Source organism: Bos indicus, chromosome 6 (genome assembly GCF_029378745.1).
Source record: "Bos indicus isolate NIAB-ARS_2022 breed Sahiwal x Tharparkar chromosome 6, NIAB-ARS_B.indTharparkar_mat_pri_1.0, whole genome shotgun sequence".
NCBI lineage: Eukaryota > Metazoa > Chordata > Mammalia > Artiodactyla > Bovidae > Bos > Bos indicus.
Window position 1 is genome coordinate 40,480,921 of NC_091765.1, and position 467,724 is coordinate 40,948,644.

The 467,724-nt window shown below is 37.9% G+C and overlaps 1 protein-coding gene and 1 pseudogene across 2 annotated transcripts; one reads left to right on the plus strand and one right to left on the minus strand.

Annotated features, from left to right (window-relative positions):
* Window positions 1-24,642: 24,642 nt before the first annotated feature.
* On the plus strand, window positions 24,643-432,013 carry SLIT2 (slit guidance ligand 2). Of its 2 annotated transcripts, XM_070791218.1 has the most exons (37): window positions 24,643-26,704; window positions 29,379-29,450; window positions 30,583-30,654; window positions 42,743-42,814; window positions 277,056-277,127; window positions 290,356-290,427; window positions 296,608-296,679; window positions 299,246-299,409; window positions 301,921-302,059; window positions 320,790-320,861; window positions 321,359-321,430; window positions 326,079-326,150; window positions 330,139-330,282; window positions 330,395-330,558; window positions 331,522-331,545; window positions 335,333-335,483; window positions 339,116-339,190; window positions 340,761-340,904; window positions 346,445-346,588; window positions 348,080-348,246; window positions 349,120-349,252; window positions 353,629-353,697; window positions 356,776-356,847; window positions 357,695-357,766; window positions 359,488-359,559; window positions 362,687-362,850; window positions 372,771-372,895; window positions 373,035-373,132; window positions 377,956-378,095; window positions 397,430-397,523; window positions 403,865-404,002; window positions 404,108-404,348; window positions 406,600-406,730; window positions 419,893-420,047; window positions 427,995-428,286; window positions 428,500-428,711; window positions 430,239-432,013. In XM_070791218.1, exons 1-37 carry the CDS (start codon window positions 26,526-26,528, stop codon window positions 430,478-430,480), a joined length of 4,593 nt encoding a protein of 1,530 aa, XP_070647319.1. In that variant the 5' UTR covers window positions 24,643-26,525; the 3' UTR covers window positions 430,481-432,013. The 2 variants fall into 2 exon arrangements, with proteins under 2 accessions (XP_070647319.1, XP_070647320.1); XM_070791219.1 differs by lacking the exon at window positions 331,522-331,545.
* LOC109560360 (nucleophosmin pseudogene) lies at window positions 164,317-165,147 on the minus strand (annotated as a pseudogene).
* Window positions 432,014-467,724: the final 35,711 nt, after the last annotated feature.

Genomic DNA, 467,724 nt, shown 5'->3' on the forward strand with positions numbered 1-467,724 from the left:
TTGTTGGTGTTTCTCCCATCTATCTTGATTCCAGCTTGTAATTCATCCAGCCCTGCATTTCTCACGATGAGCTCCGTGTATAGATTAAACAAACAGGTGACAGCAGACAACCCTGTCGTACTCTTCTTTTGAATTTGCTTAGCAAGTAGGACACAATCAGAAAATTGTGAATGATGAAAATGATGGTCTTGAACTCAGTGTAGGTAATGAGGAAGATGATGGCATGAGGAAAGTGAAAAACAGTGAACAGCTCGTAGAACCAATGGAGAATGCATCGGAGGTTCCAGTTTCATCAACACGCTGCTGAAATCTCCCTTTCCCTTCCTTTTGCCTTGCCTCCTATTTACTGATTTTCTTATATATTTTTTGCTTTCTTTTTTATTTCAATTCTAAATGGCCTTAAACAAATTACTTAATTTCTCTATGCCTCAGTCTTCTCTTTTAAATAGAACCCACATCATTATATTGTAAAGATAAACTTTTAATTTTTGATTTGTAAGATACATGTTAACTATACCCGAAAGAGTGCTTGGCATCCAGTATTAATACAAATTCTACAAATGTTGGCTATTTATGCTATTATAATCATTTCTAAATATCTTTTTCTTTAAATGTTAATACACTTTGACAATGTTCCAGCGTATTATGAGAGATGCCGGGTTACAAAGATGGATAGCACAGGTTCCACACTTCAAATGAGCTCTTAATGTTACCAATAATAAGAGAATAACTGAATAGGGTGCTCTGAGACCATATGGAAATACACATCTAGGAACCTAACAATGGCCGAGGCTGATTTCTTATGGATGAAAAGGAATTAGCCAAAAGGGAAAAGTTTGATGGGAACAGGAAGGCAATTCCAGAGAGGAGGGGCATATCTAAAGAAAGTATTTTAAAAACAAACAATGACATTGGAAGGCACAAGAATCCTCACAATGGACTGAGACTGATTCAAAAAAGTTAAAAAAAAAAAATCTGGAATTTCAGTGTTTGAATGAAATATATTTCAGAACTGTCTTGATTTACATACAACTAAGGGCTACTTCGGAGAAGGCAATGGCACCCCACTCCAGTACTCTTGCCTGGAGAATCCCATGGACAGAGGAGCCTGGTAGGCTGCAGTCCAGGGGGTCGCTAAGAGTAGGACATGACTGAATGACTTCACTTTCACTTTTCACTTTCATGCATTGGAGAAGGAAATGGCAACCCACTCCCATGTTCTTGCCTGGAGAATCCCAGGGATTGGGGAGCCTGGTGGGCTGCCATCTATGGGGTCGCACAGAGTCGGACACAACTGAAGTGACTTAGCAGCAAGGGCTACTTACTAGTAACCTACTAAGTGAGTTATTAAATATCAATGTATTTTTGAATTTTATATTAGAATTAGCTCATTTCAAAGAGTTTTCTGAAATGCTCTATTTTAGTATTTTACTGAGAAATCTAAATTTCAGGAAATGCTTAGCAAAGTACTGAACTGCTACTGCATGTTCACAGAGATAGAATATTTCTAAAAAATTCAAAAAAGGTGCTTTGCTATCAGTGCATCACAGTGTTATGGGATTTGGTGGTGGTTTTCCTCTGCTGTTCTTGCAAAAAATGTATGTTGATTTGTCTTTATCAGTATCAGTTTTGTTGCAAATGTTCAACCAATTTGATAGTTTATTGCCACCCATATTTATGTTTGGGGATTATATTTTTCCAATAAATAAACCTTCAGATTTGCATGCACTGAAATTTAAATACAAATCATTCATTTTTTTTTACTAATATAGGTATACAATTAACTTCCCACAAATTTCTTGTAACTGGATTTTCTTGGTGACATGCTACCTCACACTGAATACTACTCAAAAAATCTTGCATCATATTATCAAGATAAGTTGTAATTAAATCAGTGGGTAATTTTTAAATTTAGAGCATATTTTTAATAATGTTAGAATGATGTATACAATCTCAATTATTTTTTATAAAGTAAATAGCAAGCTGTTTATATGTGTTGCTAGCAGCAAGGTTTCTGCTAAGAATTATTTCCTCTCCAGTTTTTTTTTTTTCTCAGTTAGCAGTTGGAATAAAGTGGGATTTTATGATCCTCAGAGTTTCTGTCATTATGGTAGAGAGAATAATGTTCTGCCTGAGGCTTCCCTGGTGGCTCAGATGGTAAAGAATCTGCTTGCAATGCAGGAGACCGGGGTTTGATCCCTGGGTTTGGGAAGGTCGCCTGGAGACGAAATGGCAACTCACTCCATCTGGAAAATTCTATGGACAGAGGAGCCTGGTAGACTACAGTCCTGGGGGTCACAAATTGTTGAACACGACTGAGCAAGTAACACTTCACCTTTTTCAAAGATGTCCACTTCCTAACTGGGTCCATTCCTAAGTGTGACTGTGTTATCTCACACATTAAAGAGGACTTTGCAATGAGATTAAGTTAAGGGTCTTGCTATGGAGCCATTATCTTGGGTTATCTGGATATTCCCAGTGTAGCCACAAAAGCATTGTAAGTGGAGAGATGAAGGAGAATTAGAGTTACAGAAGGAGATGTGACAATGGGAAAGGAAATCAGAGAGAAGGATTTGAAGTTGCTACACCCCTTGCTTGGAAGACAGAAGAAATCACAAGCCAAGGAATACAAGTGGCCTCAAGAAACCAGAGAAGTCAAGGAAATATTTTCCTAGAGCCTCCAGAAGGGATGCAGCCCTAGGTATAATTTGATTTTAGGGTTTCTGAACTCAAGAACTATAAGATAATAAATTGTTGTTTTGGTGATTTATTCCAGCAGCAACAGAAAGGTAATACAGTCCAACTGAATGTACCACAACCATTTAAAAATTGAGAACAGTCATGACAAGCATATCTGAATATAGCCTAGACTTGAGCTTCCCAGGTGGCGATAGTGGTAAAGAACCCATCTATCAAAGTAGGAGACATAAGAGACGTGGGTTCGATCCCTGGGTGGGGAAGATCCCCTGGAGGAGGAAATGGCAGACCACTCCAGTATTCCTGCCTGGAGAATCCCATGGACAAAGGAGCCTGGTGGGCTACAGTCCATAGAGGTACAAAGAGTCAGACACAACTGAAGTGACTTACCACTGAGAATCTCTTTGGACTTACTAGACACAAAAAATCACTTGAAGGCTACTCTAAATCCACCTCTGAGTTCAGAAATGATCTGCTTTGCATGGGAAGCTCTGGGAGAGAATATCAGAGAAATATGGCATTGTGTGTTAATCAACATTTATTGAATCATCCCTGGTTACTCAGAACCATATCAGCCTCACTGTGCTGCCTTCAATCTACATGAACTGAAACAGCAGAGTTAGAGAGCCCATGTTCAAATCCATTCCCAAACATGTTTGTCTAACCACATGTTTGTCTAACCACTGTAAAGCCAAACAGAAAAAATTATTTTTTAATTATTTATTTTTAAAATTATTTTAAATTAATTTAAATTATTTAAAATTTAATTATTTTAAAATTATTAAAAAAAATTTTTTAATTATCCCTTTTAGTCTTTCCTTAAACGGAATAGTAGTTTTTACATTTCCCATATAGTTAAAAAGCAAGAAGTGCAAGTGGAATATTATTAAGTAAAATATTCCAGTAGAAGTTCATAAAATGCTATACTCTGTCTAAAGTTATACGACATACCCTTGGTAACAGTGATGGAGTAAATATCAGGTGTAGGAATGAATTTCCTCTAGAGTAGCCCTAAAAATGTGCTAATCTATGGAACTCTATAGATATCTTTAACAAATTGCCAACCTTCATTCCTTAAATAAGGACTATTGCTTTGGTTTGGAATTTCAATAGTTTAGAGGTTGAGAAATATCTAAACATTGCAAATCGCTTAACCATCAGTCCACTAAGCATGTAGTAATAAACACAATGTCTGATTACCTGTTTCAAATGCTTCCATAAACAAGTTTTAAAAACATTTCTAAAGTTTTTTTCTAGTTGCTTTTCCTAAGTTGAATATTTTAAAGATAGACTAGACTAACATGTTCTACTTAAAGAGAGGGGTCTAAATGTGCTTTTAGTGAAGAACTAAAAGTGGCATCACTCTTACATTCCTGTTACAGTTTTCATTTTATAGTAACAACGCTTCTTGAGAGATGTGCTATTGAATGAAGCTATTGAATGATGTGCTATTGCTCAAAAAGAAGTACTGGATAACTGATTCACTGAGTTTTGGCTAGTGTCATGGTCACACAGAAAGTATGATTTGGATATAGGCTCGTCTCACAGCAGAGCTGGAGCTGACTCTGCCAGTGAGACTTCTGGCTTTATTCTTTCCTTCGTCCGTCTGCAATGTTGGTTTTGCAGAGAAAGTGATATCAGATATTTGCAAGTAATAACAGTCATATATTACTGCAGTAATAAATTTTATCAAATCATCCCCACACTGACGGATCAAAACAACAGTTATTCATCCATGCTCACACATCTATAGATCAACTGAGGATTGATTGACCTATACTGGCCTTGACTGGATTAGTTTCATTGGCCAAAGCAAACCACACAACAAAGTTCAATATCAATAAAATGAGGAAATGGCTAAGTGGGAGGAAAAAGAAAGAGAATATTTGATAAATAATACTCTAAATTGTTAAAGACTCTAACTTAAGCCAAAAATCAATTTATTGCAAAGATACAGCATAGCTCAAAGGAGCAAAGGAAGAGCTGAAGAATCAGGTTAGGCTTATAAAGGAAAGAGAATGGATCCAGTTGTCTATGTAGCAGGAACCAAAAGATATTCTCTGTGGGCACTGTTCCCTGGTGAATGAGCACCACAATTTTTATCCCTTTGTGTTACTCCAATCAAGTTTGAAATTCCAAGGAGAGCACATCTGCTGGCCCTTGATTGGTTCATGTACCTGTTCCTTGGGTTGGCTATCAGGTAGTGGTGATACAAAAACCAACTCATTTTTATTTTCTTTCCCACCTGCCATCTAAGATGAAGTGTCAGCTTCACTTTAAGGAGGGTGCCCCTGGAGTTGGTAGGACTGACAGCCAACTTTGTTAGGAGTTACATAGATAATAAGATCTTGGCCGTTTATAGCTAGTAGGAGAGAGGAGCTTCTGTCCTACTGTTCTAAGCATGAGACTGAAATTAATTGTGAATGGTTGTGAGACCATGGAATTAGAAAATGATGATTTGTATGACTGTGCTTATTGCTGGAGATAATGGTCATCTTTTCTCTACTCCTGTACAATGCATAGGGGAAGAAAATACCCAAATGATTATGAGTACCTTTAACAAGAGTGCAAGGAAGAATAAATGCAAAGAAGCAGTAAACTCATGTCACTATACATAGCAAACAGTACCATAAGTTTGGAATTTACTGAAATCTTCCCTGTCATTAAGAGATTTATGCAACACATACTATGAAAAATATTACAAAAAATACAAAAACATATAATTCTATATATCTACAGAGGGAATAAAGGGTAACACCTAATAAACCATGAATAAGTATACATGGGTGCTGAGTTCCTCATAGTGTAACAACACTTTCTGATATTAAAAAAATACTTTTATTAATTTAAAAATATAGATTGAATATATATAGACAGATGTATTATGTATGTAGATTTGGGTACCATATACACAAGCATACATACCTAATATGTAAAACATGATGTGGATATTTTTATTCTGGTCACTAGATGGGCATTGATACTAGAATTACATTTAATTTTGTTTTAAATTTTTATTTTAAAGTATATCGTATTTGTAGCAAAATACCGCATTTTTCTTCTTAATTTAATATATAATTTTGAATGTTTTAGAAAAATAACTTCCTAAAAATATAATAGGAATTATCAATGTTTTTCATTTTCTTTTAGTTATACTTTTGGATGAACTGTAACATTTTGTGCATTTTGAATAATAAATGATCTTTTTATTTGTTCTTTCAAATGTACAAATTGAGATTGTGATAGGAATAGATAAAAGAAAATGGAAAATCTTGAAAGGAACTATCTGCTTAAAATTTTAAAAATCTAGAAGCAATGGAAGTGAGCAAAAGTGCATAAAATTGACAAATAAGGCCTATATTTTCTTTCTATAATGATGATTTACCAATTGTAATAATAAAAATGAACAAGAGGTCAGATGAAATCCCAACAACCTTATTTTCTTAATAACTGAATATGTAAATATCAGCTCAAAACAATGAGCATGAAAAGAGAATTATCCACAATAAATTCACAATTCAGAAAAAACAAATACACCCTTTAATGATCTCCTTATTAAAGAATGATGAAAAGCACATTTATAAAATAGGCAAGTTGAAAGAAAACCTCAAAAATTACTGTGTGGTTCAGATTATGATCTTGGAAAATGGCTGTCACTTCCTTCTGACAGCATGAGAGTGTTTCTGTGAAACACAATCTGACTCAAGTTAATGATTATAAAGTTTTATTGGATATACATGGCAGAAAATTTAGTATTAAATTTTACATTGAAATTATTTAAAAGGAAGAAAAATTGTGCACATTTAGTATTTTTATTCTAAATCGATGGTTAAGAATTGCTACTACATTTATTTATATGTTTCCCAATTAATCTTGACTCGACTAATGAAGATATCCATAACTGGATATATAAGTTTGTGACTGAAGAAACACTTTGCAATAGAAAAAAATTAAAATAATTAAAAAATGCAGTTACTAGTACTCAAAAGTCTAAGTAAATATCTATAAATAACATTCAACAAAGAAAAGTAAATGCCAAAATATCATTGCCAAAATAGAAAATAATATCACACACTTAATACTAACTGTGCTTAAAAATGCTTTTTATGACACAACATGATCAATATTTATAGAAAGGAAAGTAAAAAGTTCAGTTTATTAGACTTCATTTCCAAATTTGTTGGAAATATAACTGATCATGTAAAATAGAGTTAAAATAAAAAAATTATGAGTTTTACTATATGGGATGGAAAAATAATATTAGATTACTAGTTTAATGAGTAATAAAATAAGAAATTATAAATAAATAAAAAGTAAATACTATTCAATATGATTATGGCAAGGATAAAAGTTACGTTGAACAACTAGTATTCACTATAATTGTTGAACTCCCAAAGGCAAATAATAGAACTGAATTCATTGGTTTTACACTGAATGGATCAAGTATGCATTTTGACTTAAGTACTAAGAAACAGTTTTCAATCTTTAGCAATGATTTAAAAGATTTTCTATTGCTATGATAATGATGTTAACATAATTGATAATTTTAAATGTATACAAAGTAGAATCTAGGCCTAAAACCTAGGAACATGTATAGTATATAGCTAGATTTTGTTGCTAGGAGACATGACCATGACTTACAAACGGCAATGACATTCCTTAGAAAAATTTAGAGATTACCATACAGTTCTTTTTTTTATCTGCCCAAACATGGAACAAATAACTTGATAAAATAAATTTAAAATATTGACCTTATAAACATACTTAGACACATGATAATAATGCCAACTAAATAATATTAAAGCAATTGGATTTAATTAAGCAAGATATGAGATATTTTAGAAGAATAGAGGGAAATTAACAGAAGACCCACGAAGAGTGAGACTTGATCTTGGGTGAAGAATTAAATTAGTAGTGAATCTGAGCTATTAAGTTAATTATCATGAACTATTGCTTGTTAGCAAAAAGGTTAACAGAAACTTACCAAAAAAATCTAAATTTAGCTGTTATACCTTTTAAAATTCACAAAATACAAATTAAAAGCTGTCTATAAAGAAGAAACAAAACTATATGTGTTTTTAAGTCAATAGAAAGAATACATGAAATATGCAGCAAAAATTACATGCAAAAAAATATAAGACTTCAGAATAAAGAAAACAAAATGTTTTCAGGCCTATAAAATAGAAAGAATAATACAAATAATCACCAATTTCTAAAGAAAGTGTTTCTTGGTCTTTTTTTTTTCCTCCCATGGAGTTTTGAGATAATTTCACATCTAAAGTGTTCAGTTCAATGATTTTTAGTATATTCACAGAGTTGTGCAACCATCACCATAATCTAATTTTGTCATGTTTTTAAATAACAGCTTTATTAAGATATAACTCACATATCATAAAATTCACCTTTTAACAGCAGTTCAGTACCTTTTTGTATATTCAGTGTTGTGCAACCATGACCACTATCTGAATCCAGAACATTTCCTCATTCTGAACAGTAACCCCTTACCAATCCAATTACTAGTCTCCAGTGACTAGTGGTTCCCTTCTCCCCTGTCCAACAACAACTTTCCCCATACCTGAAAAGCAGTAATCTACTTTCTGCCTCTGTGTATTTATCTTTTTTGGACATCCACATACCTTTTATGGGCTTCCCAGGTGGCACTAATGGTAAAGAATCTGCTTGCCAAAGCAGGAGATGTAAGAGACACGGGTTTGATCCCTGGGTCGGGAAAATCCCCTGAAAGAGGAAATGGTACCATCTTCCAGTATTCTTGTCTGGAAAATTCCACAGTCAGAGGAGCCTGGCAGGCTGTAGTCCATGGGGGTCACAAAGAGCTGGACACTACTGAACACACACACATGGCCTTTCATGTCTGTCTTCTTTCACTAAACATAATGCTTTCAAGTTACATCCACATTGTAGCACGTATCAGAACCTCACTCTTTTTACAATCCAATAATATTCACTCATATGGATGCACCACACTGTATTTATCCATTCATCAGTTGATTGACATTTGGGTTGTTTCCACTCTTTGAGTATTATAAACAATGCTATCATGAACATGTGTGTACATGTTTTTCTGTGGACATTTGTTTTCAGTTGTCTTGTATATATACTTAGGAGTGGATCAGTGGATCACTGATCCATATGATAACTCCATTTTAACCTTCTGGGGTACTGCCAAACTAGTTTTTAAACCAGTGACACCATTTTACATCCCCACAAGCAATGTATGAGGATTCTAATTTCTCCATATCCTTGCTAATACTTGCTATTATCTGCCTCTTTTATTGTAGCCACCTCCGTGTGGGCCTGGTGGTATGGCATTGTGGTTTGGATTTGCATTTCTCTAATGACTAGTGATGCTGACCATCTTTTCATGTGCTTATTGGCAGTGAGCAGAGCTTCTTAGCTTATTTATTCAAACCCCATGTCTCTTCATAATTAGACTTGTAAAAACCTTTTATTGTTAACTTGTATTTCTTGTCATTTTAAGATTAAAATATAGTCATATTTTTATTGCATAAATTTGACTTATAAGCTATGTTAATTTAAGGTGTATAATGTGTTACTTTGAAATGTTTACATATTGTAATATGACTGCAGTTGTAGCCATACCTATCTCACTATATAATTATAGTACTATTATCTATATTCATTATACTATGCATTAGATCTTTATGATGTATTTATTACTCACTGAAAGTTTGTATTCTTCAGTTCAGTTCAGTTCAGTCACTCAGTCATTTCCAACTCTTTGCGACCCCATGAATCGCAGCACGCCAGGCCTCCCTGTCCATCACCAACTCCCGGAGTTCACTCAGACTCACATCCATTGAGTCAGTGATGCCATCCAGCCATCTCATCCTCTGTCGTCCCCTTCTCCTCCCGCCCCCAATCCCTCCCAGCATCACAGTCTTTTCCAATGAGTCAACTCTTCTCATGAGGTGGCCAAAGTACTGGAATTTCAGCTTTAGCATCATTCCTTCCAAAGAAATCCTAGGGCTGATCTCCTTTAGAATGGACTGATTGGATCTCCTTGCGGTCCAAGGGACTCTCAAGAGTCTTCTCCAACACCACAGTTCAAAAGCATCAATTCTAAGGAAAAATTGGAAATAGAACTGCCTTATGACCCAGCAATCCCACTGCTGGGCGTACACACAGAGGAAACCAGAATTGAAAGAGACACATGTACCCCAATGTTCATCGCAGCACTGTTTATGATAGCCAGGACATGGAAGCAACCTAGAAGTCCATCAGCAGATGAATGGATAAGAAAGCTGTGGTACATATACACAATGGAGTATTACTCAGCCATTAAAAAGAATACATTTGAATCAGTTCTAATGAGGTGGATGAAACTGGAGCCTATCATACAGAGTGAAGTAAGCCAGAAAGAAAAACACCAATACAGTATACTAACGCATATATATGGAATTTAGAAAGATGGTAACAAAAAAAAAAAAAAAAAGAAAGATGGTAACAATAACCCTGTATACGAGACAGCAAAAGAGACACAGATGTATAGAACCGTCTTTTGGACTCTGTGGGAGAGGGAGAGGGTGGGGTGATTTGAGAGAATGGCATTGAAACATGTATAATATCATATATGAAACAAGTTGCCAGTCCAGGTTCGATGCACAATACTGGATGCTTGGGGCTGGTGCACTGGGACAACCCAGAGGGATGGTATGGGAGGGAGGAGGGAGGAGGGTTCAGGATGGGGAACACATGTGTACCTGTGGCAGATTCATTTTGATATATGGCAAAACCAATACAATATTGTAAAGTTAAATAAAATAAAATTAAAAAAACAAAACAAAACAAAAGCATCAATTCTTCGGTGCTCAGCCTTCTTCACAGTCATAACATCAATTAAATTTTACTCCTGATAGAATACAATTTGACAAAATTGAAAAATTACTGCTCTTTTTGGTTTGCCTTATAGCATGGAACTTCAAAAAATTTGAAAGGACAAAATATGTAACACAGATGGATCTAAATATCAATTTTAAAAGATGATGGAATAATAATAGATATAACAGTTCAATACATAAAATCCAATAAATATTTGATTTTATGTATTGAACTGTTAAGAAAAATATTTTTTCTATGATTTGATACTTATGGACCCCTGAATATTATTTGGACATAATATACTAAAAATTAATAGCTTGTTTCTGAATTTAAATATTTCTTGACAAAATTTGTTGGCAATTTCAGTTACTACTGCCTCAGCAGAGCAAAATTTTTTCAAAAAATTACCTCCAATCTAAAAAGTATATTTGGAAAAGAAATGTGGGCGCCTATCACCATATATTGCCAACTAAGACGTCTGCCTACAATGCGGGAGACTGGGGTTCAATCCCTGGGTCAGGAAGATCCTTTGGAGAAGGAAATGGCAACCCACTCCAGTACTCTTGCCTGGAAAATCCCATGGACGGAGGAGCCCAGTAGGTTAAAGTCCATGGGGTCGCAGAGTCGGACACGACTGAGCGACTTCACTTCACTTCACTTCAAACCAAACAGATTAAAAATATAAACCCAAATTATAAATGTCTGAGACTGTAAAAAACTTAAAATGATCCTTGATTCCATTCCTTTGGTAGCTATGAGGCAGAGGGAGAAAGCCACTCAGCACATAAGGAAGACATACTCCTAACTAATGCCCACTGCAGATGGGCCAAACGGGATAGAGTCAAAGATCAGGGAGAAAAGTAGTTAACTTGAGGCTTCTCTGGCAGGAAGCAAAACCAGAGTCCAATCTGGGAACATTTCTATCCCATTCTCACTTTCTAAAGCAGTAGATCCTCACCACTTCTGCTTGGTAGGATTTCAGAATTGTTGTGGATCAGATTACTACTCCCTGCCATGTATCTTCTGTTCTTCCTCTTTCTAAATGGAAGTGGTTAATACAGTTACTCCAACCCTGTTCTACTATTGTATATTTGGAAGGCATGGAAAATAAATTATCTTTTTATTCAAGAGAATCCAGAGCAAGAGACATCATACTCAGATTGGATGTGGAGTCTATTGCATCATTCCCAAACAGCCTAGGCTTTGAACTAGTATCATGGCAAAATGGAACTTTTGGGTTGACTATTTTGGGGAATGTTCTAGTATATTTTGCATGTGAAAAGTTGACTGAGTTGAATACGTGGTGACCTGAAGGGCAGAAAGTGATAGTCCTTAATGCTTTTCACCAGATATGTCTAGCTTTCAGTCTCCTGGGCATGCAGAAGATTACATATCCTATTCCATTTGCTGTTGAGTGGATCATGTCTCCAGATCAGGCCAGTGGGTTACCCTGTGAGAAGCAGAGTGAGTTGAATACCATACAGAGATGGGAAGTGTTTATTACATAATAATGTAGATTTTCCAATGACTATAGTGACACTAACCACATGGGCTTCTAAATAAAAAGAAGCATTCTCCAAATTAAACAAACATTTAATGGTAAAACTGGTGGGAAAACATGATGAATTGCGAATATTATCTCAGACCCAGAAAGGTATGCTACTTTTCCCTGTGAAAAGCAGGCAAAGTTCTGAACCTGTGGTCTTTCTTTCCACTTACAGGATTTATAGTTACCGCTGGTAATGCAATGACTTTAGAATAACAGAAGCTAATGCGGCTCTTCATTCCCAGTTTCTCTCCAGGATACTTGGCAGTTTCTCTCAATCTTCTGGTTGCTTTTTCAAAACAGCTGGAACTTAATTCTGCAAATACAGAGAGACAACATTGTCCTACAGCTTTTAATTGCCAATTAAGCAGGTTTCAATTTATGAATCCATCTCGTATGTGATTAAAGTGGAGAGGTTCTTTTGTAAGGTTTTTAAATGCTGTGAGTATTTTTTTTCACATTCCTTATCTGAGTAGAGAGGGTTAATAAGTTTTAACGAATAACCATAAATAAAGATAAGAATTGAAGAAAAATAAAATATCTATACTGGCATATTATGTATCTGTGTAAAATTTAATATTAGATATGACAAATTATCACTATAAATTAATAAAAAGATATGAGATAAAACGCACAAATATAATAATATATGCATATATCACAAATATGTCCATGTAAGAAATATATATATATGTTTATGTATCAGATAGACCTATCAAGTAGATCTCTGAAATCCTCAAGTGGAAATTTTCTTAAAGTAAAGGACACTATATACATGTTGGAAAACAAAATAATGTTATAAGAATTTGTCTAAATAACCCTAGACTCCTATTATGATTTCACTGCCAGTCTTAAGTAAATTAAATTATTTCACTATTTTTCTATTATGTTTTCAAACTATAGTGCTGGAGAAGTCTCTTGAGAGTTCCTTGGCCTGCAAGGAGACCCAACCACTCAATCCTAAAGGAAATCAACTCTGAATATTCACTAGAAAGACTGATGCTAAAGTTGAAGCCCCAATACTTTGGCCACTTGATGCAAAGAGCTGACTCTTTGGAAAAGACCCTAATGCTGGGAAAGATTGAAGGCAAAAGGAGAGAAAAGTGGCAGAGGATGAGATGGTTGGATAGCATCATCATCAATGGACATGAACTTCAGCAAACTCCAGGAGATAGTGAAGGACTGGGAAGCCGCGTGTGCTGCAGTCCTTGGTGTCACAAAGAGTTGGACATGACTTAGCAAATGAACAACAACAAATTTTTCTGTGAGAGGTGGGGTCGGTAGTAGGGTTTACTCATTTAATTGGCTTTGGAATAAATATTTCCCACTTGGTTCTTGCTGTACTTACAAAGTTAAATCATGTAGTATACTAAAAGAAAACAATATCTGGGGACAGTACTACTGAGGATGGCTCCTTTTGTTATTAATGGCATGTCAGTTTGTGGGTTTTCCTCACTCCCACGACCAGTTTCTTTATCTCTCCATGAATCAAAATTGGAGAAAGAAATATAATTTGTCTCCCTATATTTAATATCAAAACTAGCAAATACTGATACTAAAATGGTCAGGAATCTGGGCAATGAAAGTAACAGTTTACTTAAAGCAGAAAATCCTAGTATCAGTCTCACCTTGCCCCAGTCTCAGATAAGGGACAACACCCTCTTGTATAGTGGTTCTTAATTCTGGCTGGCTGCACGTTAGACCATGTGGGAGCTTTAAAGAATTCTGATGCCCAAGACCAACCTGAATTCATCAAGTGCAAGCACTTTGGAAACTGTGATAATTAATTTTATGTATCAACTTAACTGGGACAGGAGGTGCCCAGGTATCTGATCCAATATTATTCTGGGTATTTCTGTGAGGGTGTTTTTGAGTGAGTTTAGCATTTAAATTGATCCACTGAGTAAAATAGGCTGTCCTCCCAGGTGTGAACAGGCTTCATCCAATCAGCTGAAGGCCTGAATAGAATAAAAAAGACTTACCCTCCCCTGAGCAAGAGGAATTCCTCCTGCCTGACTGCTTTGAGCTGGAACATTGTTTGTTTGTTTTTTCCTGCCTTCAGACTTGAACTGAAACATTTGCTCACCCTGGATTTTGAATCTTCTAGCCTTCAGATTGGAATTTATACCATCAGCTCTCCTGTGTATTCAGCTTGCTGACTGCAGATCTTGGAATGTGCCAGCTTCCATAACTGTATAAGCCAATTCCTTCCAGTAAATTTTTAAAAGCCAATTTTACTTGTGTATATAAACAGATTCTTCAAAACGTCTATATTTTGGGTCGGCCAAAAAGTTCATTCAGATCTTTTTCATAAGCTGTTTCGAACAAACTTTTTGGACAACGTAATATATACATATGTACATATATTATGTGAGTATTATGTACATATACATATATAAAGACAGTTAAGTGACTTTACATGGCTAACAAAATGTGAGAAGTCATGAGTACCACATGTAAGTCATGTTCAAGAGTCAAAAGATGAATCTTCTCCTTCTATTTCCTCCTTGAATGTTTTAGGAATAATATTCTCAGTGAGTATGGTTCTTGAAATGGAGATGATGTGGAAAAACAGTGAAGATGACATGAAGCACAACAGACCCATGTATGGACATGAAGCATAGGTGAGCATAATAATAAACATTATTATTATAGGTTTTCTATGAGTTTTTCAGGCTTGTGTTAACATACATACACTACCCAATCTACCAACTCTGGGGCAATTCTGACTCTGGGTTTACTGTAATGTGAGATAGTATATTTCCTTAGGGACTAAAGCATTGGATCATGGCTTTATATTGTTCACATCTCTAATTATTCAAATAGTGCACCAAGAAAACGCCTTTTAGTCTTTCAAACCCTAGATATTGTTTTGTCTTCCTTGGGTCTTTCCTGGTATCACAGAACAGCATCAACCTTCTAGTTTTTGTCACACTACTATATATATATATATATATGTATGTATTTCTCATCATATGAATCAGAGCAGTTGCTAAGCCTATTTTTACATTGTCTACCCAGTAACTAACACGTTCTGCAACAGAAAGATTTATGTCTTTCCTATCTCTATTTCTCTGGCATCTAGAACAGTATTAAGCAGTTAATAGGGCCCAATATACATTTTTTCTAAGCTAAATCAAATAATCCTTTGATGTGAAAATGATAATCAACTCATTTATTGATACAATTATCTTCAATGTTTACATGCCTTGAGAATCACATAACGGTGTTGTGATTTTGGTTCTACTATTAAACAGGATTTAGAGAGCACAAGAGAAGGAAATTATATTGTCTTTACTCATATTTTTACTTCCTTTTTAATTTTTTTCCTTTCTGATGTTTCTAGTTCCCTTCCTCCATCCCTTTTGTCTTAGAGAACTTCCTATAGCTATTCTGTCAGGGTAGATTGGCTGTCAAGACAAATTCTGTTAGTATTGTTTCATCTGAACTGTCTGATGTTCCCCCCTCTGCCCACCATCTAATTGGTGTCACTTGATTGCCTTTTCTCCTTCAAATTGTGGTTTTCTTGGGTTTGGGTGTGATGGGTGATTTTCTTATTGTATTGTGTATGTTGTGTTAGGAAACTCTTGATGCTATTTAAGTCTCTTAGCTCGTAGTCAGCCTGTTTATATTTAGCATATAGTTTCTGGCCTACTTCTAAGAGCTTTAGTTCTAATGACACTTTACTTTTCATAGGCTTTGCAATGTGGTTCTGGCCTGTTTTGCTATCCTGATGCTGCTGGGTCTCCTGTTCGATTCCTGCTACTGAAGTAGTATCTTGGATCATCTTCTGCCATAGTGTGGGGGAGAGGCAGAAAATGTCGGGCCTGAGTCTCCTATGCCACAGAATAGGAGACAGGAATAGCTGGGCTCCAAGGATGCTGCCCCGTTGCTGGGTCAGCTTACCTGCTAGTGTGCCTTCGACAGTACAGCAGGGGTGGGTTGGCCTTTGGGGTCTCTGAAGCTGCTGCTTTGGGTAGATTTCAGCCAGCTGGTGCCCTATATATGGAGCAGGGCTTCCCATTAAGTCTTTCTTGGATTTGTCCTTTCTTGGCACTATGTGAGACAAAAGGAAACAGGAAACTCACAGTGTTGTCATTCCTCAGGTCCTGACCTCCTTGTCAGTCCACATTTTTTTCCCCTAGTTCTCTAATCCTTTTATCATTTTCTCTTGAATCCTTTCCAAGGCTTTAGTTGTACTTAGAGGAAAGATGGGGGATACGTGAGCCTGTAGCACCTTGTTCCAGAACAGAAAGTCCCCAGGTGCTTTTATGGATTAATTTATTTAATTCTCATAACTTCTTTGAGATAGGGTAATATATAATCTCTTATTTTCCACGTATGATAGGTTAAGGAAGAAAAATGAAATTGAATAAGATCCTGGCAAAGACACCAAAGAAGAATATATAAGTGGAACACATACACACAGAGTGTTGACTCAGATCTCAAACAGATCTACAGCTATACTGCCTACTTTAATCAAAAAATAAAGCAATTTGGAATGCACGAACAAGCTTTTAGAAGTTACTTTATTTTTATATACTTTTTCAAACAGTGTTATAATAATTCATATTTTATTTTTCATAATTTTTTCATTACACTGCTTGGGAAACCGTATATGGTTATATTTTTCTGTTGTGTTATCTCCTAATCACAATGAACAGTACACAGTTTTATGAATTGATATTTCTTACACAACAAGGAAAGACTAGTAAGAAAGATCTAAAGTAATACTTCTGGATTTTCAGATGTGACATCTTATTTATTGAACAGCTGAACTTCTTTGTTTATACTTAGAGATTCTTCCGTATATAATGGTTTTTCCTAAGTTTACACAGACTTGTCTATCATCCATGTCTCATCTGTTGTAGAATTTCCATGTTGTTTCAGTGGGGAAAATGTTCTTTTTGTCTTATGTAATTAAGGGGAGTGTATCCCAAGGAAAGAAAGAGAAATGAAATAATTCTGTTAATACAAAAAGGAGATAAAAAGAGAATTGGTTCATCAAATTATATTCACTCCACTGATTGCTAAATATTTGTATGTTGTTTTGCATTCACCATCTTCAATTAAAAGTAATTATCATAATGCAAATAATAATAATACATTATTTTACAATGTATGTAGTTCTTTCAGATACATAGTTTGCATTTCATTATCATGAATTTCCTATGATTCATAAATTAGTGAGATGCCTAATGCTTTGGACAGTGGCTGCTGAGGTTAAAATTCTAGCTCCACCCTTTTCTGGCTGAGTGACCTTGGGCAGGTTATTTAACCTTCCTTGGCTTCATTTTCCTCATCCCTAAAGTAATATGAGCAAGTCACTCAACCTTCTTTTCCCTTAACTACGTCTCTATAAGGTTAAATATAGTTTTCCAGGAGGAGTAAATGAGGAAATAAAGTAAAACACTTGGAATAATGCCTACACATTGTAAATACTTAATAAATGTTATTTTTGTTATCTCCATTTTCTACATGAAGACCATCTGGTTCAACAGATAAGCACATGCAAGAAATGGATATGCAGCATATCTTGTACTAATTTATTTTATATTAAAATGAAATGAATTTAAATTTTCTTTAAATGCTTTTGCAGAATTGCATTTCAGAGTTCAAGAAATAGAGCAGTAGATAATACTGAAAAAGACATTTATTGCTTGTCAAAACGCAGCCACTTTAGAGCTCAGAGCTCTTATCTTTACCACATCCCTTCAAATTTTAACATAACCCTTTAGGAATCTATGACCTCGACCATTGAACAACCACCTCTTTGGACTAAGGTCAAAGTGTATTTGCCACACCTTTTGATATCTGTATATGCTCAGTCACTCAGACATGTCCAACTCTCTGCGACACTGTGGACTGTAGCCTGCCAGACTCCTCTGCTCATGGAATTTTCCAGGCAAGAATTCTGGAATGGGGTGCCATTTCCTACTCCAGGGGATCTTTCTGATGCAGGGATTGAACCTGTATCTCGTGTCTCCTGCATTGGTGGTGCTCTTTATCACTAGCACCTCTTTTGACATCACCAGTGAGCTAGAAATGATTTTTAGCTATTACATTAGTAATTGATTTAATGATAGAAAATACCTACTTTGGATCCCAATTAAAAGAATATTATCCCCTAGCAAAGAATTCTATAATTCTTATGATTAGATCTATATTACAAAAAAATTAGGATCAAAGCTATATTTTTAATTACATCAGCAAAATGGTTGTATAAATTTGTTTTCTTTATTATGTTGTGTCTTCATAACATCCCTAATTTTGTCTTTTGGTCTACAAAGCCTAAAATACTATCAGATACCTAACAGAAAAACTTTGCTAACTCTTGGTCTAAGACATTATTGTGACTCTTTATTTTGTATGAGAAAATGGCTTTTTGACCATTAAGAAGGTATACATTTTGAACTATATTTTTCTAATAGTGGTTATGAATTGCCTCTGTTAATCAGATTTGATTTTTATTTAAAATACATACTATTTAGCCTTGGGATTTGAAAATATTTGTTTGGAGTTTATGTTAAGCCAGCCACCCTGGTGGCTCAGACGGTAAAGAATCTGCCTGCAATGCAGAACTGAGTTCGATCCCTGGGTCGGGAAGATCCCCTGGAGAAGGGTATGGCAACCCACTCTAGTATCCTTGCCTGGAGAATTCCATGGACAGAGGAAACTGGCAGGCTACAGTCCAAGGATCACAAAGAGTCAGGCACAACTGAGCAAGTATCACCACCACAGCAAATATCTTTGTAATATTAGCCTGATACTGTGACCTTGTCAACCTTTCTGAATTAGTAGAAGGAGCCTGCAGAAGTTATAAGGGGTTCCTGCCCCCTCTTTCCCAAATAACACAGAAATATGTTTTCTTCTGTGAAAATCAGGAGGCATTTTTAGATTTAGTAAGTCAAAATATTAGGCAATTTAAAAGTGTTTTTGCAACTGAATTTCCTTTTTCTCAATGGTTAATTTCCTGTAAATTTATTTTAACCCTGTAAAACTATTAAAATTTTTGTTATTTTCCCTCCGGCTTTTAAATGTTAATGTGTTTTTTTAACCTGCCTCATTGAGTATTAACTATTTCTTTAACCTTGTATTTTGTGGTTGTTCTTGCCTGAATATCTTACACATTAAATGTTCAAATGTTTCTTTACTCCATCTTCGCCTTCCCAGATACACTTTTGTCTTAATTTTATACAGAAAGAGTCTTTGCACAAAGCATTCAAATCACAGAATTTGAGAAACAGTTTATTTGATGTTTATAAAATGGAATTTGGTGTCAGAGTGGAATACTGATTGCTACTTTGCCAGTTACTAGCTGTATGAACAAGACCAACTGAACCAATATCTGTGAGCCCCAGTTTTTGTAATTATCTATGAGAGAGAAAAATAGCTTCTAACTCAGAAGACTGTCCTGAGAAGTAAAGAAACCGAGATATATAAGGTGATGAGCCCAGTGTTTAGAACCAGATACTAGTTAATAATACTTTCCCTTATAGCTCAGCCGGTAAACAATCTGCCTGTAATGCAAGAGAACCAGGTATGATGGATTGCTGGGTCGCAAAGATCCCCTGGAGAAGGAAATGACAACCCACTCCAGTATTCTTGCCTGCCATATCTCATGGACAGAGGAGCCTGGCACGCTACAGTCCATGGGGTCACAAGAGTCGGACACGGCCTAGTGACTAAACCACCATTACTTAATGAATATAGCTACATTACTACTGAGAACTGGGAATGATTTGTTGTTCAACTTGTCTAATCTCAATCTTTTAAAATTGAGAAAAACTAAGGCCAGAAAATCTCAGTGACATATCCAAATTACAACATAATTTGTAACAAATTATTACAGTGGAAAACCAGCTTCACCTCTTCAAAAGAAGTATTATGGGGCATAATTATCATGAAGCTAACGGTACCATCTTCTCTCTTTTGTCCTCGATCTTTTCTCTACTCTTATAATACACCTTTCCCAGGGTTTCCCAGAGCTCAGCACTAGGAGTTATTTGATCATTATAATAGTTAGTAGAAATATCAAAGCTATTCTAACAATACAAAATATTTTAGAAATGTTCACTGCTGAGTAGTGGTAGTAATGATGAAAATCATTATACTGCCCTTTATTTAATAAGCACCTAGCTCAATGCTGGGTATTATGCTGTTAGTTTGACTGATACCATCTTATCTTCATAGTAATCATGAAAAGTAGGCATTCTTATTCCCATACATATATGCAATATTAAACTGGGGGAAAAAAAAACCCTTATGAAATGAATTTTGTACCTGGCTGAGACATAACAATTAGAGCAGCCTGCTGAGATGCAAGCTCTTTCCATTTCTCAAGGCCATTTATTTGGAAAATGAGCCTAAATTCTTGTTACCTCTGTGGGGCTGTCCAAGAAAACATTTTGGTGCCCCCTAGAGGTGATCAGGAATGTACACTTGTCAAATGCCAAGGAATGAGACACTGAAGCCAAATCAGCAGGTGCTACCTATCATTCATTGCTGCCTGCTTTTCCAAACTTTGGTGGCCCAGATGCAGCCATGGAGAAGTTCTAGAGACTAGTGATTCTCCAGCTTCAGTGAGTATCAAAACCACTTGAAGGCTTGTTAGAACTCAGGTTTATGGTATCTACCCCCAGAGTTTCTGACTCTACCCTGAGGTGGGGCCTAAAACTGTGTATTTCTAACTATTAATATAATCCTTGGTGTTTCTGATGCTGTTGGTCCAGAGACCACACTCTGAAAACCACTGCCCTAGATAATCATCTCAGAGTTTAAACTAGCTCCAAAAGCTGGTCCAGTTTTAGTAACTAGGCACTGATAACTATGGATCCTAGTTCTCCCCTCCAAACAGATGATGCAAACAGATTTAGCAGAGATGTGAACATCTCCTGGATGAGGGTGACAGCTTCTGATGAACTATAGATTCCTTGATCCCTGGAAATTCTAGAACTCTTTAGGTTGGGTATAGGAGAACCAGTTGAGATATGAGTTCAGGGAACTCAGTTCTCGTTTCATCTGCGCCAGGTAATCAGACCTGGCTGAAGACCAACGTCCTGAACACAAATAAAATAGCAACCATTTAGAATTATACTGTGGTTTTTAACTCTTATCAAATAGCTTGGAACATAGGAGGCATGAAACAAATTTTAATTCTTAATTTCCATGCTGTTAAATTTAAATATTTACATTTCTAATACAAAAATATTATGAGAAAAAATATGTAATTTACCTGAACACAATATGCAAAAATGGAAAACAGTACCACTAAAGTAGTTAAATCCACAGAATTATTTTGTGTCATGAATTAAATCAATGCTATTGCTGTTATCTAACTCTGTTTTTACTCATGTTTACCTATTTTGCATCAATTCTGCTTTATTACTCCTTTCCCCCATATATCCCAATTTCACAGAATTTTTTTCCATAGAAAATGTAAATTGAGAGAATGTTTTCTTATTTTTGTTTTTGTTTCTTGTCTTTTTTTTTTTTTTACTGTATGAGTGTTTAAGTGTATAAATTGTTTTTTAAATCATACTAGCAACTGGGTTTGTTTTTTTTTTTTTTTCAAGGTAATAGGGGACTTGAATGTTGACTTTAGTGGATTGCTGTTGTTCAGTCACTGAGCCATGTCTGACTCTTTGTGACCCCATTGACTGAAGCACACCAGGCTTCTCTGTCCTTCAGTATCTCCTGAAGTTTGCTTAAACTCATGTCCACTGAGTCGGGAATGCGATCTAACCATCTCATCCTCTGCCACCCTGTCTCCTTTTGCCTTCAATCTTTCCAATGAGTTTCTTGTTGTGCCAGGTGGTCAAAGTATTGGAACTTCCGCTTCAGCATTAGTCCTTCCAATGAATATTCACGGTTGATTTCCTTTAGGATTGACTGATCTGATCTCTTTGCAGTCCAAGGGACTTTCAAGAGTCTTCTCCAGCACCACGATTTGAAAGCATCAGTTCTTCAGCACTCAGCCTTCTTTATGGTCCAACTTTCATATCTGTACATGACTACTGGAAAAACCACAGCTTTGACTATATGCACTTTTGTTGGCAAAATGGTCTTTGCTTTTTGATATGCTGCCTAGGTTTGTCATAACTTTCCTTCCAAGGAGCCAGTGTCTTTTACTTTCATGGCTGCAGTCACTAACTGCAGTGATTTTGGAGCCCAAGAAAAGAAAATCTGTCACTGCTTCTGTTTAAACAAGGTCAGGCTTTATGGCGACCTCATATGATAACAAGAGGCACCACAGAAGGCTTTCTTCAAGATAGGTGTAACAGAGTCAAAGAGAAGTTCAGAATTCAATTGGGAGCAATGTAGTCTAGAAAGAATGAAGACCTAGAGTTAACAATACTAAAGCAAGTGAGGCCTCCAAAAATGTCCTGAAATAATACTAATATTTTTTTGAATGATAAATCTGGTTACTCATGTATAAGTTGCCCTTTTCCCTGAAAAAGTTGACAACACAAAGAAATTAATGTGCCGTATCTCTCAGGAATTCCTTGTAGTCTTTTTTTCCTTGATGAAATCCACTGGATGTATCTTTTTATTCAAATTTGCATCAAATTAAAAAATATATTTCTGTAAGTATGTTGCTGTAAGTGGTATTTTTGGTTCTTTTCTTGGTTTTACACAGAATGGAAAGTGAGCCAGGGAAAGAATCAAACTTGAACTCGTATCTATGACTTGTATTGTGCAATGATATAAATAACATTACTTGTGAATATTTGGAATGCAAGATACATTTTTGCGATTAAAATACAGAGCCATGATTCTGTGTGGCGGATGAAAGTGAACATAAATACTCATATCTTGTTGCTGACAGGGTATTAAAGTTGTGGAATTAAGTAAACTAGTGTGGTAGTAAACATATTTCAACCATATAATTTACTAGTACAGACTAAAGAAAATTCCCTGGGGGTCTTGTGGGGGGAGGCACAGAACAGTCCTTCATCAATGATACATACTTATTCTTTATCTCATTTTCCTTGCAGAAAATAATATGACCATGGTTTCTACTTCTTCCTTCTTAAGGAAGTTACATAACAGACCTTTATGCTAAAATCTAGAAGGACAAATGAGTTAATGAATGTTAAATGCTTTTGAAGTACTTAAATGAACAGATGAATATAAATTTGTGGCATTAAAATGAGCAATCCAGGGTTCCAATTCAGTTATCTAATGGGTCCCCTGTCTTTGGACATGCCTCAAAATGGCTTCAAGTTTTTCAGGGCAAGCAAAATGACACAGGTAGAGGTAGCTATTTTGCAAAGATATTTTGGAAAACCTAAGTAGGAGAAAAGCTACTGTGTATACTGGAGGAATTTCAAGTTAAGGATACTCTTGTGTTAAAGAAATTGATGAATTTTCAGGGGACCTCCTGTGTGTCGTGTATACTGTTAGATGAAGGAAATAGAAAAATGAATTGGATGGGTCCTCTCGCATTCAAGGGTGTGAGATTGGCATTAGACAGGGGGCTTGCACAAATTCCTGTGTAAGCGGTCTAGGGTGGACTGGGACCAGGAAGAAGGAGGTGAGTTATTTTAAATTCAAGCGAAATTGTCGACTCATTCAGATGTCATTTCAAACCAATGGTGACAGTTTTTGCTTAGGGCGGCGGAGGGGAGGAGTGGGAAGCGGGAGAGTGGTAGCAGTTGCCAGACACACATCACACTAAAAAGACAAGACGAAACAAGGAAATTCTCTTCCAAAACAGTGGGGAAAAAATATCCAGAACTCCCTGAAATAAAGAAAGCCTTCTGGTTACAACGTGCGTTGCTAGGGATTTATTTTTCCCCCTCCTTTCCTAAGAGAGTAAAATCGCACAGATATATTGAAGCTCTTGGAGTTTTGTGAGCGAAGTGTGTACTCAAGACGTCAACTGAGCACGGTGTTAAGTGCGTGACTACAAAGAAAGGGTTAAACGGAAGGGGGTGGGTCGGAGATGGGGAAGGCTGGCGAAAAGGTTCACAAGCACCATTTTCCAACTTACAAAAACTTTGAACTTTTAAGCACCCAAAAATAAACATGTGTGTGTCTGTGAGCTCAGGCAGATTTATTTCGGTATTTTTTTTTTTTTTTAAATCATAATGTCTCTGTTTCTCTCTCAGTGCTTTAAACACTGAGCAGTCCCCCCTAGGATCGCGTGGCAAAAGCTGCAGCAAGGAATCGGCTGCGCTGTTTACGAGCAGCGTTCAAAGCAGCTCTCTTGTCCTCCACCCACTACCAACGACCGTCTTCGAGCCTGGGTTACCTCTGGGGCCCTAGAGCTCGGATCGGGGGAAACCTCCTTCCACCGCCAAACTTTGCTGGGGCGTGAGAGCGAGGGCGCGAGCCGGAGTGCGCGGGAACGCGCCGCCCGCCGCCGCCTCCGCCCGGCGCTGGCAACCCTGGCCTCACCTCTGCCCGGCGAGGTGCAGGAGACCCGGGCTCAGCCAGTGGGCGGCGCCGGACCGCGCGGGGCGGGGCCGAGGGGGGGGGGTGGGTGGGGGCTCCGCCGGATATATAAAGCCGGCCCCGGTTTAACTTCTGGCTTGGGGTTATTTATTTGGGGAGTACGCGGACGGCGGAGGCTGGTGGCGGCGGCGGCTGCTGCTGCTGCCGCAGACGGTGGTTAAAAAAGGCGGCAGGGAGCGGCGGCGAGTGATGGGAGCGCCGTGGCTCCCGGGCGCAGGCGGGATCTGCCGAGCTTTCCGGGCAAGGCGGGAGCGCTGAGGAGAAAGGGGAGCGTCCGGGGGCCCGCGGCCAGCTCCAGAAGCGCGGGCCGGGTTTTTGTTCGGCTGCACTGAGCGCCAGGCAGCCCGAGCCAACAACTCCAGTTACAACAACAATCCACCTTCCCGCAGCCGAGCTAGACAAGGGCTGCTGCGTCCGTCCTATTGTTTAGACACTTGCCAGGAGCTCGGGAGTCAACAGAGCCACCGAGTCCCCGCTCCCTACCGCCGCCTTCCCTCTTCCCCACTTTCCTGCCCCAAGAAAGGGGCGCGAAAAGCCACCTGGAGAAGGGAAGGTGCTGGAAGCAGACGGGCTGCTCTGGACTGCGGCCGCCAAGTCAGGTGCAGCGCCCGGATTCGGGCGGCGTCGCGACGTCGGCGGGAGGACTCCCACCGTAGCTGTGGGGACTGGATTCAAAACCTGGGAAAAGTTCCTGCACTTTGAGAAGAAGGGCCCACTTGTGGGCGGCTGTCGGGGGGAGACCGAGGGGCTGCGCCCCGCCCCCGCTCCAGGAGGCTGCTCTTGTTTCTTCCACCTTTGCCATCAGGTGTCTGCTGCGGAGCCGCGGCGTATCCGGGAGACGCGAGGGGCTGACACACGCACGCACACAGGACTGCAGTTCAGCTGCCTCTTGGGGTCTTCTCGGATTAGCAGATCCCACCGACCCAACTGCCATCTCTCTGCCTTCCGGAACACCCCGGGAGGACCTGGGAGGCGGACACCTCCAGCTTGGCCTTTCCACACTCTTTCTGGCCGGCTTGCCAGCCATTCCCTACTCAGTCTTAGCAGGAGCTCTCATCCTCAACTTGGCCTTTTGGATTTCCTCTGCCGTGGTTGTGACTAGTGGATGTTCTTGCCTGCTGTGGCGATTGCCCTTTTGTCTTTTCTGCTTGACCTCGGGGAAGGCCCTCGTGCGGAGCGTCTCCAAGGACGCCGGGCGGGAGGCGGAATTGCCCATACATCCTTTAGCGAAGTGCATGTGACGGGGACCGGCTGGGGCTGCGGAGGAGCTGCAGGCCAGGGGGGGAGGCCGCGTGAGTGAGTCACGCCAGGAGCCCCGCAGCGCGGTTCCGCGCCCCCCCCCCCCGCCCCGTCTGCGCGCCAGCCCTGTGCGCCCCCGCGCGCCATGTCCAGTCGTCCAGTGTGCTTCGCTCCCGGCCCGCGGGGCTCCTGCGCCTTGTAGTTTCGGAGAGCCCACTTTGATCGAGGCCACCGTTCCTACTGAGCCTCCTCCTTCTGTCTTATACAGTCCCCACTGGAATTGGATTTGCAGAGGGGATCGGTGGAATCGGATCACCTCAGTTCCACGCACAACTGGCCCCTGCATCTTCACGATCTTCATCAGCCGTTGCAAGCTTCAGGTCTCTTACAGCCAAGTTGATATTTGCCAGACAGCCGACGCGCGATCCGCTCCCCGCTGCTCTGTAGCCTTGGCCAGGCCAATTGATCTTCTGGACCTAAAGTTGCCCAAGGAGCGTCTGCCCTGCAGGAGAAGGGCGAGGGGAGCTGAGAGGCGTGTACCTGTGTCAGCTCTACTGCCTTGAATATTACTGTTACTTCTGTATTATTTTGTGCACGTTATCTGGACACTCTGGGTGGCTAGCCTCGAGCTAGGCACTGGGCCTCAGGCACCGCGCGGTTGGAGCAGAGGAACGAGCTAAAGAGAAACCCCTGGGGCCGGCGAGCTAGGAGGCGGCGGGGGAAGATGCACGGCGTCGGCTGGCAGACGCTGTCCCTGTCTCTGGGGTTAGTGCTGGCGATCCTGAACGAGGTGGCGCCGCAAGCGTGTCCGGCGCAGTGCTCCTGCTCCGGGAGCACAGTGGACTGTCACGGGCTGGCGTTGCGCAGTGTGCCCAGGAATATCCCCCGCAACACCGAGAGATTGTGAGTATGGGCTCATTCTCCCCCTTGGCCCTCCCTCCCATCGGGGTCGCGCAGCCCCTGTATCTAGACTGGAGGGACCCCGAGGCACAGGGACTTGTGCCTGGGGCAGCCCCCACTAGCTTTCCTCAACGCGCATCCTAGGCTTGAACTCTCTGGGAGGGCGCTGCCCAAGGAGGGGCGGGCCCGCTGACTACTGCGCTTGGTCCCTTCCTGCCGCTCTCGTCCCGCCACTCGCTGCCCTTTGCGGGCTGGTTCTCTGAGGCTGGGGAGGCGGGGAGATGAAGGAAGAGGACTAGAGTATGCCCGGGGCAAGGGAGACGCGACTTTGTTCCTTGGACTCCGTAAACTGAGTCACCTTGCGGTTGGAAACTCTCGCGGGTCGGTTCTGGGCTCAGTTCCGGCTCTTGTCACCGCGGGGTGGCGCGAGGAGAGGGGTTGAGGGGAAGGGGGTACTCAAATGAGAGAAACCTCTGCTCCCGGGCTTTGTGTCTCCCTCCTGGGGATGGAGGGAGAGGAGATGGGGTGTGGGGAGGCTGATCCCGCCCGGGGGCACTTCCACAGGCCACGGAAGGAAGGATGCCCCAGGATAGCGGCCCCGTGCAGCCCCCAGCTACTCTTCCCCCGCCTGCCACTTCCCGGGGGAGGAGGCGGCGGCGGAGAGCCCCAAGGGACGTGTCGGAGCAGGGAGACTTCCAGAGGCAAGACCGCGCGTCCCATCGACTAAGCGAAGTTGGGGCTGGCTGTCCAAACGAGGACTGGTCAAGGCGGGTCTGTCCGCTTTGGTAACCCCGCGGCCCTCGGCTGCCCCCTCCGGCCCTTCCTGCTGAGCCCCAGTGCCCCCTTTCCACCTTTCTGGCAGTTTCTGCGTCTCTGCGCGTGTCAGCAGCTCCCTTTCCTTCCTCTCCTTTCTTCGCGCTCTGCTGCCCGCAGACATCCCCGCCTCCCTGTCTCTGCGATCCCCTAATGAAGAAATAATAGCAGAGCGGGTGATGACGGCCCACGCGCTGCTTGTGGGGCGCTTTCCGAGTTCAGGGAAGTGAAGCGTGGAGGCCTTTCTCTTTGTGAACGTCGAGGCAGCTGCCCCGGCGTCCGGGGCGCGCTTCCCTCGCTGTTGCGCGTGGGCCGGGCGGGGCAAGGAGGACCTGGGCGACGCTCCCAGGCTGCGCTCCCCGGGCCTCTGCGCCCGAGGCTGTGAGGGTGGAGGGCCGCGGAGGGGACCCGCTTGGACTCGCACGCCTCCACCCGCGCGGCTCCCAGCGCTTCGAGTCGATTTTATCCAACCCATTTCCCTCTCTCTCAGTTTAAAGTCGAGCCACTTCTTTCCCTTGCAAATGGCTCCCCCATCCCGAGCCTCACTGAGTCGACCCCTACTCGGTTTCTTCCCTCCTTCCCAGGCCCGCAGCGCTGGGCACGTTGCGGCCCTAGCGAAGGTGTCTTGTCAAAAATGTGATTTACCAAGTTTGCGTGGGATGGGGGCTTTAGGACTCAGGTTATGTCAGGTAGTTCGAAAAGGGAACAAACAATTCGATGGTGCTTTACTCAGCACGGAAAATGGTTTGGGGAGAAGGCAATGCAAAACTTTCGTCTTAGAGCTTGTCATTTCATGCTATTCAGAATGGTTTAAAGTTTAACCACTGATACGTCTTATTCAACAAAAGGGGAATGCATTTGGGGAAAAAATAAATATAGCAACTGAGTTTTAGGTACTTGAAAAAAATTTAGCCTTATGAAGGATTTATAAAGAATTTTCCGAAAATAGTTTACTCAGTGGCGGCTTATAAAATTATATTATTGACAACATAAGCACATTAAATACAGACCCCCAAACATGCTGTTTTAAAGTCAAGGTAAGGTTTACTTCCCTGAAGGGGAGAACGTTCAAACCGCAGCAAAGCCTGGTTTTACTTGAAATGATTGAAACCAGGGCAAGTTTAGATCTTGACCTAAGATGCCAGAAAAGGGGGTTGTGACTCTCAAGGAAACTGTGGTGCTGAAATCTGGACCAAAATGTCAGGGTCTGAATACTATTTCCATTATTGCCCTTGCTGGTAGTTTTCACTTTACAGTTCGCAGCGGGGGTTCCTGAACTGCAAATGAAGAGTTTAGTTTTCATACAAACATAGAATTGTTGGAAGGTAAATGCCTATAAATGCCAGTCTTTGAAGTGCAGTTCTTTTGATGACATTTTAACTTTATTCTTTGCCTTAGGAAGGTTAGCCACGGTGCCACCTAAGGATAGGGGTCTGAATTTTTTAAATTTCTCCCTGAATAATATTAGAAAATTGTTCATTTAACTTCCTGAAGGAAACTTTTTGGGAGTGTTCATAACAATTATAGTAAAAAGCAGAGTATCTGTGAAATGAATATACACCTCCTTATAAAAACAAAAATGAAAAGCACTCCCATACAGACACAAAAGAGAACTCTTGATAACAGAATCACTTCATTTTCTTGTCATATGCCGGTAAGCATAGACTGTGTAAACTTGTTAAGAATCATTTAAAAAATTTTCTTTCACAGATGACTTCCTTCTCCTTCCCTCTCTTTTACTTTGCAAACTAATAATTGGAACTGATCTTTTATCTCACAGTTCTTATTCAGTGTATATTTTTCTTTAACTAGATAGTGATAGAAATTAAATGGAATTTTCATTTTCTTACTTGTTTTCTCTTAGGGATTTGAATGGAAATAACATCACAAGGATTACCAAGACAGATTTTGCTGGTCTTCGACACCTAAGAGTTCTGTAAGTATGTTCGTCTGTGTTTTGGAGAATTATCATGTTTTTTAAGGTTGTGGATTTTGAATCATTACTGATCTCAGGTTTAAAATCTGTCTCAATGACAGAAACATAAAATTTTACCAGGCCTTGGTTTCCTTTCTGTTTATCAGTATACTACAATTTTTAATAAAAATGTAGACTTGTATTAAAGTTTAGGTGCAGGCCATAAAATAGTATTATGGAAATGACCTCAAATATTTGCTGTAACAACCCTAAGTGCTTATGCATATAAAAATGTAGCATAATTGCTTTCACAATATGAGTAATGTGAGACATTTGATATACTTTTAGGATTTGAGATTAACTAGAAAGAATTTAAGTGGGTCTGCATTTTATTATTGTTAATATAAAAATGTTCAGACTTTTCTAGCAATCAACACATATAAATATTTTCTAACATTAAAATAAAACAATCCAGGTTTTTGCAGAGTTCTTCCCACTAAAATATTTTGAATTGGTAATATTTTGAATTGTCTCTTGTATCTAATAACTTTGCAGCTTTTATAAAATTGTTGCAATGTGATTACTTCTTTGGGTGTTGTGAGTGAACCATCATTTGAGATTCAGTGTAATGTAAAACTTTTTTCTTACAAATTTTTAATTAAATTTAAATTTAATATTTATATTGCAGTGAACATATTCTTTTGATCATTGTGTGTTCTCTGTTTATTTTTAAAAGAAACATTTTGCCCTTGATGAATTCTTCCCATTTCTGACATATATCCATCAGTGAATTGAAGTCTATATATGATAAATTGTTGTATGTTGATTCTTTCAGTTAAGAACTCACTTGAAAACTAGCCATGAAAATTGTAGTATCAGGGGTTACTCCTCAAGATATACTATAGTTTAAGGTTCAGGATTCTGACTAAATTTTGTGAGAAACTGAATTAGTATTTTTTATGAAAGTTTTGTGATGAGGATACTATTATCCCTCCCTGACTCTTTTCATATATATCATTGTTAGATTTTGTATTGAATCTCAAACCAGAGCAGTATTTAATTTTGTAAATGGACAAGTTTTCAGTTGCTGAATTGAAACTTTTTCAGATAATGAGTGCTAACATTAAGACCCCTGTTATACTTTGCATTTCAGTCAGCTTATGGAGAATAAGATTACCACCATTGAAAGAGGAGCATTCCAGGATCTTAAAGAACTGGAGAGACTGTGAGTATTTTCAATTCCAAATTTATGACGACGTAACTATATTTTTAATAATACTTGCATTTCCAGGACCATGTCTTTAATTTCATGTCTTAGTCTGTAAATTTACAAAAACAAGAGGTTGAATTAGTGATTTTTAAACTAATTTAAAATTAGAAATTATAAATAGTACTAATTTGTGATAAAGTTCAAAAACAGACTTACTTTCCTGACACATTTACTTCCTTGGTAACCATTGCTTTGGTACTTAGAGATGTACGTTTTTTCTTATTGTTGATCTAGTTTGTTTTATTTGCTTATGGGAGGAAAGGTGGTGGTTTTATTTGCATTAATGGGGCATTATAAAACAAAGTTTTGCTGATAATTATTTTAGTTCCCATGATGTTGCTATGTGTGTCATTAATGGCATTGGAAGAAATATTTAAAGTTCTTAATGTTATAAAGATTTGCTTTCTGATATTTAACACTTGTGGTGAATATTTATTTCATTATTTTATATTAGCTTTCTAAATATTCTTTTTGCTGGAAAAAGCATTTAAGGATAAATGGAAGTAAGAATTACTTTATCACAGCATGTCATATAACATTAATTGTTGTTTTTCCAAGAAGATCAAATGTGGACTTCAGAATTTAAAATGTATTTTTTTTTAAATTTCAGACACAAAGTCTTATGGATTGATATATATTACTTGAGAATCATTATTATTTTAGGCCTATGTGTATATGTACAAAAGACAGAAGCCTCTGTCTGAAATAATTAAGATAAAATACACAATTTGTTACTTGAAATATGAATTATATATCTCCATATGTCTTGATAATTCAAGTTTAGTAGCTTTGCATTTCTAAGGCCAAATAATGGCTCTATTAAAAGTACCAACAATTATTTTAATAAGTTCTCTTGTCTGTTTTAAGAGGCACTGTAGGTAAAAATAAAAATTTTATTTAAAATAGTGAGAGATGAAGTTCATTTTGGGTATAGCACATACTGATTCACTGGGCCCTAGTACAAAAGTTAATTCAGTATAATTGTAAGTAAAAAAATGACTTGTCAACTTCTAAGTTATTTGTAAATAGAAGCTACACTTATAACTTAAAGTTAAATACAGATATATCTAATTTATTTATAAAAATTTTCTCCATGAACAATATTACAATAAAGGGATATATTTGTGGAACTCAAAATAAATGTAAAGTCACTACTTAAAGCTAGTTTTGGGAAGGAAATAAAGATAAGGTAAACATTTGGTTACTTTTATAACAAAGTTCATAAGTTCATAATCTATCTCAGTATATACAAATACTCTGAAAATATTTATTCTTTGATCTCTTTTGTGACTACCTCACTACTAGTGAGTACTTGACAAATTTATTTTTAATTCATCCATTGAAACTAAGCATTAATATAATTTAAATGTTTGTTAAGATGAAGAGATAATTTAAAATTATCATTTAAACATTAATAGTTTTTTCATCAATAACATATTTATTCATGTATATGTGTGTGTGTTTAGGATTTATATATACATGTGAGATATATATGTCTGTATATTTATGTTTTTTTTTCTTGAACAACTTTGACCTTGAAGGATTCTCAGTGGCTTTTCATGAAGTCTCTATTTGGTTTATTTTGTAATTTTAAGTGTTTTCAGAAACACTGAAACAAAACAAACTTTTTCATTATTTTTCAAGCCACTTTGGAGTATCGTTTGAACTTTCATTTTGAAAAAGTTAACTTTTCCTAAAATTTATTAACCAGATACCTTATGATCTGAAATTCAATTAAAGTTGTAAGTATGTGCTATTTTTTGACTTTGACTTCCCCTGGGAGTGTCACTTCATCTTACAACAATTTTCTGTTCTATGAAGATGCAGCAAGATGTTTCAGAGTGGGAGGAGGGTTTGTAATTTTGAATGAAAACTAATATATATGCAGGACTTCTTTAAATCACCCCAGCTGTTGGCTGAGAGCAAATATTTCATATTTGTGAGGAAAAGCTGAGAAAATTCCTTTTGTTTACAAGTGCCAAGTCCATCTGATGGAAACACATTGTTATCTGACAGCCAATTCATCTCCTTGGGACTCTGGAATTTAAAACCATTTCTTAGGAACACTTTTCAAATATTTATTTTTTTTTTAAATACATTAAATGGCAAACAGTTTTGCTAAAGAATGCATTCACGTTATTGTGAAGTAAACTTTTATATTTTGTTCAGTATATTAATTAAAAAATAAAATTTTAAAAAGCTACCCAAAGAGTTCTATAATCAAATTACTATGGCATTATAATGATATAATTATGGCATACATTTTTATTGTAGTAGGTGATGTCATTAACATTGCACAGATTGCTTCCCCTCCCAATAGTTGCAAGAGACAATGTAATAAATGGGAAGTAACCAGTGAATTAACTTTTAAATAATTATATCTCATGTGAATTTATATGTTTTTGGCACCTTGAATCTGAAGTTTAAATTCAAATTCCAAATTATGAAAAGGTCTATAAATGCAAGTTTATGTTGTAAATGCCATTTACACTACATATGTATATATAGCAACTTAACTTTCATTCTTTGTGTAAAGAACAAAAATAAAAACATTAACATTATTTGTGTGCAATTTATGGTTTTAAGTTTGTTTTTCCATTTTAAAATGATAAAATCAAAACAATTCCAAATGATATTTTGTGAATATTTCAAAATTCTAAGTTTTTTCTTTTTATTTTTTGTTGATAGAGTTTTAACTTGATCTAGAGAAAGAAGACATCTGAGAACAGAAGATAAGAGCAGTTCCTTTTAGAAATCCGACTTTTAATCTCTAAGAAACAGGGTCATTTTATCAGATTGAGTTTAATTTTAGTATAGGATAAAAAAATCATTATTGTTAAAACATTATAGGTACAAAATAAACACTTTTTTTTCCATTTCAAAGAATTGATGGAACTCAAGGTTATCAGTCAAAATACCAAGAACTAGATGGGAATTAAAATCATCTGTCTTTTCCTCTTTCCTTTTTTCCTTTCCTCTCTCACTGCCTCACTGCCTCTCACTCACTTCTTTGTATTGTATAGAAAACAACATCAGATGATACGATGATCAGACTGTGGTTATGAATCATCATAAAAAGAATAAGTTTTAATCACACCTACACACTATGAGCACACAGTACATCCACTTGTGACAGTTTCCTACGATGCCCCTTGACCTAACATGTGCCTGGCAGATTCCCGTGGGTGCTCTGTGTTGCCAGTAGTACTTGCTTATCTGGGATGAGAATGAAGCCGTGAGAATGTGCCTGATGTTGATTGCATTAACAGGTCTCATACTGCATTACAGGTCTCATATTGTTTAATCAAACGTTCAAATGAAAGCTGATATAGTTAAGTGACTAGATATTCAATGGAAGTTAATTTAGGGAAAACAGATAAGCTATAGTGAAGAATTGGAGCATTTAAGAATTAAACTTCATTATACTTAATAGATGGAGAAGGCAATGGCACCCCACTCCAGTACTCTTGCCTGGAAAATCCCATGGACAGAGGAGCCTGGTAGGCCGCAGTCCATGGGGTCGATAAGAGTGGGACAAGGCTCAGCGACTTCACTTTCACTTTTCACTTTCCTGCATTGGAGAAGGAAATGGCAACCCACTCCAGTGTTCTTGCCTGGAGAAGCCCAGGGACGGGGGAGCCTGGTGGGCTGCCATCTATGGGGTCGGTGGGCTGCCATCTATGGGGTCGCACAAGAGTCAGACACGATTGAAGCGACTTAGCATTAGCAGCAGCAGCATACTTAATAGAAGATACATGTGTATATCTGCAATAAAGTCTCCATACAAAATTGTTAATTCAAACTACTTCTTGGCTAGTGGGTAATGTGTTAGAAGGCTGAAAAAAATCACACTGGGACCCATGACTTTTCTCTGCAGGTGTAAAGTTCCATTATTCACTTATGTCTTACAGGATTATGCTGAAGTAATTAAAGTTCTATTTTATGGCATTTTAGAGAGACCCAGGCCATTTTGGGGCTTCCCAAGTGGCGCTAGTGGTAAAGAACCCATCTGTCAGTGCAGGAGACATGAGAGATTCAGATTTGATCCCTGAGTCGGAAAGATACCTGAAGGAGGGCGTGGCAAACCATTCCAGTATTCTTGCCTGGAGAAGCCCATGGACAGAGGAGCTTGGCAGACTATAGTCCATAGTGTTGCAAAGAGTCAGACATGACTGAAACGACTTAGCAGGCATGCATGCAGGCCACTCAGTATTTCACTACTGTGAAACATCTGCTTTTATACGTTCCTTGACAACACAAATGGAAGAGTATGAGAAAGGTTTTGAAATTTTTTAAGTTTGTCCAAAAAAATGGTAGGGCATTTTGCCCTAAATGCAATAAACACTTATAATACAAAATAAAATTCATATATGCTTACATTACATTAGTGAGAACCAGTAGCATACCATCGAAAACCTTGGATATTAGGTCTTTCATTAACTTAATAATATCTTACACGCTTACAATAACGAAATTGCACAAGTGATAAAGCCAAAGGCTTGGGTTGTACTTTTGTTCCTATCAGTAAAGTGTAATGGCGTTCTTAAGACAATATTTCTTTAAACATTCTAAATTTTTGTATCTTTGGATTTCAGATTACCTTTTTTTTTTTTTTACTAGCTGTGTCATTTGATACTCATTTTTGCTTGAATAAAAGAGTCCTAAAAACATTATTATAATGAAGCCATTGCAAAACCTGTTCACTTGTCTATTTTAGTTTCTACCAAGTAGATACAAAAAAAAAAATAACTCAGTTTAGAAAAGTCTTTACAATAGAGCCTAAGTTTGACTACACACTTTACTCTCCCTAAAGGATATCTCAAAGGCACATGTATTTTTTGAAGGTGGCGTTGAGTTATTTCTCCCTGGGTGTGCACACCATTTATAGGCATGTGACAGCTAGTGTGAAACTAAGGAACTCCAACACTCTAGAATTTTGGTTGTAGGTCGCTACCCATTAGTTCAAGCAGAGAATGTGTTGTGGAACAGATCCGAGGGAAGTCTCCCCTGAACCCTTGCTCATTAGGGATGTGGAGAATCCCTCTTCTAACTCATCCTGCAAGTTTGTAGGCAACACATAACACATTCTTTTCCTTGAAGTAACGGTACACTAACAGTGCTAATCTACTTGGAAAAGAATGCAAGCTCATCATAGTTTCTGGCACCTTTATACTCAAGTTTAAAGTGACTGCAGTTATTTTCTTGGGAAAGTCTCTATAAAGAACATCTCAAACTCGGTAAAGAAGCTTGGTATGTACATTGTAGGAGATAAATCATGCACCTCGATGCTCAATGTGAATTGCTTTATCTGTGATAGCCATTAAATGTCCAATTATTCTTGCCTGTTTATAAGTGATAGTGAACTATTTTAAATTGCATTTACATCTTAGAAGGCTTTAATGCAAGTGCACTGTTGAAGTTTAGCAGAACACTGAATCTGTCTGAGAGGGTTTCTCATACAACTTTTTTTAATGGGCCTTGAAGTTGAACGGTGGTGAGAAGTTCTGTTTGCTCTTTGTGGAGCGTTTTATAAATTCTGCAGTGGCAATGCTGTTTATTTTTCCCACATCTGTTTTGGGCTCATCCTTTGTAACAGTGTTTGCTGGATGCTGTGGCCTTTATATCTCCCTTGAAATGAGTAGTTTAGTTTGCACTGTTACAATGTATTTGTGGAAGCAACCAATGTCAAATATTTTACGTTGAACTCCTGTCTTTCATTCCTGTTGGATACCCTTCTGCTTGAATTATGCCTTCTAAACTGAATTTTACAACTTAACATGGGATGAGAGACTTTTCTACATGAACTTTACATATATTGCTCTTACCTGTTTCAGAGCAATTTATATCTGCTGGACTGGAAGGAATGTTGGTGAAAACATTTTCAGAGTGAGATTTTAGTAACAGTTTGGATTTGGTTTTAATGCAGTTGGAATTTTTGCTTTAAGATAACATCAACAGAAAATTACTTGTTTTCTTGGCAGTGTCCATCTCCTCTGAATGCAGGTGGGACTCCATCTCTTAGCTGTCGTTCTCCTCATTGTAGATAATCTAGCCTCCCCTCGGTAAAAACACCTTGTAATTTTATATGCTATTGCCTGGTGTCCTATGGAACGTTGGCAAATACTCACCGGTTTTACTGTTGATTGTGCTTTTTAAATAGATACTATCTCTTCTCCTTACCTTTAAAACATTACATGAGAGTAAATACTTGATTTCTGTTCCATTGTGAGATCTTGATCAAATTGTCTTATCTTTGAAAACTGCATTTTTGGTCATCATTAAAGGAGACAGTTATTATATCTCATAGCAACGGTATGTAGTTTCAGTAAGATAATGCATGTATTTTCACAAAATACTTGATGCAGAGTTGGAACTTTTTATTATTACAAATTTCAACATCTCCTTTCCTGTTTTTCAGAAACTGAGTTTTGGAAATACTTTATCTTTTTGAGCTAATAAAATGTGTCTATAATAAATCTGACTTTTAAATATTCATATTTACTATCATTTTCCTTCTGATTTTCTTCTTATAGCATATAGTCAATAGAAGAGATGTGAAGAAAGTGCAAAGCCTTCTCCAGATTTTTTTTCAGAGTATTTATCAGAATCGCTCTGAACATATAGAGACTATCAAGAAGTAAGGGGAGTGAAGAGGAAGCAACTTTTTATTAATAAATTTTTATCTCTTACCATGGAGCATAAAGGGTGAAAATACTGATACTGCCAAAAATATAGTTTATCTAATACTTGCTAAATGTTAAAAATCTTTGCTTTAAAAATGTTAGCATAAAAGACAAATGGAAATTTACCTGAGAAGAAGACATTTATGTATGAGAAACGGGAGACTGTAAATGATAGACTTTTAAAGGCAGTGTTCGTCAAATACTTGTTTCAAATCAGGTGCATTGTAAATGTATCACATTTACAGTGATAGGTAAATATGGGACTTTCTTACTAGCTTAGGTAAAATCGTTTTCATTTTACATTTTGGATTGGGGTGAAGGTTGCAAATGTTAATTGGATTGAGGAGGAAGTTGAAAGAAGATCTCCAACCTATAATGATGGATAAGTAACAGGAGTGGGTGGCAGATAATAATCTGAAACAAAGCTTTTCAATAATGCCCTTCAAGTTGAGCTGTTAAGAATCTGCATTTCAGAGGCCTGTGGTTTTTAGTGTGGTACAGAAAGATCATTCATCTCACTGAAGGCCACCCAGAGGAAATGGTTACTGGGATCTCTCATCTTTTCCCTAAAGGAATGTGTCTCAGAGACTCATTACACACCTTTCTGAAACCATGACTTTCCAACCAGAGAATTTTTAGTCCTGAGATCCTGTAGGCAGATTCCATCTAGTTAGTGATGACATAGGAGCTGAATATCATTGAATCTCTGTTATGTGTCCTTGGACACAATTGAATATCCTTGCTGGAACAGTTAGAAATTGACCCACCTGATCAGCTTAATGCTGCTAATTTTTGTTGGCTTCATAAATCCTCCTCTGAGATGCCCTTAATTCACTACATGCTGTTTATCTGTTCTTGGACTATCAGATTTTAACTTCTTTAACACATTTGCATTAGAGTTATTATTATGATGCTCTTCAAGCTACTAAGAAGTAGTTTGTAGTATTGGAAGAGGCCAGGCTACTTTTTCTCCAGCTCTGTTTAGAAATTATTATGCACCTTGATAGTCTTTTTTTTTTAATTTAAATTTATTTTAATTGGAGGCTAATTACTTTACAATATTGTATTGGTTTTGCCATCCATCAACATGAATCTGCCATGGGTGTACACGTGCTCCCCATCCTGAACACCCTCTCCCACCTCCCTCCCCGTATCATCCCTCTGGGTCATCCCAGTGCACCAGCCCCAAGCATCCTGTATCCTGCATTGAACCTGGACTGGCGATTCGTTTCATATATGATATTATACGTGTTTCAATGCCATTCTCCCAAACCATCCCACCCTCGCCCTCTCCCACAGAGTCCAAAATACCGTTCTATACATCTTTGTCTCTTTTGCTGTCTCACATACAGGGTTATCGTTACCATCTTTCTAAATTCCATATATATGCGTTAGTATACTGTATTGGTGTTTTTCTTTTTGGCTTACTTCACTCTGTATCTTTAACATAATTTCGTATTTTAAAAAATACTCTTTAGTTTAAAGATTTAATTCCTGGTCATTGTAGAAAGGAACTCTGCTTTAATTTTTTTCCTTTATTGAATATTTTGGGAGAGTTTCACTTTGTATTGTAATGTTTGCATTTCCATTTATTCTTGGTACTGATGGAAGAGGAAATAGAAGACTAGGAACCAAAAATGTATTGGTATTCTTTTTAAAAAAGTGCAACAATACTGTTTTTCTATTCATGTTATCACTTCACCTGTTACCTACCTTTTTTCATATGACATTACCTTGCTTGATACACATGGTTGGTTTAGACACATGAAAATCATTTATAATAATTTTCATTATATAGTGATAAATTACTTGAATTTTAAGAAAAATATTTTATACACATTTTCATTTTTATTTCAACTTTAGGTATTTTAAATAGATATTTAAAATAGTGCACTGACTAGAAAGCTAGTTTCTTTTTAAATAAAGCTTGATGTTTTATTTCCAGGTGATCCATTCATAGATATTTAAGAAGTGGGCTATGTAAAACTATGTTTTGCCCCAACCCACCCCCCACCCCCCAAAAAAAAAGAAAGATTGCTGAAAGGGAAAGTTGAGGACTACATTATTTTGAATTATTGTTTAGGGATGTTTAGACTGTGTCTCTTTGAAAGGAGTGATTCAGGGGGTATGTTCTGGAGTCAGCCCACCTGAATTTAGATTCTAGCTCTACTTTCTATGAGCTCTGTGCCTCCCTCCGAAATAGCAGTGGCACCTACTTATGGGGTAGAATGAATGTGATAATTCATGCGAACTTCTCAGAACAGTGACTGTCACCTGGTAAGTTTAGTATGTATTAGCTGTTATTTGGAGAAGGAATTAGGAACCTCTTAAGCATATGAAAAGAAATGAGAAAAGACACTGCTTGCCCTCTTATCTGAATTGCTTTCTTTCTTACAATATCTGAAATTGTGTGGACCCATTAACACGTAATCTAGTGGCAGCTCTCAGTCACTTGGATATCTGAATTTGTTTCAACATATAGAATTCCTTCCAGTTTCTAGATTATGTTGAGAAAGGCATGACGGGGAAGTTAAAGGAAAGGAGGCAGTTGCTCTATAGGGCTCATGAAAGCAGGTTTGGTCGTGGGACTTTGATTATCTGGAGAGGGGCATAAAACCTAAGGCATGTACCTTAGAAAACATGTCTGGAGAAAGCTGGCTGAACATAAAATGTACATGCTAGGGTTTTGCCAAACTATATCAAAATGCAAAGAGCAGTTTGTTTTTATTCAGCATTTCCTAAGAACCTAGTAAGTGCCAAGGAAGAGGGAAGGAAATATGAAAACATAGATACAGTGTTTACAGGGTTTCCCCATTGGGTGGCTCAGCAGTAATGAACCACCTGCAATTCAGGAGCTGCGGGTTTGATCCCTGGGTCCAGTATTCTTGCCTGGAGAATCCCATGGACAGGCTACAGTCCATGGGGTCGCAAAGAGATGGACATGACTGAAGCGACTTAGCACACAGCACGTAGTCTTTACGCTTGAAGAGCTTACAGTGTAGTGGGACTCAGACATTTATGTGAATTAATGTTTTGAGTAATATAGTGTTAGGGACTCTTGCTTATCAAATACTAGAGGCAAATGCAGACACAGACAAGGGAGGAACCAACTTTACGTAGGAGAATCAGGGGAATTACACAGAGGATGTTAGAAAGGATCCTTTGGAGAAAAGGGAAAACTCCATACAGAGATTTGCCTCTGTGAGGGCTGGGGACCTGAAGAAACGTCCTTCTTTTGGTTGGAGACTCATGGACAATGTTTGTTCTCCAGTGGTTTGGATCAGATTATGAAAGCACATCTCTGTAATTTTAAAAATTGGGATTGCCTCTCTGGAAAATGGGGAGTCTTTCCTAGAAAAATTCTTATTACCACTGTTGTGAATATTTGTAATTATTTTTTCAGACATAAATATAACAAGATCATAATTAAATTATAGTTCATTGAAAGTGTATAATAGACTCTGGGAGTCCTCGTACCTTAGAATTATGCCTGGCAAAGAAAAAAATAAAAGCTTTTGATTTAACTTTACATTAATCTTGTTGTGTGCTTTATTCATCAAAAAAATAAAATTAGTGTAAGTGAAAAGTTTACCTTTTCACTACAAATTTTATGATTTTACCTCTGATTGTCTCAACATACATTTTTGTGAGCTATATACATTTTATTAAGTTCTGAGCATTTATCTATAGATGACTAACCTCTTAATAATATGAGTTATATAACAAAAGATGGTAAGCATAATCATCATTGCCTCATGGCATTTTAGACTTGGAAGAAGTTCTGAGGTTCACTTGATCCAACTTTTAACCTAATGCAGAATTTTTATTACATTGTTGCAGGGAAAAAATGCATAGCCTCTGCTTGAATAATGTGGATAATAATAATAATAATAAAATAAGAGTTGAAAGCTTCCTAAGGCTGTTCATTTCTTAATATCTTTTGTACTTACAAAGATCTTCCTTATAATCATCTATCAATGCTTTGTTAAAAGTTAAAATTACTAGCACCATTTCTACACTCTAGACACTAAATGAGTGTAATTCTATTCCCATCTGATGACCGTTTGAATACATTATCGTTTAAAAGAGGGTAAGATTGATATGCCCTCTTTTCCTGTCCCCTTAACATTTATTTTTAAGACAAGAAACACCTCAAGTATCTTCAGTGTGACTTTACTTTCTGGATATTTTTGCTCTCCTCTAGAACTATTGTGTCAGTCACTCAGTTATGTTCGACTCTTTGAGATTCTGTTGACTGTAGCCTTGTCAGGCTCCTCTGTCCAAGGGATTCTCCAGGCAAGAATATGGAGTGCGTTGCCATTCCCTTCTCCAGGGTCTTCTTGAACCTGGGTCTTCTTCATTGCAGGCAGATTCTTTACTGGCTGAACCACCAGGGAAGCCCAGCAACTTATAAATCATTAAAGTGTGCATTTTACATCATCTTATCATCATTTTATTTAAATTTGGAAAAAGGATAGAATTTATTTTGACTGAAATGTTAAGTTGTACACTTAAAATGAATGGGATTGGGAAATTCGTACATTGGGGCTAGAATTTGCCATTCTTCTCTAAGTGTTTATAATCCGAAAGAACTTAGTTATATAGTGCACGCGTACTGAGTTGCTTCAGTCATGTCTGACTGTGCAACCCCATGAACTATAGCTCGCCAAGCTCCTGGGCTTAAATTGAGTTAGGGTTGCAATCAAATTCTTTTCTAAAACATTTAAAACATCCCAATATCAGTTAAACATTTTTAGGAAAAACATTACTTAAACATTTTTGCCCTCACTGTTAATTGTAACTCAGCCTTATTCAGTTGAGAGTAAAGAACTGTGGATTGCAGTTTTCTTCTGATTTTGCCTAGAGGGATAAATCATGCTGACACTTTCTCATACGTTTTTGTGAAACTAAATGGAAAGGTTAAAAAAAATAGAAATTTCTGTCTCCCTTCAGTGACTTGGCTGAAGATTTAGGTCATTTGGGACAGAATATGAATTATTTTAGGGCACCGTTTAATACGATATTTCTGCTATATGTTGAGCTCGCTAAATATACATACTCACTAAACGAGTCCAGAAAGCCTTTTTCATTGTGTCTGTGCTGGTTGACTGATGTTGCAAGGGTTGTGGATATAGAGTTTAGGCCCCAGTAACCATCATCTGAGTAAGCACAATGGAAAATTGCTTTAAAGAATCTTGTAACAAAAGGTGTAACCAACTTTTGATTTGTAATGCTTGAATTCTCTTGAATGTTATTTCATTCTTTCTGAAATACAGGATGAGGCATGACACTACCCAATCACAGTCTCATTGTTGGGTACTTTCTATGTAACATATGCTTTGTTTTGTTTTTCTCAAAAGGCGTTTAAACAGAAATCACCTTCAGCTGTTTCCTGAGTTGCTGTTTCTTGGGACTTCGAAGCTATACAGGCTGTAAGTAGACAGAAATAGTTATTGTTGCTATGTGTAGTACCTTGCGTTTTATTAAATGTATTTTGGATCTGTTTCCTTGTGCTTTCCTGGAATCTATTCACCAGTAGATTAATGGATTAAAAGTTTGTCTTTCTTTTCTTCTTTTTTTGAAACTTATGATTGGTTTTCCAGTGGGTCCAGTTCTTGTATTTGGTTAGCATTTACTGGTTCGTGTATGTGTTATTGCAGTTGTATTATTCTTTTTTGGTTTTGATGGGGGGATTTACCTAACTTCTTTATGGAAACTTTTGATTAAGTTCTGAAGGGAAAGATTGCCACTGTGCTTCCTTTTCAGAGGAAGTTGGCAGTGTATTCTTGTAAAGTTGGGATTCTTAATGTCTGCCTTTTTGATATTTGCTTCTATACTCGAATAGTCTTTATTAGTCTGGAAATACTATTATAAGGTATTTATAGAGGACTGTAAATTTCCTCTTAAATTTTCCTTTTAAAGCCAGAATTCCAAACTCCACGATATGAATGACTGTAGAGGGTTTCATATCAAATACGTCATCGACTGTTAATGGAAGTATTTCTTTGGAAGGAGTGTTAATGTGGGTTTTAGGCAGAATCAGTTTTTTCCTCCCTGGAATCCTTGTTCAGTGACCGAATGTGCAATAGTGAAAACACACTTTTGACAGCTCTTACAAGTAGGTTTTTAGCCATATGAATGATTTTGTGCAGATGGGAGATAAGCTGCAAAGTGTTGGGGAAATTAATAGCAATGGTTATCAGTGTTCTTGGATGTTGTGAAAAATCATTGGGATATACAGAATAAATTGCTCAGCTTGGTTTCCACCTGGATGGTTGCAAAGTCCCATATGTGGAGCCTGTGGGGAAAGTGAGGAGACTGCTTTTCCGACCTTGACTTTGTAGCCAAGCTTTGTAACCTACTAGTTCAGTATTGTTATCAATTCCAGAAGTAGGAAGGGTCTTTTCCCACAGCCCTCCCCCACATCGTATCTCTGTTAGGATCTCTGTTAGGGCCTCCTGACACCTTGGCTCACTGTGGAGAGAATTTTCCCAGCAGGCAGAGGTAGAGCCAGTTACACACCAGGTCTTGTCTCTAGAGTCTGACTTTCCTGATTCTATTCTTGTAAGGATAGCCAAAGCCGCCTAGCAGTATTTCTCTTCTGCTTTGTGTTCCCTGCTGATTAATTGGCTCAATTTAGGTAAATTTAAAAGAATCAAATAAAGAAACCTAGAGACTGCCTTTTTAACAAGAATTCTCTAAAGACTATTTTTACCAAAGACACTGGATGTAGGCTGTTATGAAGATTATGTGTATGAATATAAATTAATATTTATATTTAATTATTTGTACTTAGTTTCCAAGAATGGCTACAGAAGTGGTTTTAATAGTATTCTACTTTCTTCCTTAACTTTTTTTTGATTGTGGGGATGCTGAAGAATTGATTTCAAAGCTAGTATATAATGAGTGCTATTAAATTAATTTACTGCTATGCTAACGATGTGCATCTAAACAATCCACATTGTCTAGAAAATTGTCTGTTGTCTATGTGGCCGTGAAAAAAATTTTTAATGGAATGATTGTTACGGCTAGAATTAAAATTATTAAGCTGAAGGGGGGAAATGTAGGAAATCACTTTAACACTGTCCCTGAGAAACTAGAATGTTTGATTTTTAGTTGGAGAGTATTTGATTAATTTTCTTTGGGTGGTATAATCTAGTGCAGAATCCCCTATCAGCAGATTATGTTCTGTTTAGCATTTGCCTCCTTTGACAATACCATGTAGTAGGCCAAGGGATTTTCACTTAGGTTATATTATGATTTTATAACCTTATGAAGTTACTTTTTGGAAGAAGACAACTTGATATCCTTAAGTAAATGAAAGAAACAGAACCCATGAAACTCTAAGGCAACATCTAGTGAGTAAAAAGCATGTTAAAAAATGGGGAAAACGGGCAGCTAGAAAATGAGTTATAATGTGCCTGTTTGGCTCAAAGGATTTCCCCTGGGAAGTAATGGAAGATAAAATTTTGTTTCTGATGTGGATCTGTAAGGACTCTGATGCTTTGATTTTCCTGAAGTTAAAGCTTGATGGCTTTATGTTCAATATTGCCTGGGATTTGACACCTGACATGGGCACTGGATACCCATGAAAACTTAGAGGTGTACATTTTTTCTGCCTCAGCAAATAGGAATCTATCTTCTTTTGAGTTGAGACACTGTTGTCTCACCCAAGTTAAATGCAGTGGATGGTTAACCATGATCTTTCTCTTGAGAGGAAAGTTATCAGCTACCTGTGACCAGTTTTTTATGATGATGATCACTAATTGAATTAAACAACCACCAGTAAGAGTATGTAATAAATAAAGGAACAAAAGCTTGTGAAGTTAACTGCCTGGCTAGTTTAATTTCTAAGAAGATGGGTTCAAGTTCAAGTATTCATCATATGATACAGGTGCCTAGTAGCTAACCCGAAACAAATGTTCTAACAGATGGAAAAATCGCACAAATCTACATGCAAAAATTGTCCTTTAAAATCTTCATTTTAAAATGAACTTTTATTTCACAAGAAGGATAAGTGACAGGACAAAGGATACAGATTTTGGACAAGCAGTATGTTCGGAGAGGGAAAATTTGACTGGTGGCTAATTTGCATATTAAGTGATCCACTGTTGCCCACCATATAATGGCAACCCACTCCAGTATCCTTGCCTGGAAAATTCTGTGAACAGAGAAGCCTGGTGGGTCACAGTCTATGGCATCACAAAGAGGCAGACACGACTGAGTGAGTACACACACACACACGCAATTGCCCTACCATATAATTTAGTGGAGCCATTCTCATCTAGAATTCATGAAAGAAACAAATTTAGAATTTATTATCTCTAGTTCTTTTCCTAACTTATTTTATATTTTACCGTTCCTTAATACTGTTGTTTCTAGATGCATAATCGATGAAAAACTTATTTTTATAGTTCACACACTGATGTTTGATTTTTATCATTGTTTGCTTAGATTAAATCTAGTCTGTTCCACTGGACATTATACAGATTTTCTTTTTACTTCTGTAAGGAATAATCACCATTTGACTCTTGGCTGGAAATGAGATGCCAGGTGAAGAAGCACACATGCTTTTTTAAAAAATTCTAAATGCAGTATAAAAGAAAAGGAGGGTACACTGTAAATGAATTATGATTCGACACGGTTAGTTGCTGCTAGCGGCCAAATATGCTTTTCCTTTGCTGTCTGCTCCGATTTCTCTTTGGACGGGTTGAGAGAGCACTCCGTGTTCAGGTCAAGATGTTTGCTCAGAAATAGTAGTACAGTTGCAGCTGTGTTTGCTGGAGCAGGAGACTAGTTTAAATAGCATTACCATTTATCCAGTCCATTAACAGAACTCTGTAAAATAATACCAACTCTGCATAAACTACAGGACAGTGTAATAAAATTACAAGCACTTGTTGACAGATGGAAAGTGTAAGTAAAGAAGAAAGAAAAGTGAAGGGCCATAGGTTGGAGGTTAAAAGAGACAGTACATAGTTTTCTTACTTAAGGAGATTCTCCATCCTCTCACTTGGCTCCTCCTCCAAAACCAGGATTGCATTTTTGTTATTAGTTTATTAAGAGTGGAGAACATGATTTTCTGAGCAATTCAGAGTGGGTTAACTGACAGAAGTACAGTGACTTTTGAAATGGTTGATTATGATGGAAATTTATGAGTAGCATATACAAATCTTCCTGAAAAGTATAACCTTAAAGGTGACTTGCCAGTGAGTGATTCACACTTTACAGCCTGAGTTTGCAGCTACTCATCTAGGCTCATTAGAGAGGCATTTCATTGGTAGTTCTGTGGTTAAGCATTTGGTTATAAATATTTGTTTTGTGGTTTTCCGTTTATTTCCTTGAGTATTATTATATTTACCCAGACTTCTAACATAAGCTTAAGTAGCCAAACCACGTTGCAGAAACTCATTTTTTTATTTGTATCTCTTGAGACAAAACAAAGCTAACAAATGAAAATAAATACATAGGTTCCAGTGATTCATTTTCTTTGCTTCTTTAAATGAAAACTCTTTATTTCTGGTTAACAAGTGGTGTTTCCCTAGTGAGCTTTGGAGCCATTAAATTATCTAACATTATAAATAGTATTTTTAAAGCCAAGAACTCTTTTTATGGCCTAGTGACTCCTTACCTGAGATAAACAGATTTTGAGCAATAAATTCAATTGGTCAGGTCACAATTCATTTGCTGTCAGATAGGATCTCAGATTCTCCAAATTGTTTTTTTGATAATAATTATTACAATTCTTTAAGAGGAAAACTTAATTTCTATTAAAATAAAAATTAGTTTGGGAAAGATAACAAATATATGATGAAGCTGCCCTTACTTTCCTTTCCTTTCTTATAAAAGGAGCCTTGGCTTTTGATTTTGGTTTTGAGGAGTTACAAGAGTAAGTATGCTTAATGTTATAAAGGTCTAGATAATTCAGAAAAATAGAAAAGTGGGAGTATAAATTATTCATGATGTCCCCACTCAGATATAACCACTAGTATACTTGTCAATTGTTAGTAGATTAGTTTTCTTTTTCTGTAATTATGCATATAAATACTGCAGTACCTGCATTACAAATACGTTTTTTAAATATCCCCAGGGTTTAGTATAAAGCTTGACCTTTAGAAAGCTCTCAGTAAGTGTTTGATGTATTGAATTAAATCTCTGTTGGGTTCAGGGTTTGTAACTTGAATGAGCAAATAGTAACACTGGGAAGACATTATGAATAATGGGGAACCAAATTAAATTTAAAGGATACCTTGGTTCATTAATGTTTATCCCCTTAGGTTTTCTAAACATTGAAGCGTCTATTGGTATGCACTGAAAAATCAAAATAATGTTTTCCACCTAAGCAAAAATATCTTAATTTACTATAATACTATACTTGTATAAAACTACCACCATACTCCCTCCCCTCCGCCGCCGTTCTCTGATGCCAGTTAAGTCTCAGGATTCTTGGATTCGAGGATAAAAGTAGAAGACAAGCATGGTGCCTGTGTCAGAATTCCTCCTGAGTTAATTTCTGCCAGCTCTGATTAAAGTGTGGGCTCCTAGAGTGTCAGGTGTGTAGTCTCCTGCTTCATTTTACTCTTGGCCTGTTTGGCCCCTGCCACAGTAAATCCAACAGTGGTAATGCAGGAATTGCGGGTTACAGTTGCCACGGTTACCGTTGTCCCGCCAGATCGACATCATTACTCATCTAGGGAGCTGTCATCGTAGCTGCCTCCCATCTCTGGTGCCGAGACTGCCAGAAAGCTTCAGATGCAGAGAATAAAAGTTCTTCAAGATGGTGTGTCTGTGTCATCATTTGAAGGATACACTGTATCGTTAATACTGATACCTATCTAAGGGGAACAGATTGATTATGTTTGAAAACAAAGAACCTGTATGAGAGATAACATTTAGGAAAGTGTTAACTGTCAGTGATTAAAAACCCCAAGTCCCTTATTATTTATTAAGTAACTTATTAATTATTATTATTAGGTCCAAGGGACTCTCTTCTTGCTACTTAAAAAACAGAGATATATAAGTAATATTTAAAAATATTACTGTTATATAGCAAAAGGTTCGTTTTTAAGAGGTAGACCAAACTCTTCATAGACTGACCTGGACACACTTCAGAGTAGCCCCTATCTCTTGCCGTGAAAAAAGGCAAGCAGTTGAATAGGGCTTACTTGTGTTTTTGTTTTTAAATCAACGTGCAGTAGTATGATTTAGACGTTATAAAAACAATGAAGATTAAGATTGTTTTTGATATTTTTGCCAGGCCTCCCGTGGGAAGTTTTTACTTTAAAGGGATCTAATAGAAGACTTTTGCTGGAGAACGTCAGAAATTGGCAGGCTTCTGCTGTTGCCAGAGTAGATTTTTTGGTGTGAAATCCACAGCATAGTTCCTGGCATAGGAAAGTCAAGTGCAGGAAGGTCTTTCCCACTCAAGTGCACTTGTTTAAATAGTTTCTTCCCCAAATGTAAATGTTTCTGTTTCCACCAGCAAATACTCATGGCTTGCCAGTGAGTGTAAATACTATGAACACTGTGATCCATGCCATGGTGTGTGGCCCACAGAATATGTGGCATTTGTGGACTTTAGCCATTGCCAACTTCTGACCTGTAATATGTACATTAAAGCCTTCAGAGTTCATGGAGACTGAGTGTGCTTTTTTGAAAGATGAATTTAAGTATATGGTTTTCATGTCAAAAAGGTTTTGAACACATATCAGGAAGAAATATTTTAAAATTTGATTGTAAGTCATAAAATTGCTGCTGCAATCTCAAGATTATAATTTAGTGATTGAAGTTTATATAAGTATTAATTCTAGGAATAAGTGACCATAAGGTATTAGTTCTATTGAGCTAATTTTAATGTATGTACATTACATTTTAAGAAATCTATTTTGTGAGAAATATATTTTACTAATATTGTAAAATATTAGTGTTTAAATGCCTACTCAGATGTTAGTGCTTTGCTATCTTTGTAAATCAATGGATACTTCTGGAGCAAAGGTTTCTTTTCTATAAAATAGGGGTGACATTTATCTCCTGGGAATATAGCAAGTCACAATATAGATTCTGTATTCAAAAGAACATTGTCAACTTTCTGGTATAATATGATAGAAATGATATGGTATGATAGAAATGATGCCTGTGGAGTTCTCGTCCTCTCAGTGTAAAATAGGACGAAGTAATAGTCACACAGATGTCCCAGCAAGTTGCCCACAGTCAGAAAAGCTCCTGGTTCTCTTTCATGTTTCTTCTTGCATTTATTCTCAGTGTGATAACATATACATAAGTATAACCACATTAACTTTTTAACACTGCAGATTAGCATAAAATGTGCATTTGCACCATTCCATTTCTCCTTACTTGGCAACACAAGGTATATTAAGGCCAGAATGTTCTTAATGAGGTCTCTCATCTGCTTCCAGTTGATGATTCATATAATTTAAAAATTCTTATATAAAATAAATCAAGGATAGAAAAAGAGGCTGTGACTCAGGAACTATTTATGTTAGTTCACATATTAAATTGTTGTTTTAATGATGTGTTGTCCTGAATAACAAAATGAAGGAAAAATACAAACCAGTTAGAAAACGCTGAGTGAACTCCTTAAGGTATAGATAAACTCTTTTGGACGTTATTCAGAAGATGTATTGCATTGCTAAAGTACATTTTTATCACTAACTAAAATTTCAGTTTAAAAACAATGTAAGAGAAGCATCCCAATGAGCATATTCAAAATATGATTTGACCTGTGAAACATTCTGCCACCTTTACATAAGCTGCATTGTGATATTCAATGGATTTTTAGACTAAGCATTTTGTCAAAATGCAGTTCAAATTGCAAGCTGTTCAGCGCTTTGAATTTAAACGATGATTGATAGAGAAATAAGTTTGAGTCAGAAGTTATTTTTGTTTTGGTTGTATTGTAACTCCAATTCTTTTTATATGTACATAAGCTTTGCCCTTAGACGAGAGTGGTGTATGTCCTCTTCATTACACACAACCAAGTTAATTGCTATCAAGAAATTATTTAGAGAGAATTATCCTTAAAACACTTGATAAATTATGATATGAGAAACTTGGGGCAAGAGTTTAAGCTTAAACCCTAGAGAGGGAAGGACTGAAGAGTAAAAAGGCCAGTCTTCGGTGGGACCTGTGGTCTAGGGAATAGCATAGTGGAGTGAAATGCTGTTAAGAGAACATCTGTGCCTCTTGAAATGTCCCCGAATGAATGTGAGCAGCTAAGTATGGCAACTTGATTTAAGTGTTTTTTTTTTTTTTTTTTTTTTAAAGAAAAGAGAAATAAATAAGTCTGGAAACAGAATGGGAAGATAGCTTTGCCCCGTCATGATAGGTTTCTTCTACTAGTGAAAGATTAAAGCTTGAAGTATGTGAATAGCTGAGAACAGCACAGAGAAAGGTTGATTGCTTCCCCTCCAACAGTTCCAATTGATTGAAAAAAGCCTAATTTAAAGTTCTGTTTGTTCTATGTCTTAAACCATCAGAATTCTCTTTTAGGACCAGAGGAATGCTCTGGAGGAAAAGAATCCAAGGATAAAAAGTCATTGCAGGCCAACAATTGTTCCTAATCCTCACAAAATGCTGGAGAAATTAAATTTATTCTTTATTGCTCAAAGTGTTACCTAGGTCACTGGGCGATGGGAAAATTGCACTGGAAGTAGAGTAGGAGCAAGCTTTGTTTTGTGTCTAGATGCTTAACCTTAGACACGACAAGGCATCTTAGAATGTGGTGGGAACTTGGTTCAGAGCATTAACACCAAGACTTTTATTACCCCGGATTTATAATAGGCTGTGCTGTCAGGAGATGAAAATGTTGTGTTTACATTGCAGTGTTAAATGATCATTTAATTAACACCTAAGGAAAAAAAGTTGTGAAATTCTTAGCAGCTTTTATTGTTGGTTTCCTGGGAGGTTTTAATATCCGAGTTTCATTGAGATTTCTTTTTTGTTAGTAGAGACACAAAAGACATTATACACTTTTTAAGGAAGACAAACAGTTTAACCTTGACCCTTTCTCCCCTAAAATATTAATTTAAATTACATTTTAAATCTGGTGTGCTTATTTAAAACGTTTCTAGATTCAGATCTTAAAAATATGTCTTAAACACTTTATTTCTATGTAAACATCTGTCATTTAAATATTAGTTAATTTACATTCTAAACTTTCTGCTGTAGAACATTTGAAACTGCCAATTAGTTTATATGAAGTGTAATACATTTATAATACTAACTATATGCATTATACATCTTTCAAGCTACACTGTAGTTACATTATCTTAAGAATCAGTGTCAAAATAGGTAATCATTTTCAAGCAAATTTTATGACAAAAAAGGTACACTGTTGTTATATTAACATCATTATTTAGTTAGAGATCATTACTATCATATGATGCAAGAGGTTTATATATAGACAGTAGAAAGAGTAAGAGCATTAGTATGAAAATTCAAATAAACTTCATTAATTGCTAAAAGATTGATATTATCAAATGCCTTCATTTATTCTTGATCTTTTATAAATACAGTTACCTAAAAAAAGAGTGGTCTTGAGACAAATTGATAACACTTGGAAAATATAGGGCAGTTGTCAAGGGCAGCTGAATGCTCAATACACTTTTTCTAGAACTATTATTAAAATTTATATCTGTTACTCCTCTCATTTTATCCAGATATGCAACTTCATATTCGAATATGTGAAGTACTTTAAAATATTTATTAAGTTACTTGCTATTAAAGTGAAATCTTTCTTAACTTTTCCAGAAATGATTATACCATTATAGTATAGTTTTTTTAAGTACACTGCTTTTATTCATACTGAAACTAAAAATGTTTATTCCCATTTTTTAAAGTTTAAATTCAAGTGCCTCAGGATAAAACCTGCTTTCTGTATTATTCATGGTAAGAGTGCAAGGAGTATTGAATGTTATTAAAATCTCTTAATAGAAAGCCCTGCTTTGAACTGAGAATTATATTCTCATTCACAAAATACTACCGAGCATTACGTAGGCACTTTGTACAATGTTATATGCTTTCCCTACTTCTATCAAGTTTCAGCATTTCTCTAAAACTTTTTTTTTTTTAACTCACACTGAGTTGTTTTTTTTTTTTCCCATTCCCAAAGCTGTTTCTCCATTCAGAGTCTAGTAACAAAACCCCTTAAGTAGGAATATTACTTTAAATGTTATCTCCTTTATATATACCTACCTTTTGACTTGAGGTAGTTATAAAACACAAAATGTTCAGAAGTTAAAAAGTATGAAAGAGAAAGAGAAGAGTGACAGTATCTGGTTACTTAACATACTAGATGATTAGTATGTTCTATATGATATAGTTCATTATACCAGTTGAAATTCCAAGCCAAATAGGTACTGTGTGCAGATGTGTGTGTCTATGTGTGTGTGTATGTATGTAGTTGGAAATGGGGATACTGAGAGCTAGGGAACAGCTATTTTGTGAATGCTCAGAAATGTTTGAAGAGTAAATATGTAGAGAAATCATAGGAAATTTCATTTAACAGATAAATATATTGCTTTTACATTAAAAAAGCAATGATATGCTCTTATATTGAAGAAAAGTCAGTGTTAAAATTTTATGCATTAGTTATTTAGAATCTCTAACTTGAAACCAATGAAAAAGATTTCAGGATTTATTTTAGATAAAGTTTCCAAGTTTGCTTCTTAAAAAATAGGAGTAACTTATTTAAATGCAAACAATTTACTGTATGTAACAAATATGTTTGGTAGTTATTCCATTGAAACCATTGTATGCAAGAGATTGGAAGATATATCTAGAAATACTCTAGTCCACTCTGTGGGGATTAGGTAGTTAAAATTTTAACTTCCCTTTTGCATAAAACTCTTTTGCCTGACTTTCAATACCCAGGACTATCCAGTTCTGCATTATCACTTTAGCAACATATATGTTATGTCCCAGGCAAGCAGATTTTCATATTAATGATTGGACATTCCCAGTGCGTTTTTGGACTCCTTGCTTGCTTCCAGTGTAGAGTAGCATAGACTACCATCCTCTTGTTAGCCTCACCTCCTCTATCAAACCTTTCTCAACTGCTTTAGTTACCTCTATGATCATTAATTATATTGTAGTGGTTCTGAGTACAGACTGTTGACTCAGACTGCCAGAGTTTGAATCACTTAATGGGTAAACTTGGGAATGTCACTCAATTTCCTGCCCTGTGCCCTGGTTCTCCTTGTAAAATGAGGATGATGGTTAGAACTTACCTCGTGGGAATGTTGTAAGGAATAAATTATTCACTAAATGAACAAAGCTTAATATGATGTATGATAATAGTAAGTGCTCAGTATTGTTTTTATTTTTTGATTTTTATTATTTCAGCTACCATGTTTATTACCTGCCTCATATGATGTTCTCTTGGGTATTATATTAATAATGTGTGTTAACTTTGCTGAGACTCCTGTCTTATATTTGTCTTTGTTTTATATATAGCATTTAGCCTAGTGCAGCTTAATTAAGAAACACTTTCCAAGTGAATCCTTGATGGAACTTAGCCTGAAAAAGACACTAACAATAGTTTGAATTTGGAATGAAATATAAACGATGTGAATCATAAGTCCAAAAATGTACTAGTTATATTCCTGAATCTGCTATTCACTAGCTGCAGATGCTAAGCAAAGGTACTTGATTTGAGGACCAGTTTTTTGGGATTCCCTGATGGCCCAGATGGTAAAGAATCCTCCTGAAATGCAGGACACCTGGATTCGATCCGTGCATGGGCAGATCCCCTGGAAAGGGGAATAGCTACCCACTCCAGTATTCGTGTGTGGAAAATTCCATGGACAGAGGAGCCTGGTGGGCCACAAATCCATGGGCACACAAAGAGTTGGACATGACTCAGTGACTTTTTCTTGGCTTGTAAAAGTATTTGGTAGTTCAGATAAAAAAGGGACAAGAATATAGCATAAGGCCTCCTGGTGGCTAAGCTGGTAACGAATCCACCTACAATGCCAGAGACCTGGGTTCTATCCTTGGGTTGGGAGGATCCCCTGGAGAAGGAAAAGGCTACCTGCTTCAGTATTCTGGCCTGGAGAATTCCATGGACTATAGCCCATGGGGTTGCAAAGAGTCGGACACGACTGAGCGAGTTTCACACTCACATTCTCCTGGTCTCTAGGATATGTGCAGGTGTAATTGAAGGAAGAAGAGGAAATAAAACTATATAAAAAGTTTGCTCTAGCTCTTTTTTCCAAAATGTGTGGAGAACTCTTCAGACTACTTCTAAGAATTGTAATAGTAGAGTTATTCATGTAATAAACCAGGAATTAGATGAGGAAATTGTGGATGAATGATATTGAGGTTGTTCTCTTTACTATTAGCAATTTAAAAAAAAGTAAAAGCAGTTTCTGTGTTAAATGAATATAACCTGCTTACATTTTGCATGACTTTGCTATTAAATGTAAACTGTTTGAAGACTTATGTTAAAAAATAATGAAGGAGATTTGATAGTTATGCAGTATTAAGTGACTATCCTGATACATGATAATCCCTCAATAGGAGGTAAGTGGTATATAACTGAAGTAATTTCAATATTCACCTGTCCCTCAAACATCACAACTAATAGCATGAGGAAATGAATTAAAAATAAGGCAAATCAAGGAAGAATAATGGTGGACATAGGTTTTTATGTTCGCATTTGTGTTATAATCTTTTGATTTTAACAGGTTTGTGAGCTGGTACCTTCCTTTTCTGTGATTCACCCTACTAAATGCATTGTGCACCCTGGACAATTAATTTTCCTTTTATTTTGAGAAGACTAGAATGTATAGAGCCTGAATATCCTGAAGGCTACTGAAGTCTGGAGTCTGTTTCTGAAAGACAGGTTCCCTCTCAGGGTTGGTGTGGTTTTTCTTTCCTTCTCTTTAAGGAGAATGAATTCCACACCTAATGAATAGTTTCAAGAAAAGTTGTTAATCAGGTACTCCAAGTGACCACCCTGGATTCTTCTTTTATTACAGAGAGGAACATGATGGAATGAGAAAGCAACATAGTTATATTTGATAAAAGGAAATACCTTTTTTCCTTTCCCCACCCACCATGTAATCCTCTGGAATTTAGTTGACACTGGGAAGTTACTGCAGCAAATGGTGTGTTTGAAAAAAACCAAGTTGGAGGAACAAGACTAATACTTGTAGCTACAATACTTACATTAAAAATCACAAAATGTATCACTCAGCTTATTTCAGGGTGAGGTTTTCACATGATACTGTCTTGGAAGAATTTTTCTTTTATTCTGGTCAATTTTACAATGAAGTATTACACAATGGGCAGTGCCATTGTTATCAACATTACTTTTTGTTCTTTTCTGGGTTGTTGGATATCACTCTGTTGCCTGAGATGGGATACTAGATCAAAATTAGATGAAGGACTTAACTTAAATATGACAGAGGGGCAAAAGAGGAACTATACGTATAATGGAATGTTATTAAAATGGACAGATGTTATTCTTCAGCTCTTTCCCATTCAAAAACCATACATTAAAGAGAGAATAATGATATAAATCAGTAATAATACAGTCAAGATATTGCTTTATTTTCTAAATTAAATGATCAAGTTGAATAACTCTATTAAACTATAAGTAAACATGTTTTGCTAGAGGTTTAGTTATTTCTAAATAAATGTTATATCCATATCATCAGTGTGATATCTGTTGCAAGGTACTTGCTGTCATTGTATTTTTATAAGATAATTCAGATTTAGATCTTTTTTAACTAGAGCTCTTCTCCCCAGTCTCAAGCATATATTATTTTAGTGCCTTGTATTTATGGCTCTGCTGATTATTTTGTACGTATTGTTTTTCAAAGCAGTGATTCGTAAAGTGTGCTCTGCAGTGATGTAAGAGCAAAGTTTTGTCATCAGATGTGTCAGGAAATAATGAAAGACATCCCCTGCAGTGACTGCAGTGCACGTTTGTGTGTTAATCTCCAAGGCGTCTTGTGATGAAGAAATTCACTTAACTTAAAAAATTTGTTTCTCAGTGTTATGTGGTTATACGGTCCTCCTTTTTCTCGGCTTCCCCCACTAATACCAATTAATCCAAATAGCAAGAGCAGCTTCCAAAAGCTAACTGCTTTTTGTCAATTCTGTTTGAGATTTCTTTAAAAAAATAAAAACTATTTTAGTTATGGGTGGCTGAAATTTAATGTTATTTTTCTGGTGCCAACATAGTGATCTGAACTTTTTTTTTAAATGCATTGGCTTGACAAATCTGTTCTTTTCAGTTCACCTTTGAAAGTAAACTTGATATTCTTTTGTTAACTCTAGAGATAGAGAAACTTAGATCTTTGCGTAACATTTTGATATCTTAATGCTGATATTTGCTTACATGTATGTGTGTTGTATATAAAATCATTTGCTATATGTGCACATATATACACACACAGATAGGCACACAAGCAGATACCAGTGCTAAGGTATCAAATTCTTACAAAGGGATCTAAATTTCTCTATCACACATGTGCTGTGCTGTGCTGAGTCTCTTGAGTCGTGTCCAACTCTTTGTGACCGCATGGACTGTAGACCTCCAGGCTCCTCTGTCCGTGGGATTTCCCAGGCAAGAATGCTGGAGTTGTTTGCCATTTCCTTCTCAGGGGGGATCTTCGGGACCCAGGAATCAAACCTGGGTCTCCTGCATTGCAGGCAGATTCTTCACCAACTGAGCTACCAGGGATGCCCATCACACACATGGCGCCACTCAACTCTGTTTTAATGACTGAAAACATGTTCATCAGCTGACTCTTTCTCCCTTCCCTGATTCTGTCATTGTGACACCTGGAGCCTGCTGTGCACAGCATTCTTCAGCAACACAGGAAGTTTGCATCCTCTCAGCTGGGCATGAACTTGCAGGAGTCTTTCTCACTCCACAGAGATTGTTGAAGCTGAAAGTATTTTATATGCAGTTTGTATTTGGTTAACGGACTTTGAAATCAGCATAGAGTTTCATATGTTCAGTATTTTTGACCGAAACCCATGTCTCTAAGGACTAAAAGACAAAACAGATTAGGTTTGAAAAAAATTTAATAGTATTGGAAGCTTCTAAGACAGTTTTTACATATACCACATTGGTGCTTCTCAACAGGATACTTATACTAATCATTACTGAAATTGTGGTGCTTTCCCTTTCTGTTAGTTCCCCCTGGCATGTTGCTTTGACTGCCAATCCTTGTTTATATTAAATATCGAGGGGAAAGATATCAAAGAAAACACCACATTATAGCTAAAACAAACCTACTTCAAAGCTTGATGAAATGGGCTTAATAGAAATAATCACTGCAAATTATCCAGTATTTACAAACACATTCTCAATGTTATGTGGCTTTAGATTTAATAAAAGCATAAAAAGAATCCATTGTGTTGTAGTTGGGTTTCCCTTTGTGTAAAGAATCTGAGTATCCAGTCCTCTCTTCCCATGTCCCTGTTTTTCTCCATCACCATCTATCATACTGTGTATTTTAATTATTTGGTTGTTTTTCCCTGTCAATTAAAATGCAAGTTTCATGAAGGCAGAGCATAGTGGTAGGTGTGCAAGAAATATTGGTTGAATGAATGAATATAGGTTTTGCAACAGACTATCAGGATTTGAAACTGTGTGACTTGGAGCACATTACTTAACCTCTCCACCTCAATATCTTTTTCCTTAAGGTGGAGATAATTAGAGCATCAGTGTCACTGAGAGGATTAAATGAGGATGTAACGCATCTGCCACAGAGTTCAATTGATGGTAATTATTTTTCATAAAAACAACTCCTAAATAGGTTGAGGAAAAATAAACAAACATTAACCATCATCTATTAAAATGATTTGTTACTGCTTTTTGGCTGAGTCTGTGTTCCCCCGCCCCCTACTCCCGGCTGTACTATAATAGTATGGGAAACCTAACTGTTCTGTGACACCTCAACATGCTGCTTGTTCTTTCCTTCTTTTTTCCTACTTATTTCATGAGTTCTCCATTTTCATGGCATTCTCGGTCTTCACATTCCTGCTTCTGGGATGTTGAAATGCCACCAGGCTTTGCTACTAACCAGGCACTGCTTTACTTCCTGTCTACGGAGATTGCTGCCTTTCAGAAGTTGCCACCACCCACCTGGGTAGAGGGCTCCTTCCCTGTGTGGCTGTGCAATACCAGACAGTAGATACCTGCCAACACGCGGGTGTTTTCACTTAACTTTTTAACATGATTAATCCATATGCCTGTAGCCAAGGGAGTTCAAGAAATTTGACTGTCTAGTATATTGTAGAAATATCAATAGTTTTATATATATTATGTTTATTAGGTTTTTTTTTTTTTTTTTTTTTAACAAAATCCACTCCCTGGGTTGTATACCCCTCTAGAGCTTGGGCACTTTCATCTCTGTTCACCATAGAGCAGTTTTCACATATAGTGGGCATGCAAATATTTGTAAGCTGAAAGAGAAGTGCAGACGGTACAAAGGATCCACAGGCATCTTTCATACCACACGAGCTACAAAAAGCACTTGAAGCTTTAACTTTTTAATGTTTTTGCATTTGTTCTCCCTTGATAGTGTTTAAGTTTAAAGAGAAGAGCAATTAGTAAACTTGTTCAATCAGCATGTCATATGTCAATGTAAGATACACACTTACACGTAGTTGGCTTTTTGTACCAGTTTCCTCACTGTGAATATTGAGAGTCTAGAAAAGTCTATTCTACAATATCTTTGATAGTATTTATAAATTCTTTATGACTATTTTACACATTTGTGTGTGTGATTTTATTTAATTTGCAAATAAGGCAATAGTGCTACAGAATTACTACAAAATTGAAATTGCTAAAATAATAGGAAGCGATTGAGGCAGCTAGTTTCATCTCATCATTTTGTATCCTTATTTGGGTTGCCAAGGCACAGCTTACACACTTAGTGTGCTTCCACAATTCTTTGCCATTCTAGAGCATGTACTTCTGACATTTTTATTAGGCTTTTGTGTTTGGTCACTGTATTAAATCCAGCAATTTATTCCTTTCCACTTAAATTGTCTTCCCTGTACAAGGGGTGGAGAGGAATTCACAGTGCCTGCACATAAAAGGCCATTATCTTATCTTAGCAAATCCGGCTCTACAGAGACAGTGAATCATGACAGCTCAGCTGGGAAGCTGGGAAGGGAAGTGTATCAAGGAGGGAGAGATAGTGAGTTGAGTCAGTGATGTAGCCTGTGCCTGGGGTGGTACTGAGTTCATCAGCAGCAAAGGTTAGCATTCCTCTGCAGATCCTGGCCTGATAGACCATTTAGCAGACAGACTGATGTTTGCACCCAGGGAGTATCTTCTGCCTCTAAACTTGATTTAGTTGTAGCTTGTACAAACAATTCAGGAGACCCTATTACCCTGTTATTTTCTTGACCCAAATTAAAGCACCTTTTTTTCCTTTTTTTTTTTTTTCCCATAGGATAAACATGCTGACATTTTGTGTGTATAGCTGGACATAGGCTGAACAACTCTGTAGCAACTTTGGAGCTTTACTTTAACATAGCCTTCATTCTACGAAGAGAAATATTTCCTGATTGGAGAAAGTGGTGGTGATGAGGGTGGAAAGGTTGAGGTCAGCCATGTCACACTCATGAATTCAGTGCATGATCCAGAAGCTCTTCTAAGTGGTTCATTTGTATCAATATTTATTGGATCTTCAACGATATGTTGTTGTTCAGTTGCTCATATGTGTCTGACTCCTTGTGACACCATGGACTGCAGCATGCCAGGCTTCCCTGTTCTTCACCATCTCCTGGAGTTTGCTCAAACTCATGTCCATTGAATCGATGATGCCATCCAACCATCTCCTCCTCTGTTGTCCACTTCTCCTCTTATCCTCAATCTTTTCCAGCATTAGGGCCTTTTCCAATGAGTCAGCTCTTCGCATCAGGTGGTCAAAGTATTGGAGCTTCAGCTTCACCATCAGTCCTTCCAATGAATATTCAGGGTTGATTTTCATTAATATAAAAGAGAGCCAAATCAGATGGGAAAACTGAGACCCAAAGAGATGAAGTAATTTGCCCCACTGGCAGGCTGGCATTTGACTACAGTGTAATGCTCATTACCATGTGTTTTAACTGGACTAAAGAGTTTCTTTTAACTAGGTAAAAATGTCACAGAAGGCATGATCCATATAATCTATTTAAATCCTTACCATGTTTGATGCATTGTAACAGTGCACAGGTACTTAGAGAGACCTTGTCCCCCTCTGTCTTCCATTTGTCCATCACTTATTAAGACCTGGAGCTTAGTGTCCCCTTGACTCATTTCCTCTTCCTTTACCCCTACTCTGAAGTTCTGCTGAGTCTACCTTCTGATAGCTGCACCCATCAATCCTCTCCTTTTCCCTGTCTTTAGTTTAATTCCTAACTAGGGTCCTCTGCTCCAAAATTTCTTCATCCAGAGGTGTCTTCTTAAAGAACAGCTTGGTTTAGGTTCTTCCCCCAGTCAAAACTCATTTGGTCTACGAGCATGGCAGTTTAGATTTAGCAAAACATTTTCCCATTACTTTCAAAGGAACTCTTAGAAATACATATCACTGCCTCAATTGTATTAATGAAATAACTAGCCTACAGTGGTTAGCTGAATTACTAGCCAACTGCAATAAGACTGATAAATAGTAGAACTATTACTTTTCTCTAAACTTTTATAATCACCAGGATCTGTAGTCTAAACTCTAACTTGGCCTTTAAGTTTCCTCAGTGGTCTCAATTTATCGTTCTTACTCCCTGATCTTATACTTGAAGAGTTACACACCTGAAGTCAGCTACTCTTGAGCCTGTGGAGTTCTGCGTCTATTTCCTCTGTCCTTTGCATCAGGCAAACGTCCCTTCACTCTTCGCAAGCCAGATCACGCCTCCTCCACCTTGAAGGCCTCATTGATTTCACCTAGGAACACGCGACCTCGTTACTTCAGCGCCTCCGGCAAACAGTGCTCTCCATTTAAAGGTCACAGCAGCCTCACACAGATTATGCCTCTTCCTTCTCTACTGCCTGCCAGAATACTTCTCATCCCCCTCTTTGGTGATAATATGCCTTATGTCTCAAGAAGCTTTCATAGCAGAGGTCATATTTTATTCATCTCACCATCACCTTAGGTCCTGGCCCAAAGTTGGGACTGCTTTGTTGACTAAGTGAGCTTACATGAAGACTTTCATAATGCATTCAAATGAATTCTTCGCTGAGCTTTTTTGGGAGAGTTTAATCTGAGCCCGCTCCCTTTTTGCAGCCCTACCACATAGTTTTTCTTAGGCCTCTCTTAGTTTTATGTAACAGTTGCCTTTTAGAAGAGTGATTTTTCTCTCTCCTAAAAATCCAAGCTTCTGGTGGCAGGTTCTAAGTCTTTTTCATTTATATGCCTCCCAAGGTAGATGCTGTATTACTAAGCATGTAACAGGAGCTTGATAAATGTTTATTACATACATTTAATAAGGATTTTACATTCTTTTCCTCCAAGTCACATTTCTATCATCACAACAGAAAACTTCTGTCTTAAAAAATATTTTTAAAAAATCAGTAATAGTGTCTCTGATTTTTAAACAGTTAATATTTGACAGAACTAGAGCATATTTATACAGATTGGTAAACCAGTGTCCAGACAAACAGCCTTGCAGTTGTTTTCTATCGTATTTATTATGGGAATGTTGTTATGTTAATTTATTTTAGAATTTAAATAAATGACACGTGAATCAGTATGCTGTCGTGGAGAGAGCCAGGATTTTGTGGGATAGGATTCAAACTCTAGTTTCAGCAATGTGCTGGGTGGGAAACACTCTCCTCTAACCTGGTTTCCTTGCCTGTTAGGGGATGATAATACACTACGTATGTTATTGGGTTGCTGTAAAGATTGAGTTTGTGGTGTCAGCAAAGTCCTTACATTTAGTAAACTCTCAATAAATATCACTAGTTATTAGAACGGAGAAAGCAATGGCACCCCACTCCAGTACTCTTGCCTGGAAAACCCCATGGATGGAGGAGCCTGGTAGGCTGCAGTCCATGGGGTCGCTTGACTTCACTCTCGCTTTTCACTTTCATGCATTGGAGAAGGAAATGGCAACCCACTCCAGTGTTCTTGCCTGGAGAATCCCAGGGACAGGGGAGCCTGGTGGGCTGCCGTCTATGGGGTTGCACAGAGTCGGACACGACTGAAGCGACTTAGCAGCAGCAGCAGTTATTAGAAACACTGACACTTCCCTGAATTCATGTGTTCTACACATGTGCTTGAGAATTAGAATATTTCACTTTATTTCTGAAATGCTCTCTATCCAGGATAACATTTCACGTCAGCCAGCTTATTGTGGATGCTTATGGAAGAGCTCTTCAGTGTTAAATATGTTCAATGCTGAATGTCTCAAGACGAGGTAAACTGTTTAAATACAGAAAATAAGTGCTTGTGGTTTGTGGATTAGTTATATGGTTTCGGTTGCAAGTAACTGACACCTGTCTGAATCTGGTTTTAATAATAAGCAAAATTATGAGCTCACAGAGCAAGTTCAGAGATAGCTTTTCATTTTTTTCTCTCCACTTTTCCATCCTCAAGGGCAGATTATATTAAGGCTTTGCTCCTATTCTCAAAATGGCTGTCGTTTAGGGCTTCATGTTGAAATTCTTCTGGTTCATATGCAGTAGAAAAGGGAAAGAGAGAAAGAAGAAAATAAAAATCAGAGAGAAGGGAGGCAATATTTCCCCCCTGCCCAGTAGATTCTGTATCCCTTATTCCAGTCCATTGAAGCAACTTAGGTAAAGTTAGATCTAAAGTCTATAACTATAGACCAAGAGTTGCCAAAGAAATGGCATATGGTGATTGATTTAAAGTACTTAAAATATTTCTCTGGTCTTTCAGATGGATAGGTAAGTGAATCAGATTAGGATTCTGTCAGGATTGAGGAAGGGGCACCGATTGATGTGAGGAAATAACCAACAGTGTCCGCTACAGTTAGGAACTTAAATTTTAATTGTTCATTTAATTTTCCTGTAGAAATTTAGAAAAGTTGCTGATATAGTAAGTTTTAGTTTAGGTCCATAAAACTGGAACATCTTAGGTTTGCTGATTGCTTTATGCTCCATCTTCACGTGTAGAGATAATAAAACCTACCTTTCAGGTTTTTGAGATAATTAAAAATAAAATCTATGTAAAGCTTGCTTTGAGTAGTTGTATTTTCTTGGTCAAAATTTGTATAGTCATCTTTGACTCTTTTATATTACTGTTTTCCACTTCTAAATACTTACATTATGAATCTACGTAGGTGCCTGATTATCACATATAAGTTCATACACCCAAGAAAAGATTCAAAAGTTTTTTTATAAACTAAAGTCTACATTTTATAAAATCTATATTCATGCAGTTTTCTATGTTCCTCACAGGAGCTTTGTGAGGTAGATATCATTTATGACATTCTCCAGATCTCATTACCTGCCTCCTCCTCGAAAATGTGACTTTCATGAGGACAGAGAGTCAGTCTGTTTTCTTCACTGCTGTGCCTTCAGCATCCAAAATAGTACATCACAGAGGCAGACTGATAAATGCTCAGTCAGTGTTTGTTGAAGGAAAGGAGAAAGGGAGGGAGGAGTTTGCCTACAGAGGGTAAAGGACTCTCTTAGTTCATGACTTAACAGTAAAGATATGAACCCCCTTGTTTTGTGGGCCTGAGACCTGTATCCACCTTGAACTCTTTAGCTACATTAGGTCAGTTTTCTCTCCCTCGGTTCTTAGTTTGCTGCAGCAGGGAATTGAAACAATAGACCAAGATAGCTCAAGCAGGCAAGGTTTATTGAGCAAGCGATAAGTAGTACAGTCTTGAGACATGAGAGTGGACCAACCTCTGCAGGAGTGTTCCTCGCCAGTTTTGATTTCCCTTTTTATATTGCTTGTTTCCTCCCCTGGGCAGTCCCTGAGGCCTGATTGGTTATACCCTATGCAAATGAGGCATAAACTCGAAACCAATCAGGAAATGGGGTGTGTTGGGCAGGTTTTCCCTCCAGAAGTCTTCAGTCAGGTCTGTTGTTCTCCTTTCCTGCATCCTGTGGCCTCCTAACTGCCACTTCCATCTGACCACTATTTTGGACCCTATTCTGACTTGAACAGCCTAATAGCTTCATTCTACTTTCTTCACCCTCCTTTCCTCTCTTTGCTCAGCTGAATGAGCACATGAAGTTCCCAAGATAATCCTTGCTTTTCACTTTCACAGGGCCATTATATATACAGATTTTCAAGCCAGTGGTTCTACTTGCTCAGCCCTCTCCTGCCTTCCTGTACCCTGTCATTGTCTCATAGTATCCCTGGTTGACTCTGTTGTTGTTCAGTCGCTAAGTCATGTCTGACTCTGCGACCCCATGGACTGCAGCACATGTTCTCTGTCCTCCACTATCTCCTGAAATTTGCTCAGATTCATGTCTGTTGACTTGATGACGCTGTCTAACCATCTCTGTATATAGAGCCTTTGTATTCCAGTTCAAACATGACTTCCTCTGGTAAGCCTTTCATGATCCTCCAGATTAAATCACCTTCTCTTTACACATCCACCTACTACAGGATATAGTTTTTAAAGGCATGTGTGTTTGTATGATTATTTTATGGTTTCTCTTTCTTCACAATAGATCTTAAAAACAGGATATGGATCTTGACTTATTATTGGTTCCCTAAAGTCTGAGCAGTATCTGGCATATTCTAGGTGCTCAGTGAATATAACATGTTGACTGAATGTCACCATTGTCTTCTCAGTCTATTTTCATGTGTTTCTCATCAGTTATACTTACAGTTTGCAGAAGAAAGGTTAGTGTTTTGTATAAAGTCCCTTATTTCCCCCCACATATCTTTTCTCACAATAACCTATATACTCCTGCTGCTGCTGCTAAGTCTCTTCAGTTGTGTCCGACTCTGTGCGACCCCATAGACGGCAGCCCACCAGGCTCCTCAGTCCATGGGATTTTCCAGGCAAGAGTACTGGAGTGGGGTGCCATTGCCTTCTCCAGACCTATATACTGGAAAATTGTAAAGTCTTCAGGACCAGCCACTGCTTACCTGCTTCAAGTCTGTATCCTCATTTCCTTCTCTTATTTTAGGTCTCAGCTTTAAATTTACCTTCACTGCACTTCACTTCATTCAAGGATAGATGATGGTTCCCTTATCTGAGTGACCTCAGCACTGCTCCCCCACCATTAATGTAGTTAGCATATCTGTTCCTCTCATTTGTCTGTCTATTGAGCTGAAAAGTAGACTGAATCTAGTCTAAGATATTTGCCCCGAGCTTAGCGTGGTACCTGAGATGGTACACACCAGAGATATTTTTCCCAGTGACTGAATGCATGTCTTATATGATATTCCCCAGATATTGAAATCATTCTTGGAAAATGCGTTCAGTAAACAGTTGAAATTGAATTCAGTGTCTTCAGTGCAGCATATGCATCCTTCAAAGATGGCTTAACATAATCTACTTTTTAGTGATCTTAAAAACTGAAGAGCATATCGGGTGCTGCAGACAAGTACCCAGCTGGGGAGGAGAATGGGAGATGAAATCCAGCATGTCTTTTGTTCATTAGGCCATATCTACCCCTGAGAGGCTATCTTTAAAAATTTTTCACAGAGATACTGTGTGTGATAATATGACCCTAGATAGAGGAAGAAAATGTTAGAAATTTCTATTTAAATTTTTCTCTCAACTTTGAGAACTCTCTATGTTTCTCTGAATTTTAAAATACTCATAGTGGTACTGTAATACTAAATTCATATCAATATATGAATAAATTATAAATGGTGGGGTTGCTTGCTAACTGTACTGATAATGATACGTGATGAAAGCAGTTATGGAGAACTGTGATTGAACTTAACGAGCCCAATGTCAGTGTAGTTTCCGAGTTGACTTATGGCTTCTTCTTGACGAAGTTTTCAGCTGCCCTAAGAAAGGCACGCTCAGGTAATGACATCGTGGACATCCTGTGCACCATGGCACTTGTGCATGTGTGAATCGTGTGTTTGTCCCTTGTTCCTGTGCTTGTGATGAAGAAGAGAATGATTGGACTGTGCCTTTTGTCTGCAGGCTTTGTTCAAATTCATCCAAATGCCTCCCTTTTTGGCAAAGCGTCTACCTTAATTTCCAGATTCTCAAGTCCGTTCTCCTTGCATATGGGTATAATGCATATGATGAGTCTTCTTTTCCCAATTATTGGCATACTCTTTGGATAAAAAAGTAAGTGTTTCATTTCTCCTCTGCCTTTGGGATATGATACTAATGAGTGAATAGTTGGTTTCTGATCACAAAATAGACAAACATGCTTGGATTCAGAATATCTTAACTAGAATCATGGCCCAGCCACTTTCCAAATGTGTGATTTGAACAAAATAATTAACCACTCTGAGCTTGTTTCTTTTTCTGTAAGATGAAAATAATAATTAATTCACAGATTTGTTAAAAGAAATAAGCATATGTGAAGTGGTTGGCATAGTATGAAATAGACATTCTATAGAATTTTGACTTTTGAGCATGCTAACTGCAGAATACTTTTTCATATTTATTAGCAATACTAAAATCACAGCTGCTTGTTTGTGAGGTCTGATGTGATGGTTGCTTTAACATAAAAGTTTGTTCCTTCACTGTATTAAACTAGTTAAAATGTAACTGCATGCGTGCTAAGTCACTTGAGGTGTGTCCAGCTCTGAGTGACTCTATGGACTGTAGCCTGCCAGGCTCTTCCGTCCATGGGATTCTCCAGGCAAGAATACTGGAGTGGTTGCCAGGCCCTCTTTCAGGGGATCTTCTGGGCCCAGGGATTGAACCTGCATTTCTTACGTCTACCTGCATTGGCAGGCGAGTTCTTTACCACTAATGCCACCTGGGAAGCTCACATTTGTTTGGTTAGATGATTGGCTAATGGATTAATCATTTTCTGAGGAAATGACAACCTCCAAACCTTTTTTATTTTTCATCTTAAGCTGCCATACAAGAGTTGAGTAATGATACAGTGGTGGAGCGTCCATCAGTGTCCTGAATATTGTTGAGTCATGTGGATGCTACGGGCTTTGGAGGAGTAAAACCACTTCTGACTGCAGTATCTAAGAGGGCAACACAGAGATTCTAAGTGGATTTCTGTAGTTTCCAAAAGCATAAGATGAAGAAAAACATCCATACAGAGAGAATAACATTATTTGAAATGGTTAAAAGGTATGTTTTTTGACTAAGAAAAATTTCATATGCTTGTGGTATTGGATTAAGGAGAAAAATAGTCAAGAAATGTAAATTGAGACCATTTTTAAAGGCTCTGAAATGCTTGGCTAAGGACTTCAAATTTTATTTGGAAGGCAGGGGTCATCTGATCAAGATAATTCTCTGGGAAGATTTTGACTGTACATTGAAGTACAGAAAGACTTAAAGCCTAGAGATAGTCACAGAAATAATACCACGGTCCAGAGTTCTAAATTCAGGGTGATACTATTAGGAGAAGAGAAGGCAATGGCACCCCACTCCAGTACTCTTGCCTGGAAAATCCCATGGATGGAGGAGCCTGGTAGGCTACTAGGGTCGCTAAAAGTTGGACACGGCTGAGCGACTTCACTTTCACTTTTCACTTTCATGCATGGGAGAAGGAAATGGCAACCCACTCTAGTTTTCTTGCCTGGAGAATCCCAAGGACGACAGAGCCTGGTGGGCTGCCGTCTATGGGGTCACGAAGAGTTGGACACGACTGAAGCGACTTAGCAGCAGCAGGACATATAAAGAGATATTTGCAGTTAAATTGCAATGAGTATTGTGTTGCATGATGGTTTTATGTAGAGAACAGGATTTTAAAATTTTAAGTAAAGCTTATGTAAACAACAAAGAAAGCCTATTTCCAGGGCACTTTAATTAATTATGGAACTGCTGATAACAAATGAAGTTCTAAAAGTATAATAGTGTGAAATAGAGTCTTGCATGGAAGAGCACTACTTTTGTTTCAGGGTTTGGAGTCGCTTCTTACCTTTTTTCCTGACATATATGCCCTGGTTCCGTTATTCTGTTGCTTGAAGTAGTGGAGGCATAGATCTATTAATGTAACCTTCACTTTTTAATTAGAATAAAAGAGTGTAAAGTCTCATGCTAGAAAGGATCTTAGAAACTTAGTGAAGAAACAAGTGCCAGAGATGTTATGTAATCTGCCCAAGGTTGCCCAGCCTGTGGAGGAGCCTTCACTATGGCTCATAGGTCCAGGCTCCCATGTACAGGTCCTCCTAAGACTCTTTGCTGCCTGGTCTACACCTGCTCCAGGAACCCAGATCCTTTTTCCTTCTTTTTCTTACCATTTCACACTGTTTGCATTTGTTGTTATTTAAAGGCACTACCCTTAAATTCACAGACTATACAATGATGCTCATTTTTATTATCATTACTGTCTTTAGAAAGTAAACATGTATTAAGGGTGCTATGCCAGCCTCTGTATAAAGCCAGATAAATCTACAAAGGCCTTAGCCCACACTGTGTCTCATATTTTATAAACTGGGGTTTATATCCTCAGGCCACTGAATTAAACATTTATATGTTAGTTTTCTCCCTCATTCTACATTCTTGCTTAGATGGTTTTTTTGCTTTATTTTGTCTTTAATTCTGGCTAATACTTTTGGTTCTAAGGAAGAGGAAAAGGAAATTCACATGTTGTTTTTCTTTTCCCAGAAGCTATAGGTATATTTTTAATATGTTCTTTCTAGAAGGGCTATTAATTTATATACCTTACCTTAGTTTACAGATAAAAAAGCTAAAAACTGACTAGCCTCGCTGATGAAATGTAAAGGCATGAATGAAATTCAAATTTTCTTGGATCCATAAAATAGAACATGTATTGAGAAGTGACATCCTAATATTGACATTGACAAACTGAGAAACACTCAGAGAAAAACACTGAGGATGTAAAAAGTCCTGAATGGAGTATCATATGAGAATCAGTTGAAAAAACTTGAAAGGTCTAGAAGAGTTAATCTAGGTGCTACTTAATCAGATTTTCTAAAACATTGAGGTATTATCCTCTCAGTGAAGTTTTTAAATGCTAGCTAACTCAGAAGGTCCAGAGTAATTTGGTAATGGAACTGTGTACCTCAAAGTCTTTACAGAGCGCTTGGTGCCAGGTATCCAATACTAGGCCACTGTTGAAAGATTGTACATGAGTGTGTCTTAAGTGTTTCTAATTTTTATGTCACTGAATTGCATTTAAAAGTGAATCTGATACTAAATGACATTATATAACAGAGATTAACCGTAATTTCTCTGAATCAAGGATGATAACGTGTTCCCTACTCGGGTAGGCTCCCTGAGGGTACTCTCTGAAACATCTGAAACACTTTGTATGCAAAAATCTTAATTTGAAAATCCCTGGGGTAAATAATTTCCAATTTTCATTTCAATGGAAAGATATTAATTTAACTTCAGTTTAGAGCAAGATCAATTTGTGTGCCTGGCTCCTGATGTGTTCAGGAGTTTTGAGGGAAATTCTCACACTGGTTTGTACTGGAGCAGAAGACATACCAGTATCTTAAAAGCCAGTTAATGCAACTTTATTTATTTCCAATTAAATCCAGTCCTCACTGTACCCCTCTTGAAAGGTATTTGAGCTGCCTGAGAAGTTATTTAACCCAATATAATGAAATAGAACAAAACAAAATCTTATATTATTTTCAGGATTCTAAGGAAGTACCTTCAAACATTTTTTTTCTGCACAGTGATCTTTTTTCTTCTAAAAGTCTTAGATCTATGCTCAGTTGAGAAAGCATAATTGTAAGTAAATCTACTTGAATTTATAGGCTTGATTTTTCTTAACAGACCACTTTTGAAAAGAAAGGATGGAGAATAAAGGACAGATATTATTAAATAAAGTATTGGCAGAGTTACATACTCAGATTATCAGGTTCTTTGATACAGAATGCTGTAGCATAAACTACATTTTCACTTTATTTATATTAGGGTCTGTGTTGTACTTGAAGTCTCTTCCACCCAAGAAAATCTCTAGGAAATAGTAGCATGTTCAAACAAGTTTTCTACTGATTGTTGTCCACTGACTTTTAACATATTGTAGACATTCTAGAAATAACTAGCAAATCAAACAACTGTCCATAACTACCTCTTGTTACGCTTATGAGAGCAGGGTGGTAAAACAGTTTATATTCTCTCATTCTGAATACAGAAATATTGGTTAACTTATTGCTTATTTTATCTCCCCATACTCATACTAATGTCAAATGTTAAAAAAAGATATGGAGAGTGGAATTTTGCATTAAACCAAGAGAATAAAACCAAAAATGAAAAAGTGACCCGAGCTAGAAACAAGTTAAAAATGCAATTTTTCAGCTTCACAAAAGTTACCATGGCATTACCTTTCCTTTTGTGCTGGTGATTTAATTTAGTAGTTTAAGAAAAAAAGTGTCTATTGCTGTGTTTAAAAATTCTAATTACAGGGATTGATAAAGAAATTTCCAAGTACAAGGGGTATTTGTAGAGAACTGGTGAAACTGACAAGTGATTGACATGTAAACAACCCCACTGTGCCCTTATATTCCATTCTGTGATGCTGGACCACAGATGCTAAGTAAGCCCCAGGAAGTTACCCCCATCTAGTTTTTATTAAATGCTTGGCTTCATTGATGTAAACAATATTGTGTATTAGCTGCCTAAATAAACTGCTTTCTTTGGTGCTGCTGTGCTATCCTTCCTCGGTGTGGTGGGATAGCTGTGAAATGAATGAATGGGAACTTTCCTTTAGTATGTTTAACTGAATTTAAACTCTGAAGAGGAAAGCAAAGTGCAGAGTTCATCAAATAGATTGAAACCGTCTAAACATGAATGAAAGGGATAGCATTTCCAACTTGCAATTTTCTGTTTATGACTTACCAGAGTCTGAGTGAAATTGCCCTTTCTTCTCTGCTAATGTAAAGGTGACAGCTCAGCATGTACACGCAGTGTTATGTTATGTGCAGTCAGAAGCTCTTGTAATTGTCCTTGAAAGCAGTTTACTGTTAATATATCTTGATTTTCAGAGTGTCATTGTTTTTTTCTCTTGGATCAAATTTTGGTTTTCCTGCTTCTTTACAAGTAGCTTTCTTAATTCATATGCATTTTTTACTGTACTTTTTAGTTCTCATTTCATTCTAAAAAATCTTTACTACAGCGTGCTTTGATAAACTATTTTGAAAAAGGAGAAATAGATGCATGCTATTGTAAGTTATGATTCTTTTAAGATGGTTTACATATTTTTGTAATGCATTCAAAAGCAGAGAATTGATCTGAAGTAAGACTTTATGTTTTCCTGATTTTTAAAGTTTGAAAGACATTCTTCTGTTTTTTACCATTTTACATTTCTAAAATGTTCAAATGACTGCCTCAGAGTTTGGAGACAAAATATTCTTAATTTTTTTCCTCTTAAACTTGAATGCTAAGAACTTGGACGTTTTAAATGAGCTATTTGCCAGCAGATGACAATTCATTCCAGATTAAAGAGTAACCAAGTACAGTAAGATCTGTGTTTGCTAACCAGCAGAATCTGGAAAATTGCATTTTTGACATTCCCCAGGCAAAATTGTCAATCTAATAAATGTCAGTAAGACTAACTGAAATAGGGTAGGGTGAAATATGTTGGAATTAGATTAAGGTTGCTAGAGATTTAATGTGTATTCTTGTTAATTTAAAAAATCTCATAGGGTTTTCACAAACAAAAATTATATACCTGTGTAAATCATGACATTTCATTCCTTTGCCAGCCTATGAAGGAAAAGTGGGAGGTTAAAAAAAAAAAAAAGGGAGGTCAATATGAATTTACTCCAAGTCAACTGTAATCTATATCCTGTCTTCCTAATACATCTCATAACAAAAGCTTGTTGTATCAGTATATTCCAAACGTTTGTAAGTTATTTAGAACTTGGAACATGTTTTCCCATAGAAACAATGTTGTAAATATTGGTTCAGTTCCCAGGCCAGTGCATCCAGCCTATTTAATCCATATGTATCTAAGATACAGTACCAGTGTTTGCTTGAGTCCTGATCCTGAAGGCATATGTGCAGCAAAGAATGCAGTGATGGGTATTTTCTCACAATTTTCTGAAAAGAAAATAGTCCCATAGGAATTTTCCAAATAAACTATTTTTGATATTTGTCCCTTTCTTTCTGCATTTTCAGTGTCTCAGAGCCCTCCTGTGAACTTACAGTCAAGGCAGGTACAACAAGTTATCTCATCTGACCTTGGAAAGGAAAGCAGTGCACTTTATTTACAGATTCACTGTGGGGAATGGCATTTTGACTCTTTTATTATTATCGACTTTTTGATAAGGTTCGTTAACCTCAACTTTCTAAATGACCAAGTTTTAAGAAAGATAAGACATAAACTATGAATATGATAAAAGACAATTAGTGTTTGACAGAAGCATCTTGATATGTTGCTGATATGTAAGGTCTTAGAGCTTAGAGGTGATTTTTAATAGATTTCCATTTTGTCACCCTTCAAATGCTTCATTTCTATTAAAATGCGTTTTTTTACAGTAACTCTCAGAGCCTTTGTTGAGGTGAGGCAGTGTCATGGGGAGGTTGATAATAAATTCTTAGTGTTCAAATAGGGGACTATAATTTATTGCGTTGTTTTTCAATTATGTAAAATTGCTTTTATTCATAATTGCAATTTTACATTTATTTTAGTGGCTGTGTAGACTGTATTTTCCCCTACTATCCTAATTTTGGAGTAGGAATTTTATTATTTTTTTGTTTTCTTTGCTTTGTACTAATTCCCACTCTTGTCACTCCCTTTGTTCTCAGACCTACTGGGAAGCAGGTTAAAGACAACCCCCCCCAACAGCTGAATCATAACAGCCATTTTTCAAAAGATATAGGTGTTTCTTAAGAAATGTAAAACCTCTGTTTTGCCCTGAGAAATAGGAACATGCACACTTTTTAAAAATGTCCTTGCTAATGTATATATATCAACAAGGGTAAAAACAAATTTTATTACCAGAACATTATTTCAAATGATATTTTTAGTGAGAAGTAACTTTTATTTTCTCGAGTTTATTTCAAAGGGTGACATGTTTTTTCGTTGACAAAAGAAGACAATAGCGTTTATGAGATTATATATTTTTCACTAAATTGAGAAGTAATTCCAATTTTCCTCAGTAACTATATGCTGATTTTCAGGATTTTTTTTAATCCAGAAAAAAATTAAAATATGAAAATAAAATAGTATGTATAAAAAAATCAGATTTCCAGTCTAGTTTTCTAGGTCTTATTTTGTTTATGTTGTTTAATTATTTTTTTTTAAAGATCTGTTACATGATTCTTAAAAATGTGAACTTTCCAGGTCCAACAGGGGGAGCCAATTCCATATTCTGCTCAGGTTGCTTGGCATTTTGTTGTTACCCATTTATCAAAGCCAAAAAATAATTTCTTTGCCCCTCTTGGCCATTTACAGGGTCCCATAACAGATAATGATTAAAATGATGCAGTGTTTTATACTAATTATCTCTTAGTCTATAATACTAAATGTATTAAGCTGTTATGGTTATGCCTAGAAAAGTCTGAAATAAAGGTCATTATTTTCGAGTGTATGATATTTTTATTCAAGGTAATGTTAATCGCATAATCTTTTCACAATAAAAATCAATATGGAAAATAGACCATTTTAATGCTCACAAAAATTATTTAGATATAGAAAGTTCTGAGTAGGTTAATAAAAATGGGAAATATATTCTCTGCTTTTTAAACGCATCAAGTGTATAAAATATTAATAATTAAAATCATATGACTGTTATATGAATGTTTTAAAAACCACATACCTTGCTTTCTTTAAAATAAAGATTTTTGACTAAGTTCAAGGTCTACCACAATGAATCATTTAGGGTGGTATTGAATTTCCATAATTGTTTGGTTTTGTATTCTGTTCTCAAGGAAGAAAGTGGAATGGTTTTACTTATTTATATTGCTATAGGCTATATTTTGATTTTGTCGTAAGACATTCTCAGAAATTAGGAAACTTTTCTTTCTGATATTTACATTTACCTGGACAAAAGACAGAATTATTTTGTGCAAGGACATTGTTTTCACAGTTTAGAATACATATTATTTCATAATTTTGAGTGCAGTAATTTTATTTTGAAATCTTTCATTAGCTAGCTACAAGTGTGTATATATATCTCCTCGGTTATAATAATTGATAAATTTATTTGGGTTGTCTCACATTTAGGCACCTACAGCATACACACACACAAATACACATCCCTTGTGTTCTCAATTATAACAGAACTTTGGTCTTTATTTTTCTGTGTATTCAGACTAACAGTGATGAGTGTACTAAATACCTATTTAAGGATTAATTGCTTATTTTAAATTTCAAGAGAGATAATTCTACAACTTATTGATTGATTTTAGCAAAAGAGAAGGTTTGCATGCATTTTTTTCTCTATGAAACTCTTTTTATTTTTTCTTTGAACTTAGCTCCTGTGATGCCTAGAGCTGTATTGGAATATCAGTATGCTCCTAGGAGCCTAAATACAATAACACTTAGTGAATTTTCAGTTTAACAAAAATTTGATCTGCTATATGATTTTCTAATTAAAAGATTAATCTCATTAATTTTTGTATTCCCTCAACATATAGCAGTACAGTGTTTGCCACATAGTAGATACTTTGTAAAAATGTGGGTAAGTGAATGAATGAATGAAGGGTGAATTCTTACTGGCTATATGACCTTGAAGAGTATATATATCTGCTTTTCTCATATATAAAACTACATGCTCACTGCCCAGTTTGTTCACAAGGTTGTTGAGAGAGTCAGCTGAGATATAGAAGAACTTCAAAAATTATAAATATTTTATGAAGAACTTATGAATAATGATTAACAGTACACTTTTATAATTTAGAATATTGCCTGTTTTGGATGTATCTTTGTTATAATCTTAAGAAAGTTTCAATATTAGAATGTCTCTTATTTTGCAGTGTTGCAGTGAATCATGCTCATAGGAATGGCCATGTAGATTCATGTTTGTTAAAATGAGATCCCTTTTATATCCAATTACCCTTTTGTTCTTCATGCCTCAGAATGTCATTTTGCCCCAATAGCCAGACATTAATTGGACATGCCAACTCTAGTGTGCTTGCTACTTATGTAACATTAGTTCCAGACTCCCTGCTTTTAATTGAAGTGCTACATTGTTAAATTCTCATGTCATGAATTGTAATTCCCTGGCCCAGCTAAGGAAGAGGACTCTATTGAAATATTTCCCAAATAACATTTCTTTTAAATTGATGAGTGTAGTTTGATTAATGAGATATTAGTAGGCGTGATGTATTTTCAATTGTAAATAAGTGCTGAGATTTTAAAAATTGTTAAAGAAGGCTATTTTAGAATAATCCTTTCCCTCATGAGAAAAGTTGTCTTGACAACAGCACCATTTATAATTAGAAGCGATGAATATTTTATTTCTCAAAGGAAAATTCTCCCTCAGTATGCATGACAGTGATTGGGCTAAAATGTTCATCAGTCTCAATGATTTCTAATGCAAAAAAATACACTGGATATCAACTTTTGGGCTCAATAATACTAAGGCTTTACAGTTTAGCTTTAGGAGAGGTTTTTCATATGGATATTTATATTAGTTAGGTAAGAAAAGGAGATATTACTGACCTTTATTTACAGAGAGATTTCATGTCTAATAAGTGGCACACTTGAACTAGAGAAACGTGGAATAGATTTTTTGTCTTTATCATTTTGCCAAAGGGTGCAGAAGCATATGATACATTTCAGAATTGTGCTTTTACTCATGTTATAATCTATTTTTTATATCTTAGAATGTGTATCTTTTCAATTTGTAGCATTTTACAAATTTGAAGTAAATGAATAGAGACTTAGCTCAGATTAAAATATTCAATATAAATGTCAATCCTTTTTTTTGAGTGTTCACAATTTAAATAAATGACTATTTGCATTAAAGGACACAATTCAGGTTTCATTTTGTGCAGTCATCTTTTGTTTCAGTCATTTGACATTTATCCGGTGCCTACTACATGCCAGACAATTTGAAGGTTCAAGTTAAATGGAACACAGTCCCTCTTGGGGGGATGAAACGGCACACCGATACAGTTATTGCTGTTGTTCAGTTGCCATGTCAAGTCCAACTCTTTGCTCCCCATGAACTGCAGCACCCCCAGGCTTCCCTGTCCTTCCCTATCTCCTGGAGTGTCCTTCCCTATCTCCTGGAGTTTGCCCAAACTCACTTCCGTTGAGTTGGTGATGCCATCCAACCATCTCATCCTCTGTCTCCCCCTTTTCCTCCTACCCTCAATCTTTCCCAGCATGAGGGTCTTTTCCAATGAGGTGGCTCTTCTCATTAGGTGGCCAAAATATTGGAGCTTTAGCTTCAGCATCAGTCCTTCCAGTGAATATTCAGGCTTGATTTCCTTTAAGAATCACTGGTTTGATCTTCTTACTGTTCAAGGAACTCTTGAGAGTCTTTTACCACTGTTTGAAAGCATCAGTTCTTTGGTGCTCAGCCTTTTTTATGGTCCAGCTCTCATATCTGTAGACCAAACTTCAGATAATTGAAATTGCTGCAAGGTGTCAAGGATATTCTGTTCATTTCCAGAAGGGTCCCATTTTAAGTTGGGAGTGTAACAACCACTAGAGAAAATGTCATATAATCCAGTGGGGTGAGCGAGCAAGGGAGAAGAGTTAAGTGATGGAGGTATAGGGGAGAATGTTAAATGGGGGCTTAATCCAGAAGGTCTTATGATTTAAAGCAAACATTTAAGTCCTTCACTGTGAATTCAGTGGCTTATTGTATCACACTGTTGTTTGTATCTGATTATGTATGATTTGGATTTTGTATGATATGAGTTTATGTTCTGTCATCATCTATGCTGCATGCTAAGTTGCTTCAGTTGTGTCCAACTCTTTGTGATCTGCTGAACTGTAGTCCGTCAGACTGCTCTGTCCATGGGATTCTCCAGGCAAGAGTACTGGAGTGGGTTGCCATACCCTCCTCCAGGGGATTTTCCTGACCCAGGGATCAAACCTGGATCTTTCATGTCTCCTGCATTGGCAGGCAAGGTTTTTACCATTAGCACCACCTGGGAAGCCATCTTCATTTATATGACCATGTTAAAAATTCATACACTTCTTGAAGTCTTATAACTATATTACAATTAAAGTTTAACATGAGGCTTTTTAAAATCATTAATTCAAATATTGTACTTTCAAAAAATTCAAAGGGTATATCCTCATGATGAATTTTAATTGGAAGTAATGTTATATGGAATACTTTAATTTTATGTTTTGTGAGCTTTAGCTTTACTTTTACTAGAGTTTCACTCTTTGGGTTGCATTCATAAGAATGCAACATTTCATTCGAACACATTCAGTGGCCTGATTTAGAGGATATAACGTTATCTTATCAGCAGTCTTGGAAGGCAGATATTTTGCTTATTCCAAGGCACTGAAAAAAGGATTGAATCAAAGTGTCCTGGCTCTTTAGATTTACATTTCATTCATCTATTTTTTTTTTTTTTAACGAAGGAGAAATTCCTTTATTAACCCTAATTTCTCATTAGAGCAGTTGCTGCTACTGCTAAGTCACTTCAGTAGTGTCCGAGTCTGTGCAACCCCATAGATGGCAGCCCACCAGGCTCCCCCATCCATGGGATTCTTCAGGCAAGAACATTGGAGTGGGTTGCCATTTTCTGACATCTTAAATTCAATATGTAATTACAATTGTGATGATATTTTTATTTCAAAGATAGTGCACATTTCATAGAAAGGAAACAACTTATGTGAGATGCCTTCTTCTCTATTTCCTCCTATGTACCAAGCTGTATTTGATGCAGAAAATGCCAAGTTGCATGACCATGAACATGGTGCCCAAAGGGAGCCTTCCATCCATTGAAAGGACAAAAAGGCGAACAGCAGTGGAACATCAATACTGAGTTAGAAGGATGATTGTCAGCTCTGGTGGGGCATATGTGTATTATTTGTTCTTTCTGGGTTTGTGGAGGTCTTGTAGAAGAGTAGTTGAGTGTGGCTTTCAAAAGAAGATTGCATGTTCCTAGAGCTGAGGACTGGGAAAGAGCATTCCAGCTGGATGGAGTGGCAGGAATAAAGACATAGATCTGTGAAAGAATAAGAGCTAAGCTGAAGGGAAGCAGGAGGAGATGAATCTGGAAAGGCTAGTTTGAATTATCTTAAATAAAGTGCTACAGAGTTTGGATCTCATGTAGTTATCAAGGACAAACACTGGAAATGTCTAAGTAGAGTTGTGATACATTGAAATCTGTGCATTAGAATAATAATTAAGAGGGTGGACTGGAAGCATAATTTTGTTTATTTTCTCCTGAAGAGTTTTATCTATGAGGGTAGAGGAAGTATCTTGTTCAGTCATGTGTCACACACAGTTCTAACTGCAGTGTATTCCTCAGAACTACTTCAGTTCAGTTCAGTTCAGTCACTCAGTCGTGTCCGACTCTTTGCGACCCCATGAATCGCAGCACGCCAGGCCTCCCTGTCCATCACCAACTCCCGGAGTTCACTGAGACTCATGTCCATCGAGTCAGTGATGCCATCCAGCCATCTCATCCTCTGTCATCCCCTTCTCCTCCTGCCCCCAATCCCTCCCAGCATCAGAGTCTTTTCCAATAGAATGTTACTGTTCTTCCCCCTACCCTTAGTTAAAAAGCCCAGCTAGATACTACCCCAAAAAAAGAAAGTGAAAGCGAACTAAAGATTGAACTAAGGCAATGAAAATGGATAATATAAATGTATTTGGGAACTATTTCAAGGTGGCAGACTATTACACTGGCCCCACTGAAACTCACCTCCTAGTACTCACGGCCTTCTGTAGTCCCTTTGGTTGAGCCTGGGTTTGGCCCAGTGACTGGCATTGATTAATGAGAAATTAGTAAGAGAGATGTAGGCAGAAGTTTCATAAATGTCGGCATATTGGGGATTGTCCTCTTGGCATGCTTGCAGTTAGAATGCACCTTCTTGGAACAGCTACCATGTGGAACCCCGAGAAGTGACATAGAGGGGGCCACGTGGAGTGAAATGGAAACCTGAAACAACAGTCCCATCTTTGCTCCCAGCCGATCCCAACTGTGGGGACATTTGCAACTTCTAGCCCTCTGAGCACCCCAGCTTTTATTTACCATATAAGGGAAAATTTCCCTGCTCAAACAACAGAATTTTGAGATAATGATTGCCATCTTAAGTCACTGAGTTTGAGGATGCTTTGTTATATAGCAGTGTATAATCTTTGTAAGAATCAAAAATAGCTTTCATGTATCTAGGTTGAATTAATTGGTGGATTGTGATACTTTCATTTAGCAAAGATTAGAAATGCAACAGGAATAGCCCTTTGTTAGCACACTAGACTGAACTTCTGAAAAGAGGAATAAATATTCTTTACTGCATTTTAGCTTATGAAAGGTACTCAAAACTGTTTCTGAATGCAGTATTGAAAGAAAACCATATTTATGATAATGATGTGACATTTAATTACTGTTAGATGGAGAACTTTCCAAACAGCTTTCTTTTTATTTTAGTTTTTGGTTATCATGAAACTCTGTGACCTAACATGCTGAATAGTAATTTGGAGGTGTAAACACAAGTACACACACATAAGTTCACACACACATATATCAAAAAAAGGGGGCAATATTTGTTCAACTGAAACTGCTTGGGTTAAAACACAGAAAAAAATTAGTCTACGCCATATGCTGCTGCTGTTGCTAAGTCGCTTCAGTCATGTCTGACTCTGTGTGACCCCATAGATGGCTGCCCACTAGGCTCCTCTGTCCCTGGGATTCTCCAGGCAAGAATGCCATATGCTAAACAAACTCAAGTTAATGAACAAATTTCAGTAACACAGGCTAAGCCAGGCTTATCCATTGTATTACATTTAATCTAACAAATACAGAATACCATGCATGGGAAACCTCTGATTATACACACAGCTTGCATACTTGAGTTAGAAAGTTTGGGGTTCCATCTGAATGAGAGGCAAATGATGTCTTTAGGGAGTAATTACTACTTTTTGATGAAAATGTACAGTTTAGGAGTCCTAAATAAGCTATAGTCTCCAATGGGATTGCTTGAGTGTGTAGATTTTCAAAGCTGTGACTTCCTACTACAGAATTTTGCATAATTATTATACCTTCATTGCTATCAAAATTTCACTTGGCCAAGAAATAAGCCCTCGAACCTTGGAAACTTGGTCATCCAGGAAGAAAAGAAAAATGGTGGAATCAGTGAAATTAGTGAAAAACTGTGACTGGATTTTTTTTTTTTAACTTAGGACTTACTATTATTTTTTTTTTTCCACTTCTGAAACTTAAAGCAGCAGGGGGCAGTAGAACATTTGAATATGGAACAGAGAAAGGAGGACTGGTCAGTGGAGAGGGACATTGGCATCTCTCAGGAAGTGCTGCTTTTTATTTTTTTTAAATTTTATGCACAAAACTTTTTTTTTTAAATCATTACTCATATTTCCTATTCTCACCATCCTGCAAGCTGGGGATGAATAGTCAAACATAGTCCAACATTAATTGTAAATGAGATAACTGCTTAAAAAAAATAACTTTTGCTCTTTCTCAACTAAATCAGTCAATATAATTTGCTTCTATGCACAATATGTTAGTTACCATGTTGTGGTAAAACAAATGCTAACAATATGTTTTAAGTCCCTTTTCCTCTTGTGTGTAACTTTCAAAGTCTTAATAAATAGGGTAATTGGTCTTAAATTAGGATGCAGGAGAATTATGAACTAGACGATAAATTGTGCTTTTCAATAGATATATGGGGTTCTTTTCCCTGGAGTTTATGGTCTTTATCCCACTATACTTTCTTGTGCTTCTTGTACTCTAGCAAGTCAAATCATACCACCATTATTCCTAGAGAAATTCTTGGCTCTACCTATGTCTCTTTGCTCATACTGAAATTTTAACCTAGTTTTCTTGTATATTCATGACTCCACCTTATATTCAATCTTCAAAACTTAATTTAAATTCCAGATTATTGGTGACCACTTCTGGTATTTCTCCAACCAAAACAGCTGTACTCTCCATTGCATTCTCCCTAGTGGTATCCATGCACTCAGTTGAGAGTATGCAGTTTCTACGTTGATTTAAAAAATAATTATTTGCGTACAATTTGTATTTTTCTCATAAGAATCTCAACTCTTTGAGTGTAGAAATTCATTACTTTTTCCATGGGATTTCCCAGGCAAGAATACTAGAGTGGGTTGCCATTTCCTTGGGGATCTTTCCCGGGGATCTTTCCCAGGGATCAAACCTGTGTCTCCTGCATTGGCAGGCAGATTCTTTACCATGGGGCCATCAAGGAAGCCCAACAGATACATAAAACCTGCAATAGTTTCTTATTCTTGTTACACATTTGAGAAATATTTGTTCAAACAAAAAAATGCACTTATACTTCACCTTACCTCTACTGCATTCAGGCATTCAAAAAGGTAGGAGTGAAAAGACAAGAAACTAACATTTACCACATATTTAAATGTGTGCTGGGCTTCCCTGGTGGCTTAGACGGTTAAGAATCTGCCTGCAATGCAGGAGATGTGAGTTTGATCACTGGGTTGGGAAGATCCCCTGGAGAAGGAAATGGCTACCCACTCCAGTGTTCTTGCCTGGGAAATACCATGGAGAGAGGAGCCTGGCGGGCTACAGTGCCTGGGGTCTCAAAGAGCTGGACATGACTGAGGGACTAACATACTAAATGTGTGCCAGGGACGCACAAAAAATTATTGTGTCAGTTTTCTTGAAATCTTTATAGCAACTCTTTAAGATGGGAAGTAAGTCCATGCAGGTGAAAACACGGAGCTCATAGGCTGTGACTTGCCCAAGCTCACACAGATGGTGTGAGACAAAACTGGGGTTTGAGAGCTCCCCCTACAACCTTCAAAGTCCAATATGTTTTTACGACACAGCAAATAGTTATTTGTTATCTACTATCTGCCACATACTGCTTTATGGACTATTGATTCTACATTGAATAAAATAGTATCCTTGCCTTTGAAAAGCTCACATTCCAGCAGGAGAGAGATTAAAGTAATTAATGTTATTCTGAGTGATAAGTGCTTGAAATGTGCCCTGTAGGCTATGAGGAGGGGACTGTTGGCTGCATGGAGAGCCATGCACCTCGTGGAAAGCTGTAGATCAGATTTGAGAGGTGATGGATCCTTGGGGGATTAGTGGATAAGGTAGGCTCCTTGGGCAGAGGAAGAAATGTGAGGTCAACAAACAGAAAGGCAGAGTCCAGAAAGGCAGACTGTATTCGTTGGGTGGGAGTGGAGTTTGAAGTTTGTGTAAGTGGCCAGAAGAGAGTGGAGGATGCTGTTGTCACATTGTAGGGTCTCTGGAGCTCTTCATGGTCTCAATAGGTAACCTGATGCATTAAATCATGGGAATGCAGAGGTCTGTAGATGAGCTATGAGTGGATAGAAGTTTATGGATTAGATATGAAAGCAGTACTTCATACTGAATCTCTAAGGTCAGAAGGAAATGTATGAGAAGCAGCAGCATGGTAAAGGAAGCATGGACTTTGAAGTCAACTAGAAGCGACTTAGCAGCAGCAGCAGCAGAACCTTGGAATACCAGCTCTGACAGTTTTTAGCTATGTGTTATTGACCTGACTTTTTTGAGCTGTAATAATTGCCTCTGTAAACTGTGGATATTAACTTCCTCAAAGACTAGAGGTGGGGATTAGAGAACGGATACAGCGCCTAATAGATGGTGTGGTATTATTTAGTAAACACAAGTTTGTCAATAGGCTTCACTTCTCTGCATGTGAATCTACTTATAAAAATGTTGGGAAGGCACTGTTTCTAAGACTGTATATTTTTATATATTATAATGAAGTAGATTTAAGATTCTAATTATATACATAAAGTTGTACATTTGTAAGTATGTAAATACGAACATGTATATTTATCTTTATGACATCTTGATGCTGTGAGTGCATACTTTCCATTTTCTTGCATTTACTAACATTGAAGTAAAAATGCTTTTGTCATTCCTCATTGAGCCCTATTATGGGGACTTTTGAGTGAAAAATGAAAGTGAAAGTCTCTCAGTTGTGTCCAACTCTTTGTGACCCCATGGACTGTAGTCCATGGAATTCTCCAGGCCAAAATACTGGAGTGGGTAGCCTTTCCCTTCTCCAGGGGATCTTACCAATCCAGGGATCGAACCCAGGTCTCCCACATTGCAGGCCAATTCTTTACCAGCTGAGCCACAAGGGAAGCCCAAGAATACTGGAGTGGGTAGCCTATCCCTTCTCCAGTGGATCTTCCCGACCCAGGAATCGAACTGGGGTTTCCTGCGTTGCAGGTGGATTATTTACCAACTGAGCTATGAGGGAAGCCCAAAAAGTCTAATTTTGTGCCATTCCTATGATATTTTAGGTCCTAACATCATTATTAATTCAGAATTATAAATGATATGTTTCTTCTGGTTTATACCAGCTCCCTTGTTTTTCAGGTATGGATAATTAAGAATAGTGCGATACCTGTAACTAAAATAATATTTGCCAGAAGTCCTATTTGAGGTGTTTTTTAGTTAAAACAGTAAATATTCTGTTTGTGATAGTTACTCTCAAGTATTTCAGAAACAACAATGAAAAAAGTTTTTAGTAAGAACACGAATGTATGAAGGATCTCAAATTAGAATTCCCTGAGTTAGAAACTTCCTGATACGCTCATATCCTTACTTTCAACCTTTAAATAAGGCAGTAAACCCTATTCTAGTTTATAACTAATGTTTTAATTTTTTCTTGATTCCCTCTGTTTACTTTTCACCAATTATTTCCATTTCTCCTATATTTTTAGCTTGTTGCTTTTTTGTTATCTCTTTGCCTTTAAGTATGGTCAAGATTCCACTGTCAAAAAAAAAAAAAAAAAAAAAAGAAGGAACAAATGAATTCTCCTCTTGGTCAATGTTTTTCTGTTTATTAAAATCCTGTAAGCATCTTGGTATAATTATCTATTTGCTACCTAATCTGTCATTAATTCCTCAATTCACTATGATAACCTCTACTCTCTGCCACCCCTAAATAGCTGATTTTAACTAAAATTATTGATAATCCTCTGAATCTCCTTTTACCAAATCCAGTTATCTGGTCTTAGTCTTCATCTGCGACATTGGACAGAAGAATTTAGCACCATCACACAAATCTCTCCTCACATTTCTTTCTCATTCCTTTTTGTTTTTATTCTACACATGTTTTCTGGGCAAGCTCACCAATTTCCAGTTTTAAACGGCACCACCAACTAACACCCCTAAAATCTAGATCTTCATCCCAGAAATTCAGATTCATACAGGCAAATATTTGCTGCCCGTATAAACTTGGATGAAAAACTAGCAATTCAAACTTGAACTGAGCACAAAAATGTGTCTCTCTCACTCTATGCTGATCTCCTCCTCCTTCACCCTGGACAAGAAAGTGTTCCATTCCCTCTGTTTTCTTCTACAGCCCCCAGCACTGTCATACCCTGAGTCACCTAGGGCCCAAACCTTGTGTCAGACTCAGACGTTCCTCTCATCCTCACATACGGGAAACCTCAATCATTGACAATTTTGACTCCTAAGCATTTCTTGAATCTTTCCCTTCCTTTCCTATCCTGTTTACCATTGCCCTAGATTATTACATTAGTCTAAAATGGTCTTGCTGGCTAGAGAACTGCTTCCTTCCCATCAATGAATTTGCCCCAATTACTGCAAAGTACTCTGTCCCAAACCTAAGTCTCCCCAAGTAATTATACTGAAAGCTCCTTAATGCTACTCGGACCCATTCTCTAACTTAATTTCATGTTAGCTTTCATTTATAAGTCCTCAAAAAAAGGGAATGTGTTTATTATTATCTGTATTCTCAAGAACCTATCACAAGATAGGTAGTCCATAAATGCCTGTGCACTGAACTCAGTATTTTATGCTAAAATAATTTTAATTAGAAATAAACATATAGGAAATTTGGGAAATTAGAAAATGGTTTTGAAGTTTAAACTCTACATCCTGGTTTAACAACGTGTTGTTATGACAAGATTATCCCTCAGATATTTATTTTCAGGTAAACATAACATTAACTTTTAAAAAATGTGATGAAATGTGAGTATGTTATGATGGCAGTGTTATAAAATAAAAATAAAATAGGACTTGGTGCATTGTAGATGGTTATTCTGATTGTATTTTAAATACAAGTTAGTATGAATGCCAATTGGTAAAATTAAAGCATTTACTAAATTTTTTTCAAACATATTACACACTGCTACTGGCAGTAAATAGTACTAGTTTAATTGGAAGGTTTTCTTTGTTGTGTTTTACCATTGTAATTGAAATGGACTATTCTTTGTGGAATGTTTAGTAAATTACACAGAATATTGAGGCTTGATTGCTTCCAAAATTAATGTAATTTTGTTTGAAATATATTTTATTAAGCCACTATAAATGTGTATCCAATAAGTTATTTGATGAATTAGTATTCAGATGAAAACATATTGAGTTTCTCAAGGCTTTTAATATCAGTTCTATTTCTGTACACATTTTAGCTTTCCAATACAAGGAATACAATTTGAATTGCTTACTGCTGTAAGCCACTGGTTATTTTCAGGCATAATGGAATAATGGTGTTTAGCTGCAATGTGGTATTTTCTAAAAGCACATGAAATATTTCATGAATAAGATTAGCTAAAGAATTTTAGTCTCATTTTATGACCATGACAGTTTAGGTGTGCAACATGAGAAGTTTGTATTTTCAGAACAGTTTCTCAGAGTGTTATTTTTAAGAAAATGAAACTCTTTCTTATAGGATCAGATATTGGGTTTCCACTAACTGTGTTAAATAACTGGTTTTAAGTTACGGTATGGAAAATTTAGGTTATTCACTTATTGAGGCATTTTAATGTAAACCAAGAAGAGTTTAATAATTATAATTGAAAACTGTCACACATATAGGATGGTGTGAGGGTAAATTTATTCTTTAGCAAAATACTATGAACTTTATTATTTCATCTTCATTGGAATGTCCCGGAGGCTTTTGTTTCTTGCCATCCTCATCCTTGTCCCGTCTGGCCCCACCACACACAGATTGCAGTGTGGGCAGCGGTGTCAGAAGTTTGGGAGAGGGATGGCGGGGGAGCGGGGCTGGTCTAGGGCGGCTGGACCAGAGGCCAGACTGGAACATTCTCTTCTCCTCTGAAGCAACAGGATTTCAGCAGCAAAAAGAAAACTAAGGCCCAGAGGAGCAAAGTTTGATGTTTCCTATGGTGATTGGATTTTAGAAATGGCATCTTAGGCTCCATTTAAATTCTTGAGGTCTGTAAAATTAATGTCTTTGTTGTTGTGAAGATCTTTTAAGAATACAAAGAAAGAAACAAAAACCTGTATACAAAAAATAAAAATAAAAAAATTATTAAACTAGAAACATCTCTTGGGAAAGAATGTTTAAGTTCTAAGTCATTTCAGTGGTTTATTGAATTGATACTATTTCATGAAAATTAAATGAATGTCATTGTGGTAAAAGATTAGAATGAATTTATAAGGGTTTCTTTATTTTATAATACCAGCTAAGCATTTCTTTTCATGACTAAATCATATTATGAGTTCCTCATTCAACAAAAGGGCAATTGCCTTTTCCTTGTCTCATATAGACTTTATAACTTTACATTGAAAAGTTATAAAAATTTTGGGGCTATGTGTTATATCTTCTGAAAATAGAAATATGTCTGTCTCAGAGAAGTACAAATTGTTTTATATAATCAGTTTAAATTGACATTCTCCAAACATTTTTATGAGTGATTACTATTTATGGAAAGTTAAAGAAAGTATGTGCTATAGTTTTAGATAAAATTAAAATGCATATTAAAGGGAAAAAGTTCCAAAATTTTATTTAGAGTAGTAATTATAATTAATATTTTATCACTCTTCAGTGACAAATTTACCACAGATTTTCTTTTTTAAAAAAAATCTTTATTGGAGTATAATTGATTTGCAAGATTTTCTTTAATAATTAATTATTCTTCTGATAATTTTCATGGGGCTCTGTAAGAAATTGATTATAATATTTGATATTTAATTTTCAATAGAAAGATTGTTATTATTTAGTTATTTAAAATGTATTGGGTCAACATTAACCTTTAAGCTTTCTTGTCATCTAAGAATGTTCTCTCACATAGAAGATTGGCAGAAAAGAAGGGAACTCTAACCCTAAACAAAGAATAATAACAAAAGTTTTGGACTGCCATAACAAACTATGTGGCTTTTGGGTAGAAGGGTTTTCATTCAATAGTCTTAGCCATGTTACTCCACAGCAGTGTTGCCTTGTGGCACTGATTATGTACCTATCAGCGCCCAGACGTGATAATCGTTGGTATTTTAGCTAATAATTCACTATTTGTTTGCTTATGCTGTGCTGTGCTTAGTCACTCAGTCGTGTCCAACTCTTTGTACCCCGTGGACTGTAGCCCACCAGGGTCCTCTGTCCATGGGGATTCTCCAGGCAGGAATACTGGAGTGGATTGCCATGCCCTTCTCCAGGGGATCTTCCCAACCCAGGAATCGAACCCAGGTCTTCCACATTGCAGGCTGATTCTTTACCATCTGAGCCAGCAGGGAAGCCTATTTATGTGTTTACTCACCTTTATCAAATTCTTAGCTGAGAGATTTCTGTTTTCATCTAATTTATAGTGAAAACAGACTGTGCTGAATCTGAATGTAAAATAATAAAATCCAGCATTTTTGACTGAGGGAATTTTTTTTATCATATCTACTAACTACAAACACCTAGGTGAAGTTTTGATGACCAATCACAAGTAATCCCTGGCAGTTGTTACAAGAAATAGCATTTGAAAAATGAAAGAAGAAAAAAGTGTAATAATTCCACTACATGACTTAAGAACATTCTGGAGTTACAGAAAATTGTTCAATCAGTGATAATTATATATTATTCAGTAGAAGTTACTAAATTATGTTATTTAGTAGTAGATACACACATACATTGGAGAAGGCAATGGCAACTCACTCCGGAGGGTACTCTTGCCTGGAAAATCCCATGGACGGAGAAGCATGGTAGGCTGCAGTACATATTCATATTTATTTTTTACAATTGTTTCTTGAAAGAGCTGAGATTTAACTTACATACTCATGCTGTGTACGAGCACAGGCACACAAAATTGGTTAATAAAGTTCACATCTTTCTTACTTCAGGTTACAATTAAATTTATTTTGTAGCCTGAAATACTTTTATGCTTTTATTGGTAAACATATGTTTTTGACAATCTCTTTGTGATTGTGTTAGAATTTGACATGATTAAGAGAGTCTCCAATTTTGTGATCGGACCCTGATGCTGAGAGGCAAAGGGGATGACAGAGGATGAGATGGTTGGATGGCATCACCTACTCAATGGACATGAGTTTGATCAAATCCCAGGAGATAGTGATGGACAGGGAAGCCTGGTGTGCTGCCATTCATGGGATTGCAACGTTAGACATGACTTTGCGACTGAACAACATTAGGTACTTCTAGACCTAGTTGTAAGATATTATACTTAGCCTGCGTTGTTTCAGTTAATCACATTCTCTTGTAGCTTCTTGGCACAGTATTTGGCTTTCTGTAGGAAGTAGCCTTCTTGTTGCTTTCTGTTTCCTGTTTTTTTTTTTTTCCTTTTAAAATTTATCCACATTACTGCTTAAGAGTCTTAGAGCCCATGTTTTTACAGCTAAGTTTGGGGTCACAAAAATTAAATGTTTATGTATTATGACCGCAAGTAGAATGTTGTTGGTTTGTAGATCTTAGATTGTTTCTCAGTCCTGGGGCAGTTAAAGTTGAAAATTAGATGAAAAGCATATTTCTGCCAACCGCAAGTTATGTATACATTTTGATGGGCAGGATGACATAGTTGAGAGTATCCACGTCTGGTGTCAGTAAAACATGGATTTGTATTCCAGCTGTCTATTTATTGGCCTGGTTATCTTGGACAGCGTTCTCAGTATTTCATCATTAATGGAGAAATAACACTAACTGCTTCTGAGGATTGAATTAATGTTAAGATATGCTAAGGATTAGAAAACCACATAATGACAATGTGCAAACAGTCTTGGGGCTTCCTACGTGGCTCAGTGGTAAAGAATACCCCTGCCAGTACAGGAGCCATAGATTTGATCCCTAGATTGGAGAGATCCCCTGGAGAAGGAAATGGCAACCTACTCCAGTGTTCTTGCCTGGGAAATCCCATGACAGAGGAGCCTGGTGAGCTACAGTCCATGGGGTCGCAAAGAGTTGGACACGACTGAGGGACTGATCATGCAGGCACAAGCAACCTTTCCCACTTGGAAAACAAGTATTTTGCAATTTTAGAGGTTAATATATATACATGCACATTGATTTTAAAATACATGTACACATAGATATTTATTTAGTTTATACTTTTTGCCAGGCTCTGTTCTAGATTCTTAAGATACATGATTTAACAAAGACACCAGTCCTTGTGCTGCTTAATAATTTAGAAAATGACTATTGAAGACTTTTTGTCAATGTCACTAATGTTCATTTTAAACCAATCCAGCAATCTGGGCTGTTTTCTTGGCTCACATTATATTCATATTCCCATGAAATAATGGAAAGAAGAAAAATGTAGAACAGGTTAAGAGTTATTTATTTGTCACGTAAAAAGAGGTTTTTTGAATTGATTCAAAAAGACAAAGGATATAAAGGAAAGTGAGTAAATGATATTAACAGGTAATTCATAAAAGAAGAACTGCGGGTAGCTATTAAATTCATGGAAAGCTACTAAAACTTCCCACCTTGTAGCACAAGAAATGCAAAAAAGAAGGGTATCTGGTATCTTCATAAGACTGGCAAAATGGAGAAGTATTGATATTATCCAGTGTTGCTGAAGGTATGGGGAAAAACAGGCAAATTTCTACATAGGGATATGAATTGTAATTTTTTTAGAAAGTGGTCTGTATTACCTAATAAAATAAGAATATAAATGTGGACATACCCCGGATTCAACTTAACTTTTGTAATCTGTTGTAGAGAAACAAATGTACAAATACGTAAAACAATGTACAAATATGTAAAACTATGTTTTCTACACTCTGTTACATTATGATACGTAATAACAAAAGCTAAGATAAAAATCACGTCTTCTTAATAAAGGCACATTTCAACACAAATGCGCTAATTTTGGAAATATGTTTTCAAAGCTATTCTTCAGCAGCGTTTGTGAAAACAAAAGCTGGGAAAATCATAAATTTTCATTAATAATGAGTAGTTCAGTGAAGTGTGGTGAACCCAAAATATGTAGCATTATGTAGGTAATTCAGCATGATGAATTAGATATATCCACATTGACCTCGGTGTATGTCTGTGATATATTATTAAGTGAGAAAACCAACAGGCTTGTGATAAACTTATGATCATATCTTTGTCTTAATGCTTTTCTATACATGGTTATTTCAAATATGAAGAGTTTTTAACAAACAGAGAGAGAGAAAGGGAAGAATGTATATGAAACTGTTTCCTCAGTGTGGGGGTTGTTCCTACGAGATGGGAACTCACAGCACTTGACTTTTCTGATGTTTGAGTTGTCACAATGATCATGTATAATGCTGTGATGAAGAAACACAAAATAGAAACAAAAGAAAATTTCAAGCTATTAAAAATGGTCTATTTCGGGTTTAATTAATCCTTCACCAGTGGAGTCAGTTGTAGAATCTACTGTAATGATTTGCACTTAGTGTTTAGTAGATATTTCAATCATTAATTAATTGAAATGTACTGAGGACTCTATATTCAAGAGCTTTAAACACCTATATATATATTAGTTCAGTTCAGTTCAGTCGCTCAGTCATGTCCGACTCTTTGCAACCCCAGGAACCTCAGCACACCAGGTCTTTCTGTCCATCACCAACTCACAGAGTTTACCCAAACTCATGTCCATTGAGTCGGTGATGCCATTCAACCATCTCATCCTCTGTTGTCCCCTTCTCCTCCTGCCCTCAATCTTTCCCAGCATCAGGGTCTTTTCACATGAGTCAGCTCTTGCCATCAGGTGGCCAAGTATTGAAATTTCAGCTTCAACATCAGTCCTTCCAATGAACACCCAGGATTGATCTCCTTTAGGATGGACTGGTTGGATCTCCTTGCAGTCCAAGGGACTCTCAAGAGTCTTCTCCAACACCACAGTTCAAAAGCATCAATTCTTTGGTGCTCAGCTTTCTTTACAGTCCAACTCTCACATCCATACATGACTACTGGAAAAACCATAGCCTTGACTAGATGGAACTTTGTTGACAAAGTAATGTCTCTGCTTTTGAATATGCTATCTAGGTTGGTCATAACTTTCCTTCCAAGGAGTAAGCGTCTTTTAATTTCATGGCTGCAGTCATCATCTGCAGTGATTTTGGAGCCCCCCAAAATAAAGTTTCTCACTGTTTCTATTATTTCCCCTTCTTTTTGCCATGAAGTGATGGGACCGGATGCCATGATCTTAGTTTTCTGCATGTTGGGTTTTAAGCCATCCTTTTCACTCTCTTTCACTTTCATCAAGAGGCTCTTTAGGTCTTCGCTTTCTGCCATAGGGGTGGTGTCATCTGCCTGTCTGAGGTTATTAATATTTCTCCTGGCAACCTTGATTCCACCTTGTGCTTCATCCAGTCCTGCATTTCTCATAATGTACACTGCATATAAGTTAAATAAGCGGGATTACAATATACAACCTTGACGTACTCCTCTCCTATTTGGAACCAGTCTGTTGTTCCATGTCCAATTCTAACTGTTGCTTCTTGACCTGCATACAGATTTCTGAGGAAGCAGGTCAGATGGTCTGTATTCCCATCTCTTGAAGAATTTTCCAGTTTGTTGTGATCCACACAGTCAAAGGCTTTGGTGTAGTCATAAAGCAGAAGTAGATGTTTTTCTGGAACTCTCTTGCTTTTTCAATGATCCGACAGATGTTGGCAATTTCATCTCTGGTTCCTCTGCCTTTGATAAATCCAGCTTGAATATCTGGGAGTTCACGGTTCACATAGTATTGAAACCTGACTTGGAGAATTCTGAGCATTACTTTGCTAGCGTGTGAGATGAGTGCAGTTGTGCAGTAGTTTGAACATTCTTTGGCATTGCCTTTCTTTGGGATTGGAATGAAAACTGGCCTTTTCCAGTCCTGTGGCCACTGCTGAGTTTTCCAAATTTCCAAATTTGCTTTCTCTACATATATGTGTGTGTATATATACATATAAAATTATTTATGATACATTTATATATATGAATATTTGAGAGCTATTGCATGCATGATACTTTCTGTCTAGAAATGGCTTTCCTGCTTAGCATGAACTTCTGTGTTTTTTTTTTTTTCCCTTTGGAGTTGTAGTGAGCCAAGCATGGATAGTAACAGAGCCCAAAATAAACTCATCTTCCTCCAGCTTCCGCCCAGTCTCCAAAAATGTGATCTGGGAAAGGCGTAATGACTTTATGCCTTCTTTCACTCAGTTATTCCAAGGCTTATTGCTTGCTAAGTCTTATGGGGAAACAAAGATATATTCATGGGTCTTTTGCCTACAAGGAGTTTACAGTTCTGCAGGTTAAAAACATGTCATCAATTCCATGTCACTTTATTCTTTTTTTTTTCTGCATAGATTATGGTTTTATTACATACCTTATTATCAACTTTTACCCCCAAATAAAAAACCCCTCCATTTTAACACTTAAATATATACTTAGTATAAGGAAGTGAAGCAAGGGTGTGATTTTACTGAGGGGCCAGTGAAGATGTTTTTTACATATTTATTTATGATGTTTCTTATACATAAAAAGTAGTAAGATAGAGAGGACAGTTTCCTGCTTGGTCGCTCATTTGTGTCTGACTCTTTATGACCCCATGGACTGTAGCAGGCCAAGCTCTTCTGTCCTGGCATTCTCCAGGCACAAATACTGGAGCAAGTTGCTATTCCCTTCTCCAAGAGGATAGTTTAGACATATTAAAGAAAAATGAATACCATAGGCATTATACTTGTTGGACTAAAGATTGTAGTTTATCAGGCATCAGTTATACTTACCCACTTAAAAAAAACTTCCATTTAATAAAACTTCAATCTTTAAGCCCAGAATTCTAAGCAGAAGAAAGACCTCTAGCAGGTATTTGTTCCTGGTATTCTAGTTGTGAAATTTTTGGCTTTTATTCTACTCATGCTTTTATATAGTTATCTTTAGTATAGAGTCATAGTATTATTTAATACATAATATATCTTTAATAACCAAAAATAAAAGTACATATTTTATGTAGCATATTTATTTAATATAATAATAAAATGTATTATTTTTATATGTTTGTATGTGTATCTTATTATATATTCTATTGTAAATCTGCCAGAACTACTGTTATGCATATATTTTACCTATTGGTAATCCATTAGTATACTATGCATTTTTGATTCTTGTGAATATTTTGGGTAGCATTGTTTCACTTGGAGCCTCAGTTTCTACATCTGTAAGATGGGATTTCAATAATGTACTTTCAAATTTGTTGTGCAAAATAATACTTACCAAGTACACATAGCCTCCAACCAGGCCCTGTTCCTATTAATAACTGGTGTTTTAGCATTCACTTACCACATTCCAATATTGTTTGTAATGAATTACCACAGCAAAGAGTAAACTATGACACTGGCAGTGGTAATGTATTTTTCAGAATCATTCTTTTTCTTCTCATTAGAAGATAAAAGAACAAATGGTGAAACAGTCCTAAAAAAAAAATGTACTTCTCCATGTGGTGACTGATTCTCAACAAAAAGAAAAAGACATTTACATAAAGGATTTCTGTTGGATTTCTAAGTATAGAGAAGAAGCATTTTCTAAACTGCTGATATGTTATATTTAATGATTCGTTCTTTGGGGAGATGGTCCATTTTTTGCACATTCATCATGACTCTAAAACTGAGTAAGGATGAAAAGCATGTAGTTCCTGCCTTGTTCTTACATCAGAAGAATTTTTTCTTTTGTCCATTTTATGCTTGTTTCCAAAGGCTTAAAATGAAAGCTTTGTTTCTGCAATAATGGCTTAGTGTAGGCTTACATTGTTGATCCCCTCAGTAGATGCAATGTAATCCACTTTGGTAATGTGAATTTTTAAACAATCATCGGCCTTTGCCATTAACCCTTCTCTACTAATGATAATACTCTACAAAAACTACAAAGGAACCGGGGCCCAGCTTAACATTAGACTTGGAGCGCACTTAGCTGAATTTGCATTTCTTATTTTAGTAGCAGTGAATTGCTGAGCATATGTTGAACTTCATCAATACCAAATGTAGAATAGGTGATTGTGAAACTAATGTTCAAGTGCAAGCATTCAAATACAAACACGGGAACCTAGAAGAAAATAATGATGAAATGAAGCAAAAGGGCTTTCCAGTCCAAAATTCTCCTTCAAGGGGCTTCGGCTGCAGTTGCTTTTTGCAATATTTTTTAACTTGACCTGTTGCTTTGCTTAGTTCATTGTAGTGCAAATGTCTCAAATAAAGCTGTACATGAGTCATTTTTTTTTTCCTCCTCAGTTCAGACCACTTGGATAATAGCGCATTTTGAACACAAGCATGGGAACCTATTGAATGTTTCCTGCATAAAGCCTTAGAGCTTGGCTCAGCAGCTTGACATGTTTCTTTAGGAGAGAGAAATGGTAAATTAGCTAAGAGTAATTTTATTCCATGACATATTTCCAAACTAACTTTGAGAAAACATTTCCACTTAGTGTTTGGATTCCACTTTGGGGACTTTGAAAAGGTTTCCTGCTTTTGGTTAAGTAATATAGTTGGTAGACGGCTAAATTAAGATAGTCTTCAGGGATTTATTTATTTAGTTTTACCTAAAGGAGAGAGGACTTTACTGCCGTTCGTATTGAAGCTGCAGTACTGTATGCCTTCAGGGCCATGGATTTAATAAACAAAAGATCTGTCACTGAGCTTGGTGCACGGTAGGGGGTAGATGTAATTATATACTCTAAAGGGGAAAAGACTGTTGTTATTATTTTACGTTTATTGAGTGCCAACATTTTGCAATGTGCTGTACCTAATATAGAATTAGACACAGTCCTTGCCCAGTGGACTATCTATTTAAATTAGACACAATCTAAATATTTCTCTTAAGTAGTTCCTGTGTTTTCAAATTTGTTACACAGTCCATTGTACCGATACAGAGATATTATTGTACTCGCAAAGACAGGTGGTAGAATAAGATGTGATTCTTAGACTATAAAATTGCTCACGTTTTTCAGATTTAGGGAAGCAGGAGAGGTATTACACTTAGAAAAGGATGGATGTATCCTTTTGATTTTTACTTTGGAAAAACAAATTGCTCTTTAACAGTAATAATGCCACCGATTTACTTAAGTAGATTTGGAGTTGCATTTGTGTGTGTGTGTTTTTAAATTCTATTTATTTATTTTTGCATGTGATTTGTAGCTAATGGCAACCAGAAATTCCATGAGGGCCAGCATCACATTGTCTAGCCCAGGGCTTTGTAAGTATTAGTCACTCACTAAAAGTTGTTGAAGGGATAAATAAAATGGGCTTGCAAATGGATTTGCATGTAAGCCATAATTTTCTCATAGCTCTCTTTTCTGATTTTAGAGACGGAGGAATCCGTGCTGTCCTGACTTTGGGCCAGACAATAAAAACAAACAAACAGCAGCAACAGCAAAACTCTGAAAAATCTTCCTGAGAATACCTTCCTGGTTTGGAATGTCTTCCTCTGATGAAGATGTCCCTCATCTCTCAGCAGGGCTGAGGCATGACGGTCCAGCAGATAGTCCAGGGCTCTGAGAGTTCCCAGGGCTGTTGTGATCCCCACCAGTGATCAAAGGGCCTTTTCACATCGAATGTCTGGTTTCTAGGGAGGTAGTCACCATATACAGCAGTCAGCTTATTGATCTGGTGTGTGGACACACACTGTTCCTCTTTTTGTTATTAGTCAGGCTGGTATTAGGGGAAATGTGCAGATAAACATAGAGAATATATAAGTTGACCTGTTTATCTATTTGTTCCATATACTGTGACAGTTTCACACCAGCTACTGCATCCTCAGCTCAGTACCTTCATTCACCTCCCTCCTGAGTTCGCACGGTGCACATCAATTCTCAGTTGAGAGATGTAGCTATTCTCTCTGAGCAGAAATGAGAGTCCTTGATATCACAGCAGGATCATCCAGCCCTGAGTTTGCATCTCTGGCCTGCCATTTACTATCTGTATAATCTAAATCAAGTTAACTTTTCTAAGCTGTGGGCTCTTTTAGATGTAAAAAGAGGATACTAATGGTACTTAGCTCTTAGAATTTGTGAAAATTAATCTATGTACTCTGAGCATACTACTCTGTCTTATTTTAGTACCATTAACATTATTATAGATAATAATATATTTATAGTGTCTTTGTCAAGTACACATATCAAAAAGTCAGTTACATGTATACTCATTATTTTAATTTAAAATATTGATACTGCAAAGCAGTTTTATAAGCAGTTACATTCTGATCTGCCAGTAGTATAAATGTAAAGCTAAAGAAATAGGGAAATGGGCCAGGTTTGATTACCACATCCACCCCGTCCGCTTCCTTATGTGCACTCACCTGTTCCTACACTCATTATAACCCTGTCTCTTTTACCTCTTCTTCCTGTTCCAGTTCCTTCCTGCCTTAAGTTGCCTTCTGACTCAGCTGAACTCTAATTCTTTTCCACATAAGCCTCTACTTCTTATTCTCAGCAATGGCCTCACTTTCTACTGTGATAAGCATATGACCTGGGACTTCCCCAGTGGCTCAGCGGTAAAGAATTCACCTGCAGTGCAAGAGCTTCAGGAGATGCGGGTTTCGATGCCTGGGTCGGGAAGACCCCCTGGAGATGGGAATGGCAACCCACTCCAGTATTCTTGCCCCGAGAATCCCGTGGACAGAGGAGCCTGGCAAGCTACAGTCCATGGAGTCACAAAGACTTGGACATGACTGAAGTGACTTATCACAAGCATCTGAGCTAATTTCCTGAAATGTTTTTTATTTTCCTCAAAATTTCTTCTGTTTTCCTCTCCACCTGTCTCTCCCCCTTCTGTTTCAGAACACAAAAGTTTTCTATAACATTTCAGATCAGTGATTGTACCGTATTCTCCATATTCTGTCAGTTGGTCCTCCAATCTTTGCAGAATCTCCATCTTTTCCCCCCCTTACACTTGTTTTCTCCCTTTTGCCCTCTAGATTTCCTTGATCTACTTCCAGCCACTCCACACATACTCACTCTTCTCCCTACCTCCTGGCTAAAACTGTGTTCTGAAAATTCATATCATGTGTTCTTATCACTAACTCTGATGGTCTCTGTAATCACTTACTTTTCTTCCCCTACCCTGCAGCCTTTTCCTCATCCCTATTTTTGAAAGCTAATGAAAGCATCTTCTCCTTCTGTTGGAGCTTACTATCAGCTCCCCACTTTCCTTCACTAACATGTAAGCCTTAGGTCAGGTGTTACATTCTGTATATGATGTATAGATCTGTATACCCCACTTCAGCCTGAACCTCACGTTCCAGGCTTTTTATTTCTGATCCCTTCCTAAACTTGTCCATCTGTCTGTTTTCAAGGCAACTACAGTCAACCAGCTAAAAGCCCAACTTACCACCTTTCCTCTAAACAAGCTTTCCTCATGTTTTTCCTCATTCTATTAATGATCTACCAATTCTCCTTAGTTACTCAAGCTACAAATCACTGAGACATTTGATAGCCAATCAATTGCCAAAATTCTACGGATTTTCCTCCATCTCAGTCATTTGTGTCTGCCACTTCCCTTGCTTTCTCTGTTCCTGAGGCTTTCACTACCTCTTGCCTCTTCTAGTAGGGGAAATTCTTCCCTGGCCACACAATTTTTAGTCTTTGCAGAAAATGAGAAGTCACAAATGCCTTCCCCAGCCATTCAGGCTGTTAGCTCGCAATGACTAGCTTTTGATCCAGTGACCAAGACATCATAACTTGTAGAGATTTCCCCCTGACTCTAGCCCATTGAGGCTGCAGAGATGGTATACTTTGCTGAGAGAATCCATGGGAAATACTTTGTAACACTCGTTGTCCATTCGCTGGGTTGTAATCATGAGGGAAGAACCACAAAGCATGTACCAGGAGAATCCTTCTCTGTACAGGCCAGTCAGATTCCAATTGTACATTTCCTGCTTTCCTATCTCCCCAGACCTCTCCTTCACAGCTTCACCCTTTAGGATTGCAGGATCCTCTGTGCCTCTCGTATTGGTCATCATTTTTTTCTCTTTGTTTAATCCAACCATTTCCTCCCAGTCTATGTTTATATTTCACTTCTATGAAATTCTGAAATGAAATCTTCAAGTGTTTATTTCAGTAGCAGTGTTTTTTTTTTTTTTGAGTGATCATGCATTATTCTCTTTAATCATTATATTCTATGCCTTATGCCCCAAAATAAGCACTAGGAAGAGAAAGTCAATGTCCACGACCCATTTTAATTCCCTGTAGTGTCTGGTACAGGGCTTCTTTGTAGTCTTTGATGATGAATTTTCAGGACTACACACACTAATGGTATTGAACACTCTGAGCCCTTTATTACCCCTTGTCAATATGACGTCACCTTCTAACCCCTGCTCTTAGGGATACTATGTTTATTAGAGACATCTTCTGCATCAGTGGATTAGGTAAAGAAGTACCATTTTAAAGATGTTTCAGAGTTTGCAGAGTACTTTCATAGAAACATGTCACTAAATCCTCATAAAAATTCTGTGATATAAGTACTTTTTTATTTCCATTTTGCAGATAAAAGGACTAAATATTATCATGTTTGAGAGTAGTACTCTCCATGTGAGAGACTATGGAGATTAGAGCAGGAATCTCCCACATACACAGTGATACTAACAATTTTTCTCTGTAGAAGATTTCAGCTGAAAATACATCATGACCTTGGATTTTCCAGAGCATTTACCCATGTCAAGATTCTGATATCTTGCTTTCCAGGAAAGAGTAACCTCACCTTTTCAGTCATATGTAGTTAAAGAAGGTAACATAGATGGAGAAGAAAATGGATTCTGTCTTTGAATGAAGACATTAACATTTAAAGGATTGGACCATATAAGCAAAATTAATGCTTATATGTACACTCATTCATATTTGATATGGCACCCCACTCCAGTACTCTTGCCTGGAAAATCCCATGGATGGAGGAGCCTGGAAGGCTGCAGTCCATGGGGTCGCTGAGGGTTGGACACGACTGAGCGACTTCACTTTCACTTTTCACTTTCATGCATTAGAGAAGGAAATGGCAACCCACTCCAGTGTTCTTGCCTGGAGAATCCCAGGGACAGGGGAGCCTGGTGGGCTGCCGTCTATGGGGTCGCACAGAGTCGGACACGACTGAAGCGACTTAGCAGCAGCAGCAGCAGCTGTATAAATTGAATAATTAAGATTAAAATTTTTTTATACATTATGGCAAATTCACAATAGATGTAAATCTAAATCTTAGTTTTTATTCTGAGTTTTTCTTCAGCATAAGCAAAAGAGGGAAATAATGCAGTGTATGTAGATACCAGAGTTCAGCCAAAATGGAAGTTGCCCTTAATATTCTATGGAAAAGGAATACTCCATATATGGAAAAGAAATATTACAATTTAGTTAGCCGTACAACCCTACTGGTTATAGAAAAATTGTCTCTGGGCAGAGCTCAAACTACCGCACAATTGCACTCATCTCACATGCTAGTAAAGTAATGCTCAAAATTCTCCAAGCCAGGCTTCAGCAATACGTGAATCATGAACTTCCTGATGTTCAAGCTGGTTTTAGAAAAGGCAGAGGAACCAGAGATCAAATTGCCAACATCCGCTGGATCGTAGCAAAGAGAGTTCCAGAAAAACATCTATTTCTGCTTTATTGACTATGCAAAAGCCTTTGACTGTGTGGATCCCAATAAACTGTGGAAAATTCTGAAAGCGATGGGAATACCAGACCACCTGACCTGCCTCTTGAGAAACCTGTTTGCAGGTCAGGAAGCAACAGTTAGAACTGGACATGGAACAACAGACTGGTTCCAAATAGGAAAAGGAGTATGTCAAGGCTGTATATTGTCACACTGCTTATTTAACTTCTATGCAGAGTACATCATGAGAAACACTGGGCTGGAAGAAGCACAAGCTGGAATCAAGATTGCTGGGAGAAATATCAATAACCTCAGATATGCAGATGACACCACCCTTATGGCAGAAAGTGAAGAGGAACTCAAAAGCCTCTTGATGAAAGTGAAATTGGAGAGTGAAAATGTTGGCTTAAAGCACAACATTCTGAAAACGAAGATCATGGCATCTAGTCCCATCACTTCATGGGAAATAGATGGGGAAACAGTGGAAACAGTGTCAGACTTTATTTTTTTGGGCTCCAAAATCACTGCAGATGGTGATTGCAGCCATGAAATTAAAAGACACTTACTCCTTGGAAGGAAAGTTATGACCAACCTAGATAGCATATTCAAAAGCAGAGACATTACTTTGCCAACAAAGGTCCGTCTAGTCAAGGCTATGGTTTTTCAGTGGTCATGTATGGATGTGAGAGTTGGACTGTGAAGAAAGCTGAGTGCTGAAAAATTGATGCTTTTGAACTGTGGTGTTGGGGAAGACTCTTGAGAGTCCCTTGGACTGCAAGGATATCCAACCAGTCCATTCTGAAGGAGATCAGCCCTGGGATTTCTTTGGAAGGAATGATGCTAAAGCTGAAACTCCAGTACTTTGGCCACCTCATGTGAAGAGTTGACTCATTGGAAAAGACTGTGATTCTGGGAGGGGTTGGGGGCAGGAGGAGAAAGGGACTACAGAGGATGAGATGGCTGGATGGCATCACTGACTCGATGGATGTGAGTCTGAGTGAACCCCGGGAGTTGGTGATGGACAGGGAGGCCTGGCGTGCTGCGATTCATGGGGTCGCAAAGAGTTGGACATGAATGAACGACTGACCTGACCTGAAATGAACTGAGAGAGAAGATTATCTTGGGAAAAGTAGGTAGACATAAACTGTTATAAGTTAAATTCAGTTACTGTGTCATTTCAAGGTTTGCCACAATATAGTGTGTTGTTGATGTTTCCTCTTGAATTCTTCCCATGTGTCTTGCACAGTGTATATGTGTGTTCAATTTGTATTTACTGAATCATTTACTTTAAACCTAAAACACTTCTTAGAATGTTTGGTTAATGATAACTAAATTTTTTAAGAGGGGAAAAAATAATAAGATGTGAGCAGTCATGAGAAAAAAAAAGTGAAGCAAGTCAGAAGCACAAGGGTAGTGAAATAGTACTTGCTCAAAATACATAAGGCTGGCCAGTCATCACGGCACAAGCAAACCAGTCTGAGGCCTAATCATGTGACATTTGAGGCCCCTGGAGTAGAAGACTGGGTCACTATCTAGGCATAACAGCACTGCTTTTGCTATTTCCATGTTCCCAGTACATTACAGCAATTTGGATGAACTAAAATGTTGTATCAGTGAAACGTTGCTTACCCTGACCACACATTCCTTGCTCTTCTTCCACCTGTGTTAAAGCAGAAGTAGTGATTTATAGGATTATTTGTTGTTGTTGTTGGGGTTTTCTTTTTTTTTTTGTCTTGTAAGAACTTTTATATTTAGAATTAGCCAGGTGAACTCAGTGGCCAATTTTGTTGGTAACATTCCAAAGCATCATAGTCAAACATATGCCTTCTCTCCATTAGGCCTGATCAGGGTGATGACGTTAGCTATGTCAGTGTCACAGAGCTTCTTCATAGCATGTTTAATTTGGTGCTTGTTGGCCTTGACATCCACAGGAAACAGCAGTGTGGTGTTGTCTTCTATTTTCCTCATGGTTGACTCAGTGATGAGGGGGAACTTGATGATGGCAGAGTGGTCAAGCTTATTTCTCCTAGGGGTGCTCTTCTGAGGATATTTGGGCTGCCTCCTGAGCTGTCTGAAAGTGAGTGAGGTCCAGATCTTTGTTTGTGTCCATGGATGCTTTTCAACACTGCCTCCTTGGCCTTCAAAGGCATTGCTTTGGTCTTGGCTTTGAAAGGGGCAGGGGCTTCCTTTGTTTTTTTTTTAGCTTTTATTGGAGTATGGTTGACTTACAGTGTTGTGTTACTTTCTACTGTACAGCAAAGTGACTCAATTATACATATACATATATCCACTCTTTTTTAGATTCTTTTCCCATTTGATCATTACAGAGTATTGAGTACAGTTCACTGTGCTGTACAGTAGGTCCTTATTAGTTTTCAATGTTATCTTCATGAAAAGCTGGGGATATGCCTTTAAAAAAGAGAGAGATGTACAAAGAGTAGAAAACACCCCTGCAAGTCCTCAGTAAACCCTGAAGATAGAATCAAGAATTGAAAACTCATTGAAGGAAAACTGAAGGAATTGACAGGCCATCTCTCTCTCTTTCTCTAGTTCCTCTTCCTTCTCTCTCCTCTTTTTCTTCTCTTCCCTCTCTCCTCTTCCTAAGTTATTTTCCCCTCCTACTTCCCTCACTTCTGTGCCCCTTTCCTTCTTTTCTTCCCTTCTTCCTCTATCTAATCTTTCATTAAATATAAAGAGAAGCAGTGGTAGAAGATGGCTTTTAACTGGTTTCTGGTTTCTCTCTCTTCCAATAGAGGAATAGCCTAAACTCAGGGAGAGTATGTCCGAACAATGTTGTGGTAAAAAAAGCATCTTACAGGACCCCTTTAGTCTGCTGTCCAACTCTGATCCAGTTAACTGTGGTCAATGACCCAGGGTCATGAAATACCCACCCCTATGTATTGGAGAAGGTAGGGTAAAGGGAGACAGATTTTTTTTTTTATTTTTTTAAAGAAGGGGAATGAGAAGATGGAGAAAAATAAGAAGAGAAAAAGAAAATGTCAATTTTGACTCAGCAAATATCCTGAAAAATGTTTGCTACACCAGTCATTCTTCCAAATTAGTACATCAGATTGCCAAGATGGGCTTCCCTGGTGGCTCAGACGGTAAAGAATGCACCTGTAATGCAGGAGACCTGAGTTTGATCCCTGGATTTGGAAGATCCCCTGGAGGAGGGCATGACAACCCACTCTAGTATTCTTGCCTGGAGAATCTTCTTGGTCAGAGGAGCCTGGCAGGCTACAGTCCATGGGGTCACAAAGAGTTAGACATGACTGAGTGACTAAGCATAGCGCTGCATTGTCAAAATGGAGCTTACTTAATTATTTGCCTTTATATATGTATAACCAAATATTTTGTCCTCAGTTTGACTGGGGTTGTTATTATCCTTAAGTAGAACATTTATCTTTGTAATTTTGCTAGAAAGGATACCATTGACTCTTCCTAATTCATGTATCAGGCTATTAAACAATGCAGATATAGCCCATTTTATAAGCATTGCCTTTGTATAATATTTACAGCTATTTTGCCCTGATTTCATCAGCCTTTGTTTTAAGGAATAACCCTACCTAGAACATTTGCAGTTTTTGTAATTTTGACAAAAGGGACACATTCCTTCCTCATGCTAATTGGTATCTCTCATTTAAATAACAAAACAAAAAATTCCTTTCTGAATTCAAAACTAGGAAAAAATTAACTCCTAGTTGAATGAACTATTATTTTTTATATTTGACCACAATTTTATACATGTTGTATTATCGTATTTGCTTCATGATGAAATAAAGGACTGAGAGAATTCATCTTACTTAGCATGTGCTTTGGCTACCAGAAATTCAGGGCTTTTGTGTTTAATGGCACTAACTTTTCTTAGTTAAATGTTCCTGCTATATGCTTGCTCACCCTCATTTACTATTTTAATGTTCTTTTATGATTTTACTCTATCTGTGCCCTTCAGAAATCTGTTTGGGAAGTAGCTGGCGTATAAATAGCATAAAAAATAAACTAGCATAAAAAAAAGCATATCCTGACATTTACAGTTGTAGGATAATTCCATGTTAAGGATGATTCAGTCTGCAAGTAAAGTCATTGGATATATGTCTAAATATATTTTAGAATCATTTTGATCATCACATAGCTTTTCTAAGATGCTAGTGTTTCTGGTTTTGTTGCTTTCGTCCCATCAAAACATCCCTCTCTACTCCAAAATGCATAATTACTCAGTTTGGCTAATTTTATCGAACTGATGTTTTTGAAGGGCATTTGACTCTCTTGAATCCTCTCACAGGCTCTACGTTTTCTTAAATGTACTAATCCTACTGTGGATTTCTCTATCCCCAGAAAGCATAAGTACCCATCTTGCTCATTTACATTTGTAAGGTTTTGTTCTTTCTGGATATCTTTGTATTTGCATGCTTTTTCTTTCTCCTTCTCTCTTTTCGACCACTGCACTTGTCTTTAAAAACTGGTTTAGGTATAACCTCTTTCTGGTATGACTTAGTGAACTCCAAGTGACTCGTATCCATGTCTTTTTGGAGTTACTTACTCAGTTTTTATTTTATCTATTTGCCCTTACATATATGACATTTTGAAAGCATTCTAAAGCCTTTTTTAAAGTACAAGAAGAAGTTCCGACTCTCCACTTAGAAAATTTGCTAATTGTTTCTCAGATGGTGTCTTCTTTCCCTTTTTACATTATCCCTGAAGCACATAATTCAATGAGGAAATGTTTGTTAAATGGTGTTTGTTCTTAGCTGCTCAGGTTAAAAGATAGAATATTGATGATGTTTTTCTTAGCAAACATTTTATCAAGAATTAAAATGAAAATTTTTTCCAGGAAATCTAAAATTAAACTTAGAGAAATGCGGCACAGTTTTTGCCATAGTTATATATTCAACCATTTCAAACAGGTTTCTAAGCTAGTTTCTTTGTTTCTCCTCCTATTATTCATATTCTTTCCAGATTGATGAAGGCATATGGCTTTAATTATCAAGTATATGCTGAGGACATGCAGAGCTACAGCTTTTTCCTGACTTTTCTGATGAAGCTAGTTCCTAACAGCAACATTTGCCAGATTATTTTATTGTATTATGACATTAAACATGGACCAGCAGAACTCTAGCTAATTGGGAATGATACCTTTTCCCCTAATTGCTTATTTATTTTCCAGGAAACTAATTTAGTTTGGTTATAAAATGAAACCTCAGAACTCAGTATAAATAAGTATGGTCATATAATATCAATAGTTAGACTGAGCAAAATCCTGTAAATAAATAAACAAAACTACTGACAAAATTTATTTAAAAATGAATAATGCAGCTTTATTGCTATTATTCACAACCTTTAAGATTGGAAGGAACATTGAACACTTGTTTTTCTTCTGTCTTTAAATAAATTAGCCAGCATTATTTGTAATTAGTGAGTTAATTGTTTATAGTCAAAGACTATTGTGAAAGTGCTTTAAAATTAAAAGCAGTTTATTTCATTTCACTGGAAAATAGGCAAAACTCACTCTTTATGCTTAAGTGATATAATTTAAAAAGTATTTTGTCTCTCATATTTAAATAATACATGTTCTAAATATAATTTAGTTATTGTATATATATTAAAACTTTAAAATTATATGAAATAGTACAGCATTTGTCATCAACAGCTAATCCCCCTAATACACATCATTTATCTTATTTGAATTGTAGCAGTCTTATTTCTGTCAAAGAAGAGTCTATATCACTTGTTTCATATATGTTGAAATTTTTAAATGAGTGATACTAGCCTGAGAGACATTTACAAGTTTGGAACTTCAGTTTTGATCTTGTTCTTGTTTAGTCACTAAGTCGTGTCCAGCTTTTTGTGACCCCTTGTATTACAACACACCAGGCTTCACTATCCTTCACTATCTCCCTGAGTTTGCTCAAATCCATGTCCATTGAGTCAATAATGTCATCTCACCCTCTGTTGCTCCTTTCTCCTTCTACTCTCAATCTTTTCCATCATCATGGTCTTTTCCAATGAGTTGACTCTTCACATCAGGTGGCCAAAGTGGTGGAGCTTCAGCTTCAGCATCAGTCCTTCCAATTATTATTCAGGTTTGATCTCCTTGCAGTCCAAGGACTTTCAAAATCCTTTTCCATCACCACAGTTTGAAAGCATCAATTCTTCGGTGCTCAACCTTCTTTGTGGTTATATGTTAATTTTAAAAACAGTCTTGACGATGGTATGGAACACGATGCATTTGGGTTTTAGAGCATATTCTACATTAGAGTTGTAGAATGGGAATCACCAAGATTCTAATGAGTGCAGTAGTTATCAAAGTGTGTTCCAGGGATCTTAAAAGGTTTCTTGAAAGTACCCGAGGAATTTCCAGGAAGAGAAAAAAGGGGCTTGCGGCCAAGTGGAATGTATACATCACTTCTTTGAATGGCCTTAATAAAGATATAGAATTCAACTTGTAAATTTTGAAAAACTGTGAGACCAATAACTCCTTTTATAGCTCAGAAACTATCCAGACAAATGAAGTAATTTGATAAATGGCAAATACAATATATTTGCTAATGCTTGAATTTGAACTCAGTACTATGAACCCTTAGGGCTTCCCTGGTGGATCAGATGGTAAAGAATCCGCCTGTAGTATGGGAGACCTGGGTTTGATCCCTGGATTAGGAAGATCCCCTGGAGGAGGGCATGGCAACCCACTCCAGGATTCTTGCCTGGAGGATCCCCATGGACAAAGGACCCTGGTAGGCTATAGTCCATGGCGTCACAAAGAGCTGGACACCACTGAGTGACTAAGCACATGAACTCTTAGTGGTTCTTCTTGCACTGCAAGTCGGATTGTTGTTGTTGTTCAGTCACTCAGTTGTGTCTGACTCTTTGAGACTTTATGGACTACAGCACTCCAGGCTTCCCTGTCCTTCGTTATCTCCTGGAGTTTGCTCAAACTCATGTCCATTGAGTTGATGATGCCATCCAGCCATCTCAAACTGTCACCCTCTTCTCCTGCCTTCAGTCTTTCTCAGCATCATGGTCTTTTCCAGTGAGTTAGCTCTTCACATCAGGTGACCGAGATATTGGAGCTTCAGCTTTAGCATCAGCCCTTGCAATGAATGTTCAGGTTTGATTTTCTGTTGGATTGACGAGTTTGATCTCCTCTCTATCCAGGGGACTTTCAAGAGTCTTCTCCAGCACCACAGTTGGAACGTATCAATTCTTCAGTGCTCAGCCTTCTTTATAGTCCAGTCTCACATCTGTACATGACTATCGGAAAAACCATAGCTTTGACTATATGGACTTTTGTCAGCAAAGTGATGTCTCTGCTTTTTAATACTCTGTCTAGGTTTGTCATAGCGTTCCTTCCAAGAAACAAATGTCTTTTAATTTCATGGCTGTAGTCGCAGTCCACAGTGATTTTGGAGCTCAAGAAAATAAAATATGTCAGTCTTCTCATTGTTTCCCCATCTATTTGCCATGAAGTGATGTAACCAGATGCCATGATCTTAGTTTTTTAATGTTGAGCTTTAAGCGAGCTTTTTCACTCTCTCTCTTTTTTCACCTTTTTTAAGAGGCTCTTTAGCTCCTCTCCGCTTTTTGCCATTAGGGTAGTGTCATCTGTATATCTGAGGTTATTGTTGTTTCTCCCAGCACTCTTGAATCCAGTCTGAGCTTTATCCATCCTGGCATTTTACATGATGTGCTCTGCATATAACTTAAATAAGCAAGGTGACAATATGCTTCCTTGATGTACTCCTTTCTCAATTTTAAATCATGCCATTGTTCCATGTCCTGTTCTAACTAACTGTTGCTTCTTAACCTGAATAGAAGTTTATCAGGAGGCAGGTAAGGTAGTCTGGTATTCCCACCTCTTTAAGAATTTTCCACTGTTTGTTTTGGTACACACAGTCAAAGGCTCTATCGTGGTCAATGAAGCAGAAGTAGATGTTTTTCTGGAATTTCCTTGCTTTTTCTGTGATCCAAGGGATGTTGGCAATTTGATCTCTAGTTCTTCTGCCTTTTCTAAATCTAGCTTGAACATCTGGAATTCCTCAGTTCAGGTACTGTTGAAGCCTAGCTTGAAGGATTTTGAGCTTGCTAACATGTGAAAGGAGTGCAGTTGTACAGTATTTTAAACAGTCTTTGGAATGGTCCTTCTTTGCGATTGGAATGAAAACTGACCTTTTCCAGTCCTGTTGCCACTACTGAATTTTCCAAATTTGGTGGCATATTGAGTGCAGCGCTTTCACAGCATCATCTTTTAGGATTTGAGATAGCTCAGCTGGAATTCTGTCACCTCCACAAGCTTTGTTCATACTAATGCTTCATAAGGCCCACTTAACTTGACACTCCAGGATGTCTGGCTATAGGTGAGTGATCACACCATCATGGTTATCTGGGTCATTAAGACCTTTTTTGTATAGTTCTTTGGTGTATTCTTGCCACCTCTTTTTAATATCTTCTTCTACTGTTAGTGCCATACTGTTTCTGTCCTTTATTGTGCCCATTTTTACATGAAATGTTCCCTTGGTATCTTTAATTCTCTTTTAAAGATATCTAGTCTTTCCCATTAAACTCTGTAAGTAAAAGAGGAAGAATCTATTTTTAATGTTAAACAATATTTGAAATTAAAACATGGAAAAATATCAAACTTCTAAAATCTGCTGTAAGATTCAAAAACATTAATTATAAAATTGCATTTTATATTTGCAGCTTTATCTACTTTTTATCTTCATCTATTTCTAGACAGTTTTGCCATAATATAAATAGGATGGACTGAAAGGTTTACAAGTGACATTTGAAAAGTTGAGTTTGGATATGTAGAATTTTAAGGAAAAGAATGCTGAAAAGTGGTTATTAGGTTTCAGTCATCTTCTCAGCACTGCACTAGAAAGTATGAATTCAAAGACAAAAGGCAAAAAATGCAGTCTAGAATGAAGAGAGTCACAACAGAAAAGATAAACTAAAAATGGACTGTGTTAAGGCTGATGGCGGTATTTTAGTAAATAAATGACTTTGAGCTAGGCCTTGAACTGCAAATAAGAGTGTTCCTGGAGAAGAGTGTACATGGGGAGGGAGGAGGGGAGAAGAGAAAGACAGACAGAAGGTAGAGAGCTAGAGACACAGAGAGATACCTGCTGGTTGATTCATGATGGTATTGCTAAACCAAGTTATGGAAGTTGGAGAACAGGGCAGAATATGCAGAAGAGATACACCCAGTCCCACATATCTCATATACCTGGACATTTCCAGTAGAAAGATGATAGCTCAACATTCAGACAGGAGATTAATGCTGGAGACTTCACTCACTCATTCATTCAGTAAATATTATTGGCTGTTTACTGTGCCTCAGGCATCATATTGATAATAAGCACTGTGTTAGAGAAGGAGATGTAAAAGTGAAAAGACATGGACTATTTTATTCAAAAAATATCCAGTCTGTCAAGGGGACTGACATTAAATAAGCATTATAATGTAATTATTAAGAGAACTTTAATAAACTATTTTATGAAGTTGATATAATTAAAATCTATAATGTCAAATCATAAAATAATTATTATGCATAATGACGTTAATTGCATGTAACAAACTTTTATTGCATTATAATTTAAGACGTGTGTCTATTGCATAGGAGAATGAGCCGCTTATACTGTCTGTAAGCTTTACAGTAAAGGTAGCATTTGTTAAAAGGATTGATGGATGATATCAGAAGTCACTTCTAGCATAAAAGTAAAATAGTAAGAGAAGATTCAATCTAAATATACCAAGTAAGCTTATATTAGGACTTAAAAATGGGTTTTGCTTATACCTTTCAAAGTTGGATTTTGAATCCTTCAGAGGAAATGTCTCTATGGTTCCAGTAATATTCTGAGCTGACTTAGTAGTATGTGGACAGAACAATGCTTCTTGTTTTCATTTGTGGTGAAAATAATCAGATAGACACTAATTATTTGCCTGTGAATAATGTGCTTTGGGTCACAACTAATTCCACTAGTTGACATTTTTCATTGCTTCCCATCCGTCCTGAGAAATGATATGGATTGCCTTGCAGATGAACAGACTTTTCTTGGCTTATCCAACCTTTAAAGTTGTATTCAAGTTCTGTGGCTACTCTAATTTTGTCACTTTTAAGTTTGCATCTTTCTTTTCCTTTTTCCCACTTAGGTTTGTTTGTTTTTTGTTTTTTTTTTTCCGTTTAAACCTTATACCATTAGCATTGCTCGGTAAACTTTCTTATTTTACACCTCTGTGACCACAACTTCAGCAATATTGGCTCTGCAAATCTCACTGAATGGTCAGTTTACTTTTTGGGTTTTTTTCACCACACCAACTGTTTGGCATATAGATTTTTCTTTTCAGCTAGTTTAGAGTAAATCAATATTCCAGGAAACAGCACAGCTCAATTCAGATGGGTCTGTCATACTCCTCTGCTTGTAGAACATGATGTTGTTTCGAGGTCTCCAAATCCTACTGAAATCTTAAATGCAATTGTGCAAAGCATGAATAAAAATAAGCTATTTGGTGATAATGATGTGCCTGGTGTTAGGTTAGCACTATTGTGAATTATTCCTCATTTATAACACTAAATCAGTTTGGTTTTTGAGAAATAGCTTATTCTTTTTATTTGTGTTTTTGTCTGAGCAGATAGAAAGAATGACAACTTGCTGATTTCATGTTTGAAAGGAAACAATAACTTCAAAGTACTTAGAATATTCACATAATAATTATATAATCCCCCAAGATCCTTATTAATGTTTGTTAGTGTATACTCCTTGTCTTTTCTCGCACTCAATTTTGGAACTTTTTTGAGTTGAGAAGTGTATTTTGTTTCTTTCTCTAAAAATAATGATGATGTGGGAGAAATATGTATAGTATTGAGGATTAATTTGTTCTGAATGAAAAAAAAATTTGTTGTGAATGATAATCATTCAGAAGTTAAAGTGTCAAATCATGACCTTATGGAGTTAAAAGACTCTTTTCAGATTATATAGTCCAATTTTTTTATTGGAAACAGAAGTTGTAAATTACAGGTAAATTTATAAGGTAGCAGAACCAAGACTGGTTCCCATGCTTACATTAAAATTTGTTTTCCAGTTGCAGCTGTCGTTTGTTAGCCTATGAGAAAATCAGCAAAAAAACAAACAAACAAAAAAGCTAGCAAACTCGATGTAGACAAACTTCTCTATGTAAGAAAATGGGTTTCCCAGATGGCACTAATGGTAAAGAACCTGCCTGCAGGAGACGTAAGAGACATGAGTTTGGGAAGATCCCCTGGAGGAGGGCATGGCAGCCCACTCCAGGATTCTTGCCTGGAGAAATCCCAAGGACAGAGGAGCCTGGTGGGCCACAGTCCATAAGGTCCCAAAGAGTCAGACTGAAGCTACTTAGCTTCACACATGTAAGAAAATCCAGCTTTTTACTGAGGGATAGACATATGACGGAGAAGGCAATGGCATCCCACTCTAGTACTCTTGCCTGGAAAATCCCATGGAGGGAGGAGCCTGTGTTCTTGCCTGGAGAATCCCAGGGACGGGGGAGCCTGGTGGGCTGCTGTCTATGGGGTCACACAGAGTCGGACACGACTGAAGTGACTTAGCAGCAGCAGACATATGACACAGTATTGTAAACTGGCTCTGCATTTTTACAGAAGCACTGTTAGAGTTCATGGTTGTTTTGTTGTTACTCAGTGTCTTTTTGACACCAGACATGTTTTTTAATATATAATTTCAGCAAAATTCAGTATGGGTTTTTGTACATTCACATAAGAAATGACATTATAGAGAAAGGAAATTATGATGACACAGGAAAAATCCTACTTGAAGACAAAGAATTGTATCAGAAGAAAGCAATCTCTGGATAATGAAATAAATTTTACAGCTTTTGCTATCAAATGATATTTATTTACAAAAGCAATATTATGAATTGTAAGAGTAAATTAGTCAAGCATTAGGTAAAAACATTGCATTCATCTTGAAAAATTAAAAGTTCTATATTAAGTTATTCTAATTTAAAAATCAATCTTGATAAATATCTTTGTTTTCAAATAATAATTACAGCTGATTATAGCTAACATAGTATTGCTTGAATACCATGATGCTTGTCTGTCTACTAAGAACTTTTTTATGTTTGCTCATTAATTTTTTTCTTATAATCTTTAGTGCTAGATTTTTTAATAAGAGTTTGGTTGAGGTATAATTCACATGGGCTTCCCTGGTGGCTCAGATGGTAAAGAATCTGCCTGTTATGTAGAAGACCAGGGTTCAATCCCTGGGTCGGGAAGATCATTCACATAATATACAATTTAATTTTTAAAGTGTGTAATTCAGTTGTTTTAACATATTTGCAGAATTGTTCAGTCATCACCACTAATTTTAGAACATTATCATCATACCTTCAAAATAAAGCCATTATCAATCAGCAGTCTCCTCCCCCGGTCCGTGTCTCCATGCTCCTGGCAGTCATTCTCTGTCTCCATGTATTTGTTGATTCTGGACATTTCCTATCACATGGAATCATGTAACTTGTAACCTTTTGTGACTCCCTTCTTTCACTTAGCATAGTTTTTCAAAGCTCTTCCATAATATAGCAAGCATATATAAGTTATTACTTTTTACTTCAAAATAATATTCCATTGTATGGCTGCACCACATTTTGTTTATCTGTTCATCACCTAATGGGCTTTTGGTTTTTGTCCACTTTTTGGTTTACATGAATAATGCTGCAGGGCACATTCATTTACAAGTTTTGTGTGGATCGTTGTTTTCATTTCTCTAATGTGTATACTTATGAATACAATTGCTGACTCATAGGCTAACTCCATGTTTAACATTTTGAGAAACTGGCAAACTATTTTCCAAACTGATTGCATCATTTTACCATCCAGCCAACAATGTATGAGGCTTCCAATTTATCCATATTCATGCCAACCCTTATCATCTCTTTTTGATTTCAGTCATGTTACCCAGTGTGAAGTGGTATGGCACTGTGGTTTTTGACTTGCATTTTCCTAATGACTAGTGATACTGAGCATCTTCCATGTAATTATTGGTTATTTGCATATCTAAACTTTAGAGAAATGTCTGTGCTAATATGTTTTTCCATTTTCAGTTGGGTTATTTGCCTTTTTATTATTGAGTTATAAGAATTTTTCACATTATGGATACAAGTTCCTTATCAGATAAATAATTTACAAAGAGTTTCTCCTATTTTGTGTGTTGTCCCTTCATTTTAAGGGATAATATATTTTGTAGAAAAAATGTTATCAATTTAGATAAAATCCAATTTATAAGTTCTTTTGGTGTTGCTTATATTTATATTGTTATGTCTAAGAAACCATTACCTAGTCCAAGGTCAAAAGAATTACTTCCATCTGCTAAAATTTATTTCTCTGTTTGTGGATGGCAAGTTATCCTAATACCGTTTATTGAAGAAGTTATATTTCACAAGTTAATTGTCTCGTACCCTTGTTGAAATCAATTGCTCACAAGCGTAAGGGATTATTTCTGGACTTTCAGTTCTGTGCAGTTGATATATATGTCTATCCTTATGCCAGTATCACATTCATCTTGATTCTATGGCTTTATAGTCAACATAAAATCAGGAAGTATAAGTCCTCCAACTTTGTTCTTCCTTTTCAGTATTTTTTTTAAATATTCTTGGGCTCTTGTATATCCACATGAATTTTAGGATGACTTTGTCACTTTCTCTGAAAAAGGAAGCTGAAATTTTATCATGATTTTATGTAATCTATAGGTCAATTTGGGGAATGTTTTTGACTTAATAATAAATCTTCTGATCCCCATTTATGGGGTATCTCTCCATTTATGCACATTTATTTAGTTTTCTGCAATGAATGTTTTTGTTATTTTCAGTGCACAAACTTTTGTACTTCTCTTGTTAAATTTATCCCTAAGCATTTTATTTTTGTAATGCTCCTGCAGATTGTTTTCTTAATTTAACTTCAGATTTTTATTGCTAGTGTATAGGGATATAATTGATTTTCATGTTTTGATTTATATCCTTCAACCTTACTGAATTAATTTATTAGTTCTAATTGTATGTGTGTGTTTTCTGTAGGATTTTCTATATTCAGGGTATTTCCATCTGATAATAGAAGTGGCTTTAATTCTTTCCTTTTAACCTAGATTTCATTTATCTTTTTTCTTGCCTAAATTGCCCTGGCAAACACTTCCTGTACAGTGTTCAAAAGAAGTGGTGAGAACCAATATCTTTGTCTTGTTCCTGGTCTCTGAGGGCTGCTGTTTTTCTCAACTACCATGAATGTGAGGCTGCTAGGTTTCAAGCTTACTAAGGAACTGGGGAGGGGGGATTATAATTGATTGACTGAAAGGCTACAAATATTATTGCTTGTATTAAAGTTTAGAGTTTTTTTTTTTTTAAATAAGTCATCTTATTTCAAGGTTGTTTCAAGCCTTTGGTTAATTTTTAGAATTTTTAAAAAGTTGGTCCTAAAAAAAAAAAAAGTTGGTCTTTTTGCCTTTACTTTTCTTGCTTTTTTGAGTAATGAATTTCTTAAGGTTCTGACTCTGCTATTTTAGAAGTGGTACTAGGTTTTAGTGGGGCATATTTAGGGGCAATAAAGGGGAAATTTAATATAAGACAAGATCTAACATAAGTATTTTTTCCTATTTTTAAAAGAAAAGAAATAGTATTTTTGCCCAGAAATATTTCTTAAGATGTAGTAGGTGCTAATTTTTTGAAAATGTCAATTTATTTGGGTATCTATCAGTTTCCAGTTACAAAATGATTTAATAACTTTTTAGAAATTATCATTGTATTTGAAACAAAAAATATTTAGTGTAGAATGTGCTTACTCATATTAATTTACAGTAAAAGCTGTTAAACTTTATAGTGTGCTCTTAAATTCTTCTGGGAAAAATGGAACTTTTGATGTATTGATAATTGACTGAGATATCTTTTATGTTTTATTTTGTAATCTGAGAACTTGAATGTGTGCTAACTTTCTGGTTGTCAGCACACTGTATTTTTAAGCAATTGATTTTCTTTGTGTGAAGTGTATGTGAAGATAAAATGCATTTCCTAATTGTTAACATAGAATATGCTCCTGAATCAATTCTTAAGCAATTGTTCTTAGGTCATTTATAATTACATGCTTTTCACCTTCCTTTCTTTTCTCCTCTCTTCATGGAGAACAGATTAACTTTGGAACACACTACAGTTTGCTTTGCCAGTTACATTCTAGCAACTGAGAAACTTACTTTGTTCTGAGTGTATCTGAACTAAGATGTAGCCTATTCTCAAAATGTGTTCAGGGACAGATGTTTTCTTTAGTCCTCTGTTACTGCATAGGACAAAGAGAAAAGATGCTTTGGCCAATTGAAGCTGCCAGAAAATTGGTTGTCTAATATTTGTGTCAAGCCTTGAGCCACAGAGGATCTGTTTTGTTAGTTTGTTTTAAAAAATAACATGTGTCCATTATATAGTGATGTCGGAGAAGGCAATGGCACCCCACTCCAGTACTCTTGCCTGGAAAATCCCATGGATGGAGAAGTCTGGTGGGCTGCAGTCCATGGGGTTGCTAAGAGTTGGACACGACTGAGTGACTTCCCTTTCACATTTCACTTTCATGCATTGGAGAAGGAAATGGCAACCCACTCCAGTGTTCTTGCCTGGAGAATCCCAGGGACAGCAGAACCTGGTGGGCTGACGTCTGTGGGGTCGCACAGAGTCGGACACGACTGAAGCGATTTATCAGCAGTGAGCATGTAGAAGAAAACATTATGAAGAATGAATTCAGAAAAGAACTTGATGATGAACAAGTCAAAATATTTTGTCTGTTGTATTTCCTTTGGAATGTTGCTTAAAAGATAATAGAAACTGGTTCACCTGGTTCACAGATTGGTACCACTTGACCTCATTAATTATAATTTTTGAAATATTATTGTTAGTTTTTCTAAGTTCATTATGATTGGCTTGATAAAATAGAGAACTCAGAAATTTTTATAGTGTATGTATGTTTTCCATACATCTGTATTTTCAACCATTTTTCCATTATCACCTCTGCCCTGGAAGAAGAATTATATTAAATATAATTCTATTTTACCAGAGAAATTACATACTAATGTAAGATATTTTGTTGCATTCCACTGAACTTTGGAGAGGCACAAACCTTTGTAAGTATCCGAGACTTCTGCAGCCCCCTAAACCCAGTTATTGCCCCTTTGTGGGTGACATTACCCCCGTAGACTGTGCATGCCCTTTATTATCTTTATATAACACCATCTATAGGAAGTTTTTTTTTTAATTTAACTTAATCTAACTTAACCTAAATACTAAAGTTTGTTTATATGATGTCATGTCTGTCTGTGCTGCTACTGCTAAGTCTCTTCAGTCCTGTCCAACTCTGTGCAACCCCATAGATGGCAGCCCACCAGGCTCCCTCGTCCCTGGGATTCTCCAGGCAAGAACACTGGAGTGGGTTGCCATTGCCTTCTCCAATGCATGAAAGTGAAAAGTGAAAGTGAAGTCGCTCAGTTGTGTCCCAACTCTTAGCGACCCCATGGACTGCAGCCTACCAGGCTCCTCTGTCCATGGGATTTTCCAGGCAAGAGTACTGGAGTGGGGTGCCATTGCCTTCTCCCACATCCGCTAGCAGTTTTTTAAAATTCACAAATATTCTAGAATTAGAGTAGAGGTAATATCATTTGTGTGTGTGTACATTCATATATTGGAGAAGGTAATGGCACCCCACTCTCCTACTCTTGCCTGGAAAATCCCATGGACGGAGGAGCCTGGTAGGCTGCAGTCCATGGGATCGCTAAGAGTTGGACACGACTGAGCGACTTCACTTTCACTTTTCACTTTCATGTATTGGAGAGGGAAATGGCAACCCACTCCAGTGTTCTTGCCTGGAGAATCCCAGGGATGGGGGAGCCTGCTGGGCTGCCGTCTATGGGGTCGCACAGAGTTGGACATGACTGAAGTGACTTAGCAGCACATTTATATATATATTTGGAAGCTCTCTTTAACCCAGAGTTGTGAATTTGATTAAAGATATATTTTTTGCATAATTGTATAATGGTTATTGCAAATTAATCTTAAGAAACGAATTCTATTTCTGATTTTATCTCTTCTCAGTTATATTCATTTATTTTATTTTATAGTGCTACCAAAATATTGGTACCTTAAAAATATTGTTTGAAAAATGTGTTAGGTTTTTAATTTTTTTCAATTATTTTTTGACAGTGGTGGTGGTTTAGTTGCTAAGTCATGTCCATCTCTTGCAATCCCATGGACTGTAGCCTGCCAAGCTCCTCTATACATGGGATTCTCCAGGCAAGAATACTGTAGTGGGTTGGCATCCTTCTCCAGGGGATCTTACCAACTCAGGAATCAAACCCAGGTCTCCTGCACTGCAGGCAGATTCTTTACTGACTGAGCTATGAAGGAAGCCCTAAGCAAAGAATGACTCCTTAGCTTTTACATAAAATACAGTAGGATTGGAAATGATTAGGAAATTTTATACAAAAGATAGACAATCTGAATTCTCAGAATCTGAGCATCTATTGGACATTTTCACTTTTAAAGAAAAAGCAACTGTGTGTTCAACCAGTATGACATGGTCTTCTCTAGGTCAGATGCAGGATGTTGCCAGGGAGGATGGTTGTATGTAGCACATCCCTGTCACACAGCAACCCTGGATAACCACTGCTGATATATTCATATCTTGTATCTACTTACATTTATAAGTACATAATAATCTACAAGCAAAATCAGCAGCCATTTTAATATAACCTTTAGTTTATCAAAAGCTTATCTGTGTTAGATGTTTTCTAACCATGAGATAAAATGTGAGTAAAACATAGCCCTATCCCTCAAAAACTTACCTGTTACAGTCCAGCTGACACACACAGTCACTAGCGTGAAGCTCATTTCGAGACAATCAGATTAAAAAAAAAAACAACAAGCTTTTCAAAAATGATTATTTTATAATAACTTTGCAAGAAAGATCAAGAGTTTACAGGTGAAAAGCCATAGCATGTATCTTGGCTGAAAGTTGCTAAGTTAGCATTTAATTTGTATAACTGATGAGGCCATCACATCAGATGGTTCTGAATTTATTTGTTCATTTCCTAAAAGACACTCACTAATTTGTTTTAAAAAGTGTGTTGCCTCAGTATTCTGCATTCTGTACCAATACATAACATATATTACTTCATTTAAGCCTCCCCACTGCTCTGTAAGGTTTTATTATCCTAATTTTACACATGAGGAAGCTGAAGCTCCTGGAAATTTACCTGACTCACCGCATTTTCCAGAATTCAAACCCAGGCAGTCTTATTCACTGGATATAACTCGTACACAGAACCAGAGTGCACAGGAGTACACAGGTGAATTCAACATGGACCTTTCCCTCAAGGAGTTTCAATGAATTCAAAGAAGATGACATTTGGTGGACAAAGAGAAGTGATTTAGTGCAAAAGAAAGGATTATGTGCTTTCTCAACTCAAGAGTTTGTAGCAGATAGAACAGGGACAGCTAAGTTAAGGTCAGATATCTCTCCTAAATAATTTTAATTTAGGTTTATTTTATACTTCATTATCGTCCTTCCAAATTATCTTTTCGATAGAAGGGTGAGAAGAAAGAATTAAGCCGTGAAATATCAAAAGTGGTTTATGTTCTCTTTTTCTTGGCAATATCCAGACAATGCAGCCTCTCTTCTCCTAAGATTAATCACTGTGGCAAATGGAAGAAAAAAAAGAGCCAATTTGGAAGAGCCTGGGAGACTGCTCTCTGCCTGATCTTAGAGGGATTAATATGACCAGTTAGAATGAGCACACTAACCTCACAGGATCCTGGGATTCCTTTCTCTCCAGGTGTTGTTAGAAATTAGAAAGTTTGAATTGGTAGTTTTACCTTCATCAAATAGAGCTGCAAAATATGTAGGTGTTATAAAACAGCTCATACATGGGGGAAAAAAGTACAGTTTGAACAACAAAGTTTCACTTATAAGTGCATTTTTCAATAGCAGATACTACAGTACTACAAGATCACAGTTAGTTGGTTGAATCTGCTTATATGGAAGAACTGTGAATACAGTGGGCCAACTGTAAGTTACACTTGGATTTTCAACTGTGCAAAAGATCAGGGCCCCTAATTCTTCTGTGGTTCAGGGGTCAACTGTATATGGAAGGTAGGGAATTTAGCCATTATGGTAGATGATTAGAAAATGTAATTTTGATTTTATTTCCTATATGTTTTGAAAGATGCAAATGAAATCTGTTAAAATGATATCCACTCTTTGGAAAATAGAATCTAGGAGATTTTCATATTGCTATGTAGATAGATAGGAGTTTATCCAGAGAGATTTAAATAAGGAGCATAGAACTTGAGAAGGATTGTGGATGAAGGGAAGAATTAATAAAGAAGGTGGCTTTTGAGATGACTCTTTAAGATGGGTAGAATTTAGATATGTGGAGATGCATGACTGGGTGTGTATGGTAGGGCTTCAAGCAGAAGTTAAAGATGAAACAAAGGCATAGAGTTAGGAGAAGAATGAATGTGCATGAAGTACTGGTTCATGCTGACTTGACTGGTTCATGTTGACCTAGAATCATATATAAATCACTGGCATTAAGAATGGGCCATTTCCTTGAGATAATTTAATTAAATTCCTTGAATATCAAATCAAAGGGTTTATACATTATTATATGGTGAATGGGACCCACTAAAGGCTTTTGACTGAGAAAGTAATATGTTTAGCTAGTTATTCAGGAAGATATACTTGGTAGTAATATGTGAAATAGATTGAAAAGGTAAAATCTGGGAAAACAAATTTAGGTTATAATAATTCAGGTGAGAGTCCTAGTTTAGGCCACTGGCAGTGAAAACAGAGGACAGGAAATAGAATCAGAGAGTGAAATGGAAAAAGGCCCATGGAGTTGGCTGCTAATTGTGTATGGGGAAAGGGAGAGAGAGTTTAGTCACTGGTGATGACCGTGAGGTTTTTAATTCCTAGTATCCAGGAAGATTCAGCTTCCATTAATGGAAATTAAAAAATCATATTTGGTATGGGAAATGTTCACTTTTAAATCTGAACCCATTAAAAAATGCTTAGGCATTCATTTCTAGGTATCGAAGAGTTGATTTGAAATGAAAAAAGAGAAAAAGTTGTGCTGAAAATGCAGAGAGAGGGCAAGGCTTAAGATACACACACAGAGGATGTTATTCATATAGAGGATATTACTATCAAGCCATTAATTTGCATGAAAGTTACAGTTGAATGAATAATGAGAACAAGCTTAAGGCTCTGTTTCAGGGACTACCTACATTTGAAAAAAAAAAAACAGAAAGGGAAATCCATAGCATGAAGAAAAAAAGAGGATCCAGGGACGGCATGTTCCAGAAAACAGAGTTAGGGAGGGTAAACACTGGAAGAATAACGTTGGATTGGGTGACAACACTCATCAAATTAAACACAGTGTTTTGCTTTTAGCAATTAGAGATGATAGGATGCCTCTAAAAGCATTTTTAGGAGTTTGAGAGTCAAAGAAATAAAAATCAGGGACTATGGAATAATCAAAATATTTATTGAAAATCTATTATGTGCCAGTTTGAACATGAGAATAGGTGATTGAACCTTAAGTATATTTGAAATACATGTTCTTTATAATATATAGAATGACATTGTATTAATCAAGGTCCCAGCAATCATTAGATGGAAGATTTAATTGGGCAGGGATAAGTAATAACAAGGAACAGTGACACATTTAGGGACTTTAGCAAGAGCCAAAAGCCAGAGGACTAGAGGACTAGGTCCAAAGGATTGAGAGAGAACAGTGTTACCAAAACCCAGGGAGAACTGGTGCTGTAGAAGAGGGGGCACCGCTGTCAGAACGGAACCGAGGCAAAGACGTGGCTGAGGCCTAGCTGTACCTCCTGTTGGATGGAGCAGACTGGAAAAGAAATTTTTTGGGAGCTTGAGTGATTCTTTTCAAGAGTCCGATGCAGGGTGCGTGAATCAGGACAGTGTATCTGAGGGAAGAAGGCAGAAAGCATCACCAGTGTACATGGTGCCAAGACTCCATACTTTTAGTAATAGAAGTTGAATCAATATAAAGTAACAATGAAATGGCAGGGTTTATTATTTAATGAACGTATGAACTGTGAAAATGCTGTATAATGGATAACTTTTTCATGCCATGTGTAAAGGGTAATAGGGCTTCCCTGATAGCTCAGTTGGTAAAGAATCTGCCTGCAATGCAGGAGAACCTGGTTCTATTCCTGGGTTGGGAAGATCCGCTGGAGAAGGGATAGGCTACCCACTTCAATATTCTTGGGCTTCCCTTGTGGCTCAGCTGGTAAAGAATCCGCCTTCAATGCGGGGAACCTGGGTTCAATCCCTGGGTTGAGAGGATCCCTTGGAGAAGGGAAAGGCTACCCACTCCACTGTTCTGGCCTAGATAATTCCTTGGGATCACAAAGAATTGGACACTTTCACTCACATAAAGGGTTAATATAGTGGTTATTCCAGTAGTCATGTATGGATGTGAGAGTTGGACCATAAAGAAAGCTGAACACCAAAGAATTGATGCTTTCAAACTGTGGTGTTGAAGACTCTTGAGAGTCCCTTGGACTGCAAGGAGATAAAACCAGTCTATTCTAAAGGAAATCAATCCTGAATATTCATTGGAAGAACTGATGATGAAGCTGAAGTTCTAATACTTTGGCCACCTGCTGTGAAGAGCTGATTCACTGAAAAAGACCCTAATGCTGGGAAAGATTGAACATAGGAGGAGAAGGGGACGACAGAGGATGAGCTGGTTGGATGGCATCACTGACTCAATGGACATGAGTTTGAGCAAGCTCTGGGAGATGGTGAAGGACAGGGAAGCCTGGCATGCTGCAGTACATGGGGTCGCAAAAAGTTGGACACAACTGAGCGACTGAACAGTAACAGCAACAGCATAGTGGTTATTGAGCTTTTCTTATGAAACAGAGTGAATAAAGAAATAAATGTGAGTTGAAATATTAGTGCATTTGCTATTCCCCACACCACCAAAATATTCTTAAGTTGGAACAGGGAAGAAGGACTGCTAGTCAAAACAAAAATCAAGAGTCCAGGAATCAGCATTGGCTCACCAAATTTAAGGCGAGAAAAATAGTACTGATTATTTGTGGTTAAATATAACAGAGAGGGACATCAAAACTGCTTAAAGATTTCTAGCCTCAAGGCAAACTGATTGGGACATGTAAACTGAGATGAATCTGCAGATGGGAAAATCAAAAACGTATTATTACCTCATGACTAGCACTCGGTAGTAGTAGTAGTAGTAGTAGTAATAGTAGTAGTAGTGTTCTCCAGGCCAGAATACTAGAGTGAGTAGCCTTTCCCTTCTCCAGGGGATCTTTCCAACCCAGGGATCCAACCCAGGTATCCCACGTTGCAGGCAGATTCTTTACCATCTGACCACAAGGAAAGCCCAAGAACACTGAAGTGGGTAGCCTATCCCTTCTCCAGCGGATCTTCCTGACTAGGAATTGAACCGGGGTTTCCTGCATCGCAAGCGGATTCTTTATCAACTGAGCTACCAGGGGAGTCCAGTATTAGTGTAGTAATAAAGTTAATAATTACTATTTATGGATGGCTCACTACCTGCCAAGCATGATTCTAGTTACTATATAATTTAAGTCTGTAATTTTCTATCCAGTTGCTCATCCAATCTGGAAAAGAAATTATATTATTTCCTCCATTTCATAGATTAGGAATCTGAGACTCTGAGTAGTTAAGTAACTTCTCCACAACCATACAGTGGTTAATAAATGGATAAGTCTGTCATATATCGTCTTTGGATTCTGTGTTCTCCTACGTTCTCCTGGATGTGCTGTACCTCCTTCCACGTCTTGCAGTCCAGTGAGCTATTAGCTTCCTCTTCTCCTAGTTGGCTTATTTCACTTTTAGTGTCAAATCCTATGTGTCCACTTAACACCTCTGTAGTCGCTGATCCATTGTAGATGGTCATGCCATAACTGATATGGTAGATGTGCATAGAGCCTTGAGAAACTGTTGCCTGTGATTAGAATGTAGGCATTCATTCATTAATCCCAATATTGATTAATTCCCTATTAAGTGTTAATGACTGAAGTACTGGGCACATTAGGTAGTGAATATACCAAGCAGAAAATTTCTTGATGTTATGTAGAGGGGTCAGACAGTAATAAGTAAACAAATATCAAACAATGTCAGGGGGTGGTATATGCTGTTAAGAAAAAGAAAACAGGGAAGAAGACAAAGACTCATTGCAGATGTTTGAGATAGATGGATGATATTCCAGGCAGGCAATCACCTTTTCAAGAAGTAATATTTGAGAAGAGAAAGTGAATATCAGGGGAAAGACCATTTGAGTGACAGCGAATGAAAAATGCAAAGACATTACTTACTGTAGAATTTGCTTACTTTCTCTGCTCATCCTTCAAGGTAGGACCAGCACTATTCTGCTACATGGATACTGTGCCCCTCATAACTGACAGGTGGAGAAAGAGATAGAAGACTGAGGTTAGCTAACCACAGGTCCTTTGTGATATATCTAGGATGGAGATTATCATGTCAAAAGTCCATCCAGTTATATTCCAGATGCATAGATTGATAGCGTATAACTTCTCATTCCATAGTGACGTTTAGACATATCAAAGTCTGCGTGTATAGCTCAAGCACATTCACCGGCATAATGCAGTTTTTTGTTATCTCTTGAGCCTCCACTTCCAGTGCCACTAAGCTGAAATTTGTTTCTTCTTTAAAATGTGAAGATGTGGACTTATCTAGAGCAATTATTAGCACAGTTGCGAAACAGTTTTCACAGAGTTGGAAAAGGGCTGCCCGCCCTCTTTAACCTTTCAACTACTCACTGCCCCTCCCCACTCATTACTGTGTTTATTTAATTAACATCCCATGTGCGTGCACGTTCAGTCGCTTCACGCTTGTCCGACTCTTTGCAACCCCATGGACTGTAGTCTGACAGGCTCCTCTGTCCATGGGATTCTCCAGGCAAGAATACTGGAGTGCGTTGCGATGCCCTCTTCTGGGGATCTTCCTGACCCAGGAATCAAACCTGAGCCTCCTGCATCTCCTGCATTGCAGACAGTTTCTTTGCCATTGAGCCACCTGGGGAACCACCCACATCTTTATTTCAGGAGTTTTGCTACCATACAGGACTTCTACACTATTTCTTCTTAAAAATTTTAGTGCTTTATAAATATTTGTTTGTGATTGACTACTAAAGCAGTTAAGAGTTGCGTGCAATTTATTTTCAGGGGTCTAATTGCTTCCTTATTTCTCACTTAAGAATTTTCAAGGTGTTTTATTAGAATTCTTTCAATAAGCTGCTATAATAGGATGTATAGGTATTATTATTGCTTTTAAACAAAGGGCAGGTTAACTAACAAACTTTTAAGTGGCAGCCACTAGATCAACTGATTAGTTAGTTATAGAGTCATGACTGAAACTTAACTTGATTTTATTTCAGTTGTTTCTTTAGAGCTCGATGTTAAAAGGTAATAATGATACCTTCACTCAAACAAGCCAGAATTAGATTGTTACAGGGAAGAACCGACTCCATGTTGGATCTCTTTCTTTTACTTTAACCTTGCTTCCCGTTGTTATTGTTCACTAAAAAGATGCTGTTTATACACAATGGCCGGCCTCAGGAAGCCCTACCCCTTTAAGTAAATATTAAACCAAAATGCCTTTGTTCCGGACCCTGTGGCTGGCTACAGGAAGGAAGAAATTAATACATCTCCCCCCTGATACTTGCCATTGTAGGAGATATTTACAAGGTTAATGACTATTTTACTTTATTTCTTCACTTGCCCCTATCTCTGTTCTATAAAAGAACCAGACCCTGATAAGATGATTATTTTAAGACATTAGTCTGCCATCTTCTAGGTCAGATGACTTTCTGAATTAAGTTGTATTCCTTGCCTCAACACCTTGTCTCCTGGGTTCATTGTTATCTATTGACCTGTGGTGCTGTGAGCACAACGAGCTTGGACTAGGTAACAGGACTACTGTACAAGTGTTTTTAGGCTAGTCGTTACCTGAGTGCAAGCTCCGGGAGATGGTGAAGGACAGGGGAGCCTGGTGTGGTACAGCCCATGCGATCGCAAAGACACGACTGAGTGACTGAACAACAACAACAGCAGCAGCAATACCTGAGTGGGTAAGAAGCAAAGAGGTTGATCTCAGGCAGCAAATAGCCTCTATATTCTTTTCTCAACTGATTGAATGTTGATCTTTTCCTCTTTGCTTCTCCTGGATTAAAAAGAACTAAAAACTCCAAAGATACCAGTCAATTAAATTTCAAAAGAAAACAAAATGATGCCAGTACCAATGCCACCTTTTTCAGTGGATCAAAAAAATCTAAGTTCAGGGTAATTGCTTGAAAGCTGCTTAATAAATTAGTTGTTAATCCAAGGAAATGCCAGAAAACCTTCCAAATGCCACTCATTTGAAAAAGAATGCTCACTTTGGATGAATTCTTAGGTAATTTTTCAAGGATATCACTCACAGGAAAGGAGTTTTTTTGTATCTAAATGATTCATTTTTTGTCTTTTATACATTAAAAATTTTCTCTCATTCACATTGTCATAGCTTGACAGAGTTGTGCATAAGGATTTTTATTCCTTTGTGTTAAAATTACAGAAGATGAAAGTATTTTTAAATATCTGTTGTTCAAGAGGGGCAGGTGCTATCCAGCCTACAATGGTCCATTTTACTTCATCAATACACTGTTGGTCGCAGTGACTTCCTTTCTGATGGCAAAAATTACTTCCATATTATCAGAGTGAATTAAGCTTGTGCTACGATCTGTCCTAAAAGATTCAGAACATGATCCTTTGATGTCAGCTTTGGGGCAGGATATTCCCAGCATCACATTTAGTCAGAAATATGGAGGGTATATGTTAACATGAGTTACATATCTCACTCCTGTGGAGTCTTGTGGTAAATAATAGAAATGAGCAAGGAGCCCTGCTTCAAGGCAAATTCACATTATTTCCTGACACACACAGTGAAGCTTATTTTGGGATAATGGCTACATATGTTCAGGAAAATTGGACTCATGAGCCTACTGTCTGAACATTTTCCAGAAAAAAAAAGAATGTATTATTAGAAAATGTCAGGGAGGGGTCCCTCTGTTATTTTTTTATAATCCTTTTCTGTGAAAAGAAATACCAACAGTCTTTGGTTTCCTTGTTCAATAAATGAACTGTTGTGGTTAATTGAATAATTTGACAAAATGGCATATGTTATATATTTCATATAGAGTGCAAATGTTTATAATATTGAAAAAATAATAACCAACTCCTTCACATGATAATGCAACTGAACCTGATTTACTTTTTTATTTGGTGGAAGAAAGTGGGGTTTCTGAAAAGGCAGTTTAGGATTTTACAGTTTCTCAGAAGTCTACTTGCTTACTTATTCAAAAAATATTTGTTTAACACCATTGTATGCTAGAAAGAATCTTAGTACCAGGTTTGTAGACAATAATTGAACACATTCCCTACTTTCTAGTGGCTCAGAATTTAATATTAAAACAGGCACATAAACAAGGATTTCCGGAGGAAAAGAGAGCTGTTCTTAGTTGTTCAGTCACTGAGTCATGTCTGACTCTTTGTGACCCCATGAACTGTAGCATGTCAGGCTTCCCTGTCCACTGTCTGGAGTTTGCTCTAACTCATGTCCATGGAGTCACTGATGTCATCCAACCATCTCATCCTCAGTTGCCCCCTTCTCCTCTTGCCCTCAGTCTTTCCCAGCATCAGTGAGTCCGCTCTTCACATCAGAGCTCTTCCTAGTAATCCTTGGGTTATTTGAAAAATTCTTCAAAGAAAATATTGTTTAAAAGGAGTCTTACCAAATGAATTCGTATGTAGTTTTTGTGTGGACTCTGGGGCAAAGGCCTTTTTAAGAAGGAGCCACCAAAGTACGTAATTAAAGAGGCATGAAATGTCATTATCCCTTTTAGGTACCATAAGGGATTGGGTGTGGCTGGAGCATAGATTGTTTCAAAGACAGTGAGTCACCTGAAACTCTAGTCTAATGACAGCCCAGGACACTATCCTAAAATGGCTTGTGTGCTGTGCCAGGGTCTTGGGTTTTTAATCCTGAAGGGTCCTAAGTCATTGGAAAACTTAGCAGTCAGTGTAAAAAATACCTAACTGAGGTTCAGAAATATCACTCTTGTTCTTACCACAATGTATATCATCATTGTATGTTTTTCTAAGGTCCCAATATATTTCTAGGATGCAATTATATATCTTTCTAGGTACCATGTGGTTGCTAACACATTGTCAAATGAATCTAAGATTATTATAATTATATCTATTTTCTGAATAACTTGCCCACCAATCTTGCCTTCTCTGAAAACTTTTCTCCATTATCCTCTCTCTTTCTTAATCTGTTTGTCCCTTTCTTGCTAATTTCTCTCTTTCATATTCCTCCAATCCTGAGAGAATGGGAGGAAAGAACAACCACAAACCCCCAAATCCCTTGACACATTCAGTTATGTGTTATACTTATTCATTCATCTATTATCATCTCTCTTAAGCCAAGGGAGAATCTGTATTTTGTTCATTAATTATTTATTAAAAAATTTCCAGTGCTGCTTCTCTTCTGGTGCTGAGGGTATAATAATGAACAGAATAACAACAACAAAAAAAGCCCAGACTCATGGAACTTACTTTCTGGCCAGACAAGATAGAAAATAAGAAATATATAATTAATAAGCAAGTTGTATAATATATTAGAACATAAGTTTTATGGGAAAAAAGAAAGAGTGAGGGGGATTGGGATGGTTTGTTTGAATTTCAAATTGAGTGGCTGATTGGCCCCACTTAGGTGAGATAAGGACAGACACTTCAAAGTGGAGAAGAAGGTTACTATATAGATAAGTGAGGTGGACAAATAAGAAAGCCCATGCAGAGGCCTTAAAGAGGGGTCAATCCATAGGACCCTGGGTGGTGAAGGTCTTGCACCCTAAAGATGTGTTCACAAAGTCCTTTGTAATAAAGAGCCAGGATGGTATTGCCCTTCTTCCCAAAAGCATAGAGTTTAGCAAAGGGAAAGGAAAGGAATTGCTTTCCCCTTGGGACGCCCATAGAGAATGTCCTCTATTGGGTACACATGAATTGGATAAGATGTTATATTAAGTCTGTGTTTGAACCTCAGCAGATTCCTTTCCCTTAAGCTGACAGTCAACTAGCTGCTAGAGCTGTTGCACAGTCCACCTCTTGTTTTGTTTATTGGAATGTTTGGTGTTTCTTAAATGTATTTTCATGTGCATTTTAATTGACTTGTTTTTCAAATAGAGGGAAAGAAAATTTCCTTGAGGCATTTGTCATTCCTTATTCAATGGGAACCTGGAGCAGCCTGGCACAGGAGTGAGTGGATAAATCCATCTACAAGTTAATGTAGTGGAACACCACTGAACGTGCTCATTCGACAAAAGTAATTAGAATAAGGGGCGTATTCAGGCCTTTCCTTTACTGTCATCTCCCTGCCCTTTTAAAATAGTGTGATTTGGAAAAATAACATCAATAAAAAATTCACTTCAATCAGTAATTAGCTCTTTAATGACAGAAATTTTCTAGAAATTAATTACTATTCAGTAATTACAGTGCATGTCCACACTAAAGATTTGAAAGAGTTGTAGCTTCTTTTGATGTAAGGTAGATTCTCCAATGTGTGCTTTTACTCCAGATTTTAAAATTATTTTGGAATGTACTGATTTTTAGATTCTGTTAATACTTGTGAGATAGGCTGTTGCACTTTTTTTTTTAAATAAAATTCCATTTTTGTTCAAATGGTTTATTTTATTGTTTCCCAGAACTTGTTTCTGGGAGTCATAATCAAAGATAAATTTATTAATAATATTAGGTAATAATATTAGAAAGGCCATAGAACATAGGCAGTAAGTGAATAAAGTTGCTAGATTTCTTTGTATAAATGGACAGATTGGATCATGATTTTTAGAAATATGTGTGATTTGTGATTACTAATGATTAATCACATTCCTAGGAAATTAGTGTTTTCCCTTAAGTGTTCATCCTACTATGCTTTTAAATTATATGAACATCTGCTTAACACTGTGTGCCAAAATCTATGGTTAATAACGTAGATTGCATAAGCACCTTTTTCTAATTAGTAGAAATGTATTAAAGATAATGGAAAGTGAGGTAAATTTTACAGTATTTCATAATCAACTCATGTTAACAAGATAGAATGAAGAATTACAATGCTATCGATTTTAGTGTTGGTATCAATAATAATAAAGACCCATCACACGTATTAACAGGGTTGTCCCACGTCATCTTCCGTTCAGAGATTTTCTGTATATCCTTAGAATTAGGGAGATGTGGGTATGGAGTTTGACCTATGCTCTATCCAAATCTGAGCCATATCTCATAATGATGTTTTACCAAGGCTAGAACACTTAGCAGAAACTTAGCAATCTTAGGACCAAAATCTAAGTTTAAATATGCTGCTTTAAAATGAAGCAGTTGATTTTTATTTATCTATTTGTTCACTTTTGAAGTATTATTGAGTACTAGTCACTGTTCCAGGTGCTGAATAATAGCCCCTTCAAAGGCATGGCTGTCTCGCTGTGGAAAGACTGATTAATGACTAGACGCCTAAATGTTTATGTTAGGAGACCAATCATTTCTCTGTTTCTGATAGTGTTTTTTTACCTTCAGAACCATAAAGCTTTTTCTACAATTTTTCATGGTCATTTATTCTGTAATCTTCTTTCATTTGTATAGAACCTAGTCTATGCAAAGAATCTTTTAATTACAGTCAGAACCACAAAGATAGAAACATCCGGTCTTTTTGCCATCATAGCTCACAGTCTAGCAGGCAGAGTTGACAGACACTTGGGTACACCCCTCTGATCGAGGCGGCAGTGGTAGAAGAGAAAGTGAACAACCTGGTGTGGAATTGAAAAAAAAAACAGAGAATTACTTCTCATTGGGATGATCTGGGAAGAATTCTTAGAGAAGTGTTCTTAAATATTATCCACTTTTTCATTGTCTTCAGTATTTTGATAATATTCTTTCCACACTCTTACATTGCAGTATTACTAGCAATGTATCTTGGTGTAGGAGAGTCTCTTGGACTGCAAGGAGATCCAACCAGTTCATCCTAAAGGAGATCGGTCCTGGGTGTTCATTGGAAGGACTGATGTTGAAGCTGAAACTCCAATACTTTGGCCACCTGATGCGAAGAGCTGACTCATTTGAAAAGACCCTGATCCTGGGAAAGATTGAGGGCAGGAGGAGAAGGGGATGACAGAGGATGAGATGGTTGGATGGCATCACTGACTCAATGGATGTGGATTTGGGTGGACTCTGGGAGTTGGTGATGGACAGGGAGGCCTGGCGTGCTGCGGTTCATGGGGTCGCAAAGAGTTGGACGCGACTGAGCAACTGAACTGAACTGAACTGATGAGGGTTTAAATGAATAGAATAGCCATGTGTTTCAAGGAGAATGGATCTATAGTCAACATTTCCTCTTTCTTTTCCTTTTCCTACCAAACTCCCCACACACAGTTTGCATCCTTCTCTTGTCTCCCTCCTTGGCATCCTGGGGATTTTAATTCCATTCACCCTGAAAGTGAAAGTCACTCAGTAGTGTTTGACTCTGTGATCCTGTGGACTATACAGTCCATGGAATTCTCCAGGCCAGAAAACTAGAGTGGATAGACTTTCCCTTCTCCAGGGGATCTTCCCAACCTGGGATTCAAACCCAGGTCTCCTACATCGCAGGCGGATTCTTTACCAGCCTAGCCACAAGGGAAGCCCATTCACCCTAGTGAGCCATTTTCTGAATACTTGTTCTTGACCACCATCTAACCAAATAGAACCTTTAATCTTACTAATCCTGCTTAACTTGTGGGTTAGGAAACACTACTGATAACCCCTAGCTTTCTAAAATCCTGTTCTCTCTTAGGACAGTATCTTTCATATATTTTTTTCTTTTCTTTTGTTTAAACAGGAGAGCGATTTTTCTTCTCTGATATAGTGTATTTTGGGAAGACAAGGGAACCATGGTTAATTTTATTTTCTGTAATGCCTGCCTTGCCAAGAACATAATAGATGCTTTATAAATACATGCAGATTCCTTTTGAGAGGATTTATATCAGTGGCACCCACCAGTAGTTACAGCTCGTGGAATGCGTGAGGGATGTGGCTAGTGTTTCACTAATTTTTGTAAGAAATAACACTTTCTATCTTTTAAATCAAATTAAATTTGATTTTAAACTCACATTTCCCCAGTCAGGTGGGAACTTAAATCTCAGTCATGATAGCATCCTCCAGGATCCTATAAGAACTGAGGGATATATAAAGGGATCCTATGAGAACTGATAGTTTTAGATACTATCCAGAAAATAGTGGAGGGACCTCTCTCTTTAGTTCATCTTTGCCAGTGCTGATGTATTTTCTTCCAAAATTGCCATGGGTCTTTGAAAACCTGTGGCTCTTTGGCTCTTTGCCTTAATTAGGTTGGGTACAGGAATTTTTGCCAAACCTGAGGTCTTGAGTGTCATGGACAAGCATCCTTTTGCATACTTGGATCTTTTCACTGCAGAGGTCCCGCTGCTCCCTATGGATGCTTTGAGGACCTTTGGCCCTTTCCTCATGTGAAATAAATTCTCCTTCCTATGTGGCTGCTCTCGATCCTGTTTCTCCTAGCTTGATGGAGCCAGCTTCCTAGAAAAAGACAAACCTAGTAGCAGGAAGTCTGCACATTCTGCATTTGTTGCTGTAACTGAAGGTCTCTCAATCTCAGCACTCTTGGTGTTTTTGACTGTATAGTTCTTTGCTGTGACTGACCGTCCTATTTATTGTAGGAAGTTTAGCAATGTTGCTGACCTCTACCAAATAGATGCCAGAGCATCCCCCACTTGTGACAATCCAAAATGTCTCCAGACACTGCCAAATATCCCCTCAGGAGATAAAATCACCTTATATTATGAGTCATTGTTTTAATTCAAATATACTGAGATATGAAAAGCTCTATATAAGCTATACTATAGCAAATATATAGGCAGGAGATATTAATTCTTTTTTAGAAAAAGAGTGAGAAAAAACTAGTTGGATTAGTAGCCAAGTAGAGGATGGTGGTAATGAAAAGGAAAGGAGCTGGCACTTACGTGTCAGCAAGATATTACTCATATTTTACTGAACATTAAAGAACTGTATAATGGGACTTCCCTGGTGGTCCAGTGGTTGAGTCCAGTTGCTAGTGCAGGGTACACGGATGGCTTCGATCCCTGGCCCGCCTGCCAGGGGTGACTAAGCCCATGTGCCACTGCTGAGCCCACGTGCTACAACTACAGAAGCTCTTATGCCCTAGAGCCTGTGCTCCACAAGAAAAGCTACCGAAGTGAGACTCCTCACACCACACTGAAGAGTGGTCGCTGCTGACCACAGCTACAGAAAGCCCGCAGGCAGCAACGAAGACTCAGCACAGCCAAAAATAAATAGATAAATAAAAAGAAACTCTATCTTAAGACTGCTTATTTATTAGGCCGAACATGTGAGTTTTAAGCCCACATCCATCCAACTTCAGATTTCAAGTACTTTTCATGATACCGTATACTATTCTAGCTATGCGGTTTACTTTGCCAAATATTTTAATGCATATTTATGAAGAGTGAACTCTTTGCCTTGTTTTGTAATGTGGTATTTTGTTTTGGACACTAGGTTACAGGTATGAACATTTCTCCAAAAACCAGTCAAAATGTGAAATGCCCGTCAGTTTTCATTCAAATTTGAGTAGTAGATGTATCTAGAGTTCTTAAAGATTATGACCTTATAGACTGTCTGCATAAAAAACATCAGGGTTAACTCAAAGCACATGCTGTTTACTATTTTGCTAAACTCTGTTTTTTTTTTTAAGGACAAGTAAGGCAACTAAGTAGAACATCAGAGAATTAAGTGAGCAAAGGTGGGAGTAGAGGACTTCTCAAGAGACAGATGAGCAGAGTGTGTCACTGCAAGCTTATATAAGGCAGATGCCACAAAGGCAGAGGATGAATGAAGAGAAATGAATCTGTAGATAGTTGGATATTTGTAGTGGGGTTTTCTTATACTGTTTTACTTGATTCTCTAAGCCATTGGAGAGCCATTGATGGATTTCAAGCAGTAGCATTTCATGAACAGATTTGTGTTTTAGTATTCTGTTTTAATATGGACAGTGGATTTGAGTGAGCATAGGTCTCTGAAAGAAAAGAGTTAAGATGTTGTTGGTGTAATCCAATCAGGAAAATTGAGGTCTTGCACTAAAATCATGAGTGTTGGTTTTTATTTATTCATTTACATTAAAAATTTTTTTCCCTAATTCACAAGGTCTTAAACTTAAATATGCATCAAATCACCTGTTAAAATTCAGATTGAGACCCAAGGTTCTGCATTTCTTAGAAGCTTCCAGATGGTGTCAGTGCTTCTAGTTCATAGACAGTATTGTGGGTAGCGAGGTTCTAAATGGCATCTACTGTGCTGGATACTGGAAGGATAAGGTGGTGGCACATAGTGCTCAACATGTGGTCCCAGGTGACTGCAATATAGATGTTCTGATTCTGTCAGTATGAGACAGTTTGTCTGCTTCTTCATCTTCAACTGTCTCCATGTTGGTTTTACTTTCTGGCTTCACAGAGCTTCCTCATGCAGCTCTGGGAGCTTCCTCATGCAGCTCTGGGAGCTCATCCTCTTTGGTTCAAGTTTGGTAGAAATGAATAACTTGCCTGTTTTCCAGCAGTCTCAGTGGAAAGTCTCATGGTGTTGCACTGGCTCCAGTTAAGTCATACCTCTGCTTCTAAACTCATCAGTGAGTCAGGAGGATTCTGATGTTCCAGTTAGCCTGGCTGGAGTTTTTCCATTCCTGAAATCAATAGTAGAGTCAATTCTATGTGAAGTGCTTGGACTGATAATGGGAAAAATGTGTCATTCCCAAGGAAAGATCAGGATATGTAAGTGAAGTGAAAGTCACTCAGTCGTGTCCTCATGGACTGTACCTGCCAGGCTCCTTTCTCCATGTAATTCTCTGGGCCAGAATACTGGAGTGGGTAGCTGTTCCCTTCTCCAGGGGATCTTCCCAACCCAGAAATCGAACCAGTGTCTCCTGCATTGCAGGCAGATTCTTTACCAGCTGAGCAACCAGGGAAACTGAAACAGCAGTTAGATTTCTCCTGTATTTGGTGAGTGAATGTCTACCAGAGGTTTCCAAATGTTCTTGATTTCTTAGGAATTTATTCCTGGAGCTCGAGTTCAAAAGAAATACCTAACAGTTCATTTATTTGGTAGTTAGATCCTAATAACAATAAAGATTTATGTTCTAACAACTTACTAGAGTTTTGTTGATTAAGTAGTTAAGTCTAAACAACTTAATAAGATTTGTGTCCTAACCATTAAGTAGCTGTTTGATAAGATAGTGTGTATATATATATATATATATATATATATATTTAAATGACAATTTGTTCCATTCTTTACTAACCACAGTACCCTTCTAAGGGGACATGTGTACCTGTTGGGCTCCATACAGTTTCTTGACCTCAGATTCAGATTGGATACTGCCACCCTCACTTCCTATTGTACATTGATTTTTGTGCAGTAATTGCTTTTTTTCTAAAAAAAGTGAAAGTTTTAGTTGCTCAGTCGTGTCCATCTCTTTGCGACCCCATGGACTGTAGCCTGCCAGGCTCCTCTGTACATGGAATTCTCTAGGCAGTGGGTGGAGTGGATTGCCATTTCATTCCCCAGGGGATCTTCCTGACCCAGGGATTGAACCCTGGTCTTATGTACTGCAGGCAGATTCTTTACCAAAATAGCAACTTCTAAATCCCAGCTTTATAAAAATATGATGTCATCAAAAGGAATGTATCAAGAGTATGAACACATACTTCTTGCACTGTGAACTACTATAAGCTAATAATTCTTGATGTAGTCTCCAGAGATGTTAAGTATTACAGTGTTGCTCTAGAAATAAAATATCATGACAGCAGCTACAAATTCCCTAAGTTGCCTTGGTGCACAGTTTGGGAACCATGGCCTTAGAAATTTCACCTTTGAAAGGAAATTAGACATCTTTGAAAGGAAATTAGACATCTGTGTAGAAATGGAGAATCAAATGTTGACTGTTTGGGCTGAGTTTAGATAAGAGTTCTGGACTGGTGGACAGTCTCAGCATAGACATCCGATTCCTTCTGCATTTTGAACTGAGTAGCTCCGAGATGGTGGGACACACGTCTCCCATCTCTTCAAGTGTAAAATAATGTATGCCTCCTCAGCTACCACACAGCTTCACTCTAAACTGTGTTATTTTTGATCTAATGAGAGTCCTGAATCTAATTGATGTCCTCCACAGAGTAGATCATTGCCGTATTTGCATTTTATCTTGCTATCGTATTTAAACTGCACCAATAGTGGTGCTTATTTTTCTAAGTTTAGAATTGTTTGGATATTGGCTTAAATGACTGGGAGGTGGGCATCATGTATTTTTCATTCAGATTGCGAACACTCTGAAGTTTTAGACTTTGTTCCTTTCAGCTTAACCATGTCTGTAACATGGATTAATTATAAGGAATGAGTAGGACTGCTTCTGATCTTGACTATTTTTTAAAGTAGTTGATAGAGTATTTTCTCATTGATTATGCTTTTCTCCTAGATCGTTTGTTGTTTTAACAGGGTAGGTCAGTATCTTCCAAACTGATTTTTTAAATAACTTAAAATGTAATCTGGAATCATCAGATTTCACAAAGCATGTGCAAGTTTCATTTTGCTGGAATTGGTAACCTTTATTTATTTTTATTTATTTGTTTAACTTTGTATTTTATGTTGGAGTATAACTGATTAACAGTGTTGTAATAGTTTCAAGTGGACAGCAAAGGGCTAGAGTCAGTAATCTTTATATGTCCCTAGAAGGCAATGACACCCCACTCCAGTACTTTTGCCTGGAAAATCCCAGGGACGGAGGAGCCTGGTAGGCTGCAGTCCATGGGGTCGCTAATAGTCGGACACGACTGAGTGACTTCACTTTCACTTTTCACTTTCATGCATTAGAGAAGGAAATGGCAACCCACTCCAGTGTTCTTGCCTGGAGAATCCCAGGGACGGGGAAGCCTGGTGGGCTACTGTCTATAGGGTCGCACAGAGTCGGACATGACTGAAGTGACTTAGCAGCAGCAGCAGCAGCAGCAGTTCATGTATGAGATATAATGGATCATCATTCTATCATCATTACATCACTGGAGCTCACCTTGTAATGTTGCTCCTCATCTCATGAAACTGTCACTTCTACTGATTGTGCAGAATACTGTTTCAATTTCTCCCCATAGTCCAGAAAGTAAAGTATATTGAAAATATTAGATACATCACTGTTAAGTGAATATTTGATTTTTTAATTAAAAAGCAAATGCTACTAATAGATATTATTTCTACAGAAATACTGCATTTTCTCCTTGAATATACAAATAACTTCAACTTTTATTTGTAAAAACAACATAATGTTAGACTGCTTATTTTTTCTTTCCTTTTACATTTTGAATCGAAGTATAGTTTAGTGTTGAATAGGATCTACTCTTAATATCTTTTAATAATGCAAATGAAATATTTAAATAGTAGCACGACATTGTAACTTTTTATAGCAATAGACTTTGAAACTCAACATTCTTGTACATGTTCATGTTTTGAGGTTTGATGTAGTTTGTTTCTCAAATGGCATAAACGTGGCTTTGCTATGAATCCCCAATGGCTCAGCCAGGTAAAGAACCCACCTGCAATGCAGGAGACGTAGGAGACGCAGGTTTGATCCCTGGGTGGGAAAGATCCCTTGGAGGAGGGCGTAGCAACCCATTCCAGTATTCTTGCTTGGGAAATGCTATGGAAGAAGATCCTGGTGGGCTGCAGTCCAAAGAACTACAGGGTCGGACAGGACCAAGTGACTAAGCAGACACACATGACATGCTTTTTTTTTACTCTATAATATTTTAGAAAATATGTTAGTAATGAGCGTCTGCATGTCCTTATCACGTCATATAAACAGTCATGCTTGAATGAGGTGTTGAACAATACTTCTTCCCAGGCAGCAGAGTTTGTTTGTGATCCCAAGTATCAACAGAGTTCCCTGAATTATAATACAGTTTGTGCTGTGATGATGTCTTCCCAGTAGGGACTTTTAATAACTTCTCTTAGCTCTTGTCTCAGCATTTATTTATTCATGATTGGCATGTGACAGTTACATTCTTGGGTTTCATTTGTGTCTTTTTATCATGCAGATATTCGAATGTCGTTTATAGATCGAGAATGACAGTGCATCTGTTGCTTGTTGAATAGACTCTTGCTCTAGGCTGGCAAAGTGTCATTGCTGTATGCCTCTGTGTATGTGATTTTTCTTTTGTACAGCCATTTTTCTCTTAGCATTCCAGTGACTGAGCGAACGACTGTGTGATAGCAATACTTAACGTGTCACTCACTGAACTTCAAATCATCACCATCGCTCAGTGCATAACTCCACTCATGGTTGGCTGATCCTGTCACTCTTGCGCCTTGTGCGGAGTAGAAGCTATTTCTCACCTCTTATTCCTTCTTATATTTTATGTCCGTGTTTTAACTGGCATGTTGTATATATCTGGTATTTATTATTAGGAGTTAAGATTTTTGTTTCATCCAGATTAATACAAGCTAAAAAACAGAACACTTTGTTAATGCATATTAAATATTAATCACCGAGGCTAGAGATTTTGGACTTATATCAGATTGTGTAAATACTACTATCTTGACTGCTGGAAAGGAAAAGTTAATTTGGATCTTCAAATTTGCTAATTCTCGAAGCATATTAATTTCATAGTAGACTATCAGCCTTTCAAGAAATATTTGATTCAATAAATAAATTTACAGTGATATAAAAAAGTATGTTGTAAATACCTTTATGAAAACTGATGTTGTGTAATTAGGAGATATCTTTTGAATGTAGAAGTGGACCAGGGAGTCGCATCAGATGAGTTCTCAGAGTATATCTCATCTTGCCTTTGTTCTAAATTAGAGCCTATTTTTGGCTAGCGGTGTTGTAGTAGGAAAACTAGACTTCTCTTGGTGCAGATTTGAGGTGTGCTTGTAGCAGGTGTAAAATTATATGCCTTCTGACAGAGAATTAACCCCTGGCAAAGGTAAAACTTTAGGCTTTTGTGAAAATTAAGGTTTTAACTTTATATATAAAAAAGCAAACCTAAAAAAAAAAAAAAAGCAAACCTTTAAAGCATGATGAAATTTTAGAATTAATGTGTAACTTGAATATTTTATTTTGAACTTAAAGACGATACTTTCAATAGACATTAAAAAATAAAAGCAAGTATAATGACAAAATTAAGCTTGTGATAATTGTTAGTCACTCAATCATGTCAGACTGTTTGGGACCCTATGGAATATAGCCCACCAGGGTCCTCAGTCCAAGGAATTCTCCAGGCAAAAATACTGGAGTGGGTTGCTGTTGCCTTTTCTAGGGTATCTTCCCAACCCAGGGATTGAACCTGTGTCTCCTGCATTGCAGGCAGATTCTTTACTGGCTGAGCCACCAAATGAGGGTCTCTAAGCTTAATAAGACTTTCAACTGTATCCAGGTATACTGTAATTTTTTTTTTTTTTTTACAAATTGTGTAACTACAAAGGGAGGACCCCATGCAAATAATGCACAACATTCAATAATAACAAAAAGCATTTTTATTGAGAGCAGGCACTTGCATCATTTACTACATTGTGTACAAAATATCTGACAAACCTTTATTATTGACTTTTTTCCCTTGCATTGGGAGAGCAGCTCAGGTAAGCCCATCAGAACCTTATGGCCTGAATGCAGCTGCAAATAGCGTCCCTTACAAGAGAGTGCAGCTGGTTTCCCAGCCTTTCTTGTGCCAGACAAGGAAGTAACTTTCCTTAAAGAAGAGGATTACAGTCATATCCTCCAATGAGGAAACTAAAACCAGATTTCTTTTTAGAGTTTGCAGTGGGGATTCTGAAGGAACGTTGCACTGAACTTTAGTTTATTCTAAACTCAAGTTACTAAAATTTTGGTAACTTTGCACATTCAACTTCGGAAGTGGATGGGACCACAGAATAATGTGTACTTTGGGTAACTTAACAGTGATCCTGTTCCTTGCATAGGATTAAATGGTTAGTTCTTCTAAAACTAGCAGAAACTGCAAAGAAAAGTGAGCACTACATTAGCAGCTACTCAAATATCCTCTGAAATGTTTCCTTAATTTTGTAATGAACTTTTGCATTTGTCTTCAAATGAAATACCAGGCAAGCATTATTTTCTCATTTTTGTATGTTGTGTAAAAGCATTTAATGCTAAATTAAGATGAAAAGGTAGTGTTTTACCTTCCCTTTCTGGAAAAAAAAATCAAATATTTATTAACTGCTTTCTATTGTTGTCTTTCTCTTTAGAAAGTAATTTGTGGTCAGTGGAGCCCAGTGGGGAAGCTCCTTTTCCTCCAGATGGCTGTGACATTTGAGAAAACCTTGGAGGATTAAAGGCACTCCAGTGAGTGCTCAAAGTCCTGACACAACTTGACAATCCTAATGCGGGTCCTGAACTGATTGGATGACCAAGGGCACCAAATTCTCATCCAACTGTGCAATCACCATGCACACTTTTAAGGGCATGAAACTTATTCCAAAGTTTTGGTTTGGTGACTGTTTTAAACAAAAGCAAATAAACCTTTTCTTTCTGGCATGTACTTGGAAGGGCTCATGGAGGTACCTTGAATGGCTTAAAAAAATGGGGATACTTTTGCATGAATGAGCACAGCATGCTATAAATGTCTTTACTCTTTATTAAGTAGGGTTTGCAAACAATCTAAATGGTTAAATGGTAGAGGAAACTATAGAAGTTGATCTTGGTGAGCAAAGCCTACCAAATCTAATTATATATTGTCACCATCTGCTGAAATATGATAATAGACTTAAGACAATTGCTGTCAGGATTTCAAAAGAAAAAACTTTGAAAAAAATTGTATGTGTAGTGTGTATTTGTGTGTGTGTGTGAAAGAGGAGAGAATCACAAGAGCAAGAAAGAATAGCATCTTATGTGTCCTTTCTTTTCCTCATTTGTCAGTTATTGTTTAAAATGATAGGAAGGACATTTTCCTAATTTTTGAGTTGATTAAAGTTATCAAATTTTGGTAAGGTGATTTTATTGGTTTGGAATTTTAATTATATCCATGGCAGCTTCCAAAATTACCATGGCAACAGGTGTGTAATTATCAGCATTGCACATAGCTTCAATGTGTAACACATTTCTTCCGGCTGAATGAATATTAAATCATACTGGCTAACACCTCTGCTAGTAAAGAGATAAAGCTTTGGCTATGGCCTGTAAATTGATCCTGCTTCTATAGATTTCTTTTACTATGAAGCTATTGAATGGGGTAATTTGTGCCTTTGAGGGTTTTCTGAATTTGTTAGATCTTGACAGAAAGCAAGTTTTATTTCATTTAAGTGACATGTTTAATTACTACTCTCATTTCCTTTTGTAGAATTCTCTCCAAAAATTGCTGCTGTTGTTTTTGGCTGCATGGTGTGTGTTCATGACAGATGACATTTTTTTTAAAGGCATTTTCTTAACATACCTTGTGTTCTAATTGCTGCTGCGTCTAACAAATTCAGGTGGTCTTTGTATGAAGCACATTTGGAGTGAAATCTTTGAATTAAAACATAAATACAGTCTAATAATACACATTAGCTCTAAGAAGATAGTATAATCCATGATACTTAGTGAAGTCTGAACCTCAGATTGTTTCTAATATTCCAGGTGATCCTTTCAGACTCACTCCACCTGTAAATACGCAAAGGAGTGAATGATCATCTATATTAGATATTATCTTTTATATATCTCTGATTGTTTTAAAACTCAGAATCTCCCTTAAATATCTAATGAAAGAAATAACAATTTACTTTTATTATTACTATTATTGTGACTTATTTGACTGATAGAAGTGAGGCTTTTAGGGACTAGCATTTTTGAGAAGTCTATTTATGTTTAAAATACACAGACTAGATCATGTTATAAATGATATTGTTAAATAGGAATCCAGCCTAATGATTACAAAATTTTATGAATCTTTTCACTATTCATTCTTTGTGTTAATGGACATTTTATTCTGGAATGACATTCAGTAACTCGAGATCATTAAATGAAACAGACAGGAGTTAATCTGTGTTAGAACAGAAGCTAGCATAAGAAGATATATTCAAAACTTCTAGACGCTTGGATTTCTGAGATAGGTGATTCTCCTAAAGATTAGAGAAAGGCTCTATATGTCTGCTCTACCACGCCCTCTCCATCCCAGCCAAATATCCCATGATATGGTATCATGTAAGCATCATCAAGTTTAATTTGTGTGTTTCCATTTCAAGCTAAAGTTGAGGTTACCACTGGTGCCAGATTGGATCGCCTACTTGTATATTGGTCCGTCATAAAACGTAGTGTAACAGGCTGTATTCATAGTATGAATGGACACTAAGAAAGAGGTGAATCCTTTACTCATGCAGATAGGTTAACATTCCTGAAGTAGTGTCCATGACATTGAAAACCATTCAAAGAACATGGACAATATACTGGTTTTTCCTAAATTGGTTTCTCCAATATTTCTGTCTTTATTATTTACTCTAGCTCATATTTAAGCTGTATGATTTCCTTAAAGAAAGAATAAATACTACCCCCACCACACACACAACACTCAGGGTATTTCTGTGGACTCCCCTTTAATGGAGCCCTGCCAGCATTAGCTATTATTTCAGTTGCTGGTGGCTGTTCAACTGTGCAAGGTTGCCTGGAAACGCTCCTTCTTCAAGGCAAAGCTCTCCAGCCACTTTCCATACCTCCCAGTCCAGGGCTTAAAGACTCAGGAAATGCAGCCACTAGTGTTTCTTTTTGAAATCTCCTTAGTAAAATAATCATCTCATACATGTAGGAAATAGGAAAACAGCTTCACAGTCTATGGGGCATGCATGTTTAAAACAAAACAACTTTCAAAAAATTTTAAAAGTGTTACAAGTTAAATTGAAAATTTTAAGTGAGCTCGATATAAAATTTTATTAAATGAGTATTTTGTAATGTGTAATGTTATTTGGAAATATTTAAAATTAACATCTACCTTAGTCTCAGTCTGGAAATTTGGTTCTTCTTCCATCAAGGTTGCATTGTATTCCCATGGCCCCTTTAAAATGGAAAAGTTTGAAAGTCAGATACCTTGATTTTGAACTCTATGCTCTTATTGCATTTTAAAATAAGTAACATTATTAGATAACAAGTTGTGATCATTATTTGGTTTTTTTTCTTTGATTTAACCTTGACTTAGAAATCTGCAATGACTTAGAAGTCTAGTGTTCTCATTGTTATCAGGGTGGGAATCTGATTTTCATGTGAATTTGAATTGGTAAGGCAAATGGAATATCAAAATAAGCTTATCGTGGTGATTTTGAAATAATTATCAAGGCAAAGATGAGAGAAAGAGTTCAAGTATTTGCTCTGAATGAGACAATCTGTCTCCAAAGTGCTTTACATATTTTACCTCCCCTAGTTCTAGGAAAGGCCCTGTGACCTGGGTAGTTTTGTCCCTGTTTTACAAGTTGAGAAACTCAAGCTTTTGGAGGTTAATTAAAATCAGATTTCTCTCAGTCGTTTTTAATTCCAGAGGATATACGTTCCTAATACACCTCTAACTTCCTCACTAACATGGCAAGAGATGATATCTCTGATAGCATATAAAGTAATCACCTTGAGGATCAGTCAGTTCAGTTCAGTCACTCCGTCATGTCTGACTCTTTGCGACTCCATGGACTGAAGCACACCAGGCTTCCCTGTCCTTACCAACTCCTAGAACTTACTCAAACTCATGTCCATCGAGTCAGTGATGCCATCCATCCAACCATCTCATCCTCTGTTGTCCGTCCCCTTCTCCTTCCACCTTCAATCTTGCCCATCATCAGGGTCTTTTCCAATGAGTCAGTTCTTCATATCAGGTGGCCAAAGTACTGGAGCTTCAGCTTCAGCATCAGTCCTTCCAGTGAATATTCAGGACTGATCTCCTTTAGGATGGACTGGTTGGATCTCCTTAAGGATAGATAAGCATAACTGCCAAGGATTTGGATTGTTCACATCAATAATGTACTAAAGAATAATATATACACAATGTGATAAACTACCACCAACACAATTAGAGTACTGTTAAAGTTTCTGCAAAATTGGGTCCTGCCTTTTGAACTCTTAACAGAAATAGGTAAGGATTAATAGGTATTCTGATAATTCCATAGAAACCAGGAAAAGTACTCTGGACCTTTGAGGACCATTATGTGCCAAGGCCCTAATAAGAGATGTGAAAATAAGTTAAAATGTTGACTCTGCCCCCATGGAACTCCTACCTGTGAAAATCACGACTATACAAAGTCATTTTATCCACTGTGGTGATTGTGAAGGCAGAGTAGAATGTGCTGTGGGTGCGTGGCACTGAGGAGCACTTTTAGAGTCTGGAAGGATGTGTTCACCCAGGAGGGAAGAAGGAAGGGCGTTTCAGGCTGATGCAGAGGTGAAGATGGGTTGGTGAGCAGCTCCACGTGGCCCACAAAAAATATGTTTTGGTGAGTCAGGAGAGGGTTCTAGTTAATTCCATAGAGTCAATATCACAAAGTCCCTTACTTGACATCCATAGACATTCGCATGCCACCTTACTGGGTAAAGAGGGTATCTATAGATTATTTATCAATTATTGGCAAAACATGAAGATTCACACTTTGGAAAGATCGTATTTGTGATGCTCAAGAGAATATGGTAAAGGAAGAGAGATTGGAACGGTAATATTGGTAAGGATATTACTTTCATCTAAAGACCGTAAGCTCTAGGCAACCAGTGCTCAGGGCTTGAACAAAGCATATGAATAAGACCAAAGAAGAGAGACTCAGAAAATCTGGAATCAGTGTCATTCATGTATTTTTTTTCTTTTCTTTTTTTACATCTGCACATCTTACTTTTAACTCTTTTGGATATATACTTAGGAATGGAATTGCTGGATCATACTGTCACTTCTATGTTTAACATTTTGACAAAACTCCAAACTCATTGGCTTTTGTAATTAGGAAATGAGAGAGGACTTTCTAGCACTAATAAAATACACACATTTTTCTCTAAAGCAAACAAACAAAAATCTTCAGAACCCAATGTTTACTACAGAAAGCATTCAGCTTTTATTTATTCATTTTTTAAAAATAAACGTGAATGCACTGGTGGCAGCAGTAAGAAGTCAGCTGTGACATGCCTGGCAGTTAGCTATCCTCATGTGTAACAGACCTACAGAGACTTCAAGCAGGAAGCGGATTGAACATGGTAGGATGGAAATGACTTGATGGAAGGGTTAGTGAAATAGGATGGCTCTTCCTAAGAGTGGAACTGCACTTCAGAGAGGCTGTGAAGATGAGGTAAGCTCTGAGAGAAAAGAGTATTCCATGAGCAGCACAGTGAAGGAAAACTGTAATACTTGGGTGCGAAAAGGAATGAAAGAGTCTTCATTTTCTCCTCTAGCTCTGGTTCTCTGACAGTATTCTGCTCATTCCCTGTCTTCACTTAAGTCAAACTCCACTGAAAGAAAAATTGCATTAACACTTTGCTTTCTCTCTGCATTAAGTTCTTTTACTAAAAAAAACAACTATGAGTTAAATGGAGAAGGCAATGGCAACCCACTCCAGTACTCTTGCCTGGAAAATCCCATGGATGGAGGAGCCTGGTAGGCTGCAGTCCATGGAGTCGCTAAGAGTCGGACACGGCTGAGTGACTTCACTTTCACTTTTCACTTTCATGCATTAGAGAAGGAAATGGCAACCCACTCCAGTGTTCTTGCCTGGAGAATCCCAGGGATGGCAGAGCCTGGTGGCTGCCGTCTATGGGGTCACACAGAGTCGGACACGACTGAAGCAACTTAGCAGCAGCAGCAGCAGCAGCAGCAGCATGAGTTGAATACCTATGAGTTTTATTCCTCCTCCATTGAGATGAATAGCTCACACATTAGTGAGAGTATCAGATGTGTCTGAAAGTGGGAGGAAAAGTCTCACCTTTGGGCTCTGTCTTCCTCCTTAGAACTTCTAATGGTTTCATCATTTCATTTCATCCCAGACAAACCAGGAGGGCTTTTATATGAGGAGAGACTCAGGATGCCAAATTATGAATATAACCCTACCTTTTGACAAGTTATTTTTTTTTAAAGGAAAGAGAGAGGAAAGAAGGGAGAGAAAGAAAGAAGAGAACAAAAAAGTAATATTTGAACGGCATAACATTTTTTTAAAATTAATGTACCATCAATGAAAATAAATCCTCAAATTTTGAATGTTCTGTAATCTTCAGTAGCTTGTCTAAACTCTCGGTACCTCAGGACCCTTTTTTATAACATAGGGATACTGCTTTTATTCCTATTTTGTGAAATAAACTATTCCTACTCAGTTTGAAGTTCTCAGTGTGAAAATACTTTATAAATTTTAATTTTCTTAGCAAATAAGTTTTCTTTATACAGTGAATCCTTAAGGATAATAACTTATACTTTGGCATCTACTTTACAGGAAACATAGTGTCTCAAAGTACTAGGAGAAGTCAACAGAATTGTTGTAAAAAATTGTGTAAATTGTGATAAGTTAAAACCAAGGTTTATAGAATAGAAATTTCAATAAATTTGTTGATACAGTTTACTAAGAACTGTGCATGGTACATACTATGCCCTTGGAAGCAATCATAGTTGTAAGGGTTGATTTTTTTTTTTTCTAATAGATACTATCTATTGAGTGCTTAATAGGAGCTAGTCACTGTTGAAAACACATTGCATGTATGAACTCTAATTTTTACAGTCAGCCATGGGCTATTATTCCCATTTTATAAACAAAATATTGAGAGGTAGTTTAAGAAATTTTTCCAACATTCAACAGCTATTACTTACTATGTAAAAATGAATCTATATTCTCATTTTGTATCAACTAAAGATCTCAATAATTACTAACCAGAATTGATTAACAAATGATAATCACGTGTTCAATATTTGACTTTTTATTTACTTTAGGAGGCTATTCTTATTTTTTACAGATTATTATTTATTTTACCTGCAGTATTCATTACTTTAAAGGCTTCCTAAGTGAGTAGTTTTCAAACTGTGCTTCAAAGATTTCCAATAATTTAATGAAGACTATCACATCCTTTTAATTCATATTCATCTAGGTGGATCTATTTTATATATTAATATTACATTCATTATTAGAGTCTCCCTTCCTTCCGTCTTCTTTCCTTCCTTTCTGTCTCCCTCCATTTTCCCTCACCCTCCTTCTTTCTATCCATCCATCCATTCATGCATCCATGAATCCCTATTTATCTATCTATATAAATACTCAGTCAACCAACCAACCAACCAATCAACTATCAAATATGTATTGGACTCTCAATATATATAAAACACTGTGTTACTAACAGTTACATTCTTAGAAAAAAAGATCATAAAAGTTTTTTTCTAATTTTCAGAAACCACAGACAGTGAATTTAAAACACAATTTTGTTTAATTTCACATATGAAGTATTTTGAAAAATATTATTTATATATTACATGTTATCCTTTTTATTAGAATCAAAGATGTTCTCTTAAGAGGGAGGCATGTAAGTTGTGTCCAGCTTTGAGGAGTTACATAGACCTTGGCTGTGGGAATGCAGATGTACTTTCCTGTATATAAAATGTTTACTTTTCCTTTTTAATTTTTTATGAACTTCAAGCCGAGAGGGGTGAAGTTTTTACAAACATGAGGCCTTGATCGACATGATCTTGGCTCACAACTAATCAATCTGAATTGATATGTGGTAGTAAGGTCATTGTACAGAATGGAAAAACAGAGATTGTTTCTGAAAAGGGAAAAAAATCAATGAACTTTATTTTTACCCTTAAATATCTAAAGTGCTTAGTATTAGAAACAATAAATCCCCAATTGGAGAATAAGACATTTAAAATTTTAGATTACAGAATCTTTCTGGAGCTCATGCAAATCACTTCATTAATGTCAACTGTATTATTAAATCCAAATTTATAAAGCAAACATGTTAGCTACAAAGTACCAGTGGATTAAAAACTTTGGTCTTTCCTGATTGCATGCATAGCACATTAAAATGCAGGACTTAATTTTAATACATCTATGTACCTTTAAAGATTTTACAATAGAAAAACATTTTTTGAGTATGAAAGTTAGATATCTCTAAATCTATTTTTCTTAATGTATATTTAGAAACCTTAAAGTGATTTTCAGTCTTGACTCAAAATATAGCATTCATGATATTTTTTTGTTTTCTTTCTTGTCTCTTTTTCCTTTCCATTGCTGCTGTACTGCATTAAGAAAGAAATATTGAGTAAGACTGGTTTTTCCTGATTAAAAATGGTTTCCAAGGTGAAGCCTAATTAGAGTATGCTTCTCCCCTTACTGCAGACTCCTCTCCACTCTAGAAGACAACTTCCCTGAGGTAGGGAGAGGGCCTGAATGTATACTCAGTGAGATTATAAAGCAAGATCAAAGAATATACTGATTTCTCTTCAAGATTTAAGGGCATGTGTGCTCAGTCATGTCCAACTCATTGCGACCCCATGGACTGTAGCTGGCCAGGCTTCTCTGTCCATGGAATTTCCTAGGAAAGAATAGTAGAGTGGGTTGCCATTTCCTACTCCAGAATATCTTCCCTAAACTGTCTTGTTAAAGATGGTTCTGTTCACCTGACTTAAAACTTGCGGTGGGGCCTGGAGTCCAGGATTGGTGGGTGGTTGAAGGCAGAGAGGAGAGGAACAAAAGATTACAAAATCTCAAGGGAATGAAATAAGGGTATTGGATGCTTGAACAGTGGTGGGCTGTGATAGAATACCTTTCCTGGATCCTGAGGATTGAGGGTAAAAAGAGGAATAGCTTGTTTTGCACAATTTAATATTCTCATCAGATTTACAGCTTACCCTAATTTTGATGTGAGCTATATGCATTTCAGTTAAATTAATTTTTATATTCTGAGATGTTATGGTTTATTTCTTAGTATTTTGTTTTTGTAAAATTTTGTGTATTTTTAAATCCCCATCAATACATACATTCTCTTAAAAACAGATACTTTTATATCTAAAGCTATATGTAGAATACATATGCACAAATATATTTTTCCTGCAACATAATCCTGAAGATTTGGTTTATCTGTTTAATTTTTATAAATTTATTTATTTAACCACACACTTCTGTTATGGAACTCAAATATTGACAGTGTTCTTTCTTAATATTAAAATGTTTCCTCTAAAAATTTGTTTTCTAAGAGGAATATTTTATTTAAAAGGGAAGTTTAATGTTTAGAAATTGCCTTGGGACTTGGTCTGTAGGTTAAGTACACCTTCAAATACTGAAAAAATAACAGCATTTATGGTAAATCAAACCTTGATAACAAAATCAATAAAATAAAAATAAACCCTAGAACTAGGTTCAGCTTCAGATGTCTAAATAAAAATATGTTATTTAGTGGGTAATTTACTGCTGCTGCTGCTGCTAAGTCGCTTCAGTCGTGTCCGACTCTGTGCGACCCCAGAGACGGCAGCCCAGCAAGCTCCCTCGTTCCTGGGATTCTCCAGGCAAGAACACTGGAGTGGGTTGCCATTTCCTTCTCTAATGCATGAAAGTGAAAAGTGAAAGTGAAGTCGCTCAGTCGTGTCTGACTATTAGCGACCCCATGGACTGCAGCCTTCCAGGCTCCTCCGTCCATGGGATTTTCCAGGCAAGAGTACTGGAGTGGGTGCCATTGCCTTCTCCTGGGTAACTTACAGTGAATCTCAAAATAATATAGAGTGAATAATCATGATATTAAAATAAGAGAATACAGATATTTGAGATTTATGTCATTTTCTTAATTTGAAACATGTGTATAATCTTTAACATATGCAGTAAAAAAAATAAAATTATGATTAAGCCATTTTGAAAACAGAAGAAAACAAAAATTTATCACTGATAACTTATTAATAAATGATAGTATTGTGTCTTCCTTACCATAATTATTTCTGCAGACAAGAAGAATCACTTGAAGAGAATTTTTGTGTTTCCTTTTGCTTGTTTCTGTCCTTGGGTTTCCTTTCTGTCCCATGGTGATATGTAAAAGTAGGACACCTGTTTTCCACTGGGTTTTCAGTTTGGGTAGATTCTTACAGCACAGCAATATATTCTTAATTAGAGTTCTTTTGGAAATCTGTGGTAAGTTAATGATAGCAATAATAATATTATAAAGCTGCAGTCAATAAAATGAAACGTCTTCCACAAAGACTGTGTCCCTCAGTCTTTGTGAAAAAAAGAAAGAAATCTATGAAGAGACACACAAACTTCCTGTGCTGTCTTAAAGCTTTATGAATAAGGAAATCAGCTCACTTCCATAAGGATCCAGAAAGGGAATATTTCAACATAAATCCTGGTTAATAAAATCTAGGTAGCATGTACTTTCCAACAACAACAAATTATAAGAGAACAGATCATTGTAGAGTGATGTTTTTAATGAGCCAGAATATTTCTGTCTTTGAAAAGATTGCTGATTGAATTGGAAAAGGCAGAGGAAAAACTGTATTTGCTTGAATATTAGCAAAAGTATTTTCAGTTAGTATTTCCCTCTTTCTATTTTAAATTAGCAATAAGGAAAGTTATTGTATATATGTCAGAAAAATCAGATCAGAAAAGCCATCTTCCATTGATTTTTCAACTTGTAAGGAATGAGGAAGGGAAAGTTGATCTTTGCTCTCACTCATCAGGGTGTTATGCTGGTCAGCTTGTACACAAATGATGTATTCTGAAAGCAGACTTTACACTTAGAGAAATCCCAGGATGGAGCATTAGTGCCCCATGGAGTGTTTGCAGATGCAATGATGCAGCAGGGAAGCCAGCTTCCTGTATCCTGCCCGCCTGCACTTAAGCTTGTTATCAGTGTTCATTTTCAATAATGATTCAAATAATTGAAACATAAAGGATCTGCATTTCAGGATAGCTGGAATATTCACTCTACTAACTCTCCACTGCAAAGAGGAAAAGAAAGCTTAAGTGTCCAGTTTATGATGTTAGCAGATAATTAGGAATAAGAAAATCTAAAGAATTCTTAAATCAAACCAAGTTGTATAACCTAAAATTCAGACAGTATCCATCTTATTAAAATTTGCCTTCTAGTTTCCAGTTTTCTTTAATTTTATGCTTAATATCATAACTGCCATTTTGTGTGATTACATTTAAAATTGTTTCATGTAAGGCATTTTTCTATTCCAAAGGCTATTTTGAAAAAAACTTGAACTTTGTTTTATCTCACTCACATATGTAAATTAGCCAATGCAAGCAAATAACTTCTGTGAGGAGCCAGGTGTTTTCAATGATTTAATAACTGATTCCAGACTATGACTTTTATAGCCCAAATACTCTAAAGTTTTAAAATAAACTTTCAGGCAGTGAATTGAGGTACTGGGAGGTCACAAAATCAAACTGTTAATTGTGATGTTCCTTCTGGTTTACATCCTAACTATAGACAATTTCTAAGAGTTGTTCTCAATATTGCACTTACTTTACTCTTTATATAGCATGTTTCATTTACATATGTATGTAATTGTATATTTTCTTTTCTAAATGAAATTGTCCTCGTTAAAGTTATATTTCACATTCTCCACAATCTATTCCAGGTGAAGTGCTAGTCCTACTGAAGTTTCTAAATTTAATTCTCGCTGCTTCATACCCCTCAGTTAACTAAATTTTGTTCTTCTGAGTGGTGATTCTCAAATTATTTAACAACAGGTTTATCATGATATATCAACTATTCAGAACATATATTTGTATATCCTATGAGTGTTTTGTTTAGCTGCTGGATATCAGTTCTAATTTTTTCTCATGTATGTTCTGTTATTTTGAACATCCCTATATTAGTTAGGAATGATTCATGTAACACAGCAAATGATTGCTGAGTCTTAACTGTTTGTATTTGTATAAGAAAAGTCAAGAGGTAGGTAGACAGTTAAGGGCTATTGTAACTCCTCTGCACTGACTCAAGAGACCCAGGCCCTTTCTGCCTCACTGCTGCACCAACTTTAGTATGTTGACTTTGCACCTTATATTCACAATGTGGCTGCCATATCTCTAACTTTTCTTCCATATTCCAGGCAATGAATATTGTTAAGTGGAAAGGAGCAATATTAAAGAATTGTGTCAGCTTCTGTTTTTTTGTTTTGTTCCAATAAAATAGAAACCCAGCCCAGCAATCTTTGGCTCACATTTCATCCACCAACACTGTGTCAAGGGTGCCCCTACCTGGTAAATAGCTAAGGAGGAGAAAATGCAAGTGAGCACTGGGTCATTGAAAGAACACTCTGCCCCACTGCCTTTCACTCACATTTATCTCCCCACTTGGAATGCTCTTTCTGTCCTCTCTCCTGTGCCTTTCTTCCATATCTTTTGTCCCATTTCTGACGGAGGTTCTTTATATTTTCCTATGGAATATCACATTTTAACCTTCATAATACAAGGCAGAATATCTGTAACTAGCTGTGTGCAGCTGTGTCTTAATCTTGAGGTTGAAAACTATATGACTCAGTTGCAAGTTTCACAAATTTTTTTCAGCTAACTTGTTCCATAATTCACTGATTCATTTAACATGCAAGTCCAGGATTTGCTGGTTTATCTGGATCCAAAGGCTGAAATGATGTGCATCTTATTATCGTCTGTGTCTATTCTTGTTCTCAAACTTATCTATCCTCCTTCCCACCCCTCTTTGCTTCCCTATTCTCCTTCTCTCTCCTCCTCTCTCTCTCATTCTTTATTCTACTTTCCTCTGTTTTCCTTCATTTGTAAATAGGTTTTCAACACATTGTGTAAGAGATAGCAATCTGTGGCTCTTAATGTACCTGGTTTTTAATCAGTCCTGAATATTCATTGGAAGGACTAATGCTGAAGCTGAAGCTCCCATACTTTGGCCACCTGATGCGAAGAACTGATTCATTGGAAAAGACCCTAATGCTGGAAAAGATTGAAGATAGAAGGCGAAGGGGTGACAGAGGATGAGATGGTTGGATGGTATCACTGACTTGATGGACATGAGTTTGAGCAAGCTCTGGGAGTTGGTGATGGATAGGGAAGCCTGGCATGCTTCAGTCCACGGGGTCTCAAAGAGTTGGACGACTGAGTGACTGAACTAAACTGTTTTCGTTGTAACAGAGTCAGGGAGCCCCTCTTGCTCCCAAATGCATTTATCAAATGTTTCTGGAAGAAATATGATTAGCCTTGATTGACCACATTTCTACCCTTTAACTAAACCAGGCAGAGAATAGAATGTTAAGATTGGCTAAGCCTAGGTCATATGACCATTCTGGTGACCCATGGGTAGAGAGGACTATAATTGGTTGTCCCACCACAATCATAGGTGATGTTGGGGAGAAATCTTGTGCAGGCAAAATAATAGCTGCTATTTTTCCTTTTTTTTTTTTTTATTCCAAGTGTACGCCTCTGACAAAGTAAGTAGGCGCTCAGTAAGTATTTGAAGAAATGAGAGGAAAATTAGGATAAGAACTGAGCTGACCTGAGAAGAGAGGAGAAAGCCAGGTAGTGTTTCAGTGTCTCAAAAGCTGTATTTAGATCATACAATGCCCTTCTATATTTTGAAACCATTTGAATTCCCAGTAGATAAGTCGTTCAATTTTTTTAAAAAACAAGGAATTTCAACCCAGAATCACACCCCAAAATATGCTGTCTCACCAATTGCCCTTTCAGCAAATATATATTGAGTGCCTCCTCTATGCTAAGGCACAAAGTGGAAGGTAAATGCACTTTTAGTGAAGGTAATTGAAATGTTTTTCCTCTATACTTAAAGAAAATGTTAATCTGATAGAGAAAATAACAAGTGATGACATAGCAAGTAGAATGTATTCAGGGAACCAACCATTTGCTTCCTTAAAGCTTCTTAGAAAAGTGCATACTGGTGTATTCAACTCTATGGAAATAAGAAATTTAAGGAAATGAATGGAACTGGAGGAATCAACCTGCCTGACTTAGGCTCTACTACAAAGTCACAGTCATCAAGACAGTATGGTACTGGCACAAAGACAGAAATATAAATCAATGGAACAAAATAGAAAGCCCAGAGATAAATCCATGCACCTGTGGACACCTTATCTTTGACAAAGGAGGCAAGAATATACAATGGAGAAAAGACAATCTCTTTAACAAGTGGTGCTGGGAAAACTGGTCAACCACTTATAAAAGAATGAAACTAGAACACTTTCTAACACCATACACAAAAATAAACTCAAAATGGATTAAAGATCTAAACGTAAGACCAGAAACTATTCAGCCCTATTTATTTTACACCTCATGTGAAGAGTTGACTCATTGGAAAAGACTCTGATGCTGGGAGGGATTGGGGGCAGGAGGAGAAGGGGACGACAGAGGATGAGATGGCTGGATGGCATCACTGACTCGATGGACGTGAATCTGAGTGAACTGTAGGAGTTGGTGATGGACAGGGAGGCCTGGCGTGCTGCGATTCATGGGGTCGCAAAGAGTCGGACACGACTGAGCGACTGATCTGATCTGATCTGATTTTAAACCAAATAAGGAGGCATTTGATACATCTTTAGGCCTCTCAGAAAACATCCTAAACAAAAGTATGTAATTCCAAATAAAACAAGTTTATTTACACATTTTATTTCTGTTACCCTGTTGATTGATTCAGAAGAGTTGTGGGGTGAAAGATTGTACCATTTATTTCTCCTGATTTTTTTCCATTTGCCTGGAATAACTCAGTTTATTAAAGATTTCTGAGAAGTTTACCGTCACTGCCCTCCTGTCTTTTGCTTTCAGTGTTTGGGGTAAGGAAAGGATGAACTTGAAGCGTGGTTGCTGCTTTGCCACTGCTGCACCGAGTCATTACGTCTCCAGAAAGCACGCTGAACCTGTCAGGCAAAGCTTTCTAAAGCTGGGTCCTTTCAGTCCATTCTTACGGGGGTAATAAGGCTTGGAACTGATTTCAGGGGGTCTGCCCTGTAGAAGCATTCCTCTTGGTTTTCTTTTGAAGATTGATTGGTTTGCAAAGGAAGGCCAACAGTACTGCTCTTTTCTTCTTACTTTCTCTCTTCTTTCCATTCTTGAAAACTTGATAGTTGTATTCAATAAGAAGTCTTACTTGACAGATTCTGTGTCCATGCTTTATGTAGTTCTTTAAACCTGATTCCTGAAGCTGAGCAACTTTTAATGGGACTCTTTAGTGAAGCCAAAACCACTTATATAATCTAGCTCTGTAGTGTAGTGTTTTTCTGATTTTTTTAAATGGTGCGATGAGATAGAAAAAGATGAGTAGGCAAGGGGTGGGATGGAAGGAGAGATGCAAGAGAATTTCTAAAACTAGAAATTTAACAGACTGACTCAGATTAAGGTTCACAGTAGCCTGCTGGAAAGAAATGTCTGAACACAATTTCTGACTTTTTTTAAGGTAATTGACAATAATTATAAGTGTTTGTGGTAAACCACAACAATCTCTATAATGTTGTGCTCAGAATATGCCACTAGACCAAGTTAATGAGGATGTTTCACAGCAATACGTTTAATTCTAGTCAAGTAAAATCAATTTAAATAAATGCAACATAAAATTCAAATACCTGCTCTGTGCCCCGAGTCTTATTTGGGGATCTAGAAAACTCCTTTTAAGTAGTTCTTACAATTGAGGCATTTGATCCAGTGGCAGAAATATGAAAAGGTAAAAAGAATGCTCATGATAAAATTTGATAGGTGCTCTGAGAGTAGTAAATATGAGGACTTAAGGGAACCTTTACATTTGACATCGTTTGTTCTGAGGACGTGTTTTATATCCTGACTCCCAATTTTAGGAGGTCCCCTGTGAACCTATAGGATACCATAAGTGATTTTTTTTCTTCTGTAATGTGGTGGGGATTTATACGTGACACTCAGTTATACAAAAACAGTATTCTACTTGTCAATAACTATATTCTGTCTGCACTGATGGAGAAAGTAACTTTGCTGAACAAATTTATTTCAGCCACCTTTGGTGTATATTGGTCTCTTTCAGATGAATTCAATTGCAGTTGACTAAGTCCTTAGTCAATTTGAAGTTCCTATTCCATGTCAAGAAGGTGTCTTCTCTCAAAGAATCTGCACTCCTGTTTTTTTCCCAAATTGGGAAGTGAAGTGAAAGTTGATCAGTCATGTCCGACTCTGTACGATCCCATGGACTGTAGCCCACCAGGCTCCTCTGTCCATGGAATTCTCCAGGCAAGAATACTGGAGTGGGTTGCCATTCCCTTCTCCAGGGGATCTTCCCAACCCAGGGATTGAACCCAGGTTTTTACCTTCTGATTCTTTACCTTCTGAGCTGAGAGAAGGGCTAAATCCCCATGTCCTATAATAAGAGCAAGATGCTTCTATTCTTTGTGTTGTGTTTGTCCTCTTGGATTTCTCTGGGGTCAGAGGTATTGTCTAATATTGTCTTGAGAGGACGCCTTGTATTGCCCCCAAATATCTTATGTTCTTTTCCACCAAGGTTTGGCCATTTGAGGATGGTAAAGCTTATATAGGCTTGAAAAGAGGTTCCTTTGCTACTGAATTTTGAGATCCCCATCGTGTATAGCAGGGGTTGGCAAACTACAGCATGCAAACAAAATCCAGCTGCTGTGGGCAAAATCCAGCCACACCAATCCATGTGTGCATTATTTATGTCTGTTTTAGTTCTACAGCAACATAGGGTAGTAGTTTCTACAAAGATTGCACGGCACCTCAAACATTTACCTCCTGGCCCTTTTCAGAAAACGTTTGCCTCGAGGAAGGTCAGCATCATGGCAGTAGGAGATGCTATGCTCTCTTTGTCTCTTCCTCTCAGTCTGCCCGTAGTAAAACACACATATCTCAACAAAGGCTTCTCTATTCCTCACACCAGGATGCTGGGGAGATCTGCATATTTGTGTATCTGAAGCTGCTGGACTGAACACCAAGAGGAGGCAGAGCTGAGAGAACAGCTAAAGTGATGCCTGCAGTTTTGGCCCCCTAGCTCTCGCTGTGCCTGCAGCCCCAGAGAATCCAGTAGTAGCAGAGGCAGCAGGGCACATGATTCCAGCTTCCCAGCCTCAACAGCCTCAGGGATCTCAAGGAACCAGGCATCAGTGATGGCAGGACTTTTGACCCCTCCTGCTCCCCCCTCCCCATTCCTCCAGTTGCAGCGACACACATAGTTCTGGGCCCCCGGCCTGAGGCAGTGGTACCCAGAAACCCAGCAACCCTGAAAGAAAAAGAAAGTGGAGGTGTTTGTCACTTATCACTCAGTCCTGTCTGACTCTGTGCGACCCCATGTACTGCAGCCACCAGGCTCCTCTGTCCGTGGGATTCTCTAGGCCAGGACACTGGAGTGGGTTGCCATGCCCTCTTCCAGGGTGTCTTCCCAACCCAGGTATGGAACCTGGGTCTCCTATACTGCAGGCAGACTCTTCATCATCTGAGCCAGCACCTGCAATTCTGGCTCCTCCCATCCTCCGCCACCCCCTGTTGTGGTGCAAGCACAATAAACCCAGCAGCAATGCCAGAGGCAACGACACTGGCAGTAGGCAACAGCGAGGCATCAGTGACCCTGAAGGCATGAGCAGCAGCACGGAGGGCACTGGCAACATGTCTGGAAGAGGCGTTAGAGGGTGTAAAGTGCTGGTTCTCAAATCTATGAGAGGCTGCTCAGATAGGAGAAATCAAAAAACTTGTGCTATAGCACCACCTACTGAAAGATAAAAGAAAACTTATAATACCCAACCTATCGGATTGTTAGAATCAGAGTAAAAAATGGGAAGGAAATCCAAAAAAGAAGGGATATATGTATACCTATGAGTTTGCAGGTAGCTCACTGGTAAAGAATCCACCTGCCAATGCAGGAGATGGAGGTTCAATCTTTCAGTAGGGAAGCCCTATTAGAGGAGGAAATGGCAACCCACCCTAGTATTCTTGTCTGGAAAATTCCATGGACAAGTGGGCCTGGTGGGCAACAGTCCATAGGGTCCTAAGAGTCGGACATGATTCAGCGACTGAGTAGGATCATGATGTATAAGTATAGCTTTTTTTAAAAAAAGCTGAATAAGAAAGATGTTTGCTACTTCAAGTATGCTGGCAGAGGAACAGCTATTCAAGCATCATGAAAAACTACAGTAACACAGTATTACAAAGTGATAATCAAAGTTCTCCAACAACCAAACTTAAAAGTCATGTTATGTTGCTGTCTAACTGATAGACAGTTCAAAATAGTTGTTATGAAGAAACTTTACAAGCTACAAGAAAACTCAAAAAGGAAGTTCAGTGAGTGCAAGAATAAAGTCGGTGAGCAGAAGGGATATTCTGCCAAGAAGATTGAAAATCTAAAAAAGAACAAAACAGAAATTTGGAGCTGAAGAATTCAATAAGTGAGATGAAGAATGCCCTAGAAAACACTGTAAATAGAGCAGATATGGCAGAGAGCATTAGTGAACTCGAAGATACAAATATGACAATGATTTAGGTAGAAGAGGAGAGCTAACTGAGCTCCTTTTAAATGAGGAAATTTTATGAGAACTGTTTGACTCCATTAGGAAAGGCAGCATAAAGATAATGGAGAGGGAGAAGGGTGCAGAGAGTTTATTTAAAGAAATTACTGAGAACTTCTCAGACCTGGGGTAGGAACTGGATTATACGAGTTCATGAAGCTAAGAGGACCCTTAGTTACCTCCGTGCAAAAAAATCTCTAAGACATATCAAAATTTTCAAAAGTCAGGGACAGAGGAAGAATATTAAAGGCAAACAGGAAAGAAAGACAGTAACCTATAAAGGGGCCCCCATTAAGCTATGAGCATATTTTTCAGCAGAAACTCAACATGCCAACAGTGAATGGGATGACATAATCAAAATATTGAATGATAAAAAACATCAGCCAAGAAAGTACTACCCAGTAAAGATATCTTTTAGATCTTAAGAAAAAAATAAAGCCTTTCCAAGGAAGGCAAGATGAAAAGATAATCTACCAAATGGGAGAAGATACTTGCAACTCATATCCAAAAAGTGGTTAATATACAAAAAATATAAAGAACTTGCACAACTCAACTATGACAAAACAAACAACTTAATTGAAAAATTGGCTTGAGACCTAAATAGACATTTTTCCCAAAAGGATATACAGATGGCCAGTGTAGCACGTGGGAAGATGTTCAGTATCACAGATTATTACAGAAGTGAAAATCAAAACCACAATAAGATATCACTTCATGAACTTTATAATGATGGTTGTCCAAAAGATAAGAACAAGTGTTAGAGATGTGGAGAAAAGAAAATCCTTATACACTGCTGCTGGTTATATCCTTTGGTGCAGCCATTATGGACAATAGTATTGCAGTTCTTAAAAAAAATTAAAAATAGAAATACCATATAATCCAGATATTCCACTTCTGGGCATTTCTTTGAAAAATACAAAAACATTAATTCAAAAAAATGTAGGCACCTGTGTGTCTATGTTCATTCCATCATTATTTACGATAGCCAAGATATGGAAACCACCTGAATGTCCATCGACATATGAAACAAAGAAGCTGTGTTATATGTATAGATACATATACACACAATGGCATACTACTTAGCCATAAAAAAGACGAAATTCTGCCATTTGTGACAACATAGATGGAGCTTGTGGATATTATTTTAAGTGAAATGACTCAGATGAGAAAGACAAATGCTGTGTGATTTTACTCATGTGTGAAATACAACAGAAAACACAAAGCAAAAGCAAACACCCAGATACAGAGAACAAATTAAGGGTTACTAAAGGGGAAAGAGGTTACCAAAGGGGAAAGAGGATTGGGGGAAGGTGATATGGGTAAAGGAGGTCATCTATATGATGACTGATGGAAACTAAACCTTTGGTGGTGAACACACTATGGGGGAATTTTTGTTGTTGTTCAGCCACAAAGTTGTATCCAGCTCTTCTCAACCCCATGAACTGGAGCATGCTAGGCTTCCCTGTCCTTGGTGGTGAGCACACTATGAATATAGAAGTTGAAAATATAATGTACACCTGAAATATTTAATGTTATAAACCAGTGTTCAGTTCAGTTCAGTCACTCGGTTGTGTCCAACTCTTTGCGACCCCATGAACCGCAGCACGCCAGGCCTCCCTGTCCATCACCAACTCCTGGAGTCCACCCAGACTCAGATCCATCCAGTCAGTGATGCCATCCAACCATCCCATCCTCTGTCGTCCCTTCCTCCTCCTGCCCTCAATCTTTCCCAGCATCAGGGTCTTTTCCAATGGATCAGCTCTTCGCATCAGGGGGCCAAAGTATGGGAGTTTCAGCTTCAACATCAGTCCTTCCAATGAACACCCAGGACTGATCTCCTTTAGGATGGACTGGTTGGATCTCCTCGCAGTCCAAGGGATTCTCAGGAGTCTTCTCCAACACAACAGTTCAAAAGCATCAATTCTTCAGCGCTCAGCTTCTTTATAATCCAATTCTCACATACATACATGACCACTGGGAAAACCATAGCCTTGACTAGACGGACCTTTGTTGACAAAGTAATGTCTCTGCTTTTGAATATGCTGCCTAGGTTGGTCATAACTTTCCTTCCAAAGAGTAAGCGTCTTTTAATTTCATGGCTGCAATCACCATCTGCAGTGATTTTGGATCCCAGAAAAATAAAGTCAGCCACTGTTTCCACTGTTTCCCCATCTATTTCCCATGAAGTGATGGGACTAGATGCCATGATCTTCGTTTTCCGAATGTTGAGCTTTAAGCCAACTTTTTCACTCTCCTCTTTCACTTTCATCAAGAAGCTCTTTAGTTCTTCTTCACTTTCTGCCATAAGAGTGGTGTCATCTGCATATCTGAGGTTATTGATATTTCTCCCGGCCATCATGATTCCAGCTTGTGCTTCCTTCAGCCCAGCATTTCTCATGATGTACTCTGCATATAAGTTAAATAAACAGGGTGACAATATACAGCCTTGACATACTCCTTTCCTGTTGGAACCAGTCTGTTGTTCCATGTCCAGTTCTAACTGTTGCTTCCTGACTTGCATACAGATTTCTCAAGAGGCAGGTCAGGTGTTCTGGTATTCCCATCTCTTTCAGAATTTTCCACAGTTTATTGTGATCCACACAGTCAAAGGCTTTGGCATAGTCACTAAAACAGAAATAGATATTTTTCTGGAACTCTCTTGCTTTTTCTATGATCCAGCGGATGTTGGCAATTTGATCTCTGGTTCCTCTGCCTTTTCTAAAACCAGCTTGAACTCTGAAAGTTCACGGTTCACGTACTGCTGAAGCCTGTGTCAACTCAATTTTATTTTATCATTTATTTGTTGAATTTTGGTGGGATGGAATCCATACTCCTTGCATTGGCAGCATGGAGTCTTAACCACTGGACTGCCAGGGAAGTCTCACTGTTATTTTTAAGAAAGTGTTTGCTAACCCCCAGTCTCTAGAATCTTTGGATTGACCGCTCTTTGCCTGCCCTTCTTCTTGACGTGTTTCATCTTTTTCAGGCACACAGGATTGATTGGGTTTCATGCACAGCAATCCCAGATCAGATAGCTATGTCAGGTGTGTCTGTGCACAGTCCTCCCTGTCCCTCTCCCTCTCCTGCTTCACTGCTTTTGCATCACACTGGATATTAAAAGAAGTAAAGCACCAGGCCAGTCTCAGCTTGCCCCTGTCACTCATACCTGGGACAGTGCAAGTGACTATATGTTAAGCTTCTGCTTTCCTGACTGAAGAACTTTGGTATCTTCTTTTATGATACTTGTGTATCGTTTTCAGCCTACTTATGTCCCTTCTGGTAAAGAATCTGCCTGCAGCTCAGGAGACTCGGGTTCCATCCCTGAGTCAGGAAGATCTCCTGGAGAAGGGAATAGCTACCCACTCCAGCATTCTTGCCTGGAGAACCTCATGGATAGAGGACCCTGGCAGCCTCTAGTCCATGGGATCACAAAGAGTTGGACATGACTGAGCAAGTAACACTTTCACTTTTATATCCCTTCGAGATCTCTGTTCTTCTTCTTTCCTTGAAAGGTTTTCTATTTTATATAGGCAGGGGCCAGGAACAAGAAGACTTGTCTTATGTGAATGATTCTGAGTACTCTGTACTAGCAATACCACATCATAAGAGAAATTGCTAGGAATGAAAATTCTCCAGTCCTAACCCCAATCACTGAATCAGAACATCTAGGGGAGGGGCCTGGAAGCAGGGTTTCAGCATGCCCTCCCGGTGATTGTGATGTCTGCCAAAGTTTGAGAACCACTGCCTCACATCATACCTGCAACTAAAACTAGATGATCTCTATTGACCAAGTTTCATTCTTGATCTGTGACAGAGAGCTTTCTAAATGTAGAAAACTCCTTTGTCTTTCCACAAAGATTGGCTGGAGTAAACTCAAAAATTCTGTTTTGAAAATTAAAACGTTCTTTTTTGTTCTTGCATTTCTGGCCTAATAATTCTCGTCCTTTCTGAATCCCTCAATGCGTCTGGTTAAATGAGGTAAAATACACAGGAAGAATGAGCATCTTATGAGGGTACAGCTTTCCTAAATAATACTCCTCTGTGCATTCATGATACAAGTTTTTTAGATGGTGGAGTATGGGCCTGGGACCAGCAATATGATTTGCTGAGTCAGGAGTTTTAATTCTAGACTTTAAGTGGTTCCAAGATTGAAATCCTCAGCTTTCTTGGACAATTTCATTTAGACCTGCAGGGGGATCCCAAATTTAGCAGGAGTAAAAGATAATTCCTTTTCTTTCCCCTCAAACTACCCTATATTTCCTGAATTCACAACCTCAATGAATAGCTCTGACAGACTACAAGCATCTGTTTTGGAACTGGACTGAGCTAGATTCAAATACCAGTGTCATCATTTATTCGTGTTCTAGTCTTGAGCAAGTGAACTTTCTACATTTCTTGTAACATGGAGGCTCCCATGTTACAGGCTCCCATGTTCCAATCCCATGGGTAAATTTTGGAGATTTGGAGAAAGCACATGATTGATAAATGGTATTTATTTATTTATTTACTATCCTAAACTTGATGCCACCTCAGCATCCTCTTAATGATCAAGTCGCTAGGCATCACTTTCATAAATACCTTTCAAATATTACTTTTCTTTCAACAAATCTCCACCTCTAGCAAAGACCGTCTCAGTTCTTTTGGGATGACATAGTTTCTAGTTTGTTCTTCCTAACCTCTTGTTGGCTCACCTCTTTCTTGGAGCTGCCATTTACAGTTTTGCGGGCTCTAGAGAATCCCAGGGACGGGGGAGCCTGATGGGCTGCCGTCTATGGGGTCGCACAGAGTCAGACACGACTGAAGTGACTTAGCAGCAGCAGCAGAATGCACAAGGCACCCATCTAAGGGGCACCATTCAGAGGTCAGAGAAACCTCCCATTCATGCACAAACACGTACCCACTCTCACACAGCCATGCACACCCCACAGTCAGTGACATAAACATTCAAATGCACACACGTACACATTTCCACAAACTCAGAGATCACCTGCCACACACACGCACTCACATCCATTAACATTCACACACACATTTGTGTATGAAAAAGAGCAAAGCATATTTTTCAACAGAATATACGTTTATGTGACTGTATTGAGAAAGGAACACTTTTTTTCATCCACATGGGGGTGTCATAAGGTTTGCTCTGCTGTCCTCTCTCATCTTTTCTTCAAGAGCTGCCAGAGCGACTCTGTAAGATGCCCCCACCCTTTCCCTGGACCATCTCCCAGGGCACTTTATGCCCTCTCAGACACACATCATTGTTTGTTGCCCTAATGCTTACCCAAGGTTCAAAAACCCCAGGAGATTTTCACTGGTACCCAGCCTTGTATCTTACCAAAAGGAGATGGGTAACAAATTATTTTTCATTCACTGAATAGGCAATGAATGTTGTTTGGGGGCCGCTTTCTGTATATATGGATTCACAAAAATACTGTGTCTTAACTTGCCTGGCGATGGTATATTTACTTATTTAAATTAAAAGAAGAACTCAGAAAAACATACCTAGCCACTTAGGTTTCATTAATAAATATTCTGTGTCATACATTTTTAGCAAAAGGAGAAATTGCAGTCCTCCATCACTGTAATCATCGCTCTGTTCCTCTGAGTGGGCTAAAAGAGTTCCAGCTATCTTATTCTTAAGCCATACTTTTACAGTCTTTTAATGTCTAATATTTAACGGGAATTCTTTATTTGTACCACCACTATGCCAGACACTTGGAAGCCTAATTTCATTTAGTCTTCAAACCAGTTCTGGGGATGGGTTGATTTTTATTCCCATTATCCACATGGGGGAATATATATTTATATATATATATATATATAAGAGGAATTTGCTTGATGTCAAATGGTGCATAAAGGGCAGAACTTGGCTTCAGAACTGGGTTTATCTGCTTTCAGAGTTTGTGGTTTTAGAATGATTACTGGGCATTCTTTTAGGCCTCATTAAATTCATAAAAATTAGAGTGGAAAAGGAACCCAAAGAGTAAAGGATGAAATACAGTTTAATACAACCATTCTTTAGATTCTCTAACTTCCAAAGTTAACATTGTTCTATTTGTAAGTGTGAATGATCTTAGCAATTTTTGAAAAAATAACTGAGTTTATTTCACATATATATTTTTGTCTCCCCTTCATTTCCTTTTGTCTGACCACCACTACTACTATGTCTTATTGTAACATTCCATACATACTTAGAAAACCAAGCAAAGGGTGAGTTCCATCTTCAAAAACTAAACAAACAAACAAACAAACAAAACATTTTGGACAACACATTCTTAGCAATGGAACCTGAACATCATTTATCAGACATGGTAGGGAAAGTTCTCACTCTGCATTGTAAAATTGGCAGCCAGATAGCACCTGTTACAGGAATGAAATAAGATGGAAGATTTTAACAAAGAGTTTAAACTATTTTCTTAAATAGACTTCCTGCACTGCCGTAGATCTAAATAGCCTCTTGATAAGTCACCCGGATACAATTGTTCACATAACTGATGAACTTGGCCTCCACTTTGAGAAGGATACCCTCTTTTTCTACACTTGCTTGCATTTTTACTTTAATGTCTTCTACAAAGCTAGGTCCTTCCCATGTTTTAGGAGTCTTTTCCTGTTTTGTTTTTTTTTTAATGAGTCTTGACCTTTTGATCTTGGTACTGATGATTTTGAGTCTTTTCCATTCTGGTTTGATTCTTTTGCACTTCTGGCCAGAGTATCTCAAGTAGATTTCTTTACTGGAACTTTCCCTTCAGCTGACTCATCACCAGGACCATCATCACCTTCATCATCATCACCATCTTCATCTTCAGCAGCAAGTTTTGCTTATTTTGTGAAATGATTTCCAGATTCACATCCTCCTCCTCTTCGTCTCTTGACTCTGCATCTTCCTTCACAGCTACTAAGTGCTGTCCACGGATACACAGAGGCCCTGACCCGTACTTCAACCACAGGCCCACGGGTGGTGTTACTTCAGAGCCCCTAAGGGACACTGTTGGCTATATAGGTGTTTTCAGAGTTGCTTGTGCCGCTTTAATTGGACTGCCTCTGTGATTCATTGCCTTTGCTTCAACAGCATGTACTTGGTCTGTTGAAGCAGCTCCAAACTGATCATTCTTAAAGATGACTGACGCTCATTTTCACCATTATCCACCTTAAAGGGATAATCTTTGTCAGCCTTTAGTTCACAACCAAAAAAGATAGTTGTGGGGCCTTGGGGGCTCGCTCATGTCCATGTCTATCCAATCTTCCATGGGCAGGTGGTGTGCAATTATGTGGAAGAGAAAGCACGCAGAGATAAGCAGCTACTGTTCAGAGAACAGCTGTGTAGAATGGAGTCATACCAGGGTAGTCTTTGCTAATTTTTATATTTTTCTCTGAACTATAGCATGGTGTTGTTTGGTCGCTAAGTCATGTCTGACTCTTTGCGACTGCATGGACTGTGGTACAACAGGCTCCTCTGTCCTCCCCTATCTCCCTGAGTTTGCTCAGATTCATATCCACCTGAATCACTGACTAAACCATCTCATCATCTGTCATCCCCTTCTCTCTCTGCCTTCAGTCTTTCCCAGCATCAGGGTCTTGTCCAATAACTTGACTCTTCACATCAGATGGACAAAGTATTGGAGCTTCAGCATTAGTCCTTCCAATGAGTATTCAGGGTTGATTTCTTTTAGGATTGACTGATTTGATCTCTTTGAAGTCCAGTGGCCTTTCAAAAGTCTTCTCCAGCACCACAATTTGAAAGCATCAATTGTTTGTTGCTCTGCCTTCTTTATGATCCAACTCTCACATCTGTACATGACTGCTGGATGGATCCTGCTAAATTTTGACTTTTAAACTAGAGAAAAATATTTATTTTCGATTTTTATGATCCTTGCTGGTATGTCTACTCTCCCAGTTTTACACATCTACAAATACTGGGTAAGATAAAACAAAGCATAGAAAAGGAGATGCTTAAGGCCATTCACAACTTCAAGCATCTTAATACTGAACTTGGAAGCAAGCGTATTGATGTTGAGTAGTATTTCTCTATATAAAGTTTGAAAAGATCTCTTAACTTATATATCTTTTATTCTGAAATGCCATTTTTCAAAATGTGTCTACAATGGGATAAACATATTATTTTATAAACCTTACAAGTTGCCTTTAAAAAAAACCACCAGATATGGATTTATTGTGGGAGCATGTTTACATATACAAATATTATTTTCCCATTTTCAGTTCCTTGTAAATAATAGGTGCGGGATGCTAAATGTCATTATATTTATATGCAAAGCAGCATTTCTAATCCTGAGTCACTTCTTTCAACTAACACATCTGTCTTTGACCTCTCTTCCCATGGCATTTTAGAATTGCTAGGGAATTTATAATCAAAATTAGTTTGGCAGCTTTCTGAAAGATAGAACCAAATGTTCATTGCTGGAAGAAAAACATCAACTAATCCTGCTTTTATTATCACACTCAAGAAAACCACTTTTTGCCACTGATTTTAAGTCTGTTGTTGATTTCTCTTGGATCAGCTCTCCTGGATTTCAGTTTATAATTATATGTAATGTGAACCCCAATTTTGAAATGCCTAACTTTCTATTGTATGCAGTGTTTTATAAATAGTCTATTCCATTTCTCTGAAAGAAAGTTTTCAAGGAAGTCAAGTGTTTTCTGTTTCAAATCTAAGTTTAATAATAACCAGTATTAATGGTTATTAATGTGTCATTGGTGTCATTCATTCTAAAATCTTGTCTGTCTTTTCATATAGCTAATATGTGTTAGTCACTTAGTTGTATCTGACTCTTTTGCAACCCTGGTGATGCTCCTCCATCCATGGGATTTTCCAGGCAGCAATACTGGAGTTTCATTTCCTTCTTGTCATTTACTTCTCCAGGGGATCTTCCCAACCCAGGGATCGAACCTGGGTCTCCCTCATTGCAGGCAGACTCTTTACTGTCTGAGCCACTGGGAAAGGCCCATTGCTTTTATGTGTGTATGTAATATACGTGGGTATATGTATGTGTGTATAGCTCCTCAAGTCAACTCCAACAGAATTCCTTAGAACTTCCTTTAGCAGTTATCTACTCATTTGACAAATATGTATTGAATTCTTTTGATGTGCTAGGTTTACTCCTAAGATTTAAAAGTAAACCAATATATAAAATGACATTTTTTATACAGATATATAAATGACCATGAATGACCCTATTCAGTTGCTCCAAGGACTCCAAATCTACTGGGAGAAACAAGCAATGAATAGCAGTTATAATGCCATATAGTAAGTGCTTCTCTGGAGTACACATAGGAGATGCACAGCCCATTCCAGGAACGGTAATGAGATATGGAGTGGTTGGCTGGAGCCATCTGAGGCAGGAAGGTTTTCAGCAGGGTGAACAGTGAGCAGCATCTAGAAGAAGTATTAGCAAAACCTAGCAGAGTTTGTCTCTTAGGGGTTGTTCTCTATGAGAGGCTGTAGGTATGGTGACTAAGCTCACGGACTCTGAGGTAAACTGACTGTGTTGGGATCCTGGCTCTGACACTTATGGAACATGAAATTTAGCATCACTTTTGTGTGTCTCAGCTTCCCCATTTGTGTAAAAGTGGGCTTTAGACTAATACCTACCTTATGAAGGTACAGTGAGATTATATGTATTGATATAGGCAGGATGCTTAGAGGAAAGTACTTTGAGAGTACTTCTATTGGTTTGTTAGGGGTGAGTGTCAGAATAACACAAACTGGGTGGATTAAACAATGGGATTTATTACTTCACAGCTCTGGAGAACAGAAGTCCGAAAGAAATGTGCCTGCAAGGTTGGTTCTTCCTGGGGACTGTGAGAGAAGGATCTGTTCCTGGCCTCTCTCCTTGCCTTATAGATGGTCACTCTTCTCCCTGAATCTCTTGGTGTATTATCTTCCCTAGATGCATGTCTCTGTGTCTAAATTTCCCCGTTTTACAAGGATGCTAATCATATTGGATTAGTGAAGTAAAAATCGCTTAGTTGTGTCCGATTCTTTGCAACCCTGTGGACTATACAGTCCATGGGATTCTCCAGGCTAGAATACAGGAGTGGGTAGCCATTCCCTTCTCCATGGAATCTTCCCAACCCAGGAACTGAATCCAGGCCTCCCGCCTAGCAGGTGGATTCTTTACCGGCTGAGCCACCAAGGAGACCCAAGAATACTGGAGTGGGTTCTCTAGCGGATCTTCCTGACCCAAGAATCCAACTGGGTCTGCTGCATTGCAGGTGGATTCTTTACCAGCTGAGCTACCAGGGAAGCTGGATTAGGGCCCAACCTAGTGACCTCATCTTAACTAGTTACATCTATGGCAACCTTATTTCCCAATAAAGTCATACTCTGAAGTACCGAGGATAAGACTTCAACAAATGAATTGGAGTGGAGCATAATTGAATGCACGTGTGTGCGTGCTCAGTCACTTCCGACTGTTTGCAACCCCATGGACTATAACCCACCAGGCTCCTCTGCCCATGGGTTTTCCGGGCAAGAAGTCCTTCTCCAAATGAATGCATAACAGTGCTCAATTTTTTTAAAAAGATGCTCATTTTCTGTTGTATAAAAGTTAAATGTTTAGACAAGATAGGTGAGAATAAGGAGGAAATTTGAATGGAAGTAGCTGTCCCTTTGACAGGTAGCAGTCGTTGCCCAGAACTGCAAAGGTCTGTTGTGGTATATTTTTGATACTTAGGAGAAAAATGCCAAAGCCCATTTTTTCGATCATGTGCTTATCTTTTCACTTCTTAAATTGAAGATACATTTCTACTTTTAGTTGCCTCTTACTAAAAATCATAGTTATATTTTTCCGGGCTATGATAGAACTTAGAGATCAACAGTTCCAACAATCTCACTTGGAGAGGAGGAGAGGAGAGGGACAGGCTAAGGAGGCCTTTGTTACCACCTTTGTAACCTCAGTGGTACCCTTCTGGCCCCCAAGCCTCTTGGGGGTAAGAGAATGTCAGTGGCACATACTTCACTTATGTCTCACAGGTACTCAGTTGCCTTCAGCAACATTTACTTTCCCAACTCACTTATTATTTGTGGGAAGAGAAAGATTGCTTACAGAAGAAATGGATAAAATGATGCTTTAATCTATTGCTTTCAATTTCACCCCAACTACTTTTTGTATTTGGACTTTTGATTTAGGTTGCCATTTCTCTGTTCTTCAGCACTGAAATAGCCTCTTCCTAAGCATGTCAATCCTGTTTATTACCTAAGAGTCATTTCCTGCTGCCCCTCCAGGTGGTAAATGGCATCTTTTGCTAACTGAGATCTCCTTTCCCATTCCTGTGGTTCCTTTCCTGTCCTCCCTTTCACTGTTTCATTCTTCACTTTCCTTCCTCCTGTCTCCTCTCTCCCCTTTCTTTCCCTTTCTCCCCCTTACCCTATCCTTTGCAGCTTCATTCCTTATTTTCCTGTTTCTTCTAGAGACAGTAAACAGGAAACATAGCTTCAATTGTTACTGAATTTTTGTACATTAATACCTTGGAAAGATTTATGGTTTCTTAGCTGTGACAGTATAAACTCGGGGTTTATGTTCACTCAGTACATCAATCACTTTTCTGCCAAATCTAAAAATTCTGTGTCAATAAGCCACAGAACTGAAATCTGTTAACATTTCCAACATCAATATGGTGTTGTCAAATTTGAGATTTAGTCTTTTTTTATTGCTTTTTTCCCTGCTTACATCATCACTGATGGTCTGATTAGAAAAAATGGAGTGATAAAACATGGTGAAACAGTTGTTACAGGGCTACTGTGTATGTATATAAGTGGTATTAAACAATTAGTTGTAATTTCTAAGCATTTTAGCTTGAGGAGCTAGCACTTTTTTGTTGCTCATCATGTTTTTCCCATTCAGATTTTAGGTAGATTAATAGTAGAACACACATGCATTGTATAATTCTTAGAGCAAAAGTGGCATCAGAGTTGTGTTCTTCAAGTTCTTCAGTCTCTCCCTGCAAGTGAGAGACTGTCCAAAAGACTAGTGAACAACTCAAAATGCAGATTCAGTGACGGTGAACACATACAGCTTTGTTGATTTCCTTTTTCCTGGCATATAAATAGAGGCCTGAAAAATATTTATATTTTAAGAATATTTTACTATGATTATTCAGTTTATTTTTCATCTTTTTAATGACCTAGTCATTACAGTTACATCTGCATATTAACCCTGAAAAGGGTCTAATTTTAGAGTTGTATTTTAGACTTTGTACATTTCTGAGGAAGAAATATGACAGTGGCAAGGATTAAAAGGTCAGATGTTTCATTTTTCATATTCTATCCCACTATTTCCAACTTTAAGATCTCAGGATCCCTATAAACTCTTTGAGCTAAGTATGTGTGTGCTAGTTGCTCAGATGTGCCCGACTCTTTGTGACCCCATGGACTGTAGCCTGCCAGGTTCCTCTGTCCATGGGATTCTCCAGGCAAAAATACTGGAATGGGTTGCCATTTCTTTCTCCAGGGGATCTTCCCAACCCAGGGATTGAACTCTGGCATCCCGCATTGCAGGCAGATCCTTTACATCGGAGCCACCAGTGAAGCCCAGAGCTTATTGAGGACCACAAATAAAGAACTCTGACGCTATTTGAGATCAGATTACCTGGATTTTGGTGTTGATTGCACGTAACTGTCTAATCAACTCCTTCAGCCTCTGTGAACTTATATATCCTCCCACAAATGAATGGTTTAAGAGTAGGAATGCTTTAAATGTAATAACTACTTGTGAGGTTGTGAGTCCCTCACTCCTGAGGGTTTCACGTCCAAGAAGGCACCAGATTTCCAGCATGTTGTTGACAGGACGTAGGGGTGCATGTAAGCTTGATTGCTTCAATGTCCATAGATACCATTTCTCCCCTTTGAGGACAGTAGTCATATATCCACATTCTACATCAGGGAATAAATGAATTGGGAGCTGAAACCGATCCATGGCTGCTAAGGCCCTTGAGGTGAACCTCAGATTGAGAGCAAAGGGAAACAATGTGTCAGACAAATGAAATCAGTATGTGATTGTCAATATTTTTAAAGTTTTATAGAATGAGGTAACACTGAAGGCTGTGCTTGTATGTGTGAGGCAAGGAGGATGTGGGAAATCTCTGTAGTTTTCTGTCCAGTTTTGCTGTGAACTGAGACCTGTTCTAAAAATTAACATCTATTTAAAAAAGAAATGCTCTCCACCAAACAAAAAACAAACAAAATCTCCAAAGCCAGATGTCTTCACTGGCAAATTCTACCAACCTTTATCGAAGAAATAATGTCAGGTCTACATAGACCTTTTCAGAAAATGGAGAAAGACAGACTACTTCCCAAAACATGGGATAATAAAATCAGACAGCTCCATTAAAAAAAACGGTAATCCAGTATCCCTCATGAACATATATGCAATATCCCTTTTCAAAAATTGTAATCACCATAGCAATAAGTAAAAAACGTAATACATCATGACCAACTCAGTTTTATCCCAGGAATGCAAGGTTGCTTTAAATTTCGAAAAATCAATCATTGCAGTTTGACATATTAGCAGATTTTTTAAAAAGGGAAAATATTTAACATTTAGAACTCACTCATGGTAGAAACTCTTGGCAAGCTACAAATAGAGGGGAACTTCTGCAAACTTATAAAAGGCATCCTTGAAAAACCTTACAGTTATCATTCTCCAATATAGTAAACTGCTCTTCCTCTAAGTTCAAGAGCAAACCAAGTATGTCCACTCTGACCACTCCTATTTGACGTTGTATAGAATATCCTAGCCAAACCGGTAAGTCTAAGGAAAAATTATACATCTTCGTAAGGAAGAAGCGAACTCTCTAACATTATTGTTTTTCTTTTTTTGGTAGAAAATCTTGAGGAATCATCAAAAAATGCATTCAGACTAATAATTGGACTTGTCAAGGTTGCAATATGCAAATTGCTTACTCCTCTCATGTTTTTTCCCAAGAGAAATGGAATTTTTGTCCACACACAAATTTATATGCAAATATTCAGTGTAGCTGTTAAAATAATAGTCAAACAGTAGAAAAGAACTCATTGTTTATCAGCTATTACTGTGATTTAACAAATGTAGTGGTATCTATAGACAATGGAATTCTACTTCTCAGCAATAAAAAGTACTGAGCTATTGGTACTTATAACAGCTCTCAGAAACCTCATGCCAAGTGAGAGCAGCTAGACATAAAGGACTCCACGCTGCAATATTCTTTATATGATATTCTAGGAGAAGCAAAATTAAAGTAAATATATCAGTAGTTGCCAGTGGTCAAGACCCAGAGAGAAATTGACAGCCAGGGTCATGAGGGAACTTTTGGGGACAGTGGAATAATTCTGCATTATGATAGGTATATTGGCAACAGGATGACAACATTTGTTAAAACTCTTTGAATTGTATATTTAAAATAAATTTTATTTCTCATAAATTATACTAATACAAAGCTGACTAAAAGTAAGATATAAGACTCTAACCAATACAATATTGTAAAGTAAATAAATAAAGGGGGAAAAAAGACTATCTTTAGATAACTCTTAACAATTATACTGACAAAAAGTGTCACCAAGGATTTCAGTAATTGATTCAGAGTTGTGGGCTGATAAATGGATGAAAATAACCCCCAAAAGCTCAATATTATTAATAGAAAGCAACCACTGAAACATAATGCTGCAACATAGCCACATAAGGAGATCAGTAAATCCTAGCCAAAAGTTTAAATCTTCCATTATTTAATGAACTTGACCCAAACTGTGGCACTTGTTAGTAATTTTAATGGTGGTAACAAATTTCATATGTATATGCTTTACAGTTTTAAAGAAGTTAGAATCTTGTACTGTGTTTCCTGAAAGATCTTAAGGTCTGAGATATATTCTGACCATGAAAGCAAGAAAAGTCATGGGTATAAATAGACATCATCAAAAATTGGAATGTTCTCTAGAATGCCGTGTAATTTCCCAAGTCTTTACACCCATTCTGCTAGCCTGTCTGCTTCTGTTGCTTCTACTTTCTGAGAATCTCATTTTGGGTATCCCACATTCCAACTTGCTGAGATAGGAATGACTCACTCACTTGATTTGACTGATGAGTCATTCTCCAAGATGATGGGTACCCACTGAGAAGATTTGTTGTATCAGATTAGTTCACTGCCCAGGATAAGGAGCTGTTTTGAGGACAACAGTAAGCTCTGGCTTGGATGGGTATGATGAAAATCATATGGTACCAGGACAATGATGGCAATATATCCATGGCAGTTTTTATCAGAAGTAGCTGTGGCCTGACTAGCATTTTAGACTATAAAACCTCTTTAGTATATAATTTCATCTGACCCCTATGACATTTTTAACTTTTCTTTTTATAAACGAGTCTTTGTAGTTCTTTGTCTGGTGAATGGCTCTCAATAGGTGCTCAGTAAGTATTTATTGAAAGAATTTGTGAAGAAATTAATAAATGGATTAATGGAGAGATGAATAAATCAGTGAGGTTTGCAGAAGTTATGTAACTTGGCCAAGGTCATAGGACCTGAAAACATTAAAGGAAAGCAGTGGAGTAAAATGAGCAATTAGTTATGCAGCCTTTGCACTCAGATCTGGACCTTAACTTGCTTAGCCTCAAGTTATTCCTATGTGAAATCAAGATAATGGCTGCATTTACCTATCAGGGTCTTGAAGTAAAGTGAAGTCGCTCAGTCGTGTCCGACTCTTTGTGACCCCGTGGACTGTAGCCTATCAGGCTGCTCTGTCCATGGGATTCTCCAGGCAAGAATACTGGAGTGGGTTGCCATTTCCTTCTCCAGGGGAACTTCCCAACCCAGGGATCGAACCTGGGTCTCCCACACTGCAGGCAGATGCCTTACCCTCTGAGCCACCAGGGAAGCCAATCAGGGTCTTAAGAGGCATTAAATGGAAAAATGTTTGCAGGCCCAACAGCACATGCCAGGCACTTGCTATTGTTGTTTAGTTGCTAAGTCGTGTCTGACTCTGTGACCCCATGGACTGCAGCACGCCAGGCTTTCCAGTCCTTAACTATCTCCCAGAGTTTGCTCAGACTCATGTCTATTGAGTTGGTGATGCTAGCTATCTCATCATCTGTCGCTTCCTTCTCTTTTTGCCTTCAATCTTTCCCAGCATCAGGATCTTTTGTAATGGGTTGGCTCTTTGCATCAGGTGGCCCAAGTATTGGAGCTTCAGCATCAAGCCTTCCAGTGAATATTCAGGATTTATTTCCTTTAGGATTGAATAGTTTGAACTCCTTGCAGTCCAAGGGACTATCAAGAGTCTTCTCCAGCACCATGTTTGTCAGCAAAGTGATATCTCTGCTTTTTAATATGCTATCTAGGTTTGTCATAGCTTTTCTTCCAAGGAGTGGGTGTCTTTTAATTTCACGGCTGCAGTCACCACCTGCAGTGACTTTTGGAGCCCAAGAAAAGAAAATCTGACACTGCTTCAACTTTTCCCCTTCTATTAATATTTTCTATGAAGTGATGGGACCCATGCCATGATCTTAGTCTTTTTAATGTTGAGTTTTAATCCAGGCACTTAGGAACTACCAATTAAAATTTAGAATTTCTGATTTTCATTTCTGTAACTCATGTCATCCCATCATGCTTGTGAAATAATTGTTCTTTTTGTAGAATAAAGGAGCAAAATGAACACAGTTTTCATTTTAGCAGAGATAAAACCATGCAGTTTCTTTGTCTTCCTTCTTCAAGTTCTACTTACACTATATATCTATTTGCGTGTCCTTTTTGGTTTCTTTGGTCACAATTGGATAATGTATCTTCTCAAATTTAGTAAAAATCTTATTTATTTAGAAACTATGCTTCATTTAATTTCAGTTCTGGCCAAAGCCCAGGAAAAAAAAAAAAAGAATTAATCAGAGAGTCCTTTGACCTCCCTCCAAATAAATACCATAATATATACGATGCATGTGTAAATGTATAAAAACTCACACAGTTGATTCACAGGAGAATAATTTGGCAATAATTTACTGAAAGCTTATTGACCGTTTTTTAATATAATTATGGTAAGCTGAGTTTTCTGGTTTTCCCATACAGAGTCAATTGAAATTAGCCAAATAAAAGAAGACAAGAAAACTGACAACAGTTGGAATTAGTTTTTCACAGGCTTTACTCTTTACTAAACTCAGTCATATAAGGTCTATAGCTTCCTCTGAGATGTAAATATCATTTATACTAAACCTGTTTCTTTGATAAAAGTTTATGTTGGTGTTAAAAAAATGCGTATCTTTACAAAAGATTCCAAACGAAAATTACTCAGAAAGTATTTCTTCACTAAGCAACGTTTTAGGTTTTACAAACTGAATTAAACTTACTGAAATAGGGATAATGATGAGCCTGCAATAGAAGAAATTAAAGGTATGATATGTGAACCTCATTTATCCATTTTTAAACAAAATAAAAAATCTGCTCTTGGGTTCTCTGACACGAATTATTGAGAACTATTTCTGTGTATCATACAATCATATCTCTCCTTAACAAATATTGGGATAGAATGATACCAGGCATAATCTGAAAATGTCAATATATAAATTTTTAAGAGAATAATCTGAGATTTATCACCAGCAGGGCCAAAATAACAGAGAGATATCAGACTGTGGATGATACATCATGACCTCTCTTGTATGCAGACAGTTTTAAGTATTGGTTCTAATTGGAGGTATTGAAAGTTAGCATGTTCCACATATTGAAGCCCATGTAGGTGAACACACAAAGTACGTGGTGGGCTTTTGTTATAGTTTTGGTTCTTGCTCTCATTTTTCTATAATTCTTTATTGGAGTGTAGTTGATTTACAGTGCTGTGTTAGTTTTGTTTTGTACTAACAAGTACAAAATGAAGCCAGTCAAAGGCTAACAGAGTTTTGCCAAGAGAATGCACTGGTCATAGCAAACACCCTCTTCCTACAACACAAGAGAATACTACACATGGACATCACCAGATGGTCAACACCAAAATCCGATTGATTATAATCTTTGCAGCCCAAGATGGAGAAGCTCTATACAGTCAGCAAAAACAAGACTGGGAGCTGACTGTGGCTCAGATCATGAACTCCTTATTGTCAAATTCAGACTTAAATTGGAGAAAGTAGGGAAAACCACTAGACCATTCAAGTATGACCTAAATCAAATCCCTTATGATTATACAGTAGAAGTGACAAATAGATGCAAGAGATTAGATCTGATAGACAGAGTGCCTGAAGAACTATGGATAGAGGTTCCTGATATTGTATAGGAGGCAATGATGACCATCCCCAAGAAAAAGAAATGCAAAAAGCAATATGACTGTCTGAGGAGGTGCCTTAGACAAAAGACACTAGCAAAATAATGTTCAAAATTCTCCAAGCCAGGATTCAGCAATATGTGAACTGTGAACTTCCAGATGTTCAAGCTGGATTTAGAAAAGGCAGAGGAACCAGAGATTAAATTGCCAGCATTCACTGGATCATTGAAAAAGCAAGAGAGTTTCAGAAAAACATTTATTTCTGCTTTATTGACTATGCCAAAGCCTTTGACTGTGTGGATCACAATAAACTGTGCAAAATTTTTCAAGAGATGGGAATACTAGACGACCTGACTTGCCTCTTGAGAAATCGGTATGCGGGTCAGGAAGCAACAGTTAGAACTGGACATGGAACAACAGACTGGTTCCAAATAGGGAAAGGAGGATGTCAAAGCTGTATATTGTCACCCTGCTTATTTAATTTATATGCCGAGTACCTCATGAGAAACGCTGGGCTGGATGAAGCACAAGCTGGAATCAAGATTGCCAGGAGAAATATCAATAACCTCAGATATGCAGATGACACTACCCTTATGGCAGAAAGTGAAGAACTAAAGAGCCTCTTGATGAAAATGAAAGAGGAGAGTGAAAAAGTAGGCTTAAAGCTCAACATTCAGAAAACTAAGGTCATGGCATCCGGTCCCATCACTTCATGCAAATAGATGGGGAAACAGTGGAAACAGTGGCTGACTATTTTTCTGGGCTCCAAAATCACAGCAGATGGTGACTGCTGCCATGAAATTAGAAGATGCTTACTCCTTGAAAGGAAAGTTATGACCAACCTAGATAGCATATTAAATAGCCGAGACATTACTTTGCCAACAAAGGTCCATCTAGTCAAGGCTATGGTTTTTCCAGTGGTCATGTATGCATGTGAGTGTTGAACTGTAAAGAAAGCTGAGTGCCAAAGAATTGATCCTTTTGAACTGTGGTGTTGGAGAAGACTCTTGAGAGTCTCTTAGACTGCAAGGAGATCCAACCAGTCCATCCTAAAGGAGATCAATCCTGGGTGTTCACTGAAAGGACTGATGTTGAAGCGAAAGTCCAATCCTTTGGCCACCTGATGCAAAGAGCTGAGTCATGTGAAAAGACCCTGATGCTGGGAAAGATTGAGGGCAGAAGGAGAAGGGGATGACAGAGGATGAGATGGTTGGATGGCATCACCGACTGAATGGACATGAGTTTGGGTAGGCAATAGGAGTTAATGATGGACAGGGAAGCCTGGTGTGCTGCAGTCCATGGGGTCGCAAAGAGTGAGACACGACTGAGTGACTGAACTGAACTGAACTGAGGAGGCCTTACAAATAGCTGAGAAAAGAGAGGACGTGAAAGGCAAAGGAGAAAAGGAAAGATATACCCATTTGAATGCAAGTTCCAAAGAATACCAAGGAGAGATAAGAAAGCCTTCCTCAGTGATCAGTGCAAAGAAATAGAGGAAAACAACAGAATGGGAAAGACTAGAGATCTCTTCAAGAAAACTAGAGATACCAAGGGAACATTTCATGCAAAGATGGGCACAATAAAGGACAGAAATGGTATGGACTTAACAGAAGCAGAAGATATTAAGAAGAGATGGCAAGAATACACAGAAGAACTATACAGAAAAGATCTTAATGATCCAGATAACCATGACGGTGTGAGCACTCACCTAGAGCCAAACATCTTGGAATTCAAAGTCAAGTGGGCCTTAGGAAGCATCACTATGAACAAAGCTAGTGGAAGTGATGGAATTCCAGTTGAGCTATTTCAAATCCTGAAGATGATGCTGTGAAATTGCTGCACTCAATATGCCAGCAAATTTGGAAGACTCAGCAGCGGCCATAGGACTGGAAAAGGTTGGGTTCCATTCCAACCCCAAAGAAAGGCAATGCTAAAGAATGTTCAAACTACCAACACAATGCACTCATCTCACATGCTAGCAAAGTAATGCTCAAAATTCTCCAAGCCTGGCTTCAGCTCTATGTGAACTGTGAAATTCCAGGTGTTCAAGCTGGATTTTGAAAAGGCAAGGGAACCAGAGATCAAATTGCCAACTTCCATTGGATCATGGAAAAAGCAAAAAAGTTCCAGTAAAACATCTACTTCTGCTTTATTTTCTACACCAAAGCCTTTGGCTGTGTGGATAACAACAAACTGGGAAATTCTTCAAGAGATGGAATACCAGACCACCTGATCTGTTTGACCTGAGAAATCTGTATGCAGGTCAAGAAGCAACATTTAGAACTGGACATGGAACAACAGACTGGTTCCAAATTGGTAAATGAGTATGTCAAGGCTGTATATTGTCACCCTGCTTATTTAATTTATATGCCGAGTACCTCATGAGAAATGCTGGGCTGGATGAAGCACAAGCTGGAATCAAGATTGCCGGGAGAAATATCAATAACCTCAGATATGCAGATGACACTACCCTTATGGCAGAAAGTGAAGAACTAAAGAGCCTCTTGATGAAAATGAAAGAGGAGAGTGAAAAAGTAGGCTTAAAGCTCAACATTCAGAAAACTAAGGTCATGGCATCCGGTCCCATCACTTCATGCAAATAGATGGGGAAACAGTGGAAACAGTGGCTGACTTTATTTTTCTGGGCTCCAAAATCACTGCAGATGGTGACTGCTGCCATGAAATTAGAAGATGCTTACTCCTTGGAAGGAAAGTTATGACCAACCTAGATAGCATATTAAATAGCAGAGACATTACTTTGCCAACAAAGGTCCATCTAGTCAAGGCTATGGTTTTTCCAGTGGTCATGTATGCATGTGAGTGTTGAACTGTAAAGAAAGCTGAGTGCCAAAGAATTGATCCTTTTGAACTTTGGTGTTGGAGAAGACTCTTGAGAGTCTCTTAGACTGCAAGGAGATCCAACCAGTCCATCCTAAAGGAGATCAATCCTGGGTGTTCACTGAAAGGACTGATGTTGAAGCGAAAGTCCAATCCTTTGGCCACCTGATGCAAAGAGCTGAGTCATGTGAAAAGACCCTGATGCTGGGAAAGATTGAGGGCAGAAGGAGAAGGGGATGACAGAGGATGAGATGGTTGGATGGCATCACCGACTGAATGGACATGAGTTTGGGTAGGCAATAGGAGTTAATGATGGACAGGGAAGCCTGGTGTGCTGCAGTCCATGGGGTCGCAAAGAGTGAGACACGACTGAGTGACTGAACTGAACTGAACTGAGGAGGCCTTACAAATAGCTGAGAAAAGAGAGGACGTGAAAGGCAAAGGAGAAAAGGAAAGATATACCCATTTGAATGCAAGTTCCAAAGAATACCAAGGAGAGATAAGAAAGCCTTCCTCAGTGATCAGTGCAAAGAAATAGAGGAAAACAACAGAATGGGAAAGACTAGAGATCTCTTCAAGAAAACTAGAGATACCAAGGGAACATTTCATGCAAAGATGGGCACAATAAAGGACAGAAATGGTATGGACTTAACAGAAGCAGAAGATATTAAGAAGAGATGGCAAGAATACACAGAAGAACTATACAGAAAAGATCTTAATGATCCAGATAACCATGACGGTGTGAGCACTCACCTAGAGCCAAACATCTTGGAATTCAAAGTCAAGTGGGCCTTAGGAAGCATCACTATGAACAAAGCTAGTGGAAGTGATGGAATTCCAGTTGAGCTATTTCAAATCCTGAAGATGATGCTGTGAAATTGCTGCACTCAATATGCCAGCAAATTTGGAAGACTCAGCAGCGGCCATAGGACTGGAAAAGGTTGGGTTCCATTCCAACCCCAAAGAAAGGCAATGCTAAAGAATGTTCAAACTACCAACACAATGCACTCATCTCACATGCTAGCAAAGTAATGCTCAAAATTCTCCAAGCCTGGCTTCAGCTCTATGTGAACTGTGAAATTCCAGGTGTTCAAGCTGGATTTTGAAAAGGCAAGGGAACCAGAGATCAAATTGCCAACTTCCATTGGATCATGGAAAAAGCAAAAAAGTTCCAGTAAAACATCTACTTCTGCTTTATTTTCTACACCAAAGCCTTTGGCTGTGTGGATAACAACAAACTGGGAAATTCTTCAAGAGATGGAATACCAGACCACCTGATCTGTTTGACCTGAGAAATCTGTATGCAGGTCAAGAAGCAACATTTAGAACTGGACATGGAACAACAGACTGGTTCCAAATTGGTAAATGAGTATGTCAAGGCTGTATATTGTCACTCAGCTTATTTAACTTATATGCAGAGTACATCATGAGAAACTCTGGGCTGGATGAAGTACAAGCTAGAATCAAGATTGCTGCGAGAAATATCAATAACCTCAGATATACAGATGACACCACACTTACAGCAGAAAGCAAAGAAGAACTGAAGAACCTCTTGATGAAAGTGAAAGAGGAGAGTTAAAAAGCTGGCTTAAAACTCAACACTCAGAAAACTATGATCATGGCCTCTGGTCCCATCATTTTGTGACAAATAAATGGGGAAACAATGCAAACAGTGACAGACTTTATTTTTTGGGCTCCAAAATCACTGCAGATGGTGACTGTAGCCATGAAATTAAAAGATGCACCTTGGAAGAAAAGTTATGACCAACCTAGAGAGCATATTAAATAGCAGAGACATTACTTTGCCAGCAAAGGTCTGTCTATTCAAAGCTATGTTTTTTCCAGTAGTCATGTATGGATATGAAAGTTGGACTATAAAGAAAACTGAGCACCAAAGAATTGATGCTTTTGAACTGTGGTGTTGGAGAAGACTCTTGAGAGTCCCTTGGACTGCAAGGAGATCCAGCCAGTCCATCCTAAAGGAAATCAGCCCTGAATATTCGTTGGAGGGACTGATTTTGAAGCTGAAAGTCCAGTACTTTGGCCATCTGATGTGAAGAACTGATTCACTGGAAAAGACTCTGATACTGGGAAAGATTGAAGGCAGGGGGAGAAGGGGATGACAGAGGATGAGACGGTTGGATGGTATCACTGACTCGATGGACATGAGTTTGAGTAAGCTCCAGGAGTTGGTGATGGACAGGGAGGCCTGGTGTGCTTCAGTCCATGCGGTCGCAAAGAGTTGGACACACCTGAGCGACTGAACTGAACTAAACCGAACTGCTGTGCTAGTTTCTGCTGTAAAACAAAGTGAATCATTTTTACATGTACATATATCCACTCTTTTTTTAGATTCTGTTCTCAGATAGATCATTATAGAATATTGAGTAGAGTTCTATACAGTAGGTTTTTGTTAGTTATCTAGATTATATATAGTAATATGTAATATATATAAATGTCTATCCCAATTTCCCAATTTATCCCTTCCCCCTTTCTTCCTTTATAACCATGTTTGTTTTCTGCATCTGTGACTCTATTTCTGTTTTGTAAATAGGTTCACCCCAGTCTCTTGTATACTTTTCTTTTGGGGGAAACAAGTGACTCTTGGTGAAGGCAGGGTTTGCCTTTTGTGGCAGAGTCATTAATGTTTTCTTATTATTTCCAGTTCTCTGCCCTACAAGATAGAATTTTTTGACTGCCTTCCAGTAGGATGGGTCCATTACTACTTCTGGCCAGTCAGGTGTGAGCAGCGATGAGGGCATTTTCTCAGTCGGATCATTTCATTGCTGTTGTGAGACTCACTAGAGCTGTTCTTAAACTTTAATATTTTTTGTCACAAGACCCCTTTACAGTCATAAATTTTTGAAGTTTGTAAAAAGATTTGGTTTATGTTTAGCTATAGCTATACATTGTCTATATGTTATATTTATATTTACTGCATTAAAACTTGAAACAGAAAATTTTTAAATGTGTAAAAATCATTTAAAATAGCAAAACAAACACATTACATATTTTCTTAGTATTATATATTATATGTATAGGTGGTATGGGCTTCCCCAGTGGCTCAGATAGTAAAAAATCCTCATGCAGTACAGGAGACCCAGGTTCCATCCCTAGGTCAGGAAGATCCCCTGGAGAGGGAATGGCAATTCCCTCCAGTATTGTGGCCTGGAGAATTTCATAGACAGAGGAGCCTGTTGGGCTACAGTCCATGGGGTTGCAAAAAAGTTAGACATGACTAAGTAACTTTCACACACGCACAAAATATATATATCAGATCAGATCAGATCAGTCACTCAGTCATGTCCGACTCTTTGCGACCCCATGAATCGCAGCATGCCAGGCCTCCCTGTCCATCACCAACTCCCGGAGTTCACTCAGACTCACGTCCATTGAGTCAGTGATGCCATCCAGCCATCTCATCCTCTGTCATCCCCTTCTCCTCCTGCCCCCAATCCCTCCCAGCATCAGAGTCTTTTCCAATGAGTCAACTCTTCGCATGAGGTGGCCAAAGTACTGGAGTTTCAGCTTCAGCGTCATTCCTTCCAAAGAAATCCCAGGGGTGATCTCCTTCAGAATGGACTGGTTGGATCTCCTTGCAGTCCAAGGGATTCTCAAGAGTCTTCTCCAACACCACAGTTCAAAAGCATATATATATGTTTACATATGTAGTACATATGGTATATATAAATATACACACATACACTAAAAAAGTGAAAAGAGTAGCATTGTTTTACATTTTTTCAAACTTATTTTTGTTTTAAAAGAGATAAGTTAGAGGCTCGTATCAGCTTCTGTATTCAGTCTGTTGAAATTTTGCAGTGTCATGTGACCTCTGGAAAATTCCACCGTGTATTAATTAGGAAGAAAATAAAAATGCAAAAGGAAGAGGCAAAGGAAATATGGCAGCTTGAGTAGGAATCCATGTGCCCTTGCTGGTTCCAAAATGTGGGGCCCCATCTGAAAGGTCCAGAGTGTGGCCTCCAGAAGCCACAGGAGGTCCCAGCTGACACAACAAGGAAAAACTCCAGTCCGAGAACCACACATTTAAGTGAATTCTGCCAGCAACCTGAATAAGCCTGGAAGTTCATTCTCCCCTAGTGCCAGAGTGGAATTCAGCTCTGCTGACACCATGATTTTGACCCCGAGAGACGTCACTGCACTTTAAAGTTTGTGTTATTTTAAGTTACCACCCTCTGAATCAATGTAATTCATCATCAGTTCAGTTCAGTCACTCAGTCATGTCCGACTCTTTACAACCCCATGAACCACAGCATGCCAGGCCTCCCTGTCCATCACCAACTCCCAGAGTCCACCCAAACCCATGTCCATTGAGTTGGTGATGCCATCCAACCATCATATCCTCCGTTATCCCCTTCTCCTCCTGCCCTCAATCTTTCCCAGCATCAGGGTCCTTTCAAATGAGTCAGCTCTTCGCATCAGGTGGCCAAAGTATTGGAGTTTCAGCTTCAACATCAGTCCTTTCAGTGAACACCCAGGACTGGTCTCCTTTAGGATGGACTGGTTGGATCTCCTTGCAGTCCAAGGGACTCTCAAGAGTCTTCTCCAACACCACAGTTCAAAAACATCAATTCTTCTGCACTCAGCTTTCTTTATAGTCCAACTCTCACATCCATACACGACCACTGGAAAAACCATAGCCTTAATTCATCATAGTAACAAGCTAAAAAAGAAAGACCATATATTCATCTCTACACTGATAGAAAAAGAACTTGACAAAATCTAACATCCTTTCCTGATAAAAATCTTCATGAAACTAAGAAGTAAAGGACATTTCTCAAGATGGTACATGAAACCTATTTAAAAAATCCACATAGAACATCATACTTTCTGCCCAAAGACGTAATGCAAAGATTTCTTAAGTATGATACCAAAAGCATAGTTTCAAAAGAGCAATTGGAACCCTTGACTTTATTAAAATTTAAAACTTCTAGTCTTTGAATGGCACTGTTAAAGAATGAAAAGAGAAGCCACAAACTAGAAGAACATATTTGCAAATCTTATATTTAATAGTGAACTTGTATCTAGGATGAAGAATTCACAAAACTCAAAAATAAGAAAAAAAATTACCCAATGAAAGATAATTAAAAATACATTTAGGTCATTAACAGAAAAATCAGATTGAAAAAAGAGAAGTGAAATCCCAGTCAGTGTGTGTGTGCATGCTTGGTTGTGTCTGACTCTTTGTGACTCCATGGACTGTATTCTGCCAGGAGCAGGATTAAAAATATTGTGGAGATATGAACAAAATGGATGTTTTAAAAATGTAGTTAGTTCATTATTATCATTAGTAGTTAATTCATTAATGTAAGGCTTCCTTGGTGGCTCAAGACAGTAAGGAATCTGCCTGTAATGCAGGAGAGCCGGCTTAGGTCCCTGGGTCAGAAACATCTCCTGGAGAAAGGAATGGCGACCCACTCCAGTAATTCTTGCCTGGAGAATCCCATTTACCAGGGAGCCTGGTGGGCTTCAGTCCATGCAGTTGCACAGAGTCAGACATGACTGAGCAACTAACACTTTAGTTCATTATAGCTTGAACTTTAAAATGCCTATTTTCAGTCTCCTTACCTTTTAAAAAATTTATTTATTTTTAATTGGTCTCCTTATCGTTAAAGTTTATGTGTGTGTATGTTTGTGTGTATGTGGTGGGTAGCTATTAATACTTACCTTTCAAGAATAAGATAATCAAATGAGATCATTTCTGTGCCTATAATTTATAACTGTAAATTGCTGTAAGAGGTGTTATTACCATCATTAATATATTTTAATTATTATTATGGGATACCATCAATATATTATTGTGATTATTATTATCAAAGATGAGTTACTGTATCATCAAACAGAAACAAAAAATAGCCAAATAACAGTTTAGTATTATTACAAAAATAGTTTTGAACTTGCAAAACCCCAGGATTCCTTGGACTCCACTTGATAAGCATCATTCTATGGCTGCTTTTCTCTGACATGGCAACTAGATCACGTGGCCATCTTCGTTTGGGTGAATACAGCATGGAGCAGTGTCCTCAGCTGATGAACAATGGGGATTGTACAGAGAATGAGAAGTAAAGTTTGTTTGTTTTTTAGTCACTGAGATTTTGTGAATGTTTTGTTCTTACAGCATAATCTAGCTCATCCGAATTATCCTACTTTCCCAAACAAAAGTGGAAAGGTCCAGACGCTCACTCTGTTGAAGTTTTAATAACCAGAGGGATGAGCACAGGTCTTATTTGAAGCCTTAGATATTCCTATCTGGTACTTGGAATCTATTAATAAATGAGATGTTAAAGAGGAGGTACAGATAAGAGAGTTTATGCCAGTGAGAAGCTGGCAGAAACCCTTGGCAGCAAAGCCGCTGGTGCCTGTAGCCTTATTCACTCCTCTTTGTTCCCCAATGGACAGATACTTATGGATGTCTGACTTCTTTAGACAAAACTGAGTATCTTCTTCCCTGCTTTTGAGCCTGGTTCTTCAGTCTTCTTGTACATTTCCTCCCTGCTTAAATTACCTAGAATTCTACTCTTTCCATATGAGAACACCAGCTAGCTTTGCACAGTCAAATGAATGAGGTTTTGCTCTGTCAGAAGTTAGAATTCAAAACTCTCCAGGGGTTTCCAGACTTCTTTGATCATATTCTACTTCAGGAAAAAAAAGAAGGTTAGCATATAACCCTAATATATCTCTCCCTGCCAGAAACTTAGATCACTTTTATAGACTAGACAATTTTGCTTGATCAGAATTCATTATTCCAAAATTTAACCTCACTATTCTAATTAAATACAAAGTCAGCTGTCTTATTGAAATGCAGAATTTCAATTTTCTAGGTAAGTAATATTCGAGGAGGATAGCTGTGATGCAGTGAATAATTGATCCTATTGATCTTCACCAATAAGCATCTTTAAACATAAAATAATAACATGGTTGTGGTGAATACTATCACATTATTTTCCAGGCTAATGCTTTGCTGTGGACTATAGGAAAAATGATACAGAGATAGTACTAGGGTGCAAGTTATATAGGCTTTGATATCTTCTGACAGAGGGGTTCCAGGACCTGAATTGAGTTTCTAAAATCACCCAGCAGGTTGACTTGAAAAGCCTTTTGAAAAATATATCACAAAGTTACTATGGCACTGTAGGCTTACTTCTGCATTGAAGAATGAACTAGTTTAAGGTCTTGTCCTAGGCTCCATCTAAATGTTAGGTCTCTTTAATTGACATTTTAAAATTAAAATGTATTAAAATGAAACATAATTAAAACAACTTTGAAAATATCAGCTCAATTTTTTCAGACTCATAACTGTTGAACATTTTGAAAAAGGTCTTTTATGTTTTTAGAAGATACTGTTAATTACACCAATCCTAAAATTAAAAAAAAAACTGCTTTTGTTTTTGTTATTTTGTTGAAAATTACTGAAACTTATCACTTAAATATATGCTAAGAAATTCTTAGAACAATACCTGATTGCTTTCAAGCTAATTTTCAAGTGAATTGAAACATAAACCCCACATTCCCAGAATACATAATCTTCCATAATTTTGTTTCCAGGATTGTAATTTTATAATACTCATAAATAATCCATTTAAGGATGGAAAATACACTGTGCCTCAGGGAGTATCCAGACAAGTTGCTTTTATCACAGATATCTGTTTGTTTCTAAAGGCCAAAAAGCCTTTTTATAAAAACTATTAGTTTGAGTTGTTGGTATAACTCTTTTTCTATATAAATTAAACCACAGAACTCATTATAAAAGCATGCGTGTGATACTCTAGGCTTCTCTTGTTGGTGATAATCTGGTAATTTTCTAAAGTACATCAACCAGAATGCACATAACCCATTTCAGAAACATCATAGTATTCCTGATGCGTGAAATGACTCTTTTGAACAATAGTCAAAGTGTGTCAGATGGAGATGTAACAGGCAGGGAAATGCACATGATCAGAGACCACCAAGAGAACTGCTAGTAATTTCATTGCACCAAGTGTTTATTTAACTGTGGAAAACATCTTATTTGGCATAGAAAGTACATTCTTTGGAGAAGCTGACTGCATTGTTCAGCAGATAAATTGCTTTCATGGCTGATGTATTCGACTGAAGGTGGAATTTTCATGAAACAATTCATTTGTTGAAACTATATTGTTGAAAAATCTCAATACTTTAAAATATGTGGTTAATAGTATGTTTCGATGTGGTATCTGATTTATTAACTGTATAGTACTGATGATCAAATATTTGAATCAATGATGGTTATCTTTCTGAATTGTAGGTGCTGATAATTCCTAAACTGACTCATATTGTCAGAGAGGTTTCTGGATGTGCTTCTTTTACAGGGCAGACTCAGTAAAGATTTCTTGGCATCTTTGTACATGTTTTCTGTCCATTATTTGTTTTGAGATAACTTAATTCTTATAAAAATATGTTCTAAAAAGGATCATTGATGTTAGTGTGCTGACCCCTTTATAGGAAGAAACAGGATACTGAAATGAGAGCTAGGAAGGAAATATTATAAGGGATATCAGCTATCACTCATTAGTCCACTGGAGACTATAAACCTGTGTTCTTTGGTGAAATTGACAGAATAATAGTTTTCAGTATAAGAGATGTTTATAGCTAATAATTAAGAAACACATATAAGTGTTTCCTTGCTCATACTATTTGAATTTCTTCAGGTTTCTTCCATTTTGAGAGTCTGCTGAGGAAATTGAAGCTTGATTAGATTTCTTGCCTTTTGATCCCTTCAGTATCCTGACCCTTGGGGGTGAGTTCTTGGGCCAAAGGGAAACATTAACCAGATGTAAAGGTGCAGTTATCTTCTGGCAAGCAAAGTATTGACATTATTATCTGCAGTTAGTAAGTTTTCCCATAGGTGCTTTTTGCTCTTGAATCTTGAAAATCTTTAAAACCTTGACCACTTGATTTTCTTTATTACATCTGTACCTTCTTGGTTGATTGAGAGTAGCTACCCTGGCTTATTTGGGGGCCCTCTGACTCTATTTCAGGTAACTGGCCCATGTGCAAGTATCCCCAGGAAGCTAATATAAACGACTGAACCACTTGAGTTATGCGGTTTTCAGACACTACAGTTTAGGCTTGCGTGCTTTAGTCATGCTGTACCTCCTTTCATACTTTTCTTTCTGCAAAAGCTTTCTGTACAAGAGGATGAAGCCATTATCATTTTTTATACTTTGAAAGTTTTGCTCATTACAGACGATTCGTGACTTGTCAAGCTGAACCAGTATTAGTGGTTTTGCCTTGCAAGCCCCATGCGTTAACATTGGCTGTATTGCTGATCACAGGGTCTGAGGGCAGCACTCTTTCTTGGGACAGCCAACAGGGCCGAATCAATCACATCCCATTGTGCTTGCATCTGTATGCAGATTGCCTTTGTATAGCGTGACTTAATAAAGAATAGTTGGTTATGGTGGTATTATTTTATTATAATTATGATGATGTTTTTCTTGGTTGCATTAGCAACAGCCTCAAAAACACAATAAAATGATTCTTTGCAACTCATGCAAAGTGTGAGGCCTGCCTTCGTTTGACTACTTCTGATGGTGTATTAACAACCCTTTGTTTAAAGTCAGGCAGGTATAGAGTTTTCAATGAGAAAAGCGATGAAAATAAATTTGAAAATACATAACTACTGAGAAAAATAAAACTGACTGTTTTTACAGGATACACCCTATTTTAAGAAAGTGTCTTATTTTTTTAAATGTTTCAGTCTTTACTTAAAAATTTCTATGAAAAAAAATGGAAATTCTATAAAATCCCTGTTTTAGAGTCTGTTGGGTTACTATTTCAAAATAACAAGGTTTTTACCCCCATGGGTATGTCTGTAGTGTTACACCTCTCCAAGCAACCTACTAATCTTGTCTATTAAATGGGAATTTTTTAAAGAACTCTGATCCCTTATAAACAGAAAACTACTCTCCACATATCCTGCTATTCTTCAAATCATAGGACCACATGGAGCGAGAGATCCAAATCCTACTAAGGTACTTTAGTTTCCATCTTTTTCATGCTTCTAGAAATGGAATCCATTAGAAGCCAACAAAGCCCATGTGCGTTCTTGTCCCTCCTGTCAGCACACTGCATTTTGATAATTCAGCCAGAAGGCATTATTATAGAAACAGCCTTCAAGATCTGTTCTTGAAAAGACATTTGTATACTTATTATGCAATTCTATCATTTGTCAATAGGTAGTTCTGTAAATAAAGCACTGAGGTCTAGACTGTAGTAGCTGATGGCAGTAATCTTGGACAGAGCAATTTCTTTTTCTTTATATATCTTAATAGTTCACAGGCAGTCTTGAAATAATGATCTTAAGGTTTTGTTACTGTTGGTAGTGGCTGGATATTTGAATAGTAAAACCATAATGGCTCAGAGACTCTCTGGTAAAAATTTTGTTGTTTTTTTAATTTGCACAACCACTTGTCCAACTGTCCTGAATATTTTTTACTCTATGATAAACAATATGGGAATCTTTTTACCTTAAATTTGTAACCATGCTGTCATTTACATTACATGATTACAATTTGCCTATATCCTGTAAACATGAAACATCTTTGGGTGGGTATTTTGCTTAGTAACATAATTAGAATATAATTCCTGAGCTGAGAGGGATACGAATAGAAATTTGTTGGCCCATCCCCATGTAAGGAGACACACACAGACACGCATGCATGCACATACACCTACAGATTTGGAGGATGAGCAGAACATGGGGAAATGCAATATGCTTCAGATGGCTATTTTGGCTGGGGCCTGTAGTGGGCACCGTTTCCGAAGCAAAAATGTATTAATAGGGACCTCACAAAGTGCTTGGACCAAAAATTTTATTTTGCAGGGATTAGGGGCTTTTGAGGAATTTTTTTTCAGGAGATAAGTGGTGTGATCCAAATTTGCCTGTTAGAGCATTACAGCAACAGTACGAGGGTAAGCCATTATTTTATTCTGTTGCGTGGCTGATTTAAATAATCATAGTGTCATTGGTCAGATTGCAAGTAAAAATGCATATGCTCCCTTTGTAAATACCTGCATGCTAGCTCTTGGCATAGAGTATTACATTTTAAAAATTATAACCAGTTAACTGCTCTCATACACACCAAACTTTTGCTGTTGAAAATATGTTAAACTCTGATCTTATACCTTCACTAAAACCCAGTTATAGAAACCTGTTAAAAGAAAGCTGACCACAACAAAACGCCATACTTTATCTGTTAGAGTAACTTTATTTTGTTGTTTTGTTTTTAAAATTTATTTATTTTTAATTGGTGGGTAATTGCTTTTCAATGCTGTGTTGGTTTCTCTCATAGATCAACATGAATCAACTATAGGTATATATATGTTCCCTCCCTTTTGAACCTCCCTCCCACCTCTCACCCCATCCCAGCCCTCTAGGTTGTCACAGAGCACCAGAGCACTGGGTTAAGCAACTTCGCACTGGCTATCTATTTTATGTATGGCACTGTATATGTTTCAGGGCTGCTCTCTCAATTAGTCCCACCCTCTCCTTGCCCTGCAGTGTCCACAAGTTTGTTCTCTATGTCTGTGTCTCTATTAATGCCCTACAAATAGGTTCATCAGTATGGAGTGAAAGTGAAAATTCTTCCCTGGTGACTCAGATGGTAAAGAATCTGCCTGCCATGCAGGAGACTCGGATTCCATCCCTGGGTTGGGAAGATCCCCTGGAGAAGGGAATGGCAACCCACTCCAGTATTCTTGCCTGGAGAATTCCATGGACAGAACAGGAGAATTCCATGGAGAGAACAGCCTGGCAGGCTGTAGCCCATGAGGCCACAAAGAGTTGGACACAACTGAATGACTAACACTTTCACTTTTCACCATTTTTCTAGATTGCATCTGTATGCATTAGTATAAGGTATTTGTTTTTCTCTTTCTGATTTACTTCACTCTGTATAACAGGCCCCAGGTTCATCTACCTCACTAGAACTGACTCTGATTAATTCCTTTTAATGGCTGAGTAATATTCCATCGTATACATGTACCACTACTTCCTTATCCATTCATCTGTTAATGGACAACTAGGTTGCTTCTATGTCCTGGCTGTTGTAAATAGTGCTGCAGTGAACACTGGGGTACATATATTTTTTAGAATTATGAAAATCACATACTTTTTAAGGCAATTTTTAAAAATTATGCTGAAATTTTCAAAACAGCCTAGATGAGAATTGTTCTGATGTTTTTAATATGAAAAATCATGATATAATTAACTAATATAAGTAAAATAATATTTTTGAAAGGTGAATCATAACCATGAACTATGCATGGTAAATTTTTAAAAGTACTCCCAAATTGCATTTTATTATTCTTCTATCCATATGCACATCTTTTAAATGACCTAAAACATATAATAATAAAAGCAAAAGCACATCATGACTTGGTTCTATCTTTAGACCCCTGACCTTGAACATAGTAAATATTTAATGTTTATTGTACTGTATAGATTTAACAAATACTGTGTGTGTCTAATTATGTTCACATTACTGGTCCCAGCACTTTTTAAATTATTAACTAATTTATTTAAAAATAAATGTGAGTGACTAAGAATGACATTAATGCTCAAATATTTTTCCCAATTTTTGAGAGATTGATCACTCTGATGGCATGCTATATATGGAAACCTGTCTAGTTATCAGAGTGGGCAAAATGACTAAATTTGGTTCCTTTCACATGCATCTCATGTGCTCTTCATAGCAATCCTGGGCCTGATATTGCTACCAGAGAGGTTGATACAAAACAAATAAAAATGAGAGAAGGAACTTTTTCTTCTGAATCCTCATGGTTTTGTCTTTTGTGTTACAAAATTTTACTGTGGTAAGAACACAGACTGAAGTCTACTCTCTTCATAAATTTTTAATTGAAAGTGAAAGTTGCTCAGTCGTGTCTGACTCTTTGCGACTCCATGGACTATACAGTCCATGGAATTCTCTAGGCCAGAATACTGGAGTGGGTAGCCCTTCCCTTCTCCAGGGGATCTTCCTAACCCAGGGATCGAACCTAGGTCTCCTGCATTGCAGATGATTCTTTATCAGCTGAGCTACAAGGGAAGCTCATAAATCGCTTCATAAATTTTTAATTATCCAATACTATATTGTTAATAATAGGTACAGGATTGTATAGCAGATCTCTAGAACTTACTCATCTTGCTGAACTGAAACTATACGCTTGTTGATTAGTAAGTCCACATGTCTTCCTCCTCCTAGCCCCTTTCAAACACCATTCCATTCTTTGATTCTATGAATCTATTTTAGATATGTCATAGAAGTGGAATCATGTAGTATTTGTCTTTATGTGACTGACTTATTTCACTTAGTATGATGTGTTTAAGGTTCATCCATGTGGCTACAAATGTCAGGGTTTCCTTCCTTTATGAGGCTAAATAATATTCTGGTATATATGTGTGTGTATTTTTTGCTGTTGTTTAGTCGCTAAGTTGTATCTGATTCTTTTGCAACCCCTTGGACTGTAGCCTGCCAGACTTCTCTGTCCATGGGATTTCCCAGGCAAGAATACAGGAGTGGGTTGACATTTTCTTCTCCAGTGGATCTTTCTGACTTGCGTCTCCTGAATTGCAGGCAGAGTCTTTACTGCTGAGCCACCAGGGAACCAATATATATACATCAGATCAGATTAGATCAGATCAGTTGCTCAGTCGTGTCCAACTCTTTGCCACCCCATGAATCGCAGCACGCCAGGCCTCCCTGTCCATCACCAGACTCACGTCCATCGAGTCAGTGATGCTGTCCAGCCATCTCATCCTCTGTCATCCCCTTCTCCTCCTGTCCCCAATCCCTCCCAGCATCAGAGTCTTTTCCAATGAGTCAACTCTTCGCATGAGGTGGCCAAAGTACTGGAGTTTCAGCTTTAGCATCATTCCTTCCAAAGAAATCCCAGGGGTGATCTTCAGAATGGACTGGTTGGATCTCCTTGCAGTCCAAGGGACTCTCAAGATATATGTGTGTGTGTGTGTGTGTGTGTGTGTGTATGTATATATATATATATATATATACACTGTCCTTATCCATTCATCTGTCCATTGACATTCAGTTTGTTTCTATATCTTGGCTATTATGAAAAATACTGAAGTGAACTTGGGTTTGCTAATACCCCTTTAAGTTCTTGATTCAGTTCTTTTGAATTAACCCCAGAGCTACATTGCTGTATCATAAGGTAGTTTTATTTTCTTAATTTTTTTGAGGAACATCCCTACTGTTTCCCATAGCATGCGTACCATTTTGCACTGTCAGCAATAATGTACAAGGTTTCCAGTTTCTCCACATCCTCCCCAAAACTAACTTTGTTTGTTGATAATAACTATCATGACAAGTATAAGATGATATGTCATTGTGATTTTGATTTGCATTTACCTGCTGATTAGTGATGATGATCACCTTTCCATATACTTGTTGGCCACTTGTGTTTCTTTTTTTTTTTGAGAAATATCTGTTCAGTTCCTTAGCCCATTGGGTATTAGTTATTTTAATCAGGCTTTTAGTGTTTTTGCTATTGATTTGTAGGAGTTCCTTATATATTTTGGAAATTAACCTTTCTTCAAACATATAGTTTTCAGATGTTTTCTCCCATTCCATATGTTGTCGTTTCATTCTATTGATTGTTTCCTTTACTGAGTAGAAGCATTTTAGTTTGATGTAGTCCTACTATAGTTATTGTTGTTCTTGTTGTCTGTGTTTTTGGAGTTGCATTCATGAAATTATTGCCAAGACGAATGTCATGAAGCCTTTTTCCTGTGTTTGCTTCTGGGACGTTTATGGTTTCAGGTCTTAATGTTCAAAAATCCATCTTGAATTAATTATATATATGATGTATGGTAGAAGTTCAATTTTATTCTTTTGCTTGTGGATATCCAGTTTCCCCAACACCATTTGTTGAAGAGACTATCCTTTCTTGATTGTGTACTCTTAGCACAATTGACCATACACATATGTCTTTATTTCTGTGCTCTCTGTGCAGTTGGTATATATGCCTTGCTTTTTGCCCGTAAAATACTGTTTCAATTATTGTGGCTTTGTAATATAGTTTGAAATCAAGAGTTGTAATATCTCTTGCTTTGTTCTTTCTCAAGTTTATTTGGCTATTCATGATCTTTTGTGGTTCCAAATGAACTGTTGAATTATTTGTTTTATTTCTATAAAAAGTGCTATTAGGACTTTGATAAGGATTGAATTGAACTTGTAGATTTCTTTGGGTATGAATATTTCAACAATATTAAAGCTGCTTATGAATTATCATCCCATTTGTTTGTGTCTTCTTTATTCTTTTTACATTTCTTATATCCAGGAGAAAGGCAGTGCCAGAAAAAGACTAGTTTAGGGCTCTCTAAAAGTGCCCCTTATCAGACTACTTCCAAAATAGATTTTCCCTTTTCTCCTTTCTGTATTCTACATATCCTAAAAGGCAGGTTTTAATATCATGTATCTGGCCTTGTTACCTTGTAACAAACCATCCCTTGTTATCTCTTTCTTCTAAACCCATCATATTTATTTATGTTGTTTGTTTTCCTTATTATTAGTTACTTAACCATACCTCACTCTTTCTTAAGACTTAATAGGCCTAGAATTAAACTTTGGGTTGATTTATACATTAAGTGATCAGTTCATTTCTCTTTTCAAATCATATTTTCTGAATATATTTTATATGCTGGGGAATGACCCCAGGAATAGAGAATCTATTAGGTAAAATTCCACTGTGTAGCAGCAATTATTTAAGTGCTGTATGCAAGGAACTATTTGACTAACTTTGGTCAAATCACACCAATAATCTGAAGCTCTTTGTCTTCATTTTCTGTTGATAAAATGAGGATGATATCTGTTCTCCTACCTAGAAACAGAGGTAGGAGAATTGATGCTTTTGAACTGTGGTGTTGGAGAAGACTCTTGAGAGTCCCTTGGACTGCAAGGAGATCCAACCAGTTCATTCTGAAGGAGATCAGTCCTGGGATTTCTATGGAGGGAATGATGCTAAAGCTGAAACTCCAGTATTTTGGCTACCTCATGCAGAGTTGACTCGTTGGAAAAGACTCTGATGCTGGGAGGGACTGGGGGCAGGAGGAGAAGAGGACGACAGAGGATGAGATGGCTGGATGGCATCACTGACTCGATGGACGTGAGTCTGAGTGAACTCTGGGAGTTGGTGATGGACAGGGAGGCCTGGCGTGCTGCGATTCATGGGGTCGCGAAGAGCTGGACACGACTGAGCAACTGAACTGAACGGAACTGAAGAGATAATAGAAAGCACTTCCTAAACCCAAAAGCACGGTGTTGAACAGATGATTTAGTAGTTCACTGCTCCTCAAAGTTTTGTGTTTACAAATAGTTTGTTCTTTTATAAGAGCCTGAAAGCTGCTTCTCCATAGTTTCTCCTAGCAAATACTGCTTTGTTTTCATGGAGACACTGAACACATCTTCCTTTTCCCCCTAAAATTTTGTAAGATAGCTATAATGGGTTCTTAATTTTCTTTGTTAAGATAAATATTTCAAGTGTTCTTATCTTTTTAAAATTTTTACATAGAATAGTTTTAAATCTCTTTTTGTTGACACTCTCTTCTTTTTTTTTTTTAATTTTATTTTATTTTTAAACTTTACAATATTGTATTAGTTTTGCCAAATATCGAAATGAATCCGCCACAGGTATACCTGTGTTCCCCATCCTGAACCCTCCTCCTTCCTCCCTCCCCATACCCTCCCTCTGGGTCGTCCCAGTGCACCAGCCCCAAGCATCCAGTATCATGAATCGAACCTGGACTGGTGACTCGTTTCATACATGATATTTTACATGTTTCAATGCCATTCTCCCAAATCTCCCCACCCACTCTCTTCTATATACCCCTAAGTGCTTTTTTTAAATTAATATATTTTAACTTTCTCAGAGTAATTTTAGATGTTTAAGACATTGAGCAGAAAATTCAGAGAATTGCTATATAGCTACTCTCCTTCTGCACACAGTTTCAAGTTTAATTTTTCTATCACATTTGGTTGTTAAAGTTGGACACATTATCCCCAATTGTGATCAAGAACTTCAGTTTCAATGGAGACTGAGAAGGGAGAGGACTCAAATCTGGCACCCAATTTCTGACTTGTATAACAGAATGGATGGGACAGTCATTTATTCATGTAGATCTCTGGTTTAAAAAAGAGGAGAGGTGAGATAGTAGAGGATGATTTCCATTTTTAATGTATTATATTTGAGACACCTTTGAAACCCATGGAGACATGTCCATGAGATCCTTGGGTTGCGATGATGGAGCTCTGGGGAAAAACTCTTGTGAAAAGAGGTAGCGTGAAGGTAGACCCCTGAAAGAATGTGGCAACAGGGGAGAACAAAGAAGAACTAATAGAGCACCTCCAAAAGGCTGCAAAGAACAACTGAGGAAGTGAATGTTTAAGAAAAGCCAGACTTTTGTTGTGTTTGTTATGTTTTCTTGCAGAAAGGTCAGAGGAGTTAAAGGTTTTTTATGTTTGGCTTGCCTGTCTTGGCTTCAGCAGACTCAGCTGAGCTTTGGAGCTCAGTCTGAAGTGGGTTCAAGAGTTATGAAATGTAAAAAAGTAGAGGCAGATGGTACAAAAGGATTCAGAATTTGGAATTTGAAAAGGAGAACAGAGGATTAAACATTTGAAAATATCATGGAAAATCAAGAAGGTAGAAGTAATATTATGGCCAGAATTTTGGGAGATGCTTTGTGTACTTTTATCATTGATCTTTTATCATCTAGACTTCTGCAGAAGACATTATTATCTAGCTGCCATACAGTATTTTCTGAATTTTTTACCAAATGTGTATTGTTTCTTTGTTTCTCAGTTCCTAATACAAGTAACATGCTATTCATTTAATAATATATTGATTATAGGTTTCAGTTTTGCTGTTTATACATATATTCCATTCTGCTAGTCTGCGGGTTCTTGTGTTAATTATCAATTATAATTTCTAGAAATCTTGAAACCAAGTATATTTCATTATATTATGTGTAACATCTGGGATGTATTTCAGTTCTATTTATGTTTAGCTCAATCAGTAATATCCATTTCTTGGCTAATGCAAAATCCTAATGTTATTATGAATTCAGTTATATTTTAAATTAATTGAAAATTTTATCCATGGTAAACATAATATTATCATTGGATCAGAATATATAATATTAAATAAAAGATTAATTTTTGGATAATATTTACAAATCTTCTTTGTGGCATATGTACAACCTTGTAAAAAATGATAAGCAGCTTAATGTTAAGCTGACTAGTATGGAAAATATTCAACATGGTAAAAACTTAAAAGACATGTGTTCTCTATATCCAGTGTTTTATTAATGGGCAGGTTAAACTTTATTCCTTTCATACTGTAGCTGAATTATAAAAATGTAGAAGTCAGTATTAGAATATTAGTTTGTCAATACTATGCTGTTTGGTTTAAGAAAAATATTCTCTTCAAATAAGATAATATTAATTGTGACAATATTATGATGAGAGTGCCCATACCATAGTCTTCAGATTATGTCCTGAAGCCACATAGGACAGTCTGGGTTTAAATCCTGGCTTTGCCATTTATGAGCTGAGTAACCTTAGGCAAATTATTCAACTGTCTGACCATTGATTTTTGTATCTATAAAAGGGGTTAGTCATATCATGTCATGTCATATCATGGGTAGTTGTGAGTTTTGATTAGATTAATACATGTAAAATAATCATAACAGTAATTGAACATATTGAGTGTCCTGTGATTGTTTACTAGCATAAGAATTCATTTGCATCTATACTCAGCTCTCTTCAGTGTGCATGACATTAGGTGAATATCAGTGGGGATGACATTTTATCCTTACATAGTGCTATTCTCATGATAAGTAGCTCAAACTTAGGTTTAGATGATAGAACTATTCTACCAACTAATATAGTTAAATTGATGATAGGATTAACAGTAAATTAGATCCTATTTAAAACCTATGGGTCTCACATAGTATGTTGACAATTACCATTACTTTAATCTTTTCCCTACTCTTCTTTCTTGGGACCCAGTCAATCAACATTCCTTGAGTATTTAATATGTATCAAATGTTACCCTATGATTTTAATGCTTAAAACAGGTACAGTTATTGCCTTGAGACAGCTTATACACTGGAGGGCAAGAGTTATATTAAACCAGTAAGTACTGCAAAGAAAAAGTTACAGTAATATCAGACTATAAAATAGAATATACTTCCTGGTACTGAGTGGCAAAAACCACCCTAACTGAAGGGCTATAATAATCTGAGATCAAAGAATGAAAACTTTTCCTACCAAAGAGGAAAAGTACCTGGTAAAACCTGATGTATGGGACTTTACATGACATGTGTACTAACTGCAGAGAAATACAGGTGTGAAGTCAGGCCAGGCACTGAGAGCCAAGCCAGAACTCCTAGAACTCAGAGTTCGTGTTAAGGATCTTGACTTCATGTACCCTAAATCTTTTCATTTGTGTTTTTGTTCCCTTGCTAGCGTGGAAATGACATTACTAAGGTTGTATTTTTAATGAAGGGGTTCAGTTTAAAATGTTAAACTGTATACCTCTATACCTTTGAACTTTATGAATTCAATTTAATCAGCATACTTATAAATCCTATAAATTTTATTTTAATGATTACTCTGGCTACTTGGGGAAGATTAATTGAATGGGAAATGTGGATATGGAGAAAGCAGATAGGAGGCAATTTAGTAATGTGGGAGAGAGATTATTTAATCTTGGCCTAGAAGGATGACTCTCAGAATGAAGAAAAGTAGACAATTCTAGAATCTTTAGAAGAGACCATTTGTAAAACTTGGCAATTGATTGATAGAAAAAGAAATGAGTATACTATGGTTCTTGTATATGGTTTGAGCACATGAAGTGTGAAATATAGGAAGAGGTATAGGTTTGGATATGGGGAAGGTTATAAGTTTAGCATTAAAGTTGTGTTATTTTTTTTTTTCTTCGAATTAGGTCTGGTCTACTGTGGAGCAAGTGAAATACTGAGATGAGTATATGGTTCTGGAGTGCAGAAGAAAACTCAATTGCAATATAAGTCTCGAAGTCATAGACATTAAGCTGGGAGTTGAAGCTATAGAAGTAGGTCAGGGTACTTCTCTGGAGGTCTAGTGGTTGTGACTCTGCCTTTCAATGCAGGGGATGCAGGTTTGATCCTTCTTTGGGGAACCAAGACCCCACATGTCACAGGACAACTCAGCCCACCCACCACAACTAGAGGGGCCCACACACAGCAACCAAAACCCAGCATACACACACACACACAGTTTAAAAAAAAAAAAAGAGGAAGAAGTAGGTTTGCTTATGATGGAGGAAAGAATATGGAATAACAATGAAGAGTATGTAGGAGCACCTGGTGCTTAAAAAGGAAAAAAAAAAAAAAAAGAAGCCAGCATTTAACAGTCAAGTAAAGGAGAAGGATTTAGTAAAAAAAGCTAAGCGTGTTTCATTTTATTTAGTAAAATGGATATCAAGGCCAAACTAACCTTAGTTAGTTAACCCAATGTGTTAGGTTCAGTGGTCAGAGTAGAAGAAATGTTAGGATAAGCAGGAAGTGAGCAAATAAAGAGTAAACAACTCTTGTTGGATATTTGACTTTGGAGGAAATGAGCAAATGTTCAGAATTTGGAGAGCAATTATTTATTTTTGTTTTTGTTGTAAGATGAGAGGCAAGATTTGCCCACTTATGGAAGGAGTCAGTATGCAGAGAGTGACTAACGGTTGGGGAGAAAGTTTGTAATAGAGATCTCCAGGGTCCTGTGAAGGTAAGAGAGATACAGAATGCAGAAGGAAAGGTAAAGGAGCTATACAGAAGCAGGTTGGTTCATAGATATGGATGTTGAACAGTAAGGGAGTTACTATTTAACGCCTTTTCATTTCATTGGTGAGTAGAAGGCAGTAACTTCTCTAGGGTAGGAGAAAGGCCAGTGGAGTGAGGACCAGGAGTGGAAAACAGTTGAAATTTTCAGAGCAGGAGAACCAGAGAATGAGAACTGACCAGACAAACATATGGATTGCCACAAACTGGTAAATCATGCTCAGAGGGGGTGACCATACATTTTATATGCATGCTAGCTGGCTCTGAAATTGTTCCATGAGCACTCAGCAACTAAGATGCTTGTATAGAGAAGATGGGCAGGTGAATTCTGTCAGGTTTGGGGATTTTAGGATATGTGCAATAAAAGCCCCAAAGTGTGAGTGAGTTTGGGTTATTGATGAGGGAGCATGTGGTTGTAAGGATGAAACACTGAATCCAAACTGGGTGGACTTAGTCATCATTATCTTCCTCCATTTTCATCTTCTGAATAAGTATGAAATTGAACTCAGAAGTGCTTGGAAGAAAGGAAGAAAGTAGACACAGTGACTGATAAAGGGTGACGGCTTCTCTCATCTCATCATCCGTCTGTCACCACAAAGACACTTTGTTGAAAGAACATTGTCTCTCCATCCAATTCGTGGGAAGAACCCTAGTTAATCATGTTGGTCAGAGCTAGACATTTATTGAAATAAGTTTTGCTAACAAGTAGAATTTTGTACCTCAAAATCCAGAGCCAGTCTGGCTGATTCCTTTGTGACTGCCTGCCTTCTGGCTTTCTCCTCCATTGGCTTGACCTCCTGTTTGGTGAATGCTGTCACGTGTCATGTTTCTGGGTGAGCGGCAGAGCTGGAAGGGAATGCTCTTGAGCTGAGAAGGTCTTCTTTCTGCATGCTGACTCCAACCAGCTCCATCCAGGAAACCTGCGCCCTCATTTGTGCAGCTGGGGTGTGGGTTCCCTTCACAGACCAACTCTGTGATTTCTCTGCAGACATACCTATGGGAGCAGTTCCAAGATCTAGATTGAGAGTGGAAGTTAAAAGATTCCTTTTAGCCACAAGACTAAACTGTGCTCTCCCACCTGATATAATGCGGAGGTTTTGAATGGATTTGTTGTCTGCATTTGATCTCTAACTGTGGATCTTTGGCCAGGTTACTTAAGCTCTAGATTTTTCATCTAAAAGTGGAACACTAATCACACCCATCTCACAGGTTGATAGTGAAGACTGAACAAGTTAAAAGCATGTAAAACATTTATCCAGAGCCTAAAACACCATATTTAATAAGTAATTAGTTTTAAAAATGAATTATTATTTTATCAGTGGGTCTTAATGTTTTTCTAGAACATGCTTAGATTTATTTTGAATTTAAACATTTTTTTTATTTTAAAATGCTTGTTTTACTCTTTTCTCATTTGATTGGTTATCTTAGAATGTGTGGTCGCTTCAGTCATATCTGACTCTTTGCTACCCTATGGACCATAGCCCACCAGGCTCCTTTGTCTATGGGATTCTCCAGGCAAGAATACTGGAGTGGCTTGCCATGACCTTCTCCAGATCTTAGAATATGTACCTCTTTTTTACTTTGTAGGGAAAGAGGGAGAAGTGGGAAGCTGGGGACACTCAGTCTTGAAGAACAGAGAAACAAAAAAACTCCTGGAGGTAACCGAGAGGATAGAAGAGAGAAACAGGAAGGTGGGCCTTGAAGGATGGGAACCATAAATAAATACAATGCTTAGACTCACATAACTAGGAGGATGTGGAATCTATAATTTGAGTCAGAGACTCATAAGGCTCTGAAGGCTTAAGTCTGCCCCCAACACTACCATCACTGCACCTGAGAAAGCTGAGTAACAATTATTGTCAGAAGTAAAAAACTGGAGTTATCTGTGTAAAACTTGAGGTTATGTGCTAAGTTGCTTCAGTTATTTCCAACTCTTTGTGACCCTATGAGCTACCGCCCACCAGGCTCCTCTGTTCATGGGATTCTCTAGGCAGGAATACTGGAGTGGGTTGTCATGCCCTCCTCTAGGGGATCTTCCCGACCAAGGGACCCAGCCGACATCTCATGTCTCCAGCATAGGCAGGCAGATTCTTTACTGTGAGTGCCACCTGGGAAGCTCTGTATATCACAGTATAACTAGCTGTATTTGTTAGTTGGAATAAGAGAAGATATATAAAAGCAATACTAATTCTGTTTCTCATTTAAAAACTAGTATTGAACTTTTTCATATTTATTAATTGGTTGTAAAGAACATACTGAAGTAAAATCCACCTTATGACCCAATATTAAAAAACAGAAATTTTCCATGGAGAAAATCACACCCCAGGCTGAGGAGGATAGGCCAGTTTATCCTGAGTCCTTGCTTGTCTGTGTCTGTTTTCCAGCCCCAGGCCCCACTTGCCAGCAAAAGAAGCTGTCTCATGGACTGCACATCCCATCGCTCTGTATCTGACTGGTTATGAATGACTTTAATTCAAACTTAAAATATGTAGTGGTGATTGGAGAAGGATGAGGATGAGAGCTTGACCGTGACATTATCTTATGAAGGCTCTTCTCCCTGCCTCCCTCCTCTCTCTCCATTGCTGTTCTTGTGGTGACCCTCGTTTCCCAGATGTGAGTTTGCAGAAGGCCACCCCTAGCAGGGATTGTTACCTCCCAGGCACTCTCCTTCAGGAGAGTTCACCCTCCTCTAGGAACTTTACAGAAAATGCTTTTTTATTGTTGCTATGTAATACATTTTTAGCTAGCTGTATTCGTTTTCTACACTGAGTATGTACTACCTAATTAAACAAAAGTAATTTAACACTATCGTTATACTGAAGAAAAAAATACCTATTTTCAATGAATAATGTGGGATCTTAGTTTTAGCAAATTCATTGCCCACTTGGTTACCCTCACCCCGTACTTCCATACTTTCTAACTTACACTTCTTGAGCATTCATGCAGCACATACTGCTTATCCATCGCTGGGTTAATATTCCTCAAAAATGCAAGTAGGATTCTGGAACTGAGAGTTCGAAGATTTAGTCAGTCTTTGCCAATCATTGGGAAATACCATTTTTCATCACAGCTCCTCAGTTCTTTTCGGTAAAATGAGGATAATAGCACTGATCTGTTTCCACAATTTTGATTTAAAAAAAAAAGTTAAACACCTACATGAAAAGATGTTAGTGTTTTTTTTTTTTTTTTTTGAACTTTTAAATAAAGATTTAAATGTGGAAAAGTTATAAGAGAACATACTATTGAAGTTAAAACCTGGTGAAGGATTTGACTTAGAAATACTTTTCTAGTTTTAAAACAACAAAATATTGAGACTGAAAAAAGTATTACAAGTAGAACCACTTTGTAAGATCTAAATAGTCTATAAATGTCAGATGATATTGATCTTACAAAATATTCATTCATACAGAATTCTCAGATTTCTTAGATGTATCTACATTATTTTAATTATAATAATGTATTTTGTAACTGTTCACACTAAATTCCATTTAAGTCTAAAACATGTTGTATTGTACACACATAGATTTTTTAAACGGTTTAACTTATTAAATTGAATACTATCTATATTGAATACTATCTATATTTTATCTTTGAGAGTTAAACAGTATATAACTGGAAAACTGGAGAAACCATAGTAACTTAAAATAGTGCTGTTCTGTACCATTTTTGCTGTAGTGGACTCAGGAAATACAAATAAGTGCCACTTAATGAAAAATATGTATAAATAGTTAAGTATGTTAATGTAGATATGTACTGATGCAATTTTGACTTAGTATAGATCTTTGCTTTGTATCATTTATTAGGATACCATTGGCAAACCACTTAGCAGTTTCCAGGAGTTTCCACTGAAGACAATGTTCCAAGAGGCATTGAGCTTAACTTTTTTGAACCTTTGTTGTCGGCACTGGTTTCTGGATCGCTATTCTGTTAACATGATGAGCTAATTGACTAGCAGGACTCCCTACAGAATAGCTGCTTCTGCTTAGCTCATCAGGAGTACAATTTGTTGTTTCATTTCCTCTTCTAGTCCCGTTGGGGAAATTGAATTGTGAAAATACCACCTACTGGGAACATTCAGTGTTCATGACTGAATAAGGAACTTTATCTATCTGCTTATTTTTTTGGTACTATCTTAATTAGCAATGAAAGAAGGGCTTTATTATAGATGAACAAGTGCTGTGGTTTTGTTACAGATAGATGCTGTTAGCAAACCATTTGATTCACAGAACCTTCTCAAAGTCAGAGCCTTTTGCAGGTACAAAGCTTATTTGAAATTTTAATTTGCAATGTTAGAACTGTTTGCCATTTTAGTGATTGTTAGTCTTCTGATGCAGAAGTTGAAGACAAGTCAATGGTGGTGTTAAAAAAAAAAAAGCACAGTTGCGAAGCTTAGAATATTTATTATTTGGACCACACGAACTTTTGTGTTTTAATTTTTCTCTAACAAAGATTGTTGCTCTATAACAGTGTGGACTTGAACAATGTATCCTTAAGGTTTAAAATCTTCACAGTTTTACAGTTTCGCCATTTTTTATTAATGTATGCACTCAGGCAAAAACAGAGTTTATGAGACCTAAATATTGTGATAAACAAAGTTAGATAATATATTTTACATCTTTTTCTTTTAGAATTTAGTGCTAGTTTTTACTTTATGTTATCAAACTCTTAAGTGTAATAAGGAAATTTTCTAAGATTTGCTGTGCTTTGTCACTCAGTCGTGTCTAACTCTATGCAACCTCATGGACAGGCTCCTCTGCCCATGGGGATTCTCCAGGCAAGAATACTGGAGTAGGTTGCCATGCCCTCCTCCAGGGGATCTTCTCAACCCAGGGATCAAACCCAGGTCTCCCACATTGCAGGTGGATTCTTTACCTACTTTATCTTATCAAACTCTTAAGTGTAATAAGGAAATTTTCTAAGATTCATATAGCTTCTAAATTAAAACTTCAATTGTTTTCCATATGGATAGATACCAAGGAGGGAAAGATGGGGCACATAAATTGTCATTGCGATTGACGTTGTTGTTCAGTTGCTAAATTGGGTCTGACTCTTTGCATCCTGGTGGACTGCAGCATGATAGGCTTCCCTGTCCTTCACTATCTCCTGGAGTTTGCTCACATTCGTGTCAATTGAGTCAGTGATGCCATCCAACCATCTTATCCTCTGCTGCCCCCTTCTGTGCCTGCCGTCAGTTTTTTCCAGCATCGAGGTCTTTTGCAATGAGTCAGCCAAAATATTGGAGCTTCAGCTTCAGCATCAGTCTTTCCAGTGAATATTCAGGGTTGATTTATTTTAAGATTGACTGGTTTGATCTCCTTGCTGTCCAAGGAACTCTCAAGAATCTTCTCTAGCACCACAGTTCAAAAGCATCAATTCTTCAGCACTCAGCCTTCTTTAAGGTCCAACTCACATCCATACATGACTTGTAAACACCGTGGCTTTGACTAGATGGACTTTTGTTGGCAAAGTGATGTCTCTGCTTTTTTAATACATTGTCTAGGTTTGTCATAACTTTTCTTCCAAGGAGCAAGCATCTTTTAATTTCAGGGCTACAGTCACTGTCTGTGGTGATTTTGCAGCCCAAGAAAATAAAATCTGTCACTGTTTCCACTTTTCCTCATCTATTTGCCATAAAGTGATGGGACCTGATGCCATTATGTTAGTTTTTTGAATGTTGAATTTTAAGCCAGCTTTTTCACTGTTGCCTTTCACTTTCATCAATAGGCTCTTTAGTTCCTCTATATAGTTTATATAGTTCTGCTATTAGAGTGGTATCATATGCATATGTAAAGTTGTTATGTCTCCTGGCAATCTAGATTCCAGCTTGCGATTCATCCAGCCTGGTATTTTGCATGATGTACTCTACATATGATTCAAATAAGCAAGGTGACAATATACAGCCTTGACATGCTCCTTTCCTGATTTTATATGCTATCAATACTGTGTATAAAATAGATTACTAATGAGAACCTCTTGTACAGCACAAGGAAGGCTACTCAGTGCTCTGTGGTGACTTAAATGGAAATACAAAAAAGAGGGAATATATGTATATGTTTGATTGATTCACTTTTCTATACAGCAGAAACTAATGACATTGTAAAGCAAATATACTCCAATAAAAGTTAACTAAGAAAAAACTCAGATATTTTCTAGCACACCAGTTTAACAAGCTCCTTATCCTTAGAGTAAAGGCAGAATAGTGTAGTGATTAGAAACTGTGGCTGTGGAATAAGACAGCCTTGGTTCCAGTCTCTTGCTCTGTCCCTAGCTAGCTTTGTGACCCTGGGCAAACATCTTAATTCTCTGAATTGTATAAGGTTAACTTAATAGGGCTAATGAGAGTTAATACAAGAGAAGCTCTTGGAAGAGGGTTTGGCAGAGTGCCTAGCACATAAGAATTGCTCAATGGGTATTAGCAGTTGTTATATATACTTCTTGATAATCTAGCACAAAACCTGAGGTAAATCATTTGCTCAATAAGGAATTCATAAATGCATTCTTTAATGAGTGAATGAAAAAGATGAAATGTCCATAAAACTTAGAATCACTATAAATCTATCTCTGCCCTGTACCTTTAGATAAAACAACACGTATCTCTATAGTTATGAACTTATAGCCAAATATGGGAATGGTTTTGAAGAACTTAAAATCTGTATTTCAATAATAGGTTCTTAATATCCCCACATTATTATTATAGTCTCTAAAAAAATGGAACACTTGCAACATTCTGTGAGTCTGGATGATTAGAAACAGAATATGAAGAATTCATCTTAATAAAATACTGTGAAAATCTTGCAAAGGTTTTTCACAAATATGCACCCTATCCCTTATAAAGAAGAACTTGCTTGTATACAGTTCTCTGATGTCTGAATTGAATGAATAAGGGGAGGGGACCGAGGGGGACACTTCATGGACTAACTTCCTTATGTTCTTCAGCAGATACTGTGAGTATTCAAAAGCAAAATAAAACCTAATGCATGGTCCCTGCTCCCAAGGAAGATGTAACCAATCGACTTGTGTAGATGGTTGTAACACATGATAAATCCAGTTATATGTGTTTATATATACTGTTATTGTATGTACACATGATCAATGTAATAGGTAGTGCTACTCAAAGTCTATGTCCTAGGAGTCTAAGAAAATTAGGAAATTTCCTTTCACTACTTAGAATGTTCCGCTTCTCTTTGAAATAGATTTATGTGGAACTGCTGAAGTCAGGGAATTGCCTTAAACCATTTTTTGAGACCTCTCAGAAAGTTCTGAAGTCTAGGAAACCTCAAGGTGAAAATATAAAATTTCCATGATGAGAGTTGCTTATTTTGTATTATACTAAGAAATATAGATAAGATAGAGACATCATTGCTAAAGATACATGTACTTTTCTTTTGCAATCACAATAATTTATGGTAGTGTTGGAGGTTTGTTTTTTTTTTCCTAGTGATTATTCCCACATGTGGGAATACAAAGCAGTGAGCCTGGCATACTGTTTTCTTCATACTTGTCTATCTGTCTGTTGGTCTTTATTCACTCTTTTTTTTTTAATTAATCTGTGATTATCAACAGGAAACCCCTGAGACCACTATTATTAACTTGAACACAAATGGAAGATGGTATTGATGTACTAAGTGGTACATAGTGGCCGTAATCAGACTTTCCATATGATTTCTACTTGGAAAGCAACAATTTAGCAAGTTTTTCCTGCTTTTAGCTAATTTTTAAATATCACTCTCCAATTGGGTCTTTTCTTATACAGGAATATGTTATTGTTTACTCCCTCCAATGCATGAATAGTAAAATAATCCAGAAAGTATATTTTCATATGATATAAGCATGATACTTATCTTGGTCATTTTATAGCAATAGTAATATTCACAGATATGTCATTGGCTTTTCCTGGTGCATTGCAGCTAGTTGGGCCATGTGACTTGATCTGGAAAATAGCATGTGATGTGTGTCACTTCTGGGTTGACTCAGCCCTTGTTTGATAGTGTAGTCTTTCTTCACTTGCCCTAAAGAAATTATAGTCTTTTCAATAAATAGTCCTAGGTTTATTAGATTTACAAAGGAAATCAATTGTGTTTTACTCCTTATCTCAGACCCAAAATAATTTCAAGTAGATTGAAGATTGAAATATGAAATGCCCAGCAATAAAATATCTTGGAAATGTCATATTTTCCAAATCTTTGGTTAGGCACATTTTTCACAAAGTGAGACACATAAAATCACAAACCTTAAATGAAAAGAATGAGAATTTGAACTCTATTAAAACTTTTAAAACTTATCCTTATCAGAGACCCATTTCATAAATAAGAATGAGAGAAATATTTGTAATACATATGATCACTGGAGGATTTTTTTATAAATTACATAGTTTTTTTTTAAAAAAACTTCTCTAAATTAGTAAGAAAGAACAGATAACCCAATAAAACAGCAGAGAGGAAAGACAAACGTCTTAACAGGCACTTCAAAGTGAGAATATACAAATGGCCAATATACCCATTAAAGAATGTTCAACGTCATTATTCATCAAGAAAATAATAATTAAAGCCACAGTAGGATGCCAATGCTAACCCTTTAATATGGCCATTGAAAACAAAAACCAAAAACCTAATAGTACCAAATGCTTAACAAGGACTGTAGACCTAAATCTATTGAAACTCTCAAAAAATTGGCATTTGGGACATACACTGGCACAGTCAGTTTAGAAAACTGTTTTGTAATATACACTAAAACTAAACTTATTCCTTATGGTCCAACAATTTCACTTCTAGGTAGATGTTCAACAGAAATATGTAGGTTCGTATTTTAAAAGATGTATTTCAGGGGGCTTCCTTGGTGGCTCAGTGGTCAAGAGTCTGCCTGCCAATGCAGGAGACACAGGTTCTATCCCTGGTCCTAGAAGATCCCACATGCTGTGGTGCACCTAAGCCCTTGTGCCACAACTATTGAGCCTGTGCTCTAGAGCCCGGGAGCTGCAGCTACTGAAACGTGTGAGCTCCGGAATCACCGCTCAGCAACAGGAGAACCAATTAGAAGCCCAGGCACTGCAACTAGAGAGCAGCCCCTGTTCACAACTAGAGAAAAGCACATTCAGCAAGGAAGACCCAGGACTGCCAATAAATAAACAAAAGTATTTCAAAAAGACGTGTTCCACACAGACATTTCTCCAGAGAGGACATACAGATGACTGACAAACGCATGAAAAGATGCTCAGCATCACTCATTATTAGAGAAATGCAAATCAAAACTACAATGAGATATCACCTTACACCCATCAGAATGGCCATCGTCAAAAAGTCTACAAACAATAAATGCTGGAGAGGGTGTGGAGAAAAGGGAACCCTCTTGCACTGTTGGTGGGAGTGTAAATTGATATAGCCACTATAGAAGACAGTATGGAGATTCTTTTAGAAACTAGGAATAAAACCACCATATGACCCAGCAATCCCACTCCTAGGCATATATCCCGAGGAAACCAAAACTGGAAAGAAAAAAAAAAAAAACCCACACGTATCCCATTGTTCATTGCAGCACTATTTACTGTAGCTAGAACACGGAAACAACCTAGATGTCCATCGACAGAAAAATGGATAAAGCAGCTGTGGTACATATACACAATGGAATATTACTCAGCCATAAAAAGGAACATGTTTGTTTCAGTTCAAATGAGGTGGATGAACCTAGAGCCTATTACACAGAGTGAAGTAAGTTAGAAAGAGAAAGATAAATATTGCATACTAATACATATGTCTGGAATCTAGAAAGATGGTACTAAAGAATTTATTTGCAGGGCAGCAGCGGAAAAACAGACAGAGAACAGACTTATGGACATAGGTAGAGGGGAGGAGAGGGTGAGATGTATGGAGAGAGTAACCTGGAAACTTATATTACCGTCTGTAAAATAGATAGCCAATGGGAATGGCTCAGGGAACTCAAACAGGGGCTCTGTATCAACCTAGAAGGCTGGGATGGGGAGGGAAATGGGAGGGAGGTTCAAAAGGGAAAGGATATATGTATACCTATGGCTGATTCATGTAGAGGTTTGACAGAAAACTATAAAATTCTGTAAAGCAATTATCCTTCAATTAAAAAAGAAATAAATAATTTTAAAAGGTGTGTTCCAGAATATTCCTAACAGCAGTGTTTTTAAACCCTTCAGTGAAACAACCTAAGTTTTTATCAACAATGGGACACAAGAGTAAATTGGAGAATATTCAATCCATAGATATGAATACAGCATGTGATGAAAATAAACAAACCATGGCTATCTACAACATAGACTCTTACAAAGATAATGTTGAGCAAAAAATGTCAGGCATATAAGGCACAAACTGCATGGTTTATTTTCTATGAAGTCTAAAAATGGACAAAACTAATCTGCTATAGTAAGAATTAAAATTGTGTGTTCCTTTGGAGAAATAAATGACTGAGAGGAGCCACGTGGAAGGGAGTTCCTGGGAGTGATTTGTTTTGTTTATCTTGGTGGGTTTATTTTGTCAAACGACTTGTGCACTTTTAGTTAAATATGTTATATTGCTGAAAAATTCAGCACAATCTATAAACAACTTATTTTTAAAACGTCTACTTTGATAATTACACAGGAAATATTCTTCACCTTTCTAATCAGCCAAATCTTATTACTTTTAAAGTTAGATTTGGTGTGGTCTAACTTTGTTCGTTTTGCTCTCTGCACATTAGAATCACCTGAGGTGTTTTTATTTTTTATTAATGTTTCTTGGTGTATAGATGCTTTACAATATTGCATTAGTTGCTGCTATATACAGTTGAGCTATACAGTCAATCAGCTATATGTATACATATATCCCTCTTTTTAGATTTCCTTTCGTTTGGGTAACCACAGAGCAGTGAGTAGAGTTCCCTGTTGTATACAGTTGGTTCTCATAAGTTTTCTATTTTATACATAGTAGTGTATATGTGTCAATCCACTCTCCCAGTTCATCCCATTCCTCCCCTTCCCAGCCTCCGTCCTCTGCTACCCATACATCCTTTCTCTACGTTTGCATCTCCATTTCTGCTCTTTGGCTAACTTTGGTTCACATGCACACTGCTCATATTCCGAGGATGCCACTATGTCTAAACATACAGGATTGCTTCCAGAGAGTTTCAAAGGGATGCAGTGTATTACCTGAATGCTAGTAGCTTGTTTTGTGATGAGAAAGGTTTTTTAATGCACAAACTATTAGACTGTCTCCAGATATTGAAATTTAATTCCCCAGTGCCTGCTCTTCTCTTTTAATAGTTCTTTTAGGTAAGAGTTTTGTCTTTAGAGAAAACAAATGAAGGGACCAGTATGGAAGAAAATCAGTGGACATACGTACTTATACGTATGGTAATAGAATCACCAGTAGTGTGATCTGGGTCAAAATATGTTTTTCAGGTTGTGAAGAACAAAACTGGACCAAAAGCATTCTATAAATGTCTGCCTCTTGTTATTTCTTTTTGGTTTTAGCCAAATAATGTCTACCCTTTCGTTGATCCTGCCATCTCCTCAGCTGTTCTAATTCAGCATTCCTAGTTGGCAGGCAGTAATGGAGAACTTGACTTCAGAATCTCAACAACCTGGTCCCAAACAACCCAGGGAAACATCAAGACCCTCAGTTGGCAGGAGCATGAAAGTATTTTCAGAAGGCCAATGAGGTCATGTGAAATCTCTGTTTGTCCACCTTATTTGAATAAAGCTCAGTGGGCATGATTTCAGCAGAATATGAGGTGCCCCTTATTCTCAAGCTTTTGACTGAGTTTCATAAGTGGATGTAGCTGGGGAAAGCTAAAAATTTCTTTGCAGAGTTCAAGTTCCTACATATCCAATTAAAAATTAGCATAGTGGAGAAGAGCCAAACACCAAAGATTGTATCTGCTGCACTGTAAAAGGCCTGTTCTGTGATCATAAGTGAAAGCAAAACAAAACACTTTGATTGGCAGTGCTTATTTCGGACAAGTCTTTTCAGGCTGATGCTGAGATGGGGCTACAGATAAAGAAAAGCAGAGGAAATCTGAGAACAGTGGTGATCAGCAATTGTTCCTTATCATCACCTGCATCAAAATAGTCTGTGATGTTAGTATTTTTTTTTAACTCGTTTTTTCAACAGAGCCTTGTTAAACAGCTTTTCAGCCTCAGTGATTAGCTTGGGATGTGTTATCCATATGACATGGCACCTAACTCAAGGTGCTCAAAGTGAAATTATAGGAGAAATAACTTGGATAGAAAGAAGTTTTTACACTATAATGTAATAAAAAGAAATATACAAAAATGGAGTAAATCTTCCAGGAAAATGTAATCCCTAATTCCAGACTCATGACAAAAACCCCTTTCAGGCCTCACTTTTTGTATTACTTCAGTTTGAACTTCAGGACTTCTGTACATCCAGTGTTTTATTCAAGGGGGGAAATGTGTGAAACCTTAGCTTCCTTCTCTACTAGTTGTGATCAGGTCATAGCCTAAGCATCGCTTTGCCCCAAAACCGACTCTAATTTCCCTCTCTCCTATAGGATAAAATTTCAGTTTACTGACCCTCTGTGCTCAGCCAACTTCCCTTTTGTTCATGATATTACACTTGACTTTTACTGTCCTTCTAGCCCTGTGAGATCATAAATTCCTTTAGGGGCAAGGCCATTCCTATTTCATTCAGCATGGAAACCCATCTTCTGACTCTGGAACTTAATTTATACTCATTGAGTCAGTAGTGAGTGAACCTCTCTAAGAAGCCTCGGGGACATGATGACTCAGTCTGCTTGGTAGAACCATGAAAAAATTGGGAGTAAACAGAGTTTGCATCACTGTAGCTCATGGCATTGCTCTAAATGACAGTTTTCTTATACAGGCTTTTTGTCCTGTATTCATAATGGAGAAAGAAAAAATATTATCCATTATTAAACTATGAACTCCTGGGGGCTTTTAAATTTGGTCTATATCCCATTAGAAAAATCATATAAAATCCATTGACCTTCTTCCATTACCACCTTTCAAATATACTTGTGCTCATGCGTGTTTGTGTATAATTTCTAGGATTCCATAGACCTTTGGAAGCCCATTGAGACTTCAGTTCAAAACCTGATATTTTGGAGTATCATCTTTTTCATTTCTGTGTGGCTGAACACAGCTTGTGGAGTCAGTGGACTCAGCTTCCTACATGCACGTGTGTAAGCTAAGTCACTTTAGTTGTGTCCAGTTCTTTGCAAGTTTATGGACCATAGTGATCCGGCTGTTCTGTCCATGGGATTATCTAGGCAAGAACATAGAATGGGTTGCCATGCCCTCCTCCAGGGGATCTTTCTGACCCAGGGATTGAATCTACATCTCTTATGTTTCCTGCACTGGCAGGCAGGTTCTTTACCACTAGTACCACCTGGGAAGCCTCAGCTTCCCTACACCCATTATTAATTAGCAGTATTAGAAGGCAACACTTATTATGCCCCCAGCATATTGTTTCATTTAATCATAATAACCCACTTGTAAAATAGGCCAGCTTACCTTCCTCAGTTTGCAGATTGGGACACTGCATTGGAGAGGTTCCATAACTTGGTAAAAGTGTCACAATTTTTAAGGGGTAGAGCTGAAATTCCAAGCCAGGCAGTCTGGCTCCTGGGTCTGCTCACATCCAGCATTCCATACTGGTTCGCTGGCATCTTGATTCATTACATCTTCTCAGTGTCTAACCAGCAATTAAGAAAGCCTGTATCCACTGTATAGTCCAAGAAACTTAAGTGCAGCAAGATAAAGGGTGACTAAAAAGTTCATTCGTGTTTTTCCATTAAAATCTTATAGAAAAACTCAAATGAACTTTTTGGGTCACCTAATAGAATGAATTATTTTAAGTCATTTACAGTACTTGTTTGTGGTAGAACTTGAATATGAACCCAGATGGATCTTACTCCAAAACCCATGGCATTTATACTATATCCAACTTTTAAGCATCTGGCACATGGTAGGCGTCCCCTCTGAAAGGACAAAGATGGGAAAATGTGAATGTAGGGTTGTTTGTGGAGAAGGGAATGGTAACCCACTACATATTCTACATATTCTTGCCTGGAGAATTCCATGGGCAAAGGAGCATGGCGAACTGTAGTCCATCGTTTCACAAAGAATCGGATATGACTGAGCAACTAGCACACACGGGATTGTTTGAGCCATTGGGTTTTAAGCTGTTTGTTTTTTGTATATCATATTGAGACAGAGAACTAGAAAATTCTTTAGTATGTAGGCTTCTAAATCTGTGCAGAAAAGTAGGGAGGGGAGAGCAGAGCCAAAGGGGAGAGCATCAAAGTGCAGAGTTCCCCTACTTCAAAGTGAGAGTTGTGAAAAGCCATCATTAACGATCTATCATTTTATAGTATTTTGGATGTGAACTGGGGAAGATAAGATTTTCAGAATTATGTTGCCTCATATTCAGTTAGTTTTCTCATGAAATATATGTATACACAAATGTATATATTTATATATATATTCAGTTATATTTAGCTCTTCAAAGGTGGTGGTTTTCAAGTGAGATTTCTTGGTTAATAAAACTTAGATGCATATTTTATGTTTTTAAAAGATTTATGCATAGCAAATTTACTCACTTTGAGTCTTCTATTATGTATTAGATTTTCCTGTGGCTGAATAAAACACAATAAATATGTGATTAATTTATGCTATTATTTTAGATATAATTTAATATAAATTAATCATTTTATATAGAGAAAAAATTTTAACAGTATTTCCCTGCATTGTTATTATTAGCCTCAACTTGTAATCAGAACTGTTGATTTCATATGGAAGAAAATCCAGATCAATTTTTTCCTATGCTGTGATAGTATCTTTTACATTTATGATGTAACTTAACAGAGTAAATAAATACTTTTTGGCTTGCAAATATTTTTTTTATTTCAGAGACTTGGAATAAGTTGATTTATTACCGATGCTGTTTTTAAAAGGAAGCTTTTTTGAAGAAAATTTACATAACATAAAATGCATGCTTTTAACTCATGCAAGTCAGTATTTTTTTTTTTTTAAGTTTATTCTTAGAGCTGTGCAGTCATCATCACTATCTAATTTTAGAGCAATTTTATAACCCCAAAAGAAATCTTGAGCCCATCAGCACTTACTCCCCATTCTTGCTTCCCTCCCGTTAGCTGTATTTGCCCCTACCAACTGCTAATCTTCTTTCTGCATATGAGTCTGCCTGTTCTGTACATTTCCTATAAATGGAATCATTCAAAGTCTGGCCTTTTGTGTCTGGCTTCTTTCACCAAGAATAATGTTTTCAGTGTTTAGACATATTGTAGCATGTATCAGTATTTATTCCTTTTTGTGTCCAAATAATATTCCATTATATGGATTTACCATATTTTATTTATTCATTCTTTAGTTAATGGACATTTGAATTATTTCCAGTTTTTACCTATTTTTAATAACCTTGCTTTGAAATTTTATGTACAGATTTTCTGTGGAGACATGTTTTCCATTCTCCTGGATATGAACTTAGCAGTGGAATTGTTGGGTCATATGGTCACTCCTGTGTTTAACAGTTAAATTGGGTTATTTTTTGATTGTTGAGCTGTAAGAGTCCTCTATATATTCCTGCTGCTGCTGCTGCTAAGTCGCTTCAGTCGTGTCCGACTCTGTGCGACCCCATAGACGGCAGCCCACCAGGCTCCTCCGTCCCTGGGATTCTCCAGGCAAGAACACTGGAGTGGGTTGCCATTTCCTTCTCCAATGCATGAAAGTGAAAAGTGAAAGTGAAGTCGCTCAGTCATGTCCGACTCTTAGCGACCCCATGGACTGCGGCCCACCAGGGTCCTCCGTCCATGGGATTTTCCAGGCAAGAGTACTGGAGTGGGGTGCCATTGCCTTCTACGATATATTCCTGCTACAAGCTCCTTATTAGATATTTTATGAGCAAATGTGTCCCCCCATTCTGTAAGTTTCTTTGCACTTTTTTTGAAGGTGCCTTATGAAGCATGACACTGTTTTTATTTAATACTTACATAATCCAGTTTGCTTAGCGCTTATCAACTGTGTTTTTGATATCATATCAAAAACCCCGGTGGCTCAGAGGGTAAAGTGTCTCCTGCAATGCAGGAGACCTGGGTTCAATCCCTGGGTCAGGAAGATCCCCTGGAGAAGGAAATGGCAACACTACTGCCTAATTCAAGGTCACGAAGATTTACTCCTATAGGATTAAGACCCCACCCTTATGACTTCATTTAACTTTAATTACCTCCTTAAAGACCTTCTCACTAGTCACATTGCAAGTTAGAGCCTGAGTGTGTGAATTGGGGAGGAGCACAGATCAGTGTATAATGCTTTCTCTTATATAATGATTCTGAGATACTGAGCAAAAAAAATTTAAATATCTGTGAATGAAGGAAAAAAATCATATCACCTCCCCCAATTTAACTTTTAAATTTAAAATTGACATTAAAGTATAATTTGTTTTAATAATACTTATGCTGGCTTGTATAAGTATTTTATAAATACTTATATAAATCCCATTAGTCAAGTTGAACACAAGCTTTAAAACAAGAAATTTCAGAATGAGCAAAATTTATCTGGTAGCAATTAGAAAAATATGACTTCTATTCAGTACATCTTCTATTCAGTTCTTCATTCAGTTCACATAAGACTTGTTTGGAAAGTTTCCTTGTTCAGTTCCAGTTGTCTGATCTTAAATGTTTGTGACTCACCTTCCATGTTCTTGCAGCCACAGGAAATTCCTCCTGCCAGTCATTAAACTTTTGTAGAACCTTTTCTTAACTCAAGTGTGACAAATTTGAATATGGCTACATGAGCAAGTGCAAACAGAATGGAGCCTTGGGTTCACATCTGGGCTTTCCTTTCTACTAATCAGTGAGACATTGAGCCAGTTAGTTCATCCTGTCCTTTATTACCTTGTCTTTGGAATCAGAATAGTAATATCCACCACATATCGTGAACGTGGAGAGTAGAAGAAAGATGACAAATCTGAGAGCCTGTCACATTGTTGGACTCACCCTATGTCATGCTTACTATGTTCTTGTTTGCTGGTCTGTTTTTATCTTCATCCTCATGCTCTGGAGATAGGGCTCCCCCTTCCTCTTCTAACTTATTTCCTACCAGTCTCATTCTCTGTTAATAACATGAGAGGTGTCTTCTTTCCAGCCCAACTAACTCCCATTTCAAGACTTTTTATGTATTTTACCTTCTATCTTGACTTTTTTGGCTCCAGATTTTTGCAGAGCCTTCTTATCCCTTTGGCCTGCACAAAAAGTACCTCTTCTAGTGACCTCAAATCCACTTATTCCAAGAAGACATGCCTTCCATTCACCCTCAACCCTAGACACAGTACCTCTTTATCCTTCACCTTATTAAATTTCTAGCACTTTTCACTATGTCTTTGTTAGGTCTCTTCTACACTAGAATGTATTACTGGGACAGAGACATTGTCTTCATTCAATATTCTGAACGTATGAGGGTTTGACAGTAAATATGTATGAATTATATATGAATGGAAGAATCTACGTATGTAAAACCAAGTAAATAACAATTTAAATGTCTTCTTTCTGACTTTGTGTGTTTTATCCCTTGGGCTGTTATTAGATGTAATTTTCTAAAGTCACACAAGGTAGATGACGTGGTCCAGAAAAGTTCCATGTGAAACTGAGACAAAGAATCAAAATGTACTGCAGCAAATTTACAATGTAAGTAAAACACATGATAAACTAAGACTTGTTATCTGACACTTCATGGATATATCCATGCAACAACATATTTTTATCTGTTATGAAAGAAAAGTGCAAGTGTTTGTAGCTCAGTCCTGTTTGACTCTGCATCCCCATGGACTGTGGCCCACCCGGCTCCTCCCTCCATGGAATTTTTCTGGCAAGAATACTGGAGTGGATTGCCTTTCCCTTTTTCAGGGAATCTTACTGACTTAGGGTTCAGACCTGGGCCTCCCACATTGCAGGCATATTCTTTACCAAGGAGGACCCATATATATAAATATCTGTTTATATATCAGGGAAGCCCCAGATATATAAATATCTGTTCTATTTTCCGGAAAATCTGATAATACAGCATATTGCTCTCACTCTCATTCCAAAAATCTTGTTATAGGTTGAGGGTAACAATTAAGTCTACCATGGGATATATTGAATAGTTTCCTTTTGATTTAAAATGTCAGCTAATCCTTTGACAAACAGTAGTGAAAGCTCGGGGGTGATTTCACTGACTCAAACCTGATATTATGTATTGCAAAAACTAAGACATCAAGGGCTTTTTAAATGCCGGTGAAATTCCTAGGAGAAGTAACTGCATAATAGCTTTACGAACAGCTCCTCTAACTTGTCATATACTGACATTGTGTTTAATTATTAATTTCAATGATTAAGTATTAATTTAAAAAATTGCTTTTTTAGAAGTAATTTAAGAAATACTTTCTCTTATTTCTGGCTCAAGTGAAAAGGAAAGTAACACACACACACACAGAATAACATCAAATTAAAAGAGAGAAAAAAAAGTATGAGAAAACTGTAATGGGAACTTGGCTTCTCAAGACACTATACTCATTAACTCCCCGCTCAATAAGAAAAATCACTAATTAATGGCATTTCTTCAAGTAAAGAGTATCAGAGTATATTGCTTCCTGTTTTGGCTAAAGGCGTATGATGGTACCATGTCTAAGTTCAATAGTTTCCCAGTAGATGGCACCATTGTGACTCAGTGTTGCTCCATCTTGATAAGGAAGTGTCAAGAAACACTTTTAATTTCAAAGCATCTCTAAATAATGAGATATACTAACACTTGCTGTGTTGCCTTAGAAAGCAAATACTCCTACAGTATCTAGAAAATAAGTCAACTGCTGAAAAACTAATAAAAATCACAGGAATTTCCACTGCATGCATGTAACTTTTCATATCTAATGATTTTTATAATTTTAAATTACTGATGTTATTTTTATAAAGAATGTGAACACAAACACAGACACATGTGCATATTTAATCTCCTTCCTTATAAATTCTGAAACCTTTCACAAGGTTTTTTGTTAACTCCTTATATTTGTGCCCACATTCCACATACACTATAGCCATGGGAAGGGCAAGAGTCAGAGAAACACTAAAGGTAACACTTTATATCTAGACAGCTGAACTTCTACCTTTGTGCATTACCTAGACTCATGGAGGCTTCTAGACTTACAAATCTGAGTCTCTGACAGTTATCAGACATGATATTTGATTTTCTGTGCTCTCAATTCCCACAGTAATATCCTGTTGAACTTTGCTAGTAACTAAAAAGCAGTTCCCATGTTTTGTGTCTTAAAGATTTATGTGCAAGTTTTCTGTGTCAAATTGGGAACCTGATTTTCTCTAAGAACAGTATCTTAATGATTGTTAGCTTGCCTGGGTAATCCATGATGCCATTTTAAACTGTGATTTGATAACTCCTCTGTGACTTTGAGATAATAAGGTATAGTGGTTAAAGAAGAAGGGCTAGAGTAGAATAAACATCAGTGGATTCCAGTACCTGCCCAGTTAGTTAGTAGTTCACTATACTGTTTACTTACTAGTACTCATAATTATTACTGCTGCTACTAAGTCGCTTCAGTTGTGTCTGACTCTGTGCAACCCCATAGACGGCAGCCCACCAGGCTCCCCTGTCCCTGGGATTCTCTAGGCAAGAACGCTGGAGTGGGTTGCCATTTCCTTCTCCAATGCATGAAAGTGAAAAGTGAAAGTGAAGTCGCTTAGTCGTGTCCAGCTCCTAGCGACCCCATGGACTGCAGCCTACCAGGCTCCTCCATCCATGGGATTTTCCAGGCAAGAGTACTGCAGTGGGGTGCCATTGCCTTCTCCTATAATTATTACTATCTCAATGAATTTTGGCAAATCACTCAAAGAAACTGAAAATTCCCATTGGCTTCAGAGAGTATTTGGCCCCAGTTGTTTCTATGAGAAAAGGTTGTAGGATAGTGAACCCAGGTCCAGACATCACTGTCACCAACCCCAGCTCTTCTCCTCGCTCCCTGCCTAACCTAAAAAAGCTGATACAACCTCTCAGAGACTCAGTTTTCCCATCTTCAAAATGGGAAAGATGGCCCTACCTGACAGTATTACTGTAAGGATAAGGATTAAACAACATTGGTTTGTGTGTGTTTATGTAAGCATGTATAAATATAAGTATACACGCACATATATATGAATATATAGCACCAATGTATACACACAGCTGCATTACTGTACTACTTATATTGAAGTTAGGTGTTAAAACAGGAGGTTGACTATGTTTTATTACTTCACATAGTTTTCTCCATCGTAAAATAACTGCAAGCTTTCAGGGATTTCCTCTGGGCTCTGCCTCTGCTTTTTAAAAATTTTAGTCCTAGGAAGCTCCACAAGCTTAAAGTAACTCAATACAACACATAAACATGGCTCATGAAGGTTCTGTTAAGGGTCTGTATGGATTCCTTGAATAAAATAGAGCCAGCCCAAACACTTTGAGCAAATAATTCCAACAGTAAGCAATATTCACTGCCTCTAATATCCCAAGCCATTCCTGCTCATCATTTTCCACCAAGGTCATGATTCATCACACCATCTTCCTAAATAACTACCCAAGACAAAACCCCATTCCTCCCACTCCTATTCACGCATGTTTAGCTTTGGTGAGAGGCTCTCTAGCTATGTGCTGCAACAACCATGAGCAGATGACTGGCCCAAATTCTGACTTGACCCTGTGGTATTAAGGCAGATCTGTAGTTCTAAGGGGCCTTTGGAAACCACACTATGATAGTCTTTCATTAATAAATTCATTCATTCAACAAATATTGAGGGAATACTTTGTATGCCAGTTCATGCATCAGACACTGTGTTTGCCCTTGTGGTCCTTCAGTTTGTCTAAAAATATTATCCATCGATTATTGAACACATACTGGGTGTCAGGTGTTTTGCAAACGTTGCCTAATTTCATCCTTGTAGAACTCTATGAACTAAGATTTATAAATTACAGAAGTGGAAGCTAAGATGCAGAGGATAAGAAAGTTACCCCTCAAAAAATGAAGGAAGGAAGGAGAAAGGAAAAAAAAGGAAGGAGAGAGGGAAGGGGAAAACGGAAGTAAAATACAAGAGTGATACAATGGTAGCAGAGCTCCCATTTCAATGGCTACCTCTGAAAGCTATGTCTGACTTGAAAACAGCCTGCCCTGCATGCTTGGGTGCACCACCAGATGCTGGCAAGAGAGGCCTTCTAATGCTGGATAGAAAGGATAAATGCATATTAATTAATGATTCAGTGTGGTACCCTGTGTGATACACTGTGTACATATATACACATTGTGTGTATAATATGTATATATGTACATAGTCACATGTACATTGACCTAATTGAGTCAAATTTATTAAACATATAGGTTTGCATGTGGTTGGGGAACTTATAAGAGCTCTTGAAAATCGTTTTTTCTCCCCTTGCTCTTAGGATGAAATAGTAAATAGGGATCAATGAGCAAATATATTGGAGAAGGCAATGGCACCCCACTCCAGTACTCTTGCCTGAAAAAATCCCATGGACAGAAGAGCCTGGTAGGCTGCAGTCCATGGGATCGCTAAGAGCTGGACGTGACTGAGCGACTTCACTTTCACTTTTCACTTTCATGCATTGGAGAAGGAAATGGCAACCCACTCCAGTGTTCTTGCCTGGAGAATCCCAGGGATGGGGGAGCCTGGTGGGCTGCGATCTATGGGGTCGCACAGAGTTGAACCCGACTGAAGTGACTTAGCAGTAGCAGAGCAAATATATAAATACAGAAAAACAGGAAGCAAAGAAGAAAGAAGAGAAAGCCAAATTATTTTATTTGGCCTTAGGGGTTTATTGTCTTTTTATTTATTTTCCAAATTATTTTAAAGTTACATTTTTAAACTGCTATTGAAAGTTGTTAACCGAATGACAATATCTCATTTTTTATCAGCCAAAATAATTCCCAACATTTCAAGTTAAGTTGTTTTTTTGGCTTGAACATGAGATAGCATTAAGTAAGATTTGGAAAAGTCACCAAATTGCTCAAGTTAACTCTATGAATTGTCAGCATTTTTTTTAATTTTTTTGTTCTTTTTGCATAGCTGACATCCTTGTATTAGATAACTACTCTCATAAAAATGTTGAGTCTTCTCGCTGTTCTGATGAATCTGAATTTCATAAAGAAAGAAATTTTTGAGTACCTTTTTAGGAAAGAAACAAAAACTTTGTAACTGGAGATAGTTGCCATTTTTAATATGTTTATTCATGAGTTTCAGTAGAGCGTTTTTGGAAAGTTATGAAATGATGGTCAAGAAAACTGTTGTGAAAGACAATTATTGAGAAACTTTCTTGACTTAGTGTCCTCCTTTGGCACTTAGCCGATCTCTCCAGCACATTCTAAACCTGAATTCTGGCTCGGTCCTCTTACTACACTGCATGGCTTCCATCTAGTGGCTACTGCATGAGACTTACCAGGCAATCCTAAATCATAAAATGAGTAAATATTTAGCACTGACAAAATATGACCCTATAAAGATATGAAGGCCATTTACTGCCTAATCCCTTACTAGATGATATATCACATTGCATATTTAACTTTATTTATTTGACTTCGAACAAAATGTTAAACTCCCAGGGCCTCAGCTTTCTCATCTATAGATTGGGGTAAATAAGCACTTCACTTAGAATGTTTTGAGGTTTACATAGAATAATCCAGGTACTGCTGCTGTAACTTAGTGCCTGGATCATGATAATCGCCTTAAAGAGCTTCATTCTTGTTCGTGGTGCTTTTGTTGGTGTTAGTTAGAAAGTGAATGCCTTAGTCACGTTATTTCCATGCTCTGGACTACTTGCAAATCTGAGTTCTTAGAACCTAATCATATCAATAGGTCTATTTGAATTAACACTCAAGTAAAATTTTAAGAGCAGTGAAAATAGTTATTATATCTTGAACAGGCATTAAAAATCATAAATCTAAAAAAGATCCTTTTTCCCTCTTCATCTTGAGTTGAAATTTTTGTGTGAGTTGTTTTTTTCTTTGCTTCTTGGCAGAGAGAGAGTCTCTTTAGCAGAGTGGTTTACAGAATAGAGTCTAAATGCCAGACTCCCTGTGTGTGGAACCCAGCTATGCATTTGCTAGCCATGTGACCTTGGGCAAGTTACTGAAAGGAACTGAAAGAAGTTCCTCAGTTTCCCAGTCTGAAAAATAAGCAGTTTAATAGGACAACCTCTGAGGGTTGTGATGAGCAAAAAGTAATATAACACATGGTTAGTATTATAAGAAGGTTAACCATTATTATTTTTTATCTTCTAACAGAGGTTTATTTTATTGCTTCTTTTAAAAAAAATCTTGCTGGAACACAGTAAAAATCGTTGCTATTCATAAATGTATTCAGTCATTTCAAAGTATTGTTTATCGTACATTACTACTATTATGTAATACTATTATAAAATTCCCTGTAAGTCTGTGCAAGCCAGATTTAAAAAAAAACAAAAACAAAACACTTGACCGATAGGCACCAAGGTGAATGAGATTCCAGGCTAGAATAGCATTAGCATAATAGCTCAGATGGTAAAGCGTCTGCCTACAATGCAGGAAACCTGGGTTGGATCCCTGGGTCGAGAAGATCCCCTGCAGAAGGAAATGGCAACGCACTCCAGTATTCTTGCCTGGAGAATTCCATGGACCGAAGAGCCTGGTAGGCTACAGTCTTGGGGTCGCAAAGAGTTGGACACGACTGAGCAACTTCACTTTCACTTTAAAGATACTATTTAGCCCTAAGGAGGAGAAAGATGACTACTCTCTGAACAGAGACAAAAGGAAATAACACTGCATTGTTTGAGGATACAGTCAATCAAAACAGAGAGCTGCTGAACAGGTGGCCATTTGTTGCTGAGTCACTGTTTCAAAGCATCACCGTTTGCTGTTAGGAAGAATGGAAAGATGCCAGGACTATAGCTTAGAGATTGTGTGTTGAGATATGAAGGTCAAGGTGGTGTTTTAGATGGAGTTTATCAGAGGCAACTTCTGACACAAAGATTTATATGAAATAATTCGTAGGAAGTGTTTCTAAGAAGACAGGAGGACCTGGGAACAGAAAGGATGAGATGTCAAGCAAAGTTTAACTGAGGATCACGTTAGTTCAATCCCAAATATGAGCAAGTGCTGGGGATGTCATAGGTCTAACCAAGACATGTTCTGATCAGGAACTAGGGAGCTGAAGCTCTGAATCAGTTGCTGACTAAAGACCAGCTCTTGGATACTTTCTTTTCACTGTATGCACAGGGAAAACATGTTCTAGCGTTCTTGAGAGCAAGGAGATCCAAACAGTAAATCCTAGAGGAAATCAGTCCTGAGTATTCATTGGAAGGACTGATGCTGAAGCTGAAGTTCCAATACTTTGGCTACCTGATGTGAAGAACTGACTCATTTGAAAAGACCCTGATGCTGGGTAAGATTGAAGGCAGGAGGAGAAGGGGACAACAGAGGAGGAGATGGCATCACCAACTTGATAGACATGAGTTTGAGCAAACTCGGAGAGATAATGAACGACAGGGAAGCCTGGCATGCTGCAGTCCATGGGGTCACAAAAACTTGGATATGACTAAGCAACTGAACTGAACTGACTGATAAAACTCTTTAGATACCAGGCAAATTTTGTTTTCCTTGTAAGTTCAAACCTGCTAGATAAATCTATGTATTTTGATTGTGGGTGAAAATGAGAATGTTAAACTAAGAGTTTTTATCTTCAACTCGGTGGTCCACCCCTATTAGGCAATTCACAAAAGACATGATTCAACTAGAAACCAATCATTCAGTAGCAATGACAACACTTAGATTTAGTAGTAACTTCTCTCATGCAACCAAGAGCAAACTTAAGATGTGTTTTCCATAAATTTTGCTGTATTTTGTTTTTTACTGTCCTTTTCTCACCTTTATGTTTCCTAAAGTTCATGAGTTTCGTAGTCTCATTCAGTCTATTTGCTATGAACAGAATTGTTCTCCCTCCCAGATGTGTGTATTGAAGCCCCATTCAGAGATGGGGCCTCCAGTGATTAAGTTTAGTAGAGATCTTAAGGATGAGACTCTTGTGATGGTATTAGAAGGCATGCCAGAAAGTTAGCTTTCCCTGTATCTCTGGCATATGAAGGTACAGTGAGAAGGGGGTCTCTGCAAGTCAGAAATAGAGGTCTCACCCAAAAACAACCATGCTGACACCTTGATCATGGATTTCTCAGCTTTAGAAGTAAAAGAGAAAATTTTCCTGTTCTTTAAGCTGCCTGTTCTATGGTATTGATTATGGCAGGCCAAGTAGACGAGGACACTATTTTTTGCTCTTCTGGGACTAGTTTCTGAATCTAGAATAGAGGAACTTAAAAGAAAAGTTAATCAACATTGCCAGTCTTTAGCTTAGATATTAAAATGGAGATAGCCTTAAGTTCCCTAAGTTTGATAAAGAATCTGATGAATGCCATTTTATAGAAATATTTGCCTTTTACAGGAAGTCAGGCACAACTTTTAAATCCAGAGTATGTTTTGAAATTGGCTGAAGTCTGATCATTACATGCCACTTAGAATTCTCAGTCTTGCTGGTAGAACATTTTGTAGTAACATTTAAAAATATAAACATTTTATTTTTCTCCTTCAGTGAAGGAAAGTGATTCATAATGAGTTCCTCTGTCCCTCTCTTCACCATATGTCTCCTGCTTAGTGTTGATTTCCTGCTGACATTAAAAGGAGCAACATGTATTGGAGTTAGAATGAAAGCTTAAAATTTAATGGTGAACTTTTTGAACAGCATAAATCACATTTTCTTATAAATCCACTTAAAATGCATTGTGAACCATTTCGCTATTTTGCAGAAGATTATTGTATTGGAAGCATCAATGTTGCCTTTTTCCCAAAAGGCTAAGAAAAATATTGTAAATAGATTTATTTCTGCAGTGTAATGAGAGGAGGAGCTTCCTGTGAGAAGCTGATAAGAGTCTTAGGATTCAATAATACACAGCCTATGAAATCCAGCTTGATGTTGAGAGACTCTAAGCATTTTATAATTCCTGATGGACGGTTTCCTTTGCCTTCCTCTTTCCATGTTCTCCATTTGACAGCACTTATGCATGCCCATGCAAGATTATTATTTAGCACATCTCTGCTTTGGTTTCATGTTCATTTTTGTTAGATTGTTCAGCCTACATTTATCAGAGATCTACAGAAATTGTTTCAGAGTGGTACTAATGAATACATGGATGGAATAACATTGCATTATGTTTCTCCTGTCCCTATGCTTCGTCATGAGGAAATAATCATATTTCAAAGGTCATTTCTTGGCTTATGTTTTTATCTTCCTTGTCCTACTTCATATCCTCTAGTACATTTTGAACTGTCATTTTAGTGTGATGGCTATATTTATGTATCCATTTATCTGTATCACACAAAGATCTCACATATTGGATGCTTTTTTTTTTTTCTTCCTATTGTGAGTTACAGATAATCAGCTGTAAAAAACTTAAGTTTTCTAGTTTTCTAGTTTCTCTAAATTTTAGTCAGGACATCAGTATGAGACCAGAAATTAGTCCAGGAGTGAGTTAACATGGTTTGAATACTCAACAGGAGCATAGCATCTCATTTGTCTTTGCCTATTTTGGGAAAAAGAATACATGTTAAAGTGAAAATTAGTGGAGAAATGTCTTACCAGGGATACATTTTTACTGTGCTGTATACCTGAGAATGTCAGTTTTAACTATAGGAAATTGCATTTGATCATTTTGACCTAACAAAAAATCGGTCAGTTTCATATAGTTTGATCTAAAAATATGATACCAGTTTAAGTGTAATTGTGTTCACTTCATCAGGCTAATTTAATTTTGATATACAACACTTTTTTATACATGACCCTCCTATTCAAAGTTTTGGTGTCTAAAAAATCTCCAGTCATAGGAGAAGGGATAATTAAAGGTCCCTTAGACTATATGGAAGAAATCTGGGAAGGAAGATTGCTGTTGACAGAGAGCCAATGAAAGATCTATTTAACAAATAACACAAAGGATAATGTAAATATGGGTAAGATTTTTGCATCTTAAATTAGAAATAATGAGTTTGAGTCCTAACCATCGATTTTTATGTATTATTCTTGTGGCTAAAGGAATTTTGGAGATTCTTCCATTTTATTTAATTCCCTCTCCATACAGATGTAAAAGCATTCATTTTGTCTTACAGCAAATAATAAACATAACGTCAGCATTTTTCTGGGTTTAGTTTTTCACTCCTTCATGCTTCTTGTGTGCTAGGCATTCTTCTGTCTAAGCACCAGGATTACTGGTGTGGATAGGTCAGGCAGTGTCTCTACTCCCAGGAAGCTTACACTCTCGTAGAAACATCATATATATGTATGGTGGCTTCAGTATAATGAAAGATGGTGACTAGAAGTGGGCATTCTTTCAGATGGGCTGGTCGGGACAGACCTCTCGGAGGAGGAGACAGTGACCTGAATGAGATAGAGTTAGATTGCCACAGAGGTTATTTCATCCCTAAGGGATCTGAGACAGCAACAAGACAGAATTTGGGGAAAACAGAAAAAGTTAGTGTCCGTGAAGCAAGAGAAAAGCTGAGAAATGAGGATTAGGAGGTTGGAGTGAAGTGGGTGTCCATATACTCAATGTCTTTCTATTTTTATCATTTGAAACTATTAACCCCAGAAATTTCTGTTTAGAATTATTTGGAGGCTTTAGGTAACATGTATATAACCTGCTCACCTTGCTTTTGTTTCTTTTCCCTTAAGATTTGCTATACTCTCTTTTTTTAAAATTTTATTTTTAAACTTTACATTATTGTATTGGTTTTGCCAAATATCAAAATGAATCCACCACAGGTATACACGTGTTCCCCATGCTGAACCCTCCTCCCTCTTCCCTCCCCATACCATCGCTCTGGGTCATCCCAGTGCACCAGCCCCAAGCATCCAGTATGGTGCATCGAACCTGGACTGGCGATTCGTTTCATATATGATATTATACATGTTTCAATGCCATTCTCCAAAATCATCCCACCCTCTCCCTCTCCCACAGAGTCCAAAAGACTGTTCTATATATCAGTGTCTCTTTTGCTGTCTTGTATACCATCTTGTTATTGTTACCATCTTTCTAAATTCCATATATATGCGTTAGTATACTGTATTGGTGTTTTTCTTTCTGGCTTTCTTCACTCTGTATAATAGACTCCAGCTTCATCCACCTCATTAGAACTGATTCAAATGTATTCTTTTTAATGGCTGAGTAATACTCCATTGTGTATATGTACCACAGCTTTCTTATCCATTCATCTGCTGATGGACATCTAGGTTGCTTCCATGTCCTGGCTATTATAAATAGTGCTGCAATGAACATTGGGGTACACGTGTCTCTTTCCCTTCTGGTTTCCTCAGTGTGTATGCCCAGCAGTGGGATAAGATATTATTAGCCGTTCTCTGAATTGATGCTTTTGAACTGTGGTGTTGGAGAAGACTCTTGAGAGTCCCTTGGACTGCAAGGAGATCCAACCAGTCCATTCTGAAGGAGATCAGCCCTGGGATTTCTTTGGAAGGAATGATGCTAAAGCTGAAACTCCAGTACTTTGGCCACCTCATGAGAAGAGTTGACTCATTGGAAAAGACTCTGATGCTGGGAGGGATTGGGGGCAGGAGGAGAAGGGGACGACAGAGGATGAGATGGCTGGATGGCATCACTGACTCGATGGACGTGAGTCTGAGTGAACTCCGGGAGTTGGTGATGGACAGGGAGGCCTGGAGTGCTGCGATTCATGGGGTTGCAAAGAGTCGGACACGACTGAGCGACTGATCTGATCTGATTATTGCTCAGCCAGTTAGCTTACCCTGTATTCCTTTTGTGTTTCCCCTGCCCCATCATAGGAGTGACTCACAATTTTCATATAATACAACCAATTTTTTACTTTTTAAACTTAAAAAAATATTTTTTATTGGAGCATCGGTGATTTACAGCATTGTTTTAGTTTCTGCTGTGCAGCAAAGTGAATCAGTTATAGATATACATATATCCACTCTGTTTTAGATTCTTTTCCCATATAGGTACAACCAAATTATACCCAAAGTGCATTCACATGTGCACATAACAGAGATTGTACACAGCAACAGTAGACATGTACACAACACCGAGACTGGTGGAATCTTTATTTTGTTAAATTTTGCCCAAAACCAACTTAATTGGAATGGAGAGGGGAATATTTAAAAACCAAGAAAAAAGACTTGAATTAATGGAAAGATTGTAAATAAATCCCTTTCATGAACACATCACAAGTGCTCATTCTTTGTATTTTTTGCGATATTCTTAACTATTTGCCAAAATGAAAAACCTATAAGTAGTGAATTTCTACAGTTACTTTAATGTGACTAAATCATAATTTGCTATATACAATGTTAAACATGTTTATATAGATTTAGAATTTAAATTGTATTTCAAGGTAAAAAGAGAGAGCATTTTTCTGATTATAAATGTTTAATTGTGGAAATCTCACTTGCTCAGGAGTCTGTATTTCATTCTTACTGCTTGCAATTTCAGAGAGGACCTCTACTTTAAGCCTTTAGTACTGTTGTTGCAATTTAACATACATACAGTAAACATGTGTTTGCTAAATAAAGGAATGAAATAGAGAAGATATACAGTATAAACATAATGCAAAATAAATATTTAGTCATCATACTATGTGTTTCATAAGTAAGGAAACTTGTAAGCCTGATATGTATTTATTTTGATGTTGTTGTTTAGTTGCTAAGTTGTATCCCACTCTTTTACTGTAGTAAATCTGTCCATGGGATTTCCCAGGCAAGAATATTGGAGTGGGTTGCCATTTCCTTCTCCAGGGGATCTTTCTGACCCAGGGATTGAACCTGTGTCTCCTGCATTTCCTGCATTGGCAGGTGGATTCTTTACCACTGAGCCACCAGGAAAGCCCTATGTATTTATTTATACCACTAACAAATAATGATTATGAATTCATTTAAATATTTGAGCTTTAAGTATATTTCCATTAAATATCTTTTCTTAAAGGAATTTAATCTTGGCTCATGTGATCATTTTATTATACCTCTTATATGGAGAAGGCAATGGCACCCTACTCCAGTACTCTTGCCTGGAAAATCTCCCATGGATGTAGGAGCCTGGTGGGCTGCAGTCCATGGGGTCGCTAAGAGTCAGACACGACTGAGCGACTTCACTTTTCACTTTTCACTTTCATGCATTGGAGAAGGAAATGGCAACCCACTGCAGTGTTTTTGCCTGGAGAATCCCAGGGACAGTGGAGCCTGGTGGGCTGCTGTCTATGGGGTCACACAGAGTCAGACATGACTGAAGCGACTTAGCAGCAGTAGCAGTATATGGTTAAAGGATCTCTCTTTTTATTGATTACCTTTTTAGATTGCTTTATCAAGCAAAGGTAATATTTTGCATTGCTTCATAGAATTTGTAAATTAAATGTACAAATGAAACAGTTTGCTAATTGTCAAGTTGCCCATAGTTTACATAGAAGTTAAGATGCATGGGACTAATGTTTTTATTGGCACTTTTTCCATTGACTGCTGACACTTTCCAGGAATGTCAAATTGAATCAAGAAAGTACAAACTAGCCATAAAACATTTTTATCTGCTTATTAATTTCAGAGCACCTTAGCTTCATATAAATGACAGTGTTTATTGTTCTCTGACAGTTCTTGATTTTGAATTAGGTCACTTACCCATCATAATATTTATGGAATTCCAGAATAAAATTCTAGTAGAGAAAAAAATGTCAAAAAAAAATTTGAGAAAGTCATGAAGTCAAAAAATTCGGAAGACCCATGAACTTTATCATAGCTTTAAAAATACCAACCACATTATAGCATCTTGTGTAACAAAATTTCATATATATGGTTTTTTCAAATATTGCAGTGACCATTTATTCACAAATAAAGCTTAAAAAGTTAGCTACTATCCACATGTATATTATGGTATTTTAAAATTATCAGTAGTATGCTCTGTTCTATTTGAAAATTTTTACAGTTAATTTTTACATTTTCAGAGAGAGGGTTTCAATACTTAAAATATTCAAATAATCGAATTAACAATGTTTGATATTTTATAATAGTTTCCTATTTCAAATTTCATTTCACATTATTGGTTAAATTTTTTAAAATAATTAGGATTAACAACAAAACCCAGTAGTGCAGCATGTTTCTGTAGAATTAAGATTCCACGTTGACCTGCTTTTAGTGCAGTATTTGTCACTAAGAAACATTTAAAGTTGGTATACACAAATGCTTTCTGAGCGTTCTTTATGTTTATAGATAATCATAGAAACATTGACTAGCATGCTATGGGATGCTGTCCTGCTTTCAGAGATTTACCAAGTGGGCATTGCCCTTTGTTTCCCATCTCCAGGTAGCCCTTAGTTATTAGTTTCAGATCTACCACTTGTTTGCCCCAGTTCCACAGTAACTCTGATTTTAAAGTAACAGTGAGTGAGACTTCACTAACGTCAGATTTGTAAATCCAAATAAATTAGGTCTGTGCATTTCCTTTGCATACTTCTTTGTTCTTGCTGAATACTTTAGTTAATCAATAATGAGTGATTTGACTTAGGAAATCCTTTGTCCATTTCCCAGGAAAATGTGTTTGCTTATTTTCCCTAAATTTTATTTTCATTTTAAAATACTGTTTGAAGTTCATTGTAAGTGTTCCATGAAGTTTGTTTTAGCTCTTGTTATTTCTAGATTGTTTTGACCTTCAGACTTTATGGCTTGGGAAAACTCTGTTCTTTTAATAGATGGCTTTTCTTTTTATAGAAAAGAACTTTTTATTTTGTCACAAAGTTTTATGCTTTGTTCAATTTATTGTATTTTGAAGGTTTTTTGTTATTACTTTGAGGTTTCTTTACTGTCATTTTTTAAAAACTCGTGGCCCATTTTTTTCCTGAACTTTTAACAAGTTTTTTGTTTTTGTTTTAACAAATATTGCCAAAGCTTCTGATGGCTTTTATTTGTAAAAATGAAATAGTCTCAGGGGGAAAAAACGGTCCATAAATATGTGTGTATGTGTGTGTGGTGTGTATCTATTATAGAGAGCAAATTTCCATTTAAAAATCTAACATATTGATTGACTACAATAAAAACTTATCAAAAGTTGTTTTGTTTTCTAAAGGCAGGTTTCCTCCATCTTCCTGTACATAAATTAGTTTGATAGAAAAAAAAGCTACTTTCAACCAATGGAAATTTTTTTAGTAAGTTCAATTTTATGTTCCTAGGAAATGCTTAAAGCCTTTTAAAAAATCAGAAAAGAAAGAAATTTTATATGGATATTTCATGTTGCAAAGTAGCTTTTTAGCTAAAAGTTTAAAGTTGTACGTGGAGAAAACTCAAATTTGGGTTGATTTCAGATGCTTTAAGTTACTGCATTCCCAAGCTGGCTTGCGTACTTTTTAACACATAGCTTCCTTTGCCTGCTGGTCCCCTACATCCCAAATTTTCACGACCATGAGTTTTTCAGAACTCTTCTGTAATAGCGTTAATTTCTCAGTTGGGTTTTGATGTCACCTTTGTCGCTTGTCTAGAAACCTGCGATTCTTCCCTGTCACACTAATGTGCGAATGATTGTTCTTGGTCCGTGTTCCTTGGTTAAGCTCAGACCGTGAGCTTCTTGAGAGCAGGAATGCTAATGCTGCCTGCTTCGTCATTGCATTCTCAGTGCTTAGTGTGGTACCTAACTCATGCCAGATGACTGTTATCACCCAACATCTTCACTGGATGAAGCATCTCTGAGCCTGGCATGCCTAGGTGGTAGGGAAGAAAGGGTATCACCAGGACTGTAGACTAATGAGCACAGCAACAGCTAAAACGTTCAATGTGTAGGAAGCTGAATGGACGGGGCAGATTTGTAGAAGGCTGTATAGGAACACTAAAGCTAGGAAAAGAATGAACACGGAGTCTGGGAATCAAATTCTTGAGAGAATGAGGAGTTTAGCAGAAGGATGTGTGACAGCAGAAAAATAGTTTTCTACAATAATCATATTTCACTTGACTTGGTAGTGGATTATCTGATCAGAGATGACCTGGAGAAAATTCACGGGGTACTATTATATTAATGGGAAAGCCTCCAAAGTTTGACAGGTAAGGTTGTTTGTATGTTGGTGATAACTAAAATTGTAAGGAACAGGTAAAATTGTAGCTTTCATTTCTGTAAACTTGTTGAAGAGGAAAAGGAAAAGAGGGAAAGGCCTAAATGATAAGAAAGGAGAGCTGAGCTTAGAAAGCAGGACATGAGACTTGGCTGAAAAGCACTGATACAGAATAAAAACATTATCTGGTGTGTGTATGTATGTATATATAAATGATGATAAATAGTATAGAGCTGGTATCAGGGATAAGGCTTATATTATTTCATCTAATCCTCAAAACAACTGTCTGAGGAAGATTTCAGTGTTACTCCCAAAGAAGTCAGTAGTGAGTGAGAGGCAGCTAACTTGCCCAGGGTCCCCAAACTAGTACATTTTAGAGTTGGAGAAGGAGCTCATTTAGAGGGTTTTACTTTATACCCTCCAGTCTAGGTTTTAACCAAACTCTATGCAATAGTTGTGGTATAGCTGCCCAGGGCTTAGTAATTATTTTTATTTCATCTCATTTGATCCTTGGAAAATTTCCAAGATAAGCAGGAAAGGTGTCAGTGTCCTCAACTGAAAGGCAAAGAAACAGACTTCAAGGGAGAGAGATGCCCAGGTATGTACAGCCTGTGAATAGTAGTGGTCCAGCTGGAACCAATAGCTTTTAGTTCTAATAACAACACTATTTCCACTAAACTGGGTGGACTTCCCTGGTGGCTCAGATGGTAAAGAATCTCTGCAATGCAGGAGATCCAAGTTTGATCCCTGGGTCAGGAAGATCCCCTGGAGGAGGGCATGGCAACCCACTCTTGTATTCTGGCCTGGAGAATCCCATGGACAGAGGAGTGTGGTGGGCTACAGTCCACAAGGTCACAAAGAGTCGGACATGACTGAGCGACTGACAGTTCACTTTCACATCACTTCTTCCACTATATTATGCTTCCTTCACAGAGGGTGCTTCATTAGAAAACCAGGCTTCAAGTTCATATTTTGATTATAATACAGTCAGTAAGTGTCTTTTTTCTGTACCTGCATAGGTACTTATGCTGGAACCTGTTGGGTAACATTTTGTCAAAGCCAGAGGTCATAGGAAAGTTGTGTTCTTATAGAATGGGTCTGTAGGCCTAGAGAAGCAAAAGGTATTTTATGAACATTGAATCATTGTGGGTTCTAAAGGTTGAAAGTGTTTGGCTACATTTTTAAAACTTTGTCTACATTAGGTATTTGTGAGTATGGTATTTGTGTCCTGAGTTAGTTAATAACAGCTTCATGCCAGAGTTCTTGTAGGAACTGCTGGTGTGTTTCAAAACCAGCAGTGTCTTTGAATAAGTGAAGCGAAGCTATGAGGGAAACCTGTCAGTTTACATTCTTCTTTTACAACAGTGTCAGATAGTAACAATAGTCTCTCAAAATTTACCAATAATGATTAGATAGGATCAGCAGATTATTATTGCTTTTTCTCTCCCCTTCTTCCCCACTCCCCAACCACATGTAGCATGTTATCTAAAATCAGTTCCCTTAAGTGTGTGTTCTTTATCATTTTTTACCATGTTTCCATTTATTTCTAAGGCTTCTGACTTCAATAGCTAACTTGGCAGAGTTAAAGAAGGCAATGGAGGAGGGAGGGAGAATGAAAGAAAACTCATTTCAAGGCCATTCCATGATCCATTCTGTGCTATTTGCCTTCATGCACATCTGATCCACACCATGGCCCCAAAAACTCAGTACTTTCATATACACTTTGCCAAAAAGAAAAATAAAGCTAGAAAAATGAACTCACTTGTGCAGAGTCTCCTAGGGAGTAAGGGACGGAGATTGAAACCCATGTTTAACTCCTAAGGCCGTGCTTCTTTGTGTTTAAAGACTCTTGCATTAAATTCACTTATAGTATGTATGTGTGAAGTTATAAGTGACTGTGATAAAAAGTAATGTCTTGTGACAGACAATCATACAAAAATGTACAGAAAACTTTAGAGCAAGTGCCTAAACACCTGCTGAGCTCCCCAGGAGGCTCAGTGGGTAAAGAATCTGCTTGCAATGCAGAAGCTGAGGGAGACGTGAGTTCCATCCCTGGGTTGGGAAGATCCCCTGGAGAAGGGAATGACAACCCATTCCAGTATTCTTGCCTCAAAAATTCCATGAACAGAGGAGTCTGGTGGGCTGCAGTCCACAGGGTCACACGGAAACAAATGAGCATAGATAGCATTCACACTTGCCACTCAGAGCAGCGATGGGACCTTGCCATCACACCACATGTGTTCCCTTCTTTTCCTCTCATGTGAACCTGCTCTTGCCCACCTAGAGAAAATACTGTCCTAATTCATGGTAATCACTTCCTTGCCTTTCTTTTCCTTGTAACCTGTCCTGAAGGTTGTTTTTGGTTTTTGTTGTTGTTGTTGTTATCGTTGCCTAAGAAAGCACAGCTGTATCCAGATGAGGAGTATGGCTGTTCAGTAGGAAGCTAGGCAGAACATGCCTCTGTTACATTCTTTGCTGTTCTCACATTGAAGATCAGGAGTCTTGAAATCTGGGTTCTGGTGGCCATCTCTCAGGCTTTGAGTGCCCCTAAGTGGCCAGAACAGAAAATACAGCATTTGACAACTCAGGGACTATCCTTCCAGTTAACAGCTCGACTTTCCTTTGAGTTCCTGGCCTCACTTCTGTGTTCTTCATCTTAGTTGTTGTTGTTGTTAAACAAGGGCTCCAAGTACTTTCATTTGATACTGCTTACAGAAGGGCGTTTGTGCAGCATTAAGTGGGAAATTGCTGACAGCTGAAGTGGCTGTCTGTCCTGTTCCCCTTTTAGGACACTCCTCATGAGCCCTCGTCACTGCAGTTCTATCAAGTTGGGACTGGGTGGGGGCGGTGGCCCCAGACATGCTGATCCTTGGATATGCCTTGATTTTCCTTCCTGTTCACAGAGTTTGTGGCTTAGAAACAAGTCCATTTTCTGTGGTTTTGTTAGGAGCTGTCAGGTTGTTTAATAGAATGATGAACTTTGATTTTTACTCTCTTTGAAGTACCTTCAAAAGAGAGTAAACATTTCTAGTAGTCACGTATGGGTGTGAGAATTGGACTATAAACAAAGCTGAGTGCCGAAGAATTGCTAATTTTGATCTGTGGTGTTGGAGAAGACTCTTGAGAGTCCCTTGGACTGCAAGGAGATCAAACCAGTCAATCCTGAAGGAAATCAACCTTGAATATTCATTGGAAGGACTGATGTTGAAGCTGAAACTCCAATACTTTGGCCACCTGATGGGAAGTACTGACTCATTGGAAAAGACCCTAATGCTGGGAAAGATTGAAGGCAGAAGGAGAAGGGGATGACAGAGGATGAGATGGTTGGATGGCATCACAGACTTGGTGGACATGAGTTTGAGTAAGCTCCAGGAGTTGGTGATGGACAGGGAAGCCTGGCGTGCTGCGATCCATGGGGTCATAAAGAGTCGGACATGACTGAGTGACTGAACTGAACCGAACTGAACTGAAGGTACTTCATGGGAAACAGTCTGCCTCTGAACACATAAGTCTGTGGGCATTTACTGGGAATGGGATGATACTTTTAGTAAAGGAAAGACAGCAACCTAAGAATACTTTTAAGACTTATCCTTAGTGGGAGTTTATTGGTTCCTCTGTTTTCATTATCAAGGCAAAAATTCTTTTTTCATGCTTCTTCATGAAGTCCTATCTACAACCCTAATTTCTTTAAAGGTTGAAAAAATGGAATTGAATTTAAATTGCCACCCTGTATTTTGAAAGACACAGTGTTTGCTAGTGTAAGATTTGGTTTACTCACCTACTCAGCCAATATTTATGGAGGAACCAAAATTATTGCTATAAATAAGGTGAAAAGATTCCTGTTTTTATGACCGATAGTCTATGGCAGAGAACTAGAAGTAATGATTAAATAAGTGAATACATTTAAAAAATAAATGAGATAATTTCAGTTGACAGTCTAAGAAACATGAAGAAAAGAGGATCTTTAGTTAGAGAATGCTTGGATGAGAGAAGAGCTGTTTTAGATGAAAGAGTCAGGGGAAGCTTCTCCAAGACCAGGACCTTTGAGCTTAGTTGTCAGTACAGAGAGTAAATCAAGAACTGGACAGCATTTGAGACAGAGAGAGCAGAAAATGCAGAATCCCAGTGGCATAAATGTATTTTGATGCATCTGCAAAACAGAAAGGTGTTGAGGAGAGTAGTAAGAATGAAGTAAAACAATGAAGAGGGGCTGGGTTTGGCCCTTTTGATCATGTGTGAATTTTATTCTGTAGGTAGTGGCCATCACTAGAAATGGTGATAACACTTGCATGTTATCTGAGGATTACATTTGCATGTAGATTTTTTTAACAAAAACTGAAATCAAATTAATGGGATGTTTATGAGTTTTAATTACTTGATCAGACATAGGATGTTGGTTATATCATAATGAAGCAGGCACAAATGAAGCAGTTAAGAAAGTACAACATAAGAATTATTGTTTTCAGATTCGTTTGCAGTTTTTCAAAGTCCGTGTTTTTCTTTTTTTTTTTTTCATGTTTCTTGCACATTTTCCTAACCAACGCATACTCAGTTTTTTGAGATATAGGCAGTATCTCACAAGCTAAGCTGCTTCAAAGTCACATGCTTTTGCTCAGTTGTATTTGGTCCCAGCAGAAGTACTTGCTAGTATGCCCTTGACATGCCCTTGACTTTCTGGAGGGATATTTTGAGAATCAGCTGCTACACTTATTCTTGTTTTTATGTAGAGATGTTTTTAAGGATATTGTGTGCCATATCATCATATGACCTCTCAGGTAAATGTGTTCCTGGCTTCAGCACCAGGGAAAATATGTGTATTTTTCCTGGATAGCTGGAATGCTTTTGAGCTCCAAGACAGCGTGTCTTTCAGCACAGAAAGAAGTCTGCTTCTTACTCTGGACAAGGGTTTCCATGAATGAACACCTCTGAACTTACCCTGCATCACAAGTTACTTATCTATTTCTGCATCCTCTTGTATCAAACACAGTCCTGTTAACTGCCTAGAATCCTTTCTGTACCAGGTAATAGAGTATTTCTCTCAGTCGTGTCTGACTCTTTGTGACCCCATGGACTGTAGTCTGCCAGGCTTCTTGGTCCATGGGATTTTCCAGGCAAGAGTACTGGAGTGGGTTGCCATTTCCTTCTCCAGGAGATCTTCCTGACCTAGGGATCGAACCCAGATCTCCCATGTTGTAGGCAGACGCTTTACCGTCTGAGCTACCAGGGAAGCCCAATAGAGTATATAGATACCATAAAATTGCTCACCACCCCCCAGCACCCCCAAGCCTGTATTCTCGTTGTTTTCAGACTGCTGCTAACAAATACTTAGCACTTTCATTAGGCCTTGAATTTCTGTAGAGCAATAGGCCATGGCTCGAAGTGTGTACACCCTCCCCTTTCCTCACAGCCTTCACCTTCGTCTCTATATACTGACATCCACATGCGCCTTACCATGGACACACACGCACAGGCCAACTCTTTCTCATATGCCAAGAGAGTGTCCAGTAGAAACTCAACCTCTTAACAGACTCTGTTGGCTGCTAAAGAATATGATAAGTACAAGTGCTTAGTCCTTGAAATTTTTTAGGTTGGCAGTTTTGTATCCTTACCTGAGGAATCTGCACTTTTCTCTTGTCTGTTATAATTTTTCTCAGACTCCAGAAAGATGTTAAAGAGGAGACTCTCCTCTAACACATATCATAACGTCTTCAAGATCATTTCTTAAACCTTGTCTGTGGTACCAAGAAACAATAATGCAAGGGGAAAGACACTATTTTACTAATGTAAAAAGTTGACTTTCTATGCTACAGATATGGATATTCTACGTAGGTAAGAGATAGCATGGGAAGATCGGATCCTCATCGTGCATCTATGTTTAAAACAAATATTTGTTTTTTTCTAAGACAGAGCAGCCAACCCAAAGCAGCCTGCCTGGCAAAAGCAGAATGGGAAGGGTAGAATTCATCTTTTGTGGAAGTCAGATAAATTTCATGCTCCTTAACGTTGCCTCTGACCGCAGGCTTTTCACCACAGTCTGGCTCCTTCCCCAGTGGGAACAAAAAAGGAAAAGCGATTAAAGTTTCCTCAGTAATAGACAGCAGGGGGCAATGGTCTTGGCGTCTTCTACAGAGGCAGAGAGAGTCCTTTAACAAGACTTGTGAGAGTGCTTTGAAGAAAAGAAGTTAAGACTCACAGAGCTGGTAGAGGTCTGTTGGAACAGTTGTTCATTTCCTCTGCTTCGTAAGGCTTTGACTTCCTGTAACAGCGTCACCCTCTTCATTAAAACGTTCCAGATAAAAGAAGGAAAGAGAAGTTGAGCTCCTAGCTGGGGCCAGGGTTCACTGTGCTCCGCTGGGTGAGTAAGAGTGTTCAGAACTTGACTTTTATAAGGCGATCAAAGAGACATGGATGATTACTAAATCCAGTGTGTGTGTGTGTGTGTGTGTGTGTGTGTGTGTGTGTATGTGAAAGACAGAGAGAGAATCGGAATGAATGAATAATAGAGTATTTTTTCTGTATGTATAGGCAGCCTGGGAGTTTGGATGGCCGGAACTGTCTTTGCCTTGGTCCAGTGGACTGGCTGGACTACCCCTCTCGAGGACCAAACCTCTGGACCTTTCTCTCTAAAAAGAAAGGGGGGAGAAAAGGTTTGCAATCAGTATTCAGACATTCTTATAACTAATAGGATTAGGGGCGTTACAGAGGGATTTGAACAAGATAATTAGTTTACTGCTTAGTCGACAGTGGAGCAAGCAAAATCCTTCTGAAAAAAGGCAGACAAAATAGGTCAGAAAATGTGTGGGAAATGAAGTAAGACCTCTCCACGAGGACCCTGAGCAACTTGAATATTATGAAAGGATTCCAGAGCCTTCATTCACTGCTGTGGACTGTTTGCCTTTTCTTTTTCTTTTCTCAACTTGGGCCACCAGAGGTGTGAAGAAAAGTGACTTACTCAATGTTAGAGTTAATGGCTGTTGTTCCTGGACCCAGAATATTCTAAGTCCGTAAATGCCGCCTTCAGAAGGTTTCTCACAATGTTATATAAAGGGAATGTTTTAGAAAATCTGAAGAGTTCTTATCAGGCATTTTACAAGCTAGAAAAATAGTATACAATTAGAAGGACTTTAAAAAAAATCTCTGATGTTCTTGAATAGATTGTTTAATTGCAAAAAATAATTGCAAACAAAAATGTGAGGGCCGTGTTCTAGACTTAATTGAATTGCTTACTTAAGTATTTGTGTTTTAATATGGACAGTATTCACTGTGGTAAAATATACCTAAGAAGAGAACCATTTGAACTTTTAAAAAAATTACAAAAAGTAAATGTTTATCTTTTTAAAACACGTATTCTCTCATCTCCTCCCCATCATCTTAAAAATCTGTGAATCAACTGTACTATTACTGTCCATAAATTAAAGAATACTTCCAAAATCATGGTAGGAAAAAACTCTTCAGAGTATCTATGTATGTGGACACCATATACTTTATTAAGTTAACTTCTGAATCTTATAGCAACAACCAGTCAGATCAGAATCATCACTAGTTGTTAGAAACCCTTTTGGCCTGGCTTTGGCAGAGCCTTGACCTAAGACCAGAGGAGGAAACAGCAGGCATTCCTGTTTAATGAACTGTCCAGTGGCTCCACAGAAGTGGAACTTTCATTATTTATTAAAAGGTGAAAGAAGACTAATTGACAAAGGAACTCATTGGACAAGGAAAGCAATTAATCCTCCTCCCCCACATCACCTTGTTAAAATATGACACAATAATTAATTTAAATATAGAAGCTCAAATGTGTGTTTTTATATTCCCAGAGATTGTTTATATTCCTTTCCCCTGTTCAGATAAGGTACATTCTGTATTCCTTTCATGTCACAGTAAAACAGGCATGATTTCCCACTCCTCAGTACATGAAGCTGTTTTTTGCCATTGTATCCTTAGTACTTGGTTTAGTTTTAGAATGCAACATGAAATTCATCTTCTCAAAAAAGAGAGGAGCAAGGGCAGGCCCATTTTGTATGGTAGGGCGGTTCTCTCTGAACAAGGATATCCAACTGGCTGGTGTGTTTTCAACTCCAGCTCTTCTGGCAGAAGGCATGCCTTCACTGTAGTTTATCTATCGTTTATTTGTGTCTTCTAATTTATTCAAAGATTATTTGTATACTATGTTGGATTTTAAATGATTAGTACACATCTTTAATTACTATAAGTGATACATATGTCTGGAGGGTAAAGTTCCTTGGATAACTAACTAATTCTGACCAAAAATCATTTTATTAATAGATAGTTTCAGATAAAAGTTCTCTTAAACTTCACTTAGTAAGGATATAAAATACCCATCTAAAATTTAAATTGAATTAAAAGAGTTATAGACTCTCTAGGCTATACTACTTTGTGTTTTGGACTTGGAGAAATACCAGTATGAAAAATAACAGTGTTCCTGAACTCCAGACGATGGCCATCTGGAAAAGGCAGATTGTTGTTTCCTCACAAAGTCGTGTCCGACTCTTTGTGACCCCATGGATTGCAGCACGCCAGGCTCCCCTGTCCTCCACTGTCCTGGAGTTTGCTCAAACTCATGTCCACTGAGTTGGTGATGCCAGCCAGCCATCTCATTCTCTGTTGCCCCCTTCTCCTCCTGCCTTCAATCTTTCCCAGCGTCAGGGTCTTTTCCAGTGAGTCGACTCTTCACATTAGGTAGTACAGGTATCGTAGCTTCAACTTCAGCATCAGTCCTTCCAAAGAATATTCAGGATTTATTTCCTTTAGCATTGACTGGTTTGATCTTACTGTTCAAAGGACACTCAACAGTCCTCTCCAACACCGCAATTCAAAAGCATCAACTCTTCAGTGCTCAGTCTTCTTTATGGTCCAACTCTCACATCCATACATGATGACTAGAAAAAACATAGCTTTGAGTGTAACAACCTTTAATACTGACTCTGAAAAGAATGGCACATAGGAGACTGAGATGCAGGCAGAGACACGGGAGGAAGTGGAGTGGGAAAATGGGGGAAGGGATGGTTCTTGTAGGTGGTGGGATTTCAGGTCAGTAGATTCACCACCAAAATAATAAAAGAGACTTGCAGGTAGGGGTGCATGTTGAGGGGTGGGGAAGGGCAAAGCATGCTCAGTAAATGGTTGGAATTGATCATGGATGTGTGGAATCCGTTGGGGGGATATAAGTGAAAAGGTAGTATGAAATAATTAAACTAGGAACTTTATCATCAGGGTGTTACTCTATCTGTATTAGAAAACCACTTAACAGATTCAGAGAAAGAAATGATTATATGAGGTCCACATTAAAAAAAAAAATGATGGCACATCTATTCAATGCTTCGATTGGGAGGCTGAGGCGTAGAGATTTAAAGGAATAAATTGCTGCTTGAAAACCTGTTTAGAAGGCTAATATTATAGGTTAGGTGAAAAGTGATAAGGCTTGACCAAGAGTAGTGATGGTAGAAATGGAAGATTACAGATGCAAGGAACATTTTGAAGTTACCTGAATTATAAAAATTAATAACTTACCACATACAGAATTTTGTCTCCCAGCTATTCACTTAACATGGCAAAATGAACATACCCTTATGTTATTAATTATTTTTGGAATTGTTAACTATAATTACTGTCTGATAGTATGAACTATAATTTATATATCCTGCCATATATTTCATTTCATATTAAGCATTCAAATCATAAAAGCCTTTCTGAAGTTGTAAGACTTCAGAACAATCATATTGCAGAGTAAAGAATTAAGTACTAAAATAAACAAAATGATCTCCTCTCATGAAATGTTCAGTAGTTCTCTAAAGTCATGCCACCTCTTCAACAAGCTAAGTAACAACTGTGTGGATTGCTAAGGCAATCAGTACTTCAGTACATATACCCGTCCTTCTTCTTGCCATCATATTTCCATCCCTAGAATCCTTCTTATGGAAAACCTGGGGTCCTCTCAGATGAAGCTCACCAAGTCACATTTTTAAGGAAACTTTCTAGATTCTGGGATACTCTGAATCTCAAGAGCACTATAATGTGAAATTTGAAAACCTCTAAATCAATATTGAGAGTAGCTTGTCACTGGGAAATTTTTTTATTCCTTTTCTAATTATTTGTTTTCTGATTTTATCAACATGAAACATCAAATTAATTCAGATCATCTGTTTAGATGAGGGATCTGCAAACTGCTGAGGACAGACAAATCTTGCTCTTTGCCAGGTTTTATAAATAAAGTTTCATTGTCCCACAGCCATGCCCACTGTGTTATGTATGGTCTGTGGCTGCTTTCTCACTGTAACCATAGAATTGTAAGGGAGACTATATGGCTTGCACAGCCTAAAATATTTACTATCTGGGCCTTTACTGAAGAAGTTTGTTGACCCTTGCTTTAGATGCTAAATGAGTGTGTTGTACTCTGTTGCTATGATCAGCAAGACTTAAAACGATGAAAAACAGCTTCCTTTGTAAAAGTGAGCAAAGTCGAAAAATTGGAATGCAAAATGAAAGCTATTGAATCACCTTAGGATTACCTACAAGAATTAATGAGATAACCTATGTAAAACATATAGAAAATTGTCTGGAATGCAATAAGCACTTAATAAGTTCAGCATTTTTTTGGTCAAATCCATTTAGCGATCTCATGCAGTTTCTTAAATTGAAATCCTCTAAGGGCTCTCAGATTTATATCTCTAGTTAGTCTCTGATCAAAATTCAGATCCGTGTCCTACTGCCTACCCTCCATCTCCATTTGGATGTCTGATGGGAAGAATCTACATCTTCTAATTTTCTAAATAGAGTTCCTGGTCCTGCAACCCAAACCAGTCTCTCCTGCTTACTTTGTCTCCTCATTTAATGGCATCTTCGCCTTGCTCAAATCAAACAACCAAGATCATGCTTGACTTCCTCTTGAGTACATCTTCCATATTCAGTGCTACAGCAAATCCTGTTAGCTCTACATTCAAAATATATCCACCATCTTACTGCTGCCCATCATCTCTGCTGCTTAGTCCAGGCTGCCTACAATACCCTCTCAGGTATCAGAATAACCTCTTAACTGGTTTTACAGTTTCTGCTTTAACACCTTTCCTCTGATTCTCCAAATAGCAGCCTGAGGGATCCTGTTAAAACAGAAGTTAGACCATGTCATCTCCCCTGTAATGGCCAGTGCTAAAGTGGCTTCCAAAAAGCCTAGTGGCTTCATCCTAGGTCTGCTCGTTCCAACATTATTTTGACTCACATACTCTCTCTAAGACATCACCTCCTACAGCTCTCACCCTGCTTGCTCTGCTCTGCTCAGCAACACTTGCCACCTTGCTGTTAACACAGTATGTCATTAACACAGTATGTCAAGAATATTTCCATCTCAGGGCCTTTGCACTTGCTGTTTTCTCTGCTTGGTGTATTCTTCCCCAGTTAGCCACATAGCATGTTACCTCATTCATATCCTTTATAAATCTTTTTTTTTTCATATTTTATCAATACAGGCAAGACTATATAAATTTTTTTCCTTTAGCATTTGCTTCTTATTCTCCTTCCTTGCTCTATTTTTCCTCTAGAAGTTTTATCATCTCACATACTGTATTGTTTGGTGGTTTAGTTGCTAAGCCATGTCCGACTCTTGTGACCCTATGGACTGTAGCCTGCCAGGCTCCTTTGTCCATGGGGTTCTCCAGGCAAGAATACCTGAGTGGCTTGCCATGCCCTTTCCAGGGAATCTTCCCAGCCCTGGGATTGTACCCACATGTCCTGCATCTCCTAAGTTGCAGGCGGATTCTTTACCTGCTGAGCTGCCTGGGAAGCCCATTAACAGCTCTTACCCAGAAGGTAAATCAGGGCTCTGCACATAAAACATGTTTCCCATGAGTTGGATGGATGGTTATTTTCCTCGTCATTTTCAAGGCTAACAGTTACTGTGTTCTCATCATGTGTTAGGTGCTGAGACATTATTTCTGTCTAATGGATAATGCTCGCAGAGGCTAAAATGACTTGTTTGAGGCTGGTGTATTAGTTTGCTAGAGCTGCTATAACAGAGGATAACGAACTAGATGACTTAAGCTCAGAAATGTGCTGTCTCCCAATTCTGGAGACCTAAAGTCAAGGCTTCAGCAGGGCTGGTTCCTTGTGAGAGCACAAGGAGGGCCTCTCACCCTAGTTTCTGGTGCTCGCAATCCTTAATGTTCCCTGGCTTCTGGAATAATCATCCCATTTCTGTCCTCTCCATGTGACATTCTCCCTTCATTTGCATCTGTCTTGATATCCAAATTTACCATTTTTATAAAGACTTCAGCCATATTGGATTAAGACTCATTGTAATGACCTCATTTTATGTTAATCACCTCTACAAAAAAAAAAACCTGTCTCCAAATAAGGTTACATTCTGAGGTCCTGGGGGTTAGAATTTGAATAAGAATTTGAGGGGAACACAGTTCAACCCACAGCAGACATTAATTTCATTAGTAGAGGGACTTTGATTCAAACTTGTATTATAGAACTCACAGTGTACTAATATCTGCACAGTGTACTAATATCTGCACATAAATATAATATTTATGTGAATTTAGTAATATTCATTAATGCATTGTACTGTGGACTCTGGTAGGAAACTCTAAGTGGAGTTCAGCCCCTGCCCATGAGGAACTAACTATAAAACAGGAAAGAAAGACATACAGTTAAGCCCTATGACTTAAAAGCACCCAGAAAGTAACTCACCTCCCGTTTTTAATTATATAGAGCTTTCCATCTATGAGGTTTATTTTGCCAAAGCCTTCTAATGAAATAGTTCCACTATTTAATTTAATTTTCAGAGAGGTTGCCAGAAGTGCAATTAACTGATAAAAGTTCCAACTATGAAATTTCGTTTTGGAAAGCAGTCTGCCATATCTTTATATACCATTAAATTCAATCATATGCTTGTCATCCTGGCAGAACATCTTGATATACTTGAAGAAACATAGTAGGGGAAATAAAAAAAATATTGTCAGTTCTCCACGGTAGGGGTTCCAAGTACAAATGTTAGCATGATTGGGTTATACTGATCCATCATTAGGTTGCATCTCCCTGGAGTTGAAACTACATCTGGGCTTGGCAAGGATGCAGTATCACCAGTCAGAGTGTGAACCGTGTGTCAGTGTCCCAAAGAAGATATATATTCTTGTGTACTATTAGGATTGGATATGTTTACGTTGTAGACTCTAAATCAATTTCTGAGGCCTTTCTACAGTTGTTGACAGCTGCAGGTTTGTAGATAGCATAGTATATTGTGAACTTCAGTTGATATGTACAGCCTAAGAAAGCACTGAAATATGGGGCAATAGAAAAGAGCACAAAGACTAAAACAGGGACTGCATAGAATTCACTGAAATGATGTCTCTCATCGGTTTAATGACACCCTTTAAATAATATTATCACAGAAAGTGAAGTTATAATTTACTCAGACTGATGCAAAATATTTGTGACTTTTAAATTTAGAAGGTTTTATGGCCCTTATAATTTGAAATAGATTGAATTTATTTGTAAAATAATGTATTTTATTTAGATATCTTTTGTTTCTTCAAAGTCCAACTAAAATGCATTTAGTTATACTCTAATGTTTGGGAAGGTGGGTAGGCATAATTTTTAGCAAATTCACTAGTGAAGGAGCGAGGATGACCAGACAAAGCTAGTCCCTTACAATGCATTTTAGCCTGTCTGCACTTCTGGGTACTGATTTTTTTCCCCTGTAATTAAAATCATACTCCATTGTTGACTAGAATATCTCACTTTGGGTTAACAAGACTTTTTTATCCAGGCCACAACAGAATTAACTGGAAATAGTAAAGCTTCCATATGAGGAAAAAAAAAAAAATCCCTTCTTAAACAGCAAATGTTTAGTCAAGGTAGTTTTACACTTGATCTTAGCCAAAAGGTCGAGAAGCAATAGTCAAAGTAATTTTAACATGGACTTTAAATCCTCTCTCCAGGAGGATCTGGTGAAAACTTGTGGTGGTCAGTGTAGCAGAGGAGGGCATCTGTATCCTGTTCTAGTTAGACCCTCTTCTTTCACAACCTGGAGTTCACATCATTCCCTGATGCCCTTTGCAGGGATACGTTGTGTATCCCATGCACAGCCAATCATCTCTTTACATCAGGTCTTTATACCTCTCGCAAGAATTTTTCAATTTTTCATTTAAATTTGTTCAAATGCAGCTTTAATGCATGTCTAGGTTGGTTTTCTTGCTTCCTACATGCATTTGCTACAAAATAATAGTGGTACTAGTAACGTATTCATTTATTCATACATTCATTCTGTCTCTCTTCCCCTTTCTCTCCCTCTCCATACACAAACTGGGCAGTCACACAAATATACAGTAGGTACACAAATACCCATAATCAGCGTCCTTTGTGTCTGAGTTAGACATGTTACAGCCCCTGAGCGTTGTTTAGAAGCAAGTATCTTCCAAGGTGCAACAAAAGATTCTTAAAAGTATGTCCTCCCTCTCCAAGAGTCAGTGTGTAATTCCTTTGTAGATTCGCAAACATCCCCACCTAAAAACATTCCACCTACTGCACCTCAGCCCAGAACTCTGCTTGTTAACCAAAGTTTGTTTCCGCTCTATAAGGACCTTAAAGTACTTTATTGGGAAAAACATTTTCTATGTAATTATGATGTCTTAGTCATAATTTAGCCTAGTCAGAGAACCCAATTTGTATTTTAAGATGATTTTAATAAAACAAAAATATATCAATAATACTATTACAACCAAGCAAATGATTCCATCGAGGTGTGCATAAATCCCTATGTGAAAACATAGGAAAATACAGAGGTGATAGTTTTGAGTGGGGAGGAGAATGGTTGGGGAAAGGCGAACTGGATTAAATGGGCGTCATAGTGAGCTCCTGGTTCCTCCTGAGTGGAGAAAGGAGGTGTACGCAGGGTGAGGGGCCAGCAGACAGGATGATCAGTACAAAGCACCCAGCCGAGAAGGGGAGGCGATGTGTGTTAGGAAAGGGAACCAGTTTCATGAAGGGTGCAGAAAATGGATGAGGCTGTGAGGTAAAACTGGAAAAGTAGCAAAATCACACCTTGCAAACTTTGAAGGCATGGCAGGGTAGGAAGAGGTGACTGTGTTTGTATTTTAAAAGTTCCTCAATTAAAGCTCTGGAGGATAAATTGGAGAGGCTATAGGCCGGAAGCAGGGTCTTCACATTTGCTGTGAGATTTATCCTGAGGGTGCAGAAGGAATATTAGAAGGCATTGCTATTTTGTCGGAAATTGCATGGAATTTTCCATGCAATTGAAATGACGGCTAGAGTTTCTTGTCTATTTAATATTTTTCTAGGGAATGCTTAGACAGGTTACAGATGGAGACTTTTTCAGATGTGAGACAAAGCTGAGGAAAATAAATAAAAATGAAAATTTTGCTAATCATGTATTGAAATAGAAAAAGGCTACTTTTCCTTGCTCCAGTAGTTTAGAAGTGACTAGAATAAGTCACATGAATAGGAGTCTTGAATTGAATAGGATTCTATTTCTCATAGGTCAAATCATGCCTGGGAGATCTCCAGGTTCTTTATAGCAATATATCAGGGAATGCACTGACATTTTCCCTGAATGCTGTTCACATTATTTGTACATGCACACACAGCTTTGGTGATTAGAAAGTCTTTTATTAAAAGATGAAGAATCGAGTAGGGTATAGAGGATTCACTTTGGTCTTTTTAAAAGAGCTACTAAAATTTTGACTTACATTTTACTGTGTGCAGACACAAACAGGATTTAATTTCTTCCCACCTGAGTCATAGCTGCCTTCCCAGAAAAGGCCTAAAATATTTCTCAAGGACAGAACCCAGAAAACTGAAAGTTCCAGAGATCAGTGCTTTAGGGGACAAGGCATGGAAATGATACATCTTCTCATAAAGTTTAAATGCATTTTGGTTCAAGTAGATAACTTTTAGCTCAAGGCGCTTGCATGATTCACTCATTCATTCCTCACAAGTTGATTGAACCATAGCTAAAATATCAGCTATTGAAGTAGAATAGAAGAAAACCTTGAAAAGAAGCTAAAAACGTATTTTGGAACTAGACTATGAATGGCTTTATAACCGTGATGATCAAGTATTTGTTGAACACTTGTTATCTACTAGGCAGACCTGGTGGTGGAAGTATTGTATTCTAGAAGGCATCCTGGAATATTTAAGGATAACTGATAACCTGCCTTTTGAAGGCAGATGATTAATAACCCCTACAGAGCATCATTATAAAATGGCTTTCTGGAGAAAAGGAATAACGCGTGAAAGTGAGATAGGGCCTCGGTGTGGCAAGAAGAGAACAAGAAGACAAAGAAAGCCACAGAATTCAAAAGTGGCAGATGGTGGGCAGAAGCCTCTATTGGATTGGCAGTGACCACATGATTTACCTCAAGGATAAAAGGAATACTAGTTTAACACATGCTGGAAGAGGTGTGTGTGGTTGTGAGACACAGTACATTGGCCTTGGAGATGAGGAGACACTGGCCGTGGGTCACTGTGGGTATAGGTACCTGGGTCAGTGTAGGAGGGGAAGGAAAGGAACATTCTCCATTTTCTCGGTGCATTAGAAGACAGACTTGCTTTCCTAGATTCAGAAGGTTAAGCCCAGGATGGGAAACTTGAGGAGAGTGGTCAAGTTACCCACTCCCACCAACTGCCATTGTGGCAAATGACAAAGGATGAATTGAGCTCAAGTCAGGAGGGGGCCCAATGAAAGCAAAAACCATAAATGTGCAATAATGTTATTATTTTGTTTTATTTGTATTTTCCCTAAAAGTTGCCTCCAGAAAAAAAAAATCAACTCAGTTGATACTTAAATGTAACTGTCATGTTGGTTTGACTGCAATTGTGATAGCTTTTCTCATGGGGGCATTTCTTATCTCAAGGTGCTGGATCAGACACACGTATGTTAGAATCCTGGCATAGCTTGGAAACCTCCATCAGCTATAAATGGAGAGCACTTTTATCATATCACTGTTTTTTTATGTATATCACAATCTTTTGATAACATGGAACTTGCTTTTAAATTTCATTTTTAAGAGAAAACTTCTTTAAAGTCTCTTAGCCTGACAAGTCCTCAGTTCTGTGTCTCTGCTGTCTACTGCATTCAACACTTTTATTTTTCAGTGTATTTTTTTAATCACAGGATAATTGCTTTATGTTGCTGTATTAGTTTCTGCTGTGCAACAATGAAAATCAGCTTTCTGTATAGATATATCAGAGAAGGCAATGGCACTCCACTCCAGTACTCTTGCCTGGAAAATCCCATGGACAGAGGAGCCTGGTAGGCTGCAGTTCTTGGGGTGGTTAAGAGTCAGACACGACTGAGCAGCTTCACTTTCCCTTTTCACTTTCATGCATTACAGAAGGAAATGGCAACCCACTCCAGTGTTCTTGCCTGGAGAATCTCAGGGACGGGGGAGCCTGGTGGGCTGCTGTCTGTAGGGTCACACAGAGTTGGACATGACTGAAGTGACTTAGAAGCAGCAGCAGCAGCATACATATATCCCCTCCCCCTGAGCCTTCCACCCACCACCCCAACATCTTTTTCATTGTCAAGTCCACCTGTTCCATGAAGCTTTACTCTCATACTGTGGGGCCACACATCTCTACACTTGTTTCCCATTGCCTACATCTCCATGCGTGTGTTAGTCACACAGTCGTATCTGACTCTCTGGGACCCCATGGACTGTAGCTCACCAGGCTCTGTCCACAGAATTCTCCAGGCAAGAATATTGGAGTGGGTTGGCATTCTCTTCTCCAGGGGATCTTCCTCATCCAGGGATAGAACCTGGGTCTTCTGCATTGCTGGTAGACTCTTTACCATCTGAGCCTCCGTAAGGAAAGATTTTGCTGCATTCTGTCCAGATATCTTACGCATACCCTATCCTAACCCATACTTTGCTTTTGCAGTAATGTCAGCCCTGTTACTTGGGCACCAAATAAGTGCCCTGTCTGCATCCAGGGCATGGAAGGAAGCTGTGGAGGGGTGATTCAGTGATGCACTGGCAACACTGATGAGCCCCAGCCCACTAAGAACCATGTCAGTTTCCTCCATCCTCTTTGCTCCTCTCCTGGCCATTAATGCAGAGAGCTCTGCGCCCAACCCTGTTATTAAATTATCTGCTATTAAAATGATAAATTGGTTTCTGCTTCAGTAATTCAATGTGCTTGAAGACTACTCTTTATGGAATCTTGCTTTTATATTAATGTGTTACTTTAAAAGGCGATATTTCTTACCTGAACATCATATTTTCCAGAATTTACTGTTTATTTCTGTTATTAATTTGGATCCTTTAAAAATATCTTAGAGAGTGTTTTTAAGTTAAGTGTATTTTCCATAAGTAAGAGTTGTAGGAATGTTTATTGAATGTCATTGAGTGTTAAAAAGGATTTACATAGAATCAGAAGACTGAAAGGGGCTTATGCCATCACCTCTCTCTTTTATATTACCATTTCTTCTCCAGGTTGCTGTTTGCATTCTGTAACCAGGTCCAGTTTTTGCTGTTTTTCTGTTAGCACACTTTATCACAAAGGACTTATTAGATCTGTACCTCGTGCACCAACAGCAAACATGTATGACCTTGGGCATGTGGCTATGTATAGTTTTCCAGGGTCAGATCCACAAATTTAGTGAGAGTTTCCAAGGTTTCTAAGTTCCCTTTTCCCTTGTAAAATATAAGAATCACTGCCATAGTGGAAAGGACTCCTCACTTCTATAACATTAGTTTCAAACACAAATTCTACCACTTGCTTGTTCTGCAACCTCAAAGGAGAAAAGCTACTCTCTAACCTTGGTTTCCTTTAACAGTCCCTTGAAACTGTCACATGGACTAAATGAAATAAAATATACAAAGCCCCGGCCCATAATGGTTGCTTCCTAAATGCGAGGGAGACTTTGTCCTTGTCTAAAAGCCATCATTCCCACTGTGGCATTGTTCTGATTCATTTATCATCAGAGATAGAAACCAGCTGCTCCAGTCTCTTGTGCATGACAACTGTCTGTGTGCTTAAAGTACTTAAGCAAACCCTTGCCTCCTTAACCACAGGTTAATTCCTTTGACCCTTCGTAGCCAGTTGTCAGATGGGAATTTTCTCAGTGGTTTGCCCACTTAAGGCGGTATGTCTCTAGAGGCCAGTGGTTGAAGGGGGAAGCTGGTGTTATTAACAGCAGAGCTGAGTACCCGCTTGGATTCTTGTTTTTCTGCCCCGATTGTCTCTGCTTTGCCATAAAGGAGGGATCAACCCAGTAGGATGATTCCCAGCAGCCCCAGACACCACTTCTGCCTACAAACTGGGAGTGAGTATGAGGAAGTGCTACTTTTTAAAGGATGAATAATGAAGAAGAAAGATTGAAGCAGGAATAATGGGAGAAGTCTGAGGAGAAGTCTGGGAAAAGTGTTTGAAATTGTATACAGGATTTCCAGCCAGTCTGGAGCCAAGAAAAGCCAAAAGTCAGTATGCAAAACAAACTGTTCAAATATCTCTTTTCTTATGGTCAGAAATGAATCAGGCAGCTTTTAAAAGCAAGGACTTAACAATTTCAAATTGCAAATTAAGAACAGATAAAAGAAAAATATGCATTATTTAAATGAATTGCTGCCTCTAAAAGGCCCCTTGGCATGTTTATCTGTTTGAATAGCTAACTAAATTCTAGATGCATAATATTACAATCCTGAATTTAAGACTAGCTATTCATTTTATTAAAACTGTATGTACAGAGAGTGAATGGGTAACTCCATCAAATAAATGATCTTCAGAAAATCCACTATACACCCAGTACCTCTTTGTTGTGTGGAATGAGAAAGATGAAAATACCTTATACACTTTTAGTTTTTGGTCTGATGTGTTGTTAATATTTTTCCCTGAACAAAGGCAGGAGAAAAGTTAGATGTGGAATTCAGGACCCCAAGATATATGGGGATTATAAGCAGGACAGAAACAGAGGTGGCCCTGATGAATACTTGCTCTAAGGAGTGGCTTTGCAGAAGGAAATGGTATTCTTCGAAAAGCCATTCTTTGGACATATAATATCAACCCTCTTTCCCTGTTAGTCACGCATTAGCCACAAGATTCTGACTTCTTACCACTATTAATAAAAACTTCTAAGTTTCTTGGCAACAACTTTTAAACCCAGCAGTTTGCCTTGTCATTTGGGAAGGCAGCACATTCTCTGAGGAGCTGGAGCCTACAGTGAGAGATCTGCACACCTGGTGAGCAAAGGAGAAGGGGCCGGGCAGATGCAACTGTCCAAGAAAGAGCCAGAGGTTCTCGCTGCATGCTGTGGTGACTGGTCGTCAGGTGCACCATGCATAACATGAGTTAGAGCAGCTGAGATAAATTTAATTCAAAAGTTTCCATTTTTGAAGTCTGTTCAAGGTTATCCATATTATAGCATGGCTTTCATTTGAATCCCAACATCCTTTCTTGATTTGAGGAGAAAAGATGGAGCTAATCGGTAAGACATTCATGTGGGAGGGTGCCGTATCCTGCATTTCATGGAAAGATGTGAGTTGTAAACTGCTGACGAAAGCCAGCAGGTATGTGCCCTCGGGGATGCAGAAGAAGGATGAGCATCTTTGTTTGCCAAGACGTGGTTAGTTGGAAAGAAACAGTTCTTCAGAAAAAAAAAACAAAACTAAAAAATACCTCTCTCTTTCTCTCTCTTTGACACACACACTCTCACACTCATGGTAAATACAGCAGAAAATTAATTCAGAAGCAATTATTTCACAATAGCAGTGAAGTGAAAATCATTGCATTTTTGGCCACTTGACTCACTAAATAAAAGAAGGGAATAGAAAATAGTATTAGAGGAATCTACAGAACTTTCTCAATGAAAAGATGTTCAGGATTATTCTGAAGAAAGAGAAACAACTGGTCAAAAGGAAATGGAAATTTTATAGACTGGGATTTTACCAAGCCTATAAACCCTTCTCATCACCCTGAGTGGCTGTCTGCATCCGGACTCCCTGGAGAGCTGATTCACTTGTCTACTGAGGGAGGTGGTAGGTGGATGTGCCACGGGGCACTCGGAGGGACCCCGGCTCTTGGGAAGGTGGCTCTGGGAGCCCAGGTATATGGCTCAAGGCCAGGAATCCTTGAACGAAGGCCTGCTTGGTCAGGATGCATGTCCTCTCCCCAGAAGACCCCCTCCTGCAGTGTTCTCCAGGTCTACCCATGAGACCTGGTCCCACAGAGCAGGTATCAAGCGCCCACACGTGTGGCCTTGCAGCCATGTGCAGAGCTGGCGTGCCTGGGTCTGTGTCTACTTCTTCTGCCAAGAGTGTCCTGAGCCAGGAGCCTGCTTTTGTAGACAGCTCTGTGGTTTCAGAGGGCTTCCCAGGTTGCACTGGTGGCAAAGAGCCTGCCTGCCAGTGCCAGAGATATAAGAGATGCAGGTTTGATCCCTAGGTCGGGAAGACCCCCTAGAGGAGAGCATGGCACCCCGCTCCAGTATTCTTGCCTGGAGAATCCCATGGACAGAGGAGCCTGGTGGGCTACAGTCCATGGGGTCACACAGAGTTAGACATGACTGAAGAGACTTAACACTAACACACACATTCTCCAGTCAGTCACATTTGGAGCCTAGAAAATAACATGAGTAAATCTGTCTACCTACCTAACTTGCTATCTGTTATCTTTCTGAGAGACTGAAGAAATCTATGTATTTCCTAATCTTTCAAAAATATGCACTGTTATTATTGTGCTAATAATGTACTAGTCGAACGGTACTAAGTATCCTGATTATGTATTTAATAGTCTGCATTATTATATGATGCAGTGGCTGTAGTTATTTAAGCAACCCAGAGTATGATATTTAAGAATTACTTTTGCTTTGAGAGGAACAGGGAAAGAATATTCCTGTCATCCCTAAAAGGACTTTCAGTTTTGTGTTTGAATTGTGAAGATTCATCACTTTTCTGAAGATTACTTCAGTTGCATTTAATTGTTATCATTAGTCACTATGAAAATAGTGATAGTCTATTTGTTCAGGAAGTGAAAAAAATCTGGGTAGGAGCCTCTGGAAATTCAGTTTAATTCAATTTAATTTTTTGCTTATTCGTATGATTTTTTATTTATTGGGAAGCTTTGGGAAGCTTTGTCCATGAGGAATTGTTAAATATTTTCATTCAGATTACTTGAAAAGTAGAGACAATGTACAAGTTTCATTTTATTGCACTGTTTTCTAATTTACGGAGAGAAAACCTATTTTTTTATTTTGATTTGCTTAAGAAGAAGAAAATAGAACATCAGTAATACAAGTATTAGTGAGACTACTAAGGAGTTCAAAATAACTGATAATTACAAGCTAGAAATTTTATAAGGAAAAACAGAAGAGATATAACAGCATTTCTATTTCTGTATCTACAGCTCAGTGTTTTTGTCTAAATTCCTATAAATATAATTTGAAATGGCTAACCTGTCAAGAGTATAGTCAGTAGCTGAGAACCTGTTTAATTTTTTTTTCAGCATCATCAACTTTAGTTTCTTTGTTTGAGGAAAAGTACCTTTGATAAATTCTGAACTTGATCAGCTGAGTTGGGCAACTGAATCTCTGTCATGTATTGATGCTACTTCTTTTCCCTCTAGCAGACCATTAGAGACCCATGCCACTTCATTCTCTCCATACATAAAGTGAAAGCAGAATTACTTTCCTTCTCTAAATGATGCTATAAGGAAGAATATGAAATCTTGTTAAACTGACTGAGCCATGTGGATACACTATAGAGTTGGGCTACATCTCATTCAATGAGGTATTGAAAACGACATCACAGATTAATTTTATATTTTGCATTTTAAGCTGCATTTTAGATATTTACAGTTCTATTCCATTTTTTCCAATGTGAATTTCTTTTGGCCCATCACTATCATTAACAAATGTTAAAACAAATGACACCCGTTATAACAGAAGGCATCTGGAAGTGTCACTTCATCCCATCCCCTCAGCTACTGTCAGAGAACATGTAAATCACCCCAGAGAGGGAGAGACTATATCCTATTTTCAAAGATCTGCTCTACAGAAAAACATATACCTATATTATTGATGAGAGAAAACCTTGATCCAGCTAGGTTTGATGATTTTATTAATTTTTCAAATAATAAACATGAATTTGTTTTTACTGTCCCGATTTTAGCAAACTTCTCTGCTAAGTTAAAATGTTATGAAGAATTACACTTAGATATTTGCTTATTAAATGTATTCAGAAAAGTCATATTCTAAATCTAATATGTGATTTGGAATTATACATGTTCCTATAATACAGTGAAAGTTATGCTGTGCATTTCACAATTGATAACCTTAGTCAATTACAGCACCTGCATCCATACTTGGGATAAAGTAACTTGATTAACCAAAGAGAAAGAGAGACCCCATTATGTTTCTCAGAATAATCTATTCTTATAGCAAAGTAAAATATTCACCTCGGCCATAACCAAAGAGTAAGAATATTAGGATATTACCCAACCATAAAAAATGAAATTCTGCCATTCACAGCAACATGAATGGACCTTGAAATTATTATTCTTAGTGAAGTAAGTCAGGCAGACAGAGAAAAAAAATACTGTACGATATCACTTATATGTGGAATCTAAAAATAATATAAATAAATGTATATGCAAAACAGAAACAGACTCACAGCAAAAACAAACTAATGGTCACCAAAGGGGAGAGGGAAACATTAGGGCTAGGAGATTAAGAGACGCAAGCTACTGTGTATAAAATAGAGTAGCAACAAGGATATGTTGTGCAACACAGGGAATTATAGCCATTATCTCGTAATAACTTTTAATGCAGTATAATCTGAAATGGGCTTCCCTGGTGGCTCAGTTGGTAAAGAATCTGCCTATAATTTGGGAGACCTGGATTTGATCCCTGGGTTGGGAGAGTCCACTGGAGGAAGGCATAGCGATCCACTCTAGTATTCTTGCTTGGAGAATCCCCATGGACAGAGGAGCCTGGCGGGCTACAGTCCAAGGGGTCACATAGAGTCGGACACAGCTGAACAACTAAGCACACACAATCTGTAATAATATTGAATAGTTATGCTGTATACCTGCAACTAATATAGTGTAAATAAAGTATATTTCAAAAAAAGAATATTAAAATAACACATTTGTGGTATGTTTATAAATACACATATTTTTTAAACCTCCACAAAGCTTTTTTCTTCAATGTTAAGTCACCTAGCAACCTTACCCTGGACGTAGGTCACTAGTGTGACATAGGTAACCATCCCAGCTCTGCTGGACTGTCGTGGAGGTACTGAATCTCCACTCAGTCCTGAAGTTCAGTCCACTGTAGGGAACAGTCACTCAGTCCCACTTTCATATGACTTTCTCTGTGGGGGATCAAACATTCCCCCTCAATGTTAAGGTTTTTGAAATTAATCCATGCTTCTTTTGCAAATGGTCTATTTGTTCCCTAAACAGCTAAAATAAATATTGCCATTAGCTAAGAATATATTGAATTTTGTTGAGATGAATAAAATTTCCAAGATCTTGTAAATAGAAAGCTGTCCATACTTGGTAGGTTAATTTCCTACTAACACACACACACACACAAATGGCGTGTGTGTGTTGAAATTATTTTATTGTGACTATGCCTCACAAAGATACACTGAGACTGAGAACTGCACTCAGATTGAGCCCTGAATCTCCTGCAGCTAATTTTCTATGTATAATAACTAAGTCAAGTTCGCCCATATATCATTTTATGCAGTACTTTTGTAGCAAATTGATTTAAGTGGCTTTTTGGAACAGTTGTTGGGCAGAATTGATTCTGTGGCCAATAGATTAACTTACACAGCACAATTGTGTCTGGGTTGATTTTGGCGTCTAAATAGAGTTTTAAGCAAATGGAACGGTTGGTAGTGGCTGGAGCGAGTTCTCCATCAACTTAGTGAAATGTTGTGACGTATATTATTAAGAGATTCAGTAAAGTATGGTGGATTACAGTACCTATTGACAGCTGGCAAAGACAAAACAAAGTATTTGAGTTGCATTAGAAATTTTAAAGTGTATTTGTCCCATTGAAAATGTATAATCTGACATGGTCAAAGGTCAATTGATAAAATGTTCTAATTAGCAAAACCCTGGCATCACCAGATAAAGAAACAAGTGAATAGAAGTGGGTGGATGCCTTGTATTCTCCATTCACATCTTTCCAAACCCAGAACAAATTCAGCCTGGATCATTTTAGGTTTAGCTTCCTGAGGGCAGGAACTTTCTGTTCACTTCTGAATCCCCAGCACTCCTTAAATGCTGAGGGTAGTAAGTTCCTTTCACTTCTAAGGCTCCATGTCCTTGTCTGCATATGAGTGATAACAATACCTGCCTCTTAGGTTTATGAATATTAAATGTGATAACAATACCTGCCTCTTATGTTTATGATTATTAAATGTGATATATGTTTAAAACTGGCTGCCCTGGTGCCTCAGATGGTAAAGAATCCGCCTGCAATGTGAAAGACCTGGATTCGATCCTAGGGTTGGGAAGACCCTCTGGAGGAGGAGTGGCAACCCACTCCAGTATTCTTGCCTGGAGAATCCCATGGACAGAGGAGTGTGGTGGGCTGCAGTCCATGGGGCCTCAAAGAAATCAGACATGACTGAATGACTTAGCACACAACACATGTTTAAAACAATGGAATGATGCATTCCTCCAAAGTATATAAAAGAAATAAACTGTGCAGTTTAAAAACCATTTAGCCCTGATTCTTCTTTTGCACAAGCTGCTGTTGTTGTCTTTTTGTTTTGTCTTATACCATTTGTCATTTTTCCCTCTTAATCTCATTCTCTCTTCTTTCGCCTGCCTCTGTCGCCCCTTCTCTCTGTTTGCCCTGTTCTTTTCTCTCCCCTTCATTTTTTTTTAAATTTTTTTTATTGAAGGATAATTGCTTTACAGAATTTTGTTGTTTTCTGTCAAACCTCAACATGAATCAGCCATAGAAATACATTTCTCTCCCTTTCTTACTTCAGCACAGCTCTGAGTTGTCTGAGTTTTCTTTGTCTTGTTTAGTCCTCTCTGCGGTGTGGCAGCTTCCTCTCCATCAGCACTGCAAGCTTGGGAGGAGGCAACCGGCAGTGAGAAGCTCCTGCCATACTGCTCCTGAATTGAGGCTTGTGTCCTGGCAGAGGGGGTGACAGGGTTGATGGAAACACTCACCCCCATTTCTTCCATCCGTGAGGCTCCACCCAGGGTAGCTCACCAAATTCAGAACCTTCTTTTTTAGATACAGTTCAGAAATCACAGCATCATGAAAATGTGGTTTGGGATCTCCTGAAAATGTGTGCTAGCTGCATAATCAAGGGTGGACTGTGCATTAAATGGTAACATTAGTTTAAGATTGCCTTTCAGAAATTAGACAATGGCTTTTTTACATTCAGAACATTGTGGCATACCCGGATATGGGTTATGAACCTCTTATCCTTCTTTGTAATTCAGAAACTGTATATGATGAATTTAAATTCCTGGAATTTAAAATGTATCTTAAAATAGCTCAGAGCTTACTGGGATTGTTTTAAGTATTTATTGATAATGACAGCAATATACTTCACAGATACTGTGTTTAACTGTGCAAAAAGGCTTTTCTGTTTTCTGGTAAATTGTACTTTTGTAGATACGATTAGTATACTAAAATTTTACCTAGATTATAGGCCATCTTCCAAAATCCTGTTTGTTGGTGTATATTTCCACATAATAAAATGATAATATGTAGCATTTACTGACTATCATTAATACTTGTGAGGTCCTTTGTTAAATATTTCATATAATATTCCCAACAGCCCTATGAAATGGGTTCTAAATATTAGTCTTTATATAAAAATTAGGAAATGAAAGCTTAGAGAAGTTGAAAAAAAAAACTAGCGCATGGTCATAGAGCTAATGAAGGCGCATCCAGGATAAAACTCTTAGATGGTTAAAGCAGAGACCAAGCCCTCAAGTTCACCCTGAAGTGGAGGGAATAGAGAGAAACATGTATCTGGCTGTGGCACCGCTAGCATGATCTGGTGCTTGCTTTGTGCCTAGCACCCCGCCAAGCATTGCATAGGCTTTAATTTATTCCAGCTCTTCCAAGTGATAACTTTATGAAGTGGGTGATATTATTGTCCCCACTTTACAGATGAAGGAGTAAGGAATTAAAGAAGCAGAGTGGCTTGCCCATGTGATAAAGTCAGTAAGTGGCAGAGCCATGTGAGTCTAAACCCTCTAGTTTGAGTGACCTGGCTGTATTCCTCGCTCTGTTCACAGGAAGACAGGATTATTCACACTTGGTGTGTGTCACATTTAATTAAGATTGAAATGTTCTAGCTTTCACCCATCACAACCATGTTTCCTTTCTGTTTCCTTTAGAATAGCTACCCTTTGGGGAATTCTGAGGAAGGAGAGAATCCTTGATGGGGAACACTTCTCCCATGCCCCTCAGCCTCTCCCCAAATTGCATGAGTTCCCTGGAATGTGACCCCTGAAATAGTCTAACGATACTAGACAATTCTGTGAATATGTAGTATGAGACTTTACTACCTATAAACTAGTCTTTCTCTTGGACTAATGCAAACATCTGTTTCTTACTTGAAACATTTTTTTTTTTCTTATACACCCATAGCTATTTGGATCTTTAAATACTTAAGGGCTTACCTTTGTAGCTCAGTGGGTAAAGAATCTGCCTGCAATGTAGGAGACCTGGGTTCAATTCCTGGGTCGGGAAGGCCCCCTGGAGAAGGAAACAGCAACCCACTCCAGTATTCTTGCCTGGAGAAGCCCATGGACAGAGGAGCCTGGTAGGTTCCCAGTCCATGGGGTCGCAAGAGTCGGACACATCTTAGCGACTAAACCACCACCAACAGATGCTTAAAAATAGTTATCTTCCATGAAATGTATTGTTTGGTTATATAAGTAAAAAGCTTCACTAAAAAATATATACTTTTTAACAAATTAGGAATTTAGGCTATGATGATTTCTACAGGTTGACATACTTATTTCTGCCAACTTATATTTATCTGCTTTTCTAAGTTAAAATCTGAGCAAATACCAATTTATCATTACTCAGTAGTTTTCAAAGTAATCCATGGAAGTACAGATTTATGATATTCCCGGTCAGACTCTAAGAGAGGTTAAACTGTGGAGGAAAATAAAATTACCAGTAATTAAATTTACAGGCAGGTTTGCCATCTAAAGCAAATTTATGGCTTCATAGTGAAAGATAGTTTAGACACTTTCACGTAGAACGAATCCATTTTTACGTGATATAAGTATTATACATTGCTGTTTCAATTTATATAATTAAAATGATATCATTGCATTCTGAGGTTAATGGGATACTCAACTGGAAACCATACGTCGTGAGCAGTAAAATAGCAGCATTGCAGTATTAGCTCTTTTGTTAAAAGCTGATGCAGTATTTCAGCGCCATTAGAGTACATTCCACCTTTTAAAAATCTTTAGAACGAGTAAGAGAGATGTGCTGATTAAAAAGAACGTTTTCTTGAAAGTTGCCTTGATTTTTTAGAAATGGAAGGATTAAGTGAGGATCTGTAAAGAGTGCTTAGATGAATGCATTTGTCAATTATTTTCATTGTACCTCCTATTTAAAATAAATTTTCTAGAGACTATTCCAGACTTCACGTGAGGTTTCTAAAATTATCATCAGGAGTTATATAGGATTGTTTTAAGTTGAAAATCATTGAGAGCTGTTTAAATCTGAGAAGAAAGACTTTCTTAGACCATAATATTTTACATTTGTCTACCTAAATTACAAGTAGTAATCTGTAATTAAGATATCTACACATCAAATATATAATACATATATATACATGTGTGTGTATATATATACACACACACATGCACACATGCCCGTGCTTTCAGGCAGTGAGTTTTTAATCTCTGTATCTTTCTCTCTTTTTTCTCTATTTCTTCTCTCTCTGTCTTTGTCTGTCTCAATGTACATACATTTAGAAAAAAATAATGCTTTTTCAAATCAGCATCAGTATGGCTATGCATATATGGATAAAAACAGTGGTAAGAAAATAATATGTCTATTCCCATTATTTTTTTACATCGTAACATTTACAGATTATTACTTTTTATTTTTTAATAAGAACATTTAACATGAGATCAACCCTGTTAACAAAATTTTAAGTGTACAATACAGTATATTAACTGTAGGTGCAACACTGTGCAGCATCTCTCTTAGAACTCATCTTGCATAACTGAGAGTTCCTGCTCATTGGTTAGTAACTTCCCATTTCCCCTCCCCACAGCCTCTGGCAACCACCATTCTGTTCTCTGCTTCTTTAAGTTTTTTTAAATAATTTATTTTAATTAAGAAAATAATTACTTTACAATATTGTGATGATTTTTGCCATATATCAACATGAATCAGCCACAGGTATACATGTGTCCCCCCCATCCTGAACGCCTTCCCAGCTCCCTTCCCACAAAGTTTTGTCCCAAGTTCAAAACAGAAGAAATCAAGAGATGTTTTTATAGCCTATACCAATTCTGTGAGCATGATCAAAAGAGTATGTCACGTATTGTAGAGCTGTTGTGGGTTTATGGAGGTAAAATTAGGGGAAGAACACTATAACTCAATGTAAACAGTTGAACCAAAGCCAACAAGTCTTCTAAGAGAGGATGATATGTGAAAGGGTGCAAGATGATTTATAGTAACCACTCCTTGATGGCCATGGGCCAATAATTGGGATTCTGTTATATTGAACAAATGATATATTAAATCAAAAACAAAACTATCACAAAGAAATCAAAGAGCATATTAAATATACTTGTCCCCAGCACAAGCAGTTGTTAATTTTTAAATTGCCTTACAAAGCCTGTCGCATGTATCAACTGAAGAGTAAACAAGTGTGCTGTATCCATACAATGGAATATTGTTTGACAATAGAAAATGAACTGTGGATACATGCTACAAGATGGGAGAGGAAGAGGGGAGTGAATGCTTATAAGTCTAAAGTTTCTTTTAGGAGTAATGAAAATGTTCTAAATTTAAAATATGATGATTGATAAACAACTCTAAATGATCTAAAACCATTGAATTGTGTAGTCTAAACTGATTGACTTTTGGGTACATAAATTTTATTTCAGTAAAACTCTTAAAGTCTATTTGTAAAAGTTTTCTCTTGGTGGGGATCATAATTTGTTGAGATTTGAGTTTGCCAATTTTATTTATTAATCAGTAATTTGTAGCTTTCCAGTTGAAATTTGCCTTCAATGGAAAATATTTTCATAGCCATTAAGAATCACTTTTTAATTGGAATATGTAAATTCTGGAAGGCAAGGCTGATGGTTGGCTATCTTTATAGAGCAGTTTTTATGAAGTCAGAATTGAGTATATATATTCAGTATATACATATAAGTATATATATATATATAAGACCCTTCATTGTAAGTATATCTTTAAGAACAATTGGGGAGGAAAAACAATAAAACTTTATGTTCTGAAGTAGATTGTTAGATATTGCTTTCCAGTCATTCTTGCACAGAGATTTCTGAAGCTTTGCTTTGTTTTATTACTCGCACACCTTGTTCTGAAGTAAGTTAGCAGCGGCGGCAGCACCTTGTGCCTTACTGCTAATAAGATCAGCTGAAAGTCCATAGTCATCTTATTTGAATGTTCTGGGATCCCAACACAAACTCTCTTTCCTTCTGATTAATAGTTAAGTGCAGCAAAATTTTGTTTTCTTCCCATTCAGTGCCAAAAATGTCACCCTTAATATATCCGTATGTCTCTGGTCTTCTTATGCTGGTCTCTTTTGAAACAGCTTCCCATTTCTTCTTAACAGTTCATCTGCACTACTTTCCCTAAGACCCAGATGCTTTCCCCTTGCTAAAGCATTTCCTGATCTATATGTCATATCATTCTTATTATCACTCATTATTTCATTTCCTCATGCTTGTTACCATGAATATGTGTTTGCTCTTTATTCGTATATATATGTATGCTGGTCTTACTGACTATATTGAGATTTTTTAATGAAAAAATAGTATCACATCTTTGATATGTCTCAGTATATGAATACTGCGATTCCAGATACAAATACATGGAGTTGTATTCAGGAAACTGTTATTTCTTTATTTGCATCCATGTTTTATGGACTAAATTATGAGAATCACACATATCCTTGGGCCCAATATTGAGAAAATTACAGAGATTTTATGTCCATCAGCTGAAACTGAGACTATTGTGTAGGCTTAATAAAGATTTTCAGTGACTGTGTTCCACTTGAAATATGTAATATTTATACTAACACCATGATTCTAACTTTGCTATTATGTTTATCTTACTGATCTCAGTAAAGATATTTGGATATTTAAAAATAATATTTTTAAAATATTATTTTAATAATAATATTTTTAACCATATCGATGGGAAGAAAATAATATCATGGTCTTAATATACCAGAGTAAACCATGACATTTTCATGTAATATGTCCTAAAGGAGACACAGAGTACCTATTACATAAATAATCTGTTTGGAAATCTAAATGTCAATAAGTATAATCCTAATTCCCTAATCAGTTGTGGACATTTTTATTTATGCTTTATAGAGTCTCAAAGAGTCAAACATGACTGAAACGAGTTAGCATGACCACAGCAAGGCACTATATTAAGGCTTGGCAATGCAATGGTGAATTATTCGGTATCTGTTCTCAGAAAATGTTGGCTCTTGTGGATGTCAACAAGTATACTAGCTATATGACCACAGCTAAATTGCATAACCTCTGAAAACTTCAGTTCCTTGCCTCCAAATGGTAATACAAGAGTACTTCTGATATGATTATAGAAACAAATCAAAGTGTATCACCTGGCAGTTAATACTTTCCCAATGCAATTTATCTTTGAGTATTATCTTATCCATCAATTCTAAATTGAACACATTTAGGTATCTATGGAGTCTTGCAACTGTCATCTGTAAGTTATGTAAAAACCTGTTGACACTTTTTCTTATGTGGAAGAAAGCACTATTTTCAAAGCATATTGGAAATCAGAAGAAAAGTGTTGTTTAGTTGCCAGGTTACGTCCAACTCTTTTGCAGTCCCATGGACTTTAACCCACTGGGCTCCTCTATCCATGGTATTTCCCAGGCAAAAGTACTGGGATGCGTTGCCATTTTCTTCTCCAGGGGATTTTCCCAATCTAGGGATTGAACCTGTGTCTCCTGCATTGGCAGGCGGATTCTTTACCACTGAGCCACCAGGGAAGCCCAGAAGAAAACTAGATGTGCATTATTACTACTATGTTCGATAAAGCTTTGGTTGCTAAGTACCTGAAGTTGTTGTTAAGTCCACACTTACAAGACAATTTTTAGTAGAGAAACAGCACCAATAATCTCTGAAAAGAGACCATTCATATATTGGACAAAAAAGATTTCTTTTAAAGGTATGCTACATTGGATTATATTAAGACCAGGAAGAGACAGGATATGTGTAGAAGAGACAGCCCTGTTTAGCAAGAAACAGTGGTCAAGTTGTTGGTTAAAAACATAGCATAAAAGGAACAGAATTATCACAAAGCAATGATTATATCATATTTTATGCTGTGAGTAAGGAGGAGAAGGGGACAACAGAGGATGAGATGGCTGGATGGCATCACCGACTCCGTGGACGAGAGTCTGAGTGAACTCCAGGAGTTGGTGATGGACAGGGAGGCCTGGCGTGCTGCGATTCATGGGGTCACAAAGAATCGGACACGACTGAGCGACTGAACTGAACTGAACTGAACTGAAATAGTTTTGGATGCATGAGTGAGAGAATACAAGTGAGAGAGAGAAATAGAACACAGCTGACTTTCCCACCTTCAGATATTGAAGTCTCCAGTACAAGTTTTGGTTCCTAGGAACAGTAACCTGCAAATATGAAATTTGTCAATGCATATCCTCTGAAAGAAGATTTATGTGTGCTATGTTCAATTCTCACAGTGGTGCAAAGACTCATTAATCTGTCTTTCTCCCTCTGATCTCTTCATTGAACTCTAGTTTAATAACTCAAGGTTTTATAAAACAGTGACATTTACCTCTCTTGTGTTGCTTTGATATCAATATATTTAAAAGTACTTTCAGGAGCCCAGTTTTCTTTCCTGATTTCCCCTTGCTGTGAATATAGTATCAGATTTTGCTACTTATTGGTGCTCCAACTTCAGGCTTATAACTTACCACCTTTTTTCCTTGCTTGCACATATCCATTGCCATGTAAGATTTTTCTTCAGAATTTAGTTTTCTTTCCATAAACCTTTGCTTATTAAAAACCTGTGATATGCCAGGAATTCTTTGTAAATAAGATGAACTAAAATCTCTGCCTTTATTCATCATATTGTCTCAAAAGAAAGACAGTTATCTGTCTTTTGACAGATTTGTGACAGTTATCACAAAAACAAATCAACTAAAAATTTTTGAGTGTTACAGTAATATGTGTGCATGCCAGCTTAAGAGCACAGAAGATGAGAATAACTGACTCTGCAATCATAAATAGTAATGTTTAATAATTAATTTGTAATTATGTAACAAGCTTATTGATATTTAGTTATTTTAATATTAATTTTCATTAATAATAATATTGTTGTTTAGACCAGGTAAAATGGCCCTAAGAGTGATTTATCCTAGCTCATTTTACAGGTTCACAAATGGAGAGAGGGGTAAGTGACCTGCACACAATCACATAGCAAATACATTACAGAGATCTTAGCACATGGCTCAGCTGGGGGATTGGAAAAGAACTATGTTTAAGGCAGTACTGTTTGTTCTGTGTCTTGAACAATGTAAAACCTTGCATTTCATGGTGATAGGAACTAGGTGCTTAAGAAAATAAAATGTGGATAAGCTGAAAGAGTTGGAAAGATGATTTTATAACAGGTGGGTTAAAAGAATGGAATCAATGAATGAAGGTCTGAAGTGAAACTAGAAGCACAGAATGTATCAAGGAAGTCCCACAAGTGAGGCACAATGTGAAGGCTTCAGGAAATTCCAAGAAAGCCTGCATAACTGGAGAAGAGTAGGCAAGGTGGAGATAACAAAGAGATGAGGTCAAAAAGGATAAAGTGATGAGGTGTCCATCAATTATTTGGGAGTCTTGTGGACCTTGTAATGCTTTGAGCTTTCCCCTCCTTTTAAGATGGGACATCAATGAAGAATTTTGATTGGAGACATGGCAAACTATGATTGTAAGAAGGCAAAGGGAACAGAGAGAGACAGGAAGTTATGAAGATAATCCAGAGAAGGTGGGGTGGTAGCTTTGTCAGGGGAGCAGAGGTGTAGGTAGACCAGATTCTGAAGATATTTGAACAGTTCAGGGAATTTTTTGGTGGATTACATGTTGGGTATAGAAGAATATTAGATGTTGATGAGGACTACTGTAAGGATGGTGTCCTCTTAATTGAACCATGTAAGAATTCAGAAGATGGTTATTTCAGTTGGACTTGATTTCAGTTTTGGAAATGTAAAGGTGATGCCAGTGTAGAGGACACATTGTTAGGGATCGTAAATCAAGACAAAGATATGAGTTTGGAATCTCAATCATGTATGGAACAGTGCTGACTATTGTTATCCAACAGGAACTATGACAATAGAAAATGGGAGGAAGGAGCTTGATTCAAGATGCTGCTGAAGTAGTTTTATGAATGAGTTGGATGGAGTAGAAGGGGGAAGATCCCAAATGGGAAACTCCAGGGTCATTACTACTAGCACCACTTGCCAGGAATCCCATGATAGCTCAGTTGGTAAAGAATCTGCCTGCAATGCAGGAGGCCCCAGTTCGATTCCTGGGTTGGGAAGATCCCCTGGAGAAGGGTTAGGCAACCCACTGGAGTATTGTTGTGCTTCCCTTGTGGCTCAGCTGGTAAAGTGTTCTTCTGTGATGTGGGAGACCTGGGTTCGATCCCTAGGTTGGGAAGATCCCGTGGAGAAGAGGAAGGCTACCCACTCCACTATTCTGGACTGGAGAATTCCATGGACGGTATAGTCCAAGGGGCCACAAAGAGTTCTACCTGACTGAGCGACTTTCACTTTCTCAGACCTGGCTCTGGGAGGCCTATATCTTTACAGTTATGCAAATACCAAGAAGCCTTTTCTGTTTAAAACCACTTATGTTCATCTGTGTTCATGTCCTTCCTACCAAGATTAGCTTCAGAACAGGACAGTCTTTTCCAGCTCTTCTCACTTTCTTATCATGTCAGAAAATGAATAAACCAGACTTTCAGATTTAATGTAATCAGTAATTTTAATTCACATGGAAAATTCCAAATCATGCCTGATACTTTGCAGTGATTTTTTTGTATTTTCCCAGGTTTATTGACATACATAATATTCATTTAATGTGTAGAACAAAATGATTTGATATATTACTAAATGATCACTGCAGTATGTTTTATTAATAACCATTGAAAGTGAAAGTAAAAAGTGTTAGTCTCTCTGTTGAGTCTGACTCTTTTCTAACACCCACCAGGCTCCTGTATCCATGGGATTTCCCAGGCAAGAATACTGGCATGAGTTCCCATTTCCTTCTCCAGTGTTATCTTCTCAACCCAGGGATCGAACCCATGTCTCCTACATCTCCTGTAATGGCAGGCAGATTCTTTACTACTGAGCCACCTGAGAAGCCCTAAAACAGAAGTATCTTTGGTATTCTCTAAAATCTCATCCCACCATATTACCTCACATAATTTAAGGGCTTCCCTGGTAGTTCAGATTGTAAAGAATCCACCTGCAATGCAGGAGACCCAGGTTCAACCCTGGGTGAAGAAGATCCCCTGGAGAAGGGAATGACTACCCATTCCAGTATTCTTGTCTGGAGAACAGTCCATGGGGTTGCAAACAGTTGGACACAACTGAGTGACTAAGCACAGACACATAGTTGAAAAATCTGAATAAGAGCTTTTAATATTTACCTTCTTAGAATCTTCAAATATACATTATTGTTAAATAACAGTCACAATGCTGTACATTACACCCCAGAGCAGCACTTTAATCTTATAACTGAACACTTGTACTTTTTTTACCACCTTTACCCATTTCTCTAACCCACCCCCCAGTTTCCCACCTCTGGCAACCACCAATATGTTCTTTCTGTGAGTTCCACTTTTATTTGATTCCACATATAAATGAGATCATACAGTATTTGTCTTTCTTTGACTTATTGGACTTATTAACGTGTGCTCTCAGGGTCTACCCATGTTGTGGCAAATAGCAGGATTTCCTTCTTTACCAGGCTGAATAATATTCTGTACCATCTTCTTTATCCACGCATCCATTGATGGACACATGTTATTTCTATATCTTGGTTATTGTTGATAATGCTGCAATGAACATAGGAGTGCAGATACTCTTTCAAGAGAATGATTTTGTTTCCTCTGGGTATGCTATTTTATATGGTAGTTCTAGTTTTAATCTTTCAAGGACTTGCTATACTGTTTTCCATTGTGGTTGCACCAATTTACATTTCCACCAATAGTTCACTAGTGTTCCCTTTTCCCTGTGTCCATGCCAACACATGTTATCTGTTGTATTTTTGATGCTAATCATTCTGATAAGTGTAAGGTGACATCTCCTTGTGGTTTTGATTTGCATTTTCCTAATGCTTTGTAATGTTGTGCGTCTTTTCATGTGTCTATATGTCTTCTTTGGAGAATGTCTGTTCAGGTCCTCTGCCCATTTTTAATTGGGTTATTTGTTTTCTGATATGTAGATGTATGAGTTCTTTGTATATTGTGGACATTAACCCCTTATCAGATGCATGTTTTTCAAATATTTTCTCCAGTTCCATAGGTTGCCTCTTTATTTTTGATGGTTTTATTTGCTATGTAGAGCTTTTACAGTTTGTGGACCTAAGAGAAGCAGAAGATATTAAGAAGAGGTGGCAAGAATACACAGAAGAACTGTACAAAAAAGATCTTCACAACCCAGATAATCACGATGGTGTGATCACTCATCTAGAGCCAGACATCCTGGAATGTGAAGTCAAGTGGGCCTTAGAAAGCATCACTACGAACAAAGTTAGTGGAGGTGATGGAATTCCAGTTGAGCTATTTCAAATCCTGAAAGATGATGCTGAGAAAGTGCTGCACTCAACATGCCAGCAAATTTGGAAAACTCAGCAGTGGCCACAGGACTGGAAAAGGTCAGTTTTCATTCCAATCCCAAAGAAAGGCAATGCCAAAGAATGCTCAAACTGCCACACAATTGTACTCATCTCACACGCTAGTAAAGTAATGCTCAAAATTCTCCAAGCCAGGCTTCAGCAATATGTGAACCGTGAACTTCCTGATGTTCAAGCTGGTTTTAGAAAGGGCAAAGGAACCAGAGATCAAATTGCCAACATCCGCTGGATCATGGAAAAAGAAAGAGAGTTCCAGAAAAACATCTATTTCTGCTTTATTGACTATGCCAAAGCCTTTGACTGTGTGGATCACAATAAAGTGTGGAAAATTCTTCAAGAGATGGGAATACCAGACCACCTGACCTGCCTCTTGAGAAACCTGTATGCAGGTCAGGAAGCAACAGTTAGAACTGGACATGGAACAACAGACTGACTCCAAATCAGGAAAGGAGTACATCAAGGCTGTATATTGTCACCCTGCTTATTTAACTTATATGCAGAGTACATCATGAGAAACGCTGGGCCAGAAGAAGCACAAGCTGGAATCAAGATTGCCAGGAGAAATATCAATAACCTCAGATATGCAGATGACACCACCCTTATGGCAGAAAGTGAAGAGGAACTAAAAAGCCTCTTGATGAAAGTGAAAGAGGAGAGTGAAAAAGTTGGCTTAAAGCTCAACATTCAGAAAACAAAGATCATGGCATCTGGTCCCATCACTTCATGGGAAATAGATGGGGAAACAGTAAAAACAGTGTCAGACTTTATATTTTTGGGCTCCAAAATCACTGCAGATGGTGATTGCAGCCATGAAATTAAAAGACACTTACTCCTTGGAAGGAACATTATGACCAACCTAGATAGCATATTCAAAAGCAGAGACATTACTTTGCCAACAAAGGTCCGTCTAGTCAAGGCTATGGTTTTTCCTGTGGTCATGTATGGATGTGAGAGTTGGACTGTGAAGAAGGCTGAGCGCCGAAGAATTGATGCTTTTGAACTGTGGTGTGGGAGAAGACTCTTGAGAGTCCCTTGGACTGCAAGGAGATCCAACCAGTCCATTCTGAAGGAGATCAGCCCTGGGATTTCTTTGGAAGGAATGATGCTAAAGCTGAAACTCCAGTACTTTGGCCACCTCATGGGAAGAGTTGACTCATTGGAAAAGACTCTGATGCGGGGAGGGATTGGGGGCAGGAGGAGAAAGGGACGACAGAGGATGAGATGGCTGGATGGCATCACTGACTCAATGGACGTGAGTCTGAGTGAACTCCGGGAGTTGGTGATGGACCGGGAGGCCTGGCGTGCTGCAGTTCATAGGGTCGCAAAGAGTCGGACATGACTGAGCAACTGAACTGAACTGAACTGATATCCACTTGTTTATTTTTGCTTTTATGGCCTTTGCTTTTTGAGTCAAGTCTAGAAAAAAAATCATTGTTAAGATCAATGTTAAGGTGTTAACCACCTATGTTTTCTTTTTGGAATTTTATGGCTCCTGTCATATGTTTATGTTGAAGTCTTGAATCCATTTTAGTTTCTGTGTGTGAAACTAGTGGTCCAGTTTTATTCTGTTGTACGTGGCAGTACAATTTTTCCAAAATCATTTCTTTAAGAGGCTATCCTTTCTCCATTATATGTTCATTTTTTCTTTGTCATAAATTAAGTTTTCATATGTGTGGATTTATTTCTAAACTCTCAATTCTGTTCCATTGATCTGTCTCTTTTTCTGCTAATATCTTTTTATTTTTATTACTATAGCTTTGTAATATAGATGGAAGTCAGGAAGTGTGATGCCTCTGGCTTTGTTCTTTCTCAAAATTGCTTTGGCCATTCTGGTTCTTTTGTGGGATGAAATAAATTTTAGGGTTGGCTGTTTGTTCTTTTTCTATGGAAGATAGAACATTGGAGTTTTGAGAAGGATTGCGTTGAATCTGTAGATCATTTTGGACGTTTTAGCGACATTAGTTCTTCCAGTCCCTGAGCATGTGATACCTTTCCATTTGTTTGTGTCCACAAATTTACAAAGCAAATTTAGCCCCTTGTCTTCCATCCCAGCTCTTCAATGACCACACTTGTTTTTCCTAAACACTTTTCACATTTTGCTGTTGCCTTCCTCAGTAAAGTTGAGTGGTTCCAAACTCTCCCCAAGATGTCAAGCCCCTTAACGTGCATCAAAGACCTTATGTTTGGACCTAACCCCAGCTCTCCACTATATTGTTTAATGCTCTCCAAAAAGAATTGCCTAGTTCACTGGATACCCACCCTTCTTCCACAATACTTCCCAATGCGCCTCTTTGCCAATTGTCCCTGCCTGCTCCAAAATTCAATTTCCAGATTAATCTTCCTAAAAATCAACTCCAATCAAGCCATTTCCTTTTCTGAAACACATTTTTACACTCTATTGCCCAGTGATGTAATTACAGACTCTTCTACTGGCAGCTCTATCCTGCTAACTCAGTAGTTCTGGCTCATTTTTCTCATATTACATAGTTCACAAAACAATGCACTCTCATCAGTAATATTGCACATTGCCTACAATGGTCTTTCAAGGAACAGAGCAGATATCCTTAGTCTCCTAACAGAATAACTGTAACATGTATGTAACCAGTGCCTCTATAGTAGTCACTGTATGTCAGGCAGTTTTTGACCACTTTAAGAATATGATTTCATTGAATCCACCTAATAGTCCTATAATATAGACACTGTTATTGTTTCATTTTACAGATGAAGAAACTGAGGTACAGAAAACACAAGCAATTATCCCAAGGTCATGTGGTTAATAAATGGAAGAGCTAAAGAATTCAACCTCAGATAGCCTCAGCCTGTAGTCCATGCTGTTAATTCCTCTGGCATGTTTACCCTGTCCTTAAATTTCTGTCAACCACCCATACCAACACTAGAGGATGAGAAATATTGAGCTCAATTGTTTCCATCAAATTTCCAAAAACTCCTTTTTTATTTTGAAAGTGGCTTGAGTCAGCTAAGTCTCCAATAAATGTTACTTCTCTGATCTTTTAAATCGCTCTTCTCAGATAGTACCACTCAGGCTTTACTTATCCTATACTCTCTTTGTTGTCACCAAACTGTGAGATAAAAAAATCACATCTCTATAGTGAGATTGAAAAAAAAAAATTCACAACCAAGCTCACAAAAGACACTGTAAATTCTGATTTCCCAATTTTGTTAATGGTTCCTCTAATCTAAGTCACAAGTGACTCATATCTCCTCTCTCTCTTTTGCCTAATCCACATCCACATACAGTTCACTTCCAAGTTTGGTTCTTCATGCATCCTTGATACCACTCTCAATCTTTTGCACCTTTTCTATGTAAAGGGTGGGAGATGCCTCATCCTTTAACTAGGTCAGAGTAAATAAGCAATGTTTTTATTAACAGTTATTCTATTGTTTGACATTCTCATTGCTTTTCCCCCAACTATCATAAAAATCTTGTATCTGGATATTTAGATTTGAGCCTTTGATCCCTGATATTTTGCTAAATTCTGTTGACAATTTAAGAAAGAACATCTGCTCAGCTCCCATCCACCACTCTCCTCTTTCTACCACTGTGGCTGAAAGAACTCACTCTTCAGTGGGTACGAAAATATCTGCTAATCGCATCACTGATTTCTCCTTCCAACCTCATCTCTTATTACTCCACTGCATGTTACACCTTCTAAGAAAACCAGAACAAAAGCTACTCCCATGAAAAGTTCTGCTTTGCACCTCCATACTCTTGCTTGTGCCATTTATTTCACACAAAAATGCCAGTGAAATAAATCAGAGGCTAGGATGAGTTAAGAAAAAAATCTCTGAAGTTTTAGGTCACAGAAAGGATATATTGAGATGGATTTAATAGCCCCCAGTGTCATCTTTAGAAATCCCCTCATCTTGACTCAATAGTTACCTGGATTTCCTCTATATCTAATTTAACACTCTGTGTCATTGTTTAGCACTAATATCTGACATCTCTGAAGCTTGGTTTCTTTATAATAATTAAAAATAACAGTGATAATAATAATACCTACTTTACAAGATGGCTATGTGGTTTAAAATATAAATTTTGATATTGTATTATTTCTAAAATTAAATATTGCATATAGAAGGTACTAAAAACTTGTTTAGGTTCTTCTTCCTGTCATGGATGAACATTGCCCACTTAACTTAAGGGAACTGAGATCCATAACTGAAGTTGGCTGCCAGAGTGAGGTGGGCACAAGAGCAGAGAGCCCATAGAATAGTCTACTCCTGGGGCAGTGACCCATGGAACATTGATCTTGAGGCTCCAAGCCTAACTGTCACTCACTGTTATATAAAAGATAAGATGATAAGTGTTAGCAAAATAAAACCTTCCTATGTTCTAGAATTCTGCCTGAGGCGATCAAAAAGACTAAAATCTGAAGTCAGCATCTCTGCCATTTTTATTCACCTTGGGCTTTCCCAGTGGCACCCATCTGCCTGCAGTGCAGGAGATGCAGGAGACGTGGCTCCATCCCTGGGTTGGGAAGATGCCCTGGAGGAGGAAATGGCAACCCACTCCAGTATCTTGCCTGGGAAATCCCATGGACAGAGGAGCCTGGCAGGCTACAGTCTATGGTGTCACAAAGAGTAAGGCATGACTGAACACACACACACACACACACACACACACACACTCTCACTCACTCACACAGTCTCTGAAGCAGTCTTTGTTTTGTTCTAGGAGAAGTGGAAAAAGAAAACAAATGATGAGAAAACATTGAATTGACAGAAGCACAACATAAAATCACTATCGGTTTTCAAGGAGTGCTCTAGATTTAAATTTGCTTGAACTCAGTTTTTTCCCTCCTCACTTCTTATTATTTTTTTAATTATTATTTTATTTTTTACTTTACAATATTGTATTGGTTTTGCCATACATCAACATGAATCTGCCACGGGTGTACATGTGTTCCCCATCCTGAACCCCCCTCCCACCTCCCTCCCCATACCATCCCTCTGGGTCATCCCAGTGCACCAGCCCCAAGCTTCCTGTATCCTTCATCGAACGTGTACTGGCGATTCATTTCTTATGTGATATTATATATGTTTTAATGCCTTTCTCCCAAATAATACCCCCCTCCCTCTCCCACAGGGTCCAAAAGACTGTTCTATACATCTGTGTCTCTTTTACTGTCTTGCATACAGGGTTGTCGTTACCATCTTTGTAAATTCTATATATATGCGTTAGTATACTGTATTGGTGTTTTTATTTCTGGCTTACTTAACTTTGTATAATAGGCTCCAGTTTCATCCACCTCATTAGAACTGATTCAAATGTATTCTTTTTAATGGCTGAAACGTCTTTGTCTAGCATCTCTCTCCACAGAGTCGGACATGACTGAAGTGACTTAGCAGCAGCAGTAGCAGCATCTCTCTTACCTTCTCTTAGCTTAGTAGCCTCCTTTGAGTACTGTTTCTGGCATTAAGGCTTTTAAATATGTATTCTTAATTCAATGTAATTAAGCAAAGGAAGGAAGTCAGTCTGAATCAATGACAAGCTGGAGAAACAAGCGATTTTTAAGGAAATGAAATTTTATTACTCTTAGGGATATACTGAAGCTGTTGAAAACAGTTCACTTAGGACATTAATGGCTACATTAACACCTACATAAGCGTATCTTACAAACTCACTGTTTGGAATAAAACATATGTACTTTTCTTTTTTCTAAGGACTTTTACTCTTTAAATAGACTAACGTTTGTTTCTACAGATTGCTTAGTGAACCTTTTTTTTCTTAATTTGAACATTGCAGATATTGAGATATAAATGCAAATCTCAGTTGTTTAAAACTTGGTGCTCATGAGGTCAAAACCACACACTAAATCTCTATATCAGCCAGTTCTCTCTATTGTGTGGTCGCAACTGTGTGAGCGACCAGCTCTGGTCATAAGCACTGGGGGAGAGGCTGTCGATGAATTTGTCCAGTATGCCTTCGCTTAATTGGAAAATGGCTCTGTTTCATCAACCACACACCCGTGGTCAGTAGCTTCACCTTTCTTCGTGAGCATCGGTTATTTTGAATTTTAAAGATAATTTTAGTACCTTCATTGTTACTTTAATACTTTATTTATTTGCTGTTTCAGCTTTCTGCTATGTGGTAGCGTTATTTAAAATTTCCTCTTTTCGATGACGTTTCTTGCATTGTGTATTTATATCCTACTTGTTAAGGCTAATAATACTATATGAGCTTATAGAATTGCGTCTGAACTCTGAAGGGAAAATAATGATCCATTTCATGAGATGAGTAATTTTTACAAACTCTCCTTTCAGCTCAAAGAGTGCTTTTTGTTCCCTTGATTAAAATGTATTTCCAGATTAAATTAAAATGCAAATATAGATGGTCTGTGTTTATGGTTATAATAGAATTATTTAAAGAAGGTTTTAAATCAGTGTGCTGTTAATATTTCATGCAAGAACTGTGGGTTTTATTGTTGGGCTGGTACTGCCATGTTCCATTTTCAAGATTACTTAAAGTGCTATGAAAACTTAATCATACTGCCCTGGTTTTATCAGTTTTGCCCAGTCTTCTCTAGGATGTTAAAAGGAACTATTTTCCTGTATACTTCTTAAGTTATATCGGTGGTGTTGGGGAAATATCAAGTACTATTTCTTTAGAACCCTTTAAAATTGAGTTATGAACAATTTACTGTTTGTTTTAAAGAAATATTTTATTACACAGAAGTGAATCAACTTTTAAATTTAAGAGAACCATATTTAATAATTTATTATGAATTAAAGATCTGAAAAGTTACTTCAAGAGACTATTTTGTCCAAATTTTTAATTTCTATTAGAAATATGAAATATTTGTATTAGAAATTGCATCTAATGCTATTAATTTAATTATAATGATTTAATGTTTCTTTAGCTTTCTTTTTTGGAAAGTGACATCACTTCTCAATAATTATTAAAATAACTCTTAAATCATATTTATAACTTGATCTTTTATCCCTTGTCTTTTTTAGTGACCTCAGTGAAAACCAGATTCAGGCAATTCCAAGGAAAGCTTTTCGTGGGGCAGTTGATATTAAAAATCTGTGAGTATTTTTTCTAATTGATACTGTTGTTTTTAAAGTTATCCATTTTCCAAATTTAATTCATATTAAATAAAGTGTCAGAAAAGAAATGGTGAAAGCTTATGCATTTTATGCTTCCTTAGGAGAACTTGTAACAATAAGTTTTGAATCATTTTTACATGTTATCTGAAGGAAGTCTCGTTTAGAAGATGTCTTGAAACTGAAGTTATCAAATAACAACCACAGTTGTTATCACAAGGTTCTTCAAACCTTGTGGTTAACCTTGTGAAGTCTAAAGAAATGATTTTATTAAAAGGCATTTATAATGTATTTTCTTCCCTCTTACTATGAGCTTATTTCAATAGTACCTTTTTCACTTGTTATTGGTGTTTATTGGAAATGCAGACTATTTTTTTCTGGAAAGAGTAGATAATATTTTCTTGTTAGAGATACCTGTGGCCTAGAGCTACAGCTTTTTAAAATAGCTTTTAGATCACCATTTTTATTAAATTCTGAAGTGTGAGAATGAGAAAAGTGTCTTTCAATTTGTGTGAATACTTTACTTAGATTTTCCCTTTTATCTTTATGAAAGAATGTATGTATAGCCTTCTTTAAAAAGCAAAGTAAAAGAAACCTCTGTATTTTTCCTTGTTAAATCTTTAATCTAGTGTCTTGTGTAGATGTGTTGTTTTGTAAGTGCACATAGCTCTTTACATATCAGATCTAAGATTACAGTGGCAACCCTAACATTATGGATATGTATCTTAATAAATTTTAAAGTATCATATTAATCTTTTAAAACGATGGGTTTTGACTGACTATGAAACTAGGATGTAAAGTGTTTTCTTTAGCTTCTACGTTAGTTTGGAATGTAAAGGGAAAAGCCCCTGTGTGCTGAGATTAACTATCAGGAATTCAGTGTTTCTTACCTTTGTAATAAACGGGGCAGAAACTCTTTCAAGAATTAACTTACTTTCAGAATTCTCCATGGTGGAATCCAACATTTCTCAAGTAGTGAATGTGAGACAGATGTTTTCCTTCGTCAAAGAAGACGACTGTTTATAAAGCTATAAGCTATGGCCTCTATGTCTTCTTTTCAATGTAAATGGTTTTTGTTTTATTTATTTTTTTTTTGTAGTTCTATTTTTAGTTTTTTTTTTAATTTTTATTTTATTTTTAAACTTTACATAATTGTATTAGTTTTGCCAAATATCAAAATGAATCCGCCACAGGTATACATGTGTTCCCCATCCTGAACCCTCCTCCCTCCTCCCTCCCCATACCACCCCTCTGGGTCGTCCCAGTGCACTAGCCCCAAGCATCCAGTATCATGAATCAAACCTGGACTGGCATCTCGTTTCATACATGATATTTTACATGTTTCAATGCCATTCTCCCAAATCTTCCTACCCTCTCCCTCTCCCACAGAGTCCATAAGACTGTTCTATAAACACCAATACCGTATACTAACGCATATATATGGAATTTAGAAAGATGGTAACAATAACCCTGTGTACGAGACAGCAAAAGAGACACTGATGTATAGAACAGTCTTATGGTTTTTGTTTTAAATTTGTACTTTCTAAGTGTACAGGTAGAGATAGAAAAATATAAACCTCTAAATATATAGCACCATCAAAATCCTGGCCATTTACATGTTAAAGAGATTTTATTTGCTTAGATTTAATCTCTAATGAATACTGGGGGAAATCTTCAAGTAGATTCAGAGATATAGGGTGTTCAAAACTGCCTCTGTATATTATCTCTTGTCAGAACAACATAAAGATTCCTATGTAGCACCTACTAAAGTTGTCTATATGTCTCTGTGAAAGGACAGTAATGGCCAAAGCTGACCACCCTTTGGGAATGCCTCTTGCAGTCTTTTAACAGTACTCTCTCTAAAGCCTGAAAACAGGTGGCTTTTAATCTTAGTAACGATATTTAGGGAATCCAAGTCTGCAAGTAATCCTTCTCTCATGTTTAAGGATGCATTTGGGAGTGAGCTACCAGTCATGGTGGAATTCTTCCTTAATTCCTCTTTGTTTCTTCTTTAAAAATGCAATTCTAAAAGTTTAGAGATAAAAAGAAAAGTGAGATACTGACCAATGTACTTTGAGGAATGCATCATTGATTTGGTGGGATTTGGAAAATATTTTCCCCCACTATATCATTTCCCCTTTTCCAGTTTAAACACAATTATTTAAAAACCATGAGATAAGCCTAGGACTGGAGTCTCAGAATATTTTGCTATTTTTGTTTGTTTGTTTTGTAAACATGACAATTCATTAAACTTCACTGAGCCTTAATTTTTACTTTTATGAAATCAATATAATAATTGCTTGCACTTGTGATTATTAGAGAAAAAAGGTACTGAGGAGAGAGAAAATTAGAATATGGACTAATCTGCAATATTAGTTAGAAATCAGATAGACCATGGGCCAATTAGACATTAAGCTGCAAAGTAGAAAAAATATACATATATGTGTGTGTGTATATATATATATATATATGTGTGTATATATATATATATATCTCAGAAGGTACTAAATCTATGCAAGACCCTGATTTAAATTGTGAAGTGCCACAGATACTGAGGAAAGAAAGAGATAAAGGTGTTGCTTGAGGTTATCAGGGAATACTTTAGAAAAGAATTACTGGAAAGAAAATATACAGAAATCTTCGAGGAGTTTGGTTCATACTGTATATTGGTCAATAAAAGCAGATTGAGAAAGTAAGAATTTATTAAGACCTATTCAAAGCCTGAATTCTGGGTTTTGAAGAGATTGGCAGATAAAATTAAAGTGCAATGAAATGTGTGTGTGCGTGTGTGATGGAAGGAATATGTCTGTATCTTTAAGGTGAACCAGTACTAATTCGGAATAGCAGCGCTAGCAGAAAGCATAGCAATCCGAATATGGAGAAAGCTGGGTAGAATGGCATCCAAATGACTTTGTTTTCGGAGATTTCTTTTCTTATGGAGGAAAGGGGGCTTAAGAAACTATGTGGACGCTGAATGATGATGGTCAAAGAACAATTTATTCCTGCTACTCTCACTGGCTTCCATGTAAAAGTGTGAAAGACCATGGAAACAACCTTGAAACACCTTAATGCATTTATAGGTTTAGTTAATTAAAAAGGATCATACTTAAAATTTTCTAAAATTTTATAGTTAATTAAACAATAGATCAAAGTACATTATTCAAAGAAATTAAGTTTCATGGGACTCTGTCTGAAGTTTAGTTTTATCATTAAAAGTTAAGAAAAGTATTTAGTAAAATATATTAGCACTGAGAGTAAATTTTAATTCATATTGTCATTAAAAGGGTAAATGTAGGTCATCAAGTAATGACTCAGTTAAAGTCCATAAGTATTGACATTATTATTATTATTATGAATATTCAGTGTGGGAAGTGAAAGTGAAAGTCGCTCAGTCGTGTCTGACTCTTTATGACCCCATGGAATTCTCCAGGCCAGAATACTGGAGTGGGTAGCCTCTCCCTTCTCCAGGGGATCTCCCAAACCAGGGATCGAACCCAGGTCTCCAGCATTGCAGGCAGATTCTTTACCAGCTAAGCCACCAGGGAAGCCCAAAAATACTGGAATGGGAAGCCTATCCTTTCTCCAGCGGATCTTCCTGACCCAGGGAAACAAAACGGGGTCTCCCACATTGCAGGCAGATTCTTTACCAGCTGAGCCACAAGGGAAGCCCATTCAGTGTGGGAAGGAGAGGCATAATGCTCTGTCCTGTATATCATGCCAGTGTTCATTTACAGTTTGGACAAGCCTTCCTGGTCCCATGATGGCTAGTATTCAAGTCTTTCAGAGATAAAAGAGAAAACAGAGGCTTTACAGAAGAAATATGTGCTTTAGTTGCATCAGGATAATATTTTGTGTAGTGTTAGTTGCTCAGTCATGTCTGACTCTCTGCAACCCCACAGACTGTAGCCCACGAGTCTCCTGTGTCCTTGGGATTCTCCAGGCAAGAATAGTGGAGTGGATTGCCATTCCCTTCTCCAGAGGATCTTCCCAGCCCAGGGATTGAACCCTGGTCTCCTGCATTTCAGGCAAACCCTTTACCATTTGAGCTACAGAGAAGACCTTGATATTTTGTATAGCACTGTCTAAAATATTGGTCTAATGCACTGTACTGGGTTTATTGGAGTTACCACATATTCAGGCAGGCTTTATTCTGAGTAAATTCCAGGTATCAGAAGATTTTCACTGGAAGCACTCGCTTTAATCTTGCGGATTGGCTAAATAGGCTCAAGGCAACATTCTGACAATATGAAATTGATGCTGTGGAAATTTTGCAAATTAGCAGATCTTATTCCTTTTCCTTCAGGCAAGCCACAGTAAAACTATTCTAGACAGATGGACATTTATCTTGCTGTTAAATATCTCCAGGGAGGACATCCCATAACTTTTTTGCTTACCTCTATTAATTTCCAAACTGGATTAAAACCCTTTATATTTTATGTTGTTACCCAATTTTCTCCATCTGCTACTTAAACCAGTTTTTTTTTTCCCCCAGCATTTGAGACAGTGAGATCTGAGAATAACAAGATCATATCAAAATATCAACTATCTAATAGTGTTTATAGTAGTCACTGGCAGCCAATTTATATAGGATTTACATCTGTGTTTTTGAACTCTCCAATCAAGTGTGAATGAAAGTACTGATACTGTATCATTACCAAATGATGCCTTACCGAAGTGATAATCACTGTTTATGTTATTTTTCTTGATAAATTTGTGTATATATTTAATATATGTAACACTGACTAATAAAGTCTTGGCTATCTCCTGATCAGTTTCTGAATGAAGACATGTTACATTGTGGCACTGTTTTGTTTACAAGTATATTTCAATTGAATGATTGAAATATACTTTTCCTTTTAATTGAATGATTTAGGAGAATATTCAAATTAAATTTTTCTTTATCGCTAAGACTTGCAAGCTTATTCTCTAAGTATGCATTTAATGAGTTCAAAAATTTTCCAAGAGTCTCTTGTTCTTATGTGAAATAATTCCTACTCATGTTATCCCAAGATTTAAACAAAAAACACCAATTTATGAACTTAAAATTCAAATTGTTGACAATAGTTATTAAGATTGCAAAAGTGAAAGTGTTAGCCACTCAGTCGTGTCTGACTCTTTGTGACCCCATGGACTGTAGCCCACCAGGTTCCTCTGTCCATGGAATTCTCTAAGCAAGAATACTGGAATTCCCTTCTCCAGGGGATGTTCTCAACCCAGGGATCAAACCTGGGTCTCCTGCGTTGCAGGACCTGAATACTTAAAATAGTTAAATTCCAACAAGCATTATTTTAGATAGTATCTTTAAAGTACATCATATCTGTTTTTTATTCTTCTTTCATGTTGCAGTATATCTTCAAAATGTACTCTGTATTCCAAACTTTACTATTTGTAAATGAATACAGTCATTTTCTATCTGCTTGCATCATACAAATTCTAGTAAATTTTCATCTGTTATCAACTGTACTCCCTCTTTCTATTAAAACTATTCATAGGTTAAAATAGGTGAGGGGAAAATATTTATATGTTTTACTATATATTGATTTAAAGACAAGAATTTAAGTTAAAAGATGATTTAACTTGGTTCTCTTTGAGTAAGTCATGGTGTCATTTGGGAAACAAGAATGCATGACTGGCTTTTTAAGAAACAAAACTATTTGGGATGCACTGATTATTAGTGATAAGATTTGGCAAATAGGAAAAAGAAGGTTAATCTAAATGTTGTTACACACTATTATATTATTTAGAAATTTTTTTCTGAAACTCTATCATCTTCAATTTATTTTATTGATGGATGATCATTTAAAACCCATAGGAGGAAAATTCACAGTTGTATAGTAAATCACAGGAAGACATATATTTTGTTTTTTTGCCCACCCTTCCCAATTTTTAAATATCAATCTACTCTTCTCCTTTCCTCTCTCATCTTCATGTTGTTGTTGCTTAGTCAGTAAGTCATGTCCGACTCTTTTGCAACCCCATGGACAGTAGCCTGCCAGGCTCCACTGTCCTTGGGATTTCCTAGGCAAGAATACTGGAGTGGGTTGCCATTTCCTTCTCCAAGGGATCTTCCCCATCCAGAGATCAAGTTTGCATCTCCTCCATTGGCGGGCTGATTCTTTACCACTGAGCCACCAGGAGAGCCTCATACTTCATGATAATAAAGGAACAAGGGTTGTCCACATAATAGAGAATCAATATGTAACAATCAGAAAGTGAAAGTGTTAGTCGCTTTGTCATGCCCAACTCTTTGCGGCCCCCGTGGACTGGAGCCCACCAAGCTCCTCTGTCCATGGGATTTCCCAGGCAAAAATACTGGAGTGGGTTGCCATTCCCTTCTATTCTTTCCTGGCCCAGGAATAGAACCCAGGTCTCCTGCATTGCAAGTGTTTACTGTCTGAGCCAACAGGGAAGCCCTAACAATCAAAGAGTGTGTTATATATTTTACCATTCAAATGCAAGACTTACCTTATCTTTGACCTGTAAGTTAAATCATATTTACAGAATGTTGACCATAATCAAAAAGAAGATCCATTTGTATAAAGTTAAAATTGTGATTTTTATTGCTCTCAGCTCCTTCCTAGAGTGTTTTCAGTGAGCCTGAGACTGGAGAGACTTTGAAGGGGAGATTGATTTCTCATTCAAGGGGCCTGTTATCCTTAGTTTTAGAATAAATACCACACATGGTTCTTAGGCATAGAACCTTCCTAATGTATCTGTGGAGATGATTCTTCATTATATAGATAGCAAATGAGATTGATTTTTATGATATGAGGACTAGAGCCCCTCTTAACATCTATTTTAAGTCTTCCCTTTGTAGCTCAGCTGGTAAAGATTTCACCCGCAATACGGGAGACCTGGATTCCATCCCTGGGTTGGGAAAATCCTCTGGAGAAGAAAAGGCTACCCATTCCAGTATTCTGGCCTGGAGAATTCCATGGACTGTGTAGTCCACAGGATTGAAAAGAATTGGACACAACTAAGTGACTTTCATGAACATCTAGATTGCTGCCTATGGTCATAAGGGATAACCTGTAACACAGTTATCTGGGTTCTAAAATTTAAAGTGTATCAGGAACTCGGCAGACGCCATAGTCAGGACCATGGGAACTGTCCACGGTCCTGTAAATTGCCTGCTTTGTACTCACTGTAAAAAAGTACACTGATTTGTGATAATCCCCAGTAACTATGGGCAAGTTTGTTACCAGTAACCTCTCCAGCTTTGCATTTTGCTCGGTCTCCAGGTGCCTTAGCACTCTTTTTATTGATAGCATTTTCTCATGTAGATGAATCTATATAGCATATCTTCATAATCATTTTCCAAACCAAAACAAAAAATACAAGAAATTTTGATTGAAGAGTTGGGAATCTGATTCACATATGTATAAAGTAGCCATTGTCATGATCTTTCAGTGGTTGCATGTTGTTCTTGAGACAGAACAGATCTTTCTGTTTTTTGCTTCCCCAACCCTGGACAGCCAGCCATACTTTTCTCCCTCTGAACAATTACAATAACCTGCTAATTGAGTTTTGATCTCCAGTCTATATTCTCATTAGGGAATTTCAATGTTCCAGCCAAATTTTGTTTACATAAAACATTGTTTTTCATCCCATCTCTTCCTGGTTGAAAATCATTCCACTTATTAAAACAAAAACAAAACGCTTTGCTGTAGGCATCATGGTAAAGCCTTGGGAATTTAATGGAATATTGTCCACAATAGTTCTACAGGGTCTATAGGAATATAGGCCATTCTCTGAGAGAACAGTGAGTTTTACCCAATGGAATTGCATCTAGTCTCTTTAGATATTCATAATGGTCCCAAAATTCGGAGACCTGTGCAGGCTCACAGCCCCCTCTCCCACTGAATCTGTGCACAAGTTCTTTGCTCAAATCAGAATGATCTCTGTCTTGCAGACATTTACTCGGAACATTATAGAGCCTCGGCTCACAACTGTTCTTTGAACCAGTCTCCTCCATAGGGAATACCCACTTTTATTTCTGTCTTACTGGATTCTACCCATTTTTTAGGGATTAAGGGATTTTTTCTTCTCCCTCACACTATTATTTTCGCCTAGGGCAATCTCTTCCTTCTCTGAAATTCTGTAATATTCTTCTTCTGCTGACTTCTTCCTTGAAAATTTGCCTTTAGAAATTCAGCCTAAACCTCTATTTGCAGAATGAATAGCTACTGAATCTCTCTTCCTAGCCACCTGTGTCTAATGAGGGCTTCAACAATACATAGATTTAAAGTTGAATCGAGGTTTCACTAAACATTTACTACTTGTTTTGCATAACTTTAACTTCTGTGGGCCTTCTTTTCTTATCTGTAAAATCAAAATAACGATAATACCTACCTTTTCAAGTAATTGTGAGGAATAATACGATGGGAGTGTCTAAAGACCCTGCTGTTTAATGTGCGTTCAATAAATGCTAGCAGTTATTATTGTCAGTTTCTATTTTGACCTCCCTGATTAGTTTATTTAGATTTACCAGAACTGGAAGGTCAGTTTAGTTGTCTTTCCTCCAGTGTGTATTATCATGTCTCTTAGAGCTACCTTGAACTTCCTCCTAATAAATTAACAAATGGATATAACTTTATACTATGGCTTATTCCAATAAAAGCTGAGATTCTCTCTTCCTGTGAGGAAAACAAAGTGTTACTTGAAACATTGCAAAAGGGTTAAATTCTCAAATAATGTAAGTAATTTAAGATTTTTCAGAAAGTTCTTTCCTTGGTTTTTTTCTTCACTAATGCCCAGGCTAACACAGTTGTGCTTTCATGCCGAGGTAAATGATATAGTTGCAGAAACTTCTCTTTAGGATGGATTAATTTAAATTTTTCTCAAGCCCTCTGCATATTATAACTTATATCTTGGATTACTTGTTTCACAATCATTATTGGCATAAGATTTGTATATTTAGACACTCATATTTACCTGAACTTGATACATACAAGGGAAGAAATAGAACAGATTCTGCCCATATCCTTACCAGCATTTTTTTCTTTTTCTCCCATTACATTTATGTTTTATAAGGTTAGCGAAATGTTGTTATTCTCTCATACTGATTCTAATCACTTTGATGTGTTTTAAGTCAACTAAATTCTTGGAGTTTGTCATCTTGCAGTAGTGAGTTGAATATGAATGAAACTTTCTCATACCTAAAAAACCCTGGCAAAATTGGAACCTAGTCATAACAATTTTGTTGACACTCTGTACAGACTCTGCCTGGCTTAGAAATTATTAAAGATTTTTTATGTTCACTATTGTTTCAGAGGTAAGTATATTTTACGGTGTTCTAATTTTTACAAAAAGAAAATCAATTTATAATAAGATCTTATTACTTGGACACTGCACTGAAATATGAATTTTCTATGGATAAGGACAAAACCAACTAAAGTTAATGCAGGAAGATGTGTTTTGTATGTGTAATTCAAACAGTATGGTATATAGATTTTTAACAATGAAAACAGGAAATCCTAGGGAAAAAAGCAACAGAATACAGTGTCTCCAGTTATGTTTTAAGATGCCAAGTAAGCAAATGTACAAACTTTTTGTCATTTAATATACCTCTTTGTTAAAATTTATATCTAGCAAAATTATATATTATTTTTCATACCAAAAATTAATCAAAATCTGAAACTAGGCTAAATTATTTTTAGTCTTAAAGAAAAGCAGATCAGCTTTAGAAATTTTATGTGAGAGAAGCATAGAGTGATCACTCTTGATAAACGTGTGCTGCATTGTCGAATGCATTGCTAGAAAAAATTAAATAAGCAGTCTAGAGTTATTCTAGAGCATCAGAAGACGAATAGTTACCATTAAAAATAGAATCATAGAGTGTTAATGCTGAGAGAAATCTGAAAACTCCAGGAGATGGTGAGGGACAAGGAAGACTAGCATGCTGCAGTCCACAGGGTTGCGAAGAGTTGGACATGACTTCGTGACTGAAAAACAGTATGTTTTTAACAACATCATTTTCATGAAATTAAAGATAAAACCGCTGCTTCAAACCACACACATACAAACTAGGACAGTGATGGATCCAGAGGGAGGGGGGATTTGGAATTTGAACAGAAGCAAAGAGGAGGGTTGGAGGTAGAAAATAAGGAGGAGAAGACTCAGCAGCCTGGATGAGAATATGCAAGTTAGAAGTCTAAAGGAAACCACCAGTGGTCCTATCCATACCATTCTTTCTCCCAGGAAAATGAGAAAAGTGCTAGCTCGCTTTTCCCTGGAAAGTAGGCCATGTTAGAAAAGGACCCTTGAGCTGTGAGAGACACCCAGTACTCTTATCATCCATAGATCAACAACGTTACCTTATGTCTGGATAAATAGCTATAACATTACTTCTTGGAAAAGTGAAAAAGTTTTCCTCTTATTAATTATTTAATTTCGAACAATTCAATGGCATAGTGTGTAATCACATCTAAATGTGTCACTAAACTTGTGGCTGACCACATCCTTTCCTGTTTATAGAAAGCAGAAATGCCCAGGGTTTAAAAGGTGGTGAAGGAAGTGAACAGCGTGAGAGAAACAAGGTGCAGAAAAATAGTCCAGAAACTCTGAAATAAATTACACTTTTGTGTAGCTTTGACACTGTTTATCTTGAACCATATGCAGATAAACAGAGATTTGTGCAGAGATTTTTCTCATGAGCAATCATATGAGTACAGTACTTTGCATAAACGTAACTTTGACTATTAAAAAAATCTATCGTTGATGAAAAAATTGTCTGCTTTGATTTTCATTATCCTTTCAAATGAGTAATGTTTTCATAAAATACCTTTTTTGACCCGAGACATGACAGCATCCAGGAATCTTTTAGGGAAGAATTTGGTCGTATAAGAACCGAATATCTGTAATGTTTTAGTGCCAATAAGGGCTTAGACTTCTGTTAAGAATCAGAAGAAGCATATAATCAGGAGCAATGTTAAAGAGGGATGAAATTAGGAAAGTTTCCACCAGCGTCTCAACTTCTGGTGGTATATAGAAAGTAATCTGCCTTTCAGTACTTGTAGGACAAGATTTGCTTGAGTGCTTTCTGGCAAGCTAGGGCTTCCCCTTTGTGTATAGTATGCATGATTTAAAAGAAGCTGTGTCAGCACTGATTTATACATTGACAGCTAAGGATAATAAGGTATGGGCAAACATACAGCTCACCCTTTTACAGATTAACCTGGAGACTGCATTAGGCAAATTTGATAGCATTAAAAGATTTTGCCAATTTGTCTGGAAACAATTTCTCTTTTGTAGTGTGTCAAGGGTAACACTTCATGCCATTGTACTAATTTAAATGGCTTTGATAAATTGTTCAAGAGGTTAGAGAATAGTAGTGTAGATATATATTTAGCACTTTAAAATAAAAAAAAAAGGCTATTAACTTAATTGTTAAATGAATTTAATCTGTAAAAATCAAAAGTGCTCCAGAATGTAAGTGTTTTCTTGGAAACGCAGCAACCGTATTACATCATGAGTCTTTAAAAGTCTTCTTAGAAAATAAAATTATACGTCTGCATACTTCCTAATAAGCAGAGATGTCTTCGGCTGTTACAGTTGCATGAGTGGTAGCTGTTATTTGGGGAAAGCCTTAGTTTATACAGGCAATAAAATTGTATCTTCTCCAGGGCTCACCTTTTTTATATTGCACGTCTTAGATCACACAATTTGCATGGCATCAAGGTAGCCTCCTGTATGATTGTGTCCCCCAGAGACCTTCTTAAAAATGAGATGTATATTTCATGAGACATTCTCTATGTACATAATTTTTAAAGTAGGGAATTTGAAGAGGCCCTCTGAAAGTCACTGAATTAAATCGTTGCACCTTTATTCAATTGCCTTGTGAGAAAAACAGCTATTTCAAACAGTTCCCCTAAGAACAAACCTCAAATGTGAATTAGCCTTTTTGGTGAATCTTACACGTGAAATAATACAAAGATCCTAATCTTTGTATTAGGGTCATAGGCTTACCCTATTTATGTACCTCCCTTCCCAATGTATGCAAGGCTGACAACTCACCTATATCATCAACCATTTGGTTTCTATCTCAAGTGAAACATTAAAATACTTTTTCTTTATAAGAACAATAATATCACTAAAAACATCAGGCTACTAAATTTTAGATAAAAGCTGATTATTTGTTTAAGAAAAAAGAAGGCAGTGGGATTTAATACTTAGTTGTCTGTTTCAACCAAGTAAATTCCTTAGTATGAACAAGGAAATTTTAATTCCCCAAACAATCGGTAGGAGAAAGCAAACTGAAGTTTGAAACAGGCTTTATTTTCAATCTTTAAACATTAATAAGTGAATAATAACTGCTGGAGAAGATTTACTTATTTGAGTTTTGTGTTATTTAGAATGAATTAATACAGCTTTAAATGTTTGACTGCAGATATATGTAGAATTTTAATCTTGCTGCAGTATGTGTTTCTTCGTGTTTAGGGCCGAAATCAGTGTCTTTGAGAAAAGAAATTTTTTTTTTTTTTTAGTTTTCTAAAAAGTTAGTTTCTGGAGAGTGGTATAATTTGAGAAGCTCTTTAACTGAAAAGTCTGTAATATTTACAGTGCTGTGGATTCACCATTAATGATAGTGCAAATTATGGAAACAGTGAAGCTTAATATGAAACAACTGGTCGCTTTGTAAAGTATATGCCTAGTTGGGAATAGCAAGGAGATAGATGGGGTGTCATTTCTCTTTCTTGATTTGAAGTTCTTGAAGGAAAGCTGCTTTTAAAAGAAGGAAACCTAAAAGTAGTCTTGCTCGTTCTTGCCAAGGATAGTGAAATTAACATGCAGCTGGGCTTCTCTGATAAATGGATTCTGTTAGGTCACTGAGGGGTGCATGTGACATTAAGTGATTTACAGTCCTTTACCTTAATGAAATTGTTTCAGCAAGATGACGCTGAAAGCTCTTAATGGATAGCTTTTCTTGATGTAATGAAATTGCATTCCTATGGCATTTAATATAAGGTGCAGTTATTATTTACTGGCGCTTTCTGAGGGCTGCTATTTGCACAGACAGTTCAGAACAAAAAGAGATTTCAGTGGCGGCACCGAGGCCAGAATGGCTTGTGACATTCTTCTGCAGATGAGTGGATTTGTGAGAGCATTTTGGTTGTTGCGGCTAGGGCTTGAGAGACCCTTCAGGAGACTTCGTTTCACCTAACCCTGCTAGTGTCCAGTCTTTTACATATTCTTCTAATCTGTTTAACAGGCAACTGGATTACAACCACATCAGCTGTATTGAAGATGGGGCATTCAGGGCTCTCCGGGACCTGGAAGTGCTGTAAGTACCCCTTATTTCTCTTACTCTTTTAACCAGAGCTTTGTGTTTAGGGAGTGCTAATGTGGATGCTTATCTGTTAGCTTGAAATCTTGTGTCAGAATGGTTGCTGAAAGAGAAAGCCCTTAAATAACTCAGAGCAAATGCAGAGAAGAGTGGAAATGTATGGGTGCAAAACCTTGTATATCATATCTGTATGCTTAGGTAGAATTGTCTAATTTTGGAAACACACTCACATGTTCACACGTATTGTCTTTTAAGTGTTTCTCCTTGTGGTAAAACAGGCTCATATACAGGATTTGTAAGAATTCCCAGAATTGCTATATATATAGATAGCATCGGTTGTACAGGAAAAATTACAAAAAATAAAAAATAAACCTTAAGAGCTGATATGTTGGTATATTTTAGTTGCTGTGCGATGGAAAGACATTTCTCATTTTAAAATATCATTTTAACTAGATAGCTTACCATCTTTGTAAGGTTATTTTAAAATGTACTTTCTAAATTTAATAAGCCGCCTATTAGGTCCATTTTAAAGTCTACTGACTTCATAAAGTACCACACACAGATTTGAATTATAAATGGCATTTTCTGTCCTTCCTTGCTGGATAGACATTGCTGAAAAATTGATTAGAGGCAACTGAATAATCTCTACAGATATTTGACATTGTAAAAATAATTTTAATGACATTGTTAATTATAATGAAAAATAATTTTAATGAAAACTAGTTCCTAAAGCTGCTTAAGCCGCCTATACACTTCTGAAAAATTTCCCCAAAGATTCACCTTTCTAACTTTTTAAGTATACTTACTAATTTCTCCCTCCAATAAAATATAGTTCTAAGATATAATTCTCCCCTGACTCAATTTATTCATCAGTCTGAATCTAAATTAAATGTGAAGAGGATTTGAATTTTTAGTTCATGTATTAAAAGTTACCAGAAATTGTGAAATTCTTCCAAAAAAAGATCCCATTGCTTTATAAATTGAGTTTGAAGAACAGAGTGTAATTCTGAATAAAGTTGATTGTTTCAACTAGGATGGCTTATTTTAACAATTTTTCTATATGGTTTTGGTGTTAATTGTCAATAAATGAAACTAATTTTAGCTGCATCACATACAGTTATTATTTTAAAAAAATTATATAAGAATGAGTTGATTGAAATAAAATGTTCTAAGGATATACACTATTTTCTAACCACGTGAGAAATGTTGATAAGAATCTACCTTATCCTAAAGGAATAAGAAATTTAAAGTGCTTATTATACAAACTGTAGTTATAAGTTCACTTTTAAAATTGTGTTCCAGAGCCATTTTTAATATAGGAAGTTCACTAGTGCTATTTCAAAGTCAAAATAACTGCGGTACAACTATGATTTCTTGATAGTGGTCTGACATCTGAACTATAGTCAATGTCACTAAACTCATATGTGAAGAGACGACCACATGTACTATTTAGTTGAATAGCGCAGATCAAATCAAAGAATTTGTTACTAATGGTAGCAAACACTTTATGAAAAATTTGCTAAATGTTTTGAATGAATTGAATATCATAAAATATTTCATTATTAAGCAAAAGAACTTAAATACTTATTAGATATAAAATAACTAATATATATGTAATATATTGAGGATATGTTGAGTGCTCTACATATATTTGAGAGAGAGAGAGGAAATAGCTGCTATGTGCCAAGTACTGTGGTCAGCACTGGAAACACTTTACCCACAAATACAATAACTCTTCATTTACTTTTTTGGTTCTAAACTAATATCATTGTTTTTAGAAGCAGTAAATTCAAGAAAACACTGTCACCTCATATATTTTGTTGGGTTTACAAAATATCTAAAAGATGACTTTTGTAAGATCCACTATCATGAAACATACCAAAGAATGATAAATATCTCATGGTTCATGGAGTCAAAATAAAAATTCAAAATGTTGGGAACTCTTTTGAGTACTTTAATATGTAGATCTCAAAAAAGCTAGCTAATGGTCAGAGTTTGTTTGTTAAAGAAAATAATTAAAATCAGCACGAAACAAGGAAATGGAATTTTTATCAAAGAATTTTAATGTTTTGTGTTAAAATAGTATAAAGTCAAGCAGACATTCTTTTAACATATATTAATTTTTTAAATGCTTGTGATTGACCCAACCTTTAGAGAAAAAAATTAATGAAGAATTTAAGGCTTACTTGGATAGAGCAGTGGAAAGACTAAATACGTTAAGCCCTAATCTCCTAGTCTCTTGACAAGTAAATCAAAAGTTCACCCATCATAAACAGTTGGTCTGGGGCCTTTAAAATGTAGAGCTCCTGTTTTAAATACAGAGTTCAGAAAGTAGGTTACCCATTTTGATTGTTTCTATCATCCATGACTCTTTAAGAGATATCTTTTTATTATGTGGAAATAATGAAAGAGCATTAATTTGCACATCACCTTAAATTTCAGATTTCTAATGTTTTAGATCTTTAAAAATGTTAATTTGTGATTCATTTGTGAATGTATAGATATACTAAGGCCAAACAGGAGAAGATGGGCGTAAACACACTAGGCCACTGATGGAAATTCGTTTCATTAAAATATATATTAAGGGAGAGAGTGAATAAAGTTCAAGAAGGAAAAGCCAAGGTAGATGAAAGCAGGGAGACAGTTTATCACTTGTTTGTTCTTAATGAACTGACTTTTTATGGAAATTCTCATTGATAGGATTTAGAGTTTATTTTCCTAATAAGATACTATGTCAAAAGTAACACTGGAAACTAATTGTAGATCAGTATTTTATTTTCCTTGGACACGAGATTCAGAAATGACATATATCCCTTGACTTGCCAGGTTTATATGGTTTATTTATTTTTCTTTTCTATACAATAGACATAATTTAATTAAAACATAGTGGTCATATCCATCCAATATCAGACTCTCTGCCAAATCCTATGCTTAGCACTAGGGAATAAGAAGGAATAAATCAAGATCGAAGTCTGAGAGGGCCTAAATGATTACCAAGACTAACATTTCTTATTTATCCACCAGGATATCCTTTGTACATGAATATATTCTCATTACAAAGACAAAATCTTGAGGTTGAACATAGACTTTCATACAGGAAAAAGTGTTATACAAGTATAACTATACAAGTTTACTATACAAGTAAAGCAGTATATAAATTTGCATTATTTCATAATAGGAATTTATATAACACCTGCATGTTATTATACCTAATTAACACTTATTATTAATTTCAAAATAATTTCATTGGTTCCACATATTGTTCAGTTACCAGATATTAACATCAGTATTGCTTTGCCAGCATCATACGTGCTACATGCTAAGTCGCTTCAGTCGTGTCCGACTCTGTGCAACCCTTATGGACTGTAACCCACCAGACTCCTCTGTCCATGGGATTCTCCAGGCAAGAATACTGGAGTGGGTTGCCATGCCCTCCTCCAGGCGATCTTCCCAATTCAGGGATCAAACCCTTCCCTCTTATGTCTTCTGCATTGGCAGGTGGGTTCTGTACCACTTGTGCCATCTGGGAAGTCCTTGCCAGCATCAACACTAAATAAAAATACTAAGATAATTTCTTTAGTTGAATTAAATGAATTGACATTTTGAGAAATCTTCAAATTGATAGCCACTGGCTTCAGCGTGCAATGTAAACTCTTTTGTGTGTAATTATAAGAAACTAATGGCTTCCCTTCTATACCAGCTTCCCTGGTGGCTCACAGGGTAAAGAAGGATTGCCTGCGATGCAGGAGACCTGGGTTAGATCCCTGAGTTTGGAAGTTTCCCTGAAGCAGGGCATGGTAACCCACTCCAGTGTTCTTGGCCTAGAGAATCACCATGGACAGAGGAGCCTGGTGAGCTACAGTCCATAGGGCTGCAAACGGTTGGATACGACTGAGCAACTATGCACAGCACAGCATAAGAAGCTATAGTTCAAAATTAATGCATATCTGCTGAGTGTGAATTATTTTTTTAAAAAGTTATCCCCAAAGTCACATTATCCAACAGTCACATTAAATCTGTGAAGATTTAAACCATATAAAGTCAGCATAAATTTTGAGGATAGGAAAAGGGGTCATTTAAAGCAAATCCCTTTGAGAAGTGAAACCTTTTATTTCAGACATCGAGATATGTTTTAATGGTGTTTGAGAAAAATCTCATTTCACTTGAGTACCGGGAAATACTAAAAGCTTTTAGATAACGTAAGTCAACCAATTCAGTGCTTTATAGGTCCTTCATTCAGCGGGGTTTTTTTTTTTTTCTATGTGACTTGATTCTAATCAGTCAGATTAGTTCTTACATCATTCAATACATTCCAAAACTGGATAGTAAAAAGAATCCATGCATGTTCTAGATCTGTAGCTATCGCATCCTGCTTTAAGGAGAAATTTAAGTTAATTCCTTGACTCCCGAATACCCTGTATCCCACCATTGATAACCATAGCCACCAGCTAGTCTAAAGTGACCTCAGTGTATCTTGCTTAGCCCAAGCAGAACTGGCCCCATAGCCCATGGAGTCTCTGAAACATTTGAGTTGCCAGTATTTAAAAATTAGGAACCTTGGTCTAAGAGCTTCCTTCCATTTCTAGCTTCTTTTGAGCAGATCAGATTGTTTGGCAGCTTTCCATCACAGCAGAGCAATAGTTCATCAGAGCTGAATATTAGCTGCTACAACAAAGAATATCACCATCCTCAAGCTCCTCGTCGTCCCCAGCTGTCTGTCTGCTCTTCTCCATCTCTCTTCCCCATTTTATTTCTTTACAAGCAGCCTACTTCTCTCATGTATGTTTCCTGTCTGGCCTCTGTAGACAAATGAATGCACAATGTCTAATTCAGACACTTCTCAAGTATCAAACAGCATCCAACTGTAACCAAAGAACCATCTTTCCTGCCTCCTTCAGCAACTTGTCCTATGTAATCATCACCCTACTGTATCTTCTTTGTACTGGAATCATTTCTACATTTTTCACCCATTGCTGGGATAACTATCTTTCTCACTGTCTTGTCACAGTAAGACTAAAAAAAAAAGAACTCTGTCTTCTAAATCTTATTAACTCTAAGTTTTTGTAATTTGTGTAATTGGTTTCCACAGTTAATTGTATGCTATTTTAAGACAGGATTTTATGCCTGGTTTATTTTCAGAAATTTCATATTGCCATAAAAATAAGAGCCATTCAGGAAATGTTTGATGAATGAATGAGTAATAGCTGTAGTAGAGATAGTAGTAATAATACAACTGACAATGCTTGTGTTAGAGGGAAAGTAGGACAATATAGAGCCAAGCAAAGACTATATTTATTTTCTCTGTATCTCCTTTGACCATCCCTGTTCAAGACTCTAGCTTCAAGAAACCATGATCACAACCACACAGCACTAAACGAAGAACAGGATGTGTGACTACAACTAAAAACTGCTAAGGGACTTCCCTGAGGTCCAGTGGCTAAGACTCCATGCTCCCAATGCAAGAGTCCTAGATTCCATCCCTAGTAGGGGAGCTAGATGGCACACGAACAGCTAAGAATTTGCATGCCACAACTAAAGATCCTGCTTCCCTCATCCCAGAGCAGCCATATAAATAAAGAAACAAAAACTGCTAGAGTATGTTAAGCTTTTACTATATTGCTACAGCATATCTCATCTTTTCTACTCAATGCAAATACCAAATATAAATATCATTCTTCCTACTCACATTTCAACAGTGGCTGATGTCCACAGGAAAGAACCATTAGCAGGACTTGACAGAACTGATTCTGTGCTATTGATGTGAGATTTCAGCTGGAGACTTCAAATGGGTCTGTTTACTCGTGGACACTAATAATACATAATACCCTTCAAGGAACTGTAACTCTTCAATTATTTTTATTGTCTGATATTCTAATGGCTCATGTTCATTCCTTAACCAATATCAGAAGTAGACATGTAGGCACAAAGTGCATAAAGCTACATGGTCAAAGATACTGTGGCTAAAGTCGTAGGTTTGCAGTAAGTATTTGATGAATGCATAGCAGTATGTTAAAGTACGAAATTTATTTGTCATCTTGTGTATAATATAGTGCCTTCTTGATGCCATCTTTACCAGATACTTGTTCTGCATAATCACAAGAAGTTTTTTCTGTGTTAACATATGGAATGATCAGTAAATTTTCATATCTAAAATTTCTGACTTTTTTTATTCTACAGCACTCTCAACAATAACAACATTACTAGACTTTCTGTGGCAAGTTTCAACCATATGCCTAAACTTAGGACTTTGTAAGTAGCTTCAATATATATAAAATCAATTTAATCAATTGATTCTCCTTAAGTACTATTTTTAGCAAGTAAAGAAGATGACCACTAGTTCATCATGGGCTAGACAAGGGAAACACCACTTTTTAAAAAGTTCTTGATATAATATTGAAATAAATGAATTATTATTCTGAAAACTTGAAAGCTTCCTTTTAAATAATATGTGTTATGGGAAGTTTGGGAGGGGAGAAAAACATTTACTTTGAGCTATTGTGGAGGTCACATTTCATTAAGAAATGGAAGACTCCTTGATTGGCTGTCAGAAATGATAAATGGTAAATCTTTATGATTTTATTACTGTACAGCAAGCAATCCTAATAAAGCTAAACTGGCTCTCCAACAGTCTTTGTAATGTAAAATTACAGCATCACCCTTTAGTGCTTCTATAATTAAGGTTGTGTCAGCATTTATATTTTAAAATATCTTTTCAGGGGTTACAGATGGACATTAAAATATTTTAGATGGATAAAAATTATTCTCTAATAAAAATGTTTGCTATAGCTATTTTTTTTTCTTTAAGAACAGAATTAATCCTCAAAACCCAGGGTGGGGTATTTAGTTAAAGCATTTTCAGAGATAAATCTCATTTGAATTGGGTTTCACAATCACGAATCACCTTGACATAAAAAGTATATCATATACAATATGTGAGAAATTGTGGGAAACATAACCAAAGCAGTGGACTTCTTTTAAAAAAAATGTGTGTTTAAGTAGGGTAAATATATTTTGATAGTGTTTTGAAAATATCTTTCATTTTTACAGTGGCTTATAACTCAAAGCGTTACATTTATTTTCTCTCTTTAATCAAAAATTAGTTTAATTGCAACTTTTTAATGAATTAGATGTCAGTACTAATTCATGTTTTCTCATTAAAATCAAGTCTTCATGGGATGGCATTATAATTTCCTTGGAAAAATATTCAGGAAAATAAAATCATTCCAAAAGTAAGCAAATATAACTAAATTTTGTTTTCTTGGGGCTATCAGATTGAGACTAATCTGGCCCAGTGGGTCCAGTTCACTCAAACTCTATTTGATGAAATTGGTTTCTCATTAACTTTAGCTAATTTTTAAAAAACAAATTGATCAAGCTTTCAATCTGTGGAAAACTAAAGCCATTAAGACTGCAGAAACTCTGCCATCTGCATTTTTGATAGTGAGTCTTATTTTCATGTAAAAAAATACACTACAGTTTGTCATACTATTCAGGTTTTTAAAATTTTATATTGTTTTCTCATTTCAAATATATATGCATCTAATCGCATCACTATAATGTGCTTGGTTTAGATGGAAACACTTACAGAGCAAAGGTGTGGAATGTGCTTTGTAGCTTCCAAAAGATGCCACTGACCTCCTAGCAAGCTTCACCAGAGGTCACCCAGCCTTCCCCAAATGTCCCTTTCTGTCCTGTGGCATGCCATCTAGTTTCGATGGAAGACAGTCTGTTCTGTATCTTCAGGCTCAAGGAGAATGTAAAACAGTCATCTAATTTTAAATTCCCTTGCTTTGGTTGTTTCATTATTCTATATTATCATTGCTACTTAAAAATTCCATTTTTATGGTCCAATTATCTTTCTGGACTGAGTTCCATGTTTTAATATCCATTACTGTTATTGGGTTAGAATTGAGCACATCAGCTAAAAAGGGCTAAAATGGTATTACTATGTCATAGATGATTCTGGGAATGATGCTTTGATTTATAGTTTTGGGTGTCCTTTTCTTTAGTTTGAGAAAACATAAAAGCCAGTTTGAAGTCATTTACCTAATTTAGTGGATATATTTGTCTGATATTTTATAAATGGAGAAGTGCTATTTGCCACTTGAAAGGGATCCATGATCTGGTATGGATCTGTGCCAGCATAGAGGGGACTGGCTTAATTCCTTCACTCCCAGCCATCTATGTCTTTTAATTTCAATTCCTGCTCTTTGAGGCTATGTCCCCAAGAGCCAAAAGCAGCTAATCCCTTTTACTGCGATTAAACAAAAAGAAGGAAATCAGAATCAGGATGTGAAAAGAAACAGTTTATATTAAATTATTTTTCTGTCTGGTTCAGCAAAAAATGAAAGTGACCTGCTAAAAAGGTTTTGCCAGCAGTTTCTAGAGAGACTAATAATGACAAGACTAACTGGGAACCAGATTGGGAACCACAATTTTTATTAACATGCCTCCTACCCCTACCTGGCCTCTGATCTTCCCATTTCTCTGCCCACCCCCATTGACTGCCAGTATGTTGGAACTGCAGAGCAATTTGCCTCGGACTTCTGTGTGTCTCTTTGTCTCTTTGAATAGACAGCAGCAAAAGATTTTCATGGTCATGTTCAAGCTCTCTGTGTATTTGCTTAGCTCAGTAGATGAAGAGGGACTTGAGTTTGTGCTTATCAGTTTAATTTTTAGGAAAATAATTAAGTTGGCACGTATTAAGCTTTAACCTATTTTATGTTGAGATATAAACTTATTATGAATGAACTTTGCAAATTTTGAAATAACTCCATTCTGTTTTCTTGCTTTAAACTGCTTGGCTCTCATTCAGTCGACTCCATTCGAACAACCTATATTGTGACTGCCACCTGGCCTGGCTCTCGGACTGGCTGCGCCAAAGGCCTCGGGTGGGCCTCTACACTCAGTGTATGGGGCCATCTCACCTGAGGGGCCACAATGTAGCTGAGGTTCAAAAACGAGAATTTGTCTGCAGCGGTAAGAGAGAAAGAACCTTTCTGTTTTCATATTCCCGTATGCTATGATGTAAGGAACTGTGCAGGGTGCATGCTTGAAAGGTTTCACTGTTCCTCACTAACCTTTGCAGTTGTACACTAATCACTCCATGGAATTCCTCTGTGTTTGTGATGATGGTCATAGGCTGTAAGACAGTCCTGCATGGTTGGCAGTTACTGATGATTTGTACCTAAGTTGTGATGAAGGATTTTTAAGTTTTCACTCCAAGAGAAATGTAAGAACTTTTGAGATTATAGTTCTGTTTGCTACTCATGATTTTCCCTTTAAGAAAGATCATTCTTACTTTGATCTTAACAATTGGAAAAATGATGAACAAGAATTGGATCCTGGCTAGGAAACTGAAAAAGTAATAGAACTGTAGTTGAAAAGTGATAAAATACTTTTCATGTATATGTATGTACTAGTCGTTAAGTTCTGCCTAAAAGAGATCAATGACTGGCTTCAGTAACAAAAATATAAAAACAAAAATAAGACTTAGGTTATGTAAAGTATGAATAGGTGACTTTCAGTTCTTTCTATGTGTTTAAGTATTTCACCTATATTTACCTCCCTCATAACATCTGTAGAGAAATGTAATATTATCTTTATATTAGAGATTTAAATGCTAAGAAAAAGAGATGATAAGTAACCTTGTGCAAGGTTATAGAGTTGAGCTCAAGGACCTCAACCTGCACAGTCTGATTCCCAGTTCATATAATTATATGTTAATATGTTGCATAAGGGCCTTCCCAGGTGGCACTAGTGGTAAAGAACCTGCCTGCCAATGCAGGAGATGTAAGAAATGAGGGTTCAGTCCCTGGGTTGAGAAGATTCCCTGGAGGAGGGCATGGCAACCCTCTCCAGTATTCTTGCCTGCAGAATCCCATGGACAGAGGAGCCTGACAGGCTACTGTCCATAGGGTCACAAAGAGTCAGACACAACTGAAGTGACTTATCACACATGCATACACATGTTGCATAAATATTAACATATAATTCATAAATATAAGACTGTTTCTGCTTTAGAAGTGTTTGTTCAAAATAACAATATAGCAAAATTTTAAAATATTTATGTTTATAATGCATCATAAGAGGCTTCACTCGTGGTTAAGATGGTAAAGAATCTGCCTATAATACAGAAGGCCTGGGTTGGATCCCTGGGTCGGGATGATCCCCTGGAGAAAGGCATGACAACCCATTCCAGTGTTCTTGCCTGGAGAATCCCATGGACAGAGGAGCCTCGTGGGCTACAGTCCAGGGGATCGCAAAGAGTGGGACACGACTGAGCAATTTTCTCTTTCACTTTCAATGCATCATAAATAGCAGTTTCCTAAAGGCAGAATGAGAAGACATGCTAGTTCAGGATTATTTTATTGCTCCCTTTTCAGCCTTTTTATGTGTTTTCTCATATTTGTAACTCAAACAAATTTTCATGTAATGTTATGGAACATTGTCAATAGGTCTGATTGCTTTATAAAAAAATTAAATAAGGAAATGACTAACAATTCGTTACTAACCACTTTTTTCTCTCTTCACTTTTTCCTTCCTGTTTTCTAGATGAGGAAGAAGGCAAGTTGACGTTTCTTATTTAGACTGAGGCTATTTTTGTAACGTATGAGAACTTGTTGAGAGGGATCGGGTTAGTAATTAGCCAGCAGCCTCTTCCCTGTGAATCCCACCGGTAGGGCCCTTTCTCTGCAGAGCAGAGAGGGCTGGCCCTGCTTCAGGGACAAACCCAGCGTTTATAGACGCCCATTTGGTACAACATGCCTGATGGTCTGTTGTTTACCGTTTGAACAGAAAATTTCGGTATTGAATAGTAAAAACATATACCTGTGTGTAACTACACTTAGGCTAACATTTTAGGCTATACAAAGTCAAAAAAATCATCTAGATTACAACTAACAGAATGACATGATACAACTATCACGACTTCAAAAAAAGCAGTAATTTTGAACCTACCTAGAACTCAAACTTAGCATCATTTATTTTCCTCATACTTATCTGCACAGGATTACTTATTTAGAATCAACAGTTAGGTCCACCAAGAGGGAAGTTTTACTATTTTCCTTTCCTTCTTTAAGTTAAAGTAAGTTAAGCTACTTAAATTCAGTCAAGACCAGGCTCTGTCTAAGCTTATTAGAAATGAAATACAGATATTATTCTGAAATTGCTGCTTTTTTGAAATTCATAATAGTTTTGTATAGAATTCTAGTTTCAAATCAGAATTTAACCTTTCTCTTAAATCTTTTGAATTTTAAAAATTATCATTTTTGTAGTTTTAAAGATCTCATTTGTTTTACCTATGTTGATCCCAAGACATAAATGCATGCTTCCTAAACTATATTTTAGAAACATAGTGTCATCATATGATCAGGTATTTAAATACACGCATTTCTGTTCAGTAACATGCTTGTGATTTGAACCAGGTGTACATTTTGCACACTTAAGAAATTCAGGAAAAAATACAACTTCTATTTGTTTCTTTTTCAGGTCACCAGTCATTTATGGCTCCTTCTTGCAGTGTTTTGCACTGCCCAGCTGCTTGTACCTGTAGCAACAACATCGTAGATTGCCGTGGGAAAGGTCTCACTGAGATCCCCACGAATCTGCCAGAGACCATCACAGAAATGTATGTGCCCCGAATTCCCTCTTATTCCCTTCTCCCCAGTGACCCAAGCCATGATTTTCTTTAGGAGAATCTGGGTATTTCGAAGGCCAATCTGATCGATCAGCTTAGACAAATGTTCCTTTCAAAATTGTGTTGACCCTTACTCTGTTTAATTAAATATCTTGTTGAAGTGGCTAGGATTTTTGTTTGTTTGTTTGTTTAGCTCAGGTATAATTAAAAAGAATGAATTTTAAGGAAAAATAGTACTTGCCCTTTTCTTCAGAAAGTGTCATTAGGTTCTTTAGGCAAAATAAGAATGTGAGTACCTTTTCTCTCCAGGTGGATCTGGAGATCTGCCCTTGTCCATTTCTACTTGGAGTGGGCATGGTGGGGCGACGGTAAAAGAAAAAGTGGGGTACTAGATCATAGAAACAAAATAACTAGACGGTGTCTCCCTCCTCATGACATCACATTTTAAAATGCTGTTTTATTGTTTTACTTGAATTATTGTATGAATCTACTACATAGTATAAAAAAGATCAAATCAAAATATATAAGATTTTTAAATTAGTGAGCATTTTAGCTTATTTGACCCAATGGCTGCCTCCATTAAAAGTTAAATTCTTTTGACAAAATATTTCATACCTATTTTGTATGCATCTGCTGGGTTCATTTCTGTATTTGGCAAGAATCTTGCCAAATATATATAAGTCATGTGGATAAAAACAAGGTCACAGAAGATATAAAGTGGGCTGCTTTTATCATCTTGGGAGGTGAGCATTAGGAAAAATCTTTACCTTAATATCTACTAAATAAGAAATCACTTCTTAACCACCTAGTCTATGATATGTGTGTGTGTGTGTGTGTGTATTAAGTTAACTCTAAATTTGAATTTAATATTTTTGACGTGTTTGGTTGAAATAATAAAATAGGAACAACTTCTTGTGATAGGCCTACATGCTGCTGCTGCTGCTCAGTAACTCAGTCGTATCCGACTCTCTGTGACCCCATGGACTGTAAGCCCACCAGGCTTCTCTGTCCATGGGATTTTCCAGGCAAGAATACTGGAGTGGGTTGCCATGCCCTCCTCGATTTATACTGCATGCATGCTAAGTTGCTTCAGTTATGCCTGACTCTGTGCATCCCTATGGACTGTAGCCCGCCAGGCTCCTCTGTCCATTGGATTCTCTAGCAAAAGTACTAGGCTGGGTTGCCATGCACTCCTCCAGGGATTCTTCCCTACCCAGGGATCAAGCCAGGGCTCCTGCGTTGCAGGCAGATTCTTCACCACTGAGCCACTAGGGAAGCTGATAGGCCTCCAGAGCAAGCACCAAAAAAATCAAGTCATTTTCAAGAACTATTCATTATTTTTTCACCTATTAACTTCCTTATTTTATAAGAGAATAATCTTAATTCAGAAGACCCACTAACATTATTTTAAAGTATTTAAATGTGCTTTAAAGTGTACTTATAGCTTTGCAGTGCTTGACACAGAAATAGAATAAACATTTGCACATGATAATATTATTCTCATCAAATTTTTAATTAAGGAAACACTCTTGGCCATAAAGAACATTTTTATATTTTCAGTTCAGTTCAGTTCAGTCTCTCAGTCGTGTCCGACTCTTTGCAACCCCATGAATCGCAGCACGCCAGGCCTCCCTGTCCCTCACCAACTCCTGGAGTTCACTGAGACTCACGTCCATCGAGTCAGTGATGCCATTCAGCCATCTCATCCTCTGTCGTCCCCTTCTCCTCCTGCCTCCAATCCCTCCCAGCATCAGAGTCTTTTCCAATGAGTCAACTCTTCTCATGAGGTGGCCAAAGTACTGGAGTTTCAGCTTTAGCATCATTCCTTCCAAAGAAATCCCAGGGCTGATCTCCTTCAGAATGGACTGGTTGGATCTCCTTGCAGTCCAAGGGACTCTCAAGAGTCTTCTCCAACACCACAGTTCAAAAGCATCAATTCTTCGGCGCTCAGCCTTCTTTACAGTCCAACTCTCACATCCATACATGACCACGGGGAAAACCATAGCCTTGACTAGATGGACCTTTGTTGGCAAAGTAATGTCTCTGCTTTTGAATATGCTATCTAGGTTGGTCATAATTTTCCTTCCAAGGAGTAAGTGTCTTTTAATTTCATGGCTGCAGTCACCATCTGCAGTGATTTTGGAGCCCAGAAAAATTAAGTCTGACACTGTTTCCACTGTTTCCCCATCTATTTCCCATGAAGTGATGGGACCGGATGCCATGATCTTCGTTTTCTGAATGTTGAGCTTTAAGCCAACTTTGTCACTTTCCACTTTCACTTTCATCAAGAGGCTTTTTAGCTAACCTTAAAAGAAGAACACTATGTGCCTTGGAAAGTGCAAGTGACATTCTGCAAAGGAGAAACACTGGGGACAAAGGGCAGAGGTGGCAGTGAGCATTTCGCTTTAGGAATTGCACAGTTGAGCTTAATTAGAGTAAGTAGTACATGTTGAGGCATCATGAAAAATGATGCCTCAAAAAGACATCTCCATTCAATTTTACAGCCATAGATTACCAAAGGCCTCTCATCTTAGAAGATATAATATATGACAGAGTAAATAGTAGAAAGACATAGTAAGTGTTCACATAACGAATTGTGTGTCCATCTATTCAGGCCAAACATTAAGTAAGTAAGCACTTACTATAGAAAGGCAACATACATTCTCCAGAGATCTCTATCAAGTGGCATGCAAATTAAAAGCTGTGAAATGAGGTACAAAGTAACACACATTCTAAAAGAGGAAAAATTATAAAGTTCATGGTATTTATTACAGAGGGCCTAAAGTGGAAAGCAGGTTATGGTAGTTAACCAGAGTCCGAAAGCTTTAGTTGGAACCCGAAGTCTGCCTGTCCTTTACTAACTATGAAGCTATAGGCAAGCTACTTATCCTTTATAGGATTGTCTCCATCTCTGAACTAACTGTTGTTGTTAGTTTGTAATGAAAGAATTAACATATGTAGGGCTTCGTGTGCTTGTGCGTGCGAGTTAGAGTCGTGTCTGACTCTGTGACACTATGGACAGGCTCTGTCCATGGGATTCTCCAGGCAAGAATACTGGAGTGGATTGCCATGCAGTCCTCCAGGGGATCTTCCCAACCCAGGAATCAAACCCATGTCTCTTATGTCTATTGCCTTGTCATGGTTCTCTACCCCTAGCACCACCTGGGAAGCCCCCTCATGTGCTTAGAAGATAGCAATCATTCAATGAATGATACCTTGATTGTTGAAGCCTTCATCCAGGAGATAATGTATTAGATAGGCCTTGAAGGATAATTAATGAGTGAATTGCAAAGATGAGAAAGAGTTTGCAGAAGTAATTAACATTATGAGCACAGACAATAAGAATGGAAGTCTAAAATACTGCCAAACAGGAACTCAGTTTGATGGGTTTTTGGTATCTGGGAGTTCAGGAAAGAGATAAAGTTGAAAAGGTAGGTTGAAACTAATTCATGGAGGCGCTTGATAGTATGAGGATCTAAATCTTTCTTTGGAATGTGTTCGAACACAGGAATTTGAATCTCCAAGGAGATTAATCTGATGTCTATGTACCAGCGGTTTGGCAAAAGAAGAGAAAACCAGGCTTGAGGCTTCTATTGTGTTGGTCAAGGGGAGAGGTCATGAGAGCAGGAGCTAGGAAGTGATAGTTGGAATGATGATGTGGAAGCACATGTGATAGCCAGTACAGAAGCAGAATTAATAGGATTTGGCATTTGATGAGATGAGAGAGTAATGGAGAAAAATGAACCAGAGATGATGCCAAAATTTTAAGTATGAAGGATATGGATATGGTGGTTATAACATTGTATGTAAAAAAACTGAGGAGTAGTACCAAAACTGGGAGGGAAAATGATGGTGAGCAAAATCTGTGAAATACTGAATTTCCAATAAGGTGTTTAGAGATACTATAATAATAAAGACTGTCATAATTTGGAGCAGGACATGACTTCAGACAAAGACTTTGGAGTAACTGTTATTACAAAAAACAAAGTAGATAGTTGAAGGCATCAAATGGCCAATGGAAAGGAGAAAAAGAGAAGAGAAACCTGAGAGGACTAAATTAAAAGAGCAGATGGCCACAGTAGATAAAGGAGGAAGGGGCTTCTAGGAAAAATGATCTGCCGAGTCAGATACTCCAGCTGAAGAACCAAGAGGAGATCTGAGAATAAGTCTCAGAACTTGACTATATTACTCTTGAAGGGTTCAAGATAGAATGATAGCTGAATGAGTCGCTTTTCAGAGTGTTAAGAAAGATTAGAGGTGATGAATATTGAAGAGAACAGATATGAAGTAGTTTGAAGAGTTTGGCTGAGAAGGGATTTTTTAAGAAGACAATTGGGTAGATTTGAATTTATTTTGAGATACAGAAATCTGCAGTCCTTAGAAAATCAGAGAGTAAGAATGGGTTTAGAGAGTCATGAGGGGCTTCCCTGGTGGCTCAAATGGTAAAAAAAAATCTGCCTGCAATGCAGTAGACTCAGGATCAATCCCTGTGGTTGGGAAGATCCCCTGGACAAGAGAATAGCTACTCATTCCAGTATTCTTGCCTGGAGAATTCCATAGACAGAGCCTGGTGGCCTACAGTCCATGGGGCCACAAAGAGTCAGACATGACTGAGTGACTAACACACAGAGTCATGAGAGTGTGAGAGTTAAGGTATGTGGGAGCAAGACTGTTCGGGACCTAGAAGGAAGCTGCTCAAATCCTGGTCATAGGAAAGGAGATGAAAACACTGTTGCTGACTGAGAAAAGAGGAGTGAGTTGTAACATAACAGACTGAAAGGAACAGGAAACATTTCAAATAGTTTATCTTATGTAGTCTGCTTTTTGTCATAGAGCTTTTCTTACAGTTGCATGCTCTATAGATTTTTGTATGATGATAGAAATTAGTAGCTGGAAATTACACTAAATATATGTCCCATTGAGTTTGTTTGTGTTGAGGAGATGGTGTATCAGGTAAAGCTATAATAAAGGAGAGATGGAAACATGCAAAGCTCTAGGTGAATTTTACTTCTCTGATTATTACATTATCAGCTCTATCAGTAGAGCATCTGGTAATAAATCCTATTGATCTTCAACTCCAACAAAATACCCCATTACTATTCTTTATAGTGGCACAAGTTGCTAGCTTAGTGACTCATTTATTTTATTACTCTTTTATGTTTTATTAAAGAATCAGTAAGATTCATAAATGTAGAAATAAAGCTGGGCAACATCTTCTTTAAAATTTGTTATGGGTTTCATATTTTTAATACATAATGAACTGAACATTATAAATTTCTTTCATAGTTTTCATATAATATTTTCAATCTGGATTTTTACCATAAATTATCAGTAGAATGTCTTTTTTTTTTTTTTTTTTTTGCAAGTTATCAAACATTTCTAATCCCTTGAAAATTGACAACTTCATCTTGCTGTTTTAAAAAGACTGGGCTCTGGACTTCCCTACTGGTCCAGTGGTTAAGAATCTGTGCTTCCACTGCCGGGATTTGTGAGTAAGATCCTGCATGCTGTGTGGTGAGACCAAACAAAAAGGAAAGAAAACAGACCAGGCTCAAAACAATTAAGAAATCTTGTTTAAAAAGAAAAAAAAAATTATTCAATTGTAAAGTGACTAAACTGCCTCAACCTTAGATTTATTTGGCTCCAAAACCTATGTTCCATCTTCCATCCAGCTGCCAAAAAAAGGTAGATGTGGCTTAGCTTGTTGGAATATCGTAAAAGGGATGAATGGAAAAAATCAGGAGAGGCAAATATCAGAAAACAGGACACTTTAAGATACTTACATACGAAGGGAAGAAGCAGAGAGAAAGACAAGGCATGAAGGTATAGGGATTGTATTTGTATTACTTTATGTCTACAACTGTTGTCTTCTTTCCTAGCCTCTATTAAATAATCTCATATCTCCCTAGATTTTGTCTGTATAGAAGTTATTACAACTTAATTCAATATTCTGGTTAGTGTCAAACTACCCTATTAGACTGCAAGCATAATGAGGGCAGGGCCATATCTTTTTTCTTCACCACTTTTGTCCCAAAACTTAACACTGTGCGGGTGGGGAGAAGAACAGTATTGGGGGATGAGTGGGTGATCTAGGACACAAGCTCAGGAGAGCCTCCAAGCCTCTATTCTTCAAAATAAAAGAAAATGTGATGAAGGAGAATCAACTAGTAAAAGATAGATGAGGGAAAATAGAATGTATAATATCAGGTAGAATTAGATTTAGAAGAAAGAAGTTGTTGCTGCCCCAGAGGCTGTCCAGCACCTTGCTGCTTTGAACTCTGCTGGTTGAGCACCTTGTTTTCATACAGATGGAATACCTCAGGCAAGTCTATACATGGATGGTCTGACCCATGGGGGCAAAATCATTAATAGCAAATTGATTCTCTGTATATCAAATCCTCTGAATTAACTTCTTAAATCTTGAGGTATAATATTTTGAATGTCATGTGATAGATTGCTATAAAGTAGACATTTAGTTCTCTTCAATCCAGTTATAGATTTTCTGTGGCATATCGCCTATCCAAACCATTATACAGAAATTGCATAAATCACAGAGGACATTTAGACACAGGTTGTGACAATTTAGTATGTCTTGTTCACTCTTAGTTCTTATTGCTTTTAATCTTGGTTGCATTTTCCAGGCCTCCAAAGCTGGGAACCATACAATTTGCCTTTTAATTTGTCTGAAGATCCCTGATCTTCAGGGATCTTCAAATTTTGTTCAAATTTGTGTTCAAATTTTGGGAAGGGAAATTCTGGTAGTAAAGTTCTCAGGTCAGGTCTTATGAGGGTTGTCTCAGTGTTTTCTAAGATGTGTTGCAAATGCTCAAGTTATACTGCTTGTTTTGGATGTGGGAAATGGCAACCCACTCCAGTATTCGTGCCTGAAAAATCTCGTGGACAGAGGAACCTGGAGGGCTGCAGTCCAGAGGGCTGCAAAGAGTAGGACACAACTGAGCAACTGAGCACACATTCAGTAAAATGGGAAGGGAACTCACTCTGTGGGATAAGCTCACTGCACTGCTTTTACTCTGCTAGTAGTAACGAAGACTTTCAAAGAGATTCAGAATGTTGGAGGTTGGATATGAAGTTCAGGAGTACATTTTTTTCCTTTTGTTTCCTCTGGATCATTCGCATGCATATTTATAAAGAAATGAAAGTGAGAATGATTCTTGAATGCTGTATCTGATTATAAACTGCATGTTTGACATTGAATATCTGATTTTAAAAATATGTCTTTGTCCTCCATTTCTGTTTAGGCACTCTTCTTGTGTTTAACCCTTCTACATGCTATTTTTGCATTTGCCTCTTCCAAAATTTTGAACCCTTATTTCAATTAAATTGTACTTGTCAAATTTTGAATCTGCATATTTCAAAGTTATTTGAGTTTCTGTTGGTGAAAAAGTGATTGCTTTAGTCACTCAGTCGAGTCTGACTCTTTGCAACCCCATGAACTGTAGCCCACTAGGGTCCTCTGTCCATAGAATTCTCCAGGCAATAATACTAGAGTGGGTAGTCATTCCCTTCTCCAGATGATCTTCCCGACCTAGGGATCAAACCCAGGTCTCCTTCATTGCAGGCAGATTCTTCACAGTCTGAGCCACCATGGTAGGGATATATAAATTAGATTTGATCAATATGTTTTTTTTTAAAAGGTCTTGAAAATATTTTATTTTATTTTTTTTAATTTTATTTTATTTTTAAACTTTACATAATTGTATTAGTTTTGCCAAATATCAAAATGAATCCGCTACAGGTATACATGTGTTCCCCATCCTGAACCCTCCTCCCTCCTCCCTCCCCATACCATCCCTCTGGGTCCTATTGTATATTAGCTTATTAGGAAAGTTACAAGTATTCATGAAATGAAGCATGACTTTTTTACTTTAACATGAACTTAGGAATGTCTTAGCTCACAATATAGCTGTCATGCTGTGTAATTGTTTCATTTTCTTTTAATTATGCAGATTTTGAAAATAAATTTTAAAAATAAATATAATATGTAGTTTGACTAATTTTTATAGCACATGTAAGTTACCTTGACTTTCGAGGTTTCCCTGGTGGTTCAGCTGGTAAAGAATCCACCTGCAATGAGAGATCCCTGGGTTGGGAAGATCCCCTGGAGAAGGAACAGCTACCCACTCCAGTATTCTAGTCTGGAGAATACCATGGTCTCTTCCATGGGGTTGTAAAGAGTCGGACATGACTGAGCAACTTTCACTTTTACTTTTTCCTTTTATTATTTAGACAATATTGAACAAATATCTGTCTGAAGTTTTTATATTATGATTCCATTATAAGTTAGGAGCTTAGAAAAATACATAGTAATTTCACTTCCTGCAGAATGCAGAGAGCATTTTGTTCAGTATACAAAATAAAGATCACCATTGTGTTTCCTCAGAACATCTTACTTAATTCTTAGTTATCAGTAGCCATGCTTAGTGTAATCCCTACAGCAATTTTGATATTCCACAGCAAAATAGTATAAGATAAATTTGGTAAAATACATTTATAGATTAAACTGTATCTGTAGTTCCAGAGACCATTGAGTTCACTAATAATCATTGGAGTGTTTTCATCTTTATCATGGCAAAATTCTCAATTTTATATGCATATCTTGATTATCTTGATATCATTAATTGCTATTGAATTAAATAGAAGAGTAATCTTCTTTGTAAAGAAAATTCATTTTTATTAATAACAGGTTCATGAGAAGAAAATTATATGCATCAATTTCCCTCAATTTACTTCCTTTTTTTCAATTTTACTAAGGAATAATTGACAAACACAATTGTATATATTCAAAGGGTATATACATCACATCATGATGATTTGATATACTTATTCATTGTATGGTGATTACAAAGATCAAGGTAATTAACACATTCATCACCTCAAATAGTTAACTCTTTTTGTTTCTGGTGAGAATGCTTAAATTCTACTCTGAGCAATTTTCAAGTATACAATATTTGAAATATATTAACTGTAGTTACCATGCTGTATATTAGACTCTCAGAATTTATTCTTCTTATAACAGAATTTGTACCTGTTGACATACATCTCCCCAACCACCAGCCTCTGCCAATCACTATTCTATTTTGTGAAATCATCTTTTCTTTCTTTCTTTTTTTTTGGTTCCACATATTAGTGAAAGCATACAGTATTTGTACTTATCTGTTTGCCTTACTTCACTAAGCATATGCCCTCCTGGTTTATCTGTGTTGTCTCAAATGACAGTATTCCCTTTCTTTGATTGGCTGTATAATATTCCATAGGATACATACCACAATTTCTTTATCCATTCATCTGTCATAGTACATTTAGATTGTTTCCATAGTTTGCCATTAGTGAATAAAGCTGCAAAAACATGGAGATGCAAATACTGCTTAGAGATAATGATTTCAGTTCCTTCAGGTATATACCTAAGAGTGGGATTGCTGGAGCATATTGTAGTTGTTTTGGGGGCTTCCCTGGTAGCTCAGCTGGTAAAGAATCTGCCTGAAATGCAGGAGACCTCAGTTCAATTTCTGGGTTGGGAAGATTCCCTGGAGAAGGACAGGGCAACCCACTCCAGTATTCTTGGGCTTCCCTGGTGGCTCAGACAGTAAAGAATCTGCCTACAATGCGGGAGACCTGGGTTCGATCTCTGGGTTGGGAAGATCCCCCGGAGGAAAGCATGGCAACCCACTCCAGTATTCTTGCCTGGAGAATCTCCTTGGACAGAGGAGCCTGGCAGGCTGCAGTCCATGGGGTCGCAAACAGTCAGACACAACTGAGTGACTAAGCACAGCACAGCATACTGTTTTCCATAATGGTTTCATTCTCACCAATGGTGCATAAAGTTTCCCTTTTTCCACATATTTGCCAACAATTTTTTTCTCCTATCTTTTTGATAATAGCCATCCTAACTGGTGTGAGGTGATACCTAACTGTACTTCATTTGCATTTCTCTAATGATTATTTTGATTACTTGCTTTATTGTAACTAAGTTGTGTGAATTCTTTATATATTTAGGATATTAATCCCTATTATATATGATTTGCAAATATTTCTCCCATTCTGTTGGTTGCCTTTTCAATATATTGATTTTTTTCTTATTTGTACGTAATTTCACAAAAATTTATATCTATAAAGTATATGTTACATGCATGTATACACATACCTTTTATGTTCTTCTATTGTTGTTGAGTTGTTTGAACATTCAAGCAGAAAGGCACAATGGCTTTCATAAGAAAAAAGTATAGAAGAATGAATCAAACATTTGTAATATTAGATAAGATATGAAAATGAGTGAAAAAGAAGTATTAAAATGGCTAGAGGGGTAAAAGCAGATGCTCCAACTGGTTTCTTTTAAAAATTCCAAGTCGTCTGATGAATGTTATTGCAGCAGAGAATGACATGTGGAAATGTAAGTTTTTTTTCACATACTGCATAATCAACACTATTTTTGAGTGGCTATTTTGCATCAGGCATTACAGATAAGAGGTCACAGTTTCAGCTTTCAAAATGTTTACAACATCAAGAATTTAAGTTTTATACAACAGAAATTTTAAAAGCTACATGATAAGTAATAAAATACATATGCATGGGAAGACAGAGAAAGGAATATCTTGATTTTCCTGGGAGACTCAAAGAATCTTCATGTATGAGGATGTGTTTTGCAAGCAGAGAGATCAGGGGCTTTCTAGAGAGTGAAAAGAGTATATGCAAAGACCCAGAAAAGTTAAAGAGTTGTATGTTTTCAGGAAATTTAAACAGTTTTAGTGGTTAGAACATACATTGAAAGCCTCATCTTGAAAAATCACTGTCCTGATGACAATAGAATAGAAGGGAAAATTTTGAGCATTGTAGTATGATTTACTTTGCTAGCTAGAAAAATCACTCTAACATGGAGTAGAGAATCCACTTTTGATACAAAGAGTCTATAGAAGGTATAATAAAGATAGGCTTAGTAGCAGATAGTAGTGAGAAGTTATTCCAAGAAGTGACTCAAGTGCTGTTGTGGTTGAGTCACTGGAAACTTCTACAGGAAAGTAATGAAGACCCATCAGATATGAATAAGCTGTGTAGACTTTAACATAAAAATGAAGACAGCCAGGGCACAAAGTATTATTCATTCTCAGGTGAATAAAATTGTCATTCCTTTAAAGAATTAAGTTATTGATTAATTGTCATATAGTCAGCCTGAAACGGTAAGCTGAAATCCTGTATAGTTCAAATTCTACTAGCGATCATAGTGTTATCTGAACTTTAGGGGAAAGATAACGGATGACTTGGGCAATAATTCTGTGCAGGCATCAGGGAGAAGGCTAGTCACTATCTATTCATTGAGTTATCCCATTAAAGGTAATTTGCATAATGTTTAAAACTAAAATTATTGCCAAATAGGAGACTTAGTTCAGTGCCTAACTTATATTAAGCATCCAAAAGATTTTAGTTATTAATGAAAAACAAAGCAGCAAAACTTCTGTTTGTCTTTCTTGGATTGTGAAGGAAAAATTATATATGAAAACTGGTTGTTACTGACATTATGAATCTGTACTCTGTCACCCTGAAATTGGTGAGTCACGTGTCTTAGCCCATTTTTCCCACTAAATCTAAATTATGTGATTCTGTGTATTGAGTGTACTTTTGTTTGCATTTGAGTATGTGTCCATATAAATACGTACATAAAAATTTTAGCACTCATTCAGAATGTCATTGCCTGAAATACGAGGTCAGTAGGAACTCAAACACACATTTTTGTTTTACTTTAAATGCTTAAAGACCAAATGGAAAAGAGTTATTTTTACTATGAAAACATCAATTAAATTTGCACTGAGAGAAATATACCCAGAATGACATCACAGGAAATAAAATAAGATTAAGGAAATGGACAGTTTTCAGGAACAAGTCATCCCAAAATAGGAATTGTTGATAATCAATTAGGATGGACATAGTCTTAAGGCAAAAATGCCAGCTATATGTGAAGTATGTCCCTCTAGAGGCCAATATTCACTCAGCTGTTAAAGATATTTATTAAACTTAAAAAGTTCTGGTAACCACAATTACATAACAGTAATAATATTCTAGTCTAAAATAATCTTGGGTCATTTTAGGTAGAGACATATAAAAGATTTCAATGGCGTGCATTTACTGCTAAAGTTAGAAGTAATATCTCCAAAATATACAGTACTTATTTAGAATTATTGTATAACAGGCAAGAGGATCTCTGATGGCAAAATAATATTACTGCTTCCTCTTTTACAAATGCAGGGCTGATATTACCTATGATGAGAATGTTTGTCTCCTCTGAGTAGTCCATGACTCAGAAGCAAAAGTCATTCTGCAACCCCAGCCTTCACCCCATTAAATCTGTTCTATTCTTTGGCAGCTGTTTTTGCCATTTACGTTGAAAGCAGATGGGGAAAATGCAAAGAACTGTCAGTTTTATTGCCATGTATAATCAGCATCTGGGCTGTATGTTACAGAAACAATCAGTCCAAACTCATACTTTACTGGTGGTGTAAAAACCCTTTTTGAGTTTCTCAGACAGCTTTCAAATTAAAGTGCTCTTTTTTAATCATGTTGATCATGGAAACAGCAACCATTTGTATTGCTTTTTCAGCCTCCATAAGAATGATGCATGAGTGTAGGTCTTTAAAATACAGTTATGAGTTATCTTCAAAAAACCTGTCTTGCTAATTTGTTTAAAAATGTGTTTTGAACCATAAATATTTATTTCTCATTAGAGATCAAGTCATGTATCAGATTTATTCCTTTATATAATCTGTGTGTTTATGTGTAACTAATATTTGCTATAGATATTATATAATGCCATATGTTATATATTACATATATACACATATATATCCTCATTTTTACTTTTCCCACTATTTTTGGAACTGGAAAAATACACCATATATGTTTTCTACATCTCATGATTTATACCAAAACATTTATAGCAGGGTTTATTTTCTTATTTTTCAGAAAGAGAAACAGACACACCGAGAAACCAACAGTAACGTTTGCAAGGTCCACAGAGCTAATCAGTGGCAGATCTAAATTTAACCCAAGCCTGTATAAAGCTCATACTTTTACTCACTGAACTACATGTTCTTAATCTTTATAGCTATACATACACAAAACATAAATGCCTCTTGGGGAGAGCCATTTCAGCTTTGGCATGTGGATGTTATTTTTTAGAGTTTGTCAAAATAATTTATTGAAACTAATGCTTGAATATTGAAAGCTAGTGAGCTGAAATAAACTAATGTTCTTTAATTCAGTGTAAATGTCTTCGGAACTAGTTGGAATTTTTAATCACCCAATTACAGTGTATGTCTTACACTTTCCTGATATAAGATCTGTTCATTGGTAACTGTAGTAGAATATTTATATGTCCCAGAGCCCAGCTATACCTGCATATAATTTCCATGTTCTAAGAGTCCATAATGTTACAGCAGAGAGATTTACTGATAATTTGCTATTTTCTACCATCTTTGAAATAGACACCAGAACGTGATGTATATTGGTAGCTGTTTATTCTTTAGAAACTCTAAATGTGTGAAAACATATTTAAAATAAAACAATAATTAGAGAGCAAGAGAAAAAGATATATAGGAATAGGGAGGAAAGGTCTTCACTGGTTAAGCATACTTGTGAATATTTTTATTGGAGCAGTTAGAAAATTGTCTTCTAACTAAAATTGAACTTCTTACTAAAACTCCCTTCTGGTTTTGGTGAAGTGTAACAGCAAATTGCTTTCAGATATACTTATACCCAGTGATGAAATGTTTTGGAATTATTCATGTAGATTCTGAGGAGTAAGGTTCTGGCTTTTTTTATATGAAAAAGGCTTCTTTTATCACATAGGGTTTATAAAGTTTTTTGTTCTAAATCTATTTTTACTTTGAAATTCAAAATATTGTTTTCCTTTTATGAAGGACTAGCATTTGCAAGGCTCTTAATTATGGTGGATTTTATCTTTACCATGCAAATATATCTCAGCCATTACACTATCTGTTTTTGTAACCCTGGAATGTTTTTAATCAGATTCTTCATGGAACAATGGATTTAAATTTGTACTCTGTAAAATTCAGCAGATTCTCTGCTATTAAAGTAGAAGATTAGAGAATAGCAAAGTAAATTTCATTTACTTTATTTTTTTAAACTTCATCTGAAAACTCTAATTTTTTCTTCCTTATTTTTTATAATCTGGTTTTAATCCTTACCTCTTATTTGAAGAAGAAGGGCAATTTTTGACATTTGTGTTGTTTGTCGTTTGTCAAATATATTATGAAGTTCTTGTAATAAAACACAAAACTTATTTGTCCTAGAGACCTAAAAGTTTACAGGAAGTACATATTATTTTATTGTTTGTCTGCTGAAGACAAAAAATAGACATTTTTAAGCATTTTAAAATTTACTGGTTGACATCTGTCAGTGGTAGAATATTTTCCTGCATGAGAATCTGTCCCTTTGAATGAAGAAGGCAATTACATTGTGCCTTAATGGATTGCTAGACAGTGCCATAAAAACCAATTAGCTGCTAAGTCAATGTAAATGACCATATAAGTTTTGTTTCAAATACTTTTTTTTTGGAACAAGTTAGAAATAAATAGATAAATACAGAAGAGCATAGTTCAGCTTTCTGTTGCTTATGTTATAAATGCAATGGATTGCCATGTGAAAGTAAGTCATGGCACATTGCAATATGGAATAATATATGCAGCATTGCTATATTTAAATTACTATTTTGCATATAAAGTTAAATATTATTTCATCATGAGTTCTTTTCATTTTATAAATTTTTGAGTATATATTTTCTAAAAAAATAAATAGCCTCACTCATTATGTCTTGTTGTATTTTAGCAGGAATAGTTATCAATGAAATTAATTGCAGATTCAACACAAACCAAGTTACAATAAAATATATTTGAATGCCATTAGAACAATTAGTGATCATTGTAAGTACTCTTGCCTGGAAAATCCCATGGGTGGAGGAGCCTGGTAGGCTGCAGTCCCTGGGGTCACTTAAGAGTCGGACACGACTGAGCGACTTCACTTTCACTTTTCACTTTCATGCATTGGAGAAGGAAATGGCAACCCCCTCCAGTGTTCTTGCCTGGAGAATCCAAGGGACCGGGGAGCCTGGTGGGCTGCCGTCTATGGGGTCGCATAGAGTTGGACACGACTAAAGTGACTTAGCAGCAGCAGCAGCAGCAGCAGCAGCAGCAGCATAAGTATTCTAGGTTCTGAGAATTTAAAATAATAAATGAATTTTTGAATTCATCATTTAATTTTAAAGATTCTAAATATGTGAAGAAGCTTTTTAGTTATGATAGGTGATAGAATTTGTTTGGCCATATTTGTGGTTAATATTGACATTTCAGAAATCTTAGTACTGAATAGCATAGTTTTAAAAAAGCTTGCATTGAAAAAATCAGTTGGAAATTTAACTGTAAAATTGGACATTTTATTAATAAAATGTCTGTGAAGGTATAAACATATCTGTACTTTCAATCACTAATGAACTCCAATTATGTAATTTTGCCCTGAGTAGTCATTAAATATTTGCAGGTTGAATGAATGAATAATTGCTGATTCCTTATTTTAAGAAGCTGAAATTGTATTTATAAAAAGTAATTGCATGATCTAGTTTTGCATGACTGTTAAAAAAAAATACTATACTAGACACTAAGAATTTTTATTTTTTCTCATCATCACATTATATTGAGAAATCTTTTACAAACTGAAGTGATGTTTCATTGACCTAGATTTGAAGAAAGTCCTTTAATCAATAGTATTCCATCTATAGCTTGTTTTTATTATATTTCATTTATGACATTTTAAACTACTCAAAATCCAACTACAAGAATGGATCACAAAAAAATATGTCACTAAGCCATCAATTCATAAAGTTGTAATCAATAAATGTAACAGTGAAATTGTTAAAGTAGCCTTTGCTATGCTTTGGGCTTTTGAAGAAAGTAACCCTTTCTTAAGACCTAGATAAATAATCCAGATGCCAAATCCTTATTTTATTCATAGGATTTATTTGTTTTCTTCTAGGGTAAATCAGCCCCTTAGGAGCTAACAGCCTGGTAGAGGAGGGATATGTGAAAAATTAATACAGTCAGAGAAGAACAGATGCGTTTAGAAGAAAATGCTCTTGAGTAGAGAGAAAGATACAATTAACCATACCAAAGAAAGTAAAGGAAGGCTTCAAAAAAAGGCTGTGTGCTAGTCATCTTAAAATAGCTGAATATTATTAATAATGATGTAAACTTATTATTAATTTCAGTGGCTAACAATGAAGAATGATTAAGAAATTATGGACCATTTTGACAGTCATCAAGAAAGCCTAAAAATAAGGTCTTCCAAAAATTTTGATGATTAGGAAAACATTGGAGAAGGCAATAGCACCCCACTCCAGTACTCTTGCCTGGAAAATCCCATGGACGGAAGAGCCTGGAAGGCTGCAGTCCATGGGGTCGCAAAGAGTCGGACATGACTGAGAGACTTCACTTTCACTTTTCCCTTTCATGCACCGGAGAAGGAAATGGCAACCCACTCCCGTGTTCTTGCCTGGAGAATCCCAGGGATGGGGGAGCCTGGTGGGCTACTGTCTATGGGGTTGCACAGAGTTGGATACGGTTGAAGTGACTTAGCAGCAGCAGCAGGAAAACATAGATGATACTATATTTAGTGTAAAAGATTCAACTCAAAATTCTCTATACAGTAAAATTTCAGTTATATAAAATAAATATATATACATAAAAACAAGTAAAATTCACTGATCTGAGTGATATATTATGAGTGATTTTAGTTTTCTTATTTATGTATTTCATAAATAGTTTAAGCTTAAGTTTGTCTTTAATATGAACAAAATGACTTTGCTTTTTGGATGGAGGGGAAGAATCATGATTAACATTGCAGGTCAGAGAAGAGATTTTTCCTTTTGTGTGAGAGAGGAAAAGGACAGAAACTTGGGGAATAACTCACTTTAGAGGACTAGAAAGTGAAGCCATAAGTTAAAAAGAGAAAAGCAGGCCAAGAATAAGTAATATACAGTATCACATCCCAGGGAAAGATTGTTCACAGTATCAAATGCTACAGTGAGTTCAAGAGCAACAAAGATTGAGAAAGCCCGTTGCGTGTAGGGACAAAGAGGTCAGATGGTGAACCCTGAGACTATCGAAGAAAACGTGGTATTGTAATAACAGATTTGGAATCAGAAAAGTACAAAATTTAAGAAATTTGACTTAAGCTCCTAGAAATGTTTTGATCTGATGTTCATTAAAAAATGTTTGTAATACATATAAATGTCAAAGTATTACCAACATTCAATAAAAATGAATTGCTGTATATGATACATATATAGCCTATAAATTGTCTATATATGTATATTCTATTTATATGTAAATATACTAATGGGCTTCCTAGGTGGCACTAGGTAAAGAATCTACCTGCCAATATAAATGTATATGCGTATATATATGTATGCATGTTTTTTAATTCAGATGACAAAATGGAACTCATGCCAGGTATTTCAGCAGATGGGTTTAGTATGATGAATGAGTCAAACAGCTGTAGAAAGGGACACAGAGGTTAGAAAGCTGCTTCCACCTCCAGGGCTGTAGGGAACTAAGGAGAAGGTAGTGTTATACAAAGGCAGGAGCTAGTCCTTAGCAGGAGCTAAAATGAAATGAGACCACTGCTGAGGACACCCCGTGAGGCAGAAAAGGGGAGAATACTCTAACTTCTCCCCTCGTCCCGCCTTCAGTCTCCCACCCTGACCACGTCTCACAAAAGCCAGCCCTTGAGCCTGCACCGTGTGGTTCACGGGCATCAGCTCTCTGGGATGCGGAGCAGAAGTGAGAGAGGGGACGGGAAGTGTACATGAGCATATTTGTACAGGTAGAGAGGAGGCTGAGAAACAGCATTTTTAATGGACTAAAACATTTACCAAACCACCCTATGAAATATACTATTTTGCGTCCTTCATAACTAGATTGGTAAAATCTTGTCTTTGATTGCAGAAGTATGGAGTAGATAAAGTTAGAGGGTTATTTTCAACTTGCAGATTATAGTGTATCATAAAAATACTTCAGTTGTTTTTAAATGCACTTTCCTGCAGTGGTTTTCACATGAAATATTCACATAACGGATTGACAGAGTCCAGAGAGTGTTACCAAAAATATCTGTAGTACTTACACATTTAAAAGTCAAGATTTTGCCTCAGAAGCAGCTTCAAAATTAATTTTATGCATATAACAGTTTTTTCAACCTATAACATGCTTTCTGTAAAGGAAATGGCTTATAAAATTTAATATTCAACAATAATGTCTTTTGTGGAAGAGTTATAGTTATCTCTAAAACATGTTCTACATCTCTTCAGTGTTACAACATATTTCTCTTATTGATATTGAACTTGGTAAAATATATTCCCAACATAGATGTTCTCTCTTTTATACAAAGTCCAGACTTAAATATTAATGAACCCACAATGCTTAAAAACCAAAATCTTCTTATTGTTTTCACAGTTGCTTTGTTTTTACTCCCAGTCTTGCACCATGTTTAGGGAAAAGCACAATTAATTTTAATAGTCTTTTTAGAGAAAAAAGCAAGAATATATCACTCAGGAAGCATATCACCTTTGCTTCTTGACATGACTTGAATTAAACATATCTGAGAGCTCACATTTCTATTTAAAAATTGAATATATTTTTCATTGCAGACGTTTGGAACAGAACTCAATCAAGGTCATCCCTCCTGGAGCTTTCTCACCATATAAAAAGCTTAGAAGAATGTGAGTGAATAATATTCTGAAATCAATGAAATTTTAAAAAATTATACAGGTCATGAACATGCAAAGACATCCATTTAAGTATGAATATTTAAGTGTTTGACAGCTTAAATATTAAGTGATGTGACTATCTGGTCGCTAGTTCTATAATAGTGTAATGTTAAAAGCTAAAATATTAATTTATTAAGTTCTCTGTAATTTAGCATACTAATTCACACTAGTGTGAACATATGTGGTCAATATATTATGCAGTCAAATTCTTAACTGTTCTGTTTTCAAAAATAAGACATGCCGTCTTTAATAATAATTTAGAAAAATAGCCAATAATTGATTTAAAAGTGTGATTTTTTTAAAAAGTTTAGGATGCTTCAGATGTTGCAAATATTATACACATATTGATAGGTGCAAAACTGATGTGTAAAGGCAATAAAGAGCTTTCTCCTGCAGTAAATCTCACTGACATTCTATTTAATTTAACCTAACCCTATTTTTAATCTTAGCGACCTGAGCAATAATCAGATCTCTGAGCTAGCACCAGATGCTTTCCAAGGACTACGCTCTCTGAATTCACTGTAAGTATTGACCACATAACTGAAGGAAAGTAGAATGCATTAGGAATAATGCCTCTATATTTTAAATTTGGATTTAAAGAATATGTTCCTTTACGTGCTTTACTATGCATTATTAACAGTATTAATTATTATAAATCATTAGTGAATTTTATCATTTTTATGTAGAACTGCTACCTGTCACTAAAATTGGCCAATTTTTAGGGGTTTATATTTTAGAATTCGATAGTTTTACTGTTTAGAAATTGAGTATGAACCCCTTTTTCGACAGTGTTTTCTTACAGAAGTAAAGGGAAAATGTTTACTTTGGAGGCTCCGCTCAATACTGCATTTATAACCCCATCCTTAAACCCATAGTCACTGTCACTGGGGACAATTACAGTCCCGTTTAGAATGATCCTAGGTAAATGTGCAGAGAGCAGTGAAAGATGGCCAGTGAAAGGGCCCCCCTCCAGCCCTCTACTTCATCACCTTAAAGACTTCCCTGAAAGAACCAGCTTTAATCTCTCCAAGAACAAATAGAAGAAATATGGCAGCTTTTTAATGTCAAAAGGACTTCCAGATGGGCATATAAATTAAAGTGAATTTATAGAGACTGTTATTCCTTCAAATTTGTATAAAATCTTCAGAAGTCTGCTAAGTAGAGTATGTATTATTTCAAATTTTAATTTTAAAGTTTAAAAATGAAATCTGGTTTCTTTGTTTGAGGTGATGCTTAGAGAAGAGTTCTTATTGATGTAAATTACTGCATTGCTCTTAGGAACTTCAGAAGTCAATGGTAGCCAGTGAGAATTTTAGGATACACGTGTGTGATTCTTAGGTAAACACCTGGGGTTTGTAGAATACTTTACACTCATACCAAGGGGAGGAGATGTACCAGTTTATCTGGGTTGTAAATAGCCTCTTGATGAAAGTGAAAGAGGAGAGTGACAAAGTTGGCTTAAAGCTCAACATTCAGAAAATTAAGATCATGGCATCCAGTCCCATCACTTCATGGTAAATAGATGGGGAAACAGTGAGAGACTATTTTTTTGGGCTCCAAGATCACTGCAGATGGTGATTGCAGCCATGAAATTAAAATACGTTTGCTCCTTGGAAGGAAAGTTATGACCAACCTACACAGCGTATTAAAAAGCAGAGACATTACTTTGCCAACAAAGGTCCATCTAGTCAAGGCTATGGTTTTTCCAGTAGTCATGTATGGATGTGAGAGTTGGACCATAAAGAAATCTGAGGGCCGAAGAATTGTTTCTTTTGAACTATGGTGTTGGAGAAGACTTGAGAGTCCCTTTGACTGCAAGGAGATCCAACCAGTCCATCCTAAAGGAGATCCGTCCTGAGTGTTCATTGGAAGGACTGATGTTGAAGCTGAAACTCCAATACTTTGGTCACCTGATGCGAAGAACTGACTCATTTGAAAAGACCCTGATGCTGGGAAAGATTGAAGGAGGGAAGAGAAGGGGACGACAGAGGATGAGATGTTTGGATGGCTTCACTGACTCAATGAACATGAATTTGAGTAGACTCTGGGAGTTGATGATGGACAGGGAGGCCTGGCGTGCTGCAGTCCATGGGGCTGCAAAGAGTTGGACATGACTGAGCGACTGAATTGATGCTGGTCTGCTTAGAAAACTGCAATTTTCTTTAGACCAGAAAAAAAAGGAAAACTATGACTTCACCTGCAGTGTCTGCCTAGGTTCATTTTTGTTTGTTTGTTTGTTTGTTTGTTAGTATATGAAGTCTAAAACCAGGGAAACAACTGCTGGCAGAAAATCTAAAGTGCAGCCGTTCACCCTTTTGGTTGACACCATACCTTTTATTTATCTCAGTTACAGCAGTGACTGGCACATGGGCAAATGATGAACACTGAACAAGTTATCCACTCTTGTATTCTTGCCTGGAGAATCCCGTGGACAGAGGAGCCTGGCAAACACAGTCCAAAGGGTCCCACAGAGTCAGACACAACTGAGGCAACTTAGCATGCACACACACATGAACAAGTAACCGTTGGATTCAGTTGGGCACCAGGCTTAGAACCTACAAAATTCCGGGCACATAGTGAATGTATAGTATTTATTGCTGAATGCATTACTTGAATGATATTCTATTGAATACCCAAATAGGTGCCAACTTGATCTGATCGTTTGTTCCCTAAAGCCCTCTTTTTCTTATTCTTGACCGAAAGACGTATCTTAGTATTGCTTTACCCTTTCTTAATGCCTTTACTCCTTGCTGCTGCTGCTGCTACTGCTGCTAAGTCGCTTCAGTCGTGTCCAACCCTGTGCGACCCCATAGATGGCAGCCTACCAGCCTCCCCCATCCCTGGGATTCTCCAGGCAAGAGTACTGGAGTGGGTTGCCATTTCCTTCTCCAGTACATGAAAGTGAAAAGTGAGAGGGAAGTCGCTCAGTCGTGTCCAACTCTTTGCGACCCCATGGACTGCAGCCTACCAGGCTCCTCCATCCATGGGATTTTCCAGGCAAGAGTACTGGAGTGGGGTGTCATTGCCTTCTCCTTACTCCTTGAGTCTGATAATATAGAATTCTCTTTTGTTCTTGTGTTTTTAAAATTGTTTCTTCTCTGACTTACATTTTTTAAAAAATCTATATTCTACATAAATGACTTTTTATGTCAAACCATATAACTATACCACTGGAATCTATACAAATGGTATGTCTACTTGTATAGTATAGTCACCCAGATTTATTTCCTTAAGAATTTTCTTCATATTTTATAATTTATCCCACCTCTCACTGACACCTTAAAAGGGAACAGCTTTTTCCTCACTCTGATTCATCTCTGTTGCATTGTCATTTCCCCTCCTTTCTGAACAGAAGTCAGGTACAGCTGCCAAACATATTTTGATTCTCATTTTAGCTTTTTCCTTTACATTTTATGATATCCATTTATTTCTTTTCAAAATGAATGTTTCTGGCTTTTAAAGTATAAATGCCCATTGTAGAGAATATTTTATGAAAATATAGATAGATAGATGCAAATTCAAATGACCTCTGGATGGAAAATCACCTGCAATCTAGAGATCGTCCACTTTTTTCTATGTATATATGAGTATATTTTTCTAAGTGAAATTATACTGTAATATATTCTTCTGTATTATGCTGTTTTAAACTTAATATCATATCATAAGGGTTTCCCAGGTGGTACTAGTGGTACAGAACCTGCCTGCCAACGCAGGGGATACAAGAGATGCGGCTTCGATCTCTAGGTTGGAAAGATCCCCTGAAGTAGGAAATGGCAATCCACTCCAGTATTCTTGCCTGGAAAATTCCAGGGAAGAGAAACCTGATGGGCCACAGTCCATGGGGCCACAATGAGTTAGATGTGATTGAGCACAGAGCATACGCATAATATCATAAATACTTTCATGTCAACCAGTATTTCTTCAAACATGATTTTTATCAATGAGAAATATATATTTAGCTAAGCCCCTTCTTTAGAATCTGGAAATATTTTGTTTGTATTTCATTTTTCACCATTATAAATTAGGCCACGATTAATAGTTAGCACATAAAAATATTATATTTGTCTGATTTTTTTTCTTAAACTCCTGAGAGAAACTACTTACTTAAAATTTATATACACATTTTTATAACTCTTGATTGTTGTTATGGTTCAGTTGCCAAGTCCTGTCCTACTGTTCGCAACCCCATGGACTGCTTAGAGAACAGCTACAACTCATTTGTGCCCTTAAAAATATAATTTCTGTCTTTTCCTTCACATTATTATGGTTCCTCCCCTCCTTTATGAGGCTGAGAATAGAAGGCCATCATTGCAGACCTGTTGTCAGTAGCCAGCATGATGAGTCAATCGTTTTCATTTCCTTGCTGCTGAAATCCTCTCATTTCACCATTTCTGTGAATAAGATAATTTCCTTAATTTATTCCTGTGCTAATTTTTACTTCATTTTCCTCTTCAAACAATATTTATTCATCAATCCAATGTTAGAACATCACTGTGTGCCAAAGCCTAGGCACTGGGTGTATTACAGTGATCGTCATGGTCCCTGCACTTCGTGGTTACACTTAGTGGCTAATGGGGGGAGGGGGGAGGACACGGGGATACATTCCTATTCATATTTCTTTAGGGAACATACATTTTAAAAATTCTGTATAAATATTAATGATCACTGTCTTTGCAAATTTTACATTTCTGATGTATGTACATTATATTTTTAAAACAAATATTTTACACTTATATGGATTCCTTTCACTCTTAACCATTATGATAATTCTAAATTTTACCCCTTTGAAGAACAACGGATTCCAGGTTAGTGTTCTCCTTTGTTATATGCTGTATTCTTTCATATATGAGCTCTGTGTATTTGTGTATAAAAACATGACAAATTAACTGTGGACATTTCTATGAAAGGACAGTAAAATTATAAAGTGTGTTAATTTTTCTTAGTTTTTTGTTTATCTATGGTTTCAAACTTTCTACCATAAACATACATCTAACCTATAATCAGGGGAGAAGCATTTCCAAATTGAAGTTTGTTTACTGTGCTATGGCTTTATGATATATGGAGCTTCCTAACCTCCTTTATGCCTGAACACGTTTGTTTGGATAAATTTGTTTTGCTGCTTGGTCTCTAATATTTTTTGTTTGTTTGTTTAAATCATGTGTTTTCCAGTGTCCTCTATGGAAATAAAATCACAGAACTCCCAAAAAGTTTATTTGAAGGACTGTTTTCCTTACAGTTACTGTAAGTATTTGATTGTTTTTCATCTGTTGAACCTAAATATTATATTTTACACAGTGTACCATCTCGTATTTTCATGGAGGCTTCAGAAAAATTTGACCCAAAATGACAGTTTAATGAAATGGAAAAGATTAGTGAAGCTAACATTGATGATGGTCATTTATTTGAAGACACAAGCGTCCCGGCTGTTCTGTCATTTAAAGTTTCTGCAATCTTTGCCCTTTATGAAATTTATCTGTTTTGATTTAACAGTACTTGGAAAGCAGAAAGACATGGTGATATGTTTATTCACCTTTGTCCAAAAAAATCTCTAACAGTGACAATACTAGTATAACACCCCCCAACACAAAAATGGTCTCTAGTAGTCTAGGACAGAGTGTTAACAAAGTAATCTTTAGTGAGAGAATCATCTGTTAATTTCCTGGATTTTAATATGTAAAGACCACTCTGCTTAGAGAATAGCTACAACTCATTTGTCTCAAAAGAAGTATTTATGATACAAATTTATAAGAATAAGAATTGACTCCAGATGTCATAATGAATGCTCATATGAAAATGAGATTGAAAAAAAAAAATATGTTAATACTAAGATTGTTAGTGTTGGATCATCAAAATCTATTCAAATCCCCAGACAATTATAGGATATCTCTTTTGGGGCACACACTGACCTATCTGCTATGGAAGAAAAGATGAATATGCTACAATTTCTGCTCTCACCTAGCTCACAGCCAGCTTACTTTAAAATTCCTAAGTTTAGAATGCTATTTTCTCTTTTGAGTGTATGCATTTGTTGGTGTTAGGTTTGTACCATTTACTTGGTAAAAATGTATTCCTAATCCCACAAACTTCCCAAATGTGGATCTTTTTTTTTACTTGATAAATGTATGGTTATCATTATATCCTATTATTCACATTTTTAACTGTTTATTATTATGCAGAAGCATATTATATATCACAGCCCAATTCATACTCTCTCACACACACACATGAAACAAATCGTTAACAAAGCAATATTTAACCTTACTATATACAGTACTGTCAATTCTGTCCATTCTCTCTCTTCTTAATGCTATATAACCCAAGAAATTAATTTCCAGCAAACCAATCAGTCAAGCTAAATACTGACTTTTGTGACCTAGTGGTTTTATTTGGGCATAAGATTATTTTACAGCCCCTACAAGGAAGTTAGGTATAGCTGTGTGCTACAGCCAAGTGTTGTTTATTTTTTATTTGCCTCTCTCTCAGTTCTTCCTAGCACTGTTCTCTTTGCCATTTACTTCTAATCTCTTTTGCTACCACTGCCCTCTGTGGTATCAACACTTAAAGTTGCACGTTTTTTTCTTTTCCTCCCATACTTATTGGTAGTTGATGTAGTAAATGGGTTAATAATAAACCCTTGGAATCTCTATGTAGATAAATCTTACTCAAAAAACCAGCTTTCTCACTGTGCCTTAAATTATATCCCAAGACTAAGCCTGCCAGGGCCAACAAGGCACAATTGACTCTGTAAGGTTAGCTGAGAATTTGATTCAGTTAAGCTTCTTAGATCTGTTGAACAGATGAGATATTTGCGAGAAGTGGGTAAATGGAAGGAATAAAAGAAAGTAGTGTTCAGTATTACTCCCCCAATTTCTGGACCACCTGAGAGTAAAGTAAGTACAAAATTCTCAGAGAAGCACTTTCTTTAGTTGTCTTCCAGACTCCCTGCTTTCTCCCTGTCTTTAGCATTCTGCTGCCTGACTCCTCTTAACTAAAAGCTGTATGCCATCTGTCATGGCCCTGAGTGAGGAGGCATGGATTAATCAGTCCATACCGCAAATCAGTCTCTAAGGTCTTAGGAAAGGATTCTGTAGACCACAGAGAAGGCCAAAACTGAAATTCCTAAAAGAAGATTAAAAAAAAATACGAAACTCTGATCCCTGGTTCAGGAACTAAGATACTACATGCCACATGGTGTGGACAAAAAAAGAAAGAAAACACACCCGAATAGTATGTCCATAAAAAAAAAAAAAAGGCAAAGTGAAAGCGTTAATCACTCAGTTGTGTCTGACTCTTTGTAACTCCATGGACTGTAGCCCGTCAGGCTCCTCTGTCCATGGAATTTCCCAGGCAAGAATACTAAAGTGGGTTGCCATTCCCTTCTCTAGAGGATCTTCCCAATCCAGGGATCAAACCCAGGTCTCCTGTATTTAGGCAGATTCTTAACCATCTGAGCTACCAGGGAAAAGGCAAAGGTGAGTTAAAAAAAAAAAAAAGACAAGTGCAGCAAGGAGAACTACTATGAGGAAGTCCTGACTTTGCACAGGCAGAGAGTTGAGATCTTCAAAAAGCAAGTAAAACTGAAATACCCTGTGTTAATCACAGAGGGTCTGTTGGGCAAATTGGGAAATAGTATTCAGTGTGTTAAAAAGGAAGGCATCACACCCAAACCATATAGCACATATTTTTGAGTTACCAAGTATTTGTTAAAATCCTAAGTATCAAAGCTCCGAACTAAATGGTGAGAGAGAATAAGAAATATCAAAAAATTTTCTGCCCCCAGAAGGCTAAACTCTCTGCAGACGAACTATGTGGGCCTATGTAAAATAGTTGACGAAAGTAGGTAACACTGACTAACTTGCTCTGGAAAGTAGAGGAAGGAGCATGTTAATTGGGTGAAAGTTGTATTCTGGAAAATTCTTGCTCTGGAGAAAGTGAGGTCCTCTGAGGTCTTGATAGGCCAGATGGTTGAGGCAGATGGAGAGCAGGACCCGTGTATTCCCATAGGTGAAGCAAGCATGAATAAAAGCATAGGCAAGGTGACATGTAACCTGTAAGGATGACGTTTGCACAAGATCTGTAAACCATGGCTCCACAAAATACTAATATTGAATATTGGTACGATATATGAGAAAATGGAGAAGGAAATGGCAACCCACTCCAGTATTCTTGCCTAGAGAATCCTATGGACAGAGGAGCCTGGTGGGCTGCTGTCTGTAGGGTCGCACAGAGTCAGACACGACTGAAGCGACTTAGCGTGCATGCATGCATTGGGAAGGTAATGGGAACCCACTCCAGTATTCTTGCCTGGAGAATCCTGGGGACGGGGGAGCCTGGTGGGCGGCCGTCTGTGGGATTGCACAGAGTCAGACACAACTGAAGTGACTTAGCAGCAGCATATGAGAAAAAAAGTTTGTGAGATACTGTGCTAAACAAAGTGAATTGGATATCTATACTGCAGAATAGAGCTTCTCTGATGGCTCAATGGGTAAAGAATTCATCTGCAGTGCAGGAGACATAGGAGATGTAAGTTTGATCCCTGGGTCGGGAAAGTCCCCTGGAGGAAGAAATGGCAACTCACTCCAGTATTCTTTCCTGGAGAATCCCATGGACAGAGGAGCCTGGCGAGCTACAGTCCATGGGATTGCCAAGGGTTGGACATGACTTAGTGACTAAACAGCAAGAGTTCAGAAAAGGGAATCAGAGATCCCATTGGGAATTTTGGGCTGTTGTCAGGTCTTGAGTTTTTCAGAGCAAATTGGGAGTTACTGCACTGTTTGGGAGAGGAGTGACGTGATCTGATCGATGTTTAGAAGTCTCACTCCAGCTACTGTTCTGAGAATGGATTGGACTTCTTTTTCTTAGAGCAGCTCCAAGGACTAATGTTTATGAGGACTTTATAGAGCCTTTGATAGCAAAGGCTGGTTCTCACCCGCCTTTATCTATTGCTGTACTTCTGCACCTTCCAGAGAATATCTTTGATAATTTTTTGTTGGATAAATGTGTAAGTACCACTAGATTTAGGCAATCCAATCATTAGATATGACCCTTGCTTTATCTGCCATGACCCCAAATCTTCAGCCTGTGATACCTGAATAATGACAGTTAAATCTTAGTGTCAAGGTTAAAAGCAGTGAATTTCTTGATTGGATTTTCTCAATAACAAGAGTCTTGAAGGTGGGTTAATGAGATACTACACTTTAATTAATTCTATAACTATTTGATCAAACAGATTACTGAATGCCAACAAGATAAACTGCCTCCGGGTAGATGCTTTTCAGGATCTGCACAACCTGAACCTTCTCTCCTTATATGACAACAAGCTTCAGACCATCGCCAAGGGGACCTTTTCACCTCTCCGGGCCATTCAAACCATGTATGTATATGGAGTCAGGGTCAAATTTGATGACCATTGTTTTCATTCTGGATTTGAGAGTTGAGTTCATTGCAAGTCATGTGTAAAAGTGTTCTGTATGTGTTTCTGAAAGGCATTTGGCCCAGAACCCCTTTATTTGTGACTGCCATCTCAAGTGGCTGGCGGATTATCTCCATACCAACCCAATCGAGACCAGTGGTGCCCGCTGCACCAGTCCCCGGCGACTGGCAAACAAAAGAATTGGACAGATCAAAAGCAAGAAATTCCGTTGTTCAGGTAATTTCTTACTTTGTGTGACATTTCCCCTGTGTTACTGAAAACAGTAGTTAATGAGATGTAGAGACAGCTGACCTTCGACTGAATCACCAAACATTACAGAATTGTATTTCTTTTTCTTCTGCCCATGAAGAAAAATAGACACCATTCACATAGAATCCCTACATGTAACCTTTTTAACACACTATCCAGCAGAAGAAATAAAGGGAAAAAGATGCCTGGATACTTCAGGCTGTAATCCCAGGGTTTGAATTTAACAGTGGCCTTCTAGCTAACTCAGTGCCTGTTAAATCTCATGTTTGTTGTATTGTTTTCCATTGAGCAGTGGTGAAGTAGTTAATTGTCTTTCTATTTCTCTGAGAAAGTGAACTGCGGCGTAGTTACTTGATTTGCTCAGGTTCAGAAGTAGGGGGAAAAAGAACACTCTGGATTCCTTGCTTCTCACAGGAAAACAATGTTTTGTTTCTACCTTTACGTTTTCACATTTTGACCAGGACTGTGAAGATATTTTTTTTTTTTTCTGAAAGGCCATCTTTTAACACTTTGGGAATATTACATTTACTTATAAAAAGTGAAATATAGGTGCATTGTACTAATATTAAAGAGAAAACTTAGTTCATTGAAATTTTATATTTGCTTTGGTATAATTCTTTCTATTTTCTCAAAATAAAATGCATTATTTATGTTTCGGGTAGTACACTACCCAACTATTCCAGGCGTTATTTCACATTCGGCAGTTAATTCATAACTAAAAAGCTAATATCAAGATAAAGCCGTTTATTGTCCATGATTCTAGATGCATTTCCTACTCATGGTTATACTTCAGCCACTGCTGTGAATATACATTTTTTTCACTTAATTATCTATAGTAACTTTAGTCCATTCTTAATCTAATATAACTCATATCTCTGCTTGCTGACATTCAGGTGCATCTTCTATTTTTTTTCTCTTTTTTTTATTTAGCTAAAGAACAGTATTTCATTCCAGGTAGGTTTTGCTCGGTAGTAGGACTAACTGCAGACACCTTTTTCTCACTTATAAAACCTAGCTTCTAAAACTCTGATATGCATGCTTTCAAAAGTCCAGTGGATACGCTGTAGCTAGATTCTGCATAGATCACTAGTAACTGTTTCCTGAAAACCTGACCTTTGCATGCAGCTTCTGATGTTAAACATACATATTATTAAACTCCCACTTTTTTTTTCTCTCTCTCTCTCACTTTGGCACATTATCTAAAATTTCTCACAGTAGCTAAAATGTTTGAACCTATGGCTTTCTACTTAAATCATTTTCTCTCCTTATGTGTATATCTGACCTTTCAACCTGTTTTTAAAATATAGCTTCTTGAGCTGGTTTTAAAGACAGACCTTTCTGTGTCAAAGAACTAGTTCTACATGCAATCAGTCACAAACACACAAAACTGTTTTCAATCATGAGATTTACTCTTTTATAGAGATTTTTCTATACTAAAAAAGTATCCCTTACTTTTTGCTTTACTTGGTTTGCTGTTGCTTCGCTTTTTATACCAAAGCATCAGCTTCCTACTGGTTTATGTGCAGCTGTACTTTGTGATCTTCAATTCTTGCATCTTTGGACTCGTAGTTTAACAACTCCATGAAAGCAGGATTGATATCCATCCTGAAAGTATCATGAGCACCCAGTGCCTTGAATAACTTAGTTGAATGGAGTGTTTCTTAGAAAAATAATTGAAATATTTTACCACTGCAATCTTAACACTGTCAAAGCTGATGATTCTAGAACTAGCTCTTTGAAGTATGTTTATTTACTTATTTCTTCCTTGCCTGCCAATTGTGTAAAATGCCTCTTGACTTGTTTGTTTTAAACTATTATTTAAAAATACATGTTAGTAACTCATTGGCTATATTTGTAATCTCCTGGGTATATTCTAGACTATAAAATATTTTAATAGTTATAAATAAAGATATTTCTAAGCTGTTAGTATAAAAAAAAACATCTTTTCTCTTAAGAGTTCTAGGTTTGGTCTCTATTTTAAGGAGATATGCCTTGCTTGCCATTGCTGAATTATAATACGAATAATTTTATGCATTTAACCGATTTTGTTTTATCACATATTTTGACTTGAATGATCAGTAATATTTTGTATATTACACTGGCTCCAGAAGAAGTAACATGTTGAAATAACAATTGGCTTTCATTGGCAATCTTTAAATTTATTATTTTTACCCAATTATTAAATAGAAAGTCATCTGATAACTATTACCCAGAAAAAGTTATATTGAAAACCAGAACCCCCCATAGGATAAAACATTGATATTACTTAAATGTCCAAATTAGAGAAGTTAATATTATCAAAATATTCAATCTCTTACATTTAAATATGCTTTTTCATAATTAGAAATTCGGAGAAGGCAATGGCACCCCACTCCAGTACTCTTGCCTGGAATATCCCATGGATGGAGGAGCCTGGTGGGCTGTAGTCCATAATTAGAAATTAGTATTTCAAATTCACCAAGTAAAAAAATCAGGTAGTTTTCAAAATTTTGTTAATAAGATTCAGTTCAGTTCAATCTCTCAGTCATGTCCAACTCTTTGTGACCCCAGGGAAACAGCACACCAGGCTTCCCTGTCCATCACCACCTCCTGGAGCTAACTCAAACTCATGTCCATCAAGTGGGTGATGCCACCCATTGAATCAGTGATGCATCGAGTTGATGATGCTGTTAACAAGATTAACAGCAGCCAAATAGGTTTTGCAAGGAAAAAAAAAAAAAAAAACCTCTATATCAGATATCATGGCTTAATTGTCAATTTCTGATTATTCAGTTTACATGATTTAAAAGCGTAATTCTAGAAGTCAGGACTCAGAAGAATTCTTTGAGCCTCTGCTCCCTCTCCACCCCACCCCCCCCCCCAGATATTAATTAAAATCTAAGCTTACTGAGAGAGTAGTCATAAAATAAGTATTATTGTCATTGCATTGAATGCAGATTATTTTCAACGTAAAATACCTCATGTATCTGTCATTTACACTTTATTCCCTGCATTTTCTCTATTTCACTTTTAAAATGAAAGCTTAAACCACAATACAACAGATCCTCATGTCATATCGTAAATGTCATGACATTAATTGCCAAATGTAATGAAACTATTATATTCAACTTTCCGAACTTCTTCCGAGATCCTGATTCCATTTAATTCAGTGACATTATTTATGAGTTGGAAACGTCATTAAAAAGCATGTAAGCCATAAAACCTAAGGTTTCGTCCAAATTTTCCATTGGGAGTCCTTGATGATCAATCTCATGATTTGCATTTTATTTCATTTCACGTGTCTGTTTGCCTACCACCATTCTGGATGGCGTCTAGATAGTACAGTGATCACTCAGAACAAAATTTATCTTGTGAAGAGTTCATCTTTTAAAGGACTTGACAAGAACTTAATTTGTGCTATGCATCTTGTATGCCATTGCTTTTCCTGTAAGACCCCTGTGCTTCACAAAATGATTATGAAAGTTTACAAAGCATGACGGTTCCTGTCAAACCGAGCCATTCCCCAATAATTGCCACAGTCAGGGAGGAAGGACGAGACCTTAGTGAGTTATATATATACTATGTGAATCTTACTTGGGTTTGCTCTGTCTTTCTTTCCTTCTGGGTGATCTTTACTTTTTCAGGAATTCACCATTTGGGCTGTAAGTAAAAGTGTCTGATCTGAAACATAATATCCTCCCTTTTCAATCCTGATGTATCTTCTTTTAGTCTCACTCTTCTGCGCCTTCTTATTTGTTTTTATTTTTTCAAGAAGACACCACAGATCTGTTGGGCCTCTCTGTTGTCCTTGTAGCGCACCTTCAACTTCTCCCTGGATGTTGTTCCCGAAAAAGCTGTTGTTTCAATTCTGCAGTTCTGAGGAACGCTGGAGGCACCTTTCAGTATAGCCCCTTCTTTGTGTTTCCAGGAACTCTTCGGTAGTAATACTCTTACTATGGTCATAAACATTCTTACGGGAAGAATGCATGTCATGTAAACAGTATTACGTTTCCAGACCGTCTGTAGCTTCTCTCCTGCTTCCCTTCATCTTTCCTCTTGGTCTTCCCCTTGGCCTAGTGGATGGTGTAGTGGTTATGTAGCGAGATTTTCTGTTGTGCTTGATCTAACCATGTGGTTGCCAGGTATGAGTAAAACATGGTTCCGTCAAGCACCATGGAACGTCACGCAGCTTTCTACAGCATGACAAGCTGCTGAGGCTTAAATCAGGATTTACTTGTCTCTTTTTATAAAATCAAAATGAACAAAAGAGGGCTTTTTAAGCATTTCTGAAGATTATGTGAGAGGGAGAGAATAATAAAAGACCATAGAAAATTAAAAAACCTGAGTCCATCTATTTGCCTTGAAAGCCCTGATTGAAAATGATATATAGGCATATGCTTATTACTGGATACATTTTCAATTCTTGACTCAGAGAAAAAAATAAACTTTTTCACGATTAGTAGCCATTGTGTGATTAGCTGTCGAATAGGCTAGAATGGCTCACAACTGGATCAGCAGAAAGTACAGCTGTGAAAAGCTCAACTCTGTTAATGTTTTCCTGTCCTGTGAATCCGGTTACTCTTTTTTCCAGCAAATTCCAAGCCCTTGTTTTAACCCTTTCCTGACATCCATTGACCAAAACCCCCCAAGTTGTCTCCCTGCTGCATAATCTATAGTTACCTTACTTTTTTCTTCCTACAAATTAACAAATATTCTAACTTTCAGACTCAGTATCTTCTTTTTTGGCTTGAATCCTCAATAGGTACAGAAGATTATCGATCAAAATTAAGTGGGGACTGCTTTGCCGATTTGGCTTGCCCTGAAAAGTGCCGCTGCGAAGGGACCACAGTAGACTGCTCCAATCAAAAACTCACCAAAATCCCAGATCACATTCCCCAGTACACTGCAGAGCTGTAAGTTCATCTCCCAGAAAAATCCAGTTTCAGAAGGAGGGAACGAGAGCATCAAAACATTGGGATTCTTTTCTTGCCCTTTCATCTCAATAATTATGTTAATTTTAATTGACACACATTGGCATAACTCTATTTTGTACAAATGTAAGTATTAGAGGCTTTCTTCCTTCCTCTTTCTGGTCCAAGGTACAACTACAGAAAATAACTCAAAAATTCAGTTAGTACTTGATAATGCTAATAACAGTACATCCATTTGATACTTATTACTTGGGGGCTTCCCTGATAGATGAGTTGGTAAATAGTCCACCTGCAATGCTGGAGACACCGGTGTGATTCCTGGGTCAGGAAGATCTGCTGGAGAAGGAGTATGCTACCCACTCCAGTATTCTTGGGCTCCTCTTATAGCTCAGCTGGTAAAGAATCTGCCTGCAGTGCGGGAGATCTGGGTTTGATCCCTGGGTTGGGAAGATCCCCTGGAGAAGGGAAAGGCAACCCATTCCAGTATTCTGGCCTAGAGAATTCCATGGACTGTATAGTCCAAGGGTTGGCAAAGAGTCAGACACAACTGAGCGACTTTCACTTTCACTTTCCCTGATAGCTCACTTGGTAAAGAATTATACCTGCAATGCAGGAGACCCTGGTTCAATTCCTGGATGGGAATGATCCCCTGGAGAAGGGATAGGCTACCCACTCCAGTATTCTTGGGCTTCCCTTGTGGCTCAGCTGGTAAAGAATCCACCTGTAGTGCAGGAGACTTGGGTTCGATCCCTGGGTTTGGAAGATCCCATGGAGAAGGGAAAGATTACCCACTCCACTATTCTGGCCTGGAGAATTCCATGGACTATATAGTCCATGGGGTGGCAAAGAGTCGGACACGACTTAGTGACTTTCACTTTCTTGCGTATGAATTATGTCCAAGGGCTTTCCTGGTAACTCAGGTGGTAAAGAATCTGCCTGCAATGCAGGAGACCTGGGTTCAGTCCCTGGGTCGGGAAGATCCCCTGGAGAAGACAATCCTAGAGAGAGAAGACTCTCCAGTATTCTTGCCTGGAAAATCCCAGGGACAGAGAAGCCTGGAGGGCTACAGTCCATGGGGTCACAAAGAGTCAGACACAGCTGAGCGACTAACCCTTTCACTGTGTCCAAACCCATTTCTAAGCATTTAATTGATTTTTAATGTATTTAGTCTTTTCAGCAACCAAATGAAATAGTTTGGAGTCAACATTTTGAATCTTTGTTCATTGTGAATTCAATCAGAGTCCTTTTTTATCAGCTATACTATAATAATTCACTGACTCATAAGTTGAAGGATTCAGTAATTGTCAAGTATAAAACACAAAGGATAGTTTTCTTTTTCTGAACAGTGGATAACATAGCAGGAAAAACTGAAAATGATAAAGTGTGAGCAGATCTATATTTATAATACTAACATAGGGCTTAGCACATACTAGGTTCTAAAATATATTTGTTGAATTATTTATAGATTCTGTGTCCATCTGTGTTGGCCTTTACTGACTTAATTATAAAAGTATGACATTTAATGTTAGGGTTTCTAAAAAAATAAAAACCTAATGAAACCTCATCACTTTTAGAACATCTTAGTAGTGTTTATGTCTAGCACCATCTGGTATTTGTCATTAACTGCTTTGCAAAGTTGGTTGTCTTTTTGTGCCTGTATAATTCTTTCATGTTCAACTAGATTATAGCCCCTTGATGGCAGGGATTGTCTTATAGTTTATCTCTCACAGTACCTATGCTGATGCCTGTTACTTAATGAATTTTAATCAATTTACATATTTAAAAATTATACAGTGCTTTCAAAAAGATGACAGCAGCTAACTACCTAGTGGTTATAAGGATTTTTTTTTTAATTTCTATTAGTACATGAAGCTATTTCATAGGTCCAGAACTTTAGAATTGTGTGGACACCATGCAATAAAATCTCCAAACTCTGTGTTTACTGTCATGTACGGAGTTATATTTATGTTCAGTAACTCTGCAAAGAATTCTAATTCTATCTTTCAGCATGATAATACTTAAAATAAGTTCACCTGTCACTCATGCATTTAGAAACTAGTACCTAGTTTATCTTTCAGCAAAGGTTGTGTTTGCTGAGAATGATGGCATTGATGGTAACTAATGATGGTAACTAATTAAGAAATTACGATTTTTAAAAATTAGTCCTGGGAAGAAAATATTTGCAAAATATATATCTGTAAGGAACTCATATCCAGAATACATAAAGAGCTCTTGAAACACAGTGATTAATATCTACTTTACCTGAGACTGCTCTGTCAGTCCATTGGTTAAGACGTAGAGCTTCCACTGCAGAGGGCATGGGTGCAATCCCCAGCCGAGGATTTAAGATCCCGCAAGACATGTGTGTGGCTGCTCTTCCCTCCCTCCACCCCGCTCAAAAAAGTACCTTACCAGATTAAAAAGTGATCAAATAATTTGTATGGACATTTCTCCAAAGAAGATATCTAAATGACTGATAAGCACATGATAAAGCACTCAGGATCGCTAGGCATGTGAAAATACAAATGAAAACCCCAATGAGGTAGCACTTCACATCCACTGGCTTTTAAAAAAGACAGTAATGGGTAAGAGAAATTTGGCCCCCCATACATTGCTGGTGGAAATGTAAAATGGTCCAGCCCTTTTGAAAAACAGTTTGGCTTTTCCTGAGGTGGCTAACATGGTTAAATGGCTTTACCATCTGACACAGTGGTTTCACACCTATGTATATAGCTGAAAATTGAAATCATACATCTACACAAAATCTTGTACACCAGTGTTCCTAGCAGATTATTTATAATCATCCAAGTGGATGCAACTCAGATATCCATCAGCTGATGAATGGATAAACACATGTGGCATATCCACACAACGGAATATAATTCGGCCATAAAATGGAATGAAGTACCAATCTATGCTAAACGTGGAAAGACCTTATAAAAATTAAGCAAAGTGAAAAAAGCCAGGCCAAAAATCCACATTTTGTATGATTCTATTAATAAGAAATCTTCAGAATAGGAAAATCTGTAGAGACAGAAAATAAATTACTGGTTGCTAAGGATTGAGATAGCGGAGGGCAGGAAATTGAGAGTGACTACTGACAGGCAGGGGGTTTCTTTTTTGGGTGATGAATATGTTCTGGAGTTGGAACGCAAAGATGGTTGCACAAGTTTGTGAATATTTTTAAAACCACTGAATTGTACACTTTAAAAGGGTACACTGTATGGTCTGGAAATTGTATACCAGTAAAGTTGTTAATAAAAACATTTATGGAGCAAGTGACTAGAAAAAAAAAGGTCTAAAATGCTTTTGGAAGCAGCGGTAAGAGTGGAAAAAAAGAGGAAAAAACAATCTACAGATTACTGAATGATGAGTTGGTTTTGAATTTTGATTATTGGTTTTCTTTACTATATGCTTCTTAATATGTTTTATTTTGATCCTTACAATATGGGATAAATTGAAAAATATCTGTCCTTCCCACAAATTTTCTGATACATGTCTTGTATTTTTCTTTTGGATAATCATTAAGTAATGTTATAATTCTGTACGAGAAATAAAATTTAATCTCTTCCTGACTTTTGGGAATGAAACTCTTCTGTTTCTGCTTTCCCTAGGCGCCTCAACAATAATGAATTTACAGTGTTGGAAGCTACCGGGATCTTCAAGAAACTTCCTCAGTTACGTAAAATGTAAGCCATATATTAGCCATCTTTAAAAATTCCTATAGTGTTGTGTTCTCTTATACCTTTGTAGTTTTATTTCGATTTCTTAGGAAATAGGGAAAATTAAAGATTCAAAGATATGTCCATACGGTGACCAGTTGTAATATGAATATAGGGTAAACACTGAGAGAAACCTAAGTAATTTGCTCTTTTCTGTGTATGTCAGCAATGGCGACCAGGTTTTCTGTAGCAGAACCCTCATGTCTTTAACGCTGACAGCTGGTCTGTTACATGGTCACAGCAGGAGTCCCCCAGTCTAAGTGCACTAGAGATGAGTTCAGTAACGTGTTGTAACTTCCTTCACCATTTCCCAAACCGTGCTGTTATTTCTCTTTCAGCACATTCATGTCGACTGTTTGACTTTTTGCTTCATTAAGCTTTCATTAGAAGATAGTCAAAATTAATGATTGGTAATCTGGCTTGATAGCTCACGTGTGTTACTACATGTCTGCAACTCATATTTTAAAATAAGTTTCTAAGGTCAGCAGTTTCCACAACACTCAGACAGTAATCCAGCCCCCTTGAGGATGATGGAAGGAGGGATAGGACAGAGGCCAAGAGTGTAGGGCCATGGAGCACTGTCAACATAACAGGAAACATCAGGAGGAGCAGAGAAGCACGCTTTCGTGGTATCTGTGCTGTCATATTGTGACTGATCCACAGGCAGAGAGTGGAAATGGCAGAGCAGACTGAATGCACTTCCTGTGCACTTGGCCTGCATAATACACTGCCTCCCAAAGAGTTTCTAAAGTCTTAAACGTCCTCCTTTTTCACTGATGCTGACTGCTTTTTCTTTTTAGCTGTAAAATGCTTTTCAATTCAACACATATTTATTCAGAGGCTGCTATGTGAAGTGCTCTGAAAGGAATAAAATGATACCTAAAAATGATCCTTATTTTGTGGGCATCACTGGTCTTGGAGTGAGCCTTGAGAAAGAAAAAATCTCTAGGAAGGTGTTACCTACCTCAACTGGATGTTCTTGCCCTTTGGGCAAGCATTAGTGTTTTGTATCGTACAGAATATGGGCAGTTAATTTGGTGGTTCTGACCCATTATTACATGAGAGGTTATGGGCACAATCGCATATTCAAATACATTTCTGATGTTGTCTAACCCCAACATATTCTAGTTTTTCCTTCTTTACTCAGCTGCCTTCTTTGAGTAATGAATTCATTAAACCGTTTAAATTGGGGGCACTTCTTTGAAAAAAAGTTTCTTATTAAGTGTGGTGGCAAACGTGAAAGTTTACACAATGCAGTACCTGACATCAAGGTTTTTATATTTCTGGGGGCCCTGGTGGGTCCGTGATTGGGCTGGCACCATTCAGCATAGATGTTTCCCGCTTGTATGATTATCACTTTGTCTTGATGGAATCAGAAAGTTGTGACTTTTCAGAGCCTTGGGAATGCCAGGCAGTGAAGAGCTTAGAGGTTTTGTGGAAAATGCTTGTTCAGTAAAAGAAAATGATCAGAGGCATTGCTTAGTGCCCTTGTTGTTAGAAATTGTTTCAAATATTTGTTTCAATCATTTTTACTTAGAAACTTTAGCAACAATAAGATCACAGACATTGAAGAGGGAGCGTTTGAAGGAGCATCTGGTGTGAATGAAATACTTCTCACGAGTAATCGTTTGGAAAATGTTCAGCATAAGATGTTCAAGGGCTTGGAAAGCCTCAAGACTTTGTAAGTATTCTCATTTGCATTGTGATTTTTCTACCACAGAGCTGTCATTCACAGTTCTTTATATTCCTGGGAGGAGTAGCTCCTGCTCTTCCTCAACCCCCTCCCCATCTCTCTGTCTCTCTCTTCCTCTCAGTCTCTCTCACACACACACGCAAATACATTTTTTAGAGGCAAACAGTTCCTGACTCCAGTACCTCTGGCTTCAATATGTTGCTTACAAATGATCAATAGAGTCTCTCCTGGCTATTGAATCCTCAGCAAAAAAGATCATCTTGGTTCCAGTGCTTGTACAGATCTGGCTCCCTGTGCTTTCTCAAAATGATCATTCTCTTTCCTTTCATTCAAATTCCTCCATCTAATACTATGTCTTGGCCCAAGGTCACCAGCTTCAGAGCCAATTCCAAATCTGTGGAATAAGCCTAGATTGAGACTACCTTCATCTGCCCTTTCAAGGTCTTAGTGAAGAAAAAAAAAAGAAAGTGGCTGCTGGTGTCTCTTTTAGTATCTATTTCAAAGAAAACATGTTAAGAGTATGTCAGCTTACTCAGGGATAGGGAAGCTAGGAAAAGAAATCTTATATGTTTCTAAAAGGTTGTTGGCCCAGGAAAATGTGGCTTGAATAGAAAAGGACAACACCTTGAGTTACTTGAGTCTTCATTCAGTGTGTTTATGTAGCTTTTATAACCTTTAAAGAATATAAATATGTTTGCCGTAAGTGGTGGACTAAGCATTGGAAGAAACACCAACAAAACTGAAACCTTTGGAAGGCACAAAGGAAATTGTAAGCAAGAAGCAGCCCTTGGGAATTGCAGTGGAAAGAGACCAAACTCCATGTCTCCCCTAAATGCCTACCCTATCCCTTGGAGGCACCAAGAGCCACGCCCAGGGGAACTGAGACCCAAGGGAGTTCATGCCTGACCTTAATCAGACGCGAGGGATAGGACATTTCCCCAGCGTTCGATAGCATCCCAATTAACATCCCACTCAAAAAAGCACCTGTCCGTGAAAGGCACACATGGCCTGAGACAAACCACCCAGCACAACCAGCCTGCAACCTGCTGGCTCCTCTCATGGGCTAACTCGGGGTCCCAACAAAGTGAAAAATGTAATGCAAATATCCTTTTGGTCTTTTTATGGAGGAGATACTGGGAGTGTGTAAAAGGAGGGCAGAGAAGTTATACTACAGGTGGCTACATCTACTCCTGCCCCCATTCCCCTCTCCCAAGCTGTCTCGGGTAACTTGGCAAAACTAAGTCCTGCAGCAGCCAGAAGCCTGCCTTCTTAGATGGTGGCTGAGCCACTGATGTTACTAGAGCCTTCTCCTCAAGGGGGCAGTGTGCGTCAGGGTGGGCAATGGGGGGTGTTTGCCAAAACTCAGTCTCTGTTCACCAGTGCCAAATAGAAAGGTGTAGAGAGAGATTTGTGAAGTAGAAAAGAGTAGTTTTTATTGCTTTGCCAGGCTAAGGGGGCCACAGAGGACTAATGCCATCAAGACCATGTGACCCACCTTGGAGTGGGTAATGAGGAGTTTTATAGTGTTCAAGGAGGTAGGGCGTGATCAGCTTGTGGACAGTTCGTGGACTGGTTGGCATCAAGGTTAAGTTTCAAGCATCATCAATTTTCTGGTTTCAATCCGTTCTAGGGTCAGTAGTTTTTACCTGAAGGGAGTTTACTTCCTGTAAAAAAAAACAGCTTAGGAATGTGTATCAGGCCTTTATCTGTATCTTTCAGGAAACTGGGAGTTCAGTGAAACTGCTATGTGGCAGAATTATGGTCTAAATTATTACCATTTCCCTAGCCTAACAGTTCTTTAGGCTATTCTTTGTTTCCACATCTTGATATTTCGCAATCATCAACTCTCGAATTAGCATTTTACTTCAAAAGACAAAGACACAGGGGCTTGTACAAGGAGCTTCAAGGGGAGGCGTGAGGTCTGCCTGTAACTCTGCTTACTTTGGTCAGCCTTGGGCTGCCATAACAAGATACCACAGACTGAATGACTTAAACAGGAGAAATGTGTTTTCTTATTGTTCTGGAGGCTAGAATTCCAAAATCAAGGTGCTAAGATGATTGGTTTCTGGAGAGAACTCCTTCCTTGGCTTGTAGATGGCCACGTTCTCTCTGTGTCCTTCTATGGCTTTTCCTCTGTGTGTGGGACAAGAGAACTCTGGTGTCCTTTCTTCTAAGGACACCAGTCCAGTCAGATCAGGGCTCCACCCTTAGGATCTCATTTCATCTTTGTGAGGTCGCTCAGTCTTGTCTGATTCTTTGTGACTCCATGGACTATAGCCTACCAGGCTCCTTCGTCCATGGGATTTTTCAGGCAAGAGTACTGGAGTGGATTGCGATTTCCTTTTCCAGGGGATCTTCCTGACCCGGGGATTGAACTTGGGTCTCCCACAATGCAGGCAGATGCCTTACCATCTGAGAAACCAGGGAATCTACTTTTACCATCTGAATCACCATTTCACCTTAACTAGCTCCCTAAAGGCCCCATCTCCAAGTGCAGTCCCATCAGGGATTGGAGCTTCCCAGATGGCTCAGTGATAAAGAATCCGCCTGCCAATACAGGAGACGTGGGTTTTACCTCTGGATAGGGAAGATCCTCTGGAAGAGGAAATAGCAACCCACTCTAGTATTCCTGCCTGGAAAATCCCATGGACAGAGGATCCTGGCAGACCATAGTCCTTGGGGTCACAAAGAGTCAGACACAGCTGAGTGAGCACACATGCAAGGCTTCAGCATATGAGTTTTCAGTTCAGTTCAGTTCAGTCGCTCAGTTGTGCCCGACTCTTTGTGACCCCATGAATTGCAGCACGCCAGGCCTTCCTGTCCATCACCAACTCCAGGAGTTCACTCAAACTCATGTCCATTGAGTTAGTGATGCCATCCAGCCATCTCATCCTCTGTCGTCTGCTTTTCTTCCTGCCCCCAATCCCTCGCAGCATCAGAGTCTTTTCCAATGAGTCAACTCTTCGCATGAGGTGGCCAAAGTATTGGAGTTTCAGCTTTAGCATCAGTCTTTCCAAAGAAATCCCAGGGCTGATCTCCTTCAGAATGGACTGGTTGGATCTCCTTGCAGTGCAAGGGACTCTCAAGAGTCTTCTCCCACACCACAGTTCAAAAGCATCAATTCTTTGGCGCTCAGCCTTCTTCACAGTCCAACTCTCACATCCATACATGACCACAGGAAAAACCATAGCCTTGACTAGACGGACCTTTGTTGGCAAAGTAATGTCTCTGCTTTTGAATATGCTGTCTAGGTTGGTCATAACTTTCCTTCCAAGGAGTAAGCGTCTTTTAATTTCATGGCTGCTATCACCATCTGCAATGATTTTGGAGCCCCAAAAAATAAAGTCTGACACTGTTTCCTCATCTATTTCCCATGAAGTGATGGGACCAGATGCCATGATCATCATTTTCTGAATGTTGAGCTTTAAGCCAACTTTTTCACTCTCCTCTTTCACTTTCATCAAGAGGCTTTTTAGTTCCTCTTCACTTTCTGCCATAAGGGTGATGTCATCTGCATATCTGAGGTTATTGATATTTCTCCCGGCAATCTTGATTCCAGCTTGTGCTTCTTCCAGCCCCACGTTTCTCATAATGTACTCTGCATATAAGTTAAATAAGCAGGGTGACAATATACAGCCTTGACGTACTCTTTTTCCTATTTGGAACCAGTCTGTTGTTCCATGTTATATGAGTTTTAGGGGAATACAGTTCAGCCCATGCTGCTGCTGCTATGTCGCTTCAGTCATGTCTGACTCTGTGCGACCCCATAAGAGCACCCTAAAGAGTTTATCAAAGTATTTTTTTCTGACTAGCTCCAGTCACAGGACTCTCTATGAGACAAGTTCTCTAAATTCAGTTTTCACCTTCGTTATATATCTAGCAATGGTTTGTGCCTCCTGTGTTTAGGCATCTGAGGTAGACACCCACTAACTCTCTACTTAATCCCACTGTACCTCAAGCTGCAAAACAAATCATTTAGAAACAAGCTAAAGGTATTGAAAGGCCTTCAGTGGGTTTACTGGGACACAGTTATTGCTTTAAGTGGTATCTTTCAGCTTGGAGCTATGAAGATTTCAACAAGACCCCTCCCCCTTCACTGCCTGTGGACTTCTCAGCCCTTTAGGACTAGTAAACCTCTTAGTTGTACATGCACATATTTCAGTGGGTCTTTGAAGACCCCGCCATTGCAGGCAAAATGTAGTACATATGTGTACTTACAGATTTTTCCAGCAACAGAAAATAAAGCTTTTTTCAACTTTTCCCAGAAGTCTGTGACTCCAATAAGATTAAGACCAAATGTTCTTAGTTATTTATGACAAAGGATAGTGCTGATAGTCATACTTTTCTGTTGTGCATTTGTTTCCAAACGCAAAACAATGCCTTGATAAGGAGGGCATTATCCTTTCTTGTTATCTGTAACTTAGCAGAATGCAAAAGCCGGTACTTCTAATTTATTAGAGGACAATGTAGAATTTTAAAGGAAAGTTTTGTTGCTGTTTTTGCTGTCTTCTAACAGGGTGGTCAACCCACATCTAGAAAAATTAAGGAAAATATTAACTTTTTAGCAATTCTGTATGAAGTTTATGGCAACTATTCATTTTTACAATGGATTTTAAAGAAGCTTTTCATTCCCTTCTAAGCCCTTCGAAGAAACAGTTTGCAAAAAGAATTGAGAACCAACCAGAACTTTAGCAGTGATGAGGAAATGACAAAAGTTTTAATCCTACTAATGTCAATGACTAAAGAAAAAATGGTTAGAATTTCTTTCAAAAGAAACCTGTTTAAGCTTCCTTGTGAACAACTGGGATCTCTTAACTGTTGTCTCCTTTTAAATTTTAAAACTCAAAACAAATAGAATAATTTGTACAGGCTTTGTGGAAGCTCAGTCAAATTTGGCTCCCCCAGCCACTGTTGACATTGACTTGGCTGTAAGTCCCTGAGATGCCCTTAGTCCTGTATCCGCTCTGGCTATTGATTCTTTTCTGCCTCCTTTCTGTTCAGCAGCAAGTGTAATGTTACGGAGAATACACAAATCACAGGGCTTCCAGGGCTTAGAGAGGTGTGGGTGAATTAGGATATTATGTAATCATGCCACCATAATTGTACCATCAGAGGAAAACATTCTGCCCTCATTACATGGGGTTGTAAGCCCATACTTGAGACTCTTGAGTTTTTGTAACCGAGTGTTATCACTGACAACTCTAAGCATTTTGTTCTTGCACAGGTTTCTTAGTATAACTGGCTCTCTACATCTGTGGATTCTGCATCCACAGATTCAAGCATACACAGTGAATGCAGAACCCGCAGATATGGAGGGCCACGAATTTGGTATATGCAGGGGGTCCTGGAATCAATCTATCAGAGATACAGGGAAATGACTGTAACATATCAGCAGTTCCTTATGACAGGAAAACATTCAGAAAGCAGGAGTGAATATGCATTTGCAAGGAGGGGTTATTGTGGTCTTCAGATAGGCAAAATTGATTGATATGTTATCTCCTTAACGATGTTGTATTTTTCCCCCTCAGGATGTTGAGAAGTAATCGCATAAGCTGTGTAGGGAATGACAGTTTCATAGGACTCAGCTCTGTGCGTTTGCTTTCTTTATATGATAATCAGATTACTACCATTGCACCAGGAGCTTTTGATACTCTCCATTCTTTATCTACTCTGTAAGTATGAAAAATAGTCTTCCTTGATGTATTAATTAAGCCAGTGTATGATATTTATTACTTTTATTGATACCATTTTAATGCATTACTAAGTGTTTCATAAACATAGGATTAAAGACAGGTATTTTTAAGGACAAATTTATCATGTTAAACTTATTTTAATTCTTCTAACAATATTGCCTACTAGCTTATGTTAAAATTTAACAAAAATTATTGTATTTTTCAGTGAATTATTTATAACAGTGTGATGTGGCTTAATTTGTAAATGGTAATCTTATAATTTGATTGAGTTGCAAATGAGAGAAACGTATTTTTTTCCCAGTGTTCTCACATTGGTGTCTTTGCCGTATGAGTATCATAAAACAGAGTTGATAGGGTTATTGCCAACAAACTGTACTCAAAGGATCATTCACAGTGACAGGAGATATATTATGATGACCAGACCGACAATAAAAGCTCACCATAGGGCATTTACTATGATATTAAGAAGATATTAAAGAAATAGGGTGAGCCTATCCAAGAGCACATTTTATGTAGACAAAGAATAAAGAATATTTGTAGGTCTACAGGCAGAACTCAGAAAGTGTCAAAAAACAAACTCTCCAAAACAAACAAGGGTATTTTAAGCCCCTTGTATGTAAGTATCTAAGAAAAGCAGTATTTGGAATGATAAATCTTACATCTGATATGGCTTTCTGGTAAGAGTGGCACCTAAATATACTAATTTAACTGTAAAGGTAGTTAGAAGGAAAAAAATCATGTTTAACATAGCTGAAATCCCAGAAGAAATAATTTGAAGGAAACATCCATCCATCAGTAAAGTATTTAATCCTCTTTCCACATAAAATCTGACATTTTCCATCGAGTGACTAATTTGTGCATATTAAAGATGCCGTGTTTATAAATAATGGGATTGTCAATAGGTTAGTGCTGAAGTGGTGAAATGCTAAAAGTATTGAGATTTGTAGAAATAAATTCATTTTTATAACTGGCATTTAATCAACTCAGCTGTCAGTTTAGATGGGAAACCTATTCCCTGGAGCAAATAAGAGATGGAAATCTTGAAATGACAAATTAATGAAATAGCTGTTGTCAGGTTAAACTCAATAATATAAGATAATCAGCCTTCATCTTTATATTAAATTACTGCATTATCAGTGTAGAGAAGTTTGACAGCAAGTCAGATCTGACAAGTTTAAATTATCTCTAAATGAGATATCCATCAGGATACCCTGCATAAACTCTGAATTGCCACCTTCACTTTATTTTCATGTGAAATTATTTGAATAATTCTCATATGAAAATATTGTTTTTATTGTTTAAGTTCCAGACATAAATCTTTTTAGCCAGTGAATGCATCCTGTATGTTGTATGTGATTGAGCATGAATTGGGGGTGGAGTATGTTGTGGGAAAATGGTAGCATGGGATTTTGAGAAGCACAAAAGCAGACGCCTAAATTTAACTCTGCATTGTTTGCCTGTGGTGCTTAGAAACCTCTTGGCCAATCCTTTCAACTGTAACTGCTACCTGGCTTGGTTGGGAGAATGGCTTAGGAAGAAAAGAATTGTAACAGGAAATCCTCGATGTCAGAAACCCTATTTCCTCAAAGAAATCCCCATCCAGGATGTGGCCATTCAAGACTTCACTTGTGATGATGGTAAGAAGGAACAGCCAGGGCTTTGATCACCAGACACTCTCTGGTGACTGTTCCAATGCTATAGGGCATATGCAGCATTCATAGTTCAGGTAATGAATAGCTGTAGTTATTATGCATTTTTTAACTTTGTTTTGTGGTTTTCTTTTGTTTTAGCAACAGGCACTTATTTGCTCCAACTGTAAATTCACATCTAACTCTACTTGATATGTGTTTCTGAACATTTTTAAAGATTTTCCAGTTTTTAACCTGTGGTTGATACTATTTATATAGCTTCATTTTTGCTTTTCTTTATTATGCTAAGCATCTGTTTTAGTAATTACCATTTATAAGTGATAAAGGCAATTGACTTATAAAATAGAAATGCTAGTAAATGTAACAAAAAAAATAGTTTTCATTTTAGTACTCTCTATATATCATTGCATTTGATTCTCATAACAGGCCTGTAATATAGGTAGAATGTAGGTGCTATTATTTTTGCCAAAAAGTGGAGTTCATTTGAGCTCTATATTTTCAAATGAGGGACCCATACATTTTTTGCTAAGCTTTTAAAAAATAATCTGTCCCTTTTTGTCTCTTCATTTCTGCTTACAATTTTTCCATAATTCAGTTTACATTTATATATTCTGAAAAGTATAAACAACTGAACAAAGAACGTAACATTATAATCATATTGATAATACTAACTGTGAATTGTTTTCTGGAACTCTGTCCTAGACAGAACATACAGTGTCAACTTGTAAATCCTTAATGCCCTAAGCATAAGTCGTCGTATGGCTGAAGTCTCTTGTGTTTGTTAAACTGAAGGCATAAAATCCCTTCTGGCATCTTCAGAGCCACAACTCCGGTTTTCCTGTGTATCTTTTGGCAATTTAGGAAATGATGACAATAGCTGTTCCCCACTCTCTCGCTGTCCTGCCGAGTGTACCTGCTTGGACACAGTGGTTCGATGTAGCAACAAAGCCTTGAAGGTCTTGCCCAAAGGAATTCCAAGAGATGTCACTGAATTGTAAGTAGAGCTTGTCTTTCCCTTTCCTGAATGAGTACTGTTTCACACACCAAGGGAAATGGAGACCAAACAAAAATCTTTTGAGTTTTATTTGCAAAGTACATTCATTCCGTGGGCCATTCATTAGTATCATGTAACACCCTAAGCAAATAATATAAAAGCTTGTTCAGGTCCCCTTGGGAAAGGCTGGTTGTGTGTTTCTCTTTGGTTTTCACTGTAGGATTACCCAGTGCCTTTAATATGCAAAGGTGCGCTGTGAGCTCCCAGAGGATGTAAACCCTAATGGGCCTCCCACACTTGGTTGTCTCCACAGCCCTTTTCTCATGGACTATCTTGCAAGACCAACATTCTATCAAATGCACCTTGAGAAATTCCACATATTTAGTTTATCTACAGTGACTGGAATATTTCATATGGTTAATTATTCTTTACCCTGTGTCCCCTTAGAGAATATCTCACCACAGAGGATACATAAATATGTAGGGTGTAGAAGAAGCTGACATAATCTTCACACTTAAAAAGAGGTAGTACCCTTTGGATTTGAATCAGAGTCCTTTAGGAAAGGTGTGGGGCCAATGATCCCTAACATTTGCAAAACTGAAATATAACCACAGTTTACATGGCCAGTATACATATATCAGGATACTAAGCACCACACACACTTCCTTAGCTGCCTCCTGCTTTATATGTGGAATGGAATAAATCAAAGCATCAGCTGTTTGAACAATGCTGCACGCAGGCTCTGTCCGATTCCAGTATCTCTATACCAAAGATCCGGGGCAAATGCTTGATGTGTGATTGAGTCTTTTGCCTCTGTTTATTTTTCAACTGTGTTAAACTATGTATCAAAAATGGAATTCATGCAGATGTGTACTTGTAATTCATGTACAACAAACCAGTAACTTTGATAAACTTTTGGCAACCTGGAATGTAAGTAATGAGATTCAAGAAGATGTCACTTCAGTTATCAAAGAACTTGTTTTCAAATCATGTGCAGTTTTACAAATTGTAATTTGGTCTTTAATTGACACTTACAGAAAAAGTGTGTGATCATCCCTCTAAGAGTGAGCTGTTGTTAAGTGTTCATTTTCCCTCTCTCAGTACCAATCCCAGTTGTTAGTTAACTATGATCCCTGCTTTATGTGTGTGTGTAATTAAAATGTTAATTGTTATTTTGATATCTATTTATTTCAAAAGATTACCAGCCATCCAGGGTTGAGAAGTTAGATGCTTGTATTCTATAGGCAAAATATTGATTCTAAAAATAACCCAGCCAAGACTATAATACTCAGCATAACATTTAGATCATCTTTGATGCTGAATCCCTTTTCTACCATTTTAACTGACCCATGCCTTTGTCCTTTTACCAGATTCCCATCAAATAATTTTCAGTTCAGTTCGGTCACTCAATCGTGTCTGACTTTTTGCAACCCCATGGACTGCAGCACTCCAGGCCTCCCTGTCCATATACATACATACAACTCCCAGAGTTTACTCAAACTCATGTCAATTGAGTCGGTGATGCCATCCAGACATCGCATCCTCTGTCGTCACCTTCTCCTCCTGCCTTCAATCTTTCCCAGCATCAGGGTCTTTTCAAATGAATCAGTTCTTTGCATCAGGTGGCCAAAGTATTGGAGTTTCAGCTTCAGCATCAGTCCTTCCAGTGAATATTCAGGACTGATTTCCTTTTGGATGGACGGGTTGGATCTCCTCTCAGTCCAAGGGACTCTCAAGAGTCTTCAACACCACAGTTCAAAATCACCAATTCTTCTGCACTCAGCTTTCTTTATAGTCCAACTCTCACATCCATACATGACCACTGGAAAAACCATAGCCTTGACTAGATGGGTCTTTGTTGGCAAAGTAATGTCTCTGCTTTTTAATATGCTGTCTAGGTTGCTCATAGCTTTTCTTCCAAGGAGTAAGTGTCTTTTTATTTCATGGCTGCAGTCACCATCTGCAGTGATTTGGAGTCTAAAAAAATAAAGTCTCTCACTGTTTCCATTGTTTCCCCATCTATTTGCCATGCAGTGATGGGACTGGATGCCATGATCTTAGTTTTCTGAATGTTGAGTTTTAAGCCAACTTTTTCACTCTCCTCTTTCATTTTCATCAAGAGGCTGTTTAGTTCTTCTTCACTTTCTGCCATAAGGGTGGTGTCATCTGCGTATACAAGGTTATTGATATTTCTCCTGGCAGTCTTGATTCCAGCTTGTGCTTCATCCAGCCTAGCGTTTCTCATGATATACTCTGCATAGAAGTTAAATAAGCAGGATGACAATATACAGCCTTGATGTATTCCTTTCCCGATTTGGAACCAGTCTGTTGCTTCATGTCCAGTTCTAACTGTTGCTTCCTGACCTGCATACAGATTTCTCAGGAGGCAGGTCAGGTGGTCTGGTATTCCTATCTCTTTCAGAATTTTCCACAGTTTGTTGTGATCCACACAGTCAAAGGCTTTGGCATAGTCAATAAAGCAGAAGTAGATGTTTTCCTGGAACTCTCTTGCTTTTTCGATGATTCAACTGATGTTGGCAATTTGATATCTGGTTCCTCTGCCTTTTTCTAAATCCATGTTGAACATCTAGAAGTTCGTAGTTCATGTAGTATTAAAGCTTGGCATGGAGAATTTTGAGCATTACTTTACTAGAGTGTGAGATGAGTGCAATTGTGTGGTAGTTTGTCTTTTAATTTCTTTATTAATCTATATCTGAGAACCTGCTTGATTTGTCTATGCCATCTATGTGTTTCTTCTGTCAGATAGTTGAATCTTCAATCTATTCCTGTATAAATTATTAAAAAGTAATTTTTTAAAAGAAAATATATTCTAGAGATGAGGAAGATATTAACTCACCTTCTGTGCATTTTTGCTTTACTGCCCCAAGAGTTTATTCTTAGAACCATACCACCTCAACAGGATCCCTCTTTCCAGTAACATATATGCTATATGTATTAGAAAATTTCCATGGGCATATTATATTAAATTATTAAAGAATTTGGCAAAAATAAGTATGTAGCAGTTAACAATTCTGAACAAATGGTATCCATTGTTTTTAATCATTTCTATGTAGTTTCTGTCTTAGATTGTTTCACATATAAGCAACCATAGTGCACTTTCTGAAAATTTTTAGCTTCGTGTTAGGATGCTTTCTGGAATAAAGGGAAAGTCCTGAAGTATATGGGATTATGCTTCCCTCTAGTGGTACCAATAAATTCTTAGCTAGAGAAATGAAAGAGGAGAGAAGTTGAAATAAGACAGAGTCAGAAAATTTGAATAGGCATAGGAAGTCCTAACAAAAGCCTGACTCTTCATCACAGCTTTATTACATATTTTGATAACTTGTGCCTTTTATATAACTTTTATCATGTTGAAATATGTGAAATAGCTTGTCATCTTAGAAAATTGCTCAGCTACTTGTGTATCCAGCAAAAATATGAATGTCAATCTCAGATCTGGAGATAGGCCACAGCGCTGGTGCGGTAGGGCTACATGCCTGCTGCGGCAGGGTTGTTCATGGACACATCTATAACCAGAGGGCGAAGTTGCTGAAAAACGTTTCTACTCATCACCCTCTACATTCTGGGGAAGAACAGCCTTGGGAGGAGATGGAATTATTTTTCTTTTTGTGATATCACGAATATGCCTTTAAGGATTTATTTCTGTGTTTTGTCTATTAGCCCTTATTTTCTCATCATTCTGTTGACTCTAATCAGAAAGAGAAATTTTACTAACATGTTTTATTTTACCATTACTTTTACATAAATGTACTGTTTTTGTGCATTAGATGTCATAATTTTCTATGAAACCTCCTAAAATTAATATCACCAAGCAAACATACAAGGGTAAAAACTATTTTTAAGATCTTTTTAAACTGAAATCTAATTACATTAAAATTCCCAAATATATCTGTTCAATCACCCATTGTTATTTACTAAGCATATTGACACAATAAGGCGGTGAAGATTGGTCTTGTCAGTAGTAACAAGTTTCTGCCAGTAGTGAGTGCATTTCATGGTATTGGTCCCACGTAGACACAAGTACAATGAAGGCCGATTAAACTCTTGCTGACACACAAGTGGTTGGATACATACCTTGCCTTCTTAGATAAACCACAAAGGACTGGACTCACCAGTCTCTCCTTGGTTTTATAATTTAGCGTAAGTAATCCACAGAAGAATTCTACTGGATTTGACAACTGTGTTTGTGTTTTTTCTTTACTTCTGTTAAATAGCAATCCTATCTGGGAACATGACCTTGTAAAGCCAAAATTGTTAAATGTCTCCTTGCTTCAACTAAAAGTGAAATATTGCTCAACTATTTTCTGATTCACTACTGTTATTTTTAAAAAAAATAATATTTTCTTTGTTTTTAGGTATCTGGATGGGAACCAGTTTACCCTGGTTCCTAAGGAACTCTCTAACTACAAACATTTAACACTTATGTGAGTAATGTATGGTATTTTTCTGTTTTTGACATCTTATTTGCTTTCATGTAAATGTGGATAGTAGGGGCAGAAGATTTAGTGAACCTTTCAGATTCTATAAATTGTTTTTAGTTAGATGCTTTTTGTCTTGCTCATTGTGGTTCTGGATCACTAGCTACATCTTCATTGATTATCAGTCGGGCAATGGTGCATCTTAGAAGAAGGTCTTCTTCTGTGTAAAGTACAAATATGATTAAGTCTAAGTATCAGAGAATTATAGACTTGCAGAAAGTTGAATACTTCTATTGAAGATGAATGTGAGCTATTTAACGACAATCCAAGGAAAGAAAAATGGAAAACAATGTTTATATTCTCAACTTTAAACAAAACGGAGCAGACTGATACTATATTATAAATCTAGTTTAAAAACTTGATTTTTAAAGGCTTTTTTTTAATTTTAAAAGGGTTGATTCTCATATAATACATTATGAATTAAGGTATGGGTTTCCAGTATTTAAATTTATTTTCTAAAATCCATGTTTACTTACATAGTACTGAAGTACAGTTGACAAAGATGCTGACATTCTGAGTATAAACATCAAACATTGAATTGTTTTTAGTTTGGTTTGATGTCATCCTAAAGTATCATCTCTCTTTCATTAATGTATGTAAACAATTTCTTACAGTTTTTAATTGTAAATACAAGAGTATACTTAAACATACAAGCATTTCTTTTCAATCTAGTTATGTGCACAATATTTCTTAAAATATATAATCTTCTGTATATAATGTCACACTTAGAGTAGCATTGTTAGTAATTGATAAAACTTGTAGCAAAACAAAAAAAAAATCAGCAACAATGTTGGATATAAAGGGAAATATTTTATTTTTAAATCTGTTTGATTTTAGAGTAATTATAACTGTCTTAGATTTCTAGTATTCCTAGAAAAGAGGGATTTATTCCTAATTAGTGAATACTAGAAACCTAGGTAGCTACCTACATAATTATGTTTCTCACTGTAAACTTTACCCTGAGCACATGAAAGCTAGTTAAAATGTTGTTGATCCTTTTCAGTTTTCCTTAAAAGTATGCGAAAATCAAACACTTTGTTTGAAGTATATAGGACTGTTAACTCACAAATGGTTAAATTAAGAAAAAAGAATACCCTACAAGATGTCTTGTTCTCCCTCTAGTTATTTATTTAATAGCAGCAAGAACTGATTACACACATTTGTTCTGTTAAATAAACCATTAAATTGCTGCAATTTCCAAAGGGTCAGTTCAGCAGAATTGGGTCATTTGTGAGACAGCATGTGATTATTTAAAACCAGTTTGGAAATGAAAAATGAGAATTTATAGATCCAGAAATGGTTTTACCAATGACTCACTATACAACTCTAGGCAGGTAACTGGGCTTCCCTGATAGCTCAGTTGGTAAAGAACCCGCCCACAATGCAGGAGACCTGGGTTCGATCTCTGGATTGGGAAGATCTCCTGGAGAAGGGAAAGGCTACCCACTCCAGAATTCTGGCCTGGAGAATTCCATGGATTAAAGTCCATGGGGTCGCAAAGAATCGGACACGACTGAGCAACTTTGACTTTCAGGCCAGTAACTACTGCTAGTGTAAATGTATTTATTTTGTAAATTTAGCCATAGTACTTCAGCAACTAAGATGGATTATAAAGCTTCTGTAACATTCCCACCATTTCACAGTTTCATTGGTCCATTTACTGATACTTTGACATTTTAATGTGGATAATCTGAAGCATCTTTTCTAAGTCTTGTACTTATTCATAAATTTTCTTCTGAAAAATATACTAAACATAAATACACACACATACATAAATGAACATAAATTACAATCCAAATCTTCCATTTATTCATCAATCTTCCTTTAGCCATATATTTGGCATTTTGTTTTAGATAAAAATCACTGAATATTCTCTAACGTGTATCACACTGTTTTATGTATGTGAGTGTATGTATGTATATATTCACCCATTTTTTCTAAAGCAGAATGGAAAACATCATTATATATGTTATATATTACACTGCATTATATATTATTATGCTTATAATATGTCATTATAAATATTATGTATATCATGTATACATTATATGGGCTTCTCAGATGGTGCTAGTGGTAAAGAACCTATCTGCCAATGCAGGAGATATAAATGATGCGATTCAATCCCTGGGTCAGGAAGATCCCCTGGAGGAGGGCATGGCAACCCACTCCAGTATTCTTGCCTGGAGAATTCCATGGACAGAGGAGCCTGGTGGGCTGCAGTCCATGGGGTCACAAAGAGTCAGACACAACTGAGGCAACTTGGCACAAGCAGTATACATTATATAAAATAAAAATAAGATCAGGTTCACTGCATATTATTTACAACCTGTGATACAAATTACGCTTGGAAATACCCATTTGGCATGGGTAGAAAATTCACATGTCTCTCATTTACTCATCATTTATTAAACAGACATTTACTAGGAACCAACCATGTGCCAGTGACTTTGCCAAAGGCAGTTTTTAATTATGGTGTTGTTTTTGATGATGGCTTTGTCAATGTAATTAGATGAGGGATTCTTTCAGTTATCCTATTTGACTATTTGTATGTGACAGTGAAGATGAAGTATAACCGATGGAACTTTTGAGAACAAAGGTTTATTTCTCAGCTGTCAAATGTGTCTGTTGTGAATGGCTTCCACGTGATTGCCCTGGGACCCAGTAATGGGAGGGCTTCTCTGTGGAATGTCAGGAGCCTTGCAGAGGAAGGAGCAGAGGGTTAAGGGAAAAGTGAGCTTACTCTGAAGCTTTTGTTCTGAAGTTCAACCAGCTCTGGTGGCCACACTTCACTGGCCGGAGCAAGGCATATGGTCGTTTCTAATTTCAGCAGGCTTGGGCATGAATAATGATGAATAATTATGTACCTCAGAGGATTACCCAATGTTCTGTTATTTCCAGACAAAAGCTAAGTCCTAACCAATGCTGCTACAACTGTGAACAGGAAGAACCTTCTCTTTCTAAGAATCACTAATATGTCAATGTCTATGTAACAGTAGACCTGTTTTTTTTCTTTTTCTTTTTTAGAGACTTAAGTAACAACAGAATAAGCACCCTCTCTAATCAGAGCTTCAGCAACATGACCCAGCTCCTCACTTTGTGAGTATGAAAGTGTGATGCTAAGTTAATTCCTTAATTCACTGGACATTCCTGATGTACAAAACAGTCTCTGCCCTCAAGGAATGTTAATACTGTTGGGAGAAACAGACAAATAAAACCTCGATAAACAAATATAGATCCTATAAAAAGTGTCAGGTTCTATGAGAGAAACAAAGAATAACTTACATTTGTGGCAGGGTTGGGAGAAATCCTTAAGATAGACTTCTGGAGGAAGTCACCTTACGGAGAACACGGTTGAGACAATAATGAACGACAGCCGTAGGAAGCCTTCTAGGCTGTATTTTAGAATTAACTGTGTTGTAGTAGTGAACAGCACAAAGATTAACAAAATACGATGCCTCGGTGCCCTCAGTTTTTTTTTTTTTAATTTTATTTTATTTTTAAACTTTACATAATTGTATTAGTTTTGCCAAACATCAAAATGAATCCATCACAGGTATACATGTGCTCCCCCTCCTGAACCCTCCTCCCTCCTCCCTCCCCATACCATCCCTCCAGGTCCTCCCAGTGCACCAGCCCCAAGCATCCAGTATCGTGTATTGAACCTGGACTGGCATCTCATTTCATACATGATATTTTACATGTTTCAATGCCATTCTCCCAAATCTTCCCACCCTCTCCCTCTCCCACAGAGTCCATAAGACTGTTCCATACATCAGCGTCACTTTTGCTGTCTCGTACACAGGGTTATTGTTATCATCTTTCTAAATTCCCTCAGTTTTTTTAAGATGCTCAAATAACCCTTTTCAGTTGCTTTGTTTTAAAAATGATATTTGGCCATTTGGGGATATCTGAGTAAAACAAATCGGCTTGTGTGTGCTTTCAGAATTCTTAGTTACAACCGTTTGAGATGTATTCCTCCTCGAACCTTCGATGGACTGAAGTCTCTTCGGTTACTGTAAGCATCTTATGTTTAACAAAATACTTTATTTCTTGAGAATCTGGGTTTTATGTTGATTTTTAGTAATTTAACTGCTTTATTTTGGGGATTTTTTGATTATATGCATTAGAATTTACTACAGATTTGGAAATGGAAAATTATATCTTACTGTATCATTTCTCAACAGATTTTACTTGGACAACATAATTTTTTCTTTTGTAATATGTTGTTGCTTTGGTCATTTATTTGATAATATATGAGTTTAAGATACAATTTTATATGGATCTAATTTTGAAAAAAAATAGAAATTTTTAATTTCTTTAAAAGTTACATAATACAACACAAAATATTTTTATTATACAAAATTTATCTTACAGTACATGAAGTAAAATATGGTCTTGTATCCCAATTCTCTCCCCAGAATTGACAGTTAAACAGTTTAATGTTATCTTCTGGTTATTTTTTATGTTTTTTTAATATGTTGATACATTTATGCCCACAGCAATATAATTTAAAAATGATAAACAGATTTTTGTTAAGTCTGTCATTGACTTTATTTAGCAATATGCTTTAGATTTTAGATTTGCCATTCCATCAAACATAATACTCCTCAGCTCTTTAACTGCTACAGACTCATAGAATGGACGAACCATAGCTTGTTTAAGTATCCTCATCTTTACTGTCATTGGGTTGATTCCAAATTTTCATTATTTTATACAGTGCTGGAATGAACATCCTACACATCCATCTTACTGTCAAGCATATTAGAAGAATACCAAAAGTAGTCATCTTGTTGTCCACCAAACAATTTTAAATGTATTATTTTAATATACTATCCATTTCAAAGCACTCTTGAAAATATTAAATATTATAAATCCCTTCATTTTTGTCATATGACAGATGGAACATTATTTTCCATTCTTCTTTTAATTTGCAATTCCAGTTACTAGAGCATTTGAGTATATTTTGTTTATTGAGTGTTTGCATTTCTTATTCTATTAGCTTGATCATATTAATTCTCATTTCCTATGGTTACTTTGTCTTTTCCTTATTAACATACCTGCCTTTATGCACTTGACTCTAAGTTTACAAGTCTTTTTTACAAAGGAATTAACATATTTATAGCTTATGTATGTTGCAGATACTTCCCATTCTGTTTTCTATATGTAATCTTTTTTTAATTGAAATATAGTTGATGTGTTGTATTGGTTTCTTATTGCTGCAAGGTGATTTGGTACACACACACACAAACATATATATACATGTATGTATATATTATTTGTCAGATTCTTTTCCATTATAGTTTATTACAAGATTGAAAATAGTTCCCTGTGCTATGCAGTGGGACTTGTTGTTTTATATTACGGTTATATTTTACATCGTCAAAAATATATCACTCTTTTTCATTATGACTTCTGAGTTTTATAACATAGAACTTTAAAAAGCCTTACATATCCCATTTTTATAAAAAGGAATTCATCTATATTTTACTTTAGTACATTTTCAGTTTTATTTTTGCATTTAACTCTTCTATATAAAATTTATTATGCATATGATATGAAGTAGGAGCTAACTTTTTGCTTCCCCAAATAGATATCCAGTTATGTGAAGACTATCTGTTTAATATACCATTTTCTACACTGATTTTAAATAACTGTTACTGAAAACTCATATATTGGGGATTTTTCTGAACTCCCTGAAATAATAGGAAATTTAATTTTTCTTTTCCTTGTTTTTAGTTCTTTACATGGAAACGACATTTCTGTTGTGCCTGAAGGTGCTTTCAATGATCTTGCTGCATTATCACACCTGTGAGTATCTATTTCATGAATATTGGTTTAGGGTCAAACTCTCCCTGGCAAGTGAGTTTGTAACAAATGGTCCCCTGCCATTTTTTTATTGTCATATCATAAAATGTGATTGGTTCCATCTTTAAAGAAGATCTAAAGATTTTAAATCTAAATTCAGTGCTCTTTACAAGATAGCCTTAATTTATCCTTCTGCTCCTAACTCCTTGTTAGTTGAGTTCTCTTTGCTTATAAAAATATCTCCTATTACAAATGTGGCTCCCCAGCTTTCTGAATGAGTAAATGAATGAATGAAAGTCTCTCAGTTGTTTCCGACTCTTTGCGACCCCATGGAGAGGGCCTGCCAGGGTCCTCTGTCCATGGAATTCTCCAGGCAAGAATATTGGAGTGGGTAGCCGTTCCCTTCTCCAGGGCATTTTCCCAGCACTGGGATCCAACCCAGGCCTCCCATATTGCAGGCAGATTCTTTACCATCTGAGCCACCAGGGAACTCCCCCAGCATCCTAGTCTATTCCTTTTCTCTTAATATTCTCTGATTCTGAATATTATATCGCCTTCAATTCAGTCTGCCCAAACCTTGTTTATCCAAGTCACATCCCAATTGTCACCTTCTCCAAGAAGCCCACCCTGATTTGCTCAAACTGGATTCATTTATTGAGCAAATATTACTCAGCATTGACTATCATTGTTGTTTAATTGCTCAGTTGTGTCTGACTCTTTTGCAACCCTTTGGATTGAGATTTCCCAGGCAAGACTACTGAAATGGGTTGCCATTTCATTTCTCCAGGGGGTCCTCTTGTACCCAGGGAATGAACCTCATCTCTCCTGCCTGCGTCTCCTGCACTGCAGGTGGATTCTTTACCACTGAGCCACTGGGGAAGCCTAGCATTGACTATGGTACCATGTACAAATAAATGAGAGAATGTTTAGATATTACTATGTGATAGAAGGAAACGGCCAAATCCTCACACTGGGTGAAATGTTTTTCCTTTGCATTCTTTCTTATGACAGGTTGTTTATACCTCCATATTCCTTGGGAGTACAATAAAGCAGTTTATTAATGAGATCCATAAAAATCTCACTTGAATCAAATTCCTCTATTTCATTACTGTTAGTTGTACTGTTAAGACTGTAGCAAACCTGTAAGGAAGTTCAGAGACCAGCCTTGGAACCCAGAGCTTTGTCAGGCTCAGTTTGGTGTCACCTGGTGACAGTTTAAACATCATTGTCAGTTGGTTCCTGGTTCTCCAGAAGAAGTTGCTATATTTTTTCTTCTGTTTGTCCTCCTCTCCAAAACCTACCAAACTCCAAGAAGATAAGAAGTTCAGATAATTGAGAGAAGGGAATGGGCAGAGAATAGGAGCCAGTAGTCAACCGTGCTACACCTGCATTTCCCTTACAGAGGCTCTGTTATCAATGGAGGTTTTTGTCCATCTGACTGGTGCTCACTTTCAATATCCCTTACATTAAACTACCAGGTCCCTGGAGGCAAGACCTCCATTTTTTTCACGTGTCAGCCTAGCACCTACCTCAAAGTGGACGTCAGGGCCACTCCTCTACAAATTCCATGGAAGCCACTTGCCTGAGAGTCCATGTGAATGAGATCCCTGGCTCAGGGGTGCAGGACTATGGTGCTGTGGCTGAGTGCTGACTAAAGAAATGGCCATTCTGCTAGTATTAGGGTGCTGAACTAGAAAAGTCTGCCTGGGAAGGTGCTGCTTGAGCTATGTGACATTTCTCTCCAGCAGTGAGAGCGATTTGTCATGTGTCTTATTTTGTCATGTATTTCATTTTATACAATTGTCTTTTACTCCCTGGGTCATAGAGAGCTCTGCTCCATTCACTTTTCTTACTGTGTCTGTTGGCACAGTAAGGAGTTAGGAAATGTCAGTAGAGATGAGATCCAATAGCTCAAGAACATCATTTTCCTCATTTTTAATTTAGAAGAAAGGTTTGAATCTGAAATACATGTAAGCATAACATTTACTTCATTCCAATTCTTGGCCAAAGTTGGGCATTAAAACAGCTACAATATAAAGTATTGTGGTTTTGTAAGCATAATTGAAAGTCTCGTCATATAAGAATAATTTTGCATAAACCATATACCTAGAAATATTACTAACTTGAAGTTAATTATAAATCAGAATCAATCAGTTTTTAAATGCTTCTTCATGCATATACTGTTTGTACCCAGGCTTGGGAAGCTTGTGAACCCATTGGTTAATGTCTCTGGCCTCAGTTTTTCAGTCTGTAAACTGGTTATTAACAGTATTGATCTCATACCTCTTCTATTTAGAATAAAATGAGATAAGTAATAGAAATGGCTTAGCACAGTTCTAGTATATCATAATGATGCAATAAATGCTATTATCTTGATTATTTTTCCTATCACTATAGCTGCTTATATAAATAGGCACCAGTTTTTCATTTTCTAATATGAAAAACTTTAAAGAGACAGAGGGAGTTCAAAATCAGCTTTGGGGAGCTAGCTTTATGCACCTTTATTATTTTACATCCATCCTTATTGTCTTGTCTTGTACTGGTCTTTGACTCTAAACCATCCTTTCCAACCTTCTCCATCTGCTTAAATCCAAATATCTAAAAGATCAGACTTCCTAAACCACCAGGCTCCCAGAAAAGTTACCCTTTGTTGAGTTATAAATTCTTCTACTATACCACTTATAGTGAAAATTATTTGTAGGTATGAGTTTATGTTACTCTCCTTTGCAGAAGGAGTTTTGGAGGTTAAAAATAATGTATTACTCATAGCGGAGTCCTCAGAACCTGGCATAGTGATTGGATTCTAAGTAAATCATTGGTGAATGAAGAAAGTGTTATCTACACTTAGGGCACGCTTGTACCCAGTATAAAGCTGTCTGCAAATACAGGAGACCTTATAAAGCCGGCTAAGTGTTAACACGGGTGACAACTCACTAAATCACACTGCACATAAGTGAGAAAAATGGGGAATCCCTAATCCCTAATGCCTCCAATTTTCATTTTTATCAGCAAATCTATAGGGACTTGTAGTAAGCATCACCGAGTTACATTCCCTTAGGAAATAACAATACTTCCATATTTGTGTGTGTGTGCGTGTACCTTTGTGTGCTTTTGTGGTGATGTTTTCCAGAGCAATTGGAGCCAACCCTCTTTACTGTGATTGTAACATGCAGTGGTTATCCGACTGGGTAAAGTCGGAATACAAAGAGCCGGGAATTGCTCGCTGTGCTGGTCCTGGAGAAATGGCAGATAAACTACTTCTCACAACTCCCTCCAAAAAATTTACATGTCAAGGTATGGTTTTTAACCATTGTCCTTCTTCTGTAAATAAAACTTGATCGTATTAATTTTAAAAAAGAAACAGAAAACCATGGGCTGCTAGGTTTCAGAGGGACAGCTGAAAAACTCCAATAAATAATTACTGTTTCCTCCTGTGCTTGGAGAAGACAGAGCAGTTACTTGAGGAGCCCTAGTAAAGAACTAGGCTTTTCAAATAAATTGCAGAAACAATGCATTGGAAATGACTACGTTTTCTTTAAAATATAAGGAGAAATGAAGAGTACACAATTTCTGGAAATTCCTCTCATGGCCTCTAACAAGTAAAATATTTTGCTTTTGCTTTGTCTAAACGTGTGCCCTGCTCCTAGGGCTTCCAGGGCCCTGTGGCTTCCTGATGCCAGGTAAGGAGGCACGAGCCCTTCCCCATGTTCAGGCCAGACCTTCTGCCTCACCTCTTGTGCTGCACTCTTCCTATGTTGATGGTGCTGTTCTCACTTGTTTGGATCCTTTTATTTTTCCTTTGTTATGTACTTGTGAGTTCTATACAGTGTCTTAGTAACATATTTTCTTCTCTTATTACAAAACTAATCTATGTCCAATATAGAAAACCTAAAGAAAAGGAAAATGTGAACAATAAAAGACTGAAGAACTAAATGTAACAATTAAGGACAATGCCAAAAGATAACCAGTGTTAAAGTTGTTTTGTGTATCTTTCCACTTTTTCTAATCAAGTAAATCTCAATATCACAGCTAATTTTGAAAGAAATAAAAAGAAGATCCTCAATATTTTGCATTGTTCTTTTTTCTTGAACTTTATTTTTCTCCTTGAATTTATATTTCAAATACCTCAGAGAATTGTATCATTCTTTGCTACAAAAAATATGTATATATTTTGCATTTTTAAAATTTGCTACCAGTAAAGATCTATGAGTTTCTAATTTTTTCTTAGAAGTAAGTGTTGCCAGTAATACTTATTGAGCATTGGTTGGGGCAGCATAGTTATTTATCAATATGTTAACACTTATATTCAAACTGTAAATTTTCTTGGAAATGCCTCTCTGGGATTATGTGCATTGACTGTAAGAGCCTTTGCAAATAACCAGTGTTTTAAATTATAATTTTATAATCTCTGACATTCCCTTGGAGCAGTGTGCCACATGGTAAATTTCTGGTGGACTGAGAAGTATACCATTTTTTTGTAAGGTCAGAGTGGAGATAGGGAATGAGAAACTGCCATAAAGCTTGCTTGTAGGCATATTATTGGGCAGAGTAATTCTAGAAGGGCTATATGGGCAAGTTGAGCAACTGCAGACTATTTTTACACTTCTCTGTACCCAGGGATGCTCATACTCCACTTTGAAAAATGCTGGTGTTTATCTATAATTGTAAGTTTAGGATTCCATAGAGATATTTCTTGAAAAAATAATTTCACGATAATGTAAATTTGAGAAAAGCTACATACTTATATTCATTCTTAGAGCATCATAGTCCGTATTAATCTATTAAATGTTCCCAGAAATCTGATGAATACAAATGAACATGAAAGTGAAAGTGAAGTCACTCAGTCGTGTCCGACTCTTTGCGACCCCATGGACGGTAGCCTACCAGGCTCTGCCGTCCATGGGATTTTCCAGGCAAGAATACTGGAGTGGGCTGCCATTTCTTTCTCCAGGGGATCTTCCCAAACCAGGGATCAAACCCGGGTCTCCTGCATTGCAAACAGACGATTTGCCGTCTGAGCCACAAATGAACATAGATGCATAAAATAAATGTCTCTTTATACCTAACTGGTTTGACTTTTTTTCCATTAATAGTATTGTTTGTTCTTAGTATAGCATGAATGGAAATAAGCTATACTAAGGGAACATTGGTCTGAATCAGTAGAGCCTGATAGAACTTTCTTCAGTGATAGAAATGTTCTGTACCTGTGCTATCCAAATATAGTAGGCACTAGCCACATGTGGTTGTTGAAATGTAGCTAAGGCAACTGAGGAAGTGAATTTTTAATTGTATTTAAATTTAAATGTAGTTGTATGTAGCTAATGGCTACCATGTTCAGTAGTGCTGTTGCTACGGGGCTCAGAGGAAGACGTCCTTTCGGAGTAGCTATGAAAGGTTTCTTGCAGGAATGTGTAGGCCAGTTGCTTGAACAGCAGGCAAGTGTAAGGACAGGTTGGAGGAACTGCAGGAGCCCAGCTGTGATATAGGAAAATGTTGGAACTGTGGCAGTTTAGTTTACTAGTCACTGAGTTATCAAAGTAACACATCACACACATTTCAGGGTATACCTTAAACTGCATAAGTATTATGTCTATGCAAGAAGCATAAACATTCAAAACTCAATAAATATAGTGTAACTGCATTTAACAAGCTTTTAGATTTACTGGGTTCTTCTATAACATAATTTTAGAAAGATAGCAAACATTGAAACTCATAATGTTCTTTGCCAACATTGTCCAGTATTTGTCAAAATATTGTGAACCAGTCTCACGTGCTTTGCTAGAAATATTTACTTTACTAATTGGATTGGTAAGGGGCACAGTATTCTAATCCATTCATTAAAATAATTAACTCTGGGAAATCTACTGAGTACTATGTTTTTGAGCTTACATGCTTTATGAGCTTGAAAGTAATAAAATAATGCTGCTTTAAATATTTTATAATTTTGGTTTTTTATATTTTATTTTAACTTTTGCCATAGTTATACCAGTTTAATATGTTTTATTTATTCATGAAAGTCATGGAAGTACATATTCCTAATATTAAAGTTTGTAAATATGTAATTTCAGATTTCAGCAGGAAGATGAATATTCTTTATTTGCAAACATGTTTACATAGCTATATTTAAATAGAATTTAAATGTTTTCTCTGCTAGAAAACACTGTATTATTATTGTGAGAAATCAATTCTCGCAATACCATTTTTATCTTACATTTGCAGAGTATTTTCTTTGTGGTATAATATTATAGTTTTAGTGCACAACAGAAATAAATGAATTGCATGAAATATATTATCAGAGTATATTTAATTAATACCCAGATTAGGACATTCTTGAGTGGGAAGCAGATGATCATGATTTGTTGTTATAACCTAGGTGTCCTGTTTTCATCTTTTAAATATCAGATGAAATTAGAGTGCTCAAGGAGAAAATGGAGATTTTGCCCTTTCCAGGTTTTCATTGAAAACACCAGCGTGGAATGTAGAATACTGTTAATTTCTAATAGTCCCTTTATTGTTCTTGGTTCAGGAAGCTTTAGCTATATAGACAACTAAATTGTTCATTTTTAATTTGACATTTATTAAACACTTAAATGTGCTAAGAGTGAACCATGTGATGATAAATCGCTTCAGTAGTGTCCAACTCTTTGCGACCCCATGGACTGTAGCTCACCAGGCTGCTCTGTCCATGGAATTCTCCAGGTAAGAATACTAGAGTGGGTTGCCATTTCCTCCTCCAGGGAATGTTCCCAACCCAGGGATCAAACCTGCTTCTCTTCTGTCTCCTGCAGTGCAGGCGGATTCTTTACGACCAGCGCCACCTGGGAAGCCACCAAACAGAATGAACAGTCTAATGTAAACAAGTGGTGTACTGCTTCTTTCATTCAACAAGTACTGTGTGAGTTCCTATTATACAACAGGAGTGGTCCCAAGATATTAAGAGTACAATAATAAATAGGACAGAAAATCTCTAGCCTTCATGGAGCTTATATTCTACCAATAGATACATTTTAAGGGATAATTACAAAACAATATGGAAGTTTGGTGGTAGAAACATATATACAATGTTAATAATGTATATCCAAACCAAACAGTTGTGGAAATGTAACCAATACCACAGATTTCCTCTTCTTGGGCTCCATAATCACTGTGGACAATGATTGCAGCCATGAAATCAGAAGACGATTGCTTCTTCTGATGGCAGGAAAGCTATGACAAGCCTACACAGTGTGTCGAAAAGCAGAGACATTCCTCTGCCAACAAAGGTCCATATGGTCAAGGCTGTGGTCTTCCCAGTGGTCATGTACGATTGTGAGAGCTGGACCATAAAGAAGGCAGAACACCAAAGAATTGATGCCTTTGAACTGTGGTACTGGAGAAGACTCCTAAAAGTCCCTTGGACAGCAAGGAGATCAAACAAGTCAATCTTAAGAGAAATCAACCCTGAATATTCACTGGAAGAACTGATGCTGAAGCTGAAGCTCCAGTGTTTTGGTCATCTGATGAGCACAAACAACTCACTGGAAAAGTCCCTGATGCTGGGAAAGCTTGAGGGTAGAAGGAGAAGAGAATGCCAGAGGATGAGATGGCTGGACGGCATCACGGATGCAATGAACATGAACTCGGACAAACTCTGGGACATGGTGAGGGCCAGGCAAGCCTGATGTGCTGCAGTCCATAGGGTCGCAAAGAGTCAGACACAACCGGGCAACTGAACAGCAACAACCAGTACCACTCAGTCCATCAGGGGAACAGGAGACTGGTATAGTGTGTCAGGTAGAACAAGAATGGAACATAAATCAGGGGAAGCAGCTCCTATGGGCAGGTGTCTGGTAGCCAGGAACCCAGATTAAGAGGCGAGGAACTGATGCTCAACATATCTCATTACTTATCTGTGAAGATCAGTTAAGGGTCAGGAAACCTGGGACCGTTTCGTATCCCAGAATGACCAACATTCCACCACCACGTGCTTGCTGTCTTCTGCTAATTTTACAAGTTAAGAATCCTCTAGGTTCTGGAATTTCTAGGAAAAACTTTCACATCTCTCAGTAATAAAATTGTAATGTTGTCAGGTTTTTTTTTCCCCAGTGAATCAATATCCTTTGTTGGAGGGTGTGTGAGAGGGGATATTCTTAACAAGCTCAAAGTCTTATTTTGTGTCTCAAAACTGTTAATTAATATTGACCTTATTTATTTAAAGTATGAAGGGGATTAAATAATTTAACCCAACTAGAAGTAATGAAAATTTTAATACATCAGTTTTGAAGTAGAATTTAAAACCATATCAAATTCTCTTCAAATTTAGTATCACTACCACATAGTTATAAATTTGAAATAACCATAGCTGTAGGGGGCTATGATTTTCTCACTGGCTAAAAAAAAATATTCAGGTTTGTACATCGTTATTTGCCAAAAGCACTGTCTTTAAAAAACAAAGGCTATTTTTTATTATACTTTTTTTAAAAACTTCGAACACTGGGGAAATTTTAACAGACATTTATTTTAATAGGAGATGAGAACCAATTATTTGTATTCTGTTCTTAAATGTTGTATATCCATATTATCTCTGATACAGTAACTCCATAAAATAATTATTGCCCTTTTTCACTTGAGTGTGATTTAAGAACTTAATTTTCTGGCCTAAGTTCATATGTGATTGTAGCAAATGTCCAAGCCCAGGGATCCCAGAGGTGTAATACCCATCTTTGTGTTTTTGTTTAACCATTTATATAATGCACATTTGTAGGATTTTAACCCCCTGTCATTTAGGGACCATCTCTACCCCTTGGAAGGAAAGTTGTGACCAACCTAGATAGCTTATTCAAAAGCAGAGACATTACTTTGCCGACAAAGGTCTGTCCAGTCAAAGCTATGGTTTTTCCAGTAGTCATGTATGGATGTGAGAGTTGGACTGTGAAGAAAGCTGAGCGCCGAAGAATTGATGCTTTTGAACTGTGATGTTGGAGAAGACTCTTGAGAGTCCCTTGGACTGCAAGGAGATCCAACCAGTCCATTCTAAAGGAGATCAGTCCTGGGTGTTCTTTGGAAGGAATGATGCTAAAGCTGAAACTCCAGTTCTTTGGCCACCTCATGCGAAGAGTTGACTCATTGGAAAAGACTCTGATGCTGGGAGGGATTGGGGGCAGGAGGAGAAGGGGACAACAGAGAATGAGATGGCTGGATGGCATCACTGACTCGATGGACTTGAGTTTGAGTGAACTCTGGGAGTTGCTGATGGACAGGGAGGCCTGGCGTATTGCAATTCATGATGTCTCAAAGAGTTGGACACGACTGACTGAACTGAACTACCCCTTCCTTGAAACTATAGGGATACCAATGGGCTCCCTCTTGCCCATTTTAGTAGCTTCTTTTTAGCTTCTTGATTTGCCCTCTTTTCATCGTGCACAGTGGTGGCCACTGCTGCTGCTTGTACATTCCTGTTGTCTCTTCATTCCTTTGCTGACTTCTTTTTCTTACCCACTCTTTACTATTGACACAGTGGACTTCTCTCCTCAGCTCTGATGATTAATTTCAGTCCCATAGCTTCAAGTATCTAGCCATGACTTTTCTTATGAACTTCCGATTCATATTTCCATTCACCTAGTGAACTCCTGCCTTGCAGAAACTTAAAACATATATTACAAAACATGCCTTCCCATTTTCCACATTCTCTTACAGCTGTATTCAGTAGTTGATCCATAGATGTCTCTATTACTGAACTGCTTGTTAGGTATTCCCGGTGTTAAGTATCCTCTACTTTTTTCTTGAGTTCTCTTTGAAATGCATCTGACTTTACATACGAGGCAATACTTCCACTGTTTGACTTGTATGTCCAAGGGATATAGTTCCAAGAGGTTAGAATATAAAAATAAGTGGACTTAGATAAACTAGGTGGATGTAAAAATCACATTATAAGAAGAACATTTAGTTAGGTGGAATTGTAATTTAAATAAAATAGGAAGAGAAATCATATCATTTTAAGACATTTGAACATATAAGAGGATGCTGCTATTTGGAAATGCTATAATTCACAAACATCTTTTTAATTAGCTTTCTCTCCAACTCAAGTGCTGTAAATAAGAAATTATCTTTGAAGAGTTGATTTTAAAAGAGAGATTTGAAAAAAGAAGCAAATAGAATGGTTGCCATAGTAATCAACTTTACCAAGCTGAAGAATATGTTCCTAATTCTGATGCCACCAAAACCAAAACCATTTGTGGTTAAGGAAATCATCAAGGAAAGCCTGTGCACATGGGGAAGCTTGCTGTGCTGATTCTTGTAGCTAGGCCGAATTTGTCAGAAAGCAACACATCTCCTTTCCCACACCCACAAGAAATTGCAGATACTGAAAATAGTTGAGCAGATTTGCTTTATTAAAAGCCAAACCTGGTCCTGGAAAAAAGTGGAGAAATTAGATAGTGCTGATTAATCTGATATCGCCCTGTAGATATTTATTAAATAAATCTTGACTGTGCTAAAATCAGGGCAGAGACTACTTCAGCTTGGAATTTTTTTTTCTCTTTTATTTTTTAAATGTTTGACCATGCCAGATCTTAGTTGCAGCATGCAGGATCTTTTTTTTTTTTCCTTCAGCCTGGCAGTTTTATCATCTGCATACTCTACTAAAATACTTCTTAAAAACATACCCAGTTTTTTTTTCCTTAAACAATCTCTGGCTTCTCATCTAAATAATCAAACATAATTTTTGAAAAATGTCACATTCCACAGAATAAACTTAGAAGCTGCCAACCCCGAATCCCTCCATTCAGACCACAGCCTTTCAAGGTTGAAAGCACAGACATAGACTAAAGACAGTTTTCCTTAAGGTCTTGGGAAGTGGCCAGATGAATGTTTACAGTCCTTGCATTTGCTGACTTGAGGTTTTGCTGATGTATATTCTTAGCTGCTTCATCCTACGCCTTTGTTCCAAGATTCTTCTTTCTTCTAGCTCAGCTCAGGGATCCATTACCATTTATATATTTCCTTTCCTAGTGATGATTCTAAGTGTGATCATTTTAGCGAACACACAGTCATTTACTGTGGTGTGTGACATTAACTTACTGCTCTAACTTCCACCGTTCACTTCTTCAATGTGCTGAGTAGCTAAATTCATTTGATAAATACATTTGGAGTGTGAGAAATTAAGTTTCTGTTATGCTCAGTTTGGTATTAATTCCAGGAATTTCTCAACTGTAATTTTAAAATAATGTCTATTGGAATATAGTTGATTTACAATGTTGTGTTAGTCTCAGGTGTACAGCAAAGCGAATCAGGTACACATATACATATACACACACTTTTTATATTCTTTCCACATAGAGATCATGTAGAGTATTGAGTATAGTTCCCTGTGCTATACACTAGGTCCTTAATAGTCATCTGTTTTATATCTAATACTGTGTATGTCTATCCCAACCTCCCAATTTATCCCTCTCCCTCCATTCCCTCTGGTAACCATAGGATTGTTTAATACATCTGTGACTATTTCTGTTTTGTGAATAAGTTTATTTGTACCATTTTTTTAGATCCCACATATTAGTGATATCATATATTTGTCTTTATCTGACTTAACTTCACTCAGTATGACTGTAATTTGATACAAAAACTGTGTTAGTTATTCTGGTACCAAGAAAAAGAAGAGGGGACACTGGCAAGACCTCCCCTAATGAGAGGTATCACCCGGCTCAAACACCACCCCGTTCCATTAGCACAGTCCTCCCAGGACTGTCAGTTATTCCCAAACAGGTTAAAAAAAAAAAAAAAAACAGGAAACTGTGTCTAAATAAATTTCAGGTGTTTGTTAATAGAAAACCTGAAGAATATAGAACACTACCTTTTGGAATTGTACTCCAAAACCACAATATGAATGTGTATTTTTTAGGTTAAGGTTTAGATATGAATAGTTTTAATGGCTGTGATGTTAATTCACATTTTCTTTCATATGAGTTTCTGTAAGGAGACCAACAGCTTACCAGTATAAAACCTCTGTAGAAAAATGTGACTAAAGAAAGTTTATACCAGCAGAAGTCATACGGCTTTTTGGGGGGAGGTACCTTGGAAGGTTACAGCAGTGATAGGAAGGGAGTGGAGAGGGCTCAGATAACTTTGCTAGAAATTATGTGCTGAAACATCACTTAGAATTATGACTGTTTGTTCCAATGAGGATAAAGAACTACAGAGATTGATGGTAAAAGCAAAAGTATAGTTTATGTTACACAATATTTGTATTTTAAATATAAAAATGGCACTCCACCAGAGTGTCCTCATCAGACAGTTTCCAAAAGGCAGTCTAGTGAGCTTTCACAAATGGTGTGAAAATGATCGTCAACAGAATGCAATTTTATTGAGGGCAGTACGCTATCTACATTGTTAGCCACTTACAGAACAAATATGTGCAACCAACGGAAAGTAACTTCAATTCAACCTCCATTTAATCTAGAACTTTCATAGATTATGAGCTTTTTAATTTGTACCCCAAGAGGAGAGATTGCAAGTAGTGACCTCTTCAGTGGTTTTTTCTTCGCAGTGAAGAAAGATACAGAAATCTTAACTGTCACGTGCCAATATGCTAACAAAACTAAAGGGACATGAGCAAGAATATAATGGAGGTTTCATTTTTGGTTTATTTTAAAAGTGGCACTGTTTTGTATCTCCTGCAGGAAAATAACAGTCCTGAACTACTATTAGCAGGACAGGTACATACTGTTGCATTTTTAATTACACTAGTGAATTTCTACTTATTCATTAAACTTGTCCCCATCCCCCAGCACACACATGGGCACACATGCATGCTGCTTTGGGATCCATGGTGTACCTTTCCGTGCAGCTGATGAGTAGCGGAGTTGCAAGCACTGGCCATGAAAGCATCCACATAAGCTGTTCAGCTAATGAGGAGATTGACCCTTTGACATTGGTATTGCAAATGTCAGATCCTAACCACCTAAGTGCACAACCTAGAGTCCCCCTCAACATCTGAGATTCTTACCATTGTCTCTCAATGAGGCGGCTTCCTGTTTTGTTCTTAAAGATGATATGATGGTGCTGACTTCCATAATTTTTATCATGGAAGATAAATTATTACTTTATAATAATTTTGTATAAAATTATTATTGTATAATCTTATACAAAATTTACTGGTACATTAAGGCACTGAAATAGTTTTCAGTGAACTGGAAACTGAAAGCATCCTCTTCTCATATTTTTCAATCACTTTTTAGGTCCTGTGGATGTCAATATTCTAGCTAAATGTAATCCCTGCTTATCAAATCCATGTAAAAATGATGGCACCTGTAACAATGACCCAGTTGACTTTTATCGCTGCACCTGTCCATATGGTTTCAAGGTAAGTAGAAGCTGTTGTGGGAACCAAGATCTGAAAAAGTAGTTCCCCCTGATGGGTATTTATTATTCAGTTGTGATTTCTTTATGTGCTGAGAACTATTTTATTTGCACGCAACTTAACTTGACCATTTCTTCTCCAGGGGCAGGATTGTGATGTTCCAATTCATGCGTGCATCAGCAACCCATGTAAACATGGAGGAACTTGCCACTTAAAAGAAGGAGAAAAAGATGGATTCTGGTAGGCCATTAGTCTATGATCTGTGTCTGAAGGATCAAAACAAGAATAAGAAAACATGATTTTTTTTTTATTTTTAAATCCAAGGGCTTTATTTTAAAAAGAATACTAGAAATTCAGTTCACAAGGAAGATATATATTAGTCCCTCTCATAGATATTCGAGATATTTCAGTATTAAAAACAGGGTCATGGTGGAGAGTTCTGACAAAACGTGGTTCACTGGAGAAGGGAATGGCAAACCAATTCAATATTCTTGCCTTGAGAAACCAGGAACAGTGTGAAAATGCAAAAAGATAGGACGCTGAAAGGTGAACTCCCCAGGTCAGTAGGTGCTCAACATGCTACTGGAGAAGTGTGGAGAAATAACTCCAGAAAGAATGAAGAGACACAGGCAAAGCAAAAACAATGCCCAGTGGTGGATGTGACTGGTGATGGAAGTAAAGTCTGATGCTGGAAAGAGTAATATTGCATAGGAACCTGGAATGTTAGGTCCATGAATCAAAGTAAATTGGAAGTGGTCAGACAGGAGATGGCAAGAGTGAACATTGACATTTTAGCAATCAGTGAAATAAAATGACTGGAATGGGTGGATTTAACTCAGATGACAATTATATCTACTACTGTGGGCAAGAATCCCTTAGAAGAAATGGAGTAGCCCTCATAGTCAGCAAAAGAGCCCAAAATGCAGTTCCTGGATGTAATCTCAAAAACATCAGAATGATCTCTGTTCGTTTCCAAGGCAAACCATTCAATATCACAGTAATCCAAGTCTGTGCCCCAACCAGTAATGCTGAAGAAGCTGAAGTTGAATGGTTGTATGAAGACCTACAAGACCTTCTTGAACAAACACCCAAAAAAAGATGTTATGTTCATTATTGGGGACTGGAATGCAAAAGTAGGAAGTAAAGAGATACCTGGAATAACAGGCAAATTTGGCCTTGGAGTACAAAATGAAGCAGGGCAACAGCTAACAGATTTTGCCAACAATGCACTGGTCATAGCAAACACCCTCTTCCAACAATGCAAGAGAAGACTCTACACATGGACATCACCAGATGGTCAACTCAGATCAGATTGATTATATTCTTTGCAGCCAAAGATAGAGAAGCTCTATACAGGCAGCAAAAACAAGACCGGGAGCTGACTGCGGCTCAGATCATGAACTCCTTATTGCCAAATTCAGACTTAAAGAAAGTAGGGGAAACCACTGGACATTTCAGGTATGACCTAAATCATATCCCTTACGACTATACAGTGGAAGTGACAAATAGATTCAAGGGATTATATCGGATAGACAGAGTGCGTGAAAAACTATGGATGGAAGTTTGTGGCATTGTATAGGAGGCAGTGATCAAGATCATCCCCAAGAAAAAGAAATGCAAAAAGATGAAACGGTTGTCTGAGGAAGCTTTACAAATAGCTGAGAAAAGAAGAGAAGTGAAAGACAGAGGAGAAAAGGAAAGATATACCCATTGCAGTGCAGAGTTCCAAAGAATAGCAAGGAAAGATAAGAAAGCCTTCCTCAGTGATCAATGCAAAGAAATAGAGGAAAACAATAGAATGGGAAAGACTAGAGATCTCTTCAAGAAGATTAGAGATACCAAGGGAATATTTCATGCAAAGATGGGCACAATAGAGGACAGAAATGGTATGGACCTAAAAGAAGCCGAAGATATTAAGAAGAGGTGGCACGAATACACAGAAGAACTGTACAAAAAAGATCTTATTGACCCAGATAACCATGATGGTGTGATCATACACCTAGAGCCAGACATTCTGGAATGTGAAGTCAGGTGGGCCTTAGGAAGCACCATGACGAACAAAGCTAGTGGAGATGATGGAATTCCAGTTGAGCAATTTCAAATCCTAAAAGATGATGCCGTGAAAGTTTTACACTCAATATGCCAGCAAATTTGGAAAATTCAGCAGTGGCCACAGGACTGGAAAAGGCCAGTTTTCATTCCAGTCCCAAAGAAGCAATGTCAAAGAATATTCAGACTACCACACAGTTGCAATTCATCTCACACGCTAGCAAAGTAATGTTCAAAATTCTCCAAGCCAGTCTTCAACAAAACATGAACTGTGAACTCCCAGATGTTCAAGCTGGATTTAGAAAAGGCAGAGGAACCAGAGATCAAATTGCCAACATCCGTTGGATCATCGAAAAATCAAGAGAGTTCCAGAAAAACATCTATTTCTGCTTTATTGACTATGCCAAACCTTTTGACTGTGTGGATTACAACATTCTGTGGAAAATTCTTCAAGAGATGGGAATAGCAGACTTCCTTACCTGCCTCCTGAGAAATCTGTATTCAGGTCAAGAAGCAACAGTTAGAACCGAGCATAGAACAAGAGACTGGTTCCAAATCAGGAAAGGAGTACATCAAGGCTGTATATTGTCACCCTGCTTATTTAACTGTATGCAAAGTACATCATTCAAAGTGCCAGGCTGGATTCAGCACAAGTTGGAATCAAAATTGCCAGTAGAAATATCAATAACTTCAGACACACAAATGACAGAAAGTGAAGAAGAACTAAAGAGCCTCTTGATGAAAGTGAAAGAGGTGAGTGAAAAAGTTGGCTTAAAACTCAACATTCAGAAAACTAAGATCATGGCATCCAGTCCCATCACTGCATGGCAAATAGATGGGGAAATGATGGAAACAGTGAGAGACTTTATATTTTGGGGCTCCAAAATCACTGCAGATGGTGACTCCAGCCATGAAATTAAAGGACGCCTACTCCTTGGAAGAAAAGCTATGAGCAGCCTAGACAGCATGTTAAAAAGCAGAGACATTACTTTGCCAACAAAGATCTGTCTAGTCAAAGCTTATGGTTTTTCCAGTAGTCATGTATAGATGTGAGAGTTGGACTATAAAGAAAGCTGAGCTCCAAGGAATTGTTTATTTTGAACTATAGTGTTGGAGAAGACTCTTGAGAGTCCCTTGGACTGCAAGAACATCCAACCAGTCCATCCTAAAGGATATCAGTCCTGAATATTCATTGGAAGGACTGATGCTGAAGCTGAAACCCCAGTACTTTGACCACCTGATGCAAAGAATGGACTCATTTGAAAAGACCCTGATGCTGGGCAAGATTAATGGGAGGAGGAGAAGGGGACGACAGAGGATGAGATGTTTGGATGGTATCACCGACTCGGTGGACATGAGTTTGAGAAAACTCCGGGAGTTGGTGATGGACAGGGAAGCCTGACATGCTGCAGTCCATGGGGTTGGAAACAGCCGGACATGACTGAGTGACTGAACTGAACTGAAAAATAGACATTGAAGTATTCTCAGATCATGTGTACTAAGTCACTTCAGTCATGTCCGACTCTGCAACCCTATGGATAGTAGCCTGACAGGCTTCTCTTGATGAAATTCTCCAGGGCAAAATACTAGAGTGTGTAGCCATTCCCTTCTCCAGAGGATCTTCCCTACATAGGGATCAAAGCCGCATCTCTTGCATTGACATATGGGTTCTTGACCACTAGAGCCACCTGGGAAGTCCCGTTCTCAGATTAGGATGCTACAAAACCAAGCAATTTAAAAACACATGTGTACGTTATATTAATCAAGTCAAATTAGGTCAAGACAAGGTAGTAGCTCTATTGTGCTAATTAATAGCCACGTAGTGCCCTACTGCAAGGCATATATTCATCTGTTGCATATTGTGTGTTCCTTTAAAACAGACAATGTGTAATGATAAGATGTAGATCCCACTGAAATAGGAAATTAATGATTCATTTCCAAGTCACAATATGAGTAGACAGACATGCTGTGAACATTTTTAATCTGGAGTTGTTTAATCTTACAGTACAGTTACTTCAGATCTACTTCATGAATCATGAAACAGAGTTCTTATAATGACACTAATGATTTCACATAAGAATGCTAATCTACTACTAAAGCTTGTTAGAAATATCACTTTTTATAATACAATGTTGGCTTCCCTGGTTGCTCAGCTGGTAAAGAATCTGCCTGCAATGCGGGAGACCTGAGTTCGATCCCTGGGTTGGGAAGATCCCCTGGAGAAGGGAACGACTACTCACTCCAGCATTCTGGCTTGGAGAATTCCATGGACTCTATAGTCCACAGGGTCGCAAAGAGTCGTATACGACTGACTTTCACTTAATAATACATATGCTTCATTTCTACATTCTGTTATGAAGTTGTCTCTTTTTCATCAAAACTTTACCCGTAGATTATTCTGATACCTAGCAAGATTAAAGGTACAGTGTTTCATGCCAGTGGGGGAAAAATTGTATTTGTCAAGGTTTAAAGAGAATATTCACATTTTACAATAACAAAAAAGACAAAGTTTTAGTCTTTGCTTTGAGACAGGTTTCTTTTTTGCTTTGAGACATCAAGAACATTACAGGTAGGGTAGAAAGTTGTAATTTTTAAAAAGTCATAATCATTCCTCCTTATTTATGAGCAAAGAAGCATGAGTTATTTTATTAGAGTACAATTTAAGATTAAGATATCTAAGGCTGTAAACTTTGCTCATGTTTTAGACCTGCGAATGTATTGGATTTACTGACTTATAGGACCAGGGGGCTATTTGCCATAGCAAGTTCTTGTAGCCAGCATAAATTTTCTTTCTCAAATTGTTTCTGATTTGGGGGATAGTCCCTTAAATTGATGCTTGTACCATGTCATTTAAATTGATGCTTGTACCATGTCATTTAAAAACATTTTAAAAATCAATTACCTGTTGTTAAAAGCTCTGTAACTGGTGAGTATATTTAGTTTTTTCAATATTTAGACCATATGGTTTGAAATGCAGGAAGATGTCTTTTATGTTTTCTTCCCCTGGTGTTCAGGTGTATTTGTGCTGATGGATTTGAAGGAGAAAATTGTGAAATCAATGTTGATGACTGTGAAGATAATGACTGTGAAAATAACTCTACATGTGTCGATGGAATTAATAACTACACATGCCTTTGCCCACCTGAGTACACAGGTAGGAAAAGGGAAATTGCTATGCCATCAATCTGCATTTGAAAGCGCCGCTGGAGCTATGCTGCATGTGTGTAGTAAACCATTGTATTATTCAGTAACTGATTCGTGTTTTGGAAATTAGATGTAATGTAATAACAGAGTTAAAGATGGTTTCAGCCAACCAAATAAAAGTCCTGGCAAGCTCAGTTATAACACAGGCATCTTCATAAAGTAACGCTTTCTGGCCCAAAGAAAATTATTATACTGAAGCTTTCAGTCCCACAACTGAGTGACATTTTCATGCAAAGCACTTTTCCTGTGCAGACCAACCCACCAATATGTATTTGAAAAGGGAGCATTTCTTTACATGGGCAAAACAGAATTAAGCATTTGAAATTCTTCATGTCTATATTTGTTTCTTCATTAGAGAGTGTTTGCCTTTAGCACTCTCATCCTTCAAACTAAGTCACAGTCAAGAATATATATATTGATCACTTTGGATAATCTTATCAGACCATTATCCCCCTTTCCCCTTTTTTTTATATCTTGATACAAAATGTCAGGAATAAGGGTGATAAATCTCATAAGACTATCCAAGCTGATAAACTTCTGCCCTGGATAAACCAATTTGCTGTAAAGTCAACATAAAGTTTATGACTTACTTATTCTGTCAGAATATCTGTTTTGATTGATTTTTGTGGCTCTGGGTAAGAAACTTCATAGTTTCAATCTTGTTTTATTTAGTTTTAAAGTTGATAGAGAAAAGGAGACTGTTACATGTTTTATTTGTAAGAAATAAATGGAGTAGTAGATTCTGTCACTCTATTCAGAATTACCATTTTCATTTGGCTGGGTATTTTTCATTAATTATATTTATTTCCATATATATAGTTAAGAATATCAGAGGGTAAAATAGTTCCTTGGATGACTGAGGTGTTAACATCTATAAACATGAAAAATGGAAGCACAGCTGTATGATTAATTTTCCCAGGGATTCGTTAGAAAAGCATTGAAATTTAAGCTTTTATGGCATACTCAAGCTTTGCAATTTAAGAGGTACTTTTCTTGGTGGGAAAATGCTAAATAGAATAATGAGTTTTTGTTCTGACATCCTGGGCCTGTCTGAGAAATTCTGCAGCTGCCTGTTCCATGTATGATTTATTTTTCACAACAGTGAAGTACCTGATGCCATATGATGTAATAATACTGTTTCCAGTAGAAATTTGAACATGTTGTATCACCAATTGCTCTATTACATATAAGCAGTCCGTGGACTCCTTAGTGGCCAGAATTTGAATTCTTTGTTGTGTTATATTAATTAAAGATAGAGTCGGTCTAACATGCACCCATTCTAATGTGGCCGGAGAGTTTAGGTGTTACATAGCTTTGACATTCGTATCAGTATTACTTGTGTCACACCTCAGGTACTTACCATTCATATGAGTGCACAAATTCTGAAGCCCTTGGAGTTACTCTGAGATTCTGAGTTTTATTGGATTGGGGAGTCCAGCTTTGTACAGCCAGCCCAGTGCTTGCACTAAAATCTGGAGCTAGTACCTTCTTAGAATAGTTATTTTATCCCATCATTGTTCTGATCATTATAGAAATAACTTAATTCCCTTAATGTCAGAGGCCTCTTTAAACTATCCTACTCTGATGGGGACAAATTGGACCTGAGAATTTTAAGCACGGTTTGGTTAGCCAATGTGTTCCTGAGCACAGACGCCAGGATTTTTTCTATATTCTCTTCCCAATGAAAATCTGGACCTGACAAGACTACTGCATTCAGGTTCCTACATGCCTTTTTCATGATGCTTTACGTAAAGTAGCAGTTTCTTCTGAACTGGTTTCCATGGGTCCATCTTTGGCTTTAGGTTTGCTATGTTATTCTGTATCCATTTCTTTGAGTCTTTGTTTTTACCTTCTCTTCCTTCCTTTTCCCAGGCTCCCTTCCTACACCTGATCCTCTTGAATGTTTTCTCCACCTTAAAGTGATTCAGTTCAGTGCAACTTCCTCTGAGAAGTTATTACAAAGCTTCATTTCTCTGCTGTCAGATCTCTTTCTTTGAAACATATGCAAAAAAAAAAAAAAAAAAAAAAACAACTCCAAAGCTTAGCACAAACACTTTTGAACCAAAATGTGACATCTCAAAAAGCTATGATGTGGGAACCTGCCAAATAGTCAAGAGCTATTTGGTGCTTAATAAGAATTGAGACTCTTCTGTTTTGTTTTTTTTTTTTTTTTCCTGGTCTTATCTATTGCTAATATCAATTTGCCTTAATCCAGGCTAAGAATAAATAAAAATATTGCATTCAATAGAAAGTTCATAGCATACAAAACATGAAGCTATGATCACTGTAACTGTGGGTTGGATTTTGTGGGAAGTGAAGAGTTTTGCGAATTGGCATTGGAGCAGATACCTAAACCAGGCAATGTTTGTATCTCATCTACTAGCTGTAGCATTTTTGTCTGTATGTGAAATGAGCTCATTTACAAAATATCAACCAACCATCTGCAGATTTTGAAATCAGTGGCACATAAGTGGCCTTTAATTATAGGAAGGTATAAATTGGACTCCAGAGCTTTATCCAAGTCTGCTTCATCCAAGTCTGCAGTTAAGGAGGCATTTCCTTATATTGTGGCTGCACTGTTTGAGATTTAAGTTTGGAATCTGATTAATGAGCCTGAGATCTTGGAACAGAAACCCTACTGTGCTCAGGGAATATAATAATGTTGTCATTGTTTAAAAATCATTCAAGTTGCAAGTTGCTTTACTGCTTGGAGACTTTTTTACTCTATCTCTCTGAGGCATTCACTGAGAAAATGAACTCTTTACTAGGAGCAAATAAGACTTCATAGGGAAAGCTCATAAATTACTATGGTGAAAATTTTTACATTTAGCACACATGTCAAGAATCAAAATGGATATGATTTGTTAACAGAGAAAATTCAGAGATCTGAAAGCAGTTTCAGAATGAGGTCATGATGTGATGAGCAGGCTATAAAACACGGCTACCCATTTTCAAATTAAATGAACCACCATTGGGAAATTTATTAAATATATTTAAGCCCGTGTAACCAAAATACCACAGTACATAGTTATTGATTTATTAGAGGACAAAACTCTGTCCTTTCCTACTTCAGAGATTGACAGGATAAATTTTAAGAGTCAGTATTGTCTGTTATGTAACCCTTACTCTCCCTTCCCCACCCAAGTCCTCCAAACCATTCTTTTCTACCTAATTTGATCCATCATCTATCCAATGTAGAGCATATGACTGTTGATTGCTAGGATTCTTTAGACAAGATTAATCTTTGGAAAGCTTTAATTCACCGTGACTCTAAATTAAAATGACTGTTAAGGATTAAGTAAGACTCTGAAGTGGCTAAACAATAATTAAAAATCCATTCCAGGATTTCAGTATTAGCTTGAGAGTTGTGTTTCTTCTTACGGTTTATCATTTTTTAAAAGCTGTTATTATATCCTTTCTAAAAACAAGGCATTTCTTGAAAGTGAATTGTCAAAGAATTCCTCAAATTAAACTAGCTCAAAAGTTATAAAAATGAACATTGGAAACATGGCACCCTTGAGATGTTGAAAAACTTGACACCTTTTCCTAAATAAGCTCTATGAATTCAGATGTTGCACTGAAAAATGTGGTTTTGCATGTTTCCTAGGAAGCAGAACCCTGTATCTGCTTTGAGACTGTTTTTAATTAACCTTCTTCTCATAAGACCATATACAAAGTTGAAACAAAATTGATCACTTTTTAACCATGGATATTGCTTGATGGGAATGGCATACGTTCAGTAAGTGAAAGTTTCCATACAAGTTGGGCATGTAAAAACTTAGAATGTATTTTGCAGAAAAAATTCAGAACATTTTAATTTTTCCATTATCTCTTTGTTTTCCAAATCTCCTATGCCCACACACAAACCATTATGTGCACATCTTACAAGTAAAGCTGCCTGTTGTTAAGTCGCCTGGTTTAGCTGAGATCTCTCGCTGCCTGTGATGGCGTCTGCCTTTTGCCTCATTTGCTCCTTGTTTGTGCGTTTGGCCCGGCTGTAGGTAAGAAATGTGAGCCTTGCTTCAGTTTGCTCTCTCACCCTGGGCTTCTCTGTTGTTAATGCTGTGCTTTGGCTTCCTGTGCTCTGCTGTGTACTGCGATGTAAAACGTCTTTTGTCTCTTCTGTCTTTGTTGCTGCCAGCTGCTAATCTGAATGAGGTGGAAAAAGGTTAGTTGCCTTTTAAGTCTATTATGATTTTATTTCAGTTTCCCTTTTTCTTTTAAAGCTATATAGATTTCATGGTGTGTATGTGGTAAAAGGAATGTTGACTAAAATGAAATCTGATATGAATATGTCAAATCAGTCATTCATATCCTTGATATGTGGATAGCTATACCAAACACTTACAAAAGGGTGTCTGAAATGCACTTTACCAATTTTCAGAAGGCTGCAAAAGAAGCTTTCTGAGTGGGCAGAAGAAGTGGCAAAAAAGAAAGACTAATGCTTTCTAGTTTCTTCTTGTCTATATGCTTTTCCTTTTTTAAAGACCTTCCAAATGTATTGTTTTTATCATGAAAAATGTAAGTCAGTTAGTGCAATAGGTAGACTGTAGGTAGAAAAAATGTTAAATAGTGAGAATTTTCCCATAATTTTAAATTAATATCTTCAGTAATTTGAAACATGAAAAATACTGAGGTGTATACATTGGTTAAAACATTTTATGAGATAAAAATTACGAAGCCCAAGAAGTTTTTTTTTTTTTTTTAAATGACGTCAAACTCATAGAATGTCACGTGTACTAGGCAGTATTTTTAAAGCATAAAAAGATCATATTACATCCTTGGCCCTTATGGTCTGCATGATTTCCCAAATATATCAGGGTCTGGGAAGGGAAGTCCTGGAGTGACAAGGGCGATCAGCATGTCCTGGGAGTCATCATGGAATCTTTGTTGAATTTTTATCTTAAAAATTCAGAATTATATCTAATAATATTGTTTTTTTACTCATTCAGCTTACCACACTTTCAAGTGCCAAGTTTAGGCACATTATCCTAAAAGGGTGTGCTTGCCTTGACAGTTCCAGTTGTATATATGGCATTAGCAGTATGATTCAAAGACTAACATGGACTATATTATATAGTAGCTCTGTCTCCTCTTCATTTTTTTCTGCTACATTGTTCAGAGGATTTATTGGTTGTTCACTTACTCTTACTATGTGCAGAGTTAAGTTAAAAAGCATGAAAAAAAAGTTTTGTCTTATTTGAGAATGTATAAAATATAGTCTATGCATTCTCTGTGGATTAATGCATCCAGTACCATCCTTGGTCAAATATTGTCTTTTTTACAAGTACTAAAACAATTGGTGGTTTGGGACAGAGACTTCTAAGGCCTGATTCTATCTCAGGAAACACAATGGCCATTATTCTGTCACAAGAATATGTCCTGAAATAGTTATATATATACATACTCTCAGGAGCAAGCTTGACAGTATGATAGTGTTTTAAATCATTATGTGGTTTCATGTATTGACTAAATTTCACGCTTGTGTTTACAAAAGATGTCTCTTATTTCCAAGAACCTGCTGCTGACTAAATTTGCTTTTAAAAGCAGTCAAATCATTTTCTATTATTTGAATCCCAAACATAAGTAGAAATGAAGTTTCAAAGTCTTTATAGCACTCAGAGTGATTTCCGTAAGTAAAAAGAAACTCTGTAATTAGCTGACGTATCGTTAAGTTGAACTCTGTTGTTATTCAGTTGCTAAGTCATGTCCGATTCTTTGCAACCTCATCGACTGTAGACCACCAGGCTACTCTGTCCAGGGATCTTCCCAACCCAGAGACCAAACCCATGTATCCTGCTTGGCAGGGGGATTCTTCACCACTGAGCTACCTGGGAAGCCCCAAAGAACTCTGTAAATATGAGCAATAAATATTTGAGCAATAACTTCTATAAAACAGGACTTCCCTGGTGGCTCAGACAGTAAAGACTCCACCTGCCAGAACAGGATACCTGGGTTCAGTCCGTGGGTTGGGAACATCCTGTAGAGCAGGAAATGGCAACCCACTCTGGTATTCTTGCCTGGAGAATCCCAGGGACAGAGAAGCCTGGCAGACTACAGTCCGTGGGTCACAAAGAGTCAGACTCGACTGACCGACTTTCATTTGTTCACTTGCTTTGTATAAAACAGCAACAAAGCACTTACCTGAAGATGTGTGTGTTCTCAGTCACTTCAGTTGTGTCTGACTCTTGGTGATCCCGTGGACTGTAGCTAACCAGGCTCCTCTGTCCATGGGGATTCTCCAGACAAGAATACTGGGGTAGGTTGCTGTGCCCTCCTCCAGGGAATCTTCCTGACCCAGGGATTGGACCTGCGTCTCTTATGTCTCCTGCATTGGCAGGCAGGTTCTTTACCACTAGCGCCACCTGGGATTAGGGGTCCAGATGCAAACAAGTGTCTAACTGAACCCATGGCCTGCATTCTAACTTCGGGACCTTCCCCTGGAATTAGTCCCTTCTTATTTACTGCCATATTCCAGATTTGGCATTTTTCACATCCCATAGTGGTTCTGACTCATCCTTAGTGCCAAACAAGCTTTCCTTCTGCTGTCTCCTCAGCTGGCTATAAATAATTGACCATCATGCACATTTGAAAAGGGTAAATCCATAGTCACAAAATTCAGATGCAGACAAGCAATCTACTTAATCTACACATGAAAACAAGAAAGTGTCTAATTGGTGCCTGTATAATTATCCTGATGACCAGGCTACCTTCCATTACATAGGGCAGGTGGGATACTGATGAATTTATGAAGCTAACAGGAAAAGCTCAAATTTCTCATCCAGGCACTAAAATGTATCAACTCTGGGGCCTCTCACAATCTTTAATGACATCTGACCCACTTCATTTTGATGTTTGAGAATAGTGTGGAAGAATGGAAGAATGTATAAGAAAACACTTGAAAATGTTAGATGTCTATACTCCAGAAATATCATGGGCTGTCATAGAGGACAAGTTCAAGTTTTCCATCATTTAATTTCAACTGTCATTGCTATAGTGACATGGTTTAGATGATTGATGTCATTCCCAATGATGGAGGAATTCTAACAAACTTTTGATAGAGAAAATTCTACCTAAAATAAGTTATATTCATGAAGGAAATTTCTCCCCCAATGGTTTTCAGTACTGTCTTTTTAAAAAATTATTATTTTTCATTTTATTTACCATACTTACATCCAAAGGAAAAGATTTGTTTATGAATAAGCCTTTGGTTTTCTTTGCCCTCTTATTATACTTTGAAGTATAAGGAAATATTGAATACTGAAGAACTCTTCAATTTGGCTGCCTTTTTTTAGGGTTTTTTGTATATTTTTGGATTTTCATGATCTCTATTGACAGTGGCTCCTTCTCTCATTAATTATGCCTCAAGATGTGTAGGGTCTGTTTATCAGTGTCAATATAGGTGCAGTTGTACTTGCAGTCTGTTTTAACTAGAGAGAGTACTTTGGCAGCCTAATTATACTGTTTGGTTTGCATTCATCTTCCAACCTTTCAAAGCCTTCTTAAATGCATTTGAATCTTAGAAAAGATTTTAAGGATCCTATTTGCTCTGTAGTTAATAGACAACGCCCAGAACAACAGTTTAGCTTAACCAAGCCTTAGTCAATATAATTTGGACTGATTTATTCTGAAAACAAAATTAAATATTTCTGCAGTTTTTGTGGTTGTTGGAATTGGCTGCATTATTTAGACATAATGTTCCAGTGAGGAAGTACTGAAAAACACCTCCTTTTTATTTATTGATTTGAAGAGGTAAATTTTTCCATTTAAAAAAATTCAAAAGATATTTATTGAGAAAATACATTATTCAGGATACTGTGCTCAGAATTGAAAGTGATATAAGAATACATAAAACATTAGCCCTTGTCAAGCTCGTTGGCTTTGATTCTTCATTGCAAGTTCAGATTAGGTCAGTTGTTTCACCAGTATGAAGCAATCATTTCTCATTCCAAGAAAGTGAATGGCAAAATATAGCTACTTGACTAGTTTTTAAATAAAGAGAATAGTTTTTGAATACAAAGTGTAATCAAACTTTCTGGCAAATGAGCATTATAGAGCAACCCATTTCATATCATAAAGAACAAAAATGAGAATATAAAATGGTTTTCTTTTTTGAAATATATTAATTCCCCACATTTATAACATATTTCCTTGAGCCTTCCTGTTTTGAATTATGATAAACTTTATCTCATGAGAGATTGCACTCTGGCAGTGTTCATTATGCGTGTGTCCCATTTTGCACACCCTTTGAACCAAGAGGACATTTATCAGTGGCTAATATATCTCCAATGCTTTCATGCATTGGAGAAGGAAACGGCAACCCACTCCAGTGTTCTTGCCTGGAGGATCCCAGGGACAGGGGAGCCTGGTGAGCTGCCGCTTATGGGGTCTCACAGAGTTGGACACGACTGACGCGACTTAGCAATAGCAATATATCTTCAAAAATTCACAGCCTCAAGATCAGTTCTCTATATTTCTATACTAACAGATTTGCTTAAGTTTGGAAACGTGGGTATGCTCTGGATAGTTTATTGATCATATTATGAAGGGCAGTTAACTATTGCTAATTGATAGAACAAATTTCAGGGTAGTAAACACAAGTAAGAAAGCATCAGATTATTGTTAAAAGGAAACTTTAAGAAGAATTAGCTCTTTTATAAAAAAAAAAGAAGAAACTCTCTGTTCATAAGTAATTCTTTACTTACTGATGGAAATAAATTCATTTATTATTATCACTACTGATAAGGATACTGACTATCCAGATTGGGGACTGGGCATCTGCTCGTGTTAATGTGCTCTGGTGCCTGGGATTATAACAATGAGCAAACCATGGAACAAATAGGACTGGCCTGGTTCACTGAAAGAAGAGGAAACAAATACTTTTCTTTCAGGTCCAATTCAATTAACCTGTCCTGGAATGGCTCCCATAATCCCATCAGCTGTATCCACCATCTAATACATTCCATCCATCTCCCTGCAAGGTCTGTGAGAGGAGAGAGGATTGTATTCTTTATATGAATAAGAACAAATGAGAAATGTACAATTTTTAAGGAATTGCACAGAATTTTTTAAATTGGATAATGAAAAACATTCAGGTCTGTTTATCTTAATCTTTCTCAAACATTCCACTTACACTCATACTTCCTATTGATTCCAGAGTTCATCCTCTCTGTTTCCCATTGGAATAGTCATCATTTGGCAGACAAGATTATCAGGATATCTGAGTTAACAGGGTAGCCTATCAAGTCCAGCCCGCAAGGGCATACGTGAGGCTGGGATCTCAGAACACAAATCTGCTACCAGTGTTCTTACTCTCTCTTCTTTCTTATATTTTCCCTTATGCCATCTAGGTCTCCTTCTCCTTAACATGTATAAAGTATTTTCCTCTGAAAAGCAATCAAATAAGTGGTGTCTTTCACATTTTTCAACAGCCATTGAGTATCTAATTTGTGGCAGATAATTTGCTGGCAAATACAATGACAATGAAGAGATACAAAACTATAAATAAAGCTATCCATCCCTTACCCTCAAGTAGTGTAACTTTAGGAAGTGAAATATCAATTTATTTCCAGTAGGTTGCTTTTTTTTGATACCTTTCTTTGCTGTGCCAATTCATGTAGAGTAGAATTAGTAGCATTTTTCCAGGTTTTTCTTGATTGAAGGAAGAGCTCACAATGCAAGTATTTGAAGAATGACGTGTTTGACCCTCCAGAACTCTGTGGCTTGGGGATGCTGTCAGGAATTCAACCAGACTTCCTCCTTTGTTATAAGTGTATTTGAAAATGTCATAACAGATTAAATTTAACACTAGAATTCTGGTTCAGTTATCCATATTGTGGTCATAAGTAACCTTTCCATTTTTATTAATATCAATGATCCTTTCATATTAAAAAGAAACTAGCTTGGTAGAGTTTATCAATAGGAATAAGAACAGGCTGCAGCGGAATCCTTCCACTCCCTTCATACATCCATGATCCCCCAAATGGACCCTGAGATTATTTCTGTTTCAGAGAAGAAAGAAACTAATCTGCTTATATTAGCAAAAACTAGTGAGAGTTAAGCGTTCCAACAGTGTCATATGCCTCTATCTAAAATCATTTGTTATGCTTGTAAATATGGCCAACCTGAACGTACAGTGCTAATGTTTGGAAAAATATAAATGAGATACTTACTAATTAAAACCCACACTTTCTTATCACTCAATTAGTGAAAAAAATGAATAATCAACAGAGTTGAGTTGGAACATTCCTGGAACCCTGATCTAGGGACAACCTCTTCTCTGTTAAGCAGGCTTTGATAACTGAGTAAGCTTCTGCAAGATATGCTGTCGCCTAAATTTCTCGGTAGATGGAAAGCAACTAATTGTCAATCCAACAACTCTTCAAAAATGTCTTCTTTTCTAAATGGCACAGTTTACCTTGCCAAGAGAAGTCTCTTTAAGGATAATAGTCAATTTTGCATCTGTATGGTATATTTTTCAATAATAAATAAAATAATAAGTTATTCAGCCTGTTTGTAGGGCATGATGCTGTCCATCACCAGTCACTAAATGAAACTTAAGGGAAACTTAAGCATCTATCTTATGTCTCTATTTTTTTCCAGATTTTAACTCCTCCAGAGTAAGGACTTTGTCATGCACATCCTTTTATTTGCTGAGTCTAGTTCAAAATAGTTTCTCCCCAATGTATTATTATGAAAATTGTTAAACTAAAGTTAAGTTTGAATTTTGGTCAAGTTTAACAGCGCCACTCCAGAATACATGTAAAATACTTCTATATGTTGTTAATTTCCTCTTACACTATTCTTACTAGTTTCAGGAAAAAATTAATATTCTCTCTCATGGATTATATGATATCTTCATTATTCATTGATTTGACAAAGAATCACCACAGTTAAGAATTTTCAACTGTGCCATAAGTTAAACCAGTATATTTTAAGAAAAAGCATGTTTTAGAAATGTGTCTTTAGAAAATGTAAGTTGTTTTTAGTGACAAGGCTCAACTCAGGTGTCATCCATCTACCATAAGCTTTGATGACTTTGATGTAATTTAATAAAACACTTTCAAGATTATTATTTTCTAATTAATGATAATAGAGATGTTGGTAGTTGTTTTTCATTGCAACTGTTATTCAAAGTTCAAGCCAGTCTCCAGATTTATTGTTAAATAGATGAAACAGAAATTAAACTCACTTTTCTCCCCATACCGATAAGACAGTAGTTTATGATTCTCTTGCTATTATCACCTTTAATACCCTAAGAGGAGGAGAATCTTCATCACTGTTTGGGTGGCCTGTCCTGCAATCCTCACCATTTAATGCCAATGCCTCTTGGAGAGAGGGCCAAGGACTGATTGGTCCAAGTCAACCAAGACTCAGTGCTTCTCAGAGAGGCATCCAACTCTGGCAGCGAATGGAGAGCTAAACCATACTGATACGCTCTTTTCAAACCTTGACTCTTGAAGTGCAAAGGTCATGGTTTGGGGCCACTTCCTCTCCTTGTTCATTGCTTATTACAGACTCTGTTGGGGAAGCTTAGTATTTCAGACATGGGAGAGAACAGTTACACGGAATGAAATAAAAAAGGAAAGAGGCAGAAGGGAGGAAGGGAAGGAAGGGAGGGAAGGAAAGATGTAAGGAGAAAAAGAGTGAGAGAAGAAAAGAAATAGTTGCATAAGTTGAAAGTTTTATTCCCCACTATGCTGCTGCTGCTGCTAAGTCGCCTCAGTCGTGTCTGACTCTGTGCGACCCCATAGACAATGGCCCATCAGGCTCCCCTGTCCCTGGGATTCTCCAGGCAAGAACACTGGAGCGGGTTGCCATTTCCTTCTCCAATGCGTGAAAGTGAAAAGTGAAAGTGAAGTCGCTCAGTCGTGTCCGACTCTTAGCGACCCCATGGACTGCAGCCTACCAAGCTCCTCCATCCATGGGATTTTCCAGGCAAGAGTACTGGAGTGGGATGCCATTGCCTTCTCCGATTCCCCACTATAAACACCCAATAATTTAGAATTTACCAGCTATTTTGGTTTACTAGTGCTACTATAACAAACTATCACAAACTGGGTGATTTAAATTATAGGAATTTAATGTCTCACAGTTATGCAGGTTAGAAGTCCAAACTCAAGGTATCAGTGGCATTAGAGCCTTTTGGGAGAAGGACCTGTTGCAGACATCTCTGCTCGGCCTGTCAATGGCCATCTTCCCTCTCTGTCTATTGTATGGGCTGCCCTCTGTGCTGGGTTTCTTGTCCTATAGGAACATCATGGGCTTCCCTAGTGGCTCAGGGGTGATTCCTGAGCCATCCCACCTGCAGTGCAGGAGACACAGGGTCAATCCCTGGGTTGGGAAGATCCCCTGGAGGAGGGCATGGCAACCCATCGCAGTATTCTTGTCTGGAGAATCCCATGCAGAGAGTAGCCTAGCAGGCGACAGTCCCAAGGATTGCAAAGAGTCGGACACAACAGCACAGGCACCTGTAGGAACATCAGCCATACCGGATTAGGGCCCACCTGCAGAACTCATTTTAACCTGATTACTTCTGTAAAAACCCTATCTCCAAATAAGATCCCATTCTGGGGTACTGAGGGGCTGCACATATTTTTGAGGGGGAACTAGAGGGGGAACAAATTCAACCCTTGACACTTAATCACTATATTTCAAACTCTTGATTTTTGCCCCAGAAAACCTGATCTTTTCAGTGTTCTCCGTGTCACTGAAAGGTAGTTCCAGTCTTCATACCAGTCTTCTAGAAATCTAGAAGTTCCAGACAGCTTCCTCTCTCCCCTGTGCCCACCCAATCCAACACCAGTTCCCATCTCTTTTGTTTCCCAAATGTCTCTCCAGACTGTCTACATCTCCTCTATAATCACCTGAGTACCAACTATGTCATCTCTCACCATTTGTATCTGTCTCCGTGCAATCCATCCTCCACTAGAGCCAGAATGTTCTTTCCAAGATACAGATGTCAGCTGGCCATCCTCCATCATATACCCTTCAATGGCACTCACTGCTCATTAAGTAAAGACATTCTGCCTTGTGGCCCCTGCTACCCTCTGTGACCTTCTCTGCCACCATGCTCTCCCAGCTCACTCCCAGTGTCTCAGAGTTCATGTTTTCCATGTCACCTCCTGCACAGAACCTCTGCCAGTGCTCTTTATCCCCTCTTCACCTGCAATCCAAGCCCTACTTCTTCAGAAAAAAAAAAAAAACCTCCCTTACAGTCAGTTGCCCTTCTAGAGCAAACCAGAGCACATATTAGCCTTCATCACTCAGGTTATTTTATAGTTACTTGTATAGAAATTATTGGATCAATATCTTTCTCCTCCTCCTCTCATGTATGAGCTCCATGAGAACAGGGATATAATTTTTTGTTATTCACCATCTTACTCCTCGCATTAACACCAGTCTTCTTATATAGTATGTACTCAAAATATATGGTGATATTAAAAATCTGGAGGTTGGCTACCAGAATCATTCGTTAAAAAAAAATGCAGAGGCAGATCTCACCGTAGATATCAGGCAAGAAGTTTGTGGAAGAGTTCTAAAACTATTTCAGTGAGTGTGGTAACAAGATATGCAAATAAAAAGATGACATAAGACACCAGAAGTACAAATGAAGATGAAGGAAGGGCCACATGTGTTTAAGAAGTAGGAAACTTTAAAATTAGGTCCATGGATCTAAACTGAAGCAGGACACAAGGCCCGCTCCAGGCACTGTTTCCCATAGGAACCATCAAGTTCGTTGAGATTTCTGCCTCGTTGCAGTAATATGCACAGTATTGGTACCTCAGTGGAATTAAGGTACATGCCGACACTATTCTTACCACTGATGCAGTAATGTTGTTTGGTTCAGCTAAGGCATGATGCTTCCTTTGCTGACTTGCTATCTGCCTTATCCATCTCCTTAGAAGCACTTTGCCTTTAAAAAATATAGCCACAGTTGTTGACCTTGCACAACTTCAATTCCAGAACCTCATTTTACTCATAAAGAACTGGGGCCCAGAACAATAAAATAGTTCACTTTTCTGCAACCAGTCCATTGTTTTATATCAAATAAGTCACAGAAGATTATTCCAGGCAGTGACTCAGTAACCCCCATGTCATTTCACCCAAGAAATAATTTTTTCTCCCCAGGATCTCTTTATGCTGGTTCACTCTTTACTCCAAACAGAGCATTAACTCTGATGATCCAGCTTTTACTGCTCCACCCACAAAGTGACCGTAGCATTTGTCACCCAAATCAGGGCATGTGTATGTGAGTGCATGGGGACACTACTGAAAATCACCTTGGGACAGCAGGTATAAAGCAGGACTGTCTGGAGCAAGCCAGGATATACAGTCATATTACTGCTACATCAGATTCTTCAGAAAGACCACATTGACAGATGCTCAGTAAGCAGTGAATTGCATCTTCTTCTGGACTCTGAGGATAACTTGTAGGAGAGGGCATCACTCCTACCTTACTGTGTCAACAGCTCTCATTAATATAATTGTAGAGTTTAGTCATTTCAAACCTCACTGTCTGCCATACTTAACTGATAGGCACAATCAGGAAGACGTGATCTAAAATCTAGATGTCACTTTCTTACCAAAAAAAAAAAAAAAAACCCTCTGTTTAGGACATGTGCTGTTCTCTCTTCACAATTTTCAGTTGATCATTCACTAACTTCTGTTGTCTTGAGAAGGTAATGGTACATTCCCTGGTCGACTCCTCTGTTTCTTCTCTACAACACAGGCAACCAGCCAACACATATGCAGAGCTTTACCTTCTCATCAACAGAAAACACTGAAAGCTAGAAGCACAAAGAAGATTAATTTGCTCATCTGATCAAAAGTGAAATCAGAAATGCCAGGCAATGACTGGGTTCCATGCTATTGTTTTGTCATTGGAGAGTTTTAAGGGCTCAAGATGAACTCAAATAAATAGGATTTACTGGGATTTTGTGGAGTTGGTTGGAGCCAAATTATGAATCCAACGTTTGCCTAGACTCTGTCTCTTGAGGGATTTATGAGCACTGAAATTTAACCTGTGCCCAACCACATTGCCCTTAACCACTCCAATGGCCTGACTTACCTTTCCCCCAATGCCATGTTAGAGATGTAAAGACCTGCTTATAAGTTAATAGATTACAGCTCACCCTTCCATCCATTCTGTCACCTCACACACTTCATCATTTCATGAGAGGAGGGAGCCCTTGATGATATGATATCAAGAAGGCCTTGGATCATCAAAAAAAAAAAAAAAAAAAAGAAGAAAAGAAACAAATTCAGTTAACTTTCCTTTCCTTTATCCCCCCCCCAATTTTTCCACTAACTCAGTACTAGCTCTGACTATACATACCTCAAAAAGAAAAAGTACATAATATTCTCTTAGTACTGTGAGGTTTGGGAGAAATAGTTCAGTAGTATTAATAATTAAAAGCATATGAGTGCATTAGAGTCTTTTGTTTCCATTCTTCTCAGAAATCTAACACAGTGTTCAAATGTCCAGTTTTCCTTTTACAGTTTAGGACTAGGTAAATCTCCCTGCATTTGTCTATGGAGCTTGCTTCATTTCCCATTTTATATTAAGCGTCTATATCTTACCACTGTGAGATGTTATTTGAAAGCTGACTTCCCCCAAATACAGCAGAACACAATGTAATTTGAAGAAATTCAAGAAACAGTTCAATGAAAGCACTTATTTTTAATATTTAAAAAGTGTTTAAGTGATGTTTAAAGGAAAGAACATAAGCTAATTGTTGTTAATGATGAGTGGCTAATCATTAAGTAGAAATTAAAGAGAAAAAATATCTAAAGGTGGAACTCAAAGAAGTTGAATATAGGTCAACAAGATAGAGTTCTTTCCTTAAAAGGCATGAATGTTTCTTTCAACAAATATTATTTTATTATGTCATTATCCCATACCCTAGAGAGATATAAAGACAAATATTGAAAACATGCTGCTCTCAGTGATCTTCCAATCAAAGAAAAGAAGTGAGATAAACACTAATGAATACCCAGTGCATCCAAAGCAGTACAACCCTACAAGCTTACCTTATACGGTTGTCATGAACATTAAGCAACTACATATTTATGCAGTGTTAATTAAAGCAGTCTGATACACAGCATGCATGCATGCTCAGTCATGTCCAACTCTTTTTGACCCCGTGGACTGTAGCCCACCATGCTTCTCTGTCCATGGAATTTTCTAGGCAAGAATACTGGAGTGGATTGCCATTTTCCTTCTCCAGGGAATCTTCCCAGTCCAGGAATTGAACTCACGTCTCTTGCATCTCCTGCACTGGCAAGCTCTTTACCACTCTTTACCACTGAGCCACCTGGGAAGCTCCTCCCTGATACACAGCAGTAAGCACTGTTATACATGTTTATTAAGTCAATAAATAAATACACAAAATACATGTGCCTTAAGAGAATCACAAGCAAACATGATATAAAAAATTATTGAAACAAATTGATGTATAATACCATCCTTAATAACATGTAACAGATGGTTGAAAAGATCCAGGAAGATTTCATAAAGAATAGGTTATATAATGGATGAGAAAATTGACAGCAGAACTTATTAAAGTTACTAAGGCAAAAGGAAGCCCCATTAACCCAGGCATAGAGTTGAGATAAATTCATAAAATGGTGAATAGACATAGGTGACAAGAATATAGGGTGGAAGATTGGGCTTTAAAAGTGAGTCAGGCAGTAATGGGAAACAGATAATGCTTTGTATTATTTGTTAGTATTATCGTATTTGGTGATACTTAAATGAAGATAAGTCCTTTGGGAGTAACCAGCCAGTTTTACCAGAGTCAAATGTGCAGCTATGTGATGGTCACAATGATCTATCATATACAACTTCAGCAATTAGCATTGCTGTTCTGATGGCTAAAGTAATTAGTATAGTTATTAGTATTGATTAATGTACTGCTATGGATTCTTATGGGCTTCCCAAGTGGCTCATTTGTTAGAATCCACCTGCCAATACAGGAGATGTTGGTTCAGTCCCTGGGTCTGAAAGATCCCCTGGAGAAGGGAATGGATACCCACTCTAGTAATCTTGCCTGGAGAATCCCATGGACAGAGGAGACTGGCAGGCTACAGTCCATGAGGTCACAAAAGAGTCGGACATGATTGAGTGACTAAACAACAACAGCATGCTATTCTTTTAAGATAGATTCCTTATCAAATCATGAAATCTTGATATTGAGGTAGCTTTCACATTTAAGCTGGCATGCTTAGTCTTAAAGCTGTTGTTTAGTCAACAGTTTCTTAGACTGATCTCCTTTCTCACTCCTTTCCACCTTAAGTTTATGGAGAAATACTTAACAGAGAATTAAGGGTTGACTCCTGTTTTCTTCTCTTAGAAATGAAGTTCTTTCTCTATGTTCTGTCTCCAGCTCAGACTTTCTCTACTGGTAGACTGGGAGCTGATTGAGAGCAGAGTCCCTTGCATCCATCCTTGTAAGCCCCAGCATCTAGTCCAGTATCATCTAGTAAATCCTTATGAACTGTGGTTTAGAATGTCTTAATTGGATTGGATTGGATTGGATTGGATTATATTAGATCACAATGAATAAGAAGTAAAGCATTTCCTCTTATCATTTTTCAAATAACATTATTTGCGTATAAAGTGAAGCATACATAGAATAATATTTAAACTGCCTTAGATATAGACTACTGTAAAGAGTCTGTATCCAACTGGATAGATTTAATTTGAAAACTGACAGCAGTTTCATCACAGTAGCTTGATAGATTACAATGAATACATTCCATCAAGCTGTATCATTTAAAGTAATACTAGTTGAAAGTAAAAAGCTTTAAATAAACCCTGTTTAAAAATAGCTCATCATGTATATGTTGATAAAAAGTCTTTGTATCACAGATTTAAAGACACAGAAAGTCTTCTTATAAAAGAAATATATGAGACTTTTAGTGCAATTAGTTCTCTTTAAGAGACAGGGAAAAAACTAATTATATACCACATTGATGTAATTCCAAACTGAGTACATGTATATACTTAAACCATGGGAAAAGATCCTTGAAGTGTAAATGATATACCAAATTTAGTTGTTAGGCAACTATTTCTACCATTTGGCTAAGTATACCTTAGAAGAACAGTCTGTAACAAAGAGATTTGCTTCAGACTCCTGATTTTTTAACCAACGCTGCTTTAAATCTACACACTTTGAACACATAAAAGTTCTAATTGTTTCTTGGAAATGAACAACAGCTGCCTATAGATGTATCGCTTTATTCCTTTATTTACTGCATATAAAATCATTTAAAGGTAAGGTAGAAAAGGAAAGAACTTTTAAATCTTATATCTTTCCCGACAACTTAAAAATCTCACACAATAATCAGGAAAGTGTTCTCACTGAAAATCATATTTGGTCTAATGTGTCTGAAAATAATATATGATTGTATTATTTGTATATGAAGAAATCTCTTTAGAGATAATCAGACATGCAATTCAGCACAGAGAGTCTAGAATCGACATGGTTATGCTTGTAGTTCTTATTTATGGATGACAATTATTCTTTATAAACTAGTTGATGGAAAGAAGCATACATTCTCTATCTTGATTGATTCTCCTTTTGCTGTTTTCTTTCTGTCGTGATGGATGTAGCTGAGGTGTATTCTGTTGAGCTGTTCCAATAAGTCATAAAAAGGAAACAGTCTTTTTTTTTCTGGGCTTATAAGACCTTGGAGACCCTGAAGATTTGAGAATTATTTTTTTTTCAAACATAAAACAACAGAATGAGCCAGATATAAAAGGATACCTACCAAATGATTCTATTTACATCAAGCTCAAAAACAGGCACAAATAATCTATGGTCAGGGTAGTGGTTACTTATCCTTGGAGTCAAGCCTCTGGTAAATGATGATGGTAAATGCTGTGTTTTCAGATATGGATGCTGGTTATATGAATGGGTTCAGTCTGTGACCATTTGTTAGCTACTCATTTATCTTTTGAATATATATTATACCTCAATAAAAAGTCCAAATGAAAAAGAATGAATAAAAATGAAAAGCATCCATATTCCCTTTTCCTCCAGTGTACTACATTCTAAAGGGGCTCCTCCTACTCACAGTTTGCAGTAGTTGCGTTGTCCCAAGTCATAGAAGTATTTAGCAGCAGAACCAGCATTTTGGATCTTCTGCTTCCATGCCTTGTGATTTTTTTATTTTTGCCAATCACAAGCTATGCTTACCTCTCAGACCCATGACACAGCCTGCTGGCAGAAAAGCTTTTAACTTTTCTCTATGACCTAATGCCATTTGCCCTGTTAACAGGAGAGTTGTGTGAGGAGAAACTGGACTTCTGTGCCCAGGACTTGAACCCCTGCCAGCATGACTCCAAGTGCATCCTGACGCCAAAGGGATACAAGTAAGTCTGAGGTTGCATTGAAGCTCATGATTGGGGGAGGAGGGCCTTTCTTCTTTTATTTATTTAGGTATTTATTATTTATTTGGCTACACCAGGTCTTAGTTGTGGCATGCATGATCTTTGATCTTTGTTGCAGAATGTGGGATCTAGGTCCCTGACCAGGGATTGAACCTGGGCTCTCTGCATTGATAACTCCGAGTCTTAGCCACTGGGCCACCAGGGAAGTCCCAAGGATGGCCTTTGTTTAAGGAACCCTCTTCTTTCAGGGTCTAGCTTCACACCTTTGCTCAGGATTTATAGGGCATTTTCCCCAGGGTTATTGGCATTCTTATAAGTGTTTATATGACCTTTTTTTAGTACACCAAAGAGTTTCCTTTTGTTCTGTGACTTTTCAAGGGAAATTTTGTATGAAATAAAAGGGCCTTTGAATGTGTGTGTCTGTGTTTAATCACTCAGTCATGTTGGACTCTTTGCAACCCCATGGACTGTAGCCCACCAGGCTCCTCTGTCCGTGGAATTTTTCATGCAAGAATACTGGAGTGGGTTGCCATTTCCTATTCCAGGGGATCTTCCCAACCCAGGGACTGAATACACATCTCTTACGTCTCCTGCAATGGTAGGTGAATTCTTTACCACTGGGCCATCTGGGAAGCCCAAAGTAGCCTTTACTTCAGTTCAGTTCAGTCGCTCAGTCGTGTCTGACTCTTTGCGACCCTATGGACTAGAGCACGCCAGGCCTCCCTATCCATCACTGGAGTTTACTCAAACTCATGCCCACTGAGTCAGTGATGCCACCCAACCATCTCATCCTCTGTCGTCCCCTTCTCCTGCCTTCAAACTTTCCCAGCATCAGGGTCTTTTCAAATGAGTCAGCTGTTCGCATCAGGTGGCCAAAGTATTGGAGTTTCAGCTTCAAGCATCAGTCCTTCCAATGAATATTCAGGACTGAGTTCCTTTAGGATGGACTGGTTGGATCTCCTTGCAGCCCAAGGGACTCTCAAGAGTCTTCTCCAACACCACAGTTCAAAAGCATCAGTTTTTTGGTGCTCAGCTTTCTTTATAGTTCAATTCTCACATCCATCCAAAATAGCCTTTGGCTGTGTTTAATTAAATTCATTTGAGACCCAATAGTGAAAGTCGCCCAGCTGTGCCCAATTCTTTACAACCCAATGGACTACACAGTCCATGGAATTCTCCAGACCAGAATATTGAAGTGGGTAGCTGTTCCCTTCTCCAGGGAATCTTCCCAACTCAAGGATCAAACCCAGGTCTCCCACATTGCAGGCAGATTCTTTACCAGCTGAGCCACCAGAGAATCCCAAATAAATTCATAATACCTACTAGATGCGTTGTTACCTGAATGGAAGTCATGTTTGGTAAAATAAGAAGTTTAAATTAATGTAACTGAGTATGTTTTGGTCTGCAATAATACTTTAACTACCCAAATGGAGGAAGGCAGAGTGACCTATGTCCCAGGTCGCCTTGGTACAGTCCGTTTATGTCTGTTGTCTCTAATTAATATTTAGTTAATTAGTGTTGACACTAATTAATATTTAGTGTCTCCTTCACTCATGTACATGTTTTGTGGGATGATAAAGCATCCAGTCATGCCAGCTAGCAATCTTCCTGAAACATGTTTGGTATCAAATGAAATTATTCCTTTGCCACAATTCCGTAATATTTTTGTTTGTTTGTTTTTTGGGTGTATTTTTTTTTTCATTTTCCCCTAAACTTATTTATTTTTAATTGAAGGAAAATTGTGCTGGTCTCTGCCATGCATGACCATGAGTCAGCCACAGGTATACATGTGTCCCCTCCCTGTTGAACCTCCCTCCCACCTCCTACCCTTTTCCAGCCTTCTAGGATGTTATAGAGCTCCCTGAGTCATACAGCAAACTCCCATTGGTTATCTATTTTACACATGGAAGCATGTACACTGTCATGTGTAGAATTCTGTAATATTTTAAGGGTCTATCAACAGCAATTTCTTTTTAGACAGGCAGTAGTTTAGAAATCATCCTGTAGGTATCCTTTATTTTAAACATGAGGAACATGACCCAGAGAGGTCCATGTCTGTCCAGAGGTCTCAGTGTTACTCAGTGGTACAGCTGGAGCTGCATTTTATACTTCCCAGTTGGGTGATTTTCTACTACAGGTTACCTCTGAGAAGTTTTACACTTTATCACCACGGCAGGTTGTTTGTTACAGAAGGTAAACTGGATTCTCAGAAATGATACTGTAGGCTCAGGTTGAGTTGTGCCTACAGGAGACAACTAGCAAATAGCAATACTTGTTCTTTTTTTTTTTTAATTTTTTTATTTTAATTGGAGGCTAATTACTTTGCAACATTGTAGTGGTTTTGCCATACATTTACATGAATCAGCCATGGGTGTACATGTGTTCCCATCCTGAACCCCCCTCCCACCTCCCTCCCCATCCCATCCCTCTGGGTCATCCCAGTGCACTTGTTTCTTTCTTTTTTTTTTTTTAATTTTATTTTATTTTTAAACTTTACATAATTGTATTAGTTTTGCCAAATATCAAAATGAATCCACCACAGGTATACATGTGTTCCCCATCCTGAGCCCTCCTCCCTCCTCCCTCCCCATACCATCCCTCTGGGTCGTCCCAGTGCTCTAGCCCCAAGCATCCAGTATCGTGCATCGAACCTGGACTGGCATCTCATTTCATACATGATATTTTACATGTTTCAATGCCACTTGTTTCTTTACCCAGTATTTATTGAGCATCTGCCATGGGTCAGGGCATGTGCTAATATTGCCATCTTTTGTTTTTATGGAGCTTTATGGCTATTTACTCTCTCATACTCAAGCTTAGTTGCCATAAGATTCAGAGAATTAAAAATTACTCAGATCAGGAACAGTTTTATAAGAATAGGTGGATTAGAGCTGGGACTAACATATTAATAATTGTCAACAGATTATTGAATATTCCAAGTTGAATGGGAGATGGGGTTGTATCACCTGACCCCTACTGCCTTTCAAAGATCAATCTGAATAAAATATTTATTCTCGTTTCATTTAGAGAATATTTCAATTCAATTTGGTTTAAAATTCATTATTTTAGAATATACAGTTGCAGCACCTGTTCATTTTATTTGATGCTTTTTTTAAAGAAAATATATTTGATTCTACTTTTCATTATATTTTACTTTCCAACCGTATGTGGTAAAAACAAAAGTCTTATTGAAATCTTTATTTTATACAAAATCCTGCATTGCATTTTGTTCTTCCAAATACATAGGTATATTATTTTAGCTCTTACTGTCTTTGATCTCCCCGTAATGAATTTGGCAAATTGAACTTCCATCATTTACATAACAAATATTATCATTTCTTAGAGAAATTAATCAGTAGAGCAGATGGTTTTCCAGAAGGACTTATCTGCTGGACAGGTTTCACAAAGCTTTGTGAATTGTAATTACAAGATAAACTGTTAGTCAAACTTAATGGAAACCATTCCAAAATAAGTTCATCTTCAAAAAGACTAACCCTTATAGTTTAGTATCTTCAATTACTATCAATTACATTGCATGCTCCTTATAGTGCATTTTACTGGATTACACATTAACTGATTTGGGAATGCATTGTTTTCAGCAGTAATTGTGAGTTTGTATGTAGTTTAGCAGGAAACAGGATAAATCATAGTGTTTGCTATTACTCCCATATTATAAATAATTGCACATTGTGGGAAAGGAAGTTGCAAAAATGTAAGTGAACTTAGAAACCAAAATTATATGAAGCTGCTAAAGAAAATTTCTACCAACAAATATTGTTTGGAAAAGTTATCCTGTTCCTTGAACTACATTTTCTTATTACTAAGCTAATAGAGCTGGGTTTAGTTCTCTTGCTTTATTCTATACCTCATAAATCTCCTAAATTGCTTTGAGATATTTTTAGACTATGATATGCCTTAAGTAGAATTTTCAAGCATACATCTTACTTAGTCAGCTTTGGGGCTTCTAAACGATATATTTTATAGTCTTTGCTTTCTTCCTTGTTCCTTGTCAGATAATAGAGTTCAGAGAATGTGATACATTTTATTGATAATACAAACTTTAAGGAACTCATAATTAAATATTTTCTTCCTGTTTTGAAACTCTGCCTGAGGAGTCAAAGAAAGGCCAAAATGTTGGTCATGATGTGACTCTAAGTTCTAATGGGCTTGAAAAATAGTCTCTGTCGAGAAAAGAATATAAAATAGCTCTTAGACAGCCTCTTTGGTGCATACGTGGTTCTCTTATCTTTTACTTTGATTTCTCTTCTCAGATAAATAATTCAGAGTGTTTCAAAGCATTTCTTCTTCTTTTAATGCTCTGTACTTGAGCAGCTCTGCTCACATTAACATTGATGGAAGCCCTTTTCTCAGGCCTTGTCCATCTAGTTGAGAATGTCTATGACCATTTAGAATCCATTTAACTTCAGGCTTGTTTACTTTGCTTTGTTATGATTTAGCACTAAAACCACTGGCTCTAGAGCCAGCACGCTTATGCAGTGAGCTCATTTGATTTCTTAATTCATACATGCAAGACTGTCTGTGGTGCCCTTAGACAGTATATACTCTCATTTATTTTAATTCATCAGTTCTCCAGTAACTCCTAAATCCTGATTTTGCATTTTCAGGCAAAACCTTTGGCATTCAATAATATTCACATTCACTAGAGTGTTTTTAACTATCCTCATTCACTTGCATCTTAATAGCTTTGAAGTAGAAAAGTAAATAATTAGTACAGTCTAAACCATGAAGATTTTTTTTAGAATTATAAAGACTTACCTAGAATTATTTTTTAAAACCTATCATTTATTGATCATTCATTATATATAAAATGCTATGCAAATTATTTTGTAGATAATGTTTTCATTTAAACTTTTAACAAACATCTGTGAGATGGAAATTACTATATATGTGTTATAGATGGGAGGAAGACATAGATTAAGCAATGTAGTCAAGATTACATACACTTCACAATGAAACCAAAATATGAACACAGCTCTGCCTATTTGCAAAGTCCAAATACTATTAGGCTAAAATAATTTCCTGGTTGTTGTTTTTTTTTAAGTCAGTAAACCCTTTCTTAAACTCCAAACAGAGATACTCATGGAAGCCAATGTGTAAAACTAATGAATCACAGCAGTAAAGTGTTGTTGGGTGGCGGGGTTCAGAGGGAAGCTGCCAGAAGCCCCCTCCCTATTTATGGCTATATCTGTAGGAGCTCCAATAGCTTCACAAAGCATAGTTTAATCATCGCTGCACGTGCCATATTGCTTTTCTCTGAGCACCTTTAAAGTACTGTGTCTTGGTGTCATAGATAGAATTCCAATGCACTGATGAAAAAGTTTTTAAAGGGAACACCGAGTAACTAATTTAACAGCATAGGACTATGGTTAGAAATTCAGGCTTTCTTATCAGATTGCTTGGGTTCAGTTCCTGACTGTGGCACACAAGTTGGATGTCCTTGGGCAAGGCACTTAATCAGTTTGTGCCTTGTTTCCTCACTTGTAGCAAGGAGTCATGGTATCACCAATGTCACATGACTGTGGAGAGAATTCAGTGAATCCACATATGAAAAAGTGACTAGAACAGGGCTTGAAGCAATATGCTCAAAGAACTTCAGCTGTATTATCCCTGGTTCTTCACCAGCTGTGCAGCCACACATCCCTCTGCCCCACACTACCAAAGTGAACAGTCTGAAAAGCTGTCTAGGGTTGGGTCCCAGGAATTTAGTATCACCTTCCCTGCTCTACCCAGTTAGGTCAGCCCCCATTCTGGCCTAACAGGAGTCTGGATTCATGGTGAATTAGAGAATATCTAATGCTATTATGTTTGCTTTTCATAAAATTATATTTTACTCTAATGCATCCAGTCTCTATTGGAAAATTAAAAATTTTAATTATTCTTAAAAATTTACTTAAGATTCTTAATAAGTTTTACAACACAACACTTTTATCATGTCAGTACTCAGATGAATTAGCTGGAAATAGAGGATACCATAGCCAAATAGAGTGAGGGAAGAAGAGAGGAAGGGAGGGGAAGAGGAAAGAATGAACCCCGGTGCAATTAGCCTAATCTTATTTGGATTGTGGAGGCATACTGTCATCTGAGAGGGGAAATTGCTGTTCCTCTGAGAGATCACAGTGAGAAAGCATGGAAAGCTTTGCAGATCAGTACTGTTTTCCAGGCATCTGTTAATGTTTAGGCTTTATGAGCCTGTTCTAAATATGTTCTTTCAAAGGCAATACCAGTTTCCTAGAGGAAATGCAACTGTTGTGCTCATTTTGGCTCACTTAGGTTTAAAACTGTTTACCTGCTTGTTCAAACAGATGTGACTGCACTCCAGGATACATAGGCGAACATTGTGACATTGACTTCGATGACTGCCAAGATAACAAGTGTAAGAACGGAGCCCACTGCACCGATGCAGTGAACGGTTACACATGCACCTGTCCTGAAGGCTACAGGTAAAAGTGCAAGTGAATATTTGTATTTAAAGTATTATAGGACTCAGTTCATATTGGCAATTAAGTAACATCTAATCAATGTATTTTTTTCTGTTCATTCTTCAGTGGCTTGTTTTGTGAATTTTCTCCACCTATGGTTCTCCCTCGTACCAGCCCCTGTGATAATTTTGATTGTCAGAATGGAGCTCAATGCATCATCAGGATCAATGAGCCAATATGCCAGTGTTTGCCTGGCTACCAGGGAGAAAAGTGTGAAAAACTGGTCAGTGTGAATTTTGTAAACAAAGAGTCTTATCTTCAGATCCCTTCCGCCAAGGTCCGGCCTCAAACAAACATCACTCTTCAGGTAAGGTTCCCCCACTACCAAGAGCTGATCTCATCTGAAATCAGCTCAGATTCCAAGCATAAATGTGCATGGCGGTTTCTGAGTGATGTTATTTCTTAAACGGACAGTTACATACTGCATAGCACAATGACAGATAATGCTACTTGTGGGAAAAGTTCCTGTTAGTCTCTCTAATATTTCTTTCTGTCAAACCTAAATGGACACCAGGTATTTGTATTCGCTACTTGATCACATAAAATACACACACACACACACACACACACACTCACACACACACACACACACACACTCACACACACACACACACACACTCACACACTCACACTGAGAAAGAGAGCAGCAAAATATCTTTGCTTTGTGCTTAGGTAATGGCTTACCATGTGGCACTAGTGGGAAAGAACCCTCCTGCCAATGCTGGGTATGTAAGAGATGTGGGTTGGATCCCTGGGTGGGGAGGATCCCCTGGAGGAGGGAATGACGACCCCTCCATTATTCTTGCCTGACAATCCCATGGACAGAGAAGTCCGGCAGGCTATAGTCCACAGGGTCGCGAAGAGTCAGACACAGTTGAAGTGACTTAGCATGCAGACATGCACAATGCCACTTGATTCATTTATTTCTGTGGCTCTGCAGTTCAGGTTTTATACACTGCGAGGGTGGGCGGAGTGGGGAGCTTTCCTTAGGAAATATGCAGCTGACAAGAGTACAAATGAGACAGAAAACACCTTGACAGAATATTCAGCCAAGTGTCATTTAGCTTCCACTTGAATTTACAAATTCAAATTTTAAGTCTTTCCACCAAGTCACCATTTACCTTTGAGCAAGTCATTCAGACCCCTATAGACAAGGTTAGGCTAGATTGCTGCTGCTGCTAAGTCACTTCAGTCGTGTCCAACTCTGTGCGACCCCATAGACAGCAGCCCACCAGGCTCCCCCGTCCCTGGGATTCTCCAGGCAAGAACACTGGAGTGGGCTGCCATTTCCTTCTCCAATGCATGAAAGTGAAAAGGGAAAGTGAAGTCTCTCAGTCGTGTCCGACCCTCAGCGACCCCATGGACTGCAGCCTTCCAGGCTCCTCCATCCATGGAATTTTCCAGGCAAGAGTACTGGAGTGGGGTGCCATTGCTTCTCCGTAGGCTAGATTAGGGGTCATAAATTTACATAGGGCAGATTGCGGCTGCATGTTTGTTTTATCTGTTCAGCAAGATATTTCAATATATTTTGAATTCAAATGTGTGTAGCCAAATTCCTATGACCCCATTCCTTATTTGTTTTACCCTGGCACTCTAGCAAGGGGGCAAGGCATATTGAGAAGTCACGAGGAATGGGACCCCGGAAGGCAGGCTGATGTTCTTTAAAAAGCCTGCCTCCCTAATTTCCAGCCATTTTCCACCCAAGTTGTTATGAGAAGTACCCAGTGGTGTTTGGGCTTAAGTCCTAACTTTTCCTGGTCCTTGAAAACCCTGAGAAAATCAGAAAGCAGAATAAATACAAAGATTTCCCCCAATCATTGCATAATTTAACATGCAACATGAAAATCCATTGTGCTCAATACAGTTGCATTTCACATATGCCATAAAAAAAAAAAAAAATCCATAACAGGAGCAAAAAGAGCAGATAAGTGAAAATCTCCCACAAAGGAAATTCTAAGCACATTCAGTAATGTTAAGAGTTTCTTTTTCTTTTTTTTTTTTTTCTTTTGGGACTGGCTTCCTTTTTAAAATTTATTTATTTTTTAATTGAAGCATATTAAGTGTTTCTTATTATTCTTTTTAACAGAAAAGAAATGTGATCATTTTATTCCTGATTAGATTTTATCATTGTTGGCTGAGACAATACAGCTTAATATATAAGAGGGGAAACTTGATTCACATTAGGCACTGTGAACTTGATATGGAAAATATATTTCAATTTTAATTTTCTGAAGTATAAGTTGTGTAATGTCCTTATTTTTGCATATGTCATTGGACATGAGCTTTAACATTGCTAATATGCATGGAAAGAGAGTAAACATGTGTTTATGAATGTAGAAAAACATTTTGAAGGTCTTTATGAAGTTATTTATAACAAAGTAATCCAGGAACAGGTCATCTTTCAAGTAATCATTTCAGTGTATATTAGTATTTTCTCAGAGCCTTAAAGAAGAAATAAACTAGACTAAAAGCTCTTCACTAGGAAGTCTTGTTTCTTCTTAATGAAGTGTGTATGAACAACTGTTCATCCTACTAATGTCAAGGCTACTTCCCACCAGATCGCCACAGATGAAGACAGTGGAATCCTCCTGTATAAGGGTGATAAAGACCATATTGCTGTAGAACTCTACCGAGGACGTGTTCGTGCCAGCTATGACACCGGCTCCCACCCGGCTTCTGCCATTTACAGGTGAGGATCTCTCAGTTACTGGGTGAAAACAGTTGCTTAATGCAGAACTGCTTCTCTTCTATTATTGTGTTATGGGGAGGGAAGGAACAATTTGACTACAGCAGACTTTGTAAGTATATTAGAGGCCTGGCAATAACAGATAGCATACTCAAGCTGGATAATTGAGGAAAGATTTATTAGATGACTATTTACAAAGATTATTTGGGACACTGGAGTGATCTGAAGTTAGTAACTCGGAATATTGCTCCTGCCCATGGGCTTGAAGGAAAGAGGGGAGACAGCAGTTATGGAAGTCAATGCTAAGAAAAGGAATTGTGGAGAGGACTGCCTGACAGAAAGAAGCAGCTCCACCTTCAATGGAGGAATGCTGTCAAGCCTCAGGGAAGGAATCAGGGTTTTAAATACTCGATTTCCCAACAACCTCCTGCTCATGCTTCTCTCTGGCCAATCAGATGCCAGAAAACATCAGACCACCCACTGATCTCAGTAATGTAGCTCACACGTGAGCCTCTCAGGGCTCAGTGCAGGGAGAAGATGGATGGAGAGTAGTTCTAGAGAAAGAAATGCAGGATACCCAGCACAGGGAAAAATTTAAAGTTACTATTCATGCAATCTGTATTTATTGAACACTTGATGTGTGCAAGGCACAGTTCTAAGCTTTCAGCAACAAAGTTCCTGCCCTTAAGAAGCTTACACATAAGAAGCCAATGGACACCTCCAAGATGTATAATCGTATCATTCATTTTGGAAGTTTCTAATAACATAATGAATTGATGATATACTGAATGCGGTAATAATATACTGATATGTGGATGAGGGAGGATACACTGCTCAAAGTACGCTTTTTGCATAACCTTCAGAGCCCCTCCTTTGGGTCTCAACACCAATCATTTGGCAGACAAGTTACCTAGTTATCGAATTTATTTCTTCACATGTATAAATAACTGCCACCATTTAGAGCAGGGTCACAAATTCAGAGGCAGTCAGTTTTTCCAGGTGATAACTTAAATGAATTGAGTGGGCTAATTGCAAGCAAATGATATGTGCTCTCATTCTTTTATTCTTGAAAAGATTCTAACTTTTTAGAGAAGCATTTCTGGGTTACAAATAGCCTTGGTGTTGGCACCATAATAGGAATGGTTGTAAGCAGAGTAAACTAAAAGCAAATCTTTGTCAAAACAGGACTAGACCTCTTCTACTCAGGTCTCCCTGAATGCTGCCATGTGAAAATGTGGACCCAGGTTTTGGCAGAACTTCTGATTTTTCAAGAAAAAAATTGACACTTTAAATATAAAGTTTTCCTTCCTTAAATATGATTCACATTTTTTAAATGCCATTTGTGGCAAACAAAACACATTTGTAAACCAAACACACTGGGCACCAAGTTTGTGGGCATTGACTGAGACAAAAAATGGAGATACTGTTCTCTGTGTTACTGACATCATGCTTATATATTTTCCATGTGCTTCACATGTTATTTAATCTTTCACAATGGTTCTGGGAAATTAAATGCCAATTGTAGCCATGAATGGAATTCAATAAGTCCTTTTCGTGGTAAGCTAATCCACTTGGGAATATTTAGAGCCTGGAAACAAACATAATTATTGGTTTCCAAGTAGATTACAATAGTTACTTCATCTCTAAATGGTGGTGAATTAGTGCCAATATTTTCAATGCTGCTAGGTCTTAAATTTTATAGCCTCAATTTGTTTCAGCTCCTAAAAAGATTTCAGAATATTGATTTTATGGTTCATTTTTGGTGTTTTGTATGTCTTATTTTATGCAATGAAACAGCATCGAACTCTCAGAAACTATAGTAAAAGTTCTTGGAGTTGGCTTATTAAAGCTAGTGTTCACATAAAATATACTTAAAATGCTTCTAGATGAGTTGTAAAAACCCAAGCGATTATATCCAAATGAGGACTTACTCTAAAGAGCTTATTATGAGTTTATGTTCATTACTATTTTTGCTTAACAATGGAGTATACCTTGTAACATCTATAAAAAAAGAATAGTATCATATCACACACTTTTTGTTATGAACCAGAAGTAGAGGTTTCTGCTTGAAGATCATCTAATAGAGACATCTGTTATGAGGGCCAAGGAAAACATAACATTTGTTTATTTCTTGCTCTTAAGTTTATGTCAAAACAATCAACAAAGGTTATTGCATTATTTTTAAGTAAAAGAAAAGAAGCAACAGTCACCAAGAATTTGAATAGAGAGATCATACATAGATTGATTTATTGATTTATTTATATAGATAATGTACATATATATATATGAATATAGTAGTATTCCAAATAAGTTGGAAAAAGTTCCTGTGACATAGACACTATTAACAACATTAAATTATTTCAACACCTTAGGAGAATCTAGTCTTTGACGAGTAATAATCATAGTGTGAGAGTTGGACTATAAAGAAAGCTGAGCGCCTAAGAATTGATGCTTTTGAACTGTGGTGCTGGAGAAGACTCTTGAGAGTCCCTTGGACTGCAAGGAGATCCAACCAGTCCATTCTGAAGGAGATCAGCCCTGGGATTTCTTTGGAAGGAATGATGCTAAAGCTGAAACTCCAGTACTTTGGCCACCTCTTGCGAAGAGTTGACTCATTGGAAAAGTGATGCTGGGAGGGATTGGGGGCAGGAGGAGAAGGGGACAACAGAGGATGAGATGGCTGGATGGCATCACCGACTCAATGGACATGAATTTGAGTAAGCTCCAGGAGCTGGTAATGGGCAGAGAAGCCTGGCGTGCTACAGTCCATGGGGTCACAAAGAGTTAGACATGACTGAGCGACTGAACTGAACTGAACTAAATCATAGTGACTAAGACGTGTTCAGATCTAGGCTTGTTCAATTACTATATATAAACTGTAGCAAGGTATTTAATTTTTCTGTTCTTCAGAATTCATAATATTAATTTTTCTGTGCTTTAGAATTCATATCTGTAAGTAATAATATAGTACGTACCCCATAAAGTCTCTTTGAGGATTTGATTCTACACTTAGCTCTGTCCTCACTCTTACCTTACTTTATCTTCATTATCATCTCCCTTCTAACAATAGAGGAAAATCTTTCTGGTGTCTATTTCTGGAGTGCAGCAAGAGTTAAAAGTGCATCCTCTATCCTCAGATATTAACTCTAGAAGTATATCATGTTTTTAATTTCTGTGAAGGGCAATTTGGAAATAGCTTTCCCACTTCTGGGAATTTATCCCAAAGATATACCTAGACACATAGAAATGATGTATGCACAAGGTAATTCACTGTCGTGTTGGTTCTAAAAACAAAAGTTAGGAAACAACCCAAGTTTCTGTGGGCAGCCACACAATGGAATATACTATAAAAGGAAAAAGGAATAAGGGAGGGAAAGAGAGGATGAGAAAGTTCTCTATGTAGGATATTGAAAAATTTCCAAGGTCTGTTGCTCAGTTCAAAAGAAAAAAGTGTAGAGAGCTGTGTCAAAACAAAGTAAGGTAGAGAGGAGTGTCTTTGTGTTTTTATTTTCATGTACTTTCATAAAGAAAAAATTAGGGATAGAGAGGAAAGAATGTGATGGAGTCACAACTGGTGTATAAGTACAATTTGATATAAAATTCTGATTTTTGAACCATTTGAATATCATTACAACTCAAAACCAAGATTGAAGTAATGGAAAAGAACAGGTATTCTAAAGACAGTCTGCCTTGATTCAAGTCCCAGATTTGCTATTAACTGTGTGTCTTGGTCAAATTCTGGTCCTCACCTGATAAATGGAGATAATAAATCATAGTTTCATCTTTGTAGGACTGTAGTAAAAATTTTATGATTTGATACATGTGAAGTATTTATAATGCATACCAAATAATAAGTGATGATAGCTGTTGGGATCATAAGTTCAGAATGTCCAGAACTAACTTCATTTCCTTTGCTTCACCCTGGTACATTCCTAATTTCATTGAGAGGCATCACCATCTTCTTGGTCATTGTAGGTGTAATGAATTATTCTTAATCTCTTTCTTTCTTTCACCTTCAACTTGAAATTTGTCCAAAGTCCTATTTCTGGTCCTACTAATTTTCTAACGTTTATTTAAATGCCTCTGTCCTTGCTCAGACCTTCTAAGAATATGCACTCTGATAAAAAGTGCCACATCTCCATCATTACAGCAAAGCCCATCAATAATACTGTTGCCATCAGCTTTCACCTAAGGGGCTTAATAAATATTTTCTTTGGTTGAATTAAATTTTCAAATCTTGATGTGTTTCCACTTTATATAACTTTATTAAATATACGTTATACAATGTTTTAAAAGGGAATGTTTTTACATATCCTTACCTCGGAGAATTTGAGTTCAGTTAATTGCATGATTTTATGTTATATGAAATATACCTTGGTAAGACTTTGTTTCCCAAATTATGCATTGTTTAATGTGCTCTTGGAGCATCACATATGGGAATAATTTTGTACACCAGGCGCATTGTTTCAATTACCTAGTTAATTTTCTACATTAATGGGAATGGATTTTGTTTATTTTAGTAAAATGAAATCTGTTGAATTAGGGGAAATGGGCATCCATTAATATTATTTCTATTGTAGTGTATTTGGGGTTTAAAATTTTTGATCTTAGATGTCAATTATTGTCCCAAATGAATCGACATGAGAACCATTATTTCATGGAAATACGTTTAGAGGTAGTACTTGACAAGTTGTAAGTGTGTTTAAGAAAACCAGAATGTAGTACTGGTTTCTTTTCCAGTAGAACGAAAGTGGTGTTCACTTCCTCACTGTATTTCTTACATGATTTCCGTAGACGTGTGTACTGTTAACAGGGCCTGCATGCGTGCACGGGTGTGTGGGGCAATTGTTTTCACATAGCCTGCACTGCAGTCACCTGGAAGGTATGTTAAAATGCAGAGTACTGGGCTCCGCCCTCTAGTTTGTGATTCTGATCCCAGGTGAGCCTCAGTTTTCTTTTCGTTTGCATCTGACCAGGCACCACAACGTGAAAACCACTTGTGTGAAAGTAATACATCTGAGCTGAGTTCTGAGAGCTGATGGTGTGCATTGCTCCTCTTGTCCAGGTTTCAAGACTTCATAGTTGATGTCAGCCTTGTTGGGAATATTTTCCACCACAGTAATCACCAGATGCTACAATTCCAGACTCATTCTGTTTTTCAGAGAGCCAGTTATTAAATATTAGCCTGCACCCTGCTAAGAGAGCTGATCAGCAGCAACAAAGAGGCCGTAAGCAGCCCAACAAATGGGTGGATGTAGAATATGGCATGCAGGCCTAATTGTTAGAATGCTTAGAGAATAGCATAAAGAGGGACTTATTAATAGTGCTATGAATGAATGAATGACAGCCCAAACTTGAAGCCAGCATCAGCAGGAGTCCCTCAGACAGGGACAGAGTAACACTATTTTCTCAAGTAGGCTGATAATCACTTGCCCTTCAAAAGACCTTCTTTTCATCTAGATAGGCAGAAACTTAAAAAAAAAAAATGTTAATCACAACTGTCTGCTTCTTTCTTTAGATTCAAATTAATGTCATTTTCCAAACCAGACAGCTTCTTTGAAGACATAGTCATTACTATTTAAAAATTAGGAAATCAGATGTACACATTACAAAAACACAGGACCAGGCCATGCCTTCATCAGTTTCAGTATTCAGGGAACCTGCACAACGTCAGAGGACTTGCCTCTGCAGACTGTTAGGCTTGCTTAGCTACACAGCCTCTGGGTTATGCAACATACAGGCTTACATTAAGACAAAAAGAATATCATTGGAAAGACAGACAGTAGATAGACTTTATATAGTCTTCTTTCCAAGGTAAATAACTCAGCAGTGCTTGACATGCTATATGGGAAGGCACCACTTTTTATCAGCTTTGTAACTTGGAACAATTTGCACTTCCATTTCATGGGGAGACTTGGAAGTAACTAACCTAAAGTGCCTAGTCTAGGCAGAGTAGGATAATTGGTAATGCTGAGGTTTATGGATACTCTTCATGTTCGGATACACTGATGCTGAAGAATAAGGACTCAGGTGCAAATACTGTTGTTTTACATGTGACTCCTACCTTACGTTCAAATGTAAAGTTTCTCTCTATTTTTAGAGCATTTTCATTTAAATTACATACATACAGTCCCCAACCTATGATGGTTCCACTTAATGATTTTTCAGCTTTATGATGGTGGAAAAGCAATATGCATTCAGTAGAAACCATACTTAAAGGTTTGAATTTTGATCTTTTCGCAGGCTAGCTATATGTGGTATGATACTCTCTTGTGATGCTGGACAGTAACAGCAAGCATGGGCTCCCAGTCAGCCACCAGTGTAAACAACCAATATACTTACAACTATCCTACTCTGCTTTTCTACTTTCAATCCAATATTCAGTAAATTATATGAGATAGTCAATACTTTATTATCAAATAGATTTTGTGTTAGATGATTTTGGCCAACTGTAAGCCAGTATAAGTGTTCTGAGCATGCTTAAGGCAGGCTAGGCTTATGATGTTCAGTAGATTAGGTGTATTAAGTATATTTTCAACTTAACCATACTTTCAATTTACAGTGAGTGTATTCTTCAGTTGTAAGTTGAGGAAGATCTGGAATTTGCTCCAAAATACATTTACTTGATAAATTATTTTGTAAAAACTCCTTCTGAAAGCTCTTATGCAAGTACATAAATACATTTATTCCCATTTGGCATCCCATTTCTTTCCACTTAAACAATTGGGCAGGGAAATTTTTTATTAGCATTCTTACTTCACAGATGAAGCATCTTTAGCCCAGAGATACCAAAATGAGATGGCCAGTTGAATTTGTCTGGTTTCTCATTCCTATTCCACTGCACAGAGTATGTCAACAAATACTTTAAAATTTTTAAAGCAAAAAGCAGGGGTTGACATAAGCGAAGGAAGTGAAATATTTATCTTCACTACTGAAATACCTTAAGATTTACCATGGAGAAAGAAATATTGTCATTGTTAATGTGTCCTGCAGATATAAAGGCAATCAAAGACAATTTAAGGCCCCTCTTCTTTTAAGCCCCAAGTTTTTAAACTCTGTAGCAAAGCACGAGACAATTGAGTAACAACTTTCACACATCCATTTAGAAACACAAGAAAACGAATCTCAGGTAACAGATGAGTATAGTAAAACTGAATTACATAATAACGGTAGTAAATGCAATTTATGTTCCCAGTGGAAAGGTTTACTGTTAAGTGGTTCACTTGCGACTTTTGTGAGTCGTGGAATGTATAGTACCCTAGGGAGAAGTGAGAGTGTTTGCCAATACTTACAGGACCCAGAAGGATGTTACACATTGCAAGTGGATAGGTATGAGATGACCATGATAGACTGCAAAATCAATGATGGCTCAGTTTTATTCTGCAACAACTGGTGTGTCGATCACTGTTTTTATTTTAAAAGGGTATATAGATAATAAAGAACTCCTGGGCAAACCCCAGATCTCTGGCTTAAGGAAACAGCATGAAACACTAATTTTGAATACTCTTAGCTTGGCCATATTCTCTTCAGGCTCCATCCACAGAATATCATCTTAAAACCAAAGAACTTAAAAATATTAATTTCACAGTACTTATCTGTTTAAAAGCTTGGCAAAGCCTCACTTAATTCCTAGGAAATACAGATGGGATTAAGTTCAGAACTCTTACTAAGTTCTGGAATCATCAGATTAGACATTGAAAGCCTTTGGGAAGAGAAAAATGTAGTCACTCTGAATTTCACTTATAAATGGGAAAATAGGATCAAAAAACAAGTTTCACATCTATATACCTCATATGCATTTTCATAATCTTCAGCTTTCATTATAAGTTTATTACATATTTTCTCCAGTTCAGTGATTTTTACTAAATACAAGTTGTGCAACCATCATAGAAGATTATTTTCCATAGAATTTCATTCCTGGGCTAGTTGGGAGAGAAATCATCTATTAAAGCCTTGTTACTAACACAACATTGTAAATCAGCTATACTGCAACAAAAATTTTTCTTAAAAAGCTTACTACTGTTGAGAACATGTACCACGACTGAAGCAACTTAGCAGCAGCAGCAGCAGTGCCTGGATCATAAAAAAAGCAAGAGAATTACAGAAAAACTTCTGGTACATTGACTTTGCTAAATCCTTTGACTGTATGGATCACAACAAACTGTAGAAAATTCTTAGAGATGGGAATACCAGACCACCATTCCTGCCTCCTGCAAAACCTATATGCAGGTTAAGAAAAAACAGTTAGAACCAAACATGGAGCAAAGAACTGGTTCAAAATTGGGAAAGGAGTACATCAAGGCTGTATATCGTCACCCTGCTTATTTGACTTATATGCCAAGTACATCATGAGAAATGCCGGGCTGGATGAAGCACAAGCTGGAATCAAGATTGCCAGGAGAAATATCAGTAACTTCAGTTATGCAGACTTCTGCCACCCTTATGGCAGAAAGTGAAGAGGAACTAAAGAGCCTCTTGATGAAAGTGAAAGGGAGAGTGAAAAAGCTGGCTTAAAACTCAGCGTTCAGAAAACAAAGACATTGGCATCTGGTCCCATCCCTTCATGGCAAATAGATGGGAAAACAATGGAAACAGTGACAGACTTTTTTTCCTTGGGCTCCAAAATCACTGCAGATGGTGACTGCAGCCATGAAATAAAAAGATACTTGCTCCTTGGAAGAAAAGCTATGACCAGCCTGGACAGTGTATTAAAAAACAGAGACATTACTTTGCCAACAAAGATCCATATACTTTGCTGACAAAGGTCCATATAGTGAAAGCTATGATTTTTCCAGTAGTCATGTATGGATGTGAGAGTTGGACCTTAATAAAGAACGCTGAGGGCCAAAGAGTTGATACTTTCAAACTGTGGTGTTGGAGAAGACTCTTGAGAGTCCCTTGGACAGCAAGGAGATCAAACCAGTCAATTCTAAAGGAAATCAACGCTGAATATTCGCTGGAAGTGCTGATCCTGAAACTGAAGCTCCAATACTTTGGCCACCTGATGCAAAGAACTGACTCATTTGAAAAGACCCTGATGCTGAGAAAAATTGAAGGCAGAAGGAGAAGGGGACAACAGAGGAGGAGATGGTTGGGTGGCATCCCCAACTCAATGGACATGAGTTTGAGCAAGCTCCAGGAGATGGTGAAGGACAGGGAAGCCTGACGTGCTGCAGTCCATGAAGTCGCAAAGAGTTGGACACGAATAAGCGACTGAACAATAGTGCTTGCATTGTTTGCTTGTGTTATTATATTTCTACCAATCTTTAGTGTCGTCAAACAGTTAATGTTAAAAATAAAGCTGAGCTAACTTAATTTCCTCTTGAAGAAGATTCTGAAATAGTATCCAATTATTTATATAATGATGATGATAATGGTGATGCAGATGGTAATACCAATGCATACCATTTAACTTTGCACTTTCTGTAGGCTAGATGTTTTGCTCTGCATTAAAGCAAAAAAAAATATTTCACAGGGATAGACCTCAGTTTAAGCATAGGAAGGGGGAATATTTGCTAACATTTACTGAAGAGATGACTGAAGTTTATTAGCACTATGGGGTCGCACAGAGTTGGACACTACTAAAGTGACTTAGCAGCAGCAGCAGCAGCAGCAGCAGCAAGTAACTTATCTAAAGTTAAACATTTAATAAATGCAAGACCAGAATTCAAATCCAAGTTTATCTGCCTCCAAAATCTGTATGTTTAACTAGTAGTTGCTATTACTATTTAGCATATGCCTTTTGAAGAGTCATATTTAAGACCACTAACAGTTGGTATGTAGCTTTATTTAGAAAGTATTTTCTTTGTATATTGGACTTTCTGGATGGCTCAGTGGTAAAGAATCTGCTGATCACTAGTGGAGATGAAGGAGACATGGGTTCGATCCCTGGGTCCGGGATATCCCCTGCAGGAGCAAATGGCAACCCACTCCAGTGCTGTTGACTGGAGAATTCCATGGACGGAGAAGCCTGGCAGGCTACAGTCTATGGGGTCCCAGAGTCAGATGCGACTTAGCACACCTGTAGTTGGAAATGTAGTGACATTTGCTCAGTCATGTCCCACTCTTTGCAACCCCATGAACTATACAGTCCATGGAATTCTCTAGGCCAGAATACTGGACTGAGTAGTCTTTCCCTTCTCCAGGGGATCTTCCCAAACCAGGGATCGAACCTGGGTCTCCCGCATTGCAGGTGGATTCTTTACCAGCTGAGCCACAAGGGAAAGCAAGCACACCCGTATTCCTTGTATATTATCTCTGTTGATTTTAGTGGTGTCATTTGTTGGGATAATTAAATGGGTATGGGGCAAAAAAATTGTTTGGCACATCTAACATTTATTTTTTTTAAGATGGTATCTGAAACAGGTTATCAAAATCCCCATACATGTGGACACTTTTAACTACTTAAGACCAGAGAACATCAAGTGTTTTCACAGCTGTGCATTATGGTTTATATTGTTAGATCACAAAAAGCATTTTGGTCTATGCTGGCAAACAATGGAATATGATTAGACTCCTGTGATAAGAACGATACAGAAATGTTAATACATTTTTTTCATTATTTTCCAGGCTTGACCTATTTGCAAATTTAAGTATCAGTGCCTGGAAATTTAAGCAATCATTTTGCTTAGGGAGGGCTTCCCTGGTGGCTCAGTGATAAAGAATCCACCTGCCAATGCAGAAGCCACAGTAGACGCAGGTTCAATCTCTGGTTCGGGAAGATCCCCTAGAGGAGGAAATGGCAACCCACCCCAGTATTCTTGCCTGGGGAATCCCATGGACAGAGGAGCCTGGTGGGCGACAGTCCATGGGGTCCCAGAGAGTCGGACACAACTGAGTGACTGAGCACGCATGCATGCTTGCTTGGGGAGTATTAGGTATTCCCAGTCTTCCTATTATATGTTCCCATATTTCTCTTTTTGAACCATTTTTCCAGTCTTTCCAATCAATATCTCAAATATTCGCTCTTTAATTTTCACTATCAATCCTATTTTTTTCTTTGTTTGTCCCCTGTTTCATTGGCCTGATATAACACTTGTACTAGATTAACAATCACCTTTAAACCTTATAGCACCTACTTACTAATTGCACCTAACTTCATTTTCAGTTGTCATGTTCTGTTTACCTAAAATTTTTAATCTCTTTGGTTTTGTCCATTTTATGTATTTCCATAAGCCCTCTCAAAGTTTTTAGAAGGTGGCAGTAATGATTGTTAGACCTGACCCTTAAAAGTTATAGAAGAGAAACTGGAGAACCATTATCATCACTAGATTCTCTAGATATGACTATGTTAAGCATTCCAATTAATCTGCTATTCCCACCTCTCCACTGAGAATCATCTTCATAGTAATCTCGTTTGATGGAAAATCTTCTGAAAATTGCAAATAAAATGAGGGTATATTTTCAATTAACAAATTTCAAAAACTACAGTGATCTTACCAAGTTGCTTCTTCCTGTATTTTTGTGCATGTTTGATTATGGTAAGTGTTACTGTGTAGTGCTTAAGAGTGCAGAGACCAATGATCCCCTAACATCACTGCCTAAAGAGTATATTTGGCACAGCTGTAGGCTCCTTATGTTTTGAACACAATTTGGAGTAACAGCAGCTGAAGAAGAGAAACTCTAATAGCATTTAAAATGCATACGTTATGTTTTGTAATTTCTGCAAACCAGAAGATTGTGACTACATACTAATAAAATGTACTCATTTCCGCTTATCCCAATGGGAGGGCTTTCCTGGTGGCTCAGATGGTAAAGAATCCACCTGCATTGCAGGTGACCTGAGTCCAATCCCTGGATCGGGAAGATCCCATGGAGAAGGAAATGGCAACCTATTCCAGTATTCTTACCTAGAGAATCCCATGGACAGAGGAACCTGGTGGGCTACAGTCCATGGGGTCACAAAAAGCTGGACACAACTGAGCAGCCGACACTATCCCAATGGGAGAACTTTTGTATTACCTAAGAAAACTTTTGTGTTACATAAGAATTATAAAAGATTGTATCTCCCTGAAAATATTCATTTTAAAATCAATTAAGTTCAGTTCAGTTCAGTTGCTCAGTCATGTCCAACTCTTTGCCACCCCATGAATTGCAGCACTCCAGGCCTCCCTGTCCATCAGCAACTCCCAGAGTTCACTCAAACTCACGTCCATCGAGTCAGTGAAGCCATCCAGCCATCTCATCCTCTGTCGTCCCCTTTTCTTCCTGCCCCCAATCCCTCCCAGCATTAGAGTCTTTTCCAATGAGTCAACTCTTAACATGAGGTGGCCAAAGTACTGGAGTTTCAGCTTTAGCATCATTCCTTCCAAAGAACACCCAGGGCTGATCTCCTTTAGAATGGACTGGTTGGATCTCCTTGCAGTCCAAGGGACTCTCAACAGTCTTCTCCAACACCACAGTTCAAAAGCATCAATTCTTTGGCGCTCAGCTTTCTTCACAGTCCAACTCTCGCATCCATACATGACCACTGGAAAAACCATAGCCTTGACTAGACGGACCTTTGTTGGCAAAGTAATGTCTCTGCTTTTGAATATGCTATCTAGGTTGGTCATAACTTTTCTTCCAAAGAGTAAGTGTCTTTTAATTTCATGGCTGCAGTCACCATCTGTAGTTATTTTGGTGCCCAAAAAATAAAGTCTGACACTGTTTCCCCTGTTTCCCCATCTATTTCCCATGAAGTGATGGGACCAGATGCCATGATCTTCGTTTTCTGAATGTTGAGCTTTAAGCCAACTTTTTCACTCTCCTCTTTCACTTTCATCAAGAGGCTTTTGAGTTCTTCACTTTCTGCCATAAGGGTGGTGTCATCTGCATATCTGAGGTTATTGATATTTCTCCCAGCAATCTTGATTCCAGCTTGTGCTTCCTCCAGCCCAGCATTTCTCATGATGTACTCTGCATATAAGTTAAATAAGCAGGGTGACAGAACACAGCCTTGATGTACTCCTTTTCCTATTTGAAACCAGTCTGTTGTTCCATGTCCAGTTCTAACTGTTCCTTCCTGACCTGCATATAGGTTACTTATTACTTATCTTTATTAATATTGGATAGGAGTATATTTTCCCCAAAAGAACTTAGTCCAGTTTGTATTGTACCTCCTTTTCTTTAATAAATAGATAATTGGAGAATCAGCTAAGTTATTGTGTTTTGTTTTTTGTTTTAGTGTGGAGACAATCAATGACGGAAATTTTCACATTGTGGAACTACTTGCCCTGGATCAAAGTCTCTCCCTCTCAGTGGATGGAGGGAGCCCCAAAATCATTACCAACTTGTCAAAACAGTCCACTCTGAATTTTGACTCCCCACTCTATGTTGGAGGTAAGCCCTTTCTCAAATTTCATGGATTCCCAAACCCCATGATTCTCATCACAGATTAATCCTGAAGTTGTTGATGCCTGGTGCCATGGTCATTGATCAATCATTGATGGACAGCAAGGATAGAAAAGAAAGAGTCCTAGATGGGTATAAGAGTCTATTTTGTAATGCTGACCCTGGGTCTAACTAAATATGTAGTCGGGAGGAGAAGGACATTAATGTTTCTTTTGTGTCTATCACTTGCTAGCTGATTTACCCATCAGATAATTATTTGATGTGGTGTATGGAAAAAGAAAGCTGGTTATAAGTCAAATCAGACAATGAAAAAGATGAGAAAACAAGTTTGATGCAAACTGAGGAGTACATGACCCACCCCAGCTCCCTTAAGGAGGGTAACACTGCCAGCTTCAGTCAGATGTCGCTGTGCTTGAGTGTCTTCACTACTAGTCACAAACTCATCTACAGGATAGGATAGTTATTAATGAAATCAAATGAATGAATGAACAAGTTAAATTCACAAATTGTACTGGGGCAATGGGAAGTACTTCTGTTGAGCTCAGACCTTAAGGGGAATGATAAAGAGAGAAGGTTGGAAAGGTGGTTTAGGGCTTGAAAAGACAGAGTGAAGACTATTTTTAAGCAACAAGAAGGCAGATGAGCAAATATATGAGGGATGGACAGAGATCTGAAGGCGCGCAAAGAAAAGGAACCACAGTGGGGAAACCTTGCACTCTTGCATAAATCTGGAGGAGTGGATATAACCTGGAGATAGAATTTCAAATTTCAAGCAAATGAGTAAGAAAGCATATGATGGTGAATTGAGTTGCATCGAATTAAATTACATTGAACTGAGATGAATTGACAGATAAAATCAACTCATTTTACAGATAAATAAGCCAAAGTTTCTGAATGGGTCAGTGTAACCAATTTCTTCACCATGACAGGTATTTTCAACTTTACACCAATTATTTTCACAAGAACAACCTTGGGATGCTACATATTTTTACCAACCCCTCAAAGCCTTCCCTAAAAGCAGTTTTGAAAAATTTCTGAAATTCCAGAGCACCTCTGATTTTAATAATTTTAGCAGTAGACAATCTGAACTCTCCTATAGAATTGCAATTTTTTTAAAAAGCAGTTAAAAGTCTTTGGTACAATTCTGTAAAGATTTATTGAACACCTCCCATAAGCTGAGAACTAAGTTAATAGAGGCATAAAGAATGAAAAACTGAAAAAGAATCATCCCTTCTGTACCCAGGGGAGTGGAGAAGACAGACACATCCTCATGAAACCATAATGCATTGTAATAAAAGTATCTTATAGAAAGTCTGGGCAGCAAGATAACTGATCTCTTTGCTTCATGGGAATCACATTATGGGATTCATTAACAGGCAAGAGCCTCCATTGTTGCCTGTACTACAGTGAATGGCAGTTGAAAGTCACTGATGTTACCTGTGGTTGGAGAGAAAAGAAATTATATTTGCTAAGCACCTGCTGTGTTCTCAGCATAATGCTTCTTTTACAGTCTTACCCCCAGAGACTGTAGGAAATAGGTATGATTTTTTGTTTTATAATCCCTAAGGGAGTATCTCAGGGACTCCATAGAACATGTCCAAGTTCACAAAGCTATGAAGCTATGATAGAGACCTCGTTTGAGTTCAGGTCTGTCTGCACCCAAAGCCACCTGCATTGATATTCACTTCTTAATATTGAGCAGAAAAGTAAACAGTCTAACTTCTGTGGCTTTTTGTTTCTTTCTGGACTTGTCCTTCACCTGATTTTTTTATACTTTCATTAGAGATCATTTCACTGAGTCTTCTAAGACCCCTTTAGAATGTAGTTAAAAAAATAAATAAGTATTGAATGGGAATGCTTGGGCCAGACGCCTGGTAGTGCAGTGGTTAGGACTGTGCTTTCAATGCAGAGGGTATGGATTTGACCCCCGGTTGGAGAACTAAGATCCCACACGCCACATGGCATGGCCAATAAGTAAGTAAGTAAAGAAGGCAGAGCACGAAAGAATTGATGCTTTCAAACTGTGGTGTTGGAGAAGACTCTTGAGAGTCCTTTGGACTGCAAGGAGATCAAACTAGTCAATCCTAAAGGAAATCAACAGTGAATATTCACTGGTAGGACTGATGCCGAAGCTGAAGCTTCAATACGCTGGCCACCTGATGTGAAGAGCTGACTCACTGCAAAAAGACTCTGATGCTGGGAAAGACTGAGGGCAGGAGGAGAAGGAGGAGACAGAGGACAAGATGGTCAGATGGAATCACCGACTGAACGGACATGAGTCTGAGCAAACTCCAGGAGATAGTGAGAGACAGGGAAGCCTGGCACGCTGCCATTCATGGGGTCACAAAGAGTCGGACATTACTTAGTGACTAAACAACAAAGAAAGTAAATAAATAGAATTCCATGTTTTTAAAAAAGAACATTTTTCAAAAAGGGGGAAAGAAGAGTTTTTATTCAGCACTACCAAGTCCTTTGACTGTGTGGATCACAATAAACTGGAAAATTCTGAAAGAGATGGGAATACCAGACCACCTGACCTGCCTCTTGAGAAACCTGTATGCAGGTCAGGAAGCAACAGTTAGAACTGGACATGGAACAACAGACTGGTTCCAAATAGGAAAAGGAGTACATCAAGGCTGTATATTGTCACCCTGCTTATTTAACTTATATGCAGAGTACATCATGAGAAATGCTGGGCTGGAAGAAGCACAAGTGGAATCAAGATTGCCGGGAGAAATATCAATAACCTCAGGTATGCAGATGACACCACCCTTATGGCAGAAAGTGAAGAGGAACTCAAAAGCCTCTTGATGAAAGTGAAAGAGGAGAGTGAAAAAGTTGGCTTAAAGCTCAACATTCAGAAAATGAAGATCATGGCATCTGGTCCCATCACTTCATGGGAAATAGATGGGGAAACAGTGGAAACAGTGACAAACTTTATTTTTCTGGGCTCCCAAATCACTACAGATGGTGATTGCAGCCATGAAATTAAAAGGCACTTACTCCTTGGAAGGAAAGTTATGACCAACCTAGATAGCATATTCAAAAGCAGAGACATTACTTTGCCAGCAAAGGTCCGTCTAGTCAAGGCTATGGTTTTTCCAGTTGTTATGTATGGATGTGAGAGTTGGACTGTGAAGAAAGCTGAGTGCCAAAGTGCTTTTGAACTGTGGTGTTGGAGAAGACTCTTGAGAGTCCCTTGGACTGCAAGGAGATCCAACCAGTCCATTCTAAAGGAGACCAGTCCTGGGTGTTCATTGGAAGGAGTGATGCTGAGGCTGAAACTCCAGTACTTTGGCCACCTCATGGGAAGAGTTAACTCATTGGAAAAGACTCTGATGCTGGGCGGGATTGGGGGCTGGAGGAGAAGGGGACGACAGAGGATGAGATGGCTGGATTGCTTCACTGACTCGATGCACACGAGTTTGGGTGAACTCTGGAAGTTGGTGATGGACAGGGAGGCCTGGCGTGCTGTGGTTCATGGGGTCTCAAAGAGTTGGACACGACTGAGCGACTGAACTGAACTGAACTGAACCAGTCCTTCTAAGGATAGAGGGCTTGGAAGGATGCAGACAGTGCCTCTGTCCTCTCAAGCCTGAAGAAAACCACTTTCAATCGGCCTCATTGCCAGAGAGTGCACTGGGCTCATTTCCTTCCCTCTCAGAGGAGAGTCTTAAGGGTAATTCACATTTAAAAAATAGAATACAATCCTAAGACCATGGTCCTGTATTCTTTATGATAAAGGCAGAAGAAGCTGAATTAGCAAAGGAGAGAAAGGTAGATGACCTCTGCAAAGAGGAACACTCTGCAGGGAGGCTAGCCTGAAGGTGATACATTCCATACCATAAGCCTCTCCAAGAGTATTTTCTGTCAAAACAGGGAGGCAGCTTTCTCCACCCTTGGGTTTCAGCTACCCGTGATATAGCCTTTCCATAAAACAAAACAATGTGATCCTCATGTTTTTGTGTATAAAAGTCCAACCAGAACACATATTAGTGTAGTGTTAGTTGCCCTGTTGTGTCTGACTCTTTGCGACCCCACAGATTGTAGTCCGCCAGTCTACTCTGTCCATGGGATTCTCCAGGCAAGAATACTGGGGTGGATTGCCACTCCCTTCTCCAGAGGATCTTCCCGACCCAGGGATCGAGTCCCGCTGTCCTGCATTGCAGGCAAACTGTTTACTGTTTGAACTACAGGGAAGACCTGTATTAATGAGATTTTTTTTTAAGAACCACACATTGAGGCACCCTCCACGCATCACAAATCCTCTCCTAATGTCCCTATTGGACAGTGTTGACAAAACCTCAGTGTTGACACTTGGTCCCTTTATTGTCACTCTGAAACATGTAGGGCTTGTTAAGGCTAAAAGGTATCTACTAAATTAACTGTTGTTTATGAATAGTAAATCCCATCTATGGTCCATGGCATAGAGGAAAGGCTGAAGGAAAAAAATCCCTGGACCTTACTTTTGTTTTTATCAGTTAAAACTTAGTTCTCTGGTCAGAAGTCTACCAAGCACCTGAAAACGTTGAGTTATGATAGTTCTTGACTTCATAATATCCTACCGAAAGTAACTATATGTGTAATGTATCAACATTTTCGTTTACAAATTACTACAATCAAAACTAGACCTGTATCATTGTTAACTTTGGGAATAGAAAGAACACACTTACTGATTGCTTCTCCCTGCCATGGAACTTCATGTCTGTACTTTAGTCTTTACATGCGCATATATGCATGTTGTGTGAGCTCTTGAAATAGTTTTGGAAGAAGTTCTTTTTTAACTTCTGAAGAAAGGATCATAAATGTACAGATATTAGAGTCCACATGTTTTTGCAGAATGGATATGATTACATTTGGAGAAGGCAATGGCACCCCACTCCAGTACTCTTGCCTGGAAAATCCCAGGGACAGGGGAGCTCGGTGGGCTGCAGTCCATGGGGTCGTGAAGAGTTGGACACGACTGAGTGACTTTACTTTCACTTTTTACTTTCATGCATTGGAGAAGGAAATGGCAACCCACTCCAGTGTTCTTGCCTGGAGAATCCCAGGGACGGGGGAGCCTGGTGGGCTGCCGTCTCTGGGGTCGCACAGAGTCGGACACGACTGAAGTCACTTAGCAGCAGCAGCATGATTACATTAGAAGAACTTATCCCCTTGGGCTTCCCTGATGGCTCAGTGGAATCCACCTGCCAGTGCAGGAAACACAGATTCAATCCTTGGTCTGGATAGATCCCACGTTACATGGAACAACTAAACCCGTGCACCACAACGATGGAGCCTGTGCCCTAGAGCCCAGGAAATGCTACTACTGAGCCCATGTGCCACAACTGCCGAAGCCTGCGTGCCCTAGAGAAGAGAAGCAAGAGAAGCCACCGCAATGAGAAATCCACGCATTGCAACTAGAGTAGTCCCAGCTCACCACAACTAGAGAAAAGCCCACACAGCAAAGAAGACTCAGCATATCGAATAATAAGTAAATAAATAATGTTTCAAAGCCTCTTCAAAAAGAAGAGGAGGAAGAACTCACCCCCAAACAAGAAATTTACAGTTATTAGTCCTCTCCTGGAAATGGAACATTCTGTCCTTTTGACCCCATTCTAGGAAGCAATCCAGTTACCAAGGCCAAACAGGCAGACTAAAAACCCAAACTCACGACTTTTAATCCACGACACCTAATTCAGCAGGCCCATTTGCATCAGATTCAGCTGAGCTATATGTTTTTATTTCTGTGCCCACACCTTCCTTCTGGGTCAGAATCTCAGGTGGGGAAAAAAGGGGGCCTGGGAAGCCGCCTTCTGAACAGCGCCCCTCTGGTGGGTCTTAGATATTTCAAGCTGGGAAACAGGTGGTGCAGCCATGGGCATTACAGATGAGAAAACTGAGCCCCAGAAGAGAGGAAATGACTGGCCCGAATGCACACAGTCCAAAAATACAGGCTTTGATCTCTAGCCTAGTGGTTTTGCATAAGCCACTGTCTGACTTTGGTACCTCCTAGACCTCGAATGGGTCTCCTTTGAATGGGAGAGAAGATGCTACCCAGAGAGTACTGTGGTTCTTGGTCTTTATAACCAACAAACCTAGAGAGTGAGAGCCATGGTCTTTCCCAGCTTCAGAGCCCCCAGCCAGTAGATCAGAGTCGAGTGCAGGGGAGAATGTCAGCTGCTCTGAAGACCTTGGCTCCATCCCCTCCCCAACTGCTTCACATAGGATCCCATCCAGGAACTATTTCAGAGTCTGGCTTAGGTCATGGAAAGATTCCTCAGCTTTAACAAATGAGGGTTACCATATGACTGTCACTAGTGGGATATACATGTGTGTATATATGTGTGTATGTATATATTTATGTGTGTATATATATTTGTATGTGTGTGTATGCATATATATGTGTATGCACATATATATATATATACACACACATATGCATATACATCCCCTGGAGAGGGGCATGGCAACCCACTCCAGTATTCTTGCCTGGGGAAATCCTATGGACAGAGAAGACTGGCAGGCTACAGTCCATGTGGTCACAAACAGTCGGACATGACTGAAGCAACTTATCACACTACACATATATATGTGTGTATGTGTGGTGTGTGTATATATATAGATGGGGCTTCCCTGGTAGCTCAGCTGGTAAAGAATCCACCTGCACTGCTGGAGACCCCAGGTCAATTCCTGGGTTGGGGAGATCCCCTGGAGAAAGGCTAGGCTACTCACTCCAGTATCCTTGCCTGAAGAATCCCATGGACAGAGGAGCCTGGTGGACTACAGTCCATGGGGTTACAAAGAGTCAGACACAACTGAGCGACTAAGCACTTACACACACACACATACACACACAAGATTGCAAATTCTGGTTTTGGAAGAATTTAATTTATAGCCCCAATTTCTTGGAATATGAATGTTTCACCCAATTAGCAAGGGAATAAATAAAATGTGAATGAGGTGCTATCTTGATAGGAAGCAGGGTGAGTTTTTCTGGCAATGACATCCGTGGCTGAGCTTGAGACTTTGCCAGTGTTGTGCTGGACTAGTTGCCAGCTTGAAATTTGTCAGGACTGGGGCAAATGGTCGTCGTGAATCTCAGCTCTCATCCTCTGAAAATCAATGGATTGAACTATGGCCTGAGATTAGGGAAGTTTGTCTTATCAGCCTAATTCTAACCTAGTCTTACTAATGACATTGAGCATGTCCTCTGAGCTCTCTGGGCCCTGGGGTTGGTCAGGAAATAAAAACTACTTTGTGAAACCCTAGGCTTCAGGGGTGTGTGTCCAGGTTGGGAGTTGGGTGTGGAGGTAAAGGAGCAGGAATCCTTCTCCCATTCCCACTTACTTTTAAGTACAGTGACCCGAATTTAGATTTTATAAATTGGGGGCAGGAGGAGAAGGGGACAACAGAGAGGTGGCTGGATGGCATCACCGACTTGATGGACATAGTTTGAGTGAACTCTGGGAGCTGGTAATGGACAGGGAGGCCTGGCGTGCTGCAATTCATGGGGTCCCAAAGAGTCGGACACGACTGAGCAACTGATCTGAACTGAAGGTTTTTAAAAACCAAATGTTAAAAATTAAAAATGGACTGCCAGTGAACCTGGGGTCTTTATTCTAGTTGTGCCTTAGAATTGCCTGGAGCACCTTCCAAAAAATAAAAACGAAGAAACATACATCCCTTCTCCCTCCCCCGCTCCACTCAGGTAATCTGATCAAATCAGTCTGGGCTGAGGCCCCAAGCATCAGTGTTTCTTCAAAGATCCAGTGTGATTCTGATGTGCAGCCTGGCTGAGAACCGCAGGACAGGATGCTTGTTCTGCTTGGTTCTCCTAAAGAAGAGTTGCACAGACTGCTCCCATCCCACTGGAAGAGCTAAGAGGGTCCGGGTGGCCCCTGGCTGAGGAACCCCAGGGAACCTGGCTTCTGACTCGGTGTCCCTCCCCAGGCATGCCCGGGAAGAACAACGTGGCCGCAGCTCTGCGCCAGGCCCCTGGGCAGAATGGCACCAGCTTCCACGGTTGCATCCGGAACCTTTACATCAACAGCGAACTTCAGGACTTCCGGAAGGTGCCCATGCAGACCGGCATCCTGCCTGGCTGTGAACCATGCCACAAGAAGGTGTGTGCCCACGGCACATGCCAGCCCAGCAGCCAGGCCGGCTTCACCTGCGAGTGCGAGGAAGGATGGACAGGGCCCCTCTGTGATCAGAGGACCAATGACCCCTGTCTTGGAAATAAGTGAGTTTGGGCTGCTTGGGAGTTAAACCCACATTCTCCAACCCTGAAACCCATACTGAAGAAAGGAAAGAAGGAAAGGGGGAAGGGATAGAGGGGAGAGAAAGAAGTCAGTCCATTAGCACTGTCTCCCTTACATTCCCTCCCTCATCCCCGCTCCGTTCCTATCCTCTCTGCCTAACGCATTTCCATCCTTGCGTTCCTCCTCCTCTGTAGATGCGTCCACGGCACCTGCCTGCCCATCAATGCGTTCTCCTACAGCTGCAAATGCCTAGAGGGCCATGGGGGCGTCCTCTGTGATGAAGAGGAGGATCTGTTTAACCCATGCCAGGCGATCAAGTGCAAGCATGGGAAATGCAGGCTCTCAGGACTGGGGCAGCCCTACTGTGAATGCAGCAGTGGATACACTGGGGACAGCTGTGATCGAGGTGAGCCGGGCCAGCTGGGCCCCTCCCTCTGTCTTGGCAGAGCAAGAGGGGCCGTCGTCTTTGAAAAGAGAGAAAGGGAGACACACAGAGAGGAGAGTGACTTGAGAAATGCCAGCTCTTTGCACTATCTGCAGTTGTTCTTATTGATTTACTTTCGAGTGTAAGGCAGGCACAGATACGGAAGGTACTGAACCTCCATGGCAGGCTTCCTTTGTGGCTCAGCTGGTAAAGAATCGCCTGCAATGCGGGAGACCTGGGTTCCATCCCTGAGTTGGGAAGATTCCCCTGGAGTAAGGCAACTCACTCCAGTATTCTGGCCTAAAGAATTCCATGGACTGTATAGTCCATGGGATCGCAAAGAGTCGGACACGACTGAGTGACTTTCACTTTCACTGTCAAACCTCCGCGGCAGAATGTTACATGGCCTTCACATGTCTTCCCGTGTTGTGATTTGCTATGTAAATGCTCCTTTTTCTGTTATGCAGAAGGTCGTTTCCTTCATTCCTTCTTACCTTTGGGCCTCCCAGTGGCTCAGATGGTAAAAAATCTGCCTGCAATGCTGGAGATCCAGGTTTGATCCCTGGGTCAGGAAGGTCATCTGGAGAAGGAAATGGCAACCCACTCCAATATTCTTGCCTGGAGAATCCCATGAACAGAGAAGCCTGGTGAGCTACAGTCTATGGGGTCGCAAAGAGTCAGACATGACTGAGCAACTAACACTTTCACTTTTCTTACCTTCATCTGCTGTTCTCCTCTGTATAGATCACTCATTCATCTTCTGGCACAGAAAAGAAGGTGCTAATAATTCTGCTCTAGCTTTAGGACAGAATCACCTTTGAGCTTAGAATCAACTGATTTAAGATAGCAAATTATGCAGGAGAGAGGGACAGAAATGGGCTGACATTTCAACCCACGTACTTCCTTCTCCTGTGTCTGCGTGATCAGGATGTGCTCCACCTCCAGCTGGCAGAGATTTTGTTGTGTGGATAGGGGTGATGAGATGAAAGGAACGTGCCTGTGGAGGCTTCTAGCAGATGGCTCTTTTTGAACTAGTTCGTACTCGGGTGATTTATGAAGTTAGTGGAATGTTACTTGTATTAAGTAACAGATTGAATGGTATTAAACTCTAGGTCTAATAAATTAAATTGCATACTCTCTGAAACGGTGCCCTGTGGTAAGCAAAACCAGCTGTTAGTAGTATAAAAACAGAAGATGTATATTTTTGCTATATAAAAGAGAAGATTTAGGAAGCCAATTTTCTTGTCGGTCCAAAAGCATAGTATTTTTATAGTCCACACATAGAGTATTCAGTTGCTCAAAATAAAGGCCAAGAAGAAGTCTTCTGCAAGGAACAGAGCAGACTGTGCCACCAGCCTGTAATACCAAATTTGAGCAAAATGCTGAAAATAGCCCTTACAAACCGGAAGCCAAAGCAGCATCTCCCTAACTGAGCAGTAGATTCATAGCCACTTCGCACAACTTACAGCAACTGCCCTTACACTGCCTGTGCTGTTTGTTCTTTTCTAGAAATCTCTTGTCGAGGGGAACGGATAAGAGATTATTACCAAAAGCAGCAGGGCTACGCCGCTTGCCAGACGACCAAGAAGGTGTCTCGGTTGGAATGCAGAGGGGGCTGTGCAGGCGGGCAGTGCTGCGGACCTCTGAGGAGCAAGAGAAGGAAATACTCTTTCGAATGCACTGATGGGTCCTCGTTTGTGGACGAGGTGGAGAAGGTGGTAAAGTGTGGCTGTACCCGCTGCGCTTCCTAAACGCATCCCTGGCAGCTTTGGTCTTTGGAAAATGTTGTCTACTTCTTGACCCTGTTGGACTCATGAATGCTTCATAGTGAAAATATTTGAAATATATTGTAAAATACAGAACAGACTTATTTTTATTATGAGAATGAAGACTTTTTTTCTGCATTTAGAAAAAAAAGAAATGCTTGAACTAAAGCTTCCCCAATGCTGGAGAAGTATAAAGAATGATACACCTGGAGGCATTAGGACAACCATGCGAACCATGATAACTTGGATTCAGCCTTTAATTTGCTGGAGATCAGCAGAAGCACATACCCAAGAGAGAGACAAGGTTCTCTCTGCTGATGAGAAGTTGCCCAGAGCATAATACTCTGCGCCCTGGTTCTCATCTACATGGTTCATAAGGAAGGACAGACCAAGCACATGTGTGTGAGTGAGGGTGCAAGGCAGATGAATGGAACTCCAGAATTCACAGCCGGAATGAATGGATGAGAAATATTTTATGCAAAACATAAGGTATCCTGAAGACCGGGGTTCCATTCATGAGAGGAGATGAGAGTGCTAAAATAAATTTTATCTTCTTTTTAAACGTCAGCATGTTAGCAGGAGAAGCACACAAAAGTGTTTATCTACCGTTTTCCAGTATTAATTTTTTGTAATATAAATGACAAAGGAGATGATAAAGAACCAATAGATTATTGATAAATAAATTAGTAATAATATGAATTTTTGTTTCTATGAGTTCTAAACAGCCCTATACAGTATTCGGTTTCCATGAGAAATATTTATTGTATCAAAGTACATTGTACTTAACATTTTAGGCCATCCTTTTGCTGTTTCTCGATGCTTTAATATATATTAATTTATAATTGTCCTGATATTTTTGTACATTTTTCAAACTTAAAAATCAGGATTCTTTTGTGGGTTTTTTTTTTCTTGGCAATAGTACTAACATAGGGTGTTATCTTGGGATAAATGTGTGTTGATCTGTTTGTTTACCTTGACATCTGACCACTGGTGTCACTGACCTACTGGCCTCATTCAGGACGCCTGCAGAGGGTATGTAAAGTCTATGCGTGAGACGCTCACTGTACAGAGAGAAGCACCCCTCTGCAGCATGTCCTCACAGAACAGAATGGTGTGTAGCAATCGACACTAGAAAAGTAGATCTTTTACAAATTAATATTTCCTTGACCTTTTTTTGCCCTTTTACCGGGGTTGGGGAGGGGAGAGAAAAGGCTGTAATGTCAAGAACTGTGATTTTTTTTTTTCACAAACAATAAAGCTCCTTTATGACTTTAATGTTCCCATGTTAACATGTTTGCTGCTAAATTACAATGTAGAATTAATAGAATTTATAGTGGACTGTGCTCTTCCCTCGTTAAAATCCCAGGGTACCCTGTAAAGTTGCAGATGTTTCTTTCCAAAAACTTTTTTTTACAAAGAAAACTAGACGTACATGTATAATTCAGTGTGCTTTGTCTTTCTCCAGACTAATATCAGTTACACTACTGATGTATGTAAATTAAACAGCTATTTACTTCATCTTCAGTTTGTTGGTTTTCTTAGAAACTGCATGCTATTTAGAGCTCCCTCCTTAAGAATGTGTTAATCAAGGTGCTACCAAAAGAACAGGGAAGGAAATTTGTACCTCTTTGATGCCAGAAATTGGTTTGAGGTTAGCATACTGTCACATCTTGGGGTTTGGGGTGGCCACATGAAAGAGATGGAGGGCATAACACGTTCTTGGCTAATAAAAAAAAAGTGCATATTCAATTCATTCCTTCCTCCAAGATATTATAAAATGAAATCTAACTAGACCAAAATGGGACTTTGTTTCTGTTGTTCTTTTCCCCACAGTTAGAACCAAAATGGAAAACTTTTGAAAAGACAAAGAGAACCTTTCTCCACAGGTGCTCTCAGGAAAGGGTTGGTAATATCAATATATGCCATCCAGAACAGGGAAACAACACTGACTGAGTGGAATGTTAACCCTCCCGCATCAGGAGTTCTTTGGTTCCCTGCAAGAAAACCCAGTCGTTTTACTTTTTTGGTCAAGCTGTGCCACATATGTGATCTTCTTTGCCTGACCAGGGATTGAACCTGCGCCCCTTGCGTTGGAAGCATGGAGTCTTAACCCCCTGGACCACCACGGAAGTCCTCTGTAGGGAAATCATGTGTATGTGAGCTTGCATTGATGAGTGCACGCAGACACACACACACACACACACACACACACACACACACACACTCTGCCTCTTTCACAGACACAAATGTCTAATTATTCACTATTCTTTAAAATGACTGCATTTTAACTATATAAATATTATATAGTCCTTGTAAAACCTTCATAGTATTTATTCTCGCTGGTTGCTTCTTTTTGCAAAGATTTGTGTTATCTTAATAGTCATTGTTTTTTAAGGGCTTATTATATGGCAGGTGCTATACAAAGGACTTTATGTGAAATATCTCATTCATGTCCCACGACAAACCTGTGAGTTTTTATGCTCCTTGTTTTCCACAGGCATAAACAGCTCAAAAATGGGGGAACTGAATTTCAGCCCATCAGCTCTCTCAGACCACACATGCTTTGTGTTCAAAAGATAGAGGCAGCAGCTCAGTAATTGCTACCCTTTCTACTAAGAGACTTTAAAGGCTTGGTGCCTTATTTCCACCACCCAGTTATTCTCTGTACTAATTATGTCAATTTAAGTAATCTACATTATACACTTTTTGTTGTTTTTTAAGCAAAAAAGTTGAAATATTAGTTGTTTTCAGAATGTTATCCTTTCTCCTTCTTGCTTATAAAGACACAAAATATAATTGTTTGCTGGAAATTGGGTTGATTCAGCAAGTTTCTTAGGGGATTATTTGCCTCATGACACAACTCCTTTCTACAAAAGCTCTTCTTTGAGGAAATTCAGTAGTCAAATAATTACCAGTAAATTTCAAGTAAATGAAACAAAGTAAGGGCAGTTATTCATGTTATGAAAGTCTGCTTACTTATAGGGCCTTGACCATAGGATTTCTTCAAGAGGAAACTAGAGCATTTCTGACAGAATTCAATATGTTAAAATCCATTTTGCCTATATCAGAATCAAGGCTACTACACAGAATAATGTACCTTTGTAATCTGAAAAGATAAAGTAATTAAACATCCCTAATGTGTTTACTTAAGTCTCACATGAGTGAGGAGGTCCCTTCAGATAACATACCATGAAGATTTGACATGTGTTCTGTTTAAGATGTGTTTGCTGAATAATAGCTATCTCAATCTTCAGAATGTTTTCACCACAGATTTCCTGAAATTATTTCTGAGCAATAATAGACTAACCCCAGCTTTAGAATTGCTCTCAGCATTTTCTTTTTGGATGGCTTGCTTTGTCAGCAGCAATTCTTTCTGGGGAAATGATTGAAAGACTTGTGAAAATCGATCCAGGACTTAAAGATCATGACTGTTATGATGTCATCTGCCTCATATAGTGACCATTATTCAAAAGTTATGCTTTTAAAAGTCTTTATAAAAGTATATGAAGCTTTATATAAAGTATATAAAGCTTTATAAAGTACATAAGCTATTTTCATCCTTAATCTTCTCTTGTGTACTCAAAAATAACTTTATTTCCTATCTTCTATTAAGTGCAATAAGCTACGCTAAACTTTTGACACATAGTCTAAAGTGAAATAGACTTTGTTTCTGCCATTTTGAGCTTCCCAGGTGGCGCAGTGGTAAAGAATCTGCTGGCCAATGCAGGAGATGCAGGAGACATGGGTTTGATTCCTAGGTCAGAAAGATCCCTAGGAGGAGGAAATGGCAACCCACATCAGTATTATTGCCTGGAAAATTCAATGGACAGAGGAGTCTGGCAGGCTATACAGTCCATGGGGTCACAAACAATTGAGCACTATTGTACAAACACGACTGAGCACTATTCTTATTCTGCCATTTCAGCGCATATATGCAGTTGTAATTGAGGTTGTAATGGGTATTACACAAATGAGTAAAATAATATATAATCTCCAATTATGATAAGCACCCTGAAGGAAAGTATAAGGTACTAGATAAACATAGAATAGAGGGATCCAATCAAATACATATTGGGAGGTTAAAGAATGCCTGTGAGGAAGTGACATTGAAGCCAAATTATAAGGATAAAGTCAGATCTAGGATGGAGACAAATGGAAATATATGAAGGTCAAGTGTGTGGGGGTTCATGCAAAGAGAGCAGTCTGTTCATACGCCTGAGGAGAGGAAAAACATATGTAGTCAAGGAAACAGAAGAAGTTAACGTGATCAGAGTGAGGCATGCATTTATTTCATGTGTGCAATAGAACAGTGACCATTTTCTGACTTTATTAACTCACTTCATCTAGTCCATTTATTTTTGAGCATCTGTTTACAGTAAGCTTTTAAACTGCCAACAGAAGTAGATTTCCATTTTAAAATAGCAGCTAGTTACGTGTAATGTAGTTCCAAATGAAATACCTCTGGAGACACAGAAAATATGAACACTTACAATAGCACTGAAAAGTAATAATATTTCTGGAATCTCAAAGGAATTTCCATGACCTCAAAGGCTGATGAGGTTGGAGTAAATGAAACAATTGCTGGCCGATCCATGCTTTAAAACTTATGCACATTCTTTGCTCTGGACATCAAAGCCAGAGATTCAGGAAAGAGGTCAACTGGAAAACCAGCAAAAGTACACTTAAGGGTGCCACTTTGCCAGGATGCCAGAGGACTGGTCCTCCAATCTGTGAGGTAAAATTATTCTTCCTCTATTAATATGTTCCAGTTCTCATTAAGGAAACTGAAACAGTCCAAGAAATACTAGGGAAGACCAGTAGTGTTAAGCTGAATCTTCAGAGATATAGTCTCTATAAATAAGCCATTGCATATATGGATTGAGCCGGGAAGAGCCATGGTAACATTGCATGCTTAAAATGATGGAGAAGGAAGTACTTTATCAACTCAGGAAATCAGAGAACAATTTCACTATATGAATTCACTATTAAGCAAACAAAATTGTTTGAGCAAATACATGGTTGTGGAAATATACAGGCTATGCTTGAGGGTGAGGGCTAAGAAGTTCAGAATTCTTGTGGCAAGAATAGTATTAATAAGACAGAGTAAAAGAATGATTTGTCAAGACCTGAATTATGGGAGTTTTAGATAAGTAGCAGAATTTAAAATCAATTGATCAGGAGGCTGTTTCTTAACTGTAAAAACATGTAAGGGCCAGGAGTAAAAAAAGGGTGGGGATGGTAACTGAATTAGACTGTATACCGTGTATTGTTACAGTAGGAGAATTAATCATGCATGATGAATTGTGTATGTTTGCAAGGAAGAACGAGAAGTCAAGCATAACATCTTGTGAACTTGTTTCACAAGGATTGGAATCTGGGTTTAGCAGCAGCATGGCGACTGCACAGAGCTGGAAACAACTTGCCAATAGGAGTTGCTGACCTGGGAAGCCCCAACCTTGTGATTTCAACCCATCCTCCACTCCACTGAATGAAAACAATACATTTCTCTAAATCATGTCTTTAATTAAATATCTTTAATCAACACCTTCTGCAAGATAAAGTCCAAACTCTTTAGTGTGGTATTCCAGATTTCTCACAAAATGACCACCCTCCCTGGCACCCCGCCCCTCAACCCCATCATGGTTTCTCTGGTGGCTCAGATGGTTAAGAATCTGCCTGCAATGCAGGAAACCTGGGTTCAATTCCTGGGTAGGGATGATCCCCTGGAGAAGGGAATGGCAACCTATGCCAGTATTCTTGCCTGGAGAATTCCATGAACCAAGGAGCCTGACAAACTACAGACCATGATATCAACAAGAGTTGGACATGACTGAGCAACTAACACTTTCACTTTCAAAAAGTGTTTAATATATGCTCTTAGAGTGACAAAGTTGTAGGACAAGATATTTTAAAACAAATTATGGCCTTGGATGTCTAAAAGCATGGGTATGAGTTTTACATAGACTTGGTCATTGAAACCAAGAAAATGGATAAGCTAATTTAGATACACAAAAGAATGAGCTTGAACTGAAGAACAAGACCCAAGGTTAAGTAATGATCATGTTTCTAGAATGACGTGGTCCCAGAATGGAGATGAAGGAAGAGCAGTTTTAACAGAGTGATGGGATAATAGATGGATAGCTATGAAAAGGAATGGAGATTATGAGTACTAGACTTCCCTTTCAATAAGTCTGATAGCAAAAGAAGAGGTGAGTCAGGATGGCAGTTGGAAGAATTGGTGAGATCCCAGGGCACTCATTAAATGTGTCAGTAAGTATTGTTTTATCCCCTGAGGTCACAGCTTGTGAAGGTGTGGGTCAACACTTGAGAGAGCACTGAAGAGAACACTGAGATCCAAGCTAGAGGAGTGAGACCGCGCCATGTCATCACCTACATGAGCAAGTTGAACGTTGGGAGGTTTCAGTGGAGTTGAAGAAACAGGATTCCTGAGAGCAATAAGCCAAAAAAGTACTGAAACAGAGACAATGATATATATGCAACAGTAGCTTTTCCAAATGGACTTCATTGCTTTCCTCATCCTCCCACAAGGGGAAATAGAGGACATGGCAAGTGCTGACTGCATCCAGAAATACAAAATCCAGTCCAGTGGAGGCATTGCCATCTTGCATTTGAAAGTACCTTTGTCTTTGTGTCAATATGTGGGTGGCTGAATTTGGATTCTAAAGAAAATCAAACATAAAAAAAAAAAAAAGCACACACAAAATGAAGGCGTGGGAGAAAGAGCCACAGAGACAATCATCCAAAAATCTTGCTGTCATTAATCTTACTCTCCGTTCTTGGAATGGCTAAAATTATTTTCAGTTTGTTCGTATAGATTGTGGCAGAGAGATTAAGTGACTTGCCCAAGGTCACCCAGCCCAGATCTCCTGACTCCGACCGTAATGCAATATTGATTTTACTGGAATTGATGGGCAAAGTCTGTGAATGCCCTCATGAGACAACACCAGAGGAATGAGTATTTCTCAAAGGGAGTTATTTTGCTTTTTAAAAAAATGTCCATGAATAACAATTCCCCAATAAAAACACACTAAAATTTTCTTTATATCTGTCATTTGGTAAAGATAAATAGTACTTTTTTTATAGGACTCTTCTTTCAGAAACTGAGCCTAGACAGAGGGAATGAATTTTATGGTGCTGCTGAAGGATTTTTGGTCATCCTTCTGGTCAGGTGAGCCTTGATGAAGGGGGTCAACCTGGAGCAATTGAATTTGGTGGCTAAGCTAGTCACAAAAGACGGGATGGAACATGCCCTGGTCCAGTTACATCAGCTGCAAAGTCACAGCCCTGGATTCATTCCGGGTCTGAACACATTCTCTGTAAAGGAAAAAAAAAAAAAACGGGACATGGAAAAGAACTAGAGAGAAACTTCTTTGAATAAGCATGTCTGATAAAGTCCCTGTCCACAATTTCAAAGGCCCCCATTGTCCCAGAAAGGAGAAAGATGCGCATCTGTGAGTGGTCTGATCTTGCAGTGACTTGATCTTGCTTTGTTTCTACTCACAACATGGGCAGAATCAATTGCCTCGACCACCGGTTCTTACTTTCAATTACATCTCCACATTGATTTTTTTCATTCCTATTATTCGTACGTTAGCTACAATTCTTCCCTTTTGATGCCTGTCACCTCTTTTTCCGAGCTGTGAAATGAGCAGGAACACATTTCTGAATGACGTGCACAATACTCCATTTGATTAGGAAATAAATCTCCTACTATTTGGCATAAAAAAGCGTGGTGGTCTCACAGTTCAGAGCATGAAGTGAAAATTCCTCTCCCTGTCTTTTCATTTAACTTCATTTTCCTTTTTCTTCCTTTCTTCTAAATGCTTCCTTATTTTAGAACATTAACACAGGACTCTACCAACAGGAAGGAGAGTCTTAGATTGAAGAGTGGGAGTGTAGTCAGCTGTTACCACAGCCTTGCACACTCAAAGGCCAAGCGTACAAAGAGGGAAGAGGCCCTGGCAGTTCAACTTAGTCAGACCTAGAGTTGCTCCTCTCAGCCCTGAGTGTACAGGTACAGGCCTACACACACACACACACACACCCACACCCACACCCACACACACACACACCCCATGTGGTTTCCTAGAACAAAATTTCATCTATAAACTCACTAATTCCAAAGTCAGAAGAAATTAAGGAAAATCCCATGATATCTGGTCACCTGAGCTTTTCGCTCCAACTAAAGAACCTACATTTGAGGAACTTTGGGAGCACGCAGTTTAGAGACCAGACAACAGGTGAGCTCATCAGCTGAGGGAGACTGACAGGATTTCAGAAATCTAATCTTCCCTCACATGGGAAGAAAGGTAAAAATTACATTACTTAAGGAACTGCTTGAGATCAAATCAAAGAGAATAATAGTTGCAGCTTTGTGTGATCCTATTTTCCTGTTCTTTTTAAAACAGTCTCCATATACACAGAAGCAATTTCCATTGTGATGGTCAGGGTAAAACATGGAACTGATCAGTGAGCTCATAGTAAGGAAAGCGCCACGTCTGGAAAGACATCCTTGGCCTAAGAGGTTACTTTTTCAAGTTCCTTTTCCTCATCTCAGCTTGGATCGTCCTGCATTCACATTCCAGTTTAACGGAAGTGTGTATCCAACACTTATCATCAGGATATACCAAGATGCCCTCGTCCGTCTCATGTAGACACCATGACAGAGCTGCCAGAAACACTTCAGGACCAAAGGACCTACCCTGCCAGGGCCCTCTGTCATTGGACAGCCCTTAATTATCACACCACTTTGGTCTTACCTAACTTAAGAGAAGGCTGTTTTCCAGGGCTCCATATTCTTTACAGAGTGCGTGCATTTCTACATGCAGTGGCTAGAGGGTGAGGGCATATACATGCTTCATCCCCTCTCTTCAACATAGGACGTGGAGGAAGGGCCAGCCCAGCCTCAGAGCTCCCCATGGGATTAGCCAAAGCATTCCTTAAGGCTCCATCACAATGCCACTTCTCCTTCTGCCCAAACCTGCTTCCTTCCCCGCCTTTCCATGGGTGGTGATTCGAAGAGCTCTATTTCATAAGCCTTATGCATACACTGTCAGCTTCCTGGGAATGCAATCAGGAATACACACCATCTCCAGGTCACGTAGTGAACAGGAAGATGCAGTGCAGCAATGAGATGAGCCTTGGAGGTAGAGAAAGTGGTGAACTTCCACTTCAGGGAAATCGGGGAGGTAGTAGTTGTCGTTTCTAAAGTGAGGTTCGATGGCGGAGTGGCAACCTGCTTGAGTGAGCCAGTCAGCACTGCTGAACCCCCACGTGCTTAGTGCCCCAGAATAAAGTGGTGTAAGTGAAGGTCTCAGCACTGAGTCAAGGTTACAACAAATACTCAAACAGCATCACAGTTCCCTCCTCCACTTGCTCCTCTATAGTGTTCATCTTAAAATACTATTCATTTCTTGAAACGTCAGTTTCTATATCTGAAATATTGCAGTAATAATAGTACCTACTTCATAGAAATAATGAATAAATCCATTCAGTGTGATCATTCCGTATTCCTTTGCTGAGCATGTACTTTGTGTCAAATACTACACTGATTTCTGGAGATCCAAAGATAATTAGGTGAGTTGACAGCCTGTGGGGACAGGGTAGGAATAAATGAAGTATGGCAAATAAATAAAGTGACCAGCACCATGCCTGTCACACAGAAAGCTTACATTCCAGCTTTCTGGAACGTACTGAAACGTCTTACTGAAAGCTTACTGAAAAGCTTACTGAAACGTCTGTCTTCCTTTCCCTTCCCCTGTGGATCAGGCATTGCATCCACCATCAGTAGATTAAATGAGGAGGGAGACACAGGTCTCCAGCTCAGGACTTGGTTTTGAGATGTGGTTAAGAGGATAGGTCTGTAGAGTGAGCTAGGTTCGAATTCTTGTTCCCCGCTTACTAACTATGTAAATTGCTTACTTGCAGTGCCCAAACACAGAAGTTGAGACCAGATTTAAATGCGAGCAGTTTATTTTGGAGGTATGCCCATGAAGCATACGAGGAAAGAGGGGAATGAGAGGAAGAATGACAGAAGACGGTAGAGGATGTATTCATCACAGGTTACTGCTGTGGACAGTTGCCAGTCACATGGTGGGGGGGGGGGTCTGCTGACTCTGTGGACCGCATCTCAGATGGGTGCCTTGGATGGATAGAAAGTTCTGGGGAACCACTGACTCTTGCACCCCACATTGATTGGTCTCACTCTGAGACTTTAGCTCTACCAGCTCTCCAGCTCCATCCATCGCTGGAAATCTTTCCCAAAGATTCCAGGAAAGAGCTATAGGAGCGGTCGATAGAGCTTTGTCTGTGGGTGTACACACAGGATGCCCCGTGGTGATTTAATCTCTCTGAGCCTGCCTCACCCCATAAAACTGAGTGAATAACTGTTTACCTGTATTACCTATATTTCCTCTAATGCTTACAATTCCTAGTGTCTGTTGAAGTCAACTCTTTTCTTGACCCATAGAAGAGAATTGTGCCCAGTGAGACTGCACTTCCCAGCTTCCTTTGGTTTTAACTCTGTCCATGTGACTAAGTTCTGACTAATGGAACATAGTGGCAGGATATGAGCCTCTTTCAGACCTAGGAATTAAGATATTGGGCATATCTTCTCCACGCTCTTCATTCCCATGTAGACAGCTGAAATGCAAATATGGCATCGATCCAGCTTTGACCATGCAGATGAGAACAGTACCCCGAGAATGACAGAGAAACCCAGATGCAAGGAACTGGGTCTCTGAATGGCCCACAGGCCAGAGCTGACCCAGCCACTGTGGACCCACTGATCAGGACTATCACAGAAGATGGAAATAAGCTTCTGTGTTGCTTAAGCCACAATGCTCTAGGGTCCTAGGTAACAGCATATTTCCTTGTCTTCATCATGCATTCCTTCATGGTGTGGCTGTAGATTGCAAATGAGACCACCCATAGAAAGTGCTTAGAACAATGTCTGGCACCTGGTAAAGTTCTCGTGAATAATTAGTTCCTATTACTATTACTGTTTGCTGAGGCATGATCTTCTCGGCAAGATCTTAAACTCAGAGTGGGAAGGAAGAAAATTAGAAGTGTTGTAAGAACTACTGGAACTGGATTCAATTATAGGAACTAGATTCTGGATAAAGCAAAGCAAATGTTCTTCTCACATAGTAATGATGGCAATGTCTACATTATGGAGGGGCTATTCTATGCTTGACCCTTCACTAGGAAGTTCACATAATTTTATTCATTCTTATAGCGTTCTAATGGTGTGTTTATCCATATTTTCCTGTTGAGAAACAAAGATCCATGGAGTATCATCCAAAAGGCAATCATCATTTGGGAAAAAGAAAAGAAAACATTCTTCCATAAAGATACTCACTAAACACTCAGATATTTGAAAATGCAACTGACTCTGAAGAGGACACAGCAAATGACAAACATGCAGGGAGTCGCAGAGCCATCTGAGGAAAGGTTAGGTAACATGCAACATTTTAATTCTGTTTTGTCTGGCTCCTCCACAGCTCACTCTTAAGGGATCCTAATCGTTAATCACCCAAAGACTTTGTGTCTACACTCAGGCTGCTGGGAAGTGATATATCTTGAATTTTAAAGTCACAGTAATGGTCCTCAAATGAGACCAGAGTACTGATTTTTACCATTACCCACACAAAGTGTCTAGACCTATGAGACATTAGCAGTCTTCTCTCCTGGGCTATGACTTTGTATAAGGATGCATGCAAACCCAATAGGACTTTGCATGGGAAAAGGTCACAGAATCACTGTACAGACTCTGCATTTTCACTAAGGATATATCCTGGGAGCAGGAAGGCAGATTTCAACTCTAGAGAGAAAATTCCCTGATATTTAGAACTCAGGAAGTGTTTTCTCAGAAAATAAATTATACCACAAGAGCAAATTTCTAGTCAACCTTCCCCTCTCCCTGACCACCATCAACCATCACTTTCCTTCCACTCATCCTTTTTTCTCTGGCCTTCAACCAGCCCAGGACAAACAGAACAGACAGCAAGGAAGTGGTCACTCCAGATTGCAGACTTAGTTTTCAAGAGAAGGGAGTAGGAAAAAGAAGAAAGGTCTCAGGTGGCGAAAAGCAAGGAGAGTTCAGGAGCTGTTCTTACTTCATGGTAGTACCCACGACAAAGACTCCTTCTTTGACCAAACTTCAGTCAAGCTCTTCTGAGTGTTCTTCTTAGCTAAGCCTTGTCTTTTCCAGCTGGTCTCAATTTTAACAAAGAATCCTGCTATGCCAGTTTATCAAGAATCCCTGCCCCTTAGTCAGGATAGCCATCATCAAAAAATCTACAAACAATAAATGCTGGAGGGGATGTGGAGAGAAGAAAATCTGCCTGCACCGTTAGTGAGAATGTAAACTGGTACAGTCACTATGGAGAACAGTGCTGAAGTTCCTTTGAAAAATGAAAAATAGTACCTCTCTAAGACCTAGCAATCCCACTCCTAGGCATATACCCAGTTGTTATTGTTCAGTCACTAAGTCACATCTGATTCTTTGCAATTCCATGAATTGCAGCACTCTGGGCTTCCTTGTCCTTCACTATCTCCCTGAGTTTGCTCAAACTCATGTCCATTGAGTCACGGATGCCATCATCTCATCCTCAGTCACCCCCTTCTCCTCTGCCCTCACTCTTTCCCAGCATCAGGTCTTTTCCAATGAGTCGGCTCTTTTGCATCAGGTGGGCAAAGTATTGGAGCTTCAGTGTCAGTCCTTCCAGTGAACATTCAAGGTCGATTTCCTTTACAGTTGATTGGTTTGATCTTGCTGTCTAAGGGGCTCTCAAGTCTTCTCCAGCACCACAATTTGAAAGCATCAATTCTTTGGCGCTCAGCCTTCTTTATGGTTCAAGTCTCACACCCATACAAGACTACTGGAAAACCAGAGCTTTGACTATATGGACTTGCATCAGCAAAGTGATATCTCTGCTTTTTAATATGCTATCTAGGTTTGTCACAGAAATAGAAATTAGTTCTTTCTCATAATTCTCAGCTACTCTTATAGCAGTGCCTGTTATACTGCATTAATTAGAGCTGAAAGTTTGTTCTTTTCGTGTTCAGAGCAGTTCTGTGAGAGCAGAGGGTATTTTCTTCCCTGTGATATGTTCAATTCAAACAGAGAGTATAAGAAATAATACTTATCACACTGGGATAAGTGTTCAAAATATTTGTCAATTGTAAGATCAACATATTTGATAAAAATGGAAATTTAATCAAAGGATCATTTCCTTAGTGGGATTGTGAAGCAGGTCAAAAGCTACCCAGCCAGGGTTCAAATCCCAGGCCTCTCCTTGCTGAAACTGTGATCTTGGGCACTTATCAAGCTCTCTGCACTTTAGTTTTCTCATTTGTAAACCGAAGAAAAGGTTATCAGCTGCCATCAGGGTCATTGTGGGATTACTGATTGAAATACCTAAAGTGCTTAGGTATTTGGTTCCTGGCTTGGATTCCTGGCACCCAAGTAAGTTTTCTTTAAGTGGTGGCTTTGATTTTGTGATATATTTAAGATGCCTGTACTTTCCCAAATCAGAGACACAGAACCTCAAACACGCCCTTGCCATCCCTCTTCCATTCCTAGCCTAGAAGTCTCCCACAGAAACCAAAAGCATAGATGGGAATACAAGGATCCTATGTAATTTCCCAACAGCTTCAATCATTTTCATCTTTCCAGTGCTCTTCGTAATGTAAGAAAAAAAATAAAATAAAGGAAATGCTGCCTCTATTTGGAGAGATTCTGGGTTAGTGAACGTGGGAGACTGGAAACAGTGGCAAGCTAGGAGAAGCCACCTGCCCTTTCCCCACACCTTCCTTTTGCTTCTCTTCATCTGACTGCTGATTGCATTCTTTTTTTTTTTTTTCCTTTGTTGTAAGCCAGTAATCTGGTGAACTAATGGTTTTTCCTGAGTTCTGTGAGCCATTCTAGCAAATTAATCAAAGCCGAGGAGGGGGTCATGGGAACCTCTGATTCACAGCCATGTAATCAGTGGCACAGGTGACAACCTGGACTTGCAATGGCATCTGAAGCAGGGTGGTTTGGGGGCAGCCCAGCGGGGGTCTGAGGCTCCCCCAGTGGCTCAGTGGTAAAGAATCTGCCTGCAGTGCAGGAGATGCAGGAGACACAGGTTCAATCCCTGGGTTGGGAAGATCCCCTGGAGAAGAAAATGGCAGCCCACTCCAGTATTCTTGCCTGGAGAATCCCATGGACAGAGGAGTCTGGTGGTTTACAGTCCACAGAGTTACAAAGAACTGGACACGACTGAAGCGACTGAGCACACATGCATGCGTGGGGTCTTGTGCTATCTCTGGCAGTGTCAGAATCGCGTGGAATGGTAAGACCCCCAGCTGGGGTTGCAGAATTGCTTGGTGATGGGGAATCCTTCTTCCCCCTGGTCCCCCTACCCAACCTCTTTCTCCTTTCCCACCCCTGTCCACACTCACATATTGGAATTGGGTGTTAGAATCTTTAAGGTGGCAAAGTGGATGAAGGAAGAATGAGAAAGAGTCTGAAGAAGCAGGCTTCCGGCACACTGCCCCACTCATCAAACTTTAGTGAAGGAAATCTCACTTTTATTTCCTTCCATATCCCTTTATTGACGCTGCATGTGTGTGTAGAAGTCTTTTCCTTAAAAAGAAAAAAAGAATGATAATTATCACTCCACTCCTATTCAATTACCAGTTCAATTAGACAATGTGGTACTTGGGATTCACTTCAAGTCTCCATTGCAGACTGTGTTGACTTTAGGGTATTGTAAGCATTTATTACAGTGGTCCAGATTTATGGGTGACATGTGTTTCCAAAGAAGAACATTCTTAATGAATTCATCATAGACTGTGCATTACAGTTACAGCATAATTTTCAAAAAAGTAAATGCAAATCTTTCATATAAATATAAAATGAACACATGACAAAGATTTTATTTAACATAGTAGTTAATGAGGGAATCTATAAGATATTTTAAATATTCAGAAGCACATTTCAAGTACTCCACAACCACATGTGACTTATGGCTACAATATTGGACAGTGAAGATAAAGAACATTGCTGCCATTATAGAAAATTTTGTTGGAGAGCACTGCCCTAGGTAATGGTAAGTTCTGTGCATAACAGGCTGGTAGCTATGGAGGCTGCTCAGAATCTAGACAGATTGAGGGAACTCTCTGTGGTTTTGAGTGGGAGGAAGGAGCCTTTGGGTTGAATGAAAAAGAGTTCTGTTACCCCAATTTATAGAAAAGGAAGTTGACCACTATAACAACCCCAAATCTCAGAAGCTTTCCAAAAATGAAGTTAATTTCTCATTCAAGTAAAATGAAAAAGGATGTTCTTCCTGGCCAAGGAGTTATCCTCCAGGGGGCAGTTAAGGACCCAGACCCCTTTCCCCTTGTGGCTTTGTCATAGTCAATGGCAATAATCTACATCTTTCTGGAAGGAGGGAAGTGATCATTGCCAGGGAGTTTGAAGTGCCTACTCCTGAAAGCACTGCCAGTCACTTCTGATGACATCCCATGGGCTAGAACGCAGTTTGTGGCCACATCTGACTTCAGTGGGGCTGTGGAAGGAAGACTCACAGTTTCCACCTAAAGAAAAAATGAGTCTGGGCAAACAACAGCTAGTTTCCCCAGCATCAGGCAACTTTCCTTGCATCTGATCTAGGAATGTCAGAGGAGAGATTTGAAATGAGATTTTTTTGGTTCCTCTGGATTCCAGGATACTGCTTGAACACATATGTTTAACATTTGGGAGTTATTCAGTTTATAGATTTGTTGGTTTGTCAGCCTCAGTTTCTAAAATGAACTTGAGGTAGGTTTCTTCACCTACAACAAAAATATGGAGAGAATAGTAGATTTGGAGCAAATAAATCTGTCTTACCTCATCTATAAACTGAGGAGAATAGTATTTTTTACTCTGTCAGTCAGTCAGTCAGTTCAGTCACTCAGTCGTGTCCAACTCTTTGCAACCCCATGAATCACAGCTCGCCAGGCCTCCCTGTCCATCACCAACTCCCAGAGTTCACTCAGACTCATGTCCATCGAGTCAGTGATGCCATCCAGCCATCTCATCCTCTGTCATCCCCTTCTCCTCCTGCCCCCAATCCCTCCCAGCATCAGAGTCTTTTCCAACGAGTCAACTCTTCACATGAGGTGGCCAAAGTACTGGAGTTTCAGCTTTAGCATCATTCCTTCCAAAGAAATCCCAGGGCTGATCTCCTTCAGAATGGACTGGTTGGATCTCCTTGTAGTCCAAGGGACTCTCAAGACTCTTCTCCAGCACCACAGTTCAAAAGCATAAATTCTTCAGCACTCAGCCTTCTTCACAGTCCAACTCTCACATCCATACATGACCACTGGAAAACCATAGCCTTGACTAGACAAAACTTTGTTGGCAAAGTAATGTCTCTGCTTTTGAAAATGCTATCTAGGTTGGTCATAACTTTCCTTCCAAGGAGTAAGCTTCTTTTAATTTCATGGTTGCAATCACCATCTGCAATGATTTGGAGCCCAGAAAAATAAAGTCTGACACTGTTTCCACTGTTTCCCCATCTATTTTCCATGAAGTGATGGACCAGATGCCATGATCTTCATTTTCTGAATGTTGAGCTTTAAGCCAACTTTTTCACTCTCCTCTTTCACTTTGATCACTTTCATTTTACTCTGTAGTAGTTACAAATACAAAATGCACATAAAGCAACCCCCAAATACGCCTGGTATGTAATGCAAATTCAATGAATAGTGGCTTTTCTGATGTGTTTTTCCTAATAAGATGAATACAGTAAGGTGAAATGATGTTTGGCTAACAAAAGAGAGTCAACATATTTAGTACATGAGTGTCTTAAAGCTTTGAATAAATTGTAATTAGAGGCTGGCACATTAAATTCTGAGAAAACTAGCGGCCAAAACAGTGAGAAACATGATCACAGCCCATGTGCAGAACACGAATCAGTTGTCTGGAGAAACCCAGAATTTTCTGACACTGAAGCTTAAGAGAAATTTTAGGAAAGGGACAATGGTTTAGAAAGTGGGTCATATTCTCAACCAAAGACCTCAAATGAGTAACAAATGTTCTAAACCATCTCTTATTGTCATAACTTCCCTCAGGGGCATACGTCCAAAACCAAATTTGGTGGGGGGGGGGAAACCCCAAACAGTCAATTTTATCAGAATCAATGAAATAAAATCCAAACAAGCAATATTCTAATGATTTAACTTGACCCAGGAACAACTTTAAGGATCCACAGGGATGAATGAACATATCCTTCCTCTACCCTTTGCTCACCCAAGGGTCTACTAACACTCCAGGATGTGTGCAAAAACCATCCAAGAGGTAAGGGAAGAAAATATGGCAAATTTCAGCTACGTTTATTTTTACCCATCCTATGAAGGGGACGACAGAGGACGAGATGGTTGGATGGCATCACCAACTCAATGGACATGAGTTTGAGCAAGCTTCAGGAGATGGTGAAGGATAGGAAAGCCTGGTGTGCTGCAGTCCATGGGTTCACAAAGACTTGGATATGACTGAGTGACTTAACAATAACAATTCTGGTTTTGTTTCACAAAGAGTATATTTTCTTAGTACTATATGCATATAATCAATTAATAAATGAATATACCTATATTTGCCAAATATGCTCAAAATGTTTTTTAACTAAAATGACTTTTAAAAAAACCCTCTGTTTTAGTTGATCATCCATGAATTTTGAATTAATTTTTTTGTCACAGTTCATCTTTTGATGAGAGTTGCCAGGCAGGCTGCTAAGGTTATGAACTCTAACTGATCAGAGTCTGTTAAGTTTCAATTTTCAGTTTCACTGGAATTTGGGAGGTGATAAGTAGAAAGGATGCCAATAATTGAGTAAATTACAGTGTTCACGTTCAAATGCCACCAAGGTCAAACAAATACAGCCGAGCTACAGCTATTAGAAGACGCCATCCCAGTTCTGTTTTCCTTATGGAGTACATGACGTCCCTACTGATATCGCTTGTGGCTACTGCCTTAACCTGGGTGTTTGATGCACAGGGTATGTGTGTGCTAAGTCACTCAGTTGTATCTGACTCTTTGCAACCCCACGGACTGTAGACCACCAGACTCCTCTGTCCATGGGATTATCCAGGCAAGAACTGGAGTGGGATGCCATTTCCTAGGCCAGGAGATCCTCCCAACCCAGGGACCCAACCCATATCTCCTGCGCCTCCTGCATTGGCAGGTGAATTCTTTACCAGTGTGCCACCTGGGAAGCCCCTTTGATGCACAGTAGGTACTCTCAGTTGGTTACTTGACTCTCCTCAAAGGTTGTCTTAAGGGCTCAACTGTTTTGCCCCAGGTGCTGTCCCATTTGCTCCAGCTAAAAAGCCTGTTAATGAAAGTGAAAATGGAGAGTGAAAAAGTTGGCTTAAAGCTCAATATTCAGAAAACGAAGATCATGGCATCTGGTCCATCACTTCATGGGAAATAGATGGGGAAACAGTGGAAATAGTGTCAGACTTTATTTTTCTGGGCTCCAAAATCACTGCAGATGATGACTGCAGCCATGAAATTAAAAGACGCTTACTCCTTGGAAGGAAAGTTATGTCCAACCTAGATAGCATATTCAAAAGCAGAGACATTACTTTGCCAACAAAGAAAGGTCCGTCTAGTCAAGGCTATGGTTTTCCAGTGGTCATGTATGGATGTGAGAGTTGGATGGTGAAGAAATCTGAGTGCTGAAGAATTGATGCTTTTGAACTGTGGTGTTGGAGAAGACTCTTGAGAGTCCCTTGCACTGCAAGGAGATCCAACCAGTCCATTCTGAAGGAGATCAGCCCTGGGATTTCTTTGGAAGGAATGATGCTAAAGCTGAAACTCCAGTACTTTGGCCACCTCATGTGAAGAGTTGACTCGTTGGAAAAGACTCTGATGCTGGGAGGGATTGGGGGCAGGAGGAGAAGGGGACGACAGAGGATGAGATGGTTGGATGGCATCACTGACTCGATGGACGTGAGTCTGAGTGAATTCTGGGAGTTGGTGGTGGACTGGAAGGCCTGGAGTGCTGTGATTCATGGGGTCACAAAGAGTCGGACACGACTGAGCCACTGAACTGTACTGAATCATCCCTGGGGCTGATTGGATCTCCTTGCAGTCCAAGGGACTCTCAAGAGTCAGCTCTGCCACAAGGGAAGCCCAAGAGAGAGCAAATGTTTGGTCAAATTTAGCTAACACAATTCCCTTAAAGCAATCGCAAAGTCATGATATCATATCAGCACTATGCTAAGATCTCTAAGATCTTATCGGTCAATCCTAAAGGAAATCAATCCTGAATCTTCATTGGAAGGACTGATACTAAAGCTAAAGCTTCAATACTTTGGCCACCTGATGTGAAGAGCTGACTTATGGGAAAAGATCCGGATGCTAAGAAAGTTTGAGGGCAGGAGGAGAATGGGGTGACAGAGGATGGATGGTTTGATGGCATCACTGACTCAATGGACACGAGTTTGAACAAACTCAGAAAGATAGGGAAGGATAGGGAAGCTTGATGTGCTACAGTCCATGAGGTGGCGAAGATTGGACAAGACTGAGCAACTGAATAAAGGATCTCTAAAACCAGATAAATAACAAGATCTCTAAAATTTATGTTTCAGAAAGGAGAGGTGACACCAAGGAAAAATTAAGCATTATGACAAAGGATATTCAATTCTCTTCCTCACCCTGGAGTGAAATTCCCCAATCCATTGGAGGAAATGCGACTGAACAGAAACAGTCTGCATACACCACTCATCTACCATGCAGTGCCATCACCCAATATGGTGGCTGGTGGGTGACCTCTGATGTCCAGTGTCTAGTTTTCGAACCCAACACCTGCCATACATCCACTGTGTGACCTTGGGCAACTCAAGTTGACCCCTAGCGCCTGAGAATAGCACCTACCTTAAAGGTTTGTTGTTAAGAGTAAAATGACTTGCACTATAAGGAGTACATAAAATAAGCACTTATTAAACTTTCAGTCGGAGAAGGCAATGGCACCCCACTCCAGTACTCTTGCCTGGAAAATCCCATGGATGGAGGAGCCTGGTGGGCTGCAGTCCATGGGGTCGCTAAGAGTCAGACACGACTGAGCGACTTCACTTTCACTTTTCACTTTCCTGCATTGGAGAAGGAAATGGCAACCCACTCCAGTGTTCTTGCCTGGAGAATCCCAGGGATGGGGGAGCCTGGTGGGCTGCCGTCTATGGGTTGTACAGGGTCGGACATGACTGAAGCGACTTAGCAGCAGCAGCAGCAAACTTTCAGTAAATATTAGCTATTATTAAAAAAAATATAAGCTAGTATTATCAGTGATTCTCTCTCGTGCAGTGTTTCTGCTGAAAATGGATTTTCTCTCTCTCTCTCTTTTTTTTTTTTTTTTTGCAGATAGCTACTCATAGGGAGATTCCATACCCAACAGAACATGCGAGAACATCCTTATCCAGTGCTTTGGTTACTACATTGAAATCACTTCTGCTCACTGGTTTCTTGTAGAATCATGACCCTAAACCACCCTCCTGTTTTTCAGAGTTCATGGTCAACCAAGTTCTCCCTTTGACCACACAGACGTCTTCTTGCAGTCCATTCAGTACTTCCAATCCTGTTCCCAACCACATGTGCTGTCAATGATGATGTGGTGCGGGGGGTACTCTTCCTCCCTCCAGCTCTCTGGACCGCAGTTCCCAAGCCACACAGATGCTCTTTTCCTTTCTAAACCTCATCCCAAACTTTCCACTCTGTTCACATGATGATGGTGGCTCAACTCTGCCCACTTGGACTCTGTGTATGTGTTCAGCTTCTTGCCTCTTCTCAGAATTGGACTGAAAGCCTGTTTTACTTTGCTCTTTTATAATTTTTCTTTTGCCTAGTTTGACAGTATTTAGAGCTGATTATTCTTAAAACCTTCTAAGTAGCCCATTGTCTTTTTCTCTGGGGGCCAGCATTAGGAAATACTTTCAATATGAAATAAGAAACTTAGCAGTCTATTAAGTGTGCTGCTGCTGGTTTCATTGGAGACACACCCAAGTCGGAAATCCACTGGGCATTCACATCCAGGTCAAGACCACAGTATTCAGTGAAGTGTCTTTATCTGACAAATTTTGAAAGACCCTTTTTAAAATATGGCTTTTTACTTAATGCTCAAATAGTATTTCCTACATCAAAGTCTTCCCAGTCTGGATTCTCAAGCACCAATATTCTAGCAATGTAATTAATAAAGATCCAGAACTTGGGCGAAAGGGACTTGAGATTCAAATCTACGTTACTAGCTGAGGAAGACAGACGATGAGTCTTTTGTTTTGAATCTGCAGAATGGGGATAAAAATGTCTTTCTCCCAAGACCTGGGAAAGATTAATGATAAGATAAATAAGATGCCCAGTACCATGACTGGCATATAAAAGATGCTTAATAAAGAGTTATGATTATTCTCAGTCCTTCAGGACAGTATAATTTATTTCCCAGCGATGAGTCTGCACTTTATTCCCTTTTGATTGGGAATTTATGAGCTCAGTGTCCTGACACGAGTTAGCTCATGCTGACCAAAAGCTATGATCAGCAGTTATATAGATGTCTGTATTTGAAATCAGGAAAATAAATAACTTGGAAGTGGAGAGTGGAGCAAATCTTTTACACAATGGAGTCCATGGGTGAAAAATTACACAAGTGAGCGATGACAAGTAGGTACTACTAAAGAACTTGGGTTTTGGAGTCAGCTGACCACAAGCAAGCTTTTGAACCACCATGAGGTTTGGGCTCATCCTCTGAGAATGTTGATAATATAGTGTGCCTTCCTGGGGTTATTGTGATGATGAAAATGGAGGTAATATGTAAACTTCCTAGCACTGGCCCAGGACACAGTAGGTTCCCCACAAATGATCATTTTCAGCTCTTCCTTTATGGCCAAGCGGTGGGAACCACTGTTTTATTCCCCCATACACTCACCAATGCACACATGCCTGGGAAGAAGTTTTATTCCTAAGAATGACAGCCTCGTATATCATTACTAGCAGGTGATTAGGTTAGACTGCAAGCCTGAGCCTGGGAGATTCAGTGCTGGCTCCCATAGATCTAATTAATCTCACAGCTCTGTCCTGATTTCCTAAACAGGAGGCCACTCTCCAAATTCCTTCGGAAAACAGATTTCTTTTTGTTTTATCTCACTCACATTTTAACTTCTAAAATGGACTCTGTTGTATTCTGGCAGCCTTCGGTGGCCACCACCTCACCTCTCATCCTGATGGGCTCCTTAAAGCCTCGTGCAACTTTTTTTGTGTCCATAAGCATCTCAAATCTCCCCTTTCTGTCCTTGAGAGAAAAGTGCTTCTAAGAGCTGGGGGAGGAGCATGCTGGGGAAAAGCCTCAGAATCATCCTGGCTGAATCTGGTATTTGCTTCAATCTTTGATCTTGGATGCAGTAAAGTGTCAGCCAGACCAAAGTCATTTTATACATAGGCCTGCATAAGTGAAGTGGAGGGACTTCATGGTTAATTGATTAAAACGTTCCATAGAAGGTGTGAGATCAAAGGGCTGCTGGCTGGTTTTATATTTCGCTGGGGTCCCGCAGGCCATGTGGGTGACACAAATGACCTTGGGTGTGAAAGTATTCAAAGGCTGATGTTTGTTTGTTTTATTCCAAAATGCGATTTGTGTTTCCCAGGGCTGCCTGGTGACAGGTCGTATTGTGGGCTCCCTATAGACCCAGTCTGTGTTTAAGTGAGGGAGGGGCTCCATTGGAACAGCCACCGTAGACAAGAGGGCATGACCCTGTCATGTTGCCACCAGCACCTCTTTCTGCCAAACCCCAAGGAAACAGAATCCATTATGTTACTGGAAGGCAAAGACCACAGTTTCTTCTCTCTTTTTTCTTATTTCCAGTAAGAGTCAAGGAGAGGTTCACGAAGTCCAGGGTCAGTCCATAGACATGAGACAAAAGGGAAACCAGAAATTTTTCCGTTGTCCCAATTGTGCTGGTAAGAGGGGCAGTATCTGCTGGGCAGACATTTTTATTAAAGTCCTCTAGTGACAGGAAATTTAGCAGAGGAAGAAGTCACAGGAGAGGGTCTGCTGTCCAGAGAACCATCATCAACTACCTTTGGTGACATGGAGCCTTAACAATGGAACAGCTATCATTTATCAAGGAGCTGCCCTTTGCCAGACACCAGCTCCAGGGCAGCCTACCACCTGCAAAGTCTCATTCATCCTCCTTCTTAATGGACACAGTGGAGGCCAGAGTGTGGAGGTGACTCCCTGAGAGCACACAGTTTGGGCTGAGATTTGAATTCATGTTGTTTGGTCTCTGCTCTCCACACCTCCTCAGTCACCTGGTGATGGGGTGAATAGTGTCCATCACACAAGACTGATATGGGGAAGTTCTGGCCTCAGAGTGTGACTGTACTCCAGGATAGGTTCTTTAAAGGGGTCATTAAGTGAATGTGAATTTCTTTGTTGTTGTGGTTCAGTTCCTCAGTCATGTTCGACTCTTTGCAACCGCACAACTGCAACATGCCAGGCTTCCCTGTCCTTTGCTATCTCCTGGAGTTTGGTCAGACTGATGTCCATTGAGTCAATGATGACATCCGACCATCTCATCCTATGCTGCCCACTTCTCCTCTTGCCCTCAATCTTTCCCAGCATGAGGGTCTTTTGGTGTCCTTATACAAAGCAGAGATTTGGACACGGACTGTTAAGAGGGAAGACCGTGTGAAAACAGAGAAGAAGGATGCCTCAATGCCTCAGAAGAAACCAATCCTTTTGACATCTTGATCTTGGACTTTCAGCCTTCTGTAGAACTGTGAAAAAAAAATAGATTGCTGTTGTTTAAGCCACCCAGTCTATGACACTTGGTTATGGCAGTCCTGATAAATTAATACACACTCCTAGAGTTTGTCTGTTTCCCAAAGGAACAATCCAGGCAGGCAGATGCTAGACACATATCCCTCCAATGTGCTTTGTGTAAGATTTCTGCAGTGAACTTATCAAAGAGTTGCTTTTTAAGGTACTTGAGTATAAGTCCTGTTGAAAGAATATTGGTTCTTGTATAGGGAAGATTTGATCATGGTACAGAAGGTTCTGGATAAAGATTTTACATCCTTTGAGAAGCCTTCCCTAACCCCACACCTCCAGATCATCCCTTTTTTGTACCTGAAGAACCGATGCATACCTCCTTCTCAGCACTTAATATTCTTCTCTATAATTACTAATTTAACTCTGTATCCTATGCCCAAAATATCTTCAAATTCTGAACTTGTATTATTTGGCTTTGTGTTGTCAAGACAAACAAAAAAAAAAGAAATACTTAGTTCAGGATAGTTAAAGGAATCAATGAAGGCAGACAGACACCCCTGAAGGAGGCTACCCTCCACCACGATTACCTTGGCAGCTACACAGTGATGTCAATGGACTCAGGCGAAACTTCTGACTTAGGAACAGAAACAGAAAGGAGGGATTCTCTTTTAAAAATGGAAGAGCCTGTGGCCTCTTGAGCTTGTCAGAAAGAATGCTGATGGAGGTGCTTGACTCCCAGAGAATAGGAAAGCTGGGGGCATGCACAGGATGTGGGCAGAAAGGGAGTTGCAGGGGAGAAATCAGGCAAGGTGGGTGCAAAGGGCCCTAGTCCAGTGGACAGGGCCTGGGTGGGGTGGACGGGCTGGCAGAGCCCAGTGGTCTGGCAGGCTGGACCCGAAGCCTATGGGGCGCCCACCATGTGGCCCTGTCTCCAGTGAACTGTGGCTATAGGGACTTTTAAGCAGTTCCTTACTTCTTTTTCCTTTTCCTTTCCTTTACCTCTTAGTCCTGCCTTCTTTCTCACTTTCCTCATCCCTCTCTTTTTCCCTTGAATTTCTTTCCTGCTTGTATCCTTTAAAACTTAGCTGAAATCTGTAGCCTCTTTTACTTATGCAAAGATAATGCTGGGCAGGAGCTGTGTTGACAACATCCTGAGTTCTATACAAGGGCTTCCCCTTAGGGAGGGTGACTATGAGGAGTCCCCTTAAAAAGCAAACATCTTGGGCTTGCTTTTTCAACAACCATAGCCTAAGTTGTACCATTCTTATCAAAACTACAGAGTCTCATGTTTTGTCTTAAGAAAGGTGACTCTGTTCTTTTGTGTGACTCTTAGAGATCAGAATTACAAGCTCTGAAGAATATTATGTTGTTCTTAGTCATTCAGTCATGTCCAACTCTTTGCAATCCCATGGACTGTAGCCTTCCAGGCTCCTCTGTTCATGGGGATTCTCCAGACAAGAAGACTGGATTGGGTTGCCATGCCCTCCTCCAGAGGATCTTCTCAACTCAGAGATCGACCCCAGGTCTCCTGCATTGCATGTGGATTCTTTACCACCTGAGCCACCAGGGAAGCTTAGGAGGGAGCAGAACTGTCAGCTAAGGGCTGTTGGTAGATGTATAGTAGATATTTGAGTGAGATCTCAACATGGCTCCTCGGATGCTGTTCTTTCTCATTCAACTCTCTCTCCCTGGTCATGCAAACTATAAGATTTAAAATGTGCACTCCACCCTGACAGGCTGTTTTCTTCTTTATAGTCCAAGAATCTACCAAGGAAAGGTGGCTTAAACAACAGACATTTATTTCTCACTGTTCTGGAATCTAGAAAGTACAAGATCAAGGTGTTAGAAGATCTGGCTTCTGGTGAGGGCTCATTTTCTCACTTGTAGGCAGTCACCTTCCCACTGTGTAGCCAAATGACCATTCCTCTGTGCATTTATGTTAACAGAAAGAGGTAGATACTTCTCTTTCAGTCTATTTTTATAGGGACACTAATCTCTTCATGAAGGCCCCATCATCATGACCTCATCTAATCCTAATTATCGCCCAAGGGCTCTGCTGCAAATATCACATTAGGGGTTAAAGCGTCAACATAGGATTTGGAGGGATGCAAACACTCAACCCAGAAGAGGTAGCAAAACTGAAATGGATTATATAATCTACATCCATACAGAGTAACACAGTGAAAACCTCAATATACTATTATCTATTGATGTTTTACCATAAATGTTAGATTTTCTAAAATAGAACACACAAAATGATATTTTCCTTTTCCCAACATTTTCACTTTTACTTTGTGTCGAAGGCAGCAAAAGCAGTAGAAGCCACCCTAGAGACCTCCTGTCTTGGAAAATGCAGGATCTTTTGGCTCTAAGACAAGTTACACTAGCAAAGAGAGAGTCAGTTGAGACACAGTAGAATAATATCAGTTGAAAAAAGAAGTTTGGCAGGCCAGGAATACATACTCACATCAGATTAAATTTTGACTGGTGTCCTGGGATAATTGTTCAACCCTTTCCAGACTGTGTCTTTGTGGGTAAAAACTTAAACTGAACATTTTAACAAGTGGTTAAAAAATCGGATTTTCAAATCTGTGAAGTCATTGCCTCTTCCCAACAGGAAGAGACTGGGAGGCAGCTCTCCTGTCACAGGCTGGCTGGTGAATTCCTCCGGGTTGATCTTACAGCTCACAGAGCTATTCATCATTTTAGTGAGCATCCTCGGAGGGGGCCCCTGGTGATTTACATGCTCCAGATAAATTATGATGCCTCTCATGATGTTATCATCATTTCAGCTCACGGATTTGAACACTTTCTGGGAGAGGGCTTTTTTCACCCTTTCTTAAATGATGAACAACCCCCAGACAGATTATATTGTAGTTGTCAAGAAAAAAGATATAGGTATGTTTTCTTAAAGATAAACAACTTGGCCACCACAGCTAGTTGGCCCAGCAACAGGAAAACGTTGTCCACTGAGAGTTCACTGTTTATCCCACCTGGAAAAGATCATCAAACTTGGTTGGTGTCCTTTATTCCTATTCTATTTAATGATGAATTCTCTCCTGTAGTTTTACCAGGCTATTCCATCTCTAACAGCAGCTATCCTAAATAAAGCAAAATGGAATATGCTTCTCGATTCCAATACATTTACAAGGTGTCAATGTTCAGCTTTGACTTAATTTGACCTTGAGTAGACAGGGCTTTTCATTCTGCTCTGGTCATAAACCAGGTGATGGAAAAGGTATTTTCCTTTTCCTGAGCCTGTCCTGGGCCTTCTAATGGTGGTGTATCTCACCAAAATCTTTTGGTGCTAGACAATAAACTTCCAAGATGAGTGTGATGGGCAGAAAAATACCTGCCCACCCCCCTCCTCCTCAAAGATGTCCATGTCCTAATTCCTGGGACCTATGATTATACTGAAACTTCCCTGGTGACCCAGATGATGAAAAATCTGTCTGCAGTGCAGGTGATCCAGGTTTGATCCCTGGGTTGGGAAGATCCCCTGGGGAAGGGAATGGCTACCCACTCCAGTATTCTTGGCTGGACAATTCTGTGGACATAGGAACCTGGCCAGCTACAGTCCATGGGGTCACAAAGAGTCAGACACGATTGAGTGGCTAACACTTATGAATGTGTTCCGCTATGTGTTTCTATATATTTTGCATATAAAAATATGCTATGTTTTATTGCTGTGGGAATTAAGGTTGCAGATAAAATTAAGTTTGCTAATTAGCTGATATTGAAATGGGAAAGAGGTCCTGGATTATACAGGTGGGCCCGATAGAATTATGGTGGTCCTTAAAAATGGAAAAAGAAGGCAGTGTTCCGTTTAGAGTGATGCAACCTGAGAGATGGCACTGGTGGTAAAGATCCAGGTGGCACTAGTGGTAAAGAACCCACCTGCCAATGCAGGAGAAATAAAAGACAATGGCTTGATCCCCAGGTCAGGAACAAACCCCTGGAGGAGGGCATGGCAACCCACTCCAGTATTCTTGCCTGGAGAATCCCATGGACAGAGGAGCCTGGTGAGCTACAGTGCATAGGGTAGCATGGAATCAGACACAACTGAAGTGACTTAGCACGCACGAACGTACAACTTGAAGGAAATCTGACTGGCCGTTGCTGGCTTTGAAGATAAGGATGGCAACCACAAACCAAGAAAAGAAGGTGGCCTCTAAAGACTGGAAAAGCAAGAAAATGTATCTTTGCCTCAAGCCTTCAGAGAGAAATGCAACCTGCCAACACCTTGATCATAGTCCAGTGGGACACATATGGGCTTCCAACCTCCAGAACTGAGTTAATAAATTTGCATTGTCAAAAAAAAAAAATAAATAAATAAATAAATTTGCATTGTCAACATTCACAGTATTTGTTAAAGCATCAATAGGAAACTAATCAAAGGAGACACATTTTAATTTTCTTTTACTTTGAACACCCAGCCCAATGCTGGTACATAACAGCCACTTAGTAAATGCCGGGTGAATGAATGAATGGTGTCCACACGTTACAAAGCAAACATCCTATCTCTCAAAATCTCTGATCCCACTGAAACGCTCTGACTTCCTCTCTGTAGACGCCTCTAGTTTTCTCTCATCCGCACAAGAGTTGGGAACCGTTCCTTGGGCTCCAGTGAGCCAATCTGCTCCCTTTGATAGCTCAGTCATAGCCCCCGATACTCTTAGATGGTCCATCGTCACTTCAAAGGGAAGGGTCACCGTGTTTCTCATCTGTAGCCTCATCCTGTTCTTTTGTTCACCTTGGTGTTCAAACCCCAACACACCTGTAGCTTCCCAACGCACCACTGCACTGACACGATGTGACCATATCCACGATATGCAGGGGCTGTTTTGTGTTTTGTCATGTTTCCTGTTTTTTGTTTATCACGGGCATATCCTTATGCTCTTGGTGCAGGTGACAAACCCCTGTTTGCCGTTCAAAAATCACATCATACAGTATTTCCAGGAGACTTCTTTGACCCCTTGGATATAACTATTTAAATCTTCCCACTGGCTTTTCTTTTAAACTTCCTCACTATGGTTGTTGAATCATTTAGTTTTTACTGTAAAACTTGGCTTCCTCCTTTTCTTTCTCATCATTTTAGTATTAACAACCTATGCATAGTAACAGTATCTTATACACAGAAGGTTTTCAATTATTATGTAATAATTAATGAATACGTGGTAGTTAGGAATTTGACCTTTGAAATTTTAAGTAAAAGGATATTTACAACTAAATTAGGAAAAGCAGACAGAATTTTCACCCAAAAGAGAAGAAGCTTCTATTGTATTATCACTGTGCCTCGAGATTTAGGAAGGCAAACCATTAAACTTTATTTTTTAATAGTATGTTTTTTAACTAATACAAATCACCAGTATATTGTCAGAAGGATTCTGTTTATTTTGGGTTGTGAAGTTGGGGCTGAATTACATAGTGTGTGGTAGTCAATTCAGAGCAGATGTTTTGTATGACTAAAATTTTATACTGTGTATTCTCGCTTAGGGTAAAGAAAAGGAAAAGGAAAAAACAAAAGGATTCCTAAAGCTGGTAAATTGTGTTTAATGGAATCAGTTAAAATTATTGGTTTGTCAGATGGCAAATTTTGAGAAAAGCATTACCTCCAAAACTTTTATTTTTTTCATGTCTGTTGAAATCTCTTTGAAATGAGCATAGATTGAGAGAAGAAGGTTAAGGTCAGGTTTATATAACTGAATCAACTGACTTGATGATTATTTTGGCTGTCCTCATGATTGATTTCTCTGTGTCATTCAGAATTAATCCGGAGAAAACTCAGGTAATCAGATCAGCTGAGCCTGAGTCTCTCGTTTGATGACCATATGTGACATGGCTGAGGAGTTATTTTCTTCTCATGCCATGACCACTGATCATCAACCAAAAGGGAAGCATTGGGTTTTCCCCATGGAAATGTGATTAAAGAAGGAGAGGGGACTGAGTTTTAGTTGCATTCAAGCATAAAGGAAATAGCAACAATGTTCTTTTCAAATGATCGGTATCATAGAGCCTGTTTCCAGGATATCGTGGGTCCATAATTTGAAACTATAATTTATCACTGCATTATTTTCAGTGATGTAAGCATTCCTATGGACTTTTGAATATTCTTTCATTAGAAGAAGAGTCCGTGAATCGCATAAAAAGGATATGGTCTCACTAACATCACTTAGAATGAATTCTGTATTACAGCAGCTTACAGAGATGTAAGCCCTTGGCAGAGAAGCACTAAGACTGTCAGATTAACAAAGTAAAATACAGGATACCCACTTAAACTTGCATTTCATATAAACCACAAAACTTTTAAAGTGTGTCTCACATATTGCAAGAGACATACTTACATTGAAGAAGAAAAAAAAAAAAAAAACTGTGTATCTGATATTTAACCGGACAGTTCTATTTTATCTGGCAGGCTTCACAGGTATGCTCTGGTATATGCTATCTTTAATGGCTTTAAACAACTGCAATTGTAGCAGCATGTGTGTGAGCCCAGCTAAATGTCATTTTAATGACCACATTTAATTATCTGATTAGTGGAGTTGTAATTTAAAGGATGATAAATAAGGACGAAGACTCAAATGTGTTTACTAAAAGTTAGTAAGTCTAGTTTGGAAAGAGGATGACACTAAGTAATGACTCTGGGAATTGTGCTGGAAAAATTTATGATAGTCACATAGTACTTTGTATTCCATTTGATATATTAGATGGGATTACTGCCATACATGGAGAAGAAAAGTATACCTCTTGGATATTTTGGTAGCTAAGATGATAGAGTGAACTTGTTCAAGGAAGTGTGGGAGTGGAAGAAGCAGCTTAGGATTGGAGTTCATCTGAATAACAATTGCCCATATGGGTCAGTATTTTTAAGAAAACAGATTTTGATTATTGAAGTCCAGGAGGAAACCACATGGTTTATCCAAAATGACCTTCGAAATGCAAATGCCCAAGTGATTTGTGTCACTTTTATACTCTGGAACTCCAGTTAATCGCTACTCACTGGATTATTTGGGGGAAAACAGCTGGCTCTTGTAATTATTATGGGATTGGAATCGATATAAAGAAGACACTCTGTTCTTTTAAACATGTCTTATGCACCTTCATAAACAACCTGCTGCACCCTCCCACCAGCTCACCTCACTATCCCCTTTAATCATAGGCTCTATCTCTAATAACTCTAAAAACTCCAGCCAAAGAGACAGTCAGCTGGATATTTGAAAAACAAACAAACATTTAGGTCTTTGGCCATGATCAAGCCAATTACATCTTTTTTGAAAATACTTGGCTTTGCATAGATAAATTCACAATACTAAAACGTGCCTAAAAAGATTATCTGAAGAGTCTCTTGCTTCTAAACAGGTTAATGCCTAAACCAGAGTTGCTACATAGCAGTATTCATGACATTTTGGACGGATAATTCGTTGTTTTTGGAGAGCTGTCTTGCACTTTGTTCCATGCGCAGCATCGTCTTTGGCCCCTACCCACAGGATGCAAGAAGGCCCTTCACCTCCCAGTCCTGACAACCTAGAAAGTCTCCAGACATTGCCAGATGTCCCTAGGGGAGGTCAGTTAAGAAACACTGACCTAAACTATCTAGTATTAATAGTTTCATTGTGTACCAACTAGCTGGGAGGGGGGTGGCGGGTGGCAGTGAGAGCTGAATTTAGACTAGGAATTGTAACAGAGTGGCACAGATGGGACGGGCAGGGATAGTAGACAGAAGGAGGGTAAGAGCAGTAGACCGGCAATAGCCATCACCGTTTTGTTCATTCGTGCATGTATGCGTGCATGCGGCATTCTTCATTCATTTATTTGTTCACTCAACAAATGTGTAAGTTGAAAGAACTGTGCCAAGGGCTGGGGATTCAGTAGGAAAGCAAATACAAATTCTCTGCTGTAAAGGAGCTTATATTCAAGTGGAATGTAGCAGAGAATGAATAAGAAGATCACTAATGTATTAGGTGTTAAATCACCAGGGGAGGATGTTAGTCTGTGTCTGGTTAGGAGAACAGAAAACACACCAGGAATTTTGACAGCAAAAATGTCATACAGAGAAAGGGTTGACAGGGTGTGCTGGTGGTGGTGGTTTAGCTGCTAAGTCGTGTCTGACTCTTGCAACCCCATGAATCCGCCAGGTAAAGGAGGACAACAAAGGCTATAAAAATGAAGAGAGGACACTAAGGTTACGTAGATATAGAACTTTAGGAAGCCACTGCTACCCCCAGGACTGGGGGGGCAAAGGGAACAGGATGGAGTGACTAGAACCTGGAACCTAAGAAAAGGTGGTGGTGGTGGTGGTGGGATCCAGGTCACTGAACAGGTGGTCCCGCTGGCTGCTGTTGATGCCTATGGGGCTGGGGTTAAGTTTAGAGGGAGCCAGGGGTGACTGGCTCATCCCTATCTCTGAGGGATGTGGTAAGGCTGCTTCTGAAAATATGGAACCAATCTGTTCACTGAAACCAGCAGCTGAGCTGGCTTGACATTGACAAGAAGGGCAAACCAACCAAGGGGGCGAGGCAGTGCCTTACCTTAGCAGCTCTCTGGCGCCCCCTATTGGCAGCGTTTCATAGGGAGTCAACTGTGGCAGCGAAAATGTAGTCTGCAAAGACCCATCTCCAGCGTCACACAGGACGGTGTGGAACAGAAGGTTGAAGCTGAGTCAGAGCCACAAAATCCACGTAGGAAGGCTATTGCGTTACATAGGGGTAGCTTGGAGCCTACTCCACTCTGACCCAGAGACTGCCTTGTGCATGGATGTGCTTCAGAAGAATCATACACTCTACTATGGAATTATCTCCAATACAGGGGCAGCCTAATTACCTTTCTCATCACAAAATGTTTCTTAAGTGAGTAAATGAATGAATTCAATGATGCCTTTATCATAATGCTGTTGTTATTTTCTGAACTACTTCATTTAATCTCAAACTCGAGTTTTAAGTTGTTGTGCTTAAAATTGAACACAAGTGCCCTGAAAATTAAGCAGCTATTAGCTGAAATATTACTTGTCCACACCAGATAAGATTGTAGCATCAGCAACTTTTTCAGCTTATGTTCTTATTACCACGTGTGTGTGTGTGTTTGTATCTGTTTCAATCTGATTTAAAAAATATTAACTAGGTACCCAGTAAGTGCAAATCTGTGTGTCAGATGCTACATAGAACCTGAAAGAATTAAACCAGTCCCTAAAGTACTCAGAGTATTGATTTCTATGAGTGCCATCTGGCACTTATCACTATTTTTAAAAGGTCTTTTCTTTGATTTATTGAGGTACCTTGAATCCTATTCTTTTCTGTTTTTAAAGATATTAACAATGTATGTCCACCCCCACCTCACTTCAGACTCCAGCTTCATCTCTTTTATGAGTAGAATAAAGAGATTTCCTCCCAGAAGTAACCCTTTGGTAGTAATTCTCTAAAGAGAGAAATGAACTCTTTCAGACTCCCAGGGCACCATTGCTAAATGTTCTGTAAAACTCCTTCCTAATTACTACCTGGAGAGAGACTTGGCATCTGGAGAAAAGCACTCAAGGTGTATACACTTATTTCCTTCATTGTGATCTCAAAAAGGGGCATGAGTTCATCACTCTAAAGAGAAGGAAGCCTCAGACATGCTTATTCAAAAATAAGAATATGATGAGTCTATGCACCAGGGTTAATAATCCCCCAACATATTTTGGAAATTTGACTCCTCAGATAACCTGAGTATTTGTTATGGAATTGGTCGACAGGACATTCACCAAGGTTTTAACCTGTCTTGGACAGGAAAGTTCTTTTTCCAATTCACATATGCAATAAAGAAACTAATGATCGGCTTCCCTGGTGGTCCATCGTTTAAGAATCTGTCTTACAATACAAGAGACATCGGTTTGATCCCTGGTCCCAGAAGATTCCACATGCGCAGAGTCCTGCGCCCCACAACTACTGTGCCGACACAACGGCCAAAGAATGGAGACGGGGAGCCTAGTTCACAGGTCAACTTCTCAACCCAAGCTGGGTGGAGAAAGCAAATACACAAGAGGGCGGAAGTGAAAGGGAAGGATTTGGAAAGACTGGGAGGAATATTCATGACTTATCTGAGAACAGGGTGTGGTTTGGACTTGGAACAGATGCAGCTCTCCTTTCCAGTCCTCGTATGGGCTTTTCCAGTTAGTGTCGTGGCAATTGTCACAGCCCTGGCACCAGTGGGTGTGTCATTTAGCATATGCTAATGTATTACAATGAGTGTATAATGAGGCTCAAAGTCTGCTGAAAGTTAGATCTCTTACCATCAAACTGAGTCTTGTTTTTTTCTCTCTGCAGCTTTCTCCTGAAACTTAGATAGGAATAGTTGGTTTTTATTTGAGGGAGGGGCACAGAATTGATTCTAGGGCAATAGCCTTGGTAATATATTGACTCCAGCACTGAAAGGATGCAGGGAGAAGGCTGATGGGTTGGGGGCTGCCCTGACTAGGGCTATTAGACTAACTTTGGTTGTTAAAGGTGACCTTCTTTAGCCCGCTCCGAAAAATACTGATACATACTTCAGATGCTGTTACATTTAATCTCATATCTCGCCTTCTTGGAGAAGCATTCTGGGGTTCCCCAGGTGGTTGTGTGATAAAGAATTGGCCTGCCAGTGCAGGAGACACAGGTTCAGCCCCTGGTTGGGAGAAGCCCTTGGAAGGGGAAATGGCAACCCACTCCAGTATTCTTGCCTGGAGAATCCCCGTGGACAGAGGAGCCTGAGGGACTACAGTCCATGGGGTCTCAAAGAGTCAGACACGACTGAGCACACTCAGCACACGGGGCACTTGCTATCACTTCTACAAGGATTCAATCGTGTGCTGTTACTGCTGCCAACCTCCAATACTCCCTGATAGAGTTCAGGTGGAGAGTAGAAATGAGGCACTCTGCTCTGGGGAAAACTCGCAACTGGCCCAAGTTTTTGGTTTTATTACCCTTCTTTTGAAGTTTAAAACTTTCTTCCCCTGTTGCTTCAGCATATTTTGTAGGCCCAATAATATCTTGCTCAACATGTGTGATTTTTCAATATTCTCTGGTTTAGGCTTTCAGGGAGGAAGGCCTACAGTGTTCTTTGGGTTGCTTCATTATTGATATTCTCCAAATCCTCACCACTTATTTTGCCAAAGATCTTTGCATTTTAAATTCAGAATTTTGCTTCTGAAAAGGTTTGAAAAACTAGTAGGTAGTATTATTCATGTCTCATGTGATTCCTCTACTTTGTAATCAGGCCATCACTGAAGGGCCATTATAGACCACAGTGAATGATTTATTCAGGCTAGACAAGTCTAGGGGTAAATATAATCCAAAGGGACAAGCAGAAATACAATTTAAATGCTGGGCCCCAAAGAAAATTTCTTACAGAGACGCTTTTTCTTTACTTTGAGGTAAAATTCTCCAGCAGAGAGAATTTCTCTTGACGTTTGCAAGTCCTACTCATGTTCTTGGGTGCAGGAATGATGAAAATGCAAATGGTCTATTATGTCTGGTCAAAACCAATTTTTCAAAGCAGCTCAGCAGATGTATTATGTTATAGTCATTTCCCTCCACTTGTCGTTTGGTCAAGATAAGCACTCCCATCAAAGCTGATTGTATTTAGTCTGACCATATTTTTTGTCCACGTTTCAATGCTGATCCTAGTTCCTGCTTTTAACCGTACAGATATATGATAATAAAGAAAATAATTTTGCTAGCAATTGAATTACAAAATGTGTTCAGTTCTCCATTAATAAAACCTCTATCTTGTTAAACATCATCAGTAAATAGCCTTTATATTTTTCCTCTCTTCAATTTACCAACTGACAATAGAAAACATTAACTGAGGTTGAAGGCTTCGAAGCCAAAAAAAATACACACAGAGACAGAGACAGAGATGGTTAGTCAGCACCATCTAGTGTCTAAAACTCAAAATTTAATCAGAGTTTTTGAATTTTCATTTCCCTTCCCCATATTAGAGAAATAAATGCTGGTGGTATTTTAATTAACATTTTAAATTAATTCTTTGAAAACTCAAATAAACATTCTAATTTCTAATAAATACATTAAATTTAAATTTATTTTAACTCCAGTATTCATAACTCAACCATAGTAAGTCAGATAAAACCATCTATGTGGAGCAAACAGTAAAAGCAAGAACTGGCAATTACCTGGTAATTTTCTCAGTGAAGACAGCTAACCAGGAAAGTTCCAGCCTAACTGTATTTGATGTTTATTATAAACTATGTAGACATCACTGATGAAGCTAACTTGGCCATTTGCCTTTACTCTATTCTTTGAATTAATCCAGCACTGACCTTTCTCTAAACTGTGGGAACTAGAGAACACGCACAAGTATTTTAGAGACTGTGTAGTTGAAAGCTAGAGATTCGGATTATGTGCTCAGTCCCTCGGTCATGACCCATCTTTGTGACCCTATGGACTGCAGCCTGCCAGGCTCCTCTGCCCATGGGGTTTTCCCAGCAAGAGTACTAGAGTAGGTTACCACTTTCTCCTCCAGGGGATCTTCCTGACCCAGGGATCGAACCCATGTCTCCTGTGTCTCCTGCATTGGCAGGCGAGTTCTCTAGACTGAGTCACCAGGGAAACCCAGAGATTCAGATTATGGAGTACTTATTTTTATAGAATTTTGATACTGCTTTTCAAGGCTGCCTATTGAACAATTAGAAATTACCCCACAGCTTGGAGATATCTGGTGTATTATTTTACAAATAAATAAATAAATAACCAATAAGATATGTATTTAAGAGACTGGCTGATGCAATTTTGAAAATTAGCAAGATTCGCATCTTCAGGGTGGACCAGCAGGCTGAAAACTGGGAGAGAGCCATGTTTCAGTTCGAGTCCAAAGACTGTCACCACAGAATTTCCTTTTGCTCAGGGGAGGGCATTCTTCTATTCTACTAGGGCCTTCAATTGATGGGATGAGGCCCACCCATATTATGTGGAGCAATATGTTTTATTCAAATTCCACTAATAAAAATATAATCTAAATCACCCTTACAGAAGCATCCAGAATACTGCTTGACCACATACATAGGTCCTGTGGCCCAGCCAAGTTGACAGGTAAAATGATCCATCATATCAGGTGAAGTATGCAGAGGGAAAATTAAAGAATAAAGGAGAACTTGGGGAAATTTTTAAAACCAGCTTATTTTTTACCTCATAAAAGGACTGCTTTAGGTCAGAGGTTCTAAATACCATCTTTATTTGGCACTGACATCTCAAGTACATTGGATCTTCTGGGCCAAGTTACAGAATGGCCTGCAAAGCAGTCTGGACCCACTGCAGAGCCTTCTCCTGTCTGGGCCCTACTCAAAACTGGCAGCTTTTCAGTTCACTCAGTAAATGGCTTAGAGTAACACACCTAAATGACAAATATGCTGCCTCCACATTGCAAAGAGGCCCAGGAGGCATGGTATGTATT

What these genes read in the sequence shown, in the direction of transcription:
- SLIT2 (XM_070791218.1), top strand. Translation starts at nt 26,526, where the DNA reads ATGCACGGCGTCGGCTGGCAGACGCTGTCCCTGTCTCTGGGGTTAGTG. An exon ending in CTCCGGGACCTGGAAGTGCT is followed by an intron (nt 290,428 to 296,607) that starts GTAAGTACCCCT and finishes TTTATTCTACAG; the next exon opens with CACTCTCAACAATAACAACA. An exon ending in TTGCCCACCTGAGTACACAG is followed by an intron (nt 378,096 to 397,429) that starts GTAGGAAAAGGG and finishes CCCTGTTAACAG; the next exon opens with GAGAGTTGTGTGAGGAGAAA.